Below are 576,716 nucleotides of genomic sequence, written 5' to 3'. Positions count from 1 at the left end.
TTGTCAAGATCCTCAAATCAGGTGCGTCAGGGTGGGACCCCTGTGTATACCTGTGGACATAAGAGAAATCACGTTATCAACGGTAAGTTCTTACCATAACGTCTATTTCTCTGGCTGGGTCCACAGGATTATCCACAGGATAACATCGGGATTCCCAAAGCCAGTTTTAGTGGTGGGGACGCTCCTGATTACACAGGAGGACCTTTCGCCCGAATTCTGCGTCATATGAGGCAAAAGTATCCAAGGCATAATGTCTGATGAATATGTTTATGGAAGGCCATGTAGCTGCCTTACAAATCTGTTCTGCTGAAGCACCCTGTTGTGCTGCCCATGAAGGACCTACCTTATGTGTAGAGTGAGCAGAGACATTAGCCAGAGTAGGGAGATCTGCATGAGAATAAGCTTCTGATATTACCATTCGGAGCCATGTTGCCAGCGTCTTGTTTACTAGCAGGCCATCCTATCTATGAAATCCGTAGAGGATGAAGAGAGAGTCTGTTTTTCTGATGGCACTAGTACGATCTATGTAGATTCTTAATGCTCGGACTACGTCCAGCGACGCTTCTCCCGCATAAAGTCCCAATACCTGAAAAGCTGGGACTACAATCTCTTCATTAAGGTGAAACTTTGAAACCACCTTCGGAAGATAACCAGATCTAGTTCTGAGAACTGCCTTATCTGGGGAAAAAAATTAGAAAAGGAGACTTACATGACAGTGCTCCTAAATCTGACACTCTTCTAGCTGACGCCATTGCCAGTAGAAAGAGCACTTTAGCCGTTAACCATTTTAGATCTGCTCTCTTAAGTGGTTCAAACGGAGGTCCCTGAAGGAATTTAAGAACTAGATTCAAATCCCAGGGAGCTGCAGGAGGAACAAATGGAGGTTGAATGTGTACAATTCCCTGAAAGACAGTACGCACATCCTGTAAATCGGCAATCTTTCGCTGAAACCATACAGTTAACACTGATACTTGAACTCTCAAGGAAGCTACTTTCAAACCCTTATCCAATCCTGCTTGAAGGAAATCCAAAATCCTGGATACTTTAAAAGATCTTGGATTTAAACTTTTTTCACTACACCAATGAATATAGGCTTGCCATATTAGATGATAAATACGAGCTGAAGGTTATCTTGCTCTAAGCAATGTTTGAATTACTTGTTTTGAAAATCCTCTGGCTTCTAAGATAGAGGTTTCAACAGCCACGCCGTCAAAGACAGACGATCCAGATGGCTGTGACAACAAGGACCCTGCATTAGCAGATCTGGACGTTGAGGGAGCAGTATTGGTGCTTTCACAGACATCCTCAGAAGATCTGTGTACCAATGCCTTCTTGGCCAAGCTGGAGCTATTAGAATTATTGCCCCCTTTGCTTGCTTTAATTTTCTCACCACTCTGGGTAACAGAGAGATTGGAGGAAACAGATACGCCAGATGAAATTTCCATTCTACTGACAGTGCGTCTACAAGGACCGCTCTGGGATCCTTTGTTCTTGATCCGTAACTCGGAACTTTGTTGTTTAGACGAGACGCCATGAGGTCTATCTCTGGTAGACCCCATCTGTTCACTATCGTCTGAAACACTTCTGGGTGTAATGCCCATTCGGTTTCCTGAATGATGTGTCGACTGATAAAATCTGCTTCCCAGTTCAGTACACCTGGAACAAACACTGCTGACTATGCTGGAAGATGGAGTTCTGCCCACCTTAGTATGGGAGTTACTTCCTCCATCAATCTTTTGCTGTGAGTTCCTCCCTGATGATTGAGGTACGCTACTGCTGTTGCATTGTCTGAGCGAATCTGGACCGCTCTTCCTTGTAGACTGTCCTTTGCCTGAACTAGAGCCATATAAATGGCCCTTATTTCCAACAGATATATTGGCAGGCGACTTTCCCTGGAACCAAAGGCTTTTGAGTACCGCTCCCCAGCCTTGAAGACTGGCATCTGTTGTCAAGACTTGCCATTCTTTTATCCAAAAGGGTCTCCCCTTGTTTAAATGGCCACCACGCTAGAGACCTTTTTACGTTTACTGGAAACTTTATCATCTGCTTTTTTATTGTCTGATGATTTCTGTTCCATTTGGTCAGAATAAGGTGCTGTAATGGTCTGGAGTGGAATTGCGCATATTCCACCATGTCGAAGGTTGATGCCATCAAACCCAACAGTCGCATTGCTGCATGGACTGACATTGTCTGAGTGTGCAACACTTCCTGAGTCATGACCTGCACCGTGACTATCTTTTTCTCTGGTAAGAAAACTCTGTAGATCTGAATCCAATATGGCCCCCAAATGAACCATCTGCTGTGACGGATTCAGAGACGACTTTTCCCAATTTATGAGCCACCCGTGTCTTTGTAAACAAACTACTGTCTATTGAGATGGCTCCAAAGTAACTCCTGCGAATGCGCTAGGATTAACAGGTCGTCGAGGTATGGAAATATTCTTATCCCCTGCTTGCGGAGATAAGCTGCCATTACCACCATAATTTTGGTAAACACCCTGGGTGCTGTTGCTAGCCCGAAGGGCAAGGCTTGCAACTGAAAATGTTCCTGGAGGTTGGCAAACCTGAGGTAACATTGATGAGACCGTGTTATAGGCACATGTAGGTAAGCATCCTGTATATCCAGAGATACCATGTAATCTCCCGGTTCCATAGCCAACATTATGGAGCGTAATGTTTCCATGTGGAACCTTGGAATCCAAATGTATTTGTTTAACATTTTGAGATTGAGAATTGGTCAGAATGACCCATTTGGCTTCTGAATCAAAAATAGATTGGAGTAAAAACCCTGTCCCCTTTGTGATGGAGGTACTGGGACAATCACACCTGACTGCAGTAATTTTTGGACTGCTTCTTGCAGGGCATTGGCCTTCAACTCTATACGAGACGGGCTGGGAGGCTGCCTCCTGAATGGGAACCCATACCCGCGAGATACCACCTGCTGCACCCAAGCATCTGTTGTCGATTGTTGCAATATGTGTGCAAAATGAAGGAGTCGGCCCCCAACCCTGGAATCCTCCAGGCGGAGGCCCGTCTCTTCAGGCTGATGGTTTCTGTTCAGGCTTGGAAGCTGGCTTTCTACTAGCCCATTGCTTCCTACCCATGGCCGATCTATTGGACTAGGGTTGCTTAGACTCCTTTTAGCTTTCGCTTTGCCTTGCCATCGAAAAGGCCGAAACTTTAAACCCCTAGTCTTAGGGTTATAACTAGTCGGAAATCTGACCTTCAATTCAGCTTCCGATTCTAGAATATCAGACAATTGTTTTCCAAACAATATATTACCAATGAAAGGCAATGCTTCCAATTCTTTCTTGGATACAGCATCTGTTTTCCAAATACGTAGCCAAACTGCTCTACGAGCGGCTACTGTCAAGGCTGATGCTTTAGAAGCAATCGTACCCATATCAATTGCTGCTTCTTCCAAATATTGGGCAGCTTGTCTTAAACGGCTTAATTGATACTCTTGCTCCCTATTAGGAGGAGAGAGGCCATTCTCTAGTTCCTCTATCCATTCGCCCATTGCCTTTGCTATCCAGGCCGAAGCCATAGTAGGTCTTACCACTGCTCCTGAGAAAATATATTTCTCTAACGTCCTAGTGGATGCTGGGGACTCCGAAAGGACCATGGGGAATAGCGGCTCCGCAGGAGACTGGGCACAAAAGTAAAAAGCTTTAGGACTACCTGGTGTGCACTGGCTCCTCCCCCTATGACCCTCCTCCAAGCCTCAGTTAAGATTTTGTGCCCGAACGAGAAGGGTGCAATCTAGGTGGCTCTCCTGAGCTGCTTAGAGTAAAAGTTTAAATAGTTTTTTTTATTTTCAGTGAGACCTGCTGGCAACAGGCTCACTGCATCGAGGGACTAAGGGGAGAAGAAGCGAACTCACCTGCGTGCAGAGTGGATTGGGCTTCTTAGGCTACTGGACATTAGCTCCAGAGGGACGATCACAGGCCCAGCCATGGATGGGTCCCGGAGCCGCGCCGCCGTCCCCCTTACAGAGCCAGAAGACTGAACAGGTCCGGAAAATCGGCGGCAGAAGACGTCCTGTCTTCACTAAGGTAGTGCACAGCACCGCAGCTGTGCGCCATTGCTCTCAGCACACTTCACACTCCGGTCACTGAGGGTGCAGGGCGCTGGGGGGGGGCGCCCTGAGACGCAATAAAAACACCTTTTTTGGCAAAAAATACATCACATATAGCTCCTGGGCTATATGGATGTATTTAACCCCTGCCTATTTTTACATAAAAAAGCGGGAGAAAGGCCGCCGAAAAAGGGGCGGAGCCTATCTCCTCAGCACACTGGCACCATTTTTTCCTCACAGCTCGGTTGGAGGAAGGCTCCCTGACTCTCCCCTGCAGTCCTGCACTACAGAAACAGGGTAAAACAAGAGAGGGGGGGCACTAAATTGGCATATAAATATATACAGCAGCTATATTAGGGAAAAACACTTATATAAGGTTATCCCTGTATATATATAGCGCTCTGGTGTGTGCTGGCAAACTCTCCCTCTGTCTCCCCAAAGGGCTAGTGGGGTCCTGTCCTCTATCAGAGCATTCCCTGTGTGTGTGCTGTGTCGGTACGTTGCGTCGACATGTATGAGGAGGAAAATGATGTGGAGGCGGAGCAATTGCCTGTGTTAGTGATGTCACCCCCTAGGGCAGTGTTTCCCAACCACGGTCCTCAAGGCACACTAACAGTCCTGGTTTTAAGGATAACCATACCTGATCACAGGTGATTTAATTAGTACCTCAGTTATTTTGATTGAACCATTTGTGCTCAAACATGGTTATCACTAAAACCTGCACTGTTGGTGTGCCTTGAGGACCGTGGTTGGGAAACACTGCCCTAGGGAGTCGACACCTGACTGGATGGTCTTATGGAAAGAATTACGTGATAGTGTCAGCACTTTACAAAAGACTGTTGACGACATGAGACAGCCGGCAAATCAGTTAATACCTGTACAGGCGTCTCAAACACCGTCAGGGGCTCTAAAGCGCCCGTTACCTCAGGTGGTCGACCCAGACACGGACACTGACTCCAGTGTCGACGGTGAGGAAACAAACGTATTTTCCAGTAGGGCCACACGTTACATGATCACGGCAATGAAGGAGGTTTTGAACATTTCTGATACTACAAGTACCACAAAAAAGGGTATTATGTGGGGTGTGAAAAAACTACCCGTAGTTTTTCCCGAATCAGATGAATTAAATGAGGTGTGTGATGAAGCGTGGGTTTCCCCCGATAAAAAACTGCTAATTTCTAAAAAGTTATTGGCATTATACCCTTTCCCGCCAGAGGTTAGGGCGCGTTGGGAAACACCCCCTAGCGTAGATAAGGCGCTCACACGCTTATCAAAACAAGTGGCGTTACCGTCCCCAGATACGGCCGCCCTCAAGGAACCAGCTGATAGAAAGCTGGAAAATATCCTTAAAAGTATATACACACATACTGGTATTATACTGCGACCAGCAATCGCCTCAGCCTGGATGTGCAGTGCTGGGGTGGCTTGGTCGGATTCCCTGACTGAAAATATTGATACCCTAGACAGGGACAATATATTATTGACTATAGAGCATTTAAAGGATGCATTTCTATATATGCGAGATGCACAGAGGGATATTTGCACTCTGGCATCAAGAGTAAGTGCGATGTCCATTTCTGCCAGAAGAGGATTATGGACACGACAGTGGTCAGGTAATGCGGATTCCAAACGGCATATGGAAGTATTGCCGTATAAAGGGGAGGAGTTATTTGGGGTCGGTCTATCGGACCTGGTGGCCACGGCAACGGCTGGAAAATCCACCTTTTTACCCCAAGTCACCTCGCAGCAGAAAAAGATACCATCTTTTCAGGCTCAGTCCTTTCGTCCCCATAAGGGCAAGCGGGCAAAAGGCCACTCATATCTGCCCCGGGGCAGAGGAAGGGGAAAAAGACTGCAGCAGACAGCCTCTTCCCACGAACAGAAGCCCTCCCCCGCTTCTGCCAAGTCCTCAGCATGACGCTGGGGCCTTACAAGCGGACTCAGGCACGGTGGGGGCCCGTCTCAAGAATTTCAGCGCGCAGTGGGCTCGCTCGCAAGTGGACCCCTGGATCCTGCAGGTAGTATCTCAGGGGTACAAATTGGAATTCGAGACGTCTCCCCCTCGCCGGTTCCTGAAGTCTGCTTTACCAACGTCTCCCCCCGACAGGGAGGCGGTATTGGAAGCCATTCACAAGCTGTATTCCCAGCAGGTGATAATCAAGGTACCCCTCCTACAACAGGGAAAGGGGTATTATTCCACGCTGTTTGTGGTACCGAAGCCGGACGGCTCGGTGAGACCCATTTTAAATCTGAAATCCTTGAACACTTACATAAAAAGGTTCAAGTTCAAGATGGAGTCACTCAGAGCAGTGATAGCGAACCTGGAAGAAGGGGACTATATGGTGTCTCTGGACATCAAGGATGCTTACCTCCATGTCCCAATTTGCCCTTCTCACCAAGGGTACCTCAGGTTTGTGGTACAGAACTGTCACTATCAGTTTCAGACGCTGCCGTTTGGATTGTCCACGGCACCCCGGGTCTTTACCAAGGTAATGGCCGAAATGATGATTCTTCTTCGAAGAAAAGGCGTCTTAATTATCCCTTACTTGGACGATCTCCTGATAAGGGCAAGGTCCAGAGAACAGTTAGAGGTCAGAGTAGCACTATCTCAAGTAGTACTACGACAGCACGGATGGATTCTAAATATTCCAAAATCGCAGCTGATTCCGACGACACGTCTGCTGTTCCTAGGGATGATTCTGGACACAGTACAGAAAAAGGTGTTTCTCCCGGAGGAGAAAGCCAAGGAGTTATCCGACCTAGTCAGGAACCTCCTAAGACCAGGCCAAGTGTCAGTACACCAATGCACAAGGGTCCTGGGAAAGATGGTGGCTTCTTACGAAGCGATTCCATTCGGCAGATTCCACGCAAGAACTTTTCAGTGGGATCTGCTGGACAAATGGTCCGGATCGCATCTTCAAATGCATCAGCGGATAACCCTGTCTCCAAGGACAAGGGTGTCTCTCCTGTGGTGGTTACAGAGTGCTCATCTCCTAGAGGGCCGCAGATTCGGCATTCAGGATTGGGTCCTGGTGACCACGGATGCCAGCCTGAGAGGCTGGGGAGCAGTCACACAGGGAAGAAATTTCCAAGGCTTGTGGTCAAGCATGGAAACGTCACTTCACATAAATATCCTGGTAATAAGGGCCATTTACAATGCCCTAAGTCAGGCAAGACCTCTGCTTCAGGGTCAGCCGGTGTTGATCCAGTCGGACAACATCACGGCAGTCGCCCACGTAAACAGACAGGGCGGCACAAGAAGCAGGAGGGCAATGATGGAAGTGGCAAGGATTCTTCGCTGGGCGGAGAATCATGTGATAGCACTGTCAGCAGTGTTCATTCCGGGAGTGGACAACTGGGAAGCAGACTTCCTCAGCAGACACGATCTTCACCCGGGGGAGTGGGGACTTCACCCAGAAGTCTTCCACATGATGGTGAACCGTTGGGAAAAACCAAAGGTGGACATGATGGTGTCCCGCCTCAACAAAAAACTGGACAGATATTGCGCCAGGTCAAGGGACCCTCAGGCAATAGCTGTGGACGCTCTGGTAACACCGTGGGTGTACCAGTCAGTGTATGTGTTCCCTCCTCTTCCTCTCATACCAAAAGTACTGAGAATCATAAGAAGGAGAGGAGTAAAGACTATACTCGTGGCTCCGGATTGGCCAAGAAGGACTTGGTACCCGGAAATTCAAGAGATGCTCACGGAAGACCCGTGGCCTCCTCCTCTAAGAAAGGACCTGCTCCAGCAGGGACCATGTCTGTTCCAAGACTTACCGCGGCTGCGTTTGACGGCATGGCGGTTGAACGCCGGATCCTGAAGGAAAAAGGCATTCCGGATGAAGTCATCCCTACCCTGATCAAAGCCAGGAAGGATGTAATCGTACAACATTATCACCGTATTTGGCGTAAATATGTTGCGTGGTGCGAGGCCAGGAAGGCCCCTACAGAGGAATTTCAACTGGGTCGTTTCCTGCATTTCCTGCAAACAGGACTGTCTATGGGCCTCAAATTAGGGTCCATTAAGGTTCAAATTTCGGCCCTGTCAATATTCTTCCAAAAAGAACTGGCTTCTGTTCCTGAAGTTCAGACGTTTGTCAAGGGAGTACTGCATATACAGCCTCCTTTTGTGCCTCCAGTGGCACCTTGGGATCTCAATGTAGTTTTGGGATTCCTAAAATCACATTGGTTTGAACCACTCACCACTGTGGACTTAAAATATCTCACATGGAAAGTGGTAATGCTGTTAGCCCTGGCTTGAGCCAGGCGTGTCTCAGAATTGGCGGCTTTATCCTATAAAAGCCCTTACCTAATTTTTCATACGGACAGGGCAGAATTGAGGACTCGTCCTCAATTTCTCCCTAAGGTGGTTTCAGCTTTTCACTTGAACCAGCCTATTGTGGTGCCTGCGGCTACTAGGGACTTGGAGGATTCCAAGTTGCTGGACGTAGTCAGGGCCCTGAAAATGTATGTTTCCAGGACGGCTGGAGTCAGAAAATCTGATTCGCTGTTTATCCTGTATGCACCCAATAAGCTGGGTGCTCCTGCTTCTAAGCAGACGATTGCTCGTTGGATTTGTAGTACAATTCAGCTTGCACATTCTGTGGCAGGCCTGCCACAACCAAAATCTGTTAAAGCCCATTCCACACGGAAAGTGGGCTCATCTTGGGCGGCTGCCCGAGGGGTCTCGGCTTTACAACTTTGCCGAGCAGCTACTTGGTCAGGGGCAAACACGTTTGCTAAATTCTACAAATTTGATACCCTGGCTGAGGAGGACCTGGAGTTCTCTCATTCGGTGCTGCAGAGTCATCCGCACTCTCCCGCCCGTTTGGGAGCTTTGGTATAATCCCCATGGTCCTTTCGGAGTCCCCAGCATCCACTAGGACGTTAGAGAAAATAAGAATTTACTTACCGATAATTCTATTTCTCATAGTCCGTAGTGGATGCTGGGCGCCCATCCCAAGTGCGGTTTGTCTGCATTACTTGTACATAGTTATTGTTACAAAATCGGGTTATTGTTGTTGTGAGCCATCTTTTCAGAGGCTCCTTCTGTTATCATGCTGTTAACTGGGTTCAGATCACAAGTTGTACGGTGTGATTGGTGTGGCTGGTATGAGTCTTACCCGGGATTCAAAATCCTTCCTTATTGTGTACGCTCGTCCGGGCACAGTATCCTAACTGAGGCTTGGAGGAGGGTCATAGGGGGAGGAGCCAGTGCACACCAGGTAGTCCTAAAGCTTTTTACTTTTGTGCCCAGTCTCCTGCGGAGCCGCTATTCCCCATGGTCCTTTCGGAGTCCCCAGCATCCACTACGGACTATGAGAAATAGAATTATCGGTAAGTAAATTCTTATTTTTTCAAGAAGCTATCTACCCTTCTGTCTGTGACATCATTTAGTGAGGTAGATAACGGTGGTAAAGCAGATTTATGCACAAGTCGCAGTACATGTGCATCTACTTAAGGAGGAACTTCTCTTTTCGAACAATCCGCAGCTGGAAATGGATAATAAGAATCCCATTTTTTCGGAATCTTATACTTTTTACTGAGCGGCGCCCAAGATTCTTCCATCATTTCCGTCAGATCATCTGACGCTGGGAATACGTTTTAACTGTCTTTGTTCGTTTAAACACAGGTGCTTTTAGATTTTGACACTGTTTTGGCTGATTCCTCCAAAGAGAGAACAACCTTCATAGCATCAATAAGTTCAGCTACATCCTCTGAACTAAAACTCTGCGACTGATCATCATACTGAGTATTTGAATATACTGTATCATCATCTGTTGTATCATCTTGTGTAGTCTGCCACATAGACGCATCTGTCTTAGTCTTACCTGTCTCTTGGTTACTTGTAGAGGCTACAGGAACCAAACCGTAGGAAGAGAGCTGCATGTATGGGTTAATAGTGTAACCTATCCCCTGGGGTGGTGCTGCCAGAGTTAACCTGTCCGCTATTGAAGACAAAGTCTGTGCGAACATACTCCATGGTGGCTCTGCTGGTTGTTGAACCAATTCCTGTTTTTTACTTTGCTGAAAAGCAAAACAGTTCGCACATAACCCCTCATAAGTGACCAACTGGCCTATACCAATTAACCCTGTTTTACAAGATAAACATGTTAGGGATGTAGGAGTGCCTGATAAATTCTCCTTGTCACTTTTGCCACTCACAGACATGGTAATATTCTGTTTATGATTACACAATTTGTGACTGAAAATCACCTATATATAGAAGTAAGATCAATCTGACCACAACCGTGCACCTGAATTGAGGTTCAGAACAGGACTGACAACATAAAAAAGTCAGCACACATACTAGCAGTTAGTCACATGTTAAAGCATTAAACATTGTCATATGAGAATACAATCACCATCATAATAACTGACAAGTAGGAAAATTGTATTTCTATTTTTAAATTTTTTTTATTTTTTTCCAAACATAACATGCAGAAACAACGGTAATATACAGGTCTCATATGCAATATGTACCAACATTAACAATTCATACTAACAAGTAGAATTTTTAGTACTGTATAGCCCTTCCTCCATAGAGCGAGATACAGGAGACTCACCACACTTCCATATCCATCAAATACGCTCGCAAGACGCTAAGTGCATTCAGACGCTACTGGTGTACACTGCCGTTCTGATAACTGATGAAAGACACGGATGCTCAGTGAATGCCACGTGTTTGCAGACGCTAAGGCCTGCGATTCGGTCCGGCAATCTAGTGTACACAACCGCAGCGTCTAAGCTGCGACTGAGTACCCTCGTGGTAGCGTTTGAGACGGAAGTGAGGTCATTTAGTTCATGGACGGCAGATGCGCGGAAACTGGTCATGAACTTGGGGGAGGGGCGGCCAGGAGAGCGTCTAATTCCCCCTGTTGACTTAAACTCTAAGGATCGCGGCCACTACCTAGTCCTGGCGTCTATGATCCCTAGAGCGTAGCGCTGTCGCACCTAAGAGTGGTCGGCGCATCAACACACTGTTTGCAGTCTCCACCAATACAGTGTAGCTGTGTCCGGAACCCCTAGTAAGAGGAAATCCATAGACTTTCTCCCCATGCTCCGGCCACAGCCTGGTTACGTCTGCTGGACCTGCTAGAACATCTGACACAGATGCCCATCGAGACAGCACTGTACCGCAAAGGTAAGCGTTGTTGCGACCCGGTGGGGAGTTGTTGGGGCGACTCTTTCTAGTAAGCGTTTAAGACGCCATTAAGAAAAGTCACTCAAAAAACATAGACTATAAAAATAAAATAATAAAAGCTTCAGGCTGCTTTATTAACAGCAGCTCTGTGACCATGGTCCGGCTCCTGCCGCACCAAAAAAAACTGATTTGACTGAGTCAGTGGGCGGGATTATATGGTGAAGCCCCGATGCATCCTGGGAGGCCAGAAAGCTTGTGACCGTTTGGTGCCATTTCCGCTGTCGCTCCGGCATATCCCAATGTTATCCTGTGGATAACCTGTGGACCCAGCCAGAGAAATGCTTTTGCTAAAAATTTATAAGTAATGCTGACATTCTATTTCATTTAGTTAGAGAATAGTTCCCGTGAGATGCAAAGTTAAGCTAATCTCCTGGAACATGTGATGTTTTGAGATAGTGTCTACAGACTGGCTCCCAAGGCTGATTCCCAAGTGACAGCAAGGCCAGGGAGCAATTACTAGAAACATATATGTCTGCTGTCTTCTTATTACTTAGAAATGACACATATGTGACGTGTGATAAATTCCTGTATATGTCTATATAACCCCTAGACAAATAAATTGGCATTAGTCACATCTTGCTGAACATACCTTGTGTCGTGTTTATTTTATGGGCCTCCCAATCGATTGGTAACCGGTATTTAAACAGACAACTGAAGGAAGTTGGTACAGGAGGTTATCTCCAACATAACATGGGCACTATTTGTCCGGGATCACTAAAAAGTCCTGCCAGTGGATGACGAGACGGCTAACGATCGTACATAACAAATTATAAAACCCGGATGAGTGATTAAAAAGTTTGATTTTTCAAACTTGATCACTCAGTTTTTATGTTCAGTATATTGGTCTGTTCATCCATGCGCAGGTAAGTTACACGTGATTATTTTTGAGCCAGTTTGTCTGTTTAAAAGGTGCACATTTATTTGTTATGTTTCTGTTCTGTGTTCTCTGATAACGTACATGCATAAGTTTCAGTTTCACTTTTGCAAGGACAAATTTGGTTTTGTTTTAAATGACATGTCAGAATTGCAAATGCTCAATATTTTTGTGGTATAATTCTGTTATAGAGTCCGATTATTGTGAATTGAAAGGTGCATTGCTATAAAGAGATTTCGGTCTTGTAAGGAGCCACTGTTTAAATTGCTATGCACACATAAAATATATATATATATATATATATATATATATACATACTGCTCAAAAGAATAAAGGGAACACTAAAATAACACATCCTAGATTTGAATGAATGAAATATTCTTATTAAATACTTTGTTCTTTACATAGTTGAATGTGTTGACAACATAATCACACAAAAATTATCAATGGAAATCAAATTTATTAACCCATGGAGGTCTGGATTTGGAGTCACCCTCAAAATTAAAGTGGAAAAACACACTACAGGCTGATCCAACTTTGATGTAATGTCCTTAAAACAAGTCAAAATGAGGCTCAGTAGTGTGTGTGGCCTCCCTACAACCCACACAAGTGGCTCAGGTAGTGCAGCTCATCCAGGATGGCACATCAATGCGAGCTGTGGCAAGGTGTGCTGTGTCTGTCAGCGTAGTGTCCAGAGCATGGAGGCGCTACCAGGAGACGTGGAGTAGGCCGTAGGAGGGCAACAACCCAGCAGCAGGACCGCTACCTCCGCCTTTGTGCAAGGAGGAACAGGAGGAGCACTGCCAGAGCCCTGCAAAATGACCTCCAGCAAGCCACAAATGTGCATGTGTCTACTCAAACGATCAGAAACAGACTCCATGAGGGTGGTATGAGGGCCCGACGCCCACAGGTGGGGGTTGTGCTTACAGCCCAACACCGTGCAGGACGTTTGGCAATTGCCAGAGAACACCAAGATTGGCAAATTCGCCACTGGCGCCCTGTGCTCTTCACAGATGAAAGCAGGTTCTCACTGAGCAGATGTGACAGAGTCTGGAGACGCCAAGGAGAACGTTCTGCTGCCTGCAACATCCTCCAGCATGACCGGTTTGGCAGTGGGTCAGTAATGGTGTGGGGTGGCATTTCTTTGGGGGGCCACGCAGCCCTCCAAGTGCTCGCCAGAGGTAGCCTGACTGCCATTAGGTACTGAGATGAGATCCTCAGACCCCTTGTGAGACCATATGCTGGTGCGGTTGGCCCTGGGTTCCTCCTAATGCAAGACAATGCTAGACCTCATGTGGCTGGAGTGTGTCAGCAGTTCCTGCAAGATGAAGGCATTGATGCTATGGACTGGCCCGCCCATTCCCCAGACCTGAATCCAATTGAGCACATCTGGGACATCATGTCTCGCTCCATCCACTAATGCCACGTCGCACCACAGACTGTCCAGGAGTTGGTGGATGCTTTAGTCCAGGTCTGGGAGGAGATCCCTCAGGAGACCATCCGCCACCTCATCAGGAGCATGCCCAGGCGTTGTAGGGAGGTCATACAGGCACGAGGAGGCCACAGACACTACTGAGCCTCATTTTGACTTGTTTTAAGGACATTACATCAAAGTTGGATCAGCCTGTAGTGTGTTTTTCCACTTTAATTTTGAGGGTGACTCCAAATCCAGACCTCCATGGGTTAATAAATTTGATTTCCATTGATAATTTTTGTGTGATTTTGTTGTCGGCACATTCAACTATGTAAAGAACAAAGTATTTAATAAGAATATTTCATTCAGATCTAGGATGTTATTTTAGTATTCTCTTTATTTTTTTGAGCAGTGTGTATATATATATATATATATATATATATATATGTATATACACACACACACACTGTAATTCAGACTTAAGAGTAAGATGGACTCAATGGAAAGAGAGTTAGGATATCTTTGCCCCAAGTGCAAATTAGAGTCCATAGAAAGAAGGCTCAGGTATGATTGCCAAGGGTTTACGGGACACATCATTTTTCAAACCCAAGGGGACCGTATTCCAAGAATAGTGGGAGGTATTCCAAGAATACAAGGGGCAACAGAATACATGATACGAGGAGGAATTTATGAAGGACGAGGTACAGATTCCCGGACTAATTTAGCAATAATTATAGGGACACACCTCAGCAGTCCAGAAGAAGTAGTCTATTATACAGAGCTCACTTGGGGAGCATTGGTGATTGATTTTTCACCATCACAAGGAGAAAAAGGCAATGCCACACCAGTCATCTATCCACAGACGGCTTTGAGAAACTCTTTGGCCACAAGAATAGAGTCGCCTCCTAGACGGAATATATATATATATAATCGGAGACGGCCTATAACTTACCCAGAGACACATACAGCCAGGGACTGTCTCTCTTTTGATATAAGGAAGCTGCAGTCAAGATTTAACATACAAGGTTTAGTGATCCCATTGTCAGGTTTTTATATATGTAGAAAAAAAAACTGAATTTGTAATATTATACTGTTATGTTTGCCACCTGAATTTATTCCTGTTTGTCTAAAGAGTATACCATTATTGACCGAGGTAATCTATGCGAATATAAGAGACGTATGACTCAGTGGTTGGAAAAGTATTTTCGGACTAGGTAAAGTCAAGTCAGCAATATCAAAGTTTTGTTTTGGTGTGTCAGAAATTAAGATTCAAATGGTTTGCTTCATTTAATTTTTTCCCCTCTTATGTCCTAGAGGATGCTGGGGTTCACATAAGTACCATGGGGTATAGACTGGTCCACTAGGAGCCACTGGCACTTAGAGTTTGAGAGTGTGGGTTGGCTCCTCCCTCTATGCCCCTCCTACCAGACTCAGTTTAGAAAATGTCTCCGGAGGAGCCGGACACAGCTAGGGGAGCTCCTAGAGCTTCTTTAGTTTTATTATTTTCTAAGAGTTAGGCACAGGGAGACTGCTGGCAACAGCCTCCCTGCTTCGTGGGACTAAGGGGGGGGAGTAGTGTCCACCCTGAGGGGTCTGAGCCACTAACTCCGCTTACAGGACACTGAGCTGAGGGTGCTGATCGTTAGCCGCCCCTGGCAACTGCTCACTCCCGCAGCATGCCGCCACCCCCTTACAGAGCCAGAAGATTCCGGTAGCAAGTGAGTCACCGGCCCCTCTGGCAAGCGGGGAGCCGGTGTGCAAAGGATGGGAGCACAGTGTTAACTGCGCTCCGGAGGCTCAGCAGTACATGAGGGGCGCCCTTAGCCAGCGCCGATACCCTACACTGGTCAACAAGCCTGTCGGGGACCTCTTTTAACGCTACCAGCAATAATCCTCAGGTCAGTATAAAACAGTGAAGAGCGGGAAGCAGCGCCATGTTCAGGGGGCCAAGCTTCTCAGAGCGAACCCAGCAGCGGTCAGCCCCATTTTCCTGCCTGCAGATCCTATACAGAGATGCTGACAGGGAGAGCTGTCCCTTCAAGCAACTCCAGCTATCCTGTGCAGTACCAGGGGGTTGTAGAAGGGGGGGGGGGCTGTGTAAATACTGTGTAGTCTATTAAGGTACACAGAAAGCGCTGGGTAGTTGTTAGATCTACCTCAGGAAGCGCTGTGTGTAGGTTGGCTCCAATCTCTGTCTCTCTGTGGCATACTTGGGGGGGAAACTCTAACATTCCCTGTATGTGTGTGGGTGTTTGGTATCTCCCATAGCCATGTCTTGGGACTCTGTGTCATATGCTACAGAGGATGTTTCCTCTCAGGAGGAATCCATTCCCTGTACACAGGAATGTAATGTTTTGTCTCGGTTCCCTATTAATGAGCCCGAGTGGTTGAACTTTATTAAAGGAATGATCTCTCGGATCTCTACTAGGGTAGCACATACTGAGACTGAAACTCGGGTTTTAAAGAAGTCTATGGCAGTTTGGTCAGGCTCTGTTCCTATTCCTGCAAAATCCCCTAGCTTGTTCCCACAGAAATGTGCACTTGCCTACATTATGCAAGATGACAGATACCGGTGATGGGGACATTCTGAGGGGGGCGGCATCCCTTTCAAAGGGGGTGCAGCTCATGATTGAGACCATTAGAGATGTGATAAACATTACTGACACGCCACCTGAGCAGGTTGAGGAGGCTTTCTTCACAGACAATAAGAAAGCCTCGTTAGGAGGCTTCCAGTGGGTGGACCAAGCGACAGGCCGCATTTTAAAGAGCTCTCCGCTCCCCAGCTCAGAAAACCTTATTTAAAACGGGGATTAGTGCCCGGACACGTTCTTACCGGGCACCGGAGATAGTGGTGGGAAAGCGTCTGCCTTCCCCGGCTCCCCACCACCCTGCTATAAACGGAACCGCAGCGTTTGAGAGGGCGCTACTCAGCAGGTGCCATCTTCCCGCACCCGCTCTCCTCCCTGCCGTGGCCGCGGTCTTTCACTCAGAACAGTGTGCGAGAGCCGAGCGGTCATACTCGCAGCTCTGACCCGCCACTCTCTCCCCCTGTGTGCATCCGACTTGCCTGTGCCGGAGCTGCGGTGCCTGAGGAGAGACCTCCTGGTGGACACGTCTCCCGGAACCTGTCCCCCCCCCCCCCCCCGCACTGATACAGCCATGTCTGGAGGACATACGGCTCTGACCCGCTGCTCTCTTCCCCCTGCGTGCAGCTGCACTGCCTGTGCCGGAGCTGCGGTGCTTGAAGAGGGAACTCCTGGTGGACATATCTCCCTGCGCCCATACCTCCCCCCCTGCACTGATACAGCCTGCTTTACTCCGGCTGGGGTCACACCATCTGGGAATACTATTCACCACAAGCATCATCCTGTTATTCCCCCCTGCAAATAATCCTGCTGCCTCCTCCTTGTGTGCCGAGCTGCTCTGTATCCCCCTGCTTCAGCGGACACCTTAAAGGGCAGGAATTTGTTTGTCTCACAACTTGGGGTATTGCCCTGTTGATTCCTCCACCCTCTCACTGAGCTGCTGTGACAAGTTTGGGAAGAGTCGTGTTGCTGGCCTATATTTTCTCTACATATTTCTAAACCGATTTAGTGCCGTTTCTATATTTTCTAATTATGGATACATTTGTTGCTAAACCGCAGGGGCGGCACGAATACCAAAGCTTGGGAAACAAGAGCCAACGCCATGCCGGCACAGCCCACCATCCTCCCCGCCTGGCGATGACGTGTTGCAAGGTGTATCAGATCCCACTACTTACAGCACAGCATCTATAGCCAATGCCCAGGAAATATCTGATTTGCTGTCCCCTCTCCTAGATAAAAAAACTTGCTGGCCTACAGGCGGCTATTGAATCTACCGTCACTCAACTTAAAGAGCATCGACAAAGCTGAACAATGAATTTCTAATGTAGAGGATGACCTGATTACTGCGAAAGCCACTATCGCCTCCCAAGAAGCGTCCTTAATTGCGATACATGATAAGCTAGATCTCGAAAACAGAAATCGTCGAAACAACCTTCGCCTGATAGGTCTACCTGAATCTGTCAAGCAAAAAGATCTCATGGGGTTGGTGTCAGTGTGGCTTCCTACAGAATTGGGCTGTTTACCAAAATCGGGCGCCATGCTCATAGAGAGAGTTCATCGCATCGGTCCGGACCGACAAAATGATCGTCGCAGACCCAGGCCAGTTATTTTCAAGCTTTTGAACTACGTCGATGAAGTATGTGTGCTAGATACCTATAGAAGATCTCGTGATCTGGAATATCATGGTGATAGACTTCTATTATTTCAGGATTTCTCCTATCAAGTTGCGATGAAAAGAAAGGAATTTGCGCCTGTTTGTAAATCCCTCTTCGATGCTGGTATTCGTTTTGCACTCCTATATCCGGCCAAGCTGAGGGTGCAACTGGATGGAAAAAATAATTTCTTTGAATCTGTACAGCCCGTGAAGTCTTTTCTTGCTTCACTTTCTACACACCCACATGTGCTGTCTGATGACACGGACTAAACCCAGGACTGGTTCGGAAGTATAACATCTTTTCCGTGAATTGTAATGTCATTATGGTTAGCAAACACATATATTTGCACACACCGTGTTCCCTGATTAACACACAAGGACTCCAGTGTGCACAAAAAAGGGCGCTGGGATTGACCAATGGAGGAGATTTTTTCTATATAGTTAGTGGATACTGCTGCTCTTTAGCTAAAGGATAATTGCATTCCTTATAAAAAACAAAGATATATAAACATACCCCCCGGGATACAATCTCGGGAGTATACCAAGAGTGCTGCTTCCACCCTAATTTCTATACTGTTATATAATTTCACAAGCGGTTTTATATTCAATCTTTTTTATTCATAAAAAATAGTACTCTAAATAAGCACAAATAAAAAGAATTTCATCATATACAATACATGCTGCAGCATAAGAAATAAACAGTACTACTTATTTCCACATTAATATTACAACCAAAAAACCTAAGAGGCTTATTTGTATCCGGATCTGAGGCTGATATTAAAACCAATTTAGCTGGGTAATGTCCACATCACATCAATATGCCCCAGTAAGGTGCAAAAATACTTTCACTTCATTATCTCTGTGATCCAAAATTGATTCACTTAATAAGAGTAATTATATGCAAATTGTCCCAAATTTACTTGGATCCTTGATATTGTGTGCACACATAAATTTTACCTTCACAGGTGTTACCATACGGATTCTTATTTATTTCACCTCCAGTACTGGACTCTTTGCTGTTACGGTTCTCCTTTAGTAATTGAAGACATCAATCGTCAGGTGCTTCTGCTCACAGTACTCAGGCTCCCTCTGCTGGTATTGGCCCGTATTGCAATTTACACTCAGATTTGAGCTGAGGAAGCTGCTGAGGGAGCATCAAGGCAAATAAACGCGTATTCGAGTGACCGTGGAACATATTTTCACCTCCGGACCGCTGTAGCACGGGGTCAGTAATACTGTTACACAGTGTAAATTGCAATACAGGCCAATACCAGCAGAGGGAGCCTGAGCACTGAGAGCAGAAGCACCTGACGATTGATGTCTTCAATTACTAAAGGAGAACTGTAAAAGCAAAGAGTCCAGTACTGGAGGTGAAATCAATAAGAATCCGTATGGTAACACCTGTGAAGGTAAAATTTATGTGTGCACACAATATCAAGGATCCAAGTAAATTTGGGACAATTTGCATATAATTACTCTTATTAAGTGAATCAATTTTGGATCACAGAGATAATGAAGTGAAAGGATTTTTGCACCTTACTGGGACATATTGATGTAATGTGGACATTACCCAGCTAAATTGGTTTTAATATCAGCCTCAGATCCGGATACAAATAAGCCTCTTAGGTTTTTTGGTTGTAATATTAATGTGGAAATAAGTAGTACCGTTTTTATTTCTTATGCTGCAGCATGTATTGTATATGATGAAATTCTTTTTATTTGTGCTCATTTAGAGTACTATTTTTTATGAATAAAAAAGATTGAATATAAAACCGCTTGTGAAATTATATAACAGTATAGAATTTAGGGTGGAAGCAGCGCTCTTGGTATACTCCCGAGATTGTATCCCGGGGGGTATGTTTATATATCATTATGGTTAGGTTTGTTGTTTATTTTTTACTTACCGTTTATGACAAAGATATCACCGCAGCTGTGCCATAGGCGCAAGTTATTATGGTCATATGGGTTCTTTTGGACCGCTTGTTTTTATTGCCTGACTGGCGATTGTTCTATCTTCTGTTCCCTCCCCTCCCTTTTCGTTTCAATAGAGTTACTGATGTTCCTGTTGGGCCCCTTTGGCCTATAGTTTGGGTTCAAAAAATTAAGAAAATAGTTAGAACTGTGGCATGTATTTTTTGTTGTACATTGATTTTGTTATCTGTGTTATGCAGGAGACATCGGTGGCACCCCTGCTGGCTGGGATAAGGGGGACCACCTACACATTATTTGAAATTTTTTTTTCTTTCCATGGCTAGGTATTGGTTAAAATGACACATACACAGACTTCGTTACTCATGAAACGGGAGCATATAAAATTCTTGACTTGGAATGTAGAGGGCCTTAACACACCACTTAAACGGAAAAAAGTGCTCCAACATCTGAAGCGGCTTAAACCAGATGTGGAGGTGTTACAGGAAACACATTGGCGAGATGGGGACCCTAATACTCTGAGAGATGCGTGGTTTTCCGATTATATCTCCGCTTCTTATACTACTGAGCAACGAGGGGTGGTTCTCATTATTAATAAATCTTTACAACATACGGCTTTAGATATATTAAGTGACCCGGAAGGGCGCTATCTTTTCGTGAAAATGCGTCTGGAGGGTGAAATTTCAACCATAGCAACGTTCTATGCCCCAACTGGTCCTAACAACGCCTTTTTCACAGATATTTATGTTAAACTGCAGGATTGGGCTACGGGACACAATCCTAGGCGGAGATTTCAACACCACTCTTAATCAGTCCTTAAACAAATCTGCTAATGCAACCCGCAATATGCCTTCAACTGCACTTGCTTTACTGATAGATTCCCTAGATCTTACAGACCCGTGGAGGTTTCAAAATCCGGTGGGTAGGGAATACACTTTCTACTCGCATCCACACTATACCTCTTCTAGGATTGATCTATGGCTCATCCCCACTTCTTTGTTAGTTAGAGTCCATCGCTCCAGAATTGAAAATACTGCCGTGTCTGATCATGACCCAATGAGGTTTACTCTGTCACTCTCCTCTCCAAGATTATCCTCCTTTAATTGGAGATTCCCCTCCTACTTATCAGAATCTCCAGATTTTAAGTTGTCCATGGAAAAACATTTTTTAAATTACGTTAATGATAACGCCCAACACATAGATGATGTCAATTTGTTCTGGGCGGCTTCTAAACCGGTGATGAGGGGCCATGGAATCGCATATATGTCGCAGCTAAAATGAAAATTTTTGAACCAAAGGCTGCAAGACCTTAGTCTAGCAGTCTCCAATTCTTATGCTGCAATGTCCAGTAATACTCCAGAAACTCGTCAACTGTATATTGACACAAAGGCGATGTACGACTCCTTATGCACCGAAAAGGCGCAATACTAATTGGATTATCAAAAAAAATCGCTATTTCAGATGGGGCAATAAAGCCGGCAAATTACTAGCATCTGTGATAAGAAACCAGCGACAACCAACACACATAACAAAAATAGTCACGGACGCAGGCCCTTTGTTGTCTGCACCTGATATTGCTGCGTCAATTCTAGATTACTTTACACGCTTATATACAGCCCCCACTGACAATCCCTTGTTGGGTATGGACTTTATTAGGAAGGCTGGAGCCCCGTCCTTGACAGATGATGAGGGTAAGGCACTTGTGCACTATTTCAGAACAGGAACTTCGATTGGCCATTGGTCGACCGTCCAAAGGTAAAGCCCCAGGCCCGAATGGCGTTAGTGCTAATTATTATAAATTGTTGTCCCCGCAGTTGTTACCATTCTTACAAAATGTGTTCAACTCAATCCTCTCAGGAGGGAAGCCCCCAAATGATTTCACACAAGCCAGAATAATCCTATTGCCTAAACCGGATAAAGACCCCACACTGGTCATGTCCTGTCGCCACATATCTCTCTTAAATCAAGACCTTAAGCTCTTAATAACTATAATAGCTCAAAGATTACAAGCTATATTGCCAAACATACTACATCCCTCCCAAAATGGCTTTGTCAAAGGCCGCTCATCAGTACATAATATTCGACAGGTGGTGGCCGCATTAACCCGATCTTTAAATGGTTCGGGACACAATTCTTTATTGGTTAGTTGTGACACGGACAAAGCCTTCAATAGGGTGTCCTGGGCGAATTTGCTCAGAGTGTTGCATCTCCAAACTTTTGGGGTGGGATTCATTAGTTTATTCCGTAAATTATATGCCTCTCCTACCACTTTTCTGACTGTTAATGGCTTGAATACTTCAAACTTTCTTCTATCCCGTGGCACCCGACAGGGTTGCCCACTATCCCCTCTGTTATTTCATTTAGCATTAGATCCCTTGATTAGATTATTTCACCTGCACACCCCCTGGCGTGGGATTGAGGTGGGCCGACAAACATTAAAAGTCTCCGCCTATGCAGATGATCTTCTCCTATACTTTACGGACCCCCAGGAGGCAATCCCAGGCTTCCTACACATATTGGATAATTTTGAGCAGATTTCAGGATTTATAATTAATAAAACAAAAACCCATGTGTTAGCCTTACAGCCAGGTGCAAGAGATCATTGGACTGAAGGCTTCCCGTTTTTATGGGCAGACTCCTCCATTAAATATCTTGGTTTAAACCTAACGATAAAGCCAGCTGATTTATATATGGCAAACTTCCCTGGGTTGATAGCACGCGTTATGTTAGATTTCAAACGTCGGCGTCACTTACCATTATCTTATATAGGTAGATGCTACTTGATTAAAATGGTATCATTTCCTAGGCTGTTATACGCCATACAAATGCTCCACATTTTACTGAAAGACTCAGACTTAAAAATTGTAAACAAAGCTATTAGTACATTTATTTGGGCGGGGAAAAAGCCAAGAATGTCATTATTTAAATTGAGCCAACCTCCTTCTTTGGGGGTATCAATCTTCCTTGTATACGCAGTAACACCTTGGCGGCTAACTTGTTTTGCAGTGGATTGGCTTCATAACACTAGTAACTATGCCTGTACTGCCCTGGAGCAAGCCTCTTGCCCAGATATGGCTCTGCCTAGTTTGTTACACATGAAACCCTCAAACCACCCTCCTATTGTACCTGATAACCTTTTACTTACTACGTGTACCGCCTGGCTAGATCTAGTCTAAAACTCTCAGCCTACTACACAATTTTTTGCTCCCTTTTCCCCACTGATACGGAGTACTCCTTTGTTATGGGGTTCTTCATTATCACTGTCTTGGCATGAGAGGGGCCTTAGTTTAATTTTCCATACCTTGCAGGGGAATTGTTTGACATTACTACCACTTCCTTTGCTACGTGATAAAAATACCCAGATTTGTCTATACCACTGTTTGTTTGTTTGTTTGTTTGTTTGTTTATTACCAACTCAAAGATACCTCCAATGAGTTTGATATTATGGTTAGAAATGCTACTGATAACGGGTGCTCAGCCTCCTTGTTATATATGCACATTAAACTGTGCATTAATCTGGAAGGTTTGCAGACGGGAATGGCAAAATGGGTCGTTAATCTACCTGATGTTCCCATTGTGACGCTTCTTGATGCTTTTACACGTCTTAATAAGACTTTAGTGTCTGCATCTTACATGGAAATGCATTATAAACTGTTACACCGAGCATATTACACCCCGAAACTACGCTTATTAATGGGCGTTTCCACTGATTCAAATGTGCGGCACCAGATGCCGATTTATTTCACTGCATGTGGAGTTTCCCAGAAGTGCATAAATTTTGGGTGTTGGTGGGTCAACATACCAAAGATACATATGACATTATTATTACACTAACTCCTGAATGGGCAATGTTTGGATATATATACGTCTTCCGCTAGGAATAGACCTACATTGGGACAAAGGTTGTTTTTAGCCAAATTGGCAGTGGCTGTAAAGAAAACAATATTGTCTCAATGGATTTCACCAGACCCACTGACGTTATCTCTTCTCCTGCCTAGAGTGTCTTACCTTTTCTCAATGGATTGGCTCGAAATGTCTCTCAATAAAGAGAAGCGAGACGAAAAATTATTTTTATTTTTTTAAATACTGTTTATTGAAAAAAAATTGTCAGTGTACAATAGCCAATGAACAGTTGGCTGGGTTGGGGGGGGGGGAGACAGTAGGGAAAAAGGGGGGGGGGAGTATAGCAATGCATACATACGTTATCTAAAATGCAGCTTAGCAGGAATCCTAAACATCAGAGCAAAGAATACAGAGGCAATTGCATCAAAAACTGTATGTCAAAGGAGGGGGGCATTTATAGTAAGCCAACCATGGAGACCAGATATCAGTGAAGGCTAACGCATTGCCTTCAACCACACTGGAGAGGAATTCCATATGATAAGTATCCCAGACGGCCGCAACCACCGCCGCCATGGAGGGAATTGTGTGCGATTTGAAATGGTAAGCAATTTTACATTTCAGTGCGGTTGTGATATGCCAGATGAGCTTTTGTAAAGGTTTAGATGTCCCAGGGATGGACCGAGGAAAAAGAAAGAAAGAAGGGGAAAAGGGCAATATCTACCCCAGTGATTCGCAAAACCAATCTCCGAATGGCCCTCCAAATCGAAACCACCCGGGGACAATCCCAAAATATATGGAGCAGGGTACCTCTCAGCCCGCAACCTCTCCAACACACATCCGAAACAGAGGGGAATATTCTACTCAGTCGTGTCGGAACTAAGTACCATCGGACATATAGTTTGAATGAATTCTCCCTATGCCTAATGGAGGTCGCAGAGGGAACTAAGTTCTGCCTAATCTGTTCCCAGGTGTCTGCACCCATGTGGTCTTGCAAGTCATTTTCCCAAGCCATCTCGTGTGGGGCCAGTGTGGGCGGGTTACGATTAAGCATGAGGCGATATATTGTTGATAAAAGGCCCTTAGAGGGAGCGCAAGGGAAGCATAGTGATTCCATAGGGGATCTGGTCGATGAACTATGCGATTGAAGAAAAGCTAAGTGAAAGCTACGTAGTTGCAGGTACTGGAAGAAACAGTGCGGCGGGAGTCCGTATCGACTCTGCAAGTCTGAAAAGGGTGGAAAAGAACGTAACAATGCAATATCATTGATAAACAGAAGATCATGAACTAACCAATGCTGAAACAGTGGATTATCCCATAGGGGATAAACAGCAGGGGGGGGGAGGACAATAAAGAGAAAATCTTAGTAAGCCTTTCCCAGAGCGAGACGGTGAATGCTATGGATGGGAAATTAGTATATTCAGGGGGCCTATGAGAGCGAGGGATCCAAAGAAGGACGGAGACGGAAGGCACATGAACAAGTTCGGATTCCAATTGAACCCATCTACGGGAAGATATGTGCGAGTGCCAGAGAACAGCCTGGGAAAGATGGGCCGCATAATAATACAATTTGATATTAGGCACCCCGAGTCCACCCTCTCTGGTCCCATTATACAGAGTTTTGAGTCGAACACGAGGTCTTTTGCCCGACCACAAAAAGCGTGAGAATTTCTACTGTAAATCTAAAAACACATGTGAGGGAATCCGTACTGGGAGCGCTTGAAAGAGGTACAATAGGCGAGGTAGGACGTTCATCTTCAGGGCGTTGGCGTGACCTGACCATGAAATAAATTGATCAGACCATTTCAGGAGATCACTGGTAACACTATGAATTAACCCAGGATAATTAGCTACATACAGCTGAGAATATTGCCTGGTTAGATATATGCCTAAGTATTTCAAACTGAATTTTTTCCAGTCAAATTTGAAGTTACTGGCTAAGGACACTTTTAATGGAGCTTGAAGGTGGAAGTCCAGAACCTCTGTCTTTGCAGCATTGATCTTAAAATTAGAAATTACACCAAACTCCTGTATAATTTTAAAAAGATTTGGGAGAGAAATAAACGGTTTTGAGAGGGTAAGTAAAATATCATCAGCATATAGAGAGATCTTAAACTGAGAAGAGCCTATTTTGATCCCCGAGATATCCGGGCAGTTGCGGATACTAGAGGCCAGGGGTTCCATCATCAGGGCAAAAAAACAAGGGTGACAAAGGACAACCCTGCCTTGTGCCATTGGAAATCAAGAATGGAGGAGACAGCAGGCCGTTAACCACAACACAAGCTGACAGGGAAGCATAAAGAGATTTTACTGCAGTGAGAAAACGACCCGAAAAACCAAAGCGTCGAAGGGTGCAATCCATATATAGCCAAGATATGCGGTCGAATGCTTTCTCAGCGTCCAACCCCATAACCAAGGAGGGGATTTTAGATGAGTCCACAAAGTGTATAGTATCAATCGCCCATCTAATGTTATCAAAGGCCTGTCTGCCAGGGATAAAGCCGACCTGGTCCGGGTGAACAAGGGAGGAGATCATCCCAGCAAGACGGTTTGCCAATATTTTTGCAAACCGTTTCAGATCAGAATTCAACAATCGGGCGATAGCTACCACACTCCGTGAGGTCGCATCCAGTTTTAGGTATGACAACTATTTCAGCTCTAGTAGTGGAGCCATCAAAGGGTGTGCCGGCTAAAATCGCATTGAACAGTACTGTCAGGGCCGGGACCAGAATTCCACTAAATTTTTTATAATATAAAGCCGGTAGACCGTCTGGACCCGGAGCTGAGGCACTCCTCAATGATTTGATCGTAAGATCAATTTCTTAAGCAGTGATTTCTGTATTGAGCGAACTCATCTGTTGTGTGGAGAAAACCGGGAGGGGGCAAGAAGAAAGGAAGTTGTCAATACGCTCCCGCAGACTACAGGCATCATCCGAATTAAGCAGGTTATACAGTGAGTGGTAATAGTCCTTGAAACAGCGTGCTATTTTCTGAGGGTCATAAGTCAGCTTGTGGTGGTGGTCTTTTAGGGAAAGGATCCTGTTCCTCTGTTTTCGAGCGCGCAAGCAGGAAGCTAAGGGAGTCAGCTTTGTCACCCTTAGAGTAGAACCTATGCTGTAACCACCGCATGGTCTTGGCGGCTTTAGCAGATAAAATTTGGTACAATTGGCCTTTTAGAGCCAGAAGTTGGTTATATAAGGAGCGTTTGGGCGTCCGCTACTGTCGAGTCGTCAGCTCTGCAATTTGATGCTCAAGGTCCGCAACTCCCAGCGATCCTGTAATTTCTGGGCCTTAGCTAAGGAAATAAAATGACCTCGGATAGAGGCCTTATGTGCCTCCCAAACTATAGCCGGTGATATGTCGTCCTTGGAATTCAAGGAGAAAAATTCCTCCAGGACCCCTTCAGTCTGAGTAACATAGTCCTTTTTCAGAAGGAGAGTAGAGTTCAATCTCCAACGGAAAACTGTGGGGGGTGTAGGGGTAGAAGAAACTGTCAGAGAAACTGCTAAATGATCCGACCACACCACTGGTGAGACCCAGGCCTTAATCAAACCCTGTACTGCAGAAGAGTCCACTAAAAAAAGATCAAGTCTAGAGTGAAGGTCATGGGGAATAGAGTAGTGAGTGTACGTACGTTCACAAGGGTACAATACCCTCCAAGCATCGTAATAACCAGCGGACGTAATGTAATCTGCTAACCGTTTGGATTCCCTAACAGTCAAGGAGCTAGGAACACGAGATTGAGTACTGTCCCACATTAGATCAGGTACAGCATTGAAGTCCCCACCAATTATCACCCGGCCCTTTATTAGCTTGTCAAGTTGAGAGCGGAAATCGCAGTGAAAGGCACCCTGCTCCATATTAGGGGAGTAAATCGAAGCAATAGTTAAAAAAGAGTTCCCGAGCTGTAAGACAACAATATTAAAATGGCCCTTGGGATCAGAAAAAAGAGTTCTCAACAGCGTAATGAAGTGAAGCATGTAGCAAAATGGCAATACCCTTACGTTTTTTCGGAGTTGTAGAGTAGAAGGCCTGAGGATAAGCTCTAGAAGCCAAGGAGGGGTGAACAGTTTTAAAATGAGTCTCTTGTTGTTATGATTCCAGTACTCCTGACCGGAGGAGATCTCATGGCAATGGTCAGAGTACTGGAAGGGAATGCTGGTTATGGGAGCGGGAATGGAAAATAGCCCCTGGCGCCCTAACTCCGTTGTCTCGCCCGTGCTGTCAGAAATCCCCTGCGAGACTATGGTTGCTTGAGCCCATGGCAGCCGCGTTTGAAGGGCGGATTAAGTCTGCCCAACTCCGATGCCCCCTCAGGTCTTAATGGGAGACAAAGGGAAATCCGAGACAGGGTGATAACAAGGGGCCCTCTGACTAAACAACCAGGCCAGGGGCTACAAGCTAACTGACAAAACCTAAAGTATGTGCGGAAACCCGCCAGGGAAAAGGACAACCAAAATCCACTTGTCCAATACTCCTACCCGGCACCGCCGGATACCAGAGTGGACCTGTGGAAGCGGAACCCTCCGCAAAATGCACCAAAACATAAATAATAAATAATAAAGCGGACAAGCCGCAACACACGGCAAGGCCGTGACTCACGAACACCACTGGATGTTATATGGTGATTAGTCAGGACTCCAGGAATTAGATGACAAACTTCCGAGTTCAGAGCTTCCAATACTGGAATGACCGGATACAGCAAGACTGGAACAGACTCTCAGCAAACAAAGACAGCATGCAGGAAGCTATTACCGGCGTCTGTGAGAAGCCCTGGGAGTGTATTTAACAAGGAGTCCTCCAATCAGCTGCCAAAAGGCTGATTAGAATAAATGCCGTGCAGCTGCCTTGCTGCCCGGCCAGAGAGCAGGAGAAAACATTAACCCTTAAAGCCTAGCAACGGGGAACACGGTCTGCCAGTGGCGTCCCCGTTGCTAGGGTCCGTGCGGCTCAGCGCGCCCGGCGTCCAGCGTTGCCAGGGAGCCGGCGGCTGTTCGCGTACGGCGTCCCTGGTTGCTAGGCGCTGGGCCACACCGACGAGCGGACCCCGGCGCCTAACAGTACCCCCCCCTTGAGGAGGGGTCAAGGAACCCCTAAAGCCAGGCTTCCAAGGAAACTCCCGAAAAAATGCCCTCTTGAGCCTTGGGGCATGAAGATCCTTATCCAGGACCCAGGACCTTTCCTCTGGACCATAACCTCTCCAGTGAACCAGAAAATAGAGCCGGCCCCTGGACAACTTGGAATCGAGAACCTTCTCCACCAGGAACTCCTGTTGCCCCTGTACATCCACTGGAGATCTTCCCTGAGAGATCGTGATCGGAGATTACGTAATTTGAGTACGAGGAATCATTATGCCCCTCACAGTAGGGATTACCCGAGGCGAAATCCTCATATGGACTCAAGGGCTTACAATCAAGTACGGTATAACTCTAGATATAGGGGTACAAGCAGAATTCCATCTCCCTGCCCTAATAGATCTAGAGGAAACCGTTTAGAGGCTTTTGATAATTCAGATCGATCATTCCATCAAAAGAGATTGCGGAGAGAGCTTAGTGAGGAAAAACAACATACCTCAGATGCATCTTTTTTGTGGAAACGACCGATACAAAACAGATACAGGTAAATTTAAATAAAACTAAAAATATCAAAAGTAATAAAAAAAATCAATAAAAGAGGCTGTAGAGCAGGGAAATTTTGTGGTATGTCCAAAAAAAAGAGAATTAAACTTAAAAACGGACCAACAGGGCAGGTCGCAGTGTTAAATATACCAATTGAAAACACGACCAATAAAACCAAAATCTATAATCTTAGTGATTATGTCTTATCTGCAGATGAACAGGAACTGCTAGGAAAAGGACTAAAATTTGCCCCGTCTAGTAAAGTTAATGATTTCGATATGTATGTGGATCTGCAGCGTTTTATCCGCAAGCTATCTTTAAAAAGATTTTTTGCGGAAGGTAAGAATGCTGATGAACAAGATCCACCTAGTGAAAGTGTAAAAGTTTTTAAGAAAAAATCCACGTTTTTCCCTAAACATAAGAGGGGCTGTTTTGTTGAAACTTTCGAACGCCTCGTTAGGGAAGACCTGGAGAAAACTAATTTTGGTCCTATAAAAAAATGTAACTTAACAAAAAATCAAAGAAAGGCTATAGGTACACTTAAACGGAATAATCAAATTGTCATTAAGCCCGCCGATAAAGGCGGGGGGATAGTCATCCTTAACAGGGATGATTACCACACAGAATTAATGCGACAATTATTAGATAATAATACGTACAAGAAGTTAAAAGGAGATCCATCTAATGCTGTTCAGAATAAACTTGATGTGTTTCTGGGACTGTATACCACTCTTGGGATTATTAACACAGAAGAACAAGCTTATATAAGAGTGGATAATCCATCCATTCCTGTTATATATATTTTGCCGAAGGTCCATAAAAATATGGACCATCCACCAGGCCGCCCTATTGTGGCAGGGACAGATTCTATTCTGTCCAACTTATCTGAGCATATAGATCATAAGATTCAGCCACTGGTGCACAACACCAGATCATATTTAAAAGACACCATATCTGTGATTAAAAAAATAGATTCTGTTGGGTGGAAATCAAATTATTTTTTGGTCACTGCAGACGTTAAGTCTTTATACACTATTATTTCACATGAACAGGGGGCAGAAGCAGTACACCATTACTTATCAAAAACTCAAATGTCACCTTTAGAAATACAATATATAATGGAAGGTTTGGCACTTATATTGCATAATAATTATTTCTGGTATGAAGGGAGTTTTTACTTGCAGCTACTTGGGGCGGCGATGGGCACCAGGCTGGCACCAAGTTATGCAAATCTTTTTATGGCCCATTGGGAGGAAGAATCTGTATGGTCAGACCACCAATGGAGTGCCAGCCTGGTGCTCTGGACCAGATATATAGACGACGTGCTATTTATCTGGGACGGAGACCGCCCATCTTTGGATGCATTCTGTACGTTCCTCAACTGCAACAATAGAAATATTGAATTATCATACAACATAAGTTCTACTGAAGTTAATTTCTTGGATCTTTGCATTTACGCCAAGGACGATCATTTGATCACCCGAAACTACTCGAAACCTACTGACTGCAATTCGGTAATCAACTTTGATAGCAATCATCACTCAAACTGGATCAAAAGTATTCCTAAAAGCCAGTTTAGGAGGTTGAGGAGGAATTGCACCAGTACAGAGTGGTATGATGAACATGCCAATGTTATGGAAAAACATTTCCTAGATAAGGGATATGATCCTATTTTGATTAGTGAGGCACGCTCCACAGCACGTGATATGGATCGGTCCTTAACTCTGACTAATAATAAAAAAAGCACTACTAACTTTGATAATAATAAAGTGGCCTTCATAACCCAGTATAATTCTCAATACAAACAATTAGAACTTATTATTCGTAAACACTGGTACATCTTAACCAAAGATCCCCTATTATCGGATAATCTTCATGATAAACCTAAATTCATTTACCGGAAAGCGAGTAATCTTAAAGACATTTTGGTTAAAAGTGCTTTGCCTGTGGACAAAATGCAGACCAGGATTTTAACCAAGGGGTTCCATCGTTGCGGCTTCTGCCTTATGTGCAAAAGCTGTAGTATAGAGAGGAAGATTACAGAATACAAGTCCAACCAAACTAATATCTCCTACCCAATCAAAGACTTTATTACGTGTTGCAGTAAAAATGTCATCTATTTATTGGAGTGTATATGCAGCCTTCAATATGTAGGGAGAACTGGGAGGATGTTGAAGGAGCGACTGTCGGAACATACTAGAAACATCAAAAAGGGCTATGAACTACATAGTGTGTCTGCACACTTTAAAGATAAACATATCTGCAACCTCAAGAGTCTTAAGAGTTTTATGGGTATTAAAATAGTAAAAGGTAATTGGAGATCACATGATACTGATAAATGTTTGGCCCAATTAGAAATGAAAACCATTCACCAGTTAAAAACTTTATCCCCTAATGGGTTAAATCTTGATTTTGAGGTAAAATGGTTTATCTGACTACTACATGTGTCCATTAAGGACAATAGTATTAATCTTTTGTTCTTTTTTGGTTGTTTCCTTTTTTTCTTTGGGTTCTGGCGAGTCGCACTTATGATCATATAAGGACAATGGACTGACTTCTGAATATCAACAGACGGCATGTAATGGATATTTTGGAGGATTATTTATTTCATAGCACTATGGCTATGTATACTTACATGTATTGTAAAATACACTAATACGATATATGTGTAATGTTTTTATCCTTATGCCACTTCCTTAATATGTGAATGGTCTCTTACAGTCGGAAATTCAGCAACAACCTCTTTATATTGGTATAATTTATGTCCCACATTGTTTTTCCAGCAGTCCACTCGTTTACTACCTTTTCGTGGTGGCTGCATACACATTAAATTCAGGCTCTTTTATCATACCTTACTTGCATAGTGTTCATCTGCCTGGACAGTTAAAACATATACCAGGCAGTAAATCGCTGTTTTTTCCGACAGTGAGATACTATAATATGTGGATCTTGTACGCATTGTGTATTATATGTAACCCTTTACGGCCATTGTGATTGTTGCATTTAAAGTCACGTGACCGGCTGCAGCCGTGATCGCTCTGTTTTACTATATAGTACATCGTTTAAACGGATATGTTTTTTCTTCTCCGCATATGCTCTTTTTTCTCCGCAAATGGTATATCCTATGGTTAAATATTCTGCTGCATTTGATCTGCTGCCTTATATTTTATTCAATAATTGCCGCACTGATATAAACTATTTTTAACCTCTGTTGTAACACTACAGGACTTAGTATAAAGTGTTTGCACACTTTTTAAATGCGTAGATTAGGTGTTAATGGTTAATTTGTAATTGAATACATCTGTGAATGGATTGGAAGCCTATCGAGATTGGTCATGTGGGGTCATATGACTGAAGTCCATCCAGGATAAATCTAGGAACAGAAAGAACTACACAGCACTTCTTGAGAAAGGGGAGAGAATCCTTGAAACGCGTTGAAGTATCCATGCTGTGACAAACATCCATCTATTGCGGGACGTTTCTTGTTGCAGAATCCATGTGTGTTTTAGTCTCATCAAATAAATCTGTGTGTGATTTTAACTACATCGGTCTGCTGGTCTCCTGTCTACAACGTGTGGGAGATAAAGAAACCTTTCAGTGTACTCGAGACTGAATTTTAATGTAAGTCTTATTCTTATTGTTTGCTGTCTCATTGGAAAAAATCATCTTTTACTCTGCTATCAATATAAAAGATACCTTTATGGGAATGCGAGACTGAATTTGAAAGTGAGTGTCTTTCTAATTACGTTGAATCATCCTGAAGACCCCATTGGAACAGCTTGCATAACAGCTTAGTCAGACGTTTTATATAACGGTGTTTATTGTTTTTATTATAAAATAATAACAGCGCTGGTTTTTATCTTTCTTTCTATATACCAAACCCTGCTCCATATTAGGGGAGTAAATCGAAGCAATAGTTAAAAAAGAGTTCCCGAGCTGTAAGACAACAATATTAAAATGGCCCTTGGGATCAGAAAAAAGAGTTCTCAACAGCGTAATGAAGTGAAGCATGTAGCAAAATGGCAATACCCTTACGTTTTTTCGGAGTTGTAGAGTAGAAGGCCTGAGGATAAGCTCTAGAAGCCAAGGAGGGGTGAACAGTTTTAAAATGAGTCTCTTGTTGTTATGATTCCAGTACTCCTGACCGGAGGAGATCTCATGGCAATGGTCAGAGTACTGGAAGGGAATGCTGGTTATGGGAGCGGGAATGGAAAATAGCCCCTGGCACCCTAACTCCGTTGTCTCGCCCGTGCTGTCAGAAATCCCCTGCGAGACTATGGTTGCTTGAGCCCATGGCAGCCGCGTTTGAAGGGCGGATTAAGTCTGCCCAACTCCGATGCCCCCTCAGGTCTTAATGGGAGACAAAGGGAAATCCGAGACAGGGTGATAACAAGGGGCCCTCTGACTAAACAACCAGGCCAGGGGCTACAAGCTAACTGACAAAACCTAAAGTATGTGCGGAAACCCGCCAGGGAAAAGGACAACCAAAATCCACTTGTCCAATACTCCTACCCGGCACCGCCGGATACCAGAGTGGACCTGTGGAAGCGGAACCCTCCGCAAAATGCACCAAAACATAAATAATAAATAATAAAGCGGACAAGCCGCAACACACGGCAAGGCCGTGACTCACGAACACCACTGGATGTTATATGGTGATTAGTCAGGACTCCAGGAATTAGATGACAAACTTCCGAGTTCAGAGCTTCCAATACTGGAATGACCGGATACAGCAAGACTGGAACAGACTCTCAGCAAACAAAGACAGCATGCAGGAAGCTATTACCGGCGTCTGTGAGAAGCCCTGGGAGTGTATTTAACAAGGAGTCCTCCAATCAGCTGCCAAAAGGCTGATTAGAATAAATGCCGTGCAGCTGCCTTGCTGCCCGGCCAGAGAGCAGGAGAAAACATTAACCCTTAAAGCCTAGCAACGGGGAACACGGTCTGCCAGTGGCGTCCCCGTTGCTAGGGTCCGTGCGGCTCAGCGCGCCCGGCGTCCAGCGTTGCCAGGGAGCCGGCGGCTGTTCGCGTACGGCGTCCCTGGTTGCTAGGCGCCGGGCCACACCGACGAGCGGACCCCGGCGCCTAACAGTACCCCCCCCTTGAGGAGGGGTCAAGGAACCCCTAAAGCCAGGCTTCCAAGGAAACTCCCGAAAAAATGCCCTCTTGAGCCTTGGGGCATGAAGATCCTTATCCAGGACCCAGGACCTTTCCTCTGGACCATAACCTCTCCAGTGAACCAGAAAATAGAGCCGGCCCCTGGACAACTTGGAATCGAGAACCTTCTCCACCAGGAACTCCTGTTGCCCCTGTACATCCACTGGAGATCTTCCCTGAGAGATCTTCCGAGGAAATTTATTGGAAGAAATGTATGGCTTCAACAGGGAGCAATGAAACGTATTACCAATCCGAAGAGATTTTGGTAAACGTAACCGGAAAGCAACTGGGTTAACTTTTTTAATGATATGAAATGGTCCAATAAATTTGGGTCCCAACCTAGCTGAAGATTGTCGAAGTCTAATGTTACGAGTCGACAACCATACCCTATCTCCCACCTTAAAACTGCAAGGACGTCGGAGCCGGTCAGAAATTTTTTTCTCTCGAAAGGCCGCTTTTCTGAGAGCAAGGTGCACTTTTTTCCAAATGGCTCTGAGATGGGAGGTTAAGGTTAGCGAGGAAACTGAGGAATGTTGAAAAAAAGAATTAGCTCTGGGGTGAAAACCAAAAACTGAAAAGAATGGAGACACGTTGGTGGAGGAATGACAAGAATTATTGTAAGCAAACTCCGCCAATGGAAGAAACTCGGACCAATCATTCTGGAGTTTAGCTGAATACAAACGCAAATACTGTTTCAATGATTGGTTAACTCGCTCGGTTTGCCCGTTGGACTGTGGGTGGTAACCAGATGTTAATGATAATCTCATCTTTAATGAAGCACAGAAACACTTCCAGAATTGTGCAATGAATTGTGGACCCCGATCAGAAACAATATCAGTGGGCAACCCATGAAGTCTGAAAACATGGCGGAGAAACAACACTGCCAATCCTTGGGCAGATGGCAGTCGGGGAAGGGCAATGAAATGAGCCATCTTGCTAAAACGGTCTACTACCACCCAAATGACTCTGCACCCAGCTGAAAGGGGAAGGTCCACCACAAAATCCATGGAAATATGAGACCATGGCCTGAGAGGGACATTCAAGGGCATAAGTTGCCCGATAGGCAAGGAACGGGGAACCTTATGCAGTGCACAAACCTGACATGAAGAAACAAACTCCTTAATGTCTTTAGAAAGACCAGGCCACCATACTGAGCGGGAGACTAACTCCAATGTCTTAGAGATCCCCGGATGCCCGGAAACTTTGTTATCATGGAACTCAGTCAAAACAGTTGCTCTCAAGAACTCAGGGACGTAAAGACGACCAGCAGGAGTATTTCCAGGAGCTTGGTGTTGAAGCTGTTTTAACTGGGTAAATAAATCTTGTGTGAGGCCTGCCCAAATGACTGAAGATGGAAGTATGGGAGTAACAGGACTGTTATCATGAACCGGAAGAAAACTGCGTGACAGAGCATCTGCCTTGGTATTCTTGGAACCTGGCCTGAAAGTTATAATAAATTTGAAACGAGTAAAGAACAAAGCCCAACGAGCCTGCCGGGCATTCAGCCGCTTAGCTGATTCGATGTATTGCAGATTCTTATGGTCAGTCAATACTGAAATGGTATGTGTTGCTCCCTCAAGCCAATGCCTCCACTCCTCGAAAGCCCATTTAATAGCCAGTAACTCCCGGTTACCAACATCGTAGTTGGATTCAGCGGATGAGAATTTCCTGGACATAAAGGCACAAGGATGTAGTTCCAGAGTGTCCGGATCCTTCTGAGATAGGATAGCCCCCACTCCAACCTCCGAGGCATCAACCTCAACAATGAAGGGCAATTCTGGGTTGGGATGTCTGAGGACTGGAGCTGAGACAAAAGCTTGTTTCAAGGCCTGAAAGGATAACTCGGCTTTATGTGACCAGTTGGTAGGATCCGCTCCCTTCTTAGTCAGTGCAACAATGGGAGCAACCAGGTCGGAAAAAGAATGAATACATTTTCTATAATAATTCGCAAACCCTAAAAAGCGCTGAATTGCTTTTAAGTTGGTGGGTTGCGCCCAGCTAAGGATGGCTTGGAGCTTCTTAGGTTCCATGCAGAATCCCCGAGGGGAAATAATGTACCCTAAAAAGGATACCTCCGTGACATGAAACTCGCACTTCTCCAGCTTGGCATATAGATGATTTTCACGTAATTTTTGAAGAACCTGACGCACCTGGGTAACATGTTGTTCAATTGATTCAGAATAGATCAGGATGTCGTCTAAGTAAACGACCACGAATCTTCCTAGAAAATCACGGAGCACATCGTTAATGAGATCCTGGAATACTGCCGGAGCGTTAGACAAGCCGAACGGCATCACCAGATACTCGTAGTGACCCGACTGAGTACTGAAAGCCGTCTTCCACTCATCTCCCGACTTGATTCGGATGAGGTTATACGCTCCCCTCAGGTCAATTTTAGAAAAAATCAGAGCCGAACGCAGCTGATCAAAGAGGACAGAAATCAGCGGCAGAGGGTAAGTATTTTTAACTGAGATCTTATTCAGGGCTCTAAAGTCAATGCAAGGTCTGAGTGATCCGTCTTTTTTCTCCACAAAGAAGAAGCCTGCACTTTAAGGGGATTTAGATGGCCTGATAAATCCTTTCCCTAGGCTCTCCTTAACATACTCATTCATGGCCGCAGTTTCTGGCCCGGATAATGCATATAACCTTCCCTTTGGCAATGTGGCACCAGGAATTAGCTCAATAGCACAATCATAAGGCCGATGGGGAGGCAGAATGTCTGCATTGCCCTTGGAAAACACATCAACAAAGTCCTGGTATTCCACGGGAATGAGTTCGGGAATGGCAGCAGCTATTCTGACGGGAAACGTAATACATTCCTTATTACAGATGGTACCCCATTGTGAAATCTCCCCCGACTGCCAATCAATGGTGGGATTATGAAAGGCCAGCCAAGGGTGACCCAGAACCACTGGAACTGCTGGGCAATGGGTAAGGAAAAACTCGATTTTTTCGGAATGAAGAGCTCCTACCGTAAGTAGTACAGGGGGTGTACAGAGGGAAATAACCCCATTGGACAAGGGACTCCCATCTAAACCATGCATGGTGATACACCTACCGAAGGCTAACTGAGGAATACCTAAGGCCTTGGCCCACGTTAAGTCCATAAAGTTCCCTGCAGCTCCACTGTCAACAAAAGCCGACACCGAGGAACAGAGGCTGCCAAAGGAAACTTTAGCTGGGACTAAAAGGGAGTTCTTCGAGGAGATAAGCTGCAGACCAAAGTGAACCCCCTCACAATTCACTTGGTCGAGGCGTTTTCCTGACTTGATCGGACAATTACGGGCAAAATGTCCCTTACCCCCACAGTACAAACAAAGACCAGAGTTTTGCCTTCTGGCTCTTTCTTCTGGAGACAGCCGGGAGAGACCCATCTGCATGGGCTTCTCTACGTCCTCAGGAATGGAAAATACACATGGAGTAGACCTGACAGGTGCTCCTTTTTCAGCCCTCCGCTCTCTGAGACGACGATCAATCTTAATAGAAAGCTCCATGAGTTTATCGAGAGTCTCAGGAGCGGGATACTGAAGGAGACTGTCTTTTATAGACTCTGATAAGCCGAGGTGAAACTGACTGCGCAGGGCTGGGTCATTCCAGCCACAGTCGTTCGACCAACGGCGAAACTCTGTACAAAAAACTTCTGCAGGATTTCTACCCTGTCTGAGAGTGCGTAACTGACTCTCAGCGGATGCCTCTCTATCAGGGTCATCATACAAAAGCCCTAAAGACCCAAAAAAGGCGTCTACTGATGACAACGCCGGATCCTCTACTTTTAAACCGAATGCCCAGGTCTGAGGATCTCGCTGGAGCAAAGAAATAATAATTCCGACCCGCTGAGATTCAGTACCTGAGGAGATCGGTCTTAAACGAAAATAAAGTTTACAGGATTCTTTAAAATTAAAAAACTCCTTCCTATCACCAGAAAAACGGTCAGGCAAGTGCATTTTTGGTTCAGGGACTACCCTCGGGGAAGTTCGTAAAAGATCTTCCTGCGACTTCACCCGAAGGGAAAGATCCTGAAACATCTGAGTAAGTTCTTGAATCTGGCTGACTAGGAGCTGACCAGGATTTGGCCCTAAACCTGTGGGATTCATGAGGCCGATAACTCTTACAAAACTGAATAAGGAAAAAATTAAACCCAGTTTAATTTTAGGTTTTGGTATGGCCGGTAATAATGTTATGATTCCAGTACTCCTGACCGGAGGAGATCTCATGGCAATGGTCAGAGTACTGGAAGGGAATGCTGGTTATGGGAGCGGGAATGGAAAATAGCCCCTGGCGCCCTAACTCCGTTGTCTCGCCCGTGCTGTCAGAAATCCCCTGCGAGACTATGGTTGCTTGAGCCCATGGCAGCCGCGTTTGAAGGGCGGATTAAGTCTGCCCAACTCCGATGCCCCCTCAGGTCTTAATGGGAGACAAAGGGAAATCCGAGACAGGGTGATAACAAGGGGCCCTCTGACTAAACAACCAGGCCAGGGGCTACAAGCTAACTGACAAAACCTAAAGTATGTGCGGAAACCCGCCAGGGAAAAGGACAACCAAAATCCACTTGTCCAATACTCCTACCCGGCACCGCCGGATACCAGAGTGGACCTGTGGAAGCGGAACCCTCCGCAAAATGCACCAAAACATAAATAATAAATAATAAAGCGGACAAGCCGCAACACACGGCAAGGCCGTGACTCACGAACACCACTGGATGTTATATGGTGATTAGTCAGGACTCCAGGAATTAGATGACAAACTTCCGAGTTCAGAGCTTCCAATACTGGAATGACCGGATACAGCAAGACTGGAACAGACTCTCAGCAAACAAAGACAGCATGCAGGAAGCTATTACCGGCGTCTGTGAGAAGCCCTGGGAGTGTATTTAACAAGGAGTCCTCCAATCAGCTGCCAAAAGGCTGATTAGAATAAATGCCGTGCAGCTGCCTTGCTGCCCGGCCAGAGAGCAGGAGAAAACATTAACCCTTAAAGCCTAGCAACGGGGAACACGGTCTGCCAGTGGCGTCCCCGTTGCTAGGGTCCGTGCGGCTCAGCGCGCCCGGCGTCCAACGTTGCCAGGGAGCCGGCGGCTGTTCGCGTACGGCGTCCCTGGTTGCTAGGCGCCGGGCCACACCGACGAGCGGACCCCGGCGCCTAACACTTGTAAAAGAATTATGTCAGCTTTCTGCTTTTTAAAAAACTGGATAGCCATGGTTCGCTTATGGGGGGAGTTTAGTCAGTTGACATTCAACGTTAAAATGCTAAGAGTCAAGGAGGATTCCAGTAGAGGATCCGGCTCAAGGGGGATCTGAAAATCCAGGTTACAGTGCAAAGCTGAGTGGGGGGGATATGAGTGGGACAGGGAAAATTAGGGGTACAAAACGAAGGGAACGGAGGCCAAGAGGCCAACCGAGTAACTTGAAAAGGTTGCAGTCCTTAGGACACGACATACAACATCGTCATAGAACCCCATCTGTATAGGAAGGGATCCAGATGTTGTGGGGGTGAGGACGTAAGGAAAACAGAGGCATGCCAACTGCTCGTTAACCAAAACAACAGTAGAATGTGGGTCACTAACAGGCATGGAGGGGAAGGCCTGCAAGGCAAAGGGGGAAACCCCAATTATATGGAAATAGGGCACGAAAGAACTTATGAACTAGGGAGGGTCTATTCCGATGCCGGTAAAACCATAGTAGAAAAACAGATTGTACTCTAGCGTGTCAGGATAAGCTATCACAACATAATAAACAAACATATAAGGACAAAGACATGTAACAGGCAATAGAGATAGGCAAACAAAAGGAACAATAACAATCTTAGTATCACTGAACGGCGCCATGAGGCAACTCCGCATCACCTGCATGATAGAGCAGCAAGGCCATCAAATTAATGGGCCGAGCAAGCGGGTTGTGATATAGTGAAGAATGAGCCCCATGCCACCGCGCAGAAAGAAGGGGAAAAAAGCACAAATATATTAGAAACAAGAAAATAAAAACTATATAACATTAAGCCTGAGAAAGATTGTATAAGTCCTCGCAATAAACCTGAAAGTCTTGACAAGTAGCAGAACCATCAGGCGGTCGACCATTCAGCACGTGGAGGCGATCTTTACTTAGAACCCATGTGAGAGTCTGGAGATGATGCATGAGGAGAAGTCGAGAAAAGTCCCAATCGTCTGAGAGCCGACAAGACATCGTCAGGATTCTTCACAGAATTATTCCGACTATTAATGGAAAAATGCAGGGCAAACAGAAACCCCCATCTATGTAGAATATGGCGGTTACGCAAGGCTTTGGTGACGGGCAACATCTCCCTCCTTTTTTTAGGAGTGGAGGGGGCCAGGTCTTGGAAGATGAGGAGGTGTGATCCTTTATAAGGCATAGCAGGGGTACCACGACAAACATTGAGCACTTTCGTTTTGATGTGGAAGAAGTGCATTCGTAGGACAATGTCTCTCGGTGGTTGATCCGACGGTGGTTTTGCACGGAGGGCTCTATGCGCTCTGTCCAACAGAAATTGATCTTCAGAAAGGTCCGGAAGCAATTGACGAAACAGGCCCAGGAGATACTCGGGCAACGCAGTCGTATCTATCGACTCCGGCACATTGCGGATCCGCAAATTATATCTGCGCGAACGATTCTCAAGGTCCTCGACCTGTTCGCGTATGAGGTCAACCTCCGACCGCAGTTCCGAGAGTTCATGTGTGACAACATCCTGATAATTGCAGATATCATCTGTTTTATGTTCTAGAGCATCAGTGCGAGATCCCAGAGAGGAAATCTCCGTTTTAAGTTCCTGGATGGACGCTCGCAGTTCAACTCTGAATGTGGTCGCGATCCTTTGTACCAGAGAGTCATATGGGTCGGCATCAACAGTGAGAGCAGAGTCGGATCTGGACGGGGATGACCCCGCGTCTTACATAGTCCCTGGTGAAACCGGGAGCTGATTCACATTTTTGCCCGTTTAGGGACGAAAAATGATGAGTCTCCGGCGGGGGCTTTACGGTTTCTTTTAGACATGTCCAGAATAGTTCAGAGCACCAATGTATAGATATGTAGAAAAAATTGGGAAGAACATGGGGTAGAACCCAGTAACTTGCTGTGAAACAGGTGTGTCTCACATGGACATCACAGAGGAGCAATACAGGAAAAAACAGAGCCCTGACCAGCAGCGACTCCTATTCCCAGCAAGCAGAGAGCTGAGCAAAGCCCTGTAGTCCCAGAATGTGTTTAAAATAATGAGGTTCGTGATTCCACTGTATCCAAAGGAGCAGAGGGGGTAAGGCAGGGCACAATTACAGCACCTCTTTAAATGCACAGGGTGGATTTTATTCAGTAAGGGCCAGGCAACACTTTCAGAGTCCCCACTACAGGCTGCTGTGTGCAGAGGCAGGCTGTCTTTCCATATATGGGCATGCAAGATGGCCGCCGCATGCAGGGGAGACGGAGCAGCTCACCTCCCTGTCCGCTCCGGGCCACCACAGCACGGGTCCCCAGGTGCAGAGGAGTCCACCCTTCGGAGTGAGGCAGTCACAGGTGAGCGGCAGGATCCCGGGCAGCCTCCCAGACAGCGTCGCGTCCGCGCACGGAGCCGCGCGCCGGATGCTGTGTGAAATTGAGTCCCCAGCTCAAGGGGTGAGATAGGGCCGCGATGGTTCGGTCAGACCAATTTTGAATCTAAAATCCCTAAACCTATACTTGAAAAAGTTCAAATTCAAGATGGAATCACTCCGGACTGTGATATCCAGTCTGGAGGCAGGGGATTTTATGGTGTCGCTGGACGTGAAGGATGCCTACCTTCATGTCCCCATATTTCCTCTTCATCAAGAATACCTGCGTTTCGCGGTACAGGACTGTCATTACCAATTTCAGACGTTGCCGTTTGGGCTTTCCACGGCCCCGAGGATTTTCACCAAGGTAATGGCGGAAATTATGGTGCTCCTGCGCAAGCAGGGTGTCACAATTATCCCGTACTTGGACGATCTCCTTATAAAGGCGAGATCAAGGGATCAATTGCTGAAAAGCGTGTCACTCTCCCTGAGAGTGTTACATCAACACGGTTGGATTCTCAATCTGCCAAAGTCTCAGTTGCTTCCAACGACTCGACTATCATTCCTAGGCATGATTCTGGACATGGAACAGGAGAGGGTTTTTCTACCAATAGAAAAAGCCCAGGACATCCAGAACATGGTCAGGGACCTGCTAAAACCAAAAAGAGTGTCTGTTCATCAATGCACTCGAGTTCTGGGAAAAATGGCAGCCTACGAGGCCATCCCCTTCGGCAGGTTCCATGCGAGGACAATTCAGTGGGACCTTCTCGACAAATGGTCGGGGTCCCATCTACACCTTCATCCAAAGATAAGCCTGTCCCCCAGGGCCAGGGTGTCTCTCTTGTGGTGGCTGCAGAGTGCTCACCTTATATAGGGTCGCAGGTTCGGCATTCAAGACTGGGTTCTGGTGACCACGGACGCGAGCCTCCGAGGATGGGGAGCAGTCACAAAAGGAAGAAATTTTCAGGGGATTTGGTCAAGCCAGTAGGCTTGTCTACACATCAACGTACTGGAATTGAGGGCCATATACAACGGCCTACGACAAGCGGAGTATCTTCTTCGCGACCTACCGGTTCTGATTCAATCGGACAACGTCACAGCAGTGGCTCATGTAAACCGCCAAGGCGGGACAAGGAGCAGAGTGGCAATGGCGGAAGCCACCAGAATTCTGCGCTGGGCAGAAAATCACGTAAGTGTTCTGTCAGCAGTCTTCATACCGGGAGTGGACAACTGGGAAGCAGACTTCCTCAGCAGACACGATCTCCATCCAGGAGAGTGGGGACTTCATCAAGAGGTCTTTGCAGAGATAGCAAGTCTTTGGGGACTTCCTAAAATAGACATGATGGCATCACGCCTCAACAAAAAGCTTCGGAGGTATTGTGCCAGGTCAAGGGACCCTCAGGCAGTAGCGGTAGACGCCCTAGTGACACCATGGGTGTTTCAGTCGGTCTATGTGTTCCCTCCTCTACCTCTCATCTCAAAAGTGTTGAGAATCATAAGACGAAACAGAGTACAAGCAATACTCGTGGTTCCAGATTGGCCTCGAAGGGCCTGGTATTCGGATCTTCAGGAAATGCTCACAGAAGATCTGTGGCCTCTTCCTCTCAGGAAAGACCTGTTACAGCAGGGGCCTTGCATGTTCCAAGACTTACCGTGGTTGCGTTTGACGGCATGGCGGTTGAACACCGTATCCTAGCAGAGAGAGGTATTCCGGGGGAAGTTATCCCTACTCTGATAAAGGCTAGGAAGGAAGTAACGGCGAAGCATTATCACCATTACTGGAGGAAGTATGTATCTTGGTGTGAAACCAAGAATGCTCCACGGAAGATTTCCATCTGAGCCGTTTTCTCCACTCCCTACAGACGGGAGTTGATATGGGCCTAAAATTAGGCTCTATTAAGGTACAGATTTCGGCCCTATCTATATTTTTTCAAAAGGAATTGGCTACTCTCCCAGAAGTCCAAACTTTCGTAAAGGGAGTGCTGCACATCCAGCCTCCTTTTGTTCCACCAGTGGCACCATGGGACCTTAACGTGGTGTTACAGTTCCTTAAATCACACTGGTTTGAACCTCTTCAAACGGTGGAATTAAAATTTCTCACCTGGAAGGTGGTTATGTTATTAGCCTTGGCATCTGCACTGCGGGTGTCAGAGTTGGCGGCCTTGTCTCACAAGACCCCCTACTTGATTTTTCATGTGGATAGAGCAGAATTGAGGACTCGTCCTCAATTTCTGCCTAAGGTGGTCTCTTCTTTTCATATGAACCAACCTATTGTGGTGCCTGTGGCTACGGGTGACTTGGAGGACTCCAAGTTCCTGGATGTGGTCAGGGCCTTAAAAATTTACGTAGCCAGGACAGCTAGGGTTAGGAAAACAGAGGCTTTGTTTGTCCTGTATGCAGCCAACAAGATTGGCGCGCCTGCTTCTAAACAAACTATTGCTCGCTGGATCTGTAACACGATTCAGCAGGCTCATTCTACGGCTGGATTGCCGGTACCAAATTCGGTAAAGGCCCATTCTACTAGGAAAGTGGGCTCTTCTTAGGCGGCTGCCCGAGGCGTCTCGGCATTACAGTTGTGCCGAGCAGCTACTTGGTCGGGTTCAAACACTTTTGCAAAATTCTACAAGTTTGATACCCTGGCTGATGAGGACCTCGCGTTTGCTCAATTGGTGCTGCAGAGTCATCCGCACTCTCCCACCCGGTTTGGAGCTTTGGTATAAACCCCATGGTCCTTACGGAGTCCCCAACATCCTCTAGGACGTAAGAGAAGTTAAGGTTTTAAACCTACTGGTAAATCTTTTTCTCCTAGTACGTAGAGGATGCTGGGCGCCCGTCCCAGTGCGGACTAAATCTGCAAGACTTGTATATAGTTGTTGCTTACATAAGGGTTATGTTACAGTTGGCATCGGTCTTTGACTGATACTGTTTTTTCGTTCATACTGTTAACTGGTTGCGTATATTCTAAGTTATATGGTATGATTGGTGTGGGCTGGTATGAATTTTGCCCTTAGATTTACAAAATCCTTTCCTCATAGTGTCCATCTCCTCTGGGCACAGTTTCTCTTAACTGAGGTCTGGAGTAGGGGCCGAGAGGGAGGAGCCAGTGCACACCCATACTAAAATTTATTTAGAGTGCCCATATCTCCTGCGGAGCCCGTCTATACCCCATGGTCCTTACGGAGTCCCCAGCATCCTCTACGGACTAGGAGAAAAAGATTTACCGGTAGGTTTAAAATCTTATTTTCATGCTCGGTCTTTCCAACTGGATCTCCTAGACAAGTGGTCGGGATCTCACCTACACATGCACCTGAGGATACGTCTGTCGCCGAGAGCCAGGATCTCACTCCTCTGGTGGCTGCAAATGCCTCACCTCCTGGAGGGCCGCAGGTTCGGGATTCAGGATTGGATCCTTCTAACCACGGATGCAAGTCTCCGGGGCTTGGGTGCAGTCACTCAGGGGGAAACCTTCCAAGGAAGAAGGTCAAACCTGGAATCCAGTCTTCCAATAAACATTATGGAACTAAGAGCCATCTACAATGGTCTTCTCCTCCAAGCAGCTCATCTTCTACGAGATCGAGCCATTCAAGTGCAGTTGGACAATGTAACGACGGTGGCCTCCATAAACCGACAGGGCAGAACGAAGAGCAGAGCTGCAATGTCAGAGGTAACAAGAATCATCCTCTGGGCAGAAAAACACGCATTGGTGCTGTCAGCAATCTTCATTCTGGGAGTATACAGCTGGGAAGCAGACTTCCTCAGCAGACAACATCTCCATTCAGGAGAGTGGGGACTACATACCGACTGTTCACGGAGGTGACAGATCTTTGGGGTGTACCTCAAATAAACATGATGGCCTCCCGTCTCAACAAGAAGCTTCGAAGGTATTGTTCCAGGTCAAGGGACCCGCAAGCCGTGGCAGTGGGCGCACTGGTGACTCCGTGGGTGTTCCAGTCGGTATACGTGTTTCCTCCACTTCCACTCATTCCAAGAGTTCTAAAACTCGTAAGGAGAACAAGAGTTCAGGCAATCCTCATTGCTCCGGACTGGCCAAGAAGGGCTTTGTGCGCAGATCTTCTGGGTTTTCTGCTGGAAGATCCGAGGCCTCTTCCTCTTCGGGAGTGTCACGATCCGGGTATCTGGACGCCATTTCTTACCCATCAGATGCCTCCTAAGGCTGGCTCAGCGCTCCAGGACCGGATCCCATCTGTTATCCTAATGTTCACATTCCTGCATCCTCTCCTGTCTCTCTGAGACGCTGTCACAGTAACGCCTTATTACATCTGGCATGGCGTCTCCCGCGGCCTCCGCCGCCGTCCCTGAGCTTCTGCATGCAGAGTGTCAGAGTGGCGATTACGTCAGCCGCGGCCTCCGCTGTGTCCGCGTGGTTGGATGTGCACTTGTCAGCCTGGCGTCTCCTGTCTCCAGTGGCCGGTGCCGCCATTACTGTTTTCATTACCACATGGATTACAAACCAAACTTCCCTCCAAGTGTCTGCATGGGCGCAGCCATCTTGGATTCTGTCAGCTGATCATTTCCTCCAATCTGTTGTCAGTATTGTTAATCTGCATAATTGCCTAGCCAATCCCTTCCTTGCTGCAGGTATAAATACACTGTGCCTGAGCAAGGAAGGCGTCAGTGCTTTGGTTGTCAAACCTAGTTCCTGTTTGTCTCTCTCCTGTGATTGTCTTCCAGGTTCCAGCTCCTGTCTCAAGACTTCCACCATAGAGACCCGCACCAGCATTCCACCTGCGGTGTAGCCTGACTCTCCAATCCATTGTGGATTCATCTGTTTCCAGCTACAACATTACCTGCTTCCAGCTCAGCTTCCAGCAGAGTACAGCTTCCCTTAAAGGGCCGGTGTCCTTTCTACACTTTACCACTCTCCACCGGTATTATTATTTCTCCGCTCTCAAGTTCTACATTTCAGTTCATATTTCATCGCTCCCAAGTTCATTTATTATTTAACTGGTTCCAGCCAGTATCCACTCCGTGCTAACAACAGTCTGGTTCCAGCCAGTATCCACAGCAGCTGTTTTACCTTCAGCAACCCAGCTTTTCCTGGAACACCAGCTGGCACAATCCTGGGTTATCTCCATTGCTACAGTCGGGCCTGGTAAGGACTTTCCATCTAGAAGATCATAAGAACTATCTCACACTACCAGTGCCCTGTGGCTCCTGCCATCCTGTAGTACCCAGGAACTGTATTTATTATTTGCTGACTTTTACGTTTTCTTTTACTGCTGCTGTGTTGCGGAGTTGTCATAATAAACATCATTGAATTTTATCTAAGTTGTCGTGGTCACGCCTTCGGGCAGTTATTATTCATGTTACTTACATGTCCAGGGGTCTGATACAACCTCCCAGGTTCCGGTACATCTCAGCCCCTACAACTGAGGCTGCCTCCCGTCAGCTCAGGCCCTCAGTTGTGACAGTAAGCACTGACCTAATGAATCCAGCCGGAGACCAGGATCAAGCGGCCAGGCCGATGCAAGAACTGGCAGCCCGACTAGAACATCAGGAGGCTGCACAGGGCCACATCATCCGCTGTCTCCAGGATCTCTCTACTCGGCTGGATGGGATTCAGACAACTCTCCGTGGATCAGGCGCATCTGGTGCGTCAACCACAGTGACTCCAGCTATAACCCCACCCACCTTACCCATTTCTGCTCCACGTCTTCATCTTCCAACGCCAGCAAAATTTGACGGATCTCCAAGATTCTGCAGGGGATTTCTCAACCAGTGTGAGATTCAGTTTGAGCTACAACCTGGCAATTTTCCCAGTGACCGTACAAAAATTGCCTACATCATCTCTCTTCTCAGTGGCTCCGCCCTTGACTGGGCATCACCGTTATGGGAGAGGTCCGACACCCTGCTATCTTCTTACACTGCATTCGTGTCAACATTCAGGCGCATCTTCGACGAGCCAGGCCGGGTAACCTCAGCTTCATCCGAGATTCTCCGTTTACGCCAGGGGTCACGTACTGTAGGACAATATCTGATACAGTTCCAGATCCTGGCATCCGAACTGGCATGGAACGACGAGGCCCTGTATGCTGCATTCTGGCATGGCTTATCTGAGCTTATTAAAGATGAGTTAGCTACCAGAGACTTACCTTCTAAGTTAGATGAGCTAATCTCACTCTGCACGAAAGTTGATTTACGTTTCAGAGAGAGAGCAACTGAGCGTGGAAGATCATCTGCTCCAAAATCTTCTGCTCCTCCTCCTCGTCAACTGTCACCATCTAAAGATGAGCCCATGCAAATTGGCCGTTCCCGTTTAACTCCTGCTGAGCGCCGAAGACGTCTCTCTGAGTCTCTTTGTCTTTACTGTGCAGCTCCGTCTCACACCATCAATGCCTGTCCCGAACGTCCGGGAAAACTCCAAACCCTAGCTCGCCCAGGAGAGGGCCGGCTAGGAGTAATGATCTCCTCTCCATCTCCTCATGATTGTAATCTCCCAGTCTCGCTTCAAGTTGCTCAACGTTATCGGAACGTCATTGCTCTCCTTGATTCCGGAGCAGCTGGGAACTTTATTACTGAAGCCTATGTTAAACGGTGGTCCCTACCCACCGAGAGACTTCCTTCCTCCTTTTCCTTAACTGCCGTGGATGGCAGTAAAATTTTTGATACTGTTATTGCTCTAAGGACTCTACCAGTTCGTCTGAGAGTGGGAGTTCTTCATTCCGAACTTATTTCACTTTTAGTGATTCCAAGAGCCACACATCCTGTGGTCCTGGGCCTTCCATGGCTCCGTCTTCACAATCCTACAATTGATTGGACGACTACGCAAATCCTGGCATGGGGTTCCTCCTGTGCAGAGACATGTTTGTTTAAAGTATTGCCTGTCTGTTCTTCCTCCCCCAGGTCGTCTGATGTTCCACCTCCTCCATATCAAGATTTCACGGATGTGTTCAGTAAAGCTTCTGCTGATATCCTTCCTCCTCATAGAGAATGGGACTGCCCGATTGATCTCGTTCCAGGGAAGGTTCCACCTCGAGGCCGAACTTATCCGTTGTCTCTGCCTGAGACGCATTCTATGGAGGAATACATTAAAGAGAACCTAGCAAAGGGGTTCATTCGACCTTCTTCTTCCCCAGCCGGCGCAGGCTTCTTTTTTGTAAAAAAGAAAGATGGTGGTCTGCGGCCGTGCATCGACTACAGAGGTTTGAACGACATTACCATCAAGAACCGTTATCCTTTACCCCTGATTACTGAGCTCTTTGACAGAGTTAGCGGAGCTACCATCTTTACAAAGCTGGACTTGCGAGGTGCATACAATCTCATCCGGATCCGTGAGGGTGACGAGTGGAAGACCGCCTTTAACACCCGTGACGGACATTATGAATACCTCGTCATGCCCTTCGGATTGAGCAATGCTCCAGCTGTCTTCCAGCATTTTGTCAATGAGATTTTCAGAGACATTCTATACCGTCATGTCGTGGTCTATCTAGACGATATCCTCATTTTTGCCAACGATTTAGAGGAACATCGTTTTTGGGTTAAAGAGGTTCTGTCCCGTCTCCGTGTCAATCATCTCTATTGCAAATTAGAAAAATGCGTCTTTGAAGTCAAGTCCATTCCGTTTCTAGGGTACATTGTGTCCGGTTCCGGACTAGAGATGGATCCTGAGAAACTACAAGCAATTCAGAATTGGCCGGTACCCTTAACCCTCAAAGGGGTCCAGAGGTTCTTAGGGTTCGCCAATTATTACCGAAAGTTTATACGAGACTTTTCCACCATTGTGGCGCCTATTACTGCTTTCACCAAGAAGGGTGCTAACCCGTCCAAGTGGTCTGAAGAAGCCATGCAAGCTTTTCATCTTTTAAAACAGAGGTTCATCTCTGCGCCTGTCCTGAAACAGCCTGACATCGACTCTCCTTTCATCCTAGAGGTGGATGCCTCCTCCGTTGGAGTAGGAGCGGTGTTATCTCAGAGGGCTAAAGATGGCCATTTACATCCTTGCAGTTTCTTCTCCCGGAAGTTCTCCCCAGCTGAGCGCAACTATGCCATTGGCGACCAGGAGTTGCTAGCCATCAAGCTCGCTCTAGAAGAGTGGAGGTATCTGTTAGAGGGAGCTTCTCATTTAATCACCATACTTACAGACCACAAGAACCTTTTATACCTGAAGGGCGCACAATGTCTCAACCCTCGTCAGGCCAGATGGGCACTTTTCTTTTCCAGGTTCGACTTTAAACTCCAGTTCTGTCCGGGCTCTCAGAATCGCAAGGCCGATGCCCTTTCCCGCTCATGGGAGCAAGAAAATGAGTCAGAGTCTTCAGACAAGCATCCTATTATAAATCCGTTGGCATTCTCCACGGTAGGGATGGACTCTACGCCCCCATCAGGGAAAAGTTTTGTGAAGCCGATGCTAAGGAAGAAGCTCATGCATTGGGCCCATGCTTCCCGTTTTGCCGGACATACAGGTATCCAAAAAACCCTGGAGTTTATCTCTAGGTCCTATTGGTGGCCAACTCTGAAAAAGGACGTCTTGGAGTTTATTGCATCTTGCCCAAAGTGTGCCCAACATAAAGTATCCCGCCAGTCGCCTGCGGGGCAACTGGTTCCACTATCCGTTCCCCGTCGACCATGGACCCACTTGTCGATGGATTTCATTACAGACTTACCCATGTGCAACAAGTTCAATACCATCTGGGTGGTAGTTGACCGGTTCACCAAGATGGCACACTTCATTCCTCTCACCGGTCTTCCGTCAGCTTCCAAGTTGGCTCAAGTATTCATACAAGAGATCTTCCGACTCCACGGTCTTCCTGAAGAAATTATCTCAGATCGAGGAGTTCAATTCACAGCCAAATTCTGGCGAAGTTTATGTCAAGTCCTCCAAGTCAAGCTAAAGTTTTCCACGGCTTACCATCCTCAGACCAATGGTCAAACCGAGAGGGTGAATCAGGACTTGGAGGCCTTCCTCCGCATCTATGTGTCCTCCTCTCAAGATGACTGGGTTCAATTACTTCCCTGGGCCGAGTTCTGTCATAACAACCAGTATCATTCTTCATCTGCTTCAACACCATTCTTCACTAACTTTGGATTCCACCCTAAAGTTCCTGAGTTCCAACCGCTTCCAGCAACTTCTGTTCCCGCAGTGGATATCACCTTGCATCAGTTTGCCAATATCTGGAAGAGCGTACGATCAGCTCTGCTCAAGGCATCGTTCAGGTACAAGAAGTTTGCGGATAAGAAGCGTCGAGCAGTTCCTGCTCTCAAGGCGGGTGATCGGGTATGGTTATCCACGAAGAATTTGAGGTTAAGAGTTCCCAGTATGAAGTTTGCACCTCGCTATATCGGTCCTTTCAAGATTGAATAAAGTCATCAATCCTGTTGCTTACAGACTCCAGTTGCCTCCCTTCTTAAAAATACCCAGGACATTCCATGTTTCCCTGTTGAAACCGCTGATCTTGAATCGGTTTCATTCCTCACTTCCTCCAACTCCGAAAGTCCAAACTCAACGAGGCGTTGAGTATGAAGTGGCCAAGATCCTGGACTCACGTCACCGTTACGGTCAACTACAATATCTTATTGACTGGAAGGGTTATGGTCCTGAGGAACGTTCATGGACCAATGCTTCTGATGTCCATGCTCCTGCCTTGGTCCGGAGATTCCATTCCAAGTTTCCTCAAAAGCCAAAGAAGTGTCCTGGGGCCACTCCTAAAGGGGGGGGTGCTGTCACGATCCGGGTATCTGGACGCCATTTCTTACCCATCAGATGCCTCCTAAGGCTGGCTCAGCGCTCCAGGACCGGATCCCATCTGTTATCCTAATGTTCACATTCCTGCATCCTCTCCTGTCTCTCTGAGACGCTGTCACAGTAACGCCTTATTACATCTGGCATGGCGTCTCCCGCGGCCTCCGCCGCCGTCCCTGAGCTTCTGCATGCAGAGTGTCAGAGTGGCGATTACGTCAGCCGCGGCCTCCGCTGTGTCCGCGTGGTTGGATGTGCACTTGTCAGCCTGGCGTCTCCTGTCTCCAGTGGCCGGTGCCGCCATTACTGTTTTCATTACCACATGGATTACAAACCAAACTTCCCTCCAAGTGTCTGCATGGGCGCAGCCATCTTGGATTCTGTCAGCTGATCATTTCCTCCAATCTGTTGTCAGTATTGTTAATCTGCATAATTGCCTAGCCAATCCCTTCCTTGCTGCAGGTATAAATACACTGTGCCTGAGCAAGGAAGGCGTCAGTGCTTTGGTTGTCAAACCTAGTTCCTGTTTGTCTCTCTCCTGTGATTGTCTTCCAGGTTCCAGCTCCTGTCTCAAGACTTCCACCATAGAGACCCGCACCAGCATTCCACCTGCGGTGTAGCCTGACTCTCCAATCCATTGTGGATTCATCTGTTTCCAGCTACAACATTACCTGCTTCCAGCTCAGCTTCCAGCAGAGTACAGCTTCCCTTAAAAGGCCGGTGTCCTTTCTACACTTTACCACTCTCCACCGGTATTATTATTTCTCCGCTCTCAAGTTCTACATTTCAGTTCATATTTCATCGCTCCCAAGTTCATTTATTATTTAACTGGTTCCAGCCAGTATCCACTCCGTGCTAACAACAGTCTGGTTCCAGCCAGTATCCACAGCAGCTGTTTTACCTTCAGCAACCCAGCTTTTCCTGGAACACCAGCTGGCACAATCCTGGGTTATCTCCATTGCTACAGTCGGGCCTGGTAAGGACTTTCCATCTAGAAGATCATAAGAACTATCTCACACTACCAGTGCCCTGTGGCTCCTGCCATCCTGTAGTACCCAGGAACTGTATTTATTATTTGCTGACTTTTACGTTTTCTTTTACTGCTGCTGTGTTGCGGAGTTGTCATAATAAACATCATTGACTTTTATCTAAGTTGTCGTGGTCACGCCTTCGGGCAGTTATTATTCATGTTACTTACATGTCCAGGGGTCTGATACAACCTCCCAGGTTCCGGTACATCTCAGCCCCTACAACTGAGGCTGCCTCCCGTCAGCTCAGGCCCTCAGTTGTGACAGGGAGGACGTACTGCAGCAGGGGCCGTTCGCTTATCAAGACTTACCGCAGGTACGTTTGACGGCATGGAAGTTGATCGCCAGATATTAGCTCGGAAGGGCATTCCGAACAAGGTTATTCCTACCTTGATACAGGTTAGGAAAGAAGTAACATCTAAACATTACCATTGCATTTGGAAAAAATATGTCTCTTGGTGTGAATCCAAGAAGTTTCCTACGGTGGAGTTTAAACTGGGACGATTTCTCCTCTTTCTGCAAGCAGGTGTGGATATGAGTCTGAGGTTGGGATCCGTAAAGGTCCAGATTTCGGCCCTATTTATTTTCTTCCAGAAACTGGCTTCCCTCCCTGAGGTACAAACTTTCTTGAAAGGGGTTCTGCACATCCAGCCTCCCTTTGTGCCACCCACGGCACCCTGGGATCTTAACGTGGTGTTACAGTTCCTCCAAACGGATTGGTTCGAGCATCTACCGGTTGTTGAGGTCAAGTTTCTCACGTGGAAGGCTGTCACTTTGTTGGCCTTAGCTTCTGCTAGACATGTGTCGGAGTTGGGGGCTTTGTCTTGTAAGAGCCCGTCCTTGATCTTCCATGAAGATAGGGCTGAGCTCTGGACACGTCAGCAGTTCCTTCCAAAGGTGGTGTCTGCATTTCATATCAATCAACCTATTGTGCTGCCAGTTGCTACTGGCTCCTCAATTTCATCTAAGTCGTAGATTGTTGTAAGGGCTCTGAAAATCTATGTGAAGAGGACTGCTTGTCACAGAAATCGGACTCTTTGTGTGTCCTGTATGATCCCAAGAAAATTGGGTGTCCTGCTTCTAAGCAGACTGTATCTCGCTGGATCAGGTTCACTATCCAGCATGCGTATTCTACAGCAGGATTGCTGTGTCCTACATCTGTTAAAGCCCACTCTACTTGTAAGGTGGGTTCTTCCTGGGTGGCTGCCCAGGGTGTCTCGGCTTTACAGCTTTGCCGAGCAGCTACTTGATCTGGGTCGAACACGTTTGCTAAGTTTTACAAGTTCGATACTTTGGCCTCTGAGGACCTGAAGTTTGGTCAATCAGTTCTGCAGGAGCCTCCGCGCTCTCCCTCCCGTTCTGGGAGCTTTGGTACATCCCCATGGTACTAATGTGGACCCCAGCATCCTCTAGGATGTAAAAGAAAATAGGATTTTAATTACCTACCGGTAAATCCTTTTCTCGTATTCCATAGAGGATGCTGGACGCCTGCCCAGTGCTTCGTGATCCTGCAGTGGTTGTTTAACTCAGTACTGCTTAGTTATTGGGTAAGTACTGTTTTGTTTCAAGCTGGTTAGCTTGGTTTGCCTTTGTGTGAGCTGGTGTGAATCTCACCACTATCTGTGAAAAATCCTTCTCTCGAAGTTGTCCGTCTCCTCGGGCACAGTTTCTAGACTGAGTCTGTTAGGAGGGGAATAGAGGTCGGAGCCAGGCCACACTCTCAAAGTCTTAAAGTGCCAGTGTCTCCTGGTGGACCCATCTATACCCCATGGTACTAATGTGGACCCCAGCATCCTCTACGGACTACGAGAAAAGGATTTACTGGTAGGTAATTAAAATCCTATTTTTTTTATTGTTGGTTTGGTTAACTTTCCCATGAGATATCTTCCTATAAAAGAAAAACCACTTAAAGGCATAAGTGTGATATTTAATGAGCAGGGCTTTTGAATTGAAGTAGACTGACTTTTGAGGATACTACGCAGTGCAGGCAGTATTTGTAGCCCCGAAGGATATCGCAAGGTGAACTGATCATTCACACCACGCGATGGGGGGCACATGGTAGCATATCTGGGGAAGGGTCTCCCCTGGAAATTGTCAGTAATAGGGAGGAGGAAAGGGCACTCAAAGGTATAGGTGCGATTTTTAAAAGGGCAAACTTCCCATTGGAAGGGCCATTGGATCCTAGCCAATGATGAGGTTTGAAGCAAATAATAAACACTGGATTAATAGATAAGGTTTTTCTGACACTGTTAACATTCTGCAAACTGCCTCAGAAACTTGAGGATGAATTAAGACAAAAAAAGGAACTAGGATTTGTTATACTTTTTTATTACATGCACATCACTGTATATGTAATAAAAACTGTAAGTCTGCTGCTCCCTCGTTTATAGGCAAAAAGGTTTTAATGTGGCTTAAGAAAAATACAGGAACAGTATGTGTAGACAATGCTTCTACATGAAAGAGCATACTGCAATAGGTACATACATACGGATGTAAAATGTTTTTGACTGCAAAATATGGATAATATGACGGTAAATAAAAGTTGCATGAGGGAAATAACTCGCTTTATTCCTGAATGCCCTATAAGGTTTTAAAGATAATTAAGAAGCAGTAAGTTTAACTAAAAAGAACATGCTACTGCAAATTATATTAATAGGTGATCACGCATTCTTATGTAGATTTCTATATTCCCAATAGTCATTTTACATATAAGCAATGTGTATTTTAGTTCTGGTTTAGAAAAGAATTCTCAGCTTTTGGGTAGCTGAAGACAGTAGCATAGTACTCATTACTACTGTACTTTGTTACTATCTGAGATACTAGAAGTTTTGTAATGCAGTTTTGATGCAGGGGAAAATTACAACCCCAGACATATTGATCAGGAACATTACACACCATGGTTTCAGTCTGATATGTTAAGAATTGTAAATAAGTTACCAGATAAAGTAATTGTCACTAATATGTGGTATATATAGACCCTGTTGGATAGATTTAGAACAGGTTCTCAGAGCAGCGGTAGACTACATGCCAGCAGCAGAAGAAAAGATATGCAAGTAAAAAAAAGGAAAAATATGTAGGGCAAGTGAAGAAAGAAAAAGTATGTAGGATAATAGATGGATCATAAAGAGAGGTGATTGGAAAAGAAAAGTTGAGAAGCAATATGAAGGTCGCATGAAAGTTTGAAGACTAAAAGAAAGTCTGTTTTAAGAAAGACAAAAAAAAGACATCTGACAGTGGTCAGTATTATATGGTAAGATTACAGAGGTGATGCCATGATCAGAAGAATTGAAGCACCAGCAGTTCCAGAGTTAAAGCAAATAAGGATCAAAACGGAAGAAGTACCAGAAGACGAATGATGCTGCTTCTGCCAACATGAAGTGCAGGCTTCTTCAGGTACCTCCCAGTGAACATAATGTCTCCAGAAGAAACAACAGAAGGTTTGGTTAATCACCTTGCCCACTGGAGAAGGATGTTTTTGTCTAATCAATACTGGAGCCAGCAGAAGCATATTACAGCAGAGGGAGGTACCACAAGAACTAATGGTATCCGAAACACTTGAAGGAACAGGAGATGCAAGAACTACAGTCGCCAATACCAGTCCAGTTCTTGACCTCAAGTACATGAACAGTGACTGTGCTGGGACACAATGTACTGAAGCTTATCCAAGTGAGAATACAGTACACCCCAGCAGAAGTTGAATTTTCCAGCAACTTTTCAAAGGAGGTACAGAACCATTTAGAAGTTGGAACAGAAGTTCAGTATTGGCTTGTTCCTGCAGTACCAGTTGTGGAAGAAAGTAAACAATACTGCTAGACCAGACTACCCCAGGGAGGGAGGGGCTACATCACCAAGTGATTTAACCAAAAGACACACAGCTGATACAGTATGTGGATGACCTGCTGATTGCCACCACCACTGAAAAAGGTGCCAAGAAGAGACAGTGTTCTTACTGAAGTGTCTGGAAGGACAGGACTGCAGAGCCTCAAAATTGCAGCTAGCAAAGCAAAAGGTAATCTTCCTAGGACACTCAAGGTACCCGACATCTAAAGGAAGAGAGAAAGAAACTCATAATGCAAGCTAAGATGCCAACTAGTGTCAAGCAAGTCAGATCATTCCTGGGCCTAGTAGGATACTGCAGAAAATGGATACCTCTAGCACCAAAAAGGGTGGGTCCACATCCTACACAGCAACAGATGAATGAAGCAATTGAATAATTGAAAGTAGCAGTTGACTCATCTCCAGCCCTAGGACTACCTGACTATAGAAGGAGGCCATGCACTGGGAGTCCTCATGCAAAGACCAGTGGCCTACCACTCAAGCAAGCTTGACAACATTACTCAAGGAGCACCCACCTGCATCAGAGCAGTGGCAGCAGCAACAGTCCTAGAAGAGGACAAGAGCACGGATATAGGGGGTCATTCCGAGTTGTTCGCTCATTTTTTTTCGCTACGGAGCGATTAGTCACAAACTGCGCATGCGCAATGTACGCAGCGCGCCTGCCCCAATTAAATTAGCACAAAAGTTTGGTATTTTACTCACGGCGTAACAGTTTTTTCATCGTTCTGCTGATCGTAGTGTGATTGACAGGAAGTGGGTTTTTCTGGGCGGAAACTGGCCGTTTTCTGGGAGTGTGCGGAAAAACGCAGGCGTTTCAGAGAAAAACAGGGGTTTCTGGGCGAACGCTGGGTGTGTTTGTGACGTCAAACCAGGAACGAAAAGGACTGAGCTGGTCGCAATGGCAGAGTAAGTCTGGAGCTACTCAGAAACTGCGGGGTAATCGTTCCGAGAAAATTAGCAAATCTTTCGTTCGCAATTCTGCTATGCTAAGATACACTCCCAGAGGGCAGCGGCTTAGCGTGTGCATTGCTGCTAAAAGCAGCTAGCGAGCGAACAACTCGGAATCACCCCCATATTGCTGAATCATGATCTTATCCAGGTACTTCATGCAGGTACAGAGAAGCTTCAACAAGCAAGAACCAAACACCTGTCAGCAGCAAGGCTGAACAAGTATGAAGTAGCACTGCTAGGTGCAACAAATGTGACCATCAACCCAGCCACCCTTTTACCAGCATTTAGAAATAAAGGTGTTGAATCTCCTGATTCAAAAGGAGGGAGAAACAGATTGATGTATCAGCAAGAAGATGATAATGAGGACCAGGAAGGTGGTCCAGAAGAGGAAGATACAGACAGATCATCATGGGCGCAGGACCAGAGGGATGGTCCAGAGCAAGATTTTTCCTTTTTCCCATGATTGTGTGGCATTAATGGAACAACCAGAGCCGGCCCTAACCAAAATGATGCCCTAGGCAAGATTTTGGCTGGTGCCCCCTAGCACCACCGCTGGTTCTGCCTCTAACCTTGCACCTCTTTCCCAGCACCATCATCCCTCACCCATAGCAGTCCTTGTACCCCCTATATTTTAAATAGTATCAGTTCGCACATTTGACGCACAGCCCAAAAAGGGGCATCTTCTTGCTGGGAAGGGGCATGGCCACACAATAGTAACCCCAATTCCAATTACGCCACACGGTACTGCAACTTTATTCACATTTTATCTTGCGATAGTGTCCATAATTCATATTACATCCCACAGTAGTATCACTTTACCTTTTAAACGTTACTCCTCACAGTAGAGCCCCTTATTCACATTACATCACACTGAATTGCTCCTTATTCACATTACACCACACCTTATTGCTCTTTATTCACATCAGACGACACAGTAGTGCCCTTTCTATATGCAACGCCACATAGTAGAGCACCTTATACACATAATGCCACACATTAGTAATGCATTTATACACAATTCCACACAGTAATGCACCTTACACATTATGACAACCTTTATTAATGCCCTTTTACACATAATGTCCCTTACACATATGCCGCACATTATTAATGCCCTTATACACATAATGACACACATTGTGCCCCCTACACATTTGCTGCACATTAGTAGTGCCCCTATACACATAATTACACACATACAGTAGTACCCTGTTACACATATGCTGCACATTATTAATGCCCTTATACACATAATGAAACACATAGTGGCCCTTTACACATATGTTGCACATTATTAATGCATTTTTACATGACACACATAATGCTCCTTACACATATTCTGAACACTACTGCACAACCAACCCCCTCACATGTACACATCACTCACACTTTCACTAACACTGTGACCTCTGCCTCTGCTTGGATACAGATGTGTCCTCACAAATCTTGCATCAATGCTAACGTCGGGCACCTTTTTTTAATGAAAATGCATCTTATTTGCATTGCTATGTGGCTAGAATGCACAAGCAGCTTCTGCTGATTAAACTGATATGCAGCATGCCAATATACTGTGTGAGACTGTGGCTGTATCTGCATGTGAAATGCTACATACAGAATATAGGCATGCCGCATATCATTTTAATCAGCAGAAGCTGATTATGCCCCTAGGCATATCAAATGCCCTAGGCAATTGCCTAGTTTGCCTATGCCTATGGCCGGCTCTGGGAACAACAAACTTAACCGTTGCCACATGTTACAGATACAGCCCTACCCAATGCTCAGCATGAGCTATATGTGGATGGATAAAGGTACTATGATGATGGGATTCATTATACAGGATATGCAGTAACCACTGAACATGAAGTTGTGGATTCAGGATCCTTACCATCCCAGCACAAGATTGTGGGACAAATATGGAAAAGCAGAGACTTCAAGACAAAGTTGCAGTAATGAAGATCCAGGAACACACAAGAAATGATACTACTGATACAAGAGGCAACAATCTGGCAAGATGCGGAAGCCAAGAGGGCAGCACAATGCCCCCAGCAGAAAAGGGAACCATTCCAGCGCCAGACCAAATGCCTGATTATGCTACCCTGATTGAACTTCAGAACCAAGCAGGAGAGAATGAGAAAGTAGCCTATGGAAAAAGAAAGCAACCAAACAACCAGTGAAGGTAGCAATCTACACTACACAGATAGAAGAAACAAAAGAAGTAAAGCCTCAAATGCCTGATCTACAAGATTTGAAGAAACTTCAGGAACAAGCAGGTCCTGAAGGAAAAAAGCAGCATGGCAGAGAAGAGGAGCCAGACAGGAAGAAGAAACTGGCTTATGGAAATCAGAGAAGTTATGCTTACCCAGAAGCTTATATACACCTATGTGTCAAGTCAGCCATGGACTCTCACACCTGGGAAAGGATCAAATGGGAAATTTAGTTAATGAAAGATGGATAGCTCCAGGATTTTATCCAGCTGCAACCAAGTTTGTACAAGCCTGCTGGATATTATGTGGAAATTACAGAAGGTCAAGACAACCCTTGGAGCAATCCCCAAAAGTTATTTTCCATGTCAATGACTGCAAATTGACTATATTTAGCTGCCAAAGATGTACTGGTAGACACGGACATGTTCACTTATTGGCCAATGGAAAAAGCTACAGCAAAATCAACAGTCTGAAAATTAATTTCAGAAGTTATTTGCCGATATGGAGTACCAGAAGTTATAGTATCAGATAGCGGTATTCATTTCATTGAAGAAATACTGTAGCACATAATGCATGATTTGGGACTACAACAGGCATTCCATGTGTTGTATCGCACACAGGCTAGTGGGTGTGTCACAGGAACCAAAAAGGGGTGCCAAAGTGTTTATTTTTAGTACTGGTTAATAGAACCGTACTCGGTTATTCACCATATGAAATCTTGTTTGGTAGCATACCTAAGATAGGATGTTATTATCCACAATAGTTACAGCATAAATATGGTGATTTGACTGCATATGTAAAAGTTTACTGAGAAACTAACATCTTTGCATTCTCTAGTTTTTGCCTCTCTCCCAGATTCAGGAGCAGATCTAAATCCCCATAAACTTTAACCAGAAGATTGGGTGTATCTGGAAAGACACGTGAGAAAGTCACTTTAGCCCAGATTTGGTGGTCCATATCAAGTGTTGCTGACCACGCCCACATATGTGAAGTTGAAAGTGAGAGGGAAGCTTGAATACTGCAAATTTGCCCAAGTTAAGTTTGAACCTTAAAATACACAAATACGCAGAGGCTAATTGGGCCTAAACCAGACGGGCCACTATGGATCATTATATTGGGAACTTCAGTACTCCTTGTAGTCATAATATACTCTATATCCCTCATAGGAGAGGGCAGGGACTGGCATGTCCACCAATCCAAAGTTACATACCAGTTTTTAGTATGTAAGAAGTGTGGTATCAGAACCATTAGATCTTGTGTTAAGCAAGTTAAAGTAAAGGTCATGAAATCTCTAGGGTTTCAAAGATACCAATTAGTTAAGAAATGCTGGGCTCACATGGGCCCACATCTGGAAAAGGAGGAGAATAGACATTTGTCCCCATTACATATGAGCGTATGGGGTTTCTAGATTTCTTTGGGTCAAATACATACTATAGAGTAGAATCTCTTGCAGAATTATTAGATAATATTGCTGAGGTCTACGATGACACTTTCAGATATGTAGGAAGAGAGCTCCAAGAAGTTAAAAAAGCAGTTACAACATAGACTAGTATTGTATGACATTATATACCCAAAAAGGTAGAATGTGTTGAACATTTATCACCAATGAAACAGATAATACGCAAGTGGTTCAGAGATATGTACAAGAAATAGAAGATGAGAAGCAGTCATATGTCAACAGACATAATACCCCTGACTCCCTGGAGGGGACTTGAGGGAAAGGGAGGATGGTTTTCCTCTCCTGGTTAAACACCGCTAATTGGTTTAGCAGGATCAAAGGATAGATTGTTGGAATTTTAATGTGCTTACTAAAAATTGTTGGCTTAGCAATTTGCATGTATCTGTGTTTTAAGATACAATTTTGTTTCCTTTTAGCTTGCAAAAAGTCTATAATCTGGAGATGTGAAACCTCCAAGTTTAAGAAGTTACAGAAGAGCTTGGCAAGAGAGAGCCGTGAGCAGTCTACCTTGATGAATAAGAGTGAACGGTCATCAACCCTCCGTCGGATAAAGTGAAAAGCACCATCTTACGGGGATATAGCCATTAGCACCATCATAGCTAGACTGTTTGCCTAGACTCGTTAGGTAGAGATTTTGTGATGCCTTGTAGCTCAGCTGTAATGTCAGATTATTATAAAAACGAGGGACCGAGAGAGACAGCATTATGCTAAGCAGCCATTTTGTATAACAGTAGCCATTTCTCTGTGTAAGAAGAAATGCCTTTTCTAAGAATTTGTAAGTAATGCTGACATTCCATTTCATTTAGTTAGAGAATAGTTCCCGTGAGATGCAAAATTAAGCTAATCTCCTGGAACATGTGATGTTTTGAGACAGTGTCTACAGACTGGCTCCCAAGGCTGATTTCCAAGGGACAGCAAGGCCAGGGAGCAATTACTAGAAACATATATGTCTGCGGTCTTCTTATTACTTAGAAATGACACCTATGTGATGTGTGATAAATTCCTGTATATGTCTATATAACCCCATGACAAATAAATGAGAATTAGTCTCATATTTCTGAACGTGTCGTGTTTACTTTATGGGCCTCCCAATCGATTGGTAACAGGTATTTAAACAGACAACCGAAGGAAGTTGGTACAGGAGGTTTTCTCAAACACAGGTGAGAAGCCATTTTCATATTCTGACTGCAAGAAATAGAAATTCTGACAGAGTAAAAATGGATTAAAATTCACAATGGCGCTTCTAATGGAACAATGGCAACCTAGGTACACTTCAGGTGAATCCTCACTCACCAAACACATACAAAATTACAATACAAAGTCAACCTTTGGCAGCTCCAGAAAATCACTGTTTACCCAATATACCAAGTACTCCAATTTCTGGAGTGCAGCACAGGGAAAAGAATATAAATCAAAATAAAGTTCTTTCCCTAAAAACCTTTGCACTTTTTTCTTCCTTTGTTGTGTAACCGTCTTTGTTCATAAAAACAACAAAGGTGAGTGATATCCTGACTAGCAGCACTCAGGGTTCAGCGCTCAATTTTGCTTGTAAAAAATGCCAAAATAAAAAAATATAATAAAGTGCACATCGTGCATTATCCAAAGATAAAAGGTGGTTTATACAGTAATCCAAGAGATAAGGTTTTTTTTAATATATATATATATATATATATATATATATATAGATGAACGTTGTTGGTGGCACTCAGCAGCAAATAATCAGACGACAACCAAGCTGGTTACAGTCAACGTTTCGGGGACTGCTCCCCTTTATCAAGACACAACCAGTACCTCTGAAAACAACATACATAAATACTAAAAAAGAACTTACCAAACACCAATCCCGCCATTGTCCGCACCCCCCGGACGCCCGACGATGACGTCACGCACGCGTCCGCGTGCGCGTGGTCTCCATCAGCCGTGCGTGGAGTACGGTCCTACAGTGTAGTGTATACCGGGTGCCTAGCAACCATCCCCTGGCGCCGTTGCTGTATCTCACTTCCGTACTCACGGCCTGGCGTCATAACGTCCGACGCTGCGTGGTCATGTGCGGGAGGAGACTCCGGGTTACCCTGAGGAATAGGTTGCCTAGCAACCCCACAACACTGAGAACATGGCTGAAAATAATGACATACACAAGTGAAAAACCCCCGGAAAAACAAAACAAAACTTGATGTGAGTGATACACTGAAACAATAAAAAATATAAGTGGACCTAAGGGACACTTGTTAAATAGATATACGAGGCACAAAGCTTCAAGTCAGTCCCGATCTTACACTGACTGCTAAAGCATATTATTTAACTAAATAGAAAATATCTTGCACATTTAAGGTTAATAATAAACAAAGACAAGAACAGAATCCTGGCAAAGCTGTATAATGTCCGCAATGTCCGGCCAAGGAAAGTATATTACATCTGTCCAGATGGCACAGATGACCTATATAAGGCCCAATTGGTATAGACAAATTGATAATTTAAACAAAACAGAAATGTAAAGCTTATAAAAAAACAATTGAAGCTTAAAGCTTCATTCAATCCATCCGGCTGAACTGTTTGAAGTTTATGTATCCACCATGTCTCTTTCTGGAGTAGAATTTTTCCCCTATCTCCTCCTCTCCTATTGGCAGGAACATGGTCGATCATCCTGCAACGAATAGTAGCCAATGAGTGGCCAAAGTTCTTGAAATGTCTGGCCACTGGTAAGTCACTGCCCTTACCTTCTAATGCTGCACGGATGCTGGATCTATGTAGAGCTATCCGCTCTTTGAATTGCCGTATGCTTTTGCCTACGTATAGCTGACCACATGGGCATTTGATGTAATAGACAATAAACTTACTGGTGCAGGTCAATGCGTGTCTAATCTTGAAGGTTTTACCTGATCTAGGATGGTGGAACTCATCTCCTATCTCTAGACAACTGCAAGTGGTGCACCCTGTGCACCTGTTGTTTCAGTGTATCACTCACATCAAGTTTTGTTTTGTTTTTCCGGGGGTTTTTCACTTGTGTATGTCATTATTTTCAGCCATGTTCTCAGTGTTGTGGGGTTGCTAGGCAACCTATTCCTCAGGGTAACCCGGAGTCTCCTCCCGCACATGACCACGCAGCGTCGGACGTTATGACGCCAGGCCGTGAGTACGGAAGTGAGATACAGCAACGGCGCCAGGGGATGGTTGCTAGGCACCCGGTATACACTACACTGTAGGACCGTACTCCACGCACGGCTGACGGAGACCACGCGCACGCGGACGCGTGCGTGACGTCATCGTCGGGCGTCCGGGGGGTGCGGACAATGGCGGGATTGGTGTTTGGTAAGTTCTTTTTTAGTATTTATGTATGTTGTTTTCAGAGGTACTGGTTGTGTCTTGATAAAGGGGAGCAGTCCCCGAAACGTTGACTGTAACCAGCTTGGTTGTCGTCTGATTATTTGCTGCTGAGTGCCACCAACAACGTTCATCTACATGCTCCACGGAGAGGTTGTGCACCAGACCTTTACATCATATATAAGCGTGAGTGCCGGACATTTTTCATTTTTTCTATGCAGTAACACTGTTGTGCTACTAGTCAGGGCACCTGCTTTCCATATATTCCTTTCCATTGGATGTGATACATAAGAGGAGGAACCTGCACTGTATATAGGAGTGGTGGTGATTGGTCATGTCTGAACACACTGAAACACCAGGATTTTTTACTCCAATTTTACCTGAAGGGGAAACCCTGACACATACTGATACTGAAGCAGAAGCTATATTGTTTGCACCTGATCTGATTGCTGCTATAAGTGATGAAACAGTGGAACATTTAATATCACAACTCACCAAACTGAAAAAACGTGAGGTTGATTTCTTGTTACATGGAGTAACCTTATCAGACTATTTTAGGGACAAACGCATCCCAAGAGGTTTTAGGATTAGGAATATGCCGACAATAGGTCGGCATAATCCCGATTTCTGCAGGAAGTGGGCTGCAGTTTTGAATAGGTGCTCATTTGACCTCATTTTATTAGTGATCGCCGAATCCAGAAGGGAGCTGGATATCACTAAAGAAAAAATCGTTGCTTTTGAAAATCTTCATTTGGTCAAAATACAAACAGAATCATCGCCAGACTGGTTGGAGAAATTAACAGCCCAGATTGATAAATATCTAACGGATCTTATTAATTTTAAGAAATCCAAAAGGGTGACAGTCAATAGAGACTATGATTTAAACCAGGTCTATAATTGGGTCTACAACAAAGGACCCGGGAACCAAAGAAAATCAAGGTTCCAGAGAAAGTCCAGGCGCTCTCAATTAGAGACAGACCAATCTAGCACGGCACTATCCTCAAGTGATACCGAAGGGGCTTCCACTTCGACACAGAAAACTCGTGCCACTGGTGTGAATACTCGGTCAAAAAACGAGGTTGCAAAAGAGCCCAAACCCGCCGCGGGGGCCAAAGTAAAAGGGAAGCCACCAAAGCCGGCACCAAAGAAAACGTAGTTTTCAACCTTTCTTCCCGCTCCCTCACTACAGACGAAATTTCTGTCCTCAATAGGGGTTTGTCATTTGTACCCACAAACAAGCCAGATATTTTTACTAACAAAATTGATCTATTCAAGTTGAATCGACGCATTAAATTGAAGGAACATTTTGCAGACAAACAGGACACCATGGATATAGTCCCGGTGACCAAGAAATCAACTTTTGTTCCTGTTTCACACAACAAAAGCATTAAGACATTCACCAACTGTATGGAATCCTACATCAACGAAAGCACCCCTAACGCTTTTAAAGGTATACACAACCTCTCCCTTAAGGAACGCATAGCCTTAAAGAATCTTGGAAGTTACAAAGATATTACCATACGGCCAGCGGACAAGGGCGGCGGAGTGGTAGTCCAAGATCTTAGTGCATACAAAACAGAAGTATATCGACAATTGGACAATCCCGAGGTATACGAACTATTACAAGAAGATCCCACCAAGTCCTACAAGGCGGAACTGGACAACATCCTGCAACAAGCGGTTCTGGACAATCATATTACAACATACATTAAAGAAGCACTCAGCACTGATTGGCCTGCTATCCCAGTATTCTATACCATACCCAAACTTCACAAGGATGCTGCAAATCCTCCTGGTCGTCCCATCATAGCAGCAAGGGACTCTTTATACTACAATTTATCTCAGTATTTGGATCATTACCTCCAACCACTCATTCAAAGATTACCACTATGTTTAAAGGACACCACTTCATTGATTCTCACGCTACAGGCTCTGTCACCTCTACCATCGAGATATCTGCTTTGTACCATTGATGTTATTAATTTGTATACTAGCATCCCACATCACCGAGGCTTGCAGACCATGGAAACCTTTCTCACAAATCACCCTGAATACAAGGTCCCAGATGTCGAGTTATTCCTGATTCTCTTGGGTCTTACCTTGAAGAGAAACTACTTTCTCTTTGACAAAAAAGTGTACCGCCAGCGAACTGGATGTGCCATGGGATCTTGCGTGGCACCCAGTTTCGCTAACGTGTTTATGAGTAAGGTAGAGCAAGATTTATTCTTCAGCACCAGTGATACAGTGAAAAAGATCAAACTGTTCCGTCGGTACATCGACGATATCATAATGATTTGGTCTGGCACTCAACAGGAATTTATCTCCATGATGGAAGAGGTGAATTCGAAGGATCCAGCTATTAAATTCACATATGAATGTAGCTTTGAAAGTATCCATTACCTAGATGTGGCTATTTCTGTGGATACAGCCAATAACATTAACACCAGCATCTACTATAAACCTACCGATCGTAATACGATATTAAGAGCAAATAGCCATCACCCGGAATCATTAAAGTGGAGTTTGCCGTATTCGCAGTTTCTCAGAATTATACGTATCTGTAGTAATGAAGAGGATGCTTGTCTACAGATCCATAATATGTCCTTGAAATTTGAAGCACGCGGATACTCTGCAGAATCTCTACAGAAAGCTAGATCCAAAGCACTGTCAACGTCTCGACAGACAGCATTAATGTACAAGGAGGAAAAGTCCATCAAAGACAGGATGATTTGGACGCAGGATATTACCACGGCAAGCAAACATCTGGTTAAAAAAGCCAAAAACATTTGGCCGATCATTACTAGGGACAAGGACTTGCGAGTCTTAAAGGACAGTACACTGATGGCCTCGTACAGGAGGGGCAGGAATATCAAGGACATCGTAGTCCATAATGATATATCTGAAATGGGTCCAGAAAAACCGGCCCATTTTCTTACCCGTAAACCTGGAATCTACAGGTGCACAGGGTGCACCACTTGCAGTTGTCTAGAGATAGGAGATGAGTTCCACCATCCTAGATCAGGTAAAACCTTCAAGATTAGACACGCATTGACCTGCACCAGTAAGTTTATTGTCTATTACATCAAATGCCCATGTGGTCAGCTATACGTAGGCAAAAGCATACGGCAATTCAAAGAGCGGATAGCTCTACATAGATCCAGCATCCGTGCAGCATTAGAAGGTAAGGGCAGTGACTTACCAGTGGCCAGACATTTCAAGAACTTTGGCCACTCATTGGCTACTATTCGTTACAGGATGATCGACCATGTTCCTGCCAATAGGAGAGGAGGAGATAGGGGAAAAATTCTACTCCAGAAAGAGACATGGTGGATACATAAACTTCAAACAGTTCAGCCGGATGGATTGAATGAAGCTTTAAGCTTCAATTGTTTTTTATAAGCTTTACATTTCTGTTTTGTTTAAATTATCAATTTGTCTATACCAATTGGGCCTTATATAGGTCATCTGTGCCATCTGGACAGATGTAATATACTTTCCTTGGCCGGACATTGCGGACATTATACAGTTTTGCCAGGATTCTGTTCTTGTCTTTGTTTATTATTAACCTTAAATGTGCAAGATATTTTCTATTTAGTTAAATAATATGCTTTAGCAGTCAGTGTAAGATCGGGACTGACTTGAAGCTTTGTGCCTCGTATATCTATTTAACAAGTGTCCCTTAGGTCCACTTATATTTTTTATTGTTTCAGTGTATCACTCACATCAAGTTTTGTTTTGTTTTTCCGGGGGTTTTTCACTTGTGTATGTCATTATTTTCAGCCATGTTCTCAGTGTTGTGGGGTTGCTAGGCAACCTATTCCTCAGGGTAACCCGGAGTCTCCTCCCGCACATGACCACGCAGCGTCGGACGTTATGACGCCAGGCCGTGAGTACGGAAGTGAGATACAGCAACGGCGCCAGGGGATGGTTGCTAGGCACCCGGTATACACTACACTGTAGGACCGTACTCCACGCACGGCTGACGGAGACCACGCGCACGCGGACGCGTGCGTGACGTCATCGTCGGGCGTCCGGGGGGTGCGGACAATGGCGGGATTGGTGTTTGGTAAGTTCTTTTTTAGTATTTATGTATGTTGTTTTCAGAGGTACTGGTTGTGTCTTGATAAAGGGGAGCAGTCCCCGAAACGTTGACTGTAACCAGCTTGGTTGTCGTCTGATTATTTGCTGCTGAGTGCCACCAACAACGTTCATCTACATGCTCCACGGAGAGTTTGTGCACCAGACCTTTACATCATATATAAGCGTGAGTGCCGGACATTTTTCGTTTTTTTTATATATATATATATATATATATATATATATATATATATATATTTAAATGAAAAAATCTTTGTGACATTTGACAGAATTGGAAATGTACCGTATCTGGCTCCAAGCAAGGAGCTCTGGAGTAAGCATGCAATTGGTGACTCCAGAAATCCTCCGTGCTCCCTCCAGGCCACTCGCCAGTATCTAGAGACATTGATCCCCCAAGGCTAATTGCGGATGCAGATAGGGATGGCTACTTGGTTCCAATGTATTTCGGGTCATACGGACACTTCCTCAAGGCTTTGTAGCTCCTAACTGCATTCCTAACTGCATGCATCCCCTTTTAAACTGATAGTCACCTGGAAGCAATTTATAATACCATAATTTTCTGCAGCAAGGTACACTGTGTTCCACAGGGAATACATCTGGGTGTAGAGGTGGATCTGAATCCAGAGGCACCAAAAGGCTAAAGCTTTAGACTGTCCCAGAATGCATTGCTGGGCCTCCTCTATAACCCTGCCTCCAGGCACTGTGAGCTCAGTTTTAGAGTTGGTGCCTGCATGAAGCAGGTCACTTAACAGGGGGGCTTCGCTAGGCAGCCCTGAAAAGCTTTTTAGAAGACTTCAAGGGCTGCAGCACATATGTCCGTGAGTCATACTGTGCTGCGGTTACATCACCTCCCCAGGGGCGTCGCATACTCCCGCTAGCTGTGTTCCAGGGTACTTGCGGCGGAGGCGCTACGGTTCCTAGGCACACCACTACAGACGTGTGGCTGCTACTAAGGGAGGAGGCAGGAGGGTCCCCCAAGCGGATATGTGCCATACATCTCCCAGTCAGTCCACTGCTCCTGTAGTCAATCAGGAGCCACCTTGGGCGGCGTTCTCAACTATGCTCAATACGCTTGTGACACACATTACACCCCCTATGGGACCTCCTTTGCCATTACAGCCACATATTTGTGGTAAATCCGCCCTCTGTCTACCCAGATACAACAATTGAATCAATCTTTGGTTTGACAAAAACCTACCCCACATCCCTCTGGTGTCAAGAGGTCATCTAAGCGGGCCACTTTCTCCTCACAATCCACTAATATCTCAGATGATACTTCTGATGAGGATGGGGAGTATACTGACCGATCAGACACTGATACAGCTGCTTCTGAAGAGGAACCTACATCTCAGGTTGATGTCCCTGACCTAGTGGAGATAATTAAGCTGATTCTACAAATTGATGATAATGTAGATCCCACAACTAAGAAACCTGATAAGTTAAAACGTCAGAAGGTAGCTAAAGTAGTCTTACCGCATTCTGACCATTTAGTAGACATACTTCAGGAAGCCTGGTCTTCTCCATGAAATAAATTCTCCCTGTCTAAAAAGATGCTAGCTCGTTATCCTCTGCCTGCTGAGTTGTGTAACAAGTGGGAAAATTCACCACCGGTGGATTACATGTCACCAGTCTTGTGGTGTCGTCTACTCTGCCTGTCACCACTGTCACCTCAGTGAAGGAACCGACAGATCAGCGTGTCTGAAGTCTATTTACTCCCTTACAGGTGCTGTACATAGACCCACTTTAGCGGCCTCCTGGGCCGCAAAAGGAATTGAAGCATCGGTTCAGGCAATAGAGGAAGAGCTGCCTCAGGATATATCTGACACTTGTTACAACATAAAACCATATATAGGTATAAATTCATATATAAAATATACTAAAATCCACATATAATATCCACATACAATAACTCATATAAAATTGTCCTTTATATTCTTTTATAAAAGGTGTCCATGCAATATCTTTTGTATGTATATATATACTCAAGAGCAATTGTTATTGTTACATGGACAACCGTGTCTTTAAAATTGCCGGAATGCAAAGTACAGTCATAGGTTTTGGCCACTTGATCCGATTGATAGAATTTATCCTCTGAAGAAACCGCCTGCCAGTTTAGCGGAGAAACGCGTAAGGAAGGCATTAGCACCTGCATCTTGCTGCCCGCTAATATTTACTTTCTTCAAATGCCGGAAAGTCTACAAACAGGGTAAAGGCTACAGCGGGACCGAGCTAAGGAGGTCCGCACCCTGTATATTCTGAAGCCGCTACAAGCCGTTAGTAACCTGTGACATTTATTGTTGCCAGACAGCACAGGGGTGGAGTGTATCGCTGCAGCCGATATCTAACACAGCGGACTCCCCCTGTCAGCAACAAGAAAGCTCATAAGTGAGTGAAGCTATACTCCTAAACTCTTATTACCGGCTAAAGAGATCTAGTATGGCAATATAAATTGGGGTCGTAGCATACCGCTGTGGACAGCTGAACGCACAGCGCTCTCCCCCTGATAAATTCTATCAATCGGATCAAGTGGCCAAAACCTATGACTGTACTTTGCATTCCGGCAATTTTAAAGAAACGGTTGTCCATGTAACAATAACAATTGCTCTTGAGTATATATATACATACAAAAGATATTGCATGGACACCTTTTATAAAAGAATATAAAGGGCAATTTTATATGAGTTATTGTATGTGGATTTTAGTATATTTTATATATGAATTTATACCTATATATGGTTTTATGTTTTATGTTGTAACAAGAATACGAATAAAATACATACATTTAAAATCCAATACGATTCAAGCGCTCCCTTGATAGTGTATACTATTTTTCCTATATAGATTAATTTTGGTGGCACAGTATCACCGGTGGGAGACGCAGGAATCTTTTGTGGATATATATTTATATATTGTTATATATATAAAACTAAACATTTTTGGTGGTTAGCGAGCGCTGGGTTTTATTAAAATCTATTATATCTGACACTGCCAGACAATATCTGTCTCATATTACCTCCCAATATATTCAGGAGGCGTCCAATGAGGCAGGTGTAATGGTGACCAAGGCGTCGACTACGTCCATCCTGGCTCACCAAATTCTGTGGTTGAGGTCATGGAAGGTGGACCTGGACTCCAAAAAGACCTTGGAAGTGCTTACTTTTAAGGGAGACATCCTATTTGGGGAAGATCTGAATAAGATTGTGACTGACTTAGGGTGTGTACACACTGTGAGATCCCTGCTATGTTTGATTTTGACTATGCGATTTCCCTTGAACTTCCCCCAGAGCCCAGATAGCACAGATAGGACAGATTTTGACTATCTGTGCTTGAGATTTTGTCTATGTACGATTTTGACTAAGTGCCAATTTTGACTATACTTTGTACTAGATTGTACACTAGATAGTCAAGATTGACTTACCTGCACAGTCTATCTAGCCTTACGATACCGACCCCACGGGAGCGCACATTGGTATCGAATCTGTATCGCTAGCTGCCTAGCACCATAAGATATGCACTAACTTTTCATAAGGTTTTGACTATATAGTCAAAATCTCACAGATTTATCTCACCGTGTGTACACACCCTTAACGGCTGCTAAGACTGCATTTCTCCCTAATACTAATCCTTTTGCACAGAAGGCAAAGAATACCACTTTTCGTTCCTTTCGAGCTCAAGGGAAGGCAGAAGGTCAGGCATACCAGAGACAAGCTTGTGCTCCCAAAACCACCAAGCCCAAAGCAAAACAGTCCTGGGACAGCCGTCAGCCTGCTGCTTCCAAACAAGACAAGCCTGTGGCATGATGGGGTGGGCCTCCCCCTGGAGGATCCCAGGGTGGGAGGCCGACTTCTGCAGTTCACCCAGGTCTGATTAAAGACCACTTCAGACGCATGGGTGCGAGAAGTCGTCTCTCGCGGGTATGCAGTCTCTTTCAAGAGATGTCCCCCTCGCCAGTTCTGCATGACTGTTATTCCTTCGGACCCATTGAAGATGCAAGCTCTACACCTGGTTGTGCATTCCCTCCTGGATACAGGAGTGGTAGTGTCAGTTACCCCTATCCCAGAGAGGCGGGGAATACTACTTGACCCTGTTTCTAGTCCCGAAACCCAATGGGTCTTTCCGGCCTATACGCAACCTCAAATGTGTCCAAGTACCGTATGGAAACGCTGCGCGTGATTGTACTGGCCATGGAACCCGGAGATTATATGGTATCCCTAAATATACAAGATGTTTATCTGCATCAGGGGCGGGTTGGGATGCCGGGACGCCGGATCAGTTTCCGGTTAGCCAGTCCCGACGTCCCCTCAGTGACCTTTACTGACCTGTGCTGGGCCGGCTGCCATGAAACGGAGACTGCGCATGCACAGAAGCTTCAGTCTGTGATGTGCCGCGCTACCTCCTGGCTCCCGTCTCTCTGCACTCACAGGTGAGGACAGGGCTGCGGCATCTCACTGCAGCGCAGGCTTAGTGTCTGTATCTGCCTGTACTGCATGTAGGAAAAAGCATGTAGGAAAATAGAGGAGGGCCCCAGGGAGAGAAGTGCGGCCGGTGTCTGCCACAGCCCTTCAACTAAAGGTAAATACACAGCTCCTCAGATCCCCACACACAGCTCTACCCTCCTCACACAAAGGGGGATGCTGTCTGCTGTAATGTGTAAAAAGGGGGACACTGCCGTAATGTGTAAAAAGGGGACGCTGTCTGCCATAATGTGTGAAAAAGGGGGACGCTGTCTGCCGTAATGTGTAAAAAGGGGGACGCTGTCTGCCGTAATGTGTAAAAAGGGGGACGCTGTCTGCCGCAATGTGTAAATAGGGGATGCTGTCTGCCGTAATGTGTAAATAGGGGATGCTGTCTGCCATAATGTGTGAAAAAGGGGGACACTGTCTGCCGTAATGTGTGAAAAAGGGGACGCTGTCTGCCGTAATGTGTAAAAAAGGGGGTCGCTGGCTGCCGTAATGTGTAAAAAGGGGGACTGACTGCCGTAATGTGTAGAAGGGGCTCTACCTGGTGTAGTGGCGCTACTGTGCAGCGTAATTTGAATAATGGAGACTACCGTGCACCGTAGTATGAATTGGTATTATTTTGTGGCCACACACCTTCCCCGTGAAGCCACGCCCCTAAAAATTTTTGCGTGCACCTACGGTGCGCACTGCTCGTATTTTACATAGGGGGATGCCAATGCCGTTTCTTGCACACAAAGCTAAAATGTCTAGTTACGGCACTGCCCCCTTGCACATACGGTAGTGGCCCGTGTTAGTTGCAGAGGGGGTCAGATGAATAGTAATTTTTTTTTAAGGGGGTTGCCATGCCTCTACATATTTTGCCACACCCCACCAGTACATAAATCCATGTCCGCTCTCCGCTGCCTTGACCCCTCCCCCTATTTAGGGCTGCTTCCAGAAATTTCCCGGGCTGGTTTTGTATCCCAATCTGCCCCTGGTCTGCATATACGTATTGCCATATCGCATCAGCAATATCTGTGGTTTTCTATTGGTAACCTTCAGGAACTTCCGTTTGGACTGGCCACAGCCCCGCGGATCTTCACCAAGGTTATGGCCGTGATGACGGCTCCTCTCCGTCATCAGGATCTTGCCGTATCCGTTTCCAGGAAAAGTCCTGAAACTTAGGACTGGATCAGATACTTCCTCTCTCTCCCAAGAGTGTTGATGTGCTCAGCGATGCAGGTACTAGGCCTCATGGTGTCTGCTTTCGACATGGTAGAGTACGCTCAATTTCATTCCCGCCCTCTACAGAGGTTAATCCTTTCCAAGTGGGATGGCCTGCCTCATCAGATGAGGTCTCAAATTATCTCTGACTCCGGAGGTTCGTCTGTCACTGAGCTGGTGGCTACAGGACCGGCAGTTGAGCAGGGGCCGTCCCTTCTGGATCCCCAACTGAGTCCTACAGACTACGGATGCCAGTCTGAGGGGTTGGGGCATGGTGCTGGAGTAACACTCTCTCCAGGGTCGGTAGACCAAGGAGGAATCTCTCCTCCCGATAAACATTATGGAATTGCAGGCAGTGTTCAATGCTTTGACTCTTGCCCTGCCTCTGATACATAACATGCCTGTTCAAGTACAGTCAGACAACACCACTATATTGGCATACATAAACCATCAAGGCAACACTCAAAGCCGCATGGCAATGATAGAAGTGTCAAAAATCCTTCGTTGGGCGGAACGCCATCTGCCAGCAATATCGTCAGTGTTCATTCCAGGAGTCCTCAACTGGAAAGCGGATTTCTTCAGTCGTCAGGACGTGCATGCCGGAGAGTGGAGTCTTCATCAGGAAGTCTTTCAACTCCTAGTGGTCAAGTGGGGTCTACCTGATGGCGTCTCGACACAAGCACAAAGTTCTGAGCTTAGGATCAAGAACAAGGAATCCTCAAGTAGCATTCGTGGACTCACTGGCAATTCCATGGAACTTGGCTGCCCTATGTGTTCCCTCCAGTGCCACTTTTATTTTTGTTAGTGTTTTGGGGATGTCACAGGTGTTCTTGTTATAGAACGGTCTGTGGTGTCTATGGCAGCATTAGTAAGGGGATGTACGTGACATCACTGCGGGGCTGTTGCAGGAGGAAAAGGGCTCTACGTCTGGATTGGATATAGATATAGATATAGATATATATTTATATATATATATATATCTGTAAAGCACTGCGGAATATGTGTGCGCTATATAAGTAACTGGTAATAATAATAATATATATATTTGTGTGTGTAAAAAAAAAATTGTAGAAATATTCCCTGTTTTGTGCTAAAAGTGAGACTAAGCTGCACCTAAAAAAAAAAAACCCTGTTAGAATGGGTTCAATACGTAAATAACATAAGATAGAATCTGAGGGCGCTAACGAGTGACTAAATGAGTGTTACGTTTGCCACTATGAGACATATATCATCACACAATACTCCACAGTAAGAGAAAATTGTTTTCATTTAAAAAAATATTTCTGACCTATTCAAGGCCTAATAAAAGCATATATGATTACAGTAAATACATAAAATCATCTGATTGTTCCCATACAAGAGACTTTTTAATAATCTTGTCCACTTGAAGTTGGCTTAAGGCCTTTAAATGACAAAATGAAACAGATGAAATTGATAAAATACCCAATGCGTTTCATCAAACTGACTTCCTCATGGGTACATCCATATACTGCAATGTGTCTGTTATGATATACATGTAGTGAAGATCCCCACCAAATTGGGTAGTTTAATCTGCAGATCATATACAGGTGGGAGATCTTCATTAAATTATCCCTATCAGGACCAGAATAATTCAACCTGGTGTTTTCATACATGTAAGCAAAACACAGGGAATTGGATGAGTACAAATTTGATAGTGAACTCTTGACGGTACACAAGATAGTGACATAATGTCAGTTGTATAGCAGCCTGGGGAGTGTGCATTTTTTCACTGCCAGTGTATTTACTGTATATGTATGTAATCCTCATGCATTTTTTTATTAGACCTTGAATAGGTCAGAAATCTTTTTTTAATTGAAACAAATTTCTCTTAAGGTGTGTACACACGGTAAGATTTTTTTTCTTACGATTTTGACTATATCAGGGGTAGGCAAGCATTTTTAATGGAGTGCGGATGTTTCAAATTATTTTGATCGAAGTCCACAAAACCACAAAATCAAATCTGGAATGTAAATAATAACAAGTTTTTATTTTGGTGCTGAAACTTATACTTAGTAATATACTACATTCCTTAAAAGGAACTTTAAGGCTTAAAACTTTACTAGACATTAAGAGTCTTTATGTTACTCTTTGGCAGTGATTCAGGTGCTGCGGCTAGACTCGCTGCCTGGCGTGTCCAAAAGTAATTGAAGCTGTGGCGCCTGTGTTCACCGCTCAATGCCCGACTGGACCGCTGGCTCCAGGCATGTGGTCGGCGGCCACGGTCCCCGCTTTGCAAAGGGGACCAATGCAGGTGACTCCAGACCCACGGACTAAACTATCCAATGAAGTGGATGATATTGAAAATTGGTGGCTACCAAATCTGTGGAGAGTGCCTGGATCCTAGAAGCAACCCTGACGCGTTTCTCGACCGTCACACACTGGTCGTTTCTTCAGAGGGAAGGAATCTTTCTTCCCTCTGAAGAAACGACCAGTGTGTGACGGTGAGTCTAGCCTCAGCGCCGTAGATCTAAATACCCAAGGAAGCGGTAAGATATCACCGCCCTGAACACTACTAAGTGATTAAGGTAGAGAGTGGCAGACTGAGACGCTCCCGGTGTGCTGTGATACGATCTAAAGCCTGCTATTTAATACATTGACTTACAGCCACTTGAAGTAACAGTGCATTTGCTATATAATATAATTATTATTTATTTATTTATTAGCAGTTTCTTATATAGCGCAGCATATTCCGTTGCGCTTTACAATTAGAACAACAATTATAGAACAAAACTGGGCAAAGACAGACAGACAGACAGACAGAGGTAGGAAGGCCCTGCTCGCAAGCTTACAATCTATAGGGAAATAGGCATTGATACACAAGGATATATGCTACCTGTCACATAATGGTTCCCCAGGTTGCTAGGTTCTTATATGATATGATCACCCAGCAATGTTGGAAGACAAAATGTGAGTTTATGTGGACTGTACAGAGGGGATGTAACTTGATAGGGAAGCTGTGAAGGTTATGTGTGTGGGTCTGAAATTTGGTAGGCTTGTCTGAAGAGATGAGTTTTCAGAGACCGTTTAAAGGTTTGGAGACTAGAGGAGAGTCTTATTGTGCGTGGGAGTGCATTCCACAGAGTGGGTGAAGCCCGGGTAAAGTCCTGTAATTTTGAGTGGGAACAGGTAATACATGTGGATGAGAGACGCAGATCTTGTGCAGAGCGGAGAGGTCTGGTAGGGAGATATTTTGAGATGAGTGAGGAGATGTATGATGGTGCAGTTTGGTTAATAGCCTTGTATGTAAGTAAAAGTATTTTATATTTGACACGGTAGAATACCGGTAACCAATGGAGGGACTGACAGAGCGGATCAGCAGATGAAGAACGTCTGGCGAGGAAGATTAGCCTCGCAGCTGCATTTAAAATGGATTGAAGTGGTGATAGCCTATGTTTGGGAAGACCAGTAAGGAGACTATTACAATAATCAATGCAGGAGATGATGAGTGCATGGATTAGAGTTTTTGCAGTGTCTTGTGTAAGATAAGGGCGTATTTTGGATATGTTTTTAAGGTGCATGTAACATGATTTAGAGACAGATTGAATGTGTGGAACAAAGGACAGTTCAGAGTCAAGGGTGACACCTAGGCAACGAGCTTGTGGGGTGGGGTGGATAGTTGCATTGTCAACAGTTATAGAGATATCAGGTTGGTAACTACTCTTAGCTGGTGGGAAAATAATTAATTCGGTTTTGGAAATGTTGAGTTTGAGGTGGCGAGATGACATCCAAGATGAAATGGCAGACAGGCATCCAGTGACACGAGCCAATACTGGTGGTGACAAATCTGGGGAGGATAGGTAGATTTGAGTATCATCAGCATACAAATGATACTGAAATCCAAAGGAGCTGATTAGTTTACCAAGAGAGGAGGTATAGATTGAGAAAAGCAGAGGACCTAAGACTGAGCCTTGCGGTACTCCAACTGATAGAGGTAGAGAAGAGGAGGTAGAATCGGAGAAGTGAACACTGAAAGAGCGATTAGATAGGTAGGATGAGAACCAAGAAAGGGCTGTGTCCTGAAGACCTAGGGATTGTAGTGTTTGTATGAGAAGAGAGTGGTCAACAGTGTCAAAAGCAGCAGAGAGATCTAGAAGAATAAGTAGTGTGTAATGGCCTTTTGATCTAGCAGTGACTAGATCATTCACTACTTTGGTCAGTGCCGTCTCTGTGGAGTGTTGGGCACGAAAGCCTGACTGAAGTGGATCCAATAAGTTGTGCGAGTTAAGAAAGTGTGTAAGGCGAGTGTAGGCAAGCCTCTCAAGTAGCTTGGAGGGACTGGGTAGCTGAGAAATGGGACGGTAGTTAGAGAGTGTGTTTGGGTCAGAGTTGTGTTTTTTTAGAATGGGAGTAATGACTGCATGTTTAAACAGAGAGGGAAAGATACCAGTAGAGAGAGAGAGATTACAGATTTTAGTTAAGGTTGGGATAAGCACAGGAGACAAAGTTTTACTGACCTGTGAGGGTATAGGATCAAGAGGAGAGGTAGTGGAGTAGGAGGATGAAAAGAGTGTTGATACTTCATCTTCACTTGTGGGATCAAATGAAGAGAAAGTGCCAGAGGGTTTAGGTAGGGAATTGAGCAGGTCACTGGCTGAGTTAGAGCATACCATTTCATCTCGGATTTTATCAATCTTATCCTTGAAGTAGGAAGCAAGTTCTTGTGCACGGATAGTAGCTAGTGGGGGAGGTGAGGGAGGGTAAAGAAGTGATTTAAATGTATTAAAAAGTCGCTTGGGGTTGTTGGCATGATAAGAGATGAGAGATTGGAAATATGTTTGTTTAGCAGTGTCCAGGGCCTGACGATAGGAGTGGTAGGTAGTCTTATATGTGAGAAAGTCACTTGGATTCTGAGATTTCTGCCACTGACGTTCTACTTTACGTGACAGTTTTTGTAGGTGTCTTGTTGATTTAGAGTGCCATGGTTGGCATCTAAGCCTACGTGGAGTGTGATGGGTAGTTGGAGCCACTTCATCAAGGGCACTCTCTAGGGTCTGGTGCAGGTGTGATACAGCAGTGTCAGGTGTAGTAAATGTCAAGATTGGTGAGAGCAGTTGTTGCAGATAAGTGGAAAGTTGTTGAAAATGTATATTGTTAGTATTTCTGCGGGTTAGAGGAGGCTTGCTTGGTTTTAGTGTCCTAGAATTTAAAGTAATAGAAGAGATTGTGAAGGTGATCAGGTTGTGATCAGAGAGAGGGAAAGGAGTGTTAGTGAATTCGGAAACTGAGCAGAGCCTGGTGAACACAAGATCAAGGCAGTGGCCCTCATGGTGAGTAGAGGAGTCGGACCATTGGGTTAGGCCAAGAGAGGAGGTTAGAGAGAGGAGTTTGGATGCATGAACAGATTGTGGACTGTCAAGAGCTATATTGAAATCGCCCATAATGATGGTGGAGATGTCAGAGGATAAGAAGTGTGGGAGCCAGGCAGAGAAATCTTCTAGAAATTGTTGTTTAGGTTGCCCAGGAGGGCGATAGATAGCTGCAACACGCAGAGAGAAGGGGGTGAAAATCCTGATAGAGTGAACTTCAAATGAGGTGAATGCGAGTGATGGAACCTGAGGTAGAACAGTGTATGTGAAAAACTGTGACAGTAAGATTCCGACCCCACCACCTTTACTATTATTAGGCCTAGATGTGTGTGAGAAGTGGAAACCACCATGTGACAGTGCTGCAGGGGAGGCAGTGTCTGATTGTGTGAGCCAGGTTTCTGTTATAGCCAGCAGATTAAAGTTGTGAGATATGAAGAGGTCATGGATGGATGTTAATTTGTTACAAACAGAGCGTGCATTCAATAAGGCACATTTTAGTGATTTGCAGGGGGATGGGAGACACGTGATATTTATGAGATTAGATGGATTTCTATGTTGTTTTGAGACAGCAGAGTGTGAGAGGGAAAGGTGGCTGGGGCCTGGATTTGGTGATATGTCACCAGCTAATAAAAGCAGAAGAGTGAGATAAATCTTGGTGGATGTTTGCGAGTGTTTGTACTGGTGGCCAATTGTGGTTGTCAAAGTACTTGCAGAGAGGAAAGTATAAATCTCATGCGTGTTTAGAAGAGGGGAGTGGAGAATAGAAGCTGTAATATGTACAGAGGGGTGAGTTTCAGGGTGAGTGTAGAATGTGTTAAATTTGGTGAGTATTCCATGAATTGAAATTAGACACAGTAGTTTGATGAACATGCTGAGGTTGTTTGTGTTTTATGGGTTAAGTGGAGTTAGAGTAAGTTGTTAAAGTAAGTTACCTTTTCTTGATGTTTTTCAATGTTTGTTCAACTGTTTTTTTAACTGTTCGGATAACACACTTATTAATTCCACACTTAAAAAATTCCAGCAAGCTACCCCCAGCAAGTTGACCCCTTAACTGACTCTAAGGAAATACTGTCTCTGATTAGGAACAGGCCTACCTCTGAACATTTGGTCACCTGATTGAAATGCTAATTGATCATAGAACAAATATATAATATAACAGTTTCAACGTCTTATTTAAAGGAAACAGTAACCATGATCATGGTATAGATACATGAAGTATTACATAGAACGCATTTGGTGGATATAAATACGTGTCTCTTGCCATTCTTAGACACTTTCTATATTGATTCTATTAAGGACACCTGTAACATCCATTCTGGTATTTACCAGGGTACTATTCAAGTGGAATCATATGTAGACTTGAGTGTTAAGGATCCTATGAAATGAAATATATTTTTAATGTTTTAAATTTATTGGCCAATTGGTATAGATTAAAGTATGGTTTATGTGCATATTTTAGCTACATTAAATATGGATTGATTTCAGTCTCTTTGCACTCTCTTCTTTTCTCTGTTCCTTCTCTAATGGACAAAACCATGTGCACTGCAGGTGTGGCAGATAAAACATTTGCAGAGAGAGTTATATTTTGGCAAGTTATTTTGTTTCTGTGCAGAGTAAATACTGGCTGCTTTATTTTTACACTGCAATTTAGATTTCAGTTTGAACACACCCCACCCAAATGTAACTCTCTCTGCACATGTTACATCAGCCACATCTGCAGTGCACATGGTTTTGTCCATTAAAGAAGGTCTTTGCTTTTGCAAACCAACCTGAATCACTCCTTTAATGCGAGAAATTGCACTTCCGATCCTGAGACAGTTTTTTAAAGTTTGGACCTCTTGGAAAACAACTAATATGCAGAGGTGGGCATCTGTTAACCTTGATCGATGTCTGATTTTCAGAAAATTCATCTTAGCAAAAGAGGTCTCACATATGTACAGTATGTGGAGCCAAACATGGTAGCCAGTTTTTTTACAATTTGCGTACTTGTCCAAAACATGCTTAGCCTAAAATTCTTCAGTGGATGCAGTTTTGTACATTTTCAAGGAAACATCTTCTTGCATGTCGATTATCTACATTTGAAGGGTAGGTTTTAAAAGTCCTAATAACTTCTCGGCTACATCAGTCCATTCTCCCGCTGGAGAAACGTCATAAGGAGTTTTTATAAAATGCAACAGTTTCCCTATCTCTGCAAAGTCTTGGAATCTTGACCCTTTGTATCAGATCACATATTAACTTTCCATTCCTTTGCAACTCGGTATTAAGCTCATTTAAATATTTGAGAATGTCTTTCGGAAAAGACAAAGCTAGCATATTGCACTTGTTGGCTAGGAACTTCATGTACTTCCTTGCTTCTTCAGTATTCCAATTTTTCAGGAATGCTGTCAATTCGTCTTTTATGTGCCAAAAACGTTCAATAACTTGTCCTTTACTCAGCCAGCAAACATTGTTGTGTTGTAATAAATCGGAATAGGCCAAATCACATTCAGACAAGAACTCTTTGAACTGTCTGTGGTGAAGAGCAGAGCGAGACCTCATAAAATTGATCAACTTAATCAAGGTGTCCATTACGTCCTTCAATGTAGCACTGTGTTTGCCACAAAGGGATGTCTGATGAATTATGCACTGATAAGATAATATCCCAGCATTCTTATCCCTGATTCTCTTTACCAAACCCTTTTCTTTGCCTATCATGGCCGGGGCACCGTCAGTTGAAATGGACACAATTTTATCATAGCGAATGATTGATTTTCTGATTAATTCATCAAAAGTCTTGAACAAATCTTCTCCGCGAGTCTTGCCTTTAAATGGCAATATTACTAGCAACTCATCTCTAAATAGTTTACTTTCAACGTCATAAGATTGCCCAAAAAAATGGACAATAGTTCATTGTCAACAATGTCGCAAGATTCGTCAAGTGCAATGGCATAACAAGGTGCCTTATGTAGAAGTTCGAGCAAGTTGCTTTAGTTGTCAAGCAGCTAAAATTTCTGTTCTTCTTGTATTGCTTCTTGATGTCAAAGGAATGCCTTGAATAGCCGCAAGAATGTCCTTCTCTTCAAAAAGTGCTGTGACTGTTTCCAACATACATTCTTTTGCCATCTCCGAGTCCGAAAATGGCTTCTGGTGCTTACTAAGCGTCCAGCATATGCGCAACGCTGCTTCTGCAGATTTTTTTGTTCGCTCATGCATGGAACTAGTATAGCCGTACTATTTTTGAAAGACAGACAAGACTGCAGTTTGTCTTTACGCGTTGCACTATCAGGAGGAAACTTTTTATGAAAATCCTGATGATTTGTTTCGTAGTGTCGCTGTAAATTTCCACTTTTAATAATAGCGACCGTCTTGTTGCTTATGAGTCAAAGTGGAACAGTTCCAGCTCTTTCAGGCAGCGTAAAACAGTATAGTTCGGTCCACTCCGACAGAAACGTCCTATTTTCACTGTCAACTTTACGCTTATTATAAAACATGTTCATCCACAGCACGATGTTTGAGTAACTTAGTAATTCGTACTCACGGATGCGCCGCGTATACTGCAGCGTCACCGGGTGCCCTTTGTGCCGTTCCAGGCTCGGTTACACCAGCGCCTGCACAACTTCCGGTTCGGATGCAGGATTCACCTGATCTACAGTAAGCAAATACATAACTGTGTGACCAAAGGGGTGTGCTCTTATGTAGTGTAGGACCAATACAGACACATGATGCAATATATATACACATAACAAAATACTGCAGAGGAGGGGGAGCAGCAAGATATCTAAACAGATGTTATCCAAGATCTGTGCAAATCTATTGAATAAGTAAAAAGATACTGCGCTCCACTGTAGGGGTCTGGGACACAATGAATTCTTTACTCCCAGGACGTAAGAATGAATCGCGTCCCAGACCCCTACAGTGGAGCGCAGTATCTAGCTATTGTAAGCAATACAGACACATGCCATATGTTTGCAAATATATTAAAATGACTGCTCACCCTTATGTACAAAGCCTGCGTATGTGGGCAGGCCGCAACCCGCAGATGCACTAAAAAGTGCCTCCCGGCTCCGCCTCCTGCACCGCTTGGTAGCTTGGTTTCCGCTTGAGAGGGTGAGTTCCCTGGGTGCGGGGGCCGAGTCCAGTCAGGGCTCCTCCACGCTGCGGTGCACGGGATCCACTCAGCGCCTCAGCCTCAATCAGTCCCGTGACGCCACGTCAGCCTGCTCATGTGGAACAACGTGTCAGCCCGCTCACGTGGGACGCCGCATCAACCCGCTCGGCAGGGGAAGGAAGATGGATGCTCTTGCCTCTCTGCGTCATTACAGCGCGACTGCCATCTTCCTTCCCCTGCCAGTATTTATTAATTAGACTATCTTCTAGAACAGTAGACGGTCCGCTGTTCTGTCCTTTGCGGTCCGGAGATGGACCGCGGTCCGCCAGTTGCCGGTTCCTGGACTATATAGTCAAAATCATAAGGAAAGTTAGTGCAGATCGTAAGGTGAAAGTCACCTTGCAATACCGATGCGCGTTCCCGCAAGGTCGGTATCGCAAGCCTAGATAGTCAAAATTTACTTGCCTGCACAGTCTATCTCGTAGAAAATATAGTCAAAATTGACACTTAGCCAAAATCGTACAAAGCCAGTATCGCAAGCACAGTCATTATATGCTTTCAATACCAACGTAGCCCCTATCGCACAGCGACCACTCTCAAATTGCTACGTTGCTACAGGCGTAGCACAAAGGCCGTCCATTGCAGGTTGCTGGATGACACATGCAATTCATTCCTGGGCTAGTCAAGTTAAGGAAGGTCTCTCGGGTGATATGACCTTAGTCGATACTGTTGCTTTCCTGACTCACATTCAGGACACGGCAAGAGTCCTCTGTGACTCCCTTAAAGAGATTGGCACTAATAATGCTAGAACCATGGCTATGGCTGTGTCTGCGTGCAGAGCCATATAGTTACGTCTGGATCGCTGATGCTGACTCCAAACGTAATGTGGAATCTCTTCACATCACAGGTGAATGGCTCTTTGGAGGTGACCTGGACGCATGGATTTCCAAAGCTACGGCTGGGAAGTCCACGTTTCTCCCTTCAGGGGCCCCACCTGCTAAACGTACCTATCCGGGACAGTCTACTCAGTCCTTTCTGTCATCCAGATTTTGATCTAGAGTCAGAGGGGACTCCAAAGCAGCTAGAGGCTCCAGAGCAAAACCTAGAAAACCAGCAGAACGCCAGTTCTGCTTCCGCAAAAACTTCAGCATGACGGTACCCAACCCGAGGAGATCTCGTGGTGGGAGCTTGGTTACGTCACTTCAGCCACATCTGGGACGGTTCTTGCCAAGATGCTTGGGTAAGGGACCTCATCTCTCAGGGCTACAAAATGGAGTTCGACGGTACTCCTCCCCAACGATTTTTCAAATCAGGCTTACCAGTTTTGGGAAGTATGCATGGTACGCTACTACTGGCCATAAACAAGTTGGTCCAGTTCCAGTACCACTCCTGCAACAAGGACAGGGTTACTACTCCAGTCTGTTTGTAGTACCAAAACCAGACGGGTCTGTGAGACCCATTCTGAATCTGAAGTCCTTGAATCCTCACCTGAAGGTTTTCAAATTCAAGATGGAATCTTTGAGGGCAGTGATCGCAGGCCTAGAACAACAGGAATTCCTATTGTCCCTGGATATCAGGGACACTTACCTACATATCCCAATTTGGCCTCCTCATCAGGCTTATCTGAAGATCTGCTGAACGATCACTACCAATTTCAGGCATTACCCTTCGGCCTGTCTACAGTTCTGAGGGTGTTTACGAAGGTGATGGCGGAAATGATGTTTCACCTCAGGGTCCAGGGGGTCAATGTTATTCCATACCTGGACGAGCTTCAGGAAGCTTCTACTGCTCCATATAGATCACACTATCCAACTTCTGTCTCACCATGGGTGGATCCTCAATCTACAGAAGTCCCATCTGGAGCCATCTCAGCGGCTCCTGTTTCTGGGAATGCTACTAGATACTGTAGCGCAGAAAGTGTTCCTCCCAGAGGACAAAGCGAGAACATTCCAGGAAATGGTTCACATGGTACTCAGACCTGCTCGAGTCTTTGTCCATCTTTGCATAAAATTATTGGGAAAGATGGTGGCCTCCTACGAGGCGATACAGTACGGAAGGTTCCATGCCAGACCCTTCCAATTAGACATCCTGAACAAGTGGTCCGGTTCCCATCTTCAGATGCATTGGATGATTCAGCTGTCACCCCGGGCCAGGGTTTCACTCCTGAGGTGACTACAGTCTTCCAACCTCCTGGGTGGCCGAAACTTCGGGATTCAGGATTGGATCCTCCTCACGACAGATGCGAGTCTACGAGGATGATGAGCTGTCACCCAAGGGGTGCAGTTCCAGGGCAGGTGGTCTGCCCAAGAGGCTCTACTTCCAATCAACATTCTGGAACTTTGAGCTATCCACAACGCTCTGCTTCAGGCATCTCCTCTACTACGGGATCGGGCGATCCAGGTACAGTGGGACAACGCCACGGCGGTGGTGTACATCAATCGGCAAGTAGGGACAAAAAGCAGGGCCTGCATGCGATAAGTGTCAAGAATACTCCTCTGGGCAGAAAGACATGCAAGACCGCTGTCCGTAATCTTCATTCCGAGAATGGATAACTGGGAGGTGGACTTCCTAAGTCGCCATGACCTCCACCCGGGGGAGTGGGGACTACACCCTCAGGTGTTTCAACTGATCATTGACAGGGGGGGTTGCCCACAGATCGACTTGATGGCCTCTCGTCTCAACAAGAAGCTTCGCTGCTATTGCTCACGAACCAGGGACCCTCAGGCGAGTTCAGTGGATGCACTGACTTCGCCTTGGCCTTATCAGCTGGTCTACCTGTTTCCTCCGATTCCTCTGATCCCAAGGGTGCTCAAGCGGATCAGACATCAAAGAGTGGAAGCAATCTTGATTGCCCCGGATTGGCCCCGGAGGGCGTGGTACGCGGCTCTTTTGAACATGTCCGTGCAGGACCCTTGGCCTCTACCACTAGGAAGGGATCTATTTCAACAGGGACCGTTCATCTACCCGGACTTACGACGGCTTCGTTTGTCGGCATGGAAGTTGAGCGGAACATCCTAGCTCACAAAGGGCTTTCCAAAAACGTCATTGCCACTATGGTGCAAGCCAGAAAACCTGTGACGTCAAAACACTACCATCATATCTGGCGGAGATATGTCTCATGGTGCGAGAAACGCAAATATCCCTTTGCAGAATTCCACTTGGGGAGGTTCCTCCGTTTTCTGCAGGCTGGAGTGGATAAAGGCTTGCGTCTGGGATCCATTAAGGTCCAAATTTCAGCTCTTTCCATCTTCTTTCAGAAGAAGTTGGCTCTCTTGCCGGAAGTTCAGACCTTCTTCCAAGGGGTGCTTCACATACAACCTCCTTTCATGCCGCCTACAGCGCCTTGGGATCTGGATGTAATGTTACGCTTCAGTCCTCCTGGTTTGAACCTCTGACGATGGTAGACGATAAGTACCTCACGTGGAAAACGGTGATGTCACTGGCCCTGGCTTCTGCTAGGCATGTCTCAGAATTGGGGCCTTGTCATGCAAAATTCCGTACTTGGGGGGGGGGGGGGCATTCTGAGTTGATCGCTCGCTAGCAGTTTTTAGCAGCCGTGCAAACGCATTGTCGTCAACCACTAGGGAGTGTATTGTAGCTTTGCGAACGCTTGTGCAGCAGAGCGCCTGCAAAATCTTTTTGTGCAAAACAAGACCAGCCCTGTAGTTACTCTTCGTGTGCATTGATTCTAATGACGGCGGGACGTCTTTTGACGTCACACACCCACCCATCGAACGCCCAGCCACGCCTGCGTTTTTTCAGCTACGCCTGTATTTTACCAAACACTACCTGAAAACGGTCAGTTGCCACCCAGAAACGCCCCCTTCATGTCAATCTTCCTGCGTTCGGCCATGCAACTTTAATGTCTGTTAGACTCTGTGCAAACCCATGATGCTCATTGTACCTGTACGACGCGCTTGCGCATTGCGGTGCATACGCGTGCACAGAAATGCCAATTTTTAGCCTGATCGCTTCGCTGCGAACAATGGCAGCTAGCTATCAACTCGGAATGACCCCCTTGGTCTTTTACGAGAACAGAGCAGAGCTCAGGACTCGACAGCAGTTCCTGCCGAAGGGGGTCTCCGCATTTCACTCGAATCAACCTATTGTGATTCCGTCCGGTTCCGACACTGCTACTCTTCCGGAGACATTGGATGCTGTACGAGCCTTGAAAATCTATGTCAAGAGGATGGCTCGGATCAGAAAGACGGATTCCTTGTTCATGCTGTATAATGCGCGAAAAAAAGGTTGCCCTGCTTCAAAGCTGTCCATTGCTCATTGGATTTGGCTTACTATCCAACAGGCCTATGCATCGGCAGCCTTACCGTTTCCACAGTCTCTGAAGGCCCACTCTACTAGATTGGTGGGTTCTTCCTGGGCGGCTGCCCGTGGAGTCTCGGCCCTGCAACTACGCTGAGCTGCTACCTGGTCGGGGACGAACACCTTTGTGAAGCTCTACAAATTTGATACCCTGACCAAAGAGGGTACCCAGTTTGGGCAGGCAGTGCTGCAGTTGTCTCCGCACATTCTGACCCGTTCTGGAATCTTTGGGACATCCCCATCATACTTATTCTGTCCCCGATATCCCTTATGGATGCTAGAGAAAATAGGATTTTAAATACCTACCGGTAAATCCTTTTCTCGTTGTCCATAAGGGATGTTGGGCGCCCGCCTCTGTGCAGTGACTTTCTGTAGGTTCTCTGTTACGTGTTCCTGTTCAGCTGTTGCTGTTAATGTTGCCAGACTTTGTTGGCTAAGATTATGTTCATGTTGCCAGACTTTGATGGCTAAGTTTTGTATTGGTGTGCTGGATTTCAAATCTCACCACACCTGTTGTTATGTTCCTTCTCTCAAGTATGTCATTCTCCTTCGGGCACTGTTTTGCCTATAACCGAGCTGTGGGAGGAGGCATAGAGGGGAGGAGCCAGCACACCCAGTGGAAGAAAATTAAAGTGCACTGGCTCCTTTGGACCAGTCTATACCCCATTGTACTAATTCTGTCCCCAATATCCCTTATGGACTACGAGAAAAAGATTTACCGGTAGGTATTTAAAATCCTATTTTCTGTCAGTCTCTCTCTCTTTCATGTTTCATACCCTCAGTGCTGGTGCAAACAGGGTAGGTTCTGATTGCACTTCACTTTATTTATACATAAGTGAAGGCTGTCACATTGCTGCATATTGTTACACTGTTGTGTGAATTATATTGTTGCTATGTCCTCACGAGGCAAGGGTAACGATGCAGGACCTGCACCTACATTAACATCATGTTTGTCCTGTAAAGTGCAGGATGGGTTGTGTGCAAACTGTAATAGGTTCACCTTAAACATGTTGACCAACCGGCTTTAGGCCAGGAATCTGTACAAGCACAAGAACCCCCTTGGGCATCTTTTGCACAGGTTCTATTGAATATAGCGGATCACTTGGCTGTTCCGGCTATATCTCCAGGTATGGGATACCCCCAAAACCCTTCTGCATTTATGTAACAACCCCCATGGGTGAATGTGCTGTCACACTCAGTCCAAGATTTGGCTCAGTCCTGGGCTGCCTTTCAGCAATTGTTACAGGCAGACAGGCCCAGGGATTTGAAAATGGATAGGCATGGGGCGCTACCCTTACAATCTACGCAGTTTTCAGAATCCGTGGATACTTCAGATGATGAAGCTGAATCCTCTCTCTCTGAGTCTACCTCTAGAGCAGAGGAGCACAGCACCTCAGTGGATATACCGGAGTTAATTTGTGCCGTAAAATCCATATTGTTAATGGAAGATATACTAAAGTCTAAGGCTCCAATCTTTAAACGTCCAAACTCAGATCAGTTGATGGAAATTATACAAGAGGCATGGGTAACACCTAGTAAGAAGTTTAAGTTACCAAAAAAATTAGTCTCTTATTATGCTCTCCCGCCTGTGGACTGTGTAAAAAGGGAATTGCCTCTCAAAGTAACATAGAAACAGAATTTGATGGCAGATAAGAACCACTTGGCTCATCTAGTCTGCCCTTTTTTTATCCTTTAGGTAATCTCAACCCTTTTTAACCTTAATTCTTTGTAAGGATATTCATATGCTTATCCCAAACATGTTTAAATTGCCCTACAGTCTTAGTCTCTACCACCTCTGATGGGAGGCTATTCCACTTATCCACTACCCTTTCTGTGAAGTAATTTTTCCTTAAATTTCCCCTGAACCTCCCCCCCTCCAGTCTCAGTGTATGTCCTCGAGTTATAATACTTCTCTTCCTTTGAAGGATGTTTCCCTCTTTAAATTCGTTAAAACCCTTGGTATATTTGAAAGTTTCTATCATGTCCCCCCTTTCCCTTCTCTCCTCCAAACTATACATGATAAGATCTTTTAGCCTTTCATGGTAAGTTTTCTGATGTAGGCCATGCACCATTTTAGTTGCGCTTCTTTGTACACTCTCTAATGTATTTATATCCTTCTGGAGATATGGTCTCCAGAACTAGACACAGTATTCCAGATGGGGCCGTACCAATGACCTGTACAGTGGCATTATCACTTCTTTTTTCCTGCTACCGATTCCTCTCCCTATGCAGCCAAGCATCTTACTTGCCTTTCTCATTGCTTTGTTGCGTTGCTTTCCTGCCTTTAAGGTAACTTGAAATAGTGACTCCTAAATCCCTTTCCTCCTTAGTAGTTCCCATTATAGTACCCTTGATACTATATTTATCCTTTGGGTTTTTGAGACCCAAGTGCATGATTTTGCATTTTTTAGCATTAAACTGTAGTTGCCACGTTCTTGACCATTTCTCAAGCCTACCTAGGTCATCAGTCATTTGTTTTACCCCTCCCGATGTGTCTACCCTGTTGCATATCTTTGTATCATCTGCAAAAAGGCATACTTTCCCTTCAATACCATTTGCAATGTCCCCAACAAAGATATTAAAGAGAACTGGTCCAAGTACAGATCCCTGGGGTACACCTATGGTAACATTTACCTCCATAGATTGCACTCCATTTACTACAACTGTCTGTTTCCTATCCTGTAACCAGGTTCTTATCCATTTAACTGTTTTATAATCCACCCCCACACGTTCAAGTTTATTTAGCAGTCTGCGATGTGGTTCACTGTCAAATGCCTTACTAAAGTCTAGATATGATACATCTACAGCTCCCCCTTGATCTATTATTTTGGTCACAGAGTCAAAAAAGTCAATAAGATTTGTTTGGCACGATCTCCCATCAGTAAATCCATGCGGTTTTGGATCCTGTAAGTTGTTTGATTTAAGATATTCCACAACTCTCTCTTTTAATTACTCCATTCCATTATCCATTCCATTACTTTCCCTACTACTGATGTAAGGCTTACTGGTCTGTAGTTACTTGCTTCTTCTTTGCTTCCACTTTTGTGCAGTGGAACTACATTTACTCTTTTCCAGTCCTCTGGAATGGCACCTGTATTTAGTGACTGATTAATAATTCTGTTAAAGCGGTAACCAGCACATCTTTTAGCTCTTTGAGTATCCTTGGGTGTATCCCATCTGGTCCCATTGATTTATCCACTTTTAGTTTTTAAAGTTCTGTTAGGACCTTCTCCTCTGTAAATGTACTTTCATCTACCTTATTTTTATGAATGTCCTTGCAACTTAACTGTGGCCCCTTCCCTTCTCCTTCTGTAGTAAATACTGAGCAAAAATAATTATTTAGGTGATCTGCTATTGCCTTGTCTCCCTCCACCAAATGCTCACTCTGTCTTAAGTCTTTTTACTCCTCCATTTGATTTTCTCCTTTCACTTATATACTTTAAAAAGTTTTGCCCCCTTTATCTACTGACTGGGCCATTTTCTCCTCAGCTTCTGCTTTTGCTTGTCTGATCACTTTATTAGCATCCTTCCATCTGTCAAGATACACCTCTTTGTCATTAATATGTTGAGTCTGTTTGTATTTCCTAAAAGCCATCTTTTTTGCTTTCACACTACTTGATACTTCTTTTGTGAACCACACTGGCTTCCTTTTCCTGGTGCTTTTCCTAACCTTATTGATACAAAGGTCTGTTGCACTTAGTACTTTTCAGTTTTTCCCACCTCTCCTGCACTCCTTCCAAGTTCCTCCAGTCCGCCAATGAATCACTTAAACATCTCCCCATTTTTGCAAAGTCAGCATTTCTAAAATCCATCACCTTTGTTTTTGTGTGACAGGAGTTGGATCCTGTCTTTATCCTAAATTATACTGCCTGATGATCACTGGATCCCAGGTGCTCACCCACATATATGTTGGATATCCTGTCACCATTTGTAAGAATTAAATCTAATATTGCGTCTTTGCGAGTGGTCTCCCTCACCAATTGCTTGAAAGATGCTCCCTGTAAGAAATGTAGAAATGTGCCACTTGTAGCTGAACTTGCAAAATTGACATCAGGCAAATTAAAGTCTCCCATGATTATGACTTCTCCCTTTAAAGCCATTTTAGTGATGTCCAACAATAGGTTCCTGTCCAAATCCTGCCCCTGGCCTGGTGGTCTATAGATCACCCCAATGCAAATAATGTCCTTCTCCCCAGTTTCTATGGTGTCCCAAAGGGCCTCAGTTTTATCTTCAATATTTTGTATTAAAGTAGCATTTATGCTTTTTTTCACATACATTGCTAACCCTCCTCCTATTCTTCCCACTCTATCCTTCCTAAATAAATTGTATTCTGGTATAGCTATGTCCCAGTCATGATTCTCATTGCACCACGACTTTGTAATTGCCACAAAATCCAGGTTAACTCTTGTCATTATTGCAATTAGCTCTGAAATTTTGTCTCCTTTGCACACATAGCTTTAAGAATTTTGTCTGTGCATCTGTTATTGGTAGCCATGTCCAGACAGTACAAAATAAATGACAAGTTTAAAGTTGAAATTACCTGTTTGGTGATGTTGCTCAGTGTTTTGTATTTTTTATTTTATTTATTTATTTTTTTACTAATCAGGAATCACACTCTGTCCTTTACACCATGACTACACCTCACTAAATGTAAAGATATAGTACACCTGATGACAAATGGCCAAATGATCAAAGGAGGTAAACACCAGAGAGCATGCAATAATAAACTATGTTTCACTGTGCAACTTCCCCACACATGCAATACCAATTACAAGCAAATCATTACATCAAAAAACATACATGAGTTTGCATAAGAGAGAACTGTAGTGAGCAGATTGGGGATGTCTTTTCATAGTTTAAAAAGACAGATAACATTGGTACAGGTGAGAATTCAGATGGTTTAGGTAAGCTATAGACATAAATTTGAGTAGTTGCGGATGAAGTGGAAAGGTCTTGCAGCGTTCCTAACACAGATTTAAGTTATAAGTGTATGGGTTACTCAGACTGGAGTAGGTTGATGTGTAGAGGAAATGGACTCACATTTGTTTGAAAGCAGTCCTTCAGTGGTCCAGAATGTGGATTGATTGTTGTCCTTCTGTTTGCCTTTTCCTTCAAGAAACACCCCCCCCCCAACAGTTTTTATACCAGCCTGCCATCAGTGGCAACAAAGGCCAGGGCTCTACAAGATGTAGTACAGAAATTGCTACAATCGGGAGTAGGTTTCTATTCTACCCTGTTCCTGGTGCAGAAGCCAAATAGGTTTCACCGGCCCATTCTCAATCTCAAAGCTCTGAACAAATATATTTGGGTGCCTCGATTCCATATGGAGACATTACGGACCATTATCTTGGCGATGGAGCAGAGTGATTTCATGGTGTCTCTGGACATTCAAGATGCTTACCTACATGTACCATTAGCACTCTCACATCAGTGCTATCTCAGGTTCGCAATCCTCCAGCAACATCTTTAGTTTCAGGCACTACCCATTGGGATGGCCACAGCTCCACTTGTGTTCACCAAAATGATGGTGGTGGTGGCAGCTCACCTTCATCATCAGAGAATAAGGATTTTCCTATACCTGGATGACCTACTAATCCTGGCACAATCCCAGGAAACCATCCACTGCCATCTACAAATAATAAGATCCTGCCTACTTGCTCACGGCTGGCTCATAAATTGGGCAAAGTACTCCCTAGTCCCAGCACAACAAATGACACTCTTAGGAGCTGTATTAGATTACAGTCTTCAGAGAATCTACCTCTGTACAAAATATCCACAATACAGATTAGTATTTGCGTATTGTTACACAATCAGAGAGTATCCATCCATGCAGTGATGCAGATACTGGGATCAATGGTCTCGACATTCGACATGGTAGAATATGGCCAGTTCCATTCAAGATCCCTCCAACATCTGATTCTCTCCAGATGGAATGTACCTCATCAGACGATAAAAAGTCAGACAATGACACTTCCTCAGGAAGTTTGTCAGTCACTAGCCTGGTGGTTAATGATGTCTCACTTGAACAAAGGTCGACCCTTTGGATCTCAGACTGGGTACTGACCATGGATGCCAGTCTCTGAGGTTGGGGAGCTAAAATAGGGCAGTACTCTTTCCAGGGGTGTTGGACCAAGGAAGAAAGGTGTCTGCCAATCAATGTCCTGGAACTTCGGTCCATCTAAATGGATCTAACCAAGGTAAAAGAAGTGCCTCATGGCAAACAGATTCAGATTTGGTCAGACAATGCTACAGCAGTAGCGTACCTCAATCACCAAGGAGGCACTCAAGTCGGATGGCAATGAGGGAAGTAAGCCACATGTTAATGTGGGCAGATCTTCATCATCCAGCCATGTCCGCTGTATTCATACCCGGAGTCCTAAATGGTGAAGTGGACTTCCTCAGCTGGCATGACATTCGGGCAGGCAAATGGTCCCTGCACCCAGAAGTCTTTCAGATTCTGGTAAACTAATGGGGACTGCCGGAAGTGGACCTTACAGCTTCATATTGGAACAACAAGGTACCAGTATATGGGTCAAGAGCAAGGGATCCCAAAGCAATTTTCGTGGATGCCCTGTCAGTGACATGGAAGTTTCATCTGGCATATGTCTTCCTTCCAATCTCCCTGTTGCCCAGGGTGATTCGAAAATTCAAACAGGAAGGGGAAGCCATGATATTAATAGCTCCGGCATGGCCAAGACGAAATTGGTACACGGATCTGCAGAGACTATCCATTCCTACTGCCTCAACTCCACTCCATTCCTACTGCCACAACGACCAGATCTTCTGATTCAGGGTCCCTGTCTCTACGCACACCTGGATCCTGTCTTCAACGGTGTAGCACTTGAAACATCCATCCTAAAAGCGAAGGGCTTTTCACAGGTGGTAATTCAAACGATAACAAACAAAAACTGCTAAAAGCGCCTCGTAATAAATTGTTCTATATAAAAAAAATTCCCCAATTTCAATGCGCTGCTGTGTAGGCACTGTGTATTTGCCTAATTGAAGGAAACTAGATTGAAAAAAGAACTCAGCTGCGCAATGAAATTGGAAACATGAACAAAAGCTGACGTATGCTGAGATAAATGATAAAGAAAATTTAATATGACAATAAAAGAAATTTCATACAATAAAACATATAGTCTGGACTTGAACCTTATAAGGAAAATAGTAAAAACATTTGTATCCAACAAGTAGAAACAGTATCGTATCCTGGATATGAATGAATTGTTAGAATGTGGAGTAATTCATAAGTTTTTAGACTGGTAACTGCAGTCCCATGAATGTATTAATGGAGCTCCTTTATGTAGAAATGCTCCGATGTCAGATAAAGTCAAAATTACCTCTCCCGTGGGCTGGTTTCTAACCGAGCGTCCTCGGTTAGATTATCCTGCGTTGCCCACCACGTAGCTGTCACTGGGAGGGGGAGTGCAAAGCTTGCACCGGGCAGAGTCCTACACGGAGACGCTGCTGGAGGTATAGAGGAGCCGCTATGGAGACTGAGTTGCCAGTGCTGCTCGGCAGGCCTCAATGTCAGCTGCGGCGTGCAGAGAATAATATGCCACTGCAGGGGCTGCAAGGCCAATATCGGTCTCTTAGTATAGATGAAAGTGCTTGTCATGCAAAATGCTTGTTAGGCAGAGTATAGAAGTCCAGTAGGTAAAAAAAGAATTGAGGAGTCCTAACCAGTTTCGTCACGCTCCACGTGACTTTCTCAAAGGTATATCCCCTCAGTCCAGGTATCAGTATATAAAGCAAATGATTGAATACATGCAGGTGTCAATAATCAATTAATTAAGATACTCAGCAACGTCAGCTTGTCAAATAGTAAAATGCTTAGTAATTCACAACAGAGTGTTTTGTAGGGAACAAAAAGACAGACACAATATTATGTAGACCTTACATGTCACGGAAAACAGAGGAAACCTGTAACTCCCCCAAAAAATTAAGTAAATTATAAACTCTGAGGTAGATAGAACAATATATGTGAACAAACATTTTGTACACATTTATACCATATAGTGTTTATTTTATATATTTCAGAGAAAATAAAACATTACCGTAATTAAAAAACCAGGATGGACTAAAAATAAATTAGAATTATTAACAACAATTAAAAAATAATAATGTGAAGTCAGGTTTGAACTCTACTCTCTCTAAAGAGCTGATAGAAGTGTTAGCTGGATGTGCCACTGAATCTCAAGTTAAGAGAAAGAGGATAACAAACCTATATAACAGTCAATATCCCATATAATTAATAATATTCATATGAAAACCACCATCCATACTTAATTAACTGCACTATATCTGATAAACTATATGTATGAGTGCACATTGGGTGTAGAAGGAATATATAGATACAATGTTCCTACATATTCTTAAAGTAAGTAAAATAAAATGATCTACAGTCAGGTTTGAACTCTACTCTCTCTGAAGAACTAATGGGGGCATTAGCTGAGTGTGCCACTGATTCTTAAGTTAAGAAATAGAGGATAACAAACCTATATATTAGTCAGTGTCCTGTATAATTAGTAAAAAATAATAACCACACTCCATACTTAATTAACTGCACTATATCTGATAGACTATATATATATATCTATAAAGTGCACATTGAATATAAAGTGAATAGCTATCGCCTGAGGGTCCCTTGACCTGGCGCAATATCTTTTTAGCTTTTTGTTGAGCGGGACGCCATCATGTCCACCTGTGGCAGTTCCCATCGCTTTGCAATCTGTGTGAAGACTTCTTGATGAAGTCCCCACTCCCCCGGGTGGAGGTCGTGTCTGCTGAGGAAGTCTGCTTCCCAGTTGTCCACTCCCGGAATGAACACTGCTGACAATGCTTGCACGTGATTCTCCGCCCAACGAAGAATCTTTGTGGCTTGCGCCATTGCCATCCTGCTTCTTGTGCTGCCCTGGCGGTTTACATGGGCGACCGCCGTGATGTTGTCTGACTGAATCAGCACTGGTTGGTTTCGAAGCAGGGGCTCTGCTTGACTCAGGGCGTTGTAAATGGCCCTTAGTTCCAGTATATTTATGTGTAGAGAAGTCTCCAGACTTGACCACAGCCCTTGGAAGTTTCTTCCCTGAGTGACTGCCCCCCATCCTCGGAGGCTTGCATCCGTGGTCACCAGGACCCAGTCCTGTATGCCGAACCTGCGGCCCTCGAGAAGGTGAGCACTCTGCAGCCACCACAGAAGAGACACCCTGGCCCTCGGGGACAGGGTGATCAGCCGATGCATCTGAAGATGCGATCCGGACCGCTTGTCCAACAGATCCCACTGAAAGATCCTCACATGGAACCTGCCGAAGGGAATGGCTTCGTATGAAGCCACCATCTTTCCCAGGACTCGCGTGCAGTGATGCACCGATACCTGTTTTGGTTTCAGGAGGTCCCTGACCAGAGATGCTAATTCCTGGGCCTTCTCCACCGGGAGAAATACCTTCTTCTGTTCTGTGTCCAGAATCATGCCCAGGAAGAGCAGACGTGTCGTAGGAATCAGCTGCAACTTTGGAACATTCAGAATCCAGCCGTGTTGTTGCAACACTTCCTGAGAGAGTGCTACGCTGATCAACAACTGCTCTCTGGACCTCGCCTTTATGAGGAGATCGTCCAAGTACGGGATAACTATAACCCCCTTCTTCCGAAGGAGTATCATCATTTTGGCCATTACCTTGGTAAATATCCTCGGTGCCGTGGACAGGCCAAACGGCAACGTCTGGAACTGGTAATGACAGTCCTGTACCGCAAACCTGAGGTACTCCTGGTGAGGTGGGTAAATGGGGACATGCAAGTAAGCATCCTTGATGTCCAGAGACACCATAAAATCCCCCTCTTTTAGGCTTGCAATAACCGCTCTGAGCGATTCCATTTTGAACTTGAATTTCCTTATATAAGTGTTCAAGGATTTTAAATTCAGAATGGGTCTCACCAAACCGTCCGGTTTCTGTACCACAAACATTGTGGAATAGTAACCCCTTCCATGTTGAAGGAGGGGGACCCTGATTCTCACTTGCTGGAGGTACAGCTTGTGAATTGCCACCAGTACCACCTCCCTTTCCATGGGGGAAGCTGGCAAGGCTGATTTGAGGTAACGGCGGGGGGGAGTCGCTTCGAATTCCAGCTTGTATCCCTGAGATACAATTTGTACAGCCCAGAGATCCACCTGTGAGCGAACCCACTGGTTGCTGAAGTTTCGGAGACGCGCCCCCACTGCACCTGGCTCCGCCTGTGGAGCCCCAACGTCATGCGGTGGACTTAGTGGAAGCAGGGGAGGACTTTTGTTCCTGGGAACTGGCTGTATAGTGCAGCTTCTTTCCTCTACCCCTGCCTCTGGCAAGAAAGGATGCGCCTCTGACCCTCTTGCCTTTCTGAGAACGAAAGGACTGCATTTGATAATATGGTGCTTTCTTAGGCTGTGAGGAAACCTGAGGCAAGACAGTCGACTGTCCAGCTGTCGCTGTGGACACGAGGTCCGAGAGACCGTCCCCAAACAATTCCTCACCCTTATAAGGCAAAACCTCCATGTGTTTTTTTAGAATCAGCATCTCCTGTCCATTGCCGAGTCCATAAGACCCTCCTGGCAGAAATGGACATTGCATTAATTCTAGAGCCCAGCAGGCAAATGTCCCTCTGGGCATCCCGCATATATAAGACGACGTCTTTTATATGGCCCAGGGTTAGCAAAACAGTATCCCTGTCGAGGGAATCTATGTCGTCTGACAGAGTATCTATCCATGCTGCTACAGCACTACACATCCAGGCTGAAGCAATAGCAGGTCTCAGTAGATTACCAGAGTGTGTATACACAGACTTCAGGATAGCTTCCTGCTTTCTATCCGCAGGCTCCTTTAGGGTGGCCGTATCCTGAGACGGCAGGGCCACCTTTTTAGATAAGCGTGTCAGCGCCTTGTCCACCCTAGGGGATGTTTCCCAACGTAACCTGTCCGTTGGCGGGAAAGGGTACGCCATCAGTAACCTCTTAGAAATCAGTACTTTCTTATCAGGGGAACTCCACGCTTCTTCACATAATTCATTTAATTCATCAGATGGGGGAAAAGTCACTGGCTGCTTTTTCTCCCCAAACATATAAACCCTCTTGGTAGTAACAGGGTTAACCTCAGAAATGTGTAATACATCTTTCATTGCAATAATCATGTATCGGATGGCCTTGGTCATTTTAGACTGTAAATGTGCCTCATCATCGTCGACACTGGAGTCGGACTCCGTGTCGACATCTGTGTCAACCATCTGAGATAGAAGGCGTTTATGAGCCCCTGACGGTTTCTGAGTCGCCTGGGCAGGCGCGGGTTGAGACCCCGGCTGTCCCAAGGCTGCAGCGTCATCAAACCTTTTATGTAAGGAGCTTACATTGTCGTTTAAGACCTTCCACCTATCCATCCAATCAGGTGTCGGCCCCGACGGGGGCGACACCACACTTATCTGCCCTTGCTCCGCCTCCGCGTAACCCTCCTCATCAAACATGTCGACACAGCCGTACCGACACACCGCACACACACAGTGAATGCTCAGACTGAGGACAGGACCCCACAGAGTTCTTTGGGGAGACAGAGAGAGAGTATGCCAGCACACACCACAGCGCTATATAACAGAGGGATTTTCACTTTTAATAAGTGATTACCCAATAGCTGCCTTATATGTCTTGTTTGCGCCTAAATTTATGTGCCCCCCCCTCTCTTTTTTACCCTTCTTGTACCTGGATACTGCAGGGGAGAGCCTGGGGAGCTGCTTCCAGCGGAGCTGTGAAGAGAAAATGGTGCTGGTGTGCTGAGGAAGAAGGCCCCGCCCCATCAGTGACGGGCTTCTGTCCCGCTTTCTGTATAAAAAAAATGGCGGGGGGTTTTACATATATACAGTGCCAGACTGTATATATGTATCTTTATTGCCAAAAGGTACTTCAATTGCTGCCCAGGGCGCCCCCCCCCCCCCAGCGCCCTGCACCCTACAGTGACCGGAGTGTGTAAGTGTGCTGGGGAGCAATGGCACACAGCTGCGGTGCTGTGCGCTACCTTAAATGAAGACAGGAATCTTCTGCCGCCGATTTTGTCGTCTTCAAGCTTCTGTTCTTCTGGCTCTGCGAGGGGGACGGCGGCGCGGCTCCGGGAACGGACGATCGAGGACAGGTGCCTGTGTTCGAACCCTCTGGAGCTAATGGTGTTCAGTAGCCTAAGAAGCACAAGCTAGCTGCAAGCAGGTAGGTTTGCTTCTCTCCCCTTAGTCCCACGTAGCAGTGAGTCTGTTGCCAGCAGAAGCTCACTGAAAATAAAAAACCTAATAAATACTTTCTTTACTAGTAAGCTCAGGAGAGCCCACTAGGAGCACCCAGCTCTGGCCGGGCACAGATTCTAACTGAGGTCTGGAGGAGGGGCATAGAGGGAGGAGCCAGTGCACACCAGATAGTACCTAATCTTTTCTTTAGAGTGCCCAGTCTCCTGCGGAGCTCGTCTATTCCCCATGGTCCTTACGGAGTTCCCAGCATCCACTAGGACGTCAGAGAAATATGTCTTAGTGTAAATCCAAGACAGTTTCAATGGAAGTGTTTCAGTAAGGCGTTTTCTCCGTTTCCTACAGGCTGGGGGAAATGCAGACTGCAGTTGTACTCCATCATGGTCCAGTTTTCAGCATTGGAAATTTTCTTTCTGAAACTATTAACTCCCCTTCCGGAAGTTCAGTTTGCGTGAAAGACGTATTGCACGTCCAACTTTCATTTGTGCCTTTGGTGGCACCTTGGGATTGTCATGTGGTGTTGCAGTTTCTTCAATCACATTGGTTTGAACCTTTACAGAAGGTGGAGTTGAAATTACTCACTTGGAAAGTGGTCAGCCTATGGGCCTTGGCATCTGCACGGCAGATGTCTGAGTTAGCGGTCTTGCCTCTCTAAGAGCACTTAGTTGATCTTTCTGGAAGATAGAGCTGAACGGAGGACACGTCAGCAATTTCTACCGAAGGTGGTTTCCTCGGACCACATCGACCAGCCTATTGTGGTGCCTGTGGCTACTGACGCCTTCGCTCAGTCAAAATCTCTGGATGTGGTGAGAGCGTTGAAGAATTGTGTCGCCAGAACGGCTCAGTTTTGGAAAACAGAGGCTCTGTTTGTCCTGTATATTCCCAACAAGGTTGGGTGTCCTGCTTCCAAGCAGATCATGGCATGCTGGATCCGGAACACCATTTCAGCATGCTCATTCCACGGCTGGATTGCCGTTACCGATATCGGTGAAAGACCTTTCTACTAAATAGATGGGCTCATTCTAGACAGCTGTCCGGGGGGTCTCGGCATAGCAACTTGCCGTGCAGCTACTTGATCGGGGTCAAACACATTTTGCAAAGTTCTACAAGTTTGACACCTTGGTGCTGCAGTCATCCGCATTCTCCCGCCCGTTCTAGCTTTGGTATAAACCCCATGGTTCTTGAAGTGACCCCAGCATCCCCTTGGACGTATGAGAAAATAGGATTTTAACACCTACCGGTAAATCCTTTTCTCTTAGTCCGTAGAGCAGGGGTGGGGAACCTCCGGCCCGCGGGCCGTATAAGGCCCACGAAGCCGTTTGCTCCGGCCCACCCGCTTCTCTCAGTGAGACATGCCGCCGCTCAGTCCAGCGGCAGCGTGTCTCAGCTGTCAGGACAGGGAGGAGAGCGCGGCTATGTCGGGTGGCAGCGTGTAGGACTTGAAACCAGTCGCCGGTTCGTGAGCCAATCAGAGCGCGCGGACCGGCAGCCAATCAGGAGCCACGGCTGCCGGTCCGCGAGCTATGTTTGGCTCTCGAACCAGTGGCTGGTTTCAGGTCCTACACGCCGCCGCCCAACATAGCCGCGCTCTACTCCGTGTCCCGCCGAAAGGAGCAGCTGAGCGGGGGGGGGGGACCTTTGTATACCTGCCACTGTGGGGGCATCTGTATGCCTGGCACTGTGGGGGCATCTGTATGCCTGGCACTGTGGGGGCATCTGTATGCCTGGCACTGTGAGGGGCCTTTGTTTACCTGGCATGGTGAGGGGCATCTGTATACCTGGCACTGTGAGGGGCACCTGTATACCTGGCACTGTGGGGGCATTTGTATACCTGGCACTGTGGGGGCATCTGTATACCTGGCACTGTGGGGGCAATTGTGGATCTGGCACTACACTATTGGGGGCATATGTGTATCACGTCCCATTTTAACTGGCCACACCCATTTTTTGGCGGGCACGCACAGTGCCTCTAAGGGGCAGACCTACTAGGGGGCAGGGTAATTTTTTACGTTGAGAATTTCTGTATGGCCCCCGAAGGATTTTATAAATATTCAAATGGCCCTCGGTAGAAAAAAGGTTCCCCACCCCTGCCGTAGAGGATGCTGGGCGCCTGTCCCAGTGCGTACTGTATCTGCAGTTATTGGTTGTGGTTACACACAGGTTGTATTACGATTTTTGTCAGCATATTGCTGCACATTCTTCATGCCATTGGCTTGGATTCTGTTGAATGCCACGTTCTGCGGCATGCTTGAGGTGCGAGCTGGTAAGATGCTCACCGTGGTTTAACAATAAATCCTTTCCTCGAAATGTGGGCACAGTTCCTTAAACTGGAGTCTGGAGGAGGGGCATAGAGGGAGGAGCCATGTCACACCATTTGAAAGTCTTCAAGTGCCCATGTCTCCTGCGGATCCCGTCTATACCCCATGGTTCTTGAAGTGACCCCAGCATCCTCTACGGATTAAGAGAAAAGGATTTACCAGTAGGTATTAAAATCCTATTTTTTTAATTATCATCTTCTCACTTTTATTTATATTTTTTATTATAAAGTGTATTTATTTTGTTTATATATATATATATATATATATTTATTTTTTTAAATGTTAGGATTAATATGTATCCTGAGACTAAGTGATTATAAGATTACTAGATACACCTGAATCCGTTTAACTCATCAGATGAGTATAAATTTGGAGCCGACAGAGAGCAGTGACTCGTCTTGAGGAAGTCTCTGGTTGCTAAGAGACGAAACGCGTTGACGCCTACCTCTCTACACCTGTACTCTCCCGTTGCTGATCGACTACCAAGTAACCCACAGGTTATCTCAGCTCATTGATCCTGCTGTCTGCCGGCCGCTCCACACTCGATCTCTGCCGTGAGATACGAGACGCCCTATCCGTACGGAGCCTATTGACGGCTGTACGGGGATTCAGCAGCAATCTACACACTGCAGCACAGATTTATCTGAAGTGACTGTCAGCCTTACACCATCACCACCTGCTCATTCCACTGTTCGCTGGCTGTCCCACCCTCCTTTGTGAGGTACGGGTTTATCAACTGGCCGTCGCCAATTAACGGCTTTACATAGATCCAGCACATATACTCACCGAAGTACAGAGACAGCCGGTGTCTTTCAGCAGGTCTGGACAATCTCAGGCTGTCCACAAAGCTGCAGCACGGAGTTCTATACCACGTGTAAAATACATCTAAAGGAACCTTGAACATCCATATAAAGGAACCAACACGTTGGTAAATATATTAGAAGGCACGGTACTAACATACTAACATTGCTGTGTAACCTAGTGGAGAAGTATTATCATATATCACTGGGACGCCAGTGACTTGGGTACTATACGGGAGAGTTATTCTATATATTTTAACCATTTAGCTATTAATATTGTGTTTGCATGCTGCATAATATATTATTAACATAGAAGATCTCAGTTAATTTATTTATACTAATTATTTTATGGATGTATTGATGTGTTTTTCTTATTATATTTTGCTAAAATATTATATTTTATTTGAGTCTCACTGAGTCGATTTTGTTGTGATATAAAGCACAATTGGGTTCATATATTGTTTAAGCGCAGTGTTCTAGTTTTCTTGCAGAAAAGATGTGCAATTTACCATGAGATGCTTTGTAAGAAGAGCCATAAATGTATCAGACCAGAGTCTTCCCCCTGTTTGTGTAATAGTTACACTCGGAGTTGTGCGTACAGTAGACTTATATTGCAGATTTCCTGGACTGTGTAAAACCTGCACGTCCAGGGCAATAGGGCGGATAAAGGGCCCAATTCAGGTTGGATCGCAGTGCGCGATCCAACCGTAATTGAGAAAAAGATGCGGGGGAGGCGGCTGGAAGCATGCTGGGCGGCCTTGCCCATCGATGTGTGGCCCCTCCCCCTGCATACGATCCAAAGGATAGCAAATTCTTCTAATTAGCAGAATTTGCTATCCTTACTTATTTAGGCCCATAATCTGTAGTCAGGGGGGAGAAGGTGGTGACATCCCTGAGAATCAAGAAATGTTTCAGCTTCTTGACACAGTCTCAGTCCGCGCTGACGGATTTGGTGTGACAAAGCCTATTGATTTATCCTATTTTAAACACTCTAAAAGGTTAATGAACACAGTACGCAATTGGCGTATGATATACCGTAAGGGTACGCACTTAGCGCAGCAGACACCCAGCCGTGGACGAGACGCACGAGCGGCACATTCGCTCACGGCTTAATGCGTAGAGGCAAGCACGCTATATGCTGCCGACTACCGTAATGATACGCTACCAGCGTAGCGGACGCTCGAGACCACAAGCGGCGCAGACGCTCACAGAATTAAACCTCTATAACTATACCATGAGTAATGAACTTATACTGTAAACCTTTGTGCAGTGATAAGGTGTAAATGCAACGCAGTGTAACCTTGTTAGTTTAAAAGCTGTATGAGCGTCTGTGACGCTCTGAGAACACTTAGCAATATAATAAACACTCAAATACCGGTCTAAGGTTCTAACACCTTTAAGGGAGAGAATGAACGTTCAATTGCAAAAGAATACACAATACAAGTTATACACTACCAAACTAACATAAAATACCTAACAGGATTGCTAAACGTTAAAATACAATAGTGGCACAATTACATTTAAGGGGAAGGAGAGAGAGAAATGGCTTACAACAAATAGGAGATAAATATGGTTGCAGAGAACTTACGCACAAGGGAAACAATCGCAAGCGCCTTTCTGGATATCCAGCTCCCGATTATCAGTGATGAGAACCGTTGAGAAGAGTAGAGTGGAGCTGGATCAGGTCGGCTTGTCTATATATACACTACACACAGTAAAATACAATGGTCCCTACAATCTCATTGTTCATTGGACACAGGAATTCGTCTCCGTATTATAAAAAAAAGGTCATAGGTTGGTTCATACAGGTGGGCTGTGACTATTTCAAACTGCTCAAGTGGAAGGGAAACTGAGGTTTCCCGCCGCATGGGTAATAAAGTGCAAACATAGTAAATGTCCATAAACTTCTTATAGTCATAACTATTCGCACGAGCGATTAATCAGTTTCTAACCAACACCGGAATATTGCTAATTAAATACTCTTCCGATGGATACTAAACACCACTGCGTAACCCCTGTCTGACCCTTCGTATCAAACAAAGAGGGATCTCTTTGTCTCTGAACATGCTATATTAACTAAACTTTCAGATTCTATCAAAGGGACCATAATCTACAAAATACATTATATGACTAAAATATGTAACGATCGAGTCGCACGCTAGACGCACACAAACTCTACCGTAAATGCGCATACCGTGCGCCCGCGAGTGCACGCGACAGCGAGTATACGCACGCACGGGAGGGTTCATGCACGTGCAACGGGCACACGTATGAGGTGCAAATATGGCAATGTGCATCATGATATTTTTCTGACTTTGACAGTCCACCCTTTGGCAGTCACCAATAACTGCCACTTCCTAAAACATTTCAAAAAGAGAAAAATATATGTCATATGTAAATACATTTCTATGATTGGGTAAGGGAGGAGAGAAGAAGGTGGGAAAAGGGTATGACCTAGTGAGATAGCAGAAGCATGTGTGTATGAATCCATGTTTGGGGGGTCATGTATCATCGTGCCGTACGTGTTTTAAATCAAGCTTCGAGGTATTGCGAAGTATACATTTGAATTCTTTCTTATCCCGTATTAAGGGTCTGTGGATGGGCTGTCAAACTTTACCGAGCTCTTTTCGGCTTTTGGTTGCAACAAAATGGGGGAGCACATTTTAGTTGATGATACATGAATGGGGGAATATGTGAGTGCTGATATTTGTGCCTGTATTCCCTATCGACTATGTGTGTCATTACCTGAAGGTTGTAGAAATGAAAATAAGGAGCAATTATGGTAAATGCCGTGATAAACTATGTGAGTTTAATATACATTTGCCGATTGAGGTCTTGTCTTGTGTCTTGTCTTGTCTCGATGTACATGTTGACTGTAGTCTCCCGATGCTTTTGCTATAAACGGTGTGCAAAAAGCTTTTTCAATGTCCATAGACTTACAATCTTTAAAGTGTTGGGCTATCGTAAAGTTTAAAAGTCACTGGGGATATTGGGGGGTCTATGGCATTGTCCATCAGTGGTCTGTATAAAAGGTTGTCAAATTCTTCTTCCAAGCGGATGTCTTTGTACCTTGGAGGAAAACAAAGGAGAAACAGGTGAAAGAAACGGACCGTGGAATCACATTTTCATCACAACATTGTCTCTATCGTTGGGTCATAAATCACATTAGTCGTTGTTATTACAGTGTCCTCACTTCTTAAACTCATCACTCGGGCACTTCGTTGAAACCCGAACGCATCTAAATATCCGACCAACCAATATGACGACACCCAGAATACACAAAAGAAATTTCCCTACATCCATGATAATACCTTGGGCCCATTCTCCTAAACCAGAGAACCAATTTCGTGGGTTCAACCATGACACCCAACTGGTCAGCTCATTACCCACAGCGGCGAGGGTGAGATTGTGTTTCCTTCGGAACTCCCACTTTAATTGCAAAATGTCATCCATCTTTTGGTCTATGACCTCGACCGGGTCCTCAGTGCTGTTTGTAATATACGTGCAACACTTTATTCCAGAGGTTCTCAAACTCGGTCCTCAGGACCCCACACGGTGCATGTTTTGCAGGTCTCCTCACAGAATCGCAAGTGAAATAATTAGCTCCACCTGTGGACCTTTTAAAATGGGTCAGTGAGTAATTAATACACCTGTGCACCTGCTGGGTTACCTGCAAAACATGCACTGTGTGGGGTCCTGAGGACCGAGTTTGAGAACCTCTGCTTTATTCCATACTGAGTCGCCAGGGTAACACAATACCCGCCCGTCACAGCCGTGAGATAATTGAGAATCATCCTATGCTGAACCAGTTCTGTTTTGTAGGCTTGTAACTCTCTCCCAGTATACCTGAATGTGTCATCATACATTTCAGTGATATTGTCTAATAAATTTGCAAGCGCAGATATATATCTATAATTCGTCACTCCTCTGGCGGTACAAGTGATATCTAACGCGAGTAGGACTTGAATCCCGGTGGATTCATGGATCAGGTCAGAGGCCGGATGCTCTGTTCTTTCTATCAGGTGCCGTTTAACGATGTGCTCGTAATGAGTGTGAGTATAAGGAGCTTGGGCACCACGGTGAATATCTTTCATTTTAGTGTGGGATACAGTCATTACCTCAGGCAGTACTTTTCCAATATAACATAATCCTTCTGAGTTTGGGGCAAGCCACTTATACGCCTTTCTCCCGCATATGAAATATGCATCATCGGGGAGAACATATGGGACTGAATAGGACATTACCATATTACAAATTTTCCATATGAAATCTCCTAACCCTAATTCTCCCATCTGTTTAGTACACGTATCTGTTTGTACGACATGTGCACAGTATCCTGGTGATACTTCTCCAACTCTCATGGTCCTACTTCCTAGGGTATACCTATATCGGAAATATCTTCCACTACTGGCTATATGGCGTATAAGTTCTGTATCTGTAGGCATTCTATCGGCTCTATATGAAAAGGTCATGGTTTTGTTATTCCATGACACTTCCCAATTTCCCGGTTTTCGGGGATTGGAAATGTTAAAACACACTAAGGACCTATCCACATGGTATTGGTGGAGCTTCAAACTAGGAGGACTAGAGATATTAAACCTCTTGTCCACCGGCCTTCCACCACTTAACTCAAGTACCTCCCCTATCGTTAAAGGAAATGGTACTAGTCCTGACTTGCTGTGACCTTGAGGCACTTGAGAGCATACCCAACAGTCTGTTTGGTTTAACACCTTACCCACTAATGAGTGATAGTCACCCAATGGATGCCGGTCCATGTTAATGTTAAAACTGGACTGACATTTCTTGATGCACCCAACCTCAACTAAGTTATCACAATTCCTACAGATACAGTTCTCTTCAGCTAACAATCCTTCACAATGTCTACAAATAACATGGCTGCTAGATCGTTTTCCGGTACTCGCCTTTGCTCGGTGATTGTGCTGTTATTGGAAATTTACACCTCCGTCTCAGTCATCAGAAACCCATTCTGGATCCTTTCTCGACCTCACTGGTACTCTCACCGAAACAGACTGCTCTGGTCAACATCATGGTCAACAGGAAAATCCATATCACAGTCTCTTGGGGCAAGTCCATCTTACAGGAGGAGAAAAGGAGAAATTTGTAATGGGGGTACAGAAAACCAGTTTGAGGGGGAGAGAAACTTGTTACGATAATTAGTTCTCTAGTCTTGTTGTTCTTCTTGTTCTGCTGTCATCTCAAAGGTGCTGCCTCTCAGTCTTCTAAACATTCTGGTGATACAATATTTCTTCTAGCTCAGCGCTCTTTCTGTAAGGAGAATAAATCTTGCATTACCATTTGTCCAACTAATGTGTGACATACCGTCTGTAATGTTATGAGAACATGAGAAAGAAGAGAGAGAGAAAAAAAACAACAAGAGAGAGAGAACCGTTCATATATATATATATATATATATGCGTCACCTAAATCAACAATAAACAATAACAGAAAAAAAAACAAAATTTTTTTTTCAAACATTTTTTTTCAGGAGAGAGAGGGAGAGAAAAAAAAACATTGTCAGATCTTCCGTTCACCATCAGGCTGTCACATCTACATGTCCAATGGTATCCTTGCGCAGTCCCTCCCACCAGCATCTCCATACTCCACCCTTTGTATCTGGCCAGGATACATTGATGCGGGTAGGTCATGCTGGGGTTTGGTAGACTTCTGCAAAGACCAAGTAGCTATGTAATGTTTGAGTCCTGTCGATGACCGTCAGAGATGGGGAAAAATAAACATTTTACAGATACATTACAAATTTTACCCGGTCATTCTTGTGTCTTCAAGGAATGACCTCCCAATTTATTAACAATAACCTCAGGCTTACCATCAGTCCTAATGATCACCTTTCCTGACTACAGATCATGGGTGTGGCCCAAAATTCTTCCTATATGATCCCTGATTATAATTTGGTGTGTCATAACTCTGCTCGTGTTTCTGTCTAGGGGGTCTATATGAGTTTGGTCTACTTCTTGATCTACAATCTCTTGCAAAATGACCTTCCTTCTGGCAATTATAACACCTTAACACCTTTGACTTACTCACAGGGATCTGGGGCTTCTTACTTCTCTGCGTTTCCCTGTGCTTGATGATGCTTTGCTCATGCCCAACGGCGGAGTTCCTTAATGCAGTTACTGATTTATCTCTCCAGTATGGATTGGTGGTCCGTATCCTTGCTCTCAACACTTCCTTTAAACCATCCATTAGCACAGATACTACCACTTCTCTGTGCGGTGCACTTGTTTCGATGTTTTCTATACCTGTATACCTAGTCATGTCCTGCAATGCCCGGTGGAAATAATTAGAAGTGCTTTCCCCTTTGTTTTGTCTTATGGAGAGGATTTTGTTCCACTCGACAATGGCTGGGAAATATATTTCTAACTGTCGGTTGATCTGCTTAATACATTCCTGATTGTGTTCCTCCGTACAAGGTACCTCTGTGTCTAATTTACAATCAGCAATAAATTTCGCAGGGTCAACACTGGAGGGCAAACATGCCCTCAGCACTGTCCGCCAATCTTTGTTGGTGGGTTCTGTGGAGTTTCCTAGTTCTTTAATAAATCTCTGACATGAAACTAGATCTTCCCTAGGATCAGGGAATTCAGACATGATTGATCTCAATTCTGTCTGGGACCAGGGACGGCGCATTGCACTGTCTTTGACGGGAATGACTCCCTGATCGTCAGTCTTCCCATTGGGGACTGTGATCACCCTGACAGGATTAAATTCAACTACATCATCTTGTGTTGGTTCTTCAATATGAGGTACATTTGTTTGTGTGTGATATATAACATCGTACGTACCTGTGGACACGACCTCACCTGACCCTCCGTTAGGGGGTTTGATTATTGCCTTTACCGATTTGGTCGCGTCCACCTCGATGTCTTGTAGGATGGCTACTGGAAACGGTGCCGACATCGTGCTGGTTTCACCTTCTCGCTGGTAATCCTGAGGGGAGTTTAACATGGGGTGCAACTTGCACAGGTTAACATTTGTAATTTTGACACTTTCATTTTTATAAACATTATTACATTTGTTACTTTCATTCTTAATACAGTTACTAAGTGCATTTTTATCGTACACCCTCGTGCCATTCTCCGCAGCCATAATCCTCTCCATTGCCATGTCTCTCTTCCCAAGATGAGAGTGATATCGCTGCTGCTGTCTAGGTAGCATGTGGTCCGGTTCCTTCAAGTATCATGTCACCTCTGGATATCAGGTCATAATGTATTGCTGACAGAACCCAATAAGACACACAGCCGTATGTCTCATAAGTAATCTGTTTACTGAGTTGTCTTCAGAGCATATATAAGGCACATTGTACATATTAGTCATGGTGGTCAGCTCACATTACTGTCCCCGAAGGTGGGGGGCACACTCAATATAACATATGTTCTTTCCATCTTTGGTAATCAGCAAATGTGCAGTGTACAGTTTATTTTACAACAAAATTACATCACACACTTTCTATAGATGTTTCTCCCTACCAACAGTGTATATTCTTAACTCTGTACTTGTACTGCTGTCTCCAGCTGTCCCTTACTTCATATAGATAAATATAGTACAGACAAGTTTGCTGACTGTCTCTAAGCTCAATACAGTTCATTAAATCTGTTTCATATAGTGAGGCTTATAACATATTCAGCCCTTACTTGGAACTCACTTCTTTATTCAACATAGAAACACCTCCTATATGTGTATTTATCCATTTGATTATTATAACACAATATAGAAATAAAACATTAAGCTAACATTTCCCTCCTTTTTATAATAAATCAAAGATTACAGGTTTATCTAGCACATTCTTAACAAGTCTATGCAATAATAGTCTACTCTAATGATACTGATGGCTACCTATCTCCCTACAGGTAGGAAGCTACACCCTATTTGTCACAAAATTGGTGTCTTTGTCTTGGCTTTGGTTGGTAGACCTTTGATTCATATCCATTAGGGCAGACTGTTGTTGGACCTGCTTCGCTAGACGCTTCTGTATTGACCTATATTTGGAGGTGTCCAAAGCATCTTTTACTTGTTTCTGGCAAACTGAAAAACAACAAAGCAGCATCTTAAAACACAAATATAATATAATTGCAATTCCAACTGCTTTCAACAAAAACATTAGGATTCCTACAATCCATCCTTTAATTCCACTGAACCATGTAACTGGATTCAGCCATGACAGCCAACCCCATTCACCCTCTAGTGTATCAGGGATGTTATGTTTGTTGGCATAAGTCAGTTTTGCATCTTCTATCTCTTGTATATGTTTTTCCACTATTTCTTGAGCATTATCTGTTTCATTGGTAATAAATGTACAACACAACTTTCCTGTCTGTGTGTACAATGTCATGCAATAACCTCCTGTCTGAGCTGTTAAATAATCCAACAAAAGCCTGTGTTGTAACTGTTCTTTTTTTTTATTTCTTGAATTTCTTTACCTACATATCTGAAGGTACTATCATACATTTCAGTAATGTCATCTAAGAGTCCTGCAAGAGATTCAACTCTGTAATATGCATTTGACCCAAAGAGGTCCAGAAATCCCATTCTCTCATGCCAGGGTGCATAGATTAGTTTCTTTGCATTTCTCCCTGCTTGCTTTACCTCTCTCCTACCTCTGTGCATAGGACTATACTTGTTCACTTGCCCTTTTTGGTTTTTAATCATTTCTTTCAGCTCCTCATGATCTATTGCTCTTGCTGATGGTACTATGCGTCCTAAGGTGCAATTCCCATAATCACCATAGTTGAGCCACTTATAGGCATATTTTCCACATAGAAAATACAGATCTCTTGGAAGCCAAGGGGGTATATAGTCCCACATTCTTTTTAGGTTCTCTAGTCCTACTCTGGCATCTCCATGTACCATTAACTGAGCAGGGGTGCTTCCCGTCTCATTCATCCAGTTAGGGAAATCTGGTCCTGGCCATACTCCAATATTTATCATTGATCTCCCTTCAAGTGGTGTCCCTCTATAGGTTGTAAGGGTTATGGGGTATGGAGCTTCTCCTAGCTTTGTCTCCCCCTTTACACCACCTACTCTGAATGGGGCTATAGTACAAGGGTAAAATGTTCCTAAGTAGACATTTGATGGATACTGTTGAACCTGTCTGTGGTCAACTGCACTTTCCCTTTTTGCAAATTCAATACAAAAGAATACCTCTGGGGTAACTAGATGTGCCAGCAACTTAGGTGGTTTCTGGTTAAAATATCTATCTGATCTTGCCTTAAATAATACTTCATCAGTGTAGTCTTCTTGAAATTCCTCCCACTCCTCAAATGTGATGGGAAGGAATGTCCACTCTCCCCCTCCTGCTGAGGTGGGACCATGAGAGCAGACCCAACAATTTGTTGTGTCAAGGGCATTCCCTACTAACTGATGCAACTGTAGCAACATGTTTTGGTCTGATCCACTAGGGGCCTTACACCATTCTGTACATGACTCCTCTGGTGGATGTCCACAGTGCTCACAAATACATTTTGGGGTGAGTGACAGATTTCTGCATTCATGGATAGGGTTTTCTGCTTCCCTTTCCTGGCGTGTGACGTTCACTTCACTGCCTCCTCCTTTCTCCAAAATGTCATGTAACTCTCTTTTGTGTCGCCCTGTTACATCACTTATGTTTTTCTTGTATGTGTGGTTTTGACCTGTCAGTTTCTTGTTACACATACAATCTTTTTCCCCAACTACAACGTATATGGCAAGAATAGTGCCTACTGTTACCAGTGGGACACCCAATATTATTCCCCAAAGTGCTTTATCTGGCCTGGGGCCTAGTAATTTGTACATTTTTTTTTTCCTTATCCAAACTTAACTTTCAAAAGTTTGCAGTGTGATGCATGCACCCAAGCCGCTCTGTCCTTCAATTTCACAGATGTTGGTGTAGTTAGTAACACCTGGAATGGACCATCATATCTGGGCTCTAGAGATTTCCTCACGTGTCTCTTCAGGTACACCCAATCTCCTGGCTGGAGATGATGTGGATTCTGATCTGCAGTAGAATCTGGAAGGGAATCATGTGCTACAACATGAAGATGGGTTAGTCTCTCAGTTAGACTTTTCACATAAGCAGTTAAATCACCATGTTTATGCTGTAATTCCTGTGGATAATAACATCCTATCTTAGGTATACTACCAAACAAGACTTCATATGGTGAATAACCTGACTTTTAGGTGCAGTTCTAAGACTAAATAGTGCCAAAGGCAAACAGTCAACCCATCCCTTCCCTGTGTCTTGCATAGCCTTCATGAGCTTTGCCTTGATGCTATAGTTCGTTCTCTCCACTAGTCCACTTGCCTGTGGACGGTAGGCCGTGTGGAAGGCCTGTTGTATGCCCATGTCCTCCATGATATGAGTCATGACTGCTCCTGTGAAGTGACTTCCTCTATCTGATTCAATCACTTCCGGTACTCCATACCTGCATACTATTTCAGTCAATATTTTCTTTGCTGTATTCTTTGCTGTGGCTTTGGCTACTGTGAAGGCCTCTACCCATTTGGAGAAGGTATCGACACAAACCAGTACAAACTGGAACGGGCCTTGAGTTGGCATCTCAATATAGTCTATCTGTAGTCTCTGAAATGGCATATTGGCTTTTGGAATGGCTCCTGCTGGAGTCTTGGTTCTACTTCCTGGATTTGAAATTCCACATATCCAACATGCTTGTGTGTGCTTCTCTGCTGCCCCTTGGAATCCTGGGGCTATCCATTTTTGGTCGACTTGTCTCGTCATTTGATCTTTTCCTGCATGGGTAATTCCATGGCTTACTTGGCACATAGCTGAATATAGCACTCTTGGCAAACATGTCTTATCTTCTGTTTTCCAGAGTCCTGTATCTTGGTCTTGTATGGCTCCCTTCTTTAGCCATGTGGCTTTTTCTAAGGGACCTGCTTGATTCTGGAAAATGATGAGTTGCTGTAGATCAGCCATGTGTGCTGGGTTCTGAGTTTCATCTTCAGCTAGCATTATTTGTACTTCTGATTTGTCAGAGCTTTTGGCTGCTCTCTTTGCTTCGGCATCCGCCAAGTTATTTCCTCTTGTTTCTTTAGTTTGGTTCTTGGTGTGTGCTTGGATTTTTATGATGGCTACTTTGGTTGGCTTGTCCAGAGCTTCAAATAGTTTCTTTATCAGATCTGCATGCTGTATCTGTTTTCCTGTAACTGTCTTGAAGTCTCTGCTTTTCCAAATCTGGCCATAATCTTGCGTAATTCCCCAAGCATATCTGGAGTCTGTGTATATATTAGCTGTTGTGTTTTCTGCATACTCCAGAGCTTTAGTGAGAGCTATTAGCTCTGCAGCTTGTGCTGATGGCTGTGCTGGTAAGCTTCCTGATTCAATGATATCAGTCTCTGTTGTAACAGCATACCCTGTATATGGGGTTCCATTATCATAGTATCTTGATCCATCCACATAGAGGTTGTGCTGGGCATCAGGAAGGGCTGTGTCTGTGACATGAGGTAACAGTTGAGTCTCTTGTTCCATTAGAGCCATGCAGTCATGGGAAAAATTTGTATTGTGAATATTTTCATCACTTTCTGCATTCCCATAGTTCATGTGGTCCTCATCATCCTGGTTATTCTGGGTACCATTGCTAGAGATATTATATGTCTCTCTTCTCCCTCCTTTTGAATCTAGAGATTCATACTCTGCTCCTTCTTCCTGCAATAGGGCTGGTAGTAGAGTTGCTGGGTTGAGGGTGGTGCATCTTTTAATGGTGACATTTGTGGCACTTAGTAAAGCTACTTCATACTTGGTGAGTCTTGCAGCTGATAAGTGCTTAGTTCTGGCTTGCTGTAGTATTTCAGTCACCGCATGTGGTACCTGAATGATCAGTTCATGATTACGCACAATGTCTATGCATTTCTGTTTGAGGACTGCTGTTGCTGCAACTGCTCTGATGCAGGTGGGTGCTCCTTGGATAATGTTGTCCAGTTTGCTTGAAAGATAAGCCACTGGGCGTTGCTTGTTTCCATGCAGTTGCGTGATGACTCCAAGTGCATGACCTCTTTCCTCATGGCAATAAAGAGTAAATGGCTTGGTGTAGTCTGGCAGACCCAATGCTGGTGGAGATGCTACGGCAGCCTTAAGGTTCTGAACTGCTTCTTCAACTTGTTCTGTGGTGTAGATTGGAGCATCTTTCTTTGTACTGTCTTACAAAACTTGCATATAGATAGAAGCATGTGGTATCCATTCTCTGCAGTACCCAACAAGACCTAGGAATGATCTGGTCTGTTTAATAGTCTTTGGTACTTTGGTTTGTAGAATGAGCCGTTTCCTTTCTTCAGTAAGGTGTCTGGCTCCTTGTGAGATACAGTGACCAAGGAAGATGACCTTCTTCTGGCATAGTTGAAGCTTTGCTTTGGAAGCTCTGCAGTTTTGTTCTTTCAAAAATTTCAACAGTGATACAGTCTCTTGTTTACATTGGTCTTCTGTGCTTGTGGATAGCAGTAGATCATCTACAAACTGTATGAGCTGGGTGTTTTCTGGAAACACTGGTCTCCAAGCTTGTAAGATGAGTGACATTGCTTCAGTGTAGTCTGATGGACTAGTTGCTCCTCCTTGTGGAAGTCTGGTCCAACAGTACTGTCTTCCATCATGGGTGAAGGCTAGCATTGCCTGTGATTCTTCAGTGATCGGTACGGAAAAATATGCGTTGGCCAAATCAATTACCGTAAACCAGGCCCCTGAAGGTGGGATCTGGTTCAGCAAGGTATGAGGATTTGGCACAATAGGAGAATTGATCACCAGTCTCTTGTTGACTTCTCTTAGATCATGAACAAGTCTATATTGTACTTCTTGTGCTTCATCTTGACCTTGACTTTGACCTTGACCACCTTTCTTTTTCACAGGAAACAATGGAGTATTCCATGGGGATCTACACTGGACAATGATCCCATTTTCTTGAAAGGCTTGGATTTGCTTTGTAATAGCTTCAGTTTGTGCTGGGGTGAGAGGATACTGCCTGATTGAGACAGGTATGGTTCCAGGCTTGAGCTGTAGGTGGACAGGTTGAACTCGTAGTAGTCCAGTATCCATCTTTCCTTTTGACCATAGTCTGTCTGGAACTTGAGAAGTAACCCATTCTGGGAGGGTTAGTTCTGAGCTGGACTTGGCAGTTTCTTGCAGTAGGTAAACTTCAATTGCTGCTTCAATGTTAGGCTTCATGATAGCTGGAATATTGCTGGTGTACTTGATTCCTTGTGGAGTATACTGAATAGTAGCTTGCATGATGCTAAGGATATCAGCTCCCAACAAATTCACTGGGCATGTAGGTGAAGTCAGAAATTCAATGGGTACAGGTGTAAGTTCATCATTTATAAGGAGAGAAGTTGGCTTACTTCTTTGAAGAGGGAGGGGCTGTCCTCCCAGTCCTGTCCCATTAACATAGTGATTGGTTAAAAGTTCTTTTGGGACATCAGTTTTCTTAAGTACAGTGACTGCTGCTCCAGTGTCCAAAAGGCATTCCAGGGTGTTTCCTGTAGGTAGAGTAAGCATAACAGTACCTTTAATGGGGTCAGTGTAGGTGTTGCTTGAGCAGGTGGACCCCAGAGCAGGAATCTGTCATTCCCGTTCTACGGTGAAAGCTGGAACACCATCCTTAGATTTCAGCCACGCAAGGTATTTTCTGCATTCTTTCTTCTGATGACCTGTAACCTTGCACCAAAAACATTTACCAGTCATGTCTTCACCTTGTACATCCCTTGTAGTGTAGGGCCTGGAGTTATTAACACCTCTACCTTGGTTTTGGACCTTATGTGTCTTGGTGTTAGACTGGGCAGCCTGTACCACATGTATAGTAACAGCTGGTGTTTTGGATGTTTTTTTATCCTGTTTTCCTCTCTCATTGTCCTGAATTCCTTCTAGGACTTCTACTAATGAGGTAATGTTCATCAAATTTGCTTCTGGTCTGACAGCATACAACTGCTGCCTGTATTCAGGTCTAAGTCCATTAAGGAATCTAGTCTTGAACAGTCTGGCATTATTAGGCTCTGCAATGGGAAAACCTTCATTTTCTTGTTTGACAGACAGTCTGTCATAATATTCCCTTATGCTGAGGTTTTTTGTATCAGATCAGGCTCAGCTGGTGCAGTGTCTCTGATTTGCTGACATCTGACTTGTACTCTATACAACAGTTGTGAGCCTGAAGCCATAGTATAGCGGTTGGCTTCAAGGGGAGCATTCTCAATTTTCCCCTTATCACCATCTGCCTCCTGAGCAGCTATGGCAAGAAGCATATTATATTCACCTATTCCTATAGAAGCTCTAAGAATCTGTTCTAAATCAACCCAACACGGTCTATACACAAGATACACTTGTTTAATCTTTTTTTCAAACTCTGCTGGGCTTTTTCTGATATTTGGTAACTCATTTACAATTCGCATAATATCGGAGGGGAACCATGGTATGTACTGTTCCTGTTCCACATATTCTGCAATGTACCCATCATCATTAGGTAACAAATTAGTTTTATGTCTGGGATTAGCATGACTACTAACTCTAACAGGCATTACATTGTAATTTTTACAAGATATTCCTCTTGGATCTCTGTTAGGACTACTAGCAAAGTTCCACAACCTCCTAAATATCCCTGGAGTTTTTGTTTAACATTTCCCCTATCATTAACACATGGTCCTGAATTTGGCTCTACCCAGTTACCACAAAAATAATAATTTACTTACCGATAATTCTATTTCTCGTAGTCCGTAGTGGATGCTGGGGACTCCGTAAGGACCATGGGGAATAGCGGCTCCGCAGGAGACTGGGCACAAAAGTAAAGCTTTAGGACTACCTGGTGTGCACTGGCTCCTCCCCCTATGACCCTCCTCCAAGCCTCAGTTAGGATACTGTGCCCGGACGAGCGTACACAATAAGGAAGGATTTTGAATCCCGGGTAAGACTCATACCAGCCACACCAATCACACCGTATAACTTGTGATCTAAACCCAGTTAACAGCATGATAACAGAGGAGCCTCTAGAAAAGATGGCTCACTACAGCAATAACCCGATTTTTGGTAACAATAACTATGTACAAGTATTGCAGACAATCCGCACTTGGGATGGGCGCCCAGCATCCACTACGGACTACGAGAAATAGAATTATCGGTAAGTAAATTCTTATTTTCTCTGACGTCCTAGTGGATGCTGGGGACTCCGTAAGGACCATGGGGATTATACCAAAGCTCCCAAACGGGCGGGAGAGTGCGGATGACTCTGCAGCACCAAATGAGAGAACTCCAGGTCCTCCTCAGCCAGGGTATCAAATTTGTAGAATTTTACAAACGTATTTGCTCCTGACCAAGTAGCTGCTCGGCAAAGTTGTAAAGCCGAGACCCCTCGGGCAGCCGCCCAAGATGAGCCCACCTTCCTAGTGGAGTGGGCATTTACAGATTTTTGGCTGTGGCAGGCCTGCCACAGAATGTGCAAGCTGAATTGTACTACAAATCCAACGAGCAATAGTCTGCTTAGAAGCAGGAGCACCCAACTTGTTGGGTGCATACAGGATAAACAGCGAGTCAGATTTTCTGACTCCAGCCGTCCTGGAAACATATATTTTCAGGGCCCTGACAACGTCTAGCTACTTGGAGTCCTCCAAGTCCCTAGTAGCCGCAGGCACCACAATAGGTTGGTTCAGGTGAAACGCTGAAACCACCTTAGGGAGAAACTGAGGACGAGTCCTCAATTCCGCCCTGTCCGAATGGAAAATCAGATAAGGGCTTTTACAGGATAAAGCCGCCAATTCTGACACGCGCCTGGCCCAGGCCAGGGCCAACAGCATGACCACTTTCCATGTGAGATATTTTAACTCCACAGATTTAAGTGGTTCAAACCAATGTGACTTTTGGAACCCAAAAACTACATTTAGATCCCAAGGTGCCACTGGAGGCACAAAAGGAGGCTGTATATGCAGTACCCCTTTTACAAACGTCTGAACTTCAGGGACTGAAGCTAGTTCTTTTTGGAAGAAAATTGACAGGGCCGAAATTTGAACCTTAATGGACCCTGATCAGGATAGGGATGACTTCATCCGGAATGCCTTTTTCCTTCAGGATCCGGCGTTCAACCGCCATGCCGTCAAACGCAGCCGCGGTAAGTCTTGGAACAGACAGGGTCCTTGCTGGAGCAGGTCCCTTCTTAGAGGTAGAGGCCACGGATCCTCCGTGAGCATCTCTTGAAGTTCCGGTTACCAAGTCCTTCTTGGCCAATCCGGAGCCACGAATATAGTGCTTACTCCTCTCCATCTTATAATTCTCAGTACCTTGGGTATGAGAGGCAGAGGAGGGAACACATACACTGACTGGTACACCCACGGTGTTACCAGAGAGTCTACAGCTATTGCCTGAGGGTCCCTTGACCTGGCGCAATACCTGTCGAGTTTTTCCCAACGGTTTATAATCATGTGGAAGACTTCTGGGTGAAGTCCCCACTCTCCCGGGTGGAGGTCGTGTCTGCTGAGGAAGTCTGCTTCCCAGTTGTCCACTCCCGGAATGATTACTGCTGACAGTGCTATCACATGATTTTCCGCCCAGCAAAGAATCCTTGCAGCTTCTGCCGTTGCCCTCCTGCTTCTTGTGCCACCCTGTCTGTTTACGTGGGTGACTGCCGTGATGTTGTCCGACTGGATCAACACCGGCTGACCTTGAAGCAGAGGTCTTGCTAAGCTTAGAGCATTGTAAATGGCCCTTAGCTTCAGGATATTTATGTGAAGTGATGTCTCCAGGCTTGACCATAAGCCCTGGAAATTCCTTCCCTGTGTGACTGCTCCCCAGCCTCGCAGGCTGGCATCCGTGGTCACCAGGACCCAGTCCTGAATGCCGAATCTGCGGCCCTCTAGAAGATGAGCACTCTGCAACCACCACAGGAGGGACACCCTTGTCCTTGGTGACAGGGTTATCCGCTGATGCATCTGAAGATGCGACCCGGACCATTTGTCCAGCAGGTCCCACTGGAAAGTTCTTGCGTGGAATCTGCCGAATGGGATTGCTTCGTAGGAAGCCACCATTTTTCCCAGAACCCTTGTGCATTGATGCACTGAGACTTGGCTCGGTTTTAGGAGGTTCCTGACTAGCTCGGATAACTCCCTGGCTTTCTCCTCCGGGAGAAACACCTTTTTCTGGACTGTGACCAGGATCATACCTAGGAACAGAAGACGAGTCGTCGGAACCAGCTGCGATTTTGGAATATTGAGAATCCAACCGTGCTGCCGCAACACTACCTGAGATAGTGCTACACCGACCTCCAACTGTTCTCTGGATCTTACCCTTATCAGGAGATCGTCCAAGTAAGGGATCATTTCGGCCATTACCTTGGTAAAGACCCGGGGTGCCGTGGACCATCCAAACGGCAGCGTCTGAAACGGATAGTGACAGTTCTGTACCACAAACCTGAGGTACCCTTGGTGAGAAGGGTAAATTGGGACATGAAGGTAAGCATCCTTGATGTCCAGAGACACCATGTAGTCCCCTTCTTCCAGGTTCGCAATCACTGCTCTGAGTGACTCCATCTTGAATTTGAACTTCTGTATGTAAGTGTTCAAAGATTTTAGATTTAAAATCGGTCTCACCGAGCCGTCCGGCTTCGGTACCACAACAGTGTGGAATAATACCCCTTTCCCTGTTGCAGGAGGGGTACCTTGATTTTCACCTGCTGGGAATACAGCTTGTGAATGGCTTCCAAAACTGCCTCCCTGTCGGAGGGAGACGTCGGTAAAGCCGACTTTAGGAAACGGCGAGGGGGAGACGTCTCGAATTCCAATTTGTACCCCTGAGATACCACCTGAAGGATCCAGGGGTCTACTTGCGAGTGAGCCCACTGCGCGCTGAAATTCTTGAGACGGGCCCCCACCGTGCCTGAGTCCGCTTGTAAAGCCCCAGCGTCATGCTGAGGGCTTGGCAGAGGCGGGAGAGGGCTTCTGTTCCTGGGAACTGGCTGATTTATGCAGCCTTTTTCCTCTCCCTCTGTCACGGGGCAGAAATGAGGAACCTTTTGCCCGCTTGTCCTTATGGGAACGAAAGGACTGCGCCTGATAATACGGCGTCTTCTTATGTTGAGAGGCGACCTGGGGTAAAAACGTGGATTTCCCAGCTGTTACCGTGGCCACCAGGTCTGAAAGACCGACCCCAAATAACTCCTCCCCTTTATAAGGCAATACTTCCATATGCCGTTTGGAATCCGCATCACCTGACCACTGTCGTGTCCATAACCCTCTTCTGGCAGAAATGGACAACGCACTTACTCTTGATGCCAGTCGGCAAATATTCCGCTGTGCATCACGCATATATAGAAATGCATCTTTTAAATGCTCTATAGGCAATAATATACTGTCCCTATCTAGGGTATCAATATTTTCAGTCAGGGAATCCGACCACGCCAACCCAGCACTGCACATCCAGGCTGAGGCGATTGCTGGTCGCAGTATAACACCAGTATGTGTGTAAATACATTTTAGGATACCCTCCTGCTTTCTATCAGCAGGATCCTTAAGGGCGGCCATCTCAGGAGAGGGTAGAGCCCTTGTTTTGACAAGCGTGTGAGCGCTTTATCCACCCTAGGGGGTGTTTCCCAACGCACCCTAACCTCTGGCGGGAAAGGATATAATGCCAATAACTTTTTAGAAATTATCAGTTTTTATCGGGGGAAACCCACGCTTCATCACACACCTCATTTAATTTCTCAGATTCAGGAAAACTACAGGTAGTTTTTCCTCACCGAACATAATACCCCTTTTGGTGGTACTCGTATTATCAGAAATGTGTAATACATTTTTCATTGCCTCAATCATGTAACGTGTGGCCCTACTGGAAGTCACATTTGTCTCTTCACCGTTGACACTGGAGTCAGTATCCGTGTCGGCGTCTGTATCTGCCATCTGAGGTAAAGGGCGCTTTAGAGCCCCTGACGGCCTATGAGACGTCTGGACAGGCACAAGCTGAGTAGCCGGCTGTCTCATGTCAACCATTGTCTTTTGTAAAGAGCTGACACTGTTAATTCCTTCCAACAGTTCACCCACTCAGGTGTCGACCCCCTAGGGGGTGACATCCCTATTACAGGCAATTTGCTCCGCCTCCACATCATTTTTTCCTCATACATGTCGACACAAACGTACCGACACACAGCACACACACAGGGAATGCTCTGATAGAGGACAGGACCCCACTAGCCCTTTGGGGAGACAGAGGGAGAGTTTGCCAGCACACACCAGAGCGCTATATATATATACAGGGATAACCTTATATAAGTGTTTTTCCCCTTATAGCTGCTGTATTGTTAATACTGCGCCTAATTAGTGCCCCCTCTCTTTTTTAACCCTTTCTGCAGTGTAGTGACTGCAGGGGAGAGCCAGGGGAGCTTCCCTCCAACGGAGCTGTGAGGGAAAATGGCGCCAGTGTGCTGAGGAGATAGGCTCCGCCCCTTTTTCGCGGACATTTCTCCTGCTTTTTTATGGATTCTGGCAGGGGTTAAAATTCATCCATATAGCCCTGGGGGCTATATGTGATGTATTTTTGCCAGCCAAGGTGTTTTTATTGCTGCTCAGGGCGCCCCCCCCCTAGCGCCCTGCACCCTCAGTGACCGAAGTGTGAAGTGTGCTGAGGAGCAATGGCGCACAGCTGCAGTGCTGTGCGCTACCTTGGTGAAGACAGGATGTCTTCTGCCGCCGATTTTCCGGACCTCTTCTTGCTTCTGGCTCTGTAAGGGGGCCGGCGGCGCGGCTCTGGGACCGGACTCCATGGCTGGGCCTGTGTTCGATCCCTCTGGAGCTAATGGTGTCTAGTAGCCTAAGAAGCCCAATCCACTTTGCACGCAGGTGAGTTCGCTTCTTCTCCCCTTAGTCCCTCGATGCAGTGAGCCTGTTGCCAGCAGGTCTCACTGAAAATAAAAAACCTAAAACTAAACTTTTCACTAAGCAGCTCAGGAGAGCCACCTAGTGTGCACCCTTCTCGTTCGGGCACAAAAATCTAACTGAGGCTTGGAGGAGGGTCATAGGGGGAGGAGCCAGTGCACACCAGGTAGTCCTAAAGCTTTACTTTTGTGCCCAGTCTCCTGCGGAGCCGCTATTCCCCATGGTCCTTACGGAGTCCCCAGCATCCACTAGGACGTCAGAGAAAGAAACATTTTTCACTTCCCTCCGGAACACATCTCCCACAATAAAGACACTTTCTTTCAGGGTAGTGGATAATATCCCTAAGAACTAGTATACCTTCTGGATTTTTTTCATAACTTAAAGTATTTACATAACGTTTTTCAGGTGTAATTTGTTCTGCATATGTTGCTGAAGGAGTTAAAACTCCTGCTTTATCTTGTGTCTTTGATTCTGCATGCATTGATATCAGTGAGGGATATAAGCTCCCTGTAACAGCTGGTGACTTTAGCTCTGTGTGCATTGATACTGCTGAGGGGGCTGACCCCCCTTCCACATTCCCATCATTATAAATAGCATTACATGTTATTGGAACATAGGGTGGTGGTATTACATTAGACATACAATCATCCTGTCTAATTCTTCTCTCATCTTCCAGTTCTTGTGAAACAATAAGCCATATATTTACAGTGTCCAAATAACCTTTCTTTTGTAACCAGTGACCATCTGTGGCCTGGAACCTTTTCCAAGCCTGAGTATCTAATATTCCCTCCTTTGGAAAATTAGCTCTTTTAAGGATAGCGTTTATACGCTTAATTCCTCTCCTTCCCTCTCGTTCTGCTACAATGTCTATAGGTAAGCGCTTATTCATTCTACTCCCTTTCCCTCCCATTGGGGTAATTAAGCCCTCTGGGTGTGGCCGAATCCACCTGCGGTGAAGAGGGATATGTCCTTGAACGAGAAGTATCTGTGTATCACTGGCTATAAGTTTTGTTTGGACACAAACCTTTCTCAGACTATTTTTGTTTCTACTGAAAATTAACTTAACTTGTCTGGCTTTAACCTACCACATCTACAATGCATGTAATTTAAAACACCATATTCACCATTTACTAATGTCTGAGAACTTGCTGTGCACACTGCCAGTCTGCTACAATGATCAATAATTCAATCATTCATTTCTATGCACTGACAACAATTGAGCATTCAAATGATATCCCACTATACTAGCAAATTCTGTTAAAACGCCTTTCCTATTCTGATTTGCTATCTATGTTGCAAGAAACACTGGGTAAATACTGCAAAATAATTAACCTTGGTACACCTTTGTACCGCACACAATTGCAAACTTGGTACGCCTTTGTACACAATTTCAATTGTTCTGTGAGCGCATGCGCTAATAAGACATAAACAAAGATTCAGTCATTTAGCCACTTTAGACTTTGTAACAACATGTAACAATGTTTTTATCAATGGTGTAGGCAAGGCAAGTTGTGTCTCATATGACCACCCAGGTGCTTCCATTGACAGATGACAGGACAAGCCTACAGTTGCGCGTGCCAAGGGCCGTCATTGATGACCTTATGGACCAACCTCCTTAATACACTTTACACCGTTTCTTGTTATCTTAAAACAGACAGTTTACATGACACAGACAAGACAGTAAGCTGTTCATTATGGCGTCAACTGTTGGTCAGCATACCACAAATTCCAGCTAACATTCAGGTCCCGTAAATGGCTGACCCAACTTTCATACACATACAAACATATAACAACAACTGCAATATGCCTTACGCCTTATCTTTATACTGTAGCTGCAACAAGCAATGCACCTTAGCTTATGCAATATACCTGTATATGCCTTAGATTATAACAAGCAATAAACTTTAGCTGCGCAAGCAATACACCTGTATCTGCCTTAGATTACAACAAGCAATACTTTTTAGCTGCGCAATACAACATAATTTAAGTAATCTAGGCTGTGTGACAAGATACTTGGGTTACTTTATAATGACAGTTCAAGGAAAAACATAAATGCCCATTGTTTTCTATAATGTACTAAAAATTACACTCATGGTGTCTGATTTTGAGTAAAATATGACTGTTTTACAATCGTTTTACTCACCCAATGTGAAATCAGAGTCCGTGAGAACAATTTTGCTTCCACACAGAAACTTCTCATTAGATGCTTTTCCTTGTGTTAGTCATTCCGTGACGAGCCCTCATTTAATGATATCGCTGCTGCTGTCTAGGTAGCATGCGGTCCGGTTCCTTCAAGTATCATGTCACCTCTGGATATCAGGACATAATGTATTGCTGAGAGAACCCAATAAGACACACAGCCGTATGTCTCATAAGTAATCTGTTTACGGAGTTGTCTTCAGAGCATATATAAGGCACATTGTACATATTAGTCATGGTGGTCAGCTCACATTACTGTCCCCGAAGGTGGGGGCACACTCAATATAACATATGTTCTTTCCATCTTTGGTAATCAGCAAATGTGCAGTGTACAGTTTATTTTACAACAAAATTACATCACACACTTTCTATAGATGTTTCTCCCTACCAACAGTGTATATTCTTAACTCTGTACTTATACTGCTGTTTCCAGCTGTCCCTTACTTCATATAGATAAATATAGTACAGACAAGTTTGCTGACTGTCTCTAAGCTCAATACAGTTCATTAAATCTGTTTCATATAGTGAGGCTTATAACATATTCAGCCCTTACTTGGAACTCACTTCTTTATTCAACATAAAAACACCTCCTATATGTGTATTTATCCATTTGATTATTATAACACAATATAGAAATAAAACATTAAGCTAACAAGAGTCAGATATGTAAGTTACATTTCTTTGCATTTCACTTTCCTGTTGCCACAATTTTAAAAAGTCATAATGTCTAATACGCCTTTTTGAAGATTTAATCAGGCAAACTCTTCTCTTTACATTCTATAACACTTCTGGGTTAAAAGTACCTACCCGGGAAAACTTCTCCCCGTCATGCACAGTCATCCTTTCCCATTAATTGCACAACGTCTCTGTGTGATGACCGTATTTCTCACACATGATATACCTTGCCGACCCGATTGGTCGGTTTACTAAATCAACCTGAACCTCGGTTGATCGCCCCTTACCTGAACAACTGGCCCCCATCTCTGCAGGTGCTGCTTTCACTACCTCTGACTTCAAATCAGGGTCTTCGGCAACCCTTACAAAAACCAAGATGCTCGGGGTAAGGCTGCGGTGGGGGTTTTGCTCCAAAGTCCGCCCACTTAACTCCCGCCCACGCTGGCCAATACGGCGACCAAAGTTCCCAGAGGTTCCGTACCCAACTTAGGGCACCTAAGAACGTCTACTTGCTCGGGCGTGTGGGAGTGTCTTACCCTCCCCAGCAAGTATCAGTCGTTGGAGTGATCCTGAGTGATCAGCAAACCTCCCTTAAAATAAAAAATTACACAAATCACGCGAGAATGTGCAAGTAGCGTTCTTATGAATTCAAGACACGTTAATGCACACAATCACATGTGGTACAATCGCACTGCACATAAGCAACTAATCTTATGTGCGGAACGACCAACGGAATCGAAACTTACGACTGCGAATTCCTTCAGCCAGAGCTTTATTGGCCTATATGGGTTTTGCACCAACCCCCTGGGTTGTGCTCTCTTTCCTAGTCTACTGTACCTGAACCTCCTGTTCCGTGACCTCCTGGTCTGTTATGTACAGTAGACTCTACTGCTCAAATATGTCGAGACTAACAAGGGATGCCTCCCAAGCCACCCCACGCTATCACTTTCGCTGGTGTACCTCTTTCTACTGGCCTATGGTTCCCACGTCCGTAAAAAGAGAAATCTTATATATACACACTCTTACAATCAAACACTCTTATTTCTGTACAGAATTCCTTTCATTCGGTATTAGCCTAACCCAGAAGAATTGCAACAGAGAAGGTTATTTCTTTTAACTTTAAACTTTTGGATTTGAGATAGATTTGTGTTATTTTCGCGTTACTTCCTTATCGCCTACTAGAACAATACTATCGTGCGGTTTGTATTATGTGTGCGTATCCGTGCGCTCCGTTGCGTAATATACGCTCCGTGCGTCGACCCTTGCGTTGCGTACGCCCTGCCCTTGTAAGGACACGTGTACACAACCCAAGTACGTCCACAGTAACACACTACACGTTTATCAATGTGAATGATCTTTAACAGTAATCATTCACTGAACACCACCCAAATCTCCCTTGTATTTCTAGGCGAGACTGTGTGCGTGCCTTTTACAATTATTCCCTTAAATATTACTTTTTATCTTTTAACTATTAATAACAACAAATGTCTCAGCACGTTATCACTAGTGTGTGGCAATCAGGAGAATGAGGCACGGACAAATAATGCTAAAACAAGAAATACAGGTGTGTGTGCTTATGCGTACGTACGCAAAACAGAAACTAAACAGGTTTTAAAAGACAATAACGTACTGTTCCTACCTTCCAGTTCCGGATTCCCTCAGCACTCCTTACTAAGCGAAGCAGACGCTTATCTGGTCAGCACTGCGAGGGATAGCACCTTCCCGCCTTTTGCTGATCGATAATGTCTGCTAAAATCACCTAGTGCAGATATGTGAAGAGCGGAGGAGCCCCCAATTGACAAAGCCTATTGATTTATCCTATTTTAAACACTCTAAAAGGTTAATGAACACAGTACGCAATTGGCGTATGATATACCGTAAGGGTACGCACTTAGCGCAGCAGACGCCCAGCCGTGGACGAGACGCACGAGCGGCACGTTCGCTCACGGCTTAATGCGTAGAGGCAAGCACGCTATATGCTGCCGACTACCGTAATGATACGCTACCAGCGTAGCGGACGCTCGAGACCACGAGGAGATCACAAGCGGCGCAGACGCTCACAGAATTAAACCTCTATAACTATACCATGAGTAATGAACTTAATACACAATACAAGTTATACACTACCAAACTAACATAAAATACCTAACAGGATTACTAAACGTTAAAATACAATAGTGGCACAATTACATTTAAGGGGAAGGAGAGAGAGAAATGGCTTACAACAAATAGGAGATAAATATGGTTGCAGAGAACTTACGCACAAGGGAAACAATCGCAAGCGCCTTTCTGGATATCCAGCTCCCGATTATCAGTGATGAGAACCGTTGAGAAGAGTGGAGCTGGATCAGGTCGGCTTGTCTTTATATACACTACACACAGTACAATACAATGGTCCCTACAATCTCATTGTTCATTGGACACAGGAATTCGTCTCCGCATTATAACAAAAGGTCATAGGTTGGTTCATACAGGTGGGCTGTAACTATTTCAAACTGCTCAAGTGGGAGGGAAACTGAAGTTTCCCGCCGCATAGGTAATAAAGTGCAAACATAGTAAATGTCCATAAACTTCTTATAGTCATAACTATTCACACGAGCGATTAATCTGTTTCTAACCAACACCGGAATATTGCTAATTAAATACTCTTCCGATGGATACTAAACACCACTGCGTAACCCCTGTCTGACCCTTCGTATCAAACAAAGAGGGATCTCTTTGTCTCTGAACATGCTATATTAACTAAACTTTCAGATTCTATCAAAGGGACCATAATCTACAAAATACATTATATGACTAAAATATGTAACGATCGAGTCGCACGCTAGACGCACACAAACTCTACCGTAAATGCGCATACCGTGCGCCCGCGAGTGCACGCGACAGCGAGTATACGCACGCACGGGAGGGTTCATGCACGTGCAGCGGGCACACGCATGAGGTGCAAATATGGCAATGTGCATCATGATATTTTTCTGACTTTGACAGGTGCATGTGAAGTAAGCTGAAGTCTAAGAATCAGCCACAATGGGGAGCATTCAGGTGGGGTTGGTTTAGCCATCACTGCTGACACACACTGTACAGTCACAGAAGCAAAGAAATCTCCGTCCCACGATGGAGATCCCTGGCCTCTTCTCACCTCTAAAACGGTGGTGACATGCCTCCATTTCCACAAACGGAGGCTGTCGCCAGTCCCCTCCCCTGAAACGGCATCCGACTGTCACTCATAGACAGTCTGATGCCGGGCTGTCTCCTAAGCAGCAGGGCCCGTTCACGCAGAACAGGTTCTGCGCATGCGTAAAGCACCTGAATGACTCCCTGTGTTCTCTGGTATAACAGTGAACATGATGCCGAATAATAATAGAAAAAGGAAACTGCAATTAGACACCCACATGATCAATTAAGGGCGTGTACAAAAACCCATAAATCCAGGGTGAGATTGGGCTGCTAGTGCGACAGCCATTGTTCCTGCGTCACTTCAACAGCAGCTCACTCCTAATACTTATTCTCAATTTTGATGACACATATTCCACCTATATTTGCGGATAGTAATTATAAACATGTTAATACACTGCATGACAACCATACCTCAGGGATTTTTAAGTATACATTTTGTACATATATTTATAGATTTTTTTATTTTTACAATTTTTCATTAATAAAATCAAGCTCTTACAATACAGTAATGCAGTGTTATGTCTATCATCTCACAGAAATTACATGTCGTCTTTATTTTTTGATGTTTAAAAAGAGATGGTCTCTCTGTAACCCTTCACACCTGTGTGTAGTTTCTTATGTTTAATAAAAAGGAGATTTATGGTAAGACTTACCATTGTTAAATCTCTTTCTGCGAAGTACACTGGATTCCACAGGGAATAACATTGGGGTGTATAGTTGGGTCTTGATCCGAGGCACCAACAGGCTAAAGCTCTGACTGTTCCCAAGATGCACTGCACTGACTCCTCTATATCCCCCGCCTCCAGGCACTGGAGCTCAGTTTTGTTAACCAGTCCAATACAGTAGCAGGTAAGAGAGACGACAGTAGTTAGTAGCCACATATAACCACATTCTCTTGACAGGAGAAGGTACCAGTGGCTAATGCCATACAAACCCAAAGAATCTAAAGGCCCATACACACTTGACGATAAAATGAACGACGTTGTTCATTTCAGCCCTCATCAACGACGTCGCTCATTATATCGTTAAGTGTGTATGCATCCGACGACCACCGATGCGTGGCCCCGCGGGATGTTAACGACCCTCGCTTATCTGTGGAGCATGTATGCTCAATTTACACTATGGTCGTTACCAACCAGAGACGTCGTTGAATGTGTATGGTGTGAAAGACCAACGACCAAGCCACTGTTCACCAGCCCTGTTCCCAGCTCATTATTTTAATAAACTGTTCAGCTTGGATGCTTCAACGATGAATGGTCTATGGTCTTTGGTCGTTGGTAGTGTGTATGCTCATGTTGTTTGCTCAGATGTTCAAGGGAAGTCGTTAACGATGTGTGCATCGTCAAGTGTGTATGGGCCTTTAGTGCGTCAGGGTGGGCGCCCTGTGGAATCCAGTGTACCTCGCAGAAAAAGATTTAAACAATGGTAAGTTACCATAAATCTCATTTTCTGCAGCAGGGTACACTGGTATTCCAAAGGGAATTACATCGGGGAGGTCCTAAAGCAGTTCTTCATGGGAGGGGACGCACTGTAGCGGGCACAAGAACCCGGCGTCCAAAGGAAGCATCCTGGGAGGCGGAAGTACCAAAGACATAGAACCTAATGAACGTGTTCATTGAGGACCACGTAGCCGCCTTGCACAATTGTTCTAGGGACGCGCCACGGCGGGCCGTCCAAAAAAGTGCAACAGACCGAGTAGAATGGGCTTGATAGTAGCAGGAGCTGAAAGTCCAGCCTGTACATAAGCCTGTGCAATCACCATTCTAATCCATCTGGCCAAGGTCTGCTTATTTGCAGGCCAGCCACGTTTGTGAAAACCAAAAAGGACAAAGAGAGAATCAGATCTCCTAAGAGAGGCGGTTCTCTTCACATATATACGGAGAGCCCGTACTACAGCCAAAGACCGTTCTTTGGAGGACAAACCAGGAGAGATAAAGGCTGGAACTACAATCTCTTGGTTAAGGTGGAAAGACACCACCACCTTAGGCAGATAACCAGGACGAGTTCTAAGAACCGCACGGTCACAGAGAAAAATCAGAAAGGGTGACCGACAGGATAAGGTACCCAAGTCTGAAACCCTTCTAACAGAGGCAATAGCCAGCAAAAATAAGTTCTTAAGCGTAAGCCATTTAAGGTCCACAGACTCAAGAGGTTCAAACGGAGACTCTTGTAGGGCATCCAGAACAAATGACAAATCCCAAGGAGCCACAGGAGGAACATAGGGAGGTTGAATCCGTAAAACACCCTGAGTGAAAGTATGAACGTCAGGCAAAGTCGCAATTTTTCTCTGAAACCATACCGACAAGGCTGAAATATGAACCTTGAGGGAGGCCAGACGAAGGTCTAAGTCCAGGCCCTGTTGCAGAAAACCCAAAAGTTTGGCAGTGCTGAACTTTTATGCATCATAATTCTGAGCCGCGCACCAGGTGAAGTAATAATTCCAGACCCTATAATAAATCCGAGCCGAAGCCGGTTTATGGGCTTTCAACATAGTTTGAATGACCGCCTCAGAAAAACCTTTGGCCCTCTGAACTGAAGCTTCAAGAGCCACACCGTCAAAGCAGTCGGGCCAGATCCTGGTAGACACAGGGGCCCTGAACGAGGAGGTCTGGGCGTTGTGGAAGTAGAAGAGGACGCTCTATCGAGAGACCCTTCAGGTCTGAGAACCAATGCCGTCTGGGCCACGCTGGAGCGATTAGAAGTAGTAATCCTCCTTCTTGCTTGTACTTCCTTATTACCCTGGGCAGGAGTGAAACGGGAGGGAACATGTATGGCAGCCGAAAGTTCCATGAATGCTGCTTGAGGATCCCTTGTCCGTGATCCGAAGACCGGAACCTTGTGATTGTGTCGAGACGCCATCAGGTCTACATCTGGTAGGCCCCACTTGCCCACTAGGAGTTGAAAGACTTCCGGATGAAGGCTCCACTCTCCGGCGTGTACATCCTGACAACTGAGGAAGTCCGCTTCTCAGTTGAGGACCCCCGATATGGCTGGCAGATGGCGTTCCGCCCATAGAAGAATCTTTGACACTTCCATCATTGCCATGCGGCTTCGAGTGCTGCCTTGATGATTTATGTGCACCACCGTGGTGGCGTTGTCCGACTGTACTTGAACAGGCCTGTTCTGTACCAGAGGCAGGGCCAGTTTCAGAGCACTGAACACTGCCCGCAACTCCAGAATATTTATTGGAAGGAGAGATTCCTCCCTGGTCTACCGACCCTGAAGAAAGTGTTGCTCCAACCCCGCAGACTGGCATCCGTCGTTAGGAGGACCCAGTTGGGATCCAGAAGGGACAACCCCTGCTCAATCGTTAATCCTGGGGCTACTAGCTCAGAGACAGACAAACTTCTGGAGTCAAGGAAATCATGTGAGACCTGATCCGGTGAGGCAGGCCGTCCCACTTGGAAAGGATTAACCTCTGCAGAGGGCGAGAATGAAATTGAGCGTACTCTACCACAGCGAAAGCCGACATCATGAGGCGTAGTACTTGCATCCCCGAGTGTATAGATACACAAATGCGAGAGAGGATGCATCGTATCCTGTCCTGAAGTTTCCTGACCCTCTCCAGAGACAAGAACAACCGTTGGTTGTGCGTGACCAGTAACGCCCCCAGGTGTACCATGCTCTGAGCAGGAACCAGTGAGGATTTCTTCCAGTTGATGAGCCACCCATGGGCTTGCAGGAATTGGACCGTCAGTTCCAGATGACAGAGAACCTCTGGGGAGTTCGCCAGGATCAACAAGTCGTCCAGATACGGCAGGATCCTGATACCCTGACGGCGTAGAAGGGCCGTCATGACCTTGGTGAAAATTCACGAAGCCGTGGTCAGTCCAAAAGGCAAGGCCTGGAATTGATGATGTAGGTTGCCAATAGCAAACCGTAGATATTGCTGATGCGACATGGGAATAGGTATATGTAGGTAAGCATCCTGAATGTCCAGGGATACCATATAGTCCATGGGCTCCAAGGCCAGAACAATAGAGTGAAGAGTTTCCATACGGAATTTGGAAACCTTCACAAATTTGTTCAAAGACTTAAGGTTGAGAATGGGTCGTGAGGTTCCATTCGGTTTCAGAACTAGGAACAGTGTTGAATAGTACCCCCTGCCTCTCTGAGCCAGAGGCACCGGCACTATAACTCCTGTTTCCAGGAGGGATTGTACCACCAGATGTAGAGTTTTTGCTTTTAACGAATCCGAAGGGATATTTGTCGAGCAAAACTGGCGAGCGGGATGTTTCTTGAAAGAGATGGCGTATCCGTGAAAGACGACTTCCCTCACCCAGGCGTCTGAAGTGGTCTGTAACCCTACCTGGGCGAACTGCAGAAGTCGGCCTCCCACTCTGGGATCCCCCAGGGGAAGGCCCGCCCAGTCATGCAGCAGGCTCGTCTGGTTTGGAAGCAGGCTGACGGGCAGCCCAGGAACGTTTAGGTTTGGGCTTAGAGGTTTTGGAAATGTGAGCCTGTTTCGGGTACGCCTGACCCTTTGCTTTACATGGAGGTCGCAAGGAACGAAAGGAGGTACTTTTAGCCTTTGGAGCCGAAGGATTAGTACTAGGCAGACATGCAGTTTTAGCAGACGCTAAGTCAGCAATAATATTGTTCAGATCTTCCCCAAAAAGGATATTTCCCTTAAAAGGGATCACCTCCAAGGTTTTTAGAGTCCAGATCCACAGACCAGGACCGCAACCACAGAATCTGGCAAGCCAGAATGGACGTAGTAGACGCTTTGGCTGCCAGCACACCGACATTAGAGGCCGCCTCCTGTATGTAATGAAAGGCTGTGGTAATATATGAAAGACACTGTCTGGCATTAGCAGAAAAAAATAGTATTTTAATACCTACCGGTAAATCCTTTTCTCCTAGTCCATAGAGGATGCTGGGGACTCCAAAAGGACCATGGGGTATAGATGGGATCCGCAGGAGACATGGGCACACTATAAGACTTTGAATGGGTGTGAACTGGCTCCTCCCTCTATGCCCCTCCTCCAAACCTCAGTTATAGGAACTGTGCCCAGGGAGACGGACATTTCGAGGAAAAGGATTTTTGTTAAACTAAGGGCGAGATACATACCAGCTCATACCACAACACAACACACCGTACAACTAGATTACCAGGAATACCAGATAACAGTATGAACTAACAACAGCAACAAGCTGAATATAACTGATACACAAAATTTGTGTAACCGAAAACAACAAGTATCAATACAACTGCAAGTAACAGTCCGCACTGGGATGGGCGCCCAGCATCCTCTACGGACTAGGAGAAAAGGATTTACCGGTAGGTATTAAAATCCTATTTTCTCTTACATCCTAGAGGATGCTGGGGACTCCAAAAGGACCATGGGGTCTATAATAAAGCTCCAGACCGGGCGGGAGAGTGCGGACGACTCTGCAGCACCGACTGAGCAAACATGAGGTCCTCATCAGCCAGGGTATCAAACTTGTAGAACTTAACAAAAGTGTTTGAACCCGACCACGTAGCTGCTCGGCAAAGTTGAAGTGCCAAGATCCCTCGGGCAGCCGCCCAACATGAGCCCACCTTCATGGTAGAATGGGCCTTCACTGACTTCGGCAACTGCAATCCAGCCGTAGAATGAGCCTGCTGAATCGTTTTACAAATCCAGCGTGCAATAGTCTGCTTGGAAGCAGGATTTACAATCTTGTTGGAAGCATACAGGACAAACAGAGCCTTTGTTTTCCTAACACGAGCCGTTCTGGTGACATAAATCTTCAAAGCTCTTACGACATCAAGAGATTTTGGCACCGCCACGGCCTCCGTAGCCACAGGCACCACAATAGGTTGATTTATGTGAAACGGAGAAACCACCTTCGGCAGAAATTGTTGACGAGTCCTCAATTCCGCTCTATCCACATGTAAAATCAAATAGGGGCTCTTGTGAGACAAAGCCGCCAATTCCGACACCCGTCTGGCAGTTGCCAAGGCCAAAAGCATGACCACTTTCCAAGTGAGAAATTTAAACTCAACCTTTCGCAAAGGTTCAAACGAGTGAGACATAAGAAATTGTAACACCACGTCAAGATCCCACGGTGCCACGGGTGGCACAAACGAAGGATGGATATGCAGCACTCCCTTCACGAAAGTCTGAATCTCTGGAAGGGCGGCCAATTATTTTTTAAAGAAAATAGATAAAGCCGAAATCTGCTATTTAATGGAACCCAATTTCAGGCCTGCATCCACGCCTGCCTGCAAAAAATGGAGGAAACGACCCAGCTGAAACTCCTCCGTAGGAGCCTTCTTGGCTTCACACCACGACACATATTTCCTCCAATTACAGTGATAATGCTCCGCCGTGACCTGCTTTCTAGCCTTAAGGAGAGTGGGGATGACTTCCCCTGGAATACCCTTTTGAGTTAGGATTTGGCGTTCATCCTCCACGCTGTCAAACGCAGCCGCGGTAAGTCTTGAAATACGCATGGCCCCTGTAGTAACAGATCCTCCCTGAGAGGAAGCGGCCAAGGATGAGCAATTCCTGAAGATCCGGAAACCAGGCCCTCCGTGGCCAATCTGGAACGACGAGTACTGCCCGAACGCTTGTTCGTCTTATGATCCTCAACACTTTTGGAATGAGAGGAAGTGGAGGGAACACATATACCGACTGAAACACCCACGGAGTTACCAGGGCGTCCACTGCACTGGCTGGGGGGTCACTTGACCTGGAACAATACCTCGGAAGCTTCTTGTTGAGGCGAGACGCCATCATGTCTATTTGAGGAATTCCCCAATGCCTTGTCACGTCTGCAAAGACCTCTTGATGAAGAGCCCACTCTCCTGGATGGAGATCGTGCCTGCTGAGGAAGTCTGCTTCCCAGTTGTCCACACCCAGAAGGAAGACTGCTGACAGAGCGCTCACATGCTTTTCCGCCCAGCGAAGAACTCTTGTGGCCTCCGCCATTGCTGCTCTGCTCTTTGTACCGCCCTGGCGGTTTATGTACGCCACCGCTGTTACGTTGTCCGACTGAATCAGGACAGGTAGACCTTGAAGGTGGTGTTCTGCTTGCAGAAGGCCGTTGTAAATGGCTCTTAACTCCAGAACGTTTATGTGGAGACAAGTTTCCTGGCTTGACCATTTTCCCTGGAAACTTCTTCCTTGTGTGACTGCTCCCCAGCCTCGGAGACTTGCATCCGTGGTCAGCAGGACCCAATCCTGGATCCCAAACCTGCGTCCCTCTAGAAGGTGAGAACTTTGCAGCCACCACAGGAGAGATATTCTGGTCCTGGAAGATAGACTTATTTTCCAGTGCATGTGCAGGTGAGACCCGGACCACTTGTCCAACAGGTCCCACTGAAATACCCTGGCATGGAACCTGCCAAACTGAATGGCCTCGTAGGCCGCCACCATCTTCCCCAGCATCCGAGTGCATTGATGAATCGACACTCTTGCCGGTTTCAGAATCTCCTTGACCATGCATTGGATTTCCAGAGCTTTTTCTGCCGGAAGAAACACTCTCTGCAGTTCCGTGTCCAGGATCATGCCCAAGAAAGGCAGCCGAGTTGTCGGAAGCAACTGAGACTCTGGCAAATATAGAATCCAACCATGATGTTGCAGAACTGTCAGGGAGAGTTCCACATTTCTTAGCAACTGCTCCTTCAGTTTCGCCTTTATCAGGAGATCGTCCAAGTACGGGATAATTGTGACACCCTGCTTGCGTAGGAGTACCATCATTTCCGCCATCACTTTGGTGAAGACCCTCGGGGACGTGGAAAGACCAAACGGCAACGTCTGAAATTGGTAATGACAATCCTGCACCGCAAAACTCAGGCAAGCTTGATGTGGAGGATATATTGGGACAGTAGGTATCTTTTATGTCGACTGACACCATAAAATCCCCCCTTTCTAGACTGGAGATCACTGCTCGAAGAGATTCCATCTTGAACTTGAAAGTTTTCAAATACAGATTGAGGGATTTTAGGTTCAGGATCGGTCTGGCTGAGCCGTCCGGCTTTGGTACGACAAAGAGGCTCGAATAAAAACCTTCCCCCCGTTGAGACGGGGGTACCGGGACAATGACACTCTGTTGACACAGTTTTTGTATCACCGCACTCACTACTTCCCTTTCTGGGATAGAAACTGGCAAGGCTGATTTGAAAAATCGGTGGGGGGGGGCACCTCCTGAGACTCCAGCTTGTACCCTTGGGACACTATGTCTAACCACCAAGGATCCAGGCCCGAGTGACACCAGACCTGATTGAAGAGTCGGAGACGCGCCCCCCACCGGTACGGACTTGGCAGAGGCCGGGGAGGACTTTTGGTCCTGGGAGCCTGGCACCGCAGGCGACCTTTTTCCCCTACCTCTACCTTTAGAGGCAAGGAAGGACGACCCCCTTCCTTTTTTGTATTTATTAGGCGGAAAGGACTGCATCTGATAATGGGGTGCCTTTTTCTGTTGTGCTGGAACATAAGGAAGAAAGGATGACTTACCCGCTGTAGTGGTAGACACCAGGTCAGCGAGGCCGTCACCAAACAAGACACTACCTTTATATGGGAGAGCCTCCATAGCTTTCTTGGAGTCGGCATCAGCATTCCATTGATGAATCCACAGCGCTCTCCTTGCCGAGACTGCCATGGCATTGGCCCTTGATCCCAAGAGGCCAATATCCCTCGCCGCATCCTTTAGATAAGCTGCAGCGTCCCTGATATAACCGAGAGTCAAAAGAATGATATCCCTATCCAGGGTATCCATGTCAGATGCCAAATTATCAGCCCACTTAGCAATAGCACTACTCACCCATGCCGAGGCCACGGCAGGCCTGAGGAGTGCACCCGTAGTGACATAAATGGCCTTTAATGTCGTTTCCTGCTTACGATCTGCAGGTTCCTTGAGGGCAGCCGTGTCGGGAGACGGAAGCGCCACCTTCTTGGACAGCTGTGACAGAGCCTTGTCCACATTGGGAGATGACTCGTCGTCAGAGGGAAAGGATATGCCATAAAAATTATCTTGGGAATCTGCCACCTTTTATCAGGAGATTCCCAAGCCTTTTCACAAAGAGTGTTCAGTTCATGAGAGGGGAGAAGCGTCACCTCGGGCTTCTTTCCCTTATACAAACAAACCCTTGTATCAGGAACAGCAGGCACTTCGGAAATATGTAAAACATCTTTAATAGCCACAATCATGTACTGAATACTCTTAACCAATTTTGGATGTAAACAGGCCTCACTATAGTCGACACTGGAGTCAAATTCCGTGTTGGTATCCGTATCAGCTATTTGGGTAAACGAACGCTTTTGTGACCCTGAGGGGGCCTGTACATGAGACAAGGCGTCCTCCATTGATTTTCTCCACGTTTGTGTCCGAGAATCAGATTTATCCAGCCTTTTAGACAATAATGCCACATTTGCATTCAATGTACTCAACATATTCAGCCAATCAGCAGTTGGCGGTGCCGACAGAGTCACTCCCAAATCCTTCTCTGCGCCCCCAGCAACTTCCTACGGGGAGGAGCACTCAGCCTCAGACATGTCGACACACCGTACCGACACACACACACACTGGCTATAGGGGACAGACCCACAGGGAAGCCTGTTGGAGAAACACAGAGGGAATATACCAGCTCCCACCCCAGCGCCTATATCAATACTGAGAAAGATTATCAGACTGCCTGCGCTGTTATAATAGCACCAAAATAACTGTCCCCCCCCCCCCCCGCTTTGCTCTCTGTACTTGATCAGGAGATTGGAGGTCCGGGCCAGCGTCTCTGCAGTCTGTGAATAGAGAAAATGGCGCTGGTAAGCTGCGAGGGCTAAGCCACGCCCCCAACCCGGCACGCTGTAGTCCCGCTCAATTTCGAATATTTATACTGGCGGGGGCTTATATTTAGTGCTCAGGCACTTATAATACAACTTGTTTAGCCAGTTTATGCCTCAGTAACATGCTGCCCAGGGCGCCCCCCCTGCGCCCTGCAACCTGTAAGTGCCGTTGGAAGTATGTGTGGGAGCATGGCGCGCAAGCGCGACCGCTGCGCTGTACCTCATAACTGAAGTCTTCTGCCGTCACTGAAGTCTTCTGTCTTTTATATACTCACCCGGCTTCTTTCTTCTGGCTTCCGTGAGGGGGTTGACGGCGCGGCTCCGGGAACAAGCAGTAAGGCGCACCAAGTGATCGAACCCTCTGGAGCTAATGGTGTCCAGTAGCCTAAGAAGCAGAGCCCTTAACTCAGAAGAAGTAGGTCTGACTTCTCTCCCCTCACTCCCACGATGCAGGGAGCCTGTAGCCAGCAGGTCTTCCTGAAAATAAAAAACCTAACAATAAAGTATTTTAGAGAAACTCAGTAGAGCTCCCCTAGTGTGTGTCCAGTCACTCCTGGGCACAAAGTCTAACTGGGGGAGGGGCATAGAGGGAGGAGCCAGTTCACACCCATTCAAAGTCTTATAGTGTGCCCATGTCTCCTGCGGATCCAGTCTATACCCCATGGTCCTTTTGGAGTCCCCAGCATCCTCTAGGACGTAAGAGAAATTAGAAGTTAGCTCCGCTTCAACTTCTTGAACCCATGCTTCAATAGCTTTTGCAGCCCAAGAAGCCACTATGGCAGGTCTATGCACAGCACTCGCAAGAGTGTATATAGACTCCAAGCAACCCTCCACACGCTTCTCCGTCGGTTCCATCAGAGAGGTGACGGTAGTTACAGGCAGAGTAGAAGACACCACCAAAACGTGCAACATGTGAGTCCACCTGAGGTGGCGTTTCCCAATTTTTACTTAACCCTGCAGCGAGGGGATAACGAGCGAGCATCTTTTTAGACAGGGAGAATTTCTTTCCTGGAGACTCCCAGGACTCCTGACGTATGTCAACTAAATGGTCAGAATGTGGCAAAACTAATTTAGTAACCTTCTGACGTTTGAAGTTATTAGGTTTCTTAGACGTATCTGGAGGTTCAGTTTCATCATCAATCTGAATAATCAGTTTGATAGCCTCCAAGAGGTCAGGAACATCCACCTGTGTTGTAGATTCCCCATCAGAAGCATCTGCATCAGTGTCTGATGGGTCAGTATATACGCCATCTTCATCGGATGAAGTATCTGAAACATGCATGGATTGTGAGGAAGAAATGGCCCGCTTAGATGACCCTTTGGTCCTAGTGAGGCGAGGGTCAGGCTTTTGTTTAACCAAGGACCCTGGCGCACTTAGCCCCCGTCTGGGTACAGAATATAGGGATAGCAATATGTGTGAGATACACAGAATAGGAACCCCACAGCAGCTATTGGCACACACAGTCATATATACAATGCAGAAATTATTACAAACAATAAAACTGCACTGGACTAGCAATACTAAAGTAAAGCTATGTATGTATATCACAGGATATTTGTACTAAATATCCCTGTAGTTATGCACTTGTTCTTTACTAACGCGGTCTAAACGACATGTAGAATACTTAAGTGTCCTGTAAATGCACAGCGCTGATGAGGCATGGCGGCTTTACAGAGGATACATTGCCCAGCAGCTCTGTGTAATGGCGCCCAAACGCTGACAGGGAGTGAGGGAGAGAGATGCAGCTCCAGGGCGGGAACATCTGCTGTAAATGGCGACTGGGGCTACAGGTCAGAGCCTTATCCCCTCTGCTGGACTTCACCACCGGGTACTATGGAGCCTCTATTAAATGGATTTTGGTAAATACGACCTGTGCTCCTTGCCCTGGTGGATATAGTGGGGTCCCTGCACTTTTCAGGGCTGTCTAGCGCCGCCATCCCTGTTAGCTGCCTGCACTGCAGGAACCAACTTACAAACTGAGCTCCAGTGCCTGGAGGCGGGGATATAGAGGAGGCGATGCAGTGCATCTTGGGAAGTCAAAGCTTTAGCCTGTTGGTGCCTCGGATCAAGATCCAACTCTACACCTCGATGTTATTCCCTGTGGAATACCAGTGTACCCCGCTGCAGAAAGCTGATTTATATGGAAAACATTTCCGGCTCAGAGCTTGGAAATGGCTTCTCACCTGTGTGACTTTTCTCGTGTGTAACTAAATATGATTTCCGTGTAAAACATTTCCCACACTCAGAACATGGAAATGGTTTCTCACCTGTGTGAAGTCTCTGATGTGTAACAAGATTCGATTTACGTGTAAAGCAATTCCCACACTCAGGACACGGAAATTGCTTATCACCTGTATGACTTCTCTGATGCATAACAAGATTTGATTTATGTGCAAAACATTTCCCACACTCAGAACATGGAAATTGCTTCTCACCTGTGTGACTTCTCTGATGTGTAACAAGATTTGATTTAAGTGTAAAGCATTTCCCACACTCAGGACATGGAAATGGCTTTTCCCCTGTGTGACTTCTCTCATGTCTAACAAGTTGTAATTTCTGTGGAAAGCATTTCTCACACTCAGAACACGGAAATTGCTTCTCACCTGTGTGATATTTCTGATGTACAACAAGATTTGCTTTATGTAGAAAACATTTCCCACACTCAGAACATGAAAATGGCTTTTCACCTGTGTGACTTCTTTCATGTATAACAAGATGTGATTTCTGTAGAAAGCATTTCCCACAATCAGTACAAGGAAATGGCTTCACACCTGTGTGACTTCTTTCATGTATAACAAGATATGATTTCTGTGGAAAGCATTTCCCACACTCAGAACATGGAAATGGCTTCTCACCTGTGTGAATTCTCTCATGTCTAACAACTTGTGATTTCCGTGTAAAGCGTTTCCCACATTCAGAGCATGGAAACAATTTGTCACCTGTGTGATGTTTCTGATGTGTAACAAGAGATGATTTCTGTGTAAAACATTTTCCACACTCCGAACATGTAAATGGTTTCTCACCTGTGTGAATTCTCTCATGCATAACAAGAGATGATTTCTGTGGAAAGCATTTCCCACACTCAGAACATGGAAATGGTTTCTCACCTGTCATAGCTGACCGATTAGTAATTAGCTTTGTGTTCTGTGTAGAACATTTGGCATCTTTAGAACTGAGAAGTATTTTATCTTCAGTATGAAGTGTAACAGATTCACCTATATCTGATGTATCAGGAAAACATTTCCCATGGTTAGACGGATTAGATGCTGTATCTGCACTTTGTGTTACTGGATGTATAACTGGGGTAATTGACTTTTCTTCTGGATAATCTTGTGTGATGACATTATCTTCTATACCACCATCTGGAGATAAACTGAGACGTTCCTCTGAGGAATTCCTGCTGCTGTGTCCACCTGCGGAGAGTAACATAGGTAACTAGAGCAACAATTCCCTGTAACAAGATTCATTCTGAAATAAAATCTATGCTGAATGCCACAAAGTGACCATCAAATGAATAAACTGAAGATGTTTCATGAAACAACTTATTACTCTCTGACTGACACATTAAATTGGGCTCATTTATACCAGTGTGTATATGGTTATTACTGTCATGTGTTATGTCTGCGCTGATATAGGATTTATTATGAACTATTGTGTGACTTATAATAAAAGCGAAATAACACATCTGGCTCCTAAGTGGCAGAAAAGATGCACAATTACCATGAGGTGTAAGAAAAGCCACAAATGTATCAGCGCAGAGTATTCCCCCTGTTTGTATAATAGTTACAATAGATCTGTATGTACACTAGAATTATTGCAGATTTCTGAGACTGTGTAAAACCTGCACGTCCAGGGCAGCAGCGTATATGGATATAATCTTGAAGTCGAAAATATTATAGCCACATGCATCACGTGCAAACACCACACAGAGTGGCCTCAGTACGCGTGCTTGTTCTGCTGTGCGTGCGCATACTCGCACGTTGCGTATATTGGCACATGAAGTCCTGCGTATTAATGCGTGGTATGAGTAAATACAGTAACATACGCATTCGCATGGAAAAGCCACAAAGACATATCTGATATTTAATCCACATAGTACATAATTTACACATAGTCTACACGCATCACACCAGCAAGTTACATTTGCTTTTGAAGTATAACAACAGAAGAGATTCAACTTTACAGGATATGAGAGGACAGAATTAGGTTAGGATGTGGTGTTTGGTATCCAGATGTACAGTATTTCAAGGGCAATATTCTGATGACAGTTTGCAGAAAGTAGCACGCTCCTGCGCATAGATATGCGCAGGAATACATTATCATCACACTGTATTTACTGTACTCCTGATATTCAGCGGGAACCCAGTGGAGGACACCTGCAAGTGCACAGGGACCAGGCATCACCCACCTATTCAAACCAACCTATGACCCCTCATGTTTTGTAAATGACCAGCCCTTTGACCTATGAAAGAAGAGATAACAGTTTCCTTTGTTTCATGCTTTGGACCATTGTATAAAAGCCAAGCCTCCTGGACGGTCTCAGTCTATTCTCTGAAGGTCATCTTTCCAGAAGGTCATCTTTCCAGATTGACTGAGGACCGGATCCGGGTGGCGCAGGCGAACAAACGTATGTATCCATTGGTTGTAGCCTTTTCTCTTGTATTGTATTTGTCTGTGAACTCCCTTTTAAGTAAATATTTGTTACTGCGTTGGACCACAACATAACATATACAATTGGTGTTGCATTCCTTTCCTGCTAGGGGTTTAAAGTGTATTCGGGTGCACGTGTAGCTACTTTGTGCTTACAGCGTGCTTACGCAACGTGTACGCATTTCATAGAGGTTTATTACACACACGCTTAGTGGTCGCAGCGGCCTGAACACTTATGTATTAAGGTATTGATTTTTCCTGTAAGTTAAACGAACTTATCAATTGGGGACTCACCCGGTTCACCACATACTTACAGACTTGCAGGCCATAACGGACTTTGATTTATCAACAAAGGGTGGAGACACATCTTAAGTAACCTTGCACTGTGTTTAAAACCATCTTGTGTTGTTAGACCATGTCTGTTCTGTATAGTATTAGAGGTGCTGGTGTAATACGAGGGACAAACAGGAAAAAAGCCGTTTATTATTTGTGTAACTTTTAGCGTGAAAGCGTACACAAAGCGTACCGATACTTTGCATACATTCTCACATATTGTTGCCATATGTTATAATAGTCACTATAGATCTGTGTGAAATCGGATACATTTATTTTATATATATATATATATATATATATATATATATATATATATATTTGAATTCGTGTGCTAAGGGAGTAATTAAAAACCATGAAACGCAGTTCCGGCCTAAATGTTTAGGTACACACTCAAAAGAGGATTAGCTGTGTGGGTGACTTCCGGAGAGGGTAAGAAACAATTGTGTGTTGTGTTAGTGAGCAGTAGTATTTTGTTGCTCACATTTATTGTGATATAGCGTGGATTAGTGAGTTGCGAACACATCTAGTACACGTGGTACGGTACGAGAGGAAAGTGTACAGGAGCGCGCATGTGGCGCAGGGACGCGCAAGGTCACATGTTTACGCAAGGTTGCGTGAAGTTGCGAGCGCAAGTTATAACCGCACAATAGCAGTTCAATTTAAGGCGGGATAAAAGACATTTATACAATAGCAGATAACGATCTGATTTTAAAAGCAGATTATTATAATACATTGTTTAAACTGTACTACCTCTGGGATAGGCTATCAATTAAAGGGAGTGATATTTTTCTGTACAGAAAAACATTGTCTATTTGTGTGGGGTGAAAGTAGGAGTGGACGTATTGAACCTCGAAAAACCGGATCCCGTGGACAAAACGCCTGAGCTAGAAGGGCCTCAGCTGCGAGAAAGGGTCGTAACCTAGCACATTTAACGAAGTTTGGCACGTACTAAAACGTGTTGGAGGAGCGTAAAAGTTTGTGATTTGTGAAGTGTTTTAGTGTTACGCTCCGGCTGAGGAGCGCAGCTTAAAATCGACTCCCGTGATCGTAGGGCATATAGCTAACAAGTATCTATAGGCCGTGCGATTGCACCGCATGTCCATGTGTTGTGCGCAGCACAACATGATACCATTTGTGTTATTTTGCGTAGGTGTGTCATCGGTGCTTTGTAAAGCATACGCAGGTGTGATTGTGTAAACAAGGGGTTTTCACTGATGTTCTTAAGGAAATCTCCCTGGTAGACATTCGCTGGAAAGGGTGATCTATGGTATGTTTCTCACCCTATAAAAATTCCAGAGGAAAGATACCGAAAAGGAATATTTAGCTGGCCCTCTCAGGAAAATATTCCAACAGAACCTTCACCGAAAGAAATTACGGTGCTGAAGGGTCTGATAGCAGTCCGAAGGTTGGGTACATCGCGATCCCACTATTTACAGTGGGTCGCAGTACAGGCCAGCAGGGACTGGAGTGAGTGAAAGCACTCAATAAGGACTTTCACCACTTTTCTTTGTGCATTTGGGGATTGTGTTTAAAAGGCCCACAATGGGAGCCAAGTGCACAAGCGAGAGGCGTTTGGCGGCCAGGGTTCAGGCTGAAGAGATAGGGCCTAAAGGGTCTGCAAGGTTAGTAATGTGTGGAAAGTATGGTCTGCACGTAGAGGCTTTTTGTGACAAATGGAGATGTATGACTGCGGGGGCTAAGGCATCATTTCCTAGGATGGGTAGTTTTAAACCAGAGGTACTGCAGAATGTAAGGAATAGAATATGTCTGATCGAGTCTAAGGAACAAAGGATCAGACATAATGACTGTTTAAATATATGGCAACAAGAGGGAGATGTGCAAAGGGAGATGGCTCGCACAGCCAGTTCCAAACCTGATAGGAATGTGACTGCAAGCACACCATCGCCGACACATGTCGATGGGGAGAGAAAAGCTACAACCAATGGTACATCGGCAAAGGATAGGAATATTCATGTAAATTGTATTAACCCTGACCCATGCATATTGTACCCTGTCTTAAGTTCTCTCCAAGGTCATAGGTCGAAGGAAGATGATGGATCCAGCCTAATCTCAGCCCTCATCCAGGCAGCCACCTTGCAGGAAACTCAGGTGGGCAGGGCCCAACAAGTAAGAACAGTGACGGTGTCTCCCACTGAAGGGACGGGTGAGATCATAGCCACCGGTAAGTGTGAGACTGTTCATTACGCAGAGACAGTAACACCTCACAGTGAGCCGATTAGGAATGGAATGGTAGGGTTACATCCTGTCTTGGTAGTAGCAACTCCCAATGGGAGAACCGATAGCCAGGGAGTAACACTCACCAGGAATGCAGCAATGTATTGCCCGTGGACCAGATCAGAACTGCGGTCAATCATTTCAGAATTCACTGATCCCCGGAGACATTTAGCCAGATGTCAGAAGTTTATTAAGGACCTGGGTAATGCCCATGAACCTACAAACAAAGATTGGCGGAGACTTTTGAAAGCGTGCCTACCCCCTAATATTGACACCCAAAAATGTATCACGGATTGTAAGATAGAGTCAGACGATCCTCTGACTGACGAATACAATCAGGAGAACGTGGAACGAATTGACATACAACTAGGATTGTACTTCCTATTGTTGTCCAGTGGAATCAAATTTTCTCCATAAAACAGAGAGAAAATGAACTGACATCCGAATATTTCCATAGGCGACATCCGAATATTTCCATAGGGCCTTACAAATAATGGCTAGTTACACTGGGGTAACGGATATAAGGAACGATGCAAATTACAGGGAGGTGGCTGTCTCTGTGCTAATGGACGGGCTCAATAAGGCATTGAAGGTCAGGGTACAGACTTCTTTGCCTAATTGGAGAGGGGTCACAGTAGACACTCTCAGAAAGTGCGCTATCGAGAATGACAGGAATATCTCCAAACACAGAGAACAGCAGAAGAAGAGGCTGAGGATGGTAAGCATACAGGCACTTAAAGGGATGTCTAATCAACCAAGATCCGAGGCCCCTAAAGACTGTAAACGAGCAGGAATATGTTATATTTGTAGAAAGGAGGGGCATTTTGCTAGGGATTGTAGGAGTAATGGGACACATAGTAAATATAGACCCCCTAGACAAAGAACACGAGCCACGTTATCAAACACATAGACGGGACCAAGTGACATATAGTAAGAATTTAGAGCCATATAGAAAACACTAATTCGGTAAATGGGAATAACGAGAAAAATGCAACGTTACCCTTTGACAAAACCTGCAAAAGTTATGACTGGGCCTCTATGATGCTAAACCTTTTTCTTTTTTTCCTAGCAGCAGTGGCCCCTGACTAACTTAATCAACAGAGACTTGTTAAAATAGGATTTTAATACCTACCGGTAAATCCTAGTCCGTAGAGGATGCTGGGGTCCACTTCAGTACCATGGGGTATAGACGGTTCCGCAGGAGCCATGGGCACTTTAAGACTTTTCAAGGGTGTGATCTGGCTCCTCCCTCTATGCCCCTCCTCCAGACCTCAGTATAGGAAATGTGCCCAGGGAGACGGACATTTCGAGGAAAGGATTTACTTTTAAACTAATGGTGAGATTCATACCAGCTCACACCTCAACCATGCCGCACTACATGGCATTCAACTTAACACATGCCAACGGGCATGAACAATTGCAGCAACATGCTGAAAGTAATCATAACACAACACTTGTGTAACTACAAAACTAACAACTGCAGGTAAAGTACATACTGGGACGGGCGCCCAGCATCCTCTACGGACTAGGAGAAAAGGATTTACCGGTAGGAATTAAAATCCTATTTTCTCATACGTCCTAGAGGATGCTGGGGTCCACTTCAGTACCATGGGGTTATACCAAAGCTCCAGTACGGGCAGGAGAGTGCGGATGACCCTGCAGCACCGACTGATCAAACTTGAGGTCCTCATCGGCCAATATGTCAAACTTGTATAATTTTGCAAACGTGTTTGCCCCTGACCAAGTAGCTGCTCGGCAAAGTAACGCCGAGACCCCCCCCCCCCGGGCATCCGCCCGGGATGAGCCCACCTCTCTAGTAGAATGGGCATTTACAGACTTCGGTATCGGCAATCCTGCCGTGGAATGAGCGTGCTGAATCGTCCCTCTGATCCAGCGCGCAATGGTCTGCTTAGAAGCAGGACACCCAATCTTGTTGGGAGCATACAGGATAAACAGAGCCTCTGTTTTCCAAATCCTAGCTGTTCTTGCGACATAAATTTTCAAAGCTCTAACCACATCAAGAGACTTTGACTCGGTGAAGGTGTCAGTAGCCACTGGCACCACAATAGGCTGGTTTATATGGAAAGACAAAACCACCAAGAAATTGTTGGCGAGTTCTCAACTCTGCCCTATCTTCATGGAAGATCAGGTAAGGGCTCTTGTGAGACAAGGCCCCCAACTCAGACACCCGCCTTGCGGAAGCCAAGGCCAATAGCATGACCACTTTCCAAGTGAGAAACTTAAATTCTATCTCCTGTAGAGGTTCAAACAAATCCGATTGAAGGAATTGCAACACCACATTAAGGTCCCATGGTGCCAATAAGGCCGATATCTGCACCTTGACTGAACCCAATCTTAGGCCCGCATCCACACCAGCCTGCAGAAAATGGAGAAAACGTCCCAAGTGAAACTCTTCCGTAGGAGCCTTCTTGGATCCACACCAAGACACACATTTTCTCCAAATACAGTGATAATGTCTAGACGTTACTCCTTTCCTGGCCTGAATAAGAGTGGGGATGACTTCTTTGGGAATACCCTTACGGGCTGGGATCCGGCGCTCAACAGCCATGCCGTCAAACGCAGCCGCGGTAAGTCTTGATCCACACACGGCCCCTGCAGCAGCAGGTCCTCGCGAAGAGGAAGAGGACGAGGATCTTCTACGAGCAACTCCTGAAGAACTGGATACCACGCCCTCCTTGGCCAGTCTGGGACATTGAAGATCGCTTGAACCTTTGTTCTTCTTATGAGCTTTAGAACTTTTGGTATCAGTGGAAGTGGAGGGAAGACATACACCGACCGAAACACCCACTGGGTCACTAGTGCATCCACTGCTATTGCTTGAGGGTCTCTCGACCTGGAACAATATCTCTGAAGCTTCTTGTTGAGACGAGATGCCATCATGTCTACTTGAGGAACACCCCAAAGACTTGTCACCTCTGCGAAGACTTCTTGGTGGAGGCCCCACTCTCCTGGATGGAGATCGTGTCTGCTGAGGAAGTCTGCTTCCCAGTTGTCCCCTCCCGGAATGAAAATTGCAGACAGAGCTCTTGCATGTCTTTCTGCCCAGAGGAGGAGCTTTGTCACCTCTGCCATTGCCGCTCTGCTTTTTGTTTCGCCCTGACGGTTTATGTATGCGACTGCTGTTACATTGTCCGACTGGATCTGCACGGGTTGATCTTGAAGAATATGCCCTGCTTGTAGAAGGCCGTTGTAAATGGCTCTCAATTCCAGAACGTTTATGTGAAGACAGGATTCCTGACTTGACCATTTTCCTTGGAGCTTTTTCCCTGTGTGACTGCTCCCCAGTCTCGGAGACTTGCATCCGTGGTTACTAGGACCCAGTCCTGAATCCCAAACCTGCGTCCCTCTAATAGTTGAGAACTGTGCAGCCACCACAGGAGCGAAATCCTGGCTTTGGAGGACAGGATTATCTTCTGGTGCATGTGTAGGTGGGATCCGGACCACTTGTCCAACAGGTCCCACTGGAATCGGCCAAACTGTATGGCCTCGTAGGCCGCTACCATCTTTCCCAACAACCGAATGCATTGAAGGATCGACACTCTTGTTGGTTTCAAAATCTGTTTGACCATTCTCTTGATTTTCAGAGCCTTTTCTACCGGAAGAAATACCCTCTGTACTTTTGTGTCCAGTATCATCCCCAGGGAGGACAATCTTGTCGTCGGCCAAACTGCGACTTCTGAAAATTCATGATCCAACCGTGTTGTTGGAGTACTGACAGGGAGAGTGCAATGTTTTGTATCAATCGTTCCCTGGATCTCGCTTTTATCAGGAGATTGTCCAGGTAAGGAATTATATTGACTCCTTGTTGTCGAAGGAGGACCATCATCTCTGCCATCACCTTGGTGAATACCCTCGGTGCCGTGGAGAGTCCGAACGGCAACGTCTGGAACTGGTAATGGCAATCCTGTACTGCGAATCTCAGATAAACTTGATGAGGAGGATAAATGGGAACATGCAAGTAAGCATCTTTTATGTCTACTGACACCATGAAGTCCCCTTCCTCCAGACTGGAAATCACTGCCCTCAGAGATTCCATTTTGAACTTGAATCTTTTCAGGTAGAGATTCAGAGATTTCAGGTTTAAAATTGGTCTGACAGAGCCGTCCGGCTTCGGAACTATGAAGAGGTTTGAATAAAAACCTTCTCCCTGTTGTGACAAGGGTACCAGTACAACGACCTGATCCTGACCAAATTTTTTAATTGCAGCTGTTACTACTTCTCTGTCCGGAAGACAAACTAGTAAGGTCGATTTGAAAAATCGGCATGGGGGGACGTCTTGAAACTCCAGTTTGTTGCCATGGAACACTATTTGCAAGACCCATGGGTCCAGGCCAGATTGAACCCAGAGCTGACTGAAAAGTTTCAGACGTGTTCCCACCCGAGCGGACTCCCGCACAGGAGCCCCAGCGTCATGCTGCAGACTTGGCAGAAGCCGGGGTTGATTTCTGCTCCTGCGTTCCCGGAGACGCTGTGGACTTTTTTCCTCTTCCCCTCCCTCTACCCGCAAAGAAAGGGAGACCTTTACCCATTTTGTATTTGTTGGGCCGAAATGACTGTATCTTAGAGTGATGTGTCTTTTTTGTCGGTGCAGGAGCATAAGGCAAGAATGTCGACTTACCTGCGATAGCCGCAGAGACTAAAGCAGCCCATCTCCAAACAAGGCCTCACCTTTACACGGGAGAGCCTCCATATTTCTTTTGGAATCTGCATCAGCATTAAATTGGCAAATCCACAACGCCCTCCGAGCTGAGAGTGCCATGGTAGCAGCTTTTGAACCCAAGAGACCAATATCTTTCATGGCTTCTAGCCTGTATGCAGCAGCGTCTTTAATATGACCTAAAGTTAGGAGTATCTCGTCTCTATCTATCGTGTCAATTTCAGATGACAAGTTATCTGACCATTTTTCGATAGCCCTACTCATCCTCGCACAAGCAATGGGGGCCTGAGTAGCGTACCATTGGCCACATAAAATAAGATTTTACTTACCGATAAATCTATTTCTCGTAGTCCGTAGTGGATGCTGGGGACTCCGTCAGGACCATGGGGATTAGCGGCTCCGCAGGAGACAGGGCACAAAAATAAAGCTTTAGGATCAGGTGGTGTGCACTGGCTCCTCCCCCTATGACCCTCCTCCAAGCCTCAGTTAGGATACTGTGCCCGGACGAGCGTACACAATAAGGAAGGATTTTGAATCCCGGGTAAGACTCATACCAGCCACACCAATCACACCGTACAACTTGTGATCTGAAACCAGTTAACAGTATGACAACGTAGGAGCCTCTGAACAGACGGCTCACAACAAGAACAACCCGATTTTTTTGTAACAATAACTATGTACAAGTACTGCAGACCAATCCGCACTTGGGATGGGCGCCCAGCATCCACTACGGACTACGAGAAATAGATTTATCGGTAAGTAAAATCTTATTTTCTCTAACGTCCTAGTGGATGCTGGGGACTCCGTCAGGACCATGGGGATTATACCAAAGCTCCCAAACGGGCGGGAGAGTGCGGATGACTCTGCAGCACCGAATGAGAGAACTCCAGGTCCTCTTTAGCCAGGGTATCAAATTTGTAGAATTTTACAAACGTGTTCTCCCCCGACCACGTAGCTGCTCGGCAGAGTTGTAATGCCGAGACCCCTCGGGCAGCCGCCCAGGATGAGCCCACCTTCCTTGTGGAATGGGCCTTGACAGATTTAGGCTGTGGCAGGCCTGCCACAGAATGTGCAAGTTGAATTGTGCTACAAATCCAACGAGCAATCGTCTGCTTAGAAGCAGGAGCACCCAGCTTGTTGGGTGCATACAGTATAAACAGCGAGTCAAATTTTCTGACTCCAGCCGTCCTTGAAATATATATTTTCAATGCCCTGACAACGTCCAGCAACTTGGAATCCTCCAAATCGCTAGTAGCCGCAGGCACCACAATAGGCTGGTTCAGGTGAAACGCTGACACCACCTTAGGCAGAAAATGAGGACGCGTCCGCAGTTCTGCCCTGTCCGAATGGAAAATCAGATATGGGCTTTTATACGATAAAGCCGCCAATTCTGACACTCTCCTGGCTGAAGCCAGGGCCAGTAGCATGGTTACTTTCCATGTAAGATATTTCAAATCCGCCGATTTGAGTGGCTCAAACCAATGGGATTTGAGAAAATCCAAAACTACATTAAGGTCCCACGGAGCCACTGGGGGCACAACCGGGGGCTGTATATGTAGTACTCCTTTTACAAAAGTCTGGACTTCAGGAACTGAAGCCAATTCTTTCTGGAAGAAAATCGACAGGGCCGAAATTTGAACCTTAATGGACCCCAACTTGAGGCCCATAGACAATCCTGTTTGCAGGAAATGTAGGAATCGACCCAATTGAAATTCCTCCGTGGGGGCCTTCCTGGCCTCACACCACGCAACATATTTTCTCCAAATGCGGTGATAATGTTGTGCAGTCACCTCCTTCCTGGCTTTAACCAGTGTAGGAATGACCTCTTCTGGAATGCCTTTTTCCCTTAGAATTCGGCGTTCAACCGCCACGCCGTCAAACGCAGCCGCGGTAAGTCTTGGAATAGACACGGTCCCTGCTGAATCAGGTCCCGTCTTAGAGGTAGAGGCCACGGATTTTCCGTGAGCATCTCCTGAAGTTCCGGGTACCAAGTTCTTCTTGGCCAATCCGGAGCCACGAGTATCGTTCTTACTCCCCTTTGCCGTATAATTCTCAGTACTTTGGGTATGAGAGGCAGAGGAGGAAACACATACACTGACTGGAACACCCACGTTGTTACCAGAGCGTCCACAGCTATTGCCTGAGGGTCTCTTGACCTGGCGCAATACCTGTCCAGTTTTTTGTTGAGGCGAGACGCCATCATATCCACCTTTGGTTTTTCCCAACGGTTCACAATCATGTGGAAGACTTCTGGATGAAGTCCCCACTCTCCCGGGTGTAGATCGTGTCTGCTGAGGAAGTCTGCTTCCCAGTTGTCCACTCCCGGAATGAACACTGCTGACAGTGCTATCACATGATCTTCCGCCCAGCGAAGAATCCTTGCAGCTTCTGCCATTGCTCTCCTGCTTCTTGTGCCGCCCTGTCTGTTTACGTGGGCGACTGCCGTGATGTTGTCCGACTGGATCAACACCGGCTGACCCTGAAGCAGGGGTTTTGCCAGGCTTAGAGCATTGTAAATCGCTCTTAGCTCCAGTATATTTATGTGAAGAGACATCTCCAGGCTTGACCATACTCCCTGGAAGTTTCTTCCTTGTGTGACCGCTCCCCAGCCTCTCAGACTGGCATCCGTGGTCACCAGGACCCAGTCCTATATGCCGAATCTGCGGCCTTCTAACAGATGAGCACTCTGCAACCACCACAGAAGAGACACCCTTGTCCGTGGCGATAAGGTTATCCGCTGATGCATCTGCAGATGCGATCCGGACCATTTGTCCAGCAGATCCCACTGAAAAGTTCGTGCGTGGAATCTGCCGAATGGGATTGCTTCGTAAGAAGCCACCATCTTTCCCAGGACTCTTGTGCATTGATGCACAGACACTTTTCCTGGTTTTAGGAGGTTCCTGACAAGTTCGGATAACTCCTTGGCTTTCTCCTCCGGAAGAAACACCTTTTTCTGAACCGTGTCCAGAATCATTCCCAGGAACAGCAGACGTGTTGTCGGGGTCAACTGAGATTTTGGAAAATTCAGAATCCACCCGTGTTGTTGCAGCACTACTTGGGTTAGTGCTACTCCGTCCTCCAGCTGTTCTCTGGACCTTGCCCTTATCAGGAGATCGTCCAAGTAAGGGATAATTAATACGCCTCTTCTTCGCAGAAGAATCATCATTTCGACCATTACCTTGGTAAAGACCCGAGGTGCCGTGGACAATCCAAACGGCAGCGTCTGAAACTGATAATGACAGTTTTGCACCACGAACCTGAGGTACCCTTGATGTGAAGGGCAAATTGGGACATGCAGGTAAGCATCTTTTATGTCCAGGGACACCATAAAGTCCCCTTCTTCCAGATTCGCTATCACTGCTCTGAGTGATTCCATCTTGAACTTGAATTTTTGTATGTACAGGTTCAAAGATTTCAGATTTAGAATAGGTCTTACCGAGCCGTCCGGCTTCGGTACCACAAATAGCGTGGAGTAATACCCCTTTTCCTGTTGTAGGAGGGGTACCTTGACTATCACCTGCTGAGAAAACAGCTTGTGAATGGCTTCCAATACCGTCGCCCTGTCTGAGGGAGACGTTGGCAAAGCAGACTTTAGGAACCGGCGAGGGGGAGACTTCTCGAATTCCAACCTGTAACCCTGAGATACTACCTGCAGGATCCAGGGGTCCACCTGTGAGCAAGCCCACTGCGCGCTGAAATTCTTGAGTCGACCCCCCACCGTTCCTGAGTCCGCTTGTAAAGCCCCAGCGTCATGCTGAGGGCTTTGCAGAACCCGCGGAGGGCTTCTGTTCCTGGGAAGGAGCTGCTTGCTGCCCTCTCTTACCCTTTCCTCTGCCTCGGGGCAGACATGACTGTCCTTTTGCCCGCTTCTTATAGGACCGAAAGGACTGCGGCTGAAAAGACGGTGTCTTTTTCTGTTGGGAGGGGGTCTGAGGTAAAAAGGTGGATTTCCCGGCAGTTGCCGTGGCCACCAAATCCGATAGACCGACGCCAAATAATTCCTCCCCTTTATACGGCAATACTTCCATATGCCGTTTGGAATCCGCATCACCTGACCACTGTCGTGTCCATAAACTTCTTCTGGCAGATATGGACATCGCACTTACTCTCGATGCCAGAGTGCAAATATCCCTCTGAGCATCTCGCATATAAAGAAAAGCATCCTTTAATTGCTCTAAAGTCTGTAAAATACTGTCCCTATCCAGGGTATCAATATTTTCAGTCAGGGAATCCGACCAGACCACCCCAGCACTGCACATCCAGGCTGAGGCGATGGCTGGTCGCAGTATAACACCAGTATGTGTGTATATACTTTTTAGGGTAGTTTCCAGCCTCCTATCAGCTGGACCCTTGAGGGCGGCCGTATCAGGAGACGGTAACGCCACTTGTTTTGATAAGCGTGTGAGCGCCTTATCCACCTTAGGGGGTGTTTCCCAGCGCGCCCTAACCTCTGGCGGGAAAGGGTATAATGCCAATAACTTTTTTGAAATTAGCACTTTTCTATCTGGGTTAACCCACGCTTCATCACATACATCATTCAATTCCTCTGATTCAGGAAAACTACAGGTAGTTTTTTCACCCCCCACATAATACCCCTTTTTGTGGTACTTGTAGTATCAGATATATGCAAAGCCTCCTTCATTGCCGTGATCATATAACGTGTGGCCCTACTGGAAAATACGTTTGTTTCTTCACCGTCGACACTAGATTCAGTGTCCGTATCTGGGTCTGTGTCGACCGACTGAGGTAAAGGGCGTTTTACAGCCCCTGACGGTGTCTGAGACGCCTGGGCAGGTACTAACTGGTTTTCCGGCCGTCTCATGTCGTCAACTGATTTTTGTAATGTGCTGATATTATCACGTAATTCCATAAACAAAGCCATCCATTCCGGTGTCGACTCCCTGGGGGGTGACATCATTACCGGCAATTGCTCTGCCTCCACACCAACATCGTCCTCATACATGTCGACACACACGTACCGACACACAGCAGACACACAGGGAATGCTCTATTGAAGACAGGACCCCACTAGCCCTTTGGGGAGACAGAGGGAGAGTTTGCCAGCACACACCCAAGCGCTATAATATATATGGGAACAACCCTATATAAGTGTTGTATCCTTATAGCAGCTTAAATATAGTAATATCGCCAAAAAAAGTGCCCCCCCTCTCTGTTTTACCCTGTTTCTGTAGTGCAGTGCAGGGGAGAGTCCTGGGAGCCTTCCTCACAGCGGAGCTGAGCAGGAAAATGGCGCTGTGTGCTGAGGAGAATAAGCCCCGCCCCCTATTTCGGCGGGCTCTTCTCCGGAGTTTGTGAGATCTGGCAGGGGTTAAATACATCCATATAGCCTCAAGGGCTATATGTGATGTATTTTTTAGCCATAAAAAGGTATTATACATTGCTGCCCAGGGCGCCCCCCCAGCGCCCTGCACCCTCCGTGACCGCTGTGTGAAGTGTGCTGACAACAATGGCGCACAGCTGCAGTGCTGTGCGCTACCTCAGGAAGACTGAAAAGTCTTCTGCCGCCTGCTTCTGGACCTCTTCCATCTTCGGCATCTGCAAGGGGGGTCGGCGGCGCGGCTCCGGACTCCATGGCTGGGCCTGTGTTCGATCCCTCTGGAGCTAATGGTGTCCAGTAGCCTAAGAAGCCAATCCATCCTGCACGCAGGTGAGTTGACTTCTCTCCCCTAAGTCCCTCGATGCAGTGAGCCTGTTGCCAGCAGGACTCACTGAAAATAAAAAACCTAAAAACTTTTTCTAAGCAGCTCTTTAGGAGAGCCACCTAGATTGCACCCTGCTCGGACGGGCACAAAAACCTAACTGAGGCTTGGAGGAGGGTCATAGGGGGAGGAGCCAGTGCACACCACCTGATCCTAAAGCTTTATTTTTGTGCCCTGTCTCCTGCGGAGCCGCTAATCCCCATGGTCCTGACGGAGTCCCCAGCATCCACTAGGACGTTAGAGAAATAGATTTTAACGTAGTCTCTAACTTGCGGTCTGCCGGCTCCTTTAGTGAAGCCGTCCCAGGTGCAGGGAGCATCACCTTTTTAGTTAAACGTGACAGGGCACTGTCTAGAACGGGGGGTGACTCCCATCTTTTCCTGACCTCTGCTGGGAAAGGATAAGCAACCTGAATTCTTTTGGGAATCTGAAATTTCTTTTCAGGGTTTGCCCAAACTCCCTCAAAGAGAGTATTTAGCTTGTGAGGAGGAGGGAAAGTTACGTTAAAAATAAGCCTTCTCCTGAGGTAAAGGAGGGACTTCCGTAACTTCTAAGACCTCCTTTATAGCAACAATCATATATTGAATGCTTTTTGCCAATTTAGGATCTATTTACCTGGAATCATTAGTGTCAACACAGGAATCAGAGTCCGTGTCGGTATCAGTTTGTACTATTTGTGCAAATGGCCTCTTATGTGACCCAGAGTGATCCCCTGTGGATGATAAGGCAGAACTATGAAAAATCACATCTTCCACTGATTTTGTCCAGTTTTCTACAGGAGACTCAGACGTATCCAATCTCTTACTAATATGATTCACACTATCACGTAATTCTTTCACCCATTCAGGCTCGTGGTGTGCCGGCAGCGGCACCACATTACAACTCTGTGTCCCCAAATTGGCTCCCTCTGGGGAAGAGCTCCCTGACATGTCACACACGTGCACAACCACACCACAGACACTCCGGGACTTATAGGGGACAGACCCACAGTAAAATCTGTCAGGACACAGAAAGGATTTGCAAACTCACAACCCAGCGCTAGTGATAAAAACCCTGTGCAACACAAAACTGCTCACAGACCTGTAGCGCTTTTATAATGATAAATTCACAATACAGCACCAATATATACTGTGCCCTCCCCCCTCCGTTTTGCACCCTGATACTTGTTCAGAAGCGGAGGAGGACCAGCGTTCTTCTCTGCAGCTTACTGGAAGAGAAAATGGTGCTGAGCAGTGTGCTGGCTGACTGAGGAGGAAGCCCCGCCCCCGCAATCGCGCGTTTCTCCTAAGCAAATTTCAATACAAATTTTTATACTGGCGGGGGTAGGACTGTGCCTCAGCAACTTATGTCCTCTTTTCAGCCAGTTTTTATTAGGTTTCATGCTGCCCAGGGTGCCCTCCCCCCCGTGCCCTGCACCCTACTGTGCCTGTGTTGAAGGGTAGCATGGCGCGCAGCGTTCCCACCCGCTGCGCAGTACCTTTTAGCCGTCACGATGACTGAAGATCTCTCTTCTGTACACTCACCTGTCTTCTGGCTCTGTAAGGGGGGTGACGGCGTGCTGTGGGAGTGAGCGCATAGCCGCAGCTAGTGTTAAGTACCCTTCAGGAGCTAGTGGTGTCCTGTCAGCCATAAGCAGAGCCATGGAACTATTCAGGAATTTGTTCCTACTTCTGCCCCCTAAGTCCCACGAAGCAGCAGTCCTCCCTGAAAATAAAAAACCTAACAAAGTCTTTCAGAGAAACTCAGTAGAGCTCCCCTGGAGTGCATCCAGTCTGCCTGGGCACATTTTCTAAATTGAGGTCTGGAGGAGGGGCATAGAGGGAGGAGCCAGTTCACACCCTTGAAAAGTCTTAAAGTGCCCATGGCTCCTGCGGAACCGTCTATACCCCGTGGTACTGAAGTGGACCCCAGCATCCTCTAGGACGTATGAGAAAATATGATATACATATAGTGTGCTCCCGCTCAGGAAGTACAAAGTGTGTTAGACACCCACAAGGACTAATGTTGCATTCCACTGTTCTAGATTCATGTCCATCACAGGTAGAGGAAATGATCTCACAGATACCAGGTTCCCTATGAACTTAGGATGGACAGGACGCTGGATTGATGGCTGGGATAGTCCCAGTAGTGATACAACAAACACAAACTTTAAAGGGGAAGTAGACCAAATAGAGAATTAATTCCCCGTAGTGCCCAATCCAGCTGTCATTTTAATAAAATCCTCTTCACCTCTACAAAACTTATCTGTTACCAACCTCTAATTGTTTTTCTTCACAGTTTCCCCTCCATCTTTTACGTTCACCTACAGGAGGGTACAATACATGGATCCGATTACAGTTAATGCACCACATGCCTTATCGGTCTTTCAGAGTGCTGCCCGAACCGGATATATCTCTCCAGCACGATGGCACCAGTATTACTGCAGTGTGCCTTGTCATGCACAAAGGGTGAAGAATGAGAATACTGGTGAAGGGAAATTGTGTACAGACATTGATATGCATGATGGTGTGACAGCTCGTTGGTGAACGCAAACCTGACATTTTCTTTTTTTTCTCTTCTTTTCTCTCTCCTCTAGAGAGATGTTTTTTTTTACCCTACACAACAAATACATAACAGTTAAATCAAAATGCAAAATTTGTGTTCCCTACAGGAGAAGGCTGTCTGGAAGGCGAAGGGATATGGTCAGGAGACCTCAGGACTTTGGAGAGATGGATACGGTAAGCCAGTGGCCCCCAGGGCATATCTCCCAAGCCTAGCTGAGGCGGCACACGGTCCGACTCATCTGGGCAAGGAAGTTATGTGCAAGTTGGTAAGAGCTTACTGGAGTGCACCAGGGCTCTCTTCTCATGCAGGTAAGAAAGCAATGACATGTCTTACTTGCTTGAGGAGAATATTGGTAAGACAATACCAACGGAGCCATCCGATATCCCTCCTACAGACGGACCTATCCAGGTAATACAAAATCAACTTCATACAGTTACCACCCTGTAGAAATTGAATGTATTAATATGTACCGATGTCTTTTCGAACTGGGTAGAAGCATTCCCTGCTGCCACAAATACTGCCGTGTTCACAGCAAGAAAATCGTGCAGGAATTTGTGTGTAGGTATGGTATCCCTAGAATGATTGAAAGTGATAGGGGTACCCATTTTACAGGTGAAGTCTTTCAGGTCATGTGCAAACTGATGGGCATTAATAGTAAGCTGCATACTCCATACCGGCCACAGGCAAGTGCGAAGGTGGAGAGAATGAACAGCACTATTAAGAACAAGCTGAGCAAAGTGATGGCTGAAACTGGACTGTTGTGGCCAGAAGCACTGCCACTAATGTTGTATAGCATCAGAACCACTCCCAGGCCACCCTTAACTTATCTCCCTTCGAAGTTCTTTTTGGATGACAACTCCATGTAATGATAGACCCCCAGGATGATTTGAAGTGCAAAAATGAGATGACTGTGCAGTATTTGGTTAGGATGAGCCAGCAACTGAGAAACCAGCAAAGGAATCTAAAACTGTCGATTCCTGACCTATCAAACCGTAATTGTCATGACAATGAACCTGGGGATTATGTGATGATTCGAAATTTTCTACGCTCAGGTTGCCTCATTGACAGGTGGGAAAGACCGTATCAAGTCTTGTTGACCAGCACGACAGCACTAAAGGTCGCCGAGAGACTTGGGTCCACTCGTCCCACTGCAAGAAAGTCGCTGACCCGGAGAAAACTCGTGACAAAGAGAAAGGTGAAGAGAACGTCGTATCACTAGAGAATCTATTCCGGGAAAGCTGAGAGGCAGGACTGTTGGACGGCACCTGAGCGTGGAGAACAACAAAATCAAGGACAGTTGTTGGAACATTTGTCTTTTTTTCACCGCCCGCCACACTGCATTCTTTTTTTTGTCCCCTTTCCTATCTTTGCTCAACTAAATAGATCCACACCTAGAGACTGTGTTCCGGCTTTTTCTTGTGATTCTGTTTTTGATCAGGACAATTTGTTTTTGTGAGGGCCCCCCGAGACGTCGAGCAAGGATCTGGAATGGGTTCTGATGGGAGAGTATGGATTCGTAGGACCCCAGGATCAGCGCATCACTTTGGAAAAAGCTGTTATCAGTAAGAGATTTGGTAGTCACGGAGCTCGGAGGCAATGTGAGGGGTTATTGTCTGATGAATACTGCATATGTGCGCACTGCAATAACATAGGTGAAGATGGGTGCATCCAGAGATGTCAGTCAAACGATAATATCGACATGAGCGGACATCCTTTGAGTGATTACCACTCATTAGTGGGTACGGTCTTAAACCAAACAAAATGCTGGGTGTGCTCACAAGTACCTCAAGGACAGAGTAAGTCGGGATTAGTGCCATACCCTTTAACAATGGATGAGGTACTCAAATTACGGGGGGGGGGGGGGGGGGGGGGGGAGACCGGTGGACAATGTAGATAGGTCACTATTGTGCTTTAACGTGTCCAATTTCCGGAAACCAGGAAATTGGGATATGACATGGAATAACCAGACAATTACCTTCTCACATAGAGCTGATAAAGTACCCATCAACTCTGAACTTATACGTAGGATAGCCACAAGTGGGAGGTACTTCCGATACAGGTATACACGTGGGACCAAAACCAGGTGGGCTGGAAAAGTGTTGCCGGGGTATTGTGCCCACATCATCCGGCCCGATACTTGTACTGAGCAAATGAGAGAACTGGGGACCGGTTTCTTTATAAGAAAAATCTGTGATATGGTTTTGTTGCATTTTGTCCCTTATGTTCTTCTAGATGATGCCTACTTCATATGTGGAAGGAAAGCGTACAAGTGGCTTACTCCGAGCTCTGAAGGGTTGTGTTATATTGGGAGAGTACTACCAGAGGTTATGACCATTGCACACCACAAAATGAAAGACATTCACTGCAACGCTCAGACTCCTTATACTCACACACATTATGAACACATTGTCAAGAGACACCTTATAGATAAGACAAAGCACGCAGCCTCTGATTTGATCCATGAATCCACCGGGATTCAAATTCTTCTCGCATTAGATATCACCCGTACTGCCAGAGGATTATAAATTATAGGTACATCCATGCGCTGGTGAACTTGATAGATAATATCACCGAGATGTATGAGGCCACCTTCAGGTATACGGATAGGGAGCTGCAAGCCTACAAGAAGGAACTGGTCCAGCACAGGATGGTCTTGAATTACGTCACGGCTGTGACAGGTGGGTACTGTGTTACTCTTGCGTTACGAACAGCACCGAAGACCCAACGGAGATCATCGATCAAAAGATGGACGAGATCTTGCAGTTGAAGTGGGAGTTCAGAAGGAAACAAAACCTTACCTTGATGGCTGTGGGTAATGAATTGGCCTCATGATTGAACCCACTCAAATGGTTCTCTGGGTAAGGAGAGTGGGTGCAAAATGTGATTGCAAGTGTGGGAAAGTTTCTCCTCTGTATCCTGGGTATAGTCATAATTATTGGTCTGATATTCAGATGTGTTCGAATTTTGACGCAGCGCAAACACAGGACAAATTTGATGTCTAATGAGCGAGGGCGTTGTAACAGCGGCAGATTTTATTTATGACCCGACCGTAGAAACAGTGCTGTGATAAGGATTGTAAATGAATTTCATGGCCTGTTTCTTTCACCATTTTTCTGTTTTCCGCTCTACCCAGAGACAACCGACCGGAATAGACTTCAGTATACCCAAATTTATGTAAATGTATTTTTATGTGTCTTACCCTCATCTCTGCAATCTTCAGTTAATGACACATATAGTCGATAAATGTTATCCACACATAATAGCATACACATGTCTCCCCCACATGTATCATCAGATAAATGTGCTCCCCATTTGTTATTATAAGAATCCGGACAAGGTGAGGGCTAATGGCCTTTGCCTAGAAAGAGTTCGGTAGTGTTTGTTTGTCCATGTACAGACCCTAAATACGGGATGAGGATTTAATATATACTTCGTAGTACCCAGTAGCTTAATTAGAACATATACGGCACGATGATGCATGCCCCTCAGACATTTACTCATACTTACACAGTTTTTCCTATCCCACTAGGCTATACATTTCCCACCTACAACTCTTCCCCTGTTAACCGAAATTTTGGACATATTGTAAATGCAATATTTTCAGTATTATTAGTTATGTGTGGCAGTTATTGTTTACTGCCAAAGGGTGGACTTTTGAAGTCGAAAATATTATACCCACATGCATTCGTGCATGTTCTGCCGTGCGTGCGCATGCCCGCAGGTTGTGTATATTGGTTCAGAAAGTCCTGCGTAATAACGCATGGTATGAGTAAATACGGTAGCATATGCATTCGCATGGAAAAGCCACAAAGATATATCTGATATTTAATCCACATAGTGCATAATTTACACATAGCATACACACACCACATCAGCAAGTTACATTTGCTTTGGAAGTATAACAACAGAGGGATTCAACTTTACAGGATATGAGAGTACAGAATTAGGTTAGGATGTGGTGTTTGGTATCCAGATGTACAGTATTTCAAGGGCAATATTCTGATGACAGTTTGCATAGATATGCGCAGGAATACATTATTATCACAATGTATTTACTGTACTCCTGATATTCGGCAGGAACCCAGTGGAGGACACCTGCAAGTGCACCTGGACCAGGCATCGCCCACCTATTCAAACCGACCTATGACCCCTCATGTATTGTAAATGACCAGCCCTTTGACCTATGAAAGAAGAGATTACAGTTTCCTTTGTTTCATGCTTTGGATCACTGTATAAGAGCCAAGCTTCCTGGCCAGGCTCAGTCTATTCTCTGAAGGTCATCTTTCCAGATTGACTGAGGACCGGATCCGGGTGGCGCAGGCGAACAAACTTATGTATCCATTGGTTGTAGCCTTTTCTCTTGTATTTCTCGGTGAACCCCCTTTTAAGTAAATATTTGTTGCTGCGTTGGACCACAACATAACATATACAATTGGTGTCGCATTCCTTTCCTGTTAGGGGTTTAAAGTGTATTCGGCCGCACGTGTAGCTACTTTGTGCTTACAGCGTGACGGCATGCTTACGCAACGTGCACGCATTTCATAGAGGTTTATCACACACACGCTTAGTGGTCGCAGCGGCCTGAACACTTGTGTATTCAAGTATTGCTTTTTCCTGTAAGCTAAACAAACTTAACAATCTGTAGTCAGGAGGCCCAGAGAATCAAGCAAGAAAATCCCGGCTGCTCAAGCTCGTCGGAGGAGTAAATTGCGTCAGCCAGGACTGCCAGGAAATATAGAGAGACGACTGGTGTGAAGCCCATGCTAGGATCCTGGAGGGCAGCACATTGGAGGTCCCTAGTGACCAAATATCAGGATCTGAGTTTTTCAGTGGCTGCAGAGCTGGAAAACAGGCCACATTCATAGTCTTCTCCCTGGTGGCCACACAGAGGTCTGTCTTGTGGTAGTCACTTCCAAAAAAGCCCAGTTTATGATCGGAGGACTTTCTCAACATAAAAAGACAATACTGAGAGCCCCAAAACTCAGCAATGAGTGAGCATGCTGGAGAAGATAACCTTTCTTTCCCTAAAAAAAACAAATCCCAACTGATCCCAGTGAATAATGGGTGGAAGGGAAGGGCGTATCCAGTTTCTTATGATTATGGCAAAACCATTTCTGATCCACAACTAGAAGTGAGATGGGACAGTGTCTCCTGGAGAACAATAGATACTGGCCCTCATTAGGTATCACTGTAATGACAGGAGACGCCTGAGCCAGGCTCCCTCATCTACAGCTGGGAAGATTACAGAATATGAAGTGTCACAGTGCTCTGGAACCCGGTGGTCACTTACTGGGTCTGGCAGCACTGGTCTACTAGTCGGGTGCAGGTGTGGAGTCGCCGGTGCCTACTGCTGAAGTCTCCAGCTTCTCCATGGCGTCCTCTGGCTGCAGTCTCTGCTATGTGGCCCACAACATGTATTCCACTGGTAATCTTTTGTTACGAGATTTTCTGAAAAATCTCTACACCAGAGTCAAGAACCAAGAGAATAATCAAGCCCAGATTAGGCAGTACAGGTGATGCTACCTCCTGCAGTGCCTGATCAAGCTGCAGGAGCTGTCACACCATTATGGATCCTGAATTCATCAATTTGCACTTGGAAGGGTGTACTCCACAGCATCAGGTATATTGCAACTGACACAAGGCACCCAGTCCGTAAGATGATATGCGGTGCAGTTCAGAACACTTGCCTCATGCAAGGGCTATGGGAGTGGGTTAAGGATAAACTGGCATCCAGAAAACTGGCGACATTCCTGATACCTTTATTTATCTGGGTAGACCTCCGCTATAAAGAAAGAGTGCAGGAAAGGGATGGTTTAGTTTTAAGCTAGCTCTATATTTCAGGACTCCTGTTATACCTTCTGAAGAACCCATGCAGGTTGGGAAGTCATGTCTCCCTGCCGAAGAGAGGGAAAGGAGATCCAAGAATAAGATGTGCTTATACTGTGGTGAACTAAGTCACATTCTTACTGGCTGCCCCAAGCATCTGGGAAATGAGAGGAACTGAATGAGGGGTGGTCAGACTAGGTGGATTCCAATAGACCCCAAAATAAAACACTTCATCACAGTTTTCTACTGATATGACCTTAGTGTGGGAGAAATCTTCCAAAACACTCAAGGCCTTCATGGTGCAGATGCCAATTTTTTTTATCATGGCCAAGAAAGTTCAGGCATTTGGAATTGCTAGTGTGCCTCTGCAGACTCCACTCTATCATCGGAGTGGATGGGAATAAACTTCCTAGAGCTACCATCTGCTCCCAAACTACAGAAGTAACCATGCAGGTTGGTGCCCACAGGGAGTTCATTTCCTCCTATAAACTCCCGTCAGCTGAGTCTGATAGTCCTTGGCCTTCCGTGGCTATGTAAGCACACTCCCACATTAGACTTGAGTGAACTCTAAATGTGCGTAGACACTAGGCGATGTGCTCTATGACTGGTCATCGCCTAGTGTGTCTCCATCCCTGCACGCCCGACGTGGGCATATACACTGTGCGATAATGCTAGCGATTTCGCAGTGACATCATGCCGCAGCTGGCCAGTGTATGAAGCTTTGGACGATGAGTCCAAATTGAGCTGCATGCACGGCTGACACCAAGGGTCGTTAACGACACGTGGGGCCACGCGTCGGCCATCGTCAGCAGCATACACACTATAGCAGGCATGTCCAAAACTGCGGCCTTCCAGCTGTTGTGAAACAACATATCCCAGCATGCCCTGACACAATTTTGCTGTCAGAGAATGCTAAAGCTGTGTCAGGGCATGCTGGGATATGTCGTTTCTCAACAGCTGGAGGGCCGCAGTTTGGACATGCGTGCACTATAGTAAGCGATATAGCTCAGGAGGGTAAGAATGAGCTCTCTCACTTACTATATTGTGTAGTGTGTATGCACCTTAAATCTTGTCATGGGGAGTTCAGTGCCATCAGAGATGCTTGCCGACAATCAGACCTCTGCATAGAGAGTTATTCAAAATTCAACCATCTCCCAAGAGAAGCCTTTACCAGCTCCGTAATAGTCTTTCAGGGATGTTTTCAGCAAGAAGGCCGCTAAAACACTGCCTGCACATCGGTATTGGGACTGCTCTATCAATCCGTTACCTTCGAAAACGCCTTATGGAAGAGTGATTCTTCTATTGCTTCCAGAAACCCAGGCCGTGTCTGAACGTAGGTTCGTTAGAGAGGCTAAGTCAGGCAATTAAGAAGGATGGAGGTTTAAGACCTTGTATTGATTACCGGGGTCTGAATGCCATCACAGTCAATAACCGATACCCAACAGTGTTTCTTCAGTGTTTTTTCTTCCACCTACAGGAAGTCTTTCTTCCTGCAGGTGGATGCCTTTACAGTTGGGCGGTGCTTTTACAAAAACCTGAAGAAGAGGGAAAATGGTGTTCTTGTGGTTTCATTTCCAATAAGTTCTTGGCTCCGGAGATAAATTATGCAGTCAGGCATAAAGAATTATTATCCATGAAGCTGGCCCTGCAAGAGTGGCAATAACTGCTGGAGGGGGCAAAATTCCCTGTGAGTCTACACTGACCACAAGAACCTAACATACCTCAAACAGCTCAATGCCTGCCAGTTCAGGTGGTCGTTATTCTTTGATAGCTTCAACCTGGTTATCACCTACCATCCAAGAAGTAAAAACAGTACAGCTGACGCCTTGCCCCAGGTATTCAGTTCCACTGAGGGTGAAATTTGGGAGGATTAGTCGATTTTGAAACCTGCTTGCTTTGTAGCACTTACCAACAAGGTCAAAGTTCTCTGGGGAAACCATTTGTGGCACCTGAACTCCGTACTAAACTACTCCAGTGGGAACATTTACCAGGCTCCACCGGTCACACAGGGGTGAAGAGAACCTTGCAACTAATCCTCAGGTATTATACGTTGAGAAGTCAAGGATTTTGTGACAGCCTGTCCACATCTACGCTCAACACAAGATTTCACTGCACTCTTCCACAAGTTCCTTGCTTCCACTACCAATGCCAACATCTCCACAGACTTCATTACAGATCTACCTTTCTGACAAGAGTTCCATACAATCTTGGTAGTGGTGGATAAATTCTCCAAGGCCGCTCACTTTGTTCCATTAAAGGGTTTACCTTCAGTTCCAAAACTGTCAGAAGCATTCATAAGGGAGATTTTTAGGTGGCATGGGTGCCCCAAGAACATGGTCAATTAAGTATTGGAGGGTTCTATGCAAGTGCTTTGATATCAACCAGAGCATCTCATCAGCCTACCAACCTCAGAGTTGGACAGATGGAGCGAATAAATAAAAACATTTATGCCAACCAGGATGACTGGGTCTCACGTAATAGTGAGACCCAGTCATCCTGGTTGGCATAAATGTTAAATTGGGTTAAATTCATCCACAATATTTTCCACAAGACTTCTGGTCACTCTTCGTTCTTCATCCAGTAAGGATTGCATTCTGTTCTACCAGAACTACCAGCCTACTGGTCCCAGCTGTCCACGATACCATGAACTTCTTCCTCAACACGTTTTAAGAGAAAAGGTATCTGTGCAACTTGCAGGTACAATCAATTTGCCTATAAGAGGAAGAAGGTTCCGTTGCAGAGACCTGGTGATGAACTCTGGTTATCAACTAAACATCTGTTCTTGAAGGTTCCCACCATGAAGCTCACTCCCAGATTCATTGGTCCCTTCCAGATCATTCAAGCAATCAACCCAAAGGCATATGTCGGAAACATCTTTATAAACTCAGATAATCGAGTGTATTTTACGTCTCCCTCCTCAAACTTCTAGTTCTCAGTTTTCGACACCCTACAATCCTCCTTTGGATATTCCAGTGGAGCATCAAGAGTAAGAGGTAAAATAAATCTTGGGACTCCAGAATTTCTCGAGGCTCAGTTCAATTTGTAGTGGACTGGAAAGGATATTGTCCTTAACAACGCTGTTGGGTCAGGGCTCTAGATATTCATGCTCCTCAACTCCTTCAGAAATGTCACCAGAATTTTCCTAACAAGTCATTTGTAGGGTGTTTACCCCCATCTAGGGGTGAGCACTAATGTCGCAGCACTCCAGAACCCGGTAGTCACTTACCAAGTCTGGCAGAGCTGATCTCCTGGGGCCTAATTCAGACTTGATAGCAGCAGCAAACTTTTTCTCTAACTGGCAAAACCATGTGCACTGCAGGGGGGGGGGGGGGGGGGAGATATAACATGTGCAGAGAGAGTTAGATTTGGGTGGGGTGTTCAAACCGAAATCTAAATTGCAGTGTAAAAATAAAGCAGCCAGTATTTACCCTGCACAGAAACAAAATAACCCACCCAAAACTAACTCTGTTCTAACTAGGTTATGAAAATATATGAGGCCCTACTGCACAGCTCCATCATAGATTATTACATACATAAAAACTCCCATCTGTCCCCAGGACTTTCCCTGCATCTACAGCCTGACTGCTTGTGATTGGCTGTTTGGGGAAAGCAATATCTGATTGACTAGATCAGGGCCTTATTAAGGCTTCCGGTCACCCAACCAACGTTTACGTTTGGATTAATAATAATGACAGGCATTTTACAAAGCTATATACAATACAGGGAGCACTCCGGAGATCGACACACAATACAGGCCCCAGATATGAGAAATGCTTATCTGCTGACAAACTGAACGTTTCCTGTTCTCCCCCTGCAGTTTGGTTTAGGTTACATCATTACTCACCTCCAGAGCAGGGGACGGCTACCCCGCAGTTGAGCTACTCATTACTTGCCCCTGAGTTCTGCATTCTGCAGCTCACATTCCCACTCAGTCATGTCTCTCTCTGCCTGCTTCCCCAGGGTCGTAATCCTCCTCTCACTCATTCATTCACTTCTGCCCTCACAATCAGTGCTGGACACACAGCCAGGCACAATCTCTCGGCTCGCCTCCTCTAGTAGCTCTCTATGTGGTGCGCTCCTGTAGAGGAGTTCCATCTTATAGCTTCTTGTGCTGGTCTCAAAGGCTGGCTTGCACACTCCCTCCTGGACTCCACACTAATCTCTCACAAACTACTGGCTCCACCTTCCCCTCCCTCCCAACCGCTCACTTTTCCTCCTGCTGCCGGGGGATGCAGACTGTGGCTGCACTGTTAGAGAATCCAGGAGGATGGTATGTGCAGTGTCCGCTAAGTTCCGGCACTCTAATGCGTCCTGTGGAACCCAGTCATTATTTTTGTGAACAAGTTCCCTGCCTTTATTGTCATGTAAAAGATGAGCAATAGTGTGGATGTGCCGACATGGAGCTGTAGCCAAGCATAGGGGTATATTTACTAAAGAGCGGGTTTATAGAAGTGGAGATGTTGCCCATAGCAACAAAATACTTTCTAGAAGATAAGAGTCCAAAATGTTGTCCTTTAGAAATGTGCCCCCTCAGTGTTCAGCACCCTGCCCAAAGAATTCATACAGAGAACATGATATGTGGTAGCTCAGATGGGAGAAAAAAAAATATCATGTGGTAGAGCACAAGGAGAACTCATGGGTAATGTCTCATGTCATCTCATCCTATTGATCAGTGATGGAATCACCATGGCATCATTTTCTGATGTATGAGATACACCAGAGAGTGGGGGGAGGAGACTGGTCAGATATCTGGGCTGGTAACACACAGTAACATGATGTGAGGAGGAGAGCAGGAGTATAATAGGGACTGATGGCTCCTGATGTATGAGATACACCAGAGAGTGTGGGGAGGACACTGGTCATATCTCTGGGCTGGTAACACACAGTGACATGATGTGAGGAGGAGAGCAGGAGTATAATAGGCCTGATGGCTCCTGATGTATGAGATACACCAGAGAGTCTGGGGAGGAGACTGGTCAGATCTCTGGGCTGGTAACACACAGTGACATGATGTGAGGAGGAGAGCAGGAGTATAATAGGGACGCTGTGAGGACAGAACAAGGAGAATATGTGACTTTGTTCTGTATTTAGTGATTATTACTCACCTATGCTCAGACCTGTAGGGATTTCATCCTCCTTACATGGCTGATCACCCATCACATACGTCTCTTCTTCCTCCTTTACATTTTCCACCTTAATCTCTGTCACATACATCTCTTCTTTTTCCCCTATATCTTCTGCCTTCAGATCACTAGCATACGTCTCTTCTTCTCCCTCTGTATCTTCTATCTTCATATCAGTCACATACGTCTCTTCTTCTTCCTCCTTTATATTTTCTACCTTAATATCAGTCAGATTGGTCTCTTCTTCTACCCCTAGATCTTCTGCCTTAACATTAGTCAGACCTTCACCCTAAATAACCCATATAAAAATTAAATCTTTGTAAATGCAGAATTTCATTTATTCAGAGTAATCAGGAGACTATCAGAGTATTAGACACACAATGGTTCCCAATAATTTCCCGTCTGTTTAACCCCTTGTAGTCCGTGTTCATTATTTGCACCCCCAAGATTTTTAAATCAACTGTAATGCTGAAAATAAGAATTTACTTACCGATAATTCTATTTCTCATAGTCCGTAGTGGATGCTGGGGACTCCGAAAGGACCATGGGGATAGCGGCTCCGCAGGAGACTGGGCACAAAAGTAAAAAGCTTTAAGACTAACTGGCTCCTCCCCCTATGACCCTCCTCCAAGCCTCAGTTAGGATACTGTGCCCGGACGAGCGTACACAATAAGGAAGGATTTTGAATCCCGGGTAAGACTCATACCAGCCACACCAATCACACCGTACAACTTGTGATCTGAACCCAGTTAACAGCATGATAACAGAAGGAGCCTCTGAAAAGATGGCTCACAACAACAATAACCCGATTTTTGTAACAATAACTATGTACAAGTAATGCAGACAATCCGCACTTGGGATGGGCGCCCAGCATCCACAACGGACTATGAGAAATAGAATTATCGGTAAGTATATTCTTATTTTCTCTAACGTCCTAGTGGATGCTGGGGACTCCGAAAGGACCATGGGGATTATACCAAAGCTCCCAAACGGGCGGGAGAGTGCGGATGACTCTGCAGCACCGAATGAGAGAACTCCAGGTCCTCCTCAGCCAGGGTATCAAATTTGTAGAATTTAGCAAACGTGTTTGCCCCTGACCAAGTAGCTGCTCGGCAAAGTTGTAAAGCCGAGACCCCTCGGGCAGCCGCCCAAGATGAGCCCACTTTCCGTGTGGAATGGGCTTTTACAGATTTTGGCTGTGGCAGGCCTGCCACAGAATGTGCAAGCTGAATTGTACTACAAATCCAACGAGCAATCGTCTGCTTAGAAGCAGGAGCACCCAGCTTGTTGGGTGCATACAGGATAAACAGCGAGTCAGATTTTCTGACTCCAGCCGTCCTGGAAACATACACTTTCAGGGCCCTGACCACGTCCAGCAACTTGGAATCCTCCAAGTCCCTAGTAGCCGCAGGCACCACAATAGGCTGGTTTAAGTGAAATGCTGAAACCACCTTAGGGAGAAATTGGGGACGAGTCCTCAATTCTGCCCTGTCCGTATGAAAAATTAGGTAAGGGCTTTTATAGGATAAAGCCGCCAATTCTGAGACACGCCTGGCTGAAGCCAGGGCTAACAGCATTACCACTTTCCATGTGAGATATTTTAAGTCCACAGTGGTGAGTGGTTCAAACCAATGTGATTTTAGGAATCCCAAAACTACATTGAGATCCCAAGGTGCCACTGGAGGCACAAAAGGAGGCTGTATATGCAGTACTCCCTTGACAAACGTCTGAACTTCAGGAACAGAAGCTAGTTCTTTTTCGAAGAATATTGACAGGGCCGAAATTTGAACCTTAATGGACCCTAATTTGAGGCCCATAGACAGTCCTGTTTGCAGGAAATGCAGGAATCGACCCAGTTGAAATTCCTCTGTAGGGGCCTTCCTGGCCTCGCACCACGCAACATATTTACGCCAAATACGGTGATAATGTTGTACGGTTACATCCTTCCTGGCTTTGATCAGGGTAGGGATGACTTCATCCGGAATGCCTTTTTCCTTCAGGATCCGGCGTTCAACCGCCATGCCGTCAAACGCAGCCGCGGTAAGTCTTGGAACAGACATGGTCCCTGCTGGAGCAGGTCCTTTCTTAGAGGTAGAAGCCACGGGTCTTCCGTGAGCATCTCTTGAATTTCCGGGTACCAAGTCCTTCTTGGCCAATCCGGAGCCACGAGTGTAGTCTTTACTCCTCTCCTTCTTATGATTCTCAGTACTTTTGGTATGAGAGGAAGAGGAGGGAACACATACACCGACTGGTACACCCACGGTGTTACCAGAGCGTCCACAGCTATTGCCTGAGGGTCCCTTAACCTGGCGCAATATCTGTCCAGTTTTTTGTTGAGGCGGGACGCCATCATGTCCACCTTTGGTTTTTCCCAACGGTTCACAATCATGTGGAAGACTTCTGGGTGAAGTCCCCACTCCCCCGGGTGAAGATCGTGTCTGCTGAGGAAGTCTGCTTCCCAGTTGTCCACTCCCGGAATGAACACTGCTGACAGTGCTATCACATGATTTTCCGCCCAGCGAAGAATCCTTGCCACTTCCATCATTGCCCTCCTGCTTCTTGTGCCGCCCTGTCTGTTTACGTGGGCGACTGCCGTGATGTTGTCCGACTGTATCAACACCGGCTGATCCTGAAGCAGAGGTCTTGCCTGACTTAGGGCATTGTAAATGGCCCTTAGTTCCAGGATATTTATGTGAAGTGACGTCATGCTTGACCACAAGCCCTGGAAATTTCTTCCCTGTGTGACTGCTCCCCAGCCTCTCAGGCTGGCATCCGTGGTCACCAGGACCCAATCCTGAATGCCGAATCTGCGGCCCTCTAGGAGATGAGCACTCTGTAACCACCACAGGAGAGACACCCTTGTCCTTGGAGACAGGGTTATCCGCTGATGCATTTGAAGATGCGATCCGGACCATTTGTCCAGCAGATCCCACTGAAAAGTTCTTGCGTGGAATCTGCCGAATGGAATCGCTTCGTAAGAAGCCACCATCTTTCCCAGGACCCTTGTGCATTGATGTACTGACACTTGGCCTGGTCTTAGGAGGTTCCTGACTAGGTCGGATAACTCCCTGGCTTTCTCTTCCGGGAGAAACACCTTTTTCTGTACTGTGTCCAGAATCATCCCTAGGAACAGCAGACGTGTCGTCGGAATCAGCTGCGATTTTGGAATATTTAGAATCCATCCGTGCTGTCGTAGTACTACTTGAGATAGTGCTACTCCGACCTCTAACTGTTCTCTGGACCTTGCCCTTATCAGGAGATCGTCCAAGTAAGGGATAATTAAGACGCCTTTTCTTCGAAGAAGAATCATCATTTCGGCCATTACCTTGGTAAAGACCCGGGGTGCCGTGGACAATCCAAACGGCAGCGTCTGAAACTGATAGTGACAGTTCTGTACCACAAACCTGAGGTACCCTTGGTGAGAAGGGCAAATTGGGACATGGAGGTAAGCATCCTTGATGTCCAGCGACACCATATAGTCCCCTTCTTCCAGGTTCGCTATCACTGCTCTGAATGACTCCATCTTGAACTTGAACCTTTTTATGTAAGTGTTCAAGGATTTCAGATTTAAAATGGGTCTCACCGAGCCGTCCGGCTTCGGTACCACAAACAGCGTGGAATAATACCCCTTTCCCTGTTGTAGGAGGGGTACCTTAATTATCACCTGCTGGGAATACAGCTTGTGAATGGCTTCCAATACCGCCTCCCTGTCGGGGGGAGACGTTGGTAAAGCAGACTTCAGGAACCGGCGAGGGGGAGACGTCTCGAATTCCAATTTGTACCCCTGAGATACTACCTGCAGGATCCAGGGGTCCACTTGCGAGTGAGCCCACTGCGCGCTGAAATTCTTGAGACGGGCCCCCACCGTGCCTGAGTCCGCTTGTAAGGCCCCAGCGTCATGCTGAGGACTTGGCAGAAGCGGGGGAGGGCTTCTGCTCGTGGGAAGAGGCTGTCTGCTGCAGTCTTTTTCCCCTTCCTCTGCCCCGGGGCAGATATGAGTGGCCTTTTGCCCGCTTGCCCTTATGGGGACGAAAGGACTGAGCCTGAAAAGACGGTGTCTTTTCTGCTGCGAGGTGACTTGGGGTAAAAAGGTGGATTTCCCAGCCGTTGCCGTGGCCACCAGGTCCGATAGACCGACCCCAAATAACTCCTCCCCTTTATACGGCAATATTTCCATATGCCGTTTGGAATCCGCATCCCCTGACCACTGTCGCGTCCATAATCCTCTTCTGGCAGAAATGGACATCGCACTTACTCTTGATGCCAGAGTGCAAATATTCCTCTGTGCATCTCGCATATATAGAAATGCATCCTTTAAATGCTCTATAGTCAATAATATATTGTCCCTGTCCAGGCTATCAATATTTTCAGTCAGGGAATCCGACCAAGCCACCCCAGCACTGCACATCCAGGCTGAGACGATTGCTGGTCGCAGTATAATACCAGTATGTGTGTATATACTTTTTAGGATATTTTCCAGCTTCCTATCAGCTGGTTCCTTGAGGGCGGCCGTATCAGGAGACGGTAACGCCACTTGTTTTGTTAAGCGTGTGAGCCCCTTATCTACTGACAATGCTAAATTCCTTTGTCGTATAAACAACCCTTTATGAAGCTAAGAACACTGTACGCTGTTTACTTAAGAAGTACCGTAATGGTACGCTATCTGCGTAGCGATCGCTCAGCCGTAGGCGAGACGCTCAAGCGTCACGTTCGCTCACGGCCCAGTGATCACAGGACACGTTATTGGTTATGTCTAGGGTAATGATTCGCTATGGCGTAGCTTACGCTCGAGACCACGAGGAGGTCACCAGCGATGCAGACGCTCACAACACTATACCTTTATGTTAAAACCTTATACCAATGAAATACACTGAATACCTTAATGTGAGTACAGGGTGTAAGTGCAACCTTGTGTAACCTGACTATCTACAAAGCTGCTTGAGCGTCACCGACGCTCAAGTGAACACTTATCACTATAGAAAATACACAGATACTGGTTTAGGTTCCAAGGCCTATTAACTGTATTATGTCTAATATACTTGTAAAAGGGGATAACAGTACATATGATACACTACAATATAACAGAGACTTCCTAACCACAGATCTAAACAATAAATACAAAAAGACAATACTATACTAACCTGAATGCTATACAATACAATGCTATAATACTATGAGAGATATAAGAGTAAAGAAGAGAGAGAGGGATGGAGAGAGAGAGAGAGGAATTGGCTCACAGAAAGACAATGATTACGGAGAGAAACTTACGCACAAAGGGTATGATCGCCTGCGCCTCGATATCCAGCTCCCGGCTATCAGCAGATAACCGTTGATGAGAGAGTGAGAGCTGGATGTGGTCGGCCTGCCTATTTATGCCCCACACACAATGCAATCTCCTGGTCCTACAATCCCATTGTCCATTGGCCGAAGGAATTCGGCCCTGTATCATAACAAAAGGTCATAGGGTGATTCATACAGGTGGGCTGTGACGATTTCCAACAGCTCAGGTGGGTGGGAAACTGGGTTTCCCGCCGCATACCTGAGTATGTGTAATTAATAGAAATGGACATAAACTTCTTATGTCCATAACTATTCGCACGAGCGATTAATACGCTCCAAACCAACACCGGAATATTGCTAATTAAATACTCTTCCGATGGGTACCAAACACTGCTGTATGATTCCTGTTAGACCCTTCGTACGATATAAAGAGGGATTCCTCAGCTCTGGGACATTGTATTTTAACCAAACTTTCAGAATCTATCAAAGGGACCGTGATCTATAAACTACATTAATTGTGAAAATATGTAACGAATGAGTCGCACGCTACGACCACATAAACTCTACCGTAAATACGCATACCGCGCCTGCAAGTGCACGTTATTGCGGGTATGCGCATCCACGGGAGAGCGTACGCACGCGCAGCGCGGACCAGTGTGCGGTGCAAATATGGCAACGTGCATTGAGACATTTTTCTGACTTTGACAGTCCACCCTTTGGCAGTCAATAATAACTGCCACAAAACATTTAAGGAAAAAAATGTAAGTCAGGGGTTAATTGATTTCCATGGTTGGGTAGGGGAGGAGAGAGGAGAAGGTGTGAAGAGGGTATGACCTAGTGAGATAGCAGAAGCATGTGTGTATGAATCCATGTTTGGGGGGTCATGTATCATCGTGCCGTACGTGTTGTAAATCAAGCTTCGAGGTATTGCGAAGTATACATTTGAATTCCTTCTTATCCTGTGGTGCAGGTCTGTGGATGGGCTGTCAAACTTTACCGAGCTCTTTTCGGATTTTGAACAAAATGGGGAGCACATTTTAGTTGATGATACATGAATGGGGGAGGTATGTGGTTGCTGATATCTGTGCCTGTATTCCCTATCGTCTATGTGTGTCGTTACCTGAGGGTTGTAGAGATGAAGATAAAGAACACTTACGAAAAATGCAATGATATTCTATGTCAGGGAAATGTACATCTGTTGTTGAAGTTGTGTTCGGTATCTGTTGAGAGTCGTCTTCTTTGCGCTGTATTGCTCCTTGGGCATGAGCAAATAGCTTTGTCTGAGCCATCAGATTTACAAAAAATGTTGGGCTAGCGTGAGTTTAAAAATACTAGGGAAACTGGGGATCCATGGCAAAGTTCATCAAGTGTCCATATTTAAAGTTGTCAAATCTTCTTCTTTGGTCAATCCGTTGTCTGTATACATCTCGTCTCGTCAGCTTCCTCGTCCAAGGGGGTCTTTGTATCTGGGAGAAAAGCAGAAAAACAGGTGAAAGAAACGGACCGTATAATCGCATTTTCATCACATTCTGGTTTCTATCATTGGGTCATAAATCAAATCCAGGTTAATTACAGTTTCCTCACTCCTCAAGCTCATCACTTTTGTACTTTGTTTGCACCTCATTAAAGCCTGCCCGCATCTAAATATCAATCCAATCGATATACCGACACCCAAGATACATAGTAGAAACTTTCCAACATCCATTATGACTCCTTGAGCCCACTCTCCTAAACCGGAGAACCAATTTCGCGGGTTCAACCATGACACCCAACCAGTCAGCTCATTACCTACAGCAGCAAGGGTGAGATTGTGTTTTCGACGAAATTCCCACTTCAATTGGAGAATATCATCCATCTTTTGGTCTATGACCTCTACCGGATCCTCGGTGCTATTTGTGATATACGTGCAACACTTTATGCCGTACTGTGTTGCCAATGTAACACAATATCCGCCTGTTACTGCTGTAAGATAATTAAGAACCATCCTATGCTGAACTAGTTCTGTTTTGTAAGCTTGAAGTTCTCTTCCAGTGTATCTAAACGTGTCATCATACATTTCAGTGATATTATCTAACAAATTGGCGAGTGCGGAAATGTATCTATAATTCATCACTCCCCGAGCGGTACGAGTGAAATCTAACGCTACCAGAACCTGAATCCCGGTGGATTCATGGATAAGATCAGAGGCCGGATGCTCTAACCTTTCTGACAGTTGTCTTTTAACTCGGTGCTCGTAATGAGTGTGAGTATAAGGAGCTTGGGCACCACGGTGTATGTCCTTCATTTTGTCATGTGTAACAGTCATCACTTCAGGCAATACTTTTCCAATGTAACACAATCCTTCAGAGTTTGGGGCAAGCCACTTGTACGCCTTTCTCCCGCATATGAAATATGCATCATCGGGGAGAACATATGGGACGGAGAAGGACATGACCATGTTACAAACCTTCCAGGTGAAATCTCCTGACCCTAATTCTTCCATCTGCTTAATGCACGTATCGGTTTGTACGATATGTGCACAGTATCCTGGTGATACCTCTCCAACTCTAGTAATCCTATTTCCTAAGGTATATCGATACCGGAAAGATTTTCCTCTACTGGCTATGTGGCGTACGAGCTCTGTATCTGTAGGCATTCTATCTGCTCTGTGTGAAAAGGTCATGGTAAGGTTGCTCCATGACACTTCCCAATTTCCCGGCTTACGGGGATTGGAGATGTTAAAACATAAGAGGGACCTATCCACATGGTATTGGTGGAGCTTCAAACTAGGAGGGCTGGAGATGTTAAACCTCCGGTCCACCGGTCTCCCACCACTTAGCTCAAGTACCTCCCCTAACGTTAAAGGAAATGGTACTAGCCCTGATTTGCTGTGACCCTGAGGTACTTGAGAGCATACCCAACAATCTGTTTGGTTTAACACGTTACCCACTAAGGAGTGATAGTCACTCAATGGATGCCGGTCCATATGGATATTAAGACTGGATTGGCATTTCTTTATGCATCCAGCTTCAACCATTGTCACAGAGCCTACAGATACAGTTTTTTTCTTTTTGAACTAACAATCCTTCAAAGAAAATGTTTACAGATAACATGGTTGTTAGATCGTGCCCGGTACTCGCCTTTGCTTGGTGATTGGGTTGCTATTGGAAATTTACACCTCCGTCTCAGTCATCAGGACCTTTCTGGATCCTTTCTCGACCTCACTGGTACTCTCACCGAAACAGACTGCTCTGGTCAACATCATGGTTAACGGGAAAATCCATATCACAGTCTCTTGGGGCAAGTCCATCTTACAGGAGGAGAAAAGAAGAAATTTGTAAAGGGGGTATAAGAAAATCAGTTTGAGGGGGAGAGAACTCGTTACGATAATAAGTTCTCTCGTCTTGTTGTTCTTCTTGTTCTGCTGTCCTCTCAAAGGTGTTGTCTCTCAGTCTTCAAAAACGATCATTCTGGTGATGCAATATTCCTTCCTAACCGACGATCTTTCTGTAAGGAGCAAAAATCTGGCATTACCATTGGTCCAACTGAGGGGTGACATACCATCTTTAAATCATGGAAACATGAGTGAGAAGAGAGAGAAAATAAAACAAAAGAGATAGAGAACAATTCATGTGCATATATACATTACATAACTCGACAATAACCATCAATAAGAGAAGAGAAACAAAGCATTTTTAAACATTGTCAACATTAAGAAAACATTGTCAGACTATTTGGCTGTCGTATCTACGTGTCTAATGGTTTCCTTGAGCAGTCCCTCCCCACCAGCACTTGCATTATTCCACTGTCTGTATCTGGCCAGAATACATTGTGGTGGATAGGTCATGCTGGGGTTTGGTAGACTTCTGCAAGGACCAAGCGAATATGCAATGTTTGAATTCTTACCAATAATCGTCAGAGATGGGGATAGAGAGAGGGAGAGAAAAACATTTTTCACAAATACATTTACAACTTTTCACCTGGTCATTCCTGTGTCTTTAGTGAATGACCTCCCACTTCATTAACCGTTACCTCAGGCTTGCCTCCATTCCTAATAATCACCTTTCCTGCCTATGTGATCCTTGATTATAATGGTGTGTATTTTAATTTTTCTCATTTCTTGGTCTAGGGGGTCTAACTTTATGTGGGTTATTACAGTTGTTGGCATAATGCCCTTCTCTTCTACAATTGTAACAAATCCTTGGCTTTCTCCATGTGCTAGGGGCCTGGGGTTCCGGTCGACTTGATGCCTCCTCAAACGCTCGGATGCTCATCATCATCAATCGTTTCCCCTGTACTTCCCTGGTTCCTTGGATACCATGATTATGTCGTTGTCTTTCTCTTGATCTACAATCTCTTGCAATGTGTCCCTTTTTATGACAATGGTAACAGACTACCATATCTGGGTTTCTCGCAGGGGTGTGGGGCTTTTGTTGGGGTGGTCTTGTGGTTTGGGCCTGTATATTTGCTGCCATTAACTTATCTCTTAGTGACTCTCTGTACCTGGTGATATTCTGGTCATGATTAATGACGGCCTCTCTTAGTGCGGCCACCGAGATATCTCTCCAGTTTGGGTTGGTGGTCTGTACCCTTGTTTTTAATTCATCCTTTAAACCATTCATTAATACCTTAACCGCTATTCCTTTATGTTGTGCATTTGTCTTGATGTCTGCGATCCCAGTGTTTCTAGCCATTATTTGCAGTGCTCGATTGAAATAATTAGAAACATTTTCCCTTTCGTTTTGCCTTATAGAGAGAATGTCATTCCACTTGACAGCAGCTGGGAAATATATTCCTAACTGTCGGTTAATCTGCCTAATACATTCCTGATTGTGTTCCTCCATACAAGGTACCTCCGTGTTTAATTTACAATCAGCAATGAATTTTTCAGGGTCAACCCTGGAGGGCAAACATGCCCTCAGCACTGTCCGCCACTCTTTGTTGGTGGGTTCTGTGGCGTTTCCTAGTTCTTTAATAAACCTTTGACATTTGGCTAGATTTCTCCTAGGATCAGGAAATTCAGACATAATTGATCTCAATTCGGTCCGGGACCAGAGACAGCGCATTGCACTGTCCTTGACGGGAATGATTCCCTGATCGTCAGTCTTCCCATTGGGGACTGAGATCACCCTGGCCAGATCGAGCTCAGTTACATCATCTTGTTTTGGTCTTATAATATGGGGTACATTTGTTTGTGCGTGATATAAAACATTGTACGTACCTGTGGACACGACCTCACCTGACCCTCCGTTAGGGGGTTTGATTATTGCCTTTACCAATTTGGTCGTGTCCACCTGGATGTCTTGTAGGATGGCTTCTGGAAGAGGTGCCGACATCGTTCTGGGCTCACTTTCTTGTTTGTATTCCTGAGGGAGGTTTGACATGGGGTGCAGCTTGCACAGGTTAATAGTTGTACATTCAACAGTATTACAATAATCATTGTTACATTTATTACACTTATTCTTATAATCTATATTACAGTTGCTAAGAGCGTTTTTATTGTTCCACCTTTGTGCTTTTCTCTCCGCAATCAACTCCTCTCCTGCTGCCATATCTCTCCTCTCAAGATAAGAGTCAGAAAAGTCAATAGACTCTTTTTGTAATTCACTTTCCTGTTGCCATAACTGTAAATATTCATAATGTTTATTTTGTCTCTTCGTTGGTTCAACGAGACTTATCCTCCTCCTTAAATTTTGTAACACTACTGGACTGAAGCTACCTATTCTTGGGAATTTGTCCCTGTCTTGTACAGTCATTCTCTCCCATTCATCACATAAAACTTCAGCGTGATTTCCATATTTCTTACACATCACATATCGTGCCGACCCGATGGATCGGTTCTCTGAATCAACCCGAACCGAGGTTGATCGCCCCCTACCTGAACAAATGGCCCCCATAATCTGCAGGCGTTGCCTATTCCTCCTTGAATATCAAGGCTTTCAGCGAACCCTTACAAACAAACCAAGATGTCCTTGGGCAGGCCGGCGGTGGTGGTTTATCAAGTACCCCACTTACTTCTCGCCCACGTTGGCCTGTGCTGCAATCACTGTAGCCAGAGCTGCTGTACCCAACCTAGGGCCCCTGTGAACCTTTATTTACTGGGGCGTGCTGGACCTACCAGTCCCCAGTAAGTATCGGTTGTTGGATAGTTCCCGAGTGACCAGCGAACTTCCCTTCCAAAAATAAAAAATTACACAAATCACGTCAGAATGTACAAATAGCGTTTGTGACCACTTTACTCTAATGGTATTAGGTCAGATTACTAACTACTGCACACAATTACGTGCGGTCCAATCGTTCAGTACACGAGCACTACTTGTCATGTACTGAAAGATCAATGGAATCTATGTTTCCGGCTGCGATTCCTTCAGCCAGAGCTTGTATGGCCTATATGGGTTCTGCACCAACACCCCAGGCGTTGTGCCACTGGACTTTTATAGCGGACCTCTTTGTTACCTTATGACCTCCTGGTCTGTTACCTTTACCTTATGACCTCCTGGTCTTGTTACCTTATGGTCCGCTATACTCTAATGCTCAAATATTATTTAACCAGGGATGCCTCCCTAGCCACCGTATATGTCACTTACACGTATGTCCCTTGACGAGTACCCGGCTTTCCTTTTGGTTCCACCTTAAAGTTATATAAACTTTTGTATACAAAACACACTCACTCAACACATGTACACTTTTGTTTCTATATCTATTTCTGCGCAGAAATTTGTCTTTAGCCCAACAGTGTTACCAATTAGGAGCAGGATCTGTTAAACTAAATTTCCGATTTTCCAAAAATAGATTTGCGTTATTTACCGCGTCGCGTTATCTACCGCTGTGCGTTACTTATCGCCTTGCGCTAATTATCGCTTTGCGCTAATTCAACTTTTTCGTGACTTGAGCTACGTGAGCGTAACCGGACGCTACGTTGCGTAATGTACGCTGCGTGCGTCTGCCTTTTGGATTGCGTACGCTAGTCTTTGTTAGCGACACGTGTACGCAATGCAAAGGATCCACCGTAACACAATATATTTTTATCAATGTAAATGATCCCTGATCATCTACCGCAATCCACACTGACTGCCTTGTATCTCAGACAAACCGTGTGTTTGTTCTATACTTTAACTATTACCTCTACTATGAAATAACAGCAAATCTCTTTTTAGCACTTTCTATCAACTATAAAATTGGCAAACAGGAATAGTGATATACGAAAATGAAACAGAAATGCAGATATATGCGTGCGTACGCAAGACAAAAGAAAAAAAAATAAACAGTTTTAAAAGGACACAAGCGTTTTGTTCTTACTTCCGGTTACCGGGTTCCTTCAGCACTCTTTATCTAAGCGAAGCAGACGCTTATCCCGCCAGCACTATGAGACAATCTCCCACCCTTTGCTGGGGGATAATGTCTGCTGATCTACCTAGTGCAGATGTGAGAAGTATAGGACGAGCCCGCAATTGACAATGCTAAATTCCTTTGTCGTATAAACAACCCTTTATGAAGCTAAGAACACTGTACGCTGTTTACTTAAGAAGTACCGTAATGGTACGCTATCTGCGTAGCGATCGCTCAGCCGTAGGCGAGACGCTCAAGCGTCACGTTCGCTCACGGCCCAGTGATCACAGGACACGTTATTGGTTATGTCTAGGGTAATGATTCGCTATGGCGTAGCTTACGCTCGAGACCACGAGGAGGTCACCAGCGATGCAGACGCTCACAACACTATACCTTTATGTTAAAACCTTATACCAATGAAATACACTGAATACCTTAATGTGAGTACAGGGTGTAAGTGCAACCTTGTGTAACCTGACTATCTACAAAGCTGCTTGAGCGTCACCGACGCTCAAGTGAACACTTATCACTATAGAAAATACACAGATACTGGTTTAGGTTCCAAGGCCTATTAACTGTATTATGTCTAATATACTTGTAAAAGGGGATAACAGTACATATGATACACTACAATATAACAGAGACTTCCTAACCACAGATCTAAACAATAAATACAAAAAGACAATACTATACTAACCTGAATGCTATACAATACAATGCTATAATACTATGAGAGATATAAGAGTAAAGAAGAGAGAGAGGGATGGAGAGAGAGAGAGAGGAATTGGCTCACAGAAAGACAATGATTACGGAGAGAAACTTACGCACAAAGGGTATGATCGCCTGCGCCTCGATATCCAGCTCCCGGCTATCAGCAGATAACCGTTGATGAGAGAGTGAGAGCTGGATGTGGTCGGCCTGCCTATTTATGCCCCACACACAATGCAATCTCCTGGTCCTACAATCCCATTGTCCATTGGCCGAAGGAATTCGGCCCTGTATCATAACAAAAGGTCATAGGGTGATTCATACAGGTGGGCTGTGACGATTTCCAACAGCTCAGGTGGGTGGGAAACTGGGTTTCCCGCCGCATACCTGAGTATGTGTAATTAATAGAAATGGACATAAACTTCTTATGTCCATAACTATTCGCACGAGCGATTAATACGCTCCAAACCAACACCGGAATATTGCTAATTAAATACTCTTCCGATGGGTACCAAACACTGCTGTATGATTCCTGTTAGACCCTTCGTACGATATAAAGAGGGATTCCTCAGCTCTGGGACATTGTATTTTAACCAAACTTTCAGAATCTATCAAAGGGACCGTGATCTATAAACTACATTAATTGTGAAAATATGTAACGAATGAGTCGCACGCTACGACCACATAAACTCTACCGTAAATACGCATACCGCGCCTGCGAGTGCACGTTATTGCGGGTATGCGCATCCACGGGAGAGCGTACGCACGCGCAGCGCGGACCAGTGTGCGGTGCAAATATGGCAACGTGCATTGAGACATTTTTCTGACTTTGACACTACCCTAGGGGGTGTTTCCCAACGTGCCCTAACCTCTGGCGGGAAAGGGTATAATGCCAATAACTTTTTAGAAATTAGCAGTTTTTTATAGGGGGAAACCCACGCTTCATCACACACCTCATTTAATTAATCTGATTCGGGAAAAACTACGGGTAGTTTTTTCACACCCCACATAATACCCTTTTTTGTGGTACTTGTAGTATCAGAAATGTTCAAAACCTCCTTCATTGCCGTGATCATGTAACGTGTGGCCCTACTGGAAAATACGTTTGTTTCCTCACCGTCGACACTGGAGTCAGTGTCCGTGTCTGTATCGACCTGAGGTAACGGGCGCTTTAGAGCCCCTGACGGTGTTTGAGACGCCTGTACAGGTATTAACTGATTTGCCGGCTGTCTCATGTCGTCAACAGTCTTTTGTAAAGTGCTGACACTATCACGTAATTCTTTCCATAAGACCATCCAGTCAGGTGTCGACTCCCTAGGGGGTGACATCACTAACACAGGCAATTGCTCCGCCTCCACACCATTTTCCTCCTCGTACATGTCGACACAACGTACCGACACACAGCACACACACAGGGAATGCTCTGATAGAGGACAGGACCCCACTAGCCCTTTGGGGAGACAGAGGGAGAGTTTGCCAGCACACACCAGAGCGCTATATATATATATAGGGATAACCTTATATAAGTGTTTTTCCCTAATATAGCTGCTGTATAATAAGAATTTACTTACCGATAATTCTATTTCTCGTAGTCCGTAGTGGATGCTGGGAACTCCGTAAGGACCATGGGGAATAGCGGCTCCGCAGGAGACTGGGCACATCTAAAGAAAGCTTTAGGATCACCTGGTGTGCACTGGCTCCTCCCCCTATGACCCTCCTCCAAGCCTCAGTTAGGATACTGTGCCCGGACGAGCGTACACAATAAGGAAGGATTTTGAATCCCGGGTAAGACTCATACCAGCCACACCAATCACACTGTACAACTTGTGATCTGAACCCAGTTAACAGCATGATAATAGAGGAGCCTCTAGAAAAGATGGCTCACTACAACAATAACCCGAATTTTTTTTTTTTTTTTGGTAACAATAATTATGTACCAGTATTGCAGACAATCCGCACTTGGGATGGGCGCCCAGCATCCACTACGGACTACGAGAAATAGAATTATCGGTAAGTAAATTCTTATTTTCTCTGACGTCCTAGTGGATGCTGGGAACTCCGTAAGGACCATGGGGATTATACCAAAGCTCCCAAACGGGCGGGAGAGTGCGGATGACTCTGCAGCACCGAATGAGAGAACTCCAGGTCCTCCTCAGTCAAGATATCAAATTTGTAGAATTTTACAAACGTATTTGCTCCTGACCAAGTAACTGCTCGGCAAAGTTGTAAAGCCGAGACCCCTCGGGCAGCTGCCCAAGATGAGCCCACCTTCCTTGTGGAGTGGGCATTTTAAGATTTTTGGCTGTGGCAGGCCTGCCACAGAATGTGCAAGCTGAATTGTACTACAAATCCAACGAGCAATCGTCTGCTTAGAAGCAGAAGCACCCAGTTTGTTGGGTGCATACAGGATAAACAGCGAGTCAGATTTTCTGACTCCAGCTGTCCTGGAAACATGTATTTTCAGGGTCCTGACCACGTCAAGCAACTTGGAATCCTCCAAGTCCTTAGTAGCCGCAGGTACCACAATAGGTTGGTTCATGTGAAATGCAGAAACCACCTTAGGTAGAAAATTTGAGGACGAGTCCTCAATTCTGTCCTTTCAGAATGAACTATTAAGTAAGGGCTTTTATATGATAAAGCCGCCAATTCTGACACCCGCCTGGCTGAAACCAGGGCTAACTCGTCACTTCCATGTGAGATATTTTAAGTCCACAGTGGTGAGTGGTTCAAACCAATGTGACTTTAGGAAAACTCAACACAACATTGAGATCCCAAGGTGCCACTGGAGGCACAAAAGGAGACTGTATATGCAGTACCCCTTTTACAAATGTCTGAACTTCAGGCACTGAAGCCAGTTCTTTTTGGAAGAAAATCGACAGGGCCGAAATTTGAACCTTAATGGACCCTAATTTTAGGCCCATAGACAGTCCTGTTTGCAGGAAATGGAGGAAACGACCCAGTTGAAATTCCTCTGTAGGGGCCTTCTTGGCCTCACCCCACGCAACATATTTTCGCCAAATGCGGTGATAATGTTTTGCGGTTACGTCTTTCCTGGCCTTGACCAGGGTAGGGATCTTCAGGATCCGGCGTTCAAACCGCCATGCCGTCAAACGCAGCCGCGGTAAGTTTTGGAACAGACAAGGCCCTTGCTGGAGCAGGTCCTTTCTTAGAGGTAGAGGCCACGGTTCGTCCGTGAGCATCTCTTGAAGTTCCGGATACCAAGTCCTTCTTGGCCAATCCGGAACCACGAGTATAGTTCTTACTCCTCTCCTTCTTATGATTCTCAGTACTTTTGGTATGAGGGGCAGAGGAGGGAACCCATACACTGACTGGTACACCCACGGTGTTACCAGAGCGTCCACCGCTATTGCCTGAGGGTCCCTTGACCTGGCGCAATATCTGTCTAGTTTTTTGTTTAGACGGGACGCCATTATGTCCACCTTTTGTTTTTCCCAACGGTTTACAATCAGGTGGAAGACTTCTGGGTGAAGTCCCCACTCTCCCGGGTGAAGGTCGTGTCTGCTGAGGAAGTCTGCTTCCCAGTTGTCCACTCCCGGAATGAACACTGCTGACAGTGCTATCACATGATTTTCCGCCCAGTGAAAATCCTTGCAGCTTCTGCCATTGCCCTCCTGCTTCTCGTGCCGCCCTGTCTGTTTACGTGGGCGACTGACGTGATGTTGTCCGATTGGATCAATACCGCCTGACCCTGAAGCAGGGGTTTCGCTTGACTTAGGGCATTGTAAATGGCCCTTAGTTCCAGAATGTTTTTATGAAGAGATGTCTCCAGGCTTGACCATAAGCCCTGGAAATTCCTTCCCTGTGTGACTGCTCCCCAGCCTCGCAGGCTGGCATCCGTGGCCACCAGGACCCAGTCCCGAATGCCGAATCTGTGGCCCTCTAGAAGATGAGCACTCTGCAACCACCACAGGAGGGATACCCTTGTCCCTGGTGACAGGGTTATCCGCTGAAGCATCTGAAGATGCGACCCGGACCATTTGTCCAGAAGGTTCCACTGTGCGTGGAATCTGCCGAATGGGATTGCTTCGTAGGAAGCCACCATTTTTACCCAGAACCCTTGTGCATTGATGCACTGAGACTTGGTTCGGTTTTAGGAGGTTCCTGACTAGCTCGGATAACTCCCTGGCTTTCTCCTCCGGGAGAAGCACCTTCTTTCTGGACTATGTCCAGAATCATCCCTAGGAACAGAAGACAAGTCGTCGGAACCAGCTGCGATTTTTGGAATATTGAAAATCCAATCGTGCTGCCGCAACACTACCTGATATAGTGCTACACCGATCTCCAACTGTTCCCTGGATCTTACCCTTATCAGGGAATCGTCCAAGTAAAGGATAACTAAAATTCCCTTCCTTCGAAGGAATATCATCATTTCGGTCATTACTTCAGTAAAGACCCGGGGTGCCGTGGACCATCCCTACGGCAGCGTCCGAACTGATACAGTTCTGTACCATAACCTGAAATACCCTTGGTGAGAAGGGTAAATTTTGACATGAAGGTAAGCCTCCTTGATGTCCCGAGACATCATGTAGTCCCCTTCTTCCAGGTTTGCAATCACTGCTCTGAGTGACTCAATTTTGAATTTGAACCTCTGTATGCAAGTGTTCAAAGATTTTAGATTTTAGATTTTAAAATCGGTCTCACCGAGCCGTCTGGCTTCGGTACCACAATAGTGTAGAATAATACCCCGTTCCCTGTTGCAGGAGGGGTACCTTGATTATCACCTGCTGGGAATACAGCTTGTGAATGGCTTCCAAAACTGCCTCCCTGTCAGCGGGAGACGTCGGTAAAACAGACTTTTGGAAACGGCGAGGGGAATACGTCTCGAATTCCAATTTGTACCCCTGAAATATTATCTGAAGGATCCAGGGGTCTACTTGCGAGTGAGCCCACTGCGCACTGAAATTCATTGAGAACGGGACCCCACCGTGCCTGAATTTGTAAAGCCCTAGCGTCATACTGAGGGCTTGGCAGCGGCGGAAAAGGGTTTCTGTTCCTTGGAACTGGCTGATCTCTGCAGCCATTTTCCTCTCCCTCTGTCACGAGCAGAAAAGAGGAACCCTTTTGTCCGCTTGCCAACCAGGACTGCGCCTGATAATACGGCGTCTTATTTTGAGAGGCGACCTGGGGTACATCCCCTCTTTTAAGGCAATACTTCCAAATGCCGTTTGGAATCCGCATCACCTGACCACTTTACTGGAATAATTGGACAACGCACTTATACTTGATGCCAGTCGGCAAATATTCCGCTGTGCATCCTGCATATATAGAAATGCATCTTTTAATTGCTCTATAGGCAATAATATACTGTCCTTATCTAGGATATCATATTTCCAGTCAGGGAATCCGACCACGCCAACCCAGCACTGCACATCCAGGCTGAGGCGATTGCTGGTCGCAGTATAACACCAGTATGTGTGTAAATACATTTTAGGATACGCTCCTGCTTTCTATCAGCAGGATCCTTAAGGGCGGCCATCTCAGGAGAGGGTAGAGCCCTTGTTTTTACAAGCGTGTGAGCGCTTTATCCACCCTAGGGGGTGTTTCCCAACGCACCCTAACCTCTGGCGGGAAAAGGTATACTGCCAATAACTTTTTAGAAAATATCAATTGTTATCGGGGGGAAACCCACGCATCATCACACACCTCATTTTATTTCTCAGATTCAGGAAAACTACAGGAAGTTTTTCCTCACCAAACATAATACCCCTTTTTTTGGTGGTATTCATATCAGAAAAGTGTAAACTTTTTCCATTGCCTCAATCATGCAATGTGTGGCCCTATTGGAAATCACGGTTGTCTCTTCACCGTCGACACAGGAGTCAGTACCCCTGTCGGCGTCTGTATCTGAGGTAACGGGCGCTTTAGGGCCCCTGTATGAGACGTCTGGACATGCACAAGCTGAGTAGCCGGCTGTCTCATGTCAACCACTGTCTTTTATACAAAGCTGACACTGTCACGCAATTTCAACAGTACATCCACTCAGGTGTCGACCCCCTAGGGGGTGACAACACAATTTCAGACACTCTACTCCGTCTCCTTATCATTTTTCTCCTCATACATGTCGACACCAACGTACCGACACACAGCACACACACAGGGAATGCTCTGATAGAGGACAGGACCCCACTAGCCCTTTGGGGAGACAGAGGGAGAGTTTGCCAGCACACACCAGAGCGCTATATATATACAGGGATAACCTTATATAAGTGTTTTTCCCTTTATAGCTGCTGTATTGTTATATACTGCGCCTAATTTGTGCCCCCCTCTCTTTTTTAACCCCTTTCTGTAGTGTAGTGACTGCAGGGGAGAGCCAGGGAGCTTCCCTCCAACTGAGCTGTGAGGGAAAATGGCGCCAGTGTGCTGAGGAGATAGGCTCCGCCCCTTTCTCGGCGTCCTTATCATCCTTTTTCTGTATGTTTTGGCAGGGGTTAAATGCATCCATATAGCCCAGGAGTTATATGTGATGCATTTATTTTAGCCATATAAGGTTTTTTTTTTTTATCGATTTATTGCGTCTCAGGGCGCTGCCCCCCCCAGCGCCCTGCACCCTCAGTGACCGGAGTGTGAAGTGTGCTGAGAGCAATGGCGCACAGCTGCGGTGCTGTGCGCTACCTTATCTGAAGACAGGATCGTCTTCTGCCGCCGATTTTTCCGGACCTCTTCGCTCTTCTGGCTCTGTAAGGGGGACGGCGGCGCGGCTCCGGTGACCCATCCAGGCTGAACCTGTGATCGTCCCTCTGGAGCTAATGTCCAGTAGCCTAAGAAGCCCAATCCACTCTGCACGCAGGTGAGTTCGCTTCTTCTACCCTTAGTCCCTCGATGCAGTGAGCCTGTTGCCAGCAGGTCTCACTGAAAATAATAAACCTAAACTAAAACTTTCACAAAGAGCTCATGAGAGCCCCTAGTGTGCACCCTTCTTGTCGGGCACAGAAATCTAACTGAGGCTTGGAGGAGGGTCATAGGGGGAGGAGCCAGTGCACACCAGGTGATCCTAAAGCTTTCTTTAGATGTGCCCAGTCTCCTGCGGAGCCGCTATTCCCCATGGTCCTTACGGAGTTCCCAGCATCCACTAGGACGTCAGAGAAATATTTATATGCCAATTTAGTGCCCCCCCCCCTCTCTTGTTTTACCCTGTTTCTGTAGTGCAGGACTACAGGGGAGAGTCAGGGAGCCTTCCTCCAACGGAGCTTTGAGGAAAAAATGGCGCCAGTGTGCTGAGGAGATAGGCTCCGCCCCCTTCTCGGCGGCCTTTCTCCCGCTTTTTTATGGAAAAATTGGCAGGGGTTAAATGCATCCATATAGCCCAGGAGCTATATGTGATGTATTTTTTGCCAAAAAAGGTGTTTTTATTGCGTCTCAGGGCGCCCCCCCCCAGCGCCCTGCACCCTCAGTGACCGGAGTGTGAAGTGTGCTGAGAGCAATGGCGCACAGCTGCGGTGCTGTGCGCTACCTTATTGAAGACAGGACGTCTTCTGCCGCCGATTTTCCGGACCTCTTCAGTCTTCTGGCTCTGTAAGGGGGCCGGCGGCGCGGCTCTGGGACCCATCCATGGCTGGGCCTGTGATCGTCCCTCTGGAGCTAATGTCCAGTAGCCTAAGAAGCCCAATCCACTCTGCACGCAGGTGAGTTCGCTTCTTCTCCCCTTAGTCCCTCGGTGCAGTGAGCCTGTTGCCAGCAGGTCTCACTGAAAATAAAAAACCTAAAACTAAACTTTTCACTAAGCAGCTCAGGAGAGCCCCTTAGCCTGCACCCGTCTCGTTCGGGCACAAAAATCTAACTGAGGCTTGGAGGAGGGTCATAGGGGGAGGAGCCAGTGCACACCGGGTAGTCTTAAAGCTTTTTACTTTTGTGCCCAGTCTCCTGCGGAGCCGCTATCCCCATGGTCCTTTCGGAGTCCCCAGCATCCACTAGGACGTTAGAGAAATTACTATTAGATCAAATATTTATTAATATAGAAAAGCAGTACATGTATAAAAGACAAGATCTAAATATTATTTTTTTTTAAATGTACAATAAAACTGTAATCCCCATCTGCTGTTTTATACAGGGATATCATGTTGTTATCAGGGTCCTACTGTGATGCCTGGGGCTAGAGACCCCTAGGACACTGCTTTCCCTGTGTGCCTCATTATCACTGGGGTATCCTGCACCAGGCCCCAGCATTCCAGAACACTTTCAGGTACCCCTAAACACCACAACAAGTACCCCTGAGGGGACTTATGCCAATGCTTGAGAACAAATTATATAAAGAATAGTTACTTTGGTATGCTGGTATTTGGCGAGACTCTAAATTCCACCTACCTGACCCTCCTGTGGGACACTGTGAGTCTCCTCTGTATGATCCTGGGAATAAAGAGGACGGGGACATCTCTCTGGAGTATTCCTGTTACTGGCCCCATCTGTAGGAGACACACAGTGACTGAGTACATTGTATATATGTGATTATCAGGTGATGTGTATCTAGGTGGCCCTTATAGCTGCTCTCTCCATTACACTACATGACAGTCTCCTCTTACCCAGTGATGTGAGGGGCCGGTGATTCTCCATCATCACGTCCTTCTACAGACCCCTGTGTTCCTCTATATACTCCCACTCCTGCATGGAGACATAGATAGTGACATCCTCACACCTTATAAGAACCTGACACACACAATGATACAGTCATCACCCAGACACATCCCCTGGTGTTACTGTATATTGTCCCATTCCCAGCAGTCACCTCTCCAGTCATCACCCAGACACATCCCCTGGTGTTACTGTATAATGCCCCATTCCCAGCAGTCACCTCTCCAGTCATCACCCAGACACATCCCCTGGTGTTACTGTATAATGTCCCATTCCCAGCAGTCACCTCTCCAGTCATCACCCAGACACATCCCCTGGTGTTACTGTATACTGTCCCATTCCCAGCAGTCACCTCTCCAGTCATCACCAGACACATCCCCTGGTGTTACTGTATAATGTCCCATTCCCAGCGGTCACCTCTCCAGTCATCACCCAGACACATCCCCTGGTGTTACTGTATACTGTCCCATTTCCAGCAGTCACCTCTCCAGTCACATCCCCCAGTGTTACTGTATAATGTCCCATTCCCAGCAGTCACCTCTCCAGTCATCACCCAGACACATCCCCGGTGTTACTGTATAATGTCCCATTCCCAGCAGTCACCACCCAGATACATCCCCGGTGTTACTGTATAATGTCCCATTCCCAGCAGTCACCTCTCCAGTCATCACCCAGACACGTCCCCTGGTGTTACTGTATAATGTCCTATTCCCAGCAGTCACCTCTCCAGTCACATCCCCTGGTGTTACTGGATAATGCCCCATACCCAGCAGTCACCTCTCCAGTCATCACCCAGACACATCCCCTGGTGTTACTGTATAATGCCCCATTCCCAGCAGTCACCTCTCCAGTCATCACCCAGACACGTCCCCTGGTGTTACTGTATAATGTCCCATTCCCAGCAGTCACCTCTCCAGTCATCACCCAGACACATCCCCTGGTGTTACTGTATACTGTCCCATTCCCAGCAGTCACCTCTCCAGTCATCACCAGATACATCCCTTGGTGTTACTGTATAATGTCCCATTCCCAGCGGTCACCTCTCCAGTCATCACCCAGACACATCCCCTGGTGTTACTGTATACTGTCCCATTTCCAGCAGTCACCTCTCCAGTCACATCCCCTGGTGTTACTGTATAATGTCCCATTCCCAGCAGTCACCTCTCCAGTCATCACCCAGACACATCCCCGGTGTTACTGTATAATGTCCCATTCCCAGCAGTCACCTCTCCAGTCATCACCCAGACACATCCCCGGTGTTACTGTATAATGTCCCATTCCCAGCAGTCACCTCTCCAGTCATCACCCAGACACGTCCCCTGGTGTTACTGTATAATGTCCTATTCCCAGCAGTCACCTCTCCAGTCACATCCCCTGGTGTTACTGGATAATGCCCCATACCCAGCAGTCACCTCTCCAGTCATCACCCAGACACATCCCCTGGTGTTACTGTATAATGTCCCATTCCCAGCAGTCACCTCTCCAGTCAGCAGCTGAATGATGGTGAATTCCAGGATCTTCTGGTCAGTGTGTCTCTCATGTGTCAGTGAGGTGGAGGCACCGTGATGTAGGCACAGCTGAAGGATGTCAGTCACCAGATGTCTTCTTCACTTCTGCATAATAAGATAGATATAATAATAAGAATTTACTTACCGATAATTCTATTTCTCGTAGTCCGTAGTGGATGCTGGGGACTCCGTCAGGACCATGGGGAATAGCGGGCTCCGCAGGAGACAGGGCACATCTAAAAAAGCTTTTAGGTCACATGGTGTGTACTGGCTCCTCCCCCTATGACCCTCCTCCAAGCCTCAGTTAGGTACTGTGCCCGGACGAGCGTACACAATAAGGAAGGATCTTGAATCCCGGGTAAGACTCATACCAGCCACACCAATCACACCGTACCACTTGTGATCTGAACCCAGTTAACAGTATGATAACAAAACGAAGTAGCCTCTGAAAAGATGGCTCACAACAAGAATAACCCGATTTTTGTAACAATAACTATGTACAAGCATTGCAGACAATCCGCACTTGGGATGGGCGCCCAGCATCCACTACGGACTACGAGAAATAGAATTATCGGTAAGTAAATTCTTATTTTCTCTAACGTCCTAGTGGATGCTGGGGACTCCGTCAGGACCATGGGGATTATACCAAAGCTCCCAAACGGGCGGGAGAGTGCGGATGACTCTGCAGCACCGAATGAGAGAACTCCAGGTCCTCCTTAGCCAGAGTATCAAATTTGTAAAATTTTACAAACGTGTTCTCCCCTGACCACGTAGCTGCTCGGCAAAGTTGTAATGCCGAGACCCCTCGGGCAGCCGCCCAAGATGCGCCCACTTTCCTAGTGGAGTGGGCCTTTACAGATTTAGGCTGTGGCACGCCTGCCACAGAATGTGCAAGTTGGATTGTGCTACAGATCCAACGTGCAATCGTCTGTTTAGACGCAGGAGCACCCATCTTGTTGGGTGCATACAATATAAACAGCAAGTCAGACTTTCTGACTCCAGCCGTCCTAAACTATATATATATATATATATATATATATATATATATTTTTAGGGTCCTGACAACGTCTATTAACCTGGAGTCCTCCAAGTCCCTAGAAGCCGCAGGCACCATAATAGGTTGTTTCAGGTGAAAAACCTGACACCCCCTTAGGAAGAAAACTGGAGACGAGTCCCAGTTCTGCCCTGTCCGAATGGAAATTTAAATATGGGCTTTTGTAAGACAAAGCCGCCCATTCTGACAATCGCCTGGCCGAGGCCAGGACCAACAGCATGGTCACTGTCCATGTGAGATATTGGTCAACAGCATGTTCACTTTCCATGTGATATATTTCAAATCCACAGATTTGAGCGGTTCAAACCAATATGATTTTAAGGAATCCCAACACTATGTTGAGATCCCACGGTGCCACTAGAGGCACAAAAAGGGGTGTATATGCAATACTCCCTTGACAATCTGGACTTCAGGAACTGAAGTCAATTCTTTTCGGAAGAAATTCTACAGGGCCGAAACTTAAAACCTTAAAGAACCCCAATTTTAGGCTCAAAACACTCCTGTTTTCAGGAAGTGTAGAATTCGACCTAGTTGAATTTTCTTCGTGGGGCCTTCCTGGCCTCACCCACGCAACATATTTTCACCACATGTGGTGATGACGTTGTGCGGTCACCTCCTTCCTGGCTTTGACCAGGGTAGGTATGACCTCTTATGGAATGCCTTTTTCCTTCAGGATCCGGCATTCAACCGCCATGCCGTCAAACGCAGCCGCGGTAAGTCTTGGAATAGACATGGTACCTGCTGAAGCAAGTCCCTTCTTAGCTCCCCAGGCCCTTAGTCCTCTGTGAGCATCTCTTGAAGTTCCGGGTACCAAGTCCCTCTTGGCCAATCCGGAGTCACGAGTATAGTTCATACTCCTCTATGTCATATAATTCTCAATACCTTGGTTATGAGAAGCAGAGGAGGGAACACATACACCGACTGTTACACCCACGGTGTTACTAGGACATCCACAGCTATCGCCTGAAGGTCTCATGACCTGGCGCAATACCTGTCCCGTTTTTTGTTCGGGCGGGACGCCATCATTTCCACCTTTGGTCTTTGCCAATGGCTCACAATCATGCGGAAAAACTTCCCTATGAAGTTCCCACTCTCCCAGGTGGAGGTCATGCCTGCTGAGGAAGTCTGCTTCCCAGTCGTCCACTCCCGGAGAGAACACTGCTGACAGTGCTATCACATGATTTTCCGCCTAGCGAAAAATCCTTGCAGTTTTTTCACTGCCCTCCAGCTTCTTGTGTCGCCCTTTCTGTTTACGTGGGCGACTGCCGTGATGTTATCCCACTGGATCAATACCGGCTGACCTTGAAGCAGAGGTCTTGCTAAGTTTAGAGCCTTATAATTTTGCTCTTAGCTCCATCTATGTGGAGAGAATTCTCCAGACTTGATCACACTTTCCTGGAAATTTTTTCCCTGTGTGACTGCTCCCCAGCCTCTCAGGCTGGCCTCCGTGGTCACCAGCATCCAATCCTGAATGCTGAATCTGTGGCCCTCTAGAAGATGAGCACTCTGTAATCACCACAGGAGAGACACCCTTGTCCTTGGATATAGGGTTATCCGCTGATGCATCTGAAGATGCGATCCGGACCATTTGTCCAGCAGATCCCACTGAAGAGTTCTTGCGTGAAATCTGCCGAATGGAATTGCTTCGTAATAAGCCACCATTTTTACCAGGACTCTTGTGCAATGATGCACTGACACTTTTCCTGGTTTTAGGAGGATCCCGATTAGCTCGGATAACTCCCTGGCTTTCTCCTCTGGGAGAAACACCTTTTTTCTGGACTGTGTCCAGAATCATCCCTAGGAACAGTAGACGTGTCCTCGGAAAAGCTACGATTTTGGAATATTTAGAATCCACTCGTGCTGTCGTAGAACTATTAAAGATAGTGCTACTCCGACCTCCAACTGTTCTCTGGACCTTGCCCTTATCAGGAAAGCGTCCAAGTTTCTTTTAAGAAGAATCATCATTTCGGCCATTACCTTGGTAAAGACCCGGGGCGCCGTGGACAATCCAAACGGCAGCGTCTGAACTGATAGTGACAGTTCTGTACCACGAACCTGAAGTACCCTTGGTGAGAAGGGCAAATTTGGACATGTAGGTAAATGTCCCTGATATCCAGTGACACCATCTCGTCCCCTTCTTCCTGGTTCGCTATCACTGCTCTGAGTGACTCCATCTTGATTTGAACGCTTGTATGTAAGTGTTCAAATATTTCAGATCTCACCGAGCCGTTTGGCTTCAGTACCACAATATAGTGTGGAATAATACCCCCTCCCTTGTTGTAGGAGGGGTACTTTGATTATCACCTGCTGGGAATACAGCCTGTGAATTGTTTCCAATACTGCCTCCCTGTCGGAGGTAGACGTTGGTAAAACAGACTTCCGGAACTTGTGAGGAGACGTCTCGAATTTCCAATGTACACCTGGGATACTACATGTAGGATCCAGGAGTCCCCTTGCGAGTGAGCCCACTGCGTGCTGAAACTCTTGAGATGACCCCCTACCGCACCTGAGTCCGCTTGTACTGCCCCAGCGTCATGCTGCGGACTTGGCAGAAGCTGTGAAGGGCTTCTGTTCCTGGGAATGGGCTGCTTGCTGCAGTCTTCTTCCCGTTCCTCTACCCCTGGGCAGATATGACTGGCCTTTGCCCGCCTGCCCGTATGGGGACGAAAGGACTGAGACTGAAAAGACTGTGTCCTTTTCTGCTGAGATGTGACTCGGGGAACAAAAGGTGGATTTTTCAGCTGTTGCCATGGCCACCAGGTCCGATGGACCGCCCCTTTATACGGCAATACTTCCATGTGCCGTCTGGAATCTGCCTCACCTGACCACTGTCGTGTCTTCGTCTGGCAGATATGGACATCACATTTACTCCTGATGCCAGAATGCAAATATCCCTCTGCGCATCACGCATATATAGAAATGCATCCTTAAAATGCTCTATAGACAATAAAATCTTGTCCCTGTCAAGGGTATCAAAATTTTCAGTCAGGAAATCCGACCAAGCCCCCTCAGCGCTGCACATCCAGTCTGAGGCGATTGCTGGTCGTAGTATAACACCAGTATGTGTGTATATACTTCTTAGGCTATTTTTCAGCTTCCTATCAGCTGGCTCCTTGAGGGCGGCCGTATCTGGAGACGGTAACGCCACTTGTTTTATAAGCGTGTGAGCGCCTTATCCACCCTAAAGTGTGTTTCCCAACTCGCCCTTACTTCTGGCGGGAAAGGGTATACCGCCCATAACTTTCTATCGGAGGAACCCCACGTATCATCACACACTTCATTTAATTTATCTGATTCAGGCAAAACTACAAGTAGTTTATTCACACCCTACAAAATACCCTTATTTGTGGTACTTGTAGTATCAGAAATATGTAACACCTCCTTCATGCCCTTAACATGTAACGTGTGGCCCTAAAGGAAAATACGTTTGTTTCTTCACCGTCGACACTGGAGTCAGTGTCCGTGAGGTAAATGGGCGTTTTTACAAGCCCCTGACGGTGTCTGAGACGCCTGGACAGGTACTAATTTGTTTGCCGGTCGTCTCATGTCGTCAACCGGCTCGCAGCGTGTTGACATGATCACGTACTTCCACAAGTAAGCCATCCATTCCGGTGTCGACTCCCTAGAGAGTGACATCACCATTACAGGCAATTTGCTCCGCCTCCTCACCAACATTTTCCTCATACATGTCGACACACACGTACCGACATACAGCACCCACACAGGGAATGCTCTGATAGAGGACAGGACCCACTAGCCCTTTGGGGAGACAGAGGGAGAGTTTGCCAGCACACACCAAAATGCTATAATTATACAGGGACAACCTTTATAAAAGTGTTCCTCCCTTATAGCATTTAATATATATTTATATCGCCAAATCAGTGCCCCCCCTCTCTGTTTTAACCCTGTTTCTGTAGTGCAGTGCAGGGGAGAGCATGGGAGCCTTCCCCTCAGCCTTTCTGTGAGGGAAAATGGCGCGGTGTGCTGAGGAGAATAAGCTCCGCCCCCTTTTCGGCGGGCTTTTTCTCCCGGTTTTTAAGAACTGGCCTGGGTTAAAATACATACATATAGCCTTAATGGCTATATGTGATGTATTTATTTTGCCAATAAGGTACTTATATTGCTGCCCAGGGCGCCCCCAGCAGCGCCCTGCACCCTCCGTGACTAGGTCAGTGAGCCGTGTGACAACAATGGCGCACAGCTGCAGTGCTGTGCGCTACCTTCATGAAGACTGTGAAGTCTTCTGCCGCCTGTTTCCGGACCTCCGTTCTGCCGTCTTCTTCAGCGTCTGTAAGGGGGATCGGCAGCGCGGCTCCGGGACGAACCCCAGGCTGACCTGTGTTCCGACTCCCTCTGGAGCTCAGTGTCCAGTAGCCTAAGATCCCAATCCATCCTGCACGCAGGTGAGTTGGAGATCTCTCCCCTAAGTCCCTCGTTGCAGTGATCCTGTTGCCAGCAGGAATCACTGAATGAAACCTAAAAAAAAAAAACTTTTCTAAACAGCTCTTTAAGAGAGCCACCTAGATTGCACCCTTCTCGGACGGGCACAAAAACCTAACTGAGGCTTGGAGGAGGGTCATAGGGGGAGGAGCCAGTACACACCATGTGACCTAAAAGCTTTTTTAGATGTGCCCTGTCTCCTGCGGAGCCCGCTATTCCCCATGGTCCTGACGGAGTCCCCAGCATCCACTAGGACGTTAGAGAAAAAAAGATAAATACAGGATTAAGGGGGCACAGGGGTGGGAGGAGATAACAAAGGGGACATGGGTGGGGGTTGATAATCTGGGGCACAGGGTGGTAGAGGAGAGTACACAGGGCAGCAGATGTTATAGTAAGATGGGGAGAAGATAACGAAGCACGGGGGAGAAGAGAAGTTGATATTATGTAGACCAGGCATGTCCAAACTGCGGTCCTCCAGCTGTTGTGAAACTACATATCCCAGCATGCCCTTACACAGTTTTGCTGTCAGAGAATCCTAAAGCTGTGTCAGGGCATGCTGGGATGTGTAGTTTCACAACAGCTGGAGGGCCGCAGTTTGGACATGCCTGACCTAGACATTGGGAGAAGCTTAGATGGGGCAATACCGGGGCACAGGGGAGCAGACATTATATAGATTGTAAGCTTGCGAGCAGGGCCTTTCTACCTCTGTCTGTCTGTTTTTACCCAGTTTTGTTCTATTACTGTTGTTCTAATTGTAAAGCGCAACGGAATATGCTGCGCTATATAAGAAACTGTTAATAAATAAATAATTATATAGAATAAAAGGGAGAAAATAATAAGGGGATAACTGGGGTGAGGAGAATACAAGGATGGGGTAGTGTAGAGTATAATAGGGCACACGGCTGAGGTGGGAGGATACGGGGATAGGAAAGGAGGTAATAACAGGAGGTTGGAGTATAACGGGTGACACAGGGATGGGAGGGTGTAGTGTATAGTAGGGCACATTGGTGGGGTGGTGGAGTGAATATCAGGTGGTGTGAGGGGAGAGTGCAGAGGGGTGCAGATATGCGGAGAGGATACCAGGAGGCGCAATCACTATAAATACATTAAGAGAGGGTAACAGGGGGGTACAGGGGTGAAGAGTACATACTTGCCTACCTGACCCTCTCCATGAGGGAGAAAATACTCTGTTCCTGGACTCTCCTGGTAATGTATGATTGCCATCACCTGTGGTGAAACACCTTTCTTATCAATTAACTAGCTCACCACAGGTGATAGCAATCATACATTACCAGGAAAGTCCAGGAACAGAGCATTTTCTCCCTCATGGAGAGGGGCAGGTAGGCAAGTATGGAAGAGTATAGTGGGGGACTCTCATTATATGGACTTGGAGAGAGGATTACATGGAGCAGCCATAATAGAGCCATGAGGAGCATATAATAAGGGGCACAAGGGTGGGTAGGAGGCTAAAATAAGTGGAACAGGGTGAAAGGGCAGCAGCAGGCGGTATACGGAGCAGCACCTTGCGGCGTCATAGACACAACCGCTGTCTCCCAGTCACCGGTGACCCGTGAGCAGAGGGTGGAGACCAGAGAGGAGGAGCGCGGGGACCTCACATCCGGTACAGAGTGGAAGTCTTGTGAAACGCACTGGCCGGAAGTCGGCTGGAACGCACAGGCCGCCGCAGTGGAGTCGAACGGGAGTGGAACGCATGGGTCGGCAACCGAGTAGAATTCAAGGGCCGAATGTCAAGTGGAACGCAAAACCGGAAGCCGGGTGAGTAACGTCCTGCTGCGGGTGAGAGGAGGAGGCCGGGCTCGGGAGCCTATGGGTGTGAGTCTGCACGGGGAGAGGTACAGTGAGTGGTACAATGAGGCACTTACAGCTGGGATAGAGCAGGGATGTGGCTGATGCTGGCTCATGTCACCATTATCCGGCACCATGGAGCTATGAATTAGGGATTTAGGGCTGTGACTCCGATCACATGACCTAGGACTGATCCCCTCCTGGCTTCCCACCCCTTGCCCATTTATCACCTACCTCAGCCTCGTTATACCTCATCTGGTTCCCCTATAATGCCTCATCTCAGCCTAATAATGGTCTCCTGTTATTCTGTAACCCTATATCCTTCATATGCCCCTCTCACCCCTCCCAGTGCCCACCCCATTGTGCCCATCACACACCCATATATAGGTCACCCCATAGTGCCCATCTCACACCCATATATAGGTCACCCCATAGTGCCCATCTCACATCCACATATAGGTCGCCCCATAGTGCCCATCTCACACCCACATATAGGTCACCATATAGTGCCCATCTAACACCCACATACAGGTCACCCCATAGTGCCCATTCACACACCCACATATACGTCACCCCATAGTGTCCATCTAACACCCACATATAGGTCACCCCATAGTGCCCATCTCACACCCACATATAGGTCACCCCATACTGCCCATCTCATACCCACATATATAGGTCCCCCATAGTGACCATCACCCACCCACATATACGTCACCCCATAGTGCCCATCTCATACCCATATATGTCACCCATTGTGCCCTTCTCACACCCATATATAGGTCACCCCATAGTGCCCATCTAACGCCTGCATATAGGTCACCCCATAGTGCCCACCTCACACCTGCATATAGGTCACCCCATAGTGCCCATCTCACACCCACATATAGGTCACCCCATCGTGCCCATCTACCACCCACATGTAGGTCACCCCATAGTGCCCATCTCACACCCTTATATGTCACCCCATAGTGCCCATCTCACAACCATATATGTCAAACCATAGTGCCCATCTCACACCCATATATAGGTCATCCCATAGTGCCCATCTAATGCCTGCATATAGGTCACCCCATAGTGCCCATCTACCACCCATATTCTGCCGGTAGAGAAAGCGTTGGTGATCCAGTCAATGGTACGGGATGTCCTGAAGCCAGCCCGGGTATCGGTTCATCAGTGCATTTGCCTTCTGGGGAAGCTGGTAGCCTCCTACGAGGCTCTTCAGTACAGAAGATTCCATGTGAGGTCCTTCCAACTGGATCTCCTAGACCACAAGTTCTCAAACTCGGTCCTCAGGACCCAACACAGTGCATGTTTTGCAGGTCTCCTCACAGAATCGCAAGTGAAATAATTAGCTCCACCTGTGGACCTTTTAAAATGGGTCAGTGAATAATTAATACACCTGTGCGCTTGCTGGGTTACCTGCAAAACATGCACTGTGTGGGGTCCTGAGGACCGAGTTTGAGAACCTCTGTCCTAGACAAATGGTCGAGATCACATCTTCACATGCACCAGTGGATACGCCTGTCGCAGAAAGCCAGAATTTCACTCCTCTCGTGGCTGTAAACTTCTCACCTACTCATGGGCCGCAGGTTCGGGATTCAGAATTGGATCCTTCTAACCACGGATGCAAGTCTCAGAGGTTGGGGAGAAAGCTTCCAAGGAAAGTGGTCAAGTCTGGAATCCATCCTTCAGATAAACATTCTGGAACTATAGGCCGTATACAACGGCCTTCTACAAGCGGCTCATCTTCTGCAAGATCATGCCATTCAGGTTCAGTCGGACAATGTAACAGCGGTGTCCTACATAAACCGACAGGGCGGAACGAAGAGCAGAGCGGCAATGTCAGAGGTAACAAGAATCCTCCTCTGGGCAGAAAGGCACGCGGTGGCGCTGTCAGCAATCTTCATTCCGGGAGTGGACAACTGGGAAGTGGACTTCCTCAGCAGACACGATCTCCATACAGGAGAATGGGCCCTCAACCCAGAGGTATTCGCAGAGGTAACAAGCCAATGGGGAGTACCTCAGATAGACATGATGGCCTCTCGCCTCAACAAAAAGCTTCGAAGGTACTGTTCCAGGTCGAGGGACCCACAAGCAGTGGCGGTGGACGCCCCGGTAACTCCGTGGGTGTTCCAGTCAGTGTATGTGTTCCCTCCACTTCCACTCATCCCAAGGATTCTCAAACTAATAAAAAGAACAAGAGTTCAGGTGATCCTCCTTGCTCTGGACTGGCCAAGAAGGGCTTGGTACGTGGATCTTCTGGAATTACTGCTGGAGGATCCGAGGCCTCTTCCTCTTCGCGAGGACCTTCTCCAACAGGGGGCGTTCGCCTATCAAGACTTACCACGGCTACGTTTGATGGCATGGAAGTTGAACGCCAGATCTTAGCTCGGAAAGGCATTCAGAAAAAAGGTAATTCCTACCCTGATACAGGCTAGGGAGGGAGTAACGTCAAAACATTACTATAGGATTTGGAAAAAGTATGTCTTGGTGTGAATCTAAGAAGTTTCCTACGATGGAGTTTCAACTTGTTCGGTTTCTCCTCTTTCTGCAAGCAGGTCTGGATGTAGGCCTACGCTTGGGCTCCATCATGGTCCAGATTTCGGCCCTGTCCATTTTCTTTCAGAAACAATTGGCGGCTTTTCCTGAGGTTCAGATGTTCTTGAAAGGGGTTCTGCATATTCAACCACCCTTTGTACCTCCTACGGCACCTTGGGATCTTAATGTGGTGCTGCAGTTCCTGCAGTCGGATTGGTTCGAGCCTTTACAGGACGTGGACATCAAGTTTCTTACTTGGAAGGCGGTCACTGTTGGCATTGGCGTCTGCTCGACGTGTGTCGGAATTGGTGGCATTGTCATGCAAGAGTCCCTACTTGATTTTTCATGAGGATAGAGTTGAGTTCAGAACATGTCAGCGATTTCTTCCAAAGGTTGTGTCGGCTTGGATGTTGTGAGGGCTTTGAAAATCTATGTGAAGAGAACTTCTCATCACAGGAAGCCGGACGCTCTGTTTGTCCTTTATGATCCCAACAAGGTTGGGTGTTCTGCTTCTAAGCAGACAATTTCTCGCTGGATTAGGTTCACTATCTAGCATGCTTATTCTACGGCAGGCTTGCCGTGTCCAGAATCTGTTAAGGCCCACTCTACTCGTAAAGTGGGTTCTTCCTGAGCGGCTGCCGGGGTGTCTCGGCTTTACAGCTTTGCCGAGCAGCTACTTGGTCAGGGTCGAACACGTTTGCTAAGTTCTACAAGTTCGATACTTTGGCCTCTGAGGACCTAAAGTTTGGTCAATCAGTTCTGCAGGAACCTCCGCACTCTCCCTCCGTACTGGGAGCTTTGGTACATCCCCATGGTACTAATGTGGACCCCAGCATCCTCTAGGACGTAAGAGAAAATAGGATTTTAATTACTTACCGGTAAATCCTTTTCTCGTAGTCCGTAGAGGATGCTTGGCCAGTGCTTAGTATTCCTGCATTGTTACTTGGCTCGGTTTGTTAGTTCAGCCGTTGCTGAATCGTTCCAAATTGGTTAGCTTGGCTTTCCTTTTGCTGTTCTTGTGAGCTGGTGTGAGTCTCACCACTATCTGTGTATTTCCTTCTCTCGAAGTATGTCCGTCTCCTCGGGCACAGTTTCTAGACTGAGTCTGTTAGGAGGGGCATAGAGGGAGGAGCCAGCCCACACCATTAATCTCTTAAAGTGGCCATGGCTCCTAGTGGACCCGTCTATACCCCATGGTACTAATGTGGACCCCAGCATCCTCTACGGACTACGAGAAAAGGATTTACCGGTAGGTAATTAAAATCCTATTTTCTCTTTCATCAATATTGTGGTACACTGCTGTCAATTTTTGGTATAGGGGCGCTATTGCTGGAGCAGGGCACAGATACACTACATTGTACTTACTCTAGGATTATAGTGCAGGGTGCTAATCACAGGGCACATTTTTGATGTGTATTGTAGCTAAAGATACAATGTGCAGTCAGTTCCTCTTGCAGGAAAACTGGGCGACACGACCATGGGATTGCAGGTTGGGACTGGAGATGGCACTTAAAATAAACTGTAGCTTTAAATCCTAAACTCTTCCCCCCTGCAGCCCTATAATGCCAGTATTTCTATAGGTGCCTCACAGAGTAGGGCAGGTTTTGCAGGCTGCAGCCCCTTTTGTAGCTAGTCATCTGTGGTGATCGTGCGACTAGCTGATAGCCTCCCCGATTACACAGGACACTCCGGTCACCGTGACCTGGGCTGGCATGCACCTTCACCATTTTTTAGGGTGCAAGTTGTCAATGCTGTCCCCGATGATGGTGCCATCTTAGGGGGTCTCTACAGCATCTGGGAGTGTGCGTGCGCAGGCTGGCCAGGTAACCCGGCGCTCCCAGTGTATACTCACACAGCAGTGGGGTTGGGGAGGGCTCTACACTGCGGTCAGGTAGTGGAAACTGTGAGGGGTGCCTGGCCTAGAGCGGCAAAGTCTCCCCCTTCTGGTTCGCCTGCCTGGGTCCGGGCTTGGAAGCGTTGCTGTCTGAAGGCTCCCTATGCTCCTCTCCTATGCGGCAGTTGGTAGGAGCCTGCTGGACAGCTAAGTACCTTCCTGTCACTTATTATAATAATTATGTATTTATTTAATTGTTTATTTTTTTATTTGAAACAGTGTATTTAATTCACCTGCTTTGGTTGACATTCTAGTCCCCCCCACTGCAAAGTCAACTTGCCTTGTGGATGGCTTGGACTCTCAGCCCGTCAGTGTTTTCATCAGAAGAAACTGGCTAAGGCCACTGCCATGTACTTTTGACCATCACAAGGTCTAGTTCCCCCTTCACTAGGGGCAGCATGGTTTGCATTGCTGCATCGCGGCACCGGGGTCATGGGTTCGTCCCATCATGGCCCAGGCTGTGTGGAGCGTGTTCTCATGCTTGCGCGTGCTACTCCCACAATCCACAAATACACTGCCTCAGCCAGCATATTATCCGCATTGGCCTAAAACCATGGAGCTTTCAACTTCCGAGTTTGCTTCCAAGTTTTCCTCTTGTATGGCACATTGTGCAGGCCACAAACGTCTTCCATCTTCCCAGGGTCTGTTGGAGGTCCAGGTTCATAAGAGAAGGAGGGTGAGATTCAATTTTGGACCGTTCTTCTGGAAAGCGAGGATTTGAATTCTTCCTCGGGTTTAGGAATTGATCTCATTATTGCTGTCTCCAATCCCTTACCTGCTTGAACTTGGATACCCAGGCGGAAGCAGGTCCTCTGAAGTGTCGTTTTTGGACTTTTCTGATCTTATTCAGGTTTGCTGGATAGAAAGTTTTCTATTCCTCATAGGTTTGATTCTCTTCCGGCAGTCCATGTGGCCCAGTAGGAACAATATCACTAAGTGAATGTCCGGTGACGCGATTCGCAGGCACACAGTGCTTCCAGATCATGTCTCTGCATCTTTAGGTATTCACTGGACAAGAAATTTGAGAGTTGTCTCGAGTCTTTATCGGTTTTAGGGTGGTTGTTCGCCTTTGGTTGTCAGAAGGATTCTAAAAGGAATTCTTGCTGGACTTGGCAAAACAACTACAGGTGACACGCTAGTCTTGGCTACAGCTGTCTTGACAGATCCTTTGGCTACATGCTTAGTATGCAAATTCTGTATCCTTGACAATGTTCATTGGTTGGAGTGTGCTGTTTGGTCCTCAGATGCTATTATTGCCCAAGCCACCAGTGCAAGCAGCTCTTTCCTTCCTGTGGCTGGCTCCAACCAGAGGGGTCCCCACTTTTGTGCATTTCGCGGGGTATCGCCCTCTTGAAAATACTCAGGAAAATGCTGTTTTTTTCCCTGGCAGGGGTTTTGCACCAAGGATTGTTTTTCCGGGGGTATCTAGGTGCTCGAGGGCCAAGGCTCCTGAGAAGCCAAGTGCCTAAAGGGATTTTTACCCATTCAGTCCAGTGGAAAGTAGGCGGATGCTTACAGTGCGGTGGATGGAGTCGTATTCCGCTGCCTGGATGCTGGACATCGGTTCCAGGGGTTCTGTAGTCAACCTCAGGAGTCCTCCATCTCGCCATTTTTTCCCACTGCTCTTCCCAAAAATGTGGAGAAGACAGTGACCTTTGACCAGCATAGATTTTCTCCGGCCAATTTTATATCTTCATGCCACGGTGATGGCATATGTAAATCATCAGGAAACCACAAAGAGCACCACAGCAATGGTGGAAGTAGCTTTGGGTACATACTTTTGTTCTGGCACTCTCAGCAATGTTCAGACCAGGCTTAGGTAATTGGAAAGCAGACTTAGGCTGGGTACACACTAGACAATATGTCGCCTAATCCTGCGGATCGGAGCGACATATCGGGTAGATTGTCTAGTGTATAACCAAGATATTTGCAGTCCCGCAGTTAGCTAGCAACATCTCTGTTGGCCGTGCAGCAGGGCTGTCGGGGGATGTCTAGCGATGACATGCTGCAGAACACATTGCCATATGCCAGGACACGTCGGCAGCAATGTCGGGCTGGATACACATTGCACATCTTCTAGTGTGTACCCAGCCCAACTCAGCGAAGCAGGTCTCTCCCAGAGGAGTAGTCTCTTTATCCAGAGGTCTTCCAACAGTTTGTTCGGAAGTGGGGCCTTATTGACTTGGATCTCTACCTATATTTAAGATTCCACACTTTGGCGCAAGATCCAGGAACCCGCTGGCTTTCACAGTGGATGCCTGATCGTTCCGTGGGTTTTTCATCTAGAGTATCTGTTTCCAACTACTCGAATGTTGCCTTGGATAATCAAGCGCATTAAAGACCAATGGATGATGGTAATTGTAGTGGCCTCAAATTGGCCCCACAGGTTGTAGTACACCAACATTCTCAAAGTGTCAGTAGGTCCCGAGTGGCATCTTCCACTTCAACTCAACCTAATGCAACAAGGTCTGTATCTACACATGGACCTTCTTTGGTTGGCTTTAATGGCCTCGCTTTTGAAACCAAGTCTTTAAAATCTAAAGATTTTCTCTTTCGGTAGTCAGTACCATGCTGCGAGCCGGAACCCGGTTTTCGTCTCGCAGTTACCACAAAGTATTGAAACTCTACATTATGTGGTGTGAACACAACATGGAACATACCTCCAAGTTTCCCCTCACTCATTTCTTGGCCTTCCATCAGGGTGGTTTAGGGGCTAGCTTGAAGCTTTGTCCATTGAAAGTGAAGATTTCAGCTGTCAGTTTATTTCCAGCAGTGTGTGGCCCCTCTCCCAGAGGTTCCAACCATTTTTACTGGGCGTAATGCGTATTCAACCACCATTTTGTCCGCTGGTCCTATCTGGTCTCAAACAGGCTCCAGTTAATCCTTTACATTCAGCTGAGATTTATTTGATTACTTGGAAGCTGGTCTTCCTTATGACTCTTCCCTCACCTCATCGGTTGTCTCTGTTTGATCCCGTAAGCCGCCTTTACTTGGCTTCCATGACGATAGATCGGTTCTCTTCACTTACACCAGGAAATAATTGTTTTGGTTTTTCCTTCCTCAGTGACGTCCTGGGACTGGGATGATCTGGCTCTGCCAGACGGATGCTGAGCTCTGCAGATTTACTTGAACAAGATTTCTTCTGTCCGTTGCAAAGATTCTCTGATTGTTCTTTGCAACGCTCTAAAATGCAGCTGTCCGGTTATAATGTAGGGGATGAGTATGAGATCCCAGCAGTCAGGAGACCAACGCCGGGATTCTGGCAGCAAGCGCAGCGTGTCCCCCACGCTTCGGGCCCAGTTGCGACCTTAGGTTGCCGCAGGTTTATACTCCCCATCGGGCAGTGGCGTGGAACACCACTCAAGTGGGGAAACCAGCTGGCGGTCGGAACTCCAACCGCCGGTATTGCAGTTAGTGTCGGTATTCCGACATCGGTATATTGACCGCCGGGATCCCGTCAGGCGGTCAATTGACTGCTTCCCCAATGTAGATCATTGCGTGTTGCATCCACTCACTCCAATCTGGACTTCTGGTGCTGGTGACCATCACCAAACCAGTTGTTGGCACATTCCACTAGAGTGGTGGCGACTTTCTGGGCAGCGAGGCACGGGGCTTTGACAGACCAGGTCTGTTGTGCAGTTACTTAGGCCTCTGTCCACACGTTTGGTTGTTTTCAGGTTTTTGCTTTGGCAACGCCCACTTACCTCACGCTCAGTGTTGCATGGGTATTTTTTGGATCTTGACTGTTTTTTCCCACTGATTTGTTTTATTTTTCTAACACGTTTCACTGGGTTGCAGCTGCTTGTTACTGGAAGTACTGGCATTATGGGGTTGCAGGGGGGAGGAGCTTAGGATTTAAAGCTGCCATTTAATGTAAGTGCCATTTCCAGCCCCACCTGCAATCCCATTATCCAGTGTCACCCATTCTGCTTAAGAGTAAATTATTCAATGGTAAGTGACAAAACACACATTTCCCCCCTATAATGTATTATATACCCCAGCAATAATATAAAATATATTAAAGAATTTCCCCCACTTAAGACATCATATATAGTCCACGATTTTGTACATCTGCAGCTTTTAATCCCTGCATCTATTTGACTACATCACACACCGGCCTCCATTAGACAGGGCTCCGCATCTCTCTGACTACCTCACACAACGGCCTCTATTAGGACAGGGCTCTGCATCTCCTGAGTGCATCACACATCGGCCTCAATTAGACAGGGCTCTGCATCTCTTTGACTACCTTACACAACGGCCTCTATTAGGACAGGGCTCCGCATCTCTGTGATAGCATCACACACCGGCCTCCATTAAGACAGAGCTCCGTATCTCTCTGATTACATCACATGCCGGCCTCCATTAGGACAGGGCTCCACATCTCTCTGACTAAATCACACTTTTGGCTTATTGCGTCAGATTCCTGTTGTCTCTTAATCTAGTTTCCATTCTGCACGGTATGAAGTTCTTAAGGAAAATGATTTCTTGATTTAAAACGATGCATTTCACCTACTTTCGTTCAGGACCTTTACATCTGTAGATCTTGACCACGAGGTTTATAACCATAAAGGTGTCCTGCCATTCTTCTGTCACCCCAGATCATTTGTTTTCCTTTCTAGACTACACTCTCAGCAGGTGGCTGAAAGAGCAAAACTTCTATAGTGTCTATCTTTTTTTCCTTATGGGATTGGGTTGTGGTGGCCTCGGATGCTGACTTATGTGGTTGGGAGGAGCAATGACCTTATATTTTATTCTCCAGGGCCTTTGGTCTATGGAATAAACATCACTTCCTATCAATCTCCTTGCATTGCAAGCAACTCGCAATGCACTGATATAGGCACAGGCATTCTTGAGGGACAGACCAGTAGAAAGTAAATTGGGCAGTATGATGGTGGTGGCTTACATCAATCACCAAAGGGGAACCAGAAGTAATTTGGCCATGCAAGTAACATTCAAGATAATGCTTTGGGCAGAATGTCTCAACCATTACTGCAGTCTTCATTCCGGTTGCAGACATGTGGATAACAGACTTCCTCAGTTGATAGACCACCCACCGTGGAGAATGGTCTTCTGACCATAGAAGTTTTAAACAAATTATGGAAGGTGGAGGGACAGCCAGAGCTTGGAATGTAGGTCTCCCTATTGTGTGATGGATCATAGCCACCATTCGCCTAGCTTATGTTTCTATAGGTGTCCTGTTCATGATTGGGTCACAGGTTATTCCACAAGGTTGGTGATGGCTTCCTGGCCTGTGCGGCACAGAGCCTCCGTGGAACTGAGGTGTGATTTCAGATTCAGCATCTCTGTATGTAAGGACACAGAATATGGGCAAAAAGTTCTGTGCAGAACAAGCCCTGAGTGTGTCCTCCCTTAGGGGCAGCTCTAGAACATCCCCAAGGTACAGCAGTACCACCCAACATGGATGAAATAGAAAATAAAATGTTTTTTTGCTTTTTTAATCTGTTTCTCGGAATCCGGTTGGGGGACACTGTGATCAGTGCCCAGGTTATCTAGTATTTTTTGTCTGCTTGATTGTTTATTGGTTTGCTGAGTCCATCTTATGGTCTTTGTTAGTAATAAACTGAAGTCTTTACAAGGGAGTGTCATCGAGGGATAGGAGTCAGGCCAAGAAGACTAGTGTGCTTGCACCCTGCACCGGCATTAGTGCCCTCTATACCCCAAGGTACAGCAGTGTCCACCAAATAGATTTAGAGAAACAGATTTAACAGTAAGTACAAAAATGCTATTATTCAGCCTCTGTGTGTCCTACAGATGGATCCAGTATCAGAAATACCCCAAGAAGATGTCCCCATCCTCTATATTCTCAGGACTGTATGGAGAAAATTCATAGGATCCCGCAGGAGAATCCGGTAGATTGGATTTGTCACAACTCTGACTGTACTCGTCTTATTCTTGTACCTGGTCTTTTGACGTACCTCTGCCATCAGTCCTGCAGTTCAGTGTATCCTGCTCGCTGGGTTTAGCCTAATTCACCAATTCCAAGTGTTTCCTGTGTTACGGAGTTCATTTCCTTAGAAGTCTTCCGTCATACAAGTTGCAGTCTGTGTTTCTGGCTGCTGATTACCCACCTGAGAGAGTTCACATGTGTGAGTAATCTGCAGAATCCTGATTTCAGCAGTGTTAGCCCTGACCAGTTGGTCTCTCTGCACAGCGCACTCAGTGTTCTCTGTATACTACAAAGTGTCTCTCTGTGGAGCTTCACTTCCAATCAGCATTCTGATATTCAGGCTGACCGCCAAAGTTCCCTCTGAAACTCACACAGCCATGTCGGAAGAGGTCACCTTATCTATTTCAGCCATTCCAGTTGCTGCACTCAGCCAGCTGATTACAGGAGCCAATCTCTGCTCCCTAGCAGATTGTAAATAGGATCAATCTGGGAATTCACAAGATACCAGTGCATTGATGTCCGCAGCCTAGCTGCGAGTCTCATGTGAGCTCCTGCGGAATCATTTCCTAGTCAGAGACTCCAGTGAAGATTTCCATCCTGCCACACCACCTGGCTCCAATCGATTCCAGTCCGATATTTGCTCCTTGGTTCCAGTCCGATATTTGCTTCATCGATTCCTTTCCGACATTATCTCCATCGGTTCCAGTTTGATATGTGCGCCATCATTTCCAGTTTGAAATTTGATCCATTGGTTCCAGTCTGATATTTCTCCATCGTTCCAGTCCGATATTTGCTCCATAGGTCCCAGTTCGATATTGATCCATCAGTTCCAGTCCGACATCCGAACCTACAGCATTAGGTTGACCCCTGTTTCCTAGTTAAGTCCAATATCCTGTATTCCAGATCTAGTCCTGTTATTTGTTCTGACTGGTTTCCTGTCACTTCCTCCCCCTGAGTTATTCTGTCACTAGCACTGAGCGACCTAGTCAGAGGGTTGCAACCTGCACGTCTGGCGCAGCGAAGTCCAAACATCATGCGGGGGGTCCCTGCTGAAAACCACCGGCGTGTTAGACTCCGAGCTGCCGCTCTGGGTCTTCGCCAACTGCCTGGTACTAGCCAGTATTCCTCCATAGTCCATGAGCAGAAAATATTAGTACAGCTAGCTGTCAGACTCCGTCTTCAGGATCCGTTACAGTCAAAGATCCAAATCTGGATCCACAGAAATCTTACAATGTGACAAGATTTAGGGTCAAAATACCAAAGTGATTGACACTGTATGATGTGCAGACAAATTGCATATGTACAATCCTATGTAATCTCAGTGAAATCAGACATTATTATAGTGGCTTTTATTTTTGTTTTGTGGGTCATTTAGGGTGAAGATCTGACTAATATTAAAGTAGAACATACAGAGGAAGAAGAAGAGACGTATGTGACTGATATGAAGGCAGAAGACACAGAGAGAGAAGAAGAGAAGTATGTGACTGATATGAAGGTAGAAGATATAGAGGGAGAAGAAGAGAAGTATGTGACTGATATGAAGGTAGAAGGTACAGAGGGAGCAGAAGAGAAGTATGTGACTGATATGAAGGCAGAAGATAAAGAGGGAGAAGAAGAGACGTATGTGACTGATATGAAGGCCGAAGATACAGAGGGAGAAGAAGAGACGTATGTGACTGATATGAAGGCAGAAGATATAGAGGGAGCAGAAGAGAAGTATGTGACTAATATGAAAGTAGAAGGCACAGAGGGAGAAGAAGAGACGTATGTGTCTATTATAAAGGCAGAAGATACAGAGGGAGAAGAGACCTATGTGACTGATATGAAGGTAGAATATGTAGAGGGAGAAGAAGAGACGTATGTGACTATTATAAAGGTAGAAGATACAGAGGGAGAAGAACAGACGTATGTGACTAATCTGAAGGTAGAAGATATAGAGGAAGAAGGAGAAGAGACGTATGTGACTATTATAAAGGTAGAAGACACAGAGGGAGAAGAAGACACGTATGGAACTGATATGAATGAAGATGATATAGACAAAGGAGAAGAGATGCATGTGAGTGGTGATCAGCAGTGTAACAAGGAGGAAATACCTACAGGTATCAGCACAGGTGAGTAATAAACACCTATTACAGAAAAGAGTCACATATTGTCCTTGCTGAGTCACTACATCACTTGTACTACACCCTCTGTCACTACAGACTAATGGGGGTCATCTTGAGTTGTTCGCTCGCTAGCAGATTTTAGCAGCATTGCACACGCTAGGCCGCCGCCCTCTGGGACTGTATCTTAGCTAAGCAGAATAGCGAACGAAAGAGTAGCAGAATTGCGAATTAATAATTCTTAGCAGTTTCTGAGTAGCTCGAGACTTACTACTACACTGCGATCAGCTCAGCCCGTTTCGTTCCTGGTTTGACGTCACAAACACGCCCTGGGTTCGGCCAGCCACTCCCCCGTTTCTCCAGACACTCCCGCGTTTTATCCTGGCACGCCTGCGTTTTTCCGCACACTCCCAGAAAACGGCCAGTTTCCGCCCAGAAACACCCACTTCCTGTCAATCTCACTCCGATCACTTCAACGATAAATTCTTCTTAATCGCTCCGTTGCCAAAATCGATCAACTCGGAATGACCCCCAATGAGGGAAATGTATCTGCACAGTGCTCTCCCCCTCCCATAATATCATTGTGTGCTACCAGCCAAGAGACCTCACAGGTCTCCTGGAGATTGGGATGCAGTCATTATGTCAATTTCAGTGTTGAAATTCATAATGTTATAATGTCATGACTTATAAGCACCTATTGAAATGAAGATTTTTAAGCATAATGTAGTTTTAAATACTTTACTTACACTTGATTCTCTTTCAGCAAGGCTGGGGGACACTACTGGACCATGGGTTGTAGGTTGGGGCTGCAGGAGCTGGCACTTATATGTTAAACTATAGCTTTAAACCTAAGCTTCTCCCCCCTGTATTCCCAGAATTCCAGTGTTATTTAAGTGCCTGAGGAGTTAGGCACCTTTCATGGTGGCTGTCTTGTTATATAGCATTTTCATGTTTCTCCTTCAGGGTCCACAGGTTCTACCTTGGGTAATAGGTGGCATCAGAGGAATGGGCACCAAACAGCTTAAAGCTTATGAACTCCCAGGATGCATTTGTCCAGCCACCCTATAACCCTGTCTCCTGGCTCAGGAAATTCAGTTTTTTGTTTGGTGCAGCAGGAACCAGACTACTGTGAAACCATTCATACAGGGTTTTGGTTGTTGACCTTTATTCTTTTTCTACTAGTTTGTTTTATTGCTCTAATAGTTTCACTAGGTTACTGCTACTCTTTACCAGATTCTCTTAAAGAGGTCCTGGCATTCTGGGGTTGCTGGGGGGTAGGAGCTAAGGTTTGAAGCTATAATTTAATACCTAAGTGTGAGGCGCTGCAGTACCAACCTACAACCTACATGGTCCACTGTCCTCCAGCGTGCTTCAGAAAAAATACTCTTCAACAGTAATTGACTAAATATACTCTCTTTGCTTCGGATGGGCATGAGTGCCTCACATAAGCACTTACATGTATTGTATTCCCAGCAGATGGATGTAACAGAAGAAGTATATGGCAGGAACTTCTCCTTTCATCTCCAGACTGTGAAATAGAAGATAAAATAACAACAAATTCTCCAGTAGAAATCCCTATTACTACAATTATGCATCAATTTCTTCACAGTACAGATTTGTCATCTGATCTCCCTTATAGCCAGAAATGTTCTAAAAGAGTAGATATCAAATGTTTTACACAGGACACAACCCTTATTACCCATCAGCCAGCTAAGACATTATCATGTTCTGAGTGTGGGAAATGTTTTACAGAGAGATCACATCTTGATATTCATGAGAGATCTCATAAAGGTCAGAAGCTATATTCATGTTCTGAGTGTGGGAAATGTTTTACACAGAAATCACTACTCGTAAAACATGAGAGATGTCATACAGGTGAAAGACCATTTCCATGCTCTGAGTGTGGGAAATGTTTTGTACAGAAATCACATCTTGTTAGACATGAGAGAAGTCACACGGATGAGAAGCCATTTTCATGTTCTGAGTGTGGGAAATGTTTTGCACAGAAATCATTTCTTGTTATACATGAGAGACAACACACAGGTGAGAAGCCATTTGCATGTTCTGAGTGTGGGAAATGTTTTACACAGAAATCAAATCTCGTTAGACATGAAAGAAGTCACACAGGTGAGAAGCCATTTCCATGTTCTGAGTGTGGGAAATGTTTTACACAGAAAACAGGTCTTCTTATGCATGAGAGAAGTCACACAGATGAAAAGCCATTTCCATGTTCTGTGTGTGGGAAATGTTTTACCCAGAAATCAAATCTTGTTACACATCAGAGAAGTCACACAGGTGAGAGGCCATTTGCATGTTCCGTGTGTGGGAAATGTTTTATAGGCAAATCAGCTCTTATTGAACACCAGATGAGTCACACGGGTGAGAAACCATTTCCGTGCTCTGAGTGTGGGAAATTTTTTAGACGGAAATCGAATCTTGTTGTACATAAGAGAAGTCACACCGGGGAGAAGCCATTTCCATGCTCTGATTGAGGGTAGTGATATAAATCACATCTTGTAAAACATTAAATTATTCACACACTTTTAAACAGGTGAAACTCTGCATGTTTACAATGGAAAATTTATTTTATATAAAGAAATGTAATAAGCGTAGTCTTTCGCCAGACAAAAGCTCTTCATTGACGTCTCACATTTTTTTCATTATATAGAGTACAGCTGTCAGTGGTATCCGGACTCCAGGTCGACAGCAAAAAGGTCGACGCCAATTGGTCGACACACCTTTGGTCGACATGGACAAAAGGTCGTCAGGAACAAGGTCAACATGAGTTTTTCACGATTTTTTTTCTTTTTTGGAACCTTTTCATACTTAAGGATCCACGTGGACTACGATTGGAACGGTAATCTGTGCCGAGCGAAGCGAAGGCACCATGCCCAAAGCATGGAGAGCGAAGCGAGCCATGCGAGGGGACGCGGTGCACTAATTGGGGTTCCTGGTCATTCTACGAAGAAAACGACACCAAAAAAACATAAAAAAACTCATGTCGACCTTTTTCCATGTCGACCTTGTTCCTGTCGACCTTTTGTCCATGTCGACCGAAGGTGTGTCGACCAATTGGCGTCGACCTAAGGTGTGTCTTCATTTGCAGTGTTTAGAATAGTTGTTGGAATTGTATTACTAAAATGGTATAAGAGTGTAGAGCAGTCATTCCCAACCACGGTGCAAAAAAGGTTATACCCAGAGATATTCGGGCGCTATGAAATGAGGTGCCCTGCTTAGCAGCAGCCAATATATAGAGGGAAGTCACTCCCAATGTAAACACAACAAAAAGAAAAAGGGAGGCTGTGCTCCAGGAGGAAAGAACAATTAATTACACTAAGTGTGTCAAATTTAAAACAATTTATTAAAAACAATATCCTGTGCAATAATTATTATACCACATGAGTTCATGTAATTCTAAAAGGGAATAACTTACTCAATGTATTGAATCAGGACAAAATAGCGTAATGCAATGCAAGGGATCCACACCAAATGGTGCCCGTAAATGAAATAAAAGTCCTGTATAGGTCCGATTTAGAGAGTCTTTTGCGAAGTTATAGAGTCCAATGTTTTCCGTACACCGCTAGAGGATTATAGAGCGTGTCCCATATATAGGTGAGTACCTCATGCAATACGGTGATTAGGTGGTGCCTCTCTGTGACTCCTCTGTATGACTGGTATATGGTGAGGGCTGGTTCGGATCCAAATAGAAATTGTCCTGTTCCGATAGATAACAACTGACGCGTTTCGCTGCATAAGGCTTGCAGCTTTTTCAAAGGTATGGTGTATTGTCTGGGTTTGGGGTTTATATACCCTAGACAAAATGGTGGCTTAATTAGCACCTGGATGCACAGTTCCTATTAATCAAATATATAGCACTTTAAAACAATTAGAACATATATAGGAGACAGACCTATCCCCACAAAGGGACCATAAGTAACAACAAACTTTTATTTCAAGGCACACCAACAGTCCTGGTTTTAGTGATATCCAGGCTTCAGCACAGGTGACATAATTAGTAGCTCAGTTATTTTGATTTAACCATCTGGGCTGCAGCCTGGATATTAGTAAAACCTGCACTGTTGGTGTGCCTTGAGGACCGTGGTTGGGAATGCCTGGTGTAGAGTATATGAGCAGTGACCAAGGGGCACTGATGAAGCCTAAACTCCCCTCCTGACAGACTTGTTCCTCCTGATGTCCTCACCACCAGCAATATCCTGCGATATACAAAAAGGATATAAGGTGCTAGAATAACGTGAGGTCATAATTGATCCATGTGATGTCATGGGTTTGTTTTCTAAAAATTTAAAATCTAACAAACACAAATTGTTCTTCGGTCAATGGCGCCACCATCAGGGCACCACAAGTGTGAGAAATATACAGTCCCTGTGTGTGTATATTTGTGTGTCTATACTCTTATGATCAAAATGGATGACGCTGTTTAGATTTATCATTTTAAATCTTTGTGCTTGATATGTACTGATATTGTCATAAATGCTACATTGTGATATCTCCTAGTGCTATTTTGTTTTACCTTTTGCATCACTTAGTATTTTAGTTTGTTAGTATTATTGGGATCTCACATGTGTTGTTGTAATAAAACCGTCTCTAGTGTCTATAGTAGGGCTAATAGGGGGTTGTGTGTGACACCCCACTGAAGGAGGTGTGATGTAATAACAGAACATCCCTATGGCTGGATTCAAGAGGAAACGTAATGGAGAACAATTCGTCCTCAGCACCACTAAGGTAACGTATTGCTTCTACAGAAGGATAAACCTGTGTGTAACAGATACAATGTATTGTCTGCAATGTGTACAGATCCTGCCTGTTGTGTCTTATTGGAGTGGAGAAAAGGGACTATAACATTACAGTGAATATTCAGCATTCACACCCTCAATTTTAAATTTTAGGTTTTTAATGTAAAGCATAACAGCATAGATGGTGGCCCCACCAAGGGCGCTACCAGAGGAGTGTTTTGGTAGGGTATCAATGTCCTAAGCACTTAAAAAATAAAAGGTGAAGGAAATGGTGCTAATAATTAATTAAAAGTAACTAAAATGTTCCCCGGCCGCTGCTATGGCAACCTTTAGCCGCTCCCCCGGGACCACTGGAAACAAATATGTGCAACATAAGGAACACATGAAAGCAGTATAAATCCAGTACCAGCAGAACACAGCAGAAACACTGTAACCCTGATAATAACACTATTGACACTCAATATGAAAATCACATTGCATACAATAATCATACAGCCGCCCTTGATTGTATAAAAATAAAAAATAACTGCATTCTATAATCAAATAGATCAAGTCAGCTGCATCAAGTAAAGGTCTTAATTTAGAGAAACATCTTAATCGACAATGATACATTTAAGGAAAACTGATAGATGTAAATGGAGCTTAAGAGATGCATTATCATATCTAGGTGTTGCAGGTATTAGGTTTGTTTAACCCTCAAGGTGACAGTGTGTCCAGTTTGTATATTCACAAAGCTTCTAACCTCCTGGACAACATTGCCATCCTGTCACTCCCACGTCTGAGTTTAGGTATGTGTTCAATTATTTTATACCTAAAGGTGTGTACACACGGTGAGATTTCTCCTTTCGATTTTGACTATATAGGGGTGTATTCTTGTCAGAAAGACGGCAGTTTCCGACTTTTTTAGGTTGAATCGTGATTTGATATATCCAGTGGGTCTGACGTTTTTCCGACAGGTCGGAAAACACGTGGATCGGTGGATTAGCCGCGAATCAACATGTTTTGTCAGATTTGCGGCCAAATCCGACAGCTTTTAGTCCCGATTTCGACAATGTCAATCCGACTTTAAAAAAGTCAGATTCACATTGTCGAGAACGGCCAAAACCTGACGCATTTGGCTGCAAATTAAATACTTCATTGTTGGATCCTTTCCAGCGGAAAGGATCCGACTTGCATTGAATAGACCCCCATAGTCAAAATCGCACGGAAAGTTAGTGGAAATTGCAAGGTGAGAGGCAGCTTGCGATACAGATTTGATCCAGATGTGCACTCCTGCGGTGTCGGTATGGTAAGGCTAGATAGACTGTCAATCTTGACTATCTAGTACAAAGTATAGGCAAAATTGTACATAGACAAAATTGAAAGTACAAATCGTAAAAATCTGTGCTATCTCGGCTCTGGGGGAGTTCAAGTGGATCGCATAGTAAAAATCGGGCATATCAAGAATCTCACCTTGTGTATGCACCTTAAAGGGTATATTCAATTCAAGTCAAATCCATTCCGACATGAATTTGTCGGAATGGATCCGACATGACCTATTCAGTGACCATCTCAATCCGACTTTTAAAAAAGTTGGATTGAGATGAAGGTGCTGAGAGGGGGAGAGCAGCGGCTACAGCAACAAAGTCTGAGGATGGGGCACCATCGTCGCTCACGGCAGCGTCCTTCCGGCTCCAGCAAGTGGGACCTCGCTGCACCACCACCGCTCACGGCAGCATCTTCCCGGCTCCAGCAAGTGGGACCTCGCTGCACCACCACCGCTCACGGCAGCATCTTCCCGGCTCCAGCAAGTGGGACCTCGCTGCACCACTACTCACGGCAGCATTTTCCTGGCTCCAGTAAGCGGGACCTCGATTGCTGGAGCTGGGAGGATGCTGCTGTGAGCAGCGGTGGTGCCCCATCCTCCTTCTACGCTGCTGTAGCTGCTGCTCTCCCCCCGTCTACCCGCTGCTGTCAGCACCCTCCTCTCCATCCAACTTTTTTTTTAAAGTCGGATTGAGATGGTAAGAAACAGGGCCAAAACCTGTCGGATTTGGCCCCGTTTCTGACAGAAGCACGCGGATCAGCAGCTATTCCGCCAATCCACGTGCTTTCTGACAAGTCGAATTCCTCGACTTGTTGGATAAAAAAGGCAGGGATTGAATAGGTCAGAACCCCTTCCGACCTGAAAAAGTCGAAAACGTACGTCTTTCCGACAAGACGGCAGTTTCGACTTCAATTGATTATACCCCTAAGTGTGGTTAGTTGATGTCCGTGAATTTAAAATGAACTGCAACTGGCTGTTCCATGGGTTTACCCTCTAGAGCACTTTAATTGCCGATTGGTGCAACACCATTCTCTCTTTAAAAGTGCGAGGAGAGAAGACCACACGGACACACTATGATATAAATCACAAACCTGGAATTACAGGATAGAACATGTCTGATGTGGTGTACCATTTAATCTGTCCAACCATATTTGTTGACCTTCCCATTGTAAATTGGGTTTGTTATCCTCAAAAGTGATATTGGTTTGCTCCAATACCTCTCATACCTGTCCTTTCCATGCTGGTACCTTTTTCCTTTAAGGTACACATCACCTTCCCTTCCAACAGTTCGGTTCAAGTTTGTTTTCCACCAAGGGACACTCACCCACGCACAGTGGCGATGCTTTTGTATCTGGTGAGAAGCTCCCTGCCAGCGCAGCTCCTGCGTGCTGGCAGGGAGCTACTGGCCGCGTCCCGCAGCCACTGCGGTCTGCCCACCCAATGGTCTGGACAAGCCTCCATTGTCTGAATTGTGCCCTGCCAATGGCATTCTAACGCCGTTGGCACACCCCCTCCCGCCTCGTAACCGCCTCTGCTTGTCAATCAGGCAGAGGCGATCGCAGTCGTGAGATGCTAATAGCATCTCACTGGAATTCCGGGGTGCTCAAGCGCAGTGCAGCTGCTGCGCATGCGCACTCCACAAAAAGATTCAGACTGGAGCGATCCAGTCGGAATTAGCGCCTAGGGCCCTACACACTGGACAATATTTTAGAAAGATATCGTTAAAAAAATGAACGATATATCGTTTATATCGTTCAGTGTGGAGGCACCGATGATGCACTTCCCCACAGTCGTTCATTGTTGGTCTACCATCATTTATCATTTCAAGCCAATTTGGACGATATCAATGTTTGCAATGTCAAATTCTTCATACAAATCAGTGTGTATGCAAAAAATCGTTACTGAAAAATCATTAATCGTTCATTGTTCAAATCGCACAGTGTGTTGGGCCCTGAGTAAAGCCTGGTGCTATCCAATGTAAGTTCAGCATCCTCACCATTGCAGCTCATGACCGGTGAGTATTTCCATGAAGTATCTGGGCTAAGACTAGGAATAGTGCACGCAGTAGACAGTGCACCCAGTCTTTTCCAGGTTTTTACTTCTTTCTAAGGAGCCTGGTCCTGCAACTGCTTATGGAAGTCCAGGTCCAATGTCTCTGGTGTTATGGACCCCAGAATCAAATTATCAGGTATGGGTTTTGCTGCTGCCTGTTAAGCAGCTTGGTCTGCTAGGGCATTTCCTTTTACCTCTGGAGTATTTTCTCTGGAATGCGCTATGACCTTAATTACAGCTACTGTACATGTTTAAGCAATTGATAGGTAGCTAACAATGATCTTCTACAGTCTGCATGTTCAATGGGTTTGCCTGCAGATCCTATAAAATATCTGCTCTACCATATAGGCCCGTAGTCGTAAAATTCCAAACCCGTACCTACAATCTATGTAAACATTTATGGTCTGCTGTCCCTCAGCATATATACATGCTGCTGCAAGTGCTCTAAGCTCTGCTTCCTCATTATAATTATCTTTCACTTCCACTTTTAGTCAGGAACACGTTGATTTTTTTGGACGTGACCCTTAGAGTAGTGGAGGACAAAATAATTACCTCTAATTATATTAAATCGGTAAATACCAACTTATATTTACATTATAAAAGTGCCCATTACGCTCCCTGGAAACGTAATATTCCAAAGGGACAACTGATGAGATTGAGATGCAATTGCACTGAAATTGAGACCTTTCATATACAAGCTAGTGATATGATTGAATCATTCAGATCAAGCGAGTACCCCGAAAATATTTTGGAACAGGCCTTAGAAGAGGTTTTGAGTATGGATAGAAAGGACCTTTTAGAGAAAAACATGGATCATAAATCTTCTCGGGTAGATAGACAATGTGCCTTCATTAGCAAATATAACAGATGTTCAGGACACATCAAAGCAATTATCTCTCGTAACTATAAAGTATTGAGACAAGACACTATACTTGGGAAATTATTACCGGACAATATACAGGTAATCTATAAGAAAAATAAGACTTTAAAACCATATTAGCACCGAGTCACCTTAGAACAAACAAAGCCAATACCGAGTCTACTGGTTACAGCTGGCTAGTACAGAGACCATGTGGTTTCTATAGATGTGGCAAGACAAGGTGCACTATGTGTTGTAACATGCCTAGAAAACCCACATCGATACATTTGCCTTTGACAAATGAAGAGTATACATTACAATCTTTTATGAATTGCGACTCGAAATTCGTCATATATCTTCTTAAATGTGGTTGTGGTTTATGCTACGTCGGAAGAACCACGAGATCTCTTCAAACCAGGTTTATGGAACACCGCCGCAATATCATAAAAAATTGTAATACACACAGTGTATCACGGCACTTTAATGAAATACATTCTAATGATCCGAGTAGCCTTACTATAGTGTCTTTGGAATCGGTTGCATCAACGGCCAGGGGGGAGTTGACCGTTTTAACAAATTATGTACTAGAGAGGTATATTGGATGCTGAAATGCAATTCTTTGTATCCTGATGGACTCAATGAAGCGATAGAACGTAACTCCGTGATCTAGATCAATTAGTCCATCTTTTTATTATCCCATTCTTGATAATTTCTAAAAGATTACTTTTTTACTATGTAATTTAATTTGTCCTTGTGTCTTACTCGCTCCCTACCCTTATCCTTTCTACCATATTCCCATTCATCTATCTCAGATGGGACTTTCCGAGGATATTATACAACTCAATACTATACCCAAAGATCTACACCAGGGGTTCTCAAACTCGGTCCTCAGGGGCCCACACAGTGCATGTTTTGCAGGTCTCCTCACAGAATCGCAAGTGATATAATTATCTCCACCTGTGGACCTTTTAAAATGTGTCAGTGAGTAATTAATACACCTGTACAGCTGCTGGGTTACCTGCAAAACATGCACTGTGTGGGCCCCTGAGGACCGAGTCTGAGAACCCCTGATCTACACAGTGGAGTTGTTCAATATCTGTATACCTCAGTGGATATTAGAATTGAGATATTAGCCTGTGTTTAATGTATTCATATATTATATGTACTGCCCACTTATTGTTGATGAGTCGAAGAATATTGATTTTCATATCCTTATACATATGTATGGACATACCTCTATATTCTCCCTTCGTCTACTTAGATAAATAAGGACGTGTGCACTGTATGAAGTTTTACATCTGTGCATATACACACACCTATATAACCTGGTAATAATACACAAAGTTGTAGGAATTTTCTGTTTGTTTATTTGCGGGGAATGAGGCTGACGCGTATGTGCCGGCCTGGGTTTGACTGCACCTTTGCTATGCCCGGGGCCGCGTGTTAGGGTCTCCTGCCCTGTGCTGCCACGTCGTCATGGCAACCGGGAGACAAGAGCTAGTGGAGTAACCTGAGCGCAGCTGATACTCCGGTTCGGGTCTTTTGCTGTGCAGTGGTTATAGGCTCTGTGCACGGCAGGGGATCCGGTGCTGGTTTTTGTGCTCACAGTCTGTGAGGTCTGAGTGGGGCGTGGACAGCACCTGCTTTATAAGGCCTCTTTTCAGGGTAAGCAGATGCTGCTGAATCTTTGTTGGTTAGTCAGTTCATGAAAGTTAGCCAGTACTGTGTAGCTTTGTATTTGTTTGTTGCTTACTGCAAATAGGCCTGGGGATTTGGTATTACACTCTGCCAATCCAGACCTAGCAGTAAGACTGGAGTCAGTCGTTTAGCTTGCTGGGGTTCTGTTACTACTCTGTGAACTTAGCAAGTTTGCGGCTGTATTCTAAGACTTGCCTGTCTAATCCTGTCTCACTGTGCTAGGTGTCAGGGGTCAGTTTAGTGGCAGTAAGCTAAAACCTGTGCACTGCAAGTGAGAATTAGGATTGTGGAGATTCTCCTTGTGTCTATCATTCCATCTCTGACCAAGGAGTTTACTGCCACACCCATTGGTAACCCTTTAGGGTTTTGCTGTTGCCCTTAGCAACAGCATTTCGGGTTCTCTACGTATTAAAACACAACATCTTGCTTTTCCATCTGAGCAGTTCTAATACAAGGGAGATACCCAGTTCCTTAGCCTCTGGGCTTCTCTGTTCACTTTGTGTGTATTTTGTTACCCTATCACCTTCTGTGTACATTATGTCATATCCCCCAGTTTGTCTGTGAGTCCATCTGTTTTGCATAACAGTTCAAACACCAGTACATTCCTGCAGACACTGGTGTGCATAACATATTCAGCAGCCTAATACTCCTGTTGAAATTTTGTGGGAATATGGAGCATACCCCTCAAAATACGTTGCAACAGGTGGTCGATCAGGTGCAGGTCCTGACTCGACAATTTAATGATTTGTCCATTAAAATGCACACCTCCCAGGCTGCTGGCGGAGCTCCCGCAGCAGCAGCACCTGCAGGGGTTAAGGAGCCGAAAGTAAATCTCCCGGATCGTTTTTCTGGAGATCGCTCGCAGTTCTTTTGTTTCAAGGAGAGCTGCAAGCTATACTTCCGGCTTAGGCCTCAGTCTTCTGGGTCGGAGATTCAGCGGGTGGGCATAGTGATTTCCTTGCTACAAGGAGACCCACAGGTCTGGGCATATGGGTTGCAGCCTGACTGTCCGTCGCTTAAAAGTGTTGATGCTTTTTTACGGCACTGGGCATGTTGTATGATGACCCTGACAAGACGGCCTCAGCCGAGGCTCAGATTTCGATCCTTAAGCAAGGGCGAAGGCCAGTTGAGGTTTACTGTACGGAGTTTTGGAGGTTGGCCCATGATACCCAGTGGAATGACCCAGCCCTGAGACACCAGTACCGAAGAGGTCTTTCTAACCAGATAAAGGACCAACTGGTACAATATCCCTTGCCTGATAGCTTGGATCAGCTCATGCAGTTATCCATCCGGGTGGATAGACGGCTGAGAGAGCGTAGGCTTGAAAGGGAGACTGAGATTTCCTTCCTTCCCAAGGGAACCTCAGACTCTGAGGAATTTTCTGAGGAGCCTATGCAGATTGGGGCTACCCGCCTCTCCTCGCGTGAGAAGACGCGGAGGAGACAGCAGGGGTTGTGTTTGTACTGTGGGAATAAAGGTCATGTGGTAGTATCATGCCCAGAAAAGCCGGAAAACTTCAGGGCCTGAGGGTGATGGGAAATATCCTGTCAGGCCAGAAGTCAGAATTTCCCAAGAAGACTTTTATCATTCCGGTGACCTTGAAGATCCTCGGTCAAACTGTCAAGACTGAGGCCTTTGTGGACAGTGGGGCCGACGGGGTTTTTATGGACCGCCAATTCGCCCTGAAACACTCTGTTCCCTTAGTACCCTTGGCATCGGAAATTGAGATTTGTGGGTTAAACGGGGAACCATTATCCCAAGGTAAAATTACCTCTTGCACTAGCCAGATTTCTTTGTTTATTGGAGCCACACACTCTGAAAAATTGTCCTTTTATGTGACTGTCTGTACTTTTGCCCCATTGGTGTTGGGGTTACCCTGGTTAAGGGCCCACAATCCTCAATTTGACTGGGTCTCTGGGGAGATTCTTAGTTGGGGTACTGATTGTTTCAGGAGTTGCTTGAGCCTTCCAGTCAGGCTCTCGCAGCTAAGTTTGCGAGGATTGCCAGGGTGTTATGCAGATTTTGCGGACGTGTTCTCCAAAAAAGTTGCAGAGGTACTACCTCCCCATCGCCCCTATGACTGTGCCATTGATTTGTTGCCAAATGCTAAGCTTCCCAAGAGCAGGTTGTACTCCCTGTCACGTCCTGAGACTCAGGCTATGGCAGAGTACATTCAGGAGAACTTGGCTAAGGGATTTATCAGACCTTCACAGTCTCCAGTTGGGTCGGGGTTCTTCTTCGTGGGTAAAAAGGACGGTTCGTTGCGACCCTGCATCGACTTCAGGGAATTGAACCGTATCACAATTAAAAACTCATACCCACTGCCTCTCATTTCGGTCTTGTTTGACCAGCTTCGTACTGCCACCATTTTTTCTAAGATTGACCTACGCGGTGCGTACAATCTAATCCGAATAAGAGAGGGGGATGAATGGAAGACTGCCTTTAATACCCACTCAGGGCATTATGAATATTTGGTGATGCCTTTTGGGCTCTGTAATGCCCCGGCAGTCTTCCAGGATTTCATGAATGATGTGCTCAGGGAATATTTGGATAGATTCTTAGTTGTATACTTAGATGACATCCTAATCTTCTCCCATTCCCTGGAGGAACATCGGAAGCATGTACGCTTAGTCCTCCAGAAACTCAGAGACCACCGGCTTGGGGCGAAGCTGGAGAAGTGCGAATTTGAAGTTCAGCAAATCGCATTTCTAGGATATATTATCTCCCCAGAAGGTTTCCAAATGGAGGGTTCCAAGGTACAGGCAGTCCTGGATTGGGTGCAGCCCACTAGTTTGAAGGCGCTTCAGCGTTTCCTGGGCTTTGCAAATTTTTATAGACGATTTATCGCTGGATTTTCGTCTATAGTGGCGCCCTTGGTGGCACTCACTAAGAAAGGGGCGGATGTTGCTCACTGGTCTTGTGAGGCTAAAGCGGCTTTTGCCCGTCTCAAAAGGGCATTTGTTTCGGCCAAGGTGCTGCGACACCCAGATCCAGAGCGTCCTTTTGTGGTGGAGGTGGATGCCTCTGAGATGGGTATTGGGGCAGTGCTTTCTCAGATAGGAGTGTCTGATAATCGCCTTCATCCCTGTGCTTACTTTTCCCGTAAATTTTCGCCTGCCGAGATGAATTATGACGTGGGTAACCGGGAATTGTTGGCTATTAAGGATGCACTCGAGGAGTGGAGACACTGGCTTGAGGGGGCTAAGTTTGTGGTCTCAATTCTCACTGACCATAAGAATCTGGCATATTTAGAGTCAGCGAAGCGTCTCAATGCCAGGCAGGCACGATGGGCTTTGTTTTTTGCTCGCTTTAATTTTTTGATAACATATCGCCCTGGGTCAAAAAACATCAAGGCTGATGCGCTCTCGCGGAGTTTTGCTCCAATCCAGGAGACCACCGAGGAGCCGTTGCCCATTGTTTCCCCATCATGTATTAAAGTGGGCATTACCCAGGACCTCTTATCATTAGTCCTTAGAGCACAGGAGCAGGCTCCTCCAGACCTTCCGGTAGGTCTTTTGTTTGTGCCTCCTAGGTTAAGACAGCGAGTGTTCCTGGAATTCCATGCCAAGAAGTCGGCAGGTCACCCGGGTATTGCGAGAACTCGGGAGTTGCTATCTAGGGCGGTGTGGTGGCCCTCGGTGGCTAAGGATGTGGATCAGTGGGTTCGGGCATGTGACATCTGTGCCCGAAATAAGACTCCTAGAGGGGTTCCTGTTGGCCCATTACATCCACTCTCTATCCCATCTAAGCCATGGACCCACATTTCAATGGATTTTGTGGTGGACTTGCCCAAATCCTCGGGGATGACAGCCATCTGGGTTGTCGTTGACAGGTTTTCGAAGATGGCGCACTTCGTTCCACTGGTTGGGCTGCCATCAGCCAGACGCCTGTCTGAATTATTTATGCTGCATGTTGTGCGTCTCCACGGGTTGCCACTTGATGTGGTCTCTGACCGCGGATCCCAGTTTGTGGCCAAATTCTGGAGGGCATTTTGTTCCGATCTCCAGATTTCTGTCAGCTTGTCGTCAGGCTACCATCCGCAGTCTAATGGGCAGACTGAAAGGGTGAACCAGTCCTTGGAGCAGTTCCTCAGGTGTTATGTCTCCAAGTGTCAGACTGACTGGGTTGCTCATCTGTCCATGGCGGAGTTTGCCTATAACAACGCGGCTCACTCTGCTACAGGGATCTCTCCCTTCCTTTGTGTGTATGGGCATCATCCTAAGGCCAATTCTTTTGACCCCCTGGACTCCACGCCTGGTAGTTCCTCTGTGGTTTCGGTCCTTAGAGGTATTTGGCGGAAAGTGAAGAAAGCCCTTGTGTCTGTGTCATTAGTGACCAAAAGGGTTTTTGATAAGCGGAAAAGACCCTGCAGCTTCAAATTAGGAGACTTCGTCTGGTTGTCTACCAAGAATTTGAAGTTGAGACAGCCATCTCATAAGTTAGGGCCCCGGTTCATCGGCCCTTATAAGATCACCAGGGTTATCAATCCGGTGGCATTTCAGTTAGATCTGCCCCGTTCTTTGGGTATCAATAAAACATTTCATTGTTCCCTTTTAAAACGGGCGATTAGTAATCCTTCTTCCAGTGGAAGACCTTCCCCTCTTCTGATACGTGGCCAGAGGGAGTTTGTTGTTGAAAGGATTCTTGACTCCAAGGTGGTTCGGGGTCGGCTGTCATTTTTGGTGCACTGGAAGGGGTATGGCCCGGAGGAGCGGTCGTGGGTGCGCAGTTGTGATCTTCATGCCCCCAGACTGATACGCTCTTTCTTCTCGCAGTTCCCCGATAAACCCGGTGGTAGGGGTTCTTTGACCCCTCGTCAGAGGGGGGGTACTGTTAGGGTCTCCTGCCCTGTGCTGCCACGTCGTCATGGCAACCGGGAGACAAGAGCTAGTGGAGTAACCTGAGCGCAGCTGATACTCCGGTTCGGGTCTTTTGCTGTGCAGTGGTTATAGGCTCTGTGCACGGCAGGGGATCCGGTGCTGGTTTTTGTGCTCACAGTCTGTGAGGTCTGAGTGGGGCGTGGACAGCACCTGCTTTATAAGGCCTCTTTTCAGGGTAAGCAGATGCTGCTGAATCTTTGTTGGTTAGTCAGTTCATGAAAGTTAGCCAGTACTGTGTAGCTTTGTATTTGTTTGTTGCTTACTGCAAATAGGCCTGGGGATTTGGTATTACACTCTGCCAATCCAGACCTAGCAGTAAGACTGGAGTCAGTCGTTTAGCTTGCTGGGGTTCTGTTACTACTCTGTACTACTCTGTGAACTTAGCAAGTTTGCGGCTGTATTCTAAGACTTGCCTGTCTAATCCTGTCTCACTGTGCTAGGTGTCGGGGGTCAGTTTAGTGGCAGTAAGCTAAAACCTGTGCACTGCAAGTGAGAATTAGGATTGTGGAGATTCTCCTTGTGTCTATCATTCCATCTCTGACCAAGGAGTTTACTGCCACACCCGTTGGTAACCCTTTAGGGTTTTGCTGTTGCCCTTAGCAACAGCATTTCGGGTTCTCTACGTATTAAAACACAACATCTTGCTTTTCCATCTGAGCAGTTCTAATACAAGGGAGATACCCAGTTCCTTAGCCTCTGGGCTTCTCTGTTCACTTTGTGTGTATTTTGTTACCCTATCACCTTCTGTGTACATTATGTCATATCCCCCAGTTTGTCTGTGAGTCCATCTGTTTTGCATAACAGTTCAAACACCAGTACATTCCTGCAGACACTGGTGTGCATAACACCGCGTTGCCATGGTGCGGCGTCCGGGCGCCGATCATGTGCCGAGTCACGTGGATCGGCACTGTGGGCCGCGGGGTGGGGGACGCGGCCGTGGGCACATCATAACAGCGCTGTTCTGCCCATAGCTGGCGCCCTACCTTCTGCAACCACAGGTCAGACTGGTCATCTGACCTGAGCACACCAATGAGCATGGGTCATGTGTCGATATAGTATCACGTGACCGGACCTTATGAATCCCATCAAATAAAATATATAAAAAAAAATTATGATTTTCAGATTTCGTTTTTACATAATCTTATATGCATCTACATGTGAGACCAATTTCTTTTTACACATTTATTAGGACGGTTAGGTTTGTTGAATCAATTGAATTCCCAGGTGTCTTGAATTTTCATAATTGCTTAGGGTTTATAAGGAGTCTTGGGTCAGACTCCATTCACTCCTGAGGAAGCTGGCTGACAACACCAGCGAAACGTGTTGAAACGATACTGCTGGACACTTCTCAAAAAAATCCCCTCTACAACACTGGAGATTTTCTTCAACTCTACCCAGACGGCATTAATTGGACATATTTTCCTTCGACATCACCACCTGTGGAGGAACTGGAGGTATCACTGAGCTCCGTCATCCTACCATTCTTCAATTTGTCAGTGTGGACTTAATTCCGGAGGGAGTCCTAGCCGGGGTATGATGTACTTCTCCTGAGGGAATTTATGAATGTGTCATGACCCATGAATTTTATTTATTTTCAATTTATGTTTTTATATGTTTGAAAGACACCTATGTTTTTAGACGTTGTTTTGATTAAATATATAATATATTCATTATTTCAACTTAAACCAACCGTCCTTTTTTAGACTCTATATTATTAACTTATATATTCATTTGATTAAGCTGGGTGATATACCCCCAATAGCAACAGAGCGCTGGTGACTCGTTTTTTTTCTGTATTTACATTATTTTGGGGTTCTACCACCCCCAACACCAGCAGCTATTGAGAGCGCCCTCCATCAAATTCTTTTGTACTGCTTCCTGAGTTGGCTGATGGTAGCAACGCTTGTATCAAAACCTCTGTTTAAGCAGTATCTGCATACACTGTGTGGTTCCCCAGTAGTACCAGGAGCCATAGACAAGCGTATGTCTAAATTAGGGAGGGGTGTTTCAGAAATTGGGGACACACTGGTTGTTTCAATGCTTATTTGTCACAATCATGGTCAAATAAAGAAAAGTTGTGGTACTTTGTATATCCTCTTTAACATTCTCCACTGCTACAAATGTTGCCACCACAAATGTCATCATAAGTGGTATCCCCACATTTGAAGTCAGCAGTATCAAAACTGATTTCAAAATTGTGTATCTCTTGATAGTGACATCTGAAGGGGTCATACTTCATAATTCGTAAGCCTTTAAGGTGACAGGTATTTAGTCTGAACCGTATTAAGTATTTCTGTAACCGTGTGGTACCCAAATAGTACTTTTTCTTTAGAGATTTTATGGTGGTCATTCCGAGTTGATCGCTCGCTAGCAGTTTTAGCAGCCGTGCAAACGCATTGTCACTGCCCACCGGGGAGTGTATTTTTGCTTTGCAGAAGTGCGAACGCCTGTGCAGCAGAGCGCCTGCAAAAACATTTTGTGCAAAACAAGACCAGCCCTGGACTTACTCTTTGTGTGCATTGATTCTAACGTTGGAGGTTTGGCTTTTGACGTCACACACCCGCCCAGCATTCGCCCAGCCACGCCTGCGTTTTCCCTGGCACGTCTGCATTTTTCTAAGCACTCCCTGAAAACGGCCTGTTGACACCCAGAAATGCCCTCTTCCTGTCAATCTTCTTGCGGCTGCCAGTGCAAATGAAAACGTTGCTAGAACCTGTGCAAAGCCACAAAGGACTTTGTACCCATACGACATGCGTGCACATTGCGGTGCATGCGCAGAAATGCTGATTTATTTGCCTGATCGCTGCGCTGCGAACAACGGCAGCTAGCGATCAACTCGAAATGACTCCTTATATCTCTTACTGTGCAGTAAATGTAACAAGGATTCCTGTGTCTTGAATATATTTTCCAGTGTTCTCTGCACACAACAGTAGATTATCCACATATTTTATGAGAATGTAGATGGATTGGCAGGGACACACTCCTGCAGCACTAGAGTCATAGCTTCACTAAATGCTGAAGGACTGGTAGCGCCCTTCATGTAGCAATATAGTCGAGCAAAATTGATAATTTTTTTTTAAGTAAATGCTAGAATCTGTTGGCTTACTTCAGTCAGTGGCACTGAAAAGAAAGCATTTGCCAAGTTTATGACTGTGAAGATAGTGACAGTTGGAGGTTTCTGACTGAGAGGTATATGTGGGTTATTGGGCTGTCTGTTGCCATTCTTTTGTTAACTTCTCTAGGATCATAAAATCATCTGGTAACTGGGGGGATCCCCAGGCTTGTTTTTTCTTTTCCTAAAGGGAAACAGAGAAGTATTCCAAGGTGAGCTGCATGGTTTCAAAACTCCAGCCTTTACTTAATCTGAAATCTGTTTACCAATTGATTGTATTTGTCCGAATTTTAAGGGATACTGGGTCTAATTCAGACCTGATCGCAGTAGCAAAATGTTTCTCTAATGGGCAAACCCATGTGCACTGCAGGGGGGGGGGGGCAGATATAATATGTGCAGAGAGAGTTAGATTTGGGTCGGGTGTGTTCAAACTGAAATCTGAATTGCAGTGTAAAAATAAAGCAGCCAGTATTTACCCTGACAGAAACAAAATAACCCACCCAAATCTAACTCTCTGCACGTTATATCTGCCCCACCTGCAGTGCACATGGTTTTGCCCATTAGAGAAAGATTTTGCTTTTGCGATCAGGTCTGATTTAGGCCCATTGTTTTGATTTTATGGGCTGTACATTGGGCTTTAGTTTGATAGCCACTGGAGTTACTGGGAGAAGCTCCACATCTACTTAAGGTGCAATGGAATTTGCTGTGCTATATAAGACAATAATAAATAAATAAAATCTACCTTTTGTGGCAGCCCATAAATCTACTGGTTATTTCAGAAATGTTATCTTCTTCAATATTTAAAAGCTGGTCAATGTCTTGTGTAGATACAAACATAAAGGTATCAAAGGCTATCTGCTGTCTATTACTGGTCCTTGTAAGTGATAGCTGATCATTTTTAAACACTGTATAGGCTTCCAGTGTAGACAGAAGATTGACTCCTAGCAAATTGACTGGACAATTATCTGATATAAAAAAACTAGGTAACAACACATTTACCATCAGGTCCAGAAATTTTACTGGTTTAGATTGCTGGAGAAATTGTATCTGACCATCCAATCCTGTTGCTGGAATTTTGGTTTCTGATATTACACTAGGGGGGATCTGATCCCTCTTTAAAAAAGTTCTGGCAGCCCCAGTGTCTGCCAAACAATTAATGGTTGATCCAACTTCTAGGGTCAACGGTAAAGTACATTGTCTCAGATGGCTTAACTTAGAAGGTGGACACTTGGGGGCCATTTTCCTATACTACCTTAGACTTTGCCTGTGTATCATTGTTGCGGGGTGTTTTGGACCAGGGAACCTGAGGTCTGTTATGAATGATAGTCCGTGCATTTTCTTTTAATGTGTCCTCTTTGTCCACAATAGAAGCACAACCCCTTTTTATAGCTTCCTATGAAGAAATCTTGTTTTTCCTGCCATGTCCTGCTCGTTGATTTCTTTGATAGTTTGTTGGACCAGAATGTACTACTTAGATTGGCTGCATACTAATTTTCTTGTTTCTTCATTTTCTTGTTAAATGTATTTTATAGCCTTTAATATAGTTAGAAGAACATCTGGTGATAAAGTTCTTCCTTCTGGCCTGCTATGATACAATTCTTCCTTAAGGTAAAATGCCACTAAGGAAGAAAGTCTTAAAGACTCTCGAATACCTAGATTCTTCCAGACCAACTCCTTGGTCCATATGATGTGACAAAATTATGTCATTATATTGCTGGACACCTTCTCCCTTTGCCTGATGTTCTTGGGCAGCAGGTGCTCTTTCTACCATGTTCTTACTAAATCTCTCACATTTCGCCATCCAATCTTGTCCTTTCTGATGTTTTTTTTATTAATGGGAATGATTGATGGTGGATTTAGATTGGTGTTGTCAATATGTAAGGTTGTGGTGTCAACTGATGCCTTTGTTAACTCATCTAAATCTAACCAAGTGGCAGTATATATATATATATATATATATATATATATATATATATATATATATATATATATATTTCTGATTCTCCTAACTTGCCTTAAAAACCCCATGGCATGTTTAATATCTGGCATAACTTTAGTCACTAACATTAATTCTGAATTCGTCCATGGTTTATACCAGGTAGTGGTCCTTATGACAGGTTGAGGGTTGTACTGTAGGTGCATCTTCTAATGATTCTAACTTATTATATTATATGCTGGCGGTGTAGATGCAAACAAAGATACCATTGTCTGTGTGACACTGGGACTTATGCTAGGTATGATTGTGTTACAATGATGGCAGTTTTTTTTTAATTTGCCAGTCAACAAGTTTGCCTTTTACATCTACACCTCCAAGTATAATGTGTAGTTTTGATTACCTTTAAAATTTGAATTCAGTCATTTATGGTCATTCTAGATCTTTGTGACCTTTAGATTGGAACATTTTGGACAGTCTACTGACCAGGGGGCTTTACATACTGTACAGAGGGTCTCATCTGGTGGATTACAATGGTTACAGTTATTACAAGCCCAGTAAGGGTACTTGACACGGTTCCCTTATGAATGGTTGACAATGTTAAGGTCGACACTCATTAGGTCGACATTGACTAATGGTCGACACATGAAAAGGTCGACATGAGGGTTTTTTCCCCCTCTTTTTTTGGTGTCATTTTCTGCGTAAAGTGACGGGGAACCCCAATTAGTGCACCGCTTCGCTCGCCATGCTTCGGGCAAGATTACTGTTCCCAATCGTAGTCCATGTGGATCGTAAAGTATGAAAAAATTCCAAAAAAGAATTAAAAAAAACCTCATGTCGACCTTTTCATGTGTCAACCATTTGTCCATGTCAAGGTCGACCATTAGTGGTTGACCTAATGAGTGTCGACCTTAACATTGTCGATCATCTGACTGGATACCAATTGACACTTCTAGTATTTATTTCTCACTGCATTCTGAATATTTACACGTCATAGGATCATCAAATGTAATGTCTGTCATTTGTTTTTCCATAATATCTACCTCTTTTCCATATTATAATAATTCTGCAGCTTAAAGCCACTAATCTACCCTACAGTATATTCCGGGTCTCGTCACAGATATGCCTGATATCTTTGTTCCATCTGTATCAATTTATCCAAGTCAAAAGTGTCCTCCTCTAGCAGACCTTAAAAGAACTTTTTCATTCCCCTCCGGCAACTCTCACCATAAATGTCATAATTTCCATGTCGGTCTGAGGTGCTTTATCCAAAGGGCGACTATCAGTATTCCCCTACTTAATAACCTCAAGTATCAATAATACTTAGTAACCTCAAGTAATAATATCTGGGGTCCAATGGATCATGAGATAACAGACTGTGAGGTTTATTGCCTGTAACAGAGGTGAGTTCTAACTAATCTTTACCTATCCTTAGGTTTGAAATTACACCCTATGAATATTAAAACGTTTTTTTGTCTCTTAACTGTCTCTCCAAACACCTTCTTCTGCACTAGTAGATATGGCCTTAAAAATAAATGGACCCCTCCCTTTCTTCTTTACAAATGCTGTACAAATACAATATATGCAAGCATACCTCCCAACTTTTCATCTCTCCAAAGAGGGACACAGGTGCGGCGAAGCCACACGCGTTCCCGAAAAAGGGGCGTGACCCAAGGTAAGGGGGTGTGGCTTCACGGAGGACCCGCAATTGCGAGCCACGCCCCCCATTTTCATCGCTGAGGGGGCATGCCCAGCGCTCTGTGAGCCGCTGGCATGCCCCCTCTCCTTCTGACTCCAGTGAATAGACGCTGCGTCATCGTAAGCGGGACGTCATATCTGTTGTGTCCCGGTTACTAGGCAACCACCCTCCAGCATCGGGACTCATCAGTGTGGACAGATTGTCATATCCTACCCAAAGTCCCGTCTCTTTGTTGTAGCGCGTTGCTAGGCAACAGGATTCACTCTCGTACGCTGTTATCTTTCCCTTTGTAAGAAATAGTCCTATTTATTCCGGATTAGCAACCTCATTTTTATAGTTGAAGTTGTTTATTGTGAAGTCCATTTGACCTATTAATCAAAAGGATAATACAATTTCTCAGCATAACCCTATTCTTCCTAAATGGTGACATAAAATCAATATAAATAATAATTCAGAATAACTAAAAAAATATCACAGTAAACACCTTAAGTAAATTCATAAGTAGTTTCATTAAAAAAATATATAAAATGTATGAGCAATCTGATAAAATAGTCCCAAGGATCACAAGAACCATTTAACCTTAAATGCATTTCCTTCTTGGCCAGTAATTTGGGGGTGCTTTTTTGATGGTGACCAGCTTCCACCCGTTGCAGCCCTACAACAGTGGCGTAACTAGAAATGTTTCTCCCCCAAGCCAAAAAATTCTTTGGCGCCCCCCTCCCCCCCCCCCCATGCCCCATAATTGGGAGCAAGAAAGGGACAAATATGTGCGCGCCGAAGGCGCGCGCTGCAAAAAAAAAGGGCGTGGTTTCGTTGGAATGGGCGTAGTTTCTCATAAAGGGGTGTGGCATTGCAGGAAAAGCCTACCTTATACCCCAGTTTTGCAACCTGCACGCCCAGACGTTGGCCACCACAGGAAAGAAAAATAATCCTGATTCATGCCCCTTACATTATTTGTCATTTTTCCTCCTTATAGTAATGCCCAGTATACATTATGCCACATACTGCAATGGCCCTTAGACATTATGCCGCACACAATAATGCACATGACACAATATGCACACACCGTAATGCCTGTGACACATTATGCCACACACCGTAATGCCTGTGACACATTATGACAGGAATCGCAATGCCCGTTATACATTATGCTACACACTGCAATGCCCCTGATACATTATAGCACATACAATGCCTGTGACACATTATGACACACACCGCAATGTCCGTGATACATTATGCCACACACTGCAATGCCCGATACATTATAGCACGTACAATGCCTGTGACACATTATGCCACACACTGCAATGACCTTGAGACATTATACCACAATGCCCGTGATATAGTATACCATACACCGTAATGCCTGTGACACATACCGCAATGCCCTGCCCGTTATACCCTATGCCACACACCGCAATGCCCGTTATGTATTATGCCACACTGCAATGACCCTGAGACATTATACCACATACCACAATGCCCGTGATATAGTATACCACACACCGTAATGCCTGACACATTATGACACACACCGCAATGTCCGTGATACATTATGCCACACACCGTAATGCCCATTACACATTAAGTCCTACAGTAAGGCTTCTAATTACTTTTCAATTACCTGCTCGTTGTCAGGGGTTTCATGCACTGGGTGTCATGCTCGTTGCCAGGGGTTTCATGCTCTTGGTTCCATGCACGGTGCCAGGGGTTTTCATGCTCAGGGTGTCATGCTCGTTGCCAGGGGTTTCATGCACTGGGTGTCATGCTCGTTGCCAGGTGTTTCATGCACTGGGTGTCATGCTCGTTGTCAGGTGTTTCATGCACTGGGTGTCATGCTCGTTGCTAGGAGGTAGTCCTTGTTGCTAGGGCTGTGCTCCCAGTGCCACATATGTCCCCAGTGCCAGATATTCCCCCACGGTGCCAGGTACTCACATGCCCCCAGTGCCAAATATAGCCCCCCCCCCCATGTGCCAGGTGGGGGCATATACCACCCCAGTGCCACATATGCCCCCAGTGCCAGATATTCCCCCCCAGTGCCACATATGCCCCCAGTGCCAGATATTCCCCCCCAGTGCCACATATGCCCCCAGTGCCAGATATTCCCCCCCAGTGCCACATATGCCCCCAGTGCCAGATATGCCCCCAGTGCCATATATTCCCCCCCAGTGCCAGATATGCCCCCAGTGCCGGATATTCCCCCCCCCAGTGCCACATATGCCCCCAGTGCCAGATATTCCCCCCCAGTGCCACATATGCCCCCAGTGCCAGATATTCCCCCCGTGCCATATATGTCCCCAGTGCCAGATATTCCCCCCCAGTGCCAGATATCCCCCCCAGTGCCAGATATCCCCCCCAGTGACATATATGCCCCAGTGCCAGATATCCCCCCCAGTGCCAGATATTCCCCCCCCCAGTGCCAGATATTCCCCCTCATGCCATATATGCCCCCAGTGCCAGATATCCCCCCCCCCAGTGCCAGATATTCCCCCCCAGTGCCAGACATCCCCCCCAGTGACATATATGCCCCAGTGCCAAATATCCCCCCCCCCAGTGCCAGACATCCCCCCCCAGTGCCAGACATCCCCGCCCCAGTGCCATATATGCCCCAGTGCCAGATATCGCCCCCAGTGCCAGATATCCCCCCCCCAGTGCCATATATGCCCCAGTGCCAGATATTCCCCCCCCGCCGCCGCCGCCGCTTGTTGGAGGGACACGGAGGGCACAGCCTCTCCTGTGTCCCTCCTGCTGCATCATCTCCGGCGGCCGCGGGTCTAATAGGGGGAAGTGCCGGTTCGTGAGCCAATTAGAGCTCACGGACGGCACTTCCCCCTATTAGACCCGCGGCCGCCGGAGATGATGCAGCAGAAGGGACACAGGAGAGGCTGTGCCCTCCGTGTCCCTCCAACAAGCCGCGGAGGGAAGGAGAAAGCAGACTGACATGCGGACGCTCGTCCGCATTTCAGTCTGCTGTAATCAGTGGCGCCCCCGCAGCCCCTCGCCCCCAAGCCACCGCGAGGACTGCGGGGGCAGTAGTTACGCCACTGCCCTACAACCCTTAGAACGTGACTAGGATCACAATTATGGATTTTTTTTAAATGACTAGACAGTGTGTGAGTGTCAAGGCCAGTGGCGTAACTCGCGGTGGCTTGGGGGCGAGGGGCTGCGGGGGCGCCACTGATTACAGCAGACTGACATGCGGACGAGCGTCCGCATGTCAGTATGCTTTCTCCTTCCCTCCGCCGCTTGTTGGAGGGACACGGAGGGCACAGCCTCTCCTGTGTCCCTCCTGCTGCATCATCTCCGTCGGCCGCGGGTCTAATAGGGGGAAGTGCCGTCCGTGAGCTCTAATTGGCTCACGAACCGGCACTTCCCCCTATTAGACCCGCGCCCGCCGGAGATGATGCAGCAGGAGGGACACAGGAGAGGCTGTGCCCTCCGTGTCCCTCCAACAAGCGGCGGCGGCGTCGGGGGGGAATATCTGGCACTGGGGCATATATGGCACTGGGGGGGGGATATCTGGCACTGGGGGCGATATCTGGCACTGGGGCATATATGGCACTGGGGGGGGGATGTCTGGCACTGGGGGGGAATATCTGGCACTGGGGCATATATGGCACTGGGGGGGGGATATCTGGCACTGGGGGCGATATCTGGCATATGTGGCACTGGGGGGGAATATATGGCACTGGGGGCATATGTGGCACTGGGGGGGGAATATCTGGCACTGGGGGCATATGTGGCACTGGGGGGGAATATCTGGCACTGGGGGCATATGTGGCACTGGGGTGGTATATGTGTACCTGGCACATGGGGGGGGGGCTATATTTGGCACTGGGGGCATGTGAGTACCTGGCACCGTGGGGGAATATCTGGCACTGGGGACATATGTGGCACTGGGAGCACAGCCCTAGCAACAAGGACTACCTCCTAGCAACGAGCATGACACCCAGTGCATGAAACACCTGACAACGAGCATGACACCCAGTGCATGAAACACCTGGCAACGAGCATGACACCCAGTGCATGAAACCCCTTGCAACGAGCATGACACCCTGAGCATGAAAACCCCTGGCACCGTGCATGGAACCAAGAGCATGAAACCCCTGGCAACGAGCATGACACCCAGTGCATGAAACCCCTGACAACGAGCAGGTAATTGAAAAGTAATTAGAAGCCTTACTGTAGGACTTAATGTGTAATGGGCATTACGGTGTGTGGCATAATGTATCACGGACATTGCGGTGTGTGTCATAATGTGTCAGGCATTACGGTGTGTGGTATACTATATCACGGGCATTGTGGTATGTGGTATAATGTCTCAGGGTCATTGCAGTGTGGCATAATACATAACGGGCATTGCGGTGTGTGGCATAGGGTATAACAGGCAGGGCATTGCGGTATGTGTCACAGGCATTACGGTGTATGGTATACTATATCACGGGCATTGTGGTATAATGTCTCAAGGTCATTGCAGTGTGTGGCATAATGTGTCACAGGCATTGTACGTGCTATAATGTATCGGGCATTGCAGTGTGTGGCATAATGTATCACGGACATTGCGGTGTGTGTCATAATGTGTCACAGGCATTGTATGTGCTATAATGTATCAGGGGCATTGCAGTGTGTAGCATAATGTATAACGGGCATTGCGATTCCTGTCATAATGTGTCACAGGCATTACGGTGTGTGGCATAATGTGTCACAGGCATTACGGTGTGTGGCATAATGTGTCGGGGGAATTACAGTGTGTGCATATTGTGTCATGTGCATTATTGTGTGCGGCATAATGTCTAAGGACCATTGCAGTATGTGGCATAATGTATACTGGGCATTACTATAAGGAGGAAAAATGACAAATAATGTAAGGGGCATGAATCAGGATTATTTTTCTTTCCTGTGGTGGCTAACGTCTGGGCGTGCAGGTTGCAAAACTGGGGTATAAGGTAGGCTTTTCCTGCAATGCCACACCCCTTTATGAGAAACTACGCCCATTCCAACGAAACCACACCCCTTTTTTGCAGCGCGCGCCTTCGGCGCGCACATATTTGTCCCTTTCTTGCTCCCAATTATGGGGCATGGGGGGGGGGGGGGGGGGGGGGCGCCAAAGAATTTTTTGGCTTGGGGGAGAAAAATTTCTAGTTACGCCACTGGTCAAGGCCCTTTTTTATGTTCCTGAGATGTTCACCTATGCATACCTTTAGAGGTCTTGATGTCCTCCCTATGTAGAACATATGACAAGAACATTCTATTGTGTACACAACATTCTTGACATTACATGTTATAAAATCATATGAGTTTGTCTGTTAATCTCTAGCTTCTCTAATTTCTTTCCACTGTCTTAATTATTCGACATCCTACACACGACCCACATCGATGGAATCCTTTAGTGTTAATTTCCCCCTCCTTCTTTAGAGTTTGGAGGTCACTTCTAACCAGACTATTATTCAGGTTCGGAACCCTCTTATATACACTACTCAAAAAAATAAAGGGAACACTAAAATAACACATCCTAGATCTGAATGAATTAAATATTTTTATGAAATACTTTGTTCTTTACATAGTTAAATGTGCTGACAACAAAATCACACAAAAATTATAAATGGAAATCAAATGTATTAACCCATGGAGGTCTGGATTTGGAGTCACATCAAATTAAAGTGGAAAAACACACTACAGGCTGATCCAACTTTGATGTAATGTCCTTAAAACAAGTCAAAATGAGGCTCAGTAGTGTGTGTGGCCTCCACGTGCCTGTATGACCTCCTTACAATGCCTGGGCATGCTCCTGATGAGATGGCGGATGGTCTCCTGAGGGATCTCCTCCCAGACCTGGACTAAAGCATCCGCCAACTCCTTGACAGTCTGTGTTGGTGGATGGAGCGAGACATGATGTCCCAGATGTGCTCAATTGGATTCAGGTCTGGAGAACAGGCGGGCCAGTCCATAGCAGTGGCGTGCGGTGAGGTCAGTGGCTGGTGAGGCACTATAGCCATAATGTCCGCCGAATCCTGCCGATGGCCCCTACCGCCACCGAGCCAATGCACACTACTTGCCCTGACCCGCTGCTTGCTGCCACCGCCAATGGCTTACAAACTCACCCACCATCAACTGATCCAGCCCTCCGCCACTAATATGCATCTCAGTCCAATGCCGCCAATGCCTGCTACCTGCCTGCTCATCATACTTGTGATATATTGTACATTTGCATAGAAAATAAATAAATTAGTGTTTGGGAAGGGAGTGGGAGGAGGACATGAATGCAATTTTGTTGTCCAGGGCTTCCATTAACTTAATGGAAAAGGGTCTGAATGGGTTAAAAAATGGAAAAAAAAATGCGTGGGGTCCCCCCTCCTAAGTATAACCAGCCTCGGGCTCTTTGAGCTGGTCCTGGTTGTTTAAATATCAGGAAAAAAATTGACAGGGGTTCCCCGTATTTAGACAACCAGCACCGGGCTCTTAGTCCGGTCCTGGTTCCAAAAATACGGGGGACAAAAGATGTAGGGGTCCCCCGTATTTTTAAAACCAGCACCGGGCTCCACTAGCCAGGGACATAATGCCACAGCCGGGGGACACATTTTTGTAGGTCCCTGCGGCCGTGGCATTACCCCCCCAACTAGTCACCCCTGGCCGGGGTTCCCTGGAGGAGTGGGGACCCCTTAAATCAAGTTTTCCCCCCCTCCAGGCACCCAAGGGCCAGGGGTGAAGCCCGAGGCTGTCCCCAGCACCCCTGGGCGGTGGGTGCCAGGCTGATAGCCATGTGTGTAAAACAAAAGAGTATTGTTTTTTGTTGTGGAAGTACAAGGCCCAGCAAGCCTCCCCCGCTTGCTGGTACTTGGGGAACCTCAAGTACCAGCGTGCGAGGAAATAACGGGCCCGCTGGTACCTGTAGTTCTACAACAACAAAAATACCCAAATAAAAACACAACACACACACCGTGAAAGTAAAAGTTTATTAAAAACACACTGACACACTCACACATATTTACCTATATCCCACGCCGGTCACGTCCACTTGTCCAGTAGAATCCAATAGGGGGACCTGTAAAAATGAGAGATAGATTACTTACCTACATCCCACGCCGGTCACGTCCACTTGTCCAGTAGAATCCATTAGGGCCGGCACCTGCAAAAACTGAAATTTATGCTTATATATATATCAATGCACAGGACGGAGGGAGAGGGAGAGAGAGGGAGAGAGGGAGGGAGGGGGAGAGAGGGAGAGAGAGGGAGGGAGAGAGAGGGAGGGATAGAGAGGGAGAGAGAGAGAGAGGGATGGATGTGCTGTACTCACCGCAGGCGCCTCTCGCTGTCCCTGCACTCTGGACGCGGCTCCGCTACACACACAGAGACACCTGCTGCTGCGGCTGGAGGAGGACAGCGCCAGCCGCCGCTACTCAACTTTCTCCACTTGCCTTCAGACGCCGGCTCCAGGAGCGCTGCCGCCGCTGTCTTCTGCACAGGGTCCCATCCCTGACATGATCGCCAGCAGGCAGCAGCAGGTGACGGACTACGGGGGGATGAAGGGAGGGGAGCAGATTACTGTCCCGCCGCCTCGTATGGATGATTGGACCAGCGGATCCAGCACTGGATCCGCTGTCCAATCATTTCTGCCTTGCTGACAGTGATGTCAGCGAGGCACTTCTATAGGTGCCGCTTTGCCTATGCTTTTCAATGGGCTTTTACAGCCCACTTCTTGGCCCCACCCCCCGCTCGATCCCCGTTTCCATTATCTACGGGAGGCACTGCTATCAGTGCCTCCCAAACCTATTTAACCCCCTAAAATTATTAGAATAAAATAAAGAACATACTTATGACACAGAACATGTGTCATAAGTATCTTCTTTTTGTTCTTTTAATAATTTATCACAGGGGAGGCACTGCCTCCCCTGCCTGCACGTCCCTGGTCCATAGCATCAATGTCTTCGTCTTGCAGGAACTGATGACAAACTCCAGCCACATGAGGTCTAGCATTGTCTTGCATTAGGAGGAACCCAGGGCCAACCGCACCAGCATATGGTCTCACAAGGGGTCTGAGGATCTCATCTCGGTACCTAATGGCAGTCAGGCTACCTCTGGCAAGCACATGGAGGGCTGTGCGGCCTCCCAAAGAAATGCCACCCCACACCATTACTGACCCACTGCCAAACCGGTCATGCTGGAGGATGTTGCAGGCAGCAGAACATTCTCCTTGGCGTCTCCAGACTCTGTCACGTTTGTCACATGTGCTCAGTGAGAACCTGCTTTCATCTGTGAAGAGCACAGGGCGCCAGTGGCGAATTTGCCAATCTTGGTGTTCTCTGGCAAATGCCAAACGTTCTGCACGGTGTTGGGCTGTAAGCACAACCCCCACCTGTGGATGTCGGGCCCTCATACCACCCTCATGGAGTCTGTTTCTGATCGTTTGAGTAGACACATGCACATTTGTGGCTTGCTGGAGGTCATTTTGCAGGGCTCTGGCAGTGCTCCTCCTGTTCCTCCTTGCACAAAAGCGGAGGTAGCGGTCCTGCTCCTGGGTTGTTGCCCTCCTACGGCCTCCTCCATGTCTCCTGATGTACTGGCCTGTCTCCTGGTGGCGCCACCATGCTCTGGACACTACGCTGACAGACACAGCAAACCTTCTTGCCACAGCTCGCATTGATGTGCCATCCTGGATGAGCTGCACTACCTGAGTCACTTGTGTGGGTTGTAGACTCTGTCTCATGCTACCAATAGAGTGAAAGAACCGCCAGCTTTCAAACGTGACCAAAACATCAGCCAGAAAGCATAGGAGCTCTGAAGTGGTCTGTAGTCACCACCTGCAGAACAACTCCTTTATTGGTGGTGTCTTGCTAATTGCCTATAATTCCCACCTGTTATCTATTCCATTTGCACAACAGCATGTGAAAATGATTTTCAATCAGTGTTGCTTCCTAAGTGGACAGTTTGATTTCACTGAAGTGTGTGAGTTACATTGTGTTGTATAAGTGCTCCCTTTATTTTTTTGAGCAATGTGTGTTTGTATATATATATATATATACACACACACACACACACACACACACACACACAAACACACCAAAAGGGTGCTCTTATGGTGTAGATACTCAATAAAGCATGAATAATTTTTCAATGAGCATTATGCCTAAAACCATGTAATATTTTCTCATTTGAATATCTTTTCCACTGTAGATGTCATCTTTTTATAGCTTCAATCCTTTTTCCAGAATATCTGTTCAGGGCCGGATCCAGAAGAAAATGAAAGGGGGGGCACCTATGGCACACGTGCTCCCAGATAAGAGGAGTGGTATCACAGGAGGCGTGGCCTCATAGAATACGCCATCAGGTAATGATTGGCTGTAGAAGCGTATCCTGGTTTATTGTCAACGTTTCACCCTGATGAAAAGGCTGATTGGGCCTTGAAATGTTGGTCACCTGTTCCATTAGTTATGGGAGCCAGGAATGCCCTCCAGCACAATATAATTATTATAGTTTTTAGTTGGTGGTGGCAGGTGCCTCATACCTTGTTTTGGGCACTGCAGTGAGACTCAGACTGCAGGACATGAACTGCCCATCTTTGATTAGCAGAAGCAGCCAGCTGGATCTCCAACAAGCAGCACAAGACATCTGCAGGACAGCCCTGTCCCAATCACATGGGCCGCCTTCTTATTCTCAAAGCTGAGGCTGCACCTATCATGGTGGTAAAGGAAGTGGAGGAGGAAGTGCTGGGAAACTGTGCGGTGCAGTGAGGGCTAATGAAGCCTTCTGCGTCGTCATAAGTAACAGTCTTACTCGACGCTGGCATTTGAAGCCCGCGCCTGGGGTGGACTTTGGCTGGCTGGCAGTGGGGGAGGTAGGTTGCAGTGTGAGCAGGGGTAGGCTGGAGCTGCAGCTCCAGCCTCCCCTTTGGTTACCACACAGACTTGCTGTTAGAGCAGAGGCGGGTCCTAGTGCCTGCCGGCTCTGTTATCAAATCTGACTGACGGAAACAGCAGTAGTGCTGCTGCTGTTCTCCTTGTGAAAAAAAAAAGATGTCAGAAACGACGGGGGTGGGGGATGGGGGGGTTGGGAGGCAGCTTCGTGATGCAGGCCATGCACCACGGGCCTCATTCTGACCTGATTGCACGCTAGGTTTTTTTGCTGCGGTGCGATCAGGTCAAAACTGTGCATGCGTATGGGTACAAAGCAGATCGTTGCTGAGCGATGGATTTAACCAATCCATTCGCACAGCCGATCGCAAGGAGATTGACAGGAAGAAGGCGTTTGTGGGTGTCAACTGACTGTTTTCTGGGAGTGTTTGGAAAAACGCAGGCGTGTCCAAGCGTTTGCAGGGCGGGTGTATGACGTCAATTCCAGACACGAACAGGCTGAAGTGATCGCAGCGGCTGAGTAAGTTCAGGCCTACTCAGAAACTGCACAAAACTTTTTTGTACCGCTCGGCTGCACATGCGATCGCACACTTGCACAGCTAAAATACACTGCCCTGTAGGTGGCGACTATCTGATTGCAGCGCTGCAAAAAGTAGCTTGCGAGAGATCAACTCAGAATGACCCCCCCATGTTAGTTGCCCTTCTTTGTACAGTTTCTAATGTATTTATATCCTTTTGAAGATATGGCCTCCAGAATTGAACACAGTATTCTAGATGAGGCCGTACCAATGACCTATACAGTGGCATTATTACTTCTTTCTTTCTGCTGCTGATTCCTCTCCCAATGCAGCCAAGCATCTGATTTACCTTTCTTATTGCATTATTACATTGCTTACCTGCCTTTAAGTCACCTGAAATAGTGACTTCTAGTAGCGGCCATAATAGTGCAGTTAATCCTAGACTTTGGGTTTTTGAGACATAAATCGATTATTTTGCTTATTTTTTTATTTTATTTTTTACATTAAACTGTATTTGCCACTATCTCGTCTATTCCCCTAGCTCATTGATTATCTCTTTATCCCTCCTGGTGTGTCTACCCTGTTCCATAATGTCACAGGGACAGCATAAATATACCTGTTATGCATGTAGAATAGCAGGGTGTGGAATCCAGTCCAGGTATTCCATTTGATCAGGTCTGGGCAATAGCCAGCATGATTGCAGACACTTGTCAGCTTGCTGATAAAATGGTTGCAGACACAAGAGACAGTGCTCCTGATGGTGAACTAGTCGCCCAGGTGATAAGCCAGGATGGTGGCTACTGTTAGGTGTCCTGGATCAAAGGTCTCTGGAGAATTCACACTCTCTGTGCTAATAAATGCTGAGAACTATTTTGTAACCTATGACTTGCTGGTAACTGCTGTTCAGTTGTGAATTGCCTGTCTGTGGACAATAAACCTGCAGTGTGGAACTTTTATCTGGTGTATGTGACCCTTGTGACAATACCTTTGTGTCATCTGTAAAAAGGCATACCTCCCATTTGATACCATTTAAAATGTCACCCATATAGATATTAAAAAGCACTGGTCCAAGTACAGATCCCTGGGGTACTCCACTGGTAACCCCTCCCTCCTGTGACTCCACTCCATTTACTACAACTTCCTATCCTGCAACCAAGTCCTTATCCATTCAGACAGAACAAGAATTTTAATGAACTTAGCCTCTGCGCAAATAGCAGCCTATGGAATTCAATTGGTGCAAAGCGTCACCCACACTTTAATAATACACAGAAAAAAACAATGGCCCTCATTCTGAGTTGATTGCTCACTAGCTACTTTTAGCAGCCGTGCAAATGCATAGTCGCCGCCCACGGGGGAGTGTTTGTTCGCTTTGCAAGTGTGCGAACGCCTGTGCAGCGGAGCGATACAAAAAAATTTCGTGCAAAACGAGACCAGCCCTGTAGTTACTTATTTTGTGCGATGATTGCAGCGACGAAGGTCCCGGAAATCTAACTCTCTCTGCACATGTTATATCTGCCCCCCCTGCAGTGCACATGGTTTTGCCCAATTGCTAACAAAATTCCTGCTGCGAACAACTTGGAATTACCCCCATTATGGGAGCAACCTTCAGAAAGGCTGTCCTTTACCGCTCAGTCCTGTTACCCCAGTGCCTGGTATGAGTCGGGAATCACACAGTAAGGACACAATAGCAAGGTACTAAACGCACCTTTATTTTCATATACACTAATTATACAGGAAAAAACGTAACCCCACTTTATACATTATTTACAGGTAGCATTAATAACAATTACAGTTAAGATTACAGAAGAGAAAGAACAGCACAAAAGCAAGAAACTCCTGCCCCTACACAGTCACTAGCCACCTCAGGGAATAGTAGCGTTTGGCGACTCCTGGCGGATGCTGGTTGCTGGAAGGGGCGATGATGTCTGTCTTGCGGATCCCGGCCGTGTGGCCTGTGTGAACCCACTACTCTTGCGAGTAGGGTAACCTGGAAAAGTCACCCAGCTCCTGCTGGCACACTTAAGCCAGTTACCTAGGATAGTTCCTGTGGGAGCAATATGCTTGGCTGCGTTATCGCCTGCTGGGCCTCAGGTATCCACGCACAGGCTGACGGGACATTCTCCTGGCAGCAGCCTGCGTTCTCCAGTTTTTCTTCCCCGATCTCTCTGCGGGCCCTTTTGAAACCTCCTAAACTCCCATGATGCTTTGCTCACCTGGTGATGCGGCAGGGTGTCCTGATTGGTGGGATTACAATTCTGTTTTTAGGATGTGTCTCAGAGCAGCTTGGACACCCCCTGTGGCTTTGGAGCCTGGTCGTCTGCTGGACGGCCATCCAGAACAATAGGCACTAATTAAGGAGATAAGAAGGTTGGCTGCCATTTTAACCCCTTGTAGTAATTTGTGATGTTAGAGGCCCTTCAGCTCACTGTTGTTTCCTGTGAAGGGGGTTCTGCGACAGATGGGGGGTCAGCTGTGCACTTCCTGTTTATCCCACAGCCAGATGCCCTAGACAGCTTACCTGGCTGGGCACACACCTGACAACAAGCCCATACACCCATTAGTGCAATACAATACAATCACACATATACATGTCATAGGCATTTTGAAGGAAGCAGATCAGGGCTAGAAAGTTATTCCCCGAGAAGCACAACCATATAAAAAGAGGGACAATTACCTAAATACATATAGTAGATGACAGGTTCAGCATTTAACCATATATTGTCCACAATAGTAGGGGATACACAACTCCATTGAGCATGCAAGCAGTGGGCCATAGAGGGTCACACTCAGTTATATCCTGCATCTTGGACTTACATACTAAATACAGGAACAGGCTGGCCAAAAAATACGCAACAGGACGCTGGCATGGCTGCATCCGTCACAGTAGACAAACCAGCATATGTGATGAGAAGGGTTTACCCCACATGGAACTTCAGGATCCACACATCCACATTTCCAGTCACCACAAAAAAATGGATATAATCCATTTAGCGTAATACAGTATTTAATCCACAAACAGTTAAAAGGTTACATAAAAGAACAGTAGTACTGGACTCTCACCCAGTCATATGGTCTACTATATACAAGCAGACAAAAGAGCATGAGTTGTAAATGCAAGCGTCCCTGGATACTTTGCATCCAACCAGCCGAATCCAGTGTTCATGTACAGGTCATCCTTTCCAACGCGTTTCAATACACCTGGTATCTTTATCAATGCATATGGAGATTGTACTAAACAAGGTACTTATACCCTTACTAATTACACTGAGAGTAAAACCTAATTCCAGGCATGGACTGCTACTGTATCTACTAAAACATCCATAATGATATATACACATAATCCTCTACAAAAATTGCTTTTCTGATATTAGTAGTATCTTAAACATTAAAGATCATAGTGAGCGGCTGTGGATCCCTGAGGTGTTATGGACAAATACGATATCCTACATCCGGTTTCCGCCGGAAATTCAGTAATGCGGTCCAGTGTTGGAGATGGCCGCACGCGGAAGTACCAGCGAGGTTCAGTATACTTTAGTTCTCCAGCGACTGTTCCAGGAAGTAAGGTGAGATTTACCATGCGTTCCACTTAGTGGTTCAGTTTTCTGGATACTGATAATTATAGTTGACAGTGGGGGTAATTTGGACCTGATCATAGCTGTAAATTTGTTAGCAGTTGGGCAAAACCATGTGCACTGCAGGTGGGGCAGATGTAACATGTGCAGAGAGAGTTAGATTTGGGTGGGTTATTTTGTTTCTGTGCAGAGTAAATATTGGCTGGTTTATTTTTACACTGCAAATTAGATTTCAGTTTGAACAGACCCCACCCCAATCTAACTCTCTCTGCACATGTTACACCTGCCCCCCCTGCAGTGCACATGGTTTTGCCCATCTGCTAAAAAATGTGCTGCTATGATCAGGTCTGAATTAGGCCCTATGACTGTCTACTTCACAGGACAAACTTTTGGCCTCCCTTACCAACATATGTTAAATTCATAGGAGCCATGTGCTTGGCAAGTGGCGTCTTATTAATGGGTTCAGTATGGTATGCCGTCGGACGGGCTCCCGGCTACCGGCAGCGGGAGCCCGTCCGCCGGCTTACCGACAGTGTGGCGAGCGCAAATGAGCCCCTTTCGGGCTCGCTGCACTCGCTACACAACGGGCACAGTGGCGCGCTATGTGCACCACGCTATTTTATTCTCCTTCCACGAGGGAGAATAAGTGTCGGGATTCCGGCGCCGGTATACTGTGCGCCGGGATCCCGTCAGTCGGCATACTGAAGACCGCCCTTATTAATGATGCATCTAGATCAGTGTTTCCCAAATGCAGTCCTCATGGAATGCTAACAGTCCAGGTTTTAAGGAAATCCATTAAATCCAAATACCTGAGACACTAAAGGGTATAGTTACTAAAATGCAGGTTTTTAGAAGAGTAGATGTTGCTCACATCAGCCAATCAGATCCTACTTTAGCTAGAATCTGATTGGTTGTTATGGGCAACATCTACACTTCTGCAAACACTCCATTTAGTAAATATACCCCTAAAGCAAGCATGTCCAAACTGCGGCCCTCCAGCTGTTGAGAAACTACACATTCCAGCATGCCCTGACACAGCTTTAGGATTCTCTGACAGCAAAACTGTGTCAGGGCATGCTGGGATATGTAGTTTCACAACAGCTGGAGTGCCGCAGTTTGGACATGCCTGCCCTAAAGGCTGGATTCAGATTTGTAGGTAAACCCAGTGGTTTGGGTAGAAATAAAATTAATGGTCTGCCTGTGGGCAAAATGGGTCTTGCTGAGTCACTTGCAGTCCCCCTTAGCAGCAGCATGACTGACATGCTGAGGCATCTGGGGGGGACAGAGTGGAAGTGGCAACTGGCACCATGCCTCAAAATGAGTGTGTCGTTCCTCATCTTGTAGGAGTGTGGGCCCAGGGTCTGGATTGTCTTTTGCAAACTTGCTGGACCCAGCTGTCTGGATCGTCAGGCCAGTCTGAGTAAGTTTCATCTAGTCTGCTACCATCGTGATGCTGGGTCCCCAGAGTCAGAACTTGGACCTTGCAGATGCATTCAGGAGGTGTCTATCTCCTACAGACATCTCCTGCTGAATATACATTTTAATTTGTAGGTAATGCTCCTGTGGGTGCTATAAGCAATCAGCGGTGCTGTGTCCGATACCTGTCCCCAGCGCACAGCAATATCTGATAACGGTCCCCAGCACACAGCAATGTCTGTCACACACAGATTTATCCCTCTGTGGGAGCTGTAAGCGGTGCTGTGTCTGATACCTGTCCCCAGTGCACAGCAATGTCTGATACCTGTCCCCAGTGCACAACAATGTCTGATAACGGTCCCCAGCGCACTGCAATGTCTGTCACACACAGATTTATCCCTCTGTGGGAGCTATAAGCTATCAGCGGTGCTGTATCTGATACCTGTCCCCAGTACACAGCAATGTCTGATAACTGTTCCCAGCGCACAGCAATGTCTGTCACACACAGATTTATCCCTCTGTGGGAGCTGTAAGCTATCAGCGGTGCTGTCTGATACCTGTCCCCAGTACACAGCAATGTCTGATAACTGTCCCCAGCGCACAGCAATGTCTGTCACACACAGATTTATCCCTCTGTGGGAGCTGTAAGCTATCAGCGGTGCTGTGTCTGATACCTGTCCCCAGTACACAGCAATGTCTGATAACTGTTCCCAGCGCACAGCAATGTCTGTCACACACAGATTTATCCCTCTGTGGGAGCTATCAGCGGTGCTGTGTCTGATACCTGTCCCCAGTACACAGCAATGTCTGATAACTGTTCCCAGCGCACAGCAATGTCTGTCACACACAGATTTATCCCTCTGTGGGAGCTATAAGCTATCAGCGGTGCTGTATCTGATACCTGTCCCCAGTACACAGCAATGTCTGATAACTGTTCCCAGCGCACAGCAATGTCTGATAACGGTCCCTCAGCGCACAGCAATGTCTGTCACACACAGATTTCTCCCTCTGTGGGAGCTATAAGCTATCAGCGGTGCTGTGTCTGATACCTGTCCCCAGTACACAGCAATGTCTGATAACTGTCCCCAGCGCACAGCAATGTCTGTCACACACAGATTTCTCCCTCTGTGGGAGCTATAAGCTATCAGCGGTGCTGTATCTGATATCTGTCCCCAGTACACAGCAATGTCTGATAACTGTCCCCAGTGCACAGCAATGTCTGTCACACACAGATTTATCCCTCTGTGGGAGCTATAAGCTATCAGCGGTGCTGTGTCTGATACCTGTCCCCAGTGCACAGCAACGTCTGAAACCTGTCCCCAGTGCACAACAATGTCTGATAACGGTCCCTCAGCGCACAGCAATGTCTGTCACACACAGATTTCTCCCTCTGTGGGAGCTATAAGCTATCAGCGGTGCTGTGTCTGATACCTGTCCCCAGTACACAGCAATGTCTGATAACTGTCCCCAGCGCACAGCAATGTCTGTCACACACAGATTTATCCCTCTGTGGGAGCTATAAGCTATCAGCGGTGCTGTGTCTGATACCTGTCCCCAGTACACAGCAATGTCTGATACCTGTCCCCAGTGCACAACAATGGCTGATAACGGTCCCCAGCGCACAGCAATGTCTGTCACACACAGATTTATCCCTCTGTGGGAGCTATAAGCTATCAGCGGTGCTGTGTCTGATACCTGTCCCCAGTGCACAGCAATGTCTGATACCTGTCCCCAGTGTACAACAATGTCTGATAACGGTCCCCAGCGCACAGCAATGTCTGTCACACACAGATTTATCCCTCTGTGGGAGCTATAAGCGGTGCTGTGTCTGATACCTGTCCCCAGTACACAGCAATGTCTGATACCTGTCCCCAGCGCACAGCAATGTCTGTCACACAGATTTATCCCTCTGTGGGAGCTATAAGCTATCAGCGGTGCTGTGTCTGATACCTGTCCCTAGTACGCAGCAATGTCTGATAACTGTCCCCAGCGCACAGCAATGTCTGTCACACACAGATTTATCCCTCTGTGGGAGCTATAAGCTATCAGCGGTGCTGTGTCTGATACCTGTCCCCAGTACACAGCAATGTCTGATACCTGTCCCCAGTGCACAACAATGTCTGATAACGGTCCCCAGCGCACAGCAATGTCTGTCACACACAGATTTATCCCTCTGTGGGAGCTATAAGCGGTGCTGTGTCTGATACCTGTCCCCAGTACACAGCAATGTCTGATACCTGTCCCCAGCGCACAGCAATGTCTGTCACACACAGATTTATCCCTCTGTGGGAGCTATAAGCTATCAGCGGTGCTGTGTCTGATACCTGTCCCCAGTACACAGCAATGTCTGATACCTGTCCCCAGCGCACAGCAATGTCTGTCACACACAGATTTATCCCTCTGTGGGAGCTATAAGCTATCAGCGGTGCTGTGTCTGATACCTGTCCCCAGTGCACAACAATGTCTGATAACGGTCCCCAGCGCACAGCAATGTCTGTCACACACAGATTTATCCCTCTGTGGGAGCTATAAGCGGTGCTGTGTCTGATACCTGTCCCCAGTGCACAGCAATGTCTGATACCTGTCCCCAGTGCACAACAATGTCTGATAACGGTCCCCAGCGCACAGCAATGTCTGTCACACACAGATTTATCCCTCTGTGGGAGCTATAAGCGGTGCTGTGTCTGATACCTGTCCCCAGTACACAGCAATGTCTGATACCTGTCCCCAGCGCACAGCAATGTCTGTCACACACAGATTTATCCCTCTGTGGGAGCTATAAGCTATCAGCGGTGCTGTGTTTGATACCTGTCCCCAGTGCACAGCAATGTCTGATACCTGTCCCCAGTGCACAACAATGTCTGATACCTGTCCCCAGCGCACAGCAATGTCTGTCACACAGATTTATCCCTCTGTGGGAGCTATAAGTGGTGCTGTGTCTGATACCTGTCCCCAGTACACAGCAATGTCTGATAACTGTTCCCAGCGCACAGCAATGTCTGTCACACAGATTTATTCCTCTGTGGAAGCTATAAGCTATCAGCGGTGCTGTCTGATACCTGTCCCCAGTACACAGCAATGTCTGATAACTGTTCCCAGCGCACAGCAATGTCTGTCACACACAGATTTATCCCTCTGTGGGAGCTATAAGCTATCAGCGGTGCTGTGTCTGATACCTGTCCCCAGTGTACAGCAATGTCTGATACCTGTCCCCAGTGCACAACAATGTCTGATAACGATCCCCAGCGCACAGCAATGTCTGTCACACACAGATTTCTCCCTCTGTGGGAGCTATAAGCTGTCAGCGGTGCTGTGTCTGATACCTGTCCCCAGTACACAGCAATGTCTGATAACTGTCCCCAGCGCACAGCAATGTCTCACACACAGATTTATCCCTCTGTGGGAGCTATAAGCTATCAGCGGTGCTGTGTCTGATACCTGTCCCCAGTACACAGCAATGTCTGATACCTGTCCCCAGTGCACAACAATGGCTGATAACGGTCCCCAGCGCACAGCAATGTCTGTCACACACAGATTTATCCCTCTGTGGGAGCTATAAGCTATCAGCGGTGCTGTGTCTGATACCTGTCCCCAGTGCACAGCAATGTCTGATACTTGTCCCCAGTGCACAGCAATGTCTGATAATGGTCCCCAGCACACAGCAATGTCTGTCACACACAGATTTATCCCTCTGTGGGAGCTATAAGCTATAAGCGGTGCTGTGTCTGATACCTGTCCCCAGTACACAGCAATGTCTGATACCTGTCCCCAGCGCACAGCAATGTCTGTCACACAGATTTATCCCTCTGTGGGAGCTATAAGCTATCAGCGGTGCTGTGTCTGATACCTGTCCCTAGTACACAGCAATGTCTGATAACTGTCCCCAGCGCACAGCAATGTCTGTCACACACAGATTTATCCCTCTGTGGGAGCTATTAGCTATCAGCGGTGCTCTGTCTGATACCTGTCCCCAGTACACAGCAATGTCTGATACCTGTCCCCAGTGCACAACAATGTCTGATAACGGTCCCCAGCGCACAGCAATGTCTGTCACACACAGATTTATCCCTCTGTGGGAGCTATAAGCGGTGCTGTGTCTGATACCTGTCCCCAGTGCACAGCAATGTCTGATACCTGTCCCCAGTGCACAACAATGTCTGATAACGGTCCCCAGCGCACAGCAATGTCTGTCACACACAGATTTATCCCTCTGTGGGAGCTATAAGCGGTGCTGTGTCTGATACCTGTCCCCAGTACACAGCAATGTCTGATACCTGTCCCCAGCGCACAGCAATGTCTGTCACACAGATTTATCCCTCTGTGGAAGCTATAAGCTATCAGCGGTGCTGTCTGATACCTGTCCCCAGTACACAGCAATGTCTGATAACTGTTCCCAGCGCACAGCAATGTCTGTCACACACAGATTTATCCCTCTGTGGGAGCTATAAGCTATCAGCGGTGCAATACTAGACCCCAAACAAATTGCTGACAGCACCTAAATGGATGAACTACCAAGATGCAATAACACCTGAGCGCTGCCGATAATTACACTGTGCGTGTGCCTATGGATGCAATAATAAAAGGAAAGAAAACGGCTGCGCTTGGGGTATTGCAAATGGGTAGAAATTATGGAGAGTTGACAAAAATCATCTATAGAAAATTGTTTATTGTTATGTTAAAAACATCAACAGTAGATAAAAATAACCACATTTAAAAAATATATATAGATATCTATACTCTGAAAACACCGTTGTATGGACACACAGTATCGGTCTAAACTTGTATATAATGTTCCCCTGATTCAGGGTATGAGGTTGATACGGTTTAAAATTGTGCTGGGGTTCATTGTGCATTTTTTTTTTTTAAATAAGTACTGTAAAATCTTTAAAAAAATTGCGTGGGGTCCCCCCTCCTAAGCATAACCAGCCTCGGGCTCTTTGAGCCGATCCTGGTTGCAGAAATATGGGTAAAAAATGGACAGGGGTTCCCCCATATTTAAACAACCAGCATCGGGCTCTGCGCCTGGTCCTGGTTCCGAAAATACGGGGGACAAAAAGTAGGGGTCCCCCGTATTTTAGAAACCAGCACCGGGCTCCACTAGCTGGACAGATAATGCCACAGCCGGGGGTCACTTTTATACAGCGCCCTGCGGCCGTGGCATTAAAAACCCAACTAGTCTCCCCTGGCCGGGGGATCTCATGGATCCGTGCATGCCTATCCAATCACGGCTCAAAAAAGCAGGTCTGTTTTTTTTTAGCACTTTTTTACGAATTGTAATTTATCTCGGCAGTGTTTGTATTTTTTTTGCTTTGCACTTCTTAGTAAATGACCGAGATTCATACTTAAACAGCCGCATTTTGACCGATGGTGTATTCATTCATAATTTGACACATGACCTTCCAAAAAAATACGAATGCCCTCATCACTGCCGTGATTTGAGTTTAGTAAATTCCCGAGATGACACTTTGAAGAAAAAACGGCATCTCGGTCAAAATCGGGAGCTTAGTAAATATACCCGTGTGTCCATACAACAGTGTTTTCAGAGTATAGATATATATACAGGTTGAGTATCCCTTATCCAAACTGCTTGGGACCAGAGGTATTTTGGATATGGGATTTTTCCGTATTTTGGAATAATTGCATACCATAATGAGATATCATGGGAATGGGACCTAAATCTAAGTACAGGATGCATTTATGTTACATATACACCTTATACACACAGCCTGAAGGTAATTTTAGCCAATATTTTTTATAACTTTGTGCATTAAACAAAGTGTGTCTACATTCACACAATTCATTTATGTTTCATATACACCTTATATACACAGTCTGAAGGTCATTTAATACAATATTTTTTAATAACTGTGTGTATTAAACAAAGTTTGTGTACATTGAGCCATCAGAAAACAAAAGTTTCACTATCTCACTCTCGCTCAAAAAAGTCCGTATTTCGGAATATTCCGTATTTCGGATATTTGGATATGGGATACTCAACCTGTATATATTTTTTAAATGTGGTTATTTTTATCTACTGTTGATGTATTTAACATAACAATCAGCGGTGCAATGTCTGATGACTGTCCCGACTGGTTACCGACTGAGGAATACAGCTTGACCGGACTGGCTACCAGCTGAAGAAATGCTGCTGGACCGCACTAGCTACTGGCTATGGAATACAGCTGGACCAGACTGGCTACCGGCTGAAGAGATGCTGCTGGCTGAGGAATACAGCAGGACCGGACTAGTTCCTGGCTGAGGATATTCAGGACAGAACTGGTTACCAGCTGAGGATATGCAGGACCGGACTGGCTACCGGCTGAGGATATTCAGGACAGGACTGGTTACCAGCTGAGAATATGCAGGAATGGATTGGCTACTGGCTGAGGATATGCAGGGCCTGATAGTGACACATGGAAGAAGCAAAGCAGGTTCACTTGTCACACTATGTGACTAGTTGTATAGGCTCAGATTAACTGTAACATTATCCTCTTTTCTCAGGAAACAGAATGGGGGAGATAGAGCACTGTCTCTTTGAATACCTATACAAGAATGCCCACAATTAGGACAGTCCTTATTCCTAACAGCTGTTGTGTTCTACTGGTGACACCTTTGGCCGAAGAATTTTTGCATGTGACAGCCTTTTATTTCTTTAGAAGGCAAATCTATGCTAGTGTAGCAGGAGTGATAAAAAATAGGATTTTAATGACCTGAAACGGTAAATCCTTTTCTCGTAGTCCGTAGAGGATGCTGGGGTCCATATTAGTATCATGGGGTATAGATGGGTCCACCAGGAGCCACTGGCACTTTAAGAGTTTAATAGTGTGGGCTGGCTCCTCCCTCTATGCCCCTCCTACCAGACAGTCTAGAAAACTGTGCCCGAGGAGACGACATACTTCGAGAGAAGGAAATACACAGATAATGGCGAGATTCATACCAGCTTACACAACAGACAAACCCGGCTAACAAGCCGGAAAAACACAGCAACAGCTGAAACAGTAGTGAAACAGTAAACAATGCAGAACTTACCTAGGAACCAGGTAGACCTGAACTATAAAACCAAAGCAGGAAAACGAAGTGCTGGGCGGGCGCCCAGCATCCTCTACGGACTACGAGAAAAGGATTTACCATTTCAGGTAATTAAAATCCTATTTTCTATTACATCCTAGAGGATGCTGGGATCCATATTAGTACCATGGGGATGTACCAAAGCTCCCAGAACGGGAGGGAGAGCGCAGAGGCTCCTGCAAGACCACTTGAACAAACTTGAGGTCATCAGAGGCCAAAGTGTCGAACTTGTAAAACCTGGCAAACGTGTTCAAACCAGACCAAATCGCTGCACGGCAAAGCTGTAATGCCGAGATACCCCGGGCAGCCGCCCAGGAAGAACCCACTTTACGAGTACAGTGGGCCTTAACTGATTTCGGACATGGCAATCCTGCCGTAGAATTGGCATGCTGGATAGTGAACCTGATCCATCGTGAAATCGACTGCTTCGAAGCAGGACACACAATTTTCTTGGGCACATAGAGGAGAAACAGAGTCGGTTTTCCTATGACGAGCTGTCCTCTGCACATAGATCTTCAAAGCCCTCACAACATCCAAGGCCTTTGAAGCAATTGAGGAGTCAGTAGCCACTTGCACCACAATAGGCTGGTTGATATGAAAAGCCGATACAACCTTAGGCAGGAACTACGGACGAATCCTAAGTTCCGCCCTGTCTTCATGAAAGATCAGATAAGGGCTTTTACAAGATAAAGCCTTCAATTCCGACACGGGTCGAGCAGAAGCCAAGGCCAACAACGTGACCTCCTTCCACGTCAGAAACTTGATGTAAGCCTCCAGTAGAGGCTCAAACCAAGCTGATTGTAGGAACTGCAACACCACATCTAGATCCCAGGGTGCCGTTGGCGCCATAAAAGGAGGTTGGATGTGCAGAACCCCTTTCAAAAAGGTCTGAACCTCAGGAAGGATAGCCAATTGCTTTTGAAAGAAGATGGACAAGGCAGAGATTTGGACCTTGATGGAGCCCAATCTCAGGCCCATATCCACTCCTGCTTGCAGGAAAAGGAGAAAACATCTGAGTTGAAAATCCACCGCAGGAAATTTTCTGGATTCACACCAGGAAACATTTTTTTTCCAAATACGGTGGTAATGTTTAGACGTTACCCCCTTCCTAGCCTGAATCAGGGTAGGAATAACCTCGCTCAGGATACCTTTCTGAGCTAAGATCTGGCATTCAACCACCAAGCCGTCAAACGTAGCCATGGTAAGTCTTGATAGGCGAATGGCCCCTGCAGCAGCAGATCCTCCCGAAGAGGTAAGGGCCTTGGATCTTCCAGAAGAAGATCCAGCAGATCCACATACCAAGCCATTCGTGGCCAGTCCGGAGCAATGAGGATTGCCAGAACCCCTGTTCTTCTTACCAGCTGAAGAACCCTTTGGATCAGAGGAAGTGGAGGGAACACATACACTGACTGGAACACCCACGGTGTTGCCAGTGCGTCCACCGCCACTGCCTGAGGGTCCCTGGACCTGGAACAGTACCTCCCCAGCTTCTTGTTGAGGCAGGAGGCCATCATGTCTATGTGAGGAACCCCCCACCAAGCGGTTACTTCCTCGAACATCTTCGGATGGAGGCCCCACTCCCCTGGATGGGGATCGTGTCTGCTGAGGAAGTCTGCTTCCCAGTTGTCTACTCCCAGAATGAAGATTGCTGACATCGTTACAGCGTGCCTTTCTGCCCAGAGAAGGATTTTTGACACCTCTGACATTGCAGCCCTGCTCTTCGTTCCACCTTGTCGGTTTATGTAGGCCACAGTGGTCACGTTGTCCGACTGTACCTAAACAGCCCGATCTTGTAGCAGATGTGCTGCTTGCAGGAGGGCGTTGTACACGGCCCTTAGCGCCAGGATATTTATTGGGAGAAGGGATTCTTGAAATGACCACTTTCCTTGAAAGGTTTCCCCCAGAGCAACTGCTCCCCAACCTCTTAGACTTGCATCTGTGGTTAAGAGGATCCAGTTCTGAATTCCAAACCTACGGCCTTCCAGAAGGTGTGGAAGTTGCAGCCAACAGAGGAGTGAAATCCTGGCTTTTTGGAGACAGGCGTATCCTCTTGTGCATGTGTAGGTGAGAGCCCGACCACTGGTCCAAGAGGTCCAGTTGAAATGGACGAGCGTGAAACCTGCCGTACTGCAGAGCCTCGTAGGCGGCAACCATCTTCCCCAGAAGGCAGATGCATTGATGAACGGACACCCGGGTAGGCCGTAAGATCCCCAGGACCATTGTTTGAATCACCAATGCCTTCTCCACGGGAGAAACACCCTCTGCACTTCCCGTGTCGAGGATCATTCCCAGGAAAGACATCCTCTGCGTCGGCTCCAGATGAGACTTTGGAAGGTTCAGGATCCAACCGTGCTTCCTGTGTCGTGAGCGCAATGGATCGCAATAACCTCTCCCTGGACAACGCCTTGATCAGGAGATCGTCCAGATAAGGAATTATGTTCACCCCCTGCTTGTGGAGAAGAACCATCATCTCCGCCATCACCTTGGTGAAAATCCTTGGTGCTGTGGAGAGGCCAAACGGCAGCGCCTGGAACTGCTAGTGGTCATCTAACAGCGCAAACCTGAGGTATGCCTGATGCGGTGACCAAATGGGGATGTGGAGGTAAGCATCCTTGATGTCCAGAGACAGGAACTCCCCTTCCGTTAGCACTGAGATGACAGCTCTCAGAGATTCCATGTTGAATTTGAACTCCATGAGATAAGGGTTCAAAGACTTTAAGTTCAAAATAGGCCGTACCGAACCATCCGGTTTCGGTACCACGAAAAAGGTTTGAATAATAACCCTTGTTCCACTGCTGAGGCGGAACCGGAACGACGACTTCCGACACCACCAATTTTCAGAAGAATCGCTTTGTCCGCCAGCAGAGCTGGTAAGCCTGACTTTAAGAAACGGTGAGGCGGGGGATCTTGAAACTCCAGAAAACAGAATAAGTACTGGCGCCGGCTGTAAATCAAAACATAATGGACAATTGGATCAATATATAAAGTAGACTGATAATTTATTACACATTCATAAAAAAAAAGGTTTTCCTGTTCCTCAATTATAAAGCAAAACAATTGCTAAAATCAATACTAAAAATGTAGGATGCCACAGATTAACCCGTCCAAGTGTATTGTCCACAATCTCTGACTAGGACTCTAGTCCACAGTTGCTCACAAGTTCATCTGATGTAAAGTTATTACCAGACTTGTTTCCGGAGAAAGTCCCCTAGGCATCTCGTACAATAAGATCCAAATGGCAGGTGGGGATGAGTCCGGGTCTGTAAGTGACTTGTGCTGGAATTTTATCCGGTGGATGTAAGTGTCCAAATATTGCCAGGAGGTGGATGAGGGTATACAGTATTTGTGGTTCTACAGGTGAAGCCAAACGCATTTTGCTGGTCTGATGGATGCCAGCTTCCTCAGGAGCATAAATCCAATGTTCACCTACCAAACTATATATACCATTAAAATTAAGGGGCAATGAGAAGCATCTGTTGGTCCTGATCTTGAAACTCCAGTCTGTACCCCCTGGACACTATATGCAGGACCCAAAGGTCCAGACCAGATGACACCCAGATGTGGCTGAACTGTTGGAGTCTAGCCCCCACCTGACCGTCCTCCAGGCCCAGCCGTCCACCGTCATGCGGAGGGCTTAGTGGCATCAGAAGCGGGCGGGAGCAGGTTTCTTTCCTTTTGCACGACCACCTCTGAAGGTGTTCGAAGGCTTGTTTCTTCTTTGCCTCGCGGGCCGAAAGGACTGTGACGCAGCTGGTGTAAAAAGCTTCTTTGTAGCCGGTGCAGCTGAGGGGAGAAAAGTAGACTTACCCGCGGTAGCCCTGGCAATCCACGCATCCAGCGCCTCCCCAATGAGAGCCTGACCCGTGTAGGCCCTCCACGCTCTTCCTGGATTCCGCAGACCATTGGCGCAGCCAGAGACCCCTGCGAGCCGAGACGGACATTGAGGAGATCCCCGCAGCCATAGAGCCCAGGTCCTTCATGGAATCCACTAGGAACCCTGCAGAATCCTGAATATGGCGTAAAAACATATTAACGTCATCTTTATCCAGCGTAGCCGTTTCTTCCTGCATAGTGATAGCACACCTGGCAATAGCTTTTGCAATCCAAGCAAAGGCTATAGTAGGCCTTAATATAGCCCCAGAAGCTGTGTACATGGATTTTAACGTAGCATCCACCTTGCGATCCACTGGGTCTTTCAACGCGGTAGATCCTGGTACCGGCAGCACCACCTGTTTGGACAGCCTAGATACAGAGGCATCGACCAACGGCGGGGGAATCCCATTTTTTCCTATCTTCCACTGGGAAGGGAAAAGCAACCAAACCTCTCTTAGGGATCTGAAATTTCTTTTCCGGAGTTTCCCAGGCCTTTTCAAAGGTAGCGTTTAATTATTTGGATGCTGGGAAGGTGAGGGGGGGCTTCTTGTTTTCTGTAAAGAAAGCCTCCTCCACGTGATCCGGAGCTGTGGCCGAAATGTGCAAAACATCTCTAACAGCCGCAATCATCAACTGTACCCCCTTGGCAAGTGATGCCGATCCCCTCGACACATCCCCGTCTGCAGTGTCAGAATCGGTGTCCGTGTCATCCTGCAACATTGCAAGTGCACGATTCTGAGAATGAATCACAGGGGACCCCGAGGAGGCAGTATCAGACCAAAACAACCATAGAGAACTGGAGGACCTGAGTGGCGTGCTAAGTCCTAGCAACTCTATCAGAGATCTGGGAAATAGTCCCCCTCAGAGAGACTAACCATTCTGGCTCTCTAGCAGGGATCTGCACTAAAACTGTGCAATCCTGATTACATGGAATGGAGTCCTCTTGTGAGGATAAATCCTCTACAGCATATGATACATTGTCCCTAGACATGTTATCACACACACACACCAGACAGCGTATTATGAAGGCAGAGTTTCCCCCCAAAGAATGGCAGAGAGACACAGAGATTGGAGCCAACCCACACACAGCGCTATTAAAGGTATAGGGAGTCCCTAACCAGCGCTGTGTCCCTTAATCTGTATACGGCTTCCCCCCCTTCTACAACCCCCTTGGTACCGTACAGATAGCTGGAGATTGCTCTGGAGGGACCTGGATCCACTTGGCAGTGAGAGCAGGCAGGAAAAATGGCGCTGAACGCTGATGGGTCCGCGGAGAAGCTCCGCCCTCCTTCAATGGCGCCGGCTTCCCGCTCTGTAAAGAGATTATACTGGCGTGGAGGAACAGTGGCTGACCCGAATCCGCAGACCCCGTCAGGAGATGACCAGTGTGGGGTCTGGAGCAGGCCCAGGATTCTCCCCCCAGCGCTGCACCAAGATATACTGTGCCGCGCTCCCACCCTAATAGCCGCCCTCTTCACACTGTCCCCCCGCTTGCAAGGGGGGATAGTGACTAACTCGCCATGTTCAGCATCTGGGGGGAAGGGGTGGCGGCCGGCTGCTGGGGCGAGCGTTCCCCTGTGGCGGGGCGCGATCGGGCCCCCAAGAGCTAACGTCCAGTCAGCGGGAGTAGTGGCTCAGGACCCTGCTGGGTAGACACTGCCCCCCCCCCCCCCCCAGTCCCACGCTGCAGGGAGGCTGTCGCGAACAGCCTCCCTGTAAAACAAAAAATCCTGAAAAAAAAATCTTTTACCAAGAGAACTCAGTAGAGCTCTCCTAGCTGTGACCGGCTCCTCCAGGCACATTTTCTAAACTGAGTCTGGTAGGAGGGGCATAGAGGGAGGAGCCAGCCCACACTATTAAACTCTTAAAGTGCCAATGGCTCCTGGTGGACCCGTCTATACCCCGTGGTACTAATATGGACCCCAGCATCCTCTAGGACGTAAGAGAAATATAGTTTCACTGTTTTCATACCCGTTACAATGCTTTCAGGCAGTTTTAGCACCAAATACCAAGAACAGAATGAGTAGACATACTGAAGATAGATCTAGTTACTCACTACATGTTAGGTTGTATGCTGACCATACACTATTCAGTTTATTTCATGGTTTAACTTCATTTGATTATTATAGTAGTACTTTATTTTAGATCTTTAGAAAGATATAGATAGATAGATAGATAGTGTGTCAGTGTTTCTGACAGAGGTATATTTTACAAGCAAGGGCAAAGTCCATTATCGGGTTATATGAAACCAAACAAGACAAGTGTTTGGAGTTGGATATATGTTAACATTAGAATATTTGATTCTTAATCTTGGGACAATGGTGTTTCATCCTGTGTTTTAATCCATAAAATCCATGTTAAACATTGTATATATGTTATTTCTACCACTCAAAATTGAGGCAACAGTGCCGCCTACTATTTTTAGCATTTATGTATATTTCGTAATTTGACCCTTGTACCATAAAATTGCTAGATAGAAAAGGTCAGTATTAAATTAGCCTCATTCTGCCTGGATGAACACTGACTGCAGAAAGTGCCAGGATGAGCTGAATATAACTCAGCCTCTAGCTGCAGAGGGCGGGGAGCCTGAGTATGCTGATGCGATTGCTGTATTGAACATCTGTTGAATTGATCAATAACCTTAACTAAGTATACAATAAATTCATATTTCTATATTCAAGTTATTTGTTGAAGTACTTTTCTGGGAATCCACCCATCTGGGTCTCCTTGAACTTAACCTACCTGTACCATTTGGCAAGCCGGCCAGGAGACCCCTCAGAAAGTTATTTATATATATATATATATATATATATATATATACACATACACACATATATATATATATATATGTATATTTTGTGTATAAAATGTTTAAAAGGTTATTCAGTAAGAAAAAGGGGGCAAGTTTTCCATCATGGCTGACTAGACCCAGGCCCTGGGCTGACATGATGACAAATACATGCAACCAATCAGAACTGTAACTCCTTTAGAAGACTTACAGAATGTTAATTTAAGTATTTATTTGAAAAATTAGTGTCGCGCTGCAGCTGCAATTCTGAATCTCGCAGCACAGGCTTCCTGTGAGCTCGTCTCGCAGGTACAGAAGTGCAGATAGAGTGAGACTCACTAAGGGAGCAAAATGCTGTCCTGTGAACCTATGTATGGTCCCAGGAACAGTGTACCAGTGAATTGCAGACACAGTACGAAAATGATGTTGTAAAAAGAGTGAACTGTAAGACACAGCTGGGTAAAAAGCACGAACATGATTTTGTGCAGATACGCACATTAATTACCTCACAAAACTGGGAACAGTTAGACAGTGATACGGAGGTAGAACATGAGGAAGCTGTAACAGGGCAGCTGCACTGTCAAACACACTACTTGCACTTCTACACAAGAGTATAGACAAATTGACGTTGGGACGCCTAATCAGTTTGTTCGCACTAACTGTATACAAACTACAGTAAATGATAAGAATGTAGTGGAACCTGCAAATGTAATAATGGATGTGGAGATTCACAGACAAGAGTGTGATGTTTTAGCACTCTCACATAGATTCAGCCCAGATAGTGATGAAATCAAGGGGGATGTTCAAAGTTAGGAGGGGACTGATGCTGATACCCACAAGATTTCACAAACTGCATATGTGAAAGGGGGGGGGGGGGGGTTGATTTACACAACACATAGGGGGGAAGAGGATTGCTTCTCCATGCAGAATATCACAAACACAGCCCAGTGATACAAAGTTGACAGACAGAAATGACCATGCACGTTTACATTACAGATAAGGACAACATTGAATCTGAGCAGAAGTGTGAATGTGAGGTGTTAGAAGATTATTTTAACAAAATTACATGTGAACACATACTGAATGATTATCATGCTGAAAAAAAGTGAACAAGGTGTTTCATGGGCAAATAATCAATGCAAACAGGTTATCTGATAACTGTATACTAGCTGATGATGACACAGGCTGGTAGATACACATTCAACAAGGGGGTTGGGAACACACTGATAAATATTTATGATGAGCAACCCATTACAAAGGCCTTTATCATGAGCCCTACTGTTACAAATTACACGGCCCTATGTGGGCACTGCTATTATGTAGTGTTTTGACTGCTATCGGAGCAGCAGCTAAACATGCGTTTGCAAACATGTGTGACTAATTCTCTGAATTTCTATAACCAGATAGGTTCAGGTATGGTTACAGGTAATTTTTAGTATGCTGGGGGGAAATAGCACCCGCTCTATGTCTGCTGTTTGCCTGTGACCCCTCCCCCTTTCTAGCACCTGATATATAATTATCTCCAGGAATGACCGAGCAACTGCCATTGTTTGTCTGCTTGTATGTGAGACATTGAATGGGAGCAGTATTTGGAAGGCATGCTGTTCCTTGTAGTGCCAATGGGAAATCCTGGGGGTGGCTCCCAGGAAAAGTTAGCTGTCTGGATGTGTTTTAGTAATAGCCTTTATCATGAGGCCTACTGTAGACAAATTACATAGCCCTATGTGGGCACTGCTATTATGTAGTGTTAAGACAGCTGATATCGGAGAAGCCGTGAAGTGTCTCAGCAGCTAAACATGCATTTGCAAACATGTGTGACTAATTCTCGGAATTTGTATTACCAGATAAGTTTCAGGTATGGTTACAGGTAATTTTTAGTGTGCTGGTTGGAATCCGGGGGAGGGGGGTGGGGGAGCACTCTCTCTGTCTGCTGTTTGTTTGTGACCCCTCCCCCTTTCTAGCACCTGATATATAATTATCTCCAGGAATGACCGAGCAACTGCCATTGTTTGTCTGATTACAGAGAGCATCAGAGAATTGGTAACACACTAATTTAGAGCTTATGGGCCTAATTCAGACCTGATCGCAGCAGCAAACATTAGCTAATGGGCAAAACCATGTGCACATCAGGTGGGGCAGATATAACAGAGTGAGTTAGATTTGGGTGGGTTATTTTGTTTCTGTGCAGGGTAAATACTGGCTGCTTTATTTTTACACTGCAATTTAGATTTCACTTTGAACACACCCCACCCAAATCTAACTCTCTCTGCACGTTATATCTGCCCCCCCCTGCAGTGCACATGGTTTTGTCCATTACCTAACAAATTTGCTACTGCGATCAGGTCTGAATTAGGCCCCAAGTTCAGATTTTGTGTTTGGTACTGAAATTCAAACCCCAATGTATTCAATGGTACTAAAACTGTTGAAATATGCACAGATAGCAATGGGAACCACAAATCTACTTGCTGGTTTTGTCAAGTTTAAACCAATGTTGTTAGAGATAACAGAACCATCTGAATTGGATTTTCCCATTAGCACTGCTCCACAGTGGGAGGAACCATTGGAGGTTGGGGTAAAATACTGGGTTTTTCCCCCATATTTTTCCACTTTTACAGATGAAGATCAAGTGTGGACTTCTGCTGCAGTGTTGCATCAACCTTTACAGACTGTCAGACAGATAGGAGCTGTTGCAAAGATAATAGAGCCAAGAGATCTTTGCTTTGAAAACTGGGCAATTGTCAAGCCTGTTACAATCCTGACTGAACTTCTTATGTTCTGTGACTTACCTCAGCATTTTCTGCAAACCTGCATCTGCTTCACAGCTCAGCATACTAACTGCAGTCTTAATTACTTACACTTTATTAGCACCTGAGTAGGAATTCATCTGTGTGAGTAATTGCCAGGATCCTGTATTCAGCAATTGGGCTCCCTGTTAATTGCTCCCAGCTGGCAGTTAGGTCTGTACATGCTGTTCCTGCACTGCTCTCTCAGCAAAATGTGTCAAAATTCTAATTGTGTCTATCCATAATGCTTGCTTTCTAATGTTTGGGCCTGCTAGGCCACAATCCACATCAGAGCCTAAGAATGGAGTACTGCTGCTGTGACAAGTCCTGATCACCTGATTGCAGCACAGTCAATCATGTGACTGAGCTTCCCTGCACCACCTGATTCCATTCAGCCTATCTCCGTTAACCCAGGGGTTTATCTTCCAGCCTCTGGCTCTCACAAAATAAGAATTTACTTACCGATAATTCTATTTCTCGTAGTCCGTAGTGGATGCTGGGAACTCCGTAAGGACCATGGGGAATAGCGACTCCGCAGGAGACTGGGCACAAAAGTAAAAGCTTTAGGACTACCTGGTGTGCACTGGCTCCTCCCCCTATGACCCTCCTCCAAGCCTCAGTTAGGATACTGTGCCCGGACGAGCGTACACAATAAGGAAGGATTTTGAATCCCGGGTAAGACTCATACCAGCCACACCAATCACACCGTACAACCTGTGATCTGAACCCAGTTAACAGCATGATAACAGAGGAGCCTCTGAAAAGATGGCTCACAACAATAATAACCTGATTTTTGTAACAATAACTATGTACAAGTATTGCAGACAATCCGCACTTGGGATGGGCGCCCAGCATCCACTACGGACTACGAGAAATAGAATTATCGGTAAGTAAATTCTTATTTTCTCTGACGTCCTAGTGGATGCTGGGAACTCCGTAAGGACCATGGGGATTATACCAAAGCTCCCAAACGGGCGGGAGAGTGCGGATGACTCTGCAGCACCGAATGAGAGAACTCCAGGTCCTCCTCAGCCAGGGTATCAAATTTGTAGAATTTAGCAAACGTGTTTGCCCCTGACCAAGTAGCTGCTTGGCAAAGTTGTAAAGCCGAGACCCCTCGGGCAGCCGCCCAAGATGAGCCCACTTTCCTTGTGGAATGGGCTTTTACAGATTTTGGCTGTGGCAGGCCTGCCACAGAATGTGCAAGCTGAATTGTACTACAAATCCAACGAGCAATAGTCTGCTTAGAAGCAGGAGCACCCAGCTTGTTGGGTGCATACAGGATAAACAGCGAGTCAGATTTTCTGACTCCAGTCGTCCTGGAAACATATATTTTCAGGGCCCTGACTACGTCCAGCAACTTGGAGTCCTCCAAGTCCCTAGTAGCCGCAGGTACCACAATAGGCTGGTTCAAGTGAAACGCTGAAACCACCTTAGGGAGAAATTGAGGACAAGTCCTCAATTCTGCCCTGTCCGTATGAAAAATTAGGTAAGGGCTTTTATAGGATAAAGCCGCCAATTCTGAGACACGCCTGGCTGACGCCAGGGCTAACAGCATTACCACTTTCCATGTGAGATATTTTAAGTCCGCAGTGGTGAGTGGTTCAAACCAATGTGATTTTAGGAACCCCAAAACTACATTGAGATCCCAAGGTGCCACTGGAGGCACAAAAGAAGGCTGTATATGCAGTACCCCCTTGACAAACGTCTGAACTTCAGGAACTGAAGCCAGTTCTTTCTGGAAGAAAATCGACAGGGCCGAAATTTGAACCTTAATGGACCCTAATTTTAGGCCCATAGACAGTCCTGTTTGCAGGAAATGCAGGAAACGACCCAGTTGAAATTCCTCTGTAGGGGCCTTCCTGGCCTCACACCACGCAACATATTTACGCCAAATACGGTGATAATGTTGCACGGTTACATCCTTCCTGGCTTTGATCAGGGTAGGGATGACTTCATCCGGAATGCCTTTTTCCTTCAGGATCCGGCGTTCAACCGCCATGCCGTCAAACGCAGCCGCGGTAAGTCTTGGAACAGACAGGGTCCCTGCTGGAGCAGGTCCTTTCTTAGAGGTAGAGGCCACGGGTCCTCCGTGAGCATCTCTTGAAGTTCCGGGTACCAAGTCCTTCTTGGCCAATCCGGAGCCACGAGTATAGTCCTTACTCCTCTCCTTCTTATGATTCTCAGTACCTTGGGTATGAGAGGCAGAGGAGGGAACACATACACTGACTGGTACACCCACGGTGTTACCAGAGCGTCCACAGCTATTGCCTGAGGGTCCCTTGACCTGGCGCAATATCTGTCTAGCTTTTTGTTTAGGCGGGACGCCATCATGTCCACCTGTGGTCTTTCCCACCGGTGTACAATCATCTTGAAGACTTCTGGGTGAAGTCCCCACTCCCCCGGGTGGAGGTCGTGTCTGCTGAGGAAGTCTGCTTCCCAGTTGTCCACTCCCGGAATGAATACTGCTGACAGTGCTATCACATGATTTTCCGCCCAGCGAAGAATCCTTGCAACTTCTGCCATTGCCCTCCTGCTTCTTGTGCCGCCCTGTCTGTTTACGTGGGCGACTGCCGTGATGTTGTCCGACTGGATCAACACCGGCTGACCCTGAAGCAGAGGCCTTGCTTGACTTAGGGCATTGTAAATGGCCCTTAGTTCCAGGATATTTATGTGAAATGACGTTTCCATGCTTGACCACAAGCCCTGGAAATTTTTTCCCTGTGTGACTGCTCCCCAGCCTCTCAGGCTGGCATCCGTGGTCACCAGGACCCAGTCCTGAATGCCGAATCTGCGGCCCTCTAGAAGATGAGCACTCTGCAACCACCACAGGAGAGACACCCTTGTCCTTGGAGACAGGGTTATCCGCTGATGCATCTGAAGATGCGATCCGGACCATTTGTCCAGCAGATCCCACTGAAAAGTTCTTGCGTGGAATCTGCCGAATTGAATCGCTTCGTAAGAAGCCACCATTTTTCCCAGGACCCTTGTGCATTGATGCACTGACACTTGGCCTGGTTTTAGGAGGTTCCTGACTAGCTCGGATAACTCCCTGGCTTTCTCCTCCGGGAGAAACACCTTTTTCTGGACTGTGTCCAGAATCATCCCTAGGAACAGCAGACGTGTCGTCGGAATCAGCTGCGATTTTGGAATATTTAGAATCCACCCGTGCTGTCGTAGTACTACTTGAGATAGTGCTACTCCGACCTCTAACTGTTCCCTGGACCTTGCCCTTATCAGGAGATCGTCCAAGTAAGGGATAATTAAGACGCCTTTTCTTCGAAGAAGAATCATCATTTCGGCCATTACCTTGGTAAAGACCCGGGGTGCCGTGGACAATCCAAACGGCAGCGTCTGAAACTGATAGTGACAGTTCTGTACCACAAACCTGAGGTACCCTTGGTGAGAAGGGCAAATTGGGACATGGAGGTAAGCATCCTTGATGTCCAGAGACACCATATAGTCCCCTTCTTCCAGGTTCGCTATCACTGCTCTGAGTGACTCCATCTTGAATTTGAACCTTTGTATGTAAGTGTTCAATGATTTCAGATTTAAAATAGGTCTCACCGAGCCGTCCGGCTTCGGTACCACAAACAGCGTGGAATAATACCCCTTTCCCTGTTGTAGGAGGGGTACCTTGATTATCACCTGCTGGGAATACAGCTTGTGAATGGCTTCCAATACCGCCTCCCTGTCGGAGGGAGACGTTGGTAAAGCAGACTTCAGGAACCGGCGAGGGGGAGACGTCTCGAATTCCAATTTGTACCCCTGAGATACTACCTGCAGGATCCAGGGGTCCACTTGCGAGTGAGCCCACTGCGCTCAAATTCTTGAGACGACCCCCCACCGTACCTGAGTCCGCTTGTAAGGCCCCAGCGTCATGCTGAGGACTTGGCAGAAGCGGGGGAGGGCTTCTGTTCCTGGGAAGAGGCTGCCTGCTGCAGTCTTTTTCCCCTTCCTCTGCCCCGGGGCAGATATGAGTGGCCTTTTGCCCGCTTGCCCTTATGGGGACTAAAGGACTGAGCCTGAAAAGACGGTGTCTTTTTCTGCTGAGAGGTGACCTGGGGTAAAAAGGTGGATTTCCCAGCCGTTGCCGTGGCCACCAGGTCCGATAGACCGACCCCAAATAACTCCTCCCCTTTTTACGGCAATACTTCCATATGCCGCTTGGAATCTGCATCAACTGACCACTGTCGCGTCCATAACCCTCTTCTGGCAGAAATGGACAGCGCACTTACTCTTGATGCCAGAGTGCAAATATCCCTCTGTGCATCTCGCATATATAGAAATGCATCCTTTAAATGCTCTATAGTCAATAATATACTGTCCCTGTCCAGGGTATCAATATTTTCAGTCAGGGAATCCGACCAAGCCACCCCAGCACTGCACATCCAGGCTGAGGTGATTGCTGGTCGCAGTAGAACACCAGTATGTGTGTATATACTTTTTAGGATATTTTCCAGCTTTCTATCAGCTGGCTCCTTGAGGGCGGCCGTATCAGGAGACGGTAACGCCACTTGTTTTGATAAGCGTGTGAGCGCCTAATCTACCCTAGGGGGTGTTTCCCAACGCGCCCTAACCTCTGGCGGGAAAGGGTATAATGCCAATAATTTTTTAGAAAATAAGAATTTACTTACCGATAATTCTATTTCTCGTAGTCCGTAGTGGATGCTGGGGACTCCGTAAGGACCATGGGGATTAGCGGCTCCGCAGGAGACTGGGCACATCTAAAGAAAGCTTTAGGACTACCTGGTGTGCACTGGCTCCTCCCCCTATGACCCTCCTCCAAGCCTCAGTTAGGATACTGTGCCCGGACGAGCGTACACAATAAGGAAGGATTTTGAATCCCGGGTAAGACTCATACCAGCCACACCAATCACACTGTACAACTTGTGATCTGAACCCAGTTAACAGCATGATAATAGAGGAGCCTCTAGAAAAGATGGCTCACTACAGCAATAACCCGAATTTTTTGGTAACAATAACTATGTACCAGTATTGCAGACAATCCGCACTTGGGATGGGCGCCCAGCATCCACTACGGACTACGAGAAATAGAATTATCGGTAAGTAAATTCTTATTTTCTCTGACGTCCTAAGTGGATGCTGGGGACTCCGTAAGGACCATGGGGATTATACCAAAGCTCCCAAACGGGCGGGAGAGTGCGGATGACTCTGCAGCACCAAATGAGAGAACTCCAGGTCCTCCTCAGCCAGGGTATCAATTTTGTAGAATTTTACAAACGTATTTGCTCCTGACCAAGTAGCTGCTCGGCAAAGTTGTAAAGCCGAGACCCCTCGGGCAGCCGCCCAAGATGAGCCCACCTTCCTTGTGGAGTGGGCATTTACAGATTTTTGGCTGTGGCAGGCCTGCCACAGAATGTGCAAGCTGAATTGTACTACAAATCCAACGAGCAATAGTCTGCTTGGAAGCAGGAGCACCCAGCTTGTTGGGTGCATACAGGATAAACAGCGAGTCAGATTTCCTGACTCCAGCCGTCCTGGAAACATATATTTTCAGGGCCCTGACAACGTCTAGCAACTTGGAGTCCTCCAAGTCCCTAGTAGCCACAGGCACCACAATAGGTTGGTTCAGGTGAACGCTGAAACCACCTTAGGGAGAAACTGAGAACGAGTCCTCAATTCCGCCCTGTCCGAATGGAAAATCAGATAAGGGCTTTTACAGGATAAAGCCGCCAATTCTGACACGCGCCTGGCCCAGGCCAGGGCCAACAGCATGACCACTTTCCATGTGAGATATTTTAACTCCACAGATTTAAGTGGTTCAAACCAATGTGACTTTTGGAACCCAAAAACTACATTGAGATCCCAAAGTGCCACTGGAGGCACAAAAGGAGGCTGTATATGCAGTACCCCTTTTACAAACGTCTGAACTTCAGGGACTGAAGCTAGTTCTTTTTGGAAAAAAATTGACAGAGCCGAAATTTGAACCTTAATGGACCCCAATTTCAGGCCCATAGACACTCCTGTTTGCAGGAAATGTAGGAATCGACCCAGTTGAATTTCCTCCGTCGGGCCTTACTGGCCTCGCACCCCGCAACATATTTTCGCCAAATGCGGTGATAATGTTTTGCGGTTACATCCTTCCTGGCTTTGATCAGGATAGGGATGACTTCATCCGGAATGCCTTTTTTCCTTCAGGATCCGGCGTTCAACCGCCATGCCGTCAAACGCAGCCGCGGTAAGTCTTGGAACAGACAGGGTCCTTGCTGGAGCAGGTCCCTTCTTAGAGGTAGAGGCCACGGATCCTCCGTGAGCATCTCTTGAAGTTCCGGTTACCAAGTCTTTCTTGGCCAATCCGGAGCCACATAGTGCTTACTCCTCTCCATCTTATCAATCTCAGTACCTTTGGTATGAGAGGCAGAGGAGGGAACACATACACTGACTGGTACACCCACGGTGTTACCAGAGCGTCTACAGCTATTGCCTGAGGGTCCCTTGACCTGGCGCAATACCTGTCGAGTTTTTCCCAACTGTTTATAATCATGTGGAAGACTTCTGGGTGAAGTCCCCACTCTCCCGGGTGGAGGTCGTGCTGAGGAAATCTGCTTCCCAGTTGTCCACTCCCGGAATGAATACTGCTGACAGTGCTATCACATGATTTTCCGCCCAGCGAAGAATCCTTGCAGCTTCTGCCATTGCCCTCCTGCTTCTTGTGCCACCCTGTCTGTTTACGTGGGTGACTGCCGTGATGTTGTCCGACTGGATCAACACCGGCTGACCTTGAAGCAGAGGTCTTGCTAAGCTTAGGGCATTGTAAATGGCCCTTAGCTTCAGGATATTTATGTGAAGTGATGTCTCCAGGCTTGACCATAATCCCTGGATATTCCTTCCCTGTGTGACTGCTCCCCAGCCTCGCAGGCTGGCATCCGTGGTCACCAGGACCCAGTCCTGAATGCCGAATCTGCGGCCCTCTAGAAGATGAGCACTCTGCAACCACCACAGGAGGGATACCCTTGTCCTTGGTGACAGGGTTATCCGCTGATGCATCTGAAGATGCGACCCGGACCATTTGTCCAGCAGGTCCCACTGGAAAGTTCTTGCGTGGAATCTGCCGAATGGGATTGCTTCGTAGGAAGCCACCATTTTACCCAGAACCCTTGTGCATTGATGCACTGAGACTTGGCTCGGTTTTAGGAGGTTCCTGACTAGCTCGGATAACTCCCTGGCTTTCTCCTCCGGGAGAAACACCTTTTTCTGGACTGTGTCCAGGATCATCCCTAGGAACAGAAGACAAGTCGTCGGAACCAGCTGCGATTTTGGAATATTGAGAATCCAATCGTGCTGCCGCAACACTACCTGAGATAGTGCTACACCGACCTCCAACTGTTCCCTGGATCTTACCCTTATCAGGGAATCGTCCAAGTAAGGGATAACTAAAATTCCCTTCCTTCGAAGGAATATCATCATTTCGGCCATTACCTTGGTAAAGACCCGGGGTGCCGTGGACCATCCATACGGCAGCGTCTGAACTGATAGTGACAGTTCTGTACCATAAACCTGAGGTACCCTTGGTGAGAAGGGTAAATTTTTGACATGAAGGTAAGCATCCTTGATGTCCCGAGACATCATGTAGTCCCCTTCTTCCAGGTTCGCAATCACTGCTCTGAGTGACTCAATCTTGAATTTGAACCTCTGTATGTAAGTGTTCAAAGATTTTAGATTTAGTATCGGTCTCACCGAGCCGTCCGGCTTCGGTACCACAACAGTGTGGAATAATACCCCGTTCCCTGTTGCAGGAGGGGTATCTTGATTATCACCTGCTGGGAATACAGCTTGTGAATGGCTTCCAAAACTGTCTCCGTGTCAGAAGGAGACATCGGTAAAGCCGACTTTAGGAAACGGCGAGGGGGAGACGTCTCGAATTCTTATTTGTACCCCTGAGATATCACCTGAAGGATCCAGGGGTCTACTTGCGAGTGAGCCCACTGCGCGCTGAAATTAATTGAGACGGGCCCCCCACCGTGCCTGATTCTGCTTGTAAAGCCCCAGCGTCATACTGAGGGCTTGGCAGAGGCGGGAGAGGGTTTCTGTTCCTGGGAACTGGCTGATTTCTGCAGCCTTTTTTCCTCTCCCTCTGTCACGGGGCAGAAATGAGGAACCTTTTGCCCCTTGTCCACGAAAAGACTGCGCCTGATAATACGGCGTCTTCTCATGTTGAGAGGCGACCTGGGGTACAAACGTGGATTTCCCAGCTGTTGCCGTGGCCACCAGGTCTGAAAGACCGACCCCAAATAACTCCTCCCCTTAATAAGGCAATACTTCCAAATGCCGTTTGGAATACGCATCACCTGACCACTGACGTGTCCATAACCCTCTACTGGTAGAAATGGACAACGCACTTAGACTTGATGCCAGTCGGCAAATATTCCGCTGTGCATCACGCATATATAGAAATGCATCTTTTAAATGCTGTATAGGCAATACTATACTGTCCCTATCTAGGGTATCAATATTTTCAGTCAGGGAATCCGACCACGCCAACCCAGCACTGCACATCCAGGCTGAGGCGATTGCTGGTCGCAGTATAACACCAGTATGTGTGTAATACATTTTAGGATATGCTCCTGCTTTCTATCAGCAGGATCCTTAAGGGCGGCCATCTCAGGAGAGGGTAGCCCTTGTTCTTACCAGCGTGTGAGCGCTTTATCCACCCTAGGGGGTGTTTCCCAACGCACCCTAACCTCTGGCGGGAAAGGATTTAATGCCAATAACATTTTTATCAGTTGTTATCGGGGGAAACCCACGCATCATCACACACCTCATTTAATTTCTCAGATTCCGGAAAACTACAGGTAGTTTTTCCTCACCGAACATAATACCCCTTCTTGGTGGTACTCGTATTATCCGAAATGTGTAAAACATTTTTCATTGCCTCAATCATGTAACGTGTGGCCCTACTGGAAGTCACATTTGTCTCTTCACCGTCGACACTGGAGTCATGTCGGCGTCTATATCTGCCATCTGAGGTAACGGGCACTTTAGAGCCCCTGACGGCCTATGAGACGTCTGGACAGGCACAAGCTGAGTAGCCGGCTGTCTCATGTCACCCACTGTCTTTATACAGAGCTGACACTGTCACGTATTCCTTCCAACAGTTCATCCACTCAGGTGTCGACCCCCTAGGGGGTGACATCACTATTACAGGCAATCTGCTCCGTCTCCACATCATTTTTCTCCTCATAAATGTCGACACAAACGTACCGACACACAGCACACACACAAGGAATGCTCTGATAGAGGACAGGACCCCACTAGCCCTTTGGGGAGACAGAGGGAGAGTATGCCAGCACACACCAGAGCGCTATATATATATATATATACAGGGATAACCTTATATAAGTGTTTTTCCCCTTATAGCTGCTGTATTGTTTATACTGCGCCTAATTAGTGCCCCCCTCTCTTTTTAACCCTTTCTGTAGTGTAGTGTACTGCAGGGGAGAGTCAGGGAGCTTCCCTCCAACGGAGCTGTGAGGGAAAATGGCGCCAGTGTGCTGATGAGATAGGCTCCGCCCCCTTATCGGCTGCCTTATCTCCCGTTTTTCTGTGTATTTTTGGCATGGGTAAATGCATCCATATAGCCCAGGAGCTATATGTGATGTATTTTTAGCCATCTATGGTGTTTTTATTGCGTCTCAGGGCGCCCCCCCCCAGTGCCCTGCACCCTCAGTGACCGGAGTGTGAAGTGTGCTGAGAGCAATGGCGCACAGCTGCGGTGCTGTGCGCTACCTTATTGAAGACAGGACGTCTTCTGCCGCCGATTTCCCGGACCTCTTCTGTCTTCTGGCTCTGTAAGGGGGCCGGCGGCGCGGCTCTGGGACCCATCCATGGCTGCGCCTGTGATCGTCCCTCTGGAGCTAATGTCCAGTAGCCTAAGAAGCCCAATCCACTCTGCATGCAGGTGAGTTCGCTTCTTCTCCCCTTAGTCCCTCGGTGCAGTGAGCCTGTTGCCAGCAGGACTCACTGAAAATAAAAAACCTAATTTAAACTTTTACTCTAAGCAGCTCAGGAGAGCTACCTAGTATGCACCCTTCTCGTTCGGGCACAAAAATCTAACTGAGGCTTGGAGGAGGGTCATAGGGGGAGGAGCCAGTGCACACCAGGTAGTCCTAAAGCTTTTACTTTTGTGCCCAGTCTCCTGCGGAGCCGCTATTCCCCATGGTCCTTACGGAGTTCCCAGCATCCACTAGGACGTCAGAGAAATTGTCAGTACATCAGTCTCTTCTTAGGAAGTAACAGCTCTGTGCTGAGCGCCTCCATTCCAGTAACGTTGTTATGATCCAATTCCAGTCTGGTAATTCCCAAGTACTCTGCATTGGTCTGATTCAGTTCCAGTCTGGTAAATTCTGAAGTATTCTGTAATATCTCCAAGGACTCTCCAGTGTCAAGATTCTGGATCTAGCCTGGTCAGCACTCCAGTCCATTCTGATCTCCATTGCTATATAGAGCTATTGCTTCTCTTCAGGACTTCCAGACCAGCCTGCATTCCAGTTCCGTCCCGGCCACTACTCCAGTCCCAGTCCGGTTCTTCCATTCCGGTCAGCATTTCAGTTGCCAATCTGGTATCATCCAATTTCTCATACATAATCTGCAGTGATCCACAGACTCTTTTTCAATAAAGTATTGCTCTTGCTATATCCACCTCCAGGCTTATCACTGCTAGAACACCAACAATTCTTCTAAGTACATGTATCACGTTCCATGCACAATACCTTGTTAAAGCCTCCTCACTTTATTCACACTCCGTGTCAGCTCCACCCACAAATGTCTGCCCAAGCCAAACCCAACCCTCAGGCGTGACAACCTATGTGGATGGTTGCTGACATGGAACATGCTGATATACACGCCTACGTCTTGAATGGCGTGCAGACACAAGAACTGAGTGCAAAGTGTGGTGTGCAAGTCATCACAGAGACAGCACTGATGGTGCTAGAATTCTAGGTTCAAATACTGATGCTGTTATCAAGCTATGAAAAAGAGTGGAAGCTTCATTCCAGCAGGGACGTGCGGTGAGCTAAATGACTCAGGAGGCTAACCCCAGAGCCAGATTTCCATGCAATATACAAGCCAAAGCATACATCTGGGCATTATACACAGGTGCTGCAGTATAAACTCCTAGAAATCTGGTGAGTTTTGATTAGAGATGTGTGGAAAGGATACACAGGGGAGGCACTGCCTCACCTGTCAGACTTTTTACTCCAGAGTTTGGGCTATAAAAATTATTAGAATAATGCAAAGAAGATATTTCAAACAAATTATTAGTATTTTTCATATACTTTATTCAATCAAAACTCTGGTTTAAACGTAAGTATGACAGGAAAGGCTCTGCCTCACCCCACCACATTCCAGCAAGCTCAAATCTGAGGGATTGCCTATATCCAGACCATGGTTGATATTACAGAGAGAGCTGTCAAGTTTGCCAGCAGTGGAAAATGTGGACTATCTTCCCTGACACTGAAAGAGGGCACATGAACTTTGAAATAAAAACAGGAAAAGTATTGCAATTTGGATTCATTGTTTTCCAACATGAAGATGGAGAAGAGTACTGTATTTAACAGCAACAAAACATCGTCATCCAGGAGTGAAGTTGGCTCAAGCAGAGTAATACAAAGATAAGAGACTATCCTGATGTTGACAAAGACTTAAAGACGTTTTCTTATTATGGGAGATCCAAGAAGATTCAAACAGACAGACACCCATTTCACAGAAACAATCTAGAGAATATTGGGTTCTCTTTATGTATATAGGGGTCCGGTCTTTAGGTTGACTACTATTGGTTGACAGTAAGTAGGTCAACAGGAACTCTAGGTCGACATGACAAAAGGTTGACTTCAGGTTTTTAACTTTTTTTTCATTTTTAGAACTTTTTCATACTTTACGATCCACGTGGACTACAACTGGGAACGGTAACCTGTGCCGAGCGCAGCAGAGCCAATCACCTTGCCCGAAGCATAGCGAGCGAACACGGTGCACTAATTGGGGTTCCCGGTCACTGTACGGTGAAAATAACACCAAAAAAAGTGAAAAAACTCATGTTGACCTTTTGTTATGTCGACCTAGGATCCATTTCAACCTACTGTCGACCAATAGTGGTCAACCAAGACACTGTCGACCTATGTCTAATCGACATAACACACCACACCCATGTATATATGCTTTATAAACCAGAGGGAGGTAAAAGTTTGAACTATTTGGGATTTTTGGTATTTCACAAACACATACATTTATGATAAGGTTGTTTTTAAATAATGTTTAGAAATAGAAATTGAGAAGAGATATTAGCAGTAGGATAAAGAAATGTTTAATTTGTTTTAATGTAATGGCTTATCTCACTGTCTTTTGTTCTCAAGGCAACAGGATGATCACGTCTACACTGGTTGAAAGAGGAGATGAGAGGACTTCACTTGAGATGTGCCTGTGATGACAATGGCCAGAGAGGGTTCTTGTACAAGAAAGAGACCATGAAGAGAAGACGACATTTGCACAAAATGGATGACATAGCATTTCCATCTACATTATGGGAAATTTAACTTGAAACATATTTTGGTTGGTTGAATACATACATTTAGCAATATTCCAAAACTTTATTGAACTAGATTTTACAGACGTTAATGATGCCACCACAGCCCATATCAAGCAAGTACTGAAGTCAAAGGAGGAGTAGAGGAAATCTCACAATGATCCAGAATATGATATCCTGGTTTAATCCAACAAATTGGTTCTCTGGAATAAAATGGCTGCTCACAGGAATCCTACACCTAGAAGGATATGCTTTGCTTATGTTTTTAACCATATAACTGGTGATTAAATGTGGTATATGTTTAATAGGCCAATTTTGTTCTAGTTTAGAAAATGTTAAGAGGATAATGGATAAAGGATATAACTTACAGGGTATATGATGCAAACCACCTGAGAGCAAGGGCGGAGTGTATCGTGAGTGATAAAAATGTAAGTCTTATTGTTTTCATACACGTTACAATGCTTTCAGGCAGTTTTAGCACCAAATACAAAGTACAGAATGAGTAGACATACTGAAGATAGTACTAGTTACCCACTACATGTCAGGTTGTAAGCCGACCATACACAATTCAGTTTATTTCATGTTAACTTCATTTATTATAGTAGTACTTTATATTATATCTTTAGTAAGATGGTTAGTGTCTGTTATGAATATAATTTTTTTTTTAATAGGACAAGAATGGGTGTGTGTGTGTGTGTGTGTGTGTGTGTGTGTGTGTAATATATAATAAGAATTTACTCACCGGTAATTCTATTTCTCGTAGTCCGTAGTGGATGCTGGGGACTCCGTCAGGACCATGGGGAATAGCGGCTCCGCAGGAGACAGGGCACAAAATTTAAAAGTTTGACCACTAGGTGGTGTGTACTGGCTCCTCCCCCTATGACCCTCCTCCAAGCCTCAGTTAGGATACTGTGCCCGGACGAGCGTACACAATAAGGAAGGATTTTGAATCCCGGGTAAGACTCATACCAGCCACACCAATCACACCGTACAACTTGTGATCTGAACCCAGTTAACAGTATGATAACGTAGGAGCCTCTGAAAAGATGGCTCACAACAATAAACAACCCGATTTTTTTGTAACAATAACTATGTACAAGTATTGCAGACAATCCGCACTTGGGATGGGCGCCCAGCATCCACTACGGACTACGAGAAATAGAATTACCGGTGAGTAAATTCTTATTTTCTCTGACGTCCTAGTGGATGCTGGGGACTCCGTCAGGACCATGGGGATTATACCAAAGCTCCCAAACGGGCGGGAGAGTGCGGATGACTCTGCAGCACCGAATGAGAGAACTCCAGGTCCTCCTTAGCCAGGGTATCACATTTGTAGAATTTTACAAACGTGTTCTCCCCTGACCACGTAGCTGCTCGGCAGAGTTGTAATGCCGAGACCCCTCGGGCAGCCGCCCAAGATGAGCCCACCTTCCTTGTGGAGTGGGCATTGACAGATTTAGGCTGTGGCAGGCCTGCCACAGAATGTGCCAGTTGAATTGTGCTACAAATCCAACGAGCAATCGTCTGCTTAGAAGCAGGAGCACCCAGCTTGTTGGGTGCATACAGTATAAACAGCGAGTCAGATTTTCTGACTCCAGCCGTCCTTGAAATATATATTTTCAATGCTCTGACAACGTCCAGCAACTTGGAATCCTCCAAATCGCTAGTAGCCGCAGGCACCACAATAGGCTGGTTCAGGTGAAACGCTGATACCACCTTAGGCAGAAAATGAGGACGCGTCCTCAATTCTGCCCTGTCCGAATGGAAAATCAGATATGGGCTTTTATACGATAAAGCCGCCAATTCCGACACTCTCCTGGCTGAAGCCAGGGCCAGTAGCATGGTTACTTTCCATGTAAGATATTTCAAATCTACCGATTTGAGTGGCTCAAACCAATGGGATTTGAGAAAATCCAAAACTACATTGAGATCCCACGGTGCCACTGGAGGCACAACCGGGGGCTGTATATGTAGTACTCCTTTTACAAAAGTCTGGACTTCAGGAACTGAAGCCAATTCTTTCTGGAAGAAAATCGACAGGGCCGAAATTTGAACCTTAATGGACCCTAATTTGAGGCCCATAGATAATCCTGTTTGCAGGAAATGTAGGAATCGACCCAGTTGAAATTCCTCTGTCGGGGCCTTCCTGGCCTCACACCATGCAACATATTTTCTCCAAATGCGGTGATAATGTTGTGCAGTCACCTCCTTCCTGGCTTTGACCAGGGTAGGGATGACCTCTTCCGGAATGCCTTTTTCCCTTAGGATCCGGCGTTCAACCGCCATGCCGTCAAACGCAGCCGCGGTAAGTCTTGGAATAGACACGGTCCCTGCTGAAGCAGATCCCTTCTTAGAGGTAGAGGCCACGGATCTTCCGTGAGCATCTCCTGAAGTTCCGGGTACCAAGTCCTTCTTGGCCAGTCCGGAGCCACTAGTATCGTTCTTACTCCCCTTTGCCGTATAATTCTCAGTACCTTGGGTATGAGAGGCAGAGGAGGGAACACATACACTGACTGGTACACCCATGGTGTTACCAGAGCGTCCACAGCTATTGCCTGAGGGTCTCTTGACCTGGCGCAATACCTGTCCTGCCATTGCCCTCCTGCTTCTTGTGCCGCCCTGTCTGTTTACGTGGGCGACTGCCGTGATGTTGTCCGACTGGATCAACACCGGCTGACCCTGAAGCAGAGGTTTTGCCAGGCTTAGAGCATTGTAGATTGCTCTTAGTTCCAGTATATTTATGTGAAGAGACGTTTCCAGGCTTGACCACACGCCCTGGAAGTTTCTTCCTTGTGTGACCGCTCCCCAGCCTCTCAGGCTGGCATCCGTGGTCACTAGGACCCAGTTCTGTATGCCGAATCTGCGGCCCTCTAACAGATGAGCACTCTGCAACCACCATAGCAGAGAGACCCTTGTCCTTGTCGACAATTTTATCCGCTGATGCATCTGCAGATGCGATCCGGACCATTTGTCTAGCAGATCCCACTGAAAAATTCGTGCATGGAATCTGCCGAATGGAATCGCTTCGTAAGAAGCCACCATTTTTCCCAGGACTCTTGTGCATTGATGCACAGACACTGTCCCTGGTTTTAGGAGGTTCCTGACGAGTTCGGATAACTCCCTGGCTTTCTCCTCCGGAAGAAATACCTTTTTTCTGAACAGTGTCCAGAATCATCCCTAGGAACAGCAGACGTGTCATCGGGATCAGTTGGGATTTTGGAAAATTCAGAATCCACCCGTGCTGTTGGAGCACTACTTGAGTTAGTGCTACTCCGACCTCCAGCTGTTCTCTGGATCTTGCCCTTATCAGGAGATCGTCCAAGTAAGGGATAATTAATACGCCTTCTCTTCGAAGAAGGATCATCATTTCGGCCATTACCTTGGTAAAGACCCTGGGTGCCGTGGACAATCCAAACGGCAGCGTCTGAAACTGATAATGACAGTTTTGTACCACGAACCTGAGGTACCCTTGGTGTGAAGGGCAAATTGGGACATGAAGGTAAGCATCCTTGATGTCCAAGGACACCATAAAATCCTCTTCTTCCAGATTCGCTATCACTGCTCTGAGTGACTCCATCTTGAACTTGAATTTTTGTATGTACAGGTTCAGAGATTTCAGATTTAGAATAGGTCTTACCGAGCCGTCCGGCTTCGGTACCACAAATAGCGTGGAGTAATACCCCTTTCCCTGTTGTAGAAGGGATACCTTGATTATCACCTGCTGAGAATACAGCTTGTGAATGGCTTCCAATACCGTCGCCCTGTCTGAGGGAGACGTTGGCAAAGCAGATTTTAGGAACCGGCGAGGGGGAGACTTCTCGAATTCCAACCTGTAACCCTGAGATACTACCTGCAGGATCCAGGGGTCCACCTGCGAGTGAGCCCACTGTGCGCTGAAATTCTTGAGGCGACCCCCCACCGCCCCTGAGTCCGCTTGTAAGGTCCCAGCGTCATGCTGAGGCCTTTGCAGAAGCCGGGGAGGACTTCTGCTCCTGGGAAGGGGCTGCTTGCTGCAGTCTCTTACCCTTTCCTTTGCCTCGGGGCAAATATGAATGTCCTTTTGCTCGCTTGTTCTTATAGGAACGAAAGGACTGCGGCTGAAAAGACTGCGTCTTTTTCTGCTGGGAGGGGACTTGAGGTAAAAAGGTGGACTTCCCGGCTGTTGCCGTGGCTACCAAATCCGATAGACCGACCCCAAATAATTCCTCCCCTTTATACGGCAATACTTCCATATGCCGTTTGGAATCCGCATCGCCTGACCACTGTCGTGTCCATAGACTTCTTCTGGCAGATATGGACATCGCACTTACTCTTGATGCCAGAGTGCAGATATCCCTCTGTGCATCTCGCATATAAAGGAATGCATCCTTTAATTGCTCTATAGTCAATAAAATACTGTCCCTATCCAGGGTATCAATATTTTCAGTCAGGGAATCCGACCAAGCCACCCCAGCACTGCACATCCAGGCTGAGGCGATTGCTGGTCGCAGTATAACACCAGTATGTGTGTATATACTTTTTAGAGTATTTTCCAGCCTCCTATCAGCTGGATCCTTGAGGGCGGCCGTATCAGGAGACGGTAACGCCACTTGTTTGGATAAACGTGTGAGCGCCTTGTCCACCCTAGGGGGTGTTTCCCAGCGCGCCCTAACCTCTGGCGGGAAAGGGTATAACGCCAATAACTTCTTTGAAATTAGCAGTTTTTTATCAGGGGTAACCCACGCTTCATCTCACACGTCATTCAATTCCTCTGATTCAGGAAAAACTACAGGTAGTTTTTTCAGACCCCACATAATACCCCTTTTTGTGGTACTTGCAGTATCAGAGATATGCAAAGCCTCCTTCATTGCCGTGATCATATAACGTGTGGCCCTACTGGAAAATACGTTCGTTTCTTCACCGTCGACACTAGATTCGGTGTCCGTGTCTGGGTCTGTGTCGACCGACTGAGGCAAAGGGCGTTTTACAGCCCCTAATGGTGTTTGAGACGCCTGTACAGGTACTAACTGGTTTACCGGTCGTCTCATGTCGTCAACCGACTTTTGCAGCGTGCTGACATTATCACGTAATTCCATAAACAAAGCCATCCATTCCGGTGTCGACTCCCTAGGGGGTGACATCACCATTACCGGCAATTGCTCCGCCTCCACACCAACATCGTCCTCATACATGTCGACACACACGTACCGACACACAGCAGACACACAGGGAATGCTCTGATAGAAGACAGGACCCCACTAGCCCTTTGGGGAGACAGAGGGAGAGTTTGCCAGCACACACCAAAGCGCTATAATTATATAGGAACAACCTTATATAAGTGTTGTTTCCTTATAGCTGCTTAAATATATATAATATCGCCAAAAAATGCCCCCCCTCTCTGTTTTTTACCCTGTTTCTGTAGTGCAGTGCAGGGGAGAGCCTGGGAGCCTTCCTAGCAGCGGAGCTGTGTAGGAAAATGGCGCTGTGTGCTGAGGAGATAGGCCCCGCCCCCTATTCCGGCGGGCTCTTCTCCCGGTTTTTCTGAGACCTGGCAGGGGTGAAATACATCCATATAGCCTCATGGACTATATGTGATGTATTCTTTTTAGCCAGAAAGGTATTAACATTGCTGCCCAGGGCGCCCCCCCCAGCGCCCTGCACCCTCAGTGACCGCCGGTGTGAAGTGTGCCTGAGCGCAATGGCGCACAGCTGCAGTGCTGTGCGCTACCTCATGAAGACTGAAAAGCCTTCAGCCGCCGGTTTCTGGACCTCTTCTTACTTCGGCATCTGCAAGGGGGTCGGCGGCGCGGCTCCGGTGACCCATCCAGGCTGTACCTGTGATCGTCCCTCTGGAGCTAGTGTCCAGTAGCCTAAGAAGCAAATCCATCCTGCACGCAGGTGAGTTCACTTCTTCTCCCCTAGGTCCCTCGTTGCAGTGAGCCTGTTGCCAGCAGGACTCACTGAAAATAATAAAACTATCAAAACTTTTACTCTAAGCAGCTCTTTATGAGAGCCACCTAGATTGCACCCTGCTCGGACAGGCACAAAAACCTAACTGAGGCTTGGAGGAGGGCCATAGGGGGAGGAGCCAGTACACACCACCTAGTGGTCAAACTTTTAAATTTTGTGCCCTGTCTCCTGCGGAGCCGCTATTCCCCATGGTCCTGACGGAGTCCCCAGCATCCACTAGGACGTCAGAGAAATATATATATATATATATATATATATATATATATATAAATATACACACACACTATTATATATATATACACACACACACACACACACACACACACACACACACACACACACACACACAGTGGGGCAAAAAAGTATTTGGATATTTGGACAGCCACCGATTGTGCGAGTTGACACACTTAAAAAGATGAGAGAGGTCCGTAATTTCCATCATACACTTCAACTGTGAGAGGCAGAATCTGAAAAAAATAAGCAGGAAATCACATTGTATGATATTTAAACAATTTACTTGTATATTATTGTGGAAAATAAATATTTGGGCACCTACAAAGCAGCAAGATTTCTAGCTCTCACAGACCTGTTACTTCTTTAAGAAGCTCTTCTATCCTCCACTCATTACCTGTATTAATGGCACCTGTTTGAACTGGTTATCTGTATAAAAGACACCTGTCCACACCCTCAGACAGTCAGACGACCTCTCCACCATGGCCAAGACCAGAGAGCTGTCTAAGGACCCCAGAGACAAAATTGTAGAGCTGCACAAGGCTGGGATGAGCTACTCGACAACAGGCAAGCAGCTTGGTGAGAAGAGATCAACTGTTGGTGCAATTATTCAAAAATGGAAGAAATACAAGATCACTGACAATCTCCCTCGACCTGGGGCTCCATGCAAGATCTCATCTTGTGGGGTATCAATGATCTTGAGAACAGTGAGGAATCAGCCCAGAACTACACAGGAGAACCTAGTCAATGACCTCAAGAGAGCTGGGACCACAGTCACAAAGGTTACCATTAGTAACACACTGCGTCGTCATGGATTGAAATCCTGCAGCGCCCGAAAGGTTCCCCCTACTTAAGCCAGCACATGCCCAGGCCCATCTAAAGTTTGCCAGTGACCATCTGGATGATCCAGAGGAGGATTGGGAGAATGTGATGTGGTCAGATGAGAGCAAAATCAAACTTTTTGGTATAAACTCCACTTGCCGTGTTTGGAGGAAGAAGAATGATGAATGGCATCCCAAGAACACCATACCCACTGTGAAGCATGGGGGTGGAAACATTATGCTTTGGGGCTGCTTTTCTGCAAAGGGGACAGGATGAGTGATCTGTATTAAGGAGAGGATGAATGAGCCCAAGTATCGTGAGATTTTGGGCAAAAACCTCCTTCCCTTAGTAAGAGCATTGAAGATAGAATGTGGCTGGGTCTTCCAGCATGACAATGACAACAAACACACCACCCGGGCAACTAAGGAGTGGCTCCGTAAGAAGCATTTCAAGGTCCTAGAGTGGCCTAGCCAGACCTCAACCCAATAGAAAATCTGTGGAGGGAGTTGAAAGTTTATGTTGCCCAGCGACAGCCTCAAAACATAACATCTAGAGAAGATCTGCATGGAAGAGAGGGCCAAAATACCTGCTACAGTGTGTGCAAACCTGGTCAAGAACTACAGGAAATGTTTGACCTTTGTAATTGCCAACCAAGGTTATATTACAAAGTATTGAGTTAAACTTTTTGATTGTCCAAATATGTATTTTCCGCTAGAATATACAAATACATTTTTAAAAATCATACAATGTGATTTCCCAGTTTTTTTTCCAGATTCTGCCTCTCACAGTTGAAGTGTATTATGGAAATTACGGACCTCTCTCATCTTTTTAAGTGTGTCAACTCGCACAATCGATGGCTGTCCAAATACTTTTTTGCCCCACTGTATATATGTATGTACTGATTTTAGCATTTATGTGTATTTTGTAATTTGACCCTTGTAGCCATGAAATTGTTTATTAAGGAGTTTTCAGCCTATATAAGATAGAAAAGGTCAGTATTAAATTAGCCTCATTCTGCCTGTATGAACACTGACTGCAGAAGTGCCAGGATGATCTGAATACAACTCAGCTTCTAGCTGCAGAGGGCGGGGAGCCCGAGTATGCTGATGTGATTGCTGTATTGAACATCTGCTGAATTGATCAATAACCTTAACTAAGTATACAGTAAATTCATATTTATATATTCAAGTTATTTGTTGAAGTACTTTTCTGGGAATCCACCCATCTAGGTCTCCTCGAACTTAACCTACCTGTAACAGCTAGAACTAATGCTACTTTCAGACATGTGACCCATGAAGTTGCTCCGTGACTCTGGTCAGGAGCAAGGTCGTGTACGCAGGACTTAATCCTGGGTCATCTGCATTCACACATACAGAAATCCCGGGTTGATGCACGTTTACATTCAAAAACCTGAGATTTCCAAGTATGTATGAAGGGGCATGAGTCATTTATTGCCTACAATATGTGAAAGTTTATGCTCGAAAAAGGTTTCAGGTCTTAGAACTTATGGCCTTATTGGATTAGATAATAAGAGTTTATCCCAAAAGCACTGTTCCTCATAACCACCTACCATTAGGGTTATCCTACTCCAAAACCTACTACCCACCCTGCAAAGTGACTTTTCCTCCCAATCCCCGCAATAAAAAAATAACATTTGTTGTTTAAATTAAACACTTTACACTTACTAAGGTTTCGCCTGTGTAAAAGTGAGTAATTTACAATTTAACAAGATTTCTGTCAGTTCCAACCATCTTAATATGGAAATTATTTCTTCCTTGTGTGACCTCTCCTATGTATAATGAGATTTGATTTACGGGCAAAACATTTCCCACACTCAAAACATGGAAATGGCTTCTCCCCTGTGTGACATCTCTGATGTTTAACAAGATCTGATTTCTGCGTAAAACATTTCCCACAATCATAACATGAATATGGCTTCTCCCCTGTGTGACGTCTCTGATGGTTAACAAAACCCGATTTCTGCGTAAAAGATTTCCCACACACAGAACATAAATATGGCTTCTCCCCTGTGTGAGTTCGCTCATGTATAACAAGATATGCTTTGCGTATAAAACATTTCCCACACTCAGAACATGGAAAAGGCTTCTCACCTGTGTGACATCTCTCATGGACAACAAGATTTGATTTCTGTTTAAAACATTTCCCGCACACAGAACAGGGAAATGGCTCCTCACCTGAGTGACGTCTTTCATGGATAACAAGATTTGATTTTCTTGTAAAACATTTCCCACACACAGAACATGGAAATGGCTTCTCCCCTGTGTGACTTCTCTCATGCATAACTAGCAATGATTTGTGTGTAAAACATTTCCCACACTCAAAACATGGAAATGGCCTGTCACCTTTCTTAGCAGGCTTATGGGCAATAAAATTTGTGCTGTGTGCAAAACGTTTGTCACCTATGGAACTGGGAAACATCTTATCTACTCTAAGAGCTGTGATGGATGGACCAGTATCTGAGTAATCAGGAGAATATTCCTCCTGTTTAGAGGTAACAGATGATATAGCTGTTGGTCTCATTGGGCTTTCTTCCAGAGAATCTTGCTTGATGTCTTCATCTTCAATACCACAAGCTGGAGATAGAATGGGACTGTCAGACAATACATTTCTTCCGTTACTTCCATCTTCAGGAAACAAAATATATATTATCAAATTATGTTACTTGAACTCCACAGCAGCCATAACTAAACAAGAGGAGGATCAGTATGAAGTCCCCACTTCCCCATACACAAGCCCGGCTCATAAGGTCTCAATCCCTGGAGAGCGCACCATGAATACCAACACTGATCAACTGCAACGCAGTGCACAGGAAATCTTTGCAGGCAAGAGGGACTCCGCAGTCTGCATAGTCTCTATACACATTGCAATAGCTAGATAACAGCAAACCTTAAAACTATAAACTATCTACAGCTGGTTCACAGCAGAACTTTTTCCTAGTGACATACTGTATACGGACACTGACCCCCAGGGTGGGGAAAGACAAGATATGTTTCCTGCATTCAATCCATCGCTGGACAACCTGCATAGAGATCATTGATAATTGTGTCAGTTCGTGAACTTCTGATTATTTCCAGTTTTGCATCAGTTTGTTTTGTCTTGTTTTATTTCATTTTGCATTGAACTTCACATCTTGTGATTTTAAGTAAACACATACTACCTAAGGGGCTGAGCGCAAAACATACAACCCTGAACACTGGGGTATGCTTGGTGGAGACTATGACTGGCACCGAACAGCAAAGCTTTTGAGCCTCCCAGGCTGCACTGGGTCCCTTCTCCCATCATACCCCACCCACAGCTCTTCAGTTTAACTTAATAAGCCTAAAGTAGGAGCTGGAGAGGAGAGAAGAAAGAATGGTGCACACCGGAAACACACTCTCGCTTACAGGAGAAAGGAACTGGCATTCAAAAAAAGTAACCCATTGAAGCTAGGTGCATCAGGGTGGGCGCCCTGTGGATCCCATAAACTTCGAAGAAAAATAGTTTACAAGGGAAAGTTTTACCATAACTCTCATTTTCTTCTTCAGGGTCCATGGTCTCCACAGGGTTAATACTGGGGATGTCCCTAAGTAGTTGTACTAGGGAAGGAATGCTAAGTTGAAAGGAGGACATTGCGTCCAGAGGTTGCATCCTGAGAGGCAAATGTATCAAAGGTATAGACCCTAAGAAATGTGTGGGCAGACGACCAGGTAGCAGCATTGCATAGTTGTTCAGCAGATGCGCTATGGTGGACTTCCCACAAAGGATCCACAGACCGAGTAGAGTGAGCGGAGACTGAATTTTTCGAATGGAACTAGTTCGGTCCATGCAGATCTGCAAAAAACGAACTACGTCCAAAAAAAGCTTCCACTTGTGAAAGCCCATGTACACAGAAGGCCGGTACAATAAGTTTGTTGATATGGAACTTGGATACTACCTTAGGTAGGTATCCCTGCTTAGTCCAAAAGGACAGCCCTGTCATTATGAAAAATCAAAAAGGGGGGACTACAGGAGAGTGCCCCCACATCAGAGACTCTGCAGGTTGAGGTGATAGCCAATATTAAGATAGTCTTGGTGGTTAACCATTTGAGGTCCACAGTATGTAATGGTTAAAATGGAGGGTGTTGTAAGGCCCAAAGAACCAAGGACAAATCCCAAGGAGCCACTGCAGGAACAAAGGTAGGTTGTATCCGGAGAACCCACTACAGGAAGGTACGTACATCTCGTAAGGGAGCAAGTCTCTGCTGGAGCCAGATGGACAGAGCAGAGGCCGAACTTTAAAGAGAGGCAAGGCAGAGACCCATGGTGAGGTCTGCCTGTAGAAATGCCAGAAGTCTATGAATTTGAAACACTTGAGGATTATAGTGGCGATAAACACACCACTGAAAGTAAGAGTGCAAGACACTGTAATAAATACTAGCTGATGCCGGCTTCTGAAAACGAAGCATGGTTTGTAGAACCGCACTGGAAAATCACTTATCCCTTAGGATGGATGAGTCAAGAGCTACGCCGTCAAAGACAAGCTAGCTAGATCCGGGTGTAGACAAGGACCCTGTGATAAAAGATCTGGTCGAAAAGGAGAGGAGAAAGGCTTGTCTATGGAGAGACACTGGAGGTCTGTGAACCAATGGCGCCTGGGTCATGCCAGAGCCACTAGGATGATCCTGCCACCTTCCTCTTTGAATTTGCGGAGTTCTCTGGGAAGAGATACTGTCAGGAAAAAATAAGCCCGACGTAAGTTCCATAGGTCTGTTGTGCATCCACGAAGGCTGCGTCCGGATCTCAAGTCCTGGCCTTGTACATGGGTACCTTGTGGTTTTGTCTGGAGGCCATGATGAAGTCCACGTCTGGAAGACCCCATTTGTTCACCAGAAGCTGAAAGACATCTGGGTGTAGAGACCAATCTCCGGCGTTCACATCTTGTCGACTGAGGAAGTCTGCTTCCCAGTTGAGTACCCCCGGGATGAGGATCATGAAGATGGCGTTCCGGCCAGGCTAGACTCCTTGTCGCTTCATGCACTGAGAGTTCCTTTAGTGTTCACTCTCTGATTTTTTAGGATAGGATGCTGATCATTGAGGAGGCACACATTCATTTTGAAAGGTACATTGTTGAGGTGATGCTTTGTGCACAAAGCATAGCACGTTTATAGTTTTTATACATATACTTTTCCCTTAGCGTATCGTATATCCCCTACATGCATATATGACACCCATGTAACACCCAACATCGGTATTGAGAAAAATACTGTATATGTCCAGTCTTCTTGAAAGAACGACTGTAGCATATACATAATAAGTAAATGATTAGAAATGTCTTCCCCAGTGCCAAAGTAGTTATAATGCGTATGTGTTATAAAACAGAGAAGTTAAGCAGAGGGTTAAACTATATAGGTACAGTACAAAATAATTATGTACTTCTACTAGGGAACTACCGTAAGCAGTGCATGCTCACTGCTTACCCTGTTCTTTCCTTCTTTATCAGAGTGATGCCATTTACAGTCCCTCCTCTACCATCCATTTTGCTAAAGATATAAATTGTGTTCCAAGTTCAGTGGTGGGCAAGGAGTAGACAACTACCTTGTAACGTGCACTCTGACTATTGCATGCTGTATACAAGAGGGCGATTTATTATCCTGTTTGGAGCACTGAAAAAGAGCAGGATGCTTTTTCACTTTTAAAAAATTGGCCGGGTGCGTCACCCTGCTGAAACAGCCTACAACAGTGATGGCTAACCTTGACACTCCAGCTGTTGTTGAACTACACATCCCAGCATGCCCTGCATCAGTTTTAGCATGGACAAATAGCAAAACTGTAGCGGGGCATGCTGGGATGTGTAGTTTAACAACAGCTGGAGTGTCAAGGTTAGCCATCACTGGCCTACAAGGAACACTATCCTCCCTGCCGATTGATATAGGGCCTAAATCAGACCTGATAGCAAAAGCAAAACCATGTGCACTGCAGGTGGGGCACATAACATGTGCAGAGAGTTGATTTGGGTGGATTATTTTTGTTTCTGTGCCGGATAAATACTGGCTGCTTTATTTTTACATTGCAATTTTTAGATTTCAGTTTGAACACACCCCACCCAAATATAACTCTCTCTGCACATGTTACATCTGCTCCACCTGTACTGCACATGGGTGCCCATTAGAGAAAAAGTTTGCTGTTGCAATCATGTCTGAATTAGGCCCATAAGCCACTGTTGGCGTTGTCTGTCTGCACTTGCACAGGAGAACCGTGAAGAAGGTACTGAGCCATCTGAAATGCCTTCTTAACTACCCAAAGTTCCAGGACATTGATCAGAACCAGCGGCCTTGAAAAGGAGTGACTGCCCATGACAGCTCCCCACCCTTGGAGGCTGGCATCCATGGTTAGAAGAATCCAGTGTGGAATCCAGAATGGATGAACCTTGTCCAGGTTAGGAGTGTATGACCACCAGGAGAGGGACGTTAAGACTTCCTGAGGCAGAACTATTGTCGAGACTTGATCTGCTGGGGTTGTCCATTCCACCTGGAGAGTATTATTTGTTGGAGAGGCATGGAGTGGAATTGACGGCATTCCACCATGTCGAAGGCGGATACCATGGAGCCCAGGGTTTACACTGCTGAGTGAGTAGAAACCCTGCGACTCTGAAGCAGGTTGTGAATGCGCAATTGTAGTGCTGCAATCCTCTCTGGAGGAAGGAAGATGTGTTGGACATGAGCATCCAGCAGAGCTCCTAGATGGAGCATCCTCTAAGATGGGATGAGAGAGGACTTGGCCCAGTTAATTAGCCAACTGTGACTCTGAAGAAATGAAATTGTCACCTGTAGATTCTGGTGGAGAACTTGTGGAGAATGAACCAGAAAGAGATCGTCCAGGTAAGGGAGTATACGTATTCCCTGTCGTCAAAGCTGAGCAGTCACGACTGCCGTCAGTTTAGTGAACACCCTTGAGGGCGATGGAAAGTCCGAAGGGTAGGGCCTGAAACTGGAAATGCTGACGGAGGACAGCAAATTAAAGGTATTGTTGATGACAGGGTGCTACAGGTACATAGGAGGTATGCATCCTGTATATCCGGGGAGACCATAAAGTCCCCATGCCACATAGTCAGGACAATGGAACAGGAAGTTTCCATTCAAAACCTGGGCACCTTGAGATAATTTCATCAGTAACTTTAGATTTGAGGATGGGACGGTGAGACCTATTGGGTCTCTGAACTGAAAAGAGGGTAGAATAGAACCCCTGTTGAGACATCACGCCTGATTGCAGTAAGGAGTGAATGACCATCCTCAGAGTCCTGGCCTTGTTGAGGTCTGCTGGTGGACTGGTAGGAAAGTATTGTCTGGGGGCACACTTGAGGAAGGAGGAAGCGTACCCGCGAGAGACCACTTCTTGAACCCAGGAGTTTGTTGTGATCCATGGGCGAACTGAAGGAGTATGCCTCCCACCCTGGAGTCCCCCAGGGGGAGTCCCACACCGTCAGGCAGTTGTTGATCCTTAGGTTTGGTAGTTGGGTGCCTAGCTGTCAAGGCTTGTCTGGGTTTAGGCATAGCAGCCTTTACGGAGAAGGACTGCCTAGGGAAGGTCTGGCCTTGCCCTGCGGGCGAAAGAACCAAAAGGATTAAGTCCGAAGCCACGTAGAAGAGTCTGATGGTAGGCAAGCTGTTTTAGAAGTTGCCAGGTCATTGATAATCTTGTCCAATTCTGGTCCAACACAGAAATACACCATAAAATGGAAGTGCTTCCAGGGTTTTCTAAGTGTCAGAATCTGCCTTCAATGAACAAAGTCAAACAATACGGCGTGCAGAGCTAGCATAAGTCATATACAATGCAGAAATACAATTTAACTGCAGTGGGCACTGATATCAACTAGAGATGAGCGGATTCGGTTTTACTCGGTTTTACTCGGTTCTCAAAACCGAATCTTGTTGGCTATCCAAAACACGTGACATCCGTGAGCCAATAAGATTCGGTTTTGAGAACCGAGTAAAACCGAGTAAAACCGAATCCGCTCATCTCTAATATCAACTACTGAGCTATTAGATTAGAGCTGGCAGGATGCGGCGCTGTGTATAACCTGACTGCAAGGAGAGATATACAGGGTGACCCAGCCCAGCGTTCCTGGAGACCTGCAAAGCTCTGTAATGGCTTCCCAGTGTCTCTGTAAGGAAGGATGGTGAGAAAGGAGCAGCCCAGCGTGGGAAGACCTCAGTGGAATGGAGCCCTGGGCTGGGAGGTGGGCTGCTGGCGAAGCGCTGACCTCCCTTTGCTGACATCCACCACCATTCCCTGGCCTGTAATTTAGTTCCCAGCACCAGTACTGTTAAACCCTGTTGGTCTAGTGGGTCCCAGGGTCATGCAAAGGTCTGGGACCACATCAGTGCTGCCGGTCCGTCTCCTGGGATCGGTGGCATAGGATTGCTGCGATCGTGGGTCCTGCGAGCGGGAACCAATCTTACCTGTCCCCCATGGTTCCGGCCGCAGTCTTGGTTACCCCTGTGTGTCTCTGCTAGCGGAAGGTGCCAGGGTTCCACCGAAATCACCAAGCCGTGGCTGGTGTCGTGGCGCAAGTGGGGGTGATGGAGCAGCAGCGCTGGCATCCTTTGAACTGCCAAGTGTTGTTTGCTCAATAAAAAGTAAAACGTTAAAAAGCGTGGGCTGTATGATGCAGCCCCACTCGTCACTGGTGACCAACTCCTGCTGGCACCAAACAAAAACGGAAGAGCATGATCTGGGGGTGGGGTGTGAGGGGAGAGGGACCCAGTGCATCCTGGGATGCTCAAAAGCTTTGCTGTTCAGTGCTTTGTCCTGGTCTCCACCAACCACCAAGCATACCCCAGTGTTAACCCTGTGGAAACCATAGACCCTGAAGAAGAAAGACAGGTAATAGTTCACACTCTGGAAGTTCCAACACTAACCTTCTCCCTACTTTTTTTTGTCTGAGATGACTTTACAAGCTGGTTCTAAAAAATCAAAACACATACAAGGGAGCGAAAGATTGGGCTGCTATGGAGTTCTTCAAAGAAAGAAAATTATCAGGGTTCATAATATGTTTATTTTGCAGAATCCTTATGGAATTTACCAAAGCAGTTAATGTATGTATGTATGTATGTATGTATGTATGTATGTATGTATGTATGTATGTGTGTGTTTGTTTGAGAAAAAGGGAAAATCAAGCACTGAAACAGACCTATTGCTCCATAACTTGAAGTATTTTCTTTCCACATTGTATAACTCTGGAATTGGGGAAGACGAACTGCAGCCCAAGAAGTTGCAATAGCCCCAATTAAATGTGACCTGAATGATTATTAGCCTATCTTGTAAGTCTGAGTAACTACATGCCTTGTTCACCTTTCGTAGGGTACTTTCTGTAGGAGCCTACACATGTCAGGATTAAAACTCGGAGTTCTTGACTCTGGAGGCAGCTGCTCTGCTGACTGAGCTATTCTGGCTGATGGACAGCTCTCTGCCCAGATAGTGCTCATGCCAGTAATGTAGTTCCTGCATCCTGTTATCTACTATTCACGTACTGATCTCCGACTATCCTCGACTACACATTGGCCTGATTTGCTTATCTTTACCAGACCTTGCTGCCGTTGACTACCCATTACTGCACTATCCTCTAGTGTCCCACCTTCCTTCCAGCCACTGGACTCTAATTCAATAACTCCAGACTGTTACAACTCTTTGTGGACATTCTGGAAGAATGAAGAATGAGATTTCCATAATTTGTTTTGGCAAGATATACAAAAATCTTCCTTACTAAAGCTACAATGTGTGGCCCTTTCTGGATATCGATCTTTCTAAATCTAAAATGTGTAGCCTTTCCTCTTGTTGGGTTGTAGGCTCAGGACACAGAAGCCGGTAAGTCTTTTTGCTGGTTAAGATGAAATCTTTAAAAGGCTGGCACGAGTGCGGTGAGATAGTCATTAGATTGAAAGCAATAATTAGTTTAACGGCAAAGCCAGGTCCATTTGATGAACTGTTCATTTTGAAGTTATGACCTCCACACAAGACTAGTCTACAATGAAGGTCCGTTTCTGCATGAATAGGAAGCAATACCACAGGAAGGTACCTGAAGTCAGCCATGTAGATTATTCCAAGAGCCATTGTTTCTCTAACATGAGCAGATCACAAATGAGATTGTAACTGATGGACTGGTCAGATCTCTGGGCTGGTAGGACACAGTGACATGAAGTGAGGGGGAGAGCAGGAGTATAATAGGGGCTGATGGCTGCTGATGTATGAGATACACCAGAGAGTGTGGGAGGAGACTGGTCAGATCTCTTGTCTGGTAACACATAGTGACATGATGTGAGGGTAGAGCAGGAGTATAATAATAGGGACTGATAGCTCCTGATGTATGAGATACACCAGAGAGGGTGAGGAGGTAACTGGTCAGATCTCTGGGCTGGTAACACACAGTGACATGATGTGAGGGCGAGAGCAGGAGTATAATAGGGGATGATGGCTCCTGATGTATGAGATACACCAGAGAGTGTGGGGAGGAAACTGGTCAGATCTCTGGGCTGGTAACACACAGTGACATGATGTGAGGGGGAGAGCAGGAGTATAATAGGGGCTGATGGCTCCTGATGTATGAGATACACCAGAGTGTGGGGAGGAGACTGGTCAGATCTCTGGGCTGGTAACACACAGTGACATGATGTGAGGGGGAGAGCAGGAGTATAATAGGGGCTGATGGCTCCTGATGTATGAGATACACCAGAGTGTGGGGAGGAGACTGGTCAGATCTCTGGGCTGGTAACACACAGTGACATGATGTGAGGGGGAGAGCAGGAGTATTATAGGGGCTGATGGCTCCTGACTCCCCAACTGGGGAGATACATCTCCATCCTTAGTTTATACTGATAGAGGAGGGCTCAGCATTAGCGACCATTGTAGTGACTGAACAAGGAGAATATGTGACTTTTTTTCTGCAATACGTGCTTATTACTCACCTGTGCTGATAGCTGTAAGAACTTTTTCCTCCTTACACTGCTGATTATCCCTCACATACATCTCTTCTTCGCCCTCTATATCTTCGACCTTAATAACAGTCAAATACTTCTCTTCTTCTCCCAGCTTCTGTAAAGATCATATAGTGCAAAAGGTTCTCAATCAAGTCCTGTCTGGGTAACCCCCTTGCAGTTCAGGTGTGTTATTTCTACCCTTAACATTTGCAAATCAGTATGTTTGTAATGAACATAATTGCTAATAAATAAAATACTTAGGCACTGTTATATATAAAAGCAATACATGTGCAATAATCAAGAGTAAAATAGGATTTTAATACCTACTGGTAAATCCTTTTCTCTTAGTCCGTAGAGGATGCTGGGAACGCTTCAAGAACCATGGGGTATAGACGGGATCCACAGGAGACATGGGCCCTTTAAGACTTTTAAGGGGTGTAACCTGGCTCCTCCCTCTATGCCCCTCCTCCAGACTCCAGTTATAGGAACTGTGCCCAGGGAGAAGGACATTTCGAGGAAAAGGATTTATTGTTAAAACTAAGGTGAGATACATACCAGCTCACACCATAAACATGCCGTACAACATGGCATTTAACAGAACTCCAGTCAACGGCATGAACCATGTCGCAACAGGCCGACTATAAAAGAAACACAACCTGTGTGTAAACATAACTAATAACTGCAGATTGAGTCCGCACTGAGACGGGCGCCCAGCATCCTCTACGGACTAAGAGAAAAGGATTTACCGGTAGGTATTAAAATCCTATTTTCTCATACGTCCTAGGGGATGCTGGGGATGCTTCAAGAACTATGGGGTTTATACCAAAACTCTAGAACGGGTGGGAGAGTGCGGATGACTCTGCAGCACCGATTGACCAAACATGAGGTCCTCATCAGCCAGGGTATCAAACTTGTAAAATTTCGCAAAAGTGTTTAAACCTGACCAAGTAGCTGCTCGGCAGAGTTGTAATGCCAAGACACCCCGGGCAGCCGCCCAGGATGAGCCCACTTTTCTGGTAGAGTGGGCCATCATCGATTTCGTAACAGCAATCCAGCTGTAAAATGAGCATGCTGAATCGTATTACAGATTCAGCGCGCAATAGTATGATTGGAAGCAGGTGTCCCAATCTTGTCGGCAGCATAAAGGACAAACAGAGCTTCCGTTTTCCTAAGATGAGCCGTTCTGGTGACATAAATCTTTAAGGCCCTGACAACATCGAGAGATTTTGACTCCGCGAAGGCGTCAGTAGCAACCGGTACCACCATAGGCTGGTTCATGTGGAACGATGAAACCACCTTCGGCAGAAATTGTTGATGAGTCCTCAACTCCTCTCTATCTTCATGGAAGATTAAATAAGGTCTCTTGTGAGACAAAGACTCTAACTCAGACACCCGCCTTGCGGATGCTAAATCCAATAGCATGACCACTTTCCAAGTGAGAAATTTCAAGGTTCAAACCAATGTGACTGAAGGAAATGCAACACCACGTTAAGATCCCATGGTGCCACTGGGGGCACAAATGGAGGTTGGATGTGCAAAACTCCTTTCACGAAAGTCTGAACTTCTGAAAAGGAGGCCAATTGTTTCTCAAAGAAAACCAATAAGGCCGAAATTTGTACTTTAATCGAGTCTAACTTTAGGCCCGCATCCACACCTGCTTGCAGGAAATGGAGAAAACGCCCAAGCTGAAATTCTACTGTAGGAGCCTTCTTGGATTCACACCAAGACACATATTTTTTCCAAATACGGTGATAATGTTTAGACGTTACTCCTTTTCTAGCCTGAAGAAGTGTGGGAATGACTTCACTATGAATACCCTTTCGGGCTAGGATCCGGCGTTCAACCGCCAAGCCGTCAAACGTAGCCGCGGTAAGTCATGATATACGCAGAGCCCCTGCTGTAACAGATCCTCTTTTAGAGGAAGAGGCCAGGGATCTCTTTTGAGTAATTCCTGAAGATCTGGATACCAAGCCCTCCTTGGCCAGTCCGGAACAATGAGGATCGCCTGAACCTTTGTTCTTCTTATGATCTTTAGCACCTTTGGAATGAGTGGAAGCGGAGGGAACACGTACACCGACTGAAACACCCACGGTGTCACCAGTGCGTCCACTGCTATTGCTTGTGGGTCCCTCGACCTGGAACAATATCTCTGAAGTTTCTTGTTGAGGCGAAACGCCATCATGACTATTTGAGGAATTCCCCAAAGACTTGTCACTTCTGTGAAGACCTCTTGATGAAGACCCCACTCTCCTGGATGGAGATCGTGCCTGCTGAGGAAGTCTGCTTCCCAGTTGTCCACTCCTGGAATGAAGATTACTGACAGAGCGCTTGTATGTCTTTCCGCCCAGCGGAGAACTTTTGTGGCCTCTGCCATTGCCGCCCTGCTCTTTGTTCCACCCTGGCGGTTTATGTGCACTACTGCTATGTTGTCCGACTGTATTAGGACGGGCAGGTTGTGAAGAAGACGTTCCGCTTGAAGAAGACCATTGTAAATGACCCTTAACTCTAGAACGTTTATGTGCAGACAAACTTCCTGGCTTGACCATTTTCCCTGGAAGGTTTCCCCCTGTGTGACTGCTTGCCAGCCTCGGAGACTCTCATCCGTGGTTACTAAAATCCAGTCCTGGATCCCGTACCTGCATCCCTGTAGGAGGTGAGAGCTGTGCAGCCACCACAGGAGCGAGATTCTGGTCTTGGCGGACAGGATTATTTTCCAGTGCATGTGCAGATGGGATCCGGACCACTTGTCCAACAGGTCCTATTGAAACACTCTGGCATGGAATCTGCCAAATTGAATGGCCTCGTAGGCCGCCACCATCTTCCCCAGCAATCGAGTGCATTGATGGATTGACACTGGTTTCAGAATTTGTTTGACCAAACTCTGAATTTCCAGAGCCCTTTCTTCTGGAAGAAAAACTCTCTGTAATGCGGTGTCCAGAATCATTCCCAAAAACGACAGCCATTTCGTCGGATTCAACTGTGACTTTGGCAAGTTTAGGATCCAACCATGTTGTTGTAGAACTGTCAGGAAGAGCGTAATGTCCTGCACCAGCTTGTCTTTGGATCTCGCCTTTAATCAGGAGATCGTCCAAGTACGGGATAATTGCGACTCCTTGCTTGCGAAGGTGAACCATCATTTCCGCCATTACCTTGGTGAAAATCCTCGGAGCCGTGGACAGACCAAACGGTAACGTCTGAAATTGGTAATGACAATCCTGAATAGCAAACCTCAGGTAAGCCTGATGCGGAGGAAATATGGGGATGTGTAAGTAGGCATCCTTTACGTCGACCGACACCATGAAATCCCCTTCCTCCAGACTGGAGATAACAGCTCGGAGAGATTCCAGCTTGAATTTGAATTTTCTTAGGTAAAGATTGAGGGACTTCAGGTTCAGAATTGGTCTGACCGAACCGTCCGGCTTCGGGACCACCAACAGGCTTGAATAAAAGCCTTCTCCCTGTTGAGACGGAGGAACCCTGATAATGACTTGATTTAGACACAACTTTTGTATTGCATCGCATACAACCTTCCTGTCCGGAAGAGAAGCTGGTAAGGCCGATTTGAAAAATCGGTGAGGGGGAACGTCTTGAAACTCCAATTTGTACCCCTGGGACACTAATTTCTAAAACCCATGGGTCCAGGGCCGAACGAGCCCAGAATTGACTGAAGAGTTTGAGACATGCCCCCACCGGTGCGGACTCCCGCATCATGCGGTGGATTTGGCAGAAACCAGGGAGGGCTTCTGCTCCTGGGAACCTGCCACAGCCGAAGATCTTTTACCTTTTCCTCTTCCCCTATTAGCAAGGAAGGAATAACCTCAGCCTTTTTTGTATTTATTTGGCCGAAAGGACTGCATCTGAAATTGGTGAGCTTTCTTTTGTTGTGGAGGAACATAAGGCAAAAATGAAGACTTATCCGCGGTAGCCGTAGATACCAAATCAGTGAGACCCTCACCAAAAAAGACACTACCTTTATATGGGAGAGACTCCATAACTTTCTTAGAGTCAGCATCAGCATTCCATTGATGAATCCCCAATGCCCTCCTAGCTGAAACCGCCATGGCACTGGCTTCCGATCCCAAAATGCCAATATCTCTCGCCGCCTCCTTTAGGTAGGCCGCAGCATCCTTGATATAACCAGAGTTAACAGGATACTATCCCTATCTAGGGTATCTATATCAGATGACAAGTTCTCTGCCCACTTTTCGATAGCACTACTCACCCACGCAGATGCGATGGTTGGTCTGAGCAGTGTACCCGTGGTGACGTAAATGGATTTTAATGTATTTCCTGTCTACGATCCGCAGGATCCTTAAGGGTTGCCGTGTCAGGAGACGGTTAAGCCACCTTTTTTTGACAACCGTGATAGAGCCTTGTCCACAATGGGGGATGACTCCCACTTTTCTCTATCCCCAGAGGGGAACGGATACGCCACCTGAATCTTTTTGGGAATCAGTAACTTTTTGTCAGGATTTTCCCACATTTTTTTCAAACAGAGTATTCAGTTCATGAGAGGGAGTAAACGTTACCCCAGGCTTCTTTACCTTATACATACAGACCCCAGTATCAGGAACCACAGGGTCTTAAGTGATATGTAACACATCTTTTATTGCCACAATCATATACTGAATGTTCTTTGCCAATTTTGGGTCTAATCTGGCATCACTATAGTCGACACTGGAGTCAGTGTCCGTGTCGGTATCTGTGTCTGCCAACTGAGCAAACGAACGTTTAGGTGACCCCAACAGGGTCTGAACCTGTGATAACACATCCTCCACAGATTTCTTCCATGCCTGGTTCTGAGATTCAGATCTATCTAATCTCTTATTAATAAGAGACACATTAGCATTCAAGGCATTCAACACATTTGCCCAATCAGGAGTCGGCGGTGCCGACAGGGTCACTCCCACAGCCGTTTCTGTCCCTAACACAGTCTCCTCCTGGGAAGAGCACTCCGCCTCAGAAATGCCGACACTTGCGTACCGACACCCACTGGGCAACAAGGGGACAGACCCACAGTACAGCCTGTCAGAGAAACACAGAGGGAGTTTGCCAGCTCACAACTCAGCGCCCAATCCCGGTTCTGAATCGTTAATATAAAGCTTCAGACCTGTAGCGCTTTTATAATACTTATATTTGCACCAAATTAACTGCCCCCCCCCCCCCCGCCCGTTTTGCACCCAGTTACTGGTACAGTAGTGTTGAGGAAGGACCAGCGTCTCTGCAGCTCTGTGAAGAGAAAATGGCGCTGAGGAGAGCTGTGAGGGCTAAGCCCCGCCCCCTTAATGGGGCGCTTCAGCCCCGCTATTTTTTGCAATAATTACACTGGCGCGGGTTAGGATTTAGTGCCTAGGCACTTATTTTCCACTTTGCCAGCCTTAATGAGGAGTTTTATGCTGCCCAGGGCGCCCCCCTCCCCCCCCCGCACCCTGTCGTGCCGCTGTGTGTGGGAGCACGGCGCGCAGCGCAATCGCTGTGCGGCACCTCAGAAGCAGTCACTGAAGTTTTCTTTTCTTCTTCTACTCACCTGTCTTCTGACTTCTGGCTCTGCAAGGGGGGTGACGGCCGGCTCTGGGAGTGAACCCCTAGGCGTACCTAGTGTTCAAAACCATCAGGAGCTAATGGTGTCCTGTAGCCAAGAAGCAGAGACTTTAACTCACTAGAAGTAGGTCTGACTTCTCTCCCCTAAGTTCCACGATGCAGGGAGACTGGTGCCAGCAGTCCTCCCTGAAAATAAAAAACCTAACATAAAGTCTTTTCAGAGAAACTCCGTAGAGCTCCTCAGAGTGCATCCAGTCTGCCTGGGCACAGATCTAAACTGGAGTCTGGAGCAGGGGCATAGAGGGAGGAGCCAGTTCACACCCCTTAACAGTCTTAAAGTGCCCATGTCTCCTGCGGATCCCGTCTATACCCCATGGTTCTTGAAGCGTCCCCAGCATCCTCTAAGACGTATGAGAAAATATATAGCACAATGGAACTAATTGCCCATATATTTGTCACATATTACAATTTAAAAATGTAAAATTTACAATAAAATGGTAATCCCCATCTGCTTTCTTTACAGGTATAGTGGTTATCATGTTGTTGTCAGGGTCCTACTGTGGTGCCTGGGGCTTTCGTGTTTGTCTAATTACCACCAGGAAATCCTGCACCAGTTCCACCATTACAGAACATTTTTCAAATACCTCTGAACATCTCAAAAAGTACCCCTGCTTGTGAACTGATATAGTGAAAATGCTTTGGTATAGGATGTATTTGACATCCTATATCCCACCTACCTGACCCTCCTGTGTGACACTGTGATTCTCCTCTGTGTGATCCTGGGAATAAAGAGGACGGGGACATCTCTCTGGGGTATTCCTGTTACTGGCCCCATCTGTAGGAGACACACAGTGACTGAGTACATTGTATATATGTGATTATCAGATGATGTGTATCTAGGTGGCCCCATAGCTGATCTCTCCATTACACTACATGACAGTCTCCTCTTACCCAGTGATGTGAGGGGCCGGTGATTCTCCATCATCACGTCCTTGTACAGGTCCTTGTGTTCCTCTTCATACTCCCACTCCTGCACGGAGAAATAGTGACATCCTCACACCTTATAGGAACCTGACACACACAATGATACAGTCATCCCAAAAACACATCCCCTGGTGTTACTGTATAATGTCCAATTCCCAGCAGTCACCTCTCCAGTCAGCAGCTGTATGATCTTGTTGGTGAGTTCCAGGATCTTCTGGTCATTGTGCCTCTCATGTATCAGTGAGTGAGGCGGAGGCACCGGGATGGGGCTCTGGGTCCTGCTCAGTCCTCCTGACACACGGGGGCAGCTGCTGAGTGTCTCACACTCTTCAGATGTCTTCTTCACTACAGTGTAACCCTGAGTATTGGAAAATACACTATCACTGCATACACTTCTAGATCACTAAATTTCTCTAGTAATGTCCCTATATTATTACTATAGCTATAACTGATGTCACTGTGACGCTCCCAGATCACCTCCAGTCATGTCCCTGTATTATTATTGATATGTGATGTCACAGTGACATTACCAGATCCCCCTCCCCTCCCCAGTCATGTCCTTGTATTATTACTATAGAGATAAGTGATGACACTGTGATGCTCCCAGATTCCCTCACCTCCCCAGTCATGTCCCTGTATTATTAGTATAGATATAAGTCAGAGGTTCTCAAACTCGGTCCTCGGGGGCCCACACAGTGCATGTTTTGCTGGTCTTCTCACAGAATCGCAAGTGAAATTATTAGCTCCACCTGTGGACCTTTTCAAATGTGTCAGTGAGTAATTAATACACCTGTGCACCTGCTGGGTTACCTGCAAAACATGCACTGCGTGGGCTCCTGAGGACAGAGTTTGAGAACCTCTGATATAAGTGATGTCACAGTGATACTTCCAGATCCCCTCACCTCCCCAGTCAGCAGGTAGATGATCTCCAGGGTGAGATTTAGTATCCTCTCAGTTGTGCGACTCCTGTCCTTGTCCATCCTCAATGTCTCGGTGACTCACGCAGGCCACCTCTCACCCTCATGTAACTTCTAGTAACAAGGATCTGACTCCTCAATGCTGAGATGTCTAGGAACAAATATACTTATTAGAAGCTATTTCTACTTATTTATGTAGTAAGCACAGTTACACAGCGCTATATATGGAATATTTAGTCATTAAATCTGTCCCGACCACAGTGGAGCTTACAATCTACATTTCCTACCACAAGGAAACACCAAAAGACACACTAGGTGTATTTCAGAGGGAAACTAAATGACCTACCAATAGAATTAATGATTTTAGTGTTGTGTAGTAATGTTCTCCACTATCAGAGCCATAGAGTCAGTGGCCTTCACGTGGCATTGCTGAAGGTTACACCAAGTGTCCTCTCAGGGCCAAGAGTCCTGGACACATACCTGATGCAATTTGCCTGAGGAAGCAGACCTGCTCTGTGTATATGGGGGTGTAGAGGGGGTTACACAGACACTCCCAGGTGCACCCCTCTATTACTGACTTGGTTACCAAAGTTAGCTTGTGCCTTACTTGGTTAGAGAGTTTATAGTCCTCTCCCTAGACATGACAATGTTGCCCCCAGTGTTATAGTGTTGGGGTCAAGGTGACAGATGACTTGTTGTTGTTGTTGTGGACCCCTTGGCTGCTGATGCTATTCCGAATACAAATGACATTGTACAAAACACACCAGTACAGTGAAGCAGCAATCCATGGAAGAAGACAGACATAATAAATAAATCACACCTACAACATAAAACTAAGAGAATACATTTATATCATCCAACATTCATACCGCAGATGGAGGAAACTATCATGCAGATGACCCGTGCGTATGGTCAGTGTTCTGAACCTCTTCTGAGATGGGAGTTTTTTCAAAATACACATAATAAGGGTGGCTCGGTTTCAACAGAATATTCCCAAGACTCTTTTGAACCCTATTATTTATTTATTTATTAGCAGTTTCTTATATTGCGCACCATATTCCGTTGCGCTTTACAATTAGAACAACAGTTATAGAACAAAACAGGGCAAAGACAGACATAGAGGTAGGAAGGCCCTGCTCGCAAGCTTACAATCTATAGGGAAATAGGTATTGATACACAAGGATAGATGCAACCTGTTACATAATGTTTCCCCAGATTGCTAGGTTCTTAGTGGGTTGTATGATATGATCACCCAGCAATGTTGGAAGACCAAATGTGAGGTTATGGGGACTGTGCAGAGGGAATGTAACTGGATAGGGAAGCATTGATGGTTATGTGTGTGGGTCAGGAATTTGGTAGGCTTGTCTGAAGAGATGAGTTTTCAGGGAACGTTTAAAGGTTTGGAGACTAGAGGAGAGTCTTATTGTGTGTGGTAGAGCATTCCACAGAGTGGGTGAAGCCCGGGTAAAGTCCTGTAATTTTGAGTGGGAACAGGTAATACATGTGGATGAGAGACGCAGATCTTGTGCAGAGCGGAGAGGTCTGGTAGGTAGATATTTTGAGATGAGCGAGGAGATGTATGATGGTGCAGTTTGGGTAACAGCCTTGTATGTAAGTAAAAGTATTTTATATTTGACACAGTAGAATACCGGTAACCAATGGAGGGACTGACAGAGCGGATCAGCAGACGAAGAACGTCTGGCGAGGAAGATTAGCCTCGCAGCTGCATTTAAAATGGATTGAAGTGGTGAGAGCCTATGTTTGGGAAGACCAGTAAGGAGACTATTACAATAATCAATGCGGGAGATGATGAGTGCATGGATTAGAGTTTTTGCAGTGTCTTGTGTAAGATAATAAGATTTTACTTACCGATAAATCTATTTCTCGGAGTCCGTAGTGGATGCTGGGGTTCCTGAAAGGACCATGGGGAATAGCGGCTCCGCAGGAGACAGGGCACAAAAAGTAAAGCTTTTCCGATCAGGTGGTGTGCACTGGCTCCTCCCCCTATGACCCTCCTCCAGACTCCAGTTAGGTACTGTGCCCGGACGAGCGTACACAATAAGGGAGGATTTTGAATCCCGGGTAAGACTCATACCAGCCACACCAATCACACCGTACAACTTGTGATCTAAACCCAGTTAACAGTATGAGAACAGCGGAGCCTCTGAAAGATGGCTTCCTTTAACAATAACCCGAATTAGTTAACAATAACTATGTACAACTTATGCAGATAATCCGCACTTGGGATGGGCGCCCAGCATCCACTACGGACTCCGAGAAATAGATTTATCGGTAAGTAAAATCTTATTTTCTCTATCGTCCTAGTGGATGCTGGGGTTCCTGAAAGGACCATGGGGATTATACCAAAGCTCCCAAACGGGCGGGAGAGTGCGGATGACTCTGCAGCACCGAATGAGAGAACTCCAGGTCCTCCTTAGCCAGAGTATCAAATTTGTAAAATTTTACAAACGTGTTCTCCCCTGACCACGTAGCTGCTCGGCAAAGTTGTAATGCCGAGACCCCTCGGGCAGCCGCCCAAGATGAGCCCACCTTCCTTGTGGAGTGGGCCTTTACAGATTTAGGCTGTGGCAAGCCTGCCACAGAATGTGCAAGTTGGATTGTGCTACAGATCCAACGAGCAATCGTCTGCTTAGACGCAGGAGCACCCATCTTGTTGGGTGCATACAATATAAACAACGAGTCAGATTTTCTGACTCCAGCTGTCCTTGCAATATATATTTTTAATGCTCTGACAACGTCCAGTAACTTGGAGTCCTCCAAGTCACTTGTAGCCGCAGGCACTACAATAGGCTGGTTCAGATGAAATGCTGACACCACCTTAGGGAGAAAATGCGGACGAGTCCGCAGTTCTGCCCTGTCCGAATGGAAAATCAGATATGGGCTTTTGTAAGATAAAGCTGCCAATTCTGACACTCTCCTGGCAGAAGCCAGGGCTAGAAGCATGGTCACTTTCCATGTGAGACATTTCAAATCCACCTTTTTTAGTGGTTCAAACCAATGAGATTTTAGGAAGTCCAAAACCACATTTAGATCCCACGGTGCCACTGGAGGCACCACAGGAGGCTGTATATGCAGCACTCCCTTAACAAAGGTCTGGACTTCAGGGACTGAAGCCAATTCTTTTTGAAAGAAAATCGACAGGGCCGAAATTTGAACCTTAATAGATCCCAATTTGAGACCCATTGACAATCCTGATTGCAGGAAATGTAGGAATCGACCCAGTTGAAATTCCTCCGTCGGAGCACTCCGATCTTCGCACCACGCAACATATTTTCGCCAAATTCGGTGATAATGTTGCACGGTTACTTCCTTCCTTGCTTTAATCAAAGTAGGAATGACTTCTTCCGGCATGCCTCTTTCCTTTAGGATCCGGCGTTCAACCGCCATGCCGTCAAACGCAGCCGCGGTAAGTCTTGAAACAGACAGGGACCCTGCTGAAGCAAGTCCCTCCTTAGAGGTAGAGGCCACGGATCTTCCGTGATCATCTCTTGAAGTTCCGGGTACCAAGTCCTCCTTGGCCAATCCGGAACCACTAGTATCGTTCTTACGCCTCTTTGCCGTATAATTCTCAATACTTTTGGTATGAGAGGCAGAGGAGGAAACACATACACCGACTGGTACACCCAAGGCGTTACCAGCGCGTCCACAGCTATTGCCTGCGGATCTCTTGACCTGGCGCAATACCTGTCCAGTTTTTTGTTGAGGCGAGACGCCATCATGTCCACCATTGGTCTTTCCCAACGGGTTACCAGCATGTGGAAGACTTCTGGATGAAGTCCCCACTCTCCCGGGTGAAGATCGTGTCTGCTGAGGAAGTCTGCTTCCCAGTTGTCCACTCCCGGGATGAACACTGCTGACAGTGCTATCACATGATTCTCTGCCCAGCGAAGAATCCTTGCAGCTTCTGCCATTGCCCTCCTGCTTCTTGTGCCGCCCTGTCTGTTCACATGGGCGACTGCCGTGATGTTGTCCGACTGGATCAATACCGGTTTTCCCTGAAGCAGAGGTTCTGCCTGGTTTAGAGCATTGTATATTGCTCTTAGTTCCAGAATGTTTATGTGAAGAGACGTTTCCAGGCTCGTCCATACTCCCTGGAAGTTTCTTCCTTGTGTGACTGCTCCCCAGCCTCTCAGGCTGGCGTCCGTGGTCACCAGGATCCAATCCTGTATGCCGAATCTGCGGCCCTCCAATAGATGAGCACTCTGCAACCACCACAGAAGAGACACCCTTGTCCTTGGAGACAGGGTTATCCGTAGGTGCATCTGAAGATGCGACTCTGACCATTTGTCCAACAGATCCCTTTGGAAAATTCTTGCGTGGAATCTGCCGAATGGAATCGCTTCGTAAGAAGCCACCATTTTTCCCAGGACTCTTGTGCATTGATGTACAGACACCTTTCCTGGTTTTAGGAGGTTCCTGACAAGCTCGGATAACTCCTTGGCTTTTTCCTCCGGGAGAAAAACCTTTTTCTGAACCGTGTCCAGAATCATCCCTAGGAACAGCAGACGAGTTGTCGGCATTAACTGGGATTTTGGAATATTCAGAATCCACCCGTGCTGTTTTAGCACTTCTTGAGACAGTGCTAATCCCATCTCTAGCTGTTCTCTGGACCTCGCCCTTATTAGGAGATCGTCCAAGTATGGGATAATTAATACGCCTTTTCTTCGAAGAAGAATCATCATCTCGGCCATTACCTTTGTAAAGATCCGAGGTGCCGTGGACAATCCGAACGGCAGCGTCTGAAACTGATAGTGACAGTTTTGTACAACGAACCTGAGGTACCCCTGGTGTGAGGGGTAAATTGGAACGTGGAGATACGCATCCTTGATGTCCAAGGATACCATAAAGTCCCCCTCTTCCAGGTTCGCTATCACTGCTCTGCGTGACTCCATTTTGAACTTGAACTTCTTTATGTACAGGTTCAAGGACTTCAGATTTAGAATAGGCCTTACCGAGCCATCCGGCTTCGGTACCACAAAAAGAGTGGAATAATACCCCTTCCCTTGTTGCAGAAGAGGTACCTTGACTATCACCTGCTGAGAGTACAGCTTGTGAATGGCTTCCAACACCGTCTCCCTTTCGGAGGGGGACGTTGGTAAAGCAGACCTCAGGAAACGGCGAGGTGGATCTGTCTCTAATTCCAACCTGTATCCCTGAGATATTATCTGCAGGATCCAGGGATCTACTTGCGAGTGAGCCCACTGCGCGCTGTAATTTTTGAGACGACCGCCCACCGTCCCCGAGTCCGCTTGAGAAGCCCCAGCGTCATGCTGAGGCTTTTGTAGAAGCCGGGGAGGGCTTCTGATCCTGGGAAGGAGCTGCGTGTTGCTGTCTCTTCCCTCGACCTTTGCCTCGTGGCAAATATGAATAGCCCTTTGCTCTCTTATTTTTAAAGGAACGAAAGGGCTGCGGTTGAAAAGTCGGTGCCTTTTTCTGTTGGGGAGTGACTTGAGGTAGAAAGGTGGATTTCCCGGCTGTAGCCGTGGCCACCAAATCTGATAGACCGACTCCAAATAACTCCTCCCCCTTATACGGCAAAACTTCCATATGCCGTTTTGAATCCGCATCGCCTGTCCACTGTCGCGTCCATAAAGCTCTTCTGGCCGAAATGGACATAGCACTTACCCGTGATGCCAGTGTGCATATATCCCTCTGTGCATCACGCATATAAAGAAATGCATCCTTTATTTGTTCTAACGACAGTAAAATATTGTCCCTGTCCAGGGTATCAATATTTTCAATCAGGGATTCTGACCAAACTACCCCCGCACTGCCCATCCAGGCAGTTGCTACAGCTGGTCGTAGTATAACACCTGCATGTGTGTATATACTTTTTTGGATATTTTCCATCCTCCTATCTGATGGATCTTTAAGTGCGGCCGTCTCAGGAGAGGGTAACGCCACTTGTTTAGATAAGCGTGTTAGCGCCTTGTCCACCCTAGGAGGTGTTTCCCAGCGCTCCCTAACCTCTGGCGGGAAAGGGTATAATGCCAATAATTTCTTTGAAATTATCAGCTTTTTATCAGGGGCAACCCACGCTTCATTACACACGTCATTTAGTTCTTCTGATTCAGGAAAAACTATAGGTAGTTTTTTCATACCCCACATAATACCCTGTTTAGTGGTACCTGTAGTATCAGCTAAATGTAACGCCTCCTTCATTGCCAAAATCATATAACGTGTGGCCCTACTGGAAAATACGGTTGATTCGTCACCGTCACCACTGGAGTCATCGCCTGTGTCTGGGTCTGTGTCGACCGACTGAGGCAAAGGGCGTTTCACAGCCCCTGACGGTGTTTGAGTCGCCTGGACAGGCACTAATTGATTGTCCGGCCGTCTCATGTCGTCAAACGACTGCTTTAGCGTGTTGACACTATCCCGTAGTTCCATAAATAAAGGCATCCATTCTGGTGTCGACCCCCTAGGAGGTGACATCCCCATATTTGGCAATTGCTCCGCCTCCACACCAATATCGTCCTCATACATGTCGACACACACGTACCGACACACAGCAGACACACAGGGAATGCTCCTAATGAAGACAGGACCCACTAGCCCTTTGGGGAGACAGAGGGAGAGTTTGCCAGCACACACCAAAAGCGCTATATATATATCAGGGATAGCCTTATAATAAGTGCTCCCCTATAGCTGCTTTGTTATATAAAAATATCGCCATAAATTTGCCCCCCCTCTCTGTTTTACCCTGTTTCTGTAGTGCAGTGCAGGGGAGAGACCTGGGAGCCGTCCTGACCAGCGGAGCTGTGAGAGGAAATGGCGCCGTGTGCTGAGGAGATAGGCCCCGCCCCTTTTCCGGCGGGCTCGTCTCCCGCTATTTTGAGAAATCAGGCAGGGGTTAAATATCTCCATATAGCCTCTAGGGCTATATGTGAGGTATTTTTAGCCTTTATAGGTACTCATTTTGCCTCCCAGGGCGCCCCCCTCCCAGCGCCCTGCACCCTCAGTGACTGCCGTGTGAAGTGTGCTGAGAGGAAAATGGCGCACAGCTGCAGTGCTGTGCGCTACCTTTAGAAGACTGCAGGAGTCTTCAGCCGCCGATTCTGGACCTCTTCTGTCTTCAGCATCTGCAAGGGGGCCGGCGGCGCGGCTCCGGTGACCATCCAGGCTGTACCTGTGATCGTCCCTCTGGAGCTTGATGTCCAGTAGCCAAGAAACCAATCCATCCTGCACGCAGGTGAGTTGACTCCTTCTCCCCTCAGTCCCTCGCTGCAGTGATCCTGTTGCCAGCAGGAATCACTGTAACATAAAAAACCTAGCTAAACTTTCTCTAAGCAGCTCTTTAGGAGAGCCACCTAGATTGCACCCTTCTCGGCCGGGCACAAAAATCTAACTGGAGTCTGGAGGAGGGTCATAGGGGGAGGAGCCAGTGCACACCACCTGATCGGAAAAGCTTTACTTTTTGTGCCCTGTCTCCTGCGGAGCCGCTATTCCCCATGGTCCTTTCAGGAACCCCAGCATCCACTAGGACGATAGAGAAAAGGGAGTATTTTGGATATGTTTTTAAGGTGCATGTAACATGATTTAGAGACAGATTGAATGTGTGGAACAAACGACAGTTCAGAGTCAAGGATGACACCTAGGCAGCGAGCTTGTGGGGTAGGGTGGATAGTTGCATTGTCAACAGTTATGGCAATATCAGGTTGGTAACTACCCTTAGCTAGTGGGAAAATAATTAATTCTGTTTTGGAAATGTTGAGTTCGAGATGGCGAGATGACATCCAAGATGAAATGGTAGACAGGTATTCAGTGACACGAGCCAATACAGATGGTGATAAATCTGGGGAGGATAGGTAGATTTGAGTATCATCAGCGTACAAATGATACTGAAATCTGAAGGAGCTGATTAGTTTACAAAGAGAGGAGGTATAGATTGAGAAAAGCAGAGGACCTAAGACTGAGCCTTGCGGTACTCCAACTGATAGAGGTAGAGAAGAGGAGGTAGAATCAGAGAAGTGAACACTGAAAGATCGATTAGATCGGTAGGATGAGAACTAAGTAAGGGCTGTGTCCTGAAGACCTAGGGACTCTAGTGTTTGTATGAGAAGAGAGTGGTCAACAGTGTCAAAAGCAGCCGAGAGAGCTAGAAGAATATGTAGTGTGTAATGGCCTTTTGATCTAGCAGTGACCAGATCATTCACTACTTTGGTCAGTGCCGTCTCCGTGGAGTGTTGGGCACGAAAGCCTGACTGAAGTGGGTCCAGTAAGTTGTGGGAGTTAAGAAAGTGTGTAAGGCGAGTGTAGGCAAGTCTCTCAAGTAGCTTGGAGGGACATGGTAGCTGAGAATTGGGACGGTAGTTAGAGAGTGTGTTTGGGTCAGAGTTGTGTTTTTTCAGAATGTTTAAACAGAGATGGAAAGATGCCAGTAGAGAGAGAGAGATTACAGATTTTAGTTAAGGTTGGGATAAGCACAGGAGACAAACTTTTGCTGACCTGTGAGGGTACAGGATCAAGAGGAGAGGTAGTGGAGTAGGAGGATGAAGAGAGTGTTGATACTTCATCTTCACTTGTGGGATCAAATGAAGAGAAAGTGCCAGAGGGTTCAGATAGGGATTTGAGCAGGTCACTGGCTGAGTTAGAGCATACCATTTTTCATCTCGGATTTTATCAATCTTATCCTTGAAGTAGGAAGCAAGTTCTTGTGCACTGATAGTAGCTAGTGGGGGAGGTGAGGGAGGGTAAAGAAGTGATTTAAATGTATTAAAAAGTCATTTGGGGTTGGTGGCATAATAAGAGATGAGAGATTGGAAATATGTTTGTTTGGCAGTGTCCAGGGCCTGACGATAGGAGTGGTAGTTAGTCTTATGTGTGAGAAAGTCACTTGGATTCTGAGAACCCTTGACTAGTAAAGCTCATGAATGGTTGGCAACTGGACTCCAATGATATTACTTGCTGTCCTTACCATGGCCTGTAATGCACCCCGCTCAGTTGCAGTGCAGTTGCCATACCAAACAATACTGCCAAAGGTCAAAACACTTTGTAGGTGTGTTCTGCAGGGGTTCCTTCAAAATGTCACTGTGGGGCCACAAAGCTCTAGTTAACACCCAAAGTACTGAGACACCAATCCCGAGAGCTCAAAGAGATGAAACTAGAAACCTAACACCTGTTCAGACACGTTCAGTATGTTTGCCTGGCAGGCGGGATGCCGGCAGTCACATCACTGACGCCGGCTTCCCGATCTTTGAAATCCCTACAGGAGTATGGTGAGTATATTAACCCCTCTCCCCTACACTCTAACCTCCCCCCTAGTGCCTACTCTTATCCTCGCCCCAGTGGTGGCTAACCCTAATCTCCACCTCCCCGATGCCTAACCCTAACCCTTTTCCTCCCTCCAAGGTGGCACCTAATCTCCAACCTCCGGCCCTAACCCAGCCGCGATACTTACGATGCCAGCTGCCGGTATATTAGCCGCATCCCATTCAGATGGGATACGGTCGTTAGGTCGACACAGCTTAGGTCGGCAGTCATTAGGTCGACCACTAAAGGTCGGCATGCATTAGGTGGACAGGTCAAAAGGTCGACATGACTTTTTTTTCTTTCTTTTTTCATACTTAACGATCCAGGTAGACTGCAATTGGAACGGTAACCTTGCCCGAAGCATGGCGAGCCATGCGAGGGGACACGGTGCACTAAGTGGGGTTCCCCGTCACATTACGAAGAAAAAGACGCCAAAAAAGTGAAATAACCCATGTCGACCTTTTGACCTGTCCACCTACTGACCATGTTGACCTATTGTCCCTGTCGACCTTCCATGGTCGATCTAATGACTGTTGACCTAAGTTGTGTCTATCCAACGACCCATACCCCATTCAGACAACTAGAATAGACAGTACTACTACTACTTAGATACTTAGCAGTCCCATTTCAGCACCCAGATTGGATGCCTGAGGTAATAGGAGACTGAATGGTGCAGTTGGAAGGAATGGCCAAGGTTCTCGCAACCCTATTCTGGTACCAGGAATGGCTGGCGACAATACTTTATTCCAGAACTCCTAACAGTTGTATAATGAGCTCAGAGCTTCATCAGCCACCCACAATGACTGGTTAAGGTTATCAGATCTCCTTTCCAACACCTGGTATGGCTGGCTCAAGTAATTAGATCTCCATTCTGACACCTGATATGGCTGGTTAAGGTTATCAGATCTCCATTCTGACACCTGGTATGGCTGGTTAAGGTTATCAGATCTCCATTCGGACACCTGGTATGGCTGGTTAAGGTTATCAGATCTCCATTCGGACACTTGGTATGGCTGGTTAAGGTTATCAGATCTCCATTCGGACACCTGGTATGGCTGGTTAAGGTTATCAGATCTCCATTCGGACACCTGGTATGGCTGGGAAAGGTTATCAGATCTCCATTCTGACACCTGGTATGGCTGGTTAAGGTTATCAGATCTCCATTCGGACACCTGGTATGGCTGGTTAAGGTTATCAGATCTCCATTCGGACACCTGGTATGGCTGGGAAAGGTTATCAGATCTCCATTCTGACACCTGGTATGGCTGGTTAAGGTTATCAGATCTCCATTCGGACACCTAGTATGGCTGGTTAAGGTTATCAGATCTCCATTCGGACACCTGGTATGGCTGGGAAAGGTTATCAGATCTCCATTCTGACACCTGGTATGGCTGGTTAAGGTTATCAGATCTCCATTCGGACACCTAGTATGGCTGGTTAAGGTTATCAGATCTCCATTCTGACACCTGGTATGGCTGGGAAAGGTTATCAGATCTCCATTCTGACACCTGGTATGGCTGGGTAACATACCCAGGGCTTCATTCTGGTACACAGAAAAGATAGCTAACTTACTGTAGCTCCATAACGGCACCGGAATTGCAGGGAAACATACACAGAGCCCCACTACAGCACCTGAAATAGATGACACGCATACTCACCGTTGATACTCAATCTGTGTGTTTCTCCTGTGTGCACTTTGGTATACGTCCTGACGAAAAAGCCTGCAGGCTTTGAAACATTGACACACCTGATGAATATGTTGATCTTGTAATACACAAACTTTTGGACTTACCTGGGAGTGCCACCTCATTCGTATTCGTAGAGATATAGATATATAGATATATATAGATAATATATATATATATATAATATCTATACATATACTAGATGAATACGCGTGCTTTGCTACGGAATTTAAAGAATGATACCAATCCCTCTTAGGCCGCACCTCTGGGCTTCCCCCAGATTGATGCTGTCAAAAGGCTGGTGCTGAGGAGAATAATCCGCCTCCATCTCTGCCCCATCCCGCCTCTGATGCTGCCCTGCTCAGTGCTGTAAATGCTGGGACAACAGGCCAAGTTCTGCCTGCTGTATGGTAAATATTAACAGGGAGATTTGGTATTGGTTCCGCACAGGAGAATGATCGTAATGAAGAACATAGGTTTATACAAAATTGTAGAAAACTGTTCAGAAATAACCAACAATACTGAGCTTAAAGATCTTTGAAGAAGGTATCTAACAATTATGTTAGGTTGGTGGTGCTCCCAGAGTCAGTAATAGTCTCTCTTCTTTTTTTCTTCCTTTTTGTATGGTAAATATGTAAGGTTTGCAGGATAGGCTGACTCTATGCCAAAGGGCCCTATGTCTCCTTGCTTAGCTTCTCGCTCTCCTTAGAGCTGCTCCTTTGAGGTAAAAAGGGAAAGATTTTCGCACTACACTTAAGGTCAGTGGGAGAGCCGTCGGTAGCCTTTACACAGCAGATAAGCAGTTGCTGACTACCAAGCTTTCCTTTAATGCTTTTAAGAGTCAAAATATCTATGTCTCATTTCCTCCTATTGCTCTCTGAGAGGTTTGCCAATGTTTAGTTAAAGTGACAGGTTAACCACTGATAACTGAAACACTATCCTCTCCTGACTGGAAACAGGTTGGTTAAGTACTTATCGCTGAAATCTATATGTATAAAAGGTAAATACCACTGACTCATCACAAAATCTCTTGAAAAGGCTGCACTTCCTTGCCGGTGGCAGTTTTAGAGCAGTCCATTATTCAAATAGGGGAGCCACAATCAGCGATGTCTGACAGTGTTTAGGGGTGGCAGTTGATGTGGCTCCCCTATTTGAATAATGGACTGCTCTGCAACTGCCCCTGGAAGTCAAGGAACAGAGCATTGTGTCCCCCGCCTCTCTGCGACTTGGTATCGCCTGCACCATGCATTCTTTATAGCCCCGGCTGGGTGGGCTGTCTTAACTCTCCTCTGTGAGTGGGGAATTATCTCACCACTTTTATCCCTTTGTAGGTGGAATTTTGAAAAATCGCTTCTTAGTGGGTGCCTATGTCTCAAAAGTAAGCTACTGTCCAAATTTCAAGTTCCTAGTCCTTATGGTTCAGGAGATTTTGTGAGAAGTCAGTGGTATTTGCCATATAATATTAACAACAGAATCGACATTACATCACCTGTATTACAGTAACAGTGGAGACTGTGCCACCTGTATTATAGTCATGGGCGGATAGTAGCGTTGTGTCAGCCCCTGCTGGCCCAGTCCCATTACCCCCTCAATGGCCGCCCGTCACCACTCTGTCAGGCCGGCTGCCACAATCAGAGCTCACCGCCGATCAGACAGCATCATCTCTGCCTCTGGTTTACACTGCCGGCCTGTCCCACAGTCTGCGCCACCTGTATTACAGTACCGGCGGGGTCTGCGCCACCCGTATTACAGTACCAGCGGGGTCTGCGCCACCCGTATTACAGTACCAGCGGGGTCTGCGCCACCCGTATTACAGTAACAGCGGGGTCTGCGCCACCTGTATTACAGTAACAGCGGGGTCTGCGCCACCCGTATTACAGTAACAGCGGGGTCTGCGCCACCCGTATTACAGTACCAGCGGGGTCTGCGCCACCCGTATTACAGTAACAGCGGGTTCTGCGCCACCCGTATTACAGTAACAGCGGGGTCTGCGCCACCCGTATTACAGTAACAGCGGGGTCTGCACCACCTGTATTACAGTAACAGCGGGGTCTGCACCACCTGTATTACAGTAACAGCGGAGTCTGCGCCACCTGTATTACAGTAACAGCGGGGTCTGCACCACCTGTATTATAGTAACAGCGGGGTCTGCGCCACCTGTATTATAGTAACCGTGGAGTCTGCGCCACCTGTATTATAGTAACAGCGGGGTCTGCGCCACCCGTATTACAGTAACAGCGGGTTCTGCGCCACCCGTATTACAGTAACAGCGGGGTCTGCGCCACCCGTATTACAGTAACAGCGGGGTCTGCACCACCTGTATTACAGTAACAGCGGGGTCTGCACCACCTGTATTACAGTAACAGCGGGGTCTGCACCACCTGTATTACAGTAACAGCGGAGTCTGCGCCACCTGTATTACAGTAACAGCGGGGTCTGCACCACCTGTATTATAGTAACAGCGGGGTCTGCGCCACCTGTATTATAGTAACCGTGGAGTCTGCGCCACCTGTATTATAGTAACAGCGGGGTCTGCACCACCTGTATTACAGTAACAGCGGAGTCTGCGCCACCTGTATTATAGTAACAGCGGGGTCTGCACCACCTGTATTACAGTAACAGCGGAGTCTGCACCACCTGTATTACAGTAACAGCGGAGTCTGCGCCACCTGTATTACAGTAACAGCGGGGTCTGCGCCACCTGTATTACAGTACCAGCGGGGTCTGCGCCACCTGTATTACAGTAACAGCGGGGTCTGCGCCACCTGTATTACAGTACCAGCGGGGTCTGCGCCACCTGTATTACAGTACCAGCGGGGTCTGCGCCACCTGTATTACAGTACCAGCGGGGTCTGCGCCACCTGTATTACAGTAACAGCGGGGTCTGCGCCACCCGTATTACAGTAACAGCGGGGTCTGTGCCACCTGTATTACAGTAACAGCGGGGTCTGCGCCACCTGTATTACAGTACCAGCGGGGTCTGCGCCACCTGTATTACAGTAACAGCGGGGTCTGCGCCACCCGTATTACAGTAACAGCGGGGTCTGCGCCACCCGTATTACAGTACCAGCGGGGTCTGCGCCACCTGTATTACAGTAACAGCGGGGTCTGCGCCACCTGTATTACAGTAACAGCGGGGTCTGCGCCACCCGTATTACAGTAACAGCGGGGTCTGCGCCACCCGTATTACAGTACCAGCGGGGTCTGCGCCACCTGTATTACAGTACCAGCGGGGTCTGCGCCACCTGTATTACAGTACCAGCGGGGTCTGCGCCACCTGTATTACAGTACCAGCGGGGTCTGCGCCACCTGTATTACAGTACCAGCGGGGTCTGCGCCACCTGTATTACAGTACCGGCGGGGTCTGCGCCACCCGTATTACAGTACCGGCGGGGTCTGCGCCACCCGTATTACAGTACCGGCGGGGTCTGCGCCACCCGTATTACAGTAACGGCGGGGTCTGCGCCACCCGTATTACAGTAACAGCGGGGTCTGCGCCACCTGTATTACAGTAACGACGAGATCTGGCACTGTGGGGGCATTTGTATACCTGGCACTGTGGGGGCAATTGTGGATCTGGCACTGCACTATTGAGGGCATATGTCTGTGTATCACGTCCCATTTTAATTGGCCACACCCATTTTTTTGGCGCGCACACAGTACCTCTATGAGGCACTCCCTGTCTGATTGGTTGCCGCTTAACCCACGCCGGGAGTGCACACAGACGCTCTCATTCTAGTGAATGGGGCACGTGCGTGTCCACGCCCACTTTTCTGGAGTGCGCACGCTTAGTTACAACCTTTATTTTTCAACATTTCCACTTCAACCAATGGTTGTGTGTATTTTAATACAGAATGATGTACACTTCTATGTTGTTATAATATTAATTATATTTGTAAGAGCATAGACTAATAAGTAGGAGGAGTCAGGAATAGTAAGGGGAGGAGTCAGATGCTGACACCGAGGTGGGCCTGTGTGCTTCAAAAATGCCAGGGTCTATTTTTGGTCCCAATCCGGCCCTGCCTGTATTACAGTAACAGCAGGGTCTGCGCCACCTGTATTACAGTAACAGCGGAGTCTGCGCCACCCGTATTACAGTACCAGCGGGGTCTGCACTATCTGTATTAAATTAATAGGACACTAGTGTGTCATCTACCTGTACAGTGATAACGTAGCACCAGAGTCTGCTCCAGCTGCACTATAACAAGGAATCAGAGGCTGCTCCGCCTGTAGTACGGCAACCGGACACCAGAGCTGCTCAGCCTATAAAATAATAATAACAATGATGATGATGATGATAATAATAATAATAACAACAACGGCCTTACCTGCTGCCAGACACAGCAATAGCAGCTCTCTGCTCCCGCTGCCTTGTGGAAATGATAGAGGAAGGCGGAGTCAGGCCAGGGGAAAATGGCCGCCGCTTACGTCACTACACGGCCAAGTACATTATTAAAGAAGGACCGATATACAAGAAAATGGCCGCCGGCCTCCGGCACTGAGGACATGACAGGTAATCAACATAACAAAGGGCGATGCTTGAGTGGGAGGGGGTGGGGATAGGAGGGGAGGGGCCGGACACAGGGAGTGCAGCCCGTGCCAATCATACACTATTTCCGGCCTGTGCGGTCCCGCTTACTACCGATCTTTGCGTTTCACCTAACCTCCGGCCTGTGCGTACCACACACCGGAAGTGCGTTTTCAATGCCCGTCGCAACATCAGTGTCCGTGTAGATCGGGTATAGGCGTCGAGCAGCCCACCCACCGTCTGTAGGGCTGCAGTCATCGACTGGTCTTAAATGATTTTATTGACTGATCACAAATTTAACTCTAGAGGAAGAAGAGAGGCAGCCATGTTTTAATTGTCTCATAGACTAATTCCTAACACGTGACACTGCAGAAAGGGCGGGGCCACAGGGAGATCACCCAGGAGCCATTTCAAAGGTGTCAAGGTAACTATGTTTAATTGTCAGATATTATTATATAGGGGAGAGGGGACTGTACAGTGATATATGAGGGGAATAACACAGCTCCAAGCACACACTGATATGTGGTATTATTATATAGAGGAGAGGGGACTGTACAGTGATATATGATGGGGGATAACACAGCCCCCGGCACACACTGATATGTGGTATTATTATATAGGGGAGAGGGGACTGTACAGTGATATATGAGGGGGAATAACACAGCCCCCGGCACACACTGATATGTGGTATTATTATATAGGGGAGAGGGGGCTGTACAGTGCAGGGACGTGCAGTCAGGGGAGGCAGGGGAGGCAGTGCCTCCCCTGTCCCTAATCATTCAAATTACAAAGAAGATACGTTATGACACAGGTTCTGTGTCATATGTATGTGTTATTCTTTATATTATTTAAAGCATGTAAAAAAAAGTTTTAAACATGTTCGGAGGCACCGTTTTCGATGCCTCCTGCTGTCAATATAAAAGGTCCGGAAATGGGGGGCGGGGCCAAACACCGGGCAGTAGAAGCGGCAGTAGAAGCCCATTAAAAAAAGCCACATAAGCGGCACCCATAGAAGTGCCTCTGCGACAGGGGCGTGCTTTCAGCCCATACGAAAGCACGCCCCTGTCACTAACACAGATGTGATTGGGCAGTGGGCAGGGCCGAACTGGCTGCCCGGCACCAAACCACTCCCCATTCTTGGGCTGGCACGCAGATACGAGTAACACACACCCTGCCCCCGATTTTATGCCAGCAGCGGCCAATAATCGTCCCCCCTCCCTGCTGGATTGTACAGCCGATTATATGCAGGGCGCTGCAGCGGAGATCCTGCCCCCCCACCGAGAGCCGCCCATCGCCGACTTTCTCAGACAGCGCCAGTGTTCAGGGCCGCGGACTCTGGGGCACTGGCAGCGGGCAGCGTTGCTGCCATCGCTGCGCTGCCCGCTGCCAGTGCCCCAGAGTCCGCGGTAATGTGGCCACCTACTGCTGTAGTGTTCGGGTTCCGGACAGGAGGGGGAGGAGGAGCCGCGTTCTCAGCTCCTCCCCCCAGAGTCAGTAATACAGCCTGTGTGGATGGGAATTGGCCAGCCGGAGGCCAGCTCCTCCCCCATACTCCCTCATGCTGCCTGTTTGGGACTCCACAGCTAGAGGTGGGAGAAGGGGTCAATAGTACTTCTCCATGTCCCCTGACATGATCATGTCCATGAGAGGGAATCAATTTCCATGTGCAGCAGCAGCATGATTGTCCACGCCACAGTGGCAGGTAGGTAAAACAAACGAGTTGTAAAGGTGGCAAGTGCTGTTCAGCATCTCTTTGTCAGTCCGTTGGCCCCCCACTCTCTCTCTCTATCTATCTCCCCCTCAGCTCCCAGTCTCTCTATCTATCTATCTATCTATCTATCTATCTATCTATCTATCTATCTATCTATCTATCTCCCCCTCAGCTCCCACGCTCTCTATCTATCTCCCCCTCAGCTCCCACTCTCTCTTTCTATCTATCTCCCCCTCAGCTCCCACTCTCTCTTTCTATCTATCTCCCCCTCAGCTCCCACTCTCTCTTTCTATCTATCTCCCCCTCAGCTCCCACTCTCTCTTTCTATCTATCTCCCCCTCAGCTCCCACTCTCTCTTTCTATCTATCTCCCCCTCAGCTCCCACTCTCTCTTTCTATCTATCTCCCCCTCAGCTCCCACTCTCTCTTTCTATCTATCTCCCCCTCAGCTCCCACTCTCTCTTTCTATCTATCTCCCCCTCAGCTCCCACTCTCTCTTTCTATCTATCTCCCCCTCAGCTCCCACTCTCTCTTTCTATCTATCTCCCCCTCAGCTCCCACTCTCTCTTTCTATCTATCTCCCCCTCAGCTCCCACTCTCTCTTTCTATCTATCTCCCCCTCAGCTCCCAGTCTCTCTATCTATCTATCTATCTATCTATCTATCTATCTATCTATCTATCTATCTATCTCCCCCTCAGCTCCCACTCTCTCTTTCTATCTATCTCCCCCTCAGCTCCCACTCTCTCTTTCTATCTATCTCCCCCTCAGCTCCCACTCTCTCTTTCTATCTATCTCCCCCTCAGCTCCCACTCTCTCTTTCTATCTATCTCCCCCTCAGCTCCCACTCTCTCTTTCTATCTATCTCCCCCTCAGCTCCCACTCTCTCTTTCTATCTATCTCCCCCTCAGCTCCCACTCTCTCTTTCTATCTATCTCCCCCTCAGCTCCCACTCTCTCTTTCTATCTATCTCCCCCTCAGCTCCCACTCTCTCTTTCTATCTATCTCCCCCTCAGCTCCCACTCTCTCTTTCTATCTATCTCCCCCTCAGCTCCCACTCTCTCTTTCTATCTATCTCCCCCTCAGCTCCCAGTCTCTCTATCTATCTATCTATCTATCTATCTATCTATCTATCTATCTATCTATCTATCTCCCCCTCAGCTCCCACTCTCTCTTTCTATCTATCTCCCCCTCAGCTCCCACTCTCTCTTTCTATCTATCTCCCCCTCAGCTCCCACTCTCTCTTTCTATCTATCTCCCCCTCAGCTCCCACTCTCTCTTTCTATCTATCTCCCCCTCAGCTCCCACTCTCTCTTTCTATCTATCTCCCCCTCAGCTCCCACTCTCTCTTTCTATCTATCTCCCCCTCAGCTCCCACTCTCTCTCTCTATCTATCTCCCCCTCAGCTCCCAGTCTCTCTATCTATCTATCTATCTATCTATCTATCTATCTATCTATCTATCTATCTATCTATCTATCTCCCCCTCAGCTCCCACGCTCTCTATCTATCTCCCCCTCAGCTCCCACTCTCTCTTTCTATCTATCTCCCCCTCAGCTCCCACTCTCTCTTTCTATCTATCTCCCCCTCAGCTCCCACTCTCTCTTTCTATCTATCTCCCCCTCAGCTCCCACTCTCTCTTTCTATCTATCTCCCCCTCAGCTCCCACTCTCTCTTTCTATCTATCTCCCCCTCAGCTCCCACTCTCTCTTTCTATCTATCTCCCCCTCAGCTCCCACTCTCTCTTTCTATCTATCTCCCCCTCAGCTCCCACTCTCTCTTTCTATCTATCTCCCCCTCAGCTCCCACTCTCTCTTTCTATCTATCTCCCCCTCAGCTCCCACTCTCTCTTTCTATCTATCTCCCCCTCAGCTCCCACTCTCTCTTTCTATCTATCTCCCCCTCAGCTCCCAGTCTCTCTATCTATCTATCTATCTATCTATCTATCTATCTATCTATCTCCCCCTCAGCTCCCACTCTCTCTTTCTATCTATCTCCCCCTCAGCTCCCACTCTCTCTTTCTATCTATCTCCCCCTCAGCTCCCAGTCTCTCTATCTATCTATCTATCTATCTATCTATCTATCTATCTATCTATCTATCTCCCCCTCAGCTCCCACTCTCTCTTTCTATCTATCTCCCCCTCAGCTCCCAGTCTCTCTATCTATCTATCTATCTATCTATCTATCTATCTATCTATCTATCTATCTCCCCCTCAGCTCCCACTCTCTCTTTCTATCTATCTCCCCCTCAGCTCCCACTCTCTCTTTCTATCTATCTCCCCCTCAGCTCCCAGTCTCTCTATCTATCTATCTATCTATCTATCTATCTATCTATCTATCTATCTATCTATCTCCCCCTCAGCTCCCACTCTCTCTTTCTATCTATCTCCCCCTCAGCTCCCACTCTCTCTTTCTATCTATCTCCCCCTCAGCTCCCACTCTCTCTTTCTATCTATCTCCCCCTCAGCTCCCACTCTCTCTTTCTATCTATCTCCCCCTCAGCTCCCACTCTCTCTTTCTATCTATCTCCCCCTCAGCTCCCAGTCTCTCTATCTATCTATCTATCTATCTATCTATCTATCTATCTATCTATCTCCCCCTCAGCTCCCACTCTCTCTTTCTATCTATCTCCCCCTCAGCTCCCACTCTCTCTTTCTATCTATCTCCCCCTCAGCTCCCAGTCTCTCTATCTATCTATCTATCTATCTATCTATCTATCTATCTATCTATCTCCCCCTCAGCTCCCACTCTCTCTTTCTATCTATCTCCCCCTCAGCTCCCACTCTCTCTTTCTATCTATCTCCCCCTCAGCTCCCAGTCTCTCTATCTATCTATCTATCTATCTATCTATCTATCTATCTATCTATCTATCTATCTCCCCCTCAGCTCCCACTCTCTCTTTCTATCTATCTCCCCCTCAGCTCCCACTCTCTCTATCTATCTCCCCCTCAGCTCCCACTCTCTCTTTATATCTATCTCCCCCTCAGCTCCCACTCTATCTTGCCTCCTCCCCCCCGCTCTCTCTTGTTTACTCTCTCTTCCTCTGCCCCCCTATCTCCCTATCCACCCCCTCTCTCTCTCTCTCTATTCTGCCCCCCTCCATCTCCCACATCACTGTCTCTCCCTCTTGCCTTATTCCCCCATTTGTAACTGCTTGTAGTACCTTTTCCTTGCATTAACTAGTTCTGATTTGGGTATTGTATGAGTTGCCGGCGGCCGGTTCCCTGGTGGCCAGCATACCGGCGCCGGGATCCCGACCGCCAGCTTAGCGACAGCGGGACAAGCCCCTCTTTTCTCCCAAGAGGGAGGAAAGGTGTCTGTATGCTGGTTGTCGGGATTCCGGCACCGGTATACTGTGCGCCGGGATCCCAACAACCGGTATACTGAATACCACCCTTCTGATTTTTACTTACATACTGGCTTATTGCTATATTTGGTGGTCTCCCCCTATTCCTCCTCTCTCTCTCTTTCATCTCTCCAGTCACCCCCTATTCCTCCTCTCTGCCATCTCCCTCTGTTTCTCTCTCACTCCCATCTCCTCCCCATTTCTCCTCTCTCCTGTTTCCCCGATACTTCTCCTCTTTACCGTATACCCCTATTCCTCCTCTCTCTCTCTCTCTCTGCAATCTCTATTCCTTCTCTCTCTCTCTCTCTCTCTCTCTCTCATCTCCCTCTATTCCTTCACTCGCTCCCATCTCCCTCTATTCCTTCTCCCTCTTCCTTCTCCCCCTATTCCTTCTCTGTATTCCTTCTTCCACTATTCCTCTCTCGCTGCCTGCCGTCTCTCCCATTCCTCCCCTCTCCCTCTATGTTGTCTCCCCTCTATTCCTCCTCTCTCTCTCCAGTCTCCCCCTATTCCTCCTCTCTCCAATCACCCTCTATTCCTCCTCTCTCCAATCTCCCTCTATTCCTTCTCTCTCCAATCTCCCTCTATTCCTTCTCTCTTCCTTCTCCCTCTATTCCTTCTCTCTCCGATCTCCCTCTATTCCTTCTCTCTTCCTTCTCCCTCTATTCCTTCTCTCTTCCTTCTCCCTCTATTCCTTCTCTCTTCCTTCTCCCTCTATTCCTTCTCTCTCCAATCTCCCTCTATTCCTTCTCTCTCCAATCTCCCTCTATTCCTTCTCTCTTCCTTCTCCCTCTATTCCTTCTCTCTCCGATCTCCCTCTATTCCTTCTCTCTTCCTTCTCCCTCTATTCCTTCTCTCTTCCTTCTCCCTCTATTCCTTCTCTCTCCAATCTCCCTCTATTCCTTCTCTCTCCAATCTCCCTCTATTCCACATCACAAGTTTGATAAGCAGGCAGGCTGCGGGCATTGGCGGTGGCATTGCCAGTAGCGGGCATTGGATCAGCGGCTGTAGGAGTCATCGGCGGCACTCAAAGGACATTATGGCTGCAGTGCCTCACCAGCCACTGACCTCACCGCACGCCACTGGTACAGTGATATATGATGGGGGATAACACAGCCCCCGGCACACACTGATATGTGGTATTATTATATAGGGGAGAGGGGACTGTACAGTGATATATCAGGGGAATAACACAGCTCCCGGCACACACTGATATGTGGTATTATTATATAGGGGAGAGGGGACTGTACAGTGATATATGATGGGGGATAACACAGCTCCCGGCACACACTGATATGTGGTATTATTATATAGGGGAGAGGGGGCTGTACAGTGATATATGATGGGGGATAACACAGCTCCCGGCACACACTGATATGTGGTATTATTATATAGGGGAGAGGGGGCTGTACAGTGATATATGAGGGGAATAACACAGCTCCCGGCACACACTGATATGTGGTATTATTATATAGGGGAGAGGGGGCTGTACAGTGATATATGAGGGGAATAACACAGCTCCCGGCACACACTGATATGTGGTATTATTATTGTGACCGGACGGTTCCGTACGAGAGCCCTCACCGCTTCACGTCCCGCCTCCAGTCACAGAATGGAGAGTTAGGTCACACTGGACCTGGCCAATTAGAGGATTCTTGCTTATCGTCAGTAACCACCTGTTACTGACTCCACCCACTGTGCAATGGGCGGGTAGTACGCTGCCACCACCAGACTCCTCCCTGCCGTTTCGTCTGGAACCACGGTTCTGCTCAGTATGCGTCGACATGCTGTGTTGACGTATCCCCAATAGACGCTTGCCAAAGCACGGCACGGTAGCAGGCAGAAGGCAGAGCTTGGAGACGCTGGGTGTACCCTGGACAGCTGAGTAACGGAGCTACTGTAGGTTTGGCCTAGCCCTGCAGGTCACAAAATGAAGCGTTCATCTTGAGGCAGAAGATGTTTATTTGCCAAAAATAGTTCTGAAAAGAACTTCTGCAGTACAGCAAGATGTTTGCAGCAGAGTGCGAATGGTATAATACACTTTTCATAGGGCTGCAGCCCTCCTTTTATCCTACCACAATACCACAGAGGGTAAGCCCATCCTGTTGTTCTCAACCAATCATTGTTTACTAATGTGGTGTGCGTGCCTTGGTCACATGCACAGCTACCATTGTCCTCTATGGACAGTGGGGAGTGGTCACTCTCCTTTGACTGCCCCCATCCTGGAGGATCGGTATCCGCCCCGGTGACGTTCAGTCTGGGCTGGGCTAAGTTTACCCGCCTAAACTTACTTCCAGAAATCTGCCCGGGACCCAGCTCACCATCTGCAGCCTGAATTCAGGCTCCAGAGATAGGCAGCATAGACTGGGGGAATCCAACAGCCTGAACAGTAATGGATTCCCCCCTCCTGGGGCAAACAACCAAGTAAGTGTAGTTTCCTTTAAAATACATTTAAATACACTTTGTACATTGGGGGTCATTCCGAGTTGATCACTCGCTACGGATTTTCGCAGCACAGCGATTATGGCAGAACAGGGCTAATCTGCGCATGTGTATGCACCGCAATGCACAGACGCGTCGTAGAAGTACAAAGAACTTTGTGGTTTTGCACAGGTTCTAGCAACGCTTCCAGTCGCACTGGCGGACGCAAGGAGATTGACAGGAAGTGGGAGTTTCTGGGTGTCAACTGACCGTTTTCTGGGAGTGTTTGGAAAAACGCAGGCATGGCCAGGCGTTTGCTGGACGGGTATCTGACGTCAATACCAGGACCTTCGTCGCAGCAATCATCGCATAGAATAAGTAAATACAGGGCTGGTCTTATTCTGCACAAAATCTGTTTGCTGCCGCTTGGATGCACAGGCGTTCGCACTCCTGCAAAGCGAAAATACACTCCCCCGTGGGTGGCGACTATGCATTTGCAAGGCTGCTAAAATCTGCTAGCGAGCGATCAACTCGGAATGAGGTCCATTGTTGCTTAAATATACACTGAGGCACAGGCTCCACATACTCGGGCACTGCAGTGCCTCACAGCACAATATATGTTAATTACATTTAAAAACATTGCTATTGTGCTTTTACTGTGCTCAGCACTGGGCTCCCTTAGCCCTGCAGTCTGGAGGACTGCTGGGCTCTCCCCAGGGTCAGCAAGGTGCACTGGGGGGGGGACTGGCAGCAGCAGGGGCTAACTGTTATCTGCTGCCCCCTGCCACCCAGTGTGGCTGAAATTGCTGCCTCGCCGCCACCTCCCCATCCGAGGCTGCGGTACAACCACTACCCCTTGGGGGGACAGTGCAGTGATATATGAGGGGGAATACCACAGCTCCCGTCACACTGATATGTGGTATTATTATTATATAGGGGAGAGGGGACTGTACAGTGATATATGATGGGGGATAACACAGCTCCCGGCACACACTGATATGTGGTATTATTATATAGGGGAGAGAGGACTGTACAGTGATATATGAGGGGGAATAACACAGCTCCCGGCACACACTGATATGTGGTATTATTATTATATAGGGGAGAGGGGACTGTACAGTGAGATATGATGGGGGATAACACAGCTCCCGGCACACACTGATATGTGGTATTATTATTATATAGGGGAGAGGGGACCGTACAGTGATATATGAGGGGGAATAACACAGCTCCCGACACACACTGATATGTGGTATTATTATATAGGGGAGAGGGGACTGTACAGTGATATATGAGGGGGAATAACACAGCTCCCGGCACACACTGATATGTGGTATTATTATTATATAGGGGAGAGGGGACTGTACAGTGATATATGATGGGGGATAACACAGCTCCCGGCACACACTGATATGTGGTATTATTATTATATAGGGGAGAGGGGACCGTACAGTGATATATGAGGGGGAATAACACAGCTCCCGACACACACTGATATGTGGTATTATTATATAGGGGAGAGGGGACTGTACAGTGATATATGAGGGGGAATATCACAGCTCCCGGCACACACTGATATGTGGTATTATTATTATATAGGGGAGAGGGGACCGTACAGTGATATATGATGGGGGATAACACAGCTCCCGGCACACACTGATATGTGGTATTATTATTATATATGGGAGAGGGGACCGTACAGTGATATATGAGGGGAATAACACAGCTCCCGACACAAACTGATATGTGGTATTATTATTATATAGGGGAGAGGGGACCGTACAGTGATATATGAGGGGGAATAACACAGCCCCCGACACACACTGATATGTGGTATTATTATATAGGGGAGAGGGGACCGTACAGTGATATATGAGAGGTAATAACACAGCTCCCGGCACACACTGATATGTGGTATTATTATTATATAGGGGAGAGGAGACTGTACAGTGATATATGAGGGGGAATAACACAGCTCCCGGCACACACTGATATGTGGTATTATTATTATATAGGGGAGAGGAGACTGTACAGTGATATATGAGGGGAAATAACACAGCTCCCGTCACACACTGATATGTGGTATTATTATATAGGGGAGAGGGGGCTGTACAGTGATATATGAGGGGAAATAACACAGCTCCCGTCACACACTGATATGTGGTATTATTATTATATAGGGGAGAGGGGGCTGTACAGTGATATATGATGAGGGATAACACAGCTCCCAGCACACACTGATATGTGGTATTATTATTATATAGGGGAGAGGGGACTGTACAGTGATATATGAGGGGGAATAACACAGCTCCCGGCACACACTGATATGTGGTATTATTATTATTTAGGGGAGAGGGGACCGTACAGTGATATGTGAGGGGGAATAACACAGCTCCCGACACACACTGATATGTGGTATTATTATTATATAGGGGAGAGGGGACTGTACAGTGATATATGAGGGGGAATAACACAGCCCCCGGCACACACTGATATGTGGTATTATTATATAGGGGAGAGGGGACTGTACAGTGATATATGATGGGGGATAACACAGCTCCCGGCACACTCTGATATGTGGTATTATTATTATATAGGGGAGAGGGGACCGTACATTGATATATAAGGAGGAATAACATAGCTCCCGGCACACAGTGACATGTGGTATTATTATTATTTAGGGGAGAGGGGACCGTACAGTGATATATGAGGGGGAATAACACAGCTCCCGGCACACACTGATATGTGGTATTATTATTATATAGGGGAGAGGGGACCGTACAGTAATATGAGAGGGGAAATAACACAGCTCCCGGCACACACTGATATGTGGTATTATTATTATATAGGGGAGAGGGGACTGTACAGTGATATATGATGGGGGATAACACAGCTCCCGGCACACAGTGATATGTGGTAATATTATTATATAAGGGACTGGGGACTGTACAGTGATATATGAGGGGGAATAACACAGCCCCCGGCACACACAGATATGTGGTATTATTATTATATAGGAGAGAGGGGACCGTACAGTGATATGAGAGGGGAAATAACACAGCTCCCGGCACACACTGATATGTGGTATTATTATTATATAGGGGAGAGGGGACCGTACAGTGATATATGAGGGGGAATAACACAGCTCCCGGCACACACTGATATGTAGTAGTATTATTATACAGGGGAGAGGGGACTGTACAGTGATATATGAGGGGGATAATACAGCTCCCGACACACACTGATATGTGGTATTATTATATAGGGGAGAGGGGACCGTACAGTGATCTATGAGGGGGATAACACAGCCCCCGGCACACACTGATATGTGGTATTATTATTATATAGGGGAGAGGGGACTGTACAGTGATATATGAGGGGGAATAACACAGCTCACGGCACACACTGATATGTAGTAGTATTATTATATAGGGGAGAGGGGACTGTACAGTGATATATGAGGGGGATAATACAGCTCCCGACACACACTGATATGTGGTATTATTATTATATAGCGGAGAGGGGACCGTACAGTGATATATGAGGGGGAATAACACAGCTCCCGGCACACACTGATATGTGGTATTATTATTATATAGGGGAGAGGGGACTGTACAGTGATATATGATGGGGGATAACACAGCTCCCGGCACACACTGATATGTGGTATTATTATATAGGGGAGAGGAGACTGTACAGTGATATATGATGGGGAATAACACAGCCCCCGGCACACACTGATATGTGGTATTATTATATAGGGGAGAGGAGACTGTACAGTGATATATGAGGGGGAATAACACAGCTCCCGACACACACTGATATGTGGTATTATTATTATATATGGGAGAGGGGACTGTACAGTGATATATGAGGGGGAAAAACACAGCTCCCGACACACACTGATATGTGGTATTATTATTATATAGGGGAGAGGGGACCGTACAGTGATATATGAGGGGTAATAACACAGCTCCCGACACACACTGATATGTGGTATTATTATTTTCTCTGACGTCCTAAGTGGATGCTGGGGACTCCGTCAGGACCATGGGGATTAGCGGCTCCGCAGGAGACAGGGCACAAAAGTAAAAGCTTTAGGACTAGGTGGTGTGCACTGGCTCCTCCCCCTATGACCCTCCTCCAAGCCTCAGTTAGGTTTTTGTGCCCGGCCGAGAAGGGTGCAATCTAGGTAGCTCTCCTGAGCTGCTTAGAATAAAAGTATAGACTTAGGTTTTTTTATTTTCAGTGAGTCCTGCTGGCAACAGGCTCACTGCATCGAGGGACTAAGGGGAGAAGAAGCGAACTCACCTGCGTGCAGAGTGGATTGGGCTTCTTGGCTACTGGACATTAGCTCCAGAGGGACGATCACAGGCCCAGCCATGGATGGGTCCCGGAGCCGCGCCGCCGTCCCCCTTACAGAGCCAGAAGACTGAAGAGGTCCGGAAAATCGGCGGCAGAAGGCATCTTGTCTTCAAGAAAGGTAGCGCACAGCACTGCAGCTGTGCGCCATTGCTCTCAGCACACTTCACACTCCGGTCACTGAGGGTGCAGGGCGCTGGGGGGGGGCGCCCTGAGACGCAATGAAAACACTATTTATGGTAAAAAATACATCACATATAGCTCCTGGGCTATATGGATGTATTTAACCCCTGCCATTTTACCTCATAAAAAGCGTGAGAAAGGCCGCCGTGAAGGGGGCGGAGCCTATCTCCTCAGCACACAAGCGCCATTTTCCCTCACAGCTCCGCTGGAAGGACATCTCCCTGACTCTCCCCTGCAGTCCTGCACTACAGAAACAGGGTAAAAAAGAGAGGGGGGGCACTAATTTGGCATATAAAAACATATATAGCAGCTATAAGGGAGAAACACTTATTTATAAGGTTGTCCCTATACATATATAGCGCTCTGGTGTGTGCTGGCAAACTCTCCCTCTGTCTCCCCAAAGGGCTAGTGGGGTCCTGTCCTCTATCAGAGCATTCCCTGTGTGTGTGCTGTGTGTCGGTACGCGTGTGTCGACATGTATGAGGAGGAAAATGGTGTGGAGGTGGAGCAATTGCCTGTATTAGTGATGTCACCCCCTAGGGAGTCGACACCTGACTGGATGGTCTTATTTAAGGAATTACGTGATAGTGTCAGCACTTTACAAAAAACTGTTGACGACATGAGACAGCCGGCAAGTCAGTTAGTGCCTGTCCAGGCGTCTCAAACACCGTCAGGGGCTCTAAAGCGCCCATTACCTCAGTCGGTCGACACAGACACGGACACTGACTCCAGTGTCGACGGTGAAGAAACAAACGTATTTTCCAGTAGGGCCACACGTTACATGATCACGGCAATGAAGGAGGCTTTGCATATTTCTGATACTACAAGTACCACAAAAAAGGGTATTATGTGGGGTGTGAAAAAACTACCCGTAGTTTTTCCTGAATCAGAAGAATTAAATGAAGTGTGTGATGATGCGTGGGTCTCCCCCGATAAAAAATTGCTGATATCTAAGAAATTATTGGCATTATACCCTTTCCCGCCAGAAGTTAGGGCGCGTTGGGAAACACCCCCTAGGGTGGATAAGGCACTCACACGCTTATCAAAACAAGTGGCGTTACCGTCTCCTGATACGGCCGCCCTCAAGGAGCCAGTTGATAGGAAGCTGGAAAATGTCCTAAAAAGTATATACACACATACTGGTGTTATACTGCGACCAGCGATTGCCTCAGCCTGGATGTGCAGCGCTGGGGTGGCGTGGTCGGAGTCCCTGACTGAAAATATTGATACCCTTGACAGGGACAGTATTTTATTGACTATAGAGCGTTTAAAAGATGCGTTTCTATATATGCGTGATGCACAGAGGGATATTTGCACCCTGGCATCAAGAGTAAGTGCGATGTCCATTTCTGCCAGAAGATGTTTATGGACACGACAGTGGTCAGGTGATGCGGATTCCAAACGGCACATGGAAGTATTGCCGTATAAAGGGGAGGAGTTATTTGGGGTCGGTCTTTCGGACCTGGTGGCCACGGCAACAGCTGGAAAATCCACCTTTTTACCCCAACTCACCTCTCAGCAGAAAAAGACACCGTCTTTTCAGCCTCAGTCCTTTCGTCCCCATAAGGGCAAGCGGGCAAAAGGCCAGTCATATCTGCCCCGGGGTAGAGGAAAGGGAAAAAGACTGCAGCAGACAGCCTCTTCCCAGGAACAGAAGCCCTCCACCGCTTCTGCCAAGTCCTCAGCATGACGCTGGGGCCTTACAAGCGGACTCAGGTGCGGTGGGGGGTCGTCTCAAGAGTTTCAGCGCGCAGTGGGCTCACTCGCAAGTGGACCCCTGGATCCTACAGGTAGTATCCCAGGGGTACAGATTGGAATTCGAGACGTCTCCCCCTCGCAGGTTCCTGAAGTCTGCTTTACCAACGTCTCCCTCCGACAGGGAGGCAGTATTGGAAGCAATTCACAAGCTGTATTCCCAGCAGGTGATAATCAAAGTACCCCTCCTACAACAGGGAGAGGGGTATTATTCCACACTATTTGTGGTACCGAAGCCAGACGGCTCGGTGAGACCTATTCTAAATCTGAAATCTTTGAACACTTACATACAAAGGTTCAAATTCAAGATGGAGTCACTCAGAGCAGTGATAGCGAACCTGGAAGAAGGGGACTATATGGTGTCCCTGGACATCAAGGATGCTTACCTTCATGTCCCAATTTGCCCTTCTCACCAAGGGTACCTCAGGTTCGTAGTACAGAACTGTCATTATCAGTTTCAGACGCTGCCGTTTGGATTGTCCACGGCACCCCGGGTCTTTACCAAGGTAATGGCCGAAATGATGATTCTTCTTCGAAGAAAAGGCGTCTTAATTATCCCTTACTTGGACGATCTCCTGATAAGGGCAAAGTCCAGGGAACAGTTGGAGGTCGGAGTAGCACTATCTCGGGTACTGCTACAACAGCACGGGTGGATTCTAAATATTCCAAAATCGCAGCTGATCCCGACGACACGTCTGCTGTTCCTAGGGATGATTCTGGACACAGTCCAGAAAAAGGTGTTTCTCCCGGAGGAGAAAGCCAGGGAGTTATCCGAGCTAGTCAGGAACCTCCTAAAACCAGGAAAAGTGTCAGTGCATCATTGCACAAGGGTCCTGGGAAAAATGGTGGCTTCTTACGAAGCGATTCCATTCGGCAGATTTCACGCAAGAACTTTTCAGTGGGATCTGCTGGACAAATGGTCCGGATCGCATCTTCAGATGCATCAGCGGATAACCCTGTCTCCGAGGACAAGGGTGTCTCTTCTGTGGTGGCTGCAGAGTGCTCATCTACTAGAGGGCCGCAGATTCGGCATTCAGGATTGGATCCTGGTGACCACGGATGCCAGCCTGAGAGGCTGGGGAGCAGTCACACAGGGAAGAAATTTCCAGGGAACGTGGTCAAGTCTAGAGACTTCTCTCCACATAAATATACTGGAGCTAAGGGCAATTTACAATGCTCTATGCCTAGCAAGACCTCTGCTTCAAGGTCAGCCGGTGCTGATCCAGTCGGACAACATCACGGCAGTCGCCCACGTAAACAGACAGGGCGGCACAAGAAGCAGGAGGGCAATGGCAGAAACTGCAAGGATTCTTCGCTGGGCGGAAAATCATGTGATAGCACTGTCAGCAGTGTTCATTCCGGGAGTGGACAACTGGGAAGCAGACTTCCTCAGCAGGCACGACCTCCACCCGGGAGAGTGGGGACTTCACACGGAAGTCTTCCACATGATTGTGAATCATTGGGAAAAACCAAAGGTGGACATGATGGCGTCCCGCCTCAACAAAAAACTGGACAGGTATTGCGCCAGGTCAAGGGACCCTCAGGCAATAGCTGTGGACGCTCTGGTAACACCGTGGGTGTACCAGTCAGTGTATGTGTTCCCTCCTCTTCCTCTCATACCCAAGGTACTGAGAATTATAAGACGGAGAGGAGTAAGAACTATACTCGTGGCTCCGGATTGGCCAAGGAGGACTTGGTACCCGGAACATCAAGAGATGCTCACAGAGGACCCATGGCCTCTGCCGTTAAGAAGGGACTTGCTTCAGCAAGGACCCTGTCTGTTCCAAGACTTACCGCGGCTGCGTTTGACGGCATGGCGGTTGAACGCCGGATCCTAAGGGAAAAAGGCATTCCGGAAGAGGTCATACCTACCCTGGTCAAAGCCAGGAAGGAGGTGACCGCACAACATTATCACCGCATTTGGCGAAAATATGTTGCGTGGTGTGAGGCCAGGAAGGCCCCCACGGAGGAATTTCAACTCGGTCGATTCCTGCATTTCCTGCAAACAGGAGTGTCTATGGGCCTCAAATTAGGGTCCATTAAGGTTCAAATTTCGGCCCTGTCGATTTTCTTCCAGAAAGAATTGGCTTCAGTTCCTGAAGTCCAGACATTCGTCAAGGGAGTACTGCATATACAACCCCCTTTTGTGCCTCCAGTGGCACCGTGGGATCTCAACGTAGTTCTGGGATTCCTCAAATCACATTGGTTTGAACCGCTCAAATCTGTGGATTTGAAATATCTCACATGGAAAGTGACCATGCTGTTGGCCCTGGCCTCGGCCAGGCGAGTGTCAGAATTGGCGGCTTTGTCTCACAAAAGCCCATATCTGATTTTCCATTCGGACAGGGCAGAACTGCGGACTCGTCCCCAGTTTCTCCCTAAGGTGGTGTCAGCGTTTCACCTGAACCAACCTATTGTGGTGCCTGCGGCTACTAGGGACTTGGAGGACTCCAAGTTGCTAGACGTTGTCAGGGCCCTAAAAATATATATTTCCAGGACGGCTGGAGTCAGGAAAACTGACTCGCTGTTTATCCTGTATGCACCCAACAAGCTGGGTGCTCCTGCTTCTAAGCAGACGATTGCTCGTTGGATTTGTAGTACAATTCAGCTTGCACATTCTGTGGCAGGCCTGCCACAGCCAAAATCTGTAAATGCCCATTCCACAAGGAAGGTGGGCTCATCTTGGGCGGCTGCCCGGGGGGGCTCGGCTTTACAACTTTGCCGAGCTGCTACTTGGTCAGGGGCAAACACGTTTGCAAAATTCTACAAATTGGCTGAGGAGGACCTGGAGTTCTCTCATTCGGTGCTGCAGAGTCATCCGCACTCTCCCGCCAGTTTGGGAGCTTTGGTATAATCCCCATGGTCCTGACGGAGTCCCCAGCATCCACTTAGGACGTCAGAGAAAATAAGAATTTACTTACCGATAATTCTATTTCTCGTAGTCCGTAGTGGATGCTGGGCGCCCATCCCAAGTGCGGATTGTCTGCAATACTTGTACATTGTTATTGTTACAAAAATCGGGTTATTATTGTTGTGAGCCATCTTTTCTGAGGCTCCTCTGTTATCATGCTGTTAACTGGGTTCAGATCACAAGTTGTACAGTGTGATTGGTGTGGCTGGTATGAGTCTTACCCGGGATTCAAAGATCTTTCCTTATTGTGTACGCTCGTCCGGGCACAGTATCCTAACTGAGGCTTGGAGGAGGGTCATAGGGGGAGGAGCCAGTGCACACCACCTAGTCCTAAAGCTTTTACTTTTGTGCCCTGTCTCCTGCGGAGCCGCTAATCCCCATGGTCCTGACGGAGTCCCCAGCATCCACTACGGACTACGAGAAATAGAATTATCGGTAAGTAAATTCTTATTTTCTCTAACGTCCTAGAGGATGCTGGGACTCCGTAAGGACCATGGGGATAGACGGGCTTCGCAGGAGACATGGGCACTTTAAGAAAGACTTTGACTCTGGGTGTGCACTGGCTCCTCCCTCTATGCCCCTCCTCCAGACCTCAGTTTGATACTGTGCCCAGTGGAGACTGGGTGCATTTCAGGAGCTCTCCTGAGTTTCCTGTAAGAAAGCATTTTTGTTAGGTTTTTTATTTTCAGGGAGCCTGCTGGCAACAGACTCCCTGCATCGAGGGACTGAGGAGAGAGAAACAGACCCACTTCTCTGAGTTTCAGGGCTCTGTTTCTTAGGCTACTGGACACCATTAGCTCCAGAGGGATCGGTACGCAGGTCTCACCCTCGCCGTCCGTCCCAGAGCCGCGCCGCCGTCCTCCTCGCAGAGCCGGAAGAAAGAAGCCGGGTGAGTATGTGAGGAAAAGACCATCTGAGGCGGCAGAAGACATTTGGATCTTCACTGAGGTAACGCACAGCACTGCAGCTGTGCGCCATTGCTCCCCTTCACCTCACACACTTCGGTCACTGTAAGGGTGCAGGGCGCAGGGGGGGGGGGGGCGCCCTGGGCAGCAATATAAACCTCTTTTATGGCAAAGATAGATATATACATGTACAGCTGGGCACTGTACATGTATATTAAGAGCCCCCGCCATGTATTGAAAAATTTAAGCGGGACAGAAGCCCGCCGCCGAGGGGTCGGGGCTTCTCACTCAGCACTCACCAGCGCCATTTTTCTCCACAGCACCGCTGAGAGGAAGCTCTCCGGACTCTCCCCTGCTTGACACACGGTGACAGAGGGTTTTAAAGTAGAGGGGGGGGCACATAATTGGCGCATATACACAAAACAGCGCTACTGGGTAAACATACTGTGTTTTTACCATGGTCATATAGCGCTGGGGTGTGTGCTGGCATACTCTCTCTCTGTCTCTCCAAAGGGCCTGGTGGGGAACCTGTCTTCAGAAAAGAGCTTCCCTGTGTATGTGTGGTGTGTCGGTACGTGTGTGTCGACATGTCTGAGGTTGAGGGCTCACCTAAGGAGGAGGGGGAGTTTATGAATGTTAGGTCTCCGTCGGCGGGGCCGATGCCGGTCTGGATGGATATGTGGAATGTTTTTAGTGCAAATGTTAATTTATTGCACAAAAGGCTGGACAAAGCCGAAGCTGGGGCACAGTCAACCCATGCCTGTCCCTATGTCGCCGGGACCTTCGGGGTCTCAGTAGCGCCCACTATCCCAAATAGTTGACACAGATACCGACACGGATTCAGACTCCAGTGTCGATTACGATGATACAAAATTACAGCCAAAGGTGGCTAAATGTATTCGATATATGATTATCGCAATAAAAGATGTGTTGCATATCACTGAGGAACCCCCTGTCCCTGACACGAGGGTACACATGTATAAGGGAAAGAAACCTGAGGTCTCCTTTCCCTCATCACATGAGCTGAACGAATTATGTGAAAAAGCGTGGGAAACTCCAGACAAAAAACTGCAGGTTCCCAAAAGGATCCTAACAGCGTATACTTTCCCGTCGCAGGACAGGATACGGTGGGAATCCTCCCCTAGGGTGGACAAGGCCTTGACGCGCTTATCAAAAAAGATAGCGCTTCCATCCCAAGATACGGCTACCCTCAAGGATCCTGCTGACCGCAAGCAGGAGGTTACCTTGAAGTCCATTTACACACATTCTGGTACGTTACTCAGACCCGCTATTGCGTCGGCCTGGGTTTGCAGTGCTGTAGCAGCATGGACAGATTCCTTATCAATGGATATTGAGACTCTTGATAAGGATACCATTTTACTGACCCTAGGGCATATAAAATATGCTGTCTTGTATATGAGGGATGCTCAAAGAGACATTAGTTTACTGGGTTCCAGATAAACGCTATGTCTATTTCTGCTAGGCGTGTCTTATGGACCCGACAGTGGACTGGTGATGCCGACTCCAAGAGACATATGGAGTTGTTGCCTTACAAGGGTGAGGAATTGTTTGGAGAGGGACTCTCAGACCTCGTCTCCACGGCTACGGCAGGTAAATCTAATTTTTTGCCATATATTCCCTCACAATCTAAGAAAGCGCCTCATTATCAAATGCAGTCCTTTCGTTCCAATAAAAGCAAGAGAGCACGTGGATCGTCCTTTCTTGCCAGAGGTAAGGGCAGAGGGAAAAAGCTGTACAACACAACTAGTTCCCAGGAACAGAAGTCCTCCCCGGCCTCTGCAAAATCCACCGCATGACGCTGGGGCTCCCCTGAGGGAGTCCGCTCCTGTGGGGGCACGTCTTCGACTGTTCAGCCACGTCTGGGTCCACTCACAGGTGGATCCATGGGCAATAGAAATTGTTTCCCAGGGTTACAAGCTGGAATTCGAAGAGGTGCCTCCTCGCCGTTTTTTTAATCGGCCGTACCGAAACACCCCCTGGAAAGGGAGATAGTGTTACATGCGATTCACAAATTGTGTCTTCAACAAGTGGTGGTAGAGGTTCCCCTGCTTCAAAGACGGCAGGGGTACTACTCAACTCTGTTTGTGGTCCCGAAAACGGACGGTTCGGTCAGACCCATTTTAAATTTAAAATCCCTGAACCTTTACTTACAACAGGTCAAGTTCAAGATGGAATCGCTCAGGGCGGTCATCGCCAGCCTAGAAGGGGGAGATTTTTTGGTATCTCTGGACATAAAGGATGCATACCTGCATGTCCCCATATATCCTCCTCATCAGGCGTACTTGATATTTGCGGTACAGGATTGTCATTACCAGTTTCAGACGTTGCCGTTTGGGCTTTCCATGGCCCCGAGAATTTTCACCAAGGTAATGGCGGAATTGATGGTGCTCCTACGCAAGCAGGGTGTCACAATTATCCCGTACTTGGATGATCTCCTCATAAAAGCGAGATCACGGGAGAAGTTGCTGAACAGCGTATCACTTTCACTGAATGTGTTACAGCGACACGGCTGGATTCTCAATATTCCAAAGTCGCAGCTGAATCCTACAACTCGTCTGCCCTTCTTGGGCATGATTCTGGACACAGACCAGAAGAGGGTTTTTCTTCCGACGGAAAAAGCGCAGGAACTCATGACTCTAGTCATGAACCTGTTGAAGCCAAAACAAGTGTCAGTACATCATTGCACTCAAGTTCTGGGAAAGATGGTGGCAACATACGAAGCCATTCCATACGGCAGATTCCATGCAAGGACCTTCCAATGGGACCAATTGGACAAATGGTCCGGGTCGCACCTGCATCAGCGGATCACCCTGTCCCCCAGGGCCAGAGTAGCTCTCCTGTGGTGGCTAAACAGGGCTCACCTTCTAGAGGGCCGCAGGTTCGGCATACAGACTGGATCCTGGTGACCACGGACGCGAGCCTCCGAGGTTGGGGAGCAGTCACACAGGGAAGAAATTTCCAAGGACTTTGGTCAAGTCAAGAGACTTGTCTTCACATCAACATCCTGGAACGAAGGGCCATATACAACGCCCTACGTCAAGCGGAGATCTTACTTCGCAATCGACCAGTTCTGATCCAGTCAGACAACATCACCGCAGTAGCTCATGTAAACCGCCAAGGCGGCACAAGGAGCAGAGTGACAATGGCGGAAGCCACCAGAATTCTTCGCTGGGCGGAGAATCATGTAAGCGCTCTGTCAGCAGTGTTCATTCCGGGAGTGGACAACTGGGAAGCAGACTTCCTCAGCAGACACTATCTGCATCCGGGAGAGTGGGGACTTCATCAGGAAGTCTTCGCGCAGATTGCAAGTCGGTGGGGACTACCCCAAATAGACATGATGGCATCCCGTCTCAACAAAAAGCTACAAAGGTATTGCGCCAGGTCAAGAGACCCTCAGGCGGTAGCTGTGGACGCCCTAGTGACACCGTGGGTGTTCCAGTCGGTATATGTGTTTCCTCCTCTTCCTCTCATACCCAAGGTGTTGAGGATAATAAGAAAAAGAGGATTGAGAACAATTCTCATTGTTCCAGATTGGCCACGAAGGACCTCGTATCCGGATCTGCAAGAAATGCTCACAGAAGATCCGTGGCCTCTTCCTCTAAGGCAGGACCTGTTAAAACAAGGTCCCTGTCTGTTCCAAGACTTACCGCGGCTGCGTTTGACGGCATGGCGGTTGAACGCCGGATCCTAGCGGAAAAGGGTATTCCGGATGAGCTAATTCCTACGCTAATAAAGGCTAGGAAGGCAGTGACGTCTAAACATTATCACCGAATATGGCGAAAATATGTTTCTTGGTGTGAGCCCAGGAATGCTCCTACGGAGGTATTCCATCTAGGCCGTTTTCTTCACTTCCTACAAACTGGAGTGAATTTGGGCCTAAAATTAGGCTCCATTAAAGTTCAAATTTCGGCCTTATCCATTTTCTTTCAAAAGGAATTGGCCTCTTTACCTGAAGTACAGACTTTTGTGAAGGGAGTACTGCATATTCAGCCTCCTTTTGTACCTCCGGTGGCGCCTTGGGACCTTAACGTGGTGTTAAGTTTCCTTAAGTCTCATTGGTGTGAACCACTGAAAACAGTGGAGTTGAAATATCTCACTTGGAAGGTAGTCATGTTGTTGGCCTTGGCTTCGGCTAGGCCAGTTTCGGAATTGGCGGCTTTATCACATTAAAGCCCCTATCTGGTTTTCCATATGGATAGAGCGTAGTTGCGGACCCGTCCTCAATTCCTACCTAAGGTGGTCTCATCCTTTCATATGAACCAACCTATTGTCGTGCCTGTGGCTACTCGTGACTTGGAGGATTCCGAGTCCCTTGATGTTGTCAGGGCTTTGAAAATTTACGTGGCCAGAACGGCTAGGATCAGAAAAACAGAAGCACTGTTTGTCCTGTATGCAGCCAACAAAGTTGGCGGCCCTGCTTCAAAGCAGACTATTGCTCGCTGGATCTGTAACACGATCCAGCAGGATTGCCGTTGCCAAAATCGGTTAAGGCCCATTCCACTAGGAAGGTGGGCTCGTCTTGAGCGGCTGCCCGAGGGGTCTCGGCACTACAGCTGTGTCGAGCTGCTACTTGGTCGGGGTCAAACACCTTTGCAAAGTTCTATAAGTTTGATACCCTGGCTGAGGAGGACCTCCTGTTTGCTCAATCGGTGCTGCAGAGTCATCCGCACTCTCCCGCCCGTTTGGGAGCTTTGGTATAATCCCCATGGTCCTTACGGAGTCCCAGCATCCTCTAGGACGTTAGAGAAAATAAGATTTTAAACCTACTGGTAAATCTTTTTCTCGTAGTCCGTAGAGGATGCTGGGCGCCCGTCCCAAGTGCGGACTACTTCTGCAAGACTTGTATTTAGTTATTGCTTACATAAGGGTTATGTTATAGTTTCATCGGTTTTGGACTGATGCTATGTTGTTTTTTCATGCTGTTAACTGGGTAGTATATGACAAGTTATACGGTGTGATTGGTGTGGCTGGTATGGATCTTGCCCTTGGATTACAAATATCCTTTCCTTGTACTGTCCGTCTCCTCTGGGCACAGTTTCTCTAACTGAGGTCTGGAGGAGAGGCATAGAGGGAGGAGCCAGTGCATACCCAGAGTCAAAGTCTTTCTTAAAGTGCCCATGTCTCCTGCGGAGCCCGTCTATCCCCATGGTCCTTACGGAGTCCCAGCATCCTCTACGGACTACGAGAAAAAGATTTACCGGTAGGTTTAAAATCTTATTATATAGGGGAGAGGGGACCGTACAGTGATATATGAGGGGGAATAACACAGCTCCCGACACACACTGATATGTGGTATTATTATTATATAGGGGAGAGGGGACTGTACAGTGATATATGAGGGGGAATAACACAGCTCCCGGCACACACTGATATGTGGTATTATTATATAGGGGAGAGGGGACTGTACAGTGATATATGAGGGGGAATAACACAGCTCCCGGCACACACTGATATGTGGTGTTATTATTATATAGGGGAGAGGGGACCGTACAGTGATATATGAGGGGGAATAACACAGCTCCCGGCACACACTGATATGTGGTATTATTATTATTATTATTATTATTATTATTATATAGGGGAGAGGGGGCTGTACAGTGATATATGATGAGGGATAACACAGCTCCCGGCACACACTGATATGTGGTATTATTATATAGGGGAGAGGGGGCTGTACAGTGATATATGAGGGGGAATAACACAGCTCCCGACACACACTGATATGTGGTATTATTATTATATAGGGGAGAGGGGACCGTACAGTGATATGTGAGGGGGAATAACACAGCTCCCAGCACACACTGATATGTGGTATTTCTCTATCGTCCTAGTGGATGCTGGGGTTCCTGAAAGGACCATGGGGAATAGCGGCTCCGCAGGAGACAGGGCACAAAAGTAAAGCTTTCCGATCAGGTGGTGTGCACTGGCTCCTCCCCCTATGACCCTCCTCCAAGCCAGTTAGATTTTTGTGCCCGGCCGAGAAGGGTGCAATCTAGGTGGCTCTCCTAAAGAGCTGCTTAGAAAAGTTTAGCTTAGGTTTTTTATTTTACAGTGATTCCTGCTGGCAACAGGATCACTGCAACGAGGGACTTAGGGGAGAAGAAGTGAACTCACCTGCGTGCAGGATGGATTGGCTTCTTGGCTACTGGACATCAGCTCCAGAGGGACGATCACAGGTACAGCCTGGATGGTCACCGGAGCCTTGCCGCTGGCCCCCTTGCAGATGCTGAAGTAAGAAGAGGTCCAGAATCGGCGGCAGAAGACTCCTCAGTCTTCTAAAGGTAGCGCACAGCACTGCAGCTGTGCGCCATTTTCCTCTCAGCACACTTCACACGGCAGTCACTGAGGGTGCAGGGCGCTGGGAGGGGGGCGCCCTGGGAGGCAAATGAATACCTATTTTGGCTAAAAATACCTCACATATAGCCTCCGGAGGCTATATGGAGATATTTAACCCCTGCCAGAATCCGTTAAGAGCGGGAGACGAGGCCGCCGAAAAAGGGGCGGGGCCTATCTCCTCAGCACACAGCGCCATTTTCCCTCACAGAAAGGCTGGAGGGAAGGCTCCCAGGCTCTCCCCTGCACTGCACTACAGAAACAGGGTTAAAACAGAGAGGGGGGGCACTAATTTGGCGTTAGAAATATATAAAAAAGATGCTATAAGGGAAAACACTTATATAAGGTTGTCCCTATATAATTATAGCGTTTTTGGTGTGTGCTGGCAAACTCTCCCTCTGTCTCTCCAAAGGGCTAGTGGGTCCTGTCCTCTATCAGAGCATTCCCTGTGTGTGTGCTGTGTGTCGGTACGTGTGTGTCGACATGTAGGAGGACGATGTTAGTGAGGAGGCGGAGCAATTGCCTGTAATGGTGATGTCACTCTCTAGGGAGTCGACACCGGAATGGATGGCTTATTTAGGGAATTACGTGATAATGTCAACACGCTGCAAGGTCGGTTGACGACATGAGACGGCCGACAAACAATTAGTACCGGTCCAGACGTCTCAAAAACACCGTCAGGGGTTTTAAAACGCCCGTTTACTTTAGTCGGTCGACACAGACACAGACAGGGACACTGAATCCAGTGTCGACGGTGAATAAACAAACATATTCCTTATTAGGGCCACACGTTAAAGGCAATGAAGGAGGTGTTACATATTTCTGATACTACAAGTACCACAAAAGAGGGTATTATGTGGGATGTGAAAAAACTACCATAGTTTTTCCTGAATCAGATAAATTAAATAAAGTGTGTGATGATGCGTGGGTTCCCCCCGATAGAAAATTATGGGCGGTATACCCTTTCCCGCCAGAAGTTAGGGCGCGTTGGGAAACACCCCTTAGGGTGGATAAGGCGCTCACACGCTTATCAAAACAAGTGGCGGTACCGTCTATAGATAGGGCCGTCCTCAAGGACCAGCTGACAGGAGGCTGGAAAATATCATAAAAAGTATATACACACATACTGGTGTTATACTGCGACCAGCGATCGCCTCAGCCTGGATGTGCAGAGCTGGGGTGGCTTGGTCGGATTCCCTGACTAAAAATATTGATACCCTTGACAGGGACAGTATTTTATTGACTATAGAGCATTTAAAGGATGCATTTCTATATATGCGAGATGCACAGAGGGATATTTGCACTCTGGCATCAAGAGTAAATGCGATGTCCATAACTGCCAGAAGATGTTATGGACACGACAGTGGTCAGGTGATGCAGATTCCAAACGGCACAAAGGTGTATTGCCGTATAAAGGAGAGGAGTTATTTGGGGTCGGTCCATCGGACCTGGTGGCCACGGCAACTGCTGGAAAATCCACCGTTTTTACCCTAAGTCACATCTCTGCAGAAAAAGACACCGTCTTTTCAGCCTCAGTCCTTTCGTCCCTATAAGATCATATCTGCCCAGGGATAGAGGAAAGGGAAGAAGACTGCAGCAGGCAGCCCATTCCCAGGAACAGAAGCGTTCCACCGCTTCTGACAAGTTCTCAGCATGGCGCTGAGACCGTACAGGACCCCTGGATCCTACAAGTAGTATCCCAGGGGTACAGATTGGAATGTCGAGACGTTTCCCCTTCGCAGGCTCCTGAAGTCTGCTTTACCAAGGTCTCCCTCCGAAAGGAGGCAGTATGGAAAAAAATTCACAAGCTGTATTCCCAGCAGGTGATAATTAAATTACCCCTCCTACTACAAGAAAAGGGGTATTATTCCACACTATATTGTGGTACTGAAGCCAGAAGGCTAGGTGAGACTTATTCTAAAAAAAAATTTTTTGAACACTTACAAAGGTTCAAATCAAGATGGAGTCACTCAGAGCAGTGATAACGAACCAGGAAGAAGGGGACTATATAGTGTCCCGGGACATCAGGGATGCTTACCTCTATGTCCCAAATTTGCCCTTCTCACTAAGGGTACCTCAGGTTCGTGGTGCAGAACTGTCACTATCAGTTTCAGACGCTGCCGTTTGGATTGTCCACGGCACCCCGGGTCTTTACCAAGGTAATGGCCGAAATGATGATTCTTCTTCGAAGAAAAGGCGTCTTAATTATCCCTTACTTGGACGATCTCCTGATAAGGGCATAGTCCAGGGAACAGTTGGAGGTCGGAGTAGCACTATCTCGGATACTGCTACAACAGCACGGGTGGATTCTAAATATTCCAAAATCGCAGCTGATCCCGACGACACGTCTGCTGTGCCTAGGGATGATTCTGGACACAGTCCAGAAAAAGGTGTTTCTCCCGGAAGAGAAAGCCAGGGAGTTATCCGAGCTAGTCAGGAACCTCCTAAAAACAGTGCATCATTGCACAAGGGTCCTGGTAAAAATGGTGGCTTCCTACGAAGCAATTCCATTCGGCAGATTTCACGCAAGAACTTTTCAGTGGGATCTGCTGGACAAATGGTCCGGATCGCATCTTCAGATGCATCAACGGATAACCCTATATCCAAGGACAAGGGTGTCTCTCCTGTGGTGGTTATAGAGTGCTCATCTTCTAGAGGGCCGCAGATTCGGCATTCAGGATTGGATGCTGGTGACCACGGAGGCCAGCCCGAGAGGCTGGGGAGCAGTCACACAAGGAAAAAATTTCCAGGGAGTGTGATCAAGTCTGGAGACTTTTCTCCACATAAATATACTGGAGCTAAGGGTAATTTTATAATGCTCTAAGCTTAGCAAGACCTCTGCTTCAAGGTCAGCCGGTATTGATCCAGTGGGAAAAACATCACGGCAGTCGCCCACGTAAACAGACAGGGCGACACAAGAAGCAGGAGGGCAATGGCAAAAACTGCAAGGACTTTTCGCTGGGCGGAAAATCATGTGATAGCACTGTCAGCAGTGTTTCATCCCGGGAATGGAAACTGGGAAGCAGACTTCCTCAGCAGGCACGACCTCCACCAGGGAGAGTGGAAACTTCATCGGGAAGTTTTTTCCACATGATTGTAAACCGTTGGGAAATACCAAAGGTGGACATGATGGCGTCCCGTCTGAACAAAAAACGGGACAGGTATTGCGCCAGGTCAAGAGACCCTCAGGCAATAGCTGTGGACGTTCTGGTAACACCGTGGGTGTACCAGTCGGTGTATGTGTTCCCTCCTCTGCTTCTCATACCTAAGGTGCTGAGAATTATAAGACGTAGAGGAGTAAGAACTATACTCATGGCTCCGGATTGGCCAAGAAGGACTTGGTACCCGGAACTTCAAGAGATGCTTACAGAGGTCTTATGGCCTCTGCCGCTAAGAAGGGACTTGCTTCAGCAAGTACCATGTCTGTTCCAAGACTTACCGCAGCTGCGTTTGTCGGCATGGCGGTGGAAAGCCGGATCCTAAGGGAAAAAGGCATTCCGGAAGAGGTCATTCCTACCCTGGTCAAAGCCAGAAAGGAGGTGACCGCACAACATTATCACCACATGTGGCGAAAATATGTTGCGTGGTGTGAGGCCAGGAAGGCCCCACAAAGAAATTTCAACTCGGTCGTTTCCTGCATTTCCTGCAAACAGGAGTGTCTATGGGCCTCAAATTGGGGTCCATTAAGGTTCAAATTTCGGCCCTGTCGATTTTCTTCCAGAAAGAATTGGCTTCAGTTCCTGAAGTCCAGAAGTTTGTCAAGGGAGTATTGCATATACAACCCCCTTTTGTGCCTCCAGTGGCACTGTGGGATCTCAACGTAGTTCTGGGATTCCTCAAATCACATTGGTTTAAAACCAGTCAAATCTGTGGATTTGAAGCATCTCACATGTAAAGTGACCATGCTCTTGGCCCTGGCCTGGACCAGGCGAGTGTCAAATTGGTGGTTTTTTCTCAAAAAAGCCCATATCTGTTTGTCCATTCGGACAGGGCAGAGCTGCGGACTCGTCCCCAGTTCTCTCCCTAAGGTGGTGTCAGTGTTTCACCTGAACCAGCTTATTGTGGTGCCTTGCACCTACTAGGGACTTGGAGGACTCCAAGTTGCTAGATGTTGTCAGGGCCCTGAAAATATGTTCCAGGACGGCTGGAGTCAGGAAAACTGACTTGCTGTTATCCTGTATGCACCCAACAAACTGGGTGCTCTTGCTTCTAAGCAGACTATTGCTAGTTGGATGTGTAATACAATTCAGCTTGCACATTCTGTGGCAGGCCTGCCACAGCCAAAATATGTAAATGCCCATTCCACAAGGAAGGTGGGCTCATCTTGGGCGGCTGCCCGAGGGGTCTCGGCTTTACAACTTTGCCGAGCAGCTACTTGGTCAGGGGCAAACACGTTTGCTAAATTCTACAAATTTGATACCCTGGCTAAGGAGGACCTGGAGTTCTCTCATTCGGTGCTGCAGAGTCATCCGCACTCTCCCGCCCGTTTGGGAGCTTTGGTATAATCCCCATGGTCCTTTCAGGAACCCCAGCATCCACTAGGACGATAGAGAAAATAAGAATTTACTTACCGATAATTCTATTTCTCGGAGTCCGTAGTGGATGCTGGGCGCCCATCCCAAGTGCGGATTATCTGCAATACTTGTACATAGTTACAAAAATCGGGTTATTATTGTTGTGAGCCATCTTTTCAGAGGCTCCGTTGTTATCATACTGTTAACTGGGTTTAGATCACAAGTTGTACGGTGTGATTGGTGTGGCTGGTATGAGTCTTACCCGGGATTCAAAATTCCTCCCTTATTGTGTACGCTCGTCCGGGCACAGTACCTAACTGGCTTGGAGGAGGGTCATAGGGGGAGGAGCCAGTGCACACCACCTGATCGGAAAGCTTTACTTTTGTGCCCTGTCTCCTGCGGAGCCGCTATTCCCCATGGTCCTTTCAGGAACCCCAGCATCCACTACGGACTCCGAGAAATAGAATTATCGGTAAGTAAATTCTTATTTATTATTATATATGGGAGAGGGGACTGTACAGTGATATATGAGGGGGAATAACACAGCTCCTGGCACACACTGATATGTGGTATTATTATTATATAGGGGAGAGAGGACCGTACAGTGATATGTGAGGGGGAATAACACAGCTCCTGGCACACACTGATATGTGGTATTATTATTATATATGGGAGAGGGGACCGTACAGTGATATATGAGGGGGAATAACACAGCTCCTGGCACACACTGATATGTGGTATTATTATTATATAGGGGAGAGAGGACCGTACAGTGATATGTGAGGGGGAATAACACAGCTCCCGGCACACACTGATATGTGGTATTATTATATATGGGAGAGGGGACTGTACAGTGATATATGAGGGGGAATAACACAGCTCCCGGCACACACTGATATGTGGTATTATTATTATATAGGGGAGAGAGGACCGTACAGTGATATGTGAGGGGGAATAACACAGCTCCTGGCACACACTGATATGTGGTATTATTATTATATATGGGAGAGGGGACTGTACAGTGATATATGAGGGGGAATAACACAGCCCCCGGCACACACTGATATCTGGTATTATTATATAGGGGAGAGGGGACTGTACAGTGATATATGAGGGGGAATAACACAGCTCCCGGTACACACTGATATGTGGTATTATTATTATATAGGGGAGAGAGGACCGTACAGTGATATGTGAGGGGGAATAACACAGCTCCTGGCACACACTGATATGTGGTATTATTATTATATATGGGAGAGGGGACTGTACAGTGATATATGAGGGGGAATAACACAGCCCCCGGCACACACTGATATCTGGTATTATTATATAGGGGAGAGGGGACTGTACAGTGATATATGAGGGGAATAACACAGCTCCCGGCACACACTGATATGTGGTATTATTATTATATAGGGGAGAGGGGACCGTACAGTGATATATGAGGGGGAATAACACAGCTCCCGGCACACACTGATATGTGGTATTATTATTATATAGGAGAGAGGGGACTGTACAGTGATACATGAGGGGGAATAACACAGCTCCTGGCACACACTGATATGTGGTATTATTATTATATATGGGAGAGGGGACCGTACAGTGATATATGAGGGGGAATAACACAGCTCCCGGTACACACTGATATGTGGTATTATTATTATATACCTATTATTATTATATACCTGAGGTCCCCAGCATCCAGTGCCCTACACACACCTCCTGCCGCTAGCCCGGTCCCCCGTAAGTGGCGCACTCTCCTGCAGCCCAGCGCACACAGAGCGCTGCAGCAGGAGCTGATTTCCCGGCTGCAGCGGCTCCCTTCTCTGCCACGCAGGACCCCACATACACAGTTCTACCTCAGGTTCCATCACTCGCATTTACATCATTTGAAGTTCACTCTATCAGCATTTTCACCCCCTTCTCTCTGCGTGTTGCAGCTATCTGTCGCCCTCCTGGGCAACCTAAACATCAATTTCTAGAAAATGTTTCTGCCTGGCTCCCACACTTCTTATCCTTTGACATCTCCACCATCATTATGGGCGATTTCAATATAGCTCTTGACAGTCCACAATCTGTTCATGCCTCCAAACGCCCCTCTCTAATCTCCTTGCTTGGCCTCACCCAATGGTCCGACTCCTCCACTCACCAGGAGGGCCACTGCCTTGATCTTGTGTTCACCAGGCTCTGCTCAGTTTCCCAACTCACTAACACTCCTTTCCCTTTCTCTGATCACAACCTGATCACCTTCACAATCTCTTCTAATATTCTAAATTCTATGACACTAAAACCAAGCAAGCCTCCTCTAACACGCAGAAATACTAACAATATAAACGTACAACTTTCCACTTCTCTGCAACAACTCCTCTCACCAATCTCTACATTTACCACACCTGACACTGCTGTATCCCACTTGCACCAGACCCTAGAGCAGTGATTTTCAACCTTTTTTAACTCGCGGCACACCGAACAATATTTTAAAATTGCCAAGGCACACCATCAGTTCCCCACAGAAAAAAACAAAAAACACACATTGGCCCTCATAGTAAAAAAAAATACATACATACATACATTGGCCTACACAGAAAAAACAATCACATTGCTCCCCACGTAAATCCTAATGCTCCCCACATGAATTATTCACATTGTTCCCCCCATAAATACATAAATCCTTATTCTCCCCACATGAATCCTAGTGTTCCCCACAGTAGAAAAAAAATAACAACACATATTAGCCCCTACCAGTGGGGGTTGTTCATAGTGGAGTGCTGCAAATACTGAGCAGCGGGTGGTCGGGCAGGTGTGGAAGTGGGTGGGCAAGGAAAGCTGTGTATGCAGGCAGGAACTGGAAGATGTGTATGCAGGCGGGTGGGCTGGGAGGGTGGTGAGACGCGGCGGCCGTGACCTATGATATCACACCGCCGCGTCTTCAAGGCATACGTCACGACCGGAGCAAGACATCCTGTAAGAGCCTGGGCCAACAGTTCACTCTGAAGGTGCAGGAAGCTGCTCTGGCTCCGCGGCACACCTTGCAACTGGTCACGGCACACTAGTGTGCCACGGTACACTGGTTGAAAAAGCCTGCCCTAGAGAGTGCCCTTGATGAAGTGGCTCCAGCTACCCATTACACTCCACGTAGGCTCAGATGCCAACCGTGGCATTCTAAATCAACAAGATACCTACAAAAACTGTCACGTAAAGTAGAACGTCAGTGGCGTAAATCTTAGAATCCAAGTGAGTTTCTCACATAAAAGACCACCTACCACTCCTATTGTCAGGCCCTGGACACTGCCAAAGAAACATATTTCCAATCTCTCATCTTTTATCATGCCACCAACCCCAAGCGACATTTCTCTGACGTCCTAAGTGGATGCTGGGACTCCGTAAGGACCATGGGGAATAGCGGCTCCGCAGGAGACTGGGCACAACTAAAGAAAGCTTTAGGACTACCTGGTGTGCACTGGCTCCTCCCACTATGACCCTCCTCCAGACCTCAGTTAGAATCTTGTGCCCGGCTGAGCTGGATGCACACTAGGGGCTCTCCTGAGCTCCTAGAAAAGAAAGTATACTTTTAGGTTTTTTATTTTCAGTGAGATCTGCTGGCAACAGACTCACTGCTACGAGGGACTAAGGGGAGAAGAAGCGAACCTACCTGCTTGCAGCTAGCTTGGGCTTCTTAGGCTACTGGACACCATTAGCTCCAAAGGGATCGAACACAGGCCCAGCCTCGGTCGTCCGGTCCCGGAGCCGCGCCGCCGTCCCCCTTACAGAGACAGAAGCAAGAAGATGGTCCTGGAAATCGGCGGCAGAAGACTTCGGTCTTCAACAAGGTAGCGCACAGCACTGCAGCTGTGCGCCATTGCTCCTCATGCACACCTCACACTCCGGTCACTGATGGGTGCGGGGCGCCCTGAGCAGCAATATTAAACACCTTGCTGACATAAAACTCACATAATATAGTCTTAGAGGCTATATATGTGAAAAATACCACTGCGAGATATCCATACAAAAGCGGGAGAAGTCCGACAAAAAAGGGGCGGAGCTATCTCCCTCAGCACACTGGCGCCATTTTTCCCTCACAGCTCCGCTGGAAGGATCGCTCCCAGGCTCTCCCCTGCAGTTTTAAGACTACAAAGGGTACAAAAGAGAGGGGGGGCACTAAATTTAGGCGCAGTAGTATACATATAAGCAGCTATAAGGGAAAATCACTCAGTTATAGTGTTAATCCCTGTGTTATATAGCGCTCTGGTGTGTGCTGGCATACTCTCTCTCTGTCTCCCCAAAGGGCTTTGTGGGGTCCTGTCCTCAGTCAGAGCATTCCCTGTGTGTGTGCGGTGTGTCGGTACGGCTGTGTCGACATGTTTGATGAGGAGGCTTATGTGGAGGCGGAGCAGATGCCGATAAATGTGATGTCACCCCCTGCGGGGCCGACACCTGAGTGGATGGACTTGTGGAAGGAATTACGTGAAAGTGTCAACTCCTTACATAAAAGGTTTGACGACATAGCAGATGTGGGACAGCCGGCTTCTCAGCTCGTGCCTGCCCAACTGTCTCAAAAGCCATCAGGGGCTCTAAAACGCCCGCTACCTCAGATGGCAGACACAGATGTCGACACGGATACTGAATCCAGTGTCGACGACGATGAGACTAATGTAACTTCCAATAGGGCCACACGTTACATGATTGAGGCAATGAAAAATGTGTTGCACATTTCTGATGTTACCCCAGGTACCACAAAAAAGGGTATTATGTTTGGGGAGAAAAAACTACCAGTGGTCTTTCCCCCATCTGATGAATTAAATGAGGTGTGTGAAGAAGCGTGGGCTTCCCCCGATAAGAAACTGGTAATTTCTAAAAAGTTACTAATGGCGTACCCTTTCCCGCCAGAGGATAAGTCACGTTGGGAAACATCCCCTAGGGTGGATAAAGTGCTCACACGCCTGTCAAAGAAGGTGGCACTACCGTCTCCGGATACGGCCGCCCTGAAGGAGCCTGCTGATAGGAAGCAGGAGGCTATCCTAAAGTCTGTATATACACACTCAGGTATTATTTTAAGACCGGCTATTGCTTCAGCATGGATGTGCAGTGCTGCAGCTGCGTGGTCAGATTCCCTGTCGGAAAATATTGATACCCTTGACAAGGACACTGTATTGCTAACCATAGAGCATATAAAAGACGCAGTCTTATACATGAGAGATGCACAGAGGGATATTTGCCGGCTGGCATCTAAAATAAGTGCAATGTCCATTTCTGCCAGGAGAGGGTTATGGACTCGGCAGTGGACAGGGGATGCAGATTCTAAAAGGCATATGGAAGTTTTGCCTTATAAAGGTGAGGAGTTGTTTGGGGATGGTCTCTCGGGCCTCGTTTCCATAGCGACAGCTGGGAAGTCAGCTTTTCTACCCCATGTTCCCTCACAGCCAAAGAAAGCACCGTATTATCAGGTACAGTCCTTTCGGCCCCAAAAAGGCAAGTGGGTTAAAGGCGCGTCCTTTCTGCCCAGAGGCAGAGGTAGAGGGAAAAAGCTGCAGCATACAGCCAGTTCCCAGGAACAAAAATCCTCCCCCGTTTCCTCTAAGTCCACCGCATGACGCTGGGGCTCCACAGGCGGAGCAAAATATGGTGGGGGCCCGTCTCAAGAACTTCAGCAATCAGTGGGCTCGCTCACGGGTAGATCCCTGGATTCTTCAAGTGGTATCTCACGGGTACAAGCTGGAATTCGAGACGTCTCCCCCTCGCCGTTTCCTCAAATCTGCCTTGCCAACAACTCCCTCAGACAGGGAGGCTGTGCTAGAGGCAATTCACAAGCTGTATTCCCAGCAGGTGATAGTCAAGGTGCCCCTCCTTCAACAAGGACGGGGTTACTATTCCACAATGTTTGTGGTACCGAAACCGGACGGTTCGGTGAGACCCATTTTAAATTTGAAATCCTTGAACACTTATATAAAAAAATTCAAGTTCAAGATGGAATCGCTCAGGGCGGTTATTTCAAGCCTGGACGAGGGGGATTACATGGTATCACTGGACATCAAGGATGCTTACCTGCATGTCCCCATTTACCATCCTCACCAGGAGTACCTCAGATTTGTGGTACAGGATTGTCATTACCAATTCCAGACGTTGCCGTTTGGTCTGTCCACGGCACCGAGGGTATTTACCAAGGTAATGGCCGAAATGATGATACTCCTTCGAAAAAAGGGAGTTTTAATTATCCCGTACTTGGACGATCTCCTGATAAAGGCGAGGTCCAGGGAGCAGTTGTTGGTCGGGGTAGCACTATCTCGGGAGGTGCTACAACAGCACGGTTGGATTCTAAATATTCCAAAGTCACAGCTGGTCCCTACGACACGTCTACTGTTCCTGGGGATGGTTCTGGACACAGAACAGAAAAAAGTGTTTCTCCCGGAGGAGAAAGCCAAGGAGCTGTCATCTCTAGTCAGAGGCCTCCTGAAACCAAAACAGGTGTCGGTGCATCACTGCACGCGAGTCCTGGGAAAAATAGTAGCTTCCTACGAAGCAATTCCATTCGGCAGGTTCCATGCAAGGACCTTTCAGTGGGACCTGTTGGACAAGTGGTCCGGATCGCATCTTCAGATGCATCGGCTGATAACCCTGTCTCCAAGGACCAGGGTGTCTCTGCTGTGGTGGCTGCAGAGTGCTCATCTTCAAGAGGGCCGCAGATTCGGCATACAGGACTGGGTCCTGGTGACCACGGATGCCAGCCTTCGAGGCTGGGGGGCAGTCACACAGGGGAGAAACTTCCAGGGACTATGGTCAAGTCAGGAGACTTCCCTACACATAAATATTCTGGAACTGAGGGTCATTTACAATGCCCTAAGTAAGGCAAGACCCCTGCTTCAAAACCAGCCGGTACTGATTCAGTCAGACAACATCACGGGAGTCGCCCATGTAAACCGACAGGGCGGCACAAGAAGCAGGATGGCGATGGCAGAAGCCACAAGGATTCTCCGATGGGCGGAAAATCACATGTTAGCACTGTCAGCAGTGTTCATTCCGGGAGTGGACAACTGGGAAGCAGACTTCCTCAGCAGGCACGACCTCCACCCGGGAGAGTGGGGACTTCATCCAGAAAGCTAGAAAGATATTGCGCCAGGTCGAGAGACCCTCAGGCAATAGCTGTGGACGCTCTAGTGACACCATGGGTGTACCAGTCGGTTTATGTGTTTCCTCCTCTTTCTCTCATACCCAAGGTACTGAGAATAATAAGAAAAAGAGGAGTAAGAACTATACTCATTGTTCCGGATTGGCCAAGAAGAGCTTGGTACCCGGAACTTCAAGAACTGATCTCAGAGGACCCATGGCCTCTGCCGCTCAGACAGGACCTGCTGCAGCAGGGGCCCTGTCTGTTCCAAGACTTACCGCGGCTGCGTTTGACGGCATGGCGGTTGAACGCCGGATCCTGAAGGAAAAGGGCATTCCGGAGGAAGTCATCCCTACGCTGATTAAAGCTAGGAAAGAAGTGACCGCAAACCATTATCACCGCATATGGCGAAAATATGTTGCGTGGTGTGAGGCCAGGAAGGCCCCAACGGAGGAATTTCAGCTGGGCCGTTTTCTGCACTTCCTACAGTCAGGGGTGACTATGGGCCTAAAATTGGGTTCCATTAAGGTCCAGATTTCGGCTCTGTCGATTTTCTTCCAGAAAGAACTGGCTTCACTGCCTGAAGTTCAGACATTTGTTAAGGGAGTGCTGCATATTCAGCCCCCTTTTGTGCCTCCAGTGGCACCTTGAGATCTCAACGTGGTGTTGGATTTCCTAAAGTCGCATTAGTTTGAGCCACTTAAAACCGTGGATTTGAAATATCTCACGTGGAAAGTGGTCATGCTGTTGGCCTTGGCTTCGGCCAGGCGTGTGTCAGAATTGGCGGCTTTGTCATGTAAAAGCCCTTATCTGATTTTCCATATGGATAGGGCAGAATTGAGGACTCGTCCCCAGTTTCTCCCTAAGGTGGTATCAGCTTTTCATTTGAACCAACCTATTGTAGTGCCTGCGGCTACTAAAGACTTGGAGGATTCCAAGTTGTTGGACGTAGTCAGGGCCCTGAAAATTTATGTTTCCAGGACAGCTAGTGTCAGGAAAACTGACTCGCTATTTATCCTGTATGCACCCAACAAGCTGGGTGCTCCTGCTTCAAAGCAGACTATTGCTCGCTGGATCTGTAGTACGATTCAGCTTGCACATTCTGCGGCTGGACTGCCGCATCCTAGATCAGTGAAAGCCCATTCCACGAGGAAGGTGGGCTCTTCTTGGGCGGCTGCCCGAGGGGTCTCGGCTTTACAACTTTGCCGAGCAGCTACTTGGTCGGGGTCAAACACATTTGCAAAATTCTACAAGTTTGATACCCTGGCTGAGGAGGACCTAGAGTTTGCTCATTCGGTGCTGCAGAGTCATCCGCACTCTCCCGCCCGTTTGGGAGCTTTGGTATAATCCCCATGGTCCTAACGGAGTCCCAGCATCCACTTAGGACGTCAGAGAAAATAAGATTTTACTCACCGGTAAATCTATTTCTCGTAGTCCGTAGTGGATGCTGGGCGCCCATCCCAAGTGCGGATTGTCTGCAATACTTGTATATAGTTATTGTTTAACTAAAGGGTTATTGTTGAGCCATCTGTTAAGAGGCTCAGTTATATTTCATACTGTTAACTGGGTATAGTATCACGAGTTATACGGTGTGATTGGTGTGGTTGGTATGAGTCTTACCCGGGATTCAAAATCCTTCCTTATTGTGTCAGCTCTTCCGGGCACAGTATCCTAACTGAGGTCTGGAGGAGGGTCATAGTGGGAGGAGCCAGTGCACACCAGGTAGTCCTAAAGCTTTCTTTAGTTGTGCCCAGTCTCCTGCGGAGCCGCTATTCCCCATGGTCCTTACGGAGTCCCAGCATCCACTACGGACTACGAGAAATAGATTTACCGGTGAGTAAAATCTTATTTCTCTAACGTCCTAAGTGGATGCTGGGCCTCCGTAAGGACCATGGGGGGATAGCGGCTCCGCAGGAGACTGGGCACAAAAGTAAAAGCTTGAACTAGCTGGTGTGCACTGGCTCCTCCCCCTATGACCCTCCTCCAAGCCTCAGTTAGATTCTTGTGCCCGAACGAGAAGGGTGCATGCTAGGTGGCTCTCCTGAGCTGCTTAGAGTAAAAGTTTATTTTAGGTTTTTTATTTTCAGTGAGTCCTGCTGGCAACAGGCTCACTGCATCGTGGGACTAAGGGGAGAAGAAGCGAACTCACCTGCGTGCAGAGTGGATTGGGCTTCTTAGGCTACTGGACATTAGCTCCAGAGGGACGATCACAGGTTCAGCCTGGATGGGTCCCGGAGCCGTGCCGCCGGCCCCCTTACAGAGCCAGAAGAACGAAGAGGTCCGGTGAAATCGGCGGCAGAAGACGTTCCTGTCTTCAACTAAGGTAGCGCACAGCACTGCAGCTGTGCGCCATTGCTCTCAGCACACTTCACACTCCGGTCACTGAGGGTGCAGGGCGCTCGGGGGGAGCGCCCTGAGACGCAATAAAAACTGAAATACCTTAGGATGGCAAAAGAAATACATCACATATAGCTCCTGGGCTATATGGATGTATTTAACCCCTGCCAGTTTTCCAGAAAAAAGCGGGAGATAAGGCCGTCGTGAAGGGGCGGAGCCTATCTCCTCAGCACACAAGCGCCATTTTCCCTCACAGTTCCGCTGGAAGGACGGCTCCCTGACTCTCCCCTGCAGTCCCTACAGAATCAGGGTAAAAACGAGAGAGGGGGGGCACTATTGGCAGCTAAATTATAAACAGCAGCTATAAAAGGGAGTAACACTTATATAAGGTTATCCCTATATATATATATATATATAGCGCTCTGGTGTGTGCTGGCAAACTCTCCCTCTGTCTCCCCAAAGGGCTAGTGGGGTCCTGTCCTCTATCAGAGCATTCCCTGTGTGTGTGCTGGGTGTCGGTACGATTGTGTCGACATGTATGAGGAGGAAAATGATGTGGAAGCAGAGCAATTGCCTGTGTTAGTGATGTCACCCCCTAGGGAGTCGACACCTGACTGGATGGTTGTATTTAAAGAACTACGTGACAATGTCAGCACTTTACAAAAAACTGTTGACGACATGAGACAGCCGACAAATCAATTAGTGTAAAAAAGTGCTAATTTCTAATAAATTATTGGCACTATACCCTTTCCCGCCAGAGGTTAGGGCGCGTTGGGAAACACCCCCTAGAGTAGATAAAGCGCTCACACGTTTATCTAAACAAGTAGCGTTACCGTCTCCTGATACGGCCGCCCTCAAAGAACCAGCGGATAGAAGGCTGGAAAATATCCTGAAGGGTATATACACACATACTGGTGTTATACTGCGACCAGCAATCGCCTCAGCCTGGATGTGCAGTGCTGGAGTGGCGTGGTCGGATTCCCTGACTGAAAATATTGATACCCTGGATAGGGACAGTATATTACTAACTATAGAGCATTTGAAGGATGCATTACTATATATGCGTGATGCACAGAGGGATATTTGCACCCTGGCATCAAGAGTGAGTGCTATGTCCATTTCTGCCAGAAGAGCGTTATGGACGCGACAGTGGTCAGGGGATGCGGATTCCAAACGACATATGGAAGTATTGCCGTATAAAGGGGAGGAGTTATTTGGGGCCGGTCTATCGGACCTGGTGGCCACGGCAACGGCCGGAAAGTCCACCTTTTTACCCCAGGTCACCTCTCAGCAGAAAAAGACACCGTCTTTTCAAACTCAGTCCTTTCGTTCCCATAAGTACAAGCGGGCAAAAGGCCACTCATTTCTGCCCCGGGGCAGAGGAAGAGGAAAAAGACTGCACCAGGCAGCCTCTTCCCAGGAGCAGAAGCCCTCCTCCGCTTCTGCCAAGTCTTCAGCATGACGCTGGGGCTTTACAAGCGGACTCGGACACGGTGGGGGCCCGTCTAAAAAATTTCAACGCGCAGTGGGCTCACTCGCAAGTGGACCCCTGGATTCTGCAGGTAGTATCACAGGGGTACAAACTGGAATTCGAGACGTCTCCCCCTCGCCGGTTCCTGAAGTCTGCTCTACCAAAGTCTCCCTCCGACAGGGAGGCAGTTTTGGAAGCCATTCACAAGCTGTATTCCCAGCAGGTGATAATCAAGGTACCTCTCTTACAACAGGGAAAGGGGTATTATTCCACGCTGTTTGTGGTACCGAAGCCGGACGGCTCGGTGAGACCAATTTTAAATCTAAAATCCTTGAACACTTACATAAAGAGGTTCAAATTCAAGATGGAGTCACTCAGAGCAGTGATAGCAAACCTGGAAGAAGGGGACTATATGGTGTCTCTGGACATCAAAGATGCTTATCTCCACGTCCCAATCTACCCTTCTCACCAAGGGTACCTCAGGTTTGTAGTACAAAACTGTCATTATCAGTTTCAGACGCTGCCGTTTGGGTTGTCCACGGCACCTCGGGTCTTTACCAAGGTAATGGCCGAAATGATGATTCTTCTTCGAAGAAAAGGCGTTTTAATTATCCCTTACTTGGACGATCTCCTGATAAGGGCAAGGTCCAGGGAACAGTTAGAAGTCGGAGTAGCACTATCTCAGTTAGTGTTACGTCAGCATGGGTGGATTCTAAATATTCCAAAATCGCAGCTGATTCCAACAACACGTCTCCTGTTCCTAGGAATGATTCTGGACACAGTCCAGAAAAAGGTGTTTCTCCCAGAGGAGAAGGCCAGGGAGTTATCCGAGCTAGTCAGGAATATCCTAAAACCAGGCCAGGTGTCAGTGCATCAGTGCACGAGGGTCCTGGGAAAAATGGTGGCTTCTTACGAAGCGATTCCATTCGGAAGATTCCATGCAAGAACGTTTCAGTGGGATCTTCTGGACAAATGGTCCGGATCGCATCTTCAGATGCATCAGCGGATAACCCTGTCGCCAAGGACAAGGGTGTCTCTTCTGTGGTGGCTGCAGAGTGCTCATCTACTAGAGGGCCGCAGATTCGGCATTCAGGATTGGATCCTGGTGACCACGGATGCCAGCCTGAGAGGCTGGGGAGCAGTCACACAGGGACGAAATTTCCAGGGCTTGTGGTCAAGCATGGAAACATCTCTTCATATAAACATTCTGGAACTAAGGGCCATTTACAATGCCCTAAGTCAAGCAAAACCCCTGCTTCAGGGTCAGGCGGTATTGATCCAATCGGACAACATCACGTCAGTCGCCCACGTAAACAGACAGGGCGGCACGAGAAGCAGGAGGGCGATGGCAGAAGCTGCAAGGATTCTTCGCTGGGCGGAGAATCATGTGATAGCACTGTCAGCAGTGTTCATTACGGGAGTGGACAACTGGGAAGCGGACTTCCTTAGCAGACACGACCTTCACCCGGGGGAGTGGGGACTTCATCCAGAAGTCTTCCAAGAGATGGTAAACCGTTGGGAAAAACCAAAGGTGGACATGATGGCGTCCCGTCTCAACAAAAAACTAGACAGATATTGCGCCAGGTCAAGGGACCCTCAGGCAATAGCGGTGGACGCTCTGGTAACACCATGGGTGTACCAGTCAGTGTATGTGTTCCCTCCTCTGCCTCTCATACCAAAAGTACTGAGAATCATAAAAAGGAGAGGAGTAAGAACTATACTCGTGGTTCCGGATTGGCCAAGAAGGACTTGGTACCCGGAACTTCAAGAGATGCTCACGGAGGAACCGTGGCCTCTACCTCTAAGAAAGGACCTGCTCCAGCAGGGGCCTTGTCTGTTCCAAGACTTACTGCGGCTGCGTTTGACGGCATGGCGGTTGAACGCCGGATCCTGAAGGAAAAAGGCATTCCAGAAGAAGTCATCCCTACCCTGATAAAGGCCAGGAAGGATGTAACCGCAAAACATTATCACCGCATTTGGCGAAAATATGTTGCGTGGTGTGAGGCCAAAGAGGCCCCTACAGAGGAATTTCAACTGGGTCGCTTCCTACATTTCCTGCAAACAGGACTGTCTATGGGCCTAAAATTAGGGTCCATTAAGGTTCAAATTTCGGCCCTGTCGATTTTCTTCCAAAAAGAACTGGCTTCAGTGCCTGAAGTCCAGACGTTTGTCAAAGGGGTACTGCATATACAGCCTCCTTTTGTGCCCCCGGTGGCACCTTGGGATCTCAATGTGGTTTTGGGGTTCCTAAAATCACATTGGTTTGAACCACTCACCACTGTGGAATTAAAATATCTCACATGGAAGGTGGTAATGCTGTTAGCCCTGGCTTCAGCCAGGCGTGTCTCAGAATTGGCGGCTTTATCTTATAAAAGCCCTTACCTGATTTTTCACACGGATAGGGCAGAATTGAGGACTCGTCCTCAATTTCTCCCAAAGGTGGTTTCAGCGTTTCACGTGAACCAGCCTATTGTGGTGCCTGCGGCTACTAGGGACTTGGAGGACTCCAAGTTACTGGACGTAGTCAGGGCCCTGAAAATATATATTTCCAGGACGGCTGGAGTCAGGAAATCTGACTCGCTGTTTATCCTGTATGCACCCAACAAGCTGGGTGCTCCTGCTTCTAAGCAGACGATTGCTCGTTGGATTTGTAGTACAATTCAGCTTGCACATTCTGTGGCAGGCCTGCCACAGCCAAAATCTGTAAAAGCCCATTCCACAAGGAAGGTGGGCTCATCTTGGGCGGCTGCGGCTTGTCTCGGCTTTACAACTTTGCCGAGCAGCTACTTAGTCAGGGGCAAACACGTTTGCTAAATTCTACAAATTTGATACCCTGGCTGAGGAGGACCTGGAGTTCTCTCATTCGGTGCTGCAGAGTCATCCGCACTCTCCCGCCCGTTTGGGAGCTTTGGTATAATCCCCATGGTCCTTACGGAGTCCCAGCATCCACTTAGGACGTTAGAGAAAATAAGAATTTACTTACCGATAATTCTATTTCTCATAGTCCGTAGTGGATGCTGGGCGCCCATCCCAAGTGCGGATTGTCTGCAATACTTGTATATAGTTATTGTTACAAAATTCGGGTTATTATTGTTGTGAGCCATCTTTTCAGAGGCTCCTTCGTTTATCATACTGTTAACTGGGTTCAGATCACAGGTTGTACGGTGTGATTGGTGTGGCTGGTATGAGTCTTACCCGGGATTCAAGATCCTTCCTTATTATGTACGCTCGTCCGGGCACAGTATCCTAACTGAGGCTTGGAGGAGGGTCATAGGGGGAGGAGCCAGTGCACACCAGCTAGTTCAAGCTTTTACTTTTGTGCCCAGTCTCCTGCGGAGCCGCTATCCCCCCATGGTCCTTACGGAGGCCCAGCATCCACTACGGACTATGAGAAATAGAATTATCGGTAAGTAAATTCTTATTTTTTTAATACATTGAAATCCTATCTTTACCCTCCCTCACCTCCCCCACTAGCTACTATCAGTGCTCAAGAACTTGCTTCCTACTTCAAGGATAAGCTTGATAAAACCCGAGATGAAATGGTATCTCAGCCAGTAACCTGCTCAATTCCCTACCTAAACCCTCTGGAACTTTCTCTTCATTTGGTCCCACAAGTGAAGATGAAGTATCAACACTCTTTTCATCCTCCTACTCTACTACCTCTTCTCTTGATCCTGTACCCTCACAAGTCAGTAAAACTTTGTCTCCTGTGCTTATCCCAACCTCAACTAAAATCTGTAATCTCTCTCTCTCTACTGGTATCTTTTCTTCTCTGTTTAAACATGCACTGATTACTCCCATTCTAAACAAACACAACTCTGATCCAAACACACACTCTAACTACCGTCCCATTTCTCAGCTACCATGTCCCTCCAAGCTACTTGAGAGACTTACCTACACGCGCCTTATACACTTTCTTAACTCCCACTACTTATTGGATCCACTTCAGTCAGGCTTTCATGCCCAAAACTTCACAGAGACGGCACTGACTAAAGTAGTGAATGATCTAGTCACTGCTAGATCGAACGGCCATTACGCACTTGTTAGTCTTCTAGATCTCTCTGCTGCTTTTGACACTGTTGACCACTCTCTTCTCATACAAACACTACAATCCCTAGGTCTTCAGGACACAGCCCTTACTTAGTTCTCATCCTACCTATCTAATCGCTCTTTCAGTGTTCGCTTCTCTGATTCTACCTCCTCTTCTCTACCTCTATCAGTTGGAGCACCGCAAGGCTCAGTCTTGGGTCCTCTGCTGTTCTCAATCTATACCTCATCTCTTTGTAAACTAATCAGCTCCTTCGGATTTCAGTATCATTTGTATGCTGATGATACTCAAATCTACCTATCCTCCCCAGATTTATCACCATCTGTATTGGCTCGTGTCACTGAATGCCTGTCTGCATTTCATCTTGGATGTCATCTCGCCACCTCAAACTCAACATTTCCAAAACAGAGTTAATTATTTTCCCACCAGCTAAGGGTAGTTACCAACCTGATATTGCCATAACTGTTGACAATGCGACTATCCACCCTACCCCACAAGCTCGCTGCCTAGGTGTCACCCTTGACTCTGAGCTGTCCTTTGTTCCACACATTCAATCTGTCTCTAAATCATGTTACATGCACCTAAAAAACATATCCAAAATACGCCCTTATTTCTCTAACGTCCTAAGTGGATGCTGGGGACTCCGTCAGGACCATGGGGGTTTAGCGGCTCCGCAGGAGACAGGGCACAATAATAAAAGCTTTAGGATCAGGTGGTGTGCACTGGCTCCTCCCCCTATGACCCTCCTCCAAGCCTCAGTTAGATTTTTGTGCCCGGCCGAGAAGGGTGCAATCTAGGTGGCTCTCCTGAGCTGCTTAGAATAAAAGTTTAAGTTAGGTTTTTTATTTTCAGTGAGTCCTGCTGGCAACAGGCTCACTGCTACGAGGGACTTAGGGGAGAGAAGTAAACTCACCTGCGTGCAGGATGGATTTGCTTCTTAGGCTACTGGACACCATTAGCTCCAGAGGGAGTCGGAACACAGGTCTCACCCTGGGGTTCGTCCCGGAGCCGTGCCGCCGACCCCCCTTGCAGATGCCGAAGTTGAAGAGGTCCAGAGGTCCAGAAACAGGCGGCAGAAGACTTTCAGTCTTCATAAGGTAGCGCACAGCACTGCAGCTGTGCGCCATTGTTGTCAGCACACTTCATACCAGCGGTCACTGAGGGTGCAGGGCGCTGGGGGGGGCGCCCTGGGCAGCAATGTATTATACCTTTTTTATGGCTAAAATACATCACATATAGCCCTTGAGGCTATATGGATGTATTTAACCCCTGCCAGATCTCACAAACTCCGGGAGAAGAGCCCGCCGTTTTAGGGGGCGGGGCCTATTCTCCTCAGCACACGGCACCATTTTCCTGCTCAGCTCTGCTGTGAGGAAGGCTCCCAGGCTCTCCCCTGCACTGCAATACAGAAACAGGGTTAAAACAGAGAGGGGGGGCACTTATTTGGCGATATGATTACATATGTGAAAATGCTATAAGGGAAAACACTTGTATAAGGGGTTGTCCCTGTATAATGATAGCGTTTTTGGTGTGTGCTGGCAAACTCTCCCTCTGTCTCCCCAAAGGGCTAGTGGGGTCCTGTCCTCTATTAGAGCATTCCCTGTGTGTGTGCTGTGTGTCGGTACGTGTGTGTCGACATGTAGGAGGACGATGTTGGTGAGGAGGCGGAGCAAATTGCCTGTATTGGTGATGTCACTCTCTAGGGAGTCGACACCGGAATGGATGGCTTATTTAGGAATTACGTGATAATGTCAACACGATGCAAGGTCGGTTGACGACATGAGACGGCCGGCAAACAAATTAGTACCTGTCCAGGCGTCTCAGACACCGTCAGGGGCTTGTAAAAACGCCCATTTACCTCAGTTGGTCGACACAGACACGGACACTGACTTCAGTGTCGACGGTGAAGAAACAAACGTATTTTCCTTTAGGGCCACACGTTACATGTTAAGGGCAATGAAGGAGGTGTTACATATTTCTGATACTACAAGTACCACAAATAAGGGTATTATGTAGGGTGGGAATAATCTACTTGTAGTTTTTCCTGAATCAGATAAATTAAAGTGTGTGATGATACGTGGGTTTCCTCCGATAGAAAATTATTGGAGGTATACCCTTTCCCGCCAGAAGTGAGGGCGAGTTGGGAAACACACCTTAGAGTGGATAAGGCGCTCACATGCTTATAAAAACAAGTGGCGTTACCGTCTCCAGATACGGCCGCCCTCAAAGAGCCAGCTGATAGGAAGCTGAAAAATATCCTAAAAAGTATATACACACATACTGGTGTTATACTACGACCAGCAATCGCCTCAGCCTGGATGTGCAGCGCTGGGGGGGCTTGGTCGGATTTCCTGACTGAAAATATTGATACCCTTGACAGGAACAATATTTTATTGACTATAGAGCATTTTAAGGATGCATTTCTATATATGCGAGATGCGCATTCTGGCATCAAGAGTAGATGTGATGTCCATATCTGCCAGACGATGTTTATAGACATGACAGTGGTCAGGTGATGCAGATTCCAGACGGCACATGGAAGTATTGCCGTATAAAGGGGCGGTCCATCGGACCTGGTGGCCATGGCAACAGCTGGAAAATCCACTTTTGTTACCCTAAGTCACATCTCAGCAGAAAAGGACACAGTCTTTCAGTCTCAGTCCTTTCGTACCCATAAAGGCAGGCGGGCAAAAAGGCCAGTCATATCTGCCCAGGGTTAGAGGAAAGGGAAGAAGACTGCAGCAGGCAGCCCATTCCCAGGAACAGAAGTCCTCCACAGCTTCTGACAAGTCCGCAGCATGACGCTGGGGCCATACAAGCGGACTCAGGTGCGGTGGGGGGTCATCTCAAGAGTTTCAGCACGCAGTGGGCTCACTCGCAAGTGGACTCCTGGATCCTACACGTAGTATCCCAGGTGTACATTGGAAATTCGAGACGTCTTCCCCTCACAAGTTCCTGAAGTCTGCTTTACCAACGTCTCCCTCCGACAGGGAGGCAGTATTGGGAAAAAATTCACAGGCTGTATTCCCAGCAGGTGATAATCAAAGTACCCCTCCTACAACAAGGGAAGGGGTATTATTCCACACTATATTGTGGTACTGAAGCCAAACGGCTCGGTGAGATCTAAAAGATTTGAACAATTACATACAAGGGTTCAAATCAAGATGGAGTCACTCAGAGCAGTGATAGCGAACCAGGACGATATGGTGTCACTGGATATCAGGGACGCTTACCTACATGTCCAAATTTTGCCCTTCTCACCAAGGGTATCTCAGGTTCGTGGTACAGAACTGTCACTATCAGTTCAGACGCTGCCGTTTGGATTGTCCACGGCACCCCGGGTCTTTACCATGGTAATGGCCGAAATGATGATTCTTCCTAAAAGAAATATGGACGCTTTCCTGATAAGGGCAAGGTCCAGAGAACAGTTGGCGGTCGGAGTAGCACTATCTCAAGTAGTTCTACGACAGCACAAGTGGATTCTAAATATTCCAAAATCGCAGCTTTTTCCGACGACACGTCTAATGTTCCTAGGAATGATTCTGGACACAGTCCAGAAAAGGATGTTTTCTCCCGGAGAAGAAGGCCAGGGAGTTATCCGAGCTAGTCAGGAACCTCCTAAAACCAGGAAAAGTATCAGTGCATCATTGCACAAGGGTCCTGTGAAAAATGGTGGTTTCGTACAAAGCGATCCCATTCGGTAGATTTCACGCAAGAACCTTTCAGTGGAATCTGCTGGGAAAATGGTCCGGATCGCATCTTCAGATGCATCAGCGGATAACCCTGTCTCCAAGGACAAGGGTGTTTTCTTCTGCGGTGGCTGCAGAGTGCTCATCTATGAAAGGGCCGCAGATTCGACATTCAGGACTGGGTCCTGGTGACCACGGATGCCAGCCTGAGTGGCTGGGGAGCAGTCACACAAGGAAAAAATTTCCAGGGAGTGTGATCAAGTCTGGAGACTTCTCTCCACATAAATATACTGGAGCTAAGGGCAATTTACAAGGCTCTAAGCTTAGCAAGACCTCTGCTTCAAGGTCAGCCGGTATTGATCCAGTGGGACAACATCACGGCAGTCGCCCACGTAAACAGACAGGGCGGCACATGAAGCAGGAGGGAAATGGCAGAAACTGCAAGGATTCTTCGCTGGGCGAAAAATCATGTGATAACACTCTCAGCAGTGTTAATTCCGGGAGTGGAAAACTGGGAAGCAGACTTCCTCAGCAGGCATAACCTCCACCCGGGAGAGTGGGGACTTCAGCGGGAAGTCTTCCACATGATTGTAAACCGTTGGGAAAAACCAAAGGTGGACATGTTGGCGTCCCGCCTGAACAAAAAACTAGACAAATATTGCGCCAGGTCAAGGGACCCTCAGGCAATAGTGGTGGACGCTCTGGTAACACTGTGGGTGTACCAGTCAGGGTATGTGTTCCCTCCTATGCATCTCATACCAAAAGTACTGAGAATCATAAGAAGGAGATGAGTAAGAACGATACTCGTGGTTCCGGATGGGTCAAGAAGGACTTGGTACCCGGAACTTCAAGAGATGCTCACGGAAGAACCGTGGCCTCTACCTTTAAGAAAGGACCTGCTCCAGCAGGGGCCTTGTCTGTTCCAAGACTTACCGCGGCTGCGTTTGACGGCATGGCAGTTGAACGCCGGATCCTGAAAGGGCATTCCAGATGAAGTCATCCCTACCCTGGTCGAAGCCAGGAAGGATGTAACCGCAAAACATTTTCACCGCATTTGGCGAAAATATGTTGCGTGGTGTGAGGCCAAGAAGGTCCCTACAGAGGAATTCCAACTGGGTCGTTCCTACATTTCCTGAAAACAGGACTGTCTATGGGCCTAAAATTAGGGTCCATTAAGGTTCAAATTTCGACCCTGTCGAATTTCTTCCAGAAAGAACTGGCTTCAGTGCCTGAAGTTCAGACGTTTGTAAAAGGGGTACTGCATATACAGCCTCCTTTTGTGCCCCCAGTGGCACCTTGGGATCTCAATGTTGTTTTTAGTTTCCTAAAGTCACATTGGTTTGATCCACTCACCACTGTGGAATTAAAATATTTCACATGGAAGGTGAAGATTCTATTAGCCCTGGCTTCAGCCAGGCGTGTGTCAGAATGGGCGGCTTTATCATATAAAAGCCCTTACTTAATTTTTCATTCTGACAGGGCAGAATTGAGGACTCGTCCTCAATTTCTCCTTAAGGTGTTTTCTGTTTTTCACATGAACCAACCTATTGTGGTACCTGCGGCTACTAGGGACTTGGAGGACTCCAAGTTACTTGACGTTGTCAGGGCCCTGAAAATATGTTTCCAGGACGACTGGAGTCAGAAAATCTGACTCGCTGTTTAGCCTGTATGCACCCAACAAGATGGGTGTTCCTGCTTCTAAGCAGACGATTGCTCGCTGGATTTGTAGTACAATTCAGCTTGCACATTCTGTGGCAGGCTTGCCACAGCCAAAATCAGTAAAAGCCCATTCCACAAGGAAGTGGGCTCATCTTGGGCGGCTGCCCGAGGGGTCTCGGCTTTACAACTTTGCCGAGCTGCTACTTGGTCAGGGGCACACCCTGACTGAGGAGGACCTGGAGTTCTCTCATTCGGTGCTGCAGAGTCATCCGCACTCTCCCGCCCGTTTGGGAGCTTTGGTATAATCCCCATGGTCCTGACGGAGTCCCCAGCATCCACTTAGGACGTTAGAGAAAATAAGAATTTACTTACCGATAATTCTATTTCTCGTAGTCCGTAGTGGATGCTGGGCGCCCATCCCAAGTGCGGATTGTCTGCAATACTTGTACATAGTTATTGTTACAAAAATCGGGTTATTCTTGTTGTGAGCCATCTTTTCAGAGGCTCCTTCGTTGTTATCATACTGTTAACTGGGTTCAGATCACAGGTTGTACGGTGTGATTGGTGTGGCTGGTATGAGTCTTACCCGGGATTCAATATCCTTCCTTATTATGCACGCTCGTCCGGGCACAGTATCCTAACTGAGGCTTGGAGGAGGGTCATAGGGGGAGGAGCCAGTGCACACCACCTGATCCTAAAGCTTTTATTATTGTGCCCTGTCTCCTGCGGAGCCGCTAAACCCCCATGGTCCTGACGGAGTCCCCAGCATCCACTACGGACTACGAGAAATAGAATTATCGGTAAGTAAATTCTTATTTTTACACAAGACACTGCAAAAACTCTAATCCATGCACTCATCATCCTCTGCATTGATTATTTCTGCTCTGTCAGTCCCTCCATTGGTTACCGGTATTCTACCGTGTTAAATATAAAATACTTTTACTTGCATACAAGGCTATCAACCAAACTGCACCAACATACATCTCCTCACTCATCTCAAAATATCTCCCTACCAGACCTCTCTGCTCTGCACAAGATCTGCATCTCTCATCCACATGTATTACCTGTTCCCACTCAAAATTACAGGACTTTACCCGGGCTACACCCACTCTGTGGAATGCCCTCCCACGCACAATAAGACTCACCTCTAGTCTCCAAACCTATAAACGTTCCCTGAAAACTCATCTCTTCAGACAAGCCTATCAAATTCCAGACTCACCCACATAACCTTCCATGGTTACCTATCCAATTACATCATCTCTGTACAGTCCACATAACCTCACATATTTTGTCTTCCAACATTGCTGGGTGATCATATCATACAACCCACTAAGAACCTAGCAATCTGGTGGACCATTATGCAATAGGTAGAATCTATCCTTGTGTATCAATGCCTATTTCCCTATAGATTGTAAGCTTGCAAGCAGGGCCTTCCTACCTCTATGTCTGTCTGTCCTTTGCCCAGTTATGTTCTATAACTGTTGTTCTGATTGTAAAGCGCAGTGGAAAATGCTGCGCTATATAGGAAACTGCTAATAAATAAATAAATATGGGGGAGAGGGGACCGTACAGTGATATATGAGGGGGAATAACACAGCCCCCGGCACACACTGATATGTGGTATTATTATATAGGGGAGAGGGGACCGTACAGTGATATATGAGGGGAATAACACAGCCCCCCGGCACACACTGATATGTGGTATTATTATATAGGGGAGAGGGGACTGTACAGTGATATATGAGGAGGAATAACACAGCTCCCGGCACACACTGATATGTGGTATTATTATTGATAAAGCTGAATATTTATCGTATATAAATCACTTTAAGAGGTCTAAGAACACTGTACGCTATCTACGTAAGAAGTACCGTAAGGGTACGCAAGTTGCGTAGCGATCGCTCAGCCGTAGTCGAGACGCTCAAGCGCCACGTTCGCTTACGGCCCAGTGATCACAGGCAGGCAGGCTATTGGCTGCCGACTAACATAATGATTCGCTATAGCGTAGCGGACGCTCGGGACCACGAGGAGATCACCAGCGATGCAGACGCTCACAACGTTAAACCTTTATATCTATACCTTTAACAGTGAGATACACAGTATACCTTAGTGTAGAGACAGAGTGTAAGTGCAACCTGGTGTAACCTGATTAACTACAAAGCTGCTTGAGCGTCACCGACGCTCAGAGAATACTTAACACTATAAAGAATACACAGATACCTGGGCTTAGGGTCCGAAACCTATTATATGTATTATGACTATTATACTTGCAAAAAGAATCACAGTACAAAGCATACACTACAATATAACATAAACCAACTAACCAGATAAACTACACAGGAAATACAATACAATACAATTAAAGGAAAATACGAGAGAAAGAGTAGAGAGAGAGAGAGAGAGATGGCTCACAGTAAGACAATATGATTACGGAGAAAACTTACGCACAAAGGGAAACGATCGCATGCGCCTCGATATCCAGCTCCCGATTATCAGCAATGAGAACCGTTGAAGAGAGAGAACTGGATACGGTCGGCCTGCCTATTTATGCCCCACACACAATACAATTCAATGGTCCCTACAATCTCATTGTTCATTGGACATAGGAATTCGGCTTCGCATTATAACAAAAGGTCATAGGTTGATTCATACAGGTGGGCTGTGACTATTTCCAACTGCTCAGGTGGGAGGGAAACTGGGTTTCCCGCCGCATGGGTAATAAAGTGCAAATAAAGTAAATGTTCATAAACTTCTTATGTCCATAACTATTCGCACGAGCGATTGATCTGCTTCAAACCAACACCGGAATATTTCTAATTAAATATTCTTCCGATGGATACTAAACACCACTGTATTACTCCTGTCTGACCCTTCGTATCAAACAAAGAGGGATTCCTCTGTTCATAAACATTCTATATTAACCAAACTTTCAGAATCTATCAAAGGGACCATGATCTACAAAATACATTATTAGTGAAAATATGTAATGATTGAGTCGCACGCTACGATCGCATAAACTCTACCGTAAATACGCATACCATGCGCCTGCGGGTGCCCGCGACTGTGAGTATGCGCACGTACGGGAGAGCGTACGCATGCGCAGCACGGACCTGTGTGAGGTGCAAATATGGTAGTGTGCATAGAGATATTTTTCTGACTTTGACAGTCCACCCTTTGGCAGTCAATAATAACTGCCACTTCCTGAAAACATTTCAAAAGGAGAAAAATATATGTTAGGGGTTAATTCATTTCCATGGTTGGGTAAGGGAGGAGAGAGGAGTAGGTGTGAAGAGGGTATGACCTAGTGAGATAGCAGAAGCATGTGTGTATGAGTCCATGTTTGGGGGGTCATGTATCATCGTGCCGTACGTGTTGTAAATCAAGCTTCGAGGTATTGCGAAGTATACATTTGAATTCCTTCTTATCCCGTGGTACGGGTCTGTGGATGGGCTGTCAAACTTTACCGAGCTCTTTTCGGATTTTGAACAAAATGGGGAGCACATTTTAGTTGATGATACATGAATGGGGGAATATGTGATTGCTGATATCTGTGCCTGTATTCCCTATACTATGTGTGTCATTACCTGAGGGTTGTAGAAATGAAGAAAAGACATAATTACGGTAAATGCGGTGGTATTCTATGTCAGGTTAATGTACATCTGTCGGTTGAAGTTTTGTTCGGTATCAGTTGAAAGTCGTCTTCTTTGCGCTGTGTTGCCCATTAGGTGTGAGCAAAAAGCTTTGTCAATGCCATTAGATTTACAAAAAATGTTGGGCTAGCGTAAGTTTAAGAATTCTAGGGAAACTGGGGATCCATGGCAAAGTTCATCAAGTGTCCATATCTCAAGTGGTCAAAACTTCTTCTTTGGTCTATCTGTTGTCTGTATAGCGTCTCGTCGACTTCCTCGTCCAAGGGGGTCTTTATATCTTGGAGAAAAGCAGAAAAACAGGTGAAAGAAACGGACCGTAGAAATCGCATTTTCATCACATCATTGTTTCTATCATTGGGTCATAAATCAAATCCAGGTTAATTACAGTTTCCTCACTCCTCAAACTCATTACCTTAGTACGACGTTTGCACTTCATTAAAGCCTGACCGCATCTAAATATCAAACCGATCGTTATGATAACACCTAAGATACATAGGAGAAACTTCCCAACCTCCATTATGACTCCTTGAGCCCAGTCTCCCAAACCGGAGAACCAATTTCGCGGGTTCAACCATGACACCCAACCAGTCAGCTCATTACCTACAGCAGCAAGAGTGAGATTGTGTTTTCGGCGAAATTCCCACTTCAATTGGAGAATATCGTCCATCTTTTGGTCTATGACCTCGACCGGATCCTCGGTGCTATTCGTGATATACGTGCAACACTTCACGCCGTACTGTGTTGCTAATGTAACACAATATCCGCCTGTCACTGCTGTGAGGTAATTAAGAACCATTCTATGCTGCACCAGTTCTGTTTTATAAGCTTGAAGTTCCCTTCCAGTATATCTAAACGTGTCATCATACATTTCAGTGATATTATCTAACAAATTTGCGAGCGCCGATATGTATTTATAATTTAGCACTCCTCTAGCGGTGCGGGTGAAATCTAACGCGATTAAGAATTGAATCCCGGTGGATTCACTTATCAGATCAGAGGCCGGATGCTCTGTCTTCTCTATCAGGTGTCTTTTAACAACGTGCTCGTAGTGGGTGTGAGTATAAGGAGCTTGGGCACCACGATGTATGTCTTTCATTTTATCATGTGTTACAGTCATTACTTCAGGCAATACTTTTCCAATATAACACAATCCTTCAGAGTTTGGGGCAAGCCACTTGTACGCCTTTCTCCCGCATATGAAATATGCATCATCGGGGAGAACATATGGGACGGAGAAGGACATAACCATATTACACACCTTCCAGGTGAAATCTCCTAACCCTAATTCTTCCATCTGCTTAATACACGTATCAGGTTGTACGATATGTGCACAGTATCCTGGTGATACTTCTCCAACTCTCGTAATCCTATTTCCTAAGGTGTACCTATACCGGAAAGATTTTCCTCTACTGGCTATGTGGCGTACAAGCTCTGTATCTGTAGGCATTCTATCTGCTCTATGCGAAAAGGTCATGGTGTGGTTACTCCATGACACTTCCCAATTTCCCGGCTTTCTGGGATTGGAGATGTTGAAACATAATAGGGACCTATCCACATGGTATTGGTGGAGCTTCAAACTAGGAGGGCTGGAGATATTAAACCTCCTGTCCACCGGTCTCCCACCATTTAACTCAAGTACCTCCCCTACCGTTAAAGGAAATGGTACTAGCCCTGATTTGCTATGACCTTGAGGTACTTGAGAGCATACCCAACAATCTGTTTTGTTTAACACATTACCCACTAAGGAGTGATAGTCACTCAATGGATGCCGGTCCATATGGATATTAAAACTGGATTGGCATTTCTTAATGCACCCATCTTCAATGACATTGTTACAGAGCCTACAGATACAGTTTTCTTCAGCTAACAATCCGTCACAATTTCTTCTATGGTCAATGCTATCGGATCGTTTTCTGATACTCGCCTTTGCTTGTTGGTTAGGTTGATCTTGGAAAACTACGCCTCCATCTTTATCATCAGAACCCATTCCAGAACCTCTATCAACCTCCATGGTACTCTCGCCGGAACAGACTGCTCTGGTCAACATCATGGTCAACAGGAAAATCCGGATCACAGTCTCTTGGGGCAAGTCCATCTTATAGGAGGAAATGGAGAAGAATGAGAAGGAGGAAAAAGAAATTTGAGGGAGAGGGGATGGGAAGTGGAGGAAAATAATAAAAGGGAGTGGGGAGTCGACAACAGCTCTCGGTCTTCAAGGCTCAGGTGCCGCCTCAGTCCTCCTGGAACAGACACTCCAGTGATACAACCTCTACCGTCTGTTCCTTATCACGGGACTTCTCTGGATCAGCAACCTTCTTGCAGTGGGATGAATGGACCCAAGTCTCTCTCTCAGCAACCTTTAATGCTGTAGTGCTAGTCAATAAGACCTGGTATGGTCCTTCCCATCTGTCAATAAGGCAACCTGAGCGTAGAAAATTCCGTATCATTACATAATCCCCAGGTTCAATGTCATGACAATTACTATCAGGTAGATCAGGAATCACCAACTTCAGATTATCATTTTGATTCCTTAACTGTTTACTCATGTTAATCAAGTACTTTACAGTCACTTCATTGTTACATTTCAAATCATCCTGAGGGTTAATCATGACATGCGGTTGTCGACCAAACAAGATTTCAAAAGGGGACAGATTAAGAGGGGACCTGGGAGTGGTTCTGATACTGTACAATACAATGGGTAAAGCTTCTGGCCATGTCAATCCTGTCTCTGCCATCACTTTACTCAATTTATTTTTAATAGTGCTGTTCACTCTTTCGACCTTCGCACTCGCCTGTGGACGGTACGGAGTGTGCAGCTTGCTATCAATTCCCATCAACTTACACATTCCTTGAAAGACATCACCTGTAAAATGGGTACCCCTATCACTTTCGATTATTCTAGGGATACCATATCTACATACAAATTCCTGCACAATTTTCTTAGCAGTAAACATAGCGGTATTTGTAGCCGCAGGAAATGCTTCGACCCAATTTGAGAAAACATCTATACAAACAAGTACGTATTTCAAATTCCGACAAGGGGGTAATTGTATAAAGTCAATTTGTATTACCTGGAAAGGGCCGCCGGCAGGTGGGATATGGGATGGTTCTGTAGGTATTGCCTTTCCAATATTCTTTCTCAAACAGGTAAGGCATGACATTGCTCTTTTACTCGCATGAGAGGAGAATCCTGGGGCGCACCAATAGGCTCTTACCAATTTGCACATTCCCTCCTTGCCTAGATGAGTCAGCCCGTGAGCTGCTTCAGCCAGACATGGAAGATATGCTCTGGGGGCCACTGGTTTACCATGTCCATCCGTCCAGAGTCCTGAGGACTCCTGGCCACATCCCTTTGCCTTCCAGACTGCCTTTTCCTGTGTGGAACACAAATTTTGCATTTCACACAACTTCTGTGTGTTAATGGTATTAAATACCATCAATTGTGTGGTGTCTGTCTGTATGGGGGTAGCAGCTGCTAACTTAGCAGCTTCGTCTGCTCGGCTGTTACCAAGTGATACCGGGTCTTGGCTATATGTGTGTGCTTTACATTTGATAACAGCCACTCTGTCGGGTTCCTGTATCGCTGTTAGAAGCCTTTTTATGTGAGCTGCATGCGCTACCGGTGTACCAGCTGCCGTCATGAAATTTCTAAGGCGCCATAGGGCTCCGAAATCATGGACTACTCCGAATGCGTATCTAGAATCGGTGTAGATATTGGCTGACTTACCCTTAGCCAATTCACATGCTCTGGTTAGGGCGACCAGTTCAGCAACCTGGGCTGAGTGAGGTGGGCCTAGCGGTTCCGCTTCTATGGTGTCTTGGTCATCTACGACTGCGTATCCAGTACACAAGTCTCCCGAGTCTGACTGTCTATGGCAACTACCGTCCGTGTAGAACGTGAGTTCTGCATCTTCCAGTGGGTTGTCACTGATGTCAGGCCTTGCGGTAAAATTTTGGGTCAAATATTCCATACAATCATGTGTATCTTCCTTTGTATTAAATCCTCCTTCCCCATCACTCTCGCCTTCCACCCTTTGTGCCTGACCAGGCACACCTGGGAGATACGTTGCAGGATTTAATGCACTGCATCTCCTTATGGTGATGTTTACGGGGGCCATTAGTGCCAATTCCCATCTTGTAAATCTCGCTGATGAGACGTGTCTGGTTTGGGCAGAATTCAATAAGGATGATACTGCATGTGGCGTATGGATTGTGAGGTTGTGGCCTAGCACGACATCTTCGCTTTTTGTCACTAGCAATGCTATCGCAGCAACGCTTCGCAAGCATGTGGGGAGGGATCGCGCTACCGTGTCTAGCTGAGCGCTGTAGTATGCAACTGGCCTGCTGGCATCACCGTGTTTTTGGGTTAGTACACCTGCCGCGCAACCAGCACTTTCTGTTCCGTATAGTTCAAAGGGTTTCCCATAGTCTGGCATACCTAGTGCTGGTGCCTGCGTTAGGCACTGTTTGAGTCTCTCAAATGCTGTTTCGGACTCGTCTGTATGCGAAATCCTATCAGGTTTGTTTGAGGAGACCATTTCCTGCAAAGGTAACGCCAAAATGGAAAACCCTGGGATCCAATTACGGCAATACCCACACATTCCTAAAAACGTTCTGATCTGTTGCTGGGTTTGTGGCAGAGTCATGTCTCTAATTGCTTGGATTCTATCAGCGGTCAGGTGTCTCAGTCCTTGTGTTAGACAGTGTCCCAAATATTTTACCCTAGTTTGGCATAATTGTAACTTGTCTTTGGACACCTTGTGTCCTGTGTCTGAAAGATGAAACAGGAGCTGTTTCGTATCCTTCAGAGATGCTTCCAGTGAATCTGAACACAGTAATAAATCGTCCACATACTGTATCAATACTGATCCACTGTCTGGTTGGAAAGACTGTAAACAATCATGCAAAGCCTGAGAAAATATACTTGGACTATCTATGAAACCTTGGGGTAATCGAGTCCACGTGTATTGGACTCCTCTGTATGTAAATGCAAACAAATATTGGCTGTCAGGGTGCAGAGGTACCGAAAAGAAAGCGGAGCAGAGGTCAATAACAGTGAAAAATTTGGCAGTGGGAGGGATTTGCATTAGGATGACAGCTGGATTTGGCACTACGGGGAACTGACTCTCAACTATTTTGTTAATCCCCCTTAGATCCTGCACTAGTCTGTAACCCCTCCCCCCACTCTTTTTAACAGGGAAGATGGGACTATTGGCAGTGCTGGACGTTCTTACCAGAATGCCCTGTTGTAGCAAGCGCTCTATTACTGGGTAAACTCCTAACTCCACCTCTGGCTTCAGAGGGTACTGTGGGATTTTTGGAGCTATCCTACCATCTTTTACTTGTACAACTACTGGAGCTACGTTTGCCATTAATCCAGTGTCTTGTCCGTCTTTTGTCCAAAGTGACTCTGGTATCTGAGATGTCATCTCTTCTATTTGGGATGGATTCCTATTTGTCATAATGGTATGTGACATTAATTTTGATGGGGAGTCTAACATGTCTCGCACTTCCTGAGCGTGTTTCTCAGGTATGTCCAAGAATACACCTTCAGGAGTACAATAAATGACGCACCCCATTTTACACAGTAAGTCTCTTCCCAGGAGATTGGTTGGTGCCGATGCAGCCAGCAAAAAGGAATGCTTGGTATGCAAAGGCCCTATTGTAATCTCGGCTGGTTTGCTAACAGGGTAGTGCTGGACTACTCCTGTTACTCCCATGGCTGGAATTGTCCTACCAGTGGTTCTCATGCCCACTGTCGAATTTATCACTGACTTGGCCGCCCCTGTGTCTACAAGAAAGTTTAAAGTTTTACCAGCTACATTAATTGCGATCTCGGGTTCACTTCCAATGTTGGCAATTAATTTTACTGGCTGCAGATTACAGGTATGGCCACACCCCTATTGGGTATGGTGACCTCCCTGAATCCCGCTGGCAGCAACTACTTGTGAGGGAGATAGTTGGGAACTACCAGAGGCATGCCAGTCTCTGTTTGGGGGATATCTTTTTGTTTCCCCTGTATGTGGCTCATAACTCCGTTTCTGCGGACCTTGCTCCCAATGTCGTGTCGTTGTCTAGGGGGTTGGTATGAGTTTCGTGGATTCTTTACTCTACAATCTCGTGCCATGTGTCCCTGTTTGTGACAAGAATAACAAGTAATCATACTTGACTTACCCACAGGATTTGGTGATACAAACAAAGGCTGCCTTGTGGTCAGAGCCTGTATACTTACTGACATTAATTTGTCACCTTGTTGTTCCCTGTGTCTGGTGATGTTTCTGTCGTGATCAATAGCAGCCTCTCTCAAAGTAGCCACAGACAGACCTCGCCAACATGGTTGCGTGGTCTGTACCCTAGTCTTCAATGACTCTTTTAAACCATCCATCAGTACCGATACTGCTACTTCCCGATGGTTTGTGTCTGTTTTAATGTCCTCTATGCCTGTGTATTTTGCCATTTCTAATAATGCTCTGTGAAAATACTCTGCAGCTGTCTCTGACTCCTTCTGTTTAATGGAGAATATCTTATTCCATTTAGCTACTGCTGGGAAATACTCTTTTAGCTGCAAGTTTATTCTTTTCACATTATCTTGGTTGTACACATCTGTAAGAGGTACATCATGATCTAGTCCGCAATCAGCTAAAAATTGAGTTGCGTCGACATTTGAGGGTAAATATGCCCTCAGCAATATCTGCCAGTCTTTATTGTTGGGCTCTGCAGTGTTACCTAAGTCTCTGATGTATTTTTGACTGGCAACTAAGTCTTTTCTAGGGTCAGGAAATTCAGACACTATGGTCCTTAATTCCATTCGGGAAAATGGAGTGTACATGGCAATGTTCCTAATGGGAGTGGCTCCTGATGCGTCTGTTTTCCCATTTGGCACTGCTATTACTCTGACAGGTGTAATTCTAACAACCTCATTCTGTGTAGATTCTACAGGCTGTGGTGAAATAGTTTCAGCATAATGCATGGTGCCGTACTTACCAGTTGATACGACCTCACCTATCCCTCCGCTAGGGGCCTTTACTAATCTCGTGGGTGGAGCTGTGCCTACTGTGGTCTCTGCTATGGTGGCTGCTAGAGAGAGCGCTGAAATCGTTGCCGATTCGTCCTCTTGATCACACTCCTGAGGAAAGTTCAAAACAGGGTACAACTTGCACGGGTTAATACTTGCATGGGTTAATGGGTTAACATTATCATTAACATTTACACAGTTACTAAGTGATTTTGTGTTACACCTTAGTGCGTCTTTCTCCGCAATCAACTTCTCTCCTGATATATATGGTGGCGGTGGGGCCGTGGCAATCAGTTTTCTGTTAGAGCCAGATCCCGCCGCCTGAGCCAAACCTCTCTGTATCTCACCTTCCTGTTGCCACAACTGTAAATAATCATAATGCTGGATTCGTCTCTTTGTTGATTTTATGAGACATATCCTCCTCCTTAAATTTTGTAACACTTCTGAGCTGAAGCTCCCTACTCTTGGGAATTTCTCCCCGTCATGTACAGTCATTCTCTCCCATTCATCACATAAAGTTTCTGTGTGACTTCCATATTTCTCACACATTATATACCTGGCCGACCCAATTGGTCGGACCACTGAATCAACCCGAACCGAGGTTGATCGCCCCCTACCTGAACAAGTGGCCCCCATAGTTCGAAAGTGTTGCTTTATTTAGCCAACCCTTTACGAAAAACCAAATGTCAACAATAGGCTGACGGTGGCGGTTTACCGAGTACCCCACTCACTCGCCCACGCCGACCAATACGACCTGATCACACCGATATGGTGCTGGCGTACTCGACCTAGGGCCCCTGCGACCTGAACCTCTATTTACTGGAACCTGCGAGGGTTATCCGAAGAACACTTACTCTTTCCAGTAACTATTGGTTGCTGGATAGTTACTGAGTGAGCAGCAAACTTCCCTTAAAATAAAAAAATTACACAAATCACGTTAGAGTGTACAGATAGCGTTTGTGACCCCTTTACTCTAATGGTATTAGGTCAGATTACTAACTACTGCACACACTTACGTGCGGTCCAGTCGTTCAGTACACAAACAACTAAGCTTATGTACGGAAAGACCAATGGAATCGAAACTTACGACTGCGAATTCCTTCAGCCAGAGCTTATATGGCCTATATGGGTGTTGCACCAACCCTTTTCGGTGTTGTGCCTGTGAACTGTATAGCGGACTTCCTTGTCGGCTGTACCTGGACCTCCTGGTCTGTTATGACCTCCTGGTCTTGTTACAGTACGACCTCCTGGTCTTGTTACAGTATGACCTCCTGGTCTGCTATACTCTAATGCTCAAAATTGTATATTTAACCAGAGATGCCTCCCTAGCCACCGTGCACGTCACTTACACGCATGTACCTCACGAGTACTCGACTTTTCTTGTGGTTCAACCTTTAAAAATTGTAAAAACACTCACTCATCACATGTACACTTTTGTTTCTATTTCTATTTCTGTGCAGAAATTTTTCTTCAGATCAGGTGTGTTACCAATTAGGAGCAGGATCTGTTAATTAAATTTCGGACACCCAAAAATAGACTTGCGTTATTTCTCGCCTCGCGTTATTTATCGCTTTGCGTTATTTATCGCTTTGCGTTAAAAATCAACTTATCGTGACTTGAGCTACGTGGGCGTAACCGGACGCTCCGTTGCGTAACGTACGCTGCGTGCGTCGGCCTTTGGATTGCGTACGCAAGTCTTTGTTAGAGACACGTATACGCAAAGCAAAGATCCACCGTAACACAATTTATACTTTTATCAATGTAGATGATCCTTGATCATCTACCACACAAACACACTGACTTCGCCTTATCTCCCAGGCGAAACTGTGTGTTTGTCTATCTTTTAACTATATTACCTTTACTCTTAAACTATGAAATAACGGCAACTCTCTTTTAGCACTTCTATCAACTATAAAACTGGCAGACAGGAGAGTGATATACGAAAATGAAAAAAGAAAAAGAAATGCAGATATATATATGTGTGCGTGCGTGTGTACGCAAGACAGAAAAATAAACAGTTTTAAAAGACACTAGCGTTTTGTTCTTACCTCCGGTTCCCGGATTCCTTCAGCACTCTTTACCTAAGCGAAGCAGACGCTTATCCTGTCAGCACTACGAGGGATACAACCTCCCGCCCTTTGCTGAGGGATAATGTCTGCTGATCTACCTAGTGCAGATATGTGAAGGACGGGCGAGCCGCCAATTGATAAAGCTGAATATTTATCGTATATAAATCACTTTAAGAGGTCTAAGAACACTGTACGCTATCTACGTAAGAAGTACCGTAAGGGTACGCAAGTTGCGTAGCGATCGCTCAGCCGTAGTCGAGACGCTCAAGCGTCACGTTCGCTTACGGCCCAGTGATCACAGGCAGGCACGCTATTGGCTGCCGACTAACATAATGATTCGCTATAGCGTAGCGGACGCTCGGGACCACGAGGAGATCACCAGCGATGCAGACGCTCACAACGTTAAACCTTTATACCTATACCTTTAACAGTGCGATACACAGTATACCTTAGTGTAGAGACAGAGTGTAAGTGCAACCTGGTGTAACCTGATTAACTACAAAGCTGCTTGAGCGTCACCGACGCTCAGAGAATACTTAACACTATAAAGAATACACAGATACCTGGGCTTAGGGTCCGAAACCTATTATATGTATTATGACTATTATACTTGCAAAAAGAATCACAGTACAAAGCATACACTACAATATAACATAAACCAACTAACCAGATAAACTACACAGGAAATACAATACAATACAATTAAAGGAAAATACGAGAGAAAGAGTAGAGAGAGAGAGAGAGAGAGATGGCTCACAGTAAGACAATATGATTACGGAGAAAACTTACGCACAAAGGGAAACGATCGCATGCGCCTCGATATCCAGCTCCCGATTATCAGCAATGAGAACCGTTGAAGAGAGAGAACTGGATACGGTCGGCCTGCCTATTTATGCCCCACACACAATACAATTCAATGGTCCCTACAATCTCATTGTTCATTGGACATAGGAATTCGGCTTCGCATTATAACAAAAGGTCATAGGTTGATTCATACAGGTGGGCTGTGACTATTTCCAACTGCTCAGGTGGGAGGGAAACTGGGTTTCCCGCCGCATGGGTAATAAAGTGCAAATAAAGTAAATGTTCATAAACTTCTTATGTCCATAACTATTCGCACGAGCGATTGATCTGCTTCAAACCAACACCGGAATATTTCTAATTAAATATTCTTCCGATGGATACTAAACACCACTGTATTACTCCTGTCTGACCCTTCGTATCAAACAAAGAGGGATTCCTCTGTTCATAAACATTCTATATTAACCAAACTTTCAGAATCTATCAAAGGGACCATGATCTACAAAATACATTATTAGTGAAAATATGTAATGATTGAGTCGCACGCTACGATCGCATAAACTCTACCGTAAATACGCATACCATGCGCCTGCGGGTGCCCGCGACTGTGAGTATGCGCACGTACGGGAGAGCGTACGCATGCGCAGCACGGACCTGTGTGAGGTGCAAATATGGTAGTGTGCATAGAGATATTTTTCTGACTTTGACATTATATAGGGGAGAGGGGACCGTACAGTGATATATGATGGGGGATAACACAGCCCCCGGCACACACTGATATGTGGTATTATTATATAGGGGAGAGGGGACCGTACAGTGATATATGATGGGGAATAACACAGCCCCCGGCACACACTGATATGTGGTATTATTATTATATAGGGGAGAGGGGACCGTACAGTGATATATGAGGGGGAATAACACAGCTCCTGGCACACAGTGATATGTGGTATTATTATATAGGGGAGAGGGGACCATACAGTAATATATGAGGGGGTGTAACACAGCTCCCAGCACACACTGGTATGTTGTGGTATTATAATATAGGGAGAAAAAAAATCTCTAAATATCTTTAGAGAAACTTTGAGGTACAAGGATATTTAGATACGTAATTTTCTTTTCATTGGTTTAGTGTTCTAGCATTATTAAGCGCTTTGGTTACTTATTTTTGTTTTATAATTATACATACATACATACATACATACTTTGAGTATCAGCCATGTGTATGCTAGTTCTCTGTTTCAGGTGATGTAATTGAGCTCTGATTAAATTATCCCGCCATCCCAAGTACTGGTATAGAGCTACAGTACGTTAGCCATCTATTCTGGGTGCCGTAATGGAGCCTTGAATATGTCATCCAGCTGTTCCAGGTGACGGAATGGAGCTCTGAATGCATTAGCTGTTTTGGGTTCCTGAATGGAGCTCAAGGTATGAGCTCTGAATACCTTCACCAGTCATTCTGGTTACCAGAATATGGCTATGAGAACATTGGCCATCCCCTCCACCTGCCCCATTGGGTACCTCAGTACCTTAGCTATCCACTTTGGGTGCCAGAATGGGCTTCTAAGTACTCGAGTCCTTCATTCCAGCTGTTGGAAAAGGTGTTAGAGTAGAAGTTCTATCTTTACTACTTGCCTGAACAGGTGTTAGGTTACTAGTTCCATCTCCTTTAGAGTTCTCGGAATAGGTGTCTCAGCACCATGGGTGTAACTAGAGCTTTGTTGCCCCACAAAAGCAAATCGCTATAGAGAGTAAAACCAATCCTAAAAAGTTTTTTAAATACATAAACGGTAAATGGTTAAAAAAGGAGAATATAGGTCCATTTATAAGATGAATTAGGAGAATTGATAAATGATGACGAAATAAAAGCGGAAATATTGAACAAATTCTTTTCATCAGTATTCACCAGTGAAGAACTGATGGTGGGAGTAGAGCATAACAATTGTGACAGTAATGATTCATGGTTACATACTTGTTTAAGCGAAGAAGTAGTCCGGGAGAGACTAAGCAAAATTAAGATTAATAAATCACCTGGTCCTGATGGACTTCACCTGGGAGTTCTTATGGAGCTTAGTTCACAAATAACACGACCCCTATACTTGATTTTCAATAGTTCAATTAGATCAGGCATGGTACCGAAGGATTGGCGTATAGCTGAGGTAGTGCCATTATTTAAAAAGGGATCCAAAAATCTTCCGGGAAACTACAGACCAGTTAGTTTAACATCTATAGTGGGGAAAATATTGGAAGGAATTCTAAGGGACGTCATACAAGAGTATCTAAGGTCCGCTAGGATTAGTAGCAAGAACCAGCATGGGTTTGTGAGGGACAGGTCATGTCAGACTAACTTAATTAGCTTCTACGAGGAAGTGAGCAATAATCGTGATCAAGGAAAAGCAGTGGATGTGGTCTTCCTAGATTTTGCAAAAGCCTTCGATACAGTTCCTCACAGGAGACTGATGATCAAATTAAAGGAGATTGGCCTAGGAAAAACTATTTGCACATGGATAAGCAGCTGGTTAGATAGCAGGGTACATCGAGTAGTGGTCAACGGGAAGTCCTCAACCTGGTCCCCAGTAGTTAGCGGAATACCACAAGGGTTCGTACTCGGACCACTACTGTTTAACATATTTATCGATGACCTAGAAATAGGCCTGGAAAGTACAGTGTCAATCTTTGCAGATGATACTAAACTGTGTAAGGTAATTAATTCAGAATTGGATGTGGAGTCCTTGCAGAATGATCTATCTAAACTTGAACTCTGGGCGTCTAAATGGAAAATGAGGTTCAATACAGACAAAGGCAAGTTTATGCATTTTGGGACTAAAAACAAACTTGCATCCTACATATTAAATGGGGAACGCCTAGGGGAAACAGAGTTGGAAAAAGATTTGGGGGTATTCATTGATAATAGGCTTAATAACTGTACACAATGTCAAAATGCAGTAAAGAAGGCAAGTAAGGTGCTAGCGTGCATAAAAAGGGGAATTGAGACAAGGGACTCGGATGTAATCATGCCGCTGTATAAGGCATTGGTACGTCCGCACCTGGAATATTGTGTTCAGTTTTGGGCACCATTGTATAAAAAAGACATCAGTGAACTCGAAAGTGTTCAAAGGCGAGCTACTAAATTGATTAAAGGCCTAGAAGGACTGGACTATAAGGAAAGACTTACTAGGCTGAATATGTATACACTAGAAAAGAGGCGCCTAAGAGGAGATATTAATATCTTCAAATATGTAAAGGGACATCACAAAGAGTTATCAGAGGAATTATTTATTAAAAGAACACAGTTTAGGACACGTGGGCACTCGCTGCGACTGGAGGAGAGAAAGTTCCGAACACAACGGAGTAAAGGGTTCTTCACTGTTAGGGCAATCAGGATGTGGAATTCCCTGCCAGGGAAGGTGGTAATGGTGGACTCTGTAATTGGATTTTAAAAAGGATTGGATAAATTTCTGAATGAAAAAGCTATCCAAGGTTATAATACTTAAAATATCAACGTGGTTAAACCGGGGGTAACATGAGTTATAGTAGCTAACTAGTTATAAAACATTATTTAGCAAGTATGTAGAATCATCACAACTTAAAACAGGTTGAACACGATGGGCAATTTGCCTCTATTCAACCTCAAATACTATGTTACTATGTTATGTTACAAAATCAGCATGCAAGGTATCCACAATAACAAGTCATACATCACTTTACACCGCCTATTTATGGAGCAAGTTCACTTACTTAGGCAAATTGCATCAGGTGTGTGTCTGGGAGGACCAAGACTCTTGGCCATGAGAGGACCATTGGTGTAACCTCCAGCAATGCCTAGTGATGGTCACTGAGCAGCTCTATGAGGCTGGGCCAGAGGAACTTCTGAGTTACACTGACCAAGACTCAATGGCTCTGTTAATGAGGGGACTTAGTGGTCACTCTGTACTTTAACATTTTTATGGGTAACGTGATAGCATAGTGGACAGCATTCCTGCTTCACAGCACTGGGGTTGTGAAGTCAATTCCTGACCTGTCTGTATGGATTTTGTACGTTCTCTCCATGGCCCTCATTCCGAGTTGATCGCTCGCAAGGCGATTTTAGCAGAGTTACACACGCTAAGCCGCCGCCTACTGGGAGTGAATCTTAGCTTCTTAAAATTGCGAACGATGTATTCGCAATATTGCGATTACAAACTACTTAGCAGTTTCAGAGTAGCTTCAGACTTACTCGGCATCTGCGATCAGTTCAGTGCTTGTCGTTCCTGGTTTGACGTCACAAACACACCCAGCGTTCGCCCAGACACTCCCCCGTTTCTCCAGCCACTCCTGCGTTTTTTCCGGAAACGGTAGCGTTTTCATCCACACGCCCATAAAACGCCGTGTTTCCGCCCAGTAACACCCATTTCCTGTCAATCACATTACGTTCGCCGGAGCGAAGAAAAAGCCGTGAGTAAAAAAACTATCTTCATAGCAAAATTACTTGGCGCAGTCGCAGTGCGAACATTGCGCATGCGTACTAAGCAGAAAAACGCTGCGATGCGATGAAATTTTTCGAGCGAACAACTCGGAATGAGGGCCCATGTTTTTATTGTTTCTCCACGTGCTATGGTTTCCTCCCGCACTCCAAGCACCAGTGATCTTGCAAAGTGAAAAATGTGTAGGTCCCAGGGACCCCTCACTTTAAAAAATTGGGGTCCTACTCCACTATATCTGGGTTCCATCACATATTATAGTGGGTGAGGGCAGACTGCGTGCTGGGGAACAAGGAGGGGTTTAGGGCCAGGCAATAGGATCTCTGTAGTGAGATATAGATAGATATACAACTCAATTAAGAAGGGGTGTGCGCCACAGTGCATAAAACCACAAATTTATTAGGACAACCACATACAATTAAGTATAGAATCACGTACTAACAGTGGCGGTATAAACCACCGCAAGTAGCATGAAACAAATGTGAACGGCACAAGTGGCACATTCAGCAGACCACCGCAGCAAGAAAAGTCCACCATGCGAGGCCACGCCCCTCCTACTGAATATGCCGCTTGTGCAATGCACATTTGTTTCATGCTGATGTTACTTGCGGTGGTTTATACCGCCACTGTTAGTACGTGATTCTATACTTAATTGTATGTGGTTGTCCTAATAAATTTGTGGTTTTATGCACTGTGGTGCACACCCCTTCTTTTTAATTGAGTTGCACACATTACCTGACGGTGGATACGGGAATAAGGGGAAGACGCCAACCTAATTAAGAAGGTCTGAAGTGCACCAGATGCAGCGCTGGGTATTTATAGGAGAAAATTAAGAGACAATCGAACCTGGGACTTGTAGTTCCACAAGCAGTACTTGTGGGGTGGATAATTTATATATAACCAACTGAGGGATCTATCTATCTATCGGCTCCATTCGGCGGCACTCAGGAGTAATCAGCAAACACCGGTTTTATACCATATCAACGTTTCACTGCTATAAGCATGATCGTCAGGACCTTATACCATTGAAACGTTGATATGGTATAAACCTGGTGTTTGCTGATTATTCCAGAGTACCGCCGAATGGAGCTTTTATATTATCACTGCTACGCAGTACACAACGTAGGGTACACACACACATACACAGAATTATGTACAGGGGATATAATGTGTACCTGCCCAGGATCTCTATATTGGGGGTAGGAGAACGGTCCTCTATTCAGCAACGTTACAATACAGTACATGCCGGCCCCGGACAGTGATCTTGCTGTGTGCAGTTGTCACACAGCATGGTGCTGACTGAGCGGCGCGCTGTCAGGCAAGGAAGGACGACAGACGCATCAGGAGGCGCCTTGGGAACATGCTGGCGGTGACTGACAGGGAGGCGGGAAATGGGGAACGATTGTGTCCTGCAGGATGTGCTGTGAGTCACTCGTCCTGTGTGCGCCTCAGCCAATAGCATTTCAGTATTGGCTGAGGCACACACAGGACTGTGATTCACAGCGCATCCTGCAGGACCCATATTTAGCGCGTATTTTGCGAACACTGAAGCACATACTGGTATGTTAGTCGATTTATTTCAGAAATACCCCTAGTGTGTGGGTGTGTCCATGTGGCAGGACATGTAGATTGTAAGCTCCACTGCGGCAGGGACAGATGTGAATTACTGGATATTTCCTGTAAAGCAATGCCTAATATGTTTACACTACATACATAACTATTAATAAATAGCTTTTCATAATAATATTTACTCCTAGACATCTGGGCAGTGAGGAGTCCGATCCTTGTTATATGAGGGTGAGCTGTGTCGTACCTGAGACACGGAGGATGGACAAGGACAGGAGACACACAACTGAGAGGATACTAAATCTCACCCTGGAGATCATCTACCTTCTGACTGGGGAGGTGAGGAGATCTGGGAGTGTCACAGTGACATCACTTATATCTATAGTAATAATACAGGGACATGACTGGGGAGGTGAGGTGGTTCTGGGAGTGTCACAGTGACATCACTTATATCTATAGTAATAATACAGGGACATGACTGGGGAGTGAGGGGATCTGGGAGTGTCACAGTGACATCACTTATATCTATAGTAAATGCAGGACCATGACTGGGGAGGTGAGGGGATCTATGAGTGTCACAGTGACATCACTTATATCTATAGTAATAATATAGGGACATGACGGGAGATAATGTGGATCTGGGAGTGTCACTGTGACATCACTCATAACTATAGTAATAATACAGAGACATGACTGGAGGGGATCTGGGAGTGTCACAGTGACATCACTTATATCTATAGTAATAAAGGGACATGACTGGGGAGATGAGTGGATCTGGGAGTGTCACAGTGACATCACTTATATCTATAGTAATAATACAGGGACATGACTGGGGAGGTGAGTGGATCTGGGAGTGTCACAGTGACATCACTTATATCTATAGTAATAATACAGGGACATGACTGGGGAGGTGAGGGGGATCTGGGAGTGTCACAGGGGGGGTGGCGCGGCCCAACCTCTCTCAGTGGTAATGGTCCCGTTCCCCGCTGACAGGACACTAGCTCCTGAGGGACGTATTTGCAAGCCCCACCACGGCGAGCATACATTCCCGCAGCACGCCGCCGCCCCTAACAGAGTCAGAAGAGTCGTGAGTACTAAGCTGGCGTCCCAGTTAGCGGGTCGCCGGCCATTATGGCGGCATGAGGGTAAGGAGACGCACGGCTTTTAAACGGGGCAGACTGCGTCTCCCGCTGTGTAAGGACACAGACGTTGAACAGCGGACACAGTACACAGACTGGCAACAAAGCCATAAAAGGAGCCTGTCTCCATTTTATGCACTTAGACACATACAGCAAGTATAAAAAAGAGCAGGAAGACTGCTCGGCATTGTAGGGGTGGGGCTTCACTATGAGCTGATCCAGCAGCTCACCAGCGCCATTTTCCCTCTGCAGCTGACACAGACGCTGACTGAGACGCGCAGCTCCCCCGGAGAGACTCCAGATTACCTCAGCAGTACCAGGGGTCATAGCAGGGGGGAGCGCTTATTAGTGTACTAAGTCCCTAATCTAGGTACTTAGTCTGCGACCCGGCTAAGCTTGGCGTTAGCGTTAAGGACGCCGTGTGCTGGTTCCATACTCCCTCTGTGTCTCCCTGGAAGGGCTCTTTGTGGGTTAATTGTGCATTTAACCTTTTCCTGTGTGTGTGTGCTATCACCATACAGTATGTCAGACAAAGAGTGTGTTTCATGTAAGGCACAGTGTTCCTCTTCCCCGGGGGGCTCCCTAGTGTGTACTTAAGGTAGTGTCCCTTCCCAGGCTAGTGGGGCAGAACCAGCATGGCTGGACTCCATTAGGGGAATGATTTCCACAATCTCTACTTAGTTATCTCGGACCGAGAAAGAGACGCGATACTTCAGACAAACTATGACTGAGTTTATATAAAGAGACTCAGTACCCAAACCAGCGTCTCAGTCCCCTGCCATTTGTCCGCAAAAACATACTTTGGCCCATATCCTGCAGTCTGACTCGAATGATGATGAGGAGTCAGAAATGGAGGAGGGTGAGGTGGACTCAGAGGTGGGGGAGGGTTCTCTGTCGCAGGGAATAGAGGCTCTCATAGGAGCTATCAGAGAAGTTCTGAATATCTCTGATAAGGTGACAGAGGAGAGTGAGGAATCTCATTTTAATATAAAAAATAAATCGTCCGCCACTTTTCCTGTGTCAAAGGAACTTAATACTCTGTTTGAAGAACCGTGGGTTAGTCCTGATAGGAAATTTCAGATCCCTAAACGGTTGTTGTCCTTTCCTTTTCCTCCTGAGGATAGGAAAAAATGGGAAAATCCACCGATAGTGGATGCATCAGTATCCAGGCTTTCAAGAAAAATGGTATTGTCTGTCCCGGGGGCAGCCTCCCTAAAAGACACGGCTGATCATAAAATTGAGACTACGCTCAAATCCTTGTATACAGCTGCTGGGGTGGCCCATAGACCCACTATAGCATGTGGGTGGATTACAAGAGCCATTGCCAAATGGTCGGGTAACCTGATTGAAGGGTTAGACACCTTACCTCAGGAGGAGGTTATCTTGTCCCTACAGCATATACAAGACTCGAATTTTATGGTGGAAGCCATAAAAGAAATGGGCTTGCTTATTGTGCGCACTACGGCTATGGCAGTGTCTGCATGCAGTGGTCTCTGGCTACGCCAGTGGACTGCGGATGCAGACTCCAGGAAAGGCGTGGAAGGCCTCTCCTTCACAGGTGAGGCCTTATTTGGAGATGAACTAGCCAAATGGATCTCCAAAGCTACTGCGGGTAAGTCCACATACCTTCCTTCTGTAGCTCCCCCCGCTAGGAGGGCCTACTTGGGTCCCATTTTACAGTCCTTTCGGACTGCCAAGTTTAGGGGTAAACCCAGAGGTTTCTCTACAGCCACCAGAGGCGCTGGAGGTAAACCACGCAAACCGGCAACTGCCGGTTCACAGGAACAGGGCTCAAGCTCTGCTTCCACAAAACCTTCAGCATGACGGTGGACCGCGATGCCTGGAAGACTGGCAGGTGGGAACCCGGGTAAAATTCGTCATTCACATCTGGACAAGTTCGTGCCAGGATCCCTGGGTCATAGATCTTATTTCCCAGGGCTACAGACTGGAGTTCCAGGAGCTCCCACCTCACAGATTCTTCAAATCAGGCTCACCAGGTTCACAAGAGGTAAGTATAACTTTACAGGACGCCATTCAAAAACTGGTACAGACTCAGGTCATTGTTTCAATTACACCTCATCTGCAAAACAAGGGGTACTATTCCAACTTGTTTGTAGTACCGAAACCGGACGATTCGGTAAGACCGATTCTGAACGTCAAGTCGTTGAACCCATACTTACGAGTGTTCAAATTCAAAATGGAGTCTCTGAGAGCGGTGATCCCAGGTCTGGAGGATGGGGAATTCCTAGTGTCTCTGGATATCAAGGATGCGTACCTTCACATTCCGATCTGGCCGCCTCATCAGGCTTATCTATAGTTTTGCACTGCAGGACTGTCACTACCAGTTCCAGGCCCTGCCATTTGGTCTGCAAGGCACAAGTGTGTTCAAGTGATGGCAGAGATGATGTTTCTACTCCGCAAAAACAGGGAGTGAACATAATTCCGTACCTGGACAATCTTCTGATAAAGGCACTGTCCAGGGAGCGGTTGTTGGACAGCATTGGCCTCTCAACCAGATTACGGATCACGGGTGGATTCTGAACCTACCAAAATCTCACCTAGAACCAACACAAAGGCTTCCTTTCCTGGGAATGATACTGGACACAAAGTCTCAGAAAGTGTTCATTCCCTTGGAAAAGGCAATGGTAATCCAGTCGATGGTTCGGGCTGTCCTGAAGCCAACCCTGATCTAGGTGCATCTGTGCATTCGCCTTCTGGGGAAAATGGTGGCCTCTTACGAGGAGCTTCAGTACGTTAGGTTTCATGCGAGGCCTTTGCAGCTAGATCTGTTGGACAAATGGTCCGGTTTGCATCTTCACGTACACCAGAGGATACATCAGTCGAAAAAAGCCAGGATCTCCTTCCTGTGGGGGCTACAGACTTCTCACCTAGTCGAGGGTCGGAGGTTCGGGATTCAGTATTGGATTCTGCTAACCACATACGCAAGCCTCAGAGGTTGGGGCGCAGTCACCCAGGGGGTGCAGTTTCAGGGAAGATGGTCAAGTCAAGAAGTCCACCTCCCAATTAACATCCTGGAACACAGAGCTATATACAACGCCCTTCTGCAGGTCTCATCTCTCCTTCAGAATCAGGCCATTCAGGTCCAGTTGGAAAATGTGACGGCAGTGACGTACATATATCGACAGGACGGAACGAAAAGTAGAGCAGCAATGTCAGAGGTGTCAAGAATTCTCCTCTGGGCGGAAAAACAAAAACACGCCGTGGCGTTGTCAGCGATCTTCATTCCGGGAGTAGACAACTGGGAAGCAGACTTCCTCAGCAGACACGACCTGCACGCAGGGGAGTGGGGCCTTCACCCGGAGGTGTTCCGGTGGTTGACACGTCGGTTGAGATGTACATAAATCGACATGATGGCCTCTCGACTCAACAAGAAGCTCAATCGCTATTGTTCTAGGTCGAGGGACCCACAAGCAGTGGCGGTAGACGCTCTGATAACTCTGTGGGTCTACCAGCTGGTGTACATGTTTCCTCCACTTCCTCTGAACCCAAGAATTCTAAAAGGAATAAAAAGGAAAAAGGTTCAAGCAATCCTCATTGCTCTGGACTGGCCACGAAGGGCCTGGTATGCGGATCTTCTCAAGATGCTGCTCGAAGATCCATGGCCTCTACCTCTTCGTGAGGATCTTCTGCAACAGGGCCCGTTCGTCTATCAAGACTTACCACGGCTACGTTTAACGGCATGGAAGTTGAACGGCTGATTCTAGCCAGGAGAGGTATTCCAGACAAGGTCATCCCGACTATGATCCAAGCCACGAAGGGGGTAACGTCTAAACATTATCACCATATTTAGAAGAAATATGTCTCTTGGTGTGAGAGCAGACAATATTCTGCGGGGGAATTTCATCTGGGACGTTTCCTGCTTTTTTTGCAGTCAGGAGTGGATGTGGGCCTACGTCTAGGCTCCATAAAAGTACAGGTTTCGGTCTTGTCTATTTTCAGAAACAATTGGCTTCTCTTTCTGAGGTCCAGATGTTCTTGAAAGGTGTACAGCACATCCAACCTCCCTTTGTGCCTCCCACGGCACCTTGGGATCTCAGTTTGGTGCTGCAGTTCCTCCAATCAGACTGGTTTGAACCGTTACAGGAGGTTGACGTAAAGTACCTTACGTGGAAGACTGTCATACTGTTGGCCTTGGCTTCAGCAAGACGTGTGTCGGAGCTAGGGGCGTTGTCTCACAAGAGCCCCTACCTGATTTTCCATGAGGAGAGAGCTGAACTCAGAACTCATCAGCAATTTCTTCCTAAGGTGGTGTCTGCGTTTCACATCAGCCAACCTATTGTGGTTCCGGTTGTTACAGACACCTCTGCTACTTCAAAGTCTTTGGATGTTGTCGGTTCCACAATCTGTCCAGACCTACTAGGTTGGTGGGTTCTTCGTGGGCGGCTACCCGTGGTGTCTCGGCTTTACAGCTGTGCCAGGCAGCTGCTTGGTCAGGTTCGAACACGTTTGCAAAGTTTTACAAGTTCGATACTTTGGCCACTGAGGACCTTCAGTTTGGTCAATAAGTTCTGCTGGAACATCAGCACTCTCCCACCCAGTTTGGGAGCTTTGGTACTTCCACATTGTACTAAATGGATTCCCAGTATCCCCTAGGACGTAAGAGCAAATAGGATTTTAATTACCTACCAGTAAATCCTTTTCTCATAGTCCATAGGGGATATTGGGCGCCCGCCCAGTGCTTTGTTCTTCCTGCACTGTTACTTGGTTAAGTTATGTTGTTTGGTTTAGCTATTGCTATTCCTGTTTCAAGTTTGGTTAGTTTGGCTTTCCTCTTGTTTTGTGTGTGCTGGTTCGTAATCTCACCACTAGCCTTATCTATCCTTCTCTCAAAGTATGTCCGTCTCCTTGGACACAGTTTCCTAGACTGAGCCTGGTAGGAGGGGCATAGAGGGAGGAGCCAGCGCACACTATACATTTTTTTAAGTGCCCAAGGCTCCTAGTGGACCCATCTATACCACATGGTACTAAATGGATTCCCAGTATCCCCTACAGACTACAAGAAAAGGATTTACGGTAGATAATTAAAATCCTATTATCTATATTAATAATACAGGGACATGACTGGGAAGAGGAGGGGATCTGGGAGTATCACTGTGACATCACATATCTATAGTAATAATACAGGGACATGACTGGGGAGGCGAGGGAGATCTGGTAATATCATGACCTCAATTACTGTTTATCTTTATTAATAATATAGGGACATAACGAGAGAAGTTAAGGGATCAAACAAAGCTAGCAGTGATAGTGTATTTCTCCGGCAGGGTTTACAGGTTATCCACAGGATAACATTGGGATATGATGATGCAACAGCGGATGTGCACCAGTCAAAGCTTTCGGCCTCCCAGCATGCAACAGACCCGTCTATATATCCCCACCTCCTGTCTCAGGCAAATCAGTTTTTTGTTTGGTGCGGCAGGAGCTGGAGCATGGTCAATGGGCTGCTGGTTTTTAGCAGCCATAAGTTTTTTGTTTTTTATTTTATTTTTCTAGTCTTACTAATTTTTTGGAGCGATCTTCTCTAAAAAGCGTCTTATATGTACCTTAGAAAGAGTCGCTCTAACAACTCCCCGCCGGGTCGCGACAACGCTTACCCACGTGTTCAGTGCTGTTTCGGTGGGCGTCTGTGTCAGATATACTAGCAGGTCCAGCAGACGTTACCAGGCTGTGGCCAGAGCACGGGGAGAAGGTAAGGCATCGGTTTCTGCTTAGAGGGGGAACACGGACACAGCCGCACTGTTTTGGGAGGAGACTACCAAACAGTCACTGACAGGGCTGCCACCTAGGGTGCACCAGTGCTAGGCCCTAGTGATCATAGGCTCCAGGGGTAGTATGAGGCCGTGATCCCCCTAGGGTTGATGTCAGCAGTGGGGAGTCAGATGCTCCCTTGGTCGTCCCTCCCCCCCGGTTCATGACCAGTTTCCTCCGAGTTTCCCACCATGAACTGAGTTTCCGCTTCCGTCTGAGATGCTGTATCTAAAAGGATCCAGTTGCGGCATAGGCCTCTGTGTGACTGGTGCGTCAGTGTTTACTGTAGGTTCACGGGGCGATTGTGTACACTATTAGTGTCTGGATCCACTCGGCGTTCGCTGACATTGATTTGATTGATTGATCAATCCTGTAAGTGGGGCGAAGTCTCCCTGTATCCCACTCTCCTGAGCCGGGAAATCCGGCACTAAGTCTCTATCTACCTTTGAGTACGAATAGTTGGATAAGTGCTTGATGCATACGAGTCTGTAAACGATTGCTGCTGTTTTTCCGCTGTGCGACTGAATACGGTTAAAACTCCTATATAAGGTAATGCAGTAATATGTTTCTCCTACATACTTGAAATGTATTTGTAGTTGATTATGTGCTCATATTGCTTATTATACTAATGTATAATCTGTGACTGATTGCTAGTGTGATTGCTGACTTTACTATAATTCTGTCAGTTTTTCTGTGTATTCCGATCCTCAGTGCTGGTGCAAAGCAGGGTAGGGTCGGATTGTGTGTCATTTTAACAAATTTTAAAGTGATTACAGTCACAAATTGTGTAGTAACACTGTACAGGTGTGTTATTTATTTATCTATCATGTCTAAGAGCGGCAAGGGTGAGGAAAATACATTTTCCACAGCAGCACCAATACTCCTTTCATGTTTGTATTGCAAAGCTGGGTTAACCTCTCAGGATCTAGTTCAAAATGGATTATTTAATTACCATTTAGCTTTTGTTTAGCTTTCACCGAAGTCTCTTAAATACTCGAGGCAAGCACAGGTTCAAGTTGAACCCCATGGGATTTTTTTGCACAGACAATATCCAGTATAGCTGAGCGGATAATGCCAGCTCCTATACCAGGGATAGGTTACCTTTTTAACCCTTACATGCAACATTCCTCCTGGGGTTTATCACATCCAGCACAGGAATTGGCAGCCTCTCAACAAAAAGCAGGCTGAAAGGCCGGTGGTAAGTAAATCACATAGACATTATACAACATCTTCACAGTCTACACATGTTTCAGATGAGTACTCGTTGGAGGATGAGGACTCATCGCACTTCGGGTCTGCATACAGAGACGAGGAGGAAGGCCTCAGCTCAGTGGACATACCTGAGCTAATTAGTGCTATGAAAGCCATTCTATACTTAGAAGATGCAGCAGTGCCTTTGTTAAAACTAAGGCACCTGTGTTTAAACATCCCAAAACAGTTGAGACTGAGGGGGTAATTCCAAGTTGATCGCAGCAGCAAGTTTGTTAGCAATTGGGCAAAACCATGTGCACTGCAGGTGTGGCAGATATAACATGTGCAGAGAGAGTTAGATTTGGGTGGCTTATTTTGTTTCTGTACAGGGTAAATACTGGCTGCTTGATTTTTACACTGCAAGTTAGATTTCAGTTTGAACACACCCCACCCAAATCTAACTCTCTCTACAAATGTTATATCTGCCCCACCTGCAGTGAACATGGTTTTGCCCATTTGCTAGCATATTTGCTGCTGCGATCAACTCAGAATTACCCCCTGAGTTTCCTGGGTCAGATCAGCTGACGGAAATTATGCAAAAGGTTTGGGTTACACCCAGTAAGAAGTTAGAATTACAAGGAAATGGAATTTCAATTATCCTCTTCCGGCTGGGTACTGTTTAAAAAGGGAGGTGGCTCCCAAAGTAGATACACATGTCATTAGATTGGTGCGATAATCTACATTACCTCTGCCTTCAACATCAATAAATGATGTTACGGATAGGAGAGGCAATGGTTTTACAAAAAACATTATTTCCTTGTCTTGGGCAATCATAGGACCAGCCATGGCTTCAGCCTGGATGGCGAAAGCAGTGGCAGACTGGGCGGATGCATTGGAAGGGGATCTTTCAATGACATCTAAAGAGCAAAAATCCCATATTGCACACAAACGGGCGGCAACATATTTGGAAGCGGCCTTGGATATGGCTACAATTGCCTCTCAGGCATCAGCTTCAGCAGTAGCAGCTCGCAGAGTGGTTTGGCTTCATACATGGAAAGCTGACTCAGAATCCAGGAAGGTTCTGGAGTCTTAGGTTGTTTTTTTTACTGGAGATATTCTTTCTGGTAAAGAATTAAACAGTATTTTGGAGTCAGAAGCAGACTCCAAGAAAGTGAAGTTTCCTTCCATACAAAAAGGGTGATGGCAGACAGTTCCAATCCAACAAGTCTGGTAAGACTAAAAAGCATTGGACTATCGGAGGACTGGCTCCAAATCAGAAGATAAGCCATCAGCCTGATGGTGCGGGCCTCCACCTGGGGAACCCCAGGGGTGGGAGGTCGACTTCTTCAGTTTGCACAAATTTGGTAGCAGTCTACCACAGATGCCTGGGCGCAAGAAGCGGTATTTCACGGTTATGCATTTGCTTTCAAGAAACACCCTCCTCAAAGTTTTTTTTGGTACCAGCCCGTCTTCAGTGGAAGTGAAGGTCAGGGCTTTGCAAGAGGCAGTTCAGAAATTGCTTCAGGCAGGAGTGATAATTCCAGTTCCTCCTGCACAACAAGGACAGGGTTTATTACAATCTAGTTCTAGTCCAGAAGCCAAATGGGTCGTTCCGGCCCATACTCAATCTCAAAGTGCCAAACTAATACGTTTGGGTGCCTCGGGTTCAAATGGAGACTTTATGTTCCATTATTTTGGCCATGGAGCTGGAGGTTTTTATGGTATTCCTGGATATCCAGGAGGCTTACCTACATGTGCTTATAGCCCTGTCCCATCAGTGCTATCTTAAGTTGCTATCCTCCAGCAGCATTTTTAGTTCAGGTCCTAACATTTGAACTAGCCACAGCTCCCAGAGTATTCATCAAAATTATGGTGGTCAAGGCATCTTATCTCCGTCAGCAGGGGATAAGGATTTTTCCATACCTCAATGATATATTAATCCTGGCACAATCTCAGAATGGCTTCAGTGTCGTTTGCAATGACACGATTGGCTCATAAATTGGGTAAAGTCGTCTCTGGTTCCATCACAACGGATGACTCACTTGGGGGCTATGTTGGAATCAGGTATACAGAGAGTAATTGTACCTCTGAGCAAAATATCCTGAATTCATTCAAGGATTCAGGAGTGCTACAAAGTCAAACAGTATCCATTTACGGGGCAATGCATTTGATGGGATTTATGGTGTAGACATTCGACATGATGGTGTATGCTCAGTTCCACTCACGACATCTGCAGCGTCTGATCTTTTCCAAGTGGAATGGTTTTCATCAGACAATTAAAAGCGCAGATTATGGTCTTTCCTCTGGAGGTAAGGAGGTCAGTAGCCTGGTAGCTACAGACATCCTATCTGGACAAAGGGAGACTCCTTTGGATATCAGATTGGGAAACTCACAACGGATGCCATCCTTCAGGGCGGTGGAGCAGAGTCAAGAAGGAGCTGCTTCCAGGGGCAGTGGACCAAGGAAGAAAGTTGCCTGCCAATAAATATATTGGAACGTCGGGCCATATATATGGCATTTATTCAGGCAAAAAACATCCTTCAGGAGAAACCAGTTCAAATCCGCTTGGACAATGCAATGGCAGTAGCGTACCTCAGCCATCAGGGAGGAACTCGGAGCCAAAACACAATGAAGAAGGTAAATCACACGTTAAGGTGGGCAGAACTTAATTGTCTAGCCTTGTCCGTAGTGTTCATTCCGGGAGTCCTAAAATGGGAAGCGGATTTTCTCAGTAGACACGCCATTCATGCACAAATGGGCTTTACACCCCAAGGTCTTACAAACTCTGGTAGACAATGGGGGTTACTGGAGATAGATCTCATGGCATCCCGTCAGAACAACAAAGTTTCCGCATACGAGTCAAGAACAAAGGATCCCAGAGCGACCTTTGTGGATGACCTGTCAGTGAGATGGGACTTTCGTCTGGCTTATGTGTTTCCACCAATCACCCTGTGACCCATGGTGATGCGAAAGGTAAGACAAGGTAAGGGTGCCGTGATACTAATAGCTCCGGCTTGGACCAAAAGGCAGTGTTACAGAGATCTGCAGAGGATGTCGATGGATGCTCCATTCCTACTCCCTCAACATCCAGATCTATTGGCTCGGGATCCTTGCTATTACAAACATTTGGGTCAACTGTCTTTGACGGCATGGCTCTTGAGACTTCCATCCTGAAAGCAAGAGGATCTCACAACAGGTAATTTAAAAAAATGCTCAGAGTAAGGAAATCTTCCTTAACTCGCATTATCACCGAATATAGCAATTCTATATTCAATGGTGCAGTGGCTGGAAATTTGACCTTAATTTTCAGAATTTCAGAGTCTTAGTTAGCATTCCTTTAGGCAGGAATGGACTAAGGTCTGCGGGTGGCTCCTTGAGAGTACAAGTGTCAGCATTGACTTTATGGTTTTAAAAGGAAAATTGCTAACCTACAGGATGTGCGCACTTTTTTCCAGGGAATGCTGCAGACTCAACCTCCTTTTGTACCTCCTACAGTGCCTTGGGACTTAAGGTTAGTCCTAAAGGCCCTTCAAGTTGCCCCATTTGAATCACTAAAAAGAGTGGATCTTAAATGGTTGACAGCTAAAGTTTTCTCTTTCTACTGGCTATTGCTTCAGCTAGAAGAGTTTCAGATTTAGGGGCATTGTTATGTCGCCCTCCATTTCTGATTTTTTTTTTATCCAGATAGAGCGGTTCTCAGAACCAAATCTGGGTATCTTCCTAAAGTGGTGTCTAAATTCTACCTTAACGAAGAAATTGTAGTCCCGGCCTTCCAGGGGCCGGACCTTTCTGCTGGATATGCATCGTTGGACGTAGTCTGTGCCTTAGGGATCTACGTGGATCGTACCAGGTGCTGTTTCTTCTGGCAATGTCTTCTGTTAGAAGAGTATCAGATTTAGGATAACTGATGTGTTGTCCTCCTTATCTGCTATTTCATCCAGATAGAGCAGTTCTTAGAACCAAATCTGCATATTTGCCGAAGGTGGTCTCTAAGTTCCATCCTAATGAAGAAATAGTTGGTTCCGGCTTTTCAGGGACCAGACCTTTCTGTGAGAGATGCATCATTGGGCGAAGTTTGTGCTCTTAGGATCTACGTGGATCGTACCAGTGCCATCAGAAGGACAGACACTCTCTTCGTTCTCTTCGGATTTCACATGAGAGGATGGCCTGCTGATAAGCAGACACTGGTGAAGTGGCTTCGGATGACAACTCCCAAGCTGAGCTTCCTGTTTCGGCTAATGTCTGTGCTCACTCTACTCGTAAGGTAGGTCCGTTATGGGCAGAACAACGTGATGCTTCAGCAGAATAGATTTGTAAGGCAGACACATGGTCTTCCATTAACACATTTGTTAGACATTATGCCTTTGATACCTTTGCCTCTCAGGACGCTGAATTCGGGCGAAAGATTCTCCTGTCCAATCAGGAGCATCCCCACCACTAAATTGCTTTGGGACATCCCAATGTTATCCTGGGTATTCTGTGGACCATGCCGGAGAAATATTCGTTATGGTAAAACTTACCGTTGATAATGTTATTTCTCCTAAGTCCACAGTATCCACAGGGATCTCTCCCTGTCGCACGTGATTTAAGGATCCTTGCACTCACTAACCTCTTTCTTCTTGTACGGAAGGGTGTGCATGTGTGTTCTTCTCGCCTGATTAGGGATCTCTATGATGCTCCTACCTTCGGCTTTGCAAAAACAGCTGATTTGCCTGAGCCAGGAGGCGGGGATATATGGACGGGCCCGTTGCATGCTGGGAGGCCGAAAGCTTTGACAGATTGATGCAAATCCGCTGCCGCGTCATCATATCCCAATGTTATCATGTGGATACTGTGGACTTAGGAGAAATAACATTATCAACGGTAAGTTTCCATGACGAATATTTTCCAATACATAGGGTTACACTGTAGTGAAGAAGACATCTGGAAAGCATAAGACACCCTGCAGTCATCCCCGTGAGTCAGGAGGACTAAGCACTGCCCAGAGCCCCATGATGGTGCCTCCACCTCACTCACTGATACATGAGAGGCACAATGACCAGAAGATCCTGGAACTCACCAAAAAGATCATTCAGCTGCTGACTGGAGAGGTGACTGCTGGGAATGGGGCATTATATAGTAACACCAGGGGATGTGTCTGGGTGGTGACTGTATCATTGTTTGTGTCTTATGTCTCCATGCAGGAGTGGGAGTATGCAAAGGAGCACAGGGGTCTTCTGTACAAGGACGTGATGATGGAGAATCACCGGCCCCTCACATCACTGGGTAAGAGGAGACTGTCATGTAGTGTAATGGAGAGAGCAGCTATGGAGCCACCTAGATACACATCATCTGATAATCACATATATACAATGTACTCAGTCACTGTGTGTCTCCTACAGATGGGGCCAGTAACAGGAACACCCCAGAGAGATGTCCCCGTCCTCTTTATTCCCAGGACCATACAGAGGAGAATCACAGTGTCACACAGAAGGGTCAGGTAAGTGGGATTTAGGGTATCAACAAATATCAACATATCAAAATATTTTTACTGTATCAGTTCTCAAACAGGGGTAACAGTGCACCCAGTTTTAGTGGACATTTTTCATAAATTATAATGTGAGAAATATCGATTGGAATTTTTTTTTATTATGTAATTTAAAAAAAATGTTTATTGCACATGTATTGCTGTAATGTATAATTACACTAAATATTTTATCTAATAGCAGTTATATTCATTACAAATGTATTTCTTTACAAATGTTGGGGGTACAAATAACACACATGGACTACAAGGGGGTACCCAGACGGGAAATGATTGGGAACCATTACACTATATGATCTGTACAGAGGCTGTGTGTGTCTAATACTCTGATCGTCTCCCGATTACTCTGAATAGATAAAATCCGACATTAATAAAGTGTTTCATTTCTCTTACGTCCTAGAGGATGCTGGGGACTCCGTAAGGACCATGGGGTATAGACGGGCTCCGTAGGAGACATGGGCACTCTAAGACTTTAGATGGGTGTGAACTGGCTCCTCCCTCTATGCCCCTCCTCCAGACCTCAGTTAGATCCTGTGCCCAGTGGAGACTGGATGCACTGCAGGGGAGCTCTACTGAGTTTCTCTGAAAAAACTTTTGTTAGGTTTTTTATTTTCAGGGAGCACTGCTGGCAACAGGCTCCCTGCTTCGTGGGACTGAGGGGAGAGAAGCAGACCTACTTTACTGATAGGCTCTGCTTCTTAGGCTACTGGACACCATTAGCTCCAGAGGGTCGGAACACAGGTGTCGTCCTCGCTGTTCGTCCCGGAGCCGCGCCGCCGTCCTCCTCACAGAGCCGGAAGATAGAAGCCGGGTAAGTATATGAAGTAAGAAGACAACAAACGCGGCAGAAGACTTCAGTTCTTCAGAGAGGTACCGCGCAGCGGTCGCGCTGCGCGCCATTGCTCACACACACAGGCACAGCAAGGGTGCAGGGCGCAGGGGGGGGGGGGGGCAGCAATAATTACCTCACATAACACCGGCACCATTGTTAGATACAGCGGAGGCAGTATATTATAAAAACCCCGCCAGTATAAAAAAATGAGCGGGACCGAAGCCCGCCGTTGGGGGGGCGGGGTTTGATCCTCCAGCACTAACCAGCGCCATTTTCTCCACAGCATGCTGCAGAGAAGCTGCTCCCGGACTCTCCCCTGCTGAACCAAGTAACAGGGGACAAAAAACGAGGGGGGGGCCACATTTATTTGGCGCAAATCATATATATAAAAAAGCGCTGCATAGGCTGGGACTGTGTTTTCAGTGTCTAGTGGCGCTGGATGTGTGCTGGCATACGCTCTCTCTGTCTCTCCAAAGGGCCTTATTGGGGGGCTGTCCCCATATTCATATATCCCAGTGTGTGTGGGGGTGTCAGTACGTGTCTGTCGACATGTCTGAAGCGGAAGGCTCGTCTAGGGAGGATGCAGAGCAGATGGTGGTGGGGTCTCCGTCGGCACAGCCGACACCTGATTGGTTGGACATGTGGAATGTGTTAAATGCTAATGTGACTTTATTACATAAGCGATTGGACAAAGCAGAGTCCAAGGACAAAGCAGGGAGTCAATCCATGGCTTTGACTGTGTCACAAGACCCTTCAGGGTCCTATAAACGTCCCTTTTCCCATGTAGCAGACACTGATACCGACACGGATTCTGACTCCAGTGTCGACTATGATGATGCGAGGTTGCACCCAAGAGTGGCCAAGAGTATTCAATATATGATTATTGCAATAAAAGATGTATTACATATCACAGAGGACCCTTCTGTCCCTGACACGAGGGTCTGCATGTTTAAGGGAAAGAAACCTGAGGTAACGTTTCCCCCATCTCATGAGCCGAACGCTTTATTTGAAAAGGCTTGGGAAACTCCAGACAAGAGACTGCAGGTTCCCAAGAGAATTATTATGGCGTATCCTATCCCCTCAAAGGACAGGTTATGGTGGGAATCCTCGCCCACGGTGGACAAGGCCTTGACGCGCTTATCCAAAAAGGTGGCGCTACCGTCCCCGGACACGGCGGCCCTAAAGGATCCTGCGGATCGCAGGCAGTAAACTACCTTAAAATCAATTTACGCGCATACGGGAGCCCTACTCAGGCCTGCAGTAGCGTCGGCATGGGTTGGTAGCACAATTGCAGCGTGGGTAGATAACTTGTCATCTGACATTGACACCTTAGATAAGGATAGTATTTTGTTGACCTTGGGTCACATTAAGGACGCAACGTTATATATGAGAGAGGCTGCGAGAGATATTGGGCTGTTGGGTTCAAGAGCCAATGCCATGGCAGTTTCTGCTAGAAGGTCCCTGTGGACCCGTCAATGGACAGGTGATGCTGATTCAAAGAGACATATGGAGGCTTTGCCTTACAAAAGTGAAGTTTTATTTGGGGAGGGCCTCGCGGACCTGGTTTCCACAGCTACCGCGGGTAAGTCTTCTTTTTTGCCTTATGTTCCCCCACAGCAAAAGAAAACACCTCAATACCAGATGCAGTCCTTTCGGTCGCATAAGTTCAGAAAGGGGCGTGGCTCTTCCTTCCTCGCCAGAGGTAGAGGGAAAAGAACACCAGCTACGGCTAGATCCCAGGAACAAAAATCCTCCCTGACCTCTACAAAATCCACTGCATGACGCTGGGGCTCCGCTGCGGGAGTCCGCACCGGTGAGGGCACGTCTTCGTCTCTTCAGCCAGGTCTGGGTTCAGTCGTATTTGGATCCTTGGGTGATCGAAATTGTATCCCAAGGCTACAGACTAGAGTTCGAAGATGTGCCTCCACACCGATTTTTCAAACAGGCCTTGCCAGCTTCTCCCACAGAGAGGGAAACAGTTTCAGCTTCCATACAAAAACTGTGTCAACAGCAGGTGATTATCAAAGTTTCCCTAGGGCAACAGGGGAAAGGGTTTTATTCAATCCTGTTTGTGGTCCCGAAGCCGGATGGCTCGGTCAGACCAATTCTGAATCTAAAATCCCTAAACCTATATTTGAAAAGGTTCAAATTCAAGATGGAATCTCTCCGGGCAGTGATCTCCAGCCTCGAAGGGGGGGGGATTTTATGGTGTCACTAGACATAAAGGATACTTACCTTCATGTCCCCATATATCCTCATCAGGCGTACCTGAGATTCGCTGTACAGGATTGTCATTACCAGTTTCAGACGTTGCCGCTTGGGCTTTCCACGGCCCCGAGAATTTTCGCCAAGGTGATGGCGGAAATGATGGTGCTCCTGCGCAAGCAGGGGGTCACCATTATCCCACACTTGGACGATCTCCTGATAAAGGCAAGATCGAGAGATCAGTTGCTAAAGAGAGTGTCTCTCTCCCTACAACAACACGGCTGGATTCTAAATCTACCGAAGTCGCAGTTGGTTCCGACAACTTGGCTGTCATTTTTGGGCATGGTTCTGGACACGGGAAAAAAAAGAGGGTTTTTCTCCCAATGGAAAAAGACCAGGAACTCCAGAGCATGGTCAAGGACCTGCTGAAACCAAAAAGAGTGTCAGTTCATCAATGCACTCGAGTATTGGGAAAAATGGCGGCGGCCTACGAGGCCATTCCGTTCGGCAGGTTCCATGCAAGAACTTTTCAGTGGGACCTTCTGGACAAGTGGTCAGGGTCCCATCTACAGATACATCAGAGGATAAGCCTGTCCCCCAAGGCCAGGGTCTCTCCCCTGTGGTGGCTCCAGAGTGCTCACCTTCTAGAGGGTCGCAGGTTCGGCATTCAAGATTGGGTTCTTGTGACCACGGACGCGAGCCTCCGAGGATGGGGAGCTGTCACACAAGGAAGAAATTTTCAGGGAATATGGTCAAGCCAGGAGGCTTGTCTACACATCAATGTGCTGGAATTAAGGGCCATATACAACGGCCTGCAACAGGCGGAGAGTTTTCATCGCAACCTACCCATTCTGATCCAATCGGACAACGTCACAGCCGTGGCGCATGTAAACCGCCAGGGCGGGACAAGGAGCAGAGCAGCAATGGCAGAAGCCACCAGGATTCTTCACTGGGCGGAAAATCATGTAAGCGCTCTGTCAGCTGTCTTCATTCCGGGAGTGGACAACTGGGAAGCAGACTTCCTCAGCAGACACGATCTCCATCCAGGAGACTTCATCAAGAGGTTTTTGCAGAGATAACAAGTCGTTGGGGACTTCCTCAAATAGACATGATGGCGTTACTCCTCAACAAAAAGCTTTGGACGTATTGTTCCAGGTCAAGGGACCCTCAGGCAGTGGAGGTGGACGCACTAGTGACACTGTGGGTGTTTCAGTCGGTCTATGTGTTCCCTCCACTTCCACTCATCTCAAAAATATTGAGAATCATAAGACGAACAAGAGTGCAGACAATACTCATTGTTCCAGATTGGCCTCGAAGGGCCTGGTATTCAGATCTTCAGGAAATGATCGCGGAAGATCCGTGGCCTCTTCCTCCCAGGGAGGACCTGTTGCAACAGGGGCCCTGTGTGTTCCAAGACTTAGCACGGTTACGTTTGACGGCATGGCGGTTGAACACCAAATCCTAGCTAGGAAAGGTATTCCGGGGGAAGTCATCCCTACTCTAATCAAGGCTAGGAAGGAGGTAACGGCGAAGCATTATCACCGTATCTGGAGGAAATATATTTCTTGGTGTGAGGCCAAGCATGCTCCTACGGAAGATTTTCAGCTGGGGCGTTTTCTCCACTTTCTACAGACAGGAGTGGATATGGGCCTTAAGTTAGGCTCCATTAAGGTGCAGATTTCGGCCTTATCTATATTCTTTCAGAAGGAATTGGCTTCTCTCCCAGAAATCCAGACTTTTGTAAAGGGAGTGCTGCACATCCAACCTCCTTTTGTACCTCCAGTGGCACCGTGGGACCTTAACGTGGTGTTACGGTTCCTTAAATCACACTGGTTTGAACCTCTTCAAACGGTGGAGTTAAAATTTCTCACTTGGAAGGTGGTCATGTTGTTGGCCTTGGCATCTGCGAGGTGGGTGTCCGAATTGGCGGCTTTGTCTCACAAGAGCCCCTATCTGATTTTCCATGTGGATCGAGCGGAGTTGGGAACTCGTCCCCAATTTCTGCCTAAGGTGGTTTCGTCGTTCCATATGAACCAACCTATTGTGGTGCCTGTGGCTACGGGTGACTTGGAGGATTCCAAGTCCCTTGATGTAGTCAGGGCCCTAAAAATGATGTAGCCAGGACGGCTCGAGATAGGAAAACAGAGGCACTGTTTGTCCTGTATGCGGCCAACAAGGTTGGCGCTCCTGCTTCTAAGCAGACTATTGCTCGCTGGATCTGTAACACGATTCAGCACACTCATTCTACGGCGGGATTGCCGTTACCAAATTCGGTAAAGGCCCATTCCACTAGGAAGGTGGGCTCTTCTTGGGCGGCTGCCTGAGGCGTCTCGGCATTACAGCTGTGCCGAGCAGCTACTTGGTCGGGTTCAAACACTTTTGCAAAATTCTACAAGTTTGATACCCTGGCTGATGAGGACCTCATGTTTGCTCAATCGGTGCTGCAGAGTCATCCGCACTCTCCCGCCGGTCTGGAGCTTTGGTATAATCCCCATGGTCCTTACGGAGTCCCCAGCATCCTCTAGGACGCAAGAGAAAATAAGATTTTAAACCTACCGGTAAATCTTTTTCTCCTAGTCTGTAGAGGATGCTGGGCGCCCGTCCCAGTGCGGACTATTTCTGCAAGGCTTGTATATAGTTGCTTACATAAGGGTTATGTTACAGTTGTGATCAGTCTCTGGCTGATACTGTTTTATTCATACTGTTAACTGGTTTGGTATATTCCATGTTGTACGGTGTGTATGGTGTGGGCTGGTATGTATCTCGCCCTTAGATTAACAAAAATCCTTTCCTCGTACTGTCCGTCTCCTCTGGGCACAGTTCTTTAACTGAGGTCTGGAGGAGGGGCATAGAGGGAGGAAACAGTTCACACCCATCTAAAGTCCTAGAGTGCCCATGTCTCCTGCGGAGCCAGTCTATACCCCATGGTCCTTACGGAGTCCCCAGCATCCTCTACGGACTAGGAGAAAAAGATTTACCGGTAGGTTTAAAATCTTATTTTTTACATGTGTTATTTAGGGTGAAACTCTGACTAATATTAAGGCAGAAGATCTAGAGGGAGAAGTGATGTATGTGACTGATATTAAAGCAGAATGTACAGAGGGAGAAGTAGAGACGTATGTGACTGATATTAAGATAGAAAATATAAAGAAGGAAGAAGAGACGCATGTGATGGGTGATCAGCAGTGTAAGAAGGAGGAAATCCCTACAGATATCAACACAGGTGAGTAATAATCATTATGTACCAAAGAGAGTCACATATTCTCCTTGTTCTGTCACTACAGCAATCACTTATCCTACACCCTCCTCTAACCAGTACAGACTAATGAGGGAAATGTATCTGCCTAGTGGGAGAAACAGCAGCCATCAGCTCCTATTATACTCCTCCTCCTCACATCATGTCACTGTGTGTTACCAGCCTAGAGATCTGACCAGTCTCCTCCCCACACTCTCTGGTGTATCTCATACATCAGGAGCCATCAGCCCCTATTAGACTCCTGCTCTCCTCCTCACATCATGTCACTGTGTGTTACCAGCCCAGAGATCTGACCAGTCTCCTCCCCACACACTGGTGTATCTCATACATCAGGAGCCATCAGCCCTATTATACTCCTGCTCTCCTCCTCACATTATGTCACTGTGTGTTACCAGCCCAGAGATCTGACCAGTTTCCTCCCCACACTCTCAAGTGTATCTCATAGATCAGGAGCCATCAACCCCTATTATACTCCAGCTCTCCCCCACTCATCATGTGACTGTGTGTTACCAGCCCAGAGATCTGACCAGTCTCCTCCCCACACTCTCTGGTGTATCTCATACATCAGGAGCCATCAGCCCTATTATACTCCTGCTCTCCTCCTCACATTATGTCACTGTGTGTTACCAGCCCAGAGATCTGACCAGTTTCCTCCCCACACTCTCTGGTGTATCTCATACATAAGGAGCCATCAACCCCTATTATACTCCAGCTCTCCCCCACTCATCATGTCACTGTGTGTTACCAGCCCAGAGATCTGACCAGTGTCCTCCCAACTCTCTGGTGTATCTCATAGATCAGGAGCCATCAGCCCCTATTATTCTCCTGGTCTCCTCCTCACATCATGTCACTGTGTGTTACCAGCCCAGAGATCTGACCAGTCTCCTCCACACACACTCTGGTGTATCTCATACATCAGGAGCCATCAGCCCCTATTATACTCCTGCTCTCCCCCTCACATCATGTCACTGTGTGTTACCAGCCCAGAGATCTGACCAGTCTCCTCCCCATACTCTCTGGTGTATCTCATAGATCAGGAGCCATCAACCCCTATTATACTCCTGCTCTCCCCCTCACATCATGTCACTGTGTGGTACCAGCCCAGAGATCTGACCAGTCTCCTCCCCACACTCTCTGATGTATCTCATACATCAGGAGCCATCAGCCTCTGAGGGGGCACATTAATAAGACTACTCAACAAATTTTAAAACAATCTCTGTATCTGGCATATGAATGTGTTTTGCCTAACTTGGTGATGCTGAATTCAGTGGAAAAGCGTAGGTTGTGGTAGACTTGCCTAGATAACCTCCTTTCTCTTAAGTCCACAGTGTACACAGGATCTACCTTGGTACATGGTGAAGCGACAGAGGGTTGGGCACCAAACAGTTCAGCTTTTCAGACTCCCAGGATGAATCGGGCTAGTCCCCTATATCCCCGCCTCCCGATTGGGTTGATTCCAAAGCTCAAGCTAGGAGCAGTTTTAATCGAGGAGACCTATTCAGGCGAGAAACATACACACACTTTCATACCAAAGGATAGGAAGAAGTTAGTAAGTGTACAGACGCTCCTGATTAAACCTACACCCAAATGCAGCATCCTGAGAGGCAAATGTGTCAAAGGCATGAGGCACCTCGATTGGCTGCCCAAGAAGGACCAACCTTATGGGTAGAGTGGGTAGAGACTTGCCTAATTCAGACCTGATCGCTCGCTAGCTACTTTTTGCAGCGCTGCGATCAGATTGTCGCCGCCTATAGGGGAGTGTATTTTTGCTTTGCAAGTGTGCGATCGCATGTGCAGCCGAGCACTAAAAAAAGATTTGTGCAGTTTCTGAGTTGCCTAGAACTTACTCAGCCGCTGCGATCACTTCAGCCTGTCAGGTCCCGGAATTGACGTCCGACATCCGCCCTGCAAACGCTTGGACACACCTGCGTTTCTCTGACGTCCTAGTGGATGCTGGGAACTCCGTAAGGACCATGGGGAATAGACGGGCTCCGCAGGAGACTGGGCACTCTAAAAGAAAGATTAGGTACTATCTGGTGTGCACTGGCTCCTCCCTCTATGCCTCTCTTCCAGACCTCAGTTAGAATCTGTGCCCGGCCAGAGCTGAGTGCTCCTAGTGGGCTCTCCTGAGCTTGCTAGAAAGAAAGTATTTGTTAGGTTTCTTATTTTCAGTGAGATCTGCTGGCAACAGACTCACTGCTACGTGGGACTGAGGGGAGAGAAGCAAACCTACCTGCTTGCAGCTAGCTTGTGCTTCTTAGGCTACTGGACACCATCAGCTCCAGAGGGTTCGAACACAGGGCCTGACCTCGATCGTCCGTTCCCGGAGCCGCGCCGCCGTCCCCCTTGCAGAGCCAGAAGACCGAAGAGAAGCGATGAAATCGGCGGCAGAAGACTCCTGTCTTCATTAAGGTAGCGCACAGCACCGCAGCTGTGCGCCATTGCTTCCAAAGCACACCACACACTCCGGTCACTGTAGGGTGCAGGGCGCTGGGGGGGGGGGGGCGCCCTGGGCAGCAATAAAAATACCTTTGGCATAAAAATACACATAATACAGTCTGTGACTGTATATGTGTAAAACCCCCGCCATTTTTAGTCAGAAACAGGACAGAAGCCCGCCGCTGAGGGGGCGGGGCCTTCTTCCTCAGCACACCAGCGCCATTTTCTCTTCACAGCTCCGCTGGAAGGAAGCTCCCCAGGCTCTCCCCTGCAGTATCCTGGTACACAAAGGGTGAAAAGAGAGGGGGGGGGGGCACATAAATTTAGGCGCAAAATTTGTATATACAGCAGCTACTGGGTAAACACTGAGTTGTAGTGTAATCCCTGGGTTATATAGCGCTGGGGTGTGTGCTGGCATACTCTCTCTCTGTCTCTCCAAAGGGCCTTGTGGGGGAACTGTCCTCAAATAGAGCATCCCCTGTGTGTGTGGTGTCTGTACGCGTGTGTCGACATGTCTGAGGTAAAAGGCTCCTCTAAGGAGGTGATAGAGCGGATATGTGTGTGAGAGGGTGTCTCCGTCGACAACGCCGACACCTGTTTGGATATGTGTAAGTGCTAAGGTGAATTTATTGCACAAAAGGTTAGGGAACAGACAGGAAATCTACCCATGTCTGTCCCTATGTCACAGAGACTTTCAGAGTCTCTCAATGCTCACTATCCAAAATAACAAACACTGGTATCGACATGGAGTTTAACTCCACTGTCGACTACGATAATGCAAAGTTACAGCCAAGATGGCTAGAAGGTATTCAATATATGATTATTGAAATAATAGATGATTTGCATATCACTGATGACTCATCTGTCCCTGACACGAGAGTACACATGTTTAAGGGGAAGAATGCTGAGGTAAATTTCCCTCCTCTCATGAGGAAAAAGAGCGGGAATCTCCAGACAAGAGACGGCAGCTTCCCACAAGAGAATTCTCAGGCTGTATCCTTTCCCCACTAGGGCCAGGATATGTTGAGAATCTTCCCCTGGGGTGTCCTGTTTGCATAGACGGTAGCACTTGCTATTCTCAGGGATCCTGCAGATAGCGTGCACATTCTAGTATACTACCCAGACCGGCGATTGTGTCGGCATGGGTTTATAGGGCTGTGGCAGCGTGGACAGGTACCTTATCAGCAGAGATTGAGACCCTAGTATGCATATAGATATAAGTATATTAAAGATGCTGTCTTAAGTGATAGATATATAGTTATAAAGCATGCCCAAAGAGACATGAGTATACTGGGTCCTAGAGTCAAAGCTATGTCGATCTCTGCTTGACGTGTCCTGTAGAATATGCAATGGACAGATGATGCCGACTTAAGAGGCATATGGAAGGCTGAGGATTGTGTGGAGAAGGGTTCTCGGGCCTGGTCTCCACAGCTATAGCTGGTAATTCTGCTAGTTTGCCTTATATTCCCGCACAGCCTAAGAAAGCACGACATTATTAAATGCAGCCTTTCGAATAAAGAAACAAGAAAGTCTGAGGTGCGTCCTTTCTTGTCAGAGCCGGGAACAACACAGCTAGTTCCCAGGAACAGAAGTCCTCCCCGGCCCCTACAAAAATCCACCAATGTCGCTGGGGCTCCACAGGCGGAGCTAGGCCCAGTGGGGACACGCCTTCGTAAGTTCAGCCACAAGTGGGTTCACTCCCTGTTAGATCCCTGGGCAATAGATAGTGTCTCAGGGATACAAGCTGTACTGTGAGAAGATGCCCCCTCACCGACGGCCTTGCGGGCTTCCCCCCAAGAGAGGGAGCCAGTGTTAACTGCAATTCACAAATTGTATCTTTAACAGGTGGTGGTCAAGGGTCCCCTACTTCAACAAGAGGGTGTTATTATTCGACCATGTTGTAATCCCGAAACCAGACGGTTCGGTCAGACCCATATTGAATTAAAAATCCCTGAACATATACCTGAGAAGGTTCAAGTTCAAGATGGAATCGCTAAGAGCGGTCAGTGCAAGCCTAAAAAGGGGGAGACTTTATCGTGAATCGGGACATAAGGGATGCATACCTTCATGTCCCCATTTATCCACCTCATTAGGCGTACCTCAGAATTGCGGTACGGTATTGTCATTACCAATTTCAGATGTTGCCGTTTGGTCTCTCCACGGCCCCGAGAATATTCACCAAGGTAATGGCGGATATGATTGTGCTCCTGCGGAAGCAAGGTGTCACTATTATCATGTACTTGGACGATCTCCTCATAAAAGCGAGATCAAGAGAGCAGTTGCTGAACAGCGTATCACTTTCTCTGGAAGTGTAACGGCAACACGGCTGGATTCTATATATTCCAAAGTCGCAGTTGGTTCCTACAGCTCATCTGCCTCTCCTAGGCACGATCCTAGACACAGACCAGAAAAGGGTTTATCTCCCGATAGAGAGAGCTCAGGAGCTCATGACACTGGTCAGGAACCTGTTAAAACCAAAACAGGTGTCAGTGCATCACTGCACTCGAGTCCAGGGAAGGATGGTGGCATCATACGAGGCCATCCCCTTAGGCAGGTTCCATGCGAGGACCTTCCAATGGGACTTACTGGACAAGTGGTCCTGATCATCTCTTCAGATGCATCGGTTAATCACCCTATCCCCCAGGGCCAGGGTGTCTCTCCTGTGGTAGCTGCAGAGTGCTCACCTTCTCGAGGGCCGCAGATTCGGCATTAAGGAATGGATCCTGGTGACCACGGATGCAAGCCTCCGAGGGTGGGGGGCAGTTACACAGGGAAGAAATTTCCAAGGTCTGTGGTCAAGTCAACAGACTTGACTTCACATCAATATCCTGGAACTAAGGGCCATATACAACGCCCTAAGTCAAGCGGAGATCCTGCTTCGCGACCAACCGGTTCTGATCCAGTCAGACCGCAGGGGTTCATGTAAACCGCCAAGGCGGCACAAGGAGCAGGGTGGCGAGGGTAGAAGCCACCAGAATTCTTCGCTGGGTGGAGAATCAAGTAAGCGCACTGTCAGCAGTGTTCATTCCGGGAGTGGACATCTGGGAAGCAGACTTCCTCAGCAGGCACGACCTCCACCCGGGAAAGTGGGGACTTCATCAGGAAGTCTTCACGCAGTTTGCAAATTGATGGGAACTGCCTCAGGTGGACTAGATTGCGTCCCACCTCAATAAAAAGCTAAAAAAGGTTTTACGCCGGGTCAAGGGACCCTCAGGTGATAGCTGTGGTCGCACTAGTAACACAGTGGGTGTTCCAGTCGGTCTATGTATTCCCTCCTCTTCCTCTCATACCCAAGGGCTGAGAACAATATTCTTTGCTCCGAATTGGCCAAGAAGGACTCGGTACCCGGAGCTGCAAGAAATGCTCTCAGAGGACCCATGGCTTCTGCCTCTCAGACAGGACATGTTGCAACAGGGGCCCTGTCTGTTCCAAGACTTACCGCGGCTGCATTTGACGGCATGGCGGTTGAACGCCGGATCCTAGCGGAACAGGGCATTCCGGATGCAGTTATTCCTACGCTGATAAAGGCTAGGAAAGATGTGACAGCAAGACTTTTTCACTGTATATGGCGAAAATAGGTTGCTTGGTGTGAGGCCGGGAAGGCCCCTACAGAGGAATTCCAGCGGGGTCCTACAGTCAGGAGTGTCTATAGGCCTAAAATTAGGATCCATAAAGGTCAAGATTTCGGCCCTATACATTTTCTCTCAAAAAGAACTGGCTTCACTGCCTGAAGTTCAGACGTTGTTCCGGGGGTGCTGCATATTCAGCCTCCTTTTGTGCCACCGGTGGCACCTTGGGATCTTAACGTTGTGTTGGATTTCCTGAAATCCCACTGGTTTGAGCCACTTAAGACCGTGGAGCTAAAATATCTCACGTGGAAAGTGGTCATGCTATTGGCCTTAGCTTCGGCTAGGCGTGTGTCAGAATTGGCGGTTTTGTCATGTAAAAACCCTTATCTGATCTTCCATATGGACAGGGCAGAATTGAGGACTCGTCCCCAATTTCTTCCTAGGGTGGTATCATCGTTTCATTTGAACCAGCCTATTGTGGTGCCTGCGGCTACTAGGGACTTGGAGGATTCCAAGTTGCTGGACGTAGTCCCGGCTTTGAAAATTTATGTTTCCAGAACGGCGGGAGTCAGAAAGTCTGACTTGCTGTTTATTCTGTATGCAGCCAACAAGGTTGGCGCTCCTGCTTCGAAGCAGACTATTGTTCGCTGGATCTATAGCACGATTCAGCTGGTTCACTCTGCGGCTGGATTGCCGCATCAAAAATTGGTGAAAGCCCATTCCACAAGGAAGGTGGGCTCTTCTTGGGCGGCTGCCCGAGGGGTCTCGGCTTTACAGCTTTGCCGAGCTGCTACTTGGTCGGGGTCAAACACGTTTGCTAAATTCTACAAGTTTGATACCCTGGCTGAGGAGGACCTTGAGTTTGCTCATGCGGTGCTGCAGAGTCATCCGCACTCTCCCGCCCGTTTGGGAGCTTTGGTATAATCCCCATGGTCCTTACGGAGTTCCCAGCATCCACTAGGACGTCAGAGAAAATAAGAATTTACTCACCGGTAATTCTATTTCTCGTAGTCCGTAGTAGATGCTGGGCGCCCGTCCCAAGTGCGGACTCTCTGCAATACTTGTATATAGTTATTGCTTACTAAAGGGTTATTGTTATGAGCCATCCGTTAAATGAGGCTCAGTTGTTGTACATACTGTTAACTGGGTATGGTTATCACAAGTTGTACAGTGTGATTGGTGTGGCTGGTATGAGTCTTACCCTGGATTCCAAATCCTTTCCTTGTTGTGTCAGCTCTTCCGGGCACAGTTTCCCTAACTGAGGTCTGGAGGAGGGGCATAGAGGGAGGAGCCAGTACACACCAGATAGTACCTAATCTTTCTTTTAGAGTGCCCAGTCTCCTGCGGAGCCCGTCTATTCCCCATGGTCCTTACGGAGTTCCCAGCATCCACTACGGACTACGAGAAATAGAATTACCGGTGAGTAAATTCTTATTTTTTCCAAACACTCCCAGAAAACAGTCAGTTGACACCCATAAACGCCCTCTTCCTGTCAATCACCTTGCGATTGGCTGTGCGAATGGATTCTTCGTTAAATCCATCGCACAGCAACGATCTGCTTTGCACCCGTATGACGCGCCTGCCCATTGCGGTGCATACACATGCGCAGTTTTGACCTGATCGCAGCGCAGAGTAAATATCTAGCATGCGATCAGGTCTGAATTACCCTCTTTATCCGTAATCGGGAGATCAGCTTGGGAGTATGCTTCTGCTATTGTCATCCGAAGCCATCTCACCAGTGTTTTGCTTATTGGCAGGCCATCCTCTCAGAGAGAATCTGTTCTTCTGATGGCACTGGTTTGATCCACGTAGATCCTTAGAGCACAAACTACGTCCAATGATGCATCTCCTGTAGAAAGGTCCGGTCCCTGAAAAGCCGGAACCACTATTTCTTCATTAAGTTGGAACTTAGAGACCACCTTAGGAAAAATAAGAATTTACTTACCGATAATTCTATTTCTCGGAGTCCGTAGTGGATGCTGGGGTTCCTGAAAGGACCATGGGGAATAGCGGCTCCGCAGGAGACAGGGCACAAAAAGTAAAGCTTTAGGATCAGGTGGTGTGCACTGGCTCCTCCCCCTATGACCCTCCTGCAAGCCTCAGTTAGGATACTGTGCCCGGACGAGCGTACACAATAAGGAAGGATTTTGAATCCCGGGTAAGACTCCTACCAGCCACACCAATCACACTGTACAACCTGTGATCTGAACCCAGTTAACAGTATGATAACAGCGGAGCCTCTGAAAAGATGGCTCACAACAATAATAACCCGATTTTTGTAACTATGTACAAGTATTGCAGATAATCCACACTTGGGATGGGCGCCCAGCATCCACTACGGACTCCGAGAAATAGAATTATCGGTAAGTAAATTCTTATTTTCTCTATCGTCCTAGTGGATGCTGGGGTTCCTGAAAGGACCATGGGGATTATACCAAAGCTCCCAAACGGGCGGGAGAGTGCGGATGACTCTGCAGCACCGAATGAGAGAACTCCAGGTCCTCCTTAGCCAGGGTATCAAATTTGTAGGATTTTACAAACGTGTTTGCCCCTAACTAAATAGCCGCTCGGCAAAGTTGTAAAGCCGAGACCCCTCGGGCAGCCGCCCAAGATGAGCCCACCTTCCTTGTGGAATGGGCATTTACATATTTTGGCTGTGGCAGGCCTGCCACAGAATGTGCAAGCTGAATTGTATTACACATTCAACTAGCAATAGTCTGCTTAGAAGCAAGAGCACTCAGATTGTTGGGTGCATACAGGATAACAGCAAGTCAGTTTTCCTGACTCCAGCCGTCCTGGAACCTATATTTTCAGGGCCCTGACAACATCTAGCAACTTGGAGTCCTCCAAGTCCCTAGTAGGTGCAAGGCACCACAATAAGCTGGTTCAGGTGAAACACTGACACCACCTTAGGGAGAGAACTGGGGACGAGTCCGCAGCTCGGCCCTGTCCAAATGGACAAACAGATATGGGCTTTTTTGAGAAAAAAACCACCAATTTGACACTCGCCTGGTCCAGGCCAGGGCCAAGAGCATGGTCACTTTTCATGTGAGATGCTTCAAAACCACAGATTTGACTGGTTTTAAACCAATGTGATTTGAGGAATCCCAGAACTACGTTGAGATCCCACAGTGCCACTGGAGGCACAAAAGGGGTTGTATATGCAATACTCCCTTGACAAACTTCTGGACTTCAGGAACTGAAGCCAATTCTTTCTGGAAGAAAATCGACAGGGCCGAAATTTGAACCTTAATGGACCCCAATTTGAGGCCCATAGACACTCCTGTTTGCAGGAAATGTAGGAATCGACCGAGTTGAAATTTCTTCGTGGGGCCTTTCTGGTCTCGCACCACGCAACATATTTTTTTTCCACATGTGGTGATAATGTTGTGCGGTCACCTCCTTTCTGGCTTTGACCAGGGTAGGAATGACCTCTTCCGGAATGCCTTTTTCCCTTAGGATCCGGCGTTCCACCGCCATGCCGTCAAACGCAGCTGCGGTAAGTCTTGGAACAGACATGGTACTTGCTGAAACAAGTCCCTTCTTAGCGGCAGAGGCCATAAGTCCTCTGTGAGCATCTCTTGAAGTTCCGGGTACCAAGTCCTTCTTGGCCAATCCGGAGCCATGAGTATAGTTCTTACTCCTCTACGTCTTATAATTCTCAGTACCTTAGGTATGATAAGCAGAGGATGGACCACATACAACGACTGGTACACCCACGGTGTTACCAGAACGTCCACAGCTATTGCCTGAGGGTCTCTTAACCTGGCGCAATACCTGTCCCGTTTTTTGTTCAGACGGGACGCCATCATGTCCACCTTTGGTATTTCCCAACGGTTTACAATCATGTGGAAAACTTCCCGATGAAGTTTCCACTCTGCCGGGTGGAGGTCGTGCCTGCTGAGGAAGTCTGCTTCCCAGTTTCCATTCCCGGAATGAAACACTGCTGACAGTGCTATCACATGATTTTCCGCCCAGCGAAAAGTCCTTGCAGTTTTTGCCATTGCCCTCCTGCTTCTTGTGCCGCCCTGTCTATTTACGTGGGCGATTGCCGTGATGTTTTTCCCACTGGATCAATACCGGCTGACCTTGAAGCAGAGGTCTTGCTAAGCTTAGAGCATTATAAATTTAGCCTTAGCTCCAGTATATTTATGTGGAGAAAAGTCTCCAGACTTGATCACACTCCCTGGAAATTTTTTTTCTTTGTGTGACTGCTCCCCAGCCTCTCGGGCTGGCCTCTGTGGTCACCAGCATCCAATCCTGAATGCCGAATCTGCGGCCCTCTAGAAGATGAGCACTCTGTAACCACCACAGGAGAGACACCCTTGTCCTTGGATATAGGGTTATCCGCTGATGCATCTGAAGATGCGATCCGGACCATTTGTCCAGCAGATCCCACTGAAAAGTTCTTGCGTGAAATCTGCCGAATGGAATTGCTTCGTAGGAAGTCACCATTTTTACCATGGCCCTTGTGCAATGATGCACTGATTTTAGGAGGTTCCTGACTAGCTCGGATAACTCCCTGGCTTTCTCTTCCGAGAGAAACACCTTTTTCTGGACTGTGTCCAGAATCATCCCTAAGCACAGGAGACTTGTCGTCGGGATCAGCTGCGATTTTGGAATATTTAGAATCCACCCGTGCTGTTGTAGCAGTATCCGAGATAGTGCTACTCCGACCTCCAACTGTTCCCTGGACTTTGCCCTTATCAGGAGATCGTCCAAGTAAGGGATAATTAAGACGCCTTTTCTTCGAAGAAGAATCATCATTTCGGCCATTACCTTGGTAAAGACCCGGGGTGCCGTGGACAATCCAAACGGCAGCGTCTGAAACTGATAGTGACAGTTCTGTACCACGAACCTGAGGTACCCTTAGTAATAAGGGCAATTTTGGGACATGGAGGTAAGCATCCCTGATGTCTCGGGACACCATATAGTCCCCTTCTTCCTGGTTCGTTATCACTGCTCTGAGTGACTCCATCTTGATTTGAACCTTTGTAAGTGTTCAAATTTTTTTAGATTTAGAATAGGTCTCACCTAGCCTTCTGGCTTCAGTACCACAATATAGTGTGGAATAATACCCCTTTTCTTGTTGTAGGAGGGGTAATTTAATTATCACCTGCTGGGAATACAGCTTGTGAATTGTTTCCCATACTGCCTCCTTGTCGGAGGGAGACCTTGGTAAAGCAGACTTCAGGAGCCTGCGAAGGGGAAACGTCTCGACATTCCAATCTGTACCCCTGGGATACTACTTGTAGGATCCAGGGGTCCTGTACGGTCTCAGCGTCATGCTGAGAGCTTGTCAGAAGCGGTGGAACGCTTCTGTTCCTGGGAATGGGCTGCCTGCTGCAGTCTTCTTCCCTTTCCTCTATCCCTGGGCAGATATGACTCTTATAGGGACGAAAGGACTGAGGCTGAAAAGACGGTGTCTTTTTCTGCAGAGATGTGACTTAGGGTAAAAACGGTGGATTTTCCAGCAGTTGCCTTGGCCACCAGGTCCGATGGACCGACCCCAAATAACTCCTCTTCCTTTATACGGCAATACACCTTTGTGCCGTTTGGAATCTGCATCACCTGACCACTGTCGTGTCCATAAACATCTTCTGGCAGATATGGACATCGCACTTACTCTTGATGCCAGAGTGCAAATATCCTCTGTGCATCTCGCATATATAGAAATGCATCCTTTAAATGCTCTATAGTCAATAAAATACTGTCCCTGTCAAGGGTATCAATATTTTTAGTCAGGGAATCCGACCAAGCCACCCCAGCTCTGCACATCCAGGCTGAGGCGATCGCTGGTCGCAGTATAACACCAGTATGTGTGTATATACTTTTTATGATATTTTCCAGCCTCCTGTCAGCTGGCTCCTTGAGGACGGCCCTATCTATAGACGGTACCGCCACTTGTTTTGATAAGCGTGTGAGCGCCTTATCCACCCTAAGGGGTGTTTCCCAACGCGCCCTAACATCTGGCGGGAAAGGGTATACCGCCAATAATTTTCTATCGGGGGGAACCCACGCATCATCACACACTTCATTTAATTTATCTGATTCAGGAAAAACTACGGTAGTTTTTTCACATCCCACATAATACCCTCTTTTGTGGTACTTGTAGTATCAGAAATATGTAACACCTCCTTCATTGCCCTTAACGTGTGGCCCTAATAAGGAATACGTTTGTTTATTCACCGTCGACACTGGATTCAGTGTCCGTGTCTGTGTCTGTGTCGACCGACTAAAGTAAACGGGCGTTTTAAAACCCCTGACGGTGTTTTTGAGACGTCTGGACCGGTACTAATTGTTTGTCGGTCGTCTCATGTCGTCAACCGACCTTGCAGCGTGTTGACATTTTCACGTAATTCCCTAAATAAGCCATCCATTCCGGTGTCGACTCCCTAGAGAGTGACATCACCATTACAGGCAATTGCTCCGCCTCCTCACCAACATCGTCCTCATACATGTCGACACACACGTACCGACACACAGCACACACACAGGGAATGCTCTGATAGAGGACAGGACCCACTAGCCCTTTGGAGAGACAGAGGGAGAGTTTGCCAGCACACACCAAAAACGCTATAATTATATAGGGACAACCTTATATAAGTGTTTTCCCTTATAGCATCTTTTTTATATATTTCTTACGCCAAATTAGTGCCCCCCCTCTCTGTTTTAACCCTGTTTCTGTAGTGCAGTGCAGGGGAGAGCCTGGGAGCCTTCCCTCCAGCCTTTCTGTGAGGGAAAATGGCGCTGTGTGCTGAGGAGATAGGCCCTGCCCCTTTTTCGGCGGCCTCGTCTCCCGCTCTTTAACGGATTATGGCAGGGGTTAAATATCTCCATATAGCCCCCGGAGGCTATATGTGAGGTATTTTTTGCCAAAAATAGGTTTACATTTGCCTCCCAGGGCGCCCCCCTCCCAGCGCCCTGCACCCTCAGTGACTGCCGTGTGAAGTGTGCTGAGAGGAAATGGCGCACAGCTGCAGTGCTGTGCGCTACCTTAAGAAGACTGAGGAGTCTTCTGCCGCCGATTCTGGACCTTCTTCTCGTTTCAGCATCTGCAAGGGGGCCGGCGGCGAGGCTCCGGTGACCATCCAGGCTGTACCTGTGATCGTCCCTCTGGAGCTAATGTCCAGTAGCCAAAGAAGCCAATCCATCCTGCACGCAGGTGAGTTCACTTCTTCTCCCCTAAGTCCCTCGTTGCAGTGATCCTGTTGCCAGCAGGACTCACTGTAAAATAAAAAACCTAAGCTAAACTTTTCTAAGCAACTCTTTAGGAGAGCCACCTAGATTGCACCCTTCTCGGCCGGGCACAAAAATCTAACTGAGGCTTGGAGGAGGGTCATAGGGGGAGGAGCCAGTGCACACCACCTGATCCTAAAGCTTTACTTTTTGTGCCCTGTCTCCTGCGGAGCCGCTATTCCCCATGGTCCTTTCAGGAACCCCAGCATCCACTAGGACGATAGAGAAATATCCAGATTTGGTTCTAAGAACTGCTCTATCTGGATGAAATTCCAGATAAGGAGGACAACACATCAGTGCTCCTAAATCTGATACTCTTCTAGAAGAAGACATTGCCAGAAGAAACAGCACCTTGGCTGTTAACCATTTGAAATCCACCCGAGACAATGGTTCAAATGGAGCAACCTGAAGAGCCCTGAGAACTAAGCCCAGGGAGCTGTTGGGGGAACAAAGGGAGGTTGAATGGGAAGCAATCCCTGGTAGAATGTGCGAACATCCTGTAGGTCTGCAATTTTCTTTTGAAACCATACAGCGCAACAGAATTTGCTGCGCTGTATAAGCTTTAATTCTAGATACTCTGAAGGACCTAGGATCCAAATTCTTGGCAGCACACCATTGAAAAAAAAACATGACATACTCTTTAATAGATGCGAGCAGAAGAAGGCTTTCTTGCTTTAAGGATCGTCTGCATTATCTCTTGAGAAAACCCTTTACCCTTTAATACAGTTGTTTCAAGAGCCACGCCGTCAAAGACTGTCGATCCAGATGTTTGTAGAGACAGACCCTGAATCAGCAGATCTGGACGTTGAGGCAATAGTAGTAACGCATCCATGGGCAGCCTCTGCAGATCTGTGTACCAATTTCTTCTGGGCCACGCTGGTGCTATTAATATCACGGCGCCCCCTTCCTGTTTCAATTTTCAATCACTCTGGGTACCAGAGAGATTGGTGGAAACACGTAAGGCAGACGAAAGTTCCATCTCACGGATAGTGCATCCAAAAAGCTTGCTTTAGGGTCTTTTGTTCTCGATACATACATTGGTACCTGTTCTGACGAGAGGCTGTCAGATCTACTTTTGGTAGACCCCATTTGTTTACCAGAACTTGGAAGATTTCTGGGTACATGGCCCATTTGCTTGCAAGAATGTCGTGCCTGCTGAGAAAGTCCACTTCCCAATTTAGGACTCCTGGTATGAACACTGCTGACACGGCTGGATGATAAAGCTCCGCCCGTTTCATTGTGCGGCTTACCTCCTTCATTGCCATTCGACTTCGAGTACCTCCTTGATGATTGACGTACGCTACTGCCGTGGCATTGTCTGATCGAATCTGAATCAGCAGTGTAGTATTCCTTTTGCCTGGGTGAGTGCCATGTATATGGCCCGAAGCTCCAGAATGTTGTTTGACAGACATCTTTCTTCCCTGGAACAAGTAGTGATCTGTCAATGTTCCCCAGCCCTGAAAACTTGCGTCTGTTGTCAAAATTTCCCAATCTGTGATCCAAAATGGACTACCTTTGTCCAGATGGGTCTTCTGTAACTACCAGATTAGAGACTGACGCACTTCCTGAGGAAGGACTATTGTCTGGGTTTTATCGTTTGATGTTTTCCATTCCATTTGGAGAGAATCAGATGTTGAAGGGGTCTCAAATGGAATTGAGCATATTCCACCATGTCAAAACCATTGACCCCAGAAGTTGCATTGCTGCTTGGGTGGATATTTTCTGACTGTGTAGCAATTTCTGAACCCTCATCTGTAGTGAGGTTATTTTGTTCAGAGGTAAAAAAGATTTTCTGAAGACTGGTATCCAACACAGCTCCCAGATGTGTCATCCGTTGCGACGGAACTAAGGAGAACTTTGCTGGTTCACAGCTGGCTCATATATTGGACAAACAGGCTATTGTCACTTGGAGATGGCATTACAGAATTTCCTGAGACTGAGTCAGGATCAACAGGTCATCCAAAATGTGAAAGTCCTTATTCCCTGACGATGAAGGTGAGCTGCCATAACCACCATAATCTTGGTAAATACCATTGGAGCTGTAGCCAGTCCAAATGGTACTTATTTATTTATTATTTATTTATTACCAATTATTTATATAGGGCACACACATTCCGCAGCGCTTTACAGAGACTATTTGGCCATTCACATCCGTCCCTGCACCAGTTGAACTTACAATCCATATTCCCTACCACATGGACACACACACACACTAGGGTTAATTTTGTTGGGAGACAATTAACCTGTATATTTTTCGATTGTCGGAGGAAACCCACGCAAGCACGTGAAGAATATACAAACTCCACACAGTTAGGGCCATGATGAGAATCTAACCCATGACCTCAGTTAGGCAGTAATGCTAACCATTACACCGTCTGTGCTGCCCAAATTGTTGGGCCTGAAACTGGAAATGCTGTTGTAGGGTAGCAAACCGGAGATAGCACTGATGGGAAGCTGCTATAGATACACGGATGTAAGTATCCTGGATATCCAGAGACACCATGAAGTCTCCCGGCTCCATTGCCAGGATAATAGACTGTAGGCTTTCCATACAGAACCGAGGCACACAGATGTATTTGTTCAGAGTTTTGAGATTGAGTCGGTAAGATCCATTTGGTTTCTGAACTAGAAACATGTTGGAATAGAAACCTCATCCCCTCTGTGCTGTAGGAACCGGCACTATCACTCCAGACTGCAGTAATTTTTTGCACTGCCTCTTGTAGAGCCAGGACCTTTGAATCCCTTGGAGAAGGACTTGTACAAAAAACATCTTTCAAGAAGATTCTTCCTGAAGGAAAGTGCATAACCATGAGACACCGCTCCTTGCACCCAGGTATCTGTGGATTTTCCAAACCTGTGCAAAGTGAATAAGTTGGCCTCCCACCCTGGGATCCCCCAGGTGGAGGCCCGCACCATCAAACTGACGCTTGTCTTCTGGTTTAGAAGCTGGGCGTCTGGATAACCATGCCAGTTTTCCTTGTCCATTCCTGTTCCTAGTTTGGCTGAGACTGTTTGCTTGTAATCCTTTCCTTTAGCTTTAGCCTGTACCCGAAAGTACCGGAAAGACGGAAACTTGAGTTTAGTCTTAAATGTAATGGGGAAACTTCACCTTTTTGGAGTCTGCTTGAGACACAAGTATATTATCTAATTCTGTACCAAGCAGAATATTTCTAACAATAGGCAAAGATTCCAGAACCACCTTTGGATTCTGAGTCAGCCTTCTATGCATGTAGCCAAATAGCTCTGTGAGCTGCTTCTGAGGAAGCTACTGCCTGATAAGCTACTGTACCCATATCCAGGGCAGCTTCTTCCATAAAAGCAGATGCCGGCTTTATACATGCAATATGGGATAACTGTTTTCTCGTAGCTGTTTGAAAGATCATCTTCCAAAGCTTCTGCCCAGCCTGCTACTGCCTTAGCCACCCAGGCTGTGGCCATAGCTGGGCTAGTCACTGCCCCTGCTAAGGAAAAACAGTCTTTAAAAATCCATCAATCTTTTTATCAGTCCCATCATTTAATGATGTTGAAGGCAGAGGTAATATAGATTTGCGCACCAGTCGAACTACATGCGCATCTACTTTGGGAGGGACCTCCCTTTTTAAACAGTCCGCAGTAGTAAAGGGATAAAAAAAAATTGGGGGGGAAGCTTAAATTTCTTACTGGGTGTAACCAAAGCCTCCTGCATGATTTCCTTCAGCTGGTCTGAATTTAATAAACTCTGCTTTAACTGTCTTTGGACATTTACATACAGGTGCCTTAGTTTTCAACACAGGCTCTAATGCCTCTTCAATTGACAGAATGGATTTAACAGCCTGAATGAAATCAGGTATATCCAATGATGATGAGTGCTCCTCCTCTGTAGAAGCAGATTCAGAATAAGAAGATTCAGCTTCATCACCTGAAGTATTCTCTGATTCTGAAAATCCGGTAGACATTGAGGATGAAGCCCCCGGTCTATCTGACTTCCCCTCCTTGGGCCTATCAGCTAAATTTTGCTGAAAAGCAGCCAAGGACTGGGTTAAATCAAACACTGGATGTTAAATGGGATCCCCATCCCTGGTACTGTAGCAGGTGTCATACGATTTGCTAAATTAGACAATGTCTGTGCAAAAGCTGCCCAGGGAGGTTCCTGTGACTGAACAGATACCTAACTAGGGGCCGGTCTATTCATTAGGTTTTTATGGAAACTATAGCAATTTGCACACAAGTCATCTTGTACCAGATCCTGGGCTGTTAACCCAGATTTGCAGAACAAACATGATATTAATGTAGGTACGTTCGTCACTTTTGCCTTTCGTGGACATAATAACAATATTAACGATACCAATCCGTGTAATATATGCATTAATGTGACCATATTCACTTTAATATTCTAAAGTGAAATACAATCGGATCCCCCCCCCCCTGTCTCGCACCAGCATTGAGGATCTGAACAGAACACCACAAGATACAGCTAACATAACAGATTTAGAGTCAGCAATCACACTAGCAATCAGTCACAAAAACAAGAATGCATTAGTATGCAAGATGAGCACATTTCAACTACATAATATAAGTAGGTAGGAAGAACAATACTGCATTACCTTAAACCGGACATTGAACGTATTCAGACGCACAGCGAATAATACAGCAGTAAATGTTCACAACACTCATTTGCATCAGGCACCTACTCCTACCGCCCAGGGTAGGTAGTAATTCAGTGCTGTATCAACTGCCTCAGGAGAGTGGGATACAGGGAGACTTAAACCCCGCTTCCATGTGTGACCCTGCTGCAAACAAACGGCTGATATACTCAGATGCCCCAGTATACCCAGTCGCACATGCGACTGTGACAGTATAATATATTATGCATCTCAGATGGAAGCCTTGGTGAAAACTGGGCATGAACTGGGAGGAGGGACGACCAGGGGAGCGTCTTACTCCCCACTGCTGACATTAACCTTTGGGATCACGGCCTCAACTAATCCCCAGCACCTATGATCCCTGTGTCCTAGCGCTGGTGCACCAGAGGTGGCAGCCGCATCAACCACTGTCCGGTAGTTTCCCCCCAGAACAGTAAGAACAGTAAGGCTGCGTTACATGCGTCTAACACGGGTGTAGTATGGTATGCCGGCGGCCGGGCTCCCGACGACCAGCATACCGGCGCCGGGAGCCCGATCGCCGGCATACCGACTGTGTCGAGCGCAAAGGAGCCCCTTGCCGGCTTGCTGCGGGCACGGTGGCGCGCTACGCGTGCCACGCTATTTTATTCTCCCTCCAGGGGGGTCGTGGACCCCCACGAGGGAGAATAGCTGTTGGTATGCCGGGTGTTGGGATCCCGGCGCCGGTATACTGTGCGCCGGGATCCCGACATTCGGCATACTGAAGACCACCCGTCTAAAACTGCTATTGGTAAAGAGACGCTCCTCTTCTCCCCATTCTCAGGCCGCAGCCTGGGATCATCAGTATGGACGTGCTAGTACATCCAGTCTGACTCCCGCCGAAACAGCAGTGTACTCAGAGCAGTGGCGTGCGGTGAGGTCGGTGGCTGGGGAGGCACAAGCAGCCTTTCATCCCCCCCCCCCATAGAGTGAGGGGGGGGGGGGGGGGGAGTGTAGCCCCCTCCCCACATTCGTGAAACCAGCACCGAGCAGAACCAGCTAGGGGGGGGGGGGGGTAATGCCATAGCAGGGGAGACACTCGGTATGGGGTCCCCCTGTCATAACATTAATCTGCCCCCCCAAACCAGTCAGCCCAGGGCTGGAATTCCTCGGAAGTGGGGACCCCAAAAAATAAACATGGGGTCCCCCTCCCGAGCAATAACCAGCACTGGGCTGATAGCCCAGTGCTATGCCCCGCACCCCTGGTGGCGGTGGGTGCGGGGTTCATAGTTAATATTGTTCTTGACAGGTGGCCTACAGGTCCCAGCAAGCCTGCCCAGCATGCTGGCACTTGGAGAACCACAAGTGCCAGCATGCCCGGACATAAATGGCCCGCTGGCACCTGTGGTCCACCTGTAAAGAACAGTAATATTGTTCTTTACAGGTGGCCAACAGGTCCCAGCAAGCCTGCCCCAGCATGCTGGCACATGGAGAACCACAAGTGCCAGCATGCCCGGACATAAATGGCCTGCTGGCACCTGTTCTCCACCTGTAAAGAAAATATTAAAATAAAAACACCAGTCTCTTTAAAAAAAAAATAGTTTATTTGACAGGGTCTTCACCTGGGGGCGGCGGCCTTTAAGCTCTTTTGCATGGCCGCCGCCTCCCAGGGCTTCCGGCGTCTTCACCTGGGGGGCGCCACCTCCCCAGGGCTTCCAGCGTCTTCCTCCGGCGTCTTCACCTGGGAGGTGGCGGCCATTAAGCTCTTTTGCATGGCCGCCGCCTTCCCCAGGACTTCCAGTGTCTTCACCTGGTGGGCGGCGGCTGCTAAGCTCTTTTGCATAGCCGCCGCCCATCCAGGACTTCCGGCATCTTCAGCCTTCAGGAGCTCTTCTGAGGCGCCATTTTTGAAATGGGTTACCGCTCCGCTGCCAAACTCTGCATCGCTGCCGCCCGCACCTCCGCCGTCACCCGCCCTCCGCCGCCTACACCGCCGCCGCCAGGACCTCCGCCGACACCCGCACCTCCGCCGCCAGCACCTCCGCCGCGCCCACAACAGTGATTGACAGCGGATCCAGTGACGGATCCGCTGGCCAATCACTGTGGCCAGACTGACAGGGGACGTGCTTTCATAGGTTGAAAGCACGACCCTGTGTGAAAGCGGCACCACTAATGGTGCCGCTTTCCTATGCTATTTCAATGGGCTTTTAATGCCCATTGCTAGGACCCGCCCGCTCCCGCCCCCCGCTCCCCATACTTTTCCCTATCTGACCGGGAGGCACCGCGATTGGTGCCTCCCAACCCCATTTAGACAGGGATAATGGTTACATTGATATAAAGGAGATACTTATGACACAGAATATGTGTCATAAGTATCTTCTTTATATTATTTTAATCATTAACGACAGGGGAGGCACTGCCTCCCCTGACTGCACGTCCCTGACTCAGAGGTAACAGTTTTACTCAGAGGTAACAATTGTTGGAACGTCTTTACAATTATATGTATAAGACGCATAGAAAGATCACTCATAAAAAGAAAAATACTATAACATATCAAAGCTAGTGGCTGCAAAAAAATGTAACAGCCCAACTGTTCAACGTGACCGGCTCCTGCCGCACCAAACAAAAAACTGAATTGCGGGAGGCGGGGATATAGCGTGCATCCTGGAAGTTTGAAAAGCGTAACTGTTTGGTGCCCAATCCGCTGTCGCTTCACCATATCCCAAGGTAGAGCCTGTGGATCACTGTGGACCCTGATAGAGAAAATCAGATTTTCTCTATCATGTCACATTTATTAGATACACACTGATAACAAGATGTAATAGCTATATCTGAAAACAGTAAGATATGAGAAAATTACAATTTATAAATAAATGTAGTACTAATAAAACTACAGAAACACTCAAAAAACTGCAGAAATTAAATGTCATATACTCAGAACAATCCAAATGAGCCATAATGTACGATTATTAATAAAAGATAAAATGTAAAAATAAGATTTTAAACCTACCGGTAAATCTTTTTCTCGTAGTCCGTAGAGGATGCTGGGGACTCCATAAGGACCATGGGGATAGACGGGCTCCGCAGGAGACATGGGCACCACAAGAAAGACTTTGACTCTGGGTGTGCACTGGCTCCTCCCTCTATGCCCCTCCTCCAGACCTCAGTTAGAGAAACTGTGCCCAGAGGAGACGGACAGTACAAGGAAAGGATTTTTGTAATCCAAGGGCAAGATTCATACCAGCCACACCAATCACACCGCATAACTTGTGATATACTACCCAGTTAACAGTATGAAAAACAACATAGCATCAGTCCAAGACCGATGAAACTATAACATAACCCTTATGTAAGCAATAACTATATATAAGTCTTGCAGAAGTAGTCCGCACTTGGGACGGGCGCCCAGCATCCTCTACGGACTACGAGAAAAAGATTTACTGGTAGGTTTAAAATCTTATTTTCTCTAACGTCCTAGAGGATGCTGGGGACTCCGTAAGGACCATGGGGATTATACCAAAGCTCCCAAACGGGCGGGAGAGTGCGGATGACTCTGCAGCACCGATTGAGCAAACAGGAGGTCCTCCTCAGCCAGGGTATCAAACTTATAGAACTTTGCAAAGGTGTTTGACCCCGACCAAGTAGCAGCTCGGCACAGCTGCAGTGCCGAGACCCCTCGGGCAGCCGCCCAAGAAGAGCCCACCTTCCTAGTGGAATGGGCCTTAACCGATTTTGGAAACGGCCATCCTGCCGTAGAATGCGCCTGCTAAATCGTGTTACAGAACCAGCAAGCAATAGTCTGCTTTGAAGCAGGGCCACCAACCTTGTTGGCTGCATACAGGACAAACCGTGCTTCTGTTATTCTGATCCTAGCCGTTCTGGCCACGTAAATTTTCAAAGCCCTGACCACATCAAGGGACTCAGAATCCTCCAAGTCACGTGTAGCCACAGGCACGACAATAGGTTGGTTCATATGAAAGGATGAGACCACCTTAGGCAGGAATTGAGGACGGGTCCGCAATTCCGCTCTATCCATATGGAAAACCAGATAGGGGCTTTTATGTGACAAAGCCGCCAATTCCGAAACTCGCCTAGCCGAAGCCAAGGCTAACAACATGACCACCTTCCAGGTGAGATATTTTAACTCCACTGTCTTAAGTGGTTCAAACCAATGTGACTTAAGGAAACTTAACACCACGTTAAGGTCCCAAGGCGCCACCGGAGGTACAAAAGGAGCTGAATATGCAGTACTCCCTTCACAAAAGTCTATACTTCAGGTAATGAGGCCAATTCCTTTGGAAAGAAAATGGATAAGGCCGAAATCTGAACTTTAATGGTGCCTAATTTTAGGCCCAAATTCACTCCAGTTTGCAGGAAGTGAAGAAAACGGCCCAGGTGGAATTCTTCCGTAGGAGCATTCCTGGCCTCACACCAAGAAACATATTTTCTCCATTTTCGGTGATAATGTTTAGATGTCACGTCCTTCCTAGCCTTTATTAGCGTAGGAATGACCTCATCCGGAATACCTTTTTCCGCTAGGATCCGGCGTTCAACCGCCATGCCGTCAAACGCAGCCGCGGTAAATCTAGGAACAGACAGGGACCTTGTTGCAACAGGTCCTGCCTTAGAGGAAGAGGCCACGGATTCTCTGTGAGCATTTCCTGCAGATCCGGATACCAGGTCCTTCGTGGCCAATCTGGAACAATGAGAATTGTTCTCACTCCTCTTTTTCTTATTATCCTCAACACCTTGGGTATGAGAGGAAGAGGAGTAAACACATAGACCGACTGGAACACCCACGGTGTCACTAGGGCGTCCACAGCTACTGCCTGAGGGTCTCTTGACCTGGCGCAATAACTCTGCGGCTTTTTGTTGAGGCGGGACGCCGTCATGTCTATCTGTGGCAGTCTCCACCGAATTGCAATCTGTGCTAAGACTTCCTGATGAAGACCCCACTCTTCAGGACGTAGGTCGTGTCCGCTGAGGAAGTCTGCTTCCCAGACGTCCACTCCCGGAATGAACACTGCTGACAGTGCGCTTACATGATTCTCCGCCCAGCGAAGAATTCTGGTGGCTTCCGCCATCGCCACTCTGCTCTTTGTGCTGTCTTGGCGGTTTACATGAGCTACTGCGGTGACGTTGTCTGACTGGATCAGAACCGGTTGGTCGCGAAGTAGGGTCTCCGCCTGACGTAGGGCGTTGTATATGGCCCTTAGTTCCAAGATGTTGATGTGAAGACAAGTCTCTTGACTTGACCAAAGACCTTGGAAATTTTATTATTCCCTGTGTGACTGCTCCCCAACCTCGGAGGCTCGCGTCCGTGGTCACCAGGATCCAGTCCTGAATGCCCAAGCTGCGGCCCTCTAGAAGGTGAGCACCCTGCAGCCACCACAGGAGAGATACCCTGGCTCTAGGGGAGAGTGTGATCAACTGATGAATCTGTAGATGTGACCCGGACCACTTGTCCAGTAGGTCCCATTTGAAGTCCTCGCATGGAACCTGCCGAAGGGAATGATTTTCCCCGGACTCGGGTGCAGTGATGCACTGACACCTGTCTTGGTTTCAATAAGTTCCTGACCAGAGTCATGAGTTCCTGGGCCTTCTCTATCTGAAGGTAAACCCATTTCTGGTCCGTATCCAGAATCATACCCAAGAAGAGCAGACTAGTCATAGGAACCAACTGTGACTTCGGGATATTGAGAATCCAGCCGTGTTGCTGTGACACCTTCAGCGAAAGTGACACGCTGTTCAACAACTGCTCTTTTGATCTCGCCCTTATAGGAGATCGTCCAAGTATGGGATAACTGTGACTCCTTGCTTGCGTAGGAGCACCATCATTTCCGCCAATTACCCTGAAATTGGTAATGACAATACTGTACCGCAATTCTCAGGTACGCCTGATGGGGTGGATAAATGGGAACATGAAGGTATGCAGCCTTTATGTCTAGATACACCATCAAATCCCCCCTTTCCAGGCTGGCCATGATCGCTCTGAGCGATTCCACTTTAAATTTGAACCTTTTCCAGTATAGGTTCAGAGATTTTAATTTTAAAATAGGTCTGACCGAACCGTACGGTTTCGGGACTACAGCCAAGGTTGAGTAATATCCCCTTCCTTGTTGCAGGAGGGGAACCTTGAGCACCACCTGTTGGAGATACAATGTGTGAATTGTATTTAATATTATCTCCCTTTCTGGGGGAGAAGCCGGTAGGTCCGATAAGGAAAACCGGCGAGGAGGCACCTTTCGAATTCCAGCTTGTAACCCTGAGAACAATTTTTATTGCCCCGGGATCCACCTGTGAACTCAGATGTGGCTGAAGAGTCGAAGACGTGCTCCCCCTGGGACGGACACCCTTAGCGGAGCCCCAGCGTCATGCGGTGGATTTAGTAGAGGCCGGGGAGGACTTCTGTTCCTGGGAACTAGCTGTGCCCTGCGCCCTTACCTCTGGTAAGAAAGGACGCTCCTCGTACTTTCTTGTTATTCTGCGACCGAAAGGACTGCATTTGATAATGTTGTGCTTTCTTAGGCTGTGAGGGAATATAAGGCAAAAGATCAGAATTACCAGCTATAGCTGTGGAGACCAGGTCCGAGAGCCCTTCTCCACACAATTCCTCAGCCTTGTAAGGTAAACCCTCCATATGCCTCTTTTAGTCGGCATCACCTGTCCATTGCATGTTCCACTGGACACGTCTAGCAGAAATCGACATAGCGTTGACTCTAGAACCCAGTAGACTAACGTCTCTTTGGGCATGTCTTTTATATATATATATATATATATATATATATATATATATATAAGACAACATCTTTTACAATACCTGGCCAGGGTGCTCTCTCTGGACCTTCCGCCCCTTTCATACAACAAGCAATGTATAGAGGCACTCCCGGACTGCAGAATTAGTGAATCAAATGCTGTGATTTATTCAACGTTTCGGGGTACTGCCCCCCGTCATCAGGACACACACACATCAATATGTGTGAAACAAACAGTGCTTAAATAGACACACTTACAGGTCTCCAGATTGTTCTGCTGCCTCCCAGCGTGCGCTTCCGGCGTCCGTGTCCAGCTTCCGGTCCCGGATGTGACGTCCGCCGGGTCACTACACCAGGGGCTGCCCAGGTTACCATGGTGATGCTGCTGAAGCCGCAGCCGCACCATGGGCCCTGTAAGTAAATAACAAAACAGACAACCACAATTATAATAATAATAATACAGCCTAAAATCAATAATGGTGAATCAAATACTTGTGTTAATGCTATACATATTATGTGAACTTATTAAAAAACAAAGTGATGTTTGATCTTGGTGTGCACATGAATTACAGAGGCTCTATATCGCCATCTGGTGCTTGTGAATAAAAAATGTTCATTAAAAGCATATAAGACAAAGATATTATTGCACTAAATACCGGTGTTCTAGTATATCCTTCTGTTTTGTAATAAAGAAAATCATGTCCAAGTTGTGAGATGTAGATAACAATGCTGACTTATTGATCTATATTATTTCTTAAACAAGACCATAGTATCCATATCAATAGAACAACTGAACAATTTTGTGAAATAATTTTTCTAATGTGCACTATGTTTGCCCTGGCTATACAATAATGCGAATTCCTCTGCAGGATCTGTTAGGAGCTAGACGAAAGGCAACCAGCATAGAGAGATCTGTTCTGCTACAGGAGAAGGCCAGAGATGTCACTCAAAAGCAAAGGGAGAGCTTGCCATGGGTCAACCAGTTTGACAGCAAAAGCAAACATACTACCAAAGTGGCCAAATCTTTATGGCCAATAATCACGAAGGATCCTCAGTTGACCGTGTTGAAAAACACCAAACTCATGCCCAGTTACACCAGAGGCCCCAACTTAAGGGATCTCTTGGTAAAAACGGACATCACAGGCCTGGAACCCCTCAAAACACATTTTTTAACTAGACCAGGAGGGTGTTATAAATGCACAGGCTGCGCTACCTGTAGCTACATGATTGCTGGCAGTAAGTTCTCGCATCCCCATACGGGTAAAACACTTTATATTAAATACCCGGTGACATGTACTTCAAAATACGTTATTTATTTACTTTCCTGCCCATGCGGACTCCACTATGTTGGGAAAACCAAAAGACAATTTAAAGAGAGAATGGCCCAACATAGGGCAGCCATTAATGAGGACAAAAGTGATCAGGCAGTGGCTCGACATTTTTTGAGGGCGAAGCATTCCATGGCAACTTTAAGATATCGCATAATAGACCAGATCCCCCCAAACTTAAGAGGTGGAGATCGAGATAAGCAGTTGCTACAGCTGGAATGCAAATGGATATATCGCCTCAATACGGTTAGTCCACATGGACTGAATGAAGCCCTTAATCTTAGCTGTTTTTTATGAAGTTGTTTATAGAGCTTTTTACAACATTGCTGTTCTAAGGTCGTTCATAATTTTTGAGAGAATGTGCTAGATATAAGCAACGAGGGCGGCAATAATTAGGCACAGAGATAAAATTAGTAATGAACACATTAGGATAAGATACCGGCCCTCATATTGGGTCCTTAGTGCTTGTAGAATTATCGTCATGTTTGATAACCAGACAGGTATAGCCAGATCATTAATTTTAAAATTCGCATTATTGTATAGCCAGGGCAAACATAGTGCACATTAGAAAAATTATTTCACAAAATTGTTCAGTTGTTCTATTGATATGGATACTATGGTCTTGTTTAAGAAATAATATAGATCAATAAGTCAGCATTGTTATCTACATCTCACAACTTGGACATGATTTTCTTTATTACAAAACAGAAGGATATACTAGAACACCGGTATTTAGTGCAATAATATCTTTGTCTTATATGCTTTTAATGAACATTTTTTATTCACAAGCACCAGATGGCGATATAGAGCCTCTGTAATTCATGTGCACACCAAGATCAAACATCACTTTGTTTTTTAATAAGTTCACATAATATGTATAGCATTAACACAAGTATTTGATTCACCATTATTGATTTTAGGCTGTATTATTATTATTATAATTGTGGTTGTCTGTTTTGTTATTTACTTACAGGGCCCATGGTGCGGCTGCGGCTTCAGCAGCATCACCATGGTAACCTGGGCAGCCCATGGTGTAGTGACCCGGCGGACGTCTCTTCCGGGTGGGACGTCACATCCGGGACCGGAAGCTGGACACGGACGCCGGGAGCGCACGCTGGGAGGCAGCAGAACAATCTGGAGACCTGTAAGTGTGTCTATTTAAGCACTGTTTGTTTCACACATATTGATGTGTGTGTGTCCTGATGACGGGGGGCAGTACCCCGAAACGTTGAATAAATCACAGCATTTGATTCACTAATTCTGCAGTCCGGGAGTGCCTCTATACATTGCTTGTAATATATATATATATATATATATATATATATACTAGGGATAATAACGTGGTATCCTTATCTAGGGTTTCAATCTCCGCTGATAAAGTATCTGTCTACGCTGCTACAGCGCTATAAACCCATGCCGACACAATCGCCGGTCTGAGTAGTGTACCAGAATGTGTGTAAATGGACTTCAAAGTACTTTTACTGCAAGCTATCTGCAGGATCCCTGAGGATAGCTGTTAAGTCAGCGCTACCTTTTTGGGTAAACGTGTCAATGCCTTGTACACCCTAGGGGAAGATTCCCATCGTATCCTGGCCCCATTAGGGAAAGGATACTCCCTGAGAATTCTTTTTGGGAAGCTGCAGCTTCTTGTCTGGAGATTCCCGCTCTTTTTATTCATGAGAGGAGGGAAATTTACCTCAGCTTTCTTCCCCTTAAACATGTGTACCCTCGTGTCAGGGACAGATGAGTCATCAGTGATATGCAAAAATCTTTTATTACAATAATCATATATTGAATACTTTTCTGCCAGTTTTGGCTGTACTTTGCATTATCGTAGTCGACACTGGAGTCAGACTCCGTGTCGATATAAGTGTCTATTATTTTGGATAGTGAGCGTTGTGAGACTCTGAAGGTCTCTGTGACATAGGGACAGACATGGGTAGATTCCCTGTCTGTTCTCTAATCATTTGTGTAATAAATTCATCTTAGCACTTAATTTCACATATCCAATCAGGTGTCGGCGTTGTCGACGGAGACACCACACACACACACACACATTTGCTCCATCTCCTCCTTAGGAAAGCCTTTTACCTCAGACATGTCGACACACACGTACTGACACACCACACACTCAGGGAATGCTCTTCTGAAGACAGTTCCCCCACAAGGCCCTTTGGAGAGACAGAGAGAGTATGCCAGCACACACCCCAGCGCAATATGACCCAGGAAAAACACAGCAATTTAATGTTTACCCCGTAGCGCTGTTATTATTATCTGCGCCGAATTATGTGCCCCCCCCCCCCCCCCTCTTCTTTAAAACCCTCTCTTCTACCGTGGTATAAGCAGGGGAGAGTCCGGGGAGCTTCCTCTCAGCGGTACTGTGGAGAAAAACATGGCGCTGGTGAGTGCTGAGGGAGAAACCCCGCCCCCTCAGTCCCGCTAAAAGTGTAAAATTGGCGGGGCCTCATGCATATATACAGTGTCCAGCTGTATATATGCTCTCTTTTGCGAAATAAGAGGTTTATATTGCTGCCCAGCGCCCCCCCCCTGCGCCCTGCACCCTTACAGTGACTGCCGTTTGTGAGGTGTATTGGAGCAATGGCGCACAGCTGCAGTGCTGTGCGTTACCTCAGGGAAGATCAATGAAGTCTTCTGCCGCCTCTGAAGATCTTTTCCTCTCATACTCACCCAGCTTCTATCTTCCGGCTCTGTGAGGAGGACGGCGGCGCGGCTCCGGGACGAACTCCAGGGTGAGACCTGTGTTCTGACTCCCTCTGGAGCTAATGGTGTCCAGTAGCCTAAGAAACAGAGCCCTGAAACTCAGAGAAGTAGGTCTGTTTCTCTCTCCTCAGTCCCTCGATGCAGGGAGTCTGTTGCCAGCAGGCTCCCTGAAAATAAAAAACCTAACAAAAATGCTTTCTTACAGGAAACTCAGGAGAGCTCCTGAAATGCACCCAGCTCCTCTGGGCACAGTATCAAACTGAGGTCTGGAGTCGGGGCATAGATGGAGGAGCCAGTGCACACCCAGAGTCAAAGTCTTTCTTGGGGTGCCCATGTCTCCTGCGGAGCCCGTCTATCCCCATGGTCCTTACGGAGTCCCCAGCATCCTCTAGGACGTTAGAGAAATCCCTTTGCTTTAGGGAAATAGGATGCTGACGCTTTCTGTTTGTACGTTGTCTCATTGGTCTCCCTAACAAGGAACCAGCAGTAGTCCCCATCATTGCAGGGTACCAGCGTCCATGGTAGCGATGCTCCATTGTCAGTGTGTCTTGGTGAAAACATCCCCCTGTACATCACTTAAATTACCCAGGTTGTGCAGAAATAAGTCTAGATGGGGGGCGGAGGGAATTTCAAGTGACATCTTACAACCCATATTCTTGTAGTTGTCCAATAAGTCATTCACGATAGACACGTAGTTGGTCTCTTCTGTTCCCTAAGAATACACACACCGCAGCTTTGAAGGAGGACTAAGCAGCACGTCCGCCAAACTCCGCCTTAGGGTGGGATGTAAGGGATACGGTCGTTAGGTCATCACAGCTAAGGTCGACAGTCATTAGGTCGACTACTGAAGGTCGACATGCATTAGGTCGACATGGTCAAAAGGTCGACATGAGTTTTTCACAATCTTTGGGGGATTTTTTTCCCCCCATACTTAACGATCCACGTGGACTACGATTGGAACGGTAACCTGTGCCGAGCAAAGCGGTAGTGGAACGAGGCACCTAGCCCAAAGCCGCGAGCCATGCAAGGGGACACGGTGCACTAATTGGGGTTCCCCGTTATTTTATGAAGAAAACGACGCCAAAAACAGTAAAAAAAATTCCATGTCGACTTTTTCACCTGTCGATCTATTGTCCCTGTCGACCTAATGCATGTCGACCTTCCATGGTCTACCTAATTACTGTCGACCTAAGTTGTGTCTTTCCAACAACCCATACCTGGATGTAATGGGGTGCAAATTTTTAGGCACATTCCAATTTGCACCTTCTCGCACTTTGAGAAGGTGCGAGTTGGCACCGCAACTCGCAAATGCAATGCAGTGCGAGTTTTTAGTTAAAAACTCTACCTGCATGCAAGGTCTGGCGAATAAACAGACCAGAAACCAAATAAAGAGACCAGAAAGTGGTTAAACAGCACAATGTAATGTGAGCTCTTTGAGCCGGTCCTGGTTGCAAAAATATGGGGAACAAATGTGTTTAGAATTTCCCCCATATTTTTGGACCGGTCCTGGTTCCAAAAATACGAGGGGAAAAAAAGTGTATAGGTCCCCTGTATTTTTGGAACCAGCACCAGGCTCCACTAACCAGGGAGGTAATGCTACAGCTGGGGGACACTTTTATTTTGTTGTCTCTTATTGTTAATATCAGGCAAGCAGCCCGATATTTAGAAGAGGCATCCTGGGATACGAGTCTGTTTGCTTCCAGGACCTCTGCTACTTCAGCGGTAGCTCGCTGTGGGCTCTGGCTGTGCTCCTGGAAGGAGGATCATTCAAATTCTAGAAGGGCATTGGAAGATCTGCCTTTCATTGGAAATATTCTGTTTGGCGCAGAATTGGATAAGATTGCGGTTACGCTGGCAGCTTCTTAGTCTGCTTTTTTGCCATTAGCATCTAACCCAAAGGTGGAACATCTTCCTTTCGGTTTCAAGGCAAGGTGAAAGGAAAGGCTTTTACACAGCAGGTTGTCTCCGGCAAGGCGGCTAAGTCATGGACTAAGCAAGCCTGGACGGCCAGATGCCAGACCACTAAGCAGGGGGATAAGCCCTCCGCCTGACGAGGCAGGGCTCCTCCTGGGGGGACCCCAGGGTGGGAGGCCAACTTCTGCGATTCGCAGCCTCATGGCGCCAGTCAACTACAGGCACCTGGTAGCGAGAAGTGGTCATTTGTGAGATGGCCCCCCAGCAGTTTTTTTGCACCAATCCTCCATCGGATCCAAGCGCAACCATGGCGCTCCGAGTCTTTACTGAACATAGTGGTACTTATCCCTGTTCCCTGAAAACAACAGGGGAGGAGTTTTTACTCCCCCCCCCCCCCCCCCTTTTCCTGATTCAAAAACCTAATGTGACCTATCAGCCCGTCCTCAATCTGAAATCTCCTAACAAGTTTTTGCGGTGGCCCAAATTCCATATGGAAACACTACGGTTTATTGCTCTGGCGTCAGAACCAGGGGACTTTATGGTATTCCTGGATATTCAAGGTGTCTATATCTACATGTCCCTATAGCACTATCAGAGATTCCTCTGTTTTACTGTTCTGCAGCAGCATTAGCAGTTTCAGGCACTACCCTTTGGACTGGCTATGGCTCCACTGGTATTTACCAAGCTGGTGGCGGTTATGGCAGCTCAGCTGCATCGTCAAGGGATCAGGATACTCCAATATTTGGATGACTTGATGCTCCTGGCACAGTCTCAGGAAGTTTTGCACTGCCATCTTCAAAAAACCGTTGCCTTTCTACAAACTCACGGGTGGCTGATCAATTGGGAAAAGTCCTTCCTTGTCCCTTCACATTGGCTGTTCCATCTAGGGGCTCTCCTGGATTCGCAGGAACAGAGGCTTTTCCTGCCAGTGGACAAAGTTGCCAAACTGCAGACAAGGGTCCGCAACTTACTGCACAATCTCCGGGTGTCCATACATTCAGCAATGCAGGTTCTGGGGTCCATGGTCTCCACCTTTGATATGGTGGCGTATGCCCAGTTTCACTTCAGGCCCCTAAAACATCTGATCCTTTCCAGGTGTAATGGGCAGTATCATAAAATCAGGGCCAAGATGATGGTACGATCTCTGGAGGTGCGTCTGTCTTTCGGGTTCACTACGGCTGGCCGGCGGTCGGGCTCCCGGCGACCAGCATCCCGGCGCCGGGAGCCCGACCGCCGGCTTACCGACAGCTTGGCGAGCGCAAATGAGCCCCTTGCGGGCTCGCTGCGCTCGCCACGCTACGGGCACTATTTTATTCTCCCTCTATGGGGGTCGTGGACCCCCACGAGGGAAAATAATTGTCGGTATTCCGGCTGTCGGGCTCCCGGCGCCGGTATACTGAGCACCGGGAGCCCGACCGCCGGCAAACAGAAGACCACCCCTGTCTTTCACCTGGTGGCTACAGACGTCGCACGTGGACAAAGCCATCTCAGCTGTGTTTCCGCCAGGAAACCTCAACTTGGAGGCAGACTTCCTCAGTCGGCAGGACGTCCACAGCGGCAAATGGGCTCTGCACCCTGAAGTGTTCCAGAACCTAATAAACAGATAGGGTCTGCCGAATGTAGACCTGATGGCTTCTCATCACAATCACAAGGTCCCAATCTATGGATCCAAGACCAAAGGTCAACAGGCAACCTTCGTGGACACTCTAGCAGTACGGTGGACCTTCATCATACCTGTTTCCTTTCGGTATCACTGTTACCCTGAGTTCTTTGCAAGTTCACACGGGAAGACACGGTGATACTGATAGCTCCCTCATGGCCCAGACACCATTGGTTCACCGATCTTCAAAGTCTGTCCGTGGACCTGCCATTCCTACTACCACAGCGACCAGACCTGTTGTCTCAGGGTCCCTGTCTGCATCGGTCCCTGGCTTGACTGTCTTTGATGGCTTTGTTCTCGAGTCATCAGTCCTCTGAGCTTTCAGATGCAGTGATACAGACAATGCTGCGGGCTCGTAAGCCATCTTCACCACGCATCTATTACCGGATTTGGCTGCTTATTTTTAGTGGTGTGCACCTACGCGCTATGAGCCTCATACCTTTATGGTCTCCAGGGTACTGGCCTTTCTGCAAGCAGGGTTAGACCTTGGTCTTCACCTAGCATCACTGAAAGTACAAGTTTCTGCACTATTAGTGTTGTTTCAACGAAAGATCACTCCATTATAAGATTTGTGTACCTTTTATTCAAGGAATACTCCATATCCAGCCTCCTTTTGTATGTCTGGCGGCCCAGTGGGATTTATCCCTAGTCCTGCAAGCTCTAAAGACTTCCCCATTTGAGCCTTTAGAGTCAGTGGACCTGAAGTGGCTGTCTGCAAAGGTGTTATTTCTCCTGGCTATTGCCTCTGCGAGAAGGGTGTCTGATTTGGGAGCGCATTCCTGTTGCACTCCATTTCTGATCCTCCATCAAGATAGGGCAGTTCTCCAGACCAAGGTGGTGTCCAAGTTTCATCGGAGATAGTGATTCCAGCCTTTCAGTCCCCAGATCTGTCGGCTGGAGAGGCCTTATTGGATGTGGTTCATGCACTAAGGATTCACATGTAACGTACCAGAATGATCAGGAAAACAGAGACAATGTAAGGCGGGCGACTCTGTGTGCCGTTAACTCGGGATCCCGATCTCCATTGCTCTAGTTTCTGCTTTATGTTCCCCAGAGCATGAATTAGCATGATCCACATTCCTCCCTCTCACAAAGCCCCCACATCGGAGTCTGGCCCCGTGTGTGTGTGTGTGTGTGTGTGTGTGTGTGTGTGTGTAAGTTATGGCTATGTATGTATATCCTCCAGCTATCCGATTTTGGTAGGACAGTCCTGATTCTGATTTTCAAGTACTGTACTGCACCCCCTTTGTGCTACAGTGTTCACAGGGCGGAAAGATAAGAAGGTATCACTCTCATCTGCTGTGCGTGTAAGTCAGGGGGCAGCCCAGCCACTTGGGAAGCGATGTACAGTACACGGACCTAGTGTGACATGAAATAGGTGAGTGATGTGTGATCATGCCTCTTTTCATGTATGCGCTGAAGGCTTGCCGCACAAGAACCTGATCCCCATGCTACAAATTTGCTCATTAGCCCCACCAGTCTTAAGTACCATGGACACCACAAAGCCCTAATCCAGGTGCTGTGTGTCCATAGTGAAGGCGGGGTGGGGAGGGCATGTATGCATGGATGGTAGTAGTGAGTATGGGTGTGGATGTGTCTGGGTGCTGCTGGGGTGTTGGTAGTAAATGTGGGTTAGGGGGAGTGTGTCTTAAGGGCTGCTGGGATTTGGGTGTTGGTAGGGAATGTGAGCAGCGGGTCACCAACAACTATTTTGCCCCCGGGCTCCTGGATTGATCCTCTGCCTAGATCATCTTAGCATCAGACAGTGTAATCTTCCCAGATATAGCTGAGAGATAGCCGGGGCTCAGACGTCTCCTGTGATACCTAATGAGGGCCGGTATCTATTGTGCTGCAGGAGATAATGCCCCATCTCACCGCTCTGTGTGGATCAAAAGAAGCTTTGCTACAATCATAAGAAACTGGATACACCCTTCCCTTCCACCCATTGTTCACTGAGATTAGTTGGGATTTATTTATCTTTAGAGAGTTATCTTCACTAATGCCCTCACTCATTGCTGAGTTTTAGGACATTTGTTTTTTGCTCATGTGGAAAAGTCCATTGACCATATACTGTGCTCTCTTGGAATCCACTACCACAAGACGGACCTTAGTGGAGCCACCAGGGCAAAGACTATGACCATGGCCTGCTTTCCCACCTTATGGCCACTGGAGAGCTCAGATAGGTAATGCCTTCAGGGACCTACACTCCATGCTCCTATCATGGGCTTGGGTGTGGATCATTGGGTCAACCCTGTCTAGGTCATTAGGTCGACAATAAGTAGGTTGACACTGAAGGTCGACACATGACTAGGTCGACGGGTATGGGGGTCAACATGGGCAAGGTCGACAAAGTACAAATTACAGTAGCCATGTAACCACTGCTATAAATAAGCCCAATTTGATGTGCCGTTCAGAGAGTTATAAATTGTTTTATGAAACATCTTCAGTTTTTTCATTTGATGGTCATTTTGGGGCATTTATCATAGATTTTATTTCAGAATGAATCTTCTTACAGGGAAATGTTGCTATTGTTACAAATGTTACTCTCCGTAGGTGGACCCAGCATCAGGAATACCTCAGAGGAACGTCTCCGTTTATCTCCAGATGGTGACATAGAAGATAATGACATTACACAAGATTATCCAGAAGAAAAGCCAATTATCCCAATTCTACATCCAGTACTGCACAATGCAGATATATCCTCTGATCCCTCTAATCATGGGGAATGTTTTCCTGATAGATCAGATATTGGTGCATCTGTTACACTTCATACAGTAGATACAATACTTCCCAGTTCTATAGATGACAAATGTACACAGAACACAAATCTTATTGCTAATCAGTCAGCTATGACAGTTGAGAAACCATTTCCATGTTCTGAGTGTGGGAAATGCTTTACAAATAAATCATCTCTTGTGATACATCAGAGACATCACACAGGTGACAAACTGTTTCCATGTTCTGAGTGTGGGAAATGTTTTACACAGAAGACAGCTCTTGTTATACATGAGAGAAGTCACACAGGTGAGAAACCATTCCCATGTTCGGAGTGTGGGAAACGCTTTACAAATAAATCAGCTCTTGTTACACATCAGAGACATCACACAGGGGAAAAGCCATTTCCATGTTCTGAGTGTGGGAAATGTTTTACACAGAAATGGCTTCTTGTTGCACATAAGAGATGTCACACAGGTGAGAAGCCATTTCCATGCTCTGAGTGTGGGAAATATTTTACACGGAAATCATCTGTTGTTAAACATGAGAGAACTCACACGGGTGAGAAGCCATTTCCATGTTCTGTGTGTGGGAGATGTTTTACGCAGATATCAAATCTTGTTAGACATCAGAGAAGTCACACAGGTGAGAGTGGTTACAAAAATATCTCTTTAAACAACAACAATTAAAGGAAAATGGGCAATATCTGTAAAATGATGGGCAGAAAACTGGGTCACTGCACTATTCTAAATATTGGACAATGATAATTTTATAAATGAAAAATGGTAATAATTCAGTTCAGTTTTAAGACTCCTGGATCAATCTTACATTTTGCTATTTGTTCATGGACTTTGTTTTAAACAGCTTATCGTTTACACCTGTTGATCTGCATTACCCAGTAATATCATTATTGCATGCCCTACATTCCTGCATTCATCAGTGTATTCCTGGACATCTGTTTCTACTGTTATTCCTGATTTACTGTGATTCAGTTACCTGTGTCTTCAGCCTGTTACCACTAGCTTACCTGCACTGTATCCTGTGTGTGACAATAAACCTGGTGCATTAGTGGTATTACATCATTCCGGTAAATCCACACACGTGTGAATACCTAGTGACAATCTTCTGTTGTGGGCACAAGGAACAAATCAGACCTCCCACTGCTCCTATATAGGTTAGCCCCTTCTGTTCCTCCTTGTCTGTTTCCTTTCTCTTTCAGGGGTATATTTACTAAAGTATGGGTTTTTAGAAGTGTAGATGTTACCTATAGCAACCAAGCAGATTCTACTTATCCGTTGTCTAGCACCCTCCAGAATATAATAGCTAAAATCTGATTGGTTGTTGTGGGAAAAATCACTTTATCTGAGCTGGAAAATTTTCCCAAGAGGCAAAATCCCTAAGAAATTCTGATGGATTATCCCACCAGGGAGGTTCTGGAGAGACGCAGGTGGAATGACTTCATGTAGCCATTCACTGTGTGGGTAATCTTAAGGGGGAGGTGTGAAGAATTATAGATATTAAGGAGAGAATATAAATGTTAGGACTTGTAAGTTTATGTTTTGTTTAAGTCTGAGTTCCAAACTATCACACACTTGGCAATTTACTTATTTAGACTTGCTTGAGATTATCATAAGCATGTCAATGCTAATTCAGACCTAGGACATTATTTTGGGTTGATGTCAAATCATTACATCAAAGGTAAGTGAATTCAGAGGAAGAGGCCATTTACTTGACAAGCCCAAGTCCTTTGTGTCTCCACTCAAAGGAAGCACCCAGTAGGAGGTGATCAGGCCATGTGTATTGAGATGGCCACAAAAGGTAACTACAGTATATTAAAGGCACATCACATTGGATATGGTTTGTGAAGTACATTTTCCATAAAGACATGTCTGGTCTATTCGCAGGTGAGGTGTGAGTTGCATATCTCCAAGAATCATCGTTTCCAAGATCTGAGGTATCTAGGCCAATCCCACCTCACAATGTATCTTGTAGCTAAAATAGTAGAGTAATATGGGCACCCCATATTCTAGATCATCATTTAGCAGGGGAAGACAACCACAAAAGTGTCCTAAGCGCTTGTAAGCCACCAACCTTAGCAACAATTAAATTGCTCACTTACAAAGTTATGAATAAGCAGTAGTAGTGGTGTGGCAGAAGGCGGACGCTGTACTTCAACCGGGATAGCTGCAGCGTTATGCTCCACCTCTGTCCGATGCACGTCTCCATATGGAAAGCGGGATGCAGTGTCCTTTGCTGGACACGGAGGGAGCATGAACAAGGTTCCCCAAGAGTTTGCTCCGTAGTACCTAGCTCGACCCCCTCAAGCTATTCATTTTTGATGAGTATCACAGAGCGCTCTCCCAGCCGTCAGGTGTGGAGGGAGCGAGAGCAGGATATTTTGTATAACAGGGTTACTGACCAACGTGTTACGCTGATGACATCAAACTGGCAGCCACTCAATACGACCACACTCATCCTGAGTGTTTGCTGGAGAATAAAGTCCAGTAGGTAGTCTGCTTATGTGTTTCTCTGTGAGTATAGTATAGTGGTTTCATCAGAGGATGTTAGTGGTGCTGTCCAGAGCACCTTATAAACCAGACCGGACTAATCAGTCACTAATTAGAAGTTAAATACACCTGTGCAATCACATGCTGTTCTTATAAACGAAGCATTTTATAACAATACATAATTAAACTAATAAAAGGTTGGTGGCTTCCTTATAATTCAACTAATGATATAATTATCATTATATATATTTAATTATAATATATATATATATTAATATATGTATTTATTTATAATTATCTCCCGCATTGAGTATTGCAATAGTCTCGTGACTGGTCTTCCCAAACATAGGCTCTCACCACTACAATCCATTTTGAATGCAGCTGCGAGGCTAATCTTCCTCGCCAGACGTTCATCTTCTGCATATCCGCTCTGTCAGTCCCTCCATTGGTTACCGGTATTCTACCGTATTAAATATAAAATACCTTGTACTTACATACAAAGCTATTAACCAAACTGCACCAACATACATCTCCTCACTCATCTCAAAATATCTCCCTACCCGACCGCTCTACTCTGCACAAGATCTACGTCTCTCATCCACACGCATTACTTGTTCACACTCAAAATTACAGGACTTTATCCGGGCTTTACCCACTCTGGAATGCCCTCCCGTGCACAATAAGACTCACCTCTAGTCTCCAAACTTTTAAGCATTCCCTGAAAACTCACCTCTTCAGACAAGCCTATCAAATTCCAGACCCACCCACATAACCTTCAGTGCTTCCCTATCTAATTACATCCTCTGTACAGTACACATAACATCACATATCTTGTCTTTCTCTGACGTCCTAGTGGATGCTGGGAACTCCGTAAGGACCATGGGGAATAGCGGGCTCCGAAGGAGGCTGGGCACTCTAGAAAGATTTATGACTACCTGGTGTGCACTGGCTCCTCCCACTATGACCCTCCTCCAAGCCTCAGTTAGATCTTGTGCCCGGCCGAGGTTGGATGCACACTAGGGGCTTTCCTGAGCCCTGAGAAAGAAAGTATAGATTTAGGTTTTTTATTTTCAGTGAGACCTGCTGGCAACAGGCTCACTGCAGCGAGGGACTAAGGGGAGAAGAAGCGAACTCGCCTGCTTGCAGCCGGATTGGGCTTCTTAGGCTACTGGACACCATTAGCTCCAGAGGGATCGACCGCAGGCCCAGTCCTTGGTGTTCGGTCCCGGAGCCGCGCCGCCGTCCCCCTTACAGAGCCAGAAGCAAGAAGAGGTCCGGAAAATCGGCGGCAGAAGACATCAGTCTTCACCAAGGTAGCGCACAGCACTGCAGCTGTGCGTCATTGCTCCTCATACACACTTCACACTCCGGTCACTGAGGGTGCAGGGCGCTTGGGGGGGGCGCCCTGAGCAGCAATAAAAACACCTTGGCTGGTAAAAAATACCACAATATATAGCCCCAGAGGCTATATATGTGGTAAATACCCCTGCCAGAATCCAGAAAAAAGCGGGAGAATAGGCCGCGGAAAAGGGGCGGAGCTATCTCCCTCAGACACACTGGCGCCATTTTCTCTTCACAGTGCAGCTGGAAGAAAGCTCCCCAGGCTCTCCCCTGTAGTTTTCAGGCTCAAAGGGTTAAAAAGAGAGGGGGGGGGCACTAAATTTAGGCGCAATATTGTATATACAAGCAGCTATGGGGGAAAATTCACTCAGTTATAGTGTTAATCCCCACATTATATAGCGCTCTGGTGTGTGCTGGCATACTCTCTCTCTGTCTCCCCAAAGGGCTTTGTGGGGTCCTGTCCTCAGTCAGAGCATTCCCTGTGTGTGTGCGATGTGTCGGTACAGCTTTGTCGACATGTTTGAGGAGGAGGCTTATATAGTGACGGAGCAGATGCCGATAAATGTGATGTCGCCCCCTGTGGGGCCGACACCAGAGTGGATGGTTAGGTAAAAGGTATTAACCGACAGTGTCAACTCCTTACATAAAAGGGTGGATGACGTAACAGCAGTGGGACAGCCGGCTTCTTAGCCCGTGACTGCCCAGGCATCTCAAAGGCCATCAGGGGCTCAAAAACGCCCGCTCATTCAGATGGCAGACACAGATGTCGACACGGAGTCTGACTCCAGTGTCGACAAGGTTGAGACATATACACAATCCACTAGGAACATCCGTGACTTGATCCCGGCAATAAAAAATGTGTTACACATTTCTGACATTAACCTCTAAAAATGGGTTTTTATGTTTGGGGAGAAAAAGCAGGCAGTGTTTTGTTCCCCCATCAGATGAATGAATGAAGTGTGTGAAAAGCGTGGGTTCCCCCTGATAAGAAACTGGTAATTTCTAAAAAGTTACTGATGGCGTACCTTTTCCCGCCAGAGGATAAGTTACGCTGGGAGATATCCCCTAGGGTGGATAAGGCGCTCACACGGTTGTCAAAATAGGTGGCACTGCCGTTTTAGGAACGGCCACTTTGAAGGTACCTGTTGATAAAAGCAGGAGGCTATCCTGAAGTCTGTATTTACACACTCAGGTACTAGACTGAAACCTGCAGAGCGTGCTGCTTCAGCGTGGTCGGTGACCCTGTCAAACATACTAGTTTGCTAACATGAGAACATATTAAAGACGTCGTCTTATATATGAGGGATGCACAGAGGGATATTTTGCCGGCTGGCATCCAAAATGAATGTAATGTCCATTCTGTCAGGAGGGTATTAGAGACCTGTCACTGGACAGGTGATGCTGACTTTAAAAGGCGCATAGAGATTCTGCCTTATAAGGGTGAGGAATTATTTGGGGATGGTCTCTGGGACCTCGTATCCGCAGCAACAGCTGGGAAAAAATATTTTTACCTCAGTTTTCCTCACAGACTAAGAAAGCACTGTATTATCAGGTACAGTCCTTTCGGCTTCAGAAAAGCAAGCGGGTCAAAGGCGCTTCCTTTCTGTACAGAGACAAGGGAAGAGGGAAAAAGCTGCACCAGTCAGCCTGTTCCCAGAATCATAATTCTTCTCTCGCTTCCTCTGAGTCCACAGCATGACGCGGGGGCTCCACAGGTGTAGCCAGGTACGGTGGGGGGCCGTCTCAAAAATTTCAGCGATCAGTGGGCTCGCTCACAGGTGGATCCCTGTTTCATTCAAGTAGTATTTCAGGGGTACAAGCTGGAATTCGAGATGTCTTCCCCCTGCCGTTTCCTCAAATATGCCTTGCCGACAACTCCCTCAGGCAGGGAGGCTGTGCTAGAGGCAAATAATAAGCTGTATTCCCAGCAGGTAATACTTAAGGTGCCCCTACTTCAACAAGGACGGGGTTACTATTCCACACGGTTTGGGGTACCGAAACCGCATGGTTCGGTGTGACCCTTTTTTATATTTAAAATCCTTGAACACAATAAAAAAATTCAAGTTCAAGATGGAATCGCTCAGGGCGGTTATTGCAAGCCTGGACGAGGGGGATTACATGCTATCCCGGGACATCAAGGATGCTTACCTGCATGTCCCCATTTTCTATCCTCGCCAGGAGTACCTCAGATTTGTGGTACAGGATTACCATTACCAAGTCCAGACTCTGCCGTTTGGACTGTACATGGCACCGAGGGTGTTACCAAGGTAATGGCCGGAATGATGATACTCCTTCGAGAAAGGGGAGTTTTTAATGATCCCGTACTTGGACAATCTCCTTATAAGGGCGAGGTCCAAGGAGCAGTTGCTAGTCGGGGTAGCACTATTTTGGAAAGTGCTACAACAGCACGGTTGGATTCTAAACAGTCCAAAGACACAGCTGTTTCCTACGACACGTCTACTGTTCCTGGGGATGGTTCTGGACACAGACCAGAAATAAGTGTTTCTCCCGGAGTAGAAAGCCAAGGAGCTGTCATCTCTAGTCAGAGACCTCCTGAAGCCAAAACAGTTATCGGTGCATCATTGCACGCGAGTCCTGGGAAAAATGATAGCTTCCTACGAAGCAATCCCATTCGGCAGGTTCCATGCAAGAACTTTTCAGGGGGACCTGTTAGACAAGTGGTCCGAATCACATCTTCAGATGCATCGGCTGATAACCCTGTCTCCAAGGACCAGGGTATCTCTACTGTAGTGGCTGCAGAGTGCCCATCTTCAAGAGGGCCGCAGGTTCGACATACAGGACTAGGTCCTAGTGACCATGAATGCCAGCCTTTGAGGCTGGGGGGCAGTCACACAGGGAAGAAGCTTCCAGGGACTTTGGTCAAGTCAGGTGACTTCCCTACATAAATATTCTGGAACTGAGGGCCATTTACAATGCCCTGAGTCAGGCAAGGCCTCTGCTTCAAAACCGGCCGGTCCTGATCCAATCGGAAAACATCACGGCAGTCGCCCATGTAAACCAACAGGGCGGCACAAGAAGCAGGATGGCGATGGCAGAAGCCACGAGGATTCTCCGATGGGCAGAAAATCATGTGTTAGCACTGTCAGCAGTGTTCATTCCCGGAGTGGACAACTGGGAAGCAGATCTTCTCAGCAGACACGACTTCCACCCGAGAGAGTGGGGACTTCATCCAGAAGTCTTCCAAAGGATTGTACACCATTGGGAAAGGCCACAGGTGGACATGAAGGCGTCCCGCCTCAACAAAAAGCTATAAAAGATATTGCGCCAGGTCAAGGGACCTTCAGGCGATAGCTGTGGACGCTCTGGTAACACCGTGGGTGTACCAGTCGGTTTATGTGTTCCCCCCTCTGCCTCTCATACCAAAGGTACTGAGAATAATAAGAAGGCGAGGAATAAGAACGATACTCGTGGTTCCGGATTGGCCAAGAAGAGCCTGGTACCCAGAACTTCAAGAAATTATATCAGAGGACCCATGGCCTCTGCCGCTCAGACAGGACCTGCTGCAGCAGGGGCCCTGTCTGTTCCAAGACTTACCGCGGCTACGTTTTAATGGCATGGCGGTTGAACGCCGGATCCTAAAGGAAAAGGGCATTCCGGAGGAAGTCATTCCTACGCTGATTCAAGCCAGGAAAGATGTAACTGCAAAACATTATCACCGCATATGGCGGAAATATGTTGCTTGGTGTGAGGCCACAAAAGGCCCCAACAGAGGAATTTCAACTAGGTCGATTTCTGCATTTCCTACAAGCAGGAGTGTCTATGGGCCTAAAATTAGGCTCCATTAAGATACAGATCTCGGCTCTGTCGATTTTCTTCCAGAAAGAATTAGCTTCAGTACCTGAAGTTCAGACATTGTGAAAGGAGTGCTGCATATTCAGCCCCCGGTTGTGCCTCCAGTGGCACCTTGGGATCTCAACGTGGTGTTGAGTTTCTTAAAATCACATTGGTTTGAACCACTAAAAACCGTGGATCTAAAATTTTTCACGCGGAAAGTGGTCATGTTATTGGCCTTGGCTTCGGCCAGGCGTGTATCAGAATTGGCGGTTTTGTTATATAAAAGTCCTTATCTGATTTTCCATATGGATAGGGCAGAATTGAGGACTCGTCCCCAGTTTCTCCCTAAGGTGGTATCAGGTTTTCACTTGAACCAACCTATTGTGGTGCCTGCGGCTACTAGGGACTTGGAGGATTCCAAGTTACTGGACGTAGTCAGGGCCTTGAAAAATTATGTTTCCAGGACGACTAGAGTCAGGAAAATTGACTCGCTATTTATCCTGTATGCACCCAACAGGCTGGGTGCTCCTGCTTCTAAGCAGCCTATCGCTCGCTGGATCTGTGACACGATTCAGCAGGCGCATTCTGCGGCTGGACTGCCGCATCTTAAATCAGTGAAAGCCCATTCCACAGGGAAGGTGGGCTCATCTTGGGCGGCTGCCCGAGGGGTCTCGGCTTTACAACTTTGCCGAGCTGTTACTTGGTCAGGGGCAAACACATTTGCAAAAGTCTACAAAATTGATACCCTGGCTGAGGAGGACCTGTAGTTCTCTCATTCGGTGCTGCAGAGTCACCCGCACTCTCCCGCCCGTTTGGGAGCTTTGGTATAATCCCCATGGTCCTTACGGAGTTCCCAGCATCCACTAGGACGTCAGAGAAAATAAGATTTTACTCACCGGTAAATCTATTTCTCGTAGTCCGTAGTGGATGCTGGGCGCCCATCCCAAGTGCGGATTGTCTGCAATACTTGTATATAGTTATTGCCTAACTAAAGGGTTATTGTTGAGCCATCTGTTGAGAGGCTCAGTTATATTCATACTGTTAACTGGGTATAGTATCACGAGTTATACGGTGTGGCTGGTATGAGTCTTACCCGGGATTCAAAATCCTTCCTTATTATGTCAGCTCGTCTGGGCACAGTGTCCTAACAGGCTTGGAGGAGGGTCACAGTGGGAGGAGCCAGTGCACACCAGGTAGTCATAAATCTTTCTAGAGTGCCCAGCCTCCTTCGGAGCCCGCTATTCCCCATGGTCCTTACGGAGTTCCCAGCATCCACTACGGACTACGAGAAATAGATTTACCGGTGAGTAAAATCTTATTTTCTTTACTCTCACACCCTCCTGACACTTGGCCAACATTGCTGGGTGATCATATCATACAACCCATTAAGAACCTAGCAATCTGGTAGACCATTATGCAATAGGTAGCATCTATCCTTGTGTATCAATGCCTATTTCCCTATAGATTGCGAGCAGGGCCTTCTTACCTATATGTCTGTCTGTTTTTACCCAGTTTTGTTCTATTACTGTTGTTCTACTTGTAAAGCCCAACGAAATAGGGGGGGTCATTCCGAGTTGTTCGCTCGTTATATTTTTCTCGCAACGGAGCGAATAGTCGCTAATGCGCATGCGCAATGTCCGCAGTGCGACTGCGCCAAGTAAATTTGCTATGCAGTTAGGAATTTTACTCACGGCATTACGAGGTTTTTTCTTCGTTCTGGTGATCGTAATGTGATTGACAGGAAGTGGGTGTTTCTGGGCGGAAACTGGCCATTTTATGGGTGTGTGTGAAAAAACGCTACCGTTTCTGGGAAAAACGCGGGAGTGGCTGGAGAAACGGAGGAGTGTCTGGGCGAACGCTGGGAGTGTTTGTGACGTCAAACCAGGAACGAAACTGACTGAACTGATCGCAGTTGCCGAGTTAGTGTGGAGCTACTCAGAAACTGCTAAGAAGTGTCTATTCGCAATTCTGCTAATCTTTCGTTCGCAATTTTGATAAGCTAAGATTCACTCATAGTAGGCGGCGGCTTAGCGTGTGCAAAGCTGCTAAAAGCAGCTTGCGAGCGAACAACTCGGAATGAGGGCCATGGTGCGCTATATAAGAAACTGTTAGTAACATGGTGGATGGTCAGGCACTCTCATGAACAGATGTAACATACTGTTTAAAAAATTACTTTTATTACCATATACAGTTACAGCTAATAGATTGGCATCATAATTGAAGCCCCAGTATCAGGTGGAGCACCACTACATATAGTTTAGACACCTATTATATTAATGCAGTGCATTGTATTTAAAACTGAAATATATTTTCAGATAATAAAAGTTTTTGAAGGTTACGGTATCTACTAACCAGACCCAAATAAACTCAAAAGGCAAGCTTTCCACATGATATTAAAGAGCAAGAGAGGGGAGGTACGATCCAAAGTCTATTTAATATTGTTTAGTTCTATATTTTCGTTTAACCCATCGGGCACTAATGTGTCCAAAGTGAAGATCCAAAAAGCCTCTCTGGTGCAGAGTTGTTTATACCTATCACCTGCTCTTGGGGTCGCAGTGAAAACCTCAATACCCTGCACCTTAATCACATTCCCATTGTGGTTCTGTGAAATATTTTTCGATACACTACAGTTAGAAGAAACATTCTGAAAAAGAACCCTATGTTCTAGAAACGTTCAGACTTCTAATCGTTCTCCCTATATATTTTTTGGCACATTCACAGCTCAGCAGGTAGATGACTGTCACGATCCGGGTATCTGGACGCCATTATTTACCTTTCAGGTGTCTCCTGAGGCTGGCTCAGCGTCCTAGGCCCGGTTCCCAGCTGTGTTGCTAGCATTCATATGTCATGTCTCATCTCTGCTGGTCCGTGGATGTTGTCCTTCCAGTGCCCGGGCGACTGGCATGGCGTCGCCGGCCGGCGGGGCCTCGGGCATCGTCTGTGTGTTCTCAGTGCATTGCAGGTTATGTGGCACTCCTCATCTACTGCGGCCGTCCGCGCTGGAGGTCTGAGACGCAAGTCGGCGTTCTCTGTGTTCACCGCCGCCGTTACAGAGGAATCTCCATGTGGTGTTACAAACAAAGTTTCCCTCCACTGGCCGGTATGGGCGCAGCCATCTTAGTTCTAGTCACATGATCCTGTCCTCCAATCCATAGCTCCGCTGAAGTCTGCCTAATTGCTCATCCAATCCCTGCATACCTAAGGGTATAAAGGGATTGAGCCTGAACCAGGAAATCGTCAGTGCTTTGGTTGTCAAACCTTGTTTCCAGTCTCTCTCTCCTGTGGTTGTTTCCATTTCAGGTTTCCAGCTCCTGTTTCCAGATTCCACTAAGAGACCCACACCAGCCTACCATCTTGCGGTGCAGCCTGACTCTATAGTCTCCTGTGTTTGCTCCAGCTACAGTCTCATCTGCTTCCAGCGGTCAGCTTCCAGCAGTGATCAGCTTTCTTAAAGAGCCGGTGCTTTTCCAGCGGTTACCTGCATACCATCAGTTACCTGCATACCATCGGTACCTGCAAACCATTGGTTTCTACATCTTCGCTCCCTAGCTTCATTCTACTATCTGGCTAGTTCCATCCAGCATCTACTCCATGTCTTAACACCTGGCTGGTTCCATCCAGCGTCCTCAGCAGCTACCTCAACTACAGTGCTACCAGCTTCCAGTGAAATATCTGATGGTGTGTTCCTTGGTTATACCTCATACTACGGACGGGTCTGGTAAGGACATTCCATCTCTGGGACATTAAGAACAGTACCTACTGCTACCAGTACCCTGTGGCCGTTGCCAACCCGTAGTTCTCCAGGAACTGTTTTTACCAAATCTGCTGTATATCTTCATTGACTTATTACTGCTGTGATTACATGGAGTTCTGTTAATAAATACTTATTGACTTTTAATCCTGGTTGTCATGGTCACGCCTTCGGGCAACCTTTCTACATCCTACTCGTATGTCCAGGGGTCTGATTAAACCTCCGAAGTTTGGCTTCACCCCAGCCCCTACAACTGAGGCTTCCTCCTGTCAGCTCAGGCCCTCAGTTGTGACAGTAAGCACTGACCAGATGAATCCAGCCAGAGACCAGGATCAAGCGGCCAGGCCAATGCAAGAACTGGCAGCCAGACTCGAACATCAGGAGGCTGCACAAGGCCACATCATCCGCTGTCTCCAGGATCTCTCTACTCGGCTGGATGGGATCCAAACGACCCTCCATGGTTCAGGGGCGTCCGGTGTGTCCACCACAGTGACACCAGTTGTAACCCCACCCACCTTACCCATTTCTGCTCCACGTCTTCATCTTCCAACGCCAGCAAAATTTGATGGATCTCCAAGATCTTGCAGGGGATTTCTCAACCAATGTGAAATTCATTTTGAGCTACAACCTGGCAGTTTCCCTAGTGATCGCACTAAAATTGCTTACATTATTTCCCTCCTCAGTGGCTCCGCTCTTGATTGGGCATCACCTTTATGGGAGAAATCCGACACCCTGTTGTCCTCATATACTGACTTTGTAACGACTTTCAGGCGCATCTTCGACGAGCCAGGCCGTGTATCTTCTGCTTCCTCTGAGATTCTTCGTTTACGCCAAGGAACGCGTACTGTGGGACAGTACTTAATACTATTCAAGATCCTGGCATCTGAACTGGCATGGAACGACAAAGCCCTGTATGCTGCATTCTGGCATGGCTTATCTGAACGCATCAAGGACGAATTAGCTACCAGAGACTTGCCCTCTAAGTTGGATGAGCTAATATCCTTGTGTACGGTTCAGAGAAAGGGCAACCGAGCGGGGAAGATCATCTATCCCGAAATGTTCTGCTCCTCCTCTTCGTCAACCGTCTCCACCCAAAGATGAGCCTATGCAAATTGGCCGTTCCCGTCTATCGCCAGCTGAGCGTCGAAGACGTCTTTCTGAGTACCTTTGTCTTTACTGTGCAGCTCCTTCTCATGTAATCAATGCCTGTCCCAAACGTCCGGGAAACTTCAAGTCCTAGTCCGCCAAGGAGAGGGCCGGCTAGGAGTAATGCTCTCCTCTCCATCTCCTCAGGATTGTAATCTCCCAGTCTCGCTTCAAATTGCTCAACGTTATAGGAACGTCATTGCCCTCCTAGATTCCGGAGCAGCTGGGAATTTTATAACTGAAGCATATGTTAAACGGTGGTCCCTACCCACTGAGAGACTTTCCTCGTCCATATCTTTGACTGCTGTGGATGGTAGTAAGATTTTTGATGCAGTTATTTCCTCAAGAACTCTACCAGTTCGTCTGAAAGTAGGAGTTCTTCATTCAGAATTAATTTCCTTCCTAGTAATTCCAAGAGCCACACATCTAGTGGTTTTGGGCCTTCCATGGCTTCGTCTCCATAACCCTTCGATTGACTGGATGACTACCCAAATCCTGGCATGGGGTCCTTCCTGTACTGAGACCTGTTTGTCCAAAGTGCTTCCCGTATGTTCTTCCTCCTCCAAGTCGTCTGATGTTCCACCTCCTCCGTATCAAGATTACACGGACGTGTTCAGTAAAGCTTCTGCCAATATCCTTCCTCCTCATAGGGAATGGGACTGTCCAATCGATCTCATCCCGGGGAAGGTTCCACCTCGAGGCCGAACCTATCCGCTGTCTTTACCAGAAACGCATTCTATGGAAGAATATATTAAGGAGAATTTGGCGAAGGGCTTCATTCGACCTTCTTCCTCCCCAGATGGCGCAGGTTTCTTCTTCGTCAAGGAGAAAGATGGTGGCCTGCGGCCATGCATCGACTACAGAGGCTTGAACGACATCACTGTCAAGAACCGATATCCTTTACCCCTGATTACAGAACTCTTTGATCGAGTTAGCGGAGCAACCATCTTCACGAAATTAGATTTGAGGGGTGCCTACAACCTCATCCGGATCCGAGAGGGTGACGAGTGGAAGACCGCATTTAACACCCGTGATGGACATTATGAGTACCTCGTCATGTCTTTCAGATTAAGTAATGCTCCAGCTGTCTTCCAGCATTTCGTGAACAAGATCTTCAGAGACATCTTATATCGTCATGTCGTGGTTTATCTCTATGATATCCTCATCTTTGCCAACAATCTGGAGGAACATCGTTTCTGGGTAAGGGAAGTTCTGACCCGTCTCCGTGTCAATCATCTCTATTGCAAATTGGAGAAGTGCGTTTTTGAAGTCAAATCCATTCCGTTTCTAGGCTACATTGTGTCCGGTTCTGGACTAGAGATGGATCCTGAGAAACTACAAGCTATTCAGAATTGGCCGATACCTTTAACCCTCAAAGGGGTCCAGAGATTTTTAGGATTCGCCAATTATTACAGAAAGTTTATACGAGACTTTTCCACCATTGTGGCACCTATCACTGCGTTAACTAAGAAGGGTGCTAATCCGTTTAAGTGGTCTGAAGAAGCTATGCAAGCCTTTCATTTATTAAAGCAACGATTCATCTCTGCTCCGGTATTGAAACAGCCCGACATCAACTCGCCTTTCATCCTTGAGGTGGATGCCTCTTCCGTTGGAGTAGGCGCGGTGCTATCCCAGAGAGCAAAAGATGCATCCTTGCAGTTTCTTCTCCCGGAAGTTTTCCCCAGCTGAGCGCAACTATGCCATTGGCGATCAGGAGTTGCTGGCAATCAAACTCGCTCTGGAGGAGTGGAGATACCTGCTGGAGGGAGCTTCTCATTCTGTTACCATACTTACCGATCACAAGAATCTTTTGTATTTGGAAGGCGCACAATGTCTCAATCCTCGTCAGGCCAGATGGGCACTTTTCTTTTCTAGGTTCGATTTTAAACTCCAGTTCTGTTCGGGCTCTCAGAATCGCAAGGCCGATGCCCTTTCCCGCTCTTGGGAGCAAGAAAATGAGTCAGAGTCTTCTGACAAGCATCCTATTATCAATCCGATGGCATTCTCCACGGTAAGGATGGACTCTACGCCCCCACCAGGGAAAAGTTTTGTGAAGTCGGTGCTGAGGAAGAAGCTCATGCATTGGGCACATGCTTCCCGTTTTGCCAGACATACAGGCATTCAGAAAACCCTTGAGTTCATCTTTAGGACTTATTGGTGGCCAACTCTGAAAAAGGACGTCATGGAGTTTATTGCTTCTTGCCCAAAGTGTGCCCAACACAAAGTATCCCGCCAGTCACCTACGGGGCAACTGGTTTCATTATCTGTTCCCCCGTCGACCGTGGACCCATTTGTCGATGGACTTCGTTACAGACCTGCCTATGTGCAACAAGTTTAATCCCATCTGGGTAGTGGTTGACCGGTTCACCAAGATGGCACATTTCATTCCCCTCACCGGTCTTCTGTCAGCTTCCAAGTTGGCTCAAGTGTTAATTCAGGAGATCTTCTGACTACACGGTCTTCCCGAGGAGATCATCTCTGACAGAGGAGTACAATTCGTAGCCAAATTTTGGCGAAGTTTGTGTCAAGCCCTCCAAGTTAAATTAAAGTTTTCTACAGCTTACCATCCTCAGACCAATGGTCAAACTGAGAGGGTGAATCAGGACTTCTAGGCCTTCCTCCGCATTTGTGTGTCTACCTCTCAAGATGACTGGGTTCAACTCCTTCCCTGGGCCGAGTTCAGCCATAACAACCAATATCATTCCTCATCTTCTTCAACACCATTCTTCATCAACTACGGATTCCACCCTAAAGTTCCAGAATTCCAACCGCTTCCGGCGACTTCTGTACCAGCAGTTGATATCACCTTGCGCCAGTTTTCAAACAACTGGAAGAATGTTCGAGCGGCTCTGCTCAAAGCATCGTTTAGATACAAGAAGTTTGCAGATAAGAAGCGTAGGGCAATTCCTGCCCTCAAAGTGGGTGATCGTGTTTGGCTGTCTACAAAGAATTTGAGGTTGAGAGTTCCAAGCATGAAGTTTGCTCCCCGTTACATCGGTCCTTTTTAAATTGAACAAGTTATCAATCCTGTTGCTTACAAACTCCAGTTACCCCCATTCTTGAAAATTCCTAGGACATTTCACGTTTCCCTTCTGAAACCGCTGATCCTGAATCGATTCCATTCTGCACTACCTTCGGCTCCTAAAGTCCAGACTCAACGGGGAGTTGAGTATGAAGTTGCCAAGATTCTGGATTCACGTTTCCGTTATGCTCAGTTACAATATCTTATTGATTGGAAGGGCTATGGCCCTGAGGAACGCTCTTGGACCAATGCTTCAGATGTCCATGCTCCTACCTTGGTCCGGAATTTCCACTCCAGATTTCCTCAGAAGCCTAAGAAGTGTCCTGGGGCCACTCCTAAAGGGGGGGGTGCTGTCACGATCCGGGTATCTGGACGCCATTATTTACCTTTCAGGTGTCTCCTGAGGCTGGCTCAGCGTCCTAGGCCCGGTTCCCAGCTGTGTTGCTAGCATTCATATGTCATGTCTCATCTCTGCTGGTCCGTGGATGTTGTCCTTCCAGTGCCCGGGCGACTGGCATGGCGTCGCCGGCCGGCGGGGCCTCGGGCATCGTCTGTGTGTTCTCAGTGCATTGCAGGTTATGTGGCACTCCTCATCTACTGCGGCCGTCCGCGCTGGAGGTCTGAGACGCAAGTCGGCGTTCTCTGTGTTCACCGCTGCCATTACAGAGGAATCTCCATGTGGTGTTACAAACAAGGTTTCCCTCCACTGGCCGATATGGGCGCAGCCATCTTAGTTCTAGTCACATGATCCTGTCCTCCAATCCATAGCTCCGCTGAAGTCTGCCTAATTGCTCATCCAATCCCTGCATACCTAAGGGTATAAAGGGATTGAGCCTGAACCAGGAAATCGTCAGTGCTTTGGTTGTCAAACCTTGTTTCCAGTCTCTCTCTCCTGTGGTTGTTTCCATTTCAGGTTTCCAGCTCCTGTTTCCAGATTCCACTAAGAGACCCGCACTAGCCTACCATCTTGCGGTGCAGCCTGACTCTATAGTCTCCTGTGTTTGCTCCAGACTCCAGCTACAGTCTCATCTGCTTCCAGCGGTCAGCTTCCAGCAGTGATCAGCTTTCTTAAAGAGCCGGTGCTTTTCCAGTGGTTACCTGCATACTATCGGTTACCTACATACCATCGGTACCTGCAAACCATTGGTTTCTACATCTTCGCTCCCTAGCTTCATTCTACTATCTGGCTGGTTCCATCCAGCATCTACTCCATGTCTGAACACCTGGCTGGTTCCATCCAGCGTCCTCAGCAGCTACCTCAACTACAGTGCTACCAGCTTCCAGTGAAACATCTGCTGGTGTGTTCCTTGGTTATACCTCATACTACGGACGGGTCTGGTAAGGACATTCCATCTCTGGGACATTAAGAACAGTACCTACTGCTACCAGTACCCTGTGGCCGTTGCCAACCCGTAGTTCTCCAGGAACTGTTTTTACCAAATCTGCTGTATATCTTCATTGACTTATTACTGCTGTGATTACATGGAGTTCTGTTAATAAATACTTATTGACTTTTAATCCTGGTTGTCATGGTCACGCCTTCAGGCAACCTTTCTACATCCTACTCGTATGTCCAGGGGTCTGATAAAACCTCCGAAGTCTGGCTTCACCCCAGCCCCTACAACTGAGGCTTCCTCCTGTCAGCTCAGGCCCTCAGTTGTGACAGTAAGCACTGACCAGATGAATCCAGCCAGAGACCAGGATCAAGCGGCCAGGCCAATGCAAGAACTGGCAGCCAGACTCGAACATCAGGAGGCTGCACAAGGCCACATCATCCGCTGTCTCCAGGATCTCTCTACTCGGCTGGATGGCCCTCAGTTGTGACAATGACATAATGACATTGATGGCTCAATGTACACAAACTTTGTTTAATACTCAAAGTTATTAAAAATATTGTATTAAATGACCTTCAGGCTGTGTGTATAAGGTGTATATGAAACATAAATGAATTGTGTGAATGTACACACACTTTGTTTAATGCACAAAGTTATAAAAAATATTGGCTAAATTGACCTTCAGGCTGTGTGTATAAGGTGTATATGTAACATAAATGCATTCTGTGCTTAGATTTAGGTCCCATCGCCATGATATCTCATTATGGTATGCAATTATTCCAAAATACGGAAAAATCCGTTATCCAAAATACCTCTGGTCCCAAGCATTTTGGATAAGTGATACTCAACCTGTATTAAATTTAAATCCCAATGTGAATGAGTCAAAACTAGCTCTCCTGTGTAGAATAAACTCATAATGTGTCACTGACCTGGTTTGGAAGCGTTGTGGACTCAGGGTTTCTTCCGGTGACCGGGAAGAGGAACCGCAACTGGGCCGCAGCAGGGATGGCCGAATGTAAGTTTTCCTCATGCAGGATTAGGTCGGCAGACAGGAAGCACGTGTGGACGCTGAAGGTCTCCTGAAAGACAAAACTTGAAAGGCGCTGATGAATCAGTGAAGAATACCAGGTGCTGGAGGAACAAACTGCGCTAAAGTGCACTGGGTGCTTGGAGACACTGAGGTGCTTGGAGGTGCTTGGAGGCACAGAGGTGTTTGGAGGCACAGAGCTGCTTGGAGGTATAGAGGTGCTTGAAGGCGCTTGGAGGCACGGAGGTGCTTGGAGGCACGGAGATGCTTGGAGGCACAGAGATGCTTGGAGGCACGAAGGTGCTTGGAGGCACGGAGGTGCTTGGAGGCACGGAGATGCTTGGAGGCACGGAGGTGCTTGGAACACTGGAGACTGAGATGGAGGGCACACTGAATGCTGAGAACACTGGAGACTGAAACGGAACACGCTTGCACAAAGGGAGCACTGAAGTCTATCACTAAGGAGAGACGATACTCAGGCGCCGGGCTCTGTCCGGCGTCCACCTTTGAATTCCCCGCCTTCCTCCGATTGGTGGAGGGGAGCCAGCGACGTCACCCGCCCACCACCTACGTGACAGCCAGGCGCAATGGCGGCGCCCACGCTCCGGGGAACCGCCGGGAGCAGCGCCACCAGACGCCGGGACCCAGCGACCACCGAAGGCGGGGACCGCCAGGAGGACCAGCGGACACGCAGGGGTAAGCGCGGCGGCCGCTGCCCCTGGCGTGTGACAGTACCATCTCCTCCAGGAGTGGCCCCTGGACACTTTCCAGGTTTCATTGGATGTTTGGAATGGAAGATCCGAACTAGTCGAGGAGCAGTGACTTCGGAAGCTTTTACCCAACTTCTTTCCTCAGGACCATAGCCTTTCCACTCCACTAGGTACTGAAGATTCTTGTGGTAGTAGCGGGAGTCAAGAATCGTTTTGATCTCAAATTCTGTTCCACCTTCGGTCTCCACCGAGACCGGACTAGGAGACACTGACTGGAAACGATTTAAAATGAGAGGCCGGAGGAGAGAAACATGGAAAGAATTTGGTACACGAAAACCCAATTTGCAGACTACAGGGTTTAGGACTTGTAAAACTGGGTAAGGCCCGATGAATCTTGGAGCAAACTTCATAGCGGGCACTTTTAGACGGAGGTTGCGGGTGGAGAGCCATACCCTTTCGCCAACCTTGTATTGAGGAGCTGCTCGTCGTTTTTTGTCTGCAAAGAACTTGTATCGAATGGAGATTTTCTTGAGATTAGCATGAACCTTACTCCAAATTTGACTGAAGTGCCGAAGAGTGGAAGTAACAGCAGGAACATCCTCTGAAGGTAGGAGTGGTAATTCTGGAATTCGTGGATGGAATCCATAATTGATGAAGAATGGGGACTCACCAGTGGAAGCGTGATACAGATGGTTATGGGCGAACTCAGCCCAGGGTAACAGCTCCACCCAGTCGTCCTGTGAAGGAGAGAGATAAATGCGGAGAAATGTCTCTAAATCCTGGTTGACTCGTTCGGTTTGCCCATTGGTTTGTGGATGATAAGCAGATGAAAACTTGAGTTTTATTCGCAACGCCGAACAAAGAGCCCTCCAAAACCTTGCAGTGAACTGTACCCCTCGATCAGAGATTATTTCCTGAGGTAACCCATGCAAGCGAAAGTGTTCTCGGATAAATAGTAGAGCCAACTTGGGAGCCGTTGGTAGACCTGTCAACGGAACAAAGTGTGCCATTTTTGAGAAGCGGTCAATAATCACCCAGATGGTATTGCAACCCTTGGAGAGAGGTAACTCGGTAATGAAGTCCATAGAAATATGGGTCCATGGTTTCCTAGGAATGGACAGTGGATGAAGCAAGCCGGCAGGGGGCAAATGAGTTTTGTGCTGAGCACACTGTGGACAAGAGTTAACATAGTCTTGTATATCCCTCCTCATGGTGTTCCACCAATATGTCCTTCGTAGAAACTCGAACATTTTCTGGGCTCCCGGGTGACCGGAGAACTTGGATATATGGGCCCACTGAGGTAACTTTGGTCGAAATTCCACCGGTACAGACATTCTACCAGGAGGAGGTCCTAGAGAAGTGGGAGCTGCGGAAATGGAAACTGGACTGAGAATTAGACTCTTCTCAAGGGAATTCTCTTCATCTGAGGCCGTTAGGGAACGGGACAGAGCGTCAGCTTTGGCGTTGAGAGTCCCAGCCCGGTACTTAATAACAAGCGAGAACCGAGTGAAGAAGAGCGCCCATCTAGCTTGACGGGGGTTTAGACATTGGGCAGTTTTGATATACAGCAAGTTCTTATGATCGGTGTAAATAGTAATTAGATGTTTAGCACCTTCCAATAAATATCTCCATTCCTCCAAGGCAGATTTTATTGGCAAAAGTTCCTGATCTCCAATAGTGTAGTTTCGTTCCGCAGAGGAGAACTTCCGAGAATGGAAACCACATGGATGCAACTTTCCATCAGAAGAGTACTGTGAAAGAACGGTTCCAATGCCGACTGAGGAAGCATCGACTTCCAAGAAGAATGGTTCTGTGAAATTTGGCTGTTGGAGTACCGGAGCTGACATAAAAGCTGATTTCAACCGGGCAAACGCTAATATGGCTTCAGAAGACCACAGACTTGGATCGGATCCCTTTTTTGTCAATGCAGTAATGGTGGAGAATCCCTTAATGAATTTTCTGTAGTAATTCGCAAAGCCCAGGAATCTTTGTACTGCCTTGAGAGAGAGAGGCTGAGTCCAATCCCGAATGGCCGAGAGTTTTTCCGGATCCATGCGAAGCTCCGTGCCTGAGATGACATAACCGAGAAACGGAATTGAAGGGACCTCAAAGGTACATTTGGAAATTTTGCCGTAAAGACGATTTCTTCGTAGGCGGGAAAGTACCTCTTTGACCTGTACTCGGTGCTCCGCAAGATTCTTGGAAAAAATCAGAATGTCATCCAAATACACCACTACACTTTGATATAACATATCTCGGAAGACTTTGTTTACGAATCCCTGGAAAACGGCAGGAGCATTACTGAGACCGAACGGCATTACCAGATATTCGTAATGCCCGTCCCTGGTATTGAAGGCAGTCTTCCATTCATCCCCCTGTCGAATGCGTATAAGATTATAGGCTCCTCTCAAGTCGAGCGTCGTAAAAACATGGGCTCCACGAACCCTGTCAAATAGCTCCGTGATTAGTGGCAAGGGATATTTATTCTTAATGGTGATATCGTTTAAACCACGATAATCGATACATGGTCTTAATCCCCCGTCCTTCTTCTTCACGAAGAAGAAACCCACTCCAGCCGGGGAGGTAGAGGGACGGATGAATCCATTAAGCAGATTAGACTTAATATATTCCGACATAGCCTGGGTCTCAGGTAGTGACAAGGAATACATGCGACCCCGGGGTGGCATCTTCCCTGGGATAAGCTCAATGGGACAGTCCCAGGGTCTATGGGGTGGTAACTGATCAGCCGCCTGTTCAGAGAAGACATCTGTGAACTCCCGATAGATCTTCGGAATGAGTTCTTCATCCGACCTGGAAGACACACGGAGCGGATAAATGGGTGTGATGCAACTAGAGTGACAAAACGAGCTCCAGGACAATATTTGCGATGACTTCCAGTCGACGTGAGGGTTATGAATTTTGAGCCAAGGCAACCCCAGGACAAGATCATGGGGCATCTCTGGAATCACTAGGAACTCTAAACGCCCTTGATGTAGAGCTCCGACCTGTAGCTTGATGGGCTTTGTACGACTTGTAATAAGACCATTGGTTATTTTGGTACCGTTGATAGCAGTCAGTGTAATAGGTCTTTTGATAGACTGCAGCTCTAAACCCAGCCTCTGAACACAAGAAAGAGAAACGAAATTCCCTGCAGCCCCAGAGTCCAGTAAGGCATTAAGAGGTTTGGCAACTGACTCAGAAAACAGAGATACGGAGAGTAGACAATCCACAGTCGGAGAAGATTTGGTCGTGACCCCCAACTTGACTCCTCCAGAACAAGCTAGGCCTGCCCGTTTCCCGGACGGGATTTACAGAACTTGATAAAGTGATCTGCGGCTCCACAGTACAGGCACAGTTTACCCTCACGACAACGCCGTCGTTCCTCCGGAGACAGTCGAGATCGGTTAATTTGCATGGGCTCGTCCGGACATGGTACAACCGCTTGCCTAGGAGGGAGAAGCCGAAACCTGGACCGATCCGACCGACTACGTTCACCACCATGCTCCTGCATGCGGAGGTCTACCTTGACGCAGAGTGAGATCAACTCTTCTAGTGGATCCGGCAGATCCCTAGTGACCAGCTCGTTTTTCAGACGGTCAGAAAGCCCGTTCCAAAAGGCGGCCCTGAGAGCGTCATTATTCCAGCGTAGTTCTGAGGCAATGGTCTGGAAATGAACAACGTACTGCCCCACAGAACGGGAGCCTTGACGAACACGAAGCAAATCAGAGGAAGCGGCGGTTGCCCTGCCGGGCTTGTCGAAGATTCTTCGTAAGGACGTGATGAAATTGGTGTAATTGGAAACCAATGGATCAGATCGTTCCCATAACGGAGACACCCAATCCAACGCTGACCCTTCGAGCAGGGAAATAATATACGCCACCTTAGACCGATCTGTAGGGAAATTATGAGAGAGAAGCTCGAAGTGCACCTCGCACTGGTTTAAAAAAACCACGGCAATTCTTTATAGCGGGAAGGAGTAGGAAGCTGACGACGTGACCTGGTACCGGCCGGAGGTTGGACGTTACTGGAAACGGCAACTGCAGCAGTTACGGGTACTGAAACCGGAATTACGGAAGCTAAGGATGCTTGAATTTGATCCAATCGGCCGGACAATTCCTGGAGATATTGCATCACCTGGCCCTGTGTCGCCTCCTGAGTCTGAACTCGGGAAGCCAAACTTTGGATGGCGCTCGACTCTGTGTTCCGATCCCCCGGGTCCATGTGGCCCGAGTATTCTGTCACTGACCTGGTTTGGAAGCGTTGTGGACTTGGGGTTTCATCCGGTGACCGGGAAGAGGAACTGCAACTGGGCCGCAGCAGGGATGGCCGAATGTAAGTTTTCCTCATGCAGGATTAGGTCGGCAGACAGGAAGCACGTGTGGACGCTGAAGGTCTCCTGAAAGACAGAACTTGAAAGGCGCTGTTGAATCAGTGAAGAATACCAGGTGCTGGAGGAACAAACTGCGCTAAAGTGCACTGGGTGCTTGGAGACACTGAGGTGCTTGGAGGCACCGAGGTGCTTGGAGGCACAGAGGTGCTTGGAGGTTTAGAGGTGCTTGGAGGCACGGAGGCGCTTGGAGACACTGAGATGCTTGGAGGCGCTTGGAGGCACGGAGGTGCTTGGAGGTACGGAGATGCTTGGAGGCACGGAGATGCTTGGAGAGATGCTTGGAGGCATGGAGGTGCTTGGAACACTGGAGACTGAGATGGAGGGCACGCTGAATGCTGAGAACACTGGAGACTGTGAAACAGGGAACACGCTTGCACAAAGGGAGCACTGAAGTCTATCACTAAGGAGAGACGATACTCAGGCGCCGGGCTCTGTCCGGCGTCCACCTTTGAATTCCCCGCCTTCCTCCGATTGGTGGAGGGGAGCCAGCGACGTCACCCGCCCACCACCCACGTGACAGCCGGGCGCAATGGCGGCGCCCACGCTCCGGGGAACCGCCGGGAGCAGCGCCACCAGACGCCGGGACCCAGCGACCACCGAAGGCGGGGACCTCCAGGAGGACCAGCGGACACGCAGGGGTAAGCGCGGCGGCCGCTGCCCCTGGCGTGTGACAGTACCACCTCCTCCAGGAGTGGCCCCTGGACACTTTCCAGGTTTCATTGGATGTTTGGAATGGAAGATCCGAACTAGTCGAGGAGCAGTGACTTCGGAAGCTTTTACCCAACTTCTTTCCTCAGGACCATAGCCTTTCCACTCCACTAGGTACTGAAGATTCTTGTGGTAGTAGCGGGAGTCAAGAATCGTTTTGATCTCAAATTCTGTTCCACCTTCGGTCTCCACCGAGACCGGACTAGGAGACACTGACTGGAAACGATTTAAAATGAGAGGCCGGAGGAGAGAAACATGGAAAGAATTTGGTACACGAAAACCCAATTTGCAGACTACACGGTTTAGGACTTGTAAAACTGGGTAAGGCCCGATGAATCTTGGAGCAAACTTCATAGCGGGCACTTTTAGATGGAGGTTGCGGGTGGAGAGCCATACCCTTTCGCCAACCTTGTATTGAGGAGCTGCTCGTCGTTTTTTGTCTGCAAAGAACTTGTATCGAATGGAGATTTTCTTGAGATTAGCATGAACCTTACTCCAAATTTGACTGAAGTGCCGAAGAGTGGAAGTAACAGCAGGAACATCCTCTGAAGGTAGGAGTGGTAATTCTGGAATTCGTGGATGGAATCCATAATTGATGAAGAATGGGGACTCACCAGTGGAAGCGTGATACAGATGGTTATGGGCGAACTCAGCCCAGGGTAACAGCTCCACCCAGTCGTCCTGTGAAGGAGAGAGATAAATGCGGAGAAATGTCTCTAAATCCTGGTTGACTCGTTCGGTTTGCCCATTGGTTTGTGGATGATAAGCAGATGAAAACTTGAGTTTTATTCGCAACGCCGAACAAAGAGCCCTCCAAAACCTTGCAGTGAACTGTACCCCTCGATCAGAGATTATTTCCTGAGGTAACCCATGCAAGCGAAAGTGTTCTCGGATAAATAGTAGAGCCAACTTGGGAGCCGTTGGTAGACCTGTCAACGGAACAAAGTGTGCCATTTTTGAGAAGCGGTCAATAATCACCCAGATGGTATTGCAACCCTTGGAGAGAGGTAACTCGGTAATGAAGTCCATAGAAATATGGGTCCATGGTTTCCTAGGAATGGACAGTGGATGAAGCAAGCAGGCAGGGGACAAATGAGGAGTTTTGTGCTGAGCACACTGTGGACAAGAGTTAACATAGTCTTGTATATCCCTCCTCATGGTGTTCCACCAATATGTCCTTCGTAGAAACTCGAACATTTTCTGGGCTCCCGGGTGACCGGAGAACTTGGATATATGGGCCCACTGCAGTAACTTTGGTCAAAATTCCACCGGTACAGACATTCTACCAGGAGGAGGTCCTAGAGAAGTGGGAGCTGCGGAAATGGAAACTGGACTGAGAATTAGACTCTTCTCAAGGGAATTCTCTTCATCTGAGGCCGTTAGGGAACGGGACAGAGCGTCAGCTTTGGCGTTGAGAGTCCCAGCCCGGTACTTAATAACAAGCGAGAACCGAGTGAAGAAGAGCGCCCATCTAGCTTGACGGGGGTTTAGACATTGGGCAGTTTTGATATACAGCAAGTTCTTATGATCGGTGTAAATAGTAATTAGATGTTTAGCACCTTCCAATAAATATCTCCATTCCTCCAAGGCAGATTTTATTGGCAAAAGTTCCTGATCTCCAATAGTGTAGTTTCGTTCCGCAGAGGAGAACTTCCGAGAATGGAAACCACATGGATGCAACTTTCCATCAGAAGAGTACTGTGAAAGAACGGTTCCAATGCCGACTGAGGAAGCATCGACTTCCAAGAAGAATGGTTCTGTGAAATTTGGCTGTTGGAGTACCGGAGCTGACATAAAAGCTGATTTCAACCGGGCAAACGCTAATATGGCTTCAGAAGACCACAGACTTGGATCGGATCCCTTTTTTGTCAATGCAGTAATGGGTGCAACAATGGTGGAGAATCCCTTAATGAATTTTCTGTAGTAATTCGCAAAGCCCAGGAATCTTTGTACTGCCTTGAGAGAGAGAGGCTGAGTCCAATCCCGAATGGCCGAGAGTTTTTCCGGATCCATGCGAAGCTCCGTGCCTGAGATGACATAACCGAGAAATGGAATTGAAGGGACCTCAAAGGTACATTTGGAAATTTTGCCGTAAAGACGATTTCTTCGTAGGCGGGAAAGTACCTCTTTGACCTGTACTCGGTGCTCCGCAAGATTCTTGGAAAAATCAGAATGTCATCCAAATACACCACTACACTTTGATATAACATATCTCGGAAGACTTTGTTTACGAATCCCTGGAAAACGGCAGGAGCATTACTGAGACCGAACGGCATTACCAGATATTCGTAATGCCCGTCCCTGGTATTGAAGGCAGTCTTCCATTCATCCCCCTGTCGAATGCGTATAAGATTATAGGCTCCTCTCAAGTCGAGCGTCGTAAAAACATGGGCTCCACGAACCCTGTCAAATAGCTCCGTGATTAGTGGCAAGGGATATTTATTCTTAATGGTGATATCGTTTAAACCACGATAATCGATACATGGTCTTAATCCCCCGTCCTTCTTCTTCACGAAGAAGAAACCCACTCCAGCCGGGGAGGTAGAGGGACGGATGAATCCATTAAGCAGATTAGACTTAATATATTCCGACATAGCCTGGGTCTCAGGTAGTGACAAGGAATACATGCGACCCCGGGGTGGCATCTTCCCTGGGATAAGCTCAATGGGACAGTCCCAGGGTCTATGGGGTGGTAACTGATCAGCCGCCTGTTCAGAGAAGACATCTGCGAACTCCCGATAGATCTTCGGAATGAGTTCTTCATCCGACCTGGAAGACACACGGAGCGGATAAATGGGTGTGATGCAACTAGAGTGACAAAACGAGCTCCAGGACAATATTTGCGACGACTTCCAGTCGACGTGAGGGTTATGAATTTTGAGCCAAGGCAACCCCAGGACAAGATCGTGGGGCATCTCCGGAATCACTAGGAACTCTAAACGCCCTTGATGTAGAGCTCCGACCTGTAGCTTGATGGGCTTTGTACGACTTGTAATAAGACCATTGGTTATTTTGGTATCGTTGATAGCAGTCAGTGTAATAGGTCTTTTGATAGACTGCAGCTCTAAACCCAGCCTCTGAACACAAGAAAGAGGAACGAAATTCCCTGCAGCCCCAGAGTCCAGTAAGGCATTAAGAGGTTTGGCAACTGACTCAGAAAACAGAGATACGGAGAGTAGACAATCCACAGTCGGAGAAGATTTGGTCGTGACCCCCAACTTGACTCCTCCAGAACAAGCTAGGCCTGCCCGTTTCCCGGACGGGATTTACAGAACTTGATAAAGTGATCTGCGGCTCCACAGTACAGGCACAGTTTACCCTCACGACGACGCTGTCGTTCCTCCGGAGACAGTCGAGATCGGTTAATTTGCATGGGCTCGTCCGGACATGGTACAACCGCTTGCCTAGGAGGGAGAAGCCGAAACCTGGACCGATCCGACCGACTACGTTCACCACCACGCTCCTGCATGCGGAGGTCTACCTTGACGCAGAGTGAGATCAACTCTTCTAGTGGATCCGGCAGATCCCTAGTGACCAGCTCGTCTTTCAGACGGTCAGAAAGCCCGTTCCAAAAGGCGGCCCTGAGATCGTCATTATTCCAGCGTAGTTCTGAGGCAATGGTCTGGAAATGAACAACGTACTGCCCCACAGAACGGGAGCCTTGACGAGCACGAAGCAAATCAGAGGAAGCGGCGGTTGCCCTGCCGGGCTTGTCGAATATTCTTCGGAAGGACGTGATGAAATTGGTGTAATTGGAAACCAATGGATCAGATCGTTCCCATAACGGAGACACCCAATCCAACGCTGACCCTTCGAGCAGGGAAATAATATACGCCACCTTAGACCGATCTGTAGGGAAATTATGAGAGAGAAGCTCGAAGTGCACCTCGCACTGGTTTAAAAAAACCACGGCAATTCTTTATAGCGGGAAGGAGTAGGAAGCTGACGACGTGACCTGGTACCGGCCGGAGGTTGGACGTTACTGGAAACGGCAACTGCAGCAGTTACGGGTACTGAAACCGGAATTACGAAAGCTAAGGATGCTTGAATTTGATCCAATCGGCCGGACAATTCCTGGAGATATTGCATCACCTGGCCCTGTGTCGCCTCCTGAGTCTGAACTCGGGAAGCCAAACTTTGGATGGCGCTCGACTCTGTGTTCCGATCCCCCGGGTCCATGTGGCCCGAGTATTCTGTCACTGACCTGGTTTGGAAGCGTTGTGGACTCGGGGTTTCATCCGGTGACCGGGAAGAGGAACCGCAACTGGGCCGCAGCAGGGATGGCCGAATGTAAGTTTTCCTCATGCAGGATTAGGTCGGCAGACAGGAAGCACGTGTGGACGCTGAAGGTCTCCTGAAAGACAGAACTTGAAAGGCGCTGATGAATCAGTGAAGAATACCAGGTGCTGGAGGAACAAACTGCGCTAAAGTGCACTGGGTGCTTGGAGACACTGAGGTGCTTGGAGGCACCGAGGTGCTTGGAGGCACAGAGGTGCTTGGAGGTATAGAGGTGCTTGAAGGCGCGGAGGCGCTTGGAGACACGGAGATGCTTGGAGGCGCAGAGGCGCTTGGAGGCACGGAGATGCTTGGAGGCACGGAGATGCTTGGAGGCACAGAGGTGCTTGGAGGCACGGAGGTGCTTGGAGGCACGGAGATGCTTGGAGGCATGGAGGTGCTTGGAACACTGGAGACTGAGATGGAGGGCACGCTGAATGCTGAGAACACTGGAGACTGTGAAACAGGGAACACGCTTGCACAAAGGGAGCACTGAAGTCTATCACTAAGGAGAGACGATACTCAGGCGCCGGGCTCTGTCCGGCGTCCACCTTTGAATTCCCCGCCTTCCTCCGATTGGTGGAGGGGAGCCAGCGACGTCACCCGCCCACCACCCACGTGACAGCCGGGCGCAATGGTGGCGCCCACGCTCCGGGGAACCGCCGGGAGCAGTGCCGCCAGACGCCGGGACCCAGCGACCACCGGAGGCGGGGACCGCCAGGAGGACCAGCGGACACGCAGGGGTAAGCGCGGCGGCCGCTGCCCCTGGCGTGTGACATAATGCATTTGATCTCCCACATCTAAAACAACCACATAATTAATTGAGACAATTATTTTTGTTGTTGTTAGGCTCACTGTTCTGTACAATCTGTGTTTTGAAAATAAATTGCCAGTAAATAGTTCTTCAGATTTTTGCCCTCTGAAAGACAACTCTATGTGTTTCATCCAAGCACGGTTTGAGTAATTTATCCAACTTCAATATTTCAAAGTTCCTGCATAGTATCTTTCTAATGCCATCAGCACAAACATTAAATTTTGTTACAAAGGGAAGGATTTTGGAATCACTAGTTTCTTCACTCTTTTTAGAATGGTCAACCATAGATAGGAGGGACCTCCTTTCTCTCATGGTTACTTCCTTCAGTGATTCCTTATGTAACAATTTAGGATATCCCTGATCCATAAATCCAAGTGTAAGGTCATTTGCCTGCTCTAGAAAAGTTATCAACTGAGCAGTTACGTTTTATCCTCATTTATTGTCCTTTGGGTATGTTGTCTTTTCACTTCTGGTGGTGACAACTCTTATAGTTGAGGTAACTACTACAGTCTACCGACTTCTTGAAGGTCTTAGTGACCAGGATATTGTCTCTGACAGAGAGTTATGTCCAAATAGGTAACATGTTCAGGGTGAGAAATGTGACTAAACTTAAGACCAAAGGTGTTATCATTAAAATAGTGAAAAAAAAGAAATAACCCCATCCGAAATAATAAAAAGATCATCAACGTACCGACCATAGAGCACCAGGTTTGCCCGGTAGGGTCCTCCCCAAATATACTGGTTCTCGAGGAAGCCCATATATAAATTTGCAAAACCTGGTGCCCATGGCGGTACCGTGCACTTGGAGATAAAACTGTAAATTAAATAAAAAATAGGACAAACTCACAATACTCTGGTGTCAGACTACCATCAGATTTGAGGAAATGATGATGGCCTCCACCCCTTCTTGGTGGGGAATGTTGGTGTAGAGCAGTGATTTTCAACCTTTATTTACTCGCGGCACACCGAACAATATTTTAAAATTGCCAAGGCACACCGTAAGTTCCCCACAGTAAAAAAAAAAAAAAAAAATCCACACATACATTGGCCTACACAGAAAAAACAATCACATTGCTCCCCACATAAATCATGTTGCTCAATACATAAATCCTATTGTTCCCCACATAAATCATGTTGCTCACACATAAATCAATCAATCACATTTCTCCCCACATAAGACCTATTGCTCCCTACATGAATTATTCACATTGTTCCCCCCATAAATCCTTATTTTCCCCACATAAATCCTATTGCTCCCCACAGGAGAAATAAAATAACAAATATTAGCCCCTACCGGTCAGCTGTCCTCCTCCCTGTAGTAGTTCATAGCGGAGTGCTGCAAATACTGAGCAGCCGGCGGTCAGGCAGGTGTGGATGTGGGTGGGCAAGGAAAGCTGTGGATGCAGGCAGGAACTGGAAGATGTGTATGCAGGCGGGTGGGCTAGCTTGGTGGTGAGACGCAGCGGCCGTGACCTATGATATCACACCGCCGCGTCTTCAAGGCATAGGTCACAGCCGAGGCACGACTGATCCTCTAAGAAGAGCCACGGCACACTGGTTGAAAAAGCCTGGTGTAGAGTGACTCGACATATAAGGTCACTAATAAATAGGACGGACGCCATTCTACACCACTCACCAGATTTAAAAAAATGCAAACCAGTAACGTGTGGTTGTAAAAAGGAATCCACGAAAGCCAATAGATTAGAAGTGAGGGACCCAACACCCAAAATAATGGGGTGCCCAGGGGGTGCGACCAAGGATTTATTAATTTTGGAGAGGTGATAATAAGTGGGGACAATAGGAAAGGGATCATAGAGAAAATTAAATTAATTGTTGGTAATCGCTCCGGCGTCAGGGCTCTTGTCAACATACTCCTCAAAATTTGGGATCTTCCAATTGCCTGTTTGCTTCCTCCAGTTAAACCACTTTATACTGAAGAACCACTCCCCCTCCTTTATAAGCATTCTTAATAATGATTGTATTATCCTTACTGAGTGCTTTTAAGGCTCTGCATTCACTGACATTCAAATTGTCATTTTTAGGATAACAAGGATTGCTTTCGCAGAGTTTTCGAAGGTCACTCAGTGTGGATGTATAGAAAGTCTCTATATATGAGCTCTTGTGTTGCAAAGGGTAGAACTCAGATTTCTTTTTAACCACTTAACTGATCATTCCCCCCCCCCCCCCCCCAAAAAAAAAAAAAAAAAACCACTCCAAAATTGTTGGGGGGTTTTATTAGTGAATTAGGGGAAGAAACATGAATTTAACCTTATCCAAAATTATTTTAAATAATTTTTTTTACTACATATTTTAATTTTTCTCAAACATCGGAACATCGGTTGGGAAGATCAGTAACATCGGAACATCAGTAACATTGTGACCATCACAAGGTTGCTTTTTATCCCCAAAACAGCTGCTAGGTACACAGGGACCTTTCCGGTCCCTCTGAGAGCAGCAGCAGAGTTTCTCTTCCCTGCCGCTGCTAACACTTTTTATCTGACTGGTCGCATCCTCTGCAACCAGGTCAAAGAAGACAATTGCTGGTATGGTCGCATCTGATGCGACCATGCCAGGCAAGTGGTTAAAATCTTTTAATTCGACATTAGTACCTGTTCCTGCATTCAAGACTTTAATCTTCTGTACTTGGGAGTCATCTATACTCTCACCTAATAGAGATGTTAATATGTTAATGCCCTCAATATCCTCCTCATCGAGAAGGATCGGCACTCCTGAAATATCTTGACGTTTAAGAGACTTGTTTGCAAAGTATCTCTTGCGACATAGATCTCTTGTGTATTTATTAAGCGCTATAAATAATTAAAAAATATCAGGATTCTTTGCTGGCACAAACCTGAGAGCTTTTGTTATTACTGCCTTTTCATGCTCGGTCAAAACCTTGGAGGAGAGATTGAATATGCCTCTTTCTCTCATCTCAGCCTTACACTTTTTGTGTTGTGTCTTGCACTTTCCTCTACAGCCTCTTGCTCTTCTAATCTTGATCTTTTGGGTGTCTTTTGATAGAGAACTTCATACCTGTTCTGAATTTCCATATTTATCCCTGACCCTAAAAAATGGTTTGGTGATTTGGTGTTACCTCTATTGTCATCATCTCACCATGTATTCTCCTTAGGTCTAGCACCTCTATTTCTCTTACGTCCTAGAGGATGCTGGGGACTCCGTAAGGACCATGGGGGATAGACAGGCTCCGCAGGAGACATGGGCACTCTAAAGAACTTTAGATGGGTGTGCACTGGCTCCTCCCTCTATGCCCCTCCTCCAGACCTCAGTTAGATCCTGTGCCCAGAGGAGTTAGGGTGCACTGCAGGGAGCTCTCCTGAGTTTCTCTGAAAAAATACTTTTTGTTAGGTTTTTTATTTTCAGGGAGCACTGCTGGCAACAGGCTCCCTGCATCGTGGGACTAAGGAGAGAGAAGCAGACCTACTTAAATCATAGGCTCTGCTTCTTAGGCTACTGGACACCATTAGCTCCAGAGGGTCGGAACGCAGGTCTCACCCTCGCCGTTCGTCCCGGAGCCGCGCCGCCGTCCTCCTCAAAGAGCCGGAAGATAGAAGCCAGGTGAGTATGAGAAGATAGAAGACTTCAAAGGCAGAAGAAGACTTCTCCCAACACACACACACTGGCGGCACTGTATGGGTGCAGGGCGCAGGGGGGGCGCCCTGGGCAGCATTTAATAAACCTCTAGGGACACTGGCATAGATATATACTGCAGAGGCAGTATATTGCAAAAACCCCCGCCAGTATAAAGATTTGAGCGGGATCTAAGCCCGCCGGTGAGGGGGCAGAGCTTGATTCCTCAGCACTAACCAGCGCCATTTTCTCCACAGCACGCTGCAGAGAAGCTGGCTCCCCGGACTCTCCCCTGCTGAACAAAGTACAGAGGGCATAAAAAAGAGGTGGGGGGGGCACATTTATTTGGTGCAGTGAGTATATTTCTAAAAGCACTGTACTGACTGGGATTTATTCCAGTGTCTGGTGGCGCTGGGTGTGTGCTGGCATACTCTCTGTCTCTCCAAAGGGCCTTATTGGGGGACTGTCTCCATATTTATATATATATATATATATATATATATCCCTGAGTGTGTGGGGGTGTCGGTACGTGTGTGTTGGCATGTCTGAGGCGGAAGGCTCATCTAAGGAGGAGGTGGAGCAGATGATTGTGGTGTCTCCATCGGCGACGCCGACACCTGATTGGCTGGATATGTGGAATGTTTTAAATGCAAATGTGTCTTTATTACATAAGAGAATGGACAAAGCAGAATCCAGAGAAAAGACAGGGAGTCAATCCATGGCTTTGGCTGCAACACATGGCCCTCCAGGGTCTCAGAAACGTCCCCTGTCCCAAGTAGCAGACACTGATACCGACACGGATTCTGACTCCAGTGTCGACTACGATGATGCGAGGTTACACCCAAGGGTGGCCAAAAGTATTCATTATATGATTATTGCAATAAAATATGTTTTGCATATCACAGATGACCCCTCTGTCCCGGACACGAGGGCATGCATGTTTAAGGAAAAGAAACCTGAGGTAACCTTTCCCCCATCTCATGAGCAGAACGCGTTATTTGAAAAGGCTTGGGAGACTCCAGACAAGAAACTGCAGATTCCCAAGAGAATTCTTATAGCGTATCCTTTCCCGGCACAGGACAGGGTACGGTGGGAATCCTCGCCTAGGGTGGACAAGGCTTTAATGCGCTTGTCCAATTAATGCGCTTGTCCAAAAAGGTGGCGCTACCGTCTCCAGACACGGCGGCCCTCAAGGATCCTGCTGATCGCAGACAGGAAACTACCTTAAAATCAATTTATACACATACGGGTGCCTTGCTCAGACCGGCAATAGCATCAGCTTGGGTTTGTAGCGCTGTAGCAGCTTGGGCAGATACCTTGTCAGCTGACATTGATACCCTAGATAGGGATACCATTTTATTGACCTTAGGTCACATTAAAGACGCAGTCTTATATATGAGAGACGCTTCGAGAGACGTTGGGCTGCTAGGTTCAAGAGCCAACGCCATGGCGATTTCTGCTAGGCGAGCCCTGTGGACCCGCCAATGGACGGGTGATGCCGACTCAAAGAGGCATATGGAAGTTTTGCCTTACAAGGGTGAGGTTTTATTTGGGGAAGGTCTCGCGGACCTGGTTTCCACAGCTACCGCGGTAAAAATCTACTTTTTTACCTTATGTTCCCCCACAGCAAAAGAAAACACCGCAATATCAGATGCAGTCCTTTCGGTCGCATAAGTCCAGAAGAGGTCGGGGCTCTTCCTTCCTCGCCAGAGGTAAGGGTAGAGGGAAAAGAATGCCTGCTACGGCTAGTTCCCAGGAGCAGAAGTCCTCCCCGGCTTCTACTAAATCCACCGCATGACGCTGGGGCTCCACTGAGGGAGTCCACGCCGGTGGGAGCACGTCTTCGACTCTTCAGCCACGTCTGGGTTCAGTCAGATGTGGATCCTTGGGCAATGGAAATTGTATCCCAAGGCTACAAGCTGGAATTTGAAGACGTGCCTCCTCGCTGATTTTTCAAATTGGCTTTACCAGCTTCTTCCCCAGAAAAAGAGATAGTTTTAGCTGCAATTCAAAAACTGTGTCAACAACAGGTGGTTGTCGAGGTTCCCCTAGTTCAACAGGGGAAGGGGTACTATTCAACCCTGTTTGTGGTCCCGAAACCGGATGGCTCGGTCAGACCCATTCTAAATTTAAAATCCCTAAACCTGTACTTAAAAAAGTTCAAATTCAAGATGCAATCGCTCCGGGCAGTTATCTCCAGCCTGGAAGGGGGGGATTTTATCGTGTCACTAGACATAAAGGATGCATACCTTCATGTCCCCATATATCCCCCTCATCAGGCGTACCTGAGATTCGCTGTACAGGACTGTCATTACCAGTTTCAGACGGTGCCGTTTGGGCTTTCCACGGCCCCAAGGATTTTCACCAAGGTAATGGCGGAAATGATGGTGCTCCTGCGCAGGCAGGGAGTCACAGTTATCCCGTACTTGGACGATCTCCTGATAAAAGCGAGATCGAGAGATCAATTGCAGAAAAGCGTGTCGCTCTCCCTGAGAGTGCTGCAGCAGCATGGCTGGATTCTAAATCTACCAAAGTCACAGCTGATTCCAACGACTCGGCTATCTTTCTTAGGCATGATTCTGGACACGGAACTAAAGAGGGGTTTTCTCCCAATGGAAAAAGCCCAGGAACTCCAGAACATGATCAGAGACCTGTTAAAACCGAAAAAAGTGTCAGTCCATCAATGCACTCGAGTACTGGGAAAAATGGTGGCGACCTACGAGGCCATCCCCTTCAGCAGGTTCCATGCGAGGACTTTTCAGTGGGACCTTCTGGACAAGTGGTTGGGGTCTCATCTACACATTCATCAGAAAATAAGCCTGTCCCCCAGGGCCAGGGTGTCTCTCCTGTGGTGGCTGCAAAGTGCTCACCTTCTCGAGGGTCGCAGGTTCGGCATTCAATACTGGGTTCTGGTGACCACGGACGCGAGCCTCCGAGGATCGGGAGCAGTCACACAAGGAAGAAATTTTCAGGGACTATGGTCAAGCCAGGAGGCTTGTCTACACATCAACGTACTAGAATTGAGGGCCATATACAATGGCCTATGACAAGCGGAGAATCTTCGCGACCTACCGGTTCTGATTCAATCAGACGTCACAGCCGTGGCTCATGTAAACCGCCAAGGCGGGACAAGGAGCAGAGTGGCAATGGCGGAAGCCACCAGGAAAAATCACATAAGCGCTCTGTCATTCATTCCGGGAGTGGACAACTGGGAAGCAGACTTCCTCAGCAGACACAATCTCCATCCAGGAGAGTGGAGACTTCATCAAGAAGTTTTTGCGGAGATAACAAGTCATTGGGCACTTCCTCAAATAGACATGATGGGGTCACGCATCAGCAAGAAGCTTCGGAGGTATTGTGCCAGGTCAAGGGACCCTCAGGCAGTAGCGGTGGACGCCCTGGTGACACCATGGGTGTTTCAGTCGGTCTATGTGTTCCCTCCTCTTCCGCTCATCTCAAAGATATTGAGAATCATAAGACGAAAAAGAGTGCAGACAATACTCATTGTTCCAGATTGGCCTCGAAGGCCTGGTATTCAGATCTTCAGGAAATGCTCACGGAAGATCCGTGGCCTCTTCCTCTCAGGGAGGACCTGTTGCAGCAGGGGCCCTGCGTGTTCCAAGACTTACCGCGGTTACGTTTGACGGCATGACGGTTGAACACTGAATCCTAGCTGGGAAAGGCATTCCGGAGGAAGTCATCCCTACTCTGTTAAAGGCTAGGAAGGAGGTGACGGCGAAACATTATCACCGTATCTGGAAAAAGTATGTATCTTGGTGTGAAGCCAAGAATGCTCCTACGGAAGATTTCCATCTGGGCCGTTTTCTCCACTTTCTACAGACAGGAGTGGATATGGGCCTAAAATTAGGCTCCATTAAGGTACAGATTTCGGCCCTATCAATTTTCTTTCAGAAGGAATTGGCTTCTCTCCCAGAATTCCAGACTTTTGTGAAGGGAGTGCTGCACATACAGCCTCCTTTTGTGCCCCCAGTGGCACCATGGGACCTTAACGTGGTGTTACAGTTCCTAAAATCTCACTGGTTTGAACCTCTTCAAACGGTTGAATTAAAATTTCTCACTTGGAAGGTGGTCATGTTGTTGGCCTTGGCATCTGCAAGGCGGGTGTCCGAATTGGCGGCTTTGTCTCACAAAAGCCCCTATCTGATTTTCCATGTGGATAGAGCAGAGTTGAGGACTCGTCCTCAATTTTTGCCTAAGGTGGTTTCATCGTTTCATATGAACCAACCTATTGTGGTACCTGTGGCTACGGGTGACTTGGAGGATTCCAAGTCCCTTGATGTAGTCAGGGCCTTAAAAATGTATGTAGCCAGGACGGCTCGGGTTAGGAAAACAGAGGCACTGTTTGTCCTGTATGCAGCCAACAAGGTTGGCGCTCCTGCTTCTAAGCAGACTATTGCTCGCTGGATCTGAAACACGATTAAGCAGGCTCATTCTACGGCTGGATTGCCGTTACCAAATTCGGTAAAGGCCCATTCCACTAGGAAGGTGGGCTCTTCTTGGGCGGCTGCCCGAGGCGTCTCGGCATTACAGCTTTGCCGAGCGGCGACTTGGTCGGGTTCAAACACTTTTGCAAAATTCTACAAGTTTGATACCCTGGCTGATGAGGAACTCATGTTTGCTCAATCGGTGCTGCAGAGTCATCCGCACTCTCCCGCCCGGTCTGGAGCTTTGGTATAATCCCCATGGTCCTTACGGAGTCCCCAGCATCCTCTAGGACGTAGGAGAAAATAAGATTTTAAACCCTTCCGGTAAATCTTTTTCTCCTAGTCCGTAGAGGATGCTGGGCGCCCGTCCCAGTGCGGATATATTTCTGCAAGGCTTGTATATAGTTATTGCTTACATAAGGGTTATGTTACAGTTAAGATCAGTCTTTGGCTGATGCTGTTTTATTCATACTGTTAACTGGTTGCGTATATTCCATGTTATACGGTGTGGATGGTGTGGGCTGGTATGAATCTTGCCCTTAGATTAACAAAAATCCTTTCCTCGTACTGTCCGTCTCCTCTGGGCACAGTTCTTTATCTGAGGTCTGGAGGAGGGGCACAGAGGGAGGAGCCAGTGCACACCCATCTAAAGTTCTTTAGAGTGCCCATGTCTCTTGCGGAGCCCGTCTATACCCCATGGTCCTTACGGAGTCCCCAGCATCCTCCACGGACTAGGAGAAAAATATTTACCGGTAGGTTTAAAATCTTATTTTTCATGTTTCTCTTCTCTTACTTTGATCATTTCCTCTGTTTACATATATATCCCTTCTTATACTTTGATCATTTCCTTCTAGTGACTTCTCTACTCATTGGGTGATTACGTGTCTCTAATCTATTACGGCTATTGGATCTTTTCTCTTTCCTATACCGGGACTCTCTCTCCTTGAAGGTAATCGGTCTCTTCAAGGGTATTTCCCTTCAAATCTGTTCCCCTTTTGGCCTCCGTCTTCTCTACCATTGTTATAGTATTTTTGATAAGTTCTAACCTGATCATTGTCTTAGGGGTCTATTTATTAAGCCTTGAATGGAGATAAAGTACCAGCCAATCAGCTCCTGTCATTTATCAAACCCAGCCTGTGACATGGCAGTTAGTGATTGGCTGGTACTTTATCACCGTCCACATTATCTCCATCCGAGGTTTCGTAAATAGACCCCATAATCTATTACATATACCTATTTGACCATTGCTGAGCTCTAAGCGCTACATATCCGCTGATGAGATCTTGGAGCTAAAATAGTCCATTCGTCTTTAAATATTATTATGACATTTTTATTGCTGTTTTTATATGTTTGAGATATTTATCATTAATTACTGTGAAATAATTGAAGCTCTCCCTTGGTAATTGTATTACCTTATTCTTTAGCCATTTAGCAGGGGAAGTTATGCCCAATTGTATGAATTTGATGTTTAAGTTATATAAGCAAGGCAGGGAGGGTCCTCAGCCTCAATTATCCAGCCAATCAGCAGGGGCGTATGTGACCTGACCCCAGGTGTGACACTCTGCTGATAATTAAAAGGTATGACCACATAATGTTCTTGGAATAGATGTTTTGCATCCTGCAATTTCCTTCCATTTCTCCCAGGAGAGATTAGCTGCGTGTCAACTGTAAGGTTTGTCATTTTTATTGTAATTGCTTGCCTGTATGTATTTCTGTAATCGTTCATTTCACCGTTCTTTTCTAAATAAGCATTGTACCTTTTTGCCAATAAAGTTTTTTCTTTATTTCATATATGCTCGCAAAACCCAGTCCTTTGAACAGATTGTGAGACTGTTAGATTATAAATTTAAGTCATTGCTGAAACAGTAGGCACACAACAATACTGTGTGGATGTCTGCGTTGCCGAGCCTGTGCAAATGTTATACAAAGGTGTTTGGCGACCCTTGACCCCTTGTTTTTAATGTTATTGTTGGCGGCAGCCGAGTGTGTTGAATTACTAAGGGATAAAGGGGGGTAATTCCAAGTTGATCGCAGCAGGAATTTTGTTAGCAGTTGGGCAAAACCATGTGCACTGCAGGGGGGGGGGGCAGATATAACATGTGCAGAGAGAGTTAGATTTGGGTGGGGTGTGTTCAATCTGCAATCTAATTTGCAGTGTAAAAATAAAGCAGCCAGTATTTACCCTGCACAGAAACAAAATAACCCACCCAAATCTAACTCTTTCTGCACATGTTATATCTGCCTCCCCTGCAGTGCCCATGGTTTTGCCCAACTGCTAACAAAATTCCTGCTGCGATCAACTTGGAATCACCCCCAAAGTGAGGTCCTTAACAACTTTCAGACTTATGATCCAAGAAATTGCTGGCAAATTCCCAGGTCTCAGTCTAACCCTGGTAAAGAGCAGGTCAGGGTCCTGGGACTGCTAGTTGTATGCTGCAGTGCAAATGTGGTTGTATGAACTTCCTGTCTGAAAGGGTATGACGTTATATCGACGTTGGCATCCTGAGGAGAGCAGGATCCCAAAGTATGAACTTCCGGGTTGGCTTTAGCCTGCAGGGGGCGGGTTAGGTTTAGGCTTAGGGATAGGCACCACCGGGGGAGTGTTTGGGTTAGGCACAAAGGGGAGGGTAAGGTTTAGGCTGCAAGATGGGGGGTTATGGTTAGGCACCAGTAGGGGTGATTAGTTTAGGCTGCGGACAGGGAGGGTTAGGGGAGAGTGGTTAGGGTACCCTGCACACCCTTGTCGGCATTGCCACAATCAGGATGCCAGCGTCGGTGTTCTGACAGCCGGCATCCTGACCGCCAGCTTTTCATACTGTTCTCTGCGAAAGATACGGTAGTTATGTGCATGTGCACACTTAATGCAATTAATGGATCAAAGAGGTGGCACAGCACACTGGGAATGGAGCTGCATTTGTCTTTTGACTTTCTAAACTCAACATCACATGAATTCAGCAATATCGACCCTGAGCCTTCTCCCCAACATCAGAGAGGAGAGGGAAAGGTCGGTTACACCAGGAAATAGCTCAAAAGTAATAGTTTTGTACTAACCCTTATATTAAACATACACTAGCATGCAAAAGGATGTGGCCAAAGTATGTGTTTACTTATATTGCTCTGTCTTAATGAATATCAACTTTATTTGTTCCCTCAAATCATTATCATGATTAGAAACAAAACTTAAGGACTTTTCCTCAAATGTAATATACTTAATTTACCATATTATTTGTAAACATAAGTGTCACGGACCTGCTGGTCGTTTCTCCTGATACACCAATCTGAGATTCTCCGTCTGTGACGTGTGGGTTACTTTGAACACACGGGTTATACAAACACATTCGCTGCCACCAGCAAAAGTCTCATTTAGCGCTGCACGCAAGATATGATTTTGCTTTTACCTGCAAACACACTGCAGTACTTAGAAAATCGTTTACGTGGGCCACACGAGGCCTTGGGTTTTAAGAAGCACAGAACAAGAAATTAGAATTTGAATTCCAAGAATACTTCAGAGCCTTAGATACAAAAGGTGTTACAAAGATTAAGAATATTTTAAGAATACACAGAGTATGGTACAATCTCAAACAAAAATAAAAGGAGATAATAATTCAGAAGCCTAAACTTACAAATCAAATTTAGGTTCCTGCTGTGGGGGATTACACAGGTGAGTTTATCGGTTCACTTCTAGTTGCAGCTAAACCCCATGAGAATTAACACAGATTTCTCTTACGTCCTAGAGGATGCTAGGGACTCCGTAAGGACCATGGAGATAGACGGGCTCCGCAGGAGACATGGGCACTTTAAGAAAGACTTTAGATCTGGTGTGCACTGGCTCCTCCCTCTATGCCCCTCCTCCAGACCTCAGTTTGATACTGTGCCCAGTGGAGACTGGGTGCTTTTCAGAGAGCTCTCCTGAGCTTTCTGACATAAAGTATATTTGTTAGGTTTTTTATTTTCAGGGAGCCTGCTGGCAACAGACTCCCTGCATCGAGGGACTGAGGGGAGAGAAGCAAACCTACTTCTGTGAGTTTCAAGGCTCTGCTTCTTAGGCTACTGGACACCATTAGCTCCAGAGGGAGTCAGAACACAGGTCTCACCCTGGACTTCGTCCCGGAGCCGCGCCGCCGTCCTCCTCACAGAGCCAGAAGATAGAAGCCAGGTGAGTATGAGAAGAAAAGAAGACTTCAGAGGCGGCAGAAGACTTCATGATCTTCACTGAGGTAACGCACAGCAGTGCAGCTGTGCGCCATTGCTCCCACTGTAAGGGTGTAGGGCGCAGGGGGGGGCACCCTGGGCAGCAATAATAACCTCTTTTCTGGCAAAAGAGATATATATACAGCTAGGCACTGTATATATAAAGAGCCCCCACCAGTTTTTATTATATTTAAGCGGGACAGAAGCCCGTTGCCGAGAGGGCAGGGCTTCTCCCTCAGCACTCACCAGCGCCATTTTCTCCACAGTACAGCTGAGAGGAAGCTCCCCGGACTCTCCCCTGCTTATCCACGGTGAAAGGGGGTTTCAGAGAAGAGGGGGGGGGCACATAATTGGCAGCAAATAATAGTGTTACAGCGCTACTGGGTAAACACATTGTGCTTTTTTACCTGGGGTATTAGCGCTGGGTGTGTGCTGGCATACTCTCTCTCTGTCTCTCCAAAGGGCCTTGTGGGGGAACTGTCTTCAGATAAGAGGATTCCCCGAGTGTGTGGTGTGTCGGTATGTGTGTGTCGACATGTCTGAGGTAAAAGGCTCTTCTAAGGAGGAGATGGAGCAAATGTGTGTGTGTGGTGTCTCCGTTGACAATGCCGACACCTGACTGGATATGTGGAATTAAGTGCTGAGGTAAATTTATTGCACAAAAGATTAGAGAACAGACAGGGAATCTACCCATGTCTGTCCCTATGTCGCAGGGACCTTCAGAGTCTCAAAATGCCCACTATCCAAAATAATAGACACTGATACCGACACGGAGTCTGACTCCAGTGTCGACTATGATGATGCAAAGTTACAGCCAAAACTGGCAGAAAAGTATTTAATATATGATTACTGTAATGAAAGATGTTTTGCATATCACTGATGACCCATCTGTCCCTGACACGAGGGTACACATGTTTAAGGGGAAGAAAGCTGAGATAACATTTGCCTCCTCTCATGAACCAAATGAATTGTGTGAAAAAGAGCGGGAATCTCCAGACAAGAAACTGCAGTTTCCCAAAAGAATTCTCATGGCGTATCCTTTCCCTGCTAGGGCCAGGATACGATGGGAATCCTCCCCTAGGGTGGACAAGGCGTTGACACGTTTACCCGAAAGGTAGCGCTGACATACCAAGATACAGCTACCCTCAGGGATCCTGCAGATAGCATGCAGAAAAGTACTTTGAAGTCCATTTACACACATTCTGGTACACTACTCAGACAGGCGATTGTGTCAGCATGGGTTGATAGCGCTGTAGCAGCGTGGACAGATACCTTATCAGCGGAGATTGAAACCCTAGATAAGGATACCATGTTACTGACCCTAAGATATATAAAAGATGCTGTCTTATATACAAGACATGCTCAAAGAGACATTGATCTACTGGGTTCTAGAGTCAACGCTATGTCGATTTCTGCTAGACGTGTCCTGTGGAACATACAATGGACAGGTGATGCCGACTAAAAGAGGCATATGGAGGTTTTACCTTACAAGGGTGAGGACTTGTGTGGAGAAGGACTCTCGGACCTGGTCTCCACAGCTATAGCTGGTAATTCTGATCTTTTGCCTTATATTCCCTCACAGCCTAAGAAAGCACGACATTATCAAATGCAGTCCTTTCGGTCGCAGAAAAACAAGAAAGTACGAGGAGCGTCCTTTCTTACCAGAGGTAAGGGCGCAGGGCACAGCTAGTTCCCAGGAACAGAAGTCCTCCCCGGCCTCTACTAAATCCACCAATGACGCTGGGGCTCCGCTAAGGGAGTCCGCCCCAGTGGGAGCACGTATTCGACTCTTCAGCCACATCTGAGTTCACTCACAGGTGGATCCCTGGGCAATAGAAATTGTTTCTCAGGGTTACAAGCTGGAATTCGAAGAGGTGCCTCCTCGCCGGTTTTCCTTATCGGCCCTACCGGCTTCTCCCCCAGAAAGGGAGATAATATTAAATACAATTCACACATTGTATCTCCAACAGGTTGGGGCTTAAGGTTCCCCTTCTTCAACAAGGAAGGGGACATTACTCAACCTTGGCTTTAGTCCCGAAACCGGACGGTTCAGTCAGACCTATTTTAAAATTAAAATCTCTGAACCTATACTTGAAAAGGTTCAAATTCAACGTGGAATCGCTCAGAGCGATCATCGCCAGCCTGGAAGGGGGGGATTTTATGGTGTATCTAGACAGAAAGGCTGCATACCTTCATGTTCCCATTTATCCACCCCATCAGGCGTACCTGAGAATTACGGTACAGTATTGTCATTATCAATTTCAGGGTAATTGGCGGAAATGATGGTGCTCCTACGCAAGCAAGGAGTCACAATTATCCCATACTTGGACGATCTCCTAATCAAAAGAGCAGTTGTTGAACAGCATGTCACTTTCGCTGAAGGTGTCACAGCAACTCGGCTGTATTCCCAATATCCCGAAATCACAGTTGGTTCCTATGACTCGTCTGCCCTTCTTGGGTATGATTCTGAATACGGACCAGAAATGGGTTTATCTTCCGATAGAGAAGGCCCAGGAACTAATGACTCTGGTAAAAAAAAACTATTAAAGCCAAAACAGGTGTCAGTGCATCACTGCACTCGGGTCCTGGGAAAGATGGTGGCATCTTACGGGGCCATTCCCTTCGGCAGGTTCCATGCGAGGACTTTCCAATGGGATCTACTGGACAAGTGGTCCGGATCACATCTACAGATGCATCAGTTAATCACCCTATCCCCTAGGGCCAGGGTGTCTCTCCTATGGTGGCTGCAGAGTGCTCACCTTCTGCAGGGTCGCAGGTTCGCCATCCAGGACTGGATTCTGGTAGCCACGGATGCGAGCCTCCGAGGTGGGGGAGCAGTCACACAGGGAAGAAACTTCCAAGGTCTTTGGGTCAAGTCAAAAAACTTGTATTCAAATCAACATCCTGGAGCTGAGGGCCATATACAACGCCCTTCGGCAAGTGGAAACATTGCTTCGCGACCTATCGGTTCTGATCCAGTCAGACAACATCACCGCAGTGGCTCATGTAAACCGCCAAGGCGGCACAAAGAGCAGAGTGGAATTGGCAGAAGCCACTAGGATTCTCCGCTGGGCGGAAAATCATGTAAGCGCATTTTCAGCAGTTCATTCCGGGAGTGGACAACTGAGAAGCAGACTTCCTCAGCAAACACGACCTGCATCCAAGAGAGGACTTCTTTAGGAAGCCTTCGCACAGATTGCAAGTCAGTGGGAACTGCCACAGATAGACATGATGGCGTCCCGCCTCAACAAGAAGCTACAGAGGTATTGCACCAGGTCAAGAGACCCTCAGGCAGTAGCTGTAGATGCCCTAGTGACACCGTGGGTGTTCCAGTCGGTCTATGTATTTCCCCCTCTTCCTCTCATACCCAAGGTGTTGAGAATAGTAAGAAAAAGAGGAGTGAGAACAATCTTCATTGTTCCAGATTGGCCACGAAGGACCTGGTATCCGGATCTGCAGGAAATGCTCACAGAAGATCCGTGGCCTCTTCCTCTAAGACAGGACCTGTTGCAACAGGGGCCCTGTCTATTCCAAGACTTACCGTGGCTGCGTTGGACGGCATGGCGGTTGAACGCCGGATCCTAGCGGATAAGGGTATTCCGGATGAGGTCATTCCTACGCTAATAAAGGCTAGGAAGGACATGACATCTAAACATTGTCACCATATATGGCGAAAATATGTTTCTTGGTGTGAGGCCAGGAATGCTCCTACGGAAGAATTCCATCTGGGCTGTTTCTTTCACTTCCTGCAAACTTGAGTGAATTTCGGTCTAAAATTAGGATCTATTAAGGTTCAGATTTCGGCCTTATTCATTTTCTTTCAAAAGGAATTGGCCTCTCTCCCTGAAGTACAAACTTTTGTGAAGGGAGCACTGCATATTCAGCCTCCTTTTGTACCTCCGGCGACGCCTTGGGACCTTAACGTGGTGTTAAGTTTCATTAAGTCACATTGGTTTGAACCACTTAGAGTGGTGGAGTTGAAAAATCTCACTTGGAAGGTGGTCATGTTATTAGCCTTGGCTTCGGCTAGGCGAGTGTCGGAATTAGTGGCTTTATCACATAAAAGCCCCTATCTGGTTTTCCATATGGATAGAGCGGAATTGCGGACCCGTCCTCAATTCCTGCCAAAAGTGGTTTCATCCTTTCATATGAACTAATGTGGTGCCTGTGGCTACGTGTGACTTGGAGGATCCCGAGTCCCTTGATGTGGTCAGGGCTTTGAAAATTTACGTGGCCAGATCGGCTAGTGTCAGAAAAACAGAAGAACTGTTTGTCATGTATGCAACCAACAAGATTGGTGCCCCTGCTTCAAAGTAGACTATTGCTCGCTGGATCTGTAACACGATTCAGCAGGTGCATTCTATGGTGGGATTGCCATTACCTAAATCGGTCAAGGCCCATTGCACTAGGAAGGTGGGCTCTTCTTGGGCGGCTGCCAGAGGGGTCTCGGCCTGACAGCTGTGCCGAGCTACTACTTGGTCGGGTTCAAACTCCTTTGCAAAGTTCTATAAGTTTGATACCCTGGCTGAGGAGGACCTCCTGTTTGCTCAATCGGTGCTGCAGAGTCATCCGCACTCTCCCGCCCGTTTGGTGGCTTTGGTATAATCCCCATGGTCCTTACGGAGTCCCCAGCATCCTCTAGGACATAAGAGAAAATAAGATTTTAAACCTACCGGTAAATCTTTTTCTCGTAGTCCATAGAGGATGCTGGGCGCCCGTCCCAAGTGCGGACTACTTCTGCAAGACTTGTATATAGTTATTGCTTAAATAAGGGTTATGTTATAGTCTCATCGGTCTTGGACTGATGCTATGTCATTTTCATACTGTTAACTGGATAGTATATCACAAGTTATACGGTGTGATTGGTGTGGCTGGTATGAATCTTGCCCTTGGATTAACAAAAATCCTTTCCTCGTACTGTCCGTCTCCTCTGGGCACAGTTTCTCTAACTGAGGTCTGGAGGAGGGGCATAGAGGGAGGAGCCAGTGCACACCAGATCTAAAGTCTTTCTTGTGGTGCCCATGTCTCCTGCGGAGCCCGTCTATCCCCATGGTCCTTACGGAGTCCCCAGCATCCTCTACGGACTCGAGAAAAAGATTTACCGGTAGGTTTAAAATCTTATTTTTACAGGGAAAGTGATAGTTACCCTCACTTCTCCCCACCCTTGTGTTTTTTGTAAATAGGTCAATGCTGAACAGGGAGGAAGGTATCATATGCTTTTCATATAGCGGTCTTGCAAATATATTGGGGAGGAGGACACAGAAATTCCATGCCTCTTCACTTTATTATCTTAGTATGACAAGGTTGTTTGAAGATGGGAACTTTATGATGCAGTGTTCCACCCCCGAAACATGATGGTTGAGGATGAGAGACCTGCTGGCTGGACACAAATTTCTTCTCCCACTTTATTGCTATGTTTTGATCTGGTCACTAAGAAACACATTTATGGCCTCAGGACATAGTGGCCTGGTCAGATGCACTCAGAGTGATAACCTCTTAGCCCCCCTGGAGTTATGTCCACAGTATTTACAACCTAGCAGAGGAGAATGACATGCAGTTCAAGAAATAACATTTACCACACATATAAATTGAGGAATATCATATTCTGGGATGTGATCATGTGAAGGATCCTGACAACAAGCATATCTCATTTTAATCGCAGTCCCAAGAGATTGCACCACAGGACTCTGGAGGGTAAGTATTAAGAATAATGGGTGTAGGGTGTGCAGTGTGGGGACCCCAGGGGGCTGTGCATAGGCAAATGCAGGGGGAGTTTCCAGTTGCCAGGAAACCCCCCTCCTCTTGGCAAGTGACTCAAACTATGACAATAGCAGTGGCATTTAGTACAATTACTAGAGCTTCCACCACATCATGCAGATTAAGGGACAGAGCAGAGCTGCTGCATATACCCAGTGGTAGCAGCTTCTTCTACCAAGTGTGGACCAGAGAGAAGCTACCAGCAAGAAGAGACAGGAGCCTTACTATAAGGTGGGAGAATGTGTGCTTAGAAACTAGTGCTGGTTTTATTATGTTGTGTACTTTCAGACCAAAATCCTGAATCCAAACCAGGTTTTTGAACATGGTTCCAACCTGTGTCACACCTTGTTGGACCCGGGTTGTTGCCAGGTTCTCACTGAACAAACTTTTTTTTTTTTTTACAGGCCCACAACGATGAGTCATGAAAAGTGCATGGTGACGGCTCTTTTTGCATTACCGGAGTCGGAAAACACAGGTCGCACCATTCACACCGCATGGTTACCTGGTCAGTGCCGGGTTTGACTCTGGTAAGTACCAGGGTCAGGTTACCGGCACCAACAACCGGGTTGACCCTTTCACCCCAAGCCGGGATGCAGGTTACTCTGGCAATAACTCGGGTCAGAAGCTTGGTGTGAAAAGGGTATAAGTAATATTCATAAGAGTTAAAGAAAAAACTGTAAGTGCTAAGCCGGCTGCACATATTCCACTGTCTGTCCACATTCCCTTTGTGTAGTGTACATGTTAGTAAGTTGCCTACAACTCACAGATGCATTTACTGACCAACAGTTTCTATTAGCCAGATCGATCAAAGCCAGCAGTTGAGTCTCTTTGGCTTTTTTTCATCACTAATAGAATCATTTAATTTGATGGGAGATAACCACTTTGGCTCATCTAGTCTGTCCCTATTTTACCTTTTTGAAACCCAGGGTTGCGGACATTCCGGTTTCTCCCTCTGGGAGTGGGCAGCCAGCTTGGTGCAGCAGAATTGTGACTTGGCTCCCTTGCTGCGGGCATGGCTCAGGATAGGAATCCTCACAGGAGACGTGGTGCCTGCAGTTGTGACATCATGGCTACGCCCCTGCTATACAATGCCAATATAACAGGCATTGAAATGTAGGGGGTGGGGCTATGATTATGCAATTCAACACAAATAGCGTCATCGGGCCCCCTTGGACCACCCACTTGGGCTATGTAAGTGGGCCGCTGAGGGGGTCTGCTCTGCTGGGGGAGACTTTCCTACCTTTCTGGGTGGCTGGGAGTGCTACCCTGATTTTAGGGAAACTCTCAGCCATTCCAGGAGGGTAGTCAAGTATGGGTAACCTCAACCCTATTTGATCCTTAGTTATTTGTAAGGATATTCTTGTCTATTCCAAGCATGCTAAAATGAGTCCACTGTCTTAGCCTCTACCACCTCTGATGGGAGGCTATTCTTTCTGTAAAGTAGTTTTTCTTAAGTTTCCTTTGAACCTACCACCTTCCCATTTCAGTATGTGTCATCGTGTTCTAATACTTTTCCTTCAAAGAATGTCTCCTTCCTGTTCCTTGTTAAAACCACTGATATATATGAAAGTTTCTATCATGTCCCCCCTTTCCCTTCTCTGCTCCAAACTATACATATTTAAGTTATTTAGTCTTTCCAGGAAAGTTTTGTGGTGTAGACCACGCACCATTTTAGTTGCCCGTCTTTATACAGTCTCTAATGTATTTTTCAGCCGCAGGTTACATTGTGTTTCACAGGGAAACATTGGGGTGTAGAGTGGCTCTTGATCCAGAGGCACCAACAGGCTAAATCTTTAGGCTGTCCCAGGATGCATTGGGGCCTCCTCTATAACCCTGCCTCCAGGCATTGTGAGCTCAGTTTCGAGTTGGTGCCTGCAGCAAAAGGTCACTTAACAGGTGGACTGCTCTGGGCAGCCCTGTAAAGGCTTTCTAAGAAGACTTCAAGGGCGGCTCCATCACCTCCCAAGCGGTGTCGCATACTCCCGCGGCCTGTTCCCAGGTACTTGCGGCAGAGGCACCCTGGCTTCAGGCATACGGTCACAGTCTCTCTCCTGGTTCGCGTGGCTGCTACAGGGAGGAGGTAAGATTGTCCCCAAAGTGGGACCCGCCCTTAAATTGCGTTTCTGTCACGGTCTAGGGAGATGGACTACGACGCTGGCGTGGACACCGTCACCGAGCAGGGACCCCATTAGACCACCGGGGCATATTGAGTACAGGTCGGGTGTACTAACACCCCATTTAATAAGACTCAAAGTACCCAGGGTGAAAGTCCAGCATAGGGGAGGTGGCCGTTAGTTGACCTGTAGCCCCTCCCCCAACCCAGGGTGCCATCTACTGCAGATTTTCCCACCCTGGAGCTGCCTCACAGAGAGCAGATGTGTGAGTCTCCGATAAACGAGGATGTGTGTCCCAAAATTCCTGTTTGTGGATTAAATCGATTTGTTCCTGTGTATAGAAGTTAGTATAAAAGGAATGTAAAAAACATCTAAAATCTCAGGACCTAAGGTATGTGATGTGCTCAAGTCATCTTTCAATGCTAGGATGGTGGAACTAGACCTATCTCCGCTCAAAAGATTAGAAAGTAGCTTGCTGTTCTTGTTACCATGAATATGGAATTGATGCTTATTGTTATTAACGCACCTGTCACCAGATTGTTGGACCAATGCGTCTAATGCTACTTTACATTGCTTAAATTTAGCAGTATGAACAGGACAGGGAGAGCGCTTCATAGATTCATACGCCCGTGTCAATTCACTGTGGCAAGCGTAACCCCTCAGACTGTTGCCTATTGGGATTGGACATGTAGGACAGCAACCTGCCTCTCAAGACTGCTTTCGCTGTCTGCCAAAAGAGAGCTGGGTCTTGCTGATGATGGGCATTCGCAAGTTGATAGTCATTCCAGGTAGATTTGAGGGTGTCACAAAAAAACATGAGAAGAAGCCATGTATGAAGGGAAGTGCCACAGCCTATGACGACCAGGAGGAACTTGGGTGCATAGAGTAAGCCAAATAGGAGCATGATCTGTCAATCCCATGGTATCAATAACAGATTTTGTAATTTTGGAGGCTAAAGTGCCGGAGGGAAAAAGATAATCAATCCTAGAAAACATTGAATGAGGGGCAGAATAGAAAGTAAATTCTGTATCTATTGGGTGTTGTAGTCTCCAATGATCAACTAACTGAAGGCGTTGGAGAAGGCACAGAATACCAATTTTCCTAGTGTGGAAGGAGGGGACTGTTATAGGTTGGTGGTCCATAAAAGGAGAGGCTACAATATTAGTCCCGGCCTAAAATCACATTAGAGTCCAAGTACGGGTATAAAAGGTTTGCAACGGATGTATAAAAGGTTTTACAATAAATCGCAGGGGCATATATGTTACAAGGCGTATATTGTATATCATATAATTTACATTTATAAATGTTCCTATGGCCATGTATCACTGAGTAGCAATGATAAATAGGAAACTGATATAATACTTAAGAGACCCATCCGATTAAACTAGTCAAAAATAGAGAGAAAAAATATAAACATATGGCATAAAGACAAGCCAACTGATAATGTGAAATTTCAGCTATAATCACCTAGATGATGCCGAACCAGTCGTCGACTCGTCTTCCAAAAAGGCCATTGCGTCAGTAGCTGAGGTAAAGTCCTTGAAGCCAGAGTCTCCAAAGATCCTGAGCCTTGCCAGGAAATCAGTGCAAATTTGCATTGTGCTTGAAACTATTTAGAAAACACAGGCCCTCGAAACTTCTGCAGAATAGTCTTGAAATACTAGAAGACGATGATGTTGCCATACAATATTGCCATTTTTACGGGCTGCTGACCAAATGGCCAATTTATGGGCCGAATTGAGACATCGGAACATAACTGTGTGGGGTTTCCGAGAATCACAGAGAGGCCCAAGCCGGTGCGCCCTTTCTACGACAAAGTTCTGGAGATCTGAGGATAAATCCAAGAGTTGTAAAAAGTCCTTGCCAATAAAGTCGTACAATGGTGTTCCAAGAATCCCACGATGCGCAAGTTATGCCTCAAGCGATTTTCCAAGTCATCAACCTTGTTGAGAAGTTGATGATTGGTATTGCACACTTGATCCAGCTCCTGCTGTAAATAATATAATGCCTGCTCATGATCCTCAATTTTTCTTTGGTTCGTCACGACTTGCAAGTCAGCAGAATCCAGATGTTCTTTCTGATCTTTGATAGCCGTGGAATTTTTGTTCGCCTGAGCTTCCACAATAGGGGTGATAGTATCCTTTATAGCGTAAAGTACATCCTCATAAGTGCCATAGTGGAGCCGGCCATTGGGGCCTGAGTGGATGATGGGCAAACAGAAATTGACAGTGAGGACGGAACAGGAATGTCTTTGCGTATCGTGGGTTCACCTGTTTTCCCCGAACGGGAGCGCGTGGTAGAAGCTGGAGTGAGTTTAGTAGATTTACTCATAACCACTAGGTGGCAGCATCAGGGCAAAATTGACAGTAAGCACAGTGAGAAAAAGCACCAGTTTTCAATTAGGGTGAGTGCCCCCTAAATACAGACTTTCCTAACGAGTTTTAAAAAAAGAGAAAAAAATGAGCAAGATAATAAATCGGTAGGTCCCATGCCAGCGTCAATGTGCACGACACTAAGCAAAGCTAAACAGTTGCCTGAGCAGATGGGGGTCCCCCCAGCCAAAGTTACCGGTCAAGTGTGATCATTGCTGGCCCCAGTTCTGTATAGGAACTGGCAGAAAAAGGCACAAAGGGGAGTAGGGAAAGTCACAGTAGGGCAGGATGCCCTACCAACAAGTTAATAACGCAGTGATTTCCTCCAGATAGAGAAAATGTGGAGAGATCTAGTGCAAGGTTATGTGGCAATGAGTGGGGGCTGCTTCTGAACCCCCTAATTGATGGTAAGTGGCTGTGGTATAGGAGATAGCTGTAACAGTACAAAAGATGGGGGAGCCCAAAGACAGCTGTACCTGCCAATATAGATCCCCGTGGAAACAGTGTGCTGTGATATGCGACCACGGTGTAACTCCAGTGATCCGGCGATATGGAGGCTGTAAATCGCGGGGCTGAGCTGCAGCTCCATCTGCTGCACCGGAGAAAGCAGCGGCGGATGGTACCCCAGAGCTTCTTTTCCTCTCCCAGAGGTGGATCCGCATCTCCAGGCGGAAGTGGGCACTGTAGGGAGACCCAGAGGACAGCATCTGGGCCACAGCTGTGGACGGGAAAGCCCACAAGGTTAGTAAACACCTCCTAATGGGTCAATGCGTTCCTGGGGGCTGCAAATGTAGTTGCTTGGTGGGTGTGGAGGCAGACGGTGCTGCTATTGATATTAGCGGCTCCGAAGCCGGAGATCGGCAGCCATGCGTCTGTCTACCCCAAGCACCAAGCCACACCCCCAACACTGGTACCTTTCTGATCACATCTCCTGGTCCTCCGTTTTTCCTCAAGGGTCCCTTTGGTCTCCGCACTGCTCGAGGGTGGTGGTGTGTCAGTCACAAATTCCTAGAAGTATGGGTGGTTATGAGATTGGTGGAAGAATCAAGGTGTACCTCTATATCTTTTATGCGGCATGGTGCTCTCTGATGTCTCCAATGCATTTCAGCTACTGAGTAGCCTTTTCCAAGGATACAGTGTGTGTCCTGGGTCTCCTTAAGTAAACAGGCCGGGACATGTGGTTGTTGCTGATTTAATGTCTGTTGGACTGGTTGGTCTGGGTTACCTGTATATGTCACTTGTCTTACCTAATAGGTTAGGTTTGCCATAGATGTAATATGAACATGTACTTCAAAAGTGCTACCAGTATATTAATATGCTAATGCTGCTGCTTTCCTGCTTTTGGTTCAGTATTAAATCTGGAAATAGTGCAATGTGTGGTCTGTAGGTCTATGTTTCATTCCTAAATGATTAGGCTTTTTATTTTGTTGTCTACATTTAGATCTTTCAGTGTTAGTGTTTTGTTTTTCAAATTACATTTTTATTAACGTTTTAACAAGATTATAGAAGAAAGAAGGGGTACAGAAGGAAAAAAGGTAAGGAGGTGGGGGGGGGGGAAATGCAGCAATATGGTACAGACAATTTTCTCTAACGTCCTAGTGGATGCTGGGGACTCCGTAAGGACCATGGGGAATAGACGGGCTCCGCAGGAGACTGGGCACTCTAAAGAAAGATTAGGTACTATCTGGTGTGCACTGGCTCCTCCCTCTATGCCCCTCCTCCAGACCTCAGTTAGAATCTGTGCCCGGCCAGAGCTGGGTGCTCCTAGTGGGCTCTCCTGAGCTTACTAGTAAAGAAAGTATTTTGTTAGGTTTTTTATTTTCAGAGAGCTTCTGCTGGCAACAGACTCTCTGCTACGTGGGACTGAGGGGAGAGAAGCAAACCTACTAACTGTGGCTAGGTTGCGCTTCTTAGGCTACTGGACACCATTAGCTCCAGAGGGATCGAACACAGGACCCTAACCTTGATCGTCCGTTCCCAGAGCCGCGCCACCGTCCCCCTCGCAGAGCCAGAAGTACAGAAGCAAAGAAGACTTTGAAATCGGCAGCAGAAGACTCCTGTCTTCACTAAAGGTAGCGCACAGCACTGCAGCTGTGCGCCATTGCTCCCACAGCACACCCACACACTCCGGTCACTGTAGGGTGCAGGGCGCAGGGGGGGGGCGCCCTGGGCAGCAATTAAGATACCTGATGGCAAAATACAGATATACAGTCAGGCACTGTATATAGGTGCGAGCCCCCGCCATTTTTACACGAGACGCGGGACAGAAGCCCGCCGCTGAGGGGGCGGAGCCTTCTTCCTCAGCACACCAGCACCATTTTCTCTTCACAGCTCCGCTGGAAGGACGCTCCCCAGGCTCTCCCCTGCAGTATACAGGTGCATTAGATAAAAAGGAGAGGGGGGGCATATAAATTTAGGCGCATACATATTTAATATAAAAACGGCAGCTACCGGGTAAACACTACAATACTGTGTAATTCCTGGGTTATATAGCGCTGGGGTGTGTGCTGGCATACTCTCTCTCTGTCTCCCCAAAAAGCCTTTGTGGGGTCCTGTCCTCAGTCTGAGCATTCCCTGTGTGTGTGCGGTGTGTCGGTACGCCTGTGTCGACATGTTTGATGAGGAAGGATACGTGGAGGCAGAGCAAGTGCAAACAGATGTGGTGTCGCCCCCGACGGTGCCGAAACGGGATTGGATGGATATGTGGAAGGTGTTAAATGATAATGTAAGCTCCTTACATAACAGATTGGATACAGCTGTAGCCTTGGGACAGTCGGGGTCTCCACCCATGCCTGCTCCCACAGTGCAGAGGCCGTCAGGGTCTCAAAAGCGCCCAATATCCCAGTTAGTTGACACAGATGTCGACACGGACTCTGATTCCAGTGTCGACGACGATGAGGCAAAATTGCAGCCTAAAATGACTAAGGCTATCCGCTACATGATTGTGGCAATGAAGGATGTATTACACATTTCTGAGGAAAATCCTGTCCCTGACAAAAGGATTTATATGTATGGGGAGAAAAAGCAAGAAGTGACTTTTCCCCCGTCACATGAATTGAATGTATTATGTGAAAAAGCGTGGGATTCCCCGGATAGGAAGCAAGTGATTTCCAAAAGATTGCTGATGGCGTATCCTTTCCCGCCAACGGACAGGTTACGCTGGGAATCCTCGCCCAGGGTAGACAAGGCGTTAACGCGCTTGTCTAAAAGGGTGGCACTGCCGTCTCAGGATACGGCTGCCCTTAAGGATCCTGCAGATAGAAAACAGGAAGCTATCCTGAAGTCTATTTACTCACATTCTGGTACACTGCTGAGGCCTGCCATTGCTTCGGCGTGGATGTGTAGTGCGGTAGCGGCATGGACGGATACTCTGTCTGAGGAGATAGATACCCTGGACAGAGACTCTGTTTTGCTGAACCTGGCACATATCAAGGACACGGTCCTATATATGCGGGATGCCCAGAGGGATATTTGCCTGCTGGGCTCTAGAGTAAATGCAATGTTCATCTCTGCCAGAAGGGTCTTATGGACTCGGCAATGGACAGAGGATGCCGACTCAAAAAAGCACATGGAGGTTTTACCTTATAAGGGTGAGGAATTGTTTGGGGACGGTCTCTCGGACCTAGTTTCCACAGCTACGGCTGGGAAGTCAAATTTCTTGCCTTATGTACCTCCACAGCCTTAAGAAAGCACCGTATTACCAAATGCAGTCCTTTCGCTCGCAAAAGAGCATGAAAGTCAGAGGTGCATCTTTTCTTGCCAGGGGCAGGGGTAGAGGAAAAAAGCTGCACCACGCAGCCAGTTCCCAGGAACAAAAGTCCTCCCCGGCTTCCACTAAATCCACCGCATGAAGCTGGGGCTCCACAGGCGGAGCCAGGAGCGGAGGGGGCGCGTCTCCGAAATTTCAGCAACCAGTGGGTTTGCTCACAGGTAGATCCTTGGGCTATTCAAATTGTATCTCAGGGATACAAGCTGGAATTCGAAGTGACACCCCCTCACCGTTACCTAAAATCGGCCTTGCCAGCTTCCCCCAGGGAAAGGGAGGTAGTGCTGGCGGCAATTCACAAACTCTTTCTCCAGCAGGTGGTGGTAGAGGTTCCCCCCCTTCAAAGGGGAAGGGGCTACTATTCCACTATGTTTGTGGCACCGAAACCGGAAGGTTCGGTCAGACCCATTCTGAATTTAAAATCCCTGAACATCTATCTGAAGAAATTCAAATTCAAAATGGAATCGCTCAGAGCGGTCATTGCAAGCCTGGAAGAGGGGGATTTTATGGTATCTCTGGACATCAAGGATGCTTACTTGCATGTCCCCATTTATCCGCCTCATCAGGAGTACCTCAGGTTTGTGGTACAGGACTGTCATTACCAATTCCAGACGTTGCCGTTTGGCCTGTCCACGGCACCGAGAATTTTTACCAAGGTGATGGCAGAGATGATGGTGCTCCTTCGAAAGCAAGGGGTCAAAATTATCCCATACTTGGACAATCTCCTCATAAAGGCGAGGTCCAGGGAGCAGTTGCTGATCAGCGTAGCACACTCTCAGGAAGTGTTGCGTCGACACGGTTGGATTCTGAACATCCCAAAGTCGCAGCTGATTCCTACGACGCGTCTGCCCTTCCTGGGCATGATTCTGGACACAGTCCAGATGAAGGTGTTTCTCCCGGAGGAGAAGGCACAGGAGCTCATGACTCTGGTCAGAGACCTCCTAAAGCCAAAACAGGTATCGGTGCATCACTGCACGCGAGTCCTGGGAAAGATGGTGGCGTCATACGAAGCCATTCCATTCGGCAGATTCCATGCGAGGGTCTTTCAGTGGGATCTGCTGGACAAGTGGTCCGGGTCGCATCTTCAGATGCATCGTCTGATCACCCTGTCCCCCAGGGCCAGGGTGTCTCTTCTGTGGTGGCTGCAAAGTGCCCACCTCCTCGAGGGCCGCAGGTTCGGCATACAGGACTGGGTCCTGGTGACCACGGATGCAAGCCTCCGCGGATGGGGGGCAGTCATTCAGGGAAGAAACTTCCAAGGGTTGTGGTCAAGTCAGGAGACTTGTCTGCACATAAATCTGCTGGAACTAAGGGCCATATACAACACCCTGAGTCAAGCGGAGCCTCTGCTTCGAGATCAACCAGTGCTGATTCAGTCAGACAACATCACGGCGGTCGCCCATGTAAACCGCCAGGGCGGCACAAGAAGCAGGGTGGCAATGGCGGAAGCCACAAAGATTCTTCGTTGGGCAGAGAATCATGTGCTAGCACTGTCAGCAGTGTTCATTCCGGGAGTGGACAACTGGGAAGCAGACTTCCTCAGCAGACACGACCTCCACCCGGGAGAGTGGCGACTTCTTCAGGAAGTCTTCACGCAGATCGATGGGAACTGCCACAAGTGGACATGATGGCGTCCCACCTCAACAAAAAGCTAAAAAGATATTGCGCCAGGTCAAGGGACCCTCAGGCGATAGCTGTGGATGCACTAGCAACACCGTGGGTGTTGCAGTCAGTCTATGTGTTTCCTCCTCTTCCTCTCATACCCAAGGTGCTGAGAATAGTAAGAAAAAGAGGAGTGAGAACAATACTCATTGTTCCGGATTGGCCAAGAAGGACTTGGTACCCAGAACTACTAGAGATGATCACAGAGGACCCCTGGCCTCTGCCTCTCAGACAGGACCTGTTGCAACAAGGGCCCTGTCTGTTCCAAGACTTACCGCGGCTGCGTTTGACGGCATGGCGGTTGAACGCCGGATCCTAGCAGAAAAGGGCATTCCGGATGAAGTTATTCCTACGCTGATAAAGGCTAGGAAGGACGTGACAGCAAAACATTATCACCGTATATGGCGAAAATATGTTGCTTGGTGTGAGGCCAGGAAGGCCCCTACAGAGGAATTCCAGCTGGGTCGATTCCTGCACTTCCTACAGTCAGGGGTGACTTTGGGCCTAAAATTAGGGTCCATAAAGGTCCAGATTTCGGCCCTATCCATTTTCTTTCAAAAAGAACTGGCTTCACTGCCTGAGGTTCAGACGTTTGTTAAGGGAGTGCTGCATATTCAGCCCCCTTTTGTGCCACCAGTGGCACCATGGGATCTTAATGTGGTGTTGGATTTCCTGGAATCCCACTGGTTTGAGCCACTTAAAACTGTGGAACTAAAGTATCTCACGTGGAAAGTGGTCATGCTGTTGGCCTTGGCTTCGGCTAGGCGGGTGTCAGAATTGGCGGCTTTGTCATGTAAAAGCCCCTATCTGGTTTTCCATATGGACAGGGCAGAATTGCGGTCTCGTCCACAATTTCTGCCAAAGGTGGTGTCATCTTTTCATTTAAACCAACCTATTGTGGTGCCTGCGGCTACTCGTGACTTGGAGGACTGCAAGTTGCTGGACGTAGTCCGGGCTTTGAAGATTTATGTCACCAGAACAGCTGGAGTCAGGAAGACGGACTCGCTGTTTATCCTGTATGCATCCAACAAGCTGGGTGCTCCTGCTTCAAAGCAAACTATTGCTCGCTGGATTTGTAACACGATTCAGCAGGCTCATTCGGCGGCTGGATTGCCGCATCCAAAATCAGTGAAAGCCCATTCCACAAGGAAGGTGGGCTCTTCTTGGGCGGCTGCCCGAGGGGTCTCGGCTTTACAGCTTTGCCGAGCTGCTACTTGGTCAGGTTCAAACACATTTGCAAAGTTCTACAAGTTTGATACCCTGGCTGAGGAGGACCTTGTGTTTGCCCATTCGGAGCTGCAGTCATCCGCACTCTCCCGCCCGTTTGGGAGCTTTGGTATAATCCCCATGGTCCTTACGGAGTTCCCAGCATCCACTAGGACGTTAGAGAAAATAAGAATTTACTCACCGGTAATTCTATTTCTCGTAGTCCGTAGTGGATGCTGGGCGCCCGTCCCAAGTGCGGACTTTCTGCAATACGTGTATATAGTTATTGCTTAATAAAGGGTTATTGTTATGAGCCATCCGTTGAGTGATGCTCGGTTGTCGTTCATACTGTTAACTGGGTAAAAAGTTATCACAAGTTGTACGGTGTGATTGGTGTGGCTGGTAGGAGTCTTACCCTGGATTCCAAAATCCTTTCCTTGTAATGTCAGCTCTTCCGGGCACAGTTTCCTTAACGGAGGTCTGGAGGAGGGGCATAGAGGGAGGAGCCAGTGCACACCAGATAGTACCTAATCTTTCTTTAGAGTGCCCAGTCTCCTGCGGAGCCCGTCGATTCCCCATGGTCCTTACGGAGTCCCCAGCATCCACTACGGACTACGAGAAATAGAATTACCGGTGAGTAAATTCTTATTTTCTGGAAGCATTAGTACAGTAACAGTTTGGTTTAAATGATGTTACACAATCAATAAAATGACATTCGTGTCACAGCGTCGTAAACAGTGGACAAAGACATAGGTGACAGCAAGTATGAACAATACAACTTTTATAGTATTGGGACTGGTTGAAATTCCCTAGTAGAATGGTATAATTAGTGTGTGTGGTCTCATTAAGTCTTTTGAGCCCTAGTGTTAGTGTTTTTAATATCACAAATCCATTTTAATACTTAGTTTCATACTTTGGTGTGTCCCCTACACTCCCATCTCCCCAATTAATTTTACCTTCCTTGAATCCTATAAATTTCATATCTATTGGGCTGCATGAGTGTGTACCTTTGTAATGCACTGATATAATGTGCTCCTCCTTCCTTAATGTATTCAGCATGTGCTCTGCAATTCCGACTTTATATAAGTCTCCCTTTGTATTGCATTCTGCTTGAACATTCCATCATTCTGATGACCCGTTTCCTTGTCCATGATAAGACTTCATGGATTTTCTCTGCACTAATATTTGGCCTGGTTCAGATGTGGTCGGAGTTGCTATCACTTCCTTGGAAACAGCAGTGATAGCGCTGTATGCTGATGCAGCAGGAGGCGTCTATTACAAAACACATGTCTCCCACTGCAGCAGTGATCTGACCTGCATCCTAGGATACAGCACTGGATCACTGGACTCACCCACGGTGGCTTGCGGTACACCCATGGCGTTGAGCAAGCCACCCATTGCAGAGGCCAAGAAATTATGTCCAACAATGGCTTCTTTTCGTCCCCCTAACTAGCGGCGTCATGCCTTCATTTGGAGAAATGGAGGCCATTGCCACCCCCAAACAGCATAAGACTATCAATCACTGAGTCTCATAGCAGACTGTGTGCTACGTTGCAGGACCCATTCAACAATGTACAGAACAGACTGTGTGCAAAGTACCAATAAGTGATGCAAAAGTAAAACAAAACAGCCTTGCATGATACAGGAATGTAGCATTTATGACAATATCAGTGTATATAGCACAGTTTTAAACAGAAAATTCTAAATAGCATCAACCAATCAGAGTAGAGAGATAGGGAAGAGTGTCTATCTATAGACACACAAATATACACACACCGGGCTGCACCCAGAGCTCCAGGGGCACCCACGTATAGGACAGTCCTTATTGTGCTGTCTCTCTCTCAGTGGTCTATTCATGAAGCTGTGAAAAGTGTGGAGAAGTGAGCCTGTGGAGAAGTTGCCCATGGCAACCTATTAACTGCTCCGTACAATTGTATAGAATGCAGATTAAAAATGTTACTTCAGTGCTGATTGGTTGCTAAAGGAAACTTCTCCACTGGCTCACTTCTCCACACTTTTACCTGCTTCATGAATAGACCCCTTAAACATTAGTAACACAGTGAAATAAATATTAATGACAAACATGTCCCCTCTATACTGAAAAACTATTTCTCTGTTGGTCAATCTTGAATTTTTTTTTTCTTTCTTTTCTTTTTTTAAATATATTTATTGGATTTTTTTCCAGAGAGGCAAACAAGACAAAATATATAACACAGAGTCCACATAAAGAAACCAATCAAGCATGATGGCCATAGAAATGTTTGCAGTAATATTAATTAGCGTATTTCCATGGAAAATAACACCAGTGTATCAATATTACAGGTCAGCAGTAAAAAATCATGTCTCGTCTCTCTGGTCATTTCTGATAGAAACTGAAAATATTAACAGCATAACACAGATGAAACTTAGAGGGGAAAGATAGAATAAGGAGAAGGGGGGAAGCTGTGGAATGGTCCGGCGGTAACCGATGCCTAGCAAAAAACATAGTACATACTAGTGTCTCGCAGAAAAATAAGTATATGCAAAGCATCATATCCAGAGAATAGACATCAGGAATAACAATAACAACATTTCAAAAATTGTAGGCAATTGTACAATAGAATATTGTACAATAGAATATTAAATATTCAAACGGGCTCTCAAGACCCACTTCTTCACCAAACCCAGCCAAATCTCATCATAAACCTCTGTTCCACGCTCTCTATGTACCCAATCTGTCTCACCCGTCTGTCTACCCTCCCCTTTAGAATGTAAGCTCTCACGAGCAGAGCCCTCTTCCCTCATGTGCTTATCCTTTTCTTACTTTAATAATATTCAACTGCACCAAATCCAGCAGTCTTCTGCCACCTGATACTTATTCCAGTGTTATCTGCTGATGTAGCTATGTTTATTTACCCTGTACTTGTTCTATATTGTCAACTGTAAGTTGCTGTTTTCCTGCTTGATTATTTGTTTATGTACTCTGTAATTGGGCACTGCGGAACCCTTGTGGCGCCATATAAATAAAGGGTAATAATAATAATAAAAAGGCCAGCGTATCATAACAATATTAAGCACACATTCCCCGTTCTATACACCTGTATGCCCACCAATTTGTTTTATCAAACAGCTTATAAACCTGTGATTGTAAATCATTGTGTAATGTTTCTATGTAAGGACCCCATTTCCTATAAAACGAAACAGCCCCTTTTTCCAAATCTGGCAGTGCAGTCTGCCTATCTGCATATAAAGTTTTCAAAAGTAAAGTTTTAACCTCAGATAATGAGGAAGTATGTCTAGTAATCCAATGGGTCAAGAGAACTTTTTTAGCAATAGTAATTATATTTATTAGTATCGGTACAAGATTCTTTTGTAAACCTTCAGTCAACCATTCCGTAAGATTAGCACATAGAAATGGGAGGGGCAGTAAAGATAATTGTAAATTGAAGGTATCATTTATAAATACCAAAACCTTGTTCCAGAACTGATGTATATAAGTAGGGGTTGATCCATGGCCTATTTTCAAGATCGTCCAATTGTTTAGCATGGACTTAGAAACCTCTCCAAATAAAGCGCCCACTTGACATTCAGATTTCTGAATCTTTTTTGTAAGGGAGTCATTCTGCTTTGCTATATCAGCTATTTGTGCAGCCAGAAGGAGGTGCTATGGCTGCCCTCCCAGTTGCCATCATATCACCATATGTGACTGGGGTGTTAGGAGCTGGCAGGGAGGATTCTGAGTGTATAAGGAGCACAGTGTGAGTAGGAGCAATATACTCACTGCTGGATGCTGCACCAGGGCGTTCTGTGCCCTGTGATGAGGCTCAGGCAGTGTCCTTAGACCCTGGGGAGGCAGAAGCGGCTGTCCCACGCGTCTCCTTGGCGGGCGCCATCTTGGATTCCCCCTTCCCGTTTTTTGAGCTCCGACTGCGGGGCATGGAAGCACGGAGATATTTCTCCATGCGAGTCTCCACTGTCACCGGAGGATCGGCTGCAGGTGTAGCGGTATGTGGAGGCTCTAGGAACCGTGAAATGGCTGTAATCGGCGGCGTGTGGAAGGAGCTGTCCCGCAGCGCTGCTCACATGCCGGAGCCGGAAGCGGAAGTCTCCAACCTTTACATTTTTATAACACAAACATATGACATCACAGAGATCACTTATGACATCACGTTACTCTAGCACCTGGTATCCTGCTGTATATTACAGGCTATTGCCGGTGGGGAGGAAGTCAACAGGAACATGTCAGGTATGAGACCATATTTAGAAGGATGGAGTTTAGGCTTTATTACTCCTCTTGGGCACTGTTCATGTCATCCTACGCTCATACCATTTGGGTAACAAATCTCCAAAAACTACACATGGAAGAGAGACCTTTCCTTCCCATCTGCTCAATGATTAAAAATTATCTCACCAAATACATACTACAAATAACAAAAGAAAAGTTATAGAACAGCACAAACAATAAAAGCTCATCCCTTTATACAACGAAAAAATTTGAAAAGTCAATGAAGATCCTGTATCTGGTTAAATACTATGCCTAACAAGATCTTCATACAACTGTTGTTTAGGACAAAAAAATTTCACCCTGCAAAAATGCAGTCTTATCTATTTAAATGTGTGACTAACTTAATGTTTAACAAGATCTGATTTCAAGAATTTTTTTCAATCAGAACATGGAAATGGCATCTAACCTATGTGACTTCTCTGATGTGCAACAAGAGCTGATTTCTGTGTAAAACATATCCCACACTCAGAACAGGGAAATGGCTTATCACTTGTGTGATTTCTTTTATGTGTATCGAGAAGCAATTTCCGTGTAAAACATTTCCCACACACAGAACATGGATATGGCTTCTCACCTGTGTGAAGTCTCTTATGTATAACAAGATGTGATTTCTGTGAAAAACATTTCCCACACTCAGAACATGGAAATGGCTTCTCACCTGTGTGACTTCTCTTATGTATAACAAGTAATGATTTCCGTTTAAAACATTTTCCACACTCGGGGCATGGAAATGGCTTCTCTCCTGTGTGATTTCTCTTATGTATAACAAGAGATGATTTCAGTGTGAAACATTTTCCACACTCATAACATGGAAATGGCTTCTCACCTGCGTGACTTCTCTCATGTGTTACAAGATGTGATTTTTGTATAAAACATTTCCCACACACAGAACATGGAAATGGTTTCTCACCTGTGTGACTTCTCTCATGTACAACAAGATAAAATTTATGTGTAAAACATTTTTCACACTCAGAACATGAAAATGGCTTCTCTCCTGTGTGAGTTCTCTCATGTATAACAAGATCATTTTTTTGTGTAAAACATTTCCCACACTCAGAACATGAATATGGCTTCTCACCTGTGTGACTTCTCCCATGTTTAACAAGATTTGATTTCAGTGTAAAACATTTTCCACACTCAGGACATGGAAATGGCTTCTCACCTGTGTGACGTCTCTCATGAATAACAAGATTTGATTTCTTTGTAAAACATTTCCCACACTCTGAGCATGGAAATGTCTTAGCTGGCTGATAGGTAATAGGCTTTGTGTCCTGTGTAAAGTATTTGGTATCTACTCTATCAGACCATTCCTCATGATAAGTGGGGTCAGATAACAGATCTGTACTGTGAAGATCTGGATGCATAACTGAGGTAATAGGAGTTTCTGCTGGAGAATCTCTTGTGATGTTATCTTCTATGTTACAGTCTGGAGATAAAGGGAGATGCTCCTGCCATATATTTCTTCTGTTACATCCATCTGCTGGGAATACAATATATAGAAATATCATTGTTAACCCATAACACGTGTAATGGCTTGTGTGAGGCACTCATGTCCACCCAAAGCAAAATTATAAGTACAGTATATAAAGCTACATTTTATTATAATGCTGAAATATCTTTTTCTAAAAGGTGCTTGTAAGCTGTGAAAGATATAAAATAAATAAATAAAAGTAATATAAAATAAGTAATTAAAATGATGTGTATTGTCACCAAGGGACTAAAGTGATGTCTGTGGAAATTAGTAATTAATCTCCCATATAATTACAGCAGTAGTGTTAATATGGTGACTGGGAATGGTGACTGTCTATGAGCATGCGTTCTCCCTATGGCTACAGTCACTATTACCCTGTGTGTATATCAGTCAGCATTGGCTACAGTCACTATTATCCTGTGTGTATATCAGCCAGCATTGGCTACAGTCACTATTATCCTATGTGTATATCAGTCAGCATTTGCTACAGTCACAATTATCCTGTGTGTTTCAGTCAGCATTGGCTACAGTCACTATTATCCTGTGTGTGTATCAGTCATCATTGGCTACAGTGTAGTGCTGATTGGCCATTACTCAGTAACGCAGCTAGCCAGTGCTAGTAATCAGCCCTTCTGTATCTATGTCAGGCTCTGTGAGCTCTTCTCACGCCTTCATACAGCTGTAGCCAACAAGGAATAATTATTTGTATGTGAATACGGCCATATTAATCTCAGTGTCTCCCTGGATTGAGCATATGTATAAAACTAATTTAGTAGACAGTATAACCACACATGATTAATTACATCTACTAATGATGTATATACACTACTTGTCAAAAGTCTGAGCACACCAGTATATTTTAAGAAATTTTCAATTTAAATGCACAGTAACGAAATAAAACCTGTTTTATTTAGTGATGTGCATCAGACATTTTTCGGGTTTTGTGTTTTGGTTTTGGATTCAGTTCCGCGGCCATGTTTTGGATTTGGACGCGTTTTGGCAAAACCTCCCTGAAAATTTTTTTGTCGGATTCGGTCGTGTTTTGGATTCTGTGGTTTTTTTTACAAAAACCCCTCAAAAACAGCTTAAATCATAGAATTTGGGGGTCATTTTGATCCCATAGTATTATTAACCTCAATAACCATAATTTCCACTCATTTTCAGTCTATTCTGAACACCTCACAATATTATTTTTAGTCCTAAAATTTGCACCGAGGTCGCTGGATGACTAAGCTAAGCGACACAAGTGGCCGACACAAACACTTGGCCCATCTAGGAGTGGCACTGCAGTGTCAGGCAGGATGGCACTTAAAAAAAATAGTCCCCAAACAGCACATGATGCATAGAAAAATGAAAGAAAAAAGAGGTGCAAGATGGAATTGTCCTTGGGCCCTCCCACCCACCCTTATGTTGTATAAACAGGACATGCACACTTTAACAAACCCATCATTTCAGCCACAGGGTCTGCCACACGACTGTGACTGAAATGACTGGTTGGTTTGGGCCCCCACCAAAAAAGAAGCAATCAATCGCTCCTTGCACAAACTGGCTCTTCAGAGGCAAGATGTCCACCTCCTCCTCATCGTCCGATTCCTCACCCCTTTCACTGTGTACATCCCCCTCCTCACAGATTATTAATTCGTCCCCACTGGAATCCACCATCTCAGGTCCCTGTGTACTTTCTGGAGGCAATTGCTGGTGAATGTCTCCACGCAAGAATTGATTATAATTCATTTTGATGAACATCATCTTCTCCACATTTTCTGGAAGCAACCTCGTACGCCGATTGCTGACAAGGTGAGCGGCTGCACTAAACACTCTTTCGGAGTACACACTGGAGGGGGGGCAACTTAGGTAAAATAAAGCCAGTTTCTGCAAGGGCCTCCAAATTGCCTCTTTTTCCTGCCAGTATACATACAGACTGTCTGACGTGCCTACTTGGATGCGGTCACTCATTTAATCCTCCACCATTCTTTCAATGGTGACAGAATCATATGCAGTGACAGTAGACGACATGTCAGTAATCGTTGGCAGGTCCTTCAGTCCGGACCAGATGTCAGCACTCGCTCCAGACTGCCCTGCATCACCGCCAGCGGGTGGGCTCGGAATTCTTAGCCTTTTCCTCGCACCCCCAGTTGCGGGAGAATGTGAAGGAGGAGCTGTTGACGGGTCACGTTCTGCTTGACTTGACAATTCTCTCACCAGCAGGTCTTTGAACCTCTGCAGACTTGTGTCTGCCGGAGAGAGAGATACAACGTAGGTTTTAAATCTAGGATCCAGCACGGTGGACAAAATGTAGTGCTCTGATTTCAACAGATTGACCACCCGTGAATCCTGGTTAAGCGAATTAAGGGCTCCATCCACAAGTCCCACATGCCTAGCGGAATCACTCTGTTTTAGCTCCTCCTTCAATGTCTCCAGCTTCTTCTGCAAAAGCCTGATGAGGGGAATGACCTGACTCAGGCTGGCAGTGTCTGAACTGACTTCACGTGTGGCAAGTTCAAAGGGTTGCAGAACCTTGCACAACGTTGAAATCATTCTCCAGTGCGCTTGAGTCAGGTGCATTCCCCCTCCTTTGCCTATATCGTAGGCAGATGTATAGGCTTGAATGGCCTTTTGCTGCTCCTCCATCCTCTGAAGCATATAGAGGGTTGAATTCCACCTCGTTACAACCTCTTGCTTCAGATGATGGCAGGGCAGGTTCAGGACTGTTTGCTGGTGCTCCAGTCTTCGGCACGCGGTGGCTGAATGCCGAAAGTGGCCCGCAATTCTTCGGGCCACCGACAGCATCTCTTGCACGCCCCTGTAGTTTTTTAAATAATTCTGCACCACCAAATTCAATGTATGTGCAAAACATGGGACATTTGCCCAGATGTAATGCACGCACAATATTGCTGGCGTTGTCCGATGTCACAAATCCCCAGGAGAGTCCAATTGGGGTAAGCCATTCTGCGATGATGTTCCTCAGTTTCCGTAAGAGGTTGTCAGCTGTGTGCCTCTTCTGGAAAGCGGTGATACAAAGCGTAGCCTGTCTAGGAACGAGTTGGCGTTTGCGAGATGCTGCTACTGGTGCCGCCGCTGCTGTTCTTGCTGCGGGAGGCAATACATCTACCCAGTGGGCTGTCACAGTCATATAGTCCTGAGTCTGCCCTGCTCCACTTGTCCATGGTTAAGTGGACATTGGGTACAACTGCATTTTTTAGAACACTGGTGACTCTTTTTCTGACGTCTGTGTACATTTTCGGTATCGCCTGCCTAGAGAAATGGAACCTAGATGGTATTTTGTACCGGGGACACAGTACCTCAATCAAGTCTCTAGTTGCCTGTGAATTAACGGTGGATACCGGACACACGTTTCTCACCGCCCAGGCCGCCCAGGCTGCCAAGGCCTGAGTTATCCGCTTTGCAGCAGGATGACTGCTGTGATATTTCATCTTCCTCGCAAAGGACTGTTGGACAGTCAATTGCTTACTGGAAGTAGTACAAGGGGTCTTCCGACTTCCCCTCTGGGATGACGATCGACTCCCAGCAGCAACAACAGCAGCACCAGCAGCAGTAGGCGTTACACTCAAGGATGCATCGGAGGAATCCCAGGCAGGAGAGGACTCGTCAGACTTGACAGTGACATGGCCTGCAGGACTATTGGCTTTCCTGTGTAAGGAGGAAATTGACACTGAGGGAGTTGGTGGTGTGGTTTGCAGGAGCTTGGTTACAAGAGGAAGGGATTTAGTGGTCAGTGGACTGCTTCCGCTGTCATCCAAAGTTTTTGAACTTGTCACTGACTTCTGATGAATGCGGTCCAGGTGACGTATAAGGGAGGATGTTCCTAGGTGGTTAACGTCCTTACGCCTACTTATTACAGCTTGACAAAGGCGACACATGGCTAGACACCAGTTGTCCGCATTTCTGTTAAAATAATTCCACACCGAAGAGGTGATTTTTTTTGTATTTTGACCAGGCATGTCAATGGACATATTCGTCCCACAGACAACAGGTGTCTCCCCGGGTGCCTGACTTAAACAAACCACCTCACCATCAGAATCCTCTGTCAGTTTCCTCCCCAGCACCAGCAACACCCATATCCTCATCCTGGTGTACTTCAACAGTGACATCTTCAATTTGACTATCAGGAACTGGACTGCGGGTGCTCCTTCCAGCAATTGCAGGGAACGTGCAAATGGTGGAAGGCGCAACCTCTTCCCGTCCAGTGTTGGGAAGGTCAGGCATCGCAACTGACACAATTGGACTCTCCTTGGGGATTTGTGATTTAGAAGAACGCACAGTTCTTTGCTGTGCTTTTGCCATCTTAACTCTTTTAAGTTTTCTAGCAGGAGGATGACTGCTTCCATCCTCAGGTGAAGCTGAACCACTAGCCTTGAACATAGGCCAGGGCCTCAGCCGTTCCTTGCCACTCCATGTCGTAAATGGCACATTGGCAAGTTTACGCTTCTCCTCAGACGATTTTGATTTAGATTTTTGGGTCATTTTACTGAGCTTTATTTTATTGGATTTTACATGCTCTCTACTATGACATTGTGCATCGGCCTTGGCAGACTACGTTGATGGCATTTCATCGTCTCGCCATGACTAGTGGCAGCAGCTTCAGCACGAGGTGGAAGTGGATCTTGATCTTTCCCTATTTTACCCTCCACATTTTTGTTCTCCATTTTTTAATGTGTGGAATTATATGCCAGTAATAGATCAACGTATAATACTGGTGGTCACTGGTCAGCAAAACTCTGCACTGTACTCCTCCTATATAATATACTGGTGGTCCCCAGTCCCCACAATAAAGCAGTGTGAGCACAGATATATGCAGCACACTGAGCACAGATATGGAGCGTTTTTCAGGCAGAGAACGTATAATACTGGTGGTCACTGGTCAGCAAAACTCTGCACTGTACTCCTCCTATATAATATACTGGTGGTCCCCAGTCCCCACAATAAAGCAGTGTGAGCACAGATATATGCAGCACACTGAGCACAGATATGGAGCGTTTTTCAGGCAGAGAACGTATAATACTGGTGGTCACTGGTCAGCAAAACTCTGCACTGTACTCCTCCTATAATACTGCTGGTCCCCAGAATAAAGATATTTGCAGCCCCCTGAAACAAAGTGAGAGGACGCCAGCCACGCCAGACTTTTGAAATACCCCTCCGATAGCCAGGTGCCCATACCTGTGGTCAGCCGGTGGCGGATCTAGACTTTACTTTTAGAAGAAGGAAGGGGGGGGGAGGGGGTGTTTAAGAATACTGACTCCTCTCCTTTCTGCTCATTACTCCTCCCATTTGAGTTAATATTTGCGGTGTTGACCCTTCATTTTCAAGACCTCTGCCATTCGCCCTGGCATTCTGTCAATCAACTTCTGAGCCACATACTGACTGATGGCCGCCCATTCTTGCCTAATCAATGCTTGGAGTTTGTCAGAATTTGTAGGGTTTTGTTTGTCCACCCGCCTCTTGAGGACTGCCCACAAGTTCTCAATGGGATAAAGGTCTGGGGGGTTTTCAGGCCATAGACCACAATGTAGATATTTTGAACCCTGAACCACTTCGTTATCACTTCTGTCTTATGGCAAGGTGCTCCATCATGGTTGAAAAGGCATTGTTCCTCACCAAAAGGATGTTTTGGTGCCATTCTTTATTCATGGCTGTGTTCTTAGGCAAAATTGTGAGTGAGTTGGCATGACAAGGGCAGCAAAGAAGCCACTTCTCTCCAGGAAAAACATCTGGGACAGACTGATATTCTGAAAAAGGTACAGGGATTGGACTGCTGAGGACAGGGGAAAAGTCATTTTCTCTGATGAATCCACTTTCAGATTGTTTGGGGCATCTTGAAAAACGCTTGTCCGGAGAAGGAAAGGTGAGCACTACCATCCTGTGTAGTGCCAACAGTAAGATACAAGATATAATAATGAGCCCGGAACACAGCCAAGTCACCACTCCTTAATACTGTACTATATGTGACTATATCTTGTGACGGTGTGGCTAAATTTTAAAGATGACAGCCACTTGTACCAGAATAAGGAGAATATAAGGCTCAGTTCTATACTTGGTGATTATTACTCACCTGTGCTGATGTCTGTAGGGATTTCCTCCTCCTTACACTGCTGATCACACATTACATAAGTCTCTTCTTCCTCCTCTGTATCTTCTACCTTCATATCAGTCACATACGTCTCTTCTTCTCCCTCTGCATTTTCTATCTTCATATCAGTCACATACGTCTTTTCTTCTCCATCTTTGTCTTCTACCTTAATATTAGTCAGAGCTGCACCCTAAACAATAAAAACATCTTAATAATATTTGATTTCATTAATAGAAACTTAAAGGGAGGACATCAGAGTATAAGACGCACAGATTCTCCACACATAAAGTAGTGACAGTCACTTTGGTATTTAGTGAGACCCTAAATCCCAACTACCTGATCCTCCTGTGGGATTTTCTGATTCACCTCTGCACAGTCCTGGGAATAGAGAGGACGGGGACATCTCTCTGGGGTATTCCTGTTACTGGCCCCATCTGTAGGAGACACACAGTGACTGAGTACATTGTATATATGTGATTAGGTCACCCGTGAACCTGTTTTCTCTATCCTCTTACCCAGTGATGTGAGGGGCCGGTGATTCTCCATCATCACGTCCTTGTACAGACCCCTGTGTTCCTCTATATACTTCCACTCCTCCGTGGAGAAATAGACGGTGACGTCCTCACACCTTATAGGAACCTGACACACACAATGAAACAGTCATCACCCAGACACATCCTCTGGTGTTACTGTATAATGTCCCATTCCCAGCAGTCACCTCTCCAGTCATCACCCAGACACATCCCCCAGTGTTACTGTATAATGCCCCATTCCCAGCAGTCACCTCTCCAGTCATCACTCAGACATATCCCCCGGTGTTACTGTATAATGTCCCATTCCCAGCAGTCACCTCTCCAGTCATCACCCGGACACATTCCCTGGTGTTACTGTATAACGCCCCATTCCCAGCAGTCACCTCTCCAGTCATCACCCAAACACATTCCCTGGTGTTACTGTATAATGTCCCATTCCCAGCAGTCACCTCTCCAGTCATCACACAGACACATCCCCTGGTGTTACTGTATAATGCCCCATTCCCAGCAGTCACCTCTCCAGTCATCACCCATACACATCCCCTGGTGTTACTGTATAATGTCCCATTACCAGCAGTCACCTCTCCAGTCATCACCCAGACACATCCCCTGGTGTTACTGTATAATGCCCCATCCCCAGCAGTCACCTCTCCAGTCATCACCCAGACACATCCCCCGGTGTTACTGTATAATGTCCCATTCCCAGCAGTCACCTCTCCAGTCATCACCCAGACACATCCCCCGGTGTTACTGTATAATGTCCCATTCCCAGCAGTCACCTCTCCAGTCATCACCCAGACACATCCCCTGGTGTTACTGTATAATGCCCCATTCCCAGCAGTCACCTCTCCAGTCACATCCCCTGGTGTTACTGTACAATGCCCCATTCCCAGCAGTCACCTCTCCAGTCACATCCCCTGGTGTTACTGTATAATGTCCCATTCCCAGCAGTCACCTCTCCAGTCATCACCCAGACACATCCCCTGGTGTTACTGTATAATGTCCCATTCCCAGCAGTCACCTCTCCAGTCATCACCCAGACACAACCCCTGGTGTTACTGTATAATGTCCCATTCCCAGCAGTCACCTCTCCTGTCATCACCCAGACACATCCCCTCGTGTTACTATATAATGTCCCATTCCCAGAAGTCACCTCTCCAGTCATCACCCAGACACATCCCCTGATGTTACTGTATAATGCCCCATTCCCAGCAGTCACCTCTCCAGTCATCACCCAGACACATCCCCTGGTGTTACTGTATAATGTCCCATTCCCAGCAGTCACCTCTCCAGTCATCACCCAGACACATACCCTGGTGTTACTGTATAATGCCCCATTCCCAGCAGTCACCTCACCAGTCACATCCCCTGGTGTTACTGTATAATGTCCCATTCTCCAGCAGTCACCTCTCCAGTCATCACCCAGACACATCCCCTGGTGTTACTGTATAATGTCCCATTCCCAGCAGTCACCTCTCCAGTCATCACCCACATACCCTGGTGTTACTGTATAATGCCCCATTCCCAGCAGTCATCTCTCCAGTCATCACCCAGACACACCCCCTGGTGTTACTGTATAATGCCCCATTCACAGCAGTCACCTCTCCAGTCACATCCCCTGGTGTTACTGTATAATGTCCCATTCCCAGCATTCACCTCTCCAGTCATCACCCAGACACATCCCCCGGTGTTACTGTATAATGTCCCATTCCCAGTAGTCACCTCTCCAGTCATCACCCAGACACATCCCCTGGTGTTACTGTATAATGTCCCATTCTCCAGCAGTCACCTCTCCAGTCATCACCCATACACATCCCCTGGTGTTACTGTATAATGTGCCATTCCCAGCAGTCACCTCTCCAGTAATTACCCAGACACATCCCCTGGTGTTACTGTATAATGTTCCATTCCCAGCAGTCACCTCTCCAGTCATCACCCAGATACATCCCCTTGTGTTACTGTATAATGTCCCATTCCCAGCAGTCACCTCTCCAGTCAGCAGCTGAATGATCTTGTTGGTGAGTTCCAGGATCTTCTGGTCATTGTGCCTCTCATGTATCAGTGAGTGAGGTGGAGGCAACGGGATGGGGCTCTGGGTCCTGCATAATACTACTTATTGCTGATGTCTCACACTCACTATTGTGTAAATCCGTGTATCGAGAGAGATACTTCAATGAAAAATATTTTTTTCTAACAGATAAAATGTGCAAATATAAATGGGTCAAATATAAAATTCCAAAACACGGTTCTGTCTGGACACATTTCTTTCATATTATCTATCTATCTATCTATCTATCTATCTACACACACACACACGTTAAGTCTCCCATATCCAGAATTCTGAAATACAGACTATTCCAAAAGGGAGAGTTATGGTAGACTTACCTTTGTTAACTATCTTCGAAGCATATAAGGTACACAGGGAACATCGGGGTTGTAGTAGTGGATGAGGAAACCGGGCACCAAACAGTTAATGCTTTTCAAGAGAATCCCAGAATGGTCAGCTTCCCTCCTCTATAACTCCGCCTCCAGGCACAGGCAATCAGTTTTGTTAACCAGCTCAATGCAGGAAGCAAAAAGGAGAGAAGAAAGATGTTAAACACATAACACATTCTCACGACAGGAGAAAGAAACCAGAGGCCAATGCCATACAAACCCAGAGAGGCCAGGTGCGTCAGGGTGGGCGCCCCGTGGACCCTATGTACTTAGAAGAAATAGAGCCAACAAAGGTGAGTCTACCATAACTCTCCCTACCTTCAGCCTAGTACATAGGGTTCTACAGGGAACATCAGGGATGTCCTAAAGCAGGATAAGAGAATCCGGCGTCCAAAAGAAGCATCCTGGGAGGCAAATGTATTAAAGGCATAAAACCTAACAAATGTTTGGAACGAAGACCACGTAGCCGCCTTGCACAATTGCTCGGCGGACGCCCCACTGCGTGCCGCCCAAAAAGGTCCCCCAGACCGAGTATAATGGGCAGAAACTGAAGCTGGTAATGGAATGTCAGCTCAAGTGCAAACAAGTGCAATGACCATTCTAATCCATCTGGCCAGCGTCTGCTTATTAGCAGGCCAGCTACGCTTGTGAAATTCAAAGAGAACAAAAAGGGCATCAGAGCACCTAATAGATGCAGTATGGTCCAAAAAGATACGTTGAGCCCTAACCACATACAAATGAATGTTCCTTAGCCACAGGTCTCAAGAGATTAAGGTCGGAACCACAATCTCTTGATTAAGGTGAAAAGAGGAAACCACTTTAGTGAGGTAACCAGGTCTAGTTTGGAGAACCGCTCTGTCATGGTGGAAAATCAGGAAGGGAGGACGACAGGACAGTGCTCCCAAGTCTGATACTAGTGTTCACTCTAGGCTGTTTTAGCAGGGCGCCGCGCCCTGCCCGATTTTTTAAGAGCAAAACCCACCCTGCCCTTTCTGCGGCGCCCTGCTAAAACAGCCACCCGCTTTCTGCCCTCTCAGCATGTAAAGATGCCGCGCGCATGCGCGCGGCATCCATTCACGCTGTCAGAGAGCTTGGAGAAAGCCCAGCACCTCCGTAGGTGCTGGGCACGCCCCCAAAAGTGACGGCACCGGCCGCCCACGCCCCCGTCTGTGGACTGAACCGCCCACTTGCATTACGTGCAAGTGACCACGCTCCCTATTTGCATGGCCACGCCGCGCGCTTGTGCTCCTCGTGGACCCGCGTCCTACCCTGCCCGTCCCCTAGAGTGAACACTAGATACCCTTCTAGCAGAAGCAATAGCTAGTAAGAAAAGGGTCTTGGCAGTCAGCCATTTGAGTTCCAACAATTCCAGAGGTTTGAAGGGGGCCTCCTGAAGAGCCTCCAACACAACAGACAGGAGGGACATAGGGAGGTTGAATGCGAATAACACCCTGAAGAAACGTGTGTACATCAGGTAGTGAGGCAATCTTGTGTTGGAACCAAACAGACAAGACCGAAAAGAGTATCTTGAGAGAGGCAAGATGAAGTCCTAAGTCCACACCTCTGAAAAAATGCAAGAATTCTGGAAGTACGTAACTTAGTGGAATAATAATGCTTGGCAGCGCACCAGGTGAAGTAAGAGTGCCACACTCTATAGTAGATACATGCAGAGGCCGGTTTGCAGGCCTTAAGCATGGTTTGAATAACGGCCTCCGAAAATCCTTTGGTCCTCTGGAGCGATGCTTCAAGAGCCACGCCATCAAAAAACAGCTGGGCCAGGTCCGGATGGAGACATGGGCCCTGGGAGAGAAGGTCTCGTTGCTGAGGAAGTGGAAGGGGTCACTCTACTTAGAGGCCCTGAAGATCGGAGAACCAATGCCGTCTGGGTGATGCCAGAGCTACCAGAATGAGGTTTCCTCCTTCTTATTTGAACTTCCAAAGGACCTAAAGTAGAAGGGATCCCAGAGGAAAGATGTAAGGTAGACAAAAAGGTCCACGGGATTGACAATGCATCCATGAATGCTGCTTGGGGATCTCTGGTTTGTGATCTGCAGACCTAAACCTTGTAATTGTGTGGAGAGGCCATGAGATCCACGTCTGGTAGACTCCATTTGTACACCAGGAGTTGAAAGACCTCTGGGTGAAAAGCCCATTCTCTGGTGTGAACATCCTGATGACTGAGGAAGTTTGCCACCCAGCTGAGCACTACCGGAATGAACACAGCCGATATGGCTGGTAGATGACGTTCCGCCCATTGCAGAATTTTGGACACCTCCAGTTTTGCCATGTGGATGCGAGTGCCGCCCTGGTGATTGATATAAGCCACCGTGGTGGCATTGTCCGAATGAACTTGAACTGGTCTGTCCTGTAGGAGAGGACGGGCTAGGGTCAATGCCTTGAACACCGCTCTCAACTCCAACACATTGTTTGGCAAGTGAGACTCTTCCCTGGTCCAACGTCCCTGAAACGAGTGCTGTTCTGTTACCTCTTTCCAGCCCCGAAGACTGGCATCCGTCGTTAGTAGGTCCCAGTTGGGGATCCAGAAGGGATGACCCGTTCAGTTGCTGGTCCTGTAGCCACCAGGTCAGCAACAGGCGGAGTCAGACATATCATTTGTGATCTGATCCGATGAGGGTGGTCATTCCACCTGGAGAGGATCAGACATTGCAGAGGACGGGAGTGAAACTGAGCATACTCAGATGACACAATCAGTCCGAGAAATTGCATAGCTGAATGTACAGACACCTGAGGACGGTAAAGGAAGTGAATTTGAACGAGACGGCGTACCCGTGAGAGGCAACTTCTAACATCCAAGCGTCTAAAGTGGTTGTGTTCCAAACCTGTGCACAGTGTAGAAGTCGGCCTCCCACCGTGGGGTCCCCCAGGGGGAGGCCCGCCCCGTCAGGCTGCAAGTTTGTCTGGTTTTGTTGCAGGCTGACGAGATGCCTAGGGTTGCTTGGCCTTGGGCTTAGATAGTTTTGCTGGGCGTGACTGTCCCTTAGCCTTGCCTTGTGGACGAAAGATGTGAAAAGCAGCACTTATGGCCCTCTGAGCAGGATTTGTTGGGGGTGAAACAGCCGTCTTGGCTGCAACCAAGGATGTCACAATTTTATCTAGTTCTTCCCCAAAAAAGATTATCTCCCGTAAAGGGAAGAATTTACAAGTAGCCAAAGAATACGGCGTACCAGTAGCTGAAACCTTTGCGGCCAACACTCCAGCCTCAGATGACACTCCCTGATATAATGAGGCAGTTTTAATATGAGTCAGATACATTCTGCCTTCGTCGGAAATATCCAGAGGGAGTTCCTCCTCAAGTGCTGGAACCCATGCTTCTATAGTCTTTGCGGCCCAGGAAGCTCCACAGTGAGTCTATGTATAGCCCCTGTGAGGGAATAGATAGATTTCAGACAGCTTTCAATACGTTTGTCTGTTGGTTCCCTCAGGGTGGTGACAGTGGTATCAGGCAGAGTGGATGACACCTCGAGACACGGGTGACATGAGAGTCAACTGGAGGTTGAGTTTTTCATTTGTTACAGATAGCTGCTTTTACCCGGAGTGTTCCAGGGTTCCAGTCTAATGTCCATTAAATGATCAGAATGCGGAAAATAAGAATTTACTTACCGATAATTCTATTTCTCGGAGTCCGTAGTGGATGCTGGGGTTCCTGAAAGGACCATGGGGAATAGCGGCTCCGCAGGAGACAGGGCACAAAAGTAAAGCTTTTCCGATCAGGTGGTGTGCACTGGCTCCTCCCCCTATGACCCTCCTCCAGACTCCAGTTAGGTACTGTGCCCGGACGAGCGTACACAATAAGGGAGGAATTTTGAATCCCGGGTAAGACTCATACCAGCCACACCAATCACACCGTACAACTTGTGATCTAAACCCAGTTAACAGTATGATAACAAAAGGAGCCTCTGAAAGACGGCTTCCTACAACAATAACCCGATTTTTGTAACAATAACTATGTACAAGTATTGCAGAATAATCCGCACTTGGGATGGGCGCCCAGCATCCACTACGGACTCCGAGAAATAGAATTATCGGTAAGTAAATTCTTATTTTCTCTATCGTCCTAGTGGATGCTGGGGTTCCTGAAAGGACCATGGGGATTATACCAAAGCTCCCAAACGGGCGGGAGAGTGCGGATGACTCTGCAGCACCGAATGAGAGAACTCCAGGTCCTCTTTTTGCCAGGGTATCAAATTTGTAGAATTTTACAAACGTGTTCTCCCCCGACCACGTAGCTGCTCGGCAGAGTTGTAATGCCGAGACCCCTCGGGCAGCCGCCCAAGATGAGCCCACCTTCCTTGTGGAATGGGCATTTACATATTTTTTTTTTGCTGTGGCAAGCCTGCCACAGAATGTGCAAGCTGAATTGTACTACAAATCCAACGAGCAATAGTCTGCTTAGAAGCAGGAGCACCCAGCTTGTTGGGTGCATACAGGATAAACAGCAAGTCAGATTTCCTGACTCCAGCCGACCTGGAAACTATATTTTCAGGGCCCTGACAACATCCAGCAACTTGGAGTCCTCCAAGTCCCTAGTAGCCGCAGGTACCACAATAAGCTGGTTCAGGTGAAACGCTGACACCACCTTAGGGAGAAACTGGGGACGAGTCCACAGCTTTGCTCTGTCCGAATGGACAATCAGATATGGCTTTGTGAGATAAAGCCGCCAATTCTGACACTCGCCTGGCCGAGGTCAGGACCAACAGCATGGTCGCTTTCCATGTGAGATATATCAAATCCACAGATTTGAGTTGTTAAAACCAATGTGATTTTAGGAATCCCAAACTACGTTGAGATCGCCCAGTGCCACTGGAGACATCAAAAAGGGGGTTGTATATGCAGTACTCCCTTAACAACTTCTGGACTTCAGGAACTGAAGCCAATTTCTTTCTGGAAGAAAATCGACCGGTCGAAATTTGAACCTTAATGGACCCCAATTTGAGACCCATATACACTCCTGTTTGCAGGAAATGTAGGAATTAACCTAGTTGAAATTCTTCCGTGGAGCCTTCCTGGCCTCACACCATGGAACACATTTTCACCTAAGCAGTGATAATGTTGTGCGGTCACCTCCTTCCTGGCTCTGACCAGGGTAGGGATGACCTCTTCCGGAATGCCTTTTTCCCTTAGGATCCGGCGTTCACCCGTCAACGCGGCTGCGGTAAGTCATGGAACAGACATGATTCTTGCTGAATCAAGATCCTTTCTAGTATCTCTTGAAGTTCCGGGTACCAAGTTCTTCTTGGCCAAACCGGAGCCACGAGTATAGTTCTTACTCCTCTCCTTCCTATCATTCTCCATACACTGGGTATGAAAGGCAGAGGAGGGAACACATACACCGACTGGTACACCCACGGTGTTACCAGAGCGTCCCAGCTATTGCCTGAGGGTCTCTAGACCTGGCGCTTCATGTGGGACGCCATCATAACCACCTTTGGTCTTTCCCAACGGTTTACAAACATGTGGAAACTTCCAGATGAAGTTCCCACTTTTCCGGGTGGAATTCATTCATGCTGAGGAAATCTTCCTAGTTGTCCACTCCCGGAATGAACACTGCTGACAGTGTTATCACATGATTTTTCGCCCAGCGAAGAATCCTTGCTGTCATTGCCCTCCTGCTTCTTGTGCCGCCCCATCTGTTTACGAGGGCGACTGCCATGATGATGTCCTACTGGATCAGCACCGGTTGACTTTGAAGCAGAGGTCTTCCTAGGCTCAGAGCATCGTAAATTGCCCTTAGCTCCAGTATATTCATGTGGAGAGAAATCTCCAGACTTGACCACACTTCCTTGGAAATTTCTTCCCTGTGTGACTGTTCCCCAGCCTCTCAGGCTGGCATCCGTGGTCACCAGAACACAGTCCTGAATGCTGAATGTGCTGCCCTCTAGAAGATGAGCACTCTGCAGCCCCCACAGAAGAGACACCCTTGTCCTTGGAGACAGGGTTATCCGCTGATGCATCTGAAGATGCGATCCGGACCATTCGTCCCGCAAATCCCCCTGAAAAGTTTTTGCGTGAGATCTGCCGAATGGAATCGCTTCGTATGAAGCCACCATTTTTCCCAGGACTCCTGTGCATTGATGCACTGATACTTGGCCTGGTTTTAGGAGGTTTCTGACTAGGTCGGATAACTCCCCGGCTTTCCCCTCCAGGAGAAATACCTCTTTCTGGACTATGCCCAGAATCATTCCTAGGAACAGCAGACGTATCATCGGAAAACAGCTGCGATTTTTGGAATATTTAGAATCCACTCGTGCTGTCGTAGAACTACTTTAGATAGTTCTTTTCCGACCTCCAACTGTTCTCTGGAAACTTGCCCCTTTCAGGATATCGTCCAAGTAAGGGATAATTAAGATGCCTTTCTTCTTTTAAGAATCATCTTTTCGGCCATTACCTTGGTAAAGGCCCGGGGTGCCGTGGATAATTCAACGGCAGCGTCTGAAACTGATATTGACAGTTCTGTATCACGAACCAGAGGTACCCTTGTTGAGAAGGGCAAATTTGGACATGGAGGTAATCCTTGATGTCCAGGGACACTATATAGTCCCCTTTTTTCCGGTTCTCTATCACTGCTCTGAGTGACTCCATCTTGATTTGAACCTTTTTATGTAAGTGTTCAAAGATTTCAGATTTAGACTATGTCTCACCAAGCCGTCTGGCTTCAGTACCACAATATAGTGTGGAAGACTAATACCCTTTTCCTTGTTGTAGGAGGGGTACTTTGATTATCACCTGCTGGAAATACAGCTTGTGAATTTTTTCCCAATACTGCCTCCCTGTCGGAGGGAGCCGTTGGTAAAGCAGGCTTCAGGAACCTGCGAGGAAAAAATGTCTCGACTCTCCAATCTGTACCCCTGGGATAATACTTGTACGATCTAGGGGTCAACTTGCGAGTGATCCCACTGCGCGCTGAGACTCTTGAGACTACCCCCCCACCTCACCTGAGTCCGCTTGCACGGCCCCAGCGTCACGCTGAGGACTTGGCAGACGCGGTGGAGGGCTTCTTTTCCTGGGAAGGGGCTGCCTGCTGCAGTCTACTTCCCTTTCCTCTATGTCTGGGCAGATATGACTGGCCTTTTGCCCGCTTGCCCACATGGGAAACGGAAGGATTGAGGCTGAAAAGACAGTGTCTTTTTCTGCTGAGATGTAACTTGGGGTAAAAAGGTTGGATTTCCCAGCTGTAGCCGTGGCCCCCAGGTCCGATGGACCGACCCCAAATAACTCCTTCCCTTTATACGGCAATACTTCCATGTGCCGTATGGGATCTGTATCACCTGACCACTGTCGTGTCCATGACATCTTCTGGGAGATATGGACAACGCACTTATCTTGATGCCAGAGTGCAAATATCCCTCTGTGCATCTCGCATACATATATATAGAATGCATCCTATTAAATGCTCTATATCAATAAAATATTTTTAGTCAGGGAATTCGACCAAGCCAACCCAGCACTGCATCTCCAGGCTGATGGCGATCGCTGGTCGCAGTATAACCACCGTATGTGTGTATATACTTTTTAGGATATTTTTCCAGCTGCCTATCAGCTGGCTCCTTGAGGGCGGCCGTATCTGGAGACGGTAACGCCACTTGATAAGCGTGTGAGCGCCTTATGCACCCTAAGGGGTGTTTCCCAACGCGCCCTAACTTCTGGCGGGAAAGGGTATAACGCCAATATTTGCTATCGGGGTAAACCCACGCATCATCACACACTTCATTTTATTTTATCTGATTCAGGAAAAACTACAGGTAGTTTTTTCACTCCCACATAATACCCTTTTTTGTGGTACTTGTAGTATCAGAAATATGTAACACCTCCTTCATTGCCCCTAACGTGTGGCCCTAATGAGGAATACGTTTGTTTATTCACCGTCGACACTGGATTCAGTGTCCGTGTCTGTGTCTGTGTCGACCGACTGAGGTAAATGGGCGTTTTTTTTTTTTTTTTTAAAAACCCCTGACGGTGTTTCTGAGACGCCTGGACCGGTACTAATTGTTTGTCGGCCGTCTCATGTCGTCAACCGACCTTGCAGCGTGTTGACATTTTCACGTAATTCCCTAAATAAGCCATCCATTCCGGTGTCGACTCCCTAGAGAGTGACATCACCATTACAGGCAATTTCTCCGCCTCCTCCAACATCGTCCTCATACATGTCGACACACACGTACCGACACACAGCACACACACCTGGAATGCTCTGACAGAGGACAGGACCCCACTAGCCCTTTGGAGAGACAGAGGGAGAGTTTGCCAGCACACACCAAAAAACGCTATAATTACATAGGGACAACCTTATATAAGTGTTTCTCCCTAATAGCATCTTTATATATATATTTATATCGCCAATTAGTGCCCCCCTCTCTGTTTAAACCCTGTTTCTGTAGTGCAGTGCAGGGGAGAGCCTGGGAGCCTTCTCTCCAGCCTTTCTGTGAGAGAAAAAATGGCGCTGTGTGCTGAGGAGATAGGCCCCGCCCCTTTTCCGGCGGGCTCGTCTCCCGCTCTTTAGTGAAGTTTGGCAGGGGTTAAATATCTCCATATAGCCTCTGGGGGCTATATGTGAGGTATTTTTAGCCAGTATATAGGTTTACATTTGCCTCCCAGGGCGCCCCCCCCCAGCGCCCTGCACCCTCAGTGACAGCGTGTGAAGTGTGCTGAGAGGAAAATGGCGCACAGCTGCAGTGCTGTGCGCTACCTTTAGAAGACTGTCAGAGTCTTCAGCCGCCGATTCTGGACCTCTTCTAACTTCAGCATCTGCAAGGGGGCCGGCGGCGCGGCTCCGGTGACCATCCAGGCTGTACCTGTGATCGTCCCTCTGGAGCTGATGTCCAGTAGCCAAGAAGCCAATCCATCCTGCACGCAGGTGAGTTCACTTCTTCTCCCCTCAGTCCCTCGTTGCAGTGATCCTGTTGCCAGCAGGACTCACTGTAAAATAAAAAACCTAAGCTAAACTTTTCTAAGCAGCTCTTTAGGAGAGCCACCTAGATTGCACCCTTCTCGGCCGGGCACAAAAATCTAACTGGAGTCTGGAGGAGGGTCATAGGGGGAGGAGCCAGTGCACACCACCTGATCGGAAAAGCTTTACTTTTGTGCCCTGTCTCCTGCGGAGCCGCTATTCCCCATGGTCCTTTCAGGAACCCCAGCATCCACTAGGACGATAGAGAAATTCCGTTTTAATCACCTTCTGCTTTTCAAACACATCAGTTTTCTCAGACACTGGTGTGGGTTCCTCCTCATCTGAAAGGTGTAGAATATGTTTTATTGCTTCCACAAGGGCAGGTACATCTACCAAAATGGGAGCTTCCTCTTCTGCAGCACAGGAGTTTGTCAGATAGAGCTGTATGCTCCCCTTCCTCTTCAGATGACACGTCTGAGAGGACTGTGGATTGGCAGAATGAGGTAGCCTGCTTAGAGGAACCAGTGGCAAGCCTATGACCTGTCAGGGCCTTTTGTCTAGTCAGAGTCTGTGTCAGTTGTTGCAGCTGATTAGACATTATCCGTCCAAGGGGGATTCACTATAGGTACCACATTAGGAGGTAGGGCCATAGGGGGCCCATAGGAGGCGTTCTACCAAAGTACCCAAGAGTGTAGAAAAAGCCGCCTAGGGAGGTTCTTGCGTGGGGGGCAGCAGCAGCAGACTGACTGGGAGGTTTGTAACAGCACAGAGTCCATCCAGTAAAATGGCTGCCCAGTCTCTGTAGGGAAGGAGGGGGAGTGAGGAAGCTCAAGGGCAGGAAATCTGCAGTAGATGGCGCCCAGAGCTGGGGGAGGGGCTACAGGACAAAGAGCCACCTCCCCTATTCTGGTCTTCCACCCCAGGTACTTACGGGGCTTAAGTAAATAGGTGTATGAACACCTGGACCTGTGCCCGCTTTGCCCTGGTGGTCTAGTGGGGTCCCTGTCCAGAGACAGTGTCCACGCCAGCGCCGCAGTCCATCTCCCTAGACCGAGATTTAAATGTACCTGTACCCCGATGCTTGCCAAGAGCAGTCCTGGGTCCGCACAGCAGCAGTGCTAGAAGTCGCATGTGTTCCCGCAGCAAGTACCCGTCTTGATGCTTCCGCCAGCGGGAGTTTCGGCACCAGCGGGAGGGGTGGGGTGGGGGGGTCGGTGATGGTGGCCCAGCGCAGAAGTCACACTAACTGCCAGCTCAGAAGAATCCATTCAAAGAAGTATTTTAAGTCAAAAAGTAAAAGCTGTTGGGGCTGCCCCTATCTAGGTGCACCAAATTTCTGCTGGCACTAACTTAAAACTGATTGGCTGTGCCTGGAGGTGGCTCTATAGAGGAGGGAAGCCGAGCATTCTGGGATACGATTGAAAAGCATTAACTATTTGGTTCCTGGATTCCTTATCCACCACTACAACCCCGATGTTCCCTGTGGAACCCTGTGTACCCTGCTGAAGAAATACAGAATTATTTTAACACGGCTGAGATAATGACATATTTGGTTTCTGTTGGTTCAATGCACGACAACTTTGTTTAATGCACAGAATTATTAAAAATATTGTAAAATACTGACTGTGTTTATAAGGTGGATATGAGACATACATGCAGTCTGTGCTTAGACTTGGGTCCCATCCCCAAGATATCACAATATGGTATGCAAATATTCCAAAATATGGAAAAAACGATCTCCAGAATATCTCTGCTCCCAAACATTTTGGATATGGCAGACTCTTTTGGAACATGCATGAAGCATATATCTTATCTGGTAGCTTTGGCACCAATTAGACATAGAACAAAGTGGTCTTGCCTGTCTTATGCACAAAAAAATAATTAAAATGCTGCAGATAAAAAAATTATTACAGCCAACTACCCCCCCATATAATAATGCCACATATCAGTGTGAGCTGTGTTATTCCCCCTCATATATCACTGTACGGTCCCCTCTCCCCTATATAATAATACCACATACCAGTGTGTGCCGGGAGCTGTGTTATTCCCCCTCATGTATCACTGTACAGTCCCCTCTCCCCTATATAAAAATACCACATATCTGTGTGTGTCGGGAGCTGTGTTATTCCCCCTCATATATCACTGTACAGTCCCCTCTCCCCTATATAATAATAATAATACTACCACATATCAGTGTGTGCCGGGAGCTGTGTCATTCCCCCTCGTATATCACTGTACGTTCCCCTCTCCCCTAAATAATTAAACCACATACCAGTGTGTGCCAGGAGTGGTGTTATTCCCCCTCATATATCACTGTATGGTCACCTCTCCCCTATATAATAATAATACCACATATCAGTGTGTGCCGGGAGCTGTGTTATTCCCCCTCGTACATCACTGTACGGTCCACTCCCCACTAGATAATAATAATACCACATATCAGTGTGTGCTGGTAGCTGTGTTATTACCCCTCATATATCACTGTACGGTCACCTCTCCCCTATATAATAATAATAATACCACCACATATCAGTGTGTGCTGGGAGCTGTGTTATTCCCCCTCATATATCACTGTACAGTACCCTCTCCCCTATATAATAATAATACCACCACATATCAGTGTGTGCTGGGAGCTGTGTTATTACCCCTCATATATCACTATACGGTCCCCTCTCCCCTATATAATAATACCCCATATCAGTGTGTGCCGGGGGCTGTGTTATTCTTCCTCATGTATCACTGTACAGTCCCCTCTCCCCTATATAATAATACCACATATCTGTGTGTCGGGAGCTGTGTTATTCCCCCTCATATATCACTGTACGGTCCCCTCTCCCCTATATAATAATAATAATACTACCACATATCAGTGTGTGCCAGTAGTGATGTTATTCCCCATCATATAACACTGTATGGTCACCTCTCCCCTATATAATAATAATACCACATATCAGTGTGTGCCGGGAGCTGTGTTATTCCCCCTCGTACATCACTGTACGGTCCACTCCCCCCTAGATAATAATAATACCACATATCAGTGTGTGCTGGTAGCTGTGTTATTACCCCTCATATATCACTGTACGGTCACCTCTCCCCTATATAATAATAATACCACATAGTGTGTGCTGGGAGCTGTGTTATTCCCCCTCATATATCCCTGTACAGTACCCTCTCCCCTATATAATAATAATACCACCACATATCAGTGTGTGCTGGGAGCTGTGTTATTACCCCTCATATATCACTATACGGTCCCCTCTCCCCTATATAATAATACCACATATCAGTGTGTGCCGGGGGCTGTGTTATTCCCCCTCATGTATCACTGTACAGTCCCCTCTCCCCTATATAATAATACCACATATCTGTGTGTCGGGAGCTGTGTTATTCCCCCTCATATATCACTGTACGGTCCCCTCTTCCCTATATAATAATACCCCATATCAGTATGTGCCGGGGGCTGTGTTATACCCCCTCATGTAGCACTGTACAGTCCCCTCTCCCCTATATAATAATACCACATACCAGTGTGTGCCGGGAGCTGTGTTATTCCCCCTCATGTATCACTGTACAGTCCCCTCTCCCCTATATAATAATAATAATACCACATATCAGTGTGTGCCAGGAGTGATGTTATTCCCAATCATATATCACTGTATGGTCACCTCTCCCCTATATAATAATAATACCACATATCAGTGTGTGCCGGGAGCTGTGTTATTCCCCCTCGTACATCACTGTACGGTCCACTCCCCCCTAGATAATAATAATACCACATATCAGTGTGTGCTGGTAGCTGTGTTATTACCTCTCATATATCACTGTACGGTCACCTCTCCCCTATATAATAATAATACCACATAGTGTGTGCTGGGAGCTGTGTTATTCCCCCTCATATATCACTGTACAGTCCCCTCTCCCCTATATAATAATAATACCACCACATATCAGTGTGTGCTGGGAGCTGTGTTATTACCCCTCATATATCACTATACGGTCCCCTCTCCCCTATATAATACCACATATCAGTGTGTGCCGGGGGCTGTGTTATTCCCCCTCATGTATCACTGTACAGTCCCCTCTCCCCTATATAATAATACCACATATCTGTGTGTGTCGGGGGCTGTGTTATTCCCCCTCATATATCACTGTACAGTCCCCTCTCCCCTATATAATAATAATAATAATACCACATAGTGTGTGCCGGTAGCTGTGTTATCCCCATCATATATCACTGTACAGTCCCCTCTCCCCTATATAATAATAATAATACCACATATCAGTGTGTGCCGGGAGCTGTGTTGTTCCCCCTCATATATCACTGTATGGTCACCTCTCCCCTATATAATAATAATACCACATATCAGTGTGTGCCAGGAGCTGTGTTATTCCCCCTCATACATCACTGTACGGTCAACTCCCCCCTAGATAATAATACCACATATCAGTGTGTGTAGGGAGCTGTGTTATTACCCCTCATATATCACTGTACAGTCCCCTCTCCCCTATATAATAATAATACCACATATCAGTGTGTGCTGGGAGCTGTATTATTCCCCCTCATATATCACTGTACGGTCCCCTCTCCCCTATATAATAATAATAATACCACATATCAGTGTGTGCTGGGAGCTGTGTTATTCCCCCTCATATATCACTGTACGGTCACCTCTCCCCTATATAATAATAATACCACATATCAGAGTATGCCGGGAGCTGTGTTATTCCCCCTCATATCACTGTATGGTCCCCTCTCCCCTATATAATAATAATACCACATATCAGTCATATAATGACTACCACATCGTATTCACCTCACCACTCCCTCCTACATCTCCAGCCTCATTTCCTCACACACCTCCTCCTGCTCTCTTCACTCTGCTAACGACTAGGGATGGACATCGGAACGTGATGGTTTGTAACCATCAATGTTTTTTTTTTATGTTAGTGTTTTTACCTTTCGATGGCGGCAAACATTGGAATGCCGCCATTGAAAGGTAAAAACACTAAGATGGAATGGTAAGCATTTGATGGTGTTCCAATGCCTGCTATAAGTCCTGCCACCAGTCCTATCCTCACCTGTCCGCGCTGCAGAGGATTTGCGCATGCACAATTCATATGATTTTTTTTTCTATCGAATTGTTTTGATGTGATGATTAGTTACCATTGCATTGTAAGATTCGATGGCGGAAGCCCAGCCATCGTACGATGGTGGGATTCCGATGTCCATCCCTACTAATGACTGCTACCTCACCTCAACCTCACCACTCCCTGTACATCTCCAGGGGATACAGTTATGTGACCAGCGGTCACAAAACTGGCCCCTGAATGGCGACCAACAGGGACTATTCCCACTCGTAAGTCCACAACTCCCATAGAGTGGGAATAGAACCTGTGGCGAAAGCAGCGAGCAAGGGGCTTGCAGCGCTCGTCCCCGTCCCCCGCTCCATTTAGCAGCTAGGATACCGGCTTCGGTCCTGACCGTCGGTTACGCATACCCAACACATCTCCAGCCTCATTTCCTCACACCCCCTCCTGCTCTCTTCCCTCTGCTAATGACTGCCACCTCACCTCCACCTCACCGCTCACCCTACATCTCCAGCCTCATTTCCTCACACACCCTCCTGCTCTCTTCCCTCTGCTAATGACTGCCACCTCACGTCCACCTCACCCCTTCCCCTACATCTCCAGCCTCATTTTCTCACACACCCTCCTGCTCTCTTCCCTCTGCTAATGACTGCCACCTCACCTCCACCTCACCGCTCACCCTACATCTCCAGCCTCATTTCCTCACACACCCTCCTGCTCTCTTCCCTCTGCTAATGACTGCCACCTCACCTCCACCTCACCCCTTCCCCTACATCTCCAGCCTCATTTTCTCACACACCCTCCTGCTCTCTTCCCTCTGCTAATGACTGCCACCTCACCTCCACCTCACCCCTTCCCCTACATCTCCAGCCTCATTTCCTCACACACCCTCCTGCTCTCTTCCCTCTGCTAATGACTGCCGCCTCACCTCCACCTCACCACTCCCCCTACATCTCCAGCCTCATTTCCTCACACACTCCTCCTGCTCTCTTCCCTCTGCTAATGACTGCTGCCTCACCTCCACCTCACCGCTTCCCCTACATCTCCAGCCTCATTTCCTCACACCCCTCCTGCTCTCTTCCCTCTGCTAATGACTGCCACCTCACCTCCGCCTCACCGCTCCCCCTACATCTCCAGCCTCATTTCCTCACACACCCTCCTGCTCTCTTCCCTCTGCTAATGACTGCCGCCTCACCTCCACCTCACCGCTCCCCCTACATCTCCAGCCTCATTTCCTCACATCTCTTCTGCTCTCTTCCCTCTACCAATGACTGTCGCCTCACCTCCACTTCACCACTCCCCCTACACCTCCAGCCTCATTTCCTCACATCCCCCTTCTGCTCTCTTCCCTCTGCTAATGACTGCCGCCTTACCTCCACTTCACCGCTCCCCCCTACATCTCCAGCCTCATTTCCTCACACACCCTCCTGCTCTCTTCCCTCTGCTAATGACTGCCACCTCACCGCTCCCCCTACATCTCCAGCCTCTTTTCCTCACACCCCCCTCCTGCTCTCTTCCCTCTGCTAATGACTGCCACCTCACCTCCACCTCACCGCTCCCCCTACACCTCCAGCCTCATTTCCTCACATCCCCCTTCTGCTCTCTTCCCTCTGCTAATGACTGCAGCCTTACCTCCACTTCACCGCTCCCCCCCTACATCTCCAGCCTCATTTCCACACACCCTCCTGCTCTCTTCCCTCTGCTAATGACTGCTGCCTCACCTCCACCTCACCGCTTCCCCTACATCTCCAGCCTCATTTCCTCACACCCCTCCTGCTCTCTTCCCTCTGCTAATGACTGCCACCTCACCTCCGCCTCACCGCTCCCCCTACATCTCCAGCCTCATTTCCTCACACACCCTCCTGCTCTCTTCCCTCTGCTAATGACTGCCGCCTCACCTCCACCTCACCCCTTCCCCTACATCTCCAGCCTCATTTCCTCACACACCCTCCTGCTCTCTTCCCTCTGCTAATGACTGCCACCTCACCTCCACCTTACCGCTCCCCCTACACCCTCCAGCCTATTTTCCTCACATACTCAATCCTGCTCTCTTGCCTCTGCTAATGACTGCTGCCTCATCTCCACCTCACCGCTCCCCCTACATCTCCAGCCTCGTTTCCTCACACTCGCTCCTGCTCTCTTCCCTCTGCTAATGACTGCCGTCTCACCTCCACCTCACCGCTCCCCCTACACCTCCAGCCTCATTTCCTCACATCCCCCTTCTGCTCTCTTCCCTCTGCTAATGACTGCAGCCTTACCTCCACTTCACTGCTCCCCCCTACATCTCCAGCCTCATTTCCTCACATCTCTTCCTGCTCTCTTCCCTCTACCAATGACTGTCGCCTTACCTCCACTTCACCGCTCCCCTTACATCTCCAGCCTCATTTCCTCACCCCCTCTCCTGCTCTCTTCCCTCTGCTAATGACTGCAGTCTTACCTCCACCTCACCGCTCCCCCTACATCTCCAGCCTCTTTTCCTCACACCCCCCTCCTGCTCTCTTCCCTCTGCTAATGACTGCCACCTCACCCCTTCCCCTACATCTCCAGCCTCATTTCCTCACACACCCTCCTGCTCTCTTCCCTCTGCTAATGACTGCCACCTCACCGCTCCCCCTACACCCTCCAGCCTCATTTCCTCACACACCCTCCTGCTCTCTTCCCTCTGCTAATGACTGCCGCCTCATCTCCACCTCACCGCTCCCCCTACATCTCCAGCCTCGTTTCCTCACACTCTCTCCTGCTCTCTTTCCCCTGCTAATGACTGCCGTCTCACCTCCACCTCACCGCTCCCCCCTACATCTCCAGCCTCATTTCCTCACACCCCCCTCCTGCTCTCTTCCCTCTGCTAATGACTGCAGCCTTACCTCCACTTCACCGCTCCCCCTACAACTCCAGCCTCATTTCCTCACACCCCCCTACTGCTCTCTTGCCTCTACCAATGACTGCCGCCTCACCTCCACTTCACAGCTCCCCCTACATCTCCAGACTCATTTCCTCACCACCCCCCTCCTGCTCTCTTCCCTCTGCTAATGACTGCAGCCTCACCTTCACCTCACCGCTCCCCCTACATCTCAGCCTCATTTCCTCACACATCCCCTCCTGGGACTCTTCACTCCTAACCTCTGAAAAAAACGCCTCACTCCACTCACTCAGCTTTACGGCCTCCATGTGTGGTTTATATGGTAATAATATAACTGGTATCCCTCGTGCATAATTACATTTGCTGTTCTTACTGTAAGAAAGAGAATAGCACTGTTTACTGTATTAGAATTTGGCAAACATAAAAACATGCAAGGGGATTAATGGGACTTTGTACTAAGCTTTGGGGAGAGATAAAGTGAACGGAAATAAAGTACCAACCAACCAGCTCCAAACTGCCATGTTACAGGCTGTGCTTGAAAAATTACAGTTAGGAGCTGATTGGCTGGTACTTGACCTCTGTACACGTTCTCTCTCTCCAAAGCTTAGTACACGGACTCCAAAATTACTTATACACATTTAAAAATCAGTAACATAATTTGGAGGAAAGGTTTTCATGCTGAATGACCCTCGTTGCTTCTAAATGCAGCTTCCACTGACATCCATGGAGGGGGAGGGGAGAGGAAGGGGGGGGGGGATAAAGGGAATTGGGGGTGCCATGTAGGGATAATGCTGTGGAGCTATCTCAGGTGGCCTCTATGTGGGTGATAAATGGGCACTATGGGGTCAACTATATGTGCGTGTCAGATGAGCACAATGGGGTGACCTATATGTGGGTGTGAGATGGGCACTATGGGGTAAACTATATGTGCGTGTCAGGTGAGCACAATGGGGTGACCTATATGTGGGTGTGAAATGGGCACTACGGGGTGACCTATATGTGGGTGTGAGATGGGCACTATGGGGTGACCTATATGTGGGTGTGAGATGGGCACTATGGGGTGACCTATATGTGGATGTGAGATGGGCACTATGGGGTGACCTATATGTGGGTGTGAGACATACTTGCCTACTTGACCCTCTCCATGAGGGAGAAAATGCTCTGTTCCTGGACTCTCCTGGTAATGTATCATTGCCATCACCTGTGGTGAAACACATTTCTTATCAATTAACTAGCTCACCACAGGTGATGGTAATCATACATTACCAGGAAAGTCCAGGAACAGAGTATTTTCTCCCTCATGGAGAGGGTCAGGTAGGCAAGTATGGTGTGAGATGGGCAATATGGGGTGGGCACTGGGAGCGGTGAGAGGGGCATACAGAGGATATAATACGGATTACAGACTAGCAGGAGACCATTATTAGGCTGAGATGAGGCATTATACGGGAACCAGGTGAGGTATAATGAGGCTGAGGTGGGTGATAAGTGGGCATGGGGTGGGAAACCAGGAGGGCGTGAGTACTAGGTCATGTGATCGGGGTAGCAACCCCAAATCCCCCACCATTACCCGGCCCCATGGTGACATGAGCCAGCAAAAGCCATATCCCTGCTCTATCCCAGCGGAAAGTGCCTCACTGTACCTCTCCCCGTGCGGACTTACCAACAGAAGCTCCCGGACAAGGATCCAACTTCCGGCTCGTGCGTTCCACCGAACTTCCGGCCTGTGCTTTCCACCGAACTTCCGGCCTGTGCTTTCCACCGAACTTCCGGCCTGTGCGTTCCAGCAGGCTTCCGCGTTGCACCGGATGTGAGATCTCCGCGCTCTTCCCCTCTGGTCTCCGCCCTCTGCTCTCGGGTGACTGGTGACTGGGAGACGTCTCTGTGTGTGACACCGCCTGCTGCTGCCCTGTGTGCCCCCTGTTATTCCTTCCCCCACCCTGTGCCTCCTTTATGCTTTCTCCACCAGCACCCTTGTGCCCCTTTGTTACTGTCTCACTTTTTTAAATTTTATGTCTGCTCCCTTGTGCACTGTCCCTTCCAAACTTCCCCCCTTTCCCTGCTCTCCAGTAATCGTCTTCCCATGGCTATGTAACACCTGCTCTCCTCGAGTCTTTATAATGACTGCCCCCCTCTGGACTCTCCGCTCCCTCCCCTGTATTCCTTTTTATTCTCTCCCCCTGATTATACTTCTCTGTATTCTCCCCACCCCCATTCCCCTGTGTACTGCCCTCTTATTTCCTTGAGCCCCTGTTACCTGCTACCACTGTGCCCCCTCTTATGCTCTGGTTATGTTTTTTTTTTATATCGCTCTTATTATGCAGAAGGGGAGGAGACATCTGGTGACCATCTGACACCCCCTAGCTGTGCCTCCATCCCGGTGCCTCCACCTCACTCTGTGATCCATGAGAGGCACAATGACCAGAAGATCCTGGAACTCACCAACAAGTTCAGCTGCTGACTGGAGAGGTAACACCAGGGGATGTGTCTGGGTGATGACTGGAGAGGTGACTGCTGGGAATGGGACATTATACAGTAACACCGGGGGATGTGTCTGGGTGATGACTGGAGAGGTGACTGCTGGGAATGGGACATTATACAGTAACACTAGGGGATGTGTCTGGGTGATGACTGGAGAGGTGACTGCTGGGAATGGGACATTATACAGTAATACCAGGGGATGTATCTGGGTGATGAGTGTATCATTGTGTGTGTCAGGTTCCTATAAGGTGTCAGGATGTCACTGTCTATGTCTCCGTGCAGGAGTGGGAGTATATAGAGGAACACAGGGGTCTGTACAAGGACGTGATGATGGAGAATCACCGGCCCCTCACATCACTGGGTAAGAGGAGACTGTCATGTAGTGTAATGGAGAGAGCAGCTATGGGGCCACCTAGATACACATCATCTGATAATCACATATATACAATGTACTAAGTCACTGTGTGTCTCCTACAGATGGGGCCAGTAACAGGAATACCCCAGAGAGATGTCCCCGTCCTCTTTATTCCCAGGACCGTACAGAGGAGAATCACAGTGTCCAGCAGGAGGGTCAGGTAGGTGGGATTTAGGGTCTCGCCAAATACCAGCATGCCAAAGTAACTATTCTTTAGTGCCCTCAGGGGTACTTGTTGTGGTGTTTAGGGGTATCTGAAAATGTTCCTGGAATGTTGGGGCTGGTGCAGGATTCCCCGGTGATAATGAGACACACAGGGAAAGCGGTGTCCTAGGGGTCTCTAGCCCCAGGCATCACAGTAAGACCCTGATAACAATATAACATCTATCCCTGTATAAGAAAGCAGATGGGGATTGCAGTTTTATTGTACATTTTCCATTTTTATATATAACTGTATCTAATAGTATTTTCAGAATTACAGTTAATTTGCTTTAAAAATATTGGGGGTACAAATAATGCATACGAGCTACAAGGGGTTATCCAGATGGGAAATGATTGGGAACCATTACACTATATGATCTATACAGAAGCTGTGTGTGTCTAATACTCTGATAGTCTCCTGATTACTCTGAATAGATAAAATCCGACATTAATAAAGTGTTTAATTTTTATATGGTTTTTTTAGGGCGAAGATCTGACTAATATTAAGGCAGAAAGTCTAGGAGAAGAAGAGACTTATGTGACTGATATTAAGGCAGAATGTACAGATGGAGAAGAAGAGACTTATGGAACTGATATTAAGATAGAAAATATAAAGGAGGAAGAAGAGACGTATGTGATGGGTGATCAGCAGTGTAAGGAGGAGGAAATCCCTACAGATATCAGCACAGGTGAGTAATGATCACTAAGTACAGAGTCTGTTCTATCACTACAGCAGTCTCTTATCCTACACCCTCCTCTGTGAGTACAGACTAATGAGGGAAATATATCTGCCCAGTAGGAGAGTCAGGAGTCATCAGCCCCTATTATACTCCTGCTCTCCCCCTCACATCATGTCACTGTGTGTTACCAGCGCAGAGATCTGACCAGTCTCCTCCCCACACTCTCTGGTGTATCTCATACATCAGCAGCCATCATCTCCTATTATACTCCTGCTCTCCCTCTCACATCATGTCACTGTGTGTTACCAGCCCAGAGATCTGACCAGTCTCCTCCCCACACTCTCTGGTGTATCTCATACATCAGCAGCCATCATCTCCTATTATACTCCTGCTCTCCCCCTCACATCATGTCACTGTGTTACCAGCCCAGAGATCTGACCAGTCTCCTCCCCGCACTCTCTGGTGTATCTCATAAATCTGGAGCCATCAGCCCCTATTATACTCCTGCTCTCCCCCTCACATCATGTCACTGTGTGTTACCAGCCCAGAGATCTGACCAGTCTCCTCCTCACACTCTCTGGTGTATCTCATAAATCTGGATCCATCAGCCCCTATTATACTCTTGCTCTCCCCCTCACATCATGTCACTGTGTGTTACCAGCCCCAGAGATCTGACCAGTCTCCTCCCCACACTCTCTGGTGTATCTCATACATCAGGAGCCATCAGCCCCTATTATACTCCTGCTTTCCCCCTCACGTCATGTCACTGTGTGTTACCAGCCCCAGAGATCTGACCAGTCTCCTTCCCACACTCTCTGGTGTATCTCATACATCAGGAGCCATCAGCTCCTATTATACTCTTGCTCTCCCCCTCACGTCATGTCACTGTGTTACCAGCCCCAGAGATCTGACCAGTCTCCTCCCCACACTCTCTGGTGTATCTCATACATCAGGACAGAGGATGTTGCCATGGTGAGTCCATCACTGATCAGTAGGATGAGATGACATGTGACATTACCCATGAGTCCTCCTTGTGCTCTACCACATATTTATTATCTTCCATCTGAGCTACCACATATCATGTTCCCTGTAGGAATTCTTCAGTGTTCGGGCAGGGTGCTGCACACTGAGGGGGCACATTTCTAATTTGAAGGGCAGAATTTTGGACTTTATGGGGTATATTTACTAAAGTGCGTGTTTATAGAAGTGGAGATGTTGCCCATGAAAACCAATCAGATTCTAGCTACATCTGTATTGTGTAGCGGTCTCTGGGGTGCTCCCTGTATTGTATATAGGTCTCAAAAATGTCTGTCATTGTTGTGATTCACAACTTAAACATTGGTTGGATGACCGGAAGCCGTAGTCAGGCCCTGGTCCAGCCAATCGGATATTGCTTTCCCCAAACAGCCAATCACAAGCAGTCAGGCTGTGGATGCAGGGAAAGTCCTGAGGACAGATGCGGGTTTACTCTGTATGTAGTAATCTATGCTGGAGCTATGCAGTAGGGCCTCCATATATTTTCAGAACCAAGAAACCATAGTCATGTTTAATATGGTGGAACCAGAGAAGACATCCAGTCCAGCTCGATCATTGAGCCATTATGATGGCGTCGGGTTACTCGGCTCTGACCACCACTGCTCTAGGAATGGCTGCGGCACCATGGTATCATACCGTATCTGGACACCGGGGAGCTCTTCTCGTGACTCGCATCGGTCAAAAAAGCTACAGAGTAAAACACTAAGGTGGTGGTTCCAGATGAGAGAACCGCAGCCGGTGAAAGTATATAGCAGCAACGGCAAATCAGGACATACGTACCAGGAGACGGGCCCAATCAGTTCTTTCAAAGCAGATGGAGAGCACTCTCTGATCATTTCCATGGTGCAAACAAATCCCTTTAGACGTGAACAGGGGCAGGTGTGGTTTAGAAATATAAAATTAAATGTAAAAACACTATAGCAAACAGTAATAAACAAGTATGTGGTATTGCAGCCACTTTTTCTCCATATGGGTCCACAGTAGAGCCACAGGATCTACATTGGGTTACAGGTGGCATGAGAGGATCGGGCACCAAACGGTTAAACTTTTGAGCTCCCGGGATGCTTTGGTTCAGCCTCCCTGTAACCCCGCCTCCTGGCCTAGAAAATTCAGTTTTTTGTTTGGTGCTGCAGGAGCCAGACCACTGTAGAAATAGTGTGGCTGTTTTACAGCCAAAAGTTTTTGGTTTTTTTAAGAAAAAACGTTTGTTTTATATAGCTTCTTTTGAGCAGCTTTGCTATGTGTCTTAAACACATTTTGTAAAGGTCGCTCCAACAATTTCCCCCCGGTGTTGCAACAACAGTCACCCTCATGTAGACGATGGTGTTACGGCTGGCACCAGCGGGATGTACTAGCAGGTCCACGCTGACGATCCCAGGCTGGGGCCGTAGGAAGGGGAAAAGATAAGGCGTCTGGATTGCTTATCGGCCTAAGTTGCATTTAACGCACTGACGCGGTCGTCCACCTCGGGTGCACCAGCGCTAGACCTCAGGGATCATAGGCTCTGGGGATTAACAAGGCTGCAGAACCCTGGGGTGGATGTTAGCAGTGAGGAGTAAGGCCCTCCCACCAGTTCATGGCCAGTCTCCTTTGCGTTTCCTGCCGTGAACTGTATTTATCCGCTTCCGTCTAAGACGCAATGAGACTTGGTAAACTGGAACGTTAGCGTTGCGGCTGTGTCCACTGGAGCGTCTGTTACTGATAGCCATTTTCTGGCAGTATTATCGAACTAAGGAAGCCGGGTTCTAGTCTCCCTGTATCCCGCTCTCCGGAGGCAGGTGATACAGCACTGATTTCCTACCTACCTCTGTGGTATTGTTTAGTTGAATAAAAGTGCTTAATGCAAATGAACGACAGTGCACATATATTGCTGTTATAGTCGCTATATACATTTGTCTCCCTGTATCCCGCTCCCTGGAGCTAGGTAATACAGTACTGATTTCCTACCTACGTTTTGTGGTACCGTGTAGCTGAAAAAGTGCCCAATTGCAAATGTATATTCATGCATTGTATGTGACTGTTTGTTAGTGCTGCTGTCATTTTTTTCCCATTTTTATGTCAGTCTCTATCTCTTTCATGTTTCATAGCCTCAATGCTGGTGCAAACGGGGTAGGTTCTGATTGTACTTCACTTTAACTATACATAAGTGAAGGCTGTCACATTGCAGCGTATTGTCACACTGTTGTGTGAATAATATTGTTGCTTTGTCCTGATGAGGCAAGGGTAACGATGCAGCACCCGCACCTACATTAATATCATGTTTGTCCAGTAAAGTGCAGGATGGGTTGTGTGCAAACTGTCATAGGTTCACCTTAAACATGGCCTTAGGCCAGGAATCTGTACAAGCACAATAACCCCCTTGGGCATCTTTTGCACAGGTTCTTTCCAATATAACGGTTCACTTGGCTGTTCCGGCTCTGTCTCCAGGGATGGGTTACCCACAAAACCCTTCTGCATTTATGCAACAACCCCCATAGATGAATGTGCTATCCAAGATTTGGCTCAGACCTCGGCTGCCTTTCAGCAATTTTTGCAGGCAGACAGGCCCAGGGATGTAAAAACGGATAGATATAGGGCGCCTCCCTCACAATCTACGCAGTTTTCAGAATCCGAGGATACTTCAGAGGATGAAGCCGAATCTTCTCTGAGTCTGCATCAAAAGAGGAGCAGCACTGCACCTCAGTGAATATACCTGAGATAGTTTGTGCGGTGAAATTCATACTGTCAATGGAAGACGTAGTAGAGCCTGTACTAAGGCCTAAGGCTCCAGCTTTTAAACATCCAAAAACAGTAAAGGCTGAATTTCCAAACTCAGTTCAGTTAATGGAAATTATGCAAGAGGCATGGGAAACACCCAGTAAGAAGTTTAAAGTCCCCAAAAAATTTGTCTCTTACTATCCTCTTTCACCTATGGACTGTTTAAAAAGTGAAGTACCACCTAAGGTAGATGCTCACGTAGCTCGACTGGTGCGCAAATCTACATCATGGAAGGCTGATACTGAATCCAAAAAGGTATTGGAATCTCTACCTTTTTTTTTTTTTTTAAATATCCTGTTTGGAACAGAATTGGACAACATTCTAATGTCTGAAGTAAACTCTAAATCAGATGGGTTTTTCTACATCAAATCTACATCAAAACCTAGATTCCCTGATTTACAGTCCTTTCGACCCCAAGGTAAAGCAAAGTGAAAGGCTTATGTCAAATAAAACTATTAAGACTAAGGCCAAACAGGCTTGGTCATCCAGACACCCGACTTCTAAACCAGAAGTCAAGTCTCCTGCTTGATGGCACGGGTCTACATCCTGGGGTAGGGTGGGAGTCCGACTTCTTCAATTTGCACAGGTCTGGCATTAGTCAACTACAGACGCCTTCTTCTTCAAGAAGTGCCCCCTCAACACTTCTTTTGTACCAGCCTTCTGTAAGTGGCATCGAAGGCCAGGGCTCTACAAGAGGCAATACAGAAAATACTTCAATCGGAAGTGATGGTATCAGTTCCCTCAGCACAACGAGGACTGGGTTTCTACTCTACTCTTTTACTGGTTCAGAATCTAAATGGGTCTCACCAGACCATTCTCAAGCTCTGAACAAATATATTTGGGTGCCTTGGTTCCATATGGAGACATTACTGACCATTATCCTGGAAATGTAGCCGAAGGATTTCATGGTGTCTCTGGACATTTCAGATGATTACCTACATGTACCAATAACACCTTCCCATCAGTGCTATCTGAGGTTCACTATCCTCCAGCAACATTTTCAGTTTCAGGCACTACCCTTTGGGATGGCCACAGCTCCAGGGGTGTTCACCAAACATATGGTGTTGATGGCAGCTCACCTTTGTCATCAGGAAATATGGATTTTCCTATACCTGGAGGACCTGCTAATCCTGGTACAATCCCAGGAAACCCTCCACTGCCATCTACAAGTGACAATATCCTGCCTAGAGGCTCACGGCTGGCTCTCTTCCCTAGTCCCATCCCAACGGATGACACAGCTAGGGGCTGTATTGGATACCAGTCTTCAGAAAATCTTTCTATCGCTGGACAAAATATCCACAATACAGATGACAATTTGCAGATTGCTACACAGTGGGAGAGGATCCATACATGCAGCAATGCGGATATTGACATCAATGGTCTCAGCATCTGACATTGTAGAATATGGTGAATAGAATCTTTCTCTAATGGGCAAAACCATGTGCACTGCCGGTGGGGCAGATATAACATTTGCAGAGAGAGTTAGGTTTGTGTGGGTTATATTGTTTCTGTGCAGGGTAAATACTGGCTGCTTGATTTTTACACTGCAATTTAGATTTCAGATTGAACACACCCCACCCAAATCTACCTCTCTCTGCACATTTGCCTCACCTGCAGTGCACATGGTTTTACCCATTAGAGAAAGATTTTTGCTTTTGCGATCAACCTAGAATTAGGCCCATAGTATGGAGTTCGGGTGCCACAGATTGTTTCACCAGAGAATTTTGACCTTGATAGTTACTGTTACATAGCAAGCAGGATTCGGAATCGACTAATCCTCCCAAATTTCGCCCTCGTTGGAACTGAATACCCAGGACAAGGCGTCAGATTTAATGTTTTACCTTTCTGGATGGTAAAATGACACACCTATGTAGCTTTATTTGGAGAGCTGCTGTGGTGTTTTGAAAATATGCTGGTTGTACGTTTTTGACAGATTTTTAAAAATTTAACATAGCCATATTTTGGAAACGGCATCAGATATTTAAATATTTTGTATTTTTCTTAGACTAAATAGATACTCTCCATATACCAAATTTGATCAAAATCTGAGCTAATGAAGTAAAATCAATGTGTTCATTTGACATGGAATGACCCCCAGATAAGATTCTGAATGGATTATGGGATCCAAGAAGATCTAGCATGAAAAAATCTTTGCCACTTTTTTCCAATCGAAAAGCTCTAAGATCGGTCCTTGACGGTGACGTTCAGACCCGCAGTGATCAATACAAGCTCTTAAACCTCCATCCTTCTCAATTAAGAAAAGGACAGTTCCTATGCCTGACTTAGACTCTCTAGAAAACCCACATTCAAGGTTCTCCTTGATATATTCAGACACGGCCTGGGTTTCTGGAAGCAATAGAAGAATCACTCTTCCATGATGAGGCGTTTTCCAAGGTAACAGATTGGTAGAGCAGTCCCAATCCCGATGTGCAGGTAGTGTGTTAGTGGCCTTCTTGCTGAACACATCCCTTAAAGACTCTTACGGAGCTGGTAAAAGCTCCTCTTGGGAGATGGTCGATTTTTGAATAACTGTATGCAGAGGTCTGATTGTTGGCAAGCATCTCTTATGGCACCGAGATCCCCATGACAAGATTTAAGGTGCATACACACTAGGCAATATAGTGATATCGCCCAGTGTGTATGCTGCCTTGGTGTCAGCTGTGCATGCAGCTCAATTTGGACTCATCGTCCAAAGCTGCATAAACTGCCCAGCCGCGGCATGACGTCACTGCGAAAGCGCTAGCATTATCGCACAGTGTGTATGCCCACGTCGGGCGTGCAGGCAGGGAGACACACTAGGCGATGTCGTTCATGGAGCACATCGCCTAGTTTCTACGCACCTTTAGAGTTCACTCAAGTCTAATGTGGGAGTGTGCTTACATAGCCAGGGAAGGCCAAGGACTATCAGACTCAGCTGATGGGAGTATATAGGAGGAAATTAACTCCCTGTGGAGGGCACCAACCTGCATGGTTACTTCTGTAGTTTGGGAGCAGATGGTAGTCGTAGGAAGTTTATTCCCATCCACTCCGATGATACAGAGTGGATACTGCAGAGGCACACTAGGAATTCCAAACGCCTGAACTTTCTTGGCCATGATAAAAAATTGCCATCTGCACCAGAGTCCACCTCTAATGGACCTCTTATGCTGAGTCGACACTATAACTCCAACTGGAAGAATTTGTCATGTCTCCTGGTGACACTTAAAAAACCACTGAGGCATTGTCAGACTATCTACAGCTAACATTGTGGACTGACTAATGCAATGTCAAGTATTTCTATTCAACTTGATTTAATATAATTAAACTAATGAAGCCATCAAATCTATTATTACCTATTACTACTTGTAATACACCTGGCTTTTTTTAATAAACTATCTTGCTTTAAAATTATTTTTATCTGCTTAGCTATAGGGCTACCCTAGCAGTCGTTGTTCCTTATTATAGTGTATAGTCTGCATATGTGTGTGCAGTTACAAATGAGTTTGCAATGGCTCCAGTAGCTGTCTATCTTTTCTGGGTGGCGGCTTCACTTGCGACGATTAGCATTTCCGTAGCCTATAAAATGGCAGCTGCGTAGGCAAGTGCGTACAAACATGAGTTAAAGCCTAATTCAGACCTGATCGCTAGCAGGTGATTTTTTTTGCACTGCTGCGATCAGATAGTCGCCGCCCTACTGAGGGAGTGTATTTTAGCTTTGCAAGTGTGCAAACGCATGTGTAGCAGAGCTGTACAAACAGATCTTGTGCAGTCTCTGCGCAGCCCAGGACTTACTCGGCCGCTGCGATCACATCAGCCTGTCCGGGACTGGAATTGACCTCAGACACCCGCCCTGCAAATGCTTTGACACGCCTGCGTTAGTCCAACCACTCCCTGAAAACGGCCAGTTGACACCCACAAATGCCTTCTTCCTGTCAATCTCCTTGCGATCGCCCGTGCGAATGGATTCTTCGCACAAACCCATCGCTGGGCGGCGATCCTCTTTGTACCGGTACGACGCACCTGCACTGTTTAGACCCGACCGCAGGCTGTATAAAAACACAGCCTAGCGATCAGGTCTGAAATAATCCCTTAGTATAAAGAACACAGGTAGCACAAGGCTGATGCTGCAGTATGGTTTGGGAGCCTATAGTCTGGCACTGAATGTTTTATAGGAGGGGAATTAAAACTTGGCACCAGTGTGACATCACACTTTAGTGTTCCTGACCCTTTAAATTCAGTGTTGAGTCACGCTTGTCCCTATGGGAACTGTAGCCACACAGCAGAGACTGCAGCAAGAGGACGCCACTGAGAAGCCGGAGACTCCCCATCTGCTCCCGACCAGGAGACCAGTGCTGCCAGACCCAGTAAGTGACCACCGGGTTCCAGAGCGCTGTGACACTTCATAGGCTGTAATCTTCCCAGGTATAACTGAGAGAGCCGGGGCTCAGGCATCTCCTGTCATTACAGTCATACCTAATGAGGGCCAGTATCTATTGTTCTGCAGGAGACACTGCCCCATCTCACTTCTCTATAGGAATCAAAAAAACAAGGGTTATTACTCAAACCTGTTTGTGGTACCGAAACCGGACGGTTCGGTAAGACCAATATTGAACCTAAAGTTATTGAACCCCTACTTGAGGGTATTAAGTTTCAAGATGGAGTCTCTGAGAGCGGTGATGTCCGGTCTGGAGGAGGGAGAATTCCTAGTATCCCTAGATATCAAGGATGCGTACCTTCACATTCCGATCTGGCCGCCTCACCAGGCCTATCTAAGGTTTGCACTACAGGACTGTCACTATCGGTTTCAGACATTACCATTTGGCCCCTCTACAGCACCGATGGTGTTCACCAAGGTCATGGCAGAGATGATGCTCCTCCGCAAGCAGGGAGTGAACATAATTCCATATCTGGACGATCTACTGATAAAGGCATCTTCCAGGGAGAGGCTGTTGCAGAGTATTGCTCTCTCAACTCAAATACTGGGTGGATCCTGAACCTTCCAAAGTCACATTTGGAGCCGACAAGGAGACTGCCCTTCCTGGGGATGATACTCGACACGGAAGTGCAGAGGGTGTTACTGCCGGTGGAGAAAGCGTTGGTGATCCAATCAATGGTCCGGGATGTCTTGAAGCCAGCCCGGGTATCTGTTCATCAGTGCATTCGCCTTCTGGGAAAGATGGTAGCCTCCTACGAGGCTCTGCAGTACGGAAGATTCCATGCAAGGTTCTTCCAGCTGGATCTCCTTGACAAGTGGTCAGGATCACATCTTCACATGCACCGACTGATACACCTGTCGCCAAAAGCCAGAATTTCTTTCCTCTGGTGGCTGCAAACTTCTCACCTACTCGAGGGCCGCAAGTTCGGGATTCAGAATTGGATCCTTCTAACCACGGATGCAAGTCTCAGAGGTTGGGGAGCAGTCACCCAGGGGGAAAACGTCCAAGGAAAGTGGTCAAGTCTGGAATCCATCCTTTCGATAAACATTCTGTAACTAAGGGCCATATTCAACTGCCTTCTACAAGCGGCACATCTTCTGCAAGATCAAGCCATTCAGGTTCAGTCGGACAATGTAATGGCAGTGTCCTACATAAACAGACAGGGCGGAATGAAGAGCGGCAATGTCAGAGGTAACAAGAATCCTCCTCTGGGCAGAAAGGCACGTGGTGGCATTGTCAGCGATCTTCATTCCGGGAGTGGACAACTGGGAAGCGGACCTCCTCAGCAGACACGATCTCCATCCAGGAGAATGGGGCCTCCACACGGAGGTATTCGCAGAGGTAACAAGCCGATGGGGTGTACCTCAGATAGACATGATGGCCTCTCGTCTCAACAAGAAGCTTCGGAGGTACTGTTCCCGGACGAGAGACCCACAAGCAGTGGCGGTGGATGCCCTGGTAACTCCATGGGTGTTCCAGTCAGTGTATGTGTTCCATCCACTTCCAATCATCCCAAGGATTCTCAAACTCATAAAAATAACAAGAGTTCAGGCGATCCTCATTGCTCCGGACTGGCCAAGAAGGACTTGGTACGCGGATCTTCTGGAATTACTGCTGGAGGATACGCGGCCTCTTCCTCTTCGCGAGGACCTTCTACAGCAGGGGCCGTTCGCATATCAAGACTTACCACGGCTACGTTTGTCGGCATGGAGGTTGAACGCCAGATCTTGGCTCGGAAGGGCATTACGAATGAAGTCATTCCTACTCTGATCTAAGCTAGGAAGGGAGTAACGTCTAAGCATTACCATTGGATTTGGAAAAAGTATGTGTCTTGGTGTGAATCCAAGAAGTTTCCTACGGTGGAGTTTCAACTAGGACGGTTTCTCCTCTTTCTGCAAGGTGTGGATGTGGGCCTACGCTTGGGCTTCATAAAGGTCCAGATTTCGGCCTTGTCCATTTTCTTCCAGAAACAAATGGCTGCTTTCCCTGAGGTTCAGACATTCTTGAAAGGGGTTCTGCACATCCAACCACCCTTTGTGCCTCCTACAACACCTTGTGATCTTAATGTGGTGCTGCAGTTCCTGCAATCGTATTGGTTCAAACCTTTACAGGAGGTGGACGTAAAGTTTCTTACTTGGAAGGCTTTCACACTGTTGGCATTGGTATCTGCAAGACGTGTGTCAGAATTGGGGGCATTGTCGCACAAGAGCCCCTACTTGATTTTCCATGAGGATAGAGCTGAGCTCAGAACGTGTCGGCAATTTCTTCCCAAGGTTGTGTCGGCTATTCATATCAACCAACCTATTGTGGTGCCAGTGGCTACTGACACCTCGAGTACCTCAAAGTTCTTGGATGTTGTGTGGGCTTTGAAAATATATGCAAAGAGAACTTCTCGTCACAGGAACTCGGACGCTTTATTTGTCCTTTATGATCCCAACAAGATTGGGTGTCCTGCTTCTAAGCAGATGATTTCTCACTGAATCAGGCTTACTATCCAGCATGCTTATTCTACAGCAGGATTGCCGTTTCCAAAATCTGTTCAGGCCCACTCTAACAGGGTCGAACACGTTTGCTAAGTTCTACAAGTTCGATACTTTGGCCTCTGAGGACCTAAAGTTTGGTCAGTCTGTTCTGTAGGAACCTCAGCACTCTCCCTCCTGTACTGGGAGCTTTTGTACATCCCCATGGTATTAAATGGAACCCCAGAATTCTCTAGGACGTAAGAGAATAAAGGATTTTATATACCTACCGGTAAATACTTTTCTCGTAATCTGTAGAGGATGCTGGGCGCCCGCCCAGTGCTTCGTATTCCTGCATTGTTACTTGGTAAGTATTGTTGGTTCAGTCGTTGCTGAATCGTTTCAAGTTGGTTAGCTTGGCTTTCCTTTTGTTATGTGTGAGCTGGTGTGAATCTCACCACTATCTGTGTATTTCCTTCTCTCGAAGTATGTCCGTCTCCTCGGGCACAGTTTCTAGACTGAGTCTGGCAGGAGAGGCATAGAGGGAGGAGCCAGCCCACACTATTAAACTCTTAAAGTGCCAGTGGCTCCCAAAAGACCTGTCTATACCCCATGGTACTAAATGGAACCCCAGCATCCTCTACGGACTACGAGAAAAGGATTTACTGGTAGGTATATAAAATCCTATTATAAATATATGTACAGAATGTATACTTAGAGGTATGGTTGTCATTCAGTGTATTAAAATGTTTATAATTACTATCCGTAAATATAAGTGGAATATGTGTTATCAACGTTGGGGTTAAGTGTATTAGGGGTAAGTTGCTGTTGAAGTGGCGCAGAAATAATGGAGTGGCGCAGAAATAATGGCAGCGGAACTAGAGGTCTAATCTCGCCCTGGACTTGTGAGTTTTGTACATGGCCCTAATTTATCATGTTGGGATCTTATTGCAGTTTCTTTTGTCTATTATTATTTGGCATCATGCTCACTGTTATTCCAGAGCACATTGTGGCTGGTTCTTAGACTTCAGCTTACTACACATGCTCCAACTCCGACTTCAGCACGAACTGAGACTGTGTCAGGAAGCTGAAACATTCCTTGATTCTCTGGGATGTCACCACCTTCTCCCCCTGACTACAGATTATGTCCACATACCCTGCTGCCCTGGAAGTGCAGGCTTTACTCAGTCTCGGAAATCTGCAATATAATTCTAGTGTACATACAAGTCCGAGTGTAACTTTTACACAAACTGGGAAGACTCTGGGCTGCTACATTTATGGCTTTTCTTACAAAGCATCTCATGGTAATTACACATGCCAAGCCAAAAGTATTATTTCCCTGTGCTTCCATATTTCATTATAAATCACACAACAACTGTACATTATAAATCCCATATTAGCTCTTGCGTAGCCACATACCCCTTTGATGCTATAAAGAACAGTGCAGGGATAACAATTTACAGGGGATGCAGCAGGATCCTGGCTGTCAGAATACCGACGCTGGGATCCCGACACCACTCTGAATGCCGACACCGGCATTCAGAAAGGGAGCAAGATCCCGGCGCCGGAATCCTGACAGCTGGGATACCGAACGATGAGACAGCACACTAGGAGGTAAGCCGCAGGGGGGGGGAGTTAGGGTTAGGCTGCGCCCAGGGGGGTTAGGGTTAGGCACCCCCTTGGAGGGTTAGGCTGCGGGGATGGAGGGTTAGTTTAGGCATCTCCGGCGGCTGGTTAGGGTTAGGCTGTGGGGAGAGGGTAGAACACCCTTAACTCACCCCTGTTGGTATTTCAGACTTTGGTATCCTGGCATCAGTATTTCGACTGCCGGGATACCAAACATCGGTAACTTATACTGATCCCATTTACAGTAATAACCATGGGCCTAATTCATGGATCGCAAAAGCAAAGTCTTTCTCTAATAGGCATAACCATGTGCATTGCAGGGGGGGCAGATATAACATGTGCAGAGAGAGTTAGATTTGGGTGGGGTGTGTTCAAACTGAAATCCAGATTGCAGTGTAGAAATAAAGCAGCCAGTATTTACCCTGCACAGAAACAAAATAACCCACCCAAATCTATCTCTCTCTCTGCACATGTTACATCTGCCCCACCTGCACTGCACATGGTTTTGCCCATTAGAGAAATCTTTTGCGACCCATTCTGAATTAGACCCCATGTAAACACGTCTAGAAATAAGCCCAATTTAGGTGGGGACTCCGTAAGGACCATGGGGTATAGACGGGCTTCGCAGGAGACATGGGCACTCTAAAGACTTTAGATGGGTGTGTACTGGCTCCTCCCTCTATGCCCCTCCTCCACACCTCAGTTAGATCCTGTGCCCAGAGGAGACTGGATGCACTGAAGGGGAGCTCTACTGAGTTTCTCTGAAAAGACTTTTGTTAGGTTTTTTTATTTTCAGGGAGCTCTGCTGGCAACAGGCTCCCTGCATCGTGGGACTGAGGGGAGAGAAGCAGACCTACTTAAATGATAGGCTCTGCTTCTTAGGCTACTGGACACCATTTAGCTCCAGAGGGTCGGAACGCAGGTCTCACCCTCGCCGTTCGTCCCGGAGCCGCGCCGCCGTCCTCCTCACAGAGCCGGAAGATAGAAGCCGGGTGAGTATTAAGAAGAAAAGAAGACTTCAAAAGCGGCAGAAGACTTCAGATCTTCACTGAGGTAATGTGCAGCGATAACGCTGCGCGCCATTGCTCCCACACATATACACACAGCGGGCACTGTAAGGGTGCAGGGCGCAGGGGGGGTGCCCTGGGCAGCAATATAAGCCTCAAGGGACACTGTCATTTAGAGTAGATACTGCGGAGGCAGTATATTAATAAACCTCCGCCAGTATAAATAATTTGAGCGGGACCGAAGCCCGCCGCTGAGGGGGCGGAGCTTGATCCTCCAGCACTAACCAGCGCCATTTTCTCCACAGCACACTGCAGAGAAGCTGGCTCCCCGGACTCTCCCCTGCTGAACGCGGTTACAGAGGGCAAAGAAGAGGGGGTGCGGCACATTTAATTGGCGCAGTGTGTGTGTGTGTGTGTATATATATATATATATATATATATATATATATATATATATATATATATATATATATATATAAAGCGCTGTACTGACTGGGATTTTATTCCAGTGTCAGGTGGCGCTGGGTGTGTGCTGGCATACTCTCTCTGTCTCTCCAAAGGGCCTTATTGGGGGACTGTCTCCATATAGATATATCCCTGAGTGTGTGGGGGTGTCGGTACGTGTGTGTCGGCATGTCTGAAGCGGAAGGCTCATCTAAGGAGGAGGTGGAGCAGATGATTGTGGTGTCTCCGTCGGCAACGCCGACACCTGATTGGTGGGATATGTGGAATGTTTTAAATGCAAATGTGGCTTTATTACATAAGGGATTGGACAAAGCAGAGTCCAGGGATAAAACAGGGAGTCAATCCATGGCTTTGACTGTGTCACAGGGCCCTTCAGGGTCTCAGAAACGTCCTCTGTCCCAAGTAGCAGACACTGATACCGACACGGATTCTGACTCCAGTGTCGACTACGATGATGCGAGGTTACATCCAAGGGTGGCTAAAAGTATTCATTATATGATTATTGCAATAAAAGATGTTTTGCATATCACAGATGACCCCTCTGTCCCTGACACGAGGGTATGCATGTTTAAGGAAAAGAAACCTGAGGTAACCTTTCCCCCATCTCATGAGCTGAACGCGTTATTTGTAAAAGCTTGGGAAACTCCAGACAAAAAACTGCAGATTCCCAAGAGGATTCTTCTGGCGTATCCTTTCCCTGCACCGGACAGGGTACGGTGGGAATCATCGCCCAGGGTGGACAAGGCTTTAACGCGCTTGTCCAAGAAGGTGGCGCTACCGTCTCCAGACACGGCAGCCCTCAAGGGTCGTGCTGATCGCAGACAGGAAATTACTTTAAAATCAATTTATATACATACGGGTGCTTTGCTCAGACCGGCAATAGCGTCGGCTTGGGTTTGTAGCGCTGTAGCAGCTTGGACAGATACCTTGTCAGTTGACATTGATACCCTAGATAGGGATACCATTTTATTGACCTTAGGTCACATTAAAGACGCAGTCTTATATATGAGAGACGCTCAGAGAGACGTTGGGCTGCTAGGTTCGAGAGCCAACGCCATGGCGATTTCTGCTAGGCGTGCCCTGTGGACCCACCAATGGACGGGTGATGCCGACTCAAAGAAACACATGGAAGTTTTGCCTTACAAGGGTGAGGTTTTATTTGGGGAAGGTCTCACGGACCTGGTTTCCACAGCTACCGCGGGTAAATCTACTTTTTTACCTTATGTTCCCCCACAGCAAAAGAAAACACCTCAATATCAGATGCAGTCCTTTCGGCCGCATAAGTCCAGAAGAGGTCGGGGCTCTTCCTTACTCGCTAGTTCCCAGGAGCAGAAGTCCTCCCCGGCTTCTTCTAAATCCACCACATGACGCTGGGGCTCCACTGAGGGAGTCCGCGCCGGTGGGGGCACGTTCTTCGATTCTTCATCCACGTCTGGGTTCAGTCAGACGTGGATCCTTGGGCAATGGAAATTGTATCCCAGGGTACAAGCTGGAATTCGAAGACATGCCTCCTCGCCGGTTTTTTAAATCGGCGTTACCACCTTCTTCCCCAGAAAGGGAGATAGTTTTAGCTGCAATTCAAAAACTGTGTCAACAACAAGTGGTTGTCAAGGTTCCCCTAGTTCAACAGGGGAAGGTGTACTATTCAACCCTGTTTGTGGTCCCGAAACCGGATGGCTCGGTCAGGCCCATTCTAAATCTAAAATCCCTAAACCTATACTTGAAAAAGTTCAAATTCAAGATGGAATCGCTCCGGGCAGTTATCTCCAGCCTGGAAGGGGGGATTTTATGGTGTCACTGGACATAAAGGATGCATACCTTCATGTCCCCATATATCCCCCCTCATCAGGCGTACCTGAGATTCGCTGTACAGGACTGTCATTACCAGTTTCAGACGTTGCCGTTTGGGCTTTCCACGGCCCCGAGGATTTTCACCAAGGTAATAGCGGAAATGATGGTGCTCCTGCGCAGGCAAGGAGTCACAATTATCCCGTACTTGGACGATCTCCTGATAAAAGCGAGATCGAGAGATCAGTTGCTGAAAGGCGTGTCGCTCTCCCTGAGAGTGCTGCAGCAACATGGCTGGATTCTAAATCTACCAAAGTCACAGTTGGTTCCAACGACTTGGCTATCTTTCTTAGGCATGATTCTAGACACGGAACAAAAGAGGGTTTTTCTCCCAAGGGAAAAAGCCCAGGAACTCCAGAACATGGTCAGAGACCTGTTAAAACCGACAAGTGTCAGTCCATCAATGCACTCGAGTACTGGGAAAAATGGTGGCGACCTACGAGGCCATCCCCTTCGGCAGGTTTCATGCGAGGACATTTCAGTGGGACCTTCTGGACAAGTGGTCCGGGTCCCATCTTCAAATTCATCAGAAAATAAGCCTGTCCGCCAGGGTGTCTTTCCTGTGGTGGCTGCAGAGTACTCATCTTCTCGAGGGTCGCAGGTTTGGCATTCAAGACTTGGTTCTGGTGACCACGGACGCAAGCCTCCGAGGATGGGGAGCAGTCACACTAGGAAGAAACTTTCAGGGCCTATGGTCAAGCCAGGAGGCTTGTCTACATATCAACATACTGGAATTAAGGGCCATATACAACAGCCTACGACAAGCGGAGAATCTTCTTCGCAACCTACCAGTTCTGATTCAATCCGACAACGTCACAGCCGTGGCTCATGTAAACCGCCAAGGCGGGACAAGGAGCAGAGTGGCAATGGCGGAAGCCACCAGGATTCTTCGCTGGGCGGAAAATCACGTAAGCGCTCTGTCAGCAGTCTTCATTCCGGGAGTGGACAACTGGGAAGCAGATTTCCTCAGCAGACACGATCTCCATCCAGGAGAGTGGGGACTTCATCAGGAAGTTTTTGCAGAGATAACATGTCTTTGGGGACTTCCTCAAATAGACATGATGGCGTCACGCCTCAACAAGAAGCTTCGGAGGTATTGTGCCAGCTCAAGTAGCAGTAGACGCCCTGGTGACACCATGGGTGTTTCAGTCGGTCTATGTGTTCCCTCCTCTTCCTCTCATCTCAAAAATATTGAGAATCATAAGACGAAAAAGAGTGCAGACAATACTCATTGTTCCAGATTGGCCTCGAAGGGCCTGGTATTCGGATCTTCGGGAGATGCTCACAGAAGATCCATGGCCTCTTCCTCTCAGGCAGGACCTGTTGCAGCAGGGGCCCTGCGTGTTCCAAGACTTACCGCGGTTACGTTTGACGGCATGGCGGTTGAACACCGAATCCTAGCTGGGAAAGGTATTCCGGAGGAAGTCATCCCTACTCTGATGAGGGCTAGGAAGGAGGTGACGACGAAACATTATCACCGTATCTGGAGGAAGTATGTATCTTGGTGTGAAGGCAAGAATGCTCCTATGGAAGATTTCCACATGGGCCGTTTTCTCCACTTTCTAGACAGGAGTGGATATGGGCCTGAAGTTAGGCTCCATTAAGGTACAGATTTCGGCCCTATCTATATTCTTTCAGAAGGAATTGGCTTCTCTCCCAGAAGTCCAGACTTTTGTAAAGGGAGTGCTGCACATCCAGCCCCCTTTTGTGCCCCCAGTAGCACCATGGAAACTTAACGTGGTGTTACGGTTTCTAAAATCTCAAAACGGTTGAATTAAAATGTCTCACTTGGAAGGTGGTCATGTTGTTTGCCTTGGCATCTGCAAGGCGGGTGTCCGAATTGGCGGCTTTGTCTCACAAAAGCCCCTATCTGATTTTCCATGTGGATAGAGCAGAGTTGAGGACTCGTCCTCAATTATTGCCTAAGGTGGTTTCATCGTTTCATATGAACCAACCTATTGTGGTGCCGGTGGCTACGGGAGACTTGGAGGATTCCAAGTCCCTGGATGTAGTCAGGGCTTTAAAAATTTACTTAGCCAGGACGGCTCGGGTTAGGAAAACAGAGGCACTGTTTGTCCTGTATGCAGCCAACAAGGTTGGTGCTCCTGCTTCTAAGCAGACTATTGCTCGCTGGATCTGTAACACGATTCAGCAGGCTCATTCTACGGCTGGATTGCAGTTACCAAATTCGGTAAAGGCCCATTCCACTAGGAAGGTGGGCCCTTCTTGGGCAGCTGCCCGAGGCGTCTCGGCTTTACAGCTTTGCCGAGCAGCTACTTGGTCGGGTTCAAACACTTTTGCAAAATTCTACAAGTTTGATACCCTGGCTGATGAGGACCTCATGTTTGCTCAATCGGTGCTGCAAAGTCATCCGCACTCTCCCGCCCGGTCTGGAGCTTTGGTATAATCCCCATGGTCCTTACGGAGTCCCCAGCATCCTCTAGGATGTAAGAGAAAATAAGATTTTAAACCTACCGGTAAATCTTTTTCTCCTAGTCCATAGAGGATGCTGGGCGCCCGTCCCAGTGCGGACATATTTCTGCAAGACTTGTATATAGTTGTTGCTTACATAAGGGTTATGTTACAGTTAAAATCAGTCGTTGGCTGATGCTGTTTTGTTCATACTGTTAACTGGTTGCGTATATTCCATGTTATACGGTGTGGATGGTGTGGGCTGGTATGAATCTTGCCCTTAGATTAACAAAAATCCTTTCCTCGTACTGTCCATCTCCTCTGGGCACAGTTTCTCTAACTGAGGTCTGGAGGAGGGGCATAGAGGGAGGAGCCAGTGCACACCCATTCTAAAATTCTTTATAGTGCCCATGTCTCCTGCGGAGCCCGTCTATACCCCATGGTCCTTACGGAGTCCCCAGCATCCTCTACGGACTAGGAGAAAAAGATTTACCGGTAGGTTTAAAATCTTATTTTTACTCATCTGATGGTAATTTTGGTGCTTTTCAGCATAGTTTTTATTGCAAAATTAATTTGTTACAGATAGATGATTCTGTTCATATTTTACTCTCAGCAGAGGGACACAGCAGCAGGTTTACCTCAGAGGAATATCAGCATTTATCTCCAGATGGTGATATAGAAGATAAGAACATCACACAAGATTCTCCAGAAGAAAAGCTCATTACCCCAATTATACATCCAGTGACACACACTGCAGATACAGCATCTAATCCCTCTAACCATGGGGAGTGTTCCCCTGATAATTCAGACATTGTTACAGTTCATATAGTGGATAAAATACTTCCCTGGTCCATAGATGCCAAATGTTTTCCACAAAACACCAAGCCTATTACTAAACGGTCAGATATGATGGGTGAGAGGCCATTTCCATGCGCCGAGTGTGGGAAATGTTTTACATACAAATCAGCTCTTTCTACACATGAGAACACTCACACAGGTGAAAAGTCATTTCCATGTTCTGAGTGTGGGAAATGTTTTACACGGAAAACATATCTTGTTAAACATGAGAGAAGTCACACAGGTGAGAAGCCATTTTCATGTTCTGAGTGTGGGAAAAGTTATATACACAAATCAAATCTTGTTGCACATGAGAGACGTCACACAGGTGAGAATCCTTTTCCATGTTCTGAGTGTGGGAAATGTTTTACAGATAAATCACATCTTGTTAGACATCAGAGAACTCACACTGATGAGAAACCATTTCCATGTTCTGCGTGTGGGAAATGTTTTACAGATAAATCATCTCTTGTTACACATAAGAGAACTCACTCAGGTGAGAAACCATTTCAATGTTTGGAGTGTGGGAAATGTTTTGCACATAAATCAAATCTTGTTGCACATCAGAGAACTCACACAGGTGAGAAACCATTTCCATGTTCTGAGTGTGGAAAATGTTTTACACATAAGTCACATCTTGATACACATCTGAGAAATCACACAGGTGAGAAACCGTTTCCATGCTCTGAGTGTGGAAAGTGTTTTAAATATAAATCGTATCTTGTTACGCATCTGAGAAATCACAGGTGAGAAACTTTACATGTTCTGAGTGGGAAATGTTTACATATAAATCATATCTTGTTAAACATCATTGTAATTACATAGGTATTAGTCGTTTCTATGTACTGAGTGTGGAAAATGTTTTACATCTTGTTAAACATCAGAGAAGTCATACAGGTAAGAGGCCATTTCCATGTTCTGAATGTGGGAAATGGTTTTCATTTGAAGACCGCCTAATTCACCATAAGAAACCTCACACAGGTGTAAAGCCATTTCCATGTTCTAACGGGGAAATGTTTCACACACAAATCACATCCTGTTATGCATCAGAGAACCATGTTCATGTTCTGAGGATAGGAAATGTTTTGCATAAAAATCAGATCTTGTTAAATATCAGAGAAATCACACAGCTGAGAAACCAATATGAAAACAAATGAACACGATAAATAACAGAAAAAGTCTTTAGCTTTCATGCAGAAGAATTATCTTGCTGGAAAATGTGTATTTTAGGAAGAGACATCTACTCTTACTGGCTACTTACCTGATTTCTGGTTTTATGTGAGTTCCAGGTATTCAGATCTAGACCCTTTGTGGCCCAAGACCCGGCCCACATGGCCAAGAAGGTGCCTTTTGGGACTAAAGACATTAATCCCTTGTGCTGCAGTGCCATTTTCAGATTAAATATATTACATTTACTGTAAATGTATACTGTTATTTTACAATATGTGCACAGTTGTGAAATTGGTGAAACCAATGTTTGAATATTTGGACTATGCACTTCTATTATTCAGAATTGTTTTGTAGAAGCTTTTGACATTTGGAAACAAATTGTTCATGGGACATTCTCAAGTGATATGGTAATAGTCCTGGCACCAGCCAGGGGGTATGGTGGTGACTGAACAAGGCTTTTCTTTGAAATACAAACTAAGGGGTCTCCCTTGTGTCTCTATGTAAAATGTCCAGCAGGTTTGGGGAAAAACAATGTTTGTTTTTAAGAATTTCCTGTACAATTGTGACTGTATATACTAAGTCTGTTATAAAAATAAAGCCTGTGAACCCTGAATGTGTGTATCCTTCTGAATCTCAGAGAGGACTGACTTCTGTAACATCTATATGCTGTGATACCCCCAAGCAGTATCTGTAGGGGAAATGTCTTTTTGAAGACATTGAGCAATAAATATCTTGCCTTTAAGATGACTGCATCTGTCTCCTGTGACTAACACAATAGGGCAAAATACTATTCCATTCTCTGGGTGTTTTGGATTGAGCTCAGTGTCTTGAAGTTGAAGCCCTCTGTCAGCTAAGCTGTGGTGACTGGTCCATGGTGGTGGACAGGTGGGAATCGGCAGACACCAATCAGGAGGTGTTGCAGCAGCACGTACGTGAATACCCAGAAGTCTGCAGTTTCAGGTGCCAATGGTAACCTGTGTGGCAGTAAGTGGTTCTAAGTGCCAGTGTAGGAACTTGGTGGTGGCAATGGGCCTAATTCAGAGTTGATTGCAGCAGCAATTTTGTTAGCAGTTGGGCAAAACCATGTGCACTGCAGGGTGGGCAGATGTAACGTGCAGAGAGAGTTAGATTTGGGTGGGGTGTGTTCAAACTGAAATCTAAATTGCAGTGTAAAAATAAAGCAGCCAGTATTTACCCTGCAGAGAAATAAAATAACCCACCCAAATCTAACTCTCTACACATCTTATATCTGCCACACCTGCAGTGCACATGGTTTTGCCCAACTGCTAACAAATTTGCTGCTGCGATCAACTCTGAATTAGCCCCAATGTGTCCTGCCCACTATGCTGTGGGTGGAGTCAGTAGCAGGCAGTGACTGACAGAGTGAATGCCCTTATATATCCCTAGTCAGTGGGATCAAACAAGTCTAATCACCTGACAGAGTGAATTGCATTCAGTCACACCTTTGTTATTATTAGTTTGGGTTATGATTATTACATAGTAATTATAAGGCGCCGCAAGTGGTTTGCAACGCCGCACACAGCACAATACAGGGTGCACAGAACTTATCATTACAGTAACAAAAAATAACACTGTTAACAAGGGGAAAGGAGCCCACAGGGGCAAAAGGTTAGACTCTAAGGTGGTTAAGCACTCAATAATGATGAGAAATATAAGGGAGTAATATAAAATTTAACTTTTAATTATATTCACATAAAATTCCCTGTAGTAGGGTGTGTGCTCACAAGCTCACAGTTTATGGGGTATATTCAACTAAAGTCGGATCCATTCCAACATGTATTTGTCGGAATGGATCCGACAACCCCTATTCAATCCCATCTTAATTTGACTTTTTCAAGTCGAATTTAGATGGGACACAAAGGTAGGAGAAGGGGGGCGAGCCGCGGGGGGACAGCCGGCGGGCATACAGGGAAGGTCAGCGCTACAGTAGCGCTGCAGCAGGATGTCACTCAGCCGCCCGACCTCACGGCAGCTTCCACCCGGCTCCAGCAGCGCGCTGGAGCCGGGTGGAAGCTGCCGTGAGGTCGGGCGGCTGAGTGACATCCATCTGTAGCGCTGATTTCCCTGTATGCCCGCCGTCTGTCTCCCTGCGGCTCCCCCCCTCGCCGCCTCTGGGTCCACATCTCAGTCCGACATCCATTTTGATGTCGGACTGCAAACACGTGGATCGGCAGCAATTCCGCCGATCCACTTGCTTTTCGACAAGTCAAATTCATCGACTTGTCGAAAAATTTAGGAAAATATTGAATAGGTCGAATCAGGATTCGACCTTAAAAAGTCGAAAACTGCCGTCTTTTCGACAGACAGCAGTTTTCGACTTCAATTGAATATACCCCTAAGGCGGAAATATGGACACATACATAGATCAACCCAACAATAAAAAAAACATTAAATTATTAAAAAGCAAACGGGTCCTTCTGAATAAAGATGTCATAAACTCAAGAAAAGAAAGACTCCTGCTAGGGCCAAGTCCCTAAAAAAAAGATAAGGGTGAGAGAAATATGAACCCTCCTCTCACTGAAAACAAAGAGGAGTAAGATTCAGTAGCAATGGAATTGAAAATACAGTTAAGAGTGTCCTACCACATAAAAAAAATAGTTATATAAGCAAAAAAGTGAGACCTCTCTTCTGTCTGTTTTCACACTCCTATAATGCTCACTGTCTTTATACTGTATATCAAAGCAAAACAAAGCTAAAACAAATGTTCATACAAAAAATGGAAACAACATATGCGGTATAAAGAGCAACAATGTGGTGATATATACCCAGTTCTATTTAGCTTATAGATTTTGCTTCATTGAATAACTCAGCATAGTAAATGATAGCTTTGTTTGTAGAAGGCAGGTGTCAGATCAAAACAGATAAGTAGACATAGTATTTTCACATTGCAGGCTGCATTGCATATAGTATCTGTACTGACTTCCTATAAATAGTCTAATTATGCTACATACTCCTTGGTAATAAAAGTATCCAAAACATAATCAAAATGAAGAACATATGGTGGACCTGGATGCTGGGGTAGTCCGCTATGCGCAAATCTCTCACCCCTCATCTAATGCCTTGGCAAATGAGGGGCAGCAGTACCCTGATAGTACCACCTATGCTGCCTCTACAATTTACCTGCTCTGAGGAGCCTTGAGTTTATGACATCTTTATTCAGAAGGACCCGTTTGCTTTTTAATAATTTTATGTTTCTCTTACGTCCTAGAGCAGCCATGTCCAAACTGCGGCCCTCCAGCTGTTGAGAAACTACACATCCCAGCATGCCCTGACACAGCTTTAGCATTCTCTGACAGCAAAACTGTGTCAGGGCATGCTGGGATATGTAGTTTCACAACAGCTGGAGGACCGCAGTTTGGACATGCCCGTCCTAGAGGATGTTGGGGACTCTGTAAGGACCATGGGATATAGACGGGCTCCGCATGAGACATGGGCACTCTTAGACTTTAGATGGGTGTGCACTGGCTCCTCCCTCTATGCCCCTCCTCCAGACCTCAGTTAGATCCTGTGCCCAGAGGAGAGTGGTTGCACACTAGGAGAGCTCTACTGAGTTTCTCTGAAAATACTTTTGTTAGGTTTTTTATTTTCAGGGAGCACTGCTGGCAACAGGCTCCCTGCTTCGTGGGACTGAGGGGAGAGAAGCAGACCCACTTTCCTGGACTGATGGGCTCTGCTTCTTAGGCTACTGGACACCATTTGCTCCAGAGGGTCGGAACACAGGTGTTGTCCTTGCTGTTCGTCCCACAGCCGCGCCACCTTCCTCCTCACAGAGCCGGAAGACAGAAGCCGGGTAAGTATAGGAAGCAAGAAGACTTCAAAGGCGGCAGAAGATTTCAGATCTTCATGAGGTACCGCGAAGCGGTCGCGCTACACGCCATTGCTCCCACAACACACACAGGCACAGCAAGGGCGCAGGGGGGGCGCCCTGGGCAGCAATTTTTACCTCAAATAAGCCTGGCACAGTTATATAGATACTGCAAAGGCAGTATATAATAAATCCCCTGCCAGTATAAAGAAAAAGCGGGACCGAAGCCCGCCGTCGAGGGGGCGGAGCTTGATCCTCCGGCACTAACCAGCGCCATTTTCTCCATGAGAAGCTGCTCCCGGACTCTCCCCTGCTGAACAAGTAACGGGGCAAAAACGAGGCGGGGGGGGGCACATTTATTTGGTGCTAAATTGTGTATATAAAGCGCTTTACAGGCTGGGACTTTATTTCAGTATCTAGTGGCGCTGGGTGTGTGCTGGCATTCTCTCTGTCTCTCCAAAGGGCCTTATTGTGGATCTGTCCCCATATTCAGATATCCCAGTGTGTGGGGGGGTGTCAGTACGTGTGTGTCGACATGTCTGAAGCAGAAGGCTCGTCTAAGGATGATGCAGAGCAGATGGTGGTGTCTCCGTCGGCACAGCCGACACCTGATTGTTTGGACATGTGGAATGTTTTAAATGCTAACGTGACGTTATTACATAAGAGATTGGACAAAGCAGAGTCCAAGGACAAAGCAGGGAGTCAATCCATGGCTTTGACTGAGTCACAAGCCCTTCAGGGTCCCATAAACGTCCCTTTTCCCAGATAGCAGACACTGATACCGACACGGATTCCGACTCCAGTGTCGACTATGATGATGCAAGGTTGCACCCGAGAGTGGCCAAAAGTATTCAATATATGATTATTGCAATAAAAGATGTTTTGCATATCACAGAGGACCCCTCTGTCCCTGACACGAGGGTCTGTATGTTTAGGGAAAAGAAACCTGAGGTAACGTTTCCCCCATCTCATGAGCTGAACGCTTTATTTGAAAAGGCTTGGGAAACTCCAGACAGGAGACTGCAGGTTCCCAAGAGAATTATTATGGCGTATCCTTTCCCCTCAAAGGACAGGTTACGGTGGGAATCCTCGCCCACGGTGGACAAGGCCTTGACGCGCTTGTCCAAAAAGGTTGCACTACCCTCCCCGGACACGGCGGCCCTAAAGGATCCTGTGGATCGCAGACAGGAAACGACCTTAAAATCAATTTATGAGACTACGGGAGCCCTGCTCAGACCTGCAGTAGCGTCGACATGGGTGGGTAGCGCAATTGCAGCGTGGGCAGATAACTTGTCATCTGACATTGACACCCTAGATAAGGATAGTATTTTGTTGACCTTGGGTCACATTAAGGACGCAGCGTTATATATGAGAGAGGCTGCGAGAGATATTGGGGTGTTGGGTTCAAGAGCCAATTCCATGGCAGTTTCTGCTAGAAGGTCCCTGTGGACCCGTCAATGGACAGGTGATGCTGATTCAAAGAGACATATGGAGGCTTTGCCTTACAAAGGTGAAGTTTTATTTGGGGAGGGCCTCGCGGACCTGGTTTCCACAGCTACTGCGGGTAAGTTTTTTCTTTTTTGCCTTATGTTCCCCCACAGCAAAAGAAAACACCTCAATACCAGATGCAGTCCTTTCGGTCTCATAAGTTCAGAAAGGGTCGGGGCTCTTCCTTCCTCGCCAGAGGTAGAGGGAAAAGAACACCAGCTACGGCTAGTTCCCAGGAACAAAAATCCTCCCCGGCCTCTACAAAATCCACCTCATGACGCTGGGGCTCCGCTACGGGAGTCCGCACCGGTGGGGTCACGTCTTCGACTCTTCAGCCAAGTCTGGGTTCAGTCGGATTTGGATCCTTGGGTGGTCGCAATTGTATCCCAAGGCTACAAACTGGAGTTCGAAGATGTGCCTCCACACTGATTTTTCAAATCGGCCTTGCCAGCTTCTCCCCCAGAGAGGGAAATAGTTTCAGCTGCCATACAAAAGCTGTGTCAACAGCAGGTGATTATCAAGGTTCCCCTAGTGCAACATGGAAAAGGGTTTTATTCAACCCTATTTGTGGTCCCGAAGCCGGATGGCTCGGTCAGACCAATTCTGAATCTAAAATCCCTAAACCTATATTTGAAAAGGTTCAAATTCAAGATGGAATCTCTCCGGGCAGTGATCTCCAGCCTGGAAGGGGGGGATTTTATGGTGTCACTAGACATAAAGGATGCATACCTTCATGTCCCCATATATCCGCCTCATCAGGCGTACCTGAGATTCGCTGTACAGGATTGTCATTACCAGTTTCAGACGTTGCCGTTTGGGCTTTCCATGGCCCCGAGAATTTTCACCAAGGCAATGGCGGAAATGATGGTGCTCCTGCGCAAGCAAGAAGTCACAATTATCCCATACTTGGACGATCTCCTGATAAAGGCAAGATCAAGAGATCAGTTACTATAAAGCGTGTCTCTCTCCCTGAGAGTACTACAACAACACGGCTGCATTCTAAATCTACCAAAGTCGCAGTTCGTTCCGACAACTCTGCTGTCATTTTTGGGCATGGTTCTGGACATGGAAAAAAAGAGGGTTTTTCTCCCAATGGAAAAAGCCCAGGAACTCCAGAACATGGTCAAGGACCTGCTGAAACCAAAAAGAGTGTCAGTTCATCAACGCACTCGAGTATTGGGAAAGATGGTGGTGGCCTACGAGGCCATTCCGTTCGCAGGTTCCATGCGAGAACTTTTCAGTGGGACCTTCTGGACAAGTGGTCAGGGTCCCATCTACAGATGCATCGGAGGATAAGCCTGTCCCCCAGGGCCAGGGTCTCTCTCCTGTGGTAGCTCCAGAGTGCTCACCTTCTAGAGGGTCGCAGGTTCGGCATTCAAGATTGGGTTCTTGTGACCACGGACGCGAGCCTCCGAGGATGGGGAGCAGTCACACAAGGAAAAAAATTTCAGGGCATATGGTCAAGCCAGGAGGCTTGTCTACACATCAATGTGCTGGAATTAAGAGCCATATACAACAGCCTGCAACAGGCGGAGAATCTTCTTCGCAACCTACCCGTTCTGATCCAATCAGACAATGTCACAGCCGTGGCGCATGTAAACCGCCAGGGCAGGACAAGGAGCAGAGCAGCAATGGCAGAAGCCACCAGGATTCTTCGCTGGGCGGAAAATCATGTAAGCGCTCTGTCAGCGGTCTTCATTCCGGTAGTAGACAACTGGGAAGCAGACTTCCTCAGCAGACACGATCTCCATCCAGGAGAGTGGGGACTTCATCAAGAGGTCTTTGCAGAGGTAACAAGTCGTTGGGGACTTCCTCAAATAGACATGATGGTGTCATGCCTCAACAGAAAGCTTTGGACGTATTGTTCCAGGTCGAGGGACCCTCAGGCAGTGGCGGTGGTGACACCGTGGGTGTTTCAGTCGGTCTATGTGTTCCCTCCACTTCCACTTATCTCAAAAATACTGAGAATCATAAGACAAACAAGAGTGCAGACAATACTCATTGTTCCAGATTGGCCTCGAAGGGCCTGGTACTCAGATCTTCAGGAAATTATCGCGGAAGATCCATGGCCTCTTCCTCTCAGGGAGGACCTGTTTCAACAGGGGCCCTGTGTGTTCCAAGACTTACCGCAGTTACGTTTGACGGCATGGCGGTTGTACACCAAATCCTAGCTAGGAAAGGTATTCCGGGGGAAGTCATCCCTACTCTAATCAAAGCTTGGAAGGAGGTAACGGCGAAGCATTATCACCGTATCTGGAGGAAATATGTATCTTGGTGTGAAGCCAAGAATGCTCCTATGGAAGATTTTCAGCTGGGTCGCTTTCTACATTTTCTACAGACAGGAGTGGATATGGGCCTAAAGTTAGGCTCCATTAAGGTGCAGATTTCGACCTTATCTATATTCTTTCAGAAGGAATTGGCTTCTCTACCAGAAGTCCAGACTTTTGTAAAGGGAGTGCTGCACATCCAACCTCCTTTTGTGGCACCGTGGGACCTTAACGTGGTGTTACAGTTCTTTAAATCACACTGGTTTGAACCTCTTCAAACAGTTGAATTAAAATTTCTCACTTTGAAGGTGGTCATGTTGCTGGCCTTGGCATCTGCGAGGCGGGTGTCCGAATTGGCGGCTTTGTCTCACAAGAGCCCCTATCTGATTTTCCATGTGGATCGAGCAGAGTTAAGGACCCGTCCTCAATTTTTGCCTAAAGTGGTTTCGTCGTTTCATATGAACCAACCTATTGTGGTGCCTGTGGCTACGGGTGACTTGGAGGATTCCAAGTCCCTTGATGTAGTCAGGGCCTTAAAAATTTATGTAGCCAGGACGGCTCGGGTTAGGAAAACAGAGGCACTGTTTGTCCTGTATGCAGCCAACAAGGTTGGCGCTCCTGCTTCTAAGCAGACTATTGCTCGCTGGATCTGTAACACGATTCAGCAGGCTCATTCTACGGCTGGATTGCCGTTACCAAATTCGGTAAAGGCCCATTCCACTAAGAAAGTGGTCTCTTCTTGGGCGGCTGCCCGAGCCGTCTCAGCATTACAGCTTTGCCGAGCAGCTACTTGGTCGGGTTCAAACACTTTTGCAAAATTCTACAAGTTTGATACCCTGGCTGATGAGGACCTCATGTTTGCTCAATCGGTGCTGCAGAGTCATCCGCACTCTCCCACCCGGTCTGGAGCTTTGGTATAACCCCCATGGTCCTTACGGAGTCCCCAGCATCCTCTAGGACGTAAAAGAAAATAAGATTTTAAACCTACCGGTAAATCTTTTTCTCCTAGTCTGTAGAGGATGCTGGGCGCCCGTCCCAGTGCAGACTATTTCTGCAAGGCTTGTATATAGTTGTTGCTTACATAAGGGTTATATTACAGGTGAGATCAGTCTCTGGCTGATGCTGTTTTCTTCATGCTGTTAACTAGTTTAGTATATACCATGTTGTACGGTGTGTATGGTGTGGACTGGTGTGTATCTCGCCCTTAGATTGACAAAAATCCTTTCCTCTGGGCACAGTTCTATAACTGAGGTCTGGAGGAGGGGCATAGAGGGAGGAGCCAGTTCACACCCATCTAAAGTCTTAGAGTGCCCATGTCTCCTGCGGAGCCCGTCTATACCCCATGGTCCTTACGGAGTCCCCAGCATCCGCTACGGACTAGGAGAAAAAGATTTACTGGTAGGTTTAAAATCTTATTTTTTTATTGTTGTTGTGTGGATCTACGTATGTGTCCATGTTTCCGCCTTAAATTGTAAGCTTTTGAGCATACACCCTACTACGGGGAATTGTAAGTGAATATAATTTAAAAGTTACATTTTATATTACGCCCTTTTCTCTAACGTCCTAGTGGATGCTGGGGACTCCGTAAGGACCATGGGGAATAGACGGGCTCCACAGGAGACAGGGCACTTTAAGAAAGAATTTGGATACTGGTGTGCTCTGGCTCCTCCCTCTATGTCCCTCCTCCAGACCTCAGTTTGAATCTGTGCCCGGACGAGCTGGGTGCTACTTAGTGAACTCTCCTGAGCTTGCTAAAAAGAAAGTATTTTGTTAGGTTTTTATATTTTCAGAAAGATCTGCTGGCAACAGACTCTCTGCTACGTGGGACTGAGGGGAGAGAAGCAGCCCTACTCACTGAAGATAGGTCCTGCTTCTTAGGCTACTGGACACCATTAGCTCCAGAGGGATCGTACACAGGATCGCACCCTTGGTCGTCCGATCCCGGAGCCGCGCCGCCGCCCCCCTCGCAGAGCCGGAAGACAGAAGCCGGTGACAGAAGCAAGAAGACTTCGAAATCGGCGGCAGAAGACTCCAGTCTTCATATGAGGTAGCGCACAGCACTGCAGCTGTGCGCCATTGCTCCCACACTAAACCCACACACTCCGGTCACTGTAGGGTGCAGGGCGCCGGGGGGGGCGCCCTGGGCAGCAATTAGAGACCTCTTGGCAAAAGTGGGCATATATACAGTTGGGCACTGTATATATGCATGGGCCCCCGCCATATTTTTACACAGAAACGCGGGACAGAAGCCCGCCGCTGAGGGGGCGGGGCTTCTTCCTCAGCACTCACCAGCGCCATTTTCTTTCCACAGCTCCGCTGAGAGGAAGCTCCCCAGGCTCTCCCCTGCAGAATCACAGTAGAAGAGGGTAAAAAGAGAGGGGGGGGCACATAAATTTGGCGCAAAAACAATATATACAGCAGCTACTGGGTTAACACTAAGTTACTGTGTGACTCCTGGGACATATAGCGCTGGGGTGTGTGCTGGCATACTCTCTCTCTGTCTCTCCAAAGGGCCTTGTGGGGGAACTGTCTTCAAAAAGAGCATACCCTTTGTGTGTGGTGTGTCGGTACGCTTGTGTCGGCATGTTTGACGAGGAAGGCTATGTGGAAGCAGAGCGGGAGCAAATGAATGTGGGGTCGGCGCCGACACCCGATTGGATGGATATGTGGAAGGTTTTAAATGATAATGTTACTTCCTTGCATAAAAGGTTGGATAAAGCTGAAGCCTTGGGACAGCCGGGGTCTCAGCCCATGCCTGATCCTATGTCGCAGAGGCCGTCGGGGTCTCAGAAGCGCCCACTATCCCAAATTGTTGACACAGATGTCGACACGGATTCTGACTCCAGTATCGATGGCGATGATGCAAAGTTACAGCCTAAAATGGCTAAAGCCATCCGTTACATGATTATAGCAATGAAGAATGTGTTGCACATCACAGAGGAAACCCCAGTCCCTGACAAGAGGGTTTATATGTATGGGGGAAAAAGGCAAGAGGTGACCTTTCCCCCTTCACATGAGTTAAATGAGTTATGTGAAAAGGCTTGGGAATCTCCAGATAGAAAACTGCAGATTTCCAAATGGATGCTTATGGCGTATCCTTTCCCGCCAACGGACAGGTTACGCTGGGAATCCTCCCCTAGGGTAGACAAAGCTTTAACACGCTTATCCAAGAGGGTAGCCCTGCCGTCACAGGATACGGCCACCCTAAAAGATGCTGCGGATAGAAAGCAGGAGGGTATCCTGAAGTCAATTTATACACATTCAGGTACCCTACTAAGGCCGGCGATTGCATCGGCCTGGATGTGTAGTGCTGTAGCAGCATGGACAGATACTTTATCTGAGGAACTCGATACCTTGGACAAGGATACTATAGTACTGACCCTGGGGCATATAAAAGACGCTGTCCTATATATGAGAGATGCCCAAAGAGACATTAGCCTACTGGGCTCTAGAATAAATGCAATGTCGATTTCTGCCAGAAGGGTCCTGTGGACTCGGCAACGGACAGGCGATGCCGACTCAAAAAGGCACATGGAGGTTTTACCTTACAAGGGTGAGGAATTGTTTGGGGACGGTCTCTCGGACCTGGTCTCCACAGCTACGGCTGGAAAGTCAAATTTTTTGCCATATGTTCCCTCACAACCTAAGAAAGCACCGTATTACCAAATGCAGTCCTTTCGATCACAAAGAGGCAAGACAGTACGAGGTGCGTCCTTTCTTGCCAGAGGCAGGGGTAGAGGAAAGAAGCTGCACAATACAGCTAGTTCCCAGGAACAGAAGTCCTCCCCGGCTTCCACTAAATCCACCGCATGACGCTGGGGCTCCACAGGCGAAGCTAGGCCCGGTGGGGGCGCATCTCCGAAATTTCAGCCACAAGTGGGTTCACTCCCAGGTGGATCCCTGGGCTATAGAGATTGTGTCTCAGGGATACAAGCTGGAATTCGAGGAGATGCCCCCTCACCGTTACCTCAAATCGGCCCTGCCAGCTTCCCCCTTAAAGAGGGAAATAGTGTTATCTGCAATTCACAAATTGTATCTTCAGTAGGTGGTGGGACCATGTTTGTGGTACCGAAACCGGACGGTTCGGTCAGACCCATATTGAATTTAAAATCCCTGTGTCATGACTAAGGTTTTGTGAACCCGGTGCTAGCGAAGTCTGCGCGGGCGACTGGAGGACTACACGAATACCACCACTGACCTGGTTTGGAAGTGTTGTGGACTCGGGGTCTCTTCCGGTGACTGGGAAGAGGAACCGCGGCAGAGATGGCCGAATCCAGGTTCTCCTCATGCAGGATGAGGTCGGCAGACAGGAAGCACGTGTGGGCGCTGAAGGTCTCCTGAAAGACAGAACTGGAAAGGCGCTGATGAATCAGTGAAGAATAACAGGTACAACTGTGCTAAAGGGCACGGGGTGCTTGGGGACACTGAGATGCTTGGAGACACTGAGGTGCTTGGAGACACTGAGGTGCTTGGAGACACTGAGGTGCTTGGAGACACTGAGGTGCTTGGAGACACTGAGGTGCTTGGAGACACTGAGGTGCTTGGAGACACTGAGGTACTTGGAGACACTGAGGTACTTGGAGACACTGAGGTGCGTAGAGGCACTGAGGTGCGTAGAGGCACTGAGGTGCGTAGAGACACTGAGGTGCGTGGAGACACTGAGGTGCGTGGAGACACGGGTGCGTGGAGACACTGGGGTGCGTAGAGACACTGGGGTGCTGAGGCACGGAGGTGCTGGAAGCACGGAGATGCTGAGGCACGGAGGTGCTGGAAGCACGGAGGTACTGAGGCACGGAGGTGCTGAAAGCACGGAGGTGCAGAGGCACGGAGGCACGGAGGTGCTGGAAGCACGGAGGTACTGAGGCACGGAGGTGCTGGAAGCACTGAGGTACTGAGGCACGGAGGCACGGATGTGCTGAGGCACGGATGTGCAGAGGCACGGAGGCACGGAGGTGCTGGAAGCACGGAGGTACTGAGGCACGGAGGTGCTGGAAGCACGGAGGTACTGAGGCACGGAGGTGCTGAAAGCACGGAGATACTGAGGCACGGAGGTACTGGGATACGGGAGCTCTGGAGATCACAACCTTAGGGAGCTCAGCTAGAATGCTCACACATAGCTGTGTGTGACACAAGGAACTGGCCCCGTTTCTAATTCAGCCTCCTGATTTATACTTCCTGGTCCTTGGTGATTGGTGAGCAGGATTAGGTGATGCAGAGAGTCTCAGGCTGGCAGAGGATTGAACAACTCTGGGTCAGGTGAACAGTCACTGTCATGTGACTACTCTAGCCAAGGCTGTGATGTAGAATGAGGCCTAGCAGGCCGAGAGAACACTGAAGCCTGGACTTCTGCAAAACACAGGATGCTGGCTTTTAGACCTAAAGTTCAGATTACTGAATTCAGCCTCACACAGGAGATCACCACAGGTGGAGCTAATTAACTATTACCTCTCAGGCAGAGAACTCAAGAAAACTCAGTGCTGACAAGCTGTTTAACTCCGTGAGTGAAAAGACACAGGATCCAGAACAGATGGCAGGGGTAAGTCACCAAATATAAAACCTACAGTCAGGATTGTGACAGTATCCCCCTCTTCAAGGGTGGACTCCGGACACCCATCTTGAATCTTAGAGGAACTTGAGAAATTCATACAGAAGAATTTAGGACCTTCGTTGATGCAGATTCCAAAGGTTTAGGACTAAATTCTTTAACTACAGCGTTACTAAAAGTCTGTAAGTCATGGAACACAGGATCATTACTCTCAAAGAGCATGTTGGCCCACTCCAAAGCTCTTCCTCTGAATGCCAGGAACAGATATCGAGTAATGTTGGAAGGAGTTACTGCACCTGAAGGATCAGACTCCATCCGAGAGAGAAATTGTTCAACCAGAGCGGCATATTGCAATAAATCTCCATCAAAGTAAATAGGTGGAAAACCATCAGACGAAAGCTTAGAGGATGAAACTGAAGAAAGCTTTGGCTGGACGAGTAGGACTGGATTGGATCCGAGGATACTTGAATTGGCTGGAGCCAAAAGAAGACTGACCAGGCTGGTCCTGGAGTATTGCTGGACCGGCTGGAACCGTGACGGACTGACCAGGCAGGGCCTGGAGTATTGCTGGACCGGCTGGAACCGGGACGGACTGACCAGGCAGGGCCTGGAATATTGCTGGACCGGCTGGAACCGGGACGGACTGACCAGGCAGGGCCTGGAGTATTGCTGGACCGGCTGGAACCGGGACGGACTGACCAGGCAGGGCCTGGAGTATTGCTGGATCGGCTGGAACCGGGACGGACTGACCAGGCAGGGCCTGGAGTATTGCTGGACCGGCTGGAACCGGGACGTACTGACCAGGCTGGGCCTGGAGTATTGCTGGACCGGCTGGAACCGGGACGGACTGACCAGGCTGGGCCTGGAGTATGGCTGGACCGGCTGGAACCGGGATGGACTGAGCCCTTCACGGGGCTGAACTAAGGCAGGAGCCCCCTCTTCACGGGGCTGGGCTGAGGCAAGAGCCCCCACTTCACAGGGCTGGGCTGAGGCAAGAGCCCCCTCTTCACGGGGCTGGGCAGCACTCTGTAGAATCTCTGGCTGGGCAGCACTCTGTAGAATCTCTGGCTGGGCAGCACTCTGTAGACTCTCTGGCTGGGCAGCACTCTGTAGACTCTCTGGCTGGGCAGCACTCTGTAGACTCTCTGGCTGGGCAGCACTCTGTAGACTCTCTGGCTGGGCAGCACTCTGAAGACTCTCTGGCTGGGCAGCACTCTGAAGACTCTCTGGCTGGGCAGCACTCTGAAGACTCTCTGGCTGGGCAGCACTCTGAAGACTCTCTGGCTGGGCAGCACTCTGAAGACTCTCTGGGGCTGGACGCTCTGAACCCCTCACTGGGGCTGGACGCTCTGAAGACGCCCCTCCTGGGGCTGGACGCTCTGAAGACGCCCCTCCTGGGGCTGGACGCTCTGAAGACGCCCCTCCTGGGGCTGGACACTCTGAAGACGCCCCTCCTGGGGCTGTGGACACGGACTCCTCTGTGACTGTAAATGGCTTGAACATTCTTCTCTGGACACCCAACTTGGGATAAGGTTTTTTAACCACCGGACCCCAGTCATAAATTTGAGTCTCTCTCAGAAGAGTAGCCTTCTTGATACCCCCGTCAGCAGCAGAAGGATCGGATACTGTGGATGACTTGTAGACATGAGCACTATGATACTGAGATTTGTCACTATTACCTGGCTTGCGAAGAATGCAGTCTTTAACAAAATGACCAGAATTTCCACAGTAAAGACAGAGATGTAGCTCCTTACGCCGCTGACGTTCAGCTTCAGAGAGCTTGGGCCGTGGATAGCTCTGATGAAAAACTTTCCCTTGCGCAGAGGAAGAGACTCTATTAACTGGATGGGACAAAACAGGATCAACAACGTTGGTAGTATTCCTGAGGAGATCAGGCATCACAGAGAGAATACTAGGCAAAAGTTCTTGTAACTGTAGTAACATCTGGTAGAAAATCTGCAGTTGGTCAGGAGTCTTAGAGCAGAAGGTCAGAGAATCTCTGGAGAAAGAATTCCGCTGCAGACACTGTGCCAATTGATGCTGAGTCGACTCCAGACCTTCCAAGCGTCCTGCAATATTGCTTAGGAGGTCCTGCGTCAGACAAACACTTTCGGCCGGGTCCATGTGGCCAGTTCCTACTGTCATGACTAAGGTTTTGTGAACCCGGTGCTAGCGAAGTCTGCGCGGGCGACTGGAGGACTACACGAATACCACCACTGACCTGGTTTGGAAGTGTTGTGGACTCGGGGTCTCTTCCGGTGACTGGGAAGAGGAACCGCGGCAGAGATGGCCGAATCCAGGTTCTCCTCATGCAGGATGAGGTCGGCAGACAGGAAGCACGTGTGGGCGCTGAAGGTCTCCTGAAAGACAGAACTGGAAAGGCGCTGATGAATCAGTGAAGAATAACAGGTACAACTGTGCTAAAGGGCACGGGATGCTTGGGGACACTGAGATGCTTGGAGACACTGAGCTGCTTGGAGACACTGAGGTGCTTGGAGACACTGAGGTGCTTGGAGACACTGAGGTGCTTGGAGACACTGAGGTGCTTGGAGACACTGAGGTACTTGGAGACACTGAGGTACTTGGAGACACTGAGGTACTTGGAGGCACTGAGGTACTTGGAGGCACTGAGGTGCGTAGAGACACTGAGGTGCGTGGAGACACTGGGGTGCGTAGAGACACTGGGGTGCGTAGAGACACTGGGGTGCTGAGGCACGGAGGTGCTGGAAGCACAGAGATGCTGAGGCACGGAGGTGCTGAGGCACGGAGGCACGGAGGTGCTGGAAGCACGGAGGTACTGAGGCACGGAGGTGCTGAAAGCACGGAGGTGCTGAGGCACGGAGGTGCAGAGGCACGGAGGCACGGAGGTGCTGGAAGCACGGAGGTACTGAGGCACGGAGGTGCTGGAAGCACGGAGGTACTGAGGCACGGAGGCACGGATGTGCTGAGGCACGGAGGTGCAGAGGCACGGAGGTGCTGGAAGCACGGAGGTACTGAGGCACGGAGGTGCTGGAAGCACGGAGGTACTGAGGCACGGAGGTGCTGGAAGCACAGAGGTACTGAGGCACGGAGGTGCTGAAAGCACGGAGATACTGAGGCACGGAGGTACTGGGATACGGGAGCTCTGGAGATCTCAACCTTAGGGAGCTCAGCTAGAATGCTCACACATAGCTGTGTGTGACACAAGGAACTGGCCCCGTTTCTAATTCAGCCTCCTGATTTATACTTCCTGGTCCTTGGTGATTGGTGAGCAGGATTAGGTGATGCAGAGAGTCTCAGGCTGGCAGAGGATTGAACAACTCTGGGTCAGGTGAACAGTCACTGTCATGTGACTACTCTAGCCAAGGCTGTGATGTAGAATGAGGCCTAGCAGGCCGAGAGAACACTGAAGCCTGGACTTCTGCAAAACACAGGATGCTGGCTTTTAGACCTAAAGTTCAGATTACTGAATTCAGCCTCACACAGGAGATCACCACAGGTGGAGCTAATTAACTATTACCTCTCAAGCAGAGAACTCAAGAAAACTCAGTGCTGACAAGCTGTTTAACTCCGTGAGTGAAAAGACACAGGATCCAGAACAGATGGCAGGGGTAAATCACCAAATATAAAACCTACAGTCAGGATTGTGACACCCTGAACATATACCTGAAAAGGTTCAAGTTCAAGATGGAATCGCTCAGAGCGGTCATTGCAAGTCTGGAAGGGGGGGATTTTATGGTGTCTCTGGACATAAAGGATGCTTACCTTCATGTCCCCATTTATCCACCTCATCAGGCGTACCTCAGATTTGCGGTACAGGATTGTCATTACCAATTCCAGACGTTGCCGTTTGGTCTCTCCACGGCACCGAGAATATTTACCAAGGTAATGGCGGAGATGATGGTGCTCCTGCGAAAGCAAGGGGTCACAATTATCCCATACTTGGACGATCTCCTCATAAAGGCGAGGTCCAGAGAGCAGTTGCTGATCAGCGTAGCACGCTCTCGGGAAGTGTTACAGCAGCACGGCTGGATTCTAAATATTCCAAAGTCGCAGTTGATTCCTACGACTCGTCTGCCCTTCCTGGGCATGATTCTGGACACAGACCAGAAGAGGGTTTATCTCCCGATGGAGAAGGCTCAGGAGCTCATGACACTGGTCAGAGACCTATTAAAACCAAAACAGGTGTCGGTGCATCACTGCACGCGAGTCCTGGGAAAGATGGTGGCATAATACGAGGCCATTCCCTTCGGCAGGTTCCATGCGAGGACCTTTCAGTGGGATCTGTTGGACAAGTGGTCCGGATCACATCTACTGATGCATCGGATGATCACCCTGTCCCCCAGGGCCAGGGTGTCTCTCCTGTGGTGGCTGCAGAGTGCTCACCTTCTCGAGGGCCGCAGATTCGGCATTCAGGACTGGGTCCTGGTGACCACGGTCGCAAGCCTCCGAGGGTGGGGAGCAGTCACACAGGGAAGAAATTTCCAAGGTCTGTGGTCATGTCAGGAGACTAGTCTTCACATAAACATCCTGGAACTAAGGGCAATATACAACGCCCTACGACAAGCAGAGACCCTGCTTCGCGAACGACCGGTGCTGATTCAGTCAGACAACTTCACCGCAGTGGCTCATGTAAACCACCAAGGCGGCACAATGAGCAGGGTGGCGATGGCGGAAGCCACCAGAATTCTTCGCTGGGCGGAGAATCACGTAAGTGCACTGTCAGCAGTGTTCATTCCGGGAGTGGACAACTGGGAAGCAGACTTCCTCAGCAGGCACGACCTCCACCCGGGAGAGTGGGGACTTCACCAAGATGTCTTCACCCAGATTGCAAGTCGGTGGGAACTGCACAAGTAGACATGATGGCGTCCCGCCTCAACAAAAAGCTACAGAGGCATTGCGCAAGGTCAAGAGACCCTCAGGCGATAGCTGTAGACGCTCTAGTGACACGTGGGTGTTCCAGTCGGTCTATATATTTCCTCCTCTTTCTCTCATACCCAAGGTGCTGAGAATCATAAGAAGAAGAGGAGTGAGAACAATACTCATTGTTCCGGATTGGCCAAGAAGGACTTGGCATCCAGAGCTGCAAGAAATGCTCACAGAGGACCCATGGCCTCTGCCTCTAAGACAGGACTTGTTGCAACAGGGGCCCTGTCTGTTCCAAGACTTACCGCGGCTGCGTTTGACGGCATGGCGGTTGAACGACGGATCCTAGCAGAAAAAGGCATTCCGGATGAGGTTATTCCTACGCTGATAAAGGCTAGGAAGGACGTGACGGCTAAACATTATCACCGTATATGGCGAAAATATGTTGCTTGGTGTGAGGCCAGGAATGCCCCTACGGAGGAATTCCAGCTGGGCCGTTTCCTTCACTTCCTACAGTCGGGAGTGACTTTGGGCCTAAAATTGGGTTCCATTAAGGTCCAGATTTCGGCCCTATCCATTTTCTTTCAAAAAGAACTGGCTTCTCTTCCTGAAGTTCAGACGTTTGTAAAGGGAGTGCTGCATATTCAGCCCCCTTTTGTGCCTCCAGTGGCACCTTGGGATCTTAACGTGGTGTTGAGTTTCCTGAAGTCACACTGGTTTGAGCCACTTAAAACCGTGGAGTTAAAATTTCTCACGTGGAAGGTGGTCATGCTATTAGCCTTGGCTTCAGCTAGGCGTGTGTCAGAATTAGCGGCTTTGTCACATAAAAGCCCCTATCTGGTTTTCCATATGGACAGGGCGGAATTGCGGACCCGTCCGCAATTTCTGCCAAAAGTGGTGTCATCTTTTCATATGAACCAACCTATTGTGGTGCCTGTGGCTACTCGTGACTTGGAGGATTCCGAGTTACTAGATGTGGTCAGGGCTTTGAAGGTTTATGTAGCCAGAACGGCTAGAGTCAGGAAAACAGAGTCACTGTTTAAGCTGGGTGCTCCTGCTTCAAAGCAAACTATTGCTCGCTGGATCTGTAACACGATTCAGCAGGCTCATTCTGTGGCGGGATTGCCGCTGCCAAAATCAGTAAAAGCCCATTCCACAAGGAAGGTGGGCTCTTCTTGGGCGGCTGCCCGAGGGGTCTCGGCATTACAGCTTTGCCGAGCAGCTACTTGGTCGGGTTCAAACACTTTTGCACAGTTCTACAAGTTTGATACCCTCGCTGAGGAGGACCTTGTGTTTGCTCATTCGGTGCTGCAGAGTCATCCGCACTCTCCCGCCCGTTTGGGAGCTTTGGTATAATCTCCATGGTCCTTACGGAGTCCCCAGCATCCACTAGGACATTAGAGAAAATAAGATTTTACTTACCGGTAAATCTATTTCTCGTAGTCCGTAGTGGATGCT

General features: G+C 46.9%; 5 protein-coding genes across 14 annotated transcripts; 2 read left to right on the top strand and 3 right to left on the bottom strand.

Annotated features, from left to right (window-relative positions):
• Positions 1-139,561: 139,561 nt before the first annotated feature.
• LOC134983936 (zinc finger protein OZF-like) lies at positions 139,562-200,711 on the bottom strand. The gene is made up of 6 exons (XM_063949546.1): positions 200,440-200,711; positions 193,394-193,528; positions 191,867-191,945; positions 191,652-191,749; positions 170,016-170,322; positions 139,562-142,334 (listed from the first exon to the last, which is right to left on the bottom strand). The coding sequence occupies exons 3-6, from the start codon at positions 191,898-191,900 to the stop codon at positions 141,058-141,060; spliced, it is 1,716 nt and encodes a 571-aa protein (XP_063805616.1). The 5' UTR covers positions 191,901-191,945; positions 193,394-193,528; positions 200,440-200,711; the 3' UTR covers positions 139,562-141,057.
• Positions 200,712-200,718: 7 nt separating this feature from the next.
• LOC134983937 (zinc finger protein 260-like) lies at positions 200,719-217,678 on the top strand. The gene is made up of 3 exons (XM_063949547.1): positions 200,719-200,770; positions 212,445-213,180; positions 214,645-217,678. The coding sequence occupies exons 2-3, from the start codon at positions 212,511-212,513 to the stop codon at positions 215,661-215,663; spliced, it is 1,689 nt and encodes a 562-aa protein (XP_063805617.1). The 5' UTR covers positions 200,719-200,770; positions 212,445-212,510; the 3' UTR covers positions 215,664-217,678.
• A 68,589-nt stretch (positions 217,679-286,267) lies between these two features.
• Positions 286,268-320,736, bottom strand: LOC134983978 (oocyte zinc finger protein XlCOF8.4-like). Of its 3 annotated transcripts, XM_063949630.1 has the most exons (8): positions 320,557-320,734; positions 320,385-320,491; positions 305,256-305,421; positions 304,520-304,711; positions 304,321-304,399; positions 304,107-304,204; positions 297,817-297,943; positions 286,268-289,521 (listed from the first exon to the last, which is right to left on the bottom strand). In XM_063949630.1, exons 3-8 carry the CDS (start codon positions 305,331-305,333, stop codon positions 288,641-288,643), a joined length of 1,455 nt encoding a protein of 484 aa, XP_063805700.1. In that variant the 5' UTR covers positions 305,334-305,421; positions 320,385-320,491; positions 320,557-320,734; the 3' UTR covers positions 286,268-288,640. The 3 variants fall into 3 exon arrangements, with proteins under 3 accessions (XP_063805700.1, XP_063805701.1, XP_063805699.1); XM_063949631.1 differs by lacking the exon at positions 320,385-320,491 and having other exon boundaries at positions 286,268-289,470; positions 320,557-320,736; XM_063949629.1 differs by lacking the exon at positions 320,385-320,491.
• Positions 320,737-320,870: 134 nt separating this feature from the next.
• LOC134983965 (oocyte zinc finger protein XlCOF6.1-like) lies at positions 320,871-557,900 on the top strand. Of its 5 annotated transcripts, none has more exons than XM_063949606.1 (7): positions 320,871-321,180; positions 389,272-389,419; positions 402,078-402,269; positions 402,363-402,444; positions 402,561-402,658; positions 408,759-408,963; positions 443,755-444,993. In XM_063949606.1, the coding sequence occupies exons 2-7, from the start codon at positions 389,306-389,308 to the stop codon at positions 444,603-444,605; spliced, it is 1,542 nt and encodes a 513-aa protein (XP_063805676.1). In that variant the 5' UTR covers positions 320,871-321,180; positions 389,272-389,305; the 3' UTR covers positions 444,606-444,993. The 5 variants fall into 5 exon arrangements, with proteins under 5 accessions (XP_063805676.1, XP_063805675.1, XP_063805674.1 ...); XM_063949605.1 differs by lacking the exons at positions 402,561-402,658; positions 408,759-408,963; positions 443,755-444,993 and adding exons at positions 536,438-536,535; positions 537,061-537,265; positions 555,897-557,900 and having other exon boundaries at positions 320,893-321,180; XM_063949604.1 differs by lacking the exons at positions 402,561-402,658; positions 408,759-408,963; positions 443,755-444,993 and adding exons at positions 536,438-536,535; positions 537,061-537,265; positions 555,894-557,900 and having other exon boundaries at positions 320,894-321,180.
• Positions 503,472-535,637, bottom strand: LOC134983979 (gastrula zinc finger protein XlCGF28.1-like). Of its 4 annotated transcripts, XM_063949634.1 has the most exons (6): positions 533,772-534,000; positions 516,181-516,329; positions 514,176-514,299; positions 513,997-514,094; positions 513,643-513,850; positions 503,472-507,581 (listed from the first exon to the last, which is right to left on the bottom strand). In XM_063949634.1, the coding sequence occupies exons 3-6, from the start codon at positions 514,207-514,209 to the stop codon at positions 506,503-506,505; spliced, it is 1,419 nt and encodes a 472-aa protein (XP_063805704.1). In that variant the 5' UTR covers positions 514,210-514,299; positions 516,181-516,329; positions 533,772-534,000; the 3' UTR covers positions 503,472-506,502. The 4 variants fall into 4 exon arrangements, with proteins under 4 accessions (XP_063805704.1, XP_063805702.1, XP_063805705.1 ...); XM_063949632.1 differs by lacking the exons at positions 516,181-516,329; positions 533,772-534,000 and adding an exon at positions 535,143-535,637; XM_063949635.1 differs by lacking the exons at positions 516,181-516,329; positions 533,772-534,000 and adding an exon at positions 535,143-535,637 and having other exon boundaries at positions 503,472-507,578.
• Positions 557,901-576,716: the final 18,816 nt, after the last annotated feature.

The sequence above is a fragment of the Pseudophryne corroboree genome (genome assembly GCF_028390025.1).
Source record: "Pseudophryne corroboree isolate aPseCor3 chromosome 3 unlocalized genomic scaffold, aPseCor3.hap2 SUPER_3_unloc_3, whole genome shotgun sequence".
Taxonomy (NCBI): domain Eukaryota; kingdom Metazoa; phylum Chordata; class Amphibia; order Anura; family Myobatrachidae; genus Pseudophryne; species Pseudophryne corroboree.
The sequence above is the reverse complement of the archived record's forward strand: the minus strand, read 5'-3'. Positions and strand labels throughout refer to the sequence as shown.

What these genes read in the sequence shown, in the direction of transcription:
- LOC134983936 (XM_063949546.1), bottom strand. Translation starts at nt 191,900, where the DNA reads ATGATGGAGAATCACCGGCCCCTCACATCACTGG. An exon ending in GTGTCCCACAGGAGGGTCAG is followed by an intron (nt 170,323 to 191,651) that starts GTAGGTGGAATT and finishes TGGGTTATTTAG; the next exon opens with GGTGAAGGTCTGACTAATGT. An exon ending in CCCTACAGGTCTGAGCATAG is followed by an intron (nt 142,335 to 170,015) that starts GTGAGTAATAAT and finishes TACTCTCCGCAG; the next exon opens with GTGGACACAGCAGCAGGAAT.
- LOC134983937 (XM_063949547.1), top strand. Translation starts at nt 212,511, where the DNA reads ATGAAGGCAGAAGACACAGAGAGAGAAGAAGAGAAGTATGTGACTGAT. An exon ending in ACCTACAGGTATCAGCACAG is followed by an intron (nt 213,181 to 214,644) that starts GTGAGTAATAAA and finishes TTGTATTCCCAG; the next exon opens with CAGATGGATGTAACAGAAGA.
- LOC134983978 (XM_063949630.1), bottom strand. Translation starts at nt 305,333, where the DNA reads ATGGACAAGGACAGGAGTCGCACAACTGAGAGGATACTAAATCTCACC. An exon ending in TACAGCTGCTGACTGGAGAG is followed by an intron (nt 304,400 to 304,519) that starts GTGACTGCTGGG and finishes TTCTCCGTGCAG; the next exon opens with GAGTGGGAGTATGAAGAGGA. An exon ending in CCGGCCCCTCACATCACTGG is followed by an intron (nt 304,205 to 304,320) that starts GTAAGAGGAGAC and finishes TGTCTCCTACAG; the next exon opens with ATGGGGCCAGTAACAGGAAT.
- LOC134983965 (XM_063949604.1), top strand. Translation starts at nt 389,306, where the DNA reads ATGAGGGTGAGCTGTGTCGTACCTGAGACACGGAGGATGGACAAGGAC. An exon ending in TTCAGCTGCTGACTGGAGAG is followed by an intron (nt 402,270 to 402,362) that starts GTGACTGCTGGG and finishes GTCTCCATGCAG; the next exon opens with GAGTGGGAGTATGCAAAGGA. An exon ending in GTGTCCAGCAGGAGGGTCAG is followed by an intron (nt 536,536 to 537,060) that starts GTAGGTGGGATT and finishes TGGTTTTTTTAG; the next exon opens with GGCGAAGATCTGACTAATAT.
- LOC134983979 (XM_063949632.1), bottom strand. Translation starts at nt 514,209, where the DNA reads ATGATGGAGAATCACCGGCCCCTCACATCACTGG. An exon ending in CCGGCCCCTCACATCACTGG is followed by an intron (nt 514,095 to 514,175) that starts GTAAGAGGATAG and finishes TGTCTCCTACAG; the next exon opens with ATGGGGCCAGTAACAGGAAT. An exon ending in AAATCCCACAGGAGGATCAG is followed by an intron (nt 513,851 to 513,996) that starts GTAGTTGGGATT and finishes TTTATTGTTTAG; the next exon opens with GGTGCAGCTCTGACTAATAT.